Source organism: Limanda limanda, chromosome 15, assembly GCF_963576545.1.
Source record: "Limanda limanda chromosome 15, fLimLim1.1, whole genome shotgun sequence".
Lineage (NCBI taxonomy): Eukaryota > Metazoa > Chordata > Actinopteri > Pleuronectiformes > Pleuronectidae > Limanda > Limanda limanda.
Window position 1 is genome coordinate 17,207,348 of NC_083650.1, and position 420,646 is coordinate 17,627,993.

A 420,646-nucleotide genomic window follows, 5' to 3' on the forward strand; every position below is an offset into this window, starting at 1 on the left:
ATCATTTAATCTGTGTGATCTGTGCAAGATTAAATAAATAGGAACAGTAAAGAGGTTTCTTACTTTTTTATTTTCTATCATTTGACATAGGTTTTCAAAGAGCAAAACACAATTTTTAATAAAAGTAGAAAACAGAAACATGCGTGATAAAACATGTCTCATATAGGTTTTCTCCATTTATATGTAGGCTCCAGCAAATTCAATTGAAATGTGTAATATAGCATTTATATGTGTGATAAAGTGGATGTTAAATGCTTTTCTCATTGGGTTAACTGTCTTATATCACAAAGGAATCCCCGTTTGTGTTGTTTCCACATCTAGTTCATAGCCAGGCACAGCCACTGCAAAAAAGAAAAACAAGAAGTTATGCAACAACACAGTGTCTAAAGTGGGAGTGCCTTAAATCCCAGACACTCTTTTTTCCTCACCTGTTGCATGTCCAGCTCGATCTTCCCTGAGTCATCTCTTTCCAGAGACTTGAACATTTCTGGTTGAGAGGAAAACACACATACGGGTAATGTAAGCAGGCCTCAGTTCTCTGATACATATCAATGTAAGATTAAGAGGTATTGAAGTTGTATTTGTTGACACTTACTGAAGAGCATTTCCAGTTTAATGAGACACGCCACAAAACTATCAAAGTCTATGGCGTACTGAGCATCGGTGTAACGATTGACTATGGCCTGCAGCACGGCACTGTTGACATGGAAACCTGTGGAAGAATTGTGACGATAATCAACTTCCTGTAAGATTGCAGAGTTGGTTTCATACATGAGGATCATTTCGAATACTGGGGAAGTGTTTTTCCTCTTTAGAGAGGTGTCAGCTATTAACAACGGAAGAGTTATGTTACACAGTCTCGCCCGTACTCTTCTTGTTCCTGTGGTAAAGCGTACATGACAGACACCTATGTGCAGGGAAGGAATCAAACTGGCTAATTCGGTCAGACAATTTTTGGTAGTAGTAATTATACATCCAAACACACCACCTGCTATGCCAGCCAATAAGGATGCTTTATTTTCCTGAGCAGTTAACGGTTATTTTACAAAAAAGTCATGGGCTTCACATTACTGTAACTAGATCCACAGGTATTTCAGCTTTAGTGACATTCTCAATTCAAAGATAAGAGTCTGAATGCAGTACTACAACATCGCTGCTATATCCTGGAGCCATGCAGCAGAGGATGACAGCTTTGCATCGAAGCATTAGCAGAAGCTGCATGGTCCTTTACACTGTCTACACTTTAACACCATTGGTTTGACATCAGTGTTTGAGATTCCTCTCGTGATCATGTCTTTTTACCTGCTTCAGTGGCAGCGCCTCTCATCTCATGGGAACTCATGGTGCCAGACTTGTCTGAGTCGTGATTCTTAAAGATCTCCTGTGTGACCCAGGCAGCCATGATTTGTGTTAGCAGATTCAGACAGGTGTTCCTACCATGATCATAATTAATTTCATACCAATTTAATCGCAACTTACCAAATAATTCTGTATTTTGTTCCAAAGTACGTGGAACTCCATCAGTCCCAGCTTAGCACTTTCATCTTTCTGGTGAACGTTAAGTTATCCACCATGCAAAGCCTGTGACTAATCATGTATTAGTTACTTACTTATCTAACATTTTTGAATAGGGATATTAAGTCATCGTCAGATCAAGGATAAGTTGGTGCAGATGATTATTACATTAATGAATCCTAAAGAGGGTATTCTTTATATTTGACTATACATTAAATCATTCAGTAAAAGTTGGGGTTACACAATAAATTGGACTAAAAGTGAACTTGGAGAAAATACAATTCTGCATGATTGCCCTGTTAGAGTTGTTATCTAGGACTATATATGATTGGCAGAGTAAATGCCTTTAAAATATCTATCTATTTATCTTTCTAAATGTGGAATATTGACATTATCATGATCTGATTCCACATCGTTTACCCCTGCCCCCTTCTGGATAAGATCATAACTGATGTAATTTACGGATCTTAACTCCAAAGCTTTAGTGCTGTGAGATCCTGCAGGGTCACAGTGGAAGGACATTTGTACATTTAAGGTGCTATTTCACATCAGTGTCTGCTTAATGTTTTAAAGAGGATACATCCAACAGACTGACAATAAGTCGACCTGTGTCCAGGCTGAATCCATCTGTCTTGATATCAGACCCTACAAGAAAGTAACAAAACAAAGTCTGAAGTCAATGAACTTAAAAGAGTTTGTACTTAAATAAATCACCTTTTTCAAAAGTACTTACGGTGAGAGACAACGTTGTTCAAAAGTGTTATCAATTCAAAGACAGATATCTCCATGTCCTGTTTGGAGAAAACATTGCATGAATTTGAATTTGTAAGCCAGGATTATGGCGGTTTTAGCATTTTTGTATCTTCCTTCTACCCACATCGCCTGCAAGCTTCTTGAAGACTTCCTTAAAATGAGGATTCACATCACTCTCAGATATCTCCTCCTGTGAGAGAAAGATACCAGCAAGTGTGAGTCATGATCTCAGCATGTTCAATTTAATATGTATATTATATTGACCAATGTGTATTTAAAATTTACTGTGAGACTTTTTTTAAACTCAGTACTGCGGAGGAAAGAAAATTACTTGGTGGATTTTCTTACCTCCTCTATCTTAGCATCTATGTCCTCCTCCAGTGGACTGAAACAGAAATACAGAGTGTGAGCAGTCTCTGTTGGTTTGCAATGAAATAACAAATAGTTTACCATTTCTATTTGTGACTAAAGGAGCCATCCTCTGACTTTGTCCACTAGATGGCTGTATGGGCCAAAGCTCTGTGCTGTACTGCACATGACCCTAAACATCATGTAGTCTGCCTGTTACTGTAACACAGATACCTGGTCGCAGCCTGTTTCTCTGAGAACACCCTGAGAACGAAAGTGCCGTTCTTGTGGGGTGCGAAGGTTGAAGGGACGATGGCGTATTCCCCTGGAGGGAGTTTGAAGCGGTCACACACTTCTCGCATGTTGACGAAGCTGCTGCTCATAGCCACAGCTCTCTGACGCAGCAGAACATCTGGACCCAGATGGACATTGCTGCGACCTTTGTACTGAAGGTTGACAGCAGAGGAGCTTTATTAATGGAAAGTTGTGGGAGAGCCCAGACATCCACAAGACAATCAAACAATCATCTTGATACTTGTGATGTAATTTTAAATGTTGATTTTAAGTTGAAGATCATTACTGACATGTACCAGGACAAATACAGACCTCATCTGGGACCTGTAAAAAAGAAAGACGCATATTTATTGCACATCAGTCAATTAGTCATAAAATAGTCAAATACAACAAACTGGTTTCATCTGAAATGTCATATTATTGTCAGACACCTTATAAATGGCAAAGCCAATGGTCTCAATGTCGCGGTTAAGCCTCTTCAGTTGTCGTCCATTCTTCTGCATCAATCCCACCAGAAAAGTGCATCCATCCTCTCCATCCAGAGGATCGTCATCCACATCCTCCAGACGCACCACAAACTGAGGGTTGGAGGAGAACGTGGCTGGAACACATTCAGAAAGTGAGGTAGGGTAAACTTAGAGATAACTGTACATATTATTTTATTTTCCCTCACCTGCATTATTGCGGCAGCCGCCAGCTGTGGAACCGGTCCGCCACATCCCTTCAAACTGGTAGTGGTTCCAGTGGCTCATTGTATCACCCAAGAGCGTGTCCGGGGTCAAGTTACAGATCTCCAGCTTGGAGAAGTGCCTGATGAAGTCAGAGTAGGACATCCTGGCAAGAGGAAAATATATATTATATGATAATATATATAAAAAAGAGTTATTCATCTCACTTCACAGCCTGATTCAGAACCTAAACAGTTGCTGCTGGAGATACAGACGATTACAATTATTAATCCATATTCTACCATCAACAAAACATCCAAAATAAAAAAATTTGTGATGTAATTGAAAGGATAAAGTCAGCAGATTTACCAGAACTCTCCATCTTCCGCCATGTGGTTGAAGTTTGTTTTCTCATCTTCTCTGATGTTTTTCCATTCACTGGATCTAATAATAGTAATTAGAAATCATCATGCTTTTAAAAAATGCCTTGAATTATTCAATGGTAGCTGATGGTTTCTCTATACAGTTATTTACCCGTCACTCCAAGGCCCCGTCCACTCCACCTGACCCCACGGGTTCCTGATGCGGACTAGCTGAACCACTATGCCTCGGCAACGGACCTGCGGAAAGAGCAAGACTTTAATATATAGGGGAAATGTGCATGCTGTTTAATTAAATGGAAAAAAAGTGAAATAGTACCTCTTCTGCTCCAGTGAGTGAGTATGCATGTCCCTTCACAAGTTTCAGAGATGTGACTGCCTCTGTCTCGTAGACACTGCTTATCTGAAAGCACCAACAGCAAACATTGATGGCATTAGTGCTGCTAAATGTTGGATTGTTTGCAGATAGTCATGCAAAGCAGTAGTAAAATAAGATTCACATCAATAGAGCAGCCGAGCAGTGAACCCAGCTTCAGTGCCCTCCGTATGATCTGGAAGAGATTCGCTGGAGCCTTGTCCAAGGAGTAAATCTCTGCAATTCCTCCGGTGAAATCCTCAAAACCTTCAATAGTGTTTCCACCTGAAAGAGCCTCATAGCAACCATTCACCCTGTCAGACACAGACAGACAGGAAAACATTACACATTCACAGATGACATAGTGTTTCGATTGGAGATAAAAGAGGGGTAACACATACTTTGCATAGGCCTTCTCCAGTAGAGCGCTCCAAAACTCAGAGCCCTCCGCTGAGTGGACAAACAGCAGCTTTCCATCTCTGGTGGGCAAACGGTCGTCGACCACCACGTCCACCCACTCACCATACTGCCAGAACTATGACGAAAATATTTATTAGTTCAATGACTTAGTTCTAAACCCTCCAAGTTCATACACCTGTCCTGCAGGTAGTTGTGTGAGCCTGCGATTGGATGTTCTGTCTGTGTGTCAAGTGATTACATATCAAACACAGATGTAAAATATGTACACTGTCTCATTGTTTTTATACTGTCACAATGGTTTTTTATTCAACATGTATTTAAGTTTCAACTGGTGGTGGCGCTAGAGTGAAAAGCCAGTGGCTTTTAACATTGGTGAGGTATTGATTGCCTTGCGGATGTATAACAATACCAGTTTTCATTCAAATAACACATCATTCTTTGGTCTGAAATGGCAGGAAAGAAGACAGTCTACGAAAGATATAAGACCGGAAACTCAGAGGTAATGAAATTCAGGGTTAGGGGTCAGATGAAAAAAAGTGTTTGTCACCTGGAAGTGAAATATCCCGGCGTAATCCTCTGTGAAACTCTGTCCAGGAGGCACCACACGAGCCAGGATGCGGTGGTCCAGAGTCAGAGAGGCTATAGCAGCCAGGAGCCAGCAGTCGCCTACAACGGAGCAGATTCACACTCTGAGATTGGGCAACATGTGGTGTTTACCAAAATTCAACAGTGCAGTAAGTAGGCATGTTCCAAACAAACTTCCTTTGGCAAGCTCAAAAAACAGGGGTTTATTCCACAGATATATACAGTATACTTCTTCTAAAAGCCATTACAGTCCATCATCCATTTTCTTTCCCCTCACTTACCCAGAGCTCCCTGGCAAATGTCCGTCCTCGTGGCTCCATCGTCAATGAACTTGGGGTTGGAACACAGCTCCTATAGAGCAGCAAACAGTGAGAGGGAACTTTTCATATTAGTTTTTAGAAAAATTTAATAAATCCAGTTTCTTTTGGTCCACATATTCAGAAAGATGCTACCTACCTTTGGCCTCTTCCATTCCACACCCTTGGTCTTGGATGAGTATGGTCCCAGTTCATTGTAGCCCAAGGATTTCCTCTCAGCTGGAAACAAGTTGTCCTCGAAGAGACGTCCACTCTTCAGACACTGCTGCCGCAAACGCTTATAGTCCTGGTGGGAAAACTTCACCGCCCGCTGGTTGGTGCCAAAGCCTTGCTCCCTCTCCTTCTGGTGGGCCAGTCGGTGTGCCGTGGATGTCATCCTCACCTCGGACAGTATCTACACTCGCTGGGCCTGGATTTTTGTCTCGTGAGAAGAGCAGGACACAAAGTAGACGTGTCTTTGTCCCAGCTTCCTTTATGTCTGCCACAGGTTATGGAATACAGGGATCACAGACAGGGAGGGGCCTCCAATGGACAGGTGAGGCAAACAGACCAGACCACAGCAACCCTAGGCAAATCACCTGAGAGATGGCTGTGGCCACAGCTGAAATGCAAACAGGGCCACTCCCTAAAGGGACTCCAAGCACCATTCTCATTGCCACATTCTATAACAATCTTTTACAAAACATCCCATCAAAGAAAATAAAACAATAGAGATGTTTTCCCCAGGTTAATGTGAGGGATTAAGTTCACACAACGCTTAGAATTGAGACATGGAAGATTAAATGGTTGTAATGAAGTAACAGTTGAGCAAGACTCAGAGAAGCAAAGTATTGACATTGCAATACTGAGCCTGGGGGATGTCTATATGCAGTCAGCAAATACATTATGATTCAATATGGCTATAATGTAATGCCCATATCAATAGAATACATTATTACTGGACTCAGACTGCATTACAAATAATTAATTATACATGTACTGTTGTTTTTACCAAACAGCTGACAGACATCGACCATTGACTTTATGTAAGTAAAATACCACGTATACCTTGATGCAGCAACTGTGATTTGGTTCCTATTACAATAGTTCATTGGCACTTGTACACTACACACTGGCCTCTGGGGGATTTCTAATGAAACACTGATTGATTTCAAAGTGCCACCTTTCAACTTTAATTGGAGGATGTTTACATCCACAATGAATATAAATCACTTTTAGGGGACCAAAAGTAATTGAGCAAATAATGTTATGTTAATGTTATTTTTGTTCATGTTAATGCTAATGTGAACTTGAATGATATGACTCGATTACATTTTCTTTTCCAGCTGGTACACATTTAAACTTCACATTAGCTAGGAGGCTCTAATTTCCCTTTCAGTTTAACAGTCCATTTGGGGAGCTGTTTCTGCCCACTTGTTGCCAACTTTCTCTAATTGCCTTCTGCTTGCCTTGTCATTTATCACAGATTTTTCATTTTGAGAGCGTTGGGAGTTAACAAAAACATTATAGTTAAGCTCAATTGGGCTGAGAGGAGCTGCAGAATTAGATCATAATCATTTATGAGCTTTTCATTCTGAGTGAAACTCGTATTCTACTCAGTTATACTGTTATGTACACGAAGTATCTAGAGTTTGATATAAAAAAACAAAATGGATCCAGTCTGTTTGGGTGTGGCTGAATTATTGACAGAGATCTAACAACCCACAAACTGTCATAGATTGAGATTCTATTGAATCTTTTTTTCCACCACCAGATCTACATCCACCTCGAACTAGCATGAAGAGCACAGTGAAACCCCCCCAGAAATAACTAAAACTAGTTCACATTAGGCTAAAAATACTGCTTTCATTTCAAACCCATCATTAAAATGTAAAAAGTTGATTTAGAAAATAAGATTTGAGTACTTTATCATAGTAATTACTTATCTCTATGTTACAACGCTCTGACAGGCCTATGTTTTTTCTGGTATGTGTGGTTCAGATGACACAGGCACTTTCCAGGATAAGGATTAAGAGAAATGAATGCTAATATTTACTTTTCCAGGTGGCAGGCCATATTATTTATTTAGCTGTTGTCAAGTCAATCAGCCCCAAACATTCTGAGATAAAGACGACAGTGGAACCGTCCCTTTCCCACTGATTAAATCAGAATGCACACTCAGTTTAAAGCAACGTGTATATATTTAACATAAACTTATTGATCTAGTTAGTCAGTGAGCTTTGCTTTCTAACATACACATGTGTATTGAGGACAGCAGCAGTTTATATCGACACCTCTTGTGATATGTGCTACTTAGGAAGGGGCAGTTATTTTCGTTTTAGTAACGACGTGTTTATTAAATGCATCTATACATAGAGCTTAAACTTTCATGGTTTGTCCATGTGTGGTAACCTTGTTTCAGAGCAGCTCAGGACAGTTGGTGTATTTATTCAAACACAACACATGATGATTGTGAAAAATCCAGGCTACACCAGGACATCAGGCTTCCTAATTCATAACTCAGTTAACATCCAAGTATTCCTCTACATATCCTCTGCAAATGCACAACAACTTGTATACACTTGTCACTTTGGTTTTACACTGGTTGGGTTTACTCTCACACTTTGAATTAGTGTATATATTATATTTGAACTGAATTGACCTTCTAATCAAACACTATTTATTGTACCTTTGACCCTGTGTTAACTTATATTTGACAAGTAAAACCTGAAATTGCATTATTATGTTCAGAAAACATGAATCATTCAAAGTAATTCTTTGAATTTGAATAGGCTCTTTTCTGATTGTATATTTCTTTAGTTAATATGTCTGTTAAGTAAGTATTAAGCATACTAACCTAATAATAAGTATATCTTCTTACTTAAATAATTACTAAATAAATTCTTACTTTATATTTGTCCATGACATTTCTCTTATTGCTGACCTGACCTGACATTTCTCACTCTTTATTGTACCGTTGACCCTGTGGTAACTTAAATATCAAACGTAAAAATTGGAACTACAATATTAGATTGAAACAATATGTATTTATTGAATATTGATATTAATTCTTTGGATATAAATTATTTATACTACTATATAAGTGTGTGTGTGTGTGTGTGTGTGTGTGTGTGTGTGTGTGTGTGTGTGTGTGTGTGTGTGTGTGTGTGTGTGTGTGTTACATACATAATTCTGTGTATCACTCCTTCATTTTGTTGCACTAATTGTGTACCTGACTGACTTGAAGGATACGGCTGTGACTACAATAAGCTGCAGTAATAAATAAAATAAAAAAGAACCAATCTGTCTGTACTAAGATCTATGATATGATATTTATATTGAGTACGACCCTAAATCCGTGCCCTTTTTTAGTCTATTAAAAACATTTGGTCTAAACTTAATTTATATGATTGAGCTCTATTTTAACCTCACTGTCTTCAGCACCTCCAGCGGCAGGGTGTGTTACTGCTGGGTGTGTGCCAGTCGCTCCTCCTCCACTTACTGTAGTGGTGTCTCCTGCAGTGTGTGCGTGTGCGTGTGTGTGTTTGCGTGCGTGTAGGGGAAAGGGGTGGGCCTGCGCTACTGTCCAGTGTCCACAGAGCCTCTACCCCCCCTCTGACAGATTTGCACGATTGTCCCCCCACGAGTGTTCCTGTGGAGCTTTGAGTTGTCCTTTAAAGCGGTGGTGAGTCCCGTCTCCTTTCTCTTTAATTAGAATCAGTGCGCCGCGTTCACCGGCTCCAGGTTAACGGTGCGTCGTGGTTTTATTGGAGTGTGTAGGCCTCTGTGTAGTCCGGTCTGCTTTCACGCACTGCATGTTGTGTTGTTGCCAACAGTCTGCACGGATACAGCCGTCCCACTGAATGGGACAGATTCATGTGTGACCAGCAGGTACTGGTGCAGAGGGGAAATGTGTGGCTGCAGCCCAGTGCACACTGTAAACACAGGCCTGCTTATTCTGCTGAACAGGTGCTGCTCACAATCCAAATAGGAGCCTGTATTAAATGCCTGAAATACTGTGACTTTTTTTTTTTTTTAAATAGTGGAGAGCTTATCATCGTCTTCAATTCATGAAGCTGGGAACACATGCGCAGGATAATTCAGACTTTTACGCGCAGGCCATGTTTACACTGAGAGGCTAGTGGATTGGGTTTAGGTTGCTGTTGAGGGTTGAAGTCCCATGGATGACATCACCACCCGCAGGACTGCGTGGATCAGCTTTTCTTTGTCCACTGGGGGGTGAAAACACAGGAGAGAGATCCTTTTTGGTCATTTGACAGCCCCTCTCTAGCTGTTTGTCAGAGCACAGGGACATTCCTGCAGACTCTGGTCTACAGGCATGTGGGGGGCCTCAGGGTTGCGAGGGGCTCGGCCCCATAAACACTCTCCCTGCCTGCAGAGTGGTTTCTGCCAAAATAATACATTGATTTGCACAGCAACACGTCTGATTTCTTTTCGCTAACGCCATCTTCCATCTCTTATCTCCCTTCCGGCTCTTTCACCTCAGCAGCTTCATCCAAGTTTTCCCTTCCGACTGTGAATGCCTGCTCTGTTTAATGAACTCGGCTCATTATTATTCCTCTCCAGTGGAGCAGAGTGTCCCAGCGTTTCCAATTCTGATTCAGACGGTTCCAGCCAAGTGAAAAGGTTCAATTCAACAAGCCGCTTCTTGATGCTTCACTGACAGCTGTGAACTTCTTTGACATTTTAAAGCATTTAGGGGAGAGAGAAAGATCCCCACTGAGTTGTAAAGTTTCCATTAGGGCCTGCTTTTCCTGCCTCGCCAACTAATGGCAATCACAATTATTTGAAAGGAGAACACTTTTGTTTTCAACCCTGTGTTAAAAAAATCAGTAATTGACATTATCTCTCCTTTTTGTCTCATTCCTCCCCTCAGCCCGCATATACAGTCAAGGTATCACGTTTCTAACTCGCTTTGTTATCCCTGTGTTTGCCGTGTTTAGGCTGGTGCTCTGCTGTTCATGTCTCACATTCCTGTCGTCACTTTACATCTAAACAAACTCTCTGTATTTCTGTTGATTCTCTGTAGTTTCTCACTGAAGCTTCATTTACTGTTTTTATTTATGTCACCACTTACCATAACCCTCCTCCACTCACCAGTATTGTCAGGAATAGGCCTGCATTATTGCTGATGCTCTTTTACAGAGCTGCTGCCTGGACTTTGGAAATGCTGAGGTCATGAGTCAAACCAACAAACCCCAGCTACTCTAAATAAGACCACTAAATTATATTTTTACATTTTTATTAACTGCTTATTTAAATTTTTATGTTTAGGTTTTTCAGACAATCCTCACCAAACTGTCCAAAACAAAAGTGTTGGGGATAAAAAAAGGAATTTTTCTTTCAGATTTTTAAATCTTGTTTTCCTAAAAGCAGTCAGAAAAATCTGATGAATCACCATCTAAACCTCCACATTAAGTACATAGTTTTAAAAAAAAATTTATTTACTACATGAATGTGATACCAAGGTCCTGACCTCAGTTTCTTCAGCAGCTTCTTGTTATAATTTCAGCTTTGGACTAAATAAGTCCACTCTAATCAGCTAATTAATCCGCAGAAATGAAATCCTGCTTAATCACTAGAATAAACATTATTTTTATACAAACACTCTTACACCTGATTGGTTTCCTGTAACTCTTAATACAAGAGCATGCCATGGATGAGCTTTCTGCTATTTATAGACAGCTCCGTGTGTACCCACCCACCACTGCCATTATTTATATCTTGCACCAGCATGAATCCAGCTGGAGGGATATCTGCTACGATATACGCCGACAGGCTCCGCGCAGAAGGCATGGGCTCCAAAGAGCAGGCGGTGAACTTGAACAACCAGGACTATGAGGCGCTGAAGCAGGAGTGCGTGGAGTCGGGCGGCCTCTTCGAAGACCCCTACTTCCCTGCCGAGCCTCCATCCCTGGGCTTCAAGGAGCTCGCCCCCTATACCTCCAAAACTAGAGATGTGGAGTGGATCAGACCCACGGTGAGGAAACTGAGTGAGAGAGTTGATTATTATCCTATTGAGACATTTTTTTAAATAAAAACACCATATTTACGCGTGATGTGGAAAAGCTTGAAATACCTTTAAATACCCCTCTCGTTATTTTGGGGAAAAACTCTTTCACAAGAGCAATTTCCAGGTGACTCAACAGATTATTGTATGTAAGCAAACATATCAGTGACACTATCTTATTTCCAGACTGGAATCTTAGACAGAATAGGACAAGTAGGGACAGGAACTTCTCTGACCACCGTCTGCAGCTGTCGGCATCGCATGTGTCTCTCGGACCACTCCCTAATGGGACATATGTTTACATTGCCTCATTAAAACACAAGCCGTTGATGCATAGGTGGAAAGAATAGCTTTGAAAGATGTGTCGTGTTTCAAAGCACTGCTACTGTAGATCCCAAAATTTGTTGATGTAATTTTGCATGATTGATTAAATTGTATTTCATTTCTCCATAGGAACTGACCGAGGACCCTCAGTTCATTGTGGGTGGTGCCACCAGGACAGACATCTGTCAGGGAGCGCTCGGTAAGTCCTTGCGGTTCATTAATGTTTAAATCATCATGAAAAAGAATTAGGAAGACATTACTGGATGGAGGCCTTCTCTCGCCCGCAGGTGACTGCTGGCTCTTAGCAGCCATCGCCTCTCTCACCCTCAATGAGAGGCTTCTTCATCGGGTGGTCCCTCACGGACAGTCGTTCCAAGATGACTACGCTGGAATCTTCCACTTTCAGGTACTTCACCTTCTAGTCTTTTATAATATATATTTTCAGATCTTTATGCATGATTGTGGTCTGTAAGCTTGAGAGCAAAATTTCACATTTAAATTCTGCAGTGATTCTACTCAAAACCCTGCACTCACAATCAGTTCTGCCCTGCTTGTGCTCAGATTTGCGCTCAAATGTCTGTGTGGGTGTGAAACATCTGCTCTCGGATTTCTCCTCTGATGGTGGATTTTTATTTTTTAAATTCCCCAACATATAGAACACCAGCTGCAGGGTTGATAAGTGAATATCAATCAATCAAATTTTATTTGTATAGCCCACATTCACAAATAACAATTTGTCTCATAGGGCTTTAACATGGTGGGACATCCTCTGTCCTTAACCCTCAACAAGAGTAAGGAAAAACTACTAAAAACCCTTTTAACAGGTAAAAATATGTAGAAACCTCAGAAAGAGCCACATGTGAGGGATCCCTCTCCCAGGACGGACAGGAGTGCAATAGATGTCAAGTGTAGGAAAACATCATCGGGATTAAAGTTTTTTAGCAGCATCGATGAGGGTAAACATTTTTGAAGGATAACTTCAATACTATATGTCAAGTAGTCCTGCTGCAATCATAGTCTCTGGTCAGCAGCCAGCAAGATCACGATCCAGCATCAGGATGGGATCCACTATAGTCCACAGTCATTGTCCACTGCCGCTAGTTAGTGTCCTGCCCTTGTTGTGGGTGTGTTTGCTTTATGTCTGAGTCCTTTACAATCCATACACCCCCCAGCCTCCTTCAGTTTCCTGTCTGTCTGCTTTGAGTAAAAACGACAACCCCCTCATGTAACAGGACTCCAGCAGATCCCTGGTCCACATTGGAGCGGCAAAATCAAGGATCTCAAATAATTCTGTTTGTTATTAGAACACAGTTGCTTGAAGGAACTACAAAAACAAAACAGACACTGCCCTGTTTCCCTAACTGTCATTAACGGGAACATCACCCACAGCACAAGTAACCAAAATGACGGTGGGACAATTTAATTCGTCATCACTACACCTGGCTTTCTATTAGCTTGGGAATTTTGACAGACTTCTTGCGCAATAAATTCCGAGAGTAGTAAAAAAAATCTGTCCTGAGTCGTCAGATGTTTCTCTGTGTTGCAGTTCTGGCAGTTCGGCGAGTGGGTGGACATCGTGATTGATGACAGGCTGCCTGTCAAAGACGGCGAGCTTATGTTTGTCCACTCTGCAGAGGGCAATGAATTCTGGAGTGCACTCCTGGAGAAGGCTTATGCTAAGTAGGTATTGAAAGAGGCCAGCAGCTGAATTATTCACCATGAGAAGCTGTAAAGCACATTATGAAATGCTGTTGAGGTTGACAATCAAACTGATGTGATGTTTTTTTAATGTGGCATCAGGCTGAACGGCTCCTATGAGGCTCTGTCCGGAGGAAGCACCATTGAGGGCTTTGAGGACTTCACGGGCGGCGTGTCCGAGATGTACGAGCTACGTAAGGCTCCCAAAGATCTGTACAGGATCATCGGCAAAGCGCTGGAGAGAGGCTCTCTGCTGGGCTGCTCCATCGATGTGAGTGCTGACCACGCTGGCACGGCACCAAGATGTGACGATCAAGACTGCACCATTTTTAGAAGGCCAATAATCTTAAAAGCTCTTGTGTTTATTTAAATGCCAGATCAAGGATTCCCAAACCTTTCAGTCCCTGCCCTCCAAAATAATGATACAAGAGATGTTGGACCCACTATATCCCAGAGGATACTGATTTGATCTAGTTTGGGGGAAAAAAATATTTGTGCACATATTGGTGCTATAAATAAACCTGCTGTAAGGGACACTATGGTCATACATATTTTTAATTCACATTTGTTTTTATCTTAAAATGGAAATACGAAATGGTTTTAAATTTTACATGAATTATGAAAGTCATTTTTTACGACCACCCCCCCCCCTCCACTGTGTTAAACTATTCACACTCAGTTGCAGTTGTCATGTTTTTATGTTTTATGCAGATCTCCAGTGCCTTCGACATGGAGGCTGTTACATTCAAGAAGCTCGTGAAGGGCCACGCCTACTCACTCACTGCACTGAAGGAGGTCTGTCTGTGCATGGCTCCGTTCTCTCTAATAGGTCACCATAGTTAATAACAGTAAGAGTTATTAGTTAACTGTCTCCCTGGTGTTATGCAGGTCGATTTCCGTGGCAACTTGACGCGCCTTATCCGAGTGCGTAACCCTTGGGGCCAGGTGGAGTGGACTGGAGCCTGGAGTGACAAGTGAGTACATGTCTCTGATGTACTTTCATCCCTAGTTTCTTTTTCTTAATATCCTCTTTCAAGAGTGTTAATTCTCTTTACTCCTGTGTCTTTGCTAGTTCGCCTGAATGGGATGAGATCGACCCTTCTGAACGAGAGGACTTGCATCTTAAGATGGAAGACGGGGAGTTTTGGTAGGATGTCGCAGTATGGAGATTGAATGAATTTAATGTTTTGATTTTTAAGTAATGGTTAGGTTTACTTTGGGCCTTTTTTAAGATGAGAACATTGATACAGCTCACACACTTGTACTGTAAATATTAAAGGGTAATGCCAATATCTTTCAACCAGGGCCCTATGTTTATGAATGTGCGCCTGGCAGAGGCATTCTACTGGAGTAATTCTAAAAGTTGTCATAAGTACTATTTGACTAAAAATCCAGATTTATAAACATAGGGCCCCGGTTGAAAAATACCAGAATTCTCCTTTCAGCTACAGCCAGGAGAAGCTCAGTTTAGCTTAGCACAAAGATGGAAATGGGTCAAACATCTAACCTGGCTCTGTCCGTAGGCAACAAATCCACACATCAGCTCCTCTAAAGCTCTCCAATAAATATATGTTCTTGTTTGTTGATCGTGAAATACATTGAAAATGGGTTATTTATGTGGGTTATTTGTGAATATTTATTTCCACTCAATAGCATTGACTTCTAAGTGTTTTGTCATCTCATCACATTAACAGCAACTTGTTGTTTTTTACACTTTGTATCGATATGACCACCTGACAACCTCCTTACTCCAGCTTCATGTTTAAAAGACATATATGTGAATATAACTTTGAAAAAGAACTGAGTTGACATAGTGTGAAATATGCGTAACAAAAGTTGTCAGTTGTCAGGATTTTTGACTAAGCTAATCTTAATCTTCCAGGATGTCCTTCAGTGAATTCACAAGGCAGTTTTCTCGCCTTGAGATCTGTAACCTGACTGCTGATGCGCTGAGCGAGGACAGTGTCAGCCACTGGAACACCATCAAGTTCCACGGCGCCTGGAGAAAAGGAAGCTCCGCTGGAGGCTGCAGGAACCACCCCAGTGAGTCCCATCTGTGTGCTCGCAGGAAAAATCACTTTAATGCACAAATGTACACTCTGACATAGATAATATTACTGATAAAGTAATTAAGTGGTGATATCTCAAACAGCCAAACAACCAGGTCCTCTTGTGTTACGGTGACTATTAAACAGGCTGACACATTGCACTGTCTCTGTAGACACGTTTTGGATCAACCCTCAGTATAAGATCACGCTGCTGGAGGAAGACGATGACCCCGAGGATGATGAGGTGGCGTGCAGTTTTTTAGTAGCTCTCATGCAGAAGGACCGCCGCAGACATCGGCGCCAAGGTCAGGACATGCACACCATTGGCTTTGCTCTCTATGAGGTAAGAACTGTGAAAGATCACTCCACTCTCCTTGTCAAGCTCATGGTTTACTGTTCTAATATTATGCTATTTGTACATATTCATTTCTTCCTTTATCTTTTTTTTCAGATACCAGAAGAGGTAGGTTTAGCATTAAAAAATACAGAGAAAATACTCCTGTGTATTACATCCACATAAGCTTAGGTGAACCAAACAACTTCATCCCGACCTATGTGTTATTTCCTCCTGCCCTTAGTACAGGGGCTGCCAGAATGTCCACTTGAAGAAAAACTTCTTTTTGAGCATGTCGTCGTGCGCACGCTCAGAGACCTTCATCAACCTGAGAGAGGTGAGCACGCGGCTGCGTCTGCCCCCGGGAGAGTACCTCATCGTCCCCTCCACCTTTGACCCTGGCCAAGAGGCCGACTTTGTCCTCAGGGTCTTCACTGAGAAGCAATCTGAAACTGAGTATGTGTGTGTATTTGTGTGTAATGTTTATGTCATTTAATGTATTTGTGATGTGTGAAAGTAAAAATCACATATATGTAAATATGTTTTTGTCCATTGCAGAGAACTGGATGATGAAGTCTCAGCTGAATTGGAAGATGAAGTACTTATACATTACTCATGATCAACACTGAATGAAAAAATGATCAACATTAATAATATCATGAAAGAAATAGGATCCAGAAGCATAAGTCGCCGCTTTTTCTTTGTTTTCCTACAGGAGGAAATCTCTGAAGACGACATTGATGACTCCTTTAAGTCCATGTTTGCTCAGCTAGCAGGGGAGGTATGTTCTGAAACACCTGTCTTCCTGTTTTGAATCTCATTTGTACTCGCTTACACTGCTTGAATCGTTTTGAGATATAAATACAATAGGGAAAACAGTAATTCAAATTTTTTGTGGTTTTTTAAATGAATATCTTAGATCCAAAATGGCATTATCATTGTTATATAAAATATACAGTTAAAAATTCAGCTTTTATTTGAACCGTATGCGAAAAATGTTCTTGTCTGCTGTGTTTTCCAGGATATGGAGATTTCCATTCGTGAGCTTCGGACCATCCTGAACAGAGTTGTCTCCCGGCGTGAGTTTTATTTTTAGCCAACAATTGTGAGGTGCTGGAAAGTTTACATATTAGTAATACATCTACCATTACTGTATCAGATTCCACTGCAGAGTGTAGTCTTCTTCCCATAATGCCTCTGTAACTGAATCATTGTGGACCAGCCTGTTACAAAGAGTGTTATTGTTATTTCAGACAAGGACCTGAAGACTGATGGCTTCAGTGTAGAATCATGCAGGACCATGGTCAATCTAATGGATGTATCCTCTTTGAGTTATCAGGCGTGAGCTGATCAAACCTTTTATGAACTGATTTACTTGGAAACAAAAAAAACTATTTAGCATTTTCTGTTTGTAGTTTCTTGCCTTGACACCATGGTTGTCAGAAAGATGGCAGTGCCCGTTTGGGACTGGTGGAGTTTCAAATCCTCTGGAACAAGATCCGGAAATGGCTGGTAAGTCTTATTAAAATATGTGCAAGGTATAATACAACTTCAACTCTGCATTTCTACTTACATTTCTGCCACTGTTTCCCAGCTGATTTTTAGACAGTTCGACCTCGACAAGTCTGGGGCCATGAGCTCCTATGAGATGCGTCTTGCTGTGGAGGCAGCAGGTATAATTCTCACGGTATTATGATCCTCATTTATCCATGTACACTCCCTCACAGATGAGAACTGCAGCTCTTTCTCCATTTTGTTGTTTCCCTTTGTAGGTTTTAAATTGAACAACAGACTGAACCAGGTCTTGGTCGCCCGGTACGCAGAGAACGAGATGGTTGACTTTGACAACTTCATCTGCTGCTTGGTCAAACTTGAAGCCATGTTTAGTGAGTAATATTGATGCAGATGTCATTAGAAATATATAAACCAAAATGTTACACCATATTATCTTACGGCGTATACATCGTAATATTAAGTATGAATACAGCTGTAATTAAGATATTTTGATAATAATGAAAATGTCTAATTGTTTAACAGGATCTTACAAGCAATTTGACCAAGAAGGATCAGGAGTTGCTGAGATGAACGTCACAGAGGTAATTTCTGTTTTAAAAGAAAGTCCCGACAGCTTCTCAATCTCTTCTGTTATTCTAACTTTCTGTCTCATGTTGCCAGTGGCTTTTCCTGACAATGTGTGGATGAGGAGGAGACTGTACTGGAAGAATAGTGTAAAGGTACAGACCACCACGAACCGGGACCCTGAAGACCCCTCAGCCTTAGTGACCTGCTGATCATTTAACACATCCCACCTCAGCATCTGAAGTAGCAAAAAAAATGCTGTGTAACAAATAACCAAAGTGGAACCAAGACGCGTATCCCGGCTGAATTTAAGAAACTATGCAAGCCTACAGTATAAAGCATTCACTGTGCTACATAAACTGTCTTCTCGATAAAACAGCATGAGTTTGTGCATGACAAAAATCACTAGCTGTGATGTGCACTGTAGCAGATGATTTTACAGTGCTACATTTTAGTTTTGTTGTCTGTATGAATTAACTGACATACTAACATTTGGACTTATGACATCCCACTGAAGCAGGTTAAAAATAATAAGATGTTGTGCTTTAAAAAGTGAAGTCTTATAGTTTTGCTCATTCATTTTCGTTTTCATTTTTTAATCACTGAAATATTTGAAACGGGAAATTCTCACCTCAGTGAAGAGTTGGTAGTTTTAATCTTGCACCAGTAGGTGGCAGTATAGGCCTGGATCTGATGTCATTGAAGTTTTGTATTAATTATTAATATTATTAGTATTTTTGGCATTGATACTGAAGTTTAGCCTGTTTATATTTTACACCAGTCTTCTTCAGTTGACATTAAATGTCAAGCAGTTAAATTGAGTTGTTTTATTTTGCACTTGGATTTTAGTAAGCGGTTTAGTGAAGTTGCCTCACATTGAGAAATAATGTATTAGTTCAATCAATTGACATATGCAGGGATCACATGATACTGAATGCCTTATACACAACACCATGATGTTGTTAACAGCTATTAAAGATGTGCCAGTCATATGTTTTGTGTTGTGAATGTATGTTGTGCCTTCAATAAATATTGCCCTCGTAGTTATAATTTCTCTACTGTGTTCATGACAACATAATCTTCACCCACATTTGGCAGCTCCTTAAAACTCCTATGCATTCACGTTAAAGGTTATATTTACAGTAAGCATAGAGAGGCCTCAGAAAGTCAAACATGTTGACAAGGACTTAAATCTACTTCATGAATTAAGTAACAAAAGGAAAACCATAAAGAGACAATTTTTGTGACTCAGTGTTCACTCCTTTTAAGCTTACTGAAGGGAAAATATACAATTATGAATCGTCTTTTATTCCCAGCAGATGGGGAAATGTACAGATTATATATGGATTTCAAAAACAACAGCTGGCTGATACAGGTATCAAACAAATACACTAGCAATTGCCAACACTTTAGAGTAGTCTCCCTCCAGTTTCCGCAGATGTGTCGGTATGGGAACTTTAATCCTCGTCCCTGTAGGGTTCCCGTTGTCCTCAATCAGAACGACATTGTTCGAATCAAAGCGTGGACTCATGCGCTCTCCAGGCATCTTGTGTCCAACGATCAGCGCTTTCTTCTTTTGTCCCTTGATGGCAAGCAGCACTTTGTCACCAACTTTTCCCACGCCGTTCTTGGTGTAGACATGGATTACTCTTGGCGGACGGTGATGCGGCGTATTTCCAAGAGGGCTGTTGTCCACCACCCGGACTCTCGACATTTTCTGAATGGCTGCTGCAACAGCAGTCACACTGGCAAGAAAAATTGTTAACTTTAGTATTTCACCCCCCACCTAAGTCAAACAAATTGTGACAGTATCCATGTTGACTTCGCTGGAATATGAAGATACAAACTTTCGAGACATTGAAGTTTTGCTATTTCAATATACAAACACAGCGGCCACTTATCAAAGAGTAACAATTACCTGGTGACATCATCCCTTTGATTCATGCAACAAGGTTATTTTCATTTGTGTTGTTTATCTGTTATTTGATAAGGTTAATCAAAATCTACTGGTCAGAGTCCCATGAACCCTGGTGGAAGGATGTGGTGAGTATCAGGGAAGAACTCATTAAATGTTGATGCTGGTCTGAAGCAGTGACCAGATCAAGGATTGTTTTATCACTTTTGTTAACAGTGCAACATTTTTGTTGATTTGTCGAAGAGATAGATAGATTACTTTATTCATCCCTGAAGGGAAATTAAGTTGTCATAGCAGCTGGTATATTTGAATACAGTAAAATACAATATAATAGAATAAAATAAAAAATATTGAGGTAGAAAGAATAAAAACAGAAACACAAGATAAATAGGTAGATAAGGTGCAGTGGCAAGATGATGTAATAATACTGATGATATGATGGTAATGTTATTGTTAGACAGTATATAGAAAATAGTACAGTATATATAGTATGTAATATAACATAATATATATTTACATATGATAGTAATAATTATACCAATATAAAAGCAGTATATAGTAATAATGGAAGCAACAGTATATCTAATAATAATAGTAAATATAATAATAATAATATGTACAAATGTATAAATGTGTATATAGACTTACAAAGAATATACAGAGAGTATGATATTATATATGATATATAGTAGAGGTATAAATATAAGTATTTGACTATACAATAGATAATATAATATACTATGAGTGTAAGAATATGTATACAGAGTGTGACAATATTATTGTATAAAATGATATATAATATCAATATGGTTTATATTAACACATATCACATATGATGTGAAGTAAGTGTATATGGAGCGGAGTGTGAATCTTGATGAAATAATTCTGACATTCAGCGGATCAATATCTAGGCGTGTGTGGTTGATTTAATTATAGGGGACTGTTGGGCCTTGTAGTGAAGTATATTCTGTTTCTTGGCTAAATTTAACAGCATGTTTCTATGGATTAAAATATAAAATATTGTAAATACTGGGCTCCACACCTGAGGGATAGATCTCTTACCTAAAAGTCCTCTGGTGCATTATGGACGATGGACCCATGATGAGGCCAGTCAGGCACCTTGAAAGTTGTGGGAGAGCCATAACTACGAGAAGTGTGTCAGCTGGAGAGAGAAAACACACAACAGTTAGCTGCTAATAAGCTAAAGGGTTGGACAATATCGCTAGCATTAGATTCTAAACCACGGGTATTCCAACAACAACGCCGAATGAGTTATGGTTAAGCGAGTTAACTGCAAATTATAATAATACAAATGCTAGAATATTTCCTTTCAGAAAGCAGCAACGGTTAAGTTAAAAACGTGTGTCTGGTTAGCTTTACCCTGTGATCACGCTCCATGCCAATGTCAAAAGTGTGACGTCGGTGAAATGCGACCGGCTAGCTTTAGCCGAGCTAGCCGAAAGACGCAATGTCCAATAGCTAGATAGATAATTATATAAATATTTCACACTGTAAACAGTTTGACCCGCTTTATTATTGATGTTTATTCTTGAATCATGACAATGTGTGCTCGTACAAACAAAAAGCACAAAGGCGGCTACCGCTAGCTTGTTTGTTAGTAAGTCTGTGTGCGTCATCTAAACGCGCCGAGGGGACCACATAGCTCTAGAAGAACATAGAAGCTGCACAACGAAGACTCTACGAAGATCCCGGTCGTGGCCCAGAAGGGCGAGTCGCTTCTCTATGTGCTCGCCCTCTAGGTACGTCACGCAGATAGCCCTCGGCTGGCAGGCGGACTGGTTGGGTTAGCGCAGACTTGTCGAACCGGCTGACAGACAGCGGAGGATTGTCCGTCATCGCGAACAGTTACACGGCCTCAGCGACTCGCCAGGATCCGGCACCGTGTTCCGCAGATGCTAGCTGGAAGCGGGAACTCGGCCGCCGGGCGTTAGACCACCTCCACCTGTTACTTTGCCCACCCTTGTTGCTACATCGAGGGGCTAACTCGGCTAACTTCAACGAAACTACTGGGTGCTAGCTCACATTAGCTAATTGTAACAGTTTCTGCTGCTGCTGCTGCGTATCATAGCAAGGTAAGTTGTTATGCTCGCTTACATAAACGCCCTTGTTTTCGTTGGTTTTCGCCACAGACGTGTTTGTTTTGTCTCCACAGTCGTGGCAGCTAAATGCGAAACGAACCGTGCGCTGCTTCTGTAACTGTAGCTGTCAGAACAGCCAGTAAACACATCCCGTTAGCATTAGCGCCAAGCTAACTGGGCTCCAGTGAGGTCAACAAGCAAGGGAGACCGAATAAACCGAGATGCTTGTCGGTTGTGCGGAGTGTAGCTTTACATTAAAGTAGATGGCTGTGTCATTCATGAATTATTTATCATTTGCCACCCCCGAGCCCCAAGATTAAGGTCGCCTGTTCTCATCCGGGGATGTTAGGCTAGGTTCAACTGATCATATTCTTTTGTTCTGTATGAGAATAACAATACATTTTTAATGAATAATTTTGAGAGCTCCTTGGACCACCACACTATCTGACACCCTGTGGATGGGATAAGATACTAGGAGCGGTGTGAGACAATGCAGCTGCAGCATTAAAGTCTGCCCATCCGTCTGTAAGGCTCCGTACAGCATGTCTCCACTCCACATAACCAGTGGAGGATCAGTAATTCCTCGCATATCTCAGCTATCTCTGTAGAGCTGGTGGTTGAGCAATGCTGTGTTTGGAGAATCTCTGTAGGGTAACAGGTTTATGTTGCTGCATTCACTGACGTGGGTATCACCGGGCACTAGTCACAGCCTGTGACCAGCCTTTAAAGGGATAAGAGATGTTTTTGCATCCGCTATAAATAGATGGAGAATTATCACACTGACACCTTTGCTTATACCGATTACATCCCAGATTAAGACTCGACTCCTCACCAAAACCTGAGGGTATTGGTTTCTCTCCTAGATTTATGTTTTTTTATATATTTACTATGCTAAAAGCAATGGGTACATATTTGATTCTTTGATCCATCATTACATCTGTTACTGTGTAAAATGATGATTAATGCCCATCACCAGTTGAATGGAAACAGAAACCCTTTTATTACCTGATCAGTTTGACACCCTGTGTTCATCTAGAATTTGAAACGGTGACACGGATAATAGAGATTAGCTCCCCACATTAAACTAAGCCTCATGTACATAGGACTGTAACCACACAGTGAAATCCCATGCTATTATTGCTTATTATTACATTTAACTGCAAGTGATTGTGGTCTGTTTGACTCAATCAGTTCAGGCTTCCCTTGAAAAGATGAGATGGAACACACACTTTAGCACTTTAGGTACATTTCAAATACGGTCATGAGATTACTAAATAGAGATAATGTAATTCGTTCCATTTCTTACACAATAATGGACACTTTTCTATGTTATGTTCTGTTTTCCTCTTCAATATAATAATTTGTTGTCAAACAGACATTTTTAATTGAAATTTGTCTCATCTTAATCTTTGTATGATCACTCCTCTATTCTCTATTATTGAATATGGGAGGTTTCTGTTTAATACAGATTAGCCAGAAAATACCAAATATATTTGAATGAATCAAAATGTCAACAGGGAAACATACTTACTTAGTTGTTAATGGTAATCCAAATAAACAAATTGATTAATTATGTTTGAACTCCAACATTTATAATTTTTCCTTGGATTCCTTGTCTTTGTATTATGTGTAGTCTTAAATTGACATGCATGTTGTGACATGATTATGAAAGTGAACTCTGACATCATCGCAATCTGTGATCGTCAACACTCAGCCACGGGGAGGCTGTCAATGATTTACATGCTAATACCAACAAGGCTAATATGTCAAATCAGAGCTATCAGCCAGCAGCATTGCAAGAGCCAAGTCAAAAGCTCTTGTGAAGCAGAACACACACACGTGTTTGTGCTTATTCTTTAACACCAACCCTTCAAATGATTGAGAGTAGTTTATTAAGTTTATAGGTTATATGTTTTGTCTTGTATTGTAGATGTGTGAATGACTTGTGAATAGTAACTGCAGCAGGTGCTGGTTTTGAGTTACAAATAGTCTATACAGGAAGTGAGCGTCCTTGGAGAAAAGAGTTGAGCAATATGAAAATTTAATTTAATCTTGGCTCCTCTAGTGTGCCCCTCCCATGTTAAATTCTTGTTTTATTTAGTTATGCAAGCAAGGTGATCAGACAGTTGTAGTTGTTTGACTGCTTCAAACCGAATTCAGAACCCTTGATTAGTATTAGACAAAACCTGTTTCAATATTTAACTTTGTAGATAAAAATATGATGACTCACATACGGATGGAAAACAAATTTTTAATGCACAAGGTCATTAATATCTGTGCTGTAGATGGAAAACAGAAGTGCTCTAAAGTTTCACAGTGGAGGTACACTTACCGTAAAAAGGCATCTGTATTCTCAGTATAAAATAAACATGCAGCTGCCTGAGGGAAACTGAATGATGCACTGTTGTCTGACTTCTTTCAGTTTATTTGTCCCTGGTAGATGTTTCGCTCTGGTCTTGTTTGTCTTAACTAAAAATAAAAGGACATATGTAATGATAATCCCTCACAAACCACACTGTTTTGACTGCTTAAGCTTAAGAGCAAATGGGAGACTCTCTAGAGTGAGTTTCTAATGGCCAGGCATGGTGTTTTCTCCCTCACAGCAAATACATGCTACGGCAGGCTAGACAAATGGCGAGGGAAAACTAAATGAATTTTGTTATAATCCTCAAACAAATGCAGAGATGAAGAGTTTGTATTGTAGTGCTGTTGCATTGTATTATCAGCTTGTGTGGTTGAGTCCAACCACTGTAGATCACAACAAACAGAAATTATTGTATAGATACATGTCCTACACATTTTAAGTAATCATGCCACTCAAGAGATATAGTAATTTACCTCACTATTCCTTAAAAAAGTATCTATAACTCACATGAAATATATAGTTGTTCTTGACTTGAAGTGTGCTAAACTCCCCCTTAAGATGTTGGTGTTGAATCCTAAATAGCTGGAACTGTGTCAATGGATCCAGGACGTGCAGCAGTGTTGCTGAAGTGGCGGGTGTGAGTTTTGTCCTTCTTGGGTTGAGACCGGTCCATTTGAACCCTGTGGTCTCTATCGGCTTATTGTTCAGCGCTGGCTGCGTCCCTCTCCACTGATGTCACAGCATTCCAGGGAGCGGATAAATGAGTTAGTGTTGGGGCAGATGAGCAGCATCGTGAATGCTGCTGCTAATAGTGGGTCAAAGGGCACGAGTATTGCAGTGCAACTGCAAACACACTCCAGCCCTCTCTGTAATAGCTACACACTCTCCAAACCCCTTGTTGATCAGAATGCGTCAATATTTTATGAGATAAAGAAGGTGCTTTAGTTTTCAGAGGTTGTTCTGTCTCAACATCTTATAACATCTTTATAACACTTTAAGGCCTATGTGGAAGTATAAGCTCTTTTGATTGTTATTCTAGTTTCTCTCATGATTTGAACCTCCATTGAGGATGTCACAACCGGCTTTGATTCGATGTCTGCTGTTTTTTATCTAACAAATTGTGCCCTGCCTGTCATCTTTGTTTACTGTATGTATGAATGCTGACCTTGGTGTCAGGATGACTTGCCAAAATGTTGCACTTAACTTTAGATGTGTGCTCGGACAGGAGAAAGGACTGTCTAGCCTTGCCCAGGATAATAAAGATACATGTCTCGTATGACTCATTATCCCTCATACACTATTCATGTTTTGTCAGTGTTGTCCATCAATACGCTTAAGGTAGATTGTTAGGTCTGCTGTTTCTGGTTTCTTATTGAATTATGAAGATAGCCAATGTGAGAAGTCTCAATAATATGTAAAATACTAGTTATTAATACTAGGTCTGACACTGCAGTTAGAAACCGAAACATCAGCTTGATTTATTAAACCATTTGTGCAACTCTGCATTCTCACTACATTTTTAAGCTGTTAATGCATTATCTGGTTTCCATTGAATTCAGAGTTAAGTTAACTACAGTGGTTGGACATGTGGTCAAAAGCAGCAGCAAAGCATGTGACTAATGACGAGACAGAAGCCTCAGCAGGAAGGGATGGCAAATCTATATCTCAAGCTATTTAGCTCTTCTCTGCATTTCTGTCCATGTACTGACGAATGGTCCATGATAGACCCATACAGAAGTATATGAGTGTAATAGTAATAGTCAGCTTACTCGGTGATCTAACACTTTTGCCTCTTTTCAGGTTGTCAACATGCTGCAGTGAGTGATGCATCAAGTGTTGATATTGATGATGGCCATCTTGGGGGTTCAAGGATGCTCCCCCAAGACGGAGAGCTGCCCCACGCCTCCGCCCAATTCCACCAGGGACTACTGTTACTCAGCTCGAATTCCCAGCACAGTACTGGTGGGCTTGCCTTTCGGAGGGGTACCAACTGTCCTCGCTCTTGATTTTATGTGCTTCTTGGTGAGTACCTTTGTCCATTAAATTAAGTGCCCAGTTACAACAGGTGATGAGCGTAGCTTTCAAATAGAGCCTGGCCGATTTGTTGGATTGCCTCATGTGTGTCATACGGGTTTCATATCAACATCTGAGCAATGACTTAAATGTAAAAAAAACAAACACCTTTTGCAGTTATGTATATTTTGTTCAGTATGTTTGTGTAATGTAACTAAAGGAACTAGAGGTGCTGATAGCCGCTGTTCATTTTGTTCTTCTAGGTGCTGCTGTTCGTGTTCTCCTTCTTGAGAAAAGTAGCATGGGATTATGGGCGCCTCGCTTTGGTGACCGACACCGAAAGGTAATCAGAGTTCACCAATCCACACCTCGGTTTTAAGCATCATGCATTGAAAGCAATGATATTATTTATATATACACACAATGGTTGAAATGTTATATGTAAACATCACATTGTAATATGTTTTTAATACACTGCAGTGGTTGATGGTCAATATTTGATATAAATTAACAATTTGGCACTAAATTACCTTCCAAAAAATGTTTGTGCAGCTGGAACAATCGATTTGAACAAATATATAATTATACAGTTGACCCAAATTTTACTCAAGAAGTTGCAGTAGTGCAAAGAAATCCATCTTGGTGTGACCAGTTAAGATTAGTTACACACATTTGCAGAAGAAAAAAGACATTGCCACGGGTTTGGCAGCACTTTTTAAAGAGCCAGTGTAAAAGGCAGCAAGTCATGCGCCTGTTCTAAACAGAGCCACTGTTAGACATTGATGTGATTTGCTTACAGTTCAAGGGTGTATGGTTTGTCCGCTAAATATCTGGCACTAGCAAGTTAACAATTAAAAATCGTGTAATCTTTTTCCAAGAGTGGAGTTCACTTTGTTTTCGGACAGAAGCAGACATCACATGGATGGTACACCAGACAGGAAGTCGGCATCAGCAGTTTTCCTTTTAATGTCAAAGTTGCTGGCAATTTTCATGCTTTGTTACATGTTTGACAGACAGCTGTTTGAACAAGCCTGAAATGGAGGAAGAGACTCATGATTATTCAATATTAAGAATTTTCAAAACCCCCACTGTCTGCATCTAAGCCACATAGACAGAAGTTCCCCTCTATAAATTAATGACATCCTGACACTGAGGATAATAAGATTTTGAAGTCATGTAGATTTGGAAGCAGCCAATGAGACACTGGACCCGTCAACATGGGCTGATACCATTGCTCCATTTAAACCACTGTATCATGAGATGAAACACAAGGACTGATGAAAAGAGAGAGAGAGAGATCAGATATCACTACAGGCCCATTTGACTGTGAATGCTGGAAAGTGCATGACACAGTGCTCCATCACCTACATCCCCCTGCTGTGTTTGTGTGATGTTGCAGATACACTATTTTTTCAGCTGCATGTGAGCCGAGAAGGGGGTTGCAGCATGGTGGGAGGATGGGAGGGGGGTGGCAGCATGAGACACTTCTGACAGGAAATGTAGTTTATTGTCTCATGACTCTGCTGACTTAAGGTCATTGGCTGGCTATTCAATTTTAGTCAAATCTGAAAAGTAAAAGATGCCTTAAGTGAAAATGTGGGCAATCATCGGAAAGATGGGATATAAATTAAGCATGTTTGTGGTTCAAGCTTCATAAAAGAATAAAAGGCATATTATCAAATTACTGGCCATTTCTTTATATCTGTGTATACAAGGATGAACCTTTTTGGATATACCACTGGTGTAATATGTATATTCGTACTGGCCAAAAGGGCCATTATCCCTTAACTGAGCTGAATGGCTTTGTGTTGCTTTTCATTTTAGACGAGCGGATCAGCGGTACAGTCGCCTGGATGAACGGGAATAGTATGTTATTTCTCCATACAGTAGACTTCCTCTGCCCTTTCCTCTCTCTCTAGATAACCTTATAACCATCATACTGTCCAGGCTGCTGTGGGTTTCAATCTGTTTGTCACTCTTGATGGTTTCGCTTTTTCCTTCCTTCTTCAGGTGTCTGTCAGTGACCGGCTCCTAATCATTCTGCCTCTCCTTGTCATTCTTGTTCTTCTCTTGTCATGTGTCCCTGTCCTCTCTCACCATTCTAATCAGATCATGTTTGCTAATCTGTGTATTGACCTCTTTATGAAGCATGGACTTCCTCTGTGTGAGCGAATTGCATGAGCCGAACAGCCAAGATGCTTACAGGGAGAGGTAATTCTTCACTGATCTGTGGTTGTTCATAGACAGGCCCTAACATGGTGCACCTACAGTACATCCAGCCTCGTAGAGCTCAGTTGAGCCATTCCTTCTTCTCAGGAATGTAGGAGAGGAGAATTGACTGTGGATTACAGCCACAGGCTCTCTCCCCTCTTCTTTATAGATCTGTGTGATGTCATCCTTACATGTTGTACTCACTAGACTGAACCAGTGCTGGAATTCCAGCAGAGCCTGGCTAATCTTCATATTTTCCAGTTATGTATAAATTGAACTGACATGACCTTCCTTATGTAGTGTCATCAACATGGAATACAGTAAATATTAAGATCTTCATCATGTGATCTGTCAAAGAGAAGCTGTGGCTCTGCTGGACAAATTCCATACATCTGCCTCTTGATAATCACTGTGTTGTTTTCTTGGTGACTCCTCTTTTGTGTAGAGATATGTCTTCTTTTTAATTACAACCTTTCCTCTGGTGGTAATGGTGTATTCAACCTCAAGTAGGCTCTTAATAGTGCATGAAATGTGGCTGTAGAGATCTCCCTGTGGTTAACTGGTTTACCAACCTAAATCCTGTGTGGATCCCACAGGGATGACTCTCCTCAGTCCATTTCAGGGCGTGTGTGGGTGTGTTATTGTTCTCTCAACTTTTCCATACTGATGGTAATCCCACTTTCCCAAAGGTGTGAACAACTAACATCCCTTGTAGTTCATTCCGATGTTGAGTAGTTGTGTAACGTCATACAAACACTGTGTTGGGTTTTCTGTATACAGTATGGCCTCTGCGATGACATCAGAGACACCTGAACGCTATGAACGCCTCACGTCAGTTTCCAGCTCTGTGGACATTGATCAGAAAGACCTAGTAAATATGCCATTTCTTACACAATAAATGTATTGAATCATATTGACACTTTATGTTACATGAAAGCTGTTACAACACCTTCAGTTCTCTACTGTCTTCTCTCTTAGGGTTTCTGCTCCTGGTTAACTGCTATCTTCCGCATCAAGTGAGTCTACCTACTTACAGCAAATTGGAAATTAGAGAAATTAGAGTAGCACAGATTTTAAATGGATTGTCTGCTTTGAATTGATCTTAGGTTGCTGATTATATTGGTTTGTTCTCTCTGTAGGGATGAGGAGATACGGGAAAAGTGTGGGGAGGATGCAGTGTATTATTTGTCCTTTCAGCGCCACATCATTGGCCTACTGGTCGTAGTGGGCGTGCTTTCTGTGGGCATCATCTTGCCCGTTAATTTCTCTGGAAATCTACTTGGTGAGTTTATATATATATATAGTTTAGTCTTTTCTTTTAATCTTGTTTGACCAGTTTGCATTGACTTTTATTTAAGCATACTTTTTATTTTGTGTCATTCCGAACTTACTCCACCAAATGTTTTACTACTCTACCAGTTTAAACCTTGTCCCACATTCTTTGCTTTAGTAAATGCAGTGTTATACAATTCAGTGAATAATATTTGTAATATTGTTTTACAGAAAACAATGCCTATAGTTTTGGGCGAACCACTATAGCAAATCTGGATGCCAAGTGAGTTGTACTTATACCTTCACTTAATTCAGCATATACTTAATTTACAGCATTATGTGCACTTTTATGTTGCCCTGTTGTTTGTAACCATGTCACTAAATCCCTTTTACCCTTTATTTCCAAAGTAATACACTACTGTGGCTGCATACCACCTTTGCATTCCTCTACCTGTTACTGACAGTGTACAGCATGCGACGGCACACCTCCAAGATGCACTACAAGGAGGATGACCTGGTCAGTGGCATACTTTCAGAAAATCCTCTATTTGCTCACATACCTCTGAATGTTGTTGCTAACTACTTTCCTTTTATTTCCGTGCAGGTGAAACGCACCTTATTTGTCAATGGAATCTCCAAATATGCAGAGGAGAGTGAGATAAAGCAGCACTTTGAGTAAGCTCACTTCAGGACCTCTCTTGCTGCTGTCCTGCTTCCACGGATATTATACCACTATAAATCTGTCCACTATACATCTGTCCGTTTGTCAAAATGGTCCATGATCATGGGTTAAACTGTGCAGTAACTGTAATAGGATGTATGAGAGCCGTGCCTTTCCCTGTTAAGAACAGTTGTTTTGTCCTCACCCATATGGCCAGGATCAGACAATGACTGGCCTATATGTGTAATTGTCCATAATAGAAGCCAGATGAGCAGGATTATGCAAGTCATGTGTCAAGACAGGAGGGGTGTTTGGCTCAACTCCTACTCAGCCAAATAGTATTAACAAAATTATATATTTACACACATACACCATCAAACATCCCCCCACCCTTCCTATAACCTTGTAGTGACAGCCTTTTACAATTTGTGGCGATGTTATAACTTGGTGTCACATGAGAGATGTTATTAGGAATGTGTAAATAATGCACACTGTGTACATTTGTGATTCTGTAAATGTGTCCACTCTCTCACTTTCTCTCCTTCTGTATGTCTTTCATAGGCAAGCGTATGAAAATTGTGTCGTATTGGAAGCTCGAATCTGTTACAATGTGGCCAGACTGATGAATCTCAACTCTGATCGGTAAAACATTTTTTAACCGTGAGTGCGTGTTTTGTCTTGTTTTAAATAATTTCTTATTTGCTCACATATTTAAATTTTGTCTATACAGAAAGAAGGCAGAGCGCAACAAGAAGTTCTTCATCGACCTGCAGGAAAAGGAAAGCATAACCACCATGGTCAACCCAAAGCCCTGTGGCCACCTTTGCTGTTGCATCATCAAAGGCTGTGAGCAGGTCAGACTAACATGTTGCAGGTTTATCTAAAAAATAACACACTCCTTAAACTTGTTTTCACTGTATTTCATTGAAAGATAAGAAAAACATTTATCTAATTTGAGATTTTTGGATAAGCTGTGTGCGTAACCTGGTATTTGAACCCCTCAATAATCAAAGTCATCCTATGCACTCCCTCCCACTGTCACGCTGAGTGAAAAATGATATTATAATACATTATGAATTGGTTTTATTTTCTGATTCAATTGAGCACAAAAAAAGAATTTCTTTTGTCATCGTTTTCAATGCCTGAAAAGTTGTGTCCAATACAGAATCACACTGTGTTGGATCAGTTACCCCCCAGGATGTGACAAAAAATAGATAATAAGAATTAAACCATCATTTTAAACTAAACAAATTGGAGCAAATTATGAAATAATATTATAAATAAAATGAGGAATATACAACTAGAGGGGGCAATGGGGCAGAGTAAATCATATCCATACACAAATATATAGAACTTCTTTCATAGTGTGTTTGACCATTTTATATATTTGTTAAAAAGAGAAGTTTTAATGCACTCCACAAAACATTTGCATTTACTTCTGATGGTGATGATATTATGAACCATAAGTTCAGTAAGCTTGTTGTTCAACATGACCGACGGAAAAAATGTAATTGCTGCTGCAATTTCACATTATTGAGTTGTGTTCTGCCCTCTGTTTAAGTAGCTTCTTATTGCGGACCAACTGATACTTATATCATATAAATAATCACCAAATTAACTAATTTCTAAAAAGTTATCAAGTAATTCCAGAGGCTTTCGAGTATTACAGATTTTAATCTCCTTAAGGTTGTATTATTGTTTAAATTCTGTGAAAGTGTATTGTCTCAACTTAAGCTATTACATATAAAGGGGCAAGTTAAAGGTTGACATTTACTGTATATTGTATTTTAATAGCTTGTCATCTTGTTTCCTGTGTATTAACTGAGCTTCATCATTTGTGTATTGGCAACTAGGATTAAAGTAAGAAAACAAACATCAGAGAGTCTTGACTGTATTATTGTGTCCTTGACAGGAAGAGGCAGTGAGTTACTACACCAAGTTGGAGGGACAACTAAAAGAAGACTACAGGAAGGAGAGAGAGAAGGTCAACAGGAAACCTTTAGGAATGGCCTTTGTCACTTTTCAGAATGAGTCCATAACGGCCATGTAAGTACATTTGAGCATGTTGAAAATAATGGAATGTGTACCTTTGGAGATTGTTTTTGAATTACATGGCTCTTGACCCTCCTCCACATCTATGTTTTCAGTATTTCGAAGGACTTTAATGCTTGCAAGTGTCAGGGCTGTCACTGTCGTCAGGAGCCCAAGATCTCTCAGTTCAGTGTCAAGCTGCACACACACAACTGGACTGTCAGCTATGCCCCAGATCCACAGAATGTCTACTGGTAAGAAAACTTTCAAGTCTCATATTCTTTCATTTATCCATATATCATAATAATAGTGACCATTATCCCGGTATTGTTAAAATGAAAATGGGCTGAAAATGTTCATAATGCCCCTGATACACACTAATGTTATTTCATTCATGTTATAATTACTAATGCAGTGCCTGTTCTAAACCTGCCTGTTTTCAAATGGGCTGTATGTCTGTGGGGAGGCTGATTGCAGTTTAATTAAGCCACGGCGAATAAAGTCCAGACCATGTTTATTCAAAGTTTAGTGAAGTTCGACACAGTACCCAGAACCCTTAACTGGAAAATGAGTTGTCCGTGTTGTGAATGCATCAGTTGTCCTGATCGACAGTGTCACTTATGTTAATGAGTCCTAGCTGCCGCTGCTTTAGAGTGCTGGTTGCCTGTCAAAAGTTTATTATCTTTAAGCTGAAAATTATCTGAAGAGCTGTCACTGCAAAACAAACCCACATTGCATACTTCATCTGGAAGACTGTTGATAACTTTGCTTCATGCTGTAGTTTAGTATTTCAAAGCTCCCTAATTAAACATATTTAATGATAATAATGAAAAGTTCATTCCTATATTCTTTACTATGCTCTCACTATAATGGAACTTCATTTTACTTTGAAAAGACTTTCTCTCACCAGATGAAAAAGCATCTTTTGAGCTGCAGTATCAGTTTACAGGACAGCTGTGTCCATAACGGCAGGTCACCACTCAGCGTCGATCTAACCACCAAATAACCTTTATCCCACAGGGAGCATCTGTCAGTGGGAGGATTCCCCTGGTGGATCCGCTTCTTCATCATCAACTGCGTCCTCTTCCTCCTCCTGTTCTTCCTCACCACCCCGGCCATCATCATCTCCACGATGGACAAGTTCAATGTGACCAAACCAGTGGAGTACCTAAATGTGAGCTCAGTTCACCCATCTTTTTCATCACCATACTGAAACATTGCCATCACCAGTCTGCATGCTGTTACAGATGCACAGGAATGTAGCCCTCTGTGTCTTCACATAACATGCCTGTTTCTTTCTGATCTGTCCTCCAGAATCCAATCGTCACCCAGTTCTTCCCCACCCTCCTCCTGTGGTCCTTCTCTGCCTTACTTCCTACTATTGTCTACTACTCTGCCTTCTTTGAAGCACATTGGACCCGGTATGAGTCACATTTTCTGCAGTCAATAGTTATATCGTAATTGTTTCCATTTGACCTTTAAGCTGGTTGTGTGATCTTGATCTCTAAATGTTTCCTTTGGCCTTGTAGCTCAGGAGAGAACAGGACAACAATGCATAAATGCTACTCTTTCCTGATCTTCATGGTCCTGTTGCTGCCCTCCCTAGGACTCAGCAGGTATAGCATGTTTTTAATAAATTTCCTTCAGTGCAATTGAATGTTTAATTTGCACATTAATTACCTTGTCAGCATAAATAGTTTTAATAATTCCTTGCTTTCCTCGTATCTTTTCAGTTTGGATGTTTTCTTCCGCTGGCTTTTTGACAAAAGCTTCTTGGCAGATGCTGCAGTGAGATTTGAGTAAGTGGAATAATGTCATGGCTGTTTGAATTTAAACAGACAAAAGCAGAACAGGATGAAATCTTCTAAACAGTTTATTTATTCACCATAACTAGCGGAAACTAATCTATTTTTGAAAAATCATTATTACTTCCATCAAGGAAGTCATGTTTTTACCCCTGTCCACTTGTTTGTATGTTTGTCTGTTTGATTAGATAAAAACGACTGAAAGGATTTTTATTAAACTTGATTGAAGGATATGGTCAGGGAATAGCCTTTAACATTTGAGATTTGCATAAAGGGGCAGATCCTGGAATCTTTTGTCTTTCTATAACATTGTGAGATTTGGTATTCCATTGAATGATTCATAAATGATGATGAGACACATTTAGGAACCTGATATCTATGAGTGTATGAGATTTGGTGCAGCTTAATTGAATTTAAGGGGCTTGTTGGGCCTTGGTGGAGGTATGTACTCTACTAAGTGCCTTTTTTGTTCAATATTTATTTCAGTCATTTAGAAATAAGATCAAGTCTCACTAAGTTTATAGAATTAACTTGAACTGAAATTCTGTTATGCACTAATGTATTTTTAAACTTAAGCATGAGGCTTCTTTTTAGTCTTAAATGATACTTACAGCTCTCTTTACCCTATAGGTGTGTGTTCCTTCCTGACAATGGCGCCTTCTTTGTGAACTATGTCATCGCGTCCGCCTTCATTGGAAACGCAATGGATCTGCTGAGGATCCCAGGTCTGCTCATGTACATGATCCGGCTCTGCCTGGCCCGCTCTGCAGCTGAGCGACGGAACGTCAAAAGGGTTCGTTCCTTCCCTGGTTACCAAGCTTAAACCATTTATGGGTCCATGTGAAATAAGCTGCTTTCAGACATGCACCTGACTCCACAGTTCTTGTCTGAGTGAGACGCTCCGCAGTTTCTGCAAACTTAACCACCTGACCTCCTTGTATAAATACCGTAGAAATCCAGGACAAGGCGATTTGTGAGCACAGCAGGGGATCCCACCAGGTCATGTCGGGAAAAACAGCTATAGTTTAAGACTTTTTAGCTCAATATAAAAACATCTACTTTTAAACTGAACGGGCAAGTGACTGTGGCATTGCAGTGTGCACGAACAAGCCATATTAAAGGTTCAGTGTTTAGAATCTAGTGGTGAAGTTGCATATTGCAGCTGAGTACCCCTCACCTCACCCTCATCTCCCAAACATGAGAGAGAACCTGTGGTAGCCTTCTGTTCTAAAAACTCAAAAGGTGTTAAGTTTGTCCAGTGTGGGCTAATGTAAAAAACAGCGGACCAGCTCCTGATGTAAATGTAAAGGGCCCAGTCAAGGGTAAAAAAAACCCACAATTTGTACAATTCAGATGATTATACATGACTGAAAAGATCTGCCATCAGATCTTTGGCTAAATCTTACACACTGAACCATTTAAGGGACTAGAAATCAGAACCCAGGAATTTAATTTCAAATCATTTATAATAAATAATAATAAACAGTTTTATGATTTTAGTTTGAAAATATGATTATAATGTTGATTAATTGTCAACGATATTAGGATTTTTAGATTTAGAATTTTCTTAAATATTACATTACATTACATTTCATTTAGCTGACGCTTTTATCCAAAGCGACTTACAATAAGTGCATTCAACCATGAGGGTACAAACCCAGAACAACAAGAATCGAGAAAGTAAGTAAATATTCATTGTGTCTCTGCAGCACCAAGCGTATGAGTTCCAGTTTGGGGCAGCTTATGCCTGGATGATGTGTATCTTCACTGTGGTTATGGCCTACAGCATCACCTGCCCAATCATCGTCCCTTTCGGTGAGTTCTACCATTTATTATCCCTGATAGTGCGCTCATGAAATTAGTGCAGAAGAAACATACAGAGAACAGGCGGTGTACAGTGGCTCTGTTCTTTGTGCTCAAGCTTATCAGCAGGCCTAATTGGATTACCTCTGCTGATTACCTCTGCTGAATGTCTTGTCTCCCTGTGCAGGACTGATGTACATGCTGCTAAAACACTTAGCAGACAGATACAACATGTACTATGCCTATCTGCCATCCAAACTGGACAAGAAGATCCATTCTGGAGCTGTCAACCAAGTGGTGGCTGCTCCTATTCTGTGTCTGTTTTGGCTTCTCTTCTTCTCCACTGTCCGCACGGGTAAGAGGAGGACTCCATCTACTGGCCACTCACGTCACAACACATGCACAGATTTGTTTACTGTTAACCATGTTAAACAAGTTTCCCTCTTCTGTTATCCCCCAGGATTCTCAGCTGCAACGTCCATGTTCACATTCATAGTTTTGATCATCACAATCATCATCTGCCTCTCTCATGTCTGCTTTGGACATTTTAAATATCTCAGTGCTCATAACTACAAGGTAACTTAAATAATTGCACCTTTTTCATAAAGATGTTTTCTGAATTGTTTATCTCAGTATTTGAAACCAGCTTGATATTCCGCTACTGATGTTAAATATGTTTTTTATCCCAGATTGACACCGAGGACATTGATGGAGTGGAGAATGGGCGTCCGGTGTGCACCAATGCCGCAAACAAGGCAGCGGTATGTTCTCAGTCAGACGTACTGCTAAAGATTTTAGAGGCTATCCATGCAAACATGCAAAATTGTGTATTTACATTATCCAAAATGTTTCCCTAAATGTTCAAACCCAGAGAAATCCCCAAATGTATTCAATACAACAAGTTGTTTAATTTTATTCGCCTTTTTAATTGTGTCATATCCGCTTTGCCTCTGTCTTTGCTCGACTCTGCTATAACTTCTGGGGCAAATGACGGATAATGAATGAAAAACACACTTTTTCGCCAGTCAGCTGCTGCTTCACAACATTATCAAACTAGTTTTGTTATTGTTTTGAATATGAAATTAAATTCATTTTATGTTGTAGGAAAAAAACAACCTTTTTTAAATGATTTTAAGCTTCAAATATTTATGGATTTGGTTTCTTATTATTTTTTAATGATTTCAGTATAAAAGAAAAAAGTGCAGGATGTGTTTAAACCCATGTAAAGAACCCTTTGCTGTCAAAGAGAACTTATTCCGAGTTATGATCTAGCATTCGGACTTCAACATATTTATTTGTTTTCATTTTCTCCCCCACAGCAAATGTACATTGCTCAGGTACTTCAAGACCCAAATTCAGAAGAGGCTGGTTCAGGAAGTGGCGACGACGGCCAGGGATCCTCGCAGGACGAGGAAATAATCAATGTGGAAAATGGCTTGAATGAGGACTTCCAGTCTGGTGAGGACAGCCTCATCGACAATGAAGTGAGGCACTGACGCTGCCTAGAACAGAAATTGAAAGACCGCCTGAGTTAACTTGAGGAGTGCACTGATCTTATGAACTAAACTAGGAACTGGACCAACAGTTCTCCAAAGCATCTCAACCTCCATCGAGGGACTTTACACTAACGTAAGCACACTGTCTACTGAGCATTACATGGATTGCTGCTCAAGGATACGTCCTCCACTGGGTCTCACCAAACGTCATCTTCTGTGGGAATGTACACTGACAGCGCATGGCCGATTTAGCTGAGGCCCGCCCTGATACCCCGCACATAGACCCATGAAAGAAAGAAACCAATGCACAGATGAAGAATGTTTTGCCTTGTCCTGTAAGGGGTGTGATATTCTGTCTGTATTTCCTTAACAATATTGCACTTCAAAGAGAGGACCTGTCCTATACGAGCGAGTTTCACCAAGGTACCGTAGTACAGCATGCCTGGAGGGACTTTCCATAGTCCTTTGCGAGTATCTCTAAATGACTGTACCAGGTGCTTCCCCGGAAGAAGCAGCTCATGAGAGAGGAGAGCAAGTGAAATTTTCACACCAGCATAAAGCTTGGTCTGTGCAGAATGTCATGGTCTCAAAACATGTTCTTCCATTAATATGTCCAATTCTAAGCTTTCATCATCAATACTAACAGCCGCTTTGACCCTGTACAACTCTAAAACTTTGCATTTGTTAAACTACCTATTTTATTTGTATGAATGGGATTTTAAATGCTATCAAGATTGATACATCCCCACACTGAGGAAGAACCGAATTCAAATCACTACACTGGTAATTGTCTTTTTGCCCTTCCTATCCCTGAGCCTCTGTCTGTACTGCTGTCGGACTGCTGCTACTGATGCTGCCCCCTGTAGGGGAAAATCCTTGCATGGCTGCTGCAGGAGGACTGAAGGTCAAGATCCTGCTGATCCGTTTCTGTTGCTCAGAGGATGGAGAGAGAGAGGCCATGTGTGGGTTTTTTGGGGTCAGTTTCAGATGATACCCTTTGGCCTCGTTAAGACCTGGTATTTCCATCCACTCACAAGTGGACAGCTCTAACTTCCTCACATCTGGCATTGATCCCTGAATGCGTCTCGTGTGACCACTTGAGATCTGATCTCGCTTCTCCACCTTATATGCAAATTAACATAGATGTCATTTGTGGTCATGTATGTCATTTGTGGTCACAAAGACATTATGTTGTTTTTTGTCCCTTGGGTGTGTTTAGTTCTCTAATTGGTGCTGATCACTTGTGATGGGATCACTGAGGACAGATGCTGATACCAGGTCTGAACGGGGTCATGGTGACTAGTTCTCTTTATCTGTTGTAGCCACTGTTATCTTTTTCATGGATTGTTTTATTTTTATTTTTTTCATAAGATCGGTTTAGATGGTGGTACTCACTGGAAATGAATATGTGTTTTTAGTTAACAACAGTCAAACAGTCTAATAGAAGTTCTCACCCTTGTTTCCATAATGTAACGGTAAAATGTCGCTGCACCTTCAAACTGCAAAACTAGACTGTTTCTGTGTGCTTTGTCTTTTTTAGATTTACATTCTAGATAGAGAGATGACGAATATCACCGTTTGTCATTCTTTCCAAAGGGCCGTTACGTACAACAGATTTCTATTCTGTACATATTTACTTTCCCACTCAGCTCTTTGAACAATAAATCTGTATTTAATCAAGTTTGTGGACAATCAGAGTTTCTGTTTAACAATGACAACATGTTAGGTTGCCTTTTTCCTATATCATATGAAAAGTCACATTATGGAGCAAAACATCATCTCAATTCAGTTCAATACTCTTGATGTTTTTGCAGTTACAGACTTAGCTCAGCTAATGTTAGCAATCTTTGATAAATGCTGCTGCTTGACAGACATTACTTAGTTTGCTGACCATGAACTTATGTTAGTGTACAGATCCCCCAAAGGGTCACAGCAAGAATTTATTGGGGGAATACTTTTGCATTCTCACACAATATGTTTTGTGTCCTCGCGCTACTTTTTTTGTGCAATACTTTTGCATTACCTCACAATAGTGAGTCCTTTTGAGCCATTTGGCTCGCAGAGAGCAGCTTGGGCCAAACATCCAGACATGTTCAGTATAAAGAATCCCCCACCCAACTTGTCCGACTCCAAACGAATATCATTTAAAAAATGTTAATCTGAAGTGTACATTGATTTATAAGTTTGGTCCATGTCCCATCCTCTAACACGGAGTAGAAGAGGTACCCTACAGCCTGTCACCAGGTGGGGGTCGAGACTCTTTGGCTTCACTTTTGGGCAGCCTTCATGTCGTCCATCTTTATTAGGGCCCGAGCACCAAATGGTGAGAGGCCCTATTGAAACTGTAGGCATTATTCTTATTATTCTAACCCAAATGAATTTGCTTTTTGAGGGCTTTAATTTACAGTCTATCATTGATATTATAGAAGCATAATATTGTCGCACCACCACAATTGTATCGTAGGCGTGCTCCTGCAGTTAGGTGGCACACTCTCTGTCTGGGATAACTCCCTTTGACAAAACACCTCCCCTGGGTCGAGCATTTCAGCTGGTACTGTAATGGATCATTGTCGCAGGAAAAGAATGGGGGTAGGTGATTGGGCCAGATGTTGACGGGGGCGGGGGCTGCAGTTCTCAGTGTCCGACACTGGGTGCTGCTGCTCGGCAGAGAGGGGAGGGAGGTGCCGTGGTGAGACGTGGAACAGCCGGGAACAGCCAGACTGCCTCTGAGCTCCATGCCATCCAGACACTGATCCACCGGGACCCACTCAACACCAGCATGTAACACAGCAACACACCAAGCCGCCACCTGAAGGTCTGTAACACACCGACGTCGCCATGGAGGGTGGACTCATCATTACTTTCATATCGGTGGCGATGTTTGTGGGTTGTTTCCTACTTGGATTCATCCCGCTGCTGTTCAGACTGTCCGAGGTGAGTGTTGATGTTGTCCTGAAGTCCCAGATGAGTGTACACGCATCAACAATGTATCTCAACCTGCAGTGAGAGACCTGCTGATGGTGTTATGTGTGTTTACTGAATCAGTTTTGTGTGTAATAACACTGTGGAGGAGGAGGAGGAGGAAGAAGAATCTCACTGATCAGCTGACATCATAGATAGATAGAGTACTTTATTCATCCCCGAAGGGAAATTAAGTTGTCATAGCAGCCAGTATATTTGATTACAATAGAATAAAATAAAAAATATTGAGGTAGAAAGAATAAAAAACAGAAGCACAAGATAAAATAAAATAAAATAGGTAGATAAGGTGCAGTGGCAAGATGATGGTAATAGTACTGATGATATGATGGTAATGTTATTGTTAGACAGTATATAAGAATAGTACAGTATATATAGAATATAATATAACATAATATATATTTATATATAATAGTAATTATACCAATATAAAAGCAGTATATAGTAATAATGGCAGCAACAGTATATATAATAATAATAGTAATAGTGATATAATCATTGATCATATGATCATGTGTCCACTCTTTCAGAAAAGCCTGCAGCTGATCACTGTCCTCGGGGCTGGACTCCTGTGTGGCACCGCACTGGCCATCACCATCCCAGAGGGAGTGGGTTTACTGGAGGAGTCATGGATTGGTGAGCAGGGCGCTGTACCCACCAACCCCATGTACAATCTGAGCTGAAGGAGGGAAATCTGCAGCACTTAATCTGCACATGATGAAGTGATTGTTTGATTGTGGCCCTTTGCTGAAGGGTGATGAAGCCCATAGTGATTGAAGTGGTTCAGTCATTTTGTGCATGTCCACCTGTGTCTTTGTCTGTGATCAAAAGCTCTCCCTGTCCTTCATCTTCTCTCTGCAGCATCCTCCTCCTCCTCTGATGGGCCTTCCTCTCTGAATGGCAGCGACAAAAACACAATCTCCACAGAGAGAGGCCGTCCGCCGCGCTTCTTCATCGGAGTGGCCCTAACGCTGGGTTTCACCTTCATGTTTGCAGTGGATCAGATTGCAAGTTACATCTCCACGCGTGGCAAGTTGGCTGACCTCTCGCAGCTTCACCTAATGTCCGCCACTGTCTTTATTCCTCACCACAACATGTGCGACGTCTCATTTCAGGCCAAGCAACTCAGCCGCACAAAAGCGTCGGCGTCACTACCACGTTGGGGCTGGTGATTCACGCTGCAGGTACTTAAATATTTACAGCACTTTTCCTTTATCATTACTTGTGTATTTGCCCAAGGTAAGTAAGATGTTTCAAGGAATTCCATGTAGGGCCTGAAGCAAGGACGATTCCCCACAAAGCTTTAGAGTTGTTCAAGGCCTCATGTGACTCAGCATGTGATTCTGTCACTGAGTCTTTTATGTTGAAGGACTTTTTTCTCAGTTTAAACCAAGACTTGGAAGCTTTTGCTAATTTCAAATCTAACTACATGTAGCTTTCAGAAGCTGAATCTCTCTGAACCATCTGTTAGACTAGTAACAAAGAGTAAAGTGTACATGGTTCCTACGGTCATGAAAAACCTGGAACAGTCATGGAATTGTTAAATGTTTATTTCCAGGCCTGGAAAAGTGCTCGAAAAAATTTAAATCCCAAAAGTTTTGGAGAAGTCATGGAAATTTGTTATATTCATATTTTCATGTTGTTGATTTACGCTGAATTTTAAATAATTCATGTGCTTTTAAAAGAAATATGATAGGACCATAACCGGTTTACCTCTACTCAATTAGACATTTTAGCTTTTACTTCCTTACTGGCAGGACGCCACCTTCTTCTCCACTGGAAGTCGACTAAAGCTCCCTCTATTACTCAGTGGCTCAACAACACCATGTCTTTCCTAAAGCTGGAAAAGATCAGATATTCAGTGAAAGGTAGCGCTAACAAATTTTATAATAAGTGGCTTCCCTTTCTTACATTCTTCCACTCTCTCCAGTCCCTGCCCCCTGATTGACGGACCCCCCCCCCTCTCTCTCTTTCCTCTCTTTCTTCTTCCTTTTTATTTATTCATTTACTTATTCTTTTTTTTATTTTATTTTATTTTTATTTATTTATACTGTGCAGCTTTGACACTTAATTATTACTTAATAGAATTTTCAGTTATTTATTTATCATTATTATTCTTATTTTCATTGAATTGTGTAATGTATTGTTCGCAGGACCACATTCATGTGGTCCTTTAATTAAGAAAAACATACAAGGAGGTTGACTGTATCATTGATTCTTGTTCTTCTGTGCCTTACCTCCTAATAAAAATATTTAAAAAAAATTCAAAAAAATATGCTCAAAATACAGTATACGGTATGCTTCAAAATTCTCTTTGTTATCTTAAATACTGAATTTTGTCACTTTTCCATGTATACACCAAGGTTTCACAAAATGTTTGGTCATGGAAATTTGGTTTAAAGTTATTGAAAAGTCATGGTAAAGTCATGGAAATCCATTGGTCAAAATGTGTATAAACCCTGTACTATAATAAGTGCCTAGAAGTGTCCCAAGTATTGCACCTTAACACTAAGAGTGGGACATTTCTAGGCATTTTGCCTCAATGATAAGTGCCTGGAAGTTATCGGCTCATTCTTATTGGTCGGGACATTAAAACCTTTCTCTAAAAGGAGTAGGAGGAAGCTTCATGCCTCAAATAGATTATATATGCAAAGAAGGGAAAAATAAAATAGAACATGCAAAATAGAAAACCTAACCTGTCAAATAGATGAGGGTGTGGCTGTGTTATTATAATGGTAACAAACTTCATCCGTTTCATGTCACACAGAAAAGAAGCACAAACATCCTCTTTAGTCGCAGCCTTCTGTATGAACATCTTTTTTCTTCTGTGTACAGCCGATGGATTTGCTCTCGGAGCTGCTGTGTCCACGGGTCAAGTGACAGTGCAAGTCATAGTATTTTTTGCAGTGATTCTACACAAGGTGAGTTTCTCAGAGAGAAAAATATGGTGGTGATCGTTAATCATTAGGGCGGCTGTGGCTGAGGGGTAGAGTGGTCGTTCTCCAACCTGAAGGTCGGCGGTTCGACCCCCAGTCTGAACCATCTGCATGCCGAAGTGTCCTTGGGCAAGATACTGAACCCTAAATAGCCCCCCATAGAATAACAAAGTGCTGCAAGTAGATGCACTGTATGAATGTGTGTGTGAATGGGTGAATGTGAAACTGTACTGTAAAGCGCTTTGAGTGGTCTTCATCAGACTAGAAAAGCGCTATATAAATACAAATCCATTTATTTAAATCCAAATCCATTTAATAAGTTGTAATAAAGCGGACCCTCCCTCTTATCTCCCAGGCGCCCACAGCTTTTGGTTTGGTCTCGTTTCTGATGCACTCAGGACTCGAGAGGAAGTACATCCAGGGACACCTGCTGGCCTTTTCAGCTGCCTCACCTATAGTTGCCATCACCTCTTACTTCATATTACATTCAGTGAGAACACAGCTTTATATCTCGTATCTCAGTATTTCAGTCGTTGGTTCTGTTATTATTTTTGATTTCATGTGTTTGTCTGTGCAGTCTGGCAGCTCGCCTCAGAACCAGCTCAGCTCCACAGGCGTGGGAATGCTCTTCTCAGCTGGGACTTTCCTTTACGTGGCCACGGTGCACGTTCTCCCGGAGATCAACAGCGGCAGAGCAGACCAGGGCCCACCCTCCTCTGACCCCCAGCAGCCCACCGCGGGAGCTGAGACCCACCAGCGGCGCCACGTGGGGCTCCTGGAGAGCCTCACTCTCATCTTTGGGGTCGTGCTCCCCATGGTGCTGGCACTCGGGCTACATGACGACTGAGAAGAAGAAAAGAAAGGGCACAGTGCCACCGCACCTGAGGGGAAAGACTGTGAGCACCTTTCTAGCCTAGTCTGTAAACTCTAGAGGAAATACAATATGACTGGGACGGGGGTTTACTTTTGTGTGTTCTCTGTGAAACTGCTCCTTGAGCACAGCTTTTGTTTGTTTTTCAAAAGACCTTTGCAGTCAGTATAAAGACTCTGATGGCAAATATGTCGTCCTCTGTTGACTGAGTTTCCATTTCAAGAAAACATAATGGGAAACAGAATAGGCTACATTTGCTGCCAAAGCTGAGAACAGGGCCTGGTAAGCGGTGAAATCCCAGTAAGTCGATAGATAGATTTACAGGAACGACCGGATCACATGATACTGTCTGTTACACCAAAGATACGAGAACTGGGCAAGGCTATTTTTTTTTTTTTTTATTTCCTTGTTTTGTTGTTTAGTCTGGAGCTCAGTTTTTCTGTTTTATCAATGTGCAATAAAACTACACGTGAGAAAGGATGTGAAACTTTCATGTAATTAAATAGGAGTTATAGTTTTTAACGTGAGATTTTTTACTGACTTTTGGACGCGTGTCGGAACGTGTAACAATACTTATGAAGTCTGTAGGTCTGCTAGATGATATGTGAGTCAGCTGGACACACGTCTCACTGAATTTATGGTCATGTCACTTGTTTTTCTCAATTTTGATGATTCCTCTTAATTCTTCAGTGAGTGCAGACGTTTATATGTAATAAAAACACGTATGCTTCTGTTATAATGATGCCTCAAGTTACTTTTTTGATGCAAACGTAAACTATCTGGTGCTAATTCATTATTTAATGATCAAAGTGTCAGGTTGCACCCTTTTCATCAACTGCCTCTGAGAACTTGACATAGAAAAATCAGGCTGGTGTTAAACACAATAACAAGATTAAGACATTTTGCTTTTAATTATATAATAAAATTATAATAAAACATATCCAGATACAATAAAATCATGAGAAGGAGTGAAACATACAAAACACTGTCCAATATGTCATCACTTCACTCAGCTGTTTCTACTCTACATTTATATATTTCTTTGGTTTTGCTTCAATTCCTGCAATTTAGGTTAATGTTAATCTGCTTAATTCACATAAATGTATATAAAAAAGGTTTCTATAGAAACACAGTGGTGGTCAGACACAGTGGTGAGCTGAACATTACCCAGAGGTCAACGCTGCAACTTCTGGCTCATCTTCCACATCCAAACATTCTCCCTGAACCCCTCCTCTCCTCTCTGGGCTCCACTGGCTGTGATTGGCTGCTTATAGCAAATTCAAAACACTGATTCCAACTCCTTCATGTACCACCAGAGGCAGTTTCACTCACCCACACTTCTCAACTCTCCACAGGCAGGACTGTGTGTAAAACTAAACTGTGTCCTGCTGGATCTCTCAATACAAACCACTCTGCTGGATCTTCCTGATGGGAGGTCACCACAAGGTCAGACCTATAACTCCAGGTTCCTTCTTTGCTTTAATATATTTAAAACAATATATGGCACCATCCTTTGTGTTGGATATCTAATCGCACTGTCACTTTGTGGGTCGTTACACAAATAAAATTCTGCACATCCCTCATTGAGCTACATTGAGAACAATTCTAACATGATAAGGATCCATGGTGTGTTCAAGGGCCCTCTGTGCAGCTGGGGGCCCCAACATGTATTTAAAGCTTCAGCTGCAGCCCGGTAACAACACATTCATCGACATGTATGACGTGCCTTTGCTACATTTTCATGTCACTCATAGTTTCATGTGGCTCATGGAGGCCGTCAGCTCAGCCTGCAGAGCCATCTGGTCAAAGGTCCTTCTGTGTGTCAGCTGCCTCGCCCTGTCCATCAGGTGAAAGGAGGCCCGAGCCAGCGTCTTGGCCTCCTCCTGTATTTGCTCTCGTTGTCTCCGCAGCCTCTCTCTCCTCCAGTCCTTCATGCAGATGTAGCTCTCTTTGAGCCTCCTCATCGCCTCCTCCTCTCTCTGCAGCCTCTCCCACAGCCTCTGGTGACAGAGCTGCTTGTGTTGGTTGCGCTGCTGGGTCCGCTGAGCTCTGTCCCGGTGCTGGGCGGAGGTGAACCGGGCGGCCCGCTCCATGCGCCGCTGGTTCTGCTGGACCAGGATCTGCTTGTGCGTGAGCTGCTGGACCCTCTGCAGCTGGGACCTGTTGGAATTTCAAACTTTTAACTATAGGTTGTATCTGACAGAATTCTAAACAAATAAAGATAGCATCATTTCAAATTAAATTTATACTCTTACCAAATAAAGATAGAAGTATTTTTAGTTAGATATTATGCTTAGTACAAATAATTTAATAATAACCTTTTCCTTCCTAATGTTTAATCTACAAATTATAAATGTGTGCGTCACATTGATGGTCAGTCTCACAGCTGTCTTGATAGGAGGTCAGACAGAGTGACGTTGTTGACTTAATTTTGTATGTTGCTTTGGTTTCGAGGATCCGAATGTTTACACAGTCAGGATTGTTTTGATGAAGCAGAAAACATAATAATCTTTTCTCCAATTGTAAACACCTTTGGCCCACATTGCATCTCCTGGTTCAAGGTCTTTTATGAAGTAAACAGGTTGCCTAGCAACTATAGCGTCATTGGGAGTGTCTCCCTGTTCCAAAAAGCCAGGAGGATGGATTACGCCTGCGCACTTCCGAGGAGGAGGAACGAAGATCTACTGCTATAAAATAGACAGATGCCGGATGTTCAGCGAGCTCTGATACAACTAATGTACTGGAAGCCCATTGCTTTGCTGTAACCTGTTCATTGCTCTCCTAAATAAATACTTTGATTGACAAACCAAATTGGCTCTTCTTCTCTTAAAGAAGTAACGATCACGTTTTTAACAGACCTCAGCTGCGCCCTCTGACCCTGCTCCTCCTCCCGGGCTGCTCGCCCCTGCAGCTCCTTCAGCCGGGCCTCCACGGCCTGGGTACGTTTCTCATAGGAGTGATGCAGCTTCTTCTCCAGGGTGCTCCTCATCTGGGCCTCCTCTTCCCCCACACGCTGTTCTATCTCCTGTTTCAGAAGGATGTGTCGAAGGAGCTCTTTGTGGTTTTCCTCCTGCAGCCTCTTCCTTTCTTTCTTCTCCTGCAGCTCTCTGCTCCTTCTGGCCTTCTGCTCCTTCTCGACTGACACCTGTCCAGTGGTGTATAAAGTACTTGAAAGCCATACTTGGGTAAAAGTACAGATATCTTACCTGAAAGTGACTTCGGTAAAAGTAAAAGTTACCCGTCAGAAAATGACTTGAGTAAAAGTCTGAAAGTAGCTCATATTAAAAGTACTTAAGTATCAAAAGTATCTGGTGTTGAAATGTACTTAAGTATCAAAAGTAAAAGTACAAGTACCAAAATTAAAAATGCAAAGTGCCTTTTATATTAGGCCTATACAGACACAAAACAACCCAAAATGTTTCTCCTCAAGATTTATCTCAACTGACTGAAAAATTATAACAACAATATGAAAATAATGTATATAATGTATAATTTTACAAAGTTTGAACCCTAGATGAGAGAGAGAGAGAGAGAGAGAGAGAGAGAGAGAGAGATGCTCAAGTAACGAGCCAGTTTGAGAATGTAAGAAGTAGAAAGTACACATATTTTTGTTCAAATGTAACGAGTAAAAGTAAAAAGTCGTCAGGAAAAGAAATACTCAAGTAAAGTACAGATATGTGAAAAATCTACTTAAGTACAGTAACAAAGTATTTCTACTTCGTTACTTCCCACCACTGCACCTGTCTCTCCTTCTCCTGCTCCCTCTTCTCCTTCTCTCGCTTCTCCCTCAGCATCTTCTCCTGGCAGTGTTTGCGTCCCTTCGCCTCTTTCTGTGCAGCCTCCATCTTTCCTCTACGCTGGTTCTCCACCTCCTCCTTCAGCCTCCTCCAGCGGTCCTCCTGCAGAAGTGCCTCCAGCTTGAGTTGTACTACTTTCTCCTTCTCTTGACGCTCCCTCACCCTCCTGCGGGCCTCCAGATCCTCATGCCAGTGTTGCACACTCTGCCTCAGTTCCCTCCTCCTCTTCTTCTCCACCTGAGCCTGCTGGGCCTCCATCTGCCTCTGGGCCTCCTCTCGCTCCTGCTTCTCCTGCTGACAGTGCTCCAGGCGAGCCTGCTCCTCCTCGTGCTTCACCAGCATGAGAGCAGCTATCTTGCGGTCTCTCTCGGACACTGTGACACACATCTTCCTCCTGATGTCCTCTGTGAGCCTCTCCAGTTTCCTCTCGGTCGCTGGGGAGTGCCTGAGGTCTCCCAGCCTGTAGCTGCAGACTGTGCTCCTGTCTGGCTCTCTGGCACCAGCAGCAGAGCCGGAGGACCTGCTGGCTGGTTTCCCTTTAAGGCACAGGTCTGCATAGGGGATGGAGTGTCTCTGTGTTGACTGATCCTTCCCTTTGGCGACGGGCACCTCCTCCAGGCCCGGCCACCTGTCCCCGGCTCTCCCCTGGATAATCCTCTCCCGCTCCTCTCGGCACATTTGCAAAAGCTTCGTTCTCTCCCTTTCGTAGGATTCGTGCATAACTCTCACCGCCTCCAGGGGAACATCCCTCTGCTCAGCGATCAGCTCGTTCAGGGATTTGATCAGAAGTTCCACGGGTTTGATGCCGAGACGCGAACAGGACTGCAGAGATCGGGGGCTGGTCAAGACATAGCGGCTCCTCTCCGCCTCCGCCAGGTCGAAGTTGTCCAGGTCCAAACGAAGCACCGGGAAGGTGGTCCTCTGCTCCCCATGCATGACTCCGGTCTAAGCAGTCCAACCCGCTGGATGTGAAGTCCAGCTCCTTAAGTGTCCTCCGCTCCCTCGTTCCAGCTCCTTCTCTCGCCCTCTCGACTCAGGGAGGTCATGGAGGGATTAGAGCTGCGTGTCGTGCTCGGCTGTGATAAAACCACAGACAGAGAAATGTCCAGACTAGAAATGTTTTTTGTAAATATCTAAAGTTTGTCCACACAAACCCGATGAAACGTTTAATTACAGATTGCACCGAATAATGTAGAGAACTATGACCTCATGGGAAATAAACAGGAAGCATCAAAACAATAGCAAAGATCTAGAAAGACTCCAGAACAAGAGAAATGTTTTCCTAAATGAATCTTTTTATTATTAAAACTCATCCTTTATGCATTCTTTGCGCCAAAATGATTTAAAATCAATGTAAGGCCAATATGAGCAGACTGACTTATTTACGTGATGTTCTTAAAATTGCTTTAATTACAACAACAACAAAAAAAAAGAAGAATTCCAACAAACCCCGTCAGGTATCAGTTTAAACACGTTGGAAGAAAAGTACAAGAAGACTGGTAACAACTGGGGGTGACGCTTCACGTTACCATGACGACGAAACCACGACTTCACAGTAAAGGGCGACTGTAGAAATAATCACACGGTTAGAGCGCCATCTACCGGTACGACTGTCCACCGTCACTGAAGTTAGTTCCACCTTCGAAAGACGGTGGGACGCTCTGAGAAAATCGATCCGAAGTTTTATGACTGTGGTCAAATCAGCCGACACACAAAATTATACTGCACTCATATACTGACACTTATGGTAAACGCATCCAAACCGCCCAGAAAGGGGAAGGCAACGGAGTACTCGAAGTTAGAGGAAGAACACATGAGGGCATACGTCCGGTTTTCAAAATAAACTGTTGACATGGAGCCTATACAAACTGTATACTTGAAAAATAATTTATTGGATTAAATTCACAAGAAGTATATATCGTCTTACTTCTGTCATTTTCATGAATAGCATTTTGACAGTATCAATTATGAGATTTTACGAAAAATAAAAGTCACACATTTTTAGCTTCAAGTAGCTCATTTCTGGATACTTCAAAGTACTATATAAACACTTTGCTCAATAATTCCAGAGAGAGACTGATATGCCTATGTTCAGGACCTCTCTGATTACCTACATACTGAATGTTAAACATTTTTACTGTAGGGATTCAGATATTTTTCCAAGTAAAGTCCAACATTTCAACTGTGGAATATATCATTTCAGGATACTTCAAAGTACTAAAAAAACACTTTGCTCAATACGTTCAGAGAGAGACTGATATGCCTGTGTTCAGGACCTCTCTGACTACCTACATACTGAATGTTAAACATTTTTACTGTATGGATTGAGAGATTTTTCAAAGTAAAGTCCAACATGTGTACAATCAAATCAGTTCATTTCTGGATATTTCAAAGTTCTTTAAAAACTCTTTGCTCAATAAGTTCAGAGAGAGACTGATAGGCATGTGTTCAGGACCTCTCTGGCTTCCTACATACTGAATAATAAACATTTTTACTGTATGGATTGAGAGATTTTTCAAAGTAAAGTCCAACATGTGTACAATCAAATCAGTTCATTTCTGGATATTTCAAAGTTCTTTAAAAACTCTTTGCTCAATAAGTTCAGAGAGAGACTGATAGGCATGTGTTCAGGACCTCTCTGGCTTCCTACATACTGAATAATAAACATTTTTACTGTGTAGATTAAGAGATTTTTCAAAGTAAAGTCCAACATGTGTACAATCAAATCAGTTCATTTCTGGATATTTCAAAGTTCTATAAAAACACGATGCTCAATAAGTTCAGAGAGAGACTGATATGCCTGTGTTCAGGTCCTCTCTGACTACCTACATACTGAATATTAAACATTTATACTGTATAGATTAAGAGATTTTTCAAAGTAAAGTCCAACATTTTCACTGTGGAATTGATCATTTCAGTATTGTCACTGTAGAAAATAGATAATTTTGGGTACCTCAAAGTACTGTAAAAACACTTTGCTCAATAAGTTCAGAAAGAGACTGATATGCCTGTGTCCAGGACCTCCCAGACTACCTACATACTGAATATCAAACATTTTACAGTACAGTACTCCATGTCAACAGTTTATTTTGAAAAAACGCCTTGGATGCGTTTACCATAGATGCGAGTGTCGGCTGGCTTGACAGCAGTCGCTAAGGTGCACAACTGAAGTTATGTCCCTAACATCCACTGGTGGCCACTAACACCTGCTAACATCTAATGGCAGATGATAACTTAAATTGTGCAGAAGACCTTCAAACGTGCAAGGTATATTCACCATCTTGCCTATATTCTCAAATGAGATCCAGTTGAAGGCAGGTGATTTGACAGCACAGTATTGAATTTTGTGACAAGTTTGAAGGAAAGGATCTGCACCGCTAAAAGCTTTGCTCAAAAGATAATAGATAGATAGATAGATAGATTACTTTATTCATCCCCGAAGGGCAATTAAGTTGTCATAGCAGCCGGTATATTTGAATACAATAAAATACAATACAATAGAATAAAATAAAAAATATTGAGGTAGAAAGAATAAAAACAGAAACACAAGATAAATAGGTAGATAAGGTGCAGTGGCAAGATGATGGTAATAGTACTGATGATATGATGGTAATGTTATTGTTAGACAGTATATAAAAATAGTACAGTGTATATAGTATATAATATAACATAATATATATTTATATATGATAGTAATTATACCAATATAATAGCAGTATATAGTAATAATGGCAGCAACAGTATATATAATAATAATAGTAAATATAATAATAATAATATTTGCTCTTGTGCAAAGACAATGCTCTCCCCCAGACTTTTGATAAATACGGTGACTTGTTATTCCTCAATGTCCATACATCTAGATTTCAAACATCACAAACTCTTTGAGGTTCTTCCCTCGAGCAGGAGGCTGCGGGCCATCAGGACCAAAACCTCCCGCCACAAGACGAACTTCTTCCCGACTCGATTGGCCTTATCAACAAGGCCCGGGACCCCCACCTGACTCTGACTTTTATTCCACCCCCACACCTCTAGGATGTGTTAAATTAACACATTATATCATATCATATTATATTATACTGCATTACATTGCATATTGCAATCTGACATTGTTCAATGTTTTGCATTTAGCATTACACTTTTTACTTCACTTTTTATATCTTGTATCTTTTATATATTTTTATTCAGAAATGTTTATGTGAAAATAAATGTTACTTTGTATAAATATGGGTAAAAAGTGAGTAAATAACTAGAATACAGTGAGTAAATATATACTGGTTTCCTATTTTTTATTGCTCTCCTATGTATGTTGTATTTATTGCGTTTTTATGTTTCTATGTTCATTGTATGCACCATTAACCAGAGCAAATTCCTTGTATGTGTAAACGTACTTGGCAATAAAATACTTCTGATTCTGATTTGTATTATTTTCATAGAAATGTGGCGAAAACAAAACATGACGTCACCTCTTCTGCGCCGCAGAGGCTGCTGGGAGCTCCGCGCAGTGTGGCAGACATTTTGGATTTAAAGGGGCTGAGCTGGCCGTCAGTCCGAGCTCTCGGTAAGTGATACCTACATTTTAAAGAACTCACGGTGGAAGAACCGGAGAGCCGAACATGGCTGCGTGTTGAGTTAGTGTAGATGCAAGTCACCGCGCGTAGAAAGGATGAACTCGACGCTCCGAGCGGGAGAGACTCGTAGCTGCTAGGGAGTGGTGATGCTAGCTGGTTAGCCGAAGCTAGCTTGTTGCCGACGGGAGAACTGGGCAGCTCGAAAGGCGAGTTTCACTGCCTGATGTAACGCGCACAACATCCAGAAAATGTCGCGATAAAACCCGGGAAGGATCCAACATGTTCCTTTTTAATGTTAATTAATCAGCTGCTGGGTGAAGGCGGGAGGAGCCGAAGCTCCGCAGGGAAATGCGAAAGTCAAAACAAAATGAAACACACGATCCCAGGCAGGAGGAGACCTGACGCTAAATGATTACAAGCTATTTTTTTTCATTGTATGTTTTATTTTGCAAATGTTTCCGAGTCTGTTGCTGCTTCCTGTGGCGGAGGATGTGCACAGTCATTGACATGTCGCTTCCATATCCACTGGTTTTCAGCATCGCTTCATCATAGCGCAGCAGTGCAGACGTCAGTGTAAACAGGTGTCACCGTTTCAACTCGATACTCCTTTAGTTACACAGATCCCCCGGCTGATTTATAATGGATCTACCGGGTGTTTGTTGTACAATCAGTGGCAGTATTCAGTCGGACATGTTTCAGACAGATGGCTCTCAGCTGCTGGTTTCAGTGGAGGGATGGTGGACCGTGGACCGTGTCAGTGGCACTTCGCTCCCCGGTGTCCCAGGCCCCGCCACACCCTTCTCGATGGCAGCCTCTCCTTTGTGTCTGGCAGTGATGCAGGCCCGTAGGAGAGCTAGATAGATAGATAGATAGATGTCCGAGCAGGAAACAAGAGGAAGATGAAGTGATCCGCTGCAGCCAATGTTGAGACGGACCAGAAAGGCGTCTCTGGGGAGATGGCACAGAGGTTGGCAACCGGTTTGCTGATGCTCCCACTGCAGTCTGGCCTGCTCGAGTCCATAATAATCATACATACCTAAATCTTCCTTAAACCACCTAGTCCCATGGCCACTGCAATGAGTTGTATTAGTTACATTAAGCTGAACATAGGGCTGGATGAGCAGGTTAACACATCATTTTTAACATGAAAGTTATTATAATTTGTTAATCAAGATTGACCGCTAAGAAGATTTTAATCTCGATATGAATGTAAACATTTAAAACAGAAACTTAAACTTTTGTCGTCAAGCATGAAACCAAACCCAAGCTGTCATCTTCTTGACTTGGATTCATCCCCTCTTGAAGTCCGAATGATTCAATGTGCTTTATTTATAGCAAATAAGCATTGATCCTCAGCTTCGGGATCTGTGGGCTAAAAGCATCGACTTGAAAAGCGGTAGTTCAGTAATGGTAGGAAGAGATTCTGAGAAACGAGGCGCTGAGTAATGGTGTTTACCAAATGGCATTGTGATGATGTGAGGCGTCAGGCCTCTGTTGATGAAGACTGATGAAGAGTGGAGCTCCGGGTGGCTAAACACATCAGAGAGATAGACCAGCGCTGTTGTTGATCATTCAGAAAATTTCCCTTCCACTAACCACATTTTCTTGAATCGTTGTAAGCGAAAAAAGATTATTCAACCGCATCCCTGACTTCCACTGATCAGAGAAAAAAAGGAAACAGTCAGAGCCAAGCTGTTTCTTTGAAAACATACCGATCTTTCATAAACCTGCATTCCCCGCGGGCATTTGTGTTGGCTTTGAAACTGCAATATATGATATGACCTTTGATCGGCCTGCAAGATTGAGTCATCAAACCTGTCAATAAATTCAGTTCCTGGGAGAATTGACAGGAAAGCCAGACTTGTCTGTTCAGCAAATTCATTTTTGCTCATATGGCCTTGTTATTAAATAGATTTTTAGGGTTTGAAGAATTGTTAGCTGTAGAGAAGGCTGCTATTCACTGTGGATTTAATGTAATATTTCTATGCACCATAAAATTAAGCCTCCTATATACTGTGAGTTCAACGTTACCGTCATGTCCATTTTTTCAGTGCAACACAGCTGATGTTATGCCACTTTGAAATATAGAGAGATTAGTTTTGTAAGAAAAGGCCAGTTTGATTGTGTATCAGCACTCTCTGGTGCAAAACTGGTCAACGTTGCTGCATTAGTCAGCCCATGAACGTCACTGAAGAGAGAGAGATAGTTTCTTTGTATAAACTGGCATTTCCTGTAGGATCATTACAGTACTGGTGTCATGTTTCAAATGCTGCGTAGGTTTCAAATGTTCCTGTAGCTTTATGACCATTTACTGGACTGAACAAGGTCAAATATTCAATACTAGACAATCAGACAAGTATAACTTGGTCAGAATGAATGACCAGCAGTTTTATTTTCACACAAATTGTGTCGCACCATGACACATTTGATTTTGACCCTTGCAGTGTGGCATGAGCAGCTCCTTTCTATTGAGTGAAGCATCATTGAATCTATAGCGTCTCATTAGGTATCTTTCTTTGTGTCTGATGAGTATAGAGAAGCAGAGTCTAGATCATCATGGCTCCCTCCCCCCTCTGCACTCGTCTGTTTTCCTCCTGCTAGGGGCGGGGTCGTTTCTCGATTTGAGCCCTGAGCCGATGTTTGCTTGTTCCGAACGAGCAGTGGGAAGGTCACCATCATCCTACAGACAGCTCTCATTGCAGTCCAGCGTCATTGCCATTTGTTTCACACGGAAGGTTTCCTTTTTCATTTTCAGAAGGATCTCTCTGGATTAGCACAGCAATTGTATGATGCTCTTATCCGGCATTTAGCGCTGTTGCTGGATGAGGAGTCATTATTTCATCAGCTTTTGTCTGTGCCAAACTATGAGGCTGTGATCTTCCACTGAAACCGAGGTTAGTTTTCTGGTCCGCAGCAGCTGAAAACATTGCAAGTGTGAATAATAGATGGTTTAACTCTTTAGCAGGAATTTATTTGCTTTTAGTAAAGGACATAGTCTTAGATTGTGATTATTCAGATTGTCAGTTATGTTTTAGTTTTTTTTTTTAATCCCTAAAAAGTAAAGAACCACAATGATTTTGTTGACACTTTTTTTCTTTTTCTCTATAATGATTTGATATCTTGTGCAAACTTTCCACTCTGACCGGTTTTCAGCCTGACTGTAAAACTACATTTCATAAAATCCTCCATCTGTCTTAAACTACCAGTAAGAAGCAGGAACATCTGTTAATGCACCATGACTTATCTGTTTTACATACATATTAAAGTGGCATGCATGCAGCTCTAGGTCTGCCTGTATTTACTTTTTTTCCTGTCATGAGAAGTTAACCGGCAACTTTTCTCATGATTAGGAACCACTGGCTGACTCGCTGCTCATGAACTATGGTTGATCCTGGTCACTTCACTACCTGGTCAAACACAAATTCAACTAAATATATAGAACTTATTATTTAAATACACCAAATTTATTATGTAAAGTATTTAGCTATAAAAAAATACAAAATACTTTTCTGCATTGTTTATTCTGTAAAACATAAGTTTTCATAAAAAGCAATACACAGATGTCTGAAAAGGACATAGCACTGATATAACTCAGGCTCTAACCCGACAGGAGGAGCATGTTTTTTATATATTGTCTCAAAAGCGCTATGGTTGCACTGGGTTCCTATAAAACAATGATTAAATGGGGGAAATGTTAAACATTAATCTAAGTGCACTGTTTTAAAGAAAACAACAGGCCTGTTGGACTTTATCTCGCCACTTTAAAGACATGGAAAATATTAACCTCAGCAGCCTGGAGAATGCATTGAAGTACAGGTACTTGATACAGGTGTTTGTGTTTTTTATCAAGGGAAAGCAGCTTGTTTCTCTGCTGGCTGACATGAAAGTACCACTATTCTTTGTTATCTGCTGGTTATGCAAAGCCAGTCAGGCGTTTCATCCCCATGTTCAACAGCTCAGAGAGTCAGAGTAACAGCATAGGGTAATAAGCTGCTTCATCTGTGAATATGCTCGTTTTGTTTTGAACAGATCGTTTTGTATCTTGAAGAGAGCAGGTATGAGCTTCATTGTCGGACTTAATCTGTGAGAAAATAGGCTGGTCCTGGTCTGTCTGACATGCCTACACGTCAAGTACGGGTTCACTTACCGTGCTTCTATAAAGCATGATGGTCATATTCAAAACTTATTCAAAACAGGCTTTGTTTTTATAACAATGCTGGTAAGAGTTCAGTAGAAAGTGAGTTTTTTTCTTCGTCAGGACAGAATGATTCTCTCTTGTCCGTGTCATCGTCTATTTGTCTTTAGTGTTAAGTTCTCCTGAAACTGGTTATTTCTTGCCTGCAGGTGAACTTTACAGCTCACTCACACATTTTACTGTTGTGTATGTCTTGTAAGCGATGACTGTAAGCCCTCTGGTCTTTTTTTCATGGCATATTAAACATGTGCATACCACGACTACAGCACGCACCCAGAAAATAGTTTGGTACTAATGAGTTTGTAACACTTTACATTTTTCATTTGAATATGTGATCTTACTACTTACCCTAAATTATGTTGGGAAAGGGGAAATAATGAACAGGCACCATTTCCTTCATAGATTATGCATTTTTGTGTGTGTTTTTCATTGGATTTAGTTAGTGGTCGATGGTCAAGCTTTTAATTGAAGAAAATAGATGAACAATATCATTTCAAGATGAGTGTTATGAATGATGAATGAATGTTATGCTGGAGTCCATCGTTTGAATTGTGTTAACGCGTTTGACGAAGGTCGACCTCGATGCATGTTGCTGGTGTGATCATTTTATCAACAACAATCACTGTTTCATGTTCAAAGTAGACAACTTTCGTGCTAACGTGCCATGCTAGCTATCAGTGCAATGGGAAAGAGAAACAAGGGAAATTAAACCCACAACCAGAAGAACACACCAGGTTCACCAGCTGCCCTAACCCGTGTACCTTTTCATATTATCATACTTTTAGTGTTTTTTTTAAGTTATCACTGTCCTCATGAGTAAAGCTCATTTCCACAGATAGAATAAAGGGTTAAGACAGCCTGGAATTGACTGCAGTAGCTGTCCCTGTGTGCTTGTCTACTGTCTACCATGAAATATATTAGTATCATAAACAACGCTTCCCATGATAGAGCACAGCTGTAATTGCATGATGTGCCATGCATGAATCACACAGGAGGGGGTTGTAATTACCGGATACCATTAATAGACCTCGGTAGATTTGTTGTTGGTGGGTCTGCCATGGCAAGATTCAGCTCTAACGCTGAGCCATGATTCACAGAAAATACATAGGCAAATCTTCTCTGAGAAGAGGTCTGATGATGGTGAAGCTAACAAAGTGAGGTGGATATTCCAGCTGAAACAAATTAATTCCTTTTTTGGTAATAAATGTACTATTGAGTATGTTTATTTACATCCACATTCGCCACGATAGTGCAACATTGTAACAAACAGCTAAATCATATCCATGTCAAAATTATCTAGTTGAAAACCTCTCAAATGTATTTTCTGGTTTCCTTTCTTGAGTTTAATTATTGTCTTTTGTAGCTTTACGACAGTTGGTTGGACCAAACAATCTAGTACATGTTTCTCTAGACAGGTGGCTCTCAGTGGTTGTTTAGTTCTGCATCCTTAACCCTTTATTCTCACTGCTGCTGCTATAAAACACACTGCTCTAACGCAACATTGCCTGGACCCTATTTGGATGGGCAGGGCCGCTTCTTGCTCTGACATAATGATGGAGCCAATGGTGAGTCATGGATTATCTTCAGACTTTTTTGGGAAAACAGCACATGTTCCATGTACTCACCCGAAGGCTGACATTTCTTCTGAACACAGTATTCCTAACACTGAGGTTATTTTTCTGTCCTGACCAGCTGCTGAGCTGTATTGCTGAGGCTTTTGTTCAGTCATCGTCTCCTTGACTCTTGTGCCGGCCATGAAGCCAGCTAGGCCTCTGTTTTGGTTAAAGTAATGTTGGCATCAGAAGGCACTCACAATGCAGCATCTGTGTGCCCTCTGGTACTGTGAGCCACAGCCCTGCTCCATACCAGAGCTTATTATAAGAGCCAAGTCCCAGCACCATGTCTTCCCAGAATAAAATGTCCCCTGTGGTCATCAGCTTTCTACTCATTTTTTGTTTAAAATGATCCTCGCACAGGCAGACGCTTTAGCTCCCTATAAGATGCAATCTCTGTCTATAGTAAAGTCCAGGCATTTCTTAGCTTGGACTGACGACAAGTTGGAACTGTTGCTGAAAGTAAGGTTAGGGGTGCTTTATATTCACCGCTGGTAGTCAAGTTGTGGCTGATCAGGAAGCAAGTGACTGTGAGTGACTAGTTTCCAGAAGTCTTAGTTTCTGCCTGTCTTGAATAAAACACAGTTATTTGATATTGCGCATGTTTTATTTCATGGTGTATTTAAACATCTTTTATACCTATTGAGCCAACCACCTTCTGAGTATGTATAATTTTAATATCACAAAAATGCTGACCCGATGTATCGCACCCAATAGTTAATATCACACTTTCATCCCCAAAACGTTGCTTTAGGATTGTCGTCAAATCGTATTTGCTGAGCACAGAATTTACACTGTGTCAATAGCATGGCTCTACACTGCTGGACATTGATATCTTTAAAGGAGACATGTTATGCCCATTTACCACAAGTTGATATAGTTCCTTGGGGTCTTAATGAAATGTCTGTTACATATTTTGGTCAAAACACCACAGGGATCATTTGAAACAGCACCCTTTTTACCCTGTCTAAAACAGCCCTCCTCAGATTGACCTGTTTTGAGTGTAATAAACTAATAACTTTTTTTTGTGAACATCACTGCTAAGAACAAAGTCCAGTAGTTCTAACACGTGCCCAATCTTCTTTCAACCTTCACAGGGGTACTTGAGCTATATAGAAGATGTCCACCATGGTTTATCCAAGGGAAGAGAAGCTGGAGAAGCTCACTCAGGAGGAGATCATCTCAAACACTAAGCTGGTGATCCAGGGTCTGGAGGCCCTGAAGAATGAGCATAACTCCATCCTCCATAGCCTCCTGGAGACCATCAAGTGCCTAAAGAAGGATGAAGAGGCCAACTTGGTGCATGAGAAGTCCAACTTGCTCCGCAAGTCAGTGGAGATGATTGAACTAGGCCTGGGAGAAGCACAGGTAAGAGAGGGGGGGTAGAAGGAGGATAAGTTAAGAAGTTAATAATTTGGTCATGATATGAGGTGAAAGGAAAATGTTCTGTTTTATGAAGTGAATTACATTTAAGGTTCTTTTTGTGTGTTATTTAATCCACAATACCACATGCTACTGTCCTCTACTTTGGGTGGTTCTGCTTTCTCAGTCTATACTGAGCTTGTGTGGTGATCGTGATTCATTCAGAATCAGCCTGAGTCTGAATGTACCCTGCTGCTGCAACAGTTTGTCCTTGTTAAATGTCAGTGTTCTTGAATGCTGTCTCTGTCCCAGGTGATGATGGCTCTGTCCAACCACCTGAACGCGGTGGAGTCAGAGAAGCAGAAGCTGCGTGCGCAGGTGAGGAGGCTCTGCCAGGAAAACCAGTGGCTGCGTGACGAGCTGGCCAACACCCAGCAGAAGCTGCAGAAGAGCGAGCAGAATGTGGCCCAGCTGGAGGAGGAGAAGAAACACTTGGAGTTCATGAACCAGCTGAAAAAATATGATGAAGATGTCTCACCCACTGTGAGTACTTTACACTGACAGTAAGCTTGGTATCAAGACAAAAGCCCCTCACACACTATTACAATTGCTCCTATGTATTATTAATGGGCTGTTTGTATAACTTTGCAATATTTGGGTCATACATTTTGAGTCATTCAAACATTGCTCATGTGTCGTTTCATGTTAGATTGTCCTCATCAATTGAGTTCAATAGATTCAGCTTTAATCTATTATTTATCCTCTGCAGTGAAATGGAGAAGCCTTTTTGGTTAGACTGTTCCTGTGCTGTGAACCAAAATAGAACAAATTAGGATGAAAATGCCTTAAAAGCACTAATTTAACTGTAAGGGGCAGTGCACTGTCAATGACTTGGGATATGAAAGAAGAACACAACTATTGTTAGTGACAGGAATGAGTTTTTCTTCCTGGATTCTTGTTCTCTTGGAGCTGGAGATGATTCACTACAAATCCTGACTGTAAACGGAGTCACAGAATGAGAATGTAATAGCCTGTATCCATCATCTGCTCGATCAAGCAGGAAGTCATCCATTATCCAGCTTTGAACTGGGAACTGCATTAATAAAATCATTTGATGAGCCCAGTTTATCCTGATCTCTATTTTCATCATGTCATGGTGAAAGAAGAACTGTAATTTTTATGCAGTGTTGAATGTATTTGTCTAAATTGCCCAATAATTCATCCAATTGCAAATATTTAATCATGTAATAATGATATTCTACTTTTTTGGTCATTTGCATATCTGAATGGACAAAATAAGTTTAGGCACAAAAATGTTTAAAAGAAATAATTCACGGGAAATTACGGTTGTTTTAATATATTTCTATATGACTCACAATTTTTGTGGGAAAAGTGATGGTGTAATTTTAGCTGACGTCATTAGCAAAACTTCTCTGTAGCACCACAAAAAATCTTCTGTACCTGAACGTTTTGCATCACTGATCAGAATGTCACTACGCTGATATAATTATATAAATGATAAGCTTTCAGACAGGTAGTATCTCATGTGTGCTCGATTTGATGTATTCAGATCAATGTGCTTGTCATTCAGAATTTCTGAGTTGTGTGTGATACCTGTCGTTGATTATTTGGCATATCTAATGTGCCTGGTCTCTGTATTGTCATTCATTATTCTTGCTGTCTGTCAGAGAGTCTGATCCACATATTGGTTTCATCCTCGCAGCAGGAGGAGAAAGACAGAGAAACACCGAAGGACTCCCTGGACGACCTCTTCCCAAATGATGAAGAGGAGCATGGCCCAGGAAGTAAGAACATATTTCACCCATAGATCTATAACACCTAATAAGAGGGCTTGTCTTTAATAAAGGATGGTTCGCTTCCAAATGATATAGTCATCATTTAGTAAAAATACATCCAAAATAATTTATAGTATGTGACTAAAACAAATGTGTATTGCAATATTGGAAAAGCAGTTAATACGATAATTTAGATTTTTAAAGCAAACACAAAAGTTTTTTCCTTGTCAAAATAACTACAAGCATAAATCTAGTTAAAAGAATAAACAAGGTTTTCAATAACCCCACTTGCTTTGAATGACGGTAATCCGGTTAACTTTGTGTCATGCCATTAAACACTAATTGAATTAACCCACTTAATCTGATTTCCTGAAATCACAGTATTATGTTCATTCAAATGTAGTCAGTGATATAATCAGGTCAGAGTTTTCTGCCTGGCAAGCACGCTGACCTCTGACCTGCGTGTTCAACCTTTGTACCCCCACAGTGCAGCACCAACACAACAGTGCAGCCGTGGCAGCAGCCCAGCAGGGAGGCTACGAGATCCCAGCCCGTCTGAGGACCCTGCACAACCTGGTGATCCAGTACGCCTCCCAGGGCAGGTACGAGGTGGCCGTGCCCCTTTGCAAGCAGGCTTTGGAGGACCTGGAGAAGACGTCTGGACACGACCACCCTGACGTGGCCACCATGCTCAACATCCTGGCCTTGGTCTATAGGTCAGAAACGACCCCATATATGAGCTTTAGTTATTTCTGCTGTTGTTTCACTTTTGTCATGTTGCTCTCCTCTCTACACAAGAATGAGAAACACTGCGGTCTCATGCTGTTGTCCTGCCTCTTTCTGTCATTCATGCAGGGATCAGAACAAATACAAAGAGGCAGCCCATCTGCTCAACGATGCTCTGTCTATCCGGGAGAAAACCCTGGGAAAAGACCATCCTGCTGTAAGACTCCGTCATTGCCATGGCAACCATGTCTTCATTTAGACACATCCATTTTTGATAAGATTAGTCACCTGGATAACTGCACAGTCTGCAGTGTTTACTGTGCTGCTCACTCAGGCTGTGGGAATTTTGTCCAACTATTAAAGTACATGCATCTGCAGGCTTAAAAAATCTATCAGAACTGCTCAGTGTGTGCTCATACATCCATAAACCAATTCATGAAATCTTTCCAACAGTAATAGAAAAACCAACAGTCAGATAATGATTTTTTACATGAACACATTTGCAAGAATTGATTTACGCTTTGTCCTCAAAACATCTTTTGTAGCCTAAAGGAATCTACTAAAGCACAGAGCTAATCTCAGACCTGTAGTTTTTTTGTAATTCTGCTAAAGAACAAACCAATGCAGATGAAAATGTATTCCCCTTTGCAGAGATAACAGAGTTCAGATACTGCGACGCTACACTGTGAATACCAAACTGAATCAGAGAGGAATTGGCCTTATTCAGGTTTTTTGTTTCCATTTGACCAGGTCGCTGCAACGCTGAACAACTTGGCCGTCCTGTACGGAAAGAGGGGGAAGTACAAGGAGGCCGAGCCGCTGTGTAAGAGGGCTCTGGAGATCAGAGAAAAGGTAGGCCACATCCCTGGATTGAACCAGTAGAGAGCTTCACAACACAGCTATCGAGGCCTGATCTGAGGGCTAAACCTGTGAACTATTATCTCATTATATTAGAGTAATTAACAGTGATAATCTATTCAAAATGTCCGTTGGAGCCACTGTAACTGAGCTAACAAAAGACTATAAATAGAGATGTGAGCAAATTATTTTCTTAAATTGTCTGAAGTCTCTGCTGAGGGCCATTCCTATGTCAGAGGGGAACTGGAGGGTTTAATTGAGAGCACAGCTAAAAATGGATAGCAGGCGTGGGGGAGTGAGTAGAGAGACAGATGGGGACATGGTAAAGCTACAGAGCTCAGCACTATACAATGATTTGTCTTTGCTTGAAGTTTATATTCTGTACCATCTATTGATCAGCCAGCCTTTTATCTGATTTCCTGAGGGCCTGCATCAGGGAGACATGCTGCCAGGCGAATGCAGCGAGAAGAGAAGCCACAGAGACAGATACACAGACTGAAATGTTAATTCAAAACATTTGCTTCTTAATTTCCATCAGGTCCTGGGGAAGGACCACCCAGATGTGGCCAAACAGCTCAATAACCTGGCGCTGCTGTGCCAGAACCAGGGCAAGTATGAGGAGGTAGAGTACTACTACTGCCGCGCCCTGGAGATCTACGAGTGCAGGCTGGGCCCAGATGACGCCAACGTTGCTAAAACCAAGAACAACCTGGTGAGGGAAAAGTTACCACCATATCAGCTTTTTCCCCCTTTCACAGTCCCTATTGAGCCTTGAATGTACCAAGGTAAACTCAGTCGCACAATAATTTCATTGTGAGCGCAACCACTCATTTTTTAATGTCTATTTAACACTTTATCTGTATATATTCAGCTGATGTGGCAAATGGGCCATTAAAAAAAAAGAATAGTTATAAAGCAGTATATACACCTTTTCAGCACATGAGTCATCATCTTGCTTCTGTCCTGTCCCGTTGAGGATGGAAAGGCTGTATGGCGACAGTAAGGGAAGGCTCTGCAGTGCTAAATAGTTTTATAAGGAGCCACTGCAGTTCTCAGGAGAAATATGCAGACAGATTGCACTTGCTGTCTCAGGGGCTACATTACTAGTCAATAGGCTCATTTGATCCATCACAAAAATGTGCTTTTGCTTCTTTTTCCTCCTCAGGCGTCCTGCTTTCTCAAACAAGGGAAATATAAGGAGGCAGAGATTCTGTACAAAGAGATCCTGACTCGTGCCCATGAGAAAGAGTTTGGATCTGTTGATGGTAAGGCCTCATAGCGGATATTATAATTTACAGGATATGGAATTGCATGTTGAAATGTTATTTCTCTATTAATGAGCTGGAGGTGCTTGTTTCAGTCAACCTATAAACAGAGACTAAATATCTCGTTATCCCAGGAATCATGGTGGTGGGTTCCATTATGTAGAGACTAAATTTGTTTTTTGTGTTCTCAACTTCCCTCCACCTTTATCTTATACTCCATCTTATACTTCTGCCATCTCACACCAGTGAGCAGAGTCACTGATGGACAGCTGGTCAGAAAGGGGACGATGTTCTAAGCAGGGTGCCAACCTTCACCATTCAGAGGAATCTGAGAATCCTTACAGAAACTATTTGAAGAAATAAAGACTTTACCTGTCTGAAAGATGAGCTCTTGCTATTTTCTTCCCTCATTTTTAGTTGAAGTTAAGCTTTTTGGTGGCTTTTCTCAAGGGATTAGATTCACTGCTTTGAAAATGGAATGAAAGACTCAACCCAATGCACTGTGTTGATGCTTTTTGAGCAAAAGGATCTCACATTTTTCAAAAAGGTCCCATTTTTCATGTGGGATATTAACCTGACAAAAGTGTTTAGATGTTCTTTAAACCTCCTGGTGAGTTGAAGGTGAAGGTTACGCAACACAGAAGCTTAAAACAGAGACAGCTAATGTTGAATATCCCTTTTTAATCTTACAGCTCATGTTTCAAAGGTGTATTTCATTAATTTTAATACATCAATGCATATTAATGATTAACTGAAAACATTAAAGTTAAGTAGAGGTTGTCTGAAATGGAGTGATAAAAATGATTTTTTTTATTACTTTACTTGTGTAATAAGATCAGGTGGTATTTTGATTGCCATGTTGTGTTTATACTGTTTTATGTATGAAGATCTATACACTTACAGTATATCTTGATTTTATGAAATTATACATTTTAAAAAGAAAAGCTGTATGTTGTATGTATTGTTGAATTAGCTCAAGTTATGCTATGTTGCTGAATCAATCTTGATTTTATAAACAACTGTTTAGAACATTAAGCATTTTTATATGTTTACTCCAGGTGATAAGAGAATTCAACTACTTCTTCTTGAATTTCTCTTGCCAAATACAACCAAAAAAAATTACATTTAATGTTCATGTTGGACAACAATAAACCTGCTGATATCAACCAGTTAAGCTGTTGTCCAGTCCTATTGCACTGTGTGTAGACCACCTCTCCTGTCTGTGTCTTCAGCTGAGAACAAGCCCATCTGGATGCATGCAGAGGAAAGAGAGGAGATGAGTAAGGTGAGGGGGCTTGTGTAATCGTCCTTGTGAAATTCTGAATAAAAGCAGAGCAAACATAAAACATTTTAAAACGAGTACAAAAGACTCGCAAATGCAAGGTTATAAAATGTTTCGGGGAATTTGGAGAGCACTGTTACATTTCACTTCCTGGAAAGTGAAATACGATCTTGTCCTTTAAAAACATTATAATCCCCATTTGGCTTGTGATAGTTGTAGGTAAATATAGGAAAAATGCTGCAGAACCAGTTTAAAATCACCACTCCCCTTCACATGCTTTTCTTCCTCTTCTCCCTTATTTACTTCCAGGGCAAGCACAGAGACAACACTCCATACGGGGAGTATGGAGGCTGGTACAAGGCCTGCAAAGTCAATAGGTGAGGCAGACACTGATAAGCATGTTTTTACTGCTTGGTCAAACACATTTAATAAAAGATGGATATGAATTGCTTTTTTATTTATACATAGGTGACATCTGTATATTGTATAAATTATTTCAACTTTCTATATTTTCTCATTAATTTTTTCGCAGTGTGACATTCAGGATTAGTTAATATATATATATCTATATATATATATATATAGATAGATAGATATATAAACAGTAGCTTTCTTCAGGGTTTTGATAGCTCAAATGAAACAGTTGCTCTTATGACCTAAGACAACATTTTGGTGTGTATCTGTTTTGTGTCCAGCCCTACCGTGAACACCACCCTGAGGAACTTGGGGGCCCTGTACCGCCGTCAGGGCAAGCTAGAGGCTGCTGAGACCCTGGAAGAATGCGCTGTGAGGTCTCGCAAGCAGGTGAGCAGCATTTCCAAACTTAAAATGGCCTTGGCTGCATGGAGATAGCTCATCACTTCCTGCTTTACTGAAGTCTGAAATGTGATCCCCGTCAAATCTTATAATATCCCTTTCTCTTTCTCTACATTTCTATGGATCCAGAGCAACACAGTAAGTGGTTTGTCTGTAACTGATAGCCCCCATAGAGACCTCATCTCTCTCCCCTAACATCAATCCCACCTCACAGTCATTTCAAATGTTCCCTCGTCTCTGTGATGCTGTGACAATGCATCAAGGGAGAAAGGAAACCTAAAATCACTAAATTTTCTCCATATAACTTTGCATCCTGAGCACTCTCATCCATATTGTCAAGCTAACGTCTGCATCTTGGCTGGTTGCATTTTATTTTATTTATCTGTATGTGCATCATACGTGTGTGTTGTCTCCATCAGGGCATGGACCCCATCAACCAGACACGTATGGTGGAGATCCTGAAGGACTCAGATGGCGACAGGCGGAGGAGCCGGGACAGCCTGTCCAGCGTTAAGTATGAGAGCGGCTCTGAGACCGGCGAGGAAGTGAGTATGGGCGTGGAGTGGAATGGGGTGAGTACAAATCCACGATAGTAGAGTCATGGACAGTGACCTCACTGGAAGAACAAGGTGGTGTTTGTAATCACAGAGAATGTAAACAAATACATACCATCCAACAAAGTAATAGAAATTGAATGCATTGTTATCTAACTTGAAAGATGAGACAACAGGACTCTTTCAGTTCAATGCTTTAATGTGGACTGATTATTGGGAGTCCTCTCGCTCTATTACCTAAATCATCAGAGGTGTCAGGAAGTCTCATTAGACAGGAAGCTGTCGAGTACGCTCAGGAAGCTCAGGACGCCCTCTCTCAATGTGGTCAAGTTGCACAAATGCATGAATTAGTAATTCCTTTGTGCAGAGATCATATCAAGATAAAAAGTCATATCAGTTGATATCGTTATATATCCCATTTTGCTTACCCTACATGCATAGTGCATCATTTTATGACACTGTGACATATTATCATAGACTGAATATGAATTACACAAACATTCTATTAAAATTATCTTTCTAAATTAAATAGCTTCTCATTCCCAGTCCATCAGCTCTCTGTAGATGCACGCCTCCATGTCCTTCCCATGAGGTCAACCAGGAAACCTATTTTTTGAGAAAAGTAAAGCTGATTGAGTGTCTTGGCATGCTGACCCGTTACTGACAGCATCTAAGTTTGCTTTGGTCTAAATGTTCTTACTTTTATTGTTCATTGCTGCTGCCTTGTTTTAATATGTCGTTGTTCTGCTGGTAACGCTTCTGCACAAGTGGAGAGGCAACAAAAAGGCACAAGCTCATTCTGTGGCAACCTGGCACCACATTAATATGTATCTGCTCAAAGAGATACCGCCTGTCGAAATCCCTTCTTGGATGCCTCATATTTCCACCAATAAATTCAACTGACAGGATCTCTCTCTCCAGTAAATGGAGCAGCTTTAATGCAACAGTCCATCCTTCTTTTTTATAGTCTCATTATAAAGTCCGCTCGGGCGGTTTCCTAGACCAACAATCATTAATGTAATTTCACAGTGCAGCTTTCATTTCTGCACAGAGCTTCCCTTTGGACTTGTAACCTCTCTCCTCGTTATTAAAGGGGTCAGCCAACAAAAATTGCAGATATTGAGTGCAGCAGTGTTTGCAGTTAAATCGTCGCTGCTAAAGCTGTGTCCCTGCTTGAAGGAGCCCTCTGGTCATGCTGACATAAGCCAGAGGAAAGGACTGTGCTAGAAGAGATGCCTCGTATGAGCTTGTGCCTCTCCCCTCACTTAAGTGCAGTCACGCCCTTCACTGCACCAACCCAGTCCAAACATGCATGTAGCTATGCCGGCCTGCTGGGCTCACCCTTAACATGCACACTAATGGACCATGTGCGTTCACTGTGTTAACACGTGGTTGAGAAATGTCTGTTAACCTGACCTCCGCTGCTCCCTGAGTGGGTAACATCTAGTAGAAAGGTGGGGTTTGTGTTTGCTGGATGTTGTGTGAGTGTGAACGCCTCTCTTGACACATTGACACATACGCGTAGCACGGCTGCTCGAACCGCTTTGGAAAGTCAATCCACAAATGCACCGGCATGTGTGTTCATCCAAGTGTGCACCTGTCTGTCTCTGAAACGTGTGTCGGCATGCAGAGGAACGCAGGTTGTGTGCGAGCTTTTCACGATCACAGCCACAGCAGTAGAAACTCACTTCACTCAGACAAAAAAAAAGCAAATAAACTCCTCATGACATTCTCATGCTTTTATAGATAGTTCGTGAAACATAATTTGTCCCAAAACATTTGAGGTGTTAAAAAGATTGTTAAATAAATACCATCCATCCATCCATTCATCTGCCGACATGTGCAACTGTCACCTGGCTATTTAATGTTGTAGAAAAGAGGCTTGTAAACTCCTGTTTGCTTCTGTGTACATATTTGCTCGGAGAGAATGTGATACACACGTCAGACCTGCCATTCACCTTCTGTAAAGCGTTGCCCGAACACGCTGCTCTTAGAAAGTCTGATGTTACACACTCAACATTAGCTCATTTACTCAGTGTGTGTTCAACAAGTGGATTGAGACGGCAGCTGTCGGCGAAATTTGTGGTTGTGTTAATTTGTACAATATGTGTGTGCACGTCTCATTTTTTTAAATGCATGATGTGAGTCATGTGAGTGTGTCTGTCTCTGCTTTGTGTGTTCAGCTTCAGTGTGCTCCTGTTAGCTTGCATGTTTCTAGATTTCATCCTTTGCCCTTTTTTCTTTTCTGTCACTAACCTATTTCCTAGTTGATTACTCTTGCCATGACAAACAATCAGCCTTTCTATGAAATTTCTTTTTCTCACTCAGTGGATTGTACTCCCCCTCTCGATATCTTACTTCACCTGATAAGCTTAGGTGTTATATGTATGTATTATATGACGTAGTAATAGGTTCGGTAATGGATGTATTAGTCAAAGGTAAAGATAATAGAACATAGGGAAAGCTGAGTTCAGTATTATTATGTAATAGGATTATATTTTCGTAATTTATCAGATATAAAAGTGGCTAAAGGAAGTTAGATTAACATTTTGGATTCAAGATGCAGGATATTATCACAACATCAGTCGCTGTTATCATCAGTGTAATAGTTATATGATTATGTATTCGTGCTGATGCTGGCAGATGTCTGACGTCTGCAGTGCACAGTCACCGGCTGAGTGCAGTGTGCCAGCTTCAGACCTTTTGGTACCAAGAGAGGAAAGGAAAAACTGCTGAGTCACTGTGACTACAACCGCCTACCCACTGCATCACCGACCCGCTTCTCCTTTAGTACAGCTCCTGTGCTGCTGGATTTTCACATCAGTTTGATGCAGTTACAGAAAACCTGGTGCAGGTCAGACAGGGCAGGTTATTGTTAGAAGCAGTTGCAGCTCAGATTTCCAGATGTGTAGGTGTCACAGTTGCATCAGGAAGCCGAACCCCCCCAGAGCTCCTAATCTTACAATGTGTGCCGTTTTTGTCTTTTTGTCTCTTTCTCTCTTTCTCTTTTATCAGGCCTAAGCCATCAAGATTATTCCTCCATCCTTCTCTCCTTCCCCAACACAATAGTAAAAGGATGTGTGTTGTCGTTCCCTCTGGCCTCCTCTGTCCCAACAAACCAAGCCCCTCTGCTGTCCCGGCGCCCCCCCTCCGCGGCAGAGACTCAGAAAGCCCCCACCTGGTTGTCACCTCTGTCCCCAGTTCCACTGACCGCTGCTGGGACGTTTGGTCTTCTCTTCTCATCTGTGCTCTGGTTTTCCCCCTCTCCCTTTCTTTCTCTCTCTCTTTATCTCTCTTAACCTTCCGTCTCACTAACCATGTGTCGTTCTCCATGTCAGAAATCATTACTCCTACTCTTTCTCTCACTTAACATTAAAAATAGTCAGTGTATGTAATCTTTCCCTGTGAGGAAGTCACTCGCACATTTTCCTTCTCTCCAACACCCACTTGTAATTTTTAATGGATGCATTATTAGCCGGATAGGAGAAGATGGAAGATGGAAATATAGATTACTGGAAAAAGTTTTAACACGCAGAGGAAATGCTGAAAGATTCTGAGGATCAGTGCGTCCTTTGACAGCAGCTTTAGCTCCAGACATCGCTCCAACCCACAGTCAGATGAAAACTAACTGTTACTATACAATTAAAATTATACAAAATAATATATTTCCACAGTTGATTTGCAACAGTCGCACGCTGAATTTGTTTTTTGCCTTGAGAACTCACGGCACTTTCACACCACACACAACACTTATTTGGATAAAACAACATTGAAGAATAGAAGAGGAAAAAGAAGCACACGAGGCTCAAAGTAATGGTTGCCGTGCGGATATAATGTTTAAGCCACAAGGACGCTCATTTGGCACATTAAGTGCGGAGCACTGGACCTGAAGTTAATGATGCTGGTCGTAAAAACCACAATATAACCGTTGAAATGAAGTTAACAAAACCGTTCATTCATTTTCTCTCAAATGGAAAGACTACTACCCAGACCAAGGTCAGACACGCCCGTATACATACAGATGTCTTCAGTTCAGGAGGATCGGCCTCAAGGTGATGGTGACAGGACGTATGCATGTCATACACATGTAAAACCAAAACTAACAGCATCAAATGTACAATGTAACAAAGACATGAACCTTGGTTTGGACCATGTTCAAGACTTTAGGTGTGAGGAGGCTCTCAGCCTGTTTCAAAGTGACAATTGACCTCAAAGCTAGATTCCAACCGGCCTGTGTCACTTGTAATTTATTTTCCTTGCACCTTTTTACAATTTCTGTTTCAACTCAATGCCTGAGATCAAACGCCTGAACAGATGAAATGGTACTGCAAAGCTACACAAGCCAATCCGGACATAGTTGGCAGGAAATGAGAAGGGAGCATTACTGTTTTTGTTTTTATAGACGTATTTCCTATTTGATTCGATTATTGTATGATTTTTGTTTACGTTTTTTTAAAAGAATGCTTTTCGATAGTTTTGTGGCTGAATATAAAGGCAGTAGTTTGTCAACAATAACATCGTGTTTACCTGTTGTGAATGAGAAGAAACACTCAGCACCATTAAAGGCCAAGACTGACGGCAAAATTGGTCCGATCGCAGCAAGCTGTTGTTGCCATGGTGATTTATTATCAAGTTGCTCTCAGTTATGTCCTTGGATTGATGGAGTTTTCACGCAGACTCTATGTTGGCACACGATGTTCACAAAGGCTTGCATTTACAAAGAAAGTAGTCGAGGCGCACAGACCCCTGAAAGATTGCCATGATAACGGATTTCAAAATAAAGGACACACATGCCCAGAATTGCCTTGATATGTTGGTGTAGGAATAATACTTAGATTTAATGGAAGCCTTGATTCCACTGTAGTGTTAGTGTGTATTCGTGTATGTTTTGGTGGTACAGTCACAGTGCCCGTTCTGGCTATGGTTACGGTATTTTGAAAACACAAAGCTCAATGGGGTGTGTTGCCTTTTTATTACATGGTTGTTTTGCAACATCGTCATTTTGGTGAATAATGTTTTTAGCCACCACAAGTACAAGTGCGAGTCTTTCCTCAAGATCAACATGTTATTTGAGATGTTTAACTAACTGAATGTACTTTAACATCTTGGAAGTATAATTGTAGGCTGTATTTATAGATTTGTCAAGTGCATTGACTATTATATGGCTTTTCAGTATGCTACTTGCCTTGATACTTCATTCCTTCCAATGAGTCCACCTATACTTCTAATGCAACTCTTGAACAAAAGAAGAACCGACTATGTTCATCACATAATTATGACAATATTGTTGTGTTAGTGGAATGCTTATTTATTGAACTGTCTATTCTTGACATATATAGTGTGACTTCAGATTCCTCAAGTGGAAGAACATTAATGGTAAGGTCTATAAGCACTATCTTAGTAAGTAGGACTGCATTATATTTACCATCTGCATTGTGAAGATTATTGCATCAACACATGTTGGTATTCTCAAATAAAGTTTTTCATTTGTGAACGTTTTGTCTGTTTTCTACTTCGGATGGAGACGTCAATGTCGATGTGTCATCGGTGGAAACAGTTTGTTTTATGATTCTTCTCTGGATGGAAAGTTTTCATTCTCTGCAGCTGCCTCCAAAGCCTCAGACTCATCCACAGCTCTACCTGCTGGTGATACGACTGTATTGCATTATGATCACACCTATGTGTCCCACCAAAGCCAAAGGAGGTGCACAGTGTTTCCTGGTTGGTTGGTAATAAAACGCTATTCATGATAGCTGCAATGTGGTAAAATGGATGGATGGATAAATTACTTAATTACTCAATTATAACTTATATCACACTTAAAACTGATAAACTTGAGTCTTATCCTGTCTGATGGTCTGTTGGTCTCATTCCACAACTTAGTTATTTTTAATAAATCCACCAGCTCACTTGTTAATGAACTGATGAACTATTTTGGGTTAAAATGTTAGAATATAAAAAAACTGCACATGTTTACATTAAAAACTGGAAAACGTATTATAAAGAAAGGCAGCGCTTGTCCATTGAGAAGCTGGAACTAATTCCTGTCCTCTTAGACACTGTGAGAATAGTTGCTGATCACTTTAGTTCTGCTGACTGTAGATGATGACATTAACACACAGCTCAACCACAAGGAGACCTTCACGAAGGATGCGTGTGAAAACTCTTCATGTTACTCCTTACAGTGAGAGATTAACTTGAAGATGATATTGATATGAATTATATTTATATTTTATATCAATTATTGGTTGCTTGTTCATGCAAGAAAACACGTATTTGCAAAAGCATAATTTCCTCCCAAAATTCTCAAACCTTTGATTAACACCGATGTATAATTTCCAGGTAAAGTAAAAGATTTGAAAAGAATTGCAATGGCAGGTTTTCCTCCACACGGTTGGTGCTGCATGAGTGTGTTGATGAGTGTGTGTGTGTCTGCAGGACGGCAGCGGAGCCCTGCAGCGCAGTGGCTCTCTGGGGAAGCTCAGGGACGTGTTGCGTCGCAGCAGCGAGATGCTGGTGAAGAAACTCCAGGGCAACGGGCCGCCTGAGCCCCGCAGCACCAAGTAAGGAACAAATCCTCTGTTATGATAGACGTTTGCAGCTTGTTTCATTGTAGCTTGGAAATAACCAACCTTAGGTGTAATCTGTATTTAGTTTTGTTTGCTCAGACCCTGTATGAACATCTTTTTCTTACTTTTCTTTCATCAGCATGAAGCGAGCTGCTTCTTTGAACTACCTGAACAAAACCAGTGATGACTCGTTTCAGGTGAGGATCACTCTGTATGAATCTATCTGTGCTACATTATTGGAGATGTTAAACTTCATGTCCTCCTCAAATCATAACCTCTTGTTTCTCAGAGTCGAGGAGCAAGCACTTTCAAGGAGAGCCGGGGCCTGAGCTCCAGCACCATGGATCTCCGCACTGGAAACTGAGCCACTGGTGCGCTGGCGGCTCTCTGTCAGCCGATCTGTTCCCAGAAACAAAGATGCCCCCCCCCTCTGGCTCATCTTCCGATCACTAACGACACTACAAGATCTGACCCAAAGACCCACTTCCCCCCAGATCCACACCCAAAGACGTTTCATCTCATTAAGACAAATATACGATTACTGTGTTTAATTTGAAAGTCAGGTCGCTGCTTTTGCTTTTGGTTCTTTCCTCATCATTTTCCCAGCCAAGAAAATGTACCTCACCCCCCACCACCCTTTATTCAGAATCACTGACTCCGCACTTTGACTCCATCTGTTTCCATAACGTCACCTCTGCTGGTAATTTTCTCTAAATGTAGATGTAATTTTAGAAAATGTTGTGTCTTCCGCTTCCTAAGATTACATGTGTGAAAAAAAAAAATGAAATGACATAATGTAAAGTTGCCGTGACTACACTCTTGTTTTCTATTGTTTCATTTTAATGGTTAAACATTCGCCTCTTGAGATTAATTTGCTATGTGAGGTGTCGGTAAACGCTTTGGGAAACAGGGTGAAACGTTTATTCTACTGGTGTGATATGAGTCACATGACTTTTACGGATATCTTGTGTTGATATGACTTACTTACAATTTGTATGTGTTTCTGAATGGTAAAAAACACAGATGGAAATGTTCAACTTCTTAAATTGTATATATGAAAAATTATAAGGCAGAACTGGGTTGCCTAATTCAACCTGGTCGGCCTGAATGAATCTCTGGTGCCATGTGTGACTCGTCTGCAGGAGTGTGAGTGTCATGATGTCGTCACGGTGACAACGATGAGCGAAACACGTCTAGATTTCTATTATGTGGTGATGATAGATTTTGCACAATTCTCAGATGGGCGTCTTTTGTCTTTAATTGTATTTTTTAGTGAAGCTACACAAAAGAACTGGAATGTCTTGTAATTATTTTTGATTGTTTTTGTTTTCTCCCACTAGTTTTCTCCTGTAATAATGTTAAATAGAATCTGATAAGTTCACAAATCATAGATAGATTGTTGGTAAGTGGTGAATGTGCTTCTGTTTGGACCTGGTTCTTCTACAGCCGAATGTGTAATAACAGAATAATGCCTGATAGTGAATCTGAACCACTGACTGATCTTGATTCAGAAATAAAAACCAACAATTTTCTATTTCTGGTCGTTTTGTTGTCATTTGATAGCTGGTTTACAGCTCTAACAGACCTGGGGTATTTCTCGCTTTGTCCTTTAAACCTGCAGATTAAAAATCTGAATTCCTCCGAGCAAGATCTTTCACATCAGTGTCTTTAAGTACCTGTGGGAACCCTGTGAAAATTGACAGCTTGCCAAGGCGTGATATGTCTCCCAGAGTTTTTCCTCCTGGTACAAGTCAGCCTGGGGTCTCCGCTCACTCATAATCTCTCAGCATTTCAAAGCTTTAATGTGGAGCCTCAGTTCTGAGCACTTTGATTTAACCGATCCCAGGATGTTTTTTTTCCCCGTTCGACAGAGAAGCTGCCGGGCTCCTTCTCTCAGCTGTGTTTGGAAGCAAACAGCAAAACTCGAGCAGCAGAGTTCATTAGTGCACGAGTTGACTCTGGTGCCCTCAGAAACTTCACAGGAAAGAAGTGTGCAGTTTGCTCCCTCCTCCATCAGACACACACAGAATAACGCAAGTGGCTGTCGGATTTGAATATCATTTTAAACACAGCACCTTATAAACATCCAGTTTTCGACCACCTCCATATTTTCTGGGACTGCCAAGCAATGAGGTCTTACTGGGAACAGATCCACAAACATATTAACAATGTATTTAATGTGAACATCCCATTAAAATGTGAAACTTTGTTTTTGGGCAATATATTGTTTGAAACCTGGAACATAAAAGACAAAAAATTGCTCGCTATACTGTTGGCAGCTGGTAAGAAATGTGTCACGAGGAAATGGTTAAAAGTGGACCCTCCCACCATTGATGAATGGATTGAAATTGTGTATGAGATTTATGTTATGGAAAAGATCTCTTTTTCCCTCGAGGTCGAGAAACACATTTTTTATAAGACCTGGACCAAATGGACTGAGTATGTAAAACCAGTTAGATCTGATTTTATTTGAATATACTTGTGTTTTGTGTGATCCTCCTTTTTTTTGATGTGATGTGCGCTCCCCGGTTGTGTTCTCTTTACCTCTGTTATTGTTCCTACATGGAGTAATTCAGGTCCATAAAACAAAACGCCAGAAAGGCAGTATGAACAAAATCACCCAAACTTACTACATCCATCCTTTCTTATGTCCTTGACAGACTAAAGATTGGTTAATGTATGTGATGGAAATGTGCCTTTCTAAATAAAAAGAGAATTTAAAAAAAAAACATCCAGTTTTCCCCTGACCCTTTAATCTTTCAGTCAGGTGGACTGCACGTTACTGGGAGCCACAGTCACACAGGTGCCAGCTGGACCAGTGACATGGCACCAGTCCGGCTCACAGTGTTACCGGTGGTGCCAGCAGGGCCCGTCCCCATGTGACCAGTGGTGTGTTTGCACGGGCAGGACCCACTGAGCTGGTGAGGTCATCAGGGACCTTCATGCAGGTTTAATCATAAACACTGCGACTGTATATAAATCACAGTAATATTATACAGTATGTCAGTTGGTATTAGTCAACATACCTACTAGACATATGTATGCAAAGGAGTTATAGAGTAAGATATTATGGATATTGAGAGATTATTATTAAGAAACTAATTTAGACTATAATAAAATAATGTTGATAGTTTATTTTTCTTTGACAGTGACTAGATGCATAAAATGTACAAATGCTAGACATTATTATTGTTATTCTTATGATCAGAATCAGAATCAAAATCAGAAAGTATTTATTGCCAAGTAGGTTTACACCTACCTGGAATTTGCATTGGTTATTGGTGCATACAATGAACATAGAAACATAGAAACACAATAAATACACCACACATAAGAAAAACAATAGTAATAATAAAAAAACAATATAAATTTACTTACTATTTACTTCTTATTTACTCACTTTTTCTAATATGTATATAAGGTAGCATTTATTTAGATATAAACATATCTATATAAAAATATATAAAAGATAAAAGATATAAAAAGTGAAGTAAAAGGTGAAATGCACAATACACAATGCAAAAAGCAAATGGTGATGTTGATGATGGTGATGATGGGATATGTGCAGTGGAAGGAGACAGTGATCAGGTTGAACCAGGGGGTCGCAGTGTTGTCTTCCAGGTCCGGGTACCGGAAGCTGCACAGGAGGGAGAGAGGGAGCACGCGTCAAGCCACCACTGATGCACAGATTCACACCGGATGTTCAGTGCTTTCATTTAAAAATAAAACACCTTTTGGTCTCTACACAACTATGGACTAAATGGAACTATCGAAGGTGTTGTGTCTTTTTGTACAATTTAAACAGTAATTTGTGATATTACAAATACAAACTATGAATAGAAACTTATTTCAACCGATACAGTGGTACAAAAATGAATAATATTGAACATATTAATAAAGTGAACATATGAGGGGAAAAGACAAGTTAAAACTTAGATTCAGTTGCAATAAGTCAAAAAAGTTTTGTTGATGGACTTGTGTTTTTCTAACTTTGTCTTGAAAGGGAACAAAGGTTTGGAACTAGGTTTAAAAAGAAACAGCACCCCAAGGTTCTGCAGTTGCATCTGGGGACTTAAAAATGTACATTTGTTTTTTTTTTCTGTTATATTAATAATACTAACAGAAAACAAATTAAACAACCTTTGCTGTCCACGCAGCAAAAAGAATAAATAAGCAATTGTAAACACTAACACTAAACACTCATCAAAATCACGACTGTTTGCTGTCCTAGCTCCTAAATGGTGGAATGAGCTCCCACTCGACATTCCGGAAATCTGAAAGTTTACACATCTTCCGCCCAAAACTAAAAACACACCTCTTCCGACTGTACCTTGAATAAAAAAAAAAACAAACAAAAAAAACTAACCACTTTTTGAAACTAACACTTTGGTAGCACTAAAATGGCACTTACTTATAGCACTTTGTAGTTTTGCTTTATTTCAAAGAAATTGTACTGTCTTGATTCTTGACAATTCTAAGACAATTGGGAGTAAAATAGGTTAGGGTTAGTCTCAAATACAAATAAAAAGATTAAATCCAACAACTATCAAATTAAATGTAAAAAAAACAGCCGTTAACAAGTCAAAGGAAACGCACAGGAAGTGAGTGTCTCTGACTTTTATTGTGAAACTTATTTCAACCGATACAGTGGTACAAAAAATGAATAATATTGAACATATTAATAAAGTGAACATATGAGGGGAAAAGACAAGTTAAAACTTAGATTCAGTTGCAATAAGTCAAAATTGTTTTTTGATGGACTTTTTCCATTATAAATGTGTTTTTCTAACTTTGTCTTGAAAGGGAACAAAGGGAGCGGCTAGACTCAAATACAAATAAAAAGATTAAATCCAACAACTATCAAATTAAATGTAAAAAGAACAGCTGAAGATTTTATTTGATATATTTTCTTTCTTTTCTGTATAACGTTGCATTTGTTTTTTTCTCTGTTTTTCTTTTTTTCTGTTGTTACCTTTATGTTTTTTTTGTTTTGTTTGTTCCTGAAGTTATATTGCCCAATCCATGTCTGTCTGGACACATTGGTGTTGATTGTTGAACTCATGTTTACCTCCTGTCTCTGTAACGTCCATTCAGAACTGCACTTATATATATTGAAAATCCTTCAATAAACAGATTTTGGTAAAAGGAACAGCTGTTAACAAGTCAAAGGAAACGCACAGGAAGTGAGTGTCTCTGGCTTTTATTGTGAAGGCGGAGTGCAGGCTGTGGACGCGGGTGTAACATGTCTCAGTGGGAGGAAGCGGTGGAACCTCTCGGAGCCGGAGGAGCCAGAGCAGCGACCAGCAGCACTCATCGGACCCGGGGCTCTGCGGCTCTGCACCGGCCACACGGACACCACACCACCGGGGCTGAGGTGAACCACCGCGGGGCTGAACTCAATCTCTGCCCGGTGCGACACTTGGAAGTTTAGACTTTTCCTCAAAACTTTTCGGCTTCGCTCCTCCTCGCTCCCGGGGACTCGGTGAGTCGCCGGAGAGGTCGGCCTGCGAACCGCCGCCTCCGCCCCGCATGCTGCCGCCCGCTTCCCGCTTGTTGTCTCCGGAACGACCAGGTGAGCCGAGCCGTGCGGGTTAGTTCCACCCGGCGGACCTGCGCAGGTAGCCGGGTATTAGCTTACCTGCTCACGGTGGTGACACACCGGACCTCCACACCACCACCACCACCACTACAACCACCGGTCTCCCTCCAGCCGCAGCCGGAGAGCTCAGCCCCGGGGAGCAGCGCAGCACCGGGCCGCTCATGGATCTATCCGGAGGAGGGAGCGAGAGCCGGCGGAGGGAAGGCGGCAGGAACCCCGCGGCGCCTCGCTGGAGGAAACCACCGGTGGATCCGATGCTCGCCGCTGTTTTCATCTGCCTCCAAGGTTGGTTTACAAACTACATCCCTCCTCTCCCACACAACACACACAACACACACAGACACACACTCCAGCGCTTGTTTCTGCTGGTTGTGTTGCCGTTAAACTAGACAAAAAAACAACACACAGACCCGACATTGACCTCCACGCTTCTCCAGAGGACCGTGGTGAAGCGGTGGTCACTGCCCGCCTGATGTGAGAGAGCAGCGGCTGGGGGTCTCATGAGTGGGGTCTCATAAATTGTTGCAGCTCCACATCAAAATTCGTAAAGTTCACATTTTGGTGGATTTAAAGTACATTTTGTATCGAGGTCAATGGAGGAAGGGGTGGGGGGGGCTCCCCAACTCCCCCATCCACACCTCCCCCCTCCCCCATTAGCCCCAGTTGGTGGTGGTGGTGGTGGTGGGGAAGGGGGGGGGGGGGTAACAACAACAACTGCATGTTTGAGGGGGTCTGGCCTCAAAATGGCAGATTATTTTGAACCCTAAGGTTGACTGAAGTTTCACCTGGAAAAAAGAAGGGGAGAATCAAAGGACTCGATATCAAAGGAACTTCCAAAGAGCCAGGTACTGTTTTACACTGTTGAACATGTTCCTTCACTTCCACATGGGATGAGGAGCAGAGGGGGGTGGCAGCTCTCCATCTTCCTCCGATGGCAGCCATTGCTCTTGTCATTATTATGCATTCCCATGGGAATCCACTCCCGTCCCCACACAACACATTGGATACGCCATTCCTGATTATCATATTCATAACTCTGTCTGAGCTGTGATTCATGTGCATGGACGGAGAGCCGGGCCGGGCCGTGCTCCTGCCTGCACTGTTAAATAAATAAAATAAATACATTTTATTTGTAAGGCACTCTTCATCCGAGAATCTCAGAGGGCCACAAGTACATAGTTAAAATCAAAGTCCTAAAAAACAGCAACTCAAAGTAAAAACGCCTTCTTGAATAAAAAGGTCTTTAGGCCAGTCTTAAAAGAGTCCAGGGTCTGTGTTGCCCTCAGGTGTTCAGAAAGAAAAGCAAATGGACAAATAAAGATGACGACTTGCCCCCCCCGTCCTTACAAGGTCAATGCCTCCCTAAAAGTTCATAACCCCAGCTGCAGGGTGAGAGAGGAGAAGCCAGGGAGAAGACATGGCTCCCTGGTTTCTGTGGCAGGAATGCTCCTCTATCCTGCCAGGGATCAGGCTCATTAACTCACCGCTCATCATGTCACAACTCACTCACTCTTATCTGATCTCCGCATGTGGACTGAGACGCAGGCGAGCGCTGATTGTGTTTGCCTGCGCCTTCAACGCGGCCATGACAGTCAAAGTGGCCGAAGAATTCCTTTAAGTTGAAGTGTGTCTGCTGCTGCCCCCCCTCCCCGACCTTCCTCCCTCCCTCCACCTCCAGTCTCCTCATGGTGCCCACTTAGGGATGAATGTGTCCTCTGTGTGCAGGCGGCAGGGGTTACGCAGGCTGCTGTGGGGTTGTGTGTTTATTGGATGCATGAATCGAGGTCGGCCGGGTTATTAGGGGTGGGAATTGGCAAAAATGTGACGATTCAATAGTATTGCGATTCTGCGATACTGCAAGTATTGCGATTCAATTCTGCGATTTATTGCGATTCATGTCCCCCAAATTATTCAAAGGCATTACAAAAATTGAGGAAAAAAAGACTGTTCAACTCACTTCAAATGTCACATTTAATTCTGTGAACAACATTGTCTTCTACACATTAACTGAAGTGCAAAAACTAAGAAAGGGTAGTGCAAAAACTTTGTCCTTGAACATTCAGGACACAGGACCTTTGTAATTATTTTCTGAATAGGAGACCTCTCACATGAACACTGAGCTCAATCATATAAATAAGAGTAACCTAGAGATTCAATCAAATTGAGACCGGCAAGGTCATGACCCAAAATGTGAAATTCATTTGGGAATATTGGCATTTTTGTTCAGAAAAAGGAGTTGGTCAACATGCTCAGATGTTAAAGTTCCTCTGGGCCGTTACTATATCTCCTGCAGTGGAGAACATCCTTTCCGCATACACACTAGGTGTCTTTTAAACTCTGAAACTCTCCTCGTCATGCTTTGCCAGCCAGGGGCTGTTACATATATAATTGTAAATAAATATAAAAAAAAAAATATTGCAATACTTTGTGCTACAGTATCAATATAATCGCGGGCGCAAAATATCTCGATACTGAACAGAATCGATTTTTTCCCCCACCACTACGGGTTATCACAGCAGCTTCACGTTTTAGGCGGCCTTCGAAATGTCCTCCATATGTTTTTTTAAATATTCATTCATTTCTGCAAAGGCCAGAAATGGCGGCGAACTTGGTCCGGTTGTTACTGTGGCTTTGTACCACATGAAGCTGTCCACACCAAACACGCCATGTCTCTGGAGGGGTTTTCTCATCTGCATGATCCGGGCGCTGTGGTGACATTTACCCAGATTTTTTTGGTATTTTTAGTTTACAGCAATCGCTCTGTTTTTCTCACCCACTCTTCACATGTCTGGATCTGGTTTCTATTTGTGTCTCACCAGCAGCGAGCCATGAAGCCGCTCTCTGATCACATGGAAACCACGTATGGCGTTGATGTCCGTCATTTTAATGCAGCGTCTCTCTCATCCGCCCACTCATAGCTCCCACCCCTTCCTCTTTCATTTTCCCCATCGCCTCCACGAGGACGATTTCTGATTCCAGGAGTATTCATGCAAAGAAATATAATTTTGCGGAGGTGCTCAGATAGATGTAAAAATGTTAAACACACTCACTCACACTTGCCTCTTCCCAGACTCTCCACTTTAATCCTTCATCATGCACTTGAAGATCTGCATTTCACAAAACCTTGTGCGTGAATATTTTGGATTTCTTTGCAAAAGAATAAATAATCCCCCCGTGATGATTTAAAGATGTGTAGTCAAATTTCTTCCCCAGTAAATCCAGACTCAAATAACCTCAGGAATCCCTCTGTCTTCATCCAACAAAGGAAAACTGTGGAAAATCACACTGGATAGGATTGGATCTGTGTAACAGATTTGTTCTGCTATCAACAAATGGAAGGTATTATAAGCCCAGAAGTAGGTGTGCTGGTTCCGCTTGCTTCTATTAGGAGATCCATGAAGCTAATCTGTAGCATTTGTTCTGTATCAGCTCAGGATCTTGAGTGCGGCTCTAAACAGAAACCATCAGAGCTTTTTTGCAGGATGTTTTGTCAGCATGCCCACCTGCCGCTGCTTTATTTTAAAATCCATATGCTCGGCTCCTATTAACCCCGCTGTGCCTGCAGGCTGCTTGGATGCTCCATGGTTCAGGTTCTCGGAATTATTGGATTCAGAGGAGAGGAAACGATAAAGGAATAAACTGATTAGTTACTGTCAGGCTCATGTAGTGTTTTACGGTCCTGAGTTGGATAATAATCGTGGAAATAAAAAAGCCTCGTTGGTATTTATTTTAAATATATCTGATATATATTTTAGTGGATTAGAATACAGAGCACAGCTTCAGATTGGAATCTTTCATGCATGGCTGTTGAAGCAGTAAACCGCTTTAAGTTATCCATACATTCAACAGTATCATATGACAAGACAATTTAAAACACGATAAAAAATCCTCATGAAGTAACTTATTGTTTTCTGATCTGGTCCTTTTTGTCTTGTTTTTTCATCCCCTCGATCAATTGATTCTGACTTCTTGTTTATTTCCCTGAAGTGCTGCAGGGTTCATGTTTCATATAAACATCTTTACGTCCCAGTACAACAGCCCTCTAACACTCCTTTTTTTGGGGGGGGTGGGGTCTTTTATCGCACTTTGTCACTGTATCATTTGCTTTTTAAGGCTTTGATTAGTATCCACTGTTCTGCTGTTTATCTTCTTAATCAGCCAGTTAATGTTGTTCTATAAAAAGCCAGACAACACTGAAAATGGCCCATTACTAATATACTATTAACTACTCTACTAGCATCTCTTTGAGAACATGGGAGAAAACTTTAAACATTTTTACTTTTAAAAATAATATTGAAGTTACATATTCATTTTCTTTTGATAGTTTACTCGGCTTCTCTTGCAGGTCGAGGTGTGATCCTATTGTGTTGGTAGTTTATGTCTCTTGTCTAAATTAAATGTTTAAGGAAACTGAATTGAACGAATCAAATTTATTTTACAAAGTGGTTTTACATGATCAATTAATTATATACGGGTTCAATGTGTGGTAATGTACCTCAAAACAATTGAGTCATTGCTTTAAACAGTTTGATTAATCTTTATGTTAATTAAGCAATATATATATTGTGTGTGTGTGTGTGTACAGATGAAACTGTACTGACAATATTTCTACTTAGTAAATTCCAACATGTCCTTTGTTTTTTCCTCATTTATTGAGTCAGTAATAACCGATGTGAGCCGTATAACCAGCTGGACCAGTTTACAGATTGAACTTTCATCTCACCAGATACTGTTTCTGAAAAACATCATGATTAATATCTTGATGTTGATCCATTCCTGATTTGTTCTGTTATATCGGATTAGCTTACGTCATACAGTTTTGGTTCGTTTTTGTCTTTTGCTGTATGAACCCTTGTATCTGTAGCTCTGTAGGAGACAATAGTGTGGTGCTGGAACTCTGGAGGCTGTTATATGAGGCAGAAATGTCGGTTATTATAATTAACACGGGCCGTTTCAAGGACGGCTAAAGCTAGCTGTGCTCAAAGAGCTGAGCGTGACAACAAAACAAAGCACTGAGCTGAAAAGAGGCTGATAAAAGGAGCAAAATAGGAAGATCTGGTTCTCGGTTTGTTTGTTCACATAGGAAGGTTGGACTGGTAGCACAGGTTGTGAGACTGGGGGAGGATTTCTCAAGGTCTCCCATGGCTCTTGTTTCTGATCATTTATCAGACAATGTTTACTCAGGTTTTAGGTTAACCCCTTTTGAACTTGTGTCATCTTTCTCAGCCGTTTGGTATGTGCCGTTTGCTCCCGCTCCATTATAGAGAGCTCTACTCCCATGGGAGGATCTTCTTGCATTTCTCAGAAATTGCAATCATGGCCGAGCGGCATCCCAGATTTGAGGTTCCCGTAGTTTCTAATGATGCACCCCCATCCTCTTGGTTCACTGACCTCAAGCAACTGTGAAACTTTTAAAAAATTTTGGTGGAGGAAAGGAGTCAAAGGGCAAGGTCACACATCCGCGAATGTGATGCAAATATTGCGTGTCCAAGTTTTTTTTTTTTTTTAACAATATTTTTTATTGAAGTTTCAAGTGCATATCAAACTTTATGCAGAATTTACAAACATTTTCATTTACATCCCCTCGAACAGCCACTCATTCACACAGACATAGAAAAAATAAATAAATAAAATGGACAATGACAACAGACATCAAACTAATGGAGTATAAAATAAATAATAAAATAAGGCAGGATCATTTCACAACCTGTTGTTCAGTCAGTGTGATGACTTGTCCAGTCCAAGACAAGTCATCAACTCCTTCTTCCATATTGCCAGTGATGGTGGTTCTACATTTTTCCAATATAGTGCAATCACTCTCCTTGCATGGAGAAGTCCAAAGTCAACCATCTTCGATTGCTTCGTTGTTCTGATGGAGTCTTTGGGGTATATTCCAAGTATACAGATTGTTGTCGTCAAAGGAATGTTACACTTATTGCGTGTCCAAGTTGAACTCCAAGCAAGCCACGCTGTGATTTACCTCACCACAGGAGGCAAATGTTCTAATCACATCCTCGCTGTCACAAATAGGAAGTGAACAGAAAGTGACGATTTGAATCTGAAATATTTCCATTTGTGTGACCAGGCCCTATGGAGGAGCCGCAACTGAATATTGCCAATGTGCCAATAGGATGATGTTTAACTGAGTAAAGACTGTGAAATGCAAGTTACAAGATCGCGTCCACAACTGTTTCCACAGGACATGCCGCAGACAAGAGGGAATAAAGGTTAAATTGACAGGAAATAATAAAACACAAATTCTCCCTCTTGTCTTTCTCTAATTGTCCTCACTGGACTTTTTCTCATGACTGAAATAAATTGGGTGAGTCACAGGGAAAATACTTAATTCACTTAGCTTCGTCTTATTTTTAGTTTCTTTCCAGTGTGCCTAAAAATGTGTTGCTTGTGTTTGAAGGTATGGATCCGTGGTTGCCAAAAACATCTCTCTCCTCACCCCGGGGGACAGATTTTTGAAGGGTAGAAGGATATGACAGCTTATACGATTTTCTGTCGGTTCATATTTTCCAAGCCCGGACATTAAGTACTTGGTGTGTGACTGTACAAGGCGTACCTGCAGATTTGTGCAGGAAGACTGAATTTCCCCCGATGAAATGACCACAGTTCACAGTAAGCACTGCTCCCGTGGCCCCTGTTGGCTTCATGTGCAGCCAAATAAACAAAGGCCCGTGAGAGTGGAGCAACCCGCTTTAGATGATGATTACTGCACCTAATGACCCATGTACTTGAGCTGCAGTGTGTGTACGTGTGTGTGATGGACTGCATGCGTGTTGGCTCATGTGCCGGTGGTTGTGCTTGGCTCTGCCGTTGGACCCTGTGGTTGTGATTGAAGTCAGTCCTTGTAGATCTCCGTCTCTCCTTCCTGTCCTAGTTGGTGTGTTGGACCCGGTGGTTGCCAGTCTCGTCTGGAAGGATCTCTGTTGTTTATTGACTTGGTGCCTGCCTGCACAGCTCTGTCTCCCGTCTGGAGGGCTGGGAGTGGGGAGGGTGTGGGGGTGAGGGGAGTGGTTAGCCTCGACCCCAACGCGCCATCGATGCTGACTTTGTTGTGTTGCCCTCATCAAAGTTATTCTTTTTCATTCTGTGGCGTTTCCAATTACTTGTTGTCATGCTCCAGTGAGGTTCTACGCCAGAGGAGCTTCTGTCCTCAAATTATCGTCTCAGTAACGCAAAACACAAATGATCTAAGCCTAAACATTTATTTTTTAGATGAATATCTTAAAATGGTTAATATTCCAAATAGTGGTAAATATTGCTGGCCAACTTATCAATCAACATAAAGTTAATCGATAACGATTTTCATGATCAAATAATTGTTTGCTATTTTGTGAGAAAAATAGCCAAACAGTTTCTGGTTCCTACTTCTTGAAAAGAGAGAATTTGAAACCATCCATTGTTGTTCACGATCATACATCTTAGACTCATGGTCCGACAAAGTACAGCATGTCTCCTTGAGGTATGAGAGGTTACAACAGATATTTCTCACTATTTTCTAACATTTTACTGTCAAAACAAATTATGAATTAGCAGGGAATTGTTTAGCAGGTTAATTGATAATGAAAACAAATGTTTGCTTCCCTGCTGGTGAGTGTTAGCAAGATCCGTTAAAATTTCTTATGGAGAAAATCAATGTTTTCAAAGCTTGTTAATTTATTTTAATGCAAAAATAATTCAAAATAAATAATCCACACACGTAAAAGAACGATTTTTACTGATTATAAGCTGGGCCTGGACTCCCTTCAGTGAAACTTAATAGTGGCCAATGTTGATCAAATCTTTATTTGGCTCTCTATATACTTTTCCATAGCGATACTGACATATAATGGTTTCCATAAAATGTACATAGCCTCCAATTGAAGTTTTGTGATCCAGTACATGATCCATAATGTGTAAAATAAGTACCAATTCAGAAATAAGATGTGGACTTGAATAACTTATAAATATAAATTCTTCATCACACATACATAAAATCCTCTAACTTCAGTGCTACCGATAAACCTTCCTAAGTAATGTTAAAAACCAACATAGAGTTGGAGTAGAGATAAAGAAAGCTATAACCTATAAATCTAATACATAGAAGTAACTTTCCTTGTTCAGTTGCCCGGATCCTTTTTTAATGTGACATGTTTATTCTCTTATCTGACGCAGCCTCTGACATCTGCTGACCGTCTTCAGCCATAAACCCTGTCTCTATCTCCTGTAGCCGGATCACTTATCAGCTTTTAGTGATAACCTGTGGTTTCATGTTCACTTTTAAAATGATAAATACAGATGTTTTCACTAGTCAGACACTGTGTAGATATCAGCCTCTTTGACGGTTGTAAATCGGGATGACACCGCTCCCCCTGCAGGGCAGGTGTGAGGCCCTGGTGAGGGTGAATATTAAAAACCCTCGTTTTGTTCCCGGCGTCAGTGCCAAAGCATGTGCGCCGTTGCCACCCCATTCAAATGCATCTGATGGAAACGTGCAAGAATGCCTAATTTGGCTTGGGCCCGTTTTTTTTTTAAAGGGGAGGAGGGTAGAGAGGAGAAAGGCGTCTGGCATGCCGTTGCATAATCCCAACAGCCATTAACTCTTTGTGTGCCGGGGCCGAATGAACTCATCATAGCAACGGGCCACAGGCAGAGTGACACCAGGCAGCTCTCAATCAGCGCCTGGCTCCTCCCAGCAACACCAGCAGATTTAAGCAGGCTGAAAAGGACACTGGTGTTCAATGAGAAGGGCCTTCGCCTCTGTTTGATCTGCAGATGAATGGGGTCAGCTGGCTACAACTGACCCCGCAGTGGGCCCAGTTGTTGTTTGGTGAGAATATTTTCTCTTTAAGTAGTTTAAATGTTCTCTTATCTGTGCCAATTTACTGTATCATCCAGTTTACTTGCTCTTTGTTGTGTTTGGCTCTGCTCCTCATTATGCTGTGTTCTGTCTCTCTCTCTCTCTCTCTGCTGTGGGTTGAAGCAGAGCTCAAAGGCCACAGTAGGGCCAGATCTGTCTCCATGGCAGCGTGTGTAGTGTTAACCTCCTGTTCCTGCTACCTGACTACACCTGCACAGCCGGGGTTTACCGTGTGTGATGGAAGCAGCGAGATGTATAAGTGAAGCCGGCGACTTTATCTTGGCGCACAGCGCTTGTGACTGTTTTAAGAGCTCCTTTGAATCCTCGCTCATACATTTTGAATGTGAACCAAGTGCCACAGTGCCGCTCGTGTTCTCCCGGGCACTGCAGGAGCACTTTTCAGCTGTTCTCACAAAGGAAGAATTTGCAGTGGCTCTTCACAAGGTTTTCTGTGAAATTGTAGCTTTCAAAGAAATGAACAGATCAAGGAAACGCACAGAACTAGTTCATGATATCTCATTTGCTGTTTTTTTTGTTTTTCTAGCAAGCAGCCATAAGAATGTGTTGGTATAATTCGATGGAGTGCGTCTGTGCAAGCTTAAGACAGAGCCATGTGTCATCCATAGAAGTAAAAACCCTCCTTGGCTTCTGCACATCTTTAAGTGGAAAAGCTTCTTCTCGTCTGTACATGTTTTTTTTATATCTTTAACCAGTGTTTTTCTAACCTCAATATTATCTATTTATGTTTGCTGACTAACCTCCTGTATTCTTATTGGTTGTATTTTCATTTTGCACAATTTTCCCATTTTTTATTAATATCATCCTTTAGTGGCCTCTTTAAATTGAGAAAGAAAAGAAAATATGAATTACAACATAGTTTAAACCTAGACTTCCTGATACGGCAGTGTTTCCCATTACCTATATAGACGGTAGCAGCCAGCCATATTTTAATTTGTCGTGCCACAGTTTCATATTTTACACTTCTCATAATAACTTCTCAGACTTGGTGTTTCGCTCAGTTTATTTCCATGTGGAGCGATTTGCCTCCTGTTCACTGTCTCTGCAGGCTCACCCTGTCGTAAAGATTTTACCGTCACACAGAAAGTCAGACTTCATCGTTTCATCTGCAGCTGTGTACGCACCCGCGACTGGCACTCACTGCAGTTTTCTTGCACATTAACATCTCTCTCACTTTGTGCACCTGTCTCAGAGTCTGAATCAATTCAGTGGGAAACACAGGGTATCGCTTTGTAAATTTCTCTTTTTTACTATATTTAATGTCCCTTTTACGTCTCTAATGTCTCAGTGAAGTCGGTCGTTCAGTAGATTTATTTAATGGCCACATAATCACCCTGGGAAACCTCTGCTGACCCGACGTCTGCTACGGCGTTAGTACATTAAGGCGGTTGTTCTGAATTAGTAGAACCACAGCAGAGAGGGAAGCCCATTACACGGCCCGGCGTCATTATTTTCTGTGGTTTTAATTATGTTCAACAATCTCGCCATCCTTTCCAGCTTCATGTGCTTCCCTCTGTGTTGCTGCTGCACTCGCTCTACGTTTCACCCTCCGCTCGCTCCTTTTCACTTTGTTTCGTTCCAGTTTCACAAACTATGCCAACTACCGAATCCCTTTAAACCCCGGCCTCCTTTCTGCTGTCCTCTATCTGAACCTCCCCCTGTGTCTGCTTTAAGCCAGACTGTTTTTTCTATCACTTCTGACAGTTGGATGGCGCAGCAGGCAGAATAACCAAGTGGGTTCTCTGCATGAAGAGGTTTTGGTGAAACGGCACCTCTTTGGTCAGTGTTTAGGAAACAACACTGTGTATAGAGCGGCAGCTGGAATGGGGTCACATCAGTGTTTTATTCTATCTGTGAAGTTAGGTTTGTATCGAAATGCATTGTATTTCTGCCTCATACTCTGATCTGACATGAAGGAGTCTGGTTCAGAATCAGATTCAGAATGTATTTATTAAGTAGGTTTACACCTAGCTGGAATTTGCTCTGGTTGTTGGTGCATACAATGAACATAAAAACATATCAGGGTCGTGGATTAGGTCCTCTGCCCATTTCTGACCAAAACGCTACCAGAACATTTTCAATCTCTATCCGCTGGGTTTCATATCGAGAGAAAAAGCCTTGTCTGTTGGTGTGTGTGTGTGATGATTTGTTTTCACCAGTGCAACAAGAGGTCGTAGGTTAGTCCCGTAACATCTGCTACATGAAGGTGCTTCCTGTTTGTCCAGCATTATTCCCTCCATCCTTCCATCCTGCTGTAGCTGGTATGTGGAAGGTTGATGTAATGTATGTAGCCGCTTGTGATGTTTAATTCAAACTCAGTTGAACAGTTTATTTGATAAACTTCTCTCTGACTACTACAATTTTTTTTATTAAAAGAGTTATTCTGGGTATACATGGAAGTTTATTAACTGACAGTCTACTGTTGTTAAAGGATTTCCCACTGACTAGAATAAAGGTCTTGAGGATCAAACTTGATCATTTGTTTTGTGTTTATTGGATGGATTTTCACATGAATATGAGAATATATTATCAGCATAGGCTGAAAAACAAACACTACTGTGTTTGAAAGGTTTTCCATCAAAAAATCACTTATAGGAATTAGGAAATAGTTTGAGCTGACCTCTAAGACTCGAATGCATCACCTGTATAATGTCAGTCTGGAATCAATCCTTTTGAATTCAAACTTAATTGTGCGTGAACAAGATCTGGAAAAACACTGTTCCCTATTTTACATTAGGTTGTCCCACAGTATTTATATCGTAAATGCCAATATAATTATAATATTGTTAAGAACTATAACATAAGGCTTATGAAGCCTTTTCAGCCTTCATTTATTCATCTCAAAGAGAAATCACATTACCAGTTAATTTTCTTGATTACATATTTTGACAGAAAACATTTCTAACTTTACACTGTCCAAGATTACGTTTAAAAAATATTTTGTTTTATTCAACCAACTGTCCAACGCCCAACAGTATCTATTTTCTTTCATGTAAGTAGAATAAAAATCCTTGAATGTCAAATTTGAGAATACATTTAAACAGTTTTTAAACAGTAATATTGTTAATCAAAATTATTGAATGATGATTAATTTGCTGCGGATCATTGACATGAGCAATTGTAGCAGCTGTTTGCTGCAGTATTTTTTGTATTCTGTTAACCAGCTCTTTGTTGAAGATTCAACTGAAGATATTCACAGCAGTACAGTCTTGTACTAGTGTAATAATACCTGCCAGTGTAAATAATTCCTGGCAGGTATTATTTTACATCGTCTGTGGGTGGAATGAAAAGTTAATTCCAGACATTGTTATCAGTGTCTATTACCAGCCTCCGTCAACAATATCAGTATTTGCCCTCAGAAACGCCACATTGTTCAGTCCCCACAGAGGACAAACATAATACACAGCAGTACAATAGGCTGCTCTGTGCAGGTGCAGCCAGCTAACACAGCCTTGTTGATTTGGGAGCACAGGACAGTGCTTCCTGTACTTATCTGCTGGGGTGACCACAGATAGAAATGCCACTGTAGTGTCTGACCTCTGCTCAGAGGAAGAGCAGGCAGAGGAAGTAGATGTTTTGTTGTGGTTGTTTCCTCCCGGCGTTGCGTCAGGGGAAGATCAGGGTCCCAACAGCATCCTCTGTTCCAGGTTAGAGTTTTCCCCGCTGCTTTGTGTCCTCATCCAGGTTAGGACCCAGACAGATGTCCTGTCTTTCCTCACTCTGAACTGCGTGACAGGGGGTCTCAGCTCTGTGTGTGTGGTCAGAATGGAGGGCAAAGGCTGAGGTCTCCCTGAGGGTCTGGACAACAGCCGTGGCGGGTGTAGGCTGGCGGCTGTTTGGCTGTTGACTTCCTGTGGTGCAAATGGGGAGAGGGGGGGGGGTCGGCCCTCGTGCTGCCGAACACACAGGGCTTTCACTGCCTCTGGAATCTGAAGAATATGTAAACGCAGACTGACGCCCCACAGGAAAGGCTGTTTTATGTTTGCGCATGTGTTGGTGTGTGACACACATGTGGCTCATGCACCTGTGGGCACATATCTGTCTGTGTTTTTAAAGCCAGTGATTCATTTGTCCTGGTGCGTGTCATCTTTGACAAACTGTGGAGGAAACCAAACAGAAAAAAAAACGCATCTGATGCTTCTCCCTGTCCTTTTCAAAAGAATACGCTCGGCCATTATTCAAAGAGTCTTGTATTTCTGCTCATTGCGTTTTTGCACCATGACTTCACCAGGGCTCTTTCATCTCTCGGTGGATGGTTTCCAGGCAGACGTCTTACGCTGCCTTTGTGCGCTCCCTCCTGTCCTGTCATTTTGGAGGAAGCAAAGAAAAGGTTGCAGTGAAAGGTACACCCCTGCCTTCCCCTGCAACCTCTCAGGTCCATCTTAAAATGAGGTCAGATGACACACGAGCCCTGGGTTCACCTCTCGCTTCCACCCTCAGCTTTTATTTTCCTCCCTCGTGCTCTTTGAACACCTCGATGGTGGTGAGCTTCTAGCAGAAGAACCCAACTCTCTGACTCTGGAAGAGCAAACGTCGTGTACTCTGCCGTCTGCTTTTGGAAAAGCGACATGTTTAAACTCTATGTAGGTTGAGTGACAGTCAAAAATGCCTTGCTGCATTCTTTACGTGCAGACGTCAAATGGGGAGAGGTGTGTGTCGGTTGTAACTGCAATGTTTCCCTTTCCATTTTGGATATTGTTTCCATGAAATGTCACAACCATGACTCACTAACAGTAGGGCTGGGTTATGTTCCTTTTTCTGATATCAATTCTAAATTGATACTTTTTGTTTATGTTTTGTTCCAGCGCCTAACCATTGCCTGAACTGATTTCTTTAAGAAGGCCCTAACAAAGGTCAATGACAAGAACTTTTTTCATTGTTGAGGCCAAGTGGAAGTTGAACTTTAACACATTAACTGTAAAGGTATACTTTACTTAAATATACAAATATAGATAAGTGCAAAACTCCTAACAAATTTACACAAAAAAAAAACATAAGTAAAGCTAAACCCAGCTTAAATAATTCAAGAATGCACATCCCTTTCAGTTTCGTCATCAATTGTCTCCCCAGAGACTAGGTCCGCCCACACACTGTCAGATGTATCTTGTGCGTCACCAGGTGCTTCATCAAGTTTGTCGTTCAAACTTTGAACTTAAATCATTCCTCGCACTTCCCGGAGTCGGAAACCTTTCATGTAAAAAAGACAGCGACAGTCTGACTGCTTGGCTTTAGGCATTTTGTTGTCAACTTGTGTTTTAGGTAGAGACTAGGTAATTGTAGGCTAATGTTACATTCTGCCAAAGCCATGTAGAAGTGAAATGTTAACATGTCCCGTGATTTTTATGTTGTCTGTAAGCAGGAAAAGTATTTCAGTACTCGGGCAGCAATCCGGTCCGGAGCCTGTAGCAACCGGTACATGATTGGCATCGGATTTCGGTACCCAACCCTTATTGACAGTGGTTAATATTAAACCCAAATCGGAATTTTTTTTTTTACATTAAAAAGCTGCTATACTTTAATTCGATCTTTTAAGAGCGAGTACATCACTGCATTCTGTTGAAAACAGCAGTTTCCGTACAACAGGGCAGCTTAATAGAAAAAAATCAACTCTTCTGGTTTCCAGCCAGTCGGACTAAACTTGACAACCATCGTGGGGAAAGATGTTGGTCATGAATTAAACAGGCCCATCTATTCAGAGACACCCGCACAAATGTTTCTCATCTCTTACAACAGCAAGAGTTGGATGTCCTGCAGCTTTTCCTCCACCCCTTCCCTTTTGTTTGATCTTTTTTTTTTTCTTTCTGGCAGTGTAACTCTTACTGAAACTCTGGCAGTTCAAAAGGCATTAAACATGAGCGAGTTCCCCCAGTGCAAGGAAACGGTGAGAGGCCGTCACAGAATATGCTGAGTGTATTATAGACCGTACAACAGGACCGGATCCTCCCAGAGCTGTTGGCCCTTGCCCCGTGTTTCCCTCTGTAAACACTCACGTTCACAAACACACGCTCGTGTTAGTTCTTTTTTTAAATAAACTTTACTTTGAAGTCGCCATTTGGGCTCCTCTTGACTTGTCTGTTTTCCTGAAGTAATTTCTTTGTACCATATTTTTGGTTAGTAGTTGGTTTACTTTGGAAATATGAATATGTTTCTGAACATTTACGGGAGTGCACTCTGGCTTTGATTTTACAAATGAGACCCAGTTGACTTACTATGAAAACCTTGAGGGTGGCAACATAATTACGCCTAGATTTCATGTTTTAATTATGTTCTTTTTAGTGGTAGGTGCCACAGGGCGTTGAGAGGCAGAGGAGTGTATTTGAAAACAACTTAACTTTTCGCCTAGCAGGGGTCTGTGGGGTCTTAAAAAGTATCAAATTTAAAAGTTAAAAGAATATGTACCATTTCTTAAATACATTTAGTTAGCTCCTAAATATGTAAAAGTTATGATGTGCCTTAAAAATATTTTTTGGAGAAATGTTTTTTACAGCATGCAAAGTTTTGTAATGTAAATGTTGTAGTTCTTTCTCTACGATACAGATATTAACAGACTGTAATAAAACCACAAACACAACTATACTGCAACTGACTACAAACCCTTAGTCAGACTCTATCTCAGTACACTGTGGGAAAGACTGGATACCTTAATTCTCTGCCTGTAGTTTGTAAAATAATGTAGCGTATCAAGGGTTATTGCCTACTTTATCTTACCTTCAGTTATGGGGATGTATAAGTAATTCTTGGACTTTGACATTTCTTCTTGTGAGTTATAATTGACATAAGTCTTAAATATTATACACTATGGTCTTTTAGAATTCTTAAATTTAACTGTGTCCCAAAGCAATGGCAAGAAACCATAACTGACCAGTGAAAAACATAATGGTCACACGTTTACATCCATGGGCTACCTCCTCCGTTTTCATGTCACATCTGGAAATAATGAGTGAAAGTTTTGTCCGCAAACTGTATTTCACATAAAATGTTATTGCCATGTGCCGCTGTTGGGTTGGTTAATAAATATCGAACACAATGGTTACATGGTTAAAGGCTTCTAGAAGGGTCCTAATGAAGACCTTAATTTCGAGCGGGAGTAAGGTTCATTTAGGCAGCTGGAGAACATCAGACCATGAAGGGGAGAGTGGAGGGAGGTTAGAGGGTCAAGAGAGAAGCTGAGGTCACTGTTCCCCCAAAGATCTGCTCAGGTTTCAATGCAGATTGACTCTAACAAGCATTGACCTGATTCAAAGTGTGGGAGACACACAGGTTCTAAGCCACCACAGATGGAAGTGTGAGCTCCCATGCAGACCTCTGTCAGTTTTAAACGTGCAATGAATGGATGAAGGTCAGGGTCACAACAAGGGTCCAGTTTCTTCAGATGCTCCCTAAAGAGGTTACATTAATGACAATAGGTACTTCAACAGACTTTTAACAGATGATCAGGGGTTTGCTTTGTTCAAGGACACCACTTTTCATTAGAGTGCACATAGATTTCTGCAGGACCTGTTTAGAAATGCATGTGTAGATGTCGGGAGAAACTCTTACATCTCAAATTCTTTGTTTTCTGGTCTTGTAGTCCGTTGGGTTCTGCTAAGCATGTTCTAGATACAAGGTTGCAAAGAAGAGAAGAAGACATAAAACATTAATGCTTATTTTTCAGAGAGGCCGTGCGAGGAGGTCAACCGTTACTTCCATTTGTACCTACCACCTTATGAAGGATTTTAAGGTCAAACAAACTCTTGGGAATGAATTGCACCCACACTCGGTCATGATAAGAGGCTTCTTAATTTAATGGCAGTTAACAAACCTCATTGTGCATTGCCAACACCTTCTGTAATGGAATATGTGATCAGGTACACATGCATGGAACGCCATACCAACGCGGACCTTCATTTTAGAATGAATAGAGACGTGGACATGTATATTCGGCTTGAACAAGTTCTCAACTCTCCGTCCTCGGGCTGCATGTGTCCCAGTTCTCTCTCGCACTCTGGCCCTGGAGCTCAACGACTTGATCCTGTGATCCTGATCTGATTTTCTCTGTGGGTCAGGTGATGTGAAAAGAGCCAGGGCCTGTTCTACTATTCTCCCAGATTCATTTATCATTAAATAACTCTCTAAACTACGACACATCGGCCTTTGATGTTGCATCCAATCCCTGCCCCCAGGATGTGGCTGCTGGGTTTTTTGACTGTCTTTTTACAAGCACACGTTCAAACATTGTCAGTTCTTAAACTATGAGGAGGGAAAGCTTCCACCTACCGTCACCACAATAACATCATACACATTATTTTAGTGCATTGTGGTTACAGGATCATAAACTTCAGTACTAATTTTTTTACAAGAAACTTCATGGGTTTGTTTGCTTGTGTTATTAAAATACCACTGAATATTATAGCAGCTTCAGTGTCTCTTAAGTGTAACTGTGCTACTTACCCTGCTTAAAGCATGGGCTCAAATTAAGGTCAGGAAAATAACACACAAATTTTGTGAACATGCAAAATACATCTGCATGTGAAATCCATGCTTATTTAAGTATAGAGAAGATTTTTATTTGTAGAAAAAGAAGATTTGTAGATTTATATTTGTAGAGTGTGGTCTCATACTTTTGAACCCCACTATGTGTTGAGGGGGGAAAAAGCTTGGAATCTTGTGGTGTGTCTGATGTCCCTTTTTAAGTCAGTTTTGTATGAATGATGGCTGCTTTTAGGTGGCTAGTTCCTGAGGTCACCATGAGCTGTGTGGCGAGATGATTCCTGTAGAAGTTCAGCAGCGAACAAGTGGCTCTTGTGAAATGAGAGCCGGGGGAGAAAATAGCTGTAATTGACTCTGAGACCATATGCTTCTTATTTGGTGAAAAAATGCCATTTTGTTTTAGATCCTGTTAAATGTAGTGTTGCCAGACTACTCAGTACATGCCATAAACAATGGCCCGTTTTCCGCATTTTTATGATGTTCTAAAACTGTAAGACAAAGACCAGTTCCCATAGAAGCTTTAAGTAATTTAAAGTGAGGCTGATATTGATTTTAGTTAATTCGGGGATATGGATTTTGTAAATGAATCCCTTGTGCTTTTTTTTCCCTTTGATGCTCAGTTTTTTTCTTGGATGTAGTTCAGAGCATCTCTGTGTAGATGAGCTGTAGAAATGATAAATGAGTGAACCCTAACAGTTTTCATGTGACTTTCAGGCCTGCAGCAGACGCTCTTATCAGACAAACTCCCCTGTATGTTAACAATGTTATCCTCATATTAGAGGCAACAAGAACGCCTTTGACTGTTCGCCACGTCTCAGCCCTCTAAGCGATGGTACCCTGCTAATAATACCATTTCCCCTTAACTTGCTTAACACGCAGCGTCAAGCAGGTGGCTGCATGAATCTGAAATATACGTTGAGGAGTGAGGAGGTAGAGCTCAAGTGTTTCTTTTGGCCGCATTCCACCAGAACTTTGCTAATCCAAATGAAATAACAGCTCGCTGTGCAAAATAAACAGAAAAATGCTTGTATATCTATTTTCAGGCAGCTTCAGGCAGATTTTTTCCTTCCCCTAGATATTTAATGCTTGCTTTAGCTTGTGAGTTGTTGGTTGAGTGAAGCACTTTGATTTTTCAAGAAGTTTACATTTGAAATGCTACTGAGAAGAGGGGGGGGGTTCTGGTAAAATAATATATATTTGGTACTCCAGACAGCAGAATATTAAGTTACAGAGCTCTGACATGTTTCAGTATTAAAGCTTTAAGTGGCAGGCTTGTCAGAAAGGTATTTTTCATGGATTCATGGCCGTGCGGGGAAGGTGGGTGTGCCGTCAGACCTTTTGAGAGTGAAATTCAGTCACTGGAATCAGTGGCTCTTTGTTAGTGCGAGTTAGAAAATTAGTTTTCTGACCCTCTGTCGTAAGCCACAGTCTCTGTAGTTATAAGCCTGACCCTGGGTGTCAAACAGCGTCGCGCAGAGTCGGAGCTTTATGATCAGAGGTCATGACGCGTGCTTTAACCTCAGGTCCTGAAACACTGTGGCTTCTGTATAACATGACCTCTCGCCTTCAAACAAGGCAAATCTGCTCCTTACAGGGTCATTATCTGATTATCCCCAGCGTGCAATTTCACACAGGAAACAGCGTCTTTACCGGCAGCAGCCATGTTGTGTATTTAACAAGGTTTTAAATCTTGGCAAAATGTCACTTTTCTCTAAACAGTGTGTGCTGCTGTCCATTGTCTGGTTACTTGGACAAAAGCAGCACTGTGGCAGTGTTGATATCTCTCAGGATGTAAATTCTCGTGTTCCCTGTGCTGAGCATAAAATACAGTTGATTCACACTTTAGTAAATTAACACTGTCCCGACGCATCGCTATCGCCGCCTGCCCGACCTTCTCTCTCTGTTTGTGCGAAACTCAAACAAAGCCCACGTCACCTTGCATACCTTCACACAGTGTGATTGATTTTTTTTGTCTGCACTGTCAACAAAATGCATCGTTCTCTGGGGGAAACGGACAGACTCGAGGTGATTTAGGTGGCATCTACTCATTGTGCGATCACGCAAAGAAACTGTAAAGCTTCGACAGGCTCGATCCCCGACAGGCTCTCCCTATCAACAGGCAACGACAGCGCACGGCCTCTCGGCGCAGAGGTGTGAGACGGGGAGCAGGCAGAAAAACAGGTTCCTGGTGATAAATAGCAGGCCCGGTTTGGAGAGTGTCTCCTTTCTGACAGAGGATCGGGCTTTGTCTTGAAATGTGAGATGCCTCTCCTGCAGCCACTGCCAGCTTCTCAGGGGCTCTGACTTTTAACAGGGCCGAAAGAGAGGGGTGGAGGGAAGAAAGAAAGATTTATGTTACAGGGGGGATGCCTCGAGGTAACATGGAGGGATAAAAAGATTTGAGTCGCTGTTGCTGTCTGTTAAAGGGTATTACCATTCAATTAGAGCTTTGGTCAAGGATATTCCAGTGACTGTACATTTCGGAACGAAGAGCTGCCTCCTGGCCCTTGGGGACCCAACGCAATCGGTGCTGTGCTCGCCGCCAGTTCGCCACACACTGGGTATTAGGCCCAGTATGCGCTTGAGCGTTGCTGCGCGTGCACTTTACTTGACGCTGCAACAAACCGTCTCGGTGCACCACAAGCCGACTTCAGAACGCATCGGTGCCGTTGTTTTAGCTCCATACCAGTGTCCATTGTTCGCAATTTAGATAACATCAAGAAGTAATACACCACAAAATAAACACATTTAATTTGTATAGAGCATTTATAGCCCCACAGGTTTTTTCTCTTAATTCATTTGAATGTAATTTTAAGGGCGCCATCTATAGTGTTGTGTCTCAGTGAAGTCACGGCTCAATGATCTCATGACGCCAACAGTACTCTCAGCTCTGACGTGGACGCTTCTGAATGTGGAGATGATATACTTATTTTCAGCTCATATTTAAACTGTTGAATCGATCACTGTCACAGATAAAACAACCGCCGAGCTGGAAATGAGCAGTTTTCACTTGGAATTTATTGCTTTTCTTCCCTCTGTTGTGAAAGATGGAAGTTTTTCTGTACGGTGAAAGTCCCCTTGAAATAAGCTTGACTAATCGAAAGACGAGACAGATTAAAGGGCTGGAAAGATTCCCCCCTTCTTTTTCTTTCAAACAGTTAATGTATGTTATGAGAAAGTGGGAATTCCAGAGCCTCATATTTCATCTAGAATTGTGCCTTTTCCACCTTTATACTTAAGTGGCCCATTAGAGGTGGCAGACGAGATATTGTGAAGCTAACATTTATGATTAGATCTCTCTGCTGTAGGCCTTTCCGTATTCCTGTTTTAATGGATTGTGCGATCGACCCTGTTTTACCTCATCTCCTCCTGCCCCTTGCTCCTGGTGTCCTCAGGTGTGGTATGAATTGGCGTCTATCTCTGTTTATTTGTACGTGAGGCTTGTTGTGCCAGGTGATAAATTGAAATGGGGGAATTGCCAACAGCAGGAACCTTGTCACGTTCTTCTTCACGGGTCACAGATCTCACTTTAGTGCATCTATCACAGGTAGAGTCCCTGCTGTGTCCACAGCTGTAGTCAGTACCAAAACACCTCCTTCCAAATTGAAGAAAACACTTGCATATACACAGAGGAGAGTAAAGCAGGGTGTTCCAGATCGTGTTTCCATTTTTAAAATCCTGCAGGATGTGCAGTGTATGTCAGGTAATGAATGCAGACCATCTAATCTGCACTGAGTGTGTCATTGATGGATGTGGATGACCGGTGAGGAGATTGTTTAGGCTCATTACCCTCTGTCTCTGTGTCAAAGTGCTTGGGCTCGTCTGTCTTTACTGTTTCCTGCATACACATGCATACAAAGTACAGTTGTATTTTTGTTTCACTGTGGCCATGGATGTGCTAAATACACACAGATAGGTGTCGTCAGCTCGTTCTTTGGAAATGCGAATCAGCTCAGCAAGGGGGAGTGTGACTCACAAGGATTCAATGTGTTTCATTTACATGTGTTTTCCCGAAAACCGTGACTGGATTTTTGTTTGTCTTTGTTAAAAGCACTTAAAATGTTTACCACTACATGTCATCTAAACATTGGCAGAATGAAACACTATCTGGGAGATCTGGGAGAGTTGCAGGAGATCCAGACAGTGTGTGGAGCATTCCCACCGGTGAGAGTGTGGTTTCCTGGGCTTGTTAATATCAGCAATGTGGGCAGAAGAATACACACTGTGAGCTTTCAGTCTCAGAAAACTTTGATCAGCCAACGAGACCAACTGCGAGTCCTTGAACGCCACAGTAGACCGGGCCTGTTTGCTGATAAATTTCATGGGGAGCAACAGAAAGGGATTTCACAGTGCAAAACACAAATGTGGTGAAGGATTGTCAGTGCAAGATTACTGCATTGCATGAAATAACATGTATGAAAGTATGAGTCGATGTTATTATTGGGTTGAGCCATGCATGCAAATGCATTATCCTCCACTTAACGAAGTAGAAACATTACTAATTGATGCTTAAACCATGACACACTGACTTGTGGAAATGAATCCCTGATAACTATTTGGAGGATTGATGAGATATGGAAATATTTATTCAAGAAATAATCTCGTTCTCTTTAACAAATATGAAGATTTTATGCATCTCTATGTTGTCAATTGCTGATGGGATGGGATTGTTGAGGTTTGAGATGACTTTGTATATGAATCCATAATGAGGGTTAAATGGCAGCTAGTGTGTGTTATAGCTAGAGTCTACAGCTCCGCAAAGCTGCACTGACACACAGCAAAACACTGAGTGAATTGATAACATCCTTACAATGACTTTGCTAACGTGCTGTTCAACCATGCGCACCATCTTTCTCAAAATAGAAAATAAAAAGACGATTTAAACAAATTTGACTATCTGCACCAAACGGTACAAACCCATAAATCATAGAACACCGCACATATTTCAGACTACGTCGATTTAATCGTTGCTTCCCTAATCCACACACCAAGGCAGACCCTGGTATACGGGCAGCACATCTTCATACTCAAATTCTACATAAATTGTTGCAGTCAATATTGTAATCATTAATTGTCAGAACCAATAATTAGTACGTGTGATCTGATGATGTAATCACAACAAATTTATTCAAATGGTTTTATGTCTGTGCAGCTTTTCGATTGAACCGTTTCAATAGCACTTGTGAAACTCTTCTCCCTGTGGCGTTTTGTCCATGTCCGTGAGTGTGGCCCGGCCCACTCTGAGCGAGCCGTTACCCATGCTAATGCAGAGCAGGATTTTAGCGAAAACCACTGTAGAGGGCTCATTCAAGAGGTTTATAAGGGGGGGGGGGTCTGGTTTTGCAGGGCTGTCACTCTCTCATTGAGGAGCAGAGTAGCGCGCCTCAACACATCTTACTCCAATACAAAGAGAGGCTGTGATGTACATACAAATGAGCCCATAATAGGTGGTTTTGTCACTCAGTTCCCTCTTGGTTTTATCGGACCAAAAAAAACCTTCTGTATGAGTAGCGTTCCTTCGTTCAAGTGTGCGTATGTGCACGTTTCACGCAGTCGTGCTCGTGTTTTGAAGAGTGTGGTTAGAAAAGCTCAACTCAGCTCAGCCCTTGTCTTTTTACTCAACCCCCTTAGTCCCATCTCCTTTCCCCCCCTCAGCCTAAATCCTGGGGAAAGCAAAACATTGTTCATTCTCGGGTTTGTGACCTGCAGGAGACGGTGTGTGAGGCAGGAAGTAATTAGAGCTAATCATCTTGCTTTAATCGTTGAAATAAAAGCTTCTCGGCTGCTGCCTCACCAGTGTAGTTGGTTAACCGGCGTTCTCACCATATAATTATTCTTCATAAGGGTGCGTTGTTCACAGAGAGGCGTTACAGGCAATATGAGTCATCTGAAAGTGCGTCAGAAATCTCTGATAAATTTACCGGTATCAGACGGTCCACATTCCACATCTCTGTTGTTGTACTTCTCCGTTTAAACAGTTTTTAAACCTTTTACTGGTGTTTTTGGTTTTAGCATTAGATCTCCCTTTGTTTTCAGTAGGACAATTATTACACTCCCACAGAGTCTCTCGATTCACAATTCTCAGCTGAACTCGTAGCCTGATATTACCCAAAAATGTACAGTCAGAAGAACGGTGTCCATGTGGTTGTAAATTTTGGGCTCACAAATACATGGAAAGATGACATGCAATCAAAGCATTTTGCCTTTTCTTAGTTTAAAATGTGCCTTTCAAAAATTATTATTTGAATTTTTGGGAAACACATTACAATTCAAAGGCAAAATCCACAGGGCAGTTTGTTATTAGCTGACAATTAGGCGTGTTTTTTTTTAAATAAACTAACCAAATTGGTTATTTAACTCTTTATTTGACTGATTTTGTCTGTTGTAATGCCTGATAGTGGAACACAATTAATTGCATTAAACATTCGTCTGATAATTGTACCTGTTCTCTCTATAATAGTGATATTTATTCAATTACAGCTTAGTTAGCCACCTCTCTTCCTTTCCGTTCCATGCAGGAACCAGTCTATTGTGCCTCATCCACTCTATAGACGACTAGCAGATGACGGGTGGAGTCTGGCCCTGGTGCCACAGCTCAGTGTCGACCTCACAGTCCATTCAGGAGTACCTGGTGGGGGAAGTGAGCCCTAATTGCCAGGGGATATGGGAGGGCCTTACAGGGAGGTTTCTATTGTATCCAAGGCAATTAACTTGGCTTCTTTCATCTGAGCATCTCCTTTGAAAAGAGACATTGTACTTAGCTGCTCGGTGAACACCGGGATGGGACAGAGCTGTTAGTGGCCGCATTCCACTGCTGTGCCAGATAGGAGGTGGTTGTGAGCATGTGTGTTGGGGATTGTTGGTGGGACGCCACAGACGCTGCTGTCCTTGATTGCCTGACAGTGTCTCGTCCCCAGCGGTTGAGACGTCCATGTCTAGACAATAAGCTTTGTCATCCCTGTGCTGAGTCTGCGTAGGCCTTCAACCATATGTGTGTGCTCCGCAGTATTTTACCCCGGAGCAGTTAACATAGAGCCTGAACTGACTTTATAGCCCCGTTGTTGCAGTGAGCTGCTTGATCTTCAGTCAGGCTTCTTATTGCTCTTTTTGAAGCCAGAGAACTGCTGGGGGCAGTTGGATATATACGACTGCAGGGACCTGGCTTACTGTAACACACCCTAGACCAAAATGTGCCCAGCTCTTTACTGCTTTGAAAGAGGTAGACCATGTGTGCTGAACCAGGGTTGAGCCGATACTAGGGGGGGGTCGCGACACACCATGCCAGACATTAGAACCAGGTTAAGGGAACAATGGGAGGAAGAGGAGGAGGAGATGAGACGCTGGTCTATGAAGTTCTGCAGCCAAGCATTTACGATAGACCTCTGCATGTCTGCTTCTCAGTGGAGTGGAAAGGAGGCCATGCGAGGCTGAGGGGAGCCGAGCCGAGCCGAGCCGGGCCGGGCCAAGGCATGTGGAGGAAGAGGTGGGATCCAGGGAATGGTGGGGGCCGACACCCTACACCGTGAAAACCACACTGTGAAAGAGAAACGGACAGCCACAAATTAATTCAACATTTCAATGAATCATCTCTTCATTTGGTTGCACTAATCCTCTGCCCCCCTCTTTTTTTTTTTCTTACTGTACTCCCTTTTGCCCCTCCCCCCCTCCCTATGCACCCACCAACCCTTTTTACCCCTTTCTAACCACCCAAACTTCTAAAACTTCAGGACGTCTGGAAAGAGAATTTCAGCTGCGTTGCATATCTCCCCCCTCCCTCCCACTCATCTACATTTAATTAAAACATCCCAGAGAACTCAGTGTTGGGGAGTGTGAGACAGTGCTGATCTTTGGGGAACATATGGCGCTCTATTTCTGACCCACTTTTTCGTTAACCAGTGTACCCTGCAGGAATTTTGCAACTGATTAAGCTGTTTGGAATAAATGAGAAATCTCTATGACTATGTAGTTTAAGCTCAGATCCCTGGAAACTCAAAAGGCTGTGTGTGAAGTTTGGGCGGGGACTATAATTGATTCTTAGATGCTTTGTGTGAACAGTTTGGCTTAAGTTTAACAAGTCCTTAATCAGAATTTTTAAATAGTGCTTTATGAATAAGACTTTTAATTAAAGAGTATGCACAGTGTAAAATGAAAAAATGGCTAGATTAATAATTCAAAACTCTTTTGTATTCTCAAAAGAATGGAAATCTGGGGGCTTTGTACATTAAACCAATGTTGCATTTGTAACATCCGTTGCAATCTCACCTCCTCACCCTATTTCTTTCCAAACAGTTAACCCAGGTGACCACCTACTTTCTGTGGCAGATATAAATTTGTATAGATGCCAGGGGCACATCTCTGCAGGCAAATGACTGAAAGACACCTTCTTCTCAGAGTGGTTTGTGCCTGTGTGGGTGCACTGTTCCAAAGCATATGTTTTCAGCTTGTCTCCGTTGAATGCTGGTGGTTGCTAACGCAGCAATGTTGCTTTAGACCTGTCGTCCTGCAGCCCAGGCCTTCCCCTTGCCCTCATGCTTCTCACTCAAGGAGAGGAGCTTGACGGTCCAGTGGCTCTCCCTGTGAATACCTATCATTGTCCCTCTGCTTTAAGGGAACTCTAGAGGCTGGCGTAGGACACGCTGGCTGGGGTTCAAGAACTCTGCAGGGCCAGAGATTAGCAAGGCATGGCAGGATCCCTGATAATTGACACCCTCCACGCAGGCATTTGAGTCGCTCTCCCATCCCGCTAAAGACTACAGCCACAAAGACGCCTTTCAGCGCTGGGCACGGTGGCGCTAATCCCCTTAGCACAAAGACCTGAGCCACCGATAGCATCTAAATAACTCTTCAGTAAATGTCATTTGCCTGAAATAGCTGTATAGTATCTCCTGGATCTGGGTGGATTGCATTGGTGTGTGTACAGAAATATTTGTGCTTGTTGTGATTTCTCTAAATGTGCAGTTGAGTGCTGGCGTTTAATAAGCCATGAGGACAGGTCACCCAATGAGCCGGTCTGCCAGTGGCTGCTTGGCCCGGGGGTTTGGGTCAATTTAGTGCGGCCGCTTTGTCAAATGCATCTTTAACATTCATGTGGCATCGAACCGTCTTACTGTTGGCCTTCACTGACACTACAGCCTTTTAACCCTTGGAGAGGAGCGTCTGCATGAAGCTAGTACTCAGCGGGTGAACACTTAACATCCACACAGTGAATATTGCTTCAGATTTCTCTTATGTGAAATGGGCCCTGGGCTCAAATGGAGCTGCATTCAGGTCACCAAATGTTATAATGGAGTTGGATTGTACTTGACAGTGCTGTTGTCACACGAAGGGGAAAGAAGCATTGATGCCTCTGAGGAGCTTAAGGGCAAAATGGAACAGAAACTGCCCTTTTCTGTTCTGTTTTTTATAATAATTTTTTTATTTGCTTTTTTTGTAAAGAAAAATTTGAAAACCAAAAGCAAAAAAATCTGAATAAGTCAGTATAAACCAAAAACCTATAAAAAATACAGCGGCTGAAGGAATCTGTCACTGGTGAACGAACATCAACTCTCCTGCCTTTTAAGAAAAGCATACTGGGAGGATGGCTGCTTAAAGATAGGAGGATCATCGCGCCTCTCAGCAAAAAATAAATTACCCCTAATTGACCTTTGACCAGTGGTGAGGCTCCCCTCTCCCAGGACTGCCATGGTTGCCGTGGAAACGTCTGTTGGAAGATGCTGTCTGGACAGACGCAGATGAATGAGGGATGGTCTATATGCCTCAAGTCGTTCGTGTTATCAGAGACAAACCACCACTGCCTCCTCAAGAAATTCATCCTTAAATTTCTATCAGTGCTCATCCCCCCATTGTTGTTCTGTTCTTAAATCTGATCATATGATTCATTAGTTTCATGATTGATGACCAGTAAGCTACACCCATAACCAAAGGTGAATTCTCCTCATCTCTTTATGATGCAGCTCACATCCTCCCCTTGTGTAAGCTTATCAGTCGATTACAAGGGCATGTCTGGGTCTTCCTCAGACAAGACCTTCTGCTTCACGGAGCTGCAGATCGATACATCCCAGTGAAATGGAGAATGTAAACAAACCGCCTGTTTGTAGGAGTCTTCAAAGCACCAGTCATCCCTATAGTTGAGTGTTTGCGCTCTCCTCCCTGCTGTCCCACTGGTCCTGGATGAGTTTCAGAGTTGGGGCAGGGGGGGTTACTCACCACAGTGCCCCTTCCCTCTCAGCCTCAATTCAATAGTGCTGATACCTGAGAACTGGACCAAGGCTGTATTAGCCCTATAGCCTGGCCTCTGGGTTTAAGCCAGATGGAAAGATAGAACAGACTGTTACTAGACGCTTGAGATGGGTGGGACCAGGGGGCTGAAATTAGACATGCAGATACTCCTGTTTTCACTGGGTAACATGATCCATTATTGTTTTGACATTTGTTGGTTAAGCACCACTCTTCCGTTGGGAAAGAAATCTTTTTGGCAGCAACAGGCAATTTACAAGTCGAGGGAATGATCCTTCACCGGGGCTCACCAAGTCTGCGGAGCCTGAGAGAAATCATTAAATCACTAGGTCTGGAGGCAGCAGTCATCATTGATCTGTGCAGAGGCAGAGCTGCTCTTTGTGTTACTGATATACGAGTGGAGGGGGGGGGAGGCAGTCACTGATGATGCTTAACAACGAGGGTTTCCTTTACACCTCTTTAAAAGCTGCCTGAGATTTATTGGACATCTCTCTTTTGAAGATGTTCAAAGATGAACTTGAGGTGGTGGGACTCAGGTGGGTTATGTTCATGCTTTTTACTGTAACTGCTGCAAGATTCATTGCAGTACTGTAGTGGACCAGCTGGGGAACAAGCTGTTGCTAGTCAGTCAATGTCATTCAATAAGAAGTGTTTAAACAATGAGAGAGGCCATGTGAGCTACCGGCATTTATTTAATCTATTATTTAAAATTAAGAAGACATATTTGAGCTATTGACTCCTGTTTCTTATATTAATATGGTCTCCAAACCATTTGTCTTAGGTAGTAACGCTGTATTCATTTCAGCTGGGGGTGGGGTTGAACTTGAGAACCAGAGACATTACACCTCATGGTCTTTGCCTTAAGCTCTCAGCCCTGGTCTGGGTCAAAGTTTGCCAAACTTGAAATTGACCTAAACAATTGCATGGGTTCACTTTCACACCCTCAAGCAAATCTACTGATTCAGATAAGACACGTATGTTTTTCTGTCTTAAAATCAAGATTTCTTTCTCTGCTTTTCTCTCACTCATTTGCCACAGTGTTTATTTCTCTATATTAGGTGGGGTAATGCCATGTTGTCATTGGTTGAGGGAAAAAGATAATGGAGCAATGTGGGGTTCTTTAACATCTTTATGAAGAAAGTTGGAGCTTGTTTTGCTGCTTTAGTTGATTTTATTAAGATGCAGCAGAAGTTGATGCTGCCTCCAAAATCGATTTAAAAAAGAAAAAAATTTAATTTTTAAATTTTTATTTTTTTTACATATATTTATTGGTTAATATATGGGGGGGAGCAACATCACCCCAGAGCATGTTGACCAGCTCTTGTTTTTGCAGAAGAATCTAAACATACCCAGGCACTAGCTTTGCATCGCCTACATGCAAACAACAATGAAGCATAGCCTACTTTTTGTTAATTTCAAAGTTTAGATTTTAAGTAAACTTTTATTCTTTCTATTTAATTTACCTTTTATTTACTGTTTAAAGGTAGCCTAAGTGGCATACATTTCTTAATCTGTCAGCATGTGTGCAGTTGACAGGGGCTATACAATAATAGGGCACATTTTTATTTATTTTCTCTATTGGCTGCCCGGCAGTCATTAAGTTAATGTTAATATTTGAATAAAACTTGTAAAGCTCTAAGTGAATTTGACTGGGTTGTATTTGAAGGTATGATTCAGCTTTTTTCCTTGGTCCAGTATTTAAAACAAAAAATAACCAAAAGAAATTGCAGGAAATCGTAATATCGAATCGCAATACTTACAGAATCGCAATACCCACAGAATCGCAATACATATCGTATCGCCACCTAAGTATCGTGATAGTATCGTTACGGGAGGCCTCTGCCGATTCCCATCCCTAGGATTTACCTTCAAACCCAGTTGTGGCCTGGAAACATTCACCTTCGACTAGGTCTGCGTTGAGTTGGAGAACACGTCAGGATACATGTATTGTCCTGGTAAAGGGACCTCCCCTTCAGGCAGGGAGTACGGTTGGAGACAGAACACCCTCCTGCTGCCTCTCTTTCTTTACTTAATCCTCTTATAAATAGGCCACTGTGTCTATTTTACAGGCGATAGAGCAATGTGTTGTGAGCATGTCATTAAGGTTCAGGGGGTGAGCAGGAGGGCAAGGGGGTATCACCAATGGTGACAAATGTCTAGTTTTTAAGACACTGTAAAATATAATAGCCCCCTCTCCTACTTTTCAATGTGTGATCTATTGTTTACTTTTTTTTCCACTGCTCTCTCTCCCCTCCTTCGGCATTTGTTCGGGGCCAAGATGAGCCCCAAACAGATAAATGGGTAGAGGGAGCGATTGAAGGGAAAAAATAGATGTATGTTGCGCTGCTCATGGGGGCTTTTAGAAATAGTAGGTGGTTCACCTTTATCATAGATTGTCGCTTTGAGGCAGAGAGAAAGCAAGAGAGGAAGATGTGTTGACCCGAGCCGTTCTCTCACGGATGAAAGCATTACCCAGAAGCCCTTTGGTTTGGCCCGCAAAACTACTCCCGCTGTTCTCGCCGAGGTTTATACTGCCAGCGATGATCAACCGTAAATCTGTCATGGCCATATTGTTTTGGGGAGATGTATGAAGGATGAATAGATGGATTCATGTTTACATCTGGATTGATTTATCTCATCCAGCTCTCCAAGAGCCGGGAGGCATCTTGCTGTTACAGCAGTACTGCATTCTGGGAGAAGCACATTAAAGAAAGATAGATAGAAATGTTCATGTTGCCTTAGAGTCGTACTCAAGAATAGAATGGGGGGGGGAAAAATAAAAACACATGTGATCCTGGCAGAATTAACCCGTTTTCTGTTTGTGTCATTAAGTCTGTGCTGATGTTGAGCCCCTGGTTAACATTCTTGTTTTCTCTCCTTCTCTCCTCATGTGTGCTTGGATGTGACTTATGCAACTATTTCCAACAAAGGTGAGCTTAAATACATTTTCAATGCCTTGTTTCTGTAAACCAAGTACATTCATTTTGAGGTTTTAGGAAATGGCCAGCTGATTGTTTCACAATATGACTTGTAGTTTCTGTTTTGCCTGGCTACTTTACCTTTTACACAAACCATCAATCTGCAGGATGCTAATTTATTTTGTTAAATTAGTATTTAATACAGAAATACAGTATTTAAACTCCTCTTACATTTTCTACAATGTCTTCTTAGCTCATCTGCTTGTGTTTATTCATAATCCGATGATAACGGGTGCTGACTAAAAGCTGAATTACAAACATGTGATTTTTGAGCAGTGTCTGTGGAGCAACTTCACTATAATTAACTGTAAAAACTACACAGGAAATGAATTAACATGGTAAAATCCAGATCAAAACAGTGGTTAGGAAACACAGTCAGAATTCACTTGCAAAACAAAGCAATTACAGATGCTAGAGGCTGCATCATGTCATGTTCAAATTCATCTAAATACAACAGGGATAATCTACTTCCTGATTTGATTTTAGTGTTTCTGAAGATGCAGTCATTCTACCAGCCTATATCCCATGATGTCCTGTTCTCAAGTTAATTCAACAATTAACAGAGAAATCCTTGATAATATTGGTATAAGTTCTAGTGTGTGTGTGTTTTGTTTCCATCACAATTACAGGAGGTCCTATGATTGTAAATCGTATAAATTACATAGATATATTCCCCACTCGGCCTATTCAGCAGTGGATATAGTTAAAAAAGCTCAAATGTAGAAATGATAAGTTTTATTATGGTATAACTTATTTAGGGTCATGATATCTAATTTCATTAGACAACCTAATAAACTGGTAAGTCGATATAAGCTTTTATGTGGTAAAGATAAGTCAAGCATTAACTGGCAGGTGAACTTAAACTTTCTGACTGTCGTTACAGATAAACCGCGTTCCCTTACACAGACCACATATTCACTTTCATGACGTCAGACTTCTTGAAAAACTTCTGCCACTGTTGAAATGGGTCAAACTATACTGAGGCTCCCATTAATATATCTGGGCAGGTCGCCCAGTGTATGTGGGGAAAAACTAAACCCCTATAACGTGCAAGCTGTCTCCTCTCTGCAGAGGGAAATGCAAAGTGCCCAAAGGGCAGAGGGAACAAAAATATCTGAAAGGGAACCAGCAGAGCACTGATGTGGCCTGTGTGGGGTGGGTTAGGATGGCAGCGATTATGGGAGAGCAGCCTTATACTGTGCTCTCCCAGGCAGGCAGCAGAACTCTGCCAGTAAACTGCATTGTCCAATCGAGCGCAACGACCAGACAGGCCCCGACAGAAAAGACAGGGAGGGCTCCGGCTTTACACATAGGTAATTGGCTGTTGGCATCAGGGGGCGACCCAGCATGAGACAAAATTCTTCATTCCAAACACGCGCGTACACACACACTGACTCCCTCACTCTTCCTCCTCTCTTCCTCCCCTCTTCACCTTTGAGAGAACTGCCTATAACAACAGCTGCTGCATCCAGCTAGTATTCACACACAGCCAAGCAAGCCAATTAGTGGCCTTAGAGCATATAATTGTGCATCTGTGATTGTGTGCGTGAGAGTGTCTGCCAGTGAGTGTGTGTGTGTGAAGGTGTCATTACATGAGGTCTCAGGGGGTCGCGCCACCACCTGCTGTGAGGTGTCTTTCCCCAGAGTGTGAGTGACAGTATACTCAGAGGGAAGCCATTGTGTGAGTCAGGCCTCAATGCTGTTTCCATTTAGGGGAGAGGAAACCAGTATGTTGGCTTGTGTGTGTGTGTGTGCGCACTGGGAAAATGTTTTTTTTTTATTATTCTAGTTAAGAGTTCATTTTATGGACTTGAAAATTATTCCAAATATAGAATCACTGGCTATTTCATTATTCTGAGAGTTATGCATAAACATTTTTTTAAATGTTCACCCCCTGATGATTGTTTGATTGATGACTTGCTTTTGATCTTGGTTTAGTTGAAATTCTTTCATGGAAATCTCCAGTTTTCCCCCTCCACTATATTATTCAGGTCAATTTCCCCTTTTATTAAGTGTACGCAGTTTTCCAGAGCACTTTCCTTACAATACAGGAAGGGCAATAAAGAGGACAACTTCCTGTACTCAAGTTGAGATGGCATCCCTCCATTATGAGAGGAAAGAGAGAGCTGCTCTTTAAGTGTCTTATCAGAGACATCAGACTACAGGACTTCCCTCATATCTTGGATTGTTGCTCGCTTTAGCATAGAAATGGCACTTTCTGAAAACAAATGCAGTTATATTAACGTAAATTAATATAATTCCTTCAGTTACACCATTAAAAAAAGCCTGCATGTTTTTATATTACCCAAACGATTGTACGGCTGTTTTCAACAAATGACCTCTGGAAAAAGCTTGGAAATTGGGATGCGGATGTTTTCCAGAGTTTGCCATTCACGTATGAAGAACACAAAGGATATTCTGCAGGTCAGGCACGTTCACATCAACAGGAAAAAATCTGAAACTTTCAGGTGAGCGGTGATGTACAGCTCATCAGCACCAGTGTTTGCAGTTATCACCAATAGCTCCCTAATCCTGATGTTTTTCCAAGTATACCTCGCTTTCTTTTAATCCTGAGATAACTGTATTCTGAGACACAGACATCCAGTTGTTTAAGGTCAAGAAAGATGGGGTATGTATGGCTTTGCACCAACTCTGCTACCTTACGTACTTTGTCGGTTCAATGCAAAGGTAGAAATTGGCCTGAAGGCTCAGTCACAACCATCGTTTTCCATGTGCTGCCGTTTGAATAAGTCTCTTTTTTTCTACGTGATGAAAAGAGAAAACGGTCATGTCTTAAACAAGTCGACAAAGTTATTTTTCTTGAGACTTTTCTGATGTGGAACCATGAAATCTCCACTGAGCTTGGCGTGTAAAGGGGGGAGGGAGGGAGCCTGACTTGGCTGGTCAGGATCACCGCTGGCCTAGCTGCGGTCTGTAACTCCATACACTGGCATCCTCATTAGACCAGAGCCCTGAGCAGAAACAGACCATCCAGATGAGAGCACGCTATCCATTTGATCCACAGGATACACCCAGATCTCCCTCGACCACAGCCAGCACCCCAGCCATGAATGAGCCCTAAGGATGGAAGCTTACAGGGCAAATAAGCAGACGTATTGACAAGCATCAAAAACAACCTCCACTTTGTCTCTCTGTATTTCTCTGAAGAATTCCCTCCCTCTTTTCTTGCCTCAGTTCCTCTATTCCATCAAATGTCAGTACACACATTCAACACTGACATTTGCAGAACAGATGTAGAAATGGATACCAGCTGCAGTTCTGCTCTGAAGTGTTTCCTCTTCTTGGAGGCTGATGAGCAGAAAGACAAATGGTATCCCTTCTCTTCACATCAACCCACCCCATCAAGGGGAGGTTCCTGGAAAGCCGTAATGGAAAGAGTGTTGTGGAATAAGAATAAAATGTAATTGAGATGGTTTTCCATAGATGATTATTCCTGCGGGGCTCCTTTACCAGGACAGCAGAGAAACAGAAATCACAGTGTTGTTTAAGTAGGTTATTATTGGTCTTTTAGCTTGTTGATGTTTATACTGTTTGGTTGACTATCATCATGTTTGTTGTGTATGAAGTAGAGATTTTCTATGTACCGATTTAATTCCAAGTCTTTAAAATACATTAGTTTCACTCAGATCAAACTTCAATTTTCTTCTCTTGGGAATCACTTCTTCCTTGCCAGTCCAAATAGGTAGTATTGCTGTACTGCCAATGACAAGAACTGTTTTAACAGTGGTGAAGAAGAAGTGATTTCCAGTAGTGTGTAGCATTAGCCAAAGCTAACTAAAATGTCAGCAGTTTTGCAAGATTGCTCACTGGGAAGTCCCACAAGAATGGGGACCATATGCAAGACTCCAGTTTATTTCAAGAAGGAAATTGTTGTGTTTACCTGGATTTATTCAGTTGTGTTCTTTTTCGGTAACGACAGTCAAAGTAGACAATAAGAAGCTCTGTCATTTAATCAGGCCAAAAAACAATGACAGCAAATATTACTTCTATACAAGGTAAAATATAATACATAACTTGCTATTTTTTCAATGCAATGGTATCGGATCAGTTTAAAGTATTTGCCATTGCGCAATGTCCAGGTATCAGAGTTCATGTCGGGAAGGTAAAAGTTGGTGAAGGTGAATAAAAGGTGAAGGCCTGCTGATAGCTCAGCGCCTTTCAGTTGTTTCAAGGGAAAGGTGGTACGTGAGTCCAGTTGACATCAGTCGTCCCCCCCCCCCCCCCGTGTTGGCATTTATCGCTCAGATTTATCCCCAGGGAAGTCTGTCTTCCTGTCCTATCTCAGATCCTTGCCCTGGCTTTGTTGATGTCTAGATGCCTATCAACAGGTGCCCGACCTGGACAAACACTTCTCCCCGCCACAACGCAGAGAGGCCAAACATTTAATTTCCTGTCCAGAGACCCCTAATCTACAGTGCATATGAGGTGGCGAGCCTACAGTAATCTGGCTTTGGTTGATACAGCTCGGGCCGCCTCGTTTCTCGCGTGCTAGCAGTGGGAACACAAAGTGCTTTTCTCAGCACAGAGGTAAGAAGGGGCGAGTGCTGAGCTTTTGAATCGTTCACAGAAACAACATAATCACCTTGACTGCGTACAGATCAACCTGAGTGGGTGGAAAACACGACAAGTACCTTGTGTTGCCAAGTAACAGGATCCATGAGGCTTTGTGTGATCGTCCATATAGTAATGACTGCTTTGTCATAGTGCTTGAATTAAGTTAGCAGGTTGTGTAACAAAAGACTTTACAACAAAGACATTTAGCAGGGTACTCGCATCCAGGAATAATTTTATCGGGTCGTTTCTCAAGGCTGACACTCATGTTTAAATGAAAATCGGGCAAGGCCTGTGTGTTTGAGAGATTATCCTTCGCTGCAGCCTTTAATTTGATTCATCTATACTCACTCCGATCGGTTAGTTAGCCTTCATCAGTATGTATCCCCGCACTACAGCAAGCACCCACCTGATGGTCTGTAAATGATTTATGGCTTAGTAGAGAGCATAGATTATACACGTGACCACTAAACTAGAATTATCATTGGAGATGTGTAGCAGGAGAAAAAGAGAGAGACACACACCATCAAACTAGTATTCTGTAAGTCTTAACCATCAGTCCTTTGAAAGTGGGTCAAAAAGTGAGAACCAGCCTAATTTTCCCAAAATGTCCTCACTTACTCACAGTTCTAGGCTCAAAATGCTAATACAAACACTGCTTTCAAAGCTAAATGCCGGGGGTCTGCCACATCCTGCCCATTCCTCTGTTATTGAAATAATCCCAGGTGCTGCAAATGTCATGAACCCCCTACGGTGCACGCACAGTCATCACGTGAGATTTGAAAGTGGCACATACTCTGCAATCGCCTCTTTAATAGTATACACTAAAGGGCAGATGAAACGGAATTGAAGCATTTCAATTCTAAAGAGAAATATCTCCCTAATGGGGGTTTCCTCTCACTGCATAAAAGATGCACGTGTAGGTGGAAAAAGCCAAGTAAAATTGTTTCCAGAACATTTGTATCCTGTCTTAACCCAAGGGATGGATGGCTTTTTTCATGTTGGTTAGAAAGAAATACTTAAAAACAAGGGAAGAAATTCAATTCAATTGAATAGTTTGTAGGAATGAATACTTATCCACACTTTTCTCCCCCAAAGAACATAACAGCTGATACTGAGAAGTCCCTGTGGCCCTGTTAACACTTGGCACTAAAATATGTCTTGAAATCCAGTCACTGTTGACAGCTCTTACTACAACACAGACTACATCCTACGACACATTAAGGAAACATTAGGATCAAATCACTCGAGAACGACGTAAGAGAAGCCTAACAGACCTCCCAAATACCACGGACCTTCCAACAAGGGATTTTGCACTTAATGCCTGAAATGAAGCATTGAAAAACGCACTGTGTTTTTTTTCAGCACGTCCCCTCATAAAATGGCGTCACAGACTGGCTGAACAGAGCTGTAGTCACTTCCATGTGCATCTAGACTGAAACTGCACTCAGTACCCTACATGGCCACATACAGGCTGAGCAAATGGACCCCCTGCTGTCTGGCAAACATGATGTCACAGGATGACTTGTTTAACTAAAAGATAATCGAACATAATTATATTAATTTGGGCTGCAGATGTATGTGAAACACGCTGGAATGATCCAATCACCTCTGCTCTTTCATAACGGGATGTTTTTGTTGTCAGATTTTATTAAGATGATACAGTCTCCATTAATTCAACAATGACTTCCTTGTGTGTGTGACGTCTGCCTTTTGCTGGATATTTGTTTCCTTGCTGGTGTTTGGACCTGGTTGTGTGCTTTGAATTACTGAGGCTGGGGTAGTTGTTACCTCCTCCAGGAGGTTATGTTTTTACCCCTGTTAGTTTTTTTGAGTTTGTTCGTTTGTTCGTCAGCAAGATTGATTTTGTTGTTACTAGCTCTGCTGACCTGCGTGTTGACATGGTGAAGTTACAGCTTTAATAGATCATTTGTCATAGTGCTCATCTAAATAAATTGCAGTTTGTAAATAGATAATTGAATCATATTGATGGAACACATCTTAAATGATCACTATAGAAAATGAAGCAATGGCATCCCGGCTCACTTTAGGACTACAAGTGTGCTGCATTGGAGATCTGCCACTAAAACCTTCTGCTCTGTGTTTACAGAGTCAACAGATTCATAAAAATACACAGTTGCACCTATGTGGTCCCCGGTCACAGGGAGCTCTCTCTCTCAGCTGTGGAGACTGCAGTTACAGTAGACGTCTGTCCAGAGAGGTTGTGGCTGATTAAACTCTGGTGACTACACTGAGCTCACTCTGCACAGCCAGCCAAGCTCTGCTAGGAAATCTACACCACAGAATTGACTGGTCCTGAAAACAACCTGGTGGCCAGGTTTCTTTGACCCCCCCTGCCCCTCTCGCCAGCATCAACATCTGTGTGTGTGTGTGTGTGTGTGTGTGCGTGTGGGAAGACGGGAGGGAGTGGTAGATACGGAAAGGCCTGGAGGCCACCCATGTCTATATTTCATCTTTCGTAATCTGTTAAAAGAGACACACACACATTCATATTCTTTTAAAATGGCAAGATTTCTGTTTACGCAAGCATTTTAGCTCTGCGTCGGTTTTCACTTCGGCACACCTGGAAACGTATATCTCGTGATCATTCACGTACACTTTACACACGTGCTGGTGCAAACAGGAAGCAGATTACCTGCTCTGCAGTTTGTTTCTCAGAAAATACTACGTGAGAGAAACAATGTTAAAAAGAAAGATGAGGTATTTATTTTCTTGTACCGAGGATGAAGTGGATATGCTACTGACTGTTAACAACGTTATGCATTTACCCCTGGTTGCAGAGTCGAGACTGACAAGAACCAATCAGGAAGATGCTGCTGCTGACAGTGTTCTCCTGATTGTTTCCAAACTTCTCTGTCTTCTGTGTTCAAAAACTCTGGAGTAGTGTGGATGGCAGGTGTAACCATTGCAATTAATGCCTGTTAAAATTAACATCATGAAGTCATCTTCCGTTATTGCATGTAGTCTATCTGTGTTTGTTGTCAGCCTCAGTTGAAAGAACAACAACAAATGCTAATTCAGTTTCACAGTTTCTTCTGTGAGGATACTGCAGATTGCTTCTGCCAGAGAGAATCAGGAAGCTTTAAAAAAAACACACACTTCCGAGGCCAGTGGCAGATGGACTGTTGCAGTGCGATGAAACAGACAACAAGGCAGAATGTGAGAGGAAGTTGGCTCTAATTGTGGATATAATGGAGTCTTTAGTGTACTCCGGAGCCCCATTGAGTGACTGAAAGAATCTGGCTTTTGATTGGGCATTTTCATTCGTGAGTATTCTGAGCTCTCGTCTTTGTAAATGATCTCATTAGATCATAAAATGTATACTGCCCTGACAGAGGAGTGTAATTTCAAACCTCGTTTTTAATGATCCTACTAACATAGACACATCACCGTATTAGCAGTCGGATGTTGCATCAGAAACGTGGCGCTGGATAGACTTCTCAAATTGACTACTCTAAGATCACGCACAATCTCTTTCAGTGTGGTCGGTAATAAAGTGACAACTGTTACAAACCCTCTTTTTCACCCTTTTCTGAAGCCAAAAGCTCAAATGACTCAAGTTGGTATAAAATACCTCATCTGAATGACAGAAACAAGTGTTCGGGCCTCATCCTGTCAGTCTTTCTTCTACCATTTACTCTCAGTCCTCTCTTCTTCCATCCGCCTTATCTCGCCTTACTCTCCTTCACGCTGTGCAGTTTGCTGAGGGTTCGTAGAGTTCCACCACATTCCTGGTTGGCACTTGTGTCTGGACATAGCGGTGTTGTGGGTGTTAGCCAGAGCCGCCTGCAGAGAAGAGACCGACGCTGGCAGCCAAGTACTGGGCGCCCACCTGCTGCCAGAGCCGGCGGAGGAACCATCATTTATTACCTCCGTTGATGGGAAAAGCAGCTCTGTCACTTAGGAGACGTATTGTCCTGTGAACGCTGCACTCTATACGGTTTACGTCCCAAGGCTGCATGTTTGGCTCTGGCTTGGGCAGTGGAGGTATTTTCTCCCCCTCTCTTTCTCTGTTTAATCCATCAAAGTTATTCATCCTCATAGATCATATTTCAGGAGGCAGGAGAGTTGGAAACAGCATCCCAAATCTTCCAACTCTGCTTTATCTCATCTCTGTCACAGTGCTGTGTAGAGGCTGTGTCCTGCAGAGGGAGATTTAACCGTGCAGCCAGCCTCCCGTCTCCGACTCCCACTTACACAGCAGACTTTAGTCTCGAACATTTATCAGACTTGCGTGTTCAACCTGGCTTCAAAGTGCTGAGCTCCCCTGTTCCACTTGGACTTAATCTTCCATCCTTGGCGCATAATTCTGGGAAAATATTGTAGAGTGTGACCCCAGATGTTTGATATTAGTGTTCCTTTATATTTAGTTTGATACTAAATCCTCTGTTAAGTTTTGTACATGCCCACTGCAGGGTAATTCTAGCACTTACTTGTATAAACAGTTTGCTTTGGGCTTTCATGTCTGCCGTGTGTGGTGCCTTTGTTGTATGTATATATATATATATATTAAAAAAAACTAAACATATGTAGAAGAATTGGCGGCCTTTATTCTCCACTGCTGCACTTTTTCCTCTAAAAGCGTTCCCATTACTGGATTAGTGCCCAGTTCTTCAGGACCAAAGAGACAGGGTAGGACCCGGCCCGCCTTACCTGAGCAAAGCCTAATCCGTCTTAATCTAATAATTGCTCCCATATTCATTCTGTCTCGCAAGGGCACAGCTGCAAGGGTTGGCTGTGGCTCCAGATTGCTGTGCACCATGGGTAATAATACCCAGGACCCCTTTCATGGCCAGAATCGGGATCTGTGGATGCCGCAAAAGTTTTTCATCGTCATTGTTTGGGCGTTCCAGACAAATTGTATAACCTCTTATCAGTCCTTCTTTCTCCCCTCTGTTCCTTTGCGTCTTTCCCCTCCCTCCTTGTCAGCTCATGTTCTGTCCTCAGCGTGCGTGGGTTACACTGACATGCATTAGGCTGCCTGTGTTTCAACAGTCAGCCTCTTATGAGTGGGTGTTGAAAATAGGTGAGAGCTGGCCACGCTCACATGTCTCTATTTTAGATACAGCATGACAGTTATGAAGCCTGGTGTAGAGGGATAGGCGTGTGCGTGTGTGTGCGTATTTGGGGGGTAGTGTTGATGAGAGATGAGGCTCACATTTGCTCTGAAAGGCTTCTTCATGTGCCGGGGCTCTGCCGGGGATCACTCTACGTGAAACGTCATTTAAACCTCATCCAATAACAAGGAATAGCGTGACATTGTGATGTCCTGCTGTAAAGTTCAAAGATCAAAGAAGACACTGAAAGTCAATCAATATCTAAAAAATATGTACATATCAGCTCTTACAAACTGGTGACATTAGAACTAAACTGTAATAGTAGGTGCACAAAATCGATCAATTAGTGGTATTTAGAAAAGCAAAACAACACTGTTTCCACAATATCATGTAAAATCATTTAGCTGAGAATTTTTATCCGACTTAAACTCCAAGCTATGGTGGTGTATCTAATTCCTGCTGGCTATATAATGATGATCCTCACTACCTCAGTGGTTAACCTCATCCCAGCTTCAGTCTGAAGCCTGCTGCAGGCCTCGTAGTACGACTCATAATGAGGCGGTAATAGCCTAGGATGGGTGGTCTGTTAAACCTGAAGCAGCGTTGGGTTGAGGCCTATAGCTCACAATTTCACCACCTCCTGGTGTGCTTATTAAGCGATGAATGCACCAAGGCTTCATTCTCCCACCCTCCCCTATACCGCTCCCCCACTCATACTTTAACTCTAGTGTTTTTATCATTTTTTCTGCCTCGCAGACCCTTCGGAGCACTTCATTTCAAAGGTGTGGGCGGCAAGCAGCGACTTGTAGGCAGAGAGTGAGAGGGGGCATTTCATGACAGCATAAGAGAGGTGACATACCTCTGTCAAAATGTCATGTCATGTAGGTTTTTGATGAAACAGAATTTCTGTTCAGGAAAAAAAGTGGCTACAATGAGGTCAGTGTCATGTTGCTGATGGAAGAGCAATTTTTAAGTGCTAGTTGTCAAAATGGCATCACACGTCCTCAGTGACTGTTGCTACAGTTTGAAGAAAGAGCGATGCAAAAATGAATGGAGCGGTCTGGTCCACCTGGAGACATTGCATGCCGGTTGCCATGCCATCGCTGCCTGGCAATAAGGGAGGGAAGGGTCTTTGTGTAGCTGCTGCAGAGCCCGCTCCCCGCTGTCAGCGGTACGATGGAGAGAAGCGACTGCAAACTGATAGTGATCTCAGCGAGGTTTGTAATAATAAGCCGGGTCCTCTCTTTGCACAGGAGCAAGTCACACTACAGAGTCTGACCCTTATACGGTGCAATTACATGGTACAATAGGAGCAGCGATTGAATTAAGGTAGTGGGTGTGCATACCGCTGCCATTGGTAAAGAGGTATCCTGGCTCTGCTGCTTTGAACATGGTTTTCAATTAGAAGCAGCAGAATGAACACAGAGATGTGTTCGGCTGATGTAATGTCCCACAGAGAATAAAATACTACCCGAGGTCAGTTTTCTGTACGTAAAGAAAAGAGACAGCAGGGACTCAATCTTTCATGTTACTTTGATTTATTTTAGAGTTTGAACATATTTTTTGGACAGAGACGGACTAGCTGTCTCCCTGTTTCCAGTGTTTATATAAAGCTAAGCTAATCTAAACTAGCCGACTGCTGGGTAGCTACATATTTAGGGTCCAGATATTAGTTTCTCCACGAGAGTACTTCCCAAACTATTCCTTAGATTTTTCTTAACTAAGCATAAATGTCAAACATCTGCAGCTTCTCAAATGTAATGATTTTATGTCACTGTGAATTGATTGGTCAGTAATTGAAAACATATTTTGTTAAAACAGCAGAGGACAAAAACAGACAAGGAAACAAAACCTCAGAGACAAAAAGCAAAGTCATGTATTATAATTTAAAATCAAAGACAGCAAATGATACACAAATATAAACAAGAAAGAGAATAAAGATGATTAGTAATAAAAAGAAAAAGATAAAAGCAAAGAAAGTAGTACAGTGAGGAAGTCTCTTTTACTCTTGGAAATCATCTGTGCTCAATCCTGTGCCACATAAATAAAACATATATTTTTTGCAACATCATTTTCCTGCTTAAAATAATTCTAGAACCAAGTCACCAAGTTAAGGCCACAGACGCCCAGCGTGTTGACTAATGACATCAGCCTGTGGTGAACCATCTGTCACTCCCGCTACAAAGGGTTTGACAGAGACATTGTACCTGGTCTAACTCCGTTCTGTTTAACGTCTCTGCTGTCAAGCTAAATGAGGCAACCTGACCTCTGTGTTTTGGCGCCATCTCAGCTTCATGCACTGCTGAATACTCTGTGAAATTCACGTTTAGAAATGGCAAACTATTGCTGACACACAGCATTGTTGAAAAACACTGACCAGGAGAGCGGCAGAGCATGAAAAATGCACATTTAGCAAGATGAGCTCATTTTGACGTCAGTATTCTAGATTAGCTCTCACGTTCTGTTAACTGTTTGTTGTTTTTTTGTGACTTTAAAGCACAGAAACATTATTTTGGTCTGCTATGAACTCCCACAACACACACTTATCTCTAATACACATTGTCTTCATTGTTTTTTGGTGCCAAAGGAATTGAAGTTTTGATTTGCCATCATAATGTAGTGTCAATAAATACGAGCGCAGTGTATCATGCTGACTTACCTGTCTTATGCTCTTTGGGGTTTTTCCATTGTGTTTACGAGACCATAAACCATAAAAACCTGTCAATCTAATAGAACTTCTTCTGCCAACCAGTTTTCGAGGAAACAGCCAGGGGAGGCAACTCAGTCAGTGGAAAACTCAAACATGCAATCACACAGACACGCATCAAGTTATTTGTTGACAGGCCATGAAAGCTTGGTGCTTTCCATGCTCTTCGTTACCACTCCGTTTTATCTCTCTGACATCTCTGTCCACAAACTCAACCAACTGAGGATTAATCTGTCACAGTTTTTCCACTGACATTTCGCTTCATGTTTTAAAAACAAGCACTGTGACAGAACAGCCTCTCGGCAAATGTCAATGTGACAATCATCCAAGCTTGCACTTCTGTCCTGATTTCAGGGAAATGGGTTTATGTTAAATAAGCCTTAAAGGAGACACATGATGTTTATTCATTGTTTTTCCTGCTTTTAGTGTAAGGATTTTTCGTGTATTAGAAAAGTTCTGCAAAGTTGAAAAGCTGTGAAGAAAGTGAAGGGAGTCCCTCCTGCCACAGAAAGCACTGATCCTGAAGCTGCTGAAACACCTAAGTAGCTCAGGCAATACTTCTTCATCATTTGATAACCTCACGATGAGCAACATTTGAGTAGTGCATGTTCATTGGCTAGTCCGACAGACCTTTTACAAAGCCCGGCCCAGCGAGAGCGGAGACTAATTTCCTATATGCCGGAAGCGGGTTGACCAATCACAACAGAGTGTGCCAGCTGGCCAATCGGAACAGACTGGGCTTTCTTAGAAGGGGGTCCTTAAAGAGACAGGAGCTAAAAACAGAATGTTTCAGACAGAGGCTGAAAAGAAGAGCTGCAGCAAAGGACACGTTGAGGAAAGTGATGTGTTTTCTGAACATTCGAGCAGGGAAACATTATTTTATTTTTATTATGAATATTAATATGAGCAGAATATGTCTCATTTTAAAAGTGTTTGACTTACTTCACATAGATTACCTTGAAAACAATGAAATGCCACAGTAGACATGACATTCAGGAATACTCTGATCAGAAAGTTGAGTAATCTGATCAGGTATTCACTGCCATCCTTCTTTACAATATCAAGACCATATTTCACTTGGTACTGAAAATGTATTTACAGCTACTTCCAAGGAGGTTCCAACTAACTTGAGACTTTGACTGGTATCAGTTTCGCCACACCGCTCGTCGTTTCTCCTCTTGTTTCCTCCTCTTCTCTCTGTTTGACATCCACCCTGGCAGGGAAGCTAATCTCGTTATCCTGGCATTCCAGTGCAGCAGACAGAATCTGCACTGATTGCTCAACTGCTGGAAATAAAAATATGCACATTTTCTCAGCCGAAGTTCCACTCTGATTTTAAATCTAGACTTTTTCCACAGGACTCGAGGGCAGCAGACTTGTGCATCGTACAAAGTAAAGGGCCACCCTCAACTCTCTGAACAGGACATAGCGTAAATTACAGCAGCTGCTAAATTAGATGCTTTTAAAGAGAGAGTGGTTTACGTCAGTGTTCCCTCACTGCACATCCTTTGTGTTGAAAAATTGATGACATGTTTTTCCAGTCATCGTGTCGGCCCCTGTCTGACCCTCTCATAGACATCAACAAAAGATGTTGCTTCCAAATGTGCCAGGCTCTCTTTCAGATCTTATGAGAACTCTCTGAGTTGTTAATAATGGATCCAATATGAAGAAGTCAAATCGTGTCTGTGCCCCTCCTTTTCTTCCCTATTTTAAAAAAACTCTTTTGAAGCTGCTCTGTTTGCCGTCAGTGTGCAAGTTTGAGTCAAGGGGGGGTGTTATGGACTCCTGCTGCTTTTACCCTTAATTGGGTTATGTAGATTTTGCTGGGAGATAAACAAACAAAGTGTTAAAGCCAGGTAGTTCAGTCGTGTCTTCATAGGATTGTGTTTTTTTCATAGATTGCTGGATTTCCCAACAAAGTATTTCACAAAAATCTGCAGCACTTGCATTTGTGACAGAGAATTCTGTGTCACTCAGCGCAAGGTGCGGAGATAAACATCTGATGGCAGCCATGCCGAACGTTCCAATCACTGTCTCACGCTCCGGCAGCGACGCTCATCCCTGCGATTCAGAGACTCTTCGCTCTGTTATCCCGTCACCCTGAAACGTTTCAGAGCAGCTGTCCCGCTTCGACACGGTCCGCCGACAGGCTATTGAACCACTCGCACACATAGGGGCTATTTGAGCTCCTGCAACGGGTGTGACTGGTGCCAAGCGTTTGTGGGAGCTGCTGTTTCCGTCTGTGCATGTGCGGCCGACTCCCCCTTTAACCTCTCGCAGCCTCAGTGCTGCGTGTCGTCACTGGTTGTCGTCGCCCTCCAGCAGTTTGTTTGGAGAAGGATTCAGAGATAACACTGTGGTGTGTGATGATCTGGTGGAGTCACACGGTCCTGATTACAGCAGCTTCACTGATAACATAACGTCGTAAAGATTAAGTTCAACTTCGATTGAATTAAGGCTCAGATTTTTATAAATACAATTCAGAAGCATCTTTTTTCTTATTTAATATAACTGTTTTACCTGCACAATGAAAGCTTGTGGCGATTAGCATCAATCAGTTTATCTTATCTGGATATTGATTTTCTTTCTTGTCCATAGATAATGTACGACTCGGGGTGAAACTGTCGCTTCTGAGCCGTCTTTGTTTTATATCGGATGTTACTTCATGGTGTTTGTGTGTGAGCTGTGAAACCCAGAGTATCACAAGGGTGTAATATGGGAAATTCTCCTGATCATGATTTGTTTGGCTGTCATCCAGAATGCTTCATAAAGTGTTTTTTTATTTTGGCCACTGGACTGGAGGCATTTAGAGAAGCCTCAAACTCTTCTTACCATCTGGATGAATAAAATGAAATAAAATAAAGATGTAATAACGACTTTCCCAAGTTGCAGCTCTGTCCTATGCAGACAGCCTTAAAGTTTGATTCAGAGGTGCAACTTAAAACCGATTAGAAATATTCTTTATTGTGTGGGTGTTGCATCTTTTTTCATCAGATGGGTTTCAAGAATTTAGGGGTTTTAAATGACTGTCTACAATTTTCACACATCACCAGTTGATCAGTATTATTATTTTGTTAATGGTTACCTCTTTGCTTTAATATATCCTTCTAACGATCTTTTGATTCGCGAGTGATGAGCCCTTTCTTTCATCCTCCTCTTCCTCCCTGAGCTTCTCCTTCTCCCTCGCCCTCATTTTATTTCTCTGGCTCGCGGGGCTCGTACGCATTGCAGAACATTTTTTCAGCCTTTCGATTTCCCTCAGCAGCACTTCTTTCTGCTTCACCTATTTCTTCGGCTGCGAGGCCTACATGCTGGCATGAGACATCTTTCTCCTTTCAAACAACTCTGTCTCCCTGAGCATTAATCATACGCGATGAACAATGTTTTTTACCCTCTCCACTTCATCCCTGGGTTTTCCTCACCAACCCTTTGCTCAGTTCATCTTTGGCATGAGGCACGTTCACTAGAGCGGAGGGTTTGAAGTCCTGACCTGACACTAGATGACTGACTTGACAATGTAGCATGATGTTGTTTTTGTTTTTTTAACTTAAACTTTGAAATTTTTAGGCACAACATCAAAATGTGGTCCAAGTGCATAATTAGTGGATTATTTTATACAATTAATGCATGGACGCAATTTGATAAATTCAACTTTTGAGGTTATTTTTTAGCATAATAATTTAATAATTTGTGTGCATTATTGTTTATCCTCTTGAATTATTGATTGATCTTAAATAAATAACACACAGATAGCTTATTAATGCACTTGATTTGATATCACATTTTATATTTGATATCCTACTTTCTTCTAATCCACATGGCAGTAAACATTTAAGAAGCGCTACAGAATTAATTTTTGTATGATGCCGATGACTTCTGATGTATTATCCACATCGAATGTATTATACATACGAACCCTCTTGCAATCCATGCTAATTACATTAGCATCATAATCATTATCCCATAAAATACATTTTATCCCGTAACTCTAGTGAAAGAGGTAAAAATATATTTCTAGAAAAAATCTAAATCATACATGTTTTTTTCCCTGTGACATTTGCAGGCTCAGTATAAAACACAAATAAAGATTCATCATGTAGTAGCCACCCTGGCTCAAAGCCTGACTTTAAAAAAATATTTTTTATTTACATTTATCATAATCCTTGACAGAAACTACTGCACAAAGTGTGTTGTATGAGCTCTAACCTTATATCAACGAATATATTCTGCCAGTGATTGATCCCATTGTACCTTCACTTTAGATTTCTGACCCCTCATCACAGTAATGACCTGAGCTGTGAGCAAAGATTGATTTTTGAGATTGATGCTTTTCAAAGGTGGACTGAAGGTATCCATTTTGTATGAGACAAAGGAACGGGAAAAAAAAGGTTTCCTTCCTTATGTCTTTATCAGTATTAACAATTTAATAATGTCATGCTTATCCTGCTCCCTAGTTTTTCTGTAATCTTGCTTACAAATAAACCAACCTACCATCAAACAAACAGGGAGGAATGAAAACATAACCTTCTTGTTGTTCTTGGTGGAGAAAACAAACGCTTGACTTGAAGAATCACAGTCGACTGATGATGAGCTGACAGCCTAGAAAAATATTGGTGAATCACTTTGTTCCAGCGGTTATTCCAGTTTATTTCAACAAATAAAATCAATCAATTATGAATTTTTCAGATGTGCTGCTCGGGTTACTGTCATTTTGGAGCTACAAGTTGTAGACATTAATTGGTCTTCTTTCATGAATATTGGCATTTGAATATTTATGTTGCTGCCAATAATAATTGTCAGATGTCTGGCTTCAGGCCCAGCAGCTGATAACAGATCTGAGGTGAATGTGTGACCTGCAGATACTGTCTCACTTAATTCTGTCAAAAATGATGGATAAACCCTAATGACATTCAGTCAGAGATTAGACCAACTCATAGACCCTCTGGCTGCGACCCCGACTGTGCGTCCTGCGATCTATGCTGAAAGTTGATAAGGCGTCTCAGTATAGTTTCTTGTGAAATTTGATTCCGCTCTTGACACCTCTCTCTGCCTGTGCCAGCGAGCTACGTTGTGAAAGAGAGACGTGGGCTGCTGATGAGCCCATTATGGTGGGTTCTGGCTGTCAGGCCGACTTTAAGGCGACTTGCACCTGACAGCGCCGACAGCCGAGCCCGGCTTAATGGGGTCGGCAGTGCAGCGAGCCGAGGAGGAGAATCCCCGTGTGCTGATATTTTCCCCCTCTCAGCAGTTTCCCCCTGCGCCTTTAACCCACTTTCTGTCTCTTTCAACTTATTTTCCAGATACCTGGATCAAAATCCAGGGAAACTCAAATTGTTTTGAAAGTGTAGAACTATTAATATTTCATGACTGTTGCTGCTCTTTCGGGTGCATTAGTGTGTTTGTTCTTAGCTTTTTCCAGTAAGTGCGTATTGATTGGAATCAGTGCTGGGAATCTTTCTGTCTTTTGTGTTTATTAACCTGGGAAAGAAACAGAAGGAGAGAGGCTCACTGAAGAATGAGAGAAATTAAAGTGCTGGTTTTCACCAGCACTTTAAAATTGATCTTGATTCCACTTTCTTTTATTTAAATTTAAATTATTTCAATAGAACTGAAAAAAAACCACTTGATTAAGAAAAAGCCCTGAAAATGTTATATATTTTCTCACATATTATAAGTCTATATTCTAGTCCAAATCTACCTATTAACCAATTAAAAAAATATGAATTTTAAAGGTGCTGTTTCATGGTTTCTTGTTAAATTGTATCCATGAGGTCTAACAACATTGTCTATTTTCTTCCCCCAGTGACACTTTTATATATTAAAATTAATTATTGTTTACTGGCTTTATTCTTACACTGCTGGGTGTATTCCTGCATGTCTTTGCACATCTTTACAAGTCTTGGCACATAACTTCCCCCAGCTGTCACCCAGCAAAATACCATAAAACTGGTGTGGCCTGGGAATAAAACCAAGACAAAATAAAAATAAATACACACCTCCACAGTGATACTAGGGGCAAAAAACTCCAAACCATACCTTTAATAATTCATTTTACTTCAATGTCATTGTGCCATTGTTAGTTTAACATAACTCCTTTTCAACATCCTTTGCATTGAATTGAGAGTTTCTGTGACGAGAACATTCCCATTCCTCCATTCTTTGTTATCTCTGTTTGTTTCCCACTGTATCTGAAACTCTCCCTTTCAACTGCTCTTTCTGTGAAGGGCCCTCAGCAGGAGTGAGGATAGCACCGGCCCCGCTTATCTCTCTGAAATGTCACTCTGTGCAGATCCAAGCGGCTCTTTCCCTTTAGCCAGCGTGTGACTCATTGACAAAGCATGGCCTAAAGTAACTGTATTGATTCGTTCGGACGGATAAATCTTCTGTAGAATGTGTGTTGCTGAGAGACGATGTGATTGTGTGTGTGTGTGTGTGTGTGTGTGTGTGTGTGTGTGTGTGTGTGTGTGTGTGTGTGTGTGTGTGTGTGTGTGTGTGTGTGTGTGTGTGTGTGTGTGTGTGTGTGTGTGTGTGTGTGTGTGTGTGTGTGTGTGTGTGTGTGTGTGTGTGTGTGTGTGTGCCCCCTTCAAGTCTGTCTTTGTGTGTCTGTTTATATGAGTGTTGGATAGGAAGGGCTGCAGAGTGTGTTTGTGTGTGTGTGTGTTGCAGATGTAGGTCACGGTGCCTTCTCTCTTTGAACAGTACAGTACACTTGGCAGATTTCCCTAAGACGTGATAGAGTGCACCTCACTCTCCCTCACTCACTCTCTCACTCACTCAGTCAATCACGCACTCTCTCTCTCTCTCTCTCGTCTGTCATCCTGTGGTATGTGAAAAAACCTTATCTACTCACACCGTCTCTGCCGGGACTTTTCCCGGAAGTCATTCCCTCTGGCAGCTAAGATCCACACACACTCACCACTGCATGTCATCATGCATCTCAAATGAAACCATCAACTGCAAGCCACGCCTCCGCTGCGCTCCCACCAAAGCTCGTAACACCAGTGTACAGAGGAGGCTCGCTGTGATGGGAGCTGGCGCGCTACCTCGCGGCCCAGCTGTAGGTTTGGCGCTGAGGCAGAGCGCTGTCTGTGAACATTACTTGATGGATTGATTGAGGTGGATGTTGGGGATGTCTCTGCTGGAGTTTCCAACCCATCTGCTGCCTCTTATCCCAGTTTTCCACAGATGGAACCAATTCAGGGCCTCTTCAGGGAATTGTTCGAGACCAGTCGGTCGTACAGAAGAGGAGTTGTAACAATCCTGTGTCTAATAAATCTTGTGGAGTTTATCTCCGTTGAAGAAAGAATGATTTATGAACTCAGGCTATGTATAATGTCATAATCATTGACTCCTGAATACTCGTTTCGATTGATAAATTCAGTGTTGGTTCTTGGAATGTGAAACATCTTGTTTCACAATCTAGAACTCAAGTATATAAAATCCTGACATTTGAGAAACTGAAACGGGGATATTTTCCATTTTTGCTGATCAACTCATCAAAGTTTTTGGTACAGTTTCAGTTATTATTGCCGTTTTGACATCTGTGAAAGGTGTACTGGTTGTGCATGTGCAAAGACCTTAACTCTGTCCGTTCACTTGAAAACCTTAGGTCACTGTGAGTAATGCTGCAAGCCTCAGTCCACCGTCTTCACCTAGAAAAAAAAACAAGAACAAAAGAAGTTGTGATTAGATTTCAAATCTATGTGGGGAAATGAAACGAGATGGTTGCCACATCAGCTGAAGTGGCAGAAATTGAGGTTAAGGGGTGAGGTTCCATCCCAAGTGAGACATTTAACCCTGATGCAGGGAAGTAGAAATCAATCATCTGGCAGGTATAGTGTCACCCCTGGAGCCCGCCTGTAAATTTCTCTCCCACAGTGTATTTACAGCTGAAAGAAAGGGCCAATGTGTCTGTGACCTGTGATACACTGTGTCCATGAAAATAATATAACCCTCCCCAGTGGATTCCCCATAGATCGTCTCTGCCGCCAGACCTGGTGGGAAATTAAAAACAAAAGCACAGTGGACTAAAAATATAACACTGGAGCGTTGTGTCATTGTTTCCTTATTTCTTATTATTTAAACCAGTCAACTCAAGTGTAACAACCTTAAGGCTATGAATTGTGTTCACATGTGTAGTTCTATATGCAATAAGTGAATCCATACATGATGAGCCGTCTGTGCAAGAGTTCTGTACAACATTTGCAAGAAAGGGTGACAGATGTTGGGCAGATGTGAAGGTTCATCATATTCAGTCGCTTTAGAGAAACATTGCATGAACTGCTTTGATCAGATTTATGTTCAACTCATTGCTGTTGGTAAAATCCTTGTTCCCTGGAAACATAACGAGGGTTTGAAAGGACTGGAAGTGTCTGTGTGTTTTTAATGGAAATCTGCAACTGTCCATCATTGGATGCGTCAGAGGACCATTGTGTGACAACATTTTAATGGTGGTTGTAGTCTACAGTACATCTCGCTATTGTGTCCTGTGTTGTTGCTAATGTTTGAGATATTTTATTATCAGAACAGCTTTTTCACTGCAGTTGCTGCTGGTGAGCAAGAGGCCAAACAATGAGAACAGTGATGGTTTTATCAACGGTATCTTCTTACTTTTCACCATAGCGTGTTGTATGCAAAAGCTCTTGATAAAACACCTGATACCGCATATTTATTTTGGTGCTTATCTACCTTGCATGCAACGGTAGATAGGATTTGTGTTACGCTTACACAACTTGATGTGGTCCGCTTCCTCAACCTGAAAGGGTGCCTGTCATTTTGTGAGCCAGTGTTCAAGATCTGGAAGACGGCCGGTGAACTCTAACCTCTCCTATCTGCAAAATAATAGGTTTCAACATGAGTTTTGTGACGTACCTGGACATTGTATACTTAGAGTAGTAAACTGCCTTGCTATGTTAGTTATTTTTCCACTACTTATTTTGTTTGTGTCCTTGTTTGTATTTTTGGGGTTTCTTTGCTTAAAAAATCTGACTTTGAGATTTAAGGCAAGGGGGCATTTAAGGCAAATGTATTTATCCTTGTCCCACCCGAACACAGCCTCACTAGATGTCTTGTTTGACCTGCCTCTCTGCCTTGCTGCGTCTTTTTTTCTTTCTTTTCCTGCTGCCTGTCTGTCAGCTCGTGCCACCTGCAGCTGAGGCAGAGGTGATGAAGAGATGCACAGGCAGCAGCAGGAGGACGGGAGCGGTGGGATGAGGAGGGTCAGAGATGGAGGGATTACCCTTGGCTCATCTTCAACAGGCTTCTTGATTAAACATTAGTGAAAGATCCCTTTTTACTTGGCTCCTGGCCTGCCAGAGGCCATGAACACACACACACTCACACTCACACTCACACTCACACTCACACTCACACTCACGCACACACACTCTTACTCTATCTCGCAGGTGTAGGTATGTTCAATCGACTCCAGCGATGAACCGTTCCTTATAATCACAAAGCCTGACATGATAACATTGTGCAGGTGAGGGCCTGGCTTGATGAACTATGGTGATGGCTACTGATGTCCATTGTGTTGGTTTAGCAAACAGGAATTGAAGATGGAGCAGCCAATGAGACTCCTCCTGTGTCTCAATAAAAATGTTCTACGCGGCAGAAATCACGTGAGCTGTGTGAACGTAGCTGGAATAAGAAGTATCTTTACATTGTTGTTTTGTAATGCCAGATTTGGATAAAGATGCATAAAGGATTTTTGGATTTTTTTTAAATATTTTATTTTCAGTTTCATATGTAATGTGTACAAACAAACATATCAGTATACCAACAGTATAGAGACATAACAAAGGACAACAAAGGACAAAGTGCCTCCCATCCCAAAAATAAATAAAATAAAAAGGTCAGTGTTCAATGTCAATGATCATATTTACACTGCTACCCTATTCTCATTGAAGCTGTGGCTGCTATTAGTGTTAAGTGAATGTTCAGCAATACTGTGTCAAATGTTTTCCATTATTTGCTAAATTATGAACAATATAATATTACCATCCTATTTATCAGCATCAGCCACTGAAAGCCCCATATCAGTCGACCACTAGTAACAATGTGAAACACAAACAGCAACATGCGCTTCTAGCTAACGGCAATGTGACTCCATGCTTCTGATTTAATTCATTTCCTCTTTCCTCCCTCTGCCTTTGCATATTATCACCATATCGCCTCACACAAATACTCTGACTGTGTCACAATAAAATAGAACTGAGGGGATTTGTGACTCATGTTTAATGAAAGTCACTCTGCCCATTTCCTCCGGTGACATGTGGGTAACTGGAGCAGAAAACGTGTCCCTCACACAAAAAGCGTGTCCACGGTATCATGAGGGAAATAGAAGATTCAAGTGTGCGTGAGGATGTGTGTGCAGCACATCGTGTCTTGTTTGGGATACGTGTCTCACTGAGCTGATGGGATATGACTGTGTGTTTGTGTGTGTGTGTCAGTGTGTCAGATTAGTCACTAATGAGAAAAGGGATTTTCTCCGCGTTGGGTCTGATAATTTTACGACAAAATAGTTCACAGTTAGCCATTAGTGTCTAAACACCACATTCCTCCACACGGCTAAGTGGTTGCCATGGCGCACACTTAATGAGCGGAAAAAGCAGTAAAATGTTAACAGCAGCCAAATCCTAACCCTCTGTCATTTACTTTCTCCCCCTTTCCCCCCCTCTGCGTTCCAGTTCTGTCCATCCAGGCTGCTGCCATCCAGTTCACCAAGGAGCCCAAGTCCCAGGATGCCTTGCACGGCCGCAGCGCCATGCTACGCTGCGAGGTCAGCGATCCGGCCGACATTAGCTACGGCTGGCTCCACAACGGCCGGCGCCTGGAGAACAGCGAGAGGCTCTTCCAGGAGGGCAGCAACCTCAAGTTCACGGCGGTGGATCGTCAGCTGGACGCAGGGAACTTTGAGTGCGTCGTAGAAAACGCGGCCACGGGAGAGACTCTCCACTCCACCAACGCCTCCTTCAATATCAAGTGTGAGTGTTTCATTTCAAGCCTCATTCCGAAAAAAGAAAAATAGCCCCTTTGATTTCCTGAGTGAGAATTTGCCAGCTGACAGGGTTTCATAATGGCAAACAAGGATGTGCGTCCAGTTTCTGGATCAAAACCGCAACACAAAAGTGGCAGTATACGATGACAGGTAGTATGAGCTGAAGGAATGTTTCCACCTTGTTGCCTTGTTCTTTGTGGCTTCATCTCCCTCTCTCCAAAGGAAACTGGATACGTGTGCCACCCAGCATGTGTTTCTTGTTGCTTGTACTGTTTTTTTTCTTCTTTTCTGCGTTGTGTAACACTCTCTTTTCCCGTATACACTCAAAAGGCTTTTGTTTGGATATTACTCAACAGAGTCGTTTACCTCCTAGCTATATAATTATTTAGGTTAAGATTAACAATGCCCTTCTTTGCTCCAGGCTTTTCAGTCATTTCCTTTACGTTTTCAGTCGAGGCACACTAGTGTCTTGATTTCTTTGCTGTAGCCCCCAAATTCAAAGCTCAGTGACCCTCTCCAAGTTCCAGGGGAAGCCATGGGAGTTCTGCACAAGGTTGTTTAGGATAATAAGAACCTTGTTTGTGTATTGTGGAAGGGCCTCAGGTACCAGTTGTTACTGAAAAGCCTTTGTGTCCTGCAAACACTGAGTTATAGTGATGGCCGTCAAAAAACAAAAAGCAAAGCGGTTTTGAAAAATGGCTCCATCTGGAATATGTTGTCCTCTCTCTGTTCAGCCGGGAGGTTTTGTCTTTTGCGGTGCTGTTGCTAGTTCAAAGGCTGATTACAAGAACAGATGAGTGTCCAGACCTCCTCGTAGCAAACTGGGAGATAAACAGAGAGGGACAGGCAGAAAGAGAGAGATGAGGTTTAACCCTTCCCCTTAGGATGCGCCTCCCCCGGCGGATGTTTGTGGTCTGTGATGTCGAGCACCGAATCTGAATAGTTTAGAAGAAGAACATAAGTTTTGCAAAACCTCATCTGATCTGAAGGGAACAGATTTAATGTGCTGCAATTAAACATGATCCTGTGCGTCGGCCAAGTCCAACTGACGTACTCCCACAGATTAAAAAGAAAAGAAAAACAAGTCAGACATGAAACACCAGTTCTTGAGAGCAGACCCAAAATAAACTGTATTATCTGCCAGGTCATTACCATTCCCACGTTGGAAAGACGGGCCTGTTTTTATTGGAAAGAAGGTGCTGTATTTACTTAATAAAAGTAATTTTCTTTTTCTCGTTGCACTCATTAAATCACGGAATTATGTTTATGTAAGATGTTAAATGTACATTTATCCCATACATGAAGACTAGAGTGTCAAAATCTATTCTGGTAACAAAGTGCGACTTGAACACAAACGTGCTGCAAGAGCTGAGCCACTTTCTTGACACACACACACACACACACACACACACACACACACACACACACACACACACACACACACACACACACACACACACACACACACACACACACACACACACACACACACACACACACACACACACACACACACACACACACACACACACACACACACACACACACACACACACACACACACACACACACACTTTTTGGCTCTAGTGCAATCATCTGTATTGTATATTAGTAAATTACTGTGTACTCTAAAAGATGTACCCACATAACTATCACTGTAATTATCCACTTATTTTTAATTAGCCTGATATAATTGTTGGATATTCTGCACTTTGGGCTTCAGGTCGTCTTTCAGCTCCTTCTTACAATCTCACAGTTTTGGTCGACTTTCATCACTGTGTGGGGTTCATTTCTAGATACAGCTTCAGGTTTGCACAATACAATATAAATAGAGCCACAGGGATATTTATTAGTATTGACTGCTTTTAATCAGCCTGATTCTTTGCATAGCTATAATTGTTCATATGATTGCTGTTGCTTTGTTTTGCAGGCACATCATGAAAATTTGTTTTTGCCCACAGTGAGCCTGCACGTCACTCACCAGCTTGATATATCCAAGTGTAAACTAGCGCTAGCACTCAGTAGTGTGCCGACCTCTGCCAAGGCCCAACAGCTTATGAAACCACATTTAATTTCACCAGATACATTTTCCTATCTCAAAATCTTAAAGCTAGTAAAAAAAGGTCCTGAATCCGCCCCCTGATCCGGGTCTGCACCAATATTTACTGAGTTTTTCTTTGGGCCATGTCCTACCACTCCACGAGTAGTATTTGCATAATCCTGTTGGCTAACTTACAAACAAACACAGCTGAAAACATAAATTCCTTGCCGGAGATATTAATGCTATATCAGACCGACTGCTCTTGAAAATTACGGTGCAAGTTTTTCTTTGTTGTGTAGCAGCAAATATGTCAAAGTCTCCCTCTTCATCTTTATCTGAGGCTGACCAGCTGTGGATGTGTCTCTTTGCAAATGCACATTAAGCACACAACCTGATGCTGGACACCCTGCGACTACACATCTTTCAGATATGACAATGGTATGTACAAGCAGATGCATTGGCCAGGAGGCAGATGTTCATGCATGTACTGTTTGTAATCCATCAAACATCAGTCTGGAGATTATCAGTGAGATTGATGCGATAGCCTTGAGTTATCAGTTTGATAAGAATACAGCAACTTGAGCTGATTAAAAACACGTGTAAGACGAGAAACAACGATATATATGTTCCAGGATCAAACACACAAGGTTCAGTAGCACACAGTAGTGAATCATCTCTGATCACTTTCGTACCATCAGTCTGTCTGTCTGCATCAACCCCGTTTGTCGGTCTGTTGTAATGCACTGGCTGTTTGTCTCTGGATCACTTTAGGTGGATCAGACCTTATTATGACAGATGTTCTCATATTTCCCCAACATACATTTAACGGGCGATAAAGTCGCACGCGGTTTTAAAGCGAAGACCCCCTTGGCAATAATCCTGTATGTGCGTTCGCTCATGTGTGTGCTAGTTTGCGTGCGTAGCAGTTAATGTGGGTTGTGAGGAGGAGGGGGTTGGGATGGGGGGGTATTCCATATGTACTGTACATAGACTGTACCAGAGCTTTTAGCTTTTACCCCCTCCCCCCTCTGCAGAGAGAGAGAGAGAGAGTTAATTTGTCTCTATCTCAAGGGTGGGTGGTCAAATCCAAGCCAGTCGAGAGTTATTCAGAGTAATTATCTCCCCTCTGTTTTGTCCAAGAGTGGTTTTAGCCCCCCCCCCAGCCCTTTGTCCCAGCCGGTCACTAGGCATCAGTGGCGAAGGGCCGTGTCCAGCAGAGGCGTGGCGGCTCAGGCATCACCATTGTCACGGAGCGTTTGTTGGTCCTGGAGGCGACGCTTGGCTTGACTCTCAATAATAATCTGTAATAAGATGAAGGCCGACACTGTTTTGAAGTCCATTGACTCGGACGTGTAAGAAGAAGGGAAATGAAACTGCAGAAACACAGGCAGGCAGAATTTCCTCTCGGGTTAGACTTTCAAATCGCAGAGCTAGAGAGTGCACACACACACACACGCCATCCTGAATTAATCACACAGCTTGTGTCCTTAACCTACATTTGTTCAGCAGATGCATTTTATAGCATCCTCGCTGATGGCTAGCTCAGCTGTACTTTTTCTCGGAATCACTTCAACTTTTTTTCCCCCCTTCATCCTGTCATCTGCGAGGTGAAAAATGCAGCTCCTCGTGCCTAATGACCCCGGCTCCATCTCTCAGCCTCTCCCCTGCAGAGTGACTTTGCTCCAGTGTCAGTTTCTTTTCCTTCCCTCCTTTCTTCCTCCTCTATCTGTCATGTTACAGCAGCAGCAGCATCTCTGAATCGCCACAGTTTGCAGCGGAGCCCTTTGACCTCTGTCAGCCGCAGCTGATAAAATCTGACACATCGTCTCAGAAGGCGTGCTGGGCTCGTCACGCATTTCCTAGGACCATTTTTTTTAACAAAGTTTACAATACGAAACCACTATACCACATGTTTTAGTTATTTCCGTACCCATATGGTGCTGCCAGTCAAATCATAGCCATAGCACTTGCCTGGATAACACAATCCACCCTGCCTCTTCTCCATGGCAACAAATCTGCTCATTCAGTGAAACAGACACACACACACACATTATTACACACACAGCCACCTTTTGGCACACTGAGATATGAACGGTCCACGCATCTGCCTTGACAATATCCTCGCAATTCATCAGTTATCATCCGTGTGTTGATGGAGCTTCCTGTTCTGTCTTCAACATAATAATTATACTCCCCTAATTACGGCGTTAGCTGCCAGGCCCGCTCCAACACTTAGTCATGCATTCTGAGAGGGATTACAGGCAAGTATTTGCCACTAATAGGTTATGAAAGAGTGCCTTCTGTTTGTCGAGCGGACAGCTGGAGAAACCTGAAACTGTGAATAGAGCCACGAGCGGAGCAAGGGTTCAGAATGTGTTATTTACAGGGAATCCAGGTCGAATTGGAAATTAAATTTAAAAAAACAGGAATAGGTTTACACCTGCTGGGGGAAAGAATATGTTAGCACTCAGCAGTGTAGAACTTTTGAATAAGTCATGAGGCAGTTTGAGTTAAAAGGTGCACCTTGTTGTTGTGTCCTCATACATGAATGGGTCACACATCAGTCAAACTGTGTGTCTGCTACAGTGAGGACTTTTTCACTTTTTATATAGTTATTTTTTCCTAATCTTTTCAACCTCACTTTCCTATTACACTACTCACCCACTACTTTACGATCTTATTTCACACACATGCTTGGGTTTTTTTGTTCAACCATGACAGACATACTCCACTCAAAGATTATGTACAGAATATAATTTTGAATTTCAGTCTCAGCCCTTGGGGTTGACGCTTTGTCACCACCTGAAACTGGAAACACCCACCTGTTACTTAGGCAGGTTGAAACAAATTCTACAATTTAATTTGCAGATGACTGTCTGTCGTTGTGCTGCAGATGATAATTGTTCCATCAAACTTTTCTCACCCTCCTCCGCCTCCTCGGTGACTCACAGTCTCCCCTTCTTTTTTCCCTATTGCTTCTATTGCACTAATAGCAGGTCTGTCTGAGTGTCTGGCCCCAGGTCCCCATAGCGCTGGATGGCCTTCCTCACAACCTCCTCCTCCTCCTCACTAACTTACTGGACCTATTGACTGGAATGGCCTTGAGTGAGACACACTAACAATTAGTAACCTGTGTTGAACTGCCATGTGTACACATGCTCTCATGCTGAGGGGCACAGCATCATTAAGTGTGTTTCACTCCTCACCAAACCACACATGCACAAACACTCTCTAACACACACTAATATTAGCACACACTTGTTCAGCGTAGCACACACACATTCTCAGTTGTCGGGGCATCTGTGTTGAGATGAAGCTAATGAGCGGCGCCTGGCTCAGATGGGGATATAAGCCAGAGGGACGTAGGCCGCGTTGCCGTAGAGACGACTTCCCATGAGCCTCCATTGTGCAGAGAACTGCTGGATTCCTGTTTAATTCACAGTGACAGGTTTTCCTCTAGCGCCCCCTCTGACCTCAAAGGGGTGCTGCCCCCCACCCCCAACTGTCTTAGGGGCAGGCTCATGCTATGCATATTTCATAGGTTCCGAGAGGCAGCCACACTATGCATTCATAGGAATGGAGCTAAACATGAGGGAATGACACACACACACACACACACACACACACACACACCACACACCTTACTAAAAAAACCATTGACTCATGTATAATCCGGGGAAACCCAAACAAACATGCTCGCTCACTGGACGCGTCCTTATTCCCATGTAACCACACAGCGTGTAGAGTTACTGTGTGCTGCAACCACTGCTTACATATCATCACGTAAATAACAATTAGCCCTTGTTCTCAGTCAGTGTAAACTCTTAAGTATTTGTATAGTCAACATACACAGCAGGGTGAAGGGGAATCCCCACAAGGTACACTGCGCCTGCACTTTTTTCACGCTGACTGCATCAGATAAAGCAAATATAGCATTTTCATGGCTGATACCAAATTTCTGCGTATAACAAAACAGGTCATCACAGGGGATGAGAAACCTCAGTACATCACGGGATACATATATGCTTGTCTACCTTGGACAAACCTTGACAAATGGTATTATGTTTCCCTTTTTTTGAAAAACGATTTGACATTTCTTGACATGCTATGTGTATTATTAATGTCCCCGTGTGCAGGGTCACTTCCTGAATGGGGAAACCATGCAGCTGCATTCAGGGGACAACTGTCACCATCTGTTTTCTTCATTTGTTCTCTTGTTCATCCGTCAGTCAGACTCCATCGATCGGGTTTTACATTACACCGATATTCAAGAATTTTATTGACTGAGAAGTGAATACGATAGCTAAAATAGAAACATGTTCCCTTCTTCCCGTGTTTATGGGCTGCTCTGACATCAGAGTAGTCGTTTTAACAGAGTAATTCCATGGGCTGTCCATTAAACGTCCATAAAAATCAGTGTAAAGGCCCGGCTCGCTCTTGTGAGTGTAAAAGAGAGGAATGCTGATGTAAGCTGACCCAGTGATGCGGTCGCTCCCCGCTCCGTCTCTCTGTTCCTGAGTCACTGTGCTGTTGTACCCATTAGCATTGTCGTCGTGTGTCCTGCGAGGACACATGACAGGACAACCACTTAACTCAATTTTTCCTCCTGTCCTTCTCCTCAGTCATTCCTCTTGTCCTCGTGCGCTCCGTCCCTCCTCCCGCTGACAGTCGCCTCTGTTTTTGTTCCTCTGCAGGGCTGGAAAGCGCTGGCGTGACCCTGAAGGAGCCCGACTCCGAAGGAGAGATCGAGAGCTCTGTGTTGGTCACGTTGCGCTGTCATATCGATGGACACCCACGGTGAGTCTCCTCCCTCTCTCACCTTGAGTTCAGAGTTCACAGGGTTAAGGATCATGGTGAAGACTGTACTGTAAAATTATCCCTCTGCGCTTGTTAGCATCTGTCACGCCCTTTTGTTCTCATGCCCTTTGCATATCATTTTCGATTGCTCCATCAGTCATCGTGTTTCGAGATTTTGTCTTCTTTTCCTGAACCTCTCTCACGCCTGACCTCTCTTATTGTCCTCTGCCTCTCAGGCCAACCTGCCAGTGGTTCAAAGACGGCTTGAAGCTAACGGAAAAGAGCCACCAGATCAACAACAAGGAGAGGACGCTCACCGTCAAGAGCGCCAGTCCAGACGACAACGGCCTGTACTACTGCTGTGCCAAGAATGCAGCCGGACACGTCTGCAGCAACAGCAACTTCACTCTCAACATCATAGGTGTGTGTTTCTTGGTTGTTGTCACGCACTTAAGCTGTTCCAGACATGACCTCCGGAGGATGTCCGCACAATTGGGTCTGAACTGACTTTCTCCGGTGGTTTGCCTTTCACACGTGAACAATGCAGCAGGAAATTTTCCGCTCAGACACATTCACAAGAAGAAATCTCTGGAGCATTCAGTTGATGGCTGGTGCAGCAGGCAGGCACAGGAAGTAACGTATAAATTCTCCTCTGGAGATCATGCTTTTTTTGTTTCCATCAATGGTAGCGTTGGCCCCTTTCACTAAAACCTTTTAGTCTTGACATCTTCGTCTGTGTCCTACATAATTGGCAATGCTTTTACATCCTGAGATATTTGTGTTTTTGTTTTTCATTTCTGCATGAGATGCATGCTAGAAATGTCAAACAAAATGCCCACTCTCTCGTGTTGAATCCTTCAGAGAATCTCCTGTTCTCACATGAGCTAATTTGGACACGTGTGTAATCAAAATGTATTAATTTATTTTTTCAATCAAAATCTGTTTATTGAAGGATTTTCAATATATATAAGTGCAGTGCTGAATGGACGTTACAGAGACAGGAGGTAAAGATGATTACAACAATCAACACCAATGTGTCCAGACAGACATGGATTGGGCAATATAACTTCAGGAACAAACAAAAAAAAACAAAAAAAAACAAGGTAACAACAGAAAAAAAAGAAAAACAGAGAAAAAAACAATTTATTTTTTAAACGACAAGTAACCATTTGTTTATATAAAATTTCTGTCTAATTAAATTATAAACCAACAGTTTATTAATAAAATAAAAAATTTGATATTTTGAGCTTTCCACATTTCCTCACCTGCCAGGAAACGTGTTGAAAGGAGGGGGGGTAAAGACTATAAGTGGTGAGAGCAAGAGCAGGAAGACAAAGTGATACAGTTCCTAATGTGATAACCAGTGAGTGTGTTAGTGTTTTCCTCCTCCGCCACCCACACAGACAAGTTACAACATCATAAACATCTACGCAGCAAACGCTAACATCAGCTCCCTCAGTAGCAGTGTCACTGTGCTGATTCGTCTCTGTTACTTTAGCTTTCGCAGGCAGCGTGTTAGGAGACATATTTGTTTTTCCTGCAGGCTCTCGACACGGCTTCTGCTGTTTACTCTGCGTGTGTGTGTGTGTGTGAGAGAGCCTCTGCGTATTATCCCCTCAGCACACCACACACAGCAAGTACAGTATATACAGCAGCACATCTGTGCAAGAAACCTGATGCCCTGTTCCACTCTAATTAGCCACCTGCAGCACACACACACACACACGCACACACACACAGACACGCTAGGTTAGCACCTGGGTGGAGGAAGAATGGGCGATTGTTGAGTCTCCAGTTACCATGTTGCCACCCTCCACTCTTCTATAGGTCCTCACCTCGAGGACAGGCTGACAGATTTAGACAGCTCTTCAATGCACGGTCACAGCTCTTTAAGTTCAGGCCTTCCTACCAACTTCCTGGGTGGGCCAGGTGTGCTCCGAGTGCACGCTTTTCTTTTCGCTCACCACCATCGGCCACGTCCTAATACTGCTACTGGCTCCATACCTCCATTAGCCGTGCAGATTTGAAATACTCACACGCATAAACCTGGATTAGGGGTATTTTCGTGTTCTCGTTCCTCTATTGAGCTCAACGCCCTTCAGCTTTGTATTTTGAGTATAAAAATGTCTTAAATTCTGTGTGGTAATTACTACCCATTTGGTTGGGCTGTACCAAATCTCTGGTTTAAGCAGGTCAGGGCAGTCTAGTCCACTATAAACAAAGGGTGGATTTGACGGAGTAGAAGGAATGTGAATAATATGCAGAAGAATTTTCTCACAAAAATTGGAAAAAACTCCATTGCAAAAAATTACCCCAGTTCCTTGGAGAAACGTGACTTAATGTAGAGGAGAGGGAGATGATCTCCTGTGTGTGATTCTACGACCCAGGAGGTAAAAGGGAAAGAGATAATAGGTCCTGATAAGCTGAAGGGTCCGGTCACTGACCTCATTAAGTTTCCCCGGGGCCCCTGAGGTGTTGACACACACCGCCACCTGAAGGCTGCCTGCTCACCGGCCCTGCGCTGCTGTTGGCAGGTTTTAATAAAGGCCCAGAGTAAATATGTGCAATGCATGAGTACCCACACAGATGCAACTTGATGGTCTCATAACGCCTGCAGATGTAATCATGCACATGTTTGTCTACCTCTCCAACAGATAAGAGTTTGCCACGCCCAGTGGTGACCCCGGAGGACCAAGTGGTGTTGAAGAACGAGTTGGCCATGTTCCACTGCCAGTTCACTGCCGTGCCGGCCCCCACGCTGGAGTGGTTCCACGAAAACGAGCCGCTGGTGAACAAATCTCGGTACGTTCAGAGATGAAGCCTCCTCCTCTTTCTCATTGTGCATCAGACTGCCCCAGTTCTTTCTCTCACTCCATTTTTCCCGGACTCCCGTCTCCCATCAACTCCCTCTCATCCTGCCTCCACTCCATTCCCTCTCCTCACTGACCATTATATAAGTTTCAGCTTCGGGTACTGCTTTGAACCCAATGAGGTGGAACATCAGGCTCTCTGCTCTGTGTGGTTTTTTCAACTCGGGTTTAAGACGAATTGCACATTAAGGAATGTTATTACTGGAACAGAGCACTGTAAAGTTTCTGTGCGGTGGACTATACATCACTGGAGCGCAGACTTTCTCTGCAGCCTATCACAGACGCCTCTGCAGCTCTCCAGTGTTCACGCACGGAGTGGAAAAACCCCTGCAGCTACAGTCGGCTTACTGGGCGCATACCCTGTAAACACATAAGCACCAGATAATAACCAATTTCTATACTTCTATACATTGGGCCAAGCTCACCCTCAGGGTTCGTAGCACCTCACACTTATACATAATCACACTCCACAATGAGAGTGAGGGCCTAGTTCTTAGACTGTGAATTGATTATTGTGATTACAGAGCAAGGGAGGCGAAGGATTCCAATATCAATAGTTAGTCACTTGTGTAATGAGGCTGTCAGCGGTGGGTTTGTTTCACCAAGGCAATGATGACTCAGCATAAGCATGATGTAAAAACACCCACCACTCAGGCTGTTTCTGCGGTGGTGTTCTGATCGATTGGAGCTGATTACAAAGGCAGAGGAATGTCAGATATTGTCTGTTATGCACCTGCACTGTTCAGATCCTCCCTCCTTCAGATTATGTGTGAATATTATCGCAGACAGATAAACTCTGCCCCACGGCTCAAAACAACTCTGGAGGCCAAAAATGTGAAAATTCCTCTGTGTAGGATCCATGTAGCTGTAAAGATTATTTCCTTTTTCTAAAAGCAATTCTCTTTGTTGATGAGGTTTGGTGACTATTTTAAACAGTGTCTTCAGAGGTATGTTCTACTGGAAACATACACAAGCTCCCAAAGTTGATTTCCCTCCTTCTAATTCGACAGAGATGTTGAATAGAAGACACGGAAATATCACCTTTCCTCATAGAATCCAAGACAGAGACATTTAGCTGCTTTTTGAAATTCTTCTCAGGTATTACGCAGCTGACAAATTGCATTCAACAGTATCTTAAATTATTTCTCTCCGCTTTACATATTTACCTCTCCCATAAGCTTTCTTATGGCGTATAATAATGCTGAGCTGTTGGTTTGTCCGGCCTGTGAAGCTGTTTACTCCTTATCTGTCATCCCTGGAGCTGGCTTAAGGTCAGTATTTTAATTATTCCTCATCCTGTCCGTCTCTGCTGGCACTGATGCTCCCCTCAGCCTGCCAGAGGTCGGCCCTCGGGATGAGCCTCTTAAAACCCAGGACTTTTCACCATCAACCATGTAGGACAGATTATTTTGTGTTCTGTAGACAATTACTTATAATTTAGAGCAGATAAATTCTGATAACATCCGGTAATATGCCAATAACCCCCCAAAAAATACTGGCACTTATTTATTGTCCTGCTTGGCAGAGGGTCTTCGGCTGGTGTTCCATCAGACCTAAACAAATGCCAAGGGTTGTTTGGATCCTAGTGCCTCTTGTGCACATGTGGTACGTGTCTATATATGATCTCCTGTCTTTATGCAAGAGCTGGTCTCTCAGTTTTACGAGCAGGACTTTTTGATTTCACGTTCATGTGTAATGCTCACACTCAAATGTGATCCCCCGGCTTGTGCTTGGATTCGCTCTGCTTGTGATCAAACTGTGGGCTCGCACTCAGATATTTTGTTGCTTGGACAGATCTCCTGCGCTCCAGGTTCTTCTCACGCAGCCTTCTGTCCACGTGTTGAACGTCTGCTCTCAGATTTCATCTTGGATTATTGGATTTCAAACCTCCCCAGCCAATAGAAAGCCAGTTGTAGTGTTGATAAACTAAAATGTCCCGCCCTTGTCGTGGGTGCATTAGCTTTACAATAAGAGGTTTGTGCACTCCCGCCTTCTGCTGATTTTTTATTACTCCAGCTTCTTCTTCTTGTCGAAACGAAGTGCGAACAGGTTTTGGGTGAAAGCTTTACAAAATTTGAACTTGAAATAAATTCCTGTTCTCAAACTGAAACACCAAGCTCTGGAAGACAGCTCGGACAAAGCCTTAAAAATCAACCCGTTGTCTTTAATGAACAATTTGTGCCGCTTCTATCTGGATAAAAAAGTCTAAATGTGATGTGAATATAAATAACATGTGACTCATATTGTTTGTTGGTCAGTGGTTCCGATTTCTAAACTGTTTGATCTGTTTCCTCTCCACAGAGTCGTTCTCCTGTCCAACGGCTCAGTGCTGATCACACAGGTCAAGCCCAGGAACACAGGGACCTACAAATGTGTCGGCCGCGGCGTCAGCGGGTCCGAAGTTCCTTTGGAGGCCTCTCTCCTCATAGCTGGTACGTACACACACACCCACACACAGCTGTGGTGGTGTAATCTGAGTGTGACAGGGGTATTGGGGTTACATATTACATACTCATTCCATATCATTCTGCTACCCCCCTTCTTCCTCTCCTGGTTCTTTCACTTAGAGCCAGATCTCTCCGATGATAATCACATCCTCTTATTGACATCCACCCCAGCTGTATCCATCACACACACACACACACACACACACACACACACACACTCTCACACACTCACACTGCTGGAGCTTTTTCCGACATCTCCTCCATACGATTTCCTCCATTAGTCCAGCTGTTTGCCAAGGATGTTTAGCTCAACAAGCTTCCCCCAAAGTGTAACAGTACCTGGCTGAACAAGCAGCAAAGTAACATGAGAGATAACATCCCATTATGACTCAAATAAGCCAACAAGCAGCGTCAGTATGAGGTTGGTTAATGTCATCAGAGCTGCCCCATTGATTTCCCTCCAACACTAGTTGCAATTTTTGCTTGCATTGTCATGTGTAAATAAATCGCTCCAAACTGAATTCAAACCATCAGAAGTAACAAATAGTGGAGCACATACCTCCATCAAGGCCAAACAGTCTCCTTAAATTTGATTACTCCATGATGTTAAAGAAAGTGGGGAAACGAGATTATGTATCCGGCTCCACACCAATATTTAATAGGTTCATCCTTGACCACATTCTACAACCAAGTGTCAAGGATATCTGTGCTGTAGTTTTCTGCATAATCTTGCTTGCAAACAAACAAACACACAAACCAACCAATAAGAAAACCTCCTCTGCAGAGGAACTACATCTGTGGTTGTCCCTATATGTCAGATTCTGATAAATGCAGGTAAAACAATGTAGTGCACAAGTCCAGATGCATTAAAGCTGTTTTAATATTGGACATAACAGCGGCTCCTCTCCTCTCCTCTCCTACCCTGACTCCAAAAAGACCCACTCAGCAGCTTTTAAATGGCTGCCTGAGCTTAAAGCAAGAACAAGCTGTAGTATCTTCTCATCTTACTAATCAGCCAGCATTTTGCAATGCAAGTGCATGCAAGTCAAATATTTTGGATAAGCTCAGGGCTGGAATTTCTATGCGTTTCAGTGTCCCAAACATTTTTATTCCCCTCGCACAGCCCCTTTCCCCCCCGAGGCTTTTGGATTAATGAGGTACAACTGTATCTGCAGTTTTAACCCAGTGAACCACAGCTCCATTTAAATACCTTAATTCACTTAATCTGATGGTAATCCCCGCAGGCATTATAGGGGGGATTGTGTCACAGCAGAATTCAGCATTTAGGGGACAAGTTTAAACAGTCACTCCATCATTGCACCACTTCATTCATTGAGCTGACCCCCCCCCCCCCCCCAAACCCACCCTCACCAGCTCAATTTCGCTTTCATCTGCTGAGAAATGTGTGTTTTCTCCTGTTGCCTGTAATTGATTTAGATCTTAGACTCAAAGAAGGTCAGAGCCACTGACCAGCTTTCAGTGCGATGTTGGCCAATACAGTATTAATGACTTCCATTTGAGACACACACACACACACACACACACACACACACACACACACACACACACACACACACACACACACACACAGTATTAGTCCTCACTGTAGTGGGAGGTCTTCTGTTTCTTTGGACTACAGATCACATTCCACTTTCTGTATAAGGGCTGACAGTTTTGATATGACCCGCCTCACAAAGGCCCTTGTTAATTCCCATACCAAGAACAACCTATATACTCAGTTCTCCTACTGTGCGCTTTGTTCTCTAATTATTTTGGTCTATGCTACACATCAGAGGACTTTTCCTAACTAGACAGGAAATCCGTTAACAGAGATGTGAGTTGGAATTAGTTTAATGCATCACTGGCTCCTGGGAAGTTTGATTATCAGGGATATAAATGTAAATCAATTTTACCATTTGAATCACTTCTTCATGCTCTTGGTCTTTCTTCTCTCCATTACAGAGATAGACGACATGGTGTCCAAGATGTCAAAGGTTTTCACAGCGGACACCCTGCAGAGGGTGACCTGTCGCGCCCCCCGTGGCAGACCTGAGCCCGAGGTGTGGTGGGAGAGAGGAGGTCAGCGAGTCCCCACAGAGGGCCGGGTGCACCAGGACGGCCTGGATCTGGTCTTCACTCCCACAGAGGAGGGCGACTCGGGCACGTACACCTGCGTGGCCCAGAACAAGGCGGGACGCAGAACCCAGGAGGTCACCTTCACCGTGGCCAGTGAGTCAAACACAGTCCACTCTGATGGGGCACTTCAACAATTCGACACATTACGTTTGGTTTACAGGCAGAAATTTGTCTGTAATGTCATAATGTATAACCAGAATTTGATATTTTGTCTTATCACATTGGATCATGGGAAATGTAGGAATGTTTTCGTATTTTTACCCTTATAAGAGATTCAAATACAAGAAATCTTAAACTTTCCATTTTGACCACATTTTTAAAACTAAGTATCGTAATGTTATTTTATAATCGTACAAAATCGAATGAAATGACTTAAAGAAATGATTAGTGGTCAGTTTTCTATGTCAAATAAAAAAAAAAAAACAGAGATGCAACAGTTTATCCTTTGCAGGGCACTCGTAGGTAATAGGAAAAAATATTTTATTATCAATAATGCATTACATATTAAGATCCAAATTTTTGTTTTAAGTATATTTAACCCCCTGAGCAATCCCTAAATGGTGGGATTCTACTGTTTTTCCCAGTAGAACTTAAAAGAAGAAGGTTAACTTATAGATCATTGAAACACTAAAATAAATAGCAAGGATTATTAACAGTGTTCTGTGTGTGTGTCCACAGCTAATCCTGTGTGGGTGACAAGGCCTCAGGACAGCCAGTTAGAGGAAGGTAAACCAGGTTACCTTCACTGCCACGCTCAGGCCAACCCTCAACCTGAGGTCACCTGGCTCCGCAACAACATGATGATCACACCTGAGGTGAATTAACACATCCACACACACACACATGCAGATATTAGTCTATTTTTCTGACATGAAAACTCGAATAAAGCTTTGTTTTTGTGCTATAAGAGAATCTGGTGTGCTTCCTCCCTCAGGACTCTCGTTTCAAGCTGTTCCCTAACGGAAGCCTCAGGATCAACAATGTGGAAGTGTACGACGGACTGATGTACGGCTGTGAAACCAAGACGGCAGGCGGCCGACTGACTGGGCAGGCTAGAGTTCTTGTGCTTGGTAAGCTGCAGGGGGAATCACTCAGTCCATCAATATGTAAAGTAGATTATGCTTTCTAAGATGATCCTCAGACTGATGGAATGATAATCTCTAATACATAGGGATGGGGGGGAAAATCGATTCAGTTACAAATCGCGATTCTTGTGAATGACGATTTTAAATCGCCAAGCTGCCTCCAAAATCAATTTTTTTAAACATATTTATTGGTTTATACGGGGGGGGGGGGGGGGGCAACATCACCCCAGAGCATGTTGACCAGCTCTTGTTTTTGCACAAGAATCTAAACATACCCAAGCACTAGCTTTGCATCGTCTACATGCAAACAACAATAGCCTACTTTTTGTTTATTTCAAAGTTTATATTTTAAGTAAACTTGTATTCATTCTATTTAATTTATCTTTTATTTATTGTTTAAAAGTAGTTTAGGTGGCTTACATTTCTTAATCTGTCAGTTTGTGTGCAGTTGACAGGGGCTATACAATAATAGGGCACATTTTTATTTATTTTCTCTATTGGCTGCCCAGCAGTCATTAAGTTAATGTTAATATTTGAAATAAAACTTGTAAAGCTCTAAGTGAATTTGACTGTGTTGTATTTGAAGGTATGATTCAACTTTTTTCCATGGTCCAGTATTTAAAAAAATAACCAAAAGAAATCCCAGGAAATCGTAATATCGAATCGCAATACTTACAGAATCGCAATACATATCGTATCGCCACCTAAGTATCCTGATAGTATCGTATAGGGAGGTCCCTGCCGATTCCCGTCCCTACTAATAAATCAAATCACATTTAGGGCGTAATGAGTAAAACGGTGCTGAGAGAAGATTGTAAAACAAATGCTGTCATGCCTGTGGGCGTGTATGTGTGTTTGTGTATAAGTGTGCGCTCACTAAAATAAGTTTGTCCACGTTGCGTCTCTGGCGGACACCCACAGAGGTGTAAAATGTGACTCATGTGCGGCAGCTTTATTCTAGCCTCTTCTTTTTTCGAGGTGATAAATTCCAACTGCTGCTACACAATGAATGATAGATGGCCTGGCCTGGCCCTGTTTTGTCTGGCCAATGCCTGTTTGTACGATCTCAGGTTCAGATAGACCCCGCCTGTTATACTTATCAGATCTGCGCCTGTTGCCCTGTTTGCCCGAATGTGTCTGAACACGATTTGCATCAGATTAGTGTCATGTCACCTGCAGTGTGAGTTGCACAAAAGAGGCTTTGACATATCCCCCCCCCGCCCCCTCGTGTTTACCACGTGTGTAATGTATGTGTGTGGTGTTTTGACTTGTGTTTCAGAGAAGCTTAAGTTCACCCCAACCCCCCAGCCTTCTCAGTGCCTGGAGCTGGATAACGTGATCAGCATCCAGTGCTCGGCTAAAGGCAGAGAGATCCCCACCATCCGCTGGACCAAAGCAGGTGTGTACGCCGCCACTGGCTTAACCTGAGATCACCCGATCCTCAATAAGATAAGATTGACTGCTCTTAAAGAGAATATGTCATCAAAAAAGCAGAAGCACTCTTCATTATCATAATGCTTATGATGACTGATGGTGTTTCCACAAGAATATGTAGGAACCTGTTTGGAAGATACATTACATTACATTTCATTTAGCTGACGCTTTTATCCAAAGCGACTTACAATAAGTGCATTCAACCCCGAGGGAACAAACCCAGAACAACAAGAATCAAGACAGTACAATTTCTTCGAAATAAAGCAAAACTACAAAGCGCTATTGGTAAGTGCCATTTTAGTGCTACCAAAGTGTTAGTTTCAAAAGTGGTTAGTGTTTTTTTTTGTTTGTTTTTTAATTATTTTTTTAATTTTTTATTCAAGGTACAGTCGGAAGAGGTGTGTTTTTAGTTTTCTGTGGAAGATGTGTAAACTTTCAGATGTCCGGATGTCGAGTGGGAGCTCATTCCATCATTTAGGAGCTAGGACAGCAAACAGTCATGATTTTGATGAGTGTTTAGCTCGCAGTGAAGGAGCAACGAGCCGATTAGCCGAAGCAGAGCGGAGTGAACGTGCTTGTGTGTAAATTTTGACCATGTCCTGGATGTAAACTGGACCGGATCCTTTCACAGCATGGTACGCAAGTACTAGTCTTTTGAACCGGATGCGGGCAGCCACTGGTAGCCAGTGAAGGGAGCGGAGGAGCGAAGATTCCTCATCACGCATCATTTCACCCCTTTGTTGGCCATGATGGACTCGGTTTAACCACTTCACTTCTCCACGCAGCACCAGACACAGCACCTCTAACTCCCACCTTGTTCCCTATGTCTGTCTCTCTGTCTCCCTCTGCAGACGGAGGAGAGCTGCCGCCTCCCGTGAAGAACGGCCAGCTCCACTTCACAAAAGTCACGAGGAGCGACGCCGGCAACTACACCTGCATCGCCTCCAACAGCCTCCAGGGGGAGATCAGAGCCTTGGTGACGCTCACTGTGGCCGGTAAGCATCTCAATCATCATCCTGGAAGCAGGGGATTATGAATGAGAGGGTGACATTACCATATTAGTCATCAGCACCACATCAGAAGTGCTTGCGGTTTTCTGTACTTCTAAGGGTGGTTTACAAGGAGACACTCATTGGTTATCATCACACAGCAGCTTTTACTGTGTGGCCTTTTTACAGTCCGAGTAATGAATTGGCTTCTGGGCTGTAGTGTAACTGAGAAGACGTTTACCACAGTCACCACAGGCTGTAAATGGGATGTTATGGCCCAGTTGTGGCTTGGATGTTGTGTTAATGAGCTTTATTGTGTGTCCGTGTGTTTCTTGTGCACAAATAGTGTACATTCGCTTCAAGCTGGAGCCAGAGAACACGACGGTGTACCAGGGTCACACTGCCATTCTGCACTGTCAAGTCACCGGCGACCCCGAGCCTCACATCCACTGGATGGTTAAAGACAAGACGCTGGACATAAGCAAGAACAGGAGGTAAATGAAACGCTTCTGTGCAGCGCTGCCGGCATGGATGAGGATCACGGGCTCGTGATCACAGGCTCTTTACACAACGATGCAGAAGCATATAGTCAAGTGCCCAAAGTTTCCTCAGGGCTCAAATCAGCCTATGACAAAACAAAATGTTTATATTTATGTCTGTATATGACAAGGTAAATATAGTTAGTATAAATTACCCACAACATTTCCAGTTTATTCCCGTTTATTCCCGTTAATTCCCGTATATTCCCGTTAATTCCCACGGAAAGTTTCCAACTTTGAATATTCCCGGAATTTTCCAACCCTAATTACTATGCATTAATTATTTGTACCTATATAATATTAAACACCTGATTACAATGGGCCTCATACCAGAACATCTCATCCAAACTCATTTGTTCTTAAGTTAAATGTAAAAGTGATTTTATAGAACTTGTCTGAATCAATCAATCAGACTTTTACATTCATGATGGAGGTAACAAAATGTTTATATATAAAAAAAACACACTGCTATTGATGTACAGGATTTACATCTTAATCATTTTACTTTCACATTACGTGGTAAATACCAAATTTTGACGATATCAAATCTGTGCACATATATGTTCATACACACAGATGCAGTTACTACCCAGAAATAACCCAAGATGAGCATATTAGTGGGTTGTAATCAAATAAACATTTGTAATAGAATCCAATTGGAATTTTACATATTTGCCCAACCTCCTTTTAACTCTCCTCACCGCTCTCTTCCCCCCCCACCCTCCCCTCAGCTCCTACTTTCACAGAGCTCCTTTCTTTTACAGAGCGGCTCAGCTGACACTACTAATATAATCTTATAATTTTATCTCAGTCTTTTAATGTCAGGTCTGACTCTGCTGCATTTGTTCTTTTCTATGCTCTTTCATTTTTCTGGATCAAACATGCCCACACAACGAGTGCAGCAGACGTCCTTATGCAACAGATTCACTGTTGTTGATTTTTGCCAATGATCAAATCTCACAAACAGCCATCTGTATAACAGGTTGCATTCCTCAGGCTGAAAGAAGTGATTCATGACAACTTTGTGCAGTGGATTGTGGATGTTTGTTTTTTCTTGCCTCCCTCTACTGTTTGCTTCTTGTTGGCTGTGACTTGTCTGGACGTCCACACCTCCACCCTCACCTCTCACCTTCCTCCTTCCTCCTTCCTTCCAGGTTCCAGAAGATGTCCAACGGCTCCTTGGTGATCAGAGATGTCACTACAGACGACACGGGCAGATATACATGTGTGGCTGGAAACAGCTGCAGCATCAAAGACCGTGTGGCTCAGCTTTATGTCGTGGGTGAGTTTATCACACACACACACAAACGCTGCACACATGGGGCATAAGCCACGATCAGAAGTACAGGATGAAAGCATTAATTAAACCCTCGCCCTCTGCCCGTCACCCAACTCGACAGGTTAATAACCTCGTCCACGTCTCTGGCGCCACGACTGTCACTGAGGTGATGGGATTGGGCAGACGTTAGAGATAATAACGCTTCATGCTCCTTTTGTGCCGACTGAAAATTATAGTCACACACTTGCACTTGTGTCCCATATCTACTAATTTTGTCCCAAAGTTGGAGACAATTGAATTTAGATGTTTGTCGTAGCTTGTGAGGATCACAGTGAGACACAGCACTGTGTAAACAGGGCAACTCAAAAAAGACTTGTTAAAGGATTAAACGGATTAAACAGATAAAGGCTTATTATTTGTTATAATAGGGAAGAGGATGGGTTAGATTTTTCATCAGTTACACAGAAAACCTGATTTTTATCAATGTTATTCACATATCTTCACCCACTTCTTTAAAAGCCTGTTTTGCAGGATCCTAAATAGGCTTACCCACTGTGCGTCACCCACTATTCACCAATATGACATATGAATTATGTTTATAGGCAGAAATACTCTTCTGTAATGTTATATAAAGTAAAAATGGAAATGTTTTGCTTGTTTGAAAGCGATGCACTTTTACAAGACAGCTGGAAACCTCATATGAAATTGAATTATGGAAAATGTAGGATCCAGTATTTTGGGGATTTTTACTTACAAGAGATCAAAAAGGTCAACCTCTTAATCGTTGCTGCTTCAACTTTGACCATACTTTTAAAAAATTATAAATATCCTAATGTTATTTGAATACCATTATAAATCACTTAAATCATAAAAGAGTGGCTGGTTGTCAGTTTTCACATTCAGCTAATGGATCAACACATGTCAGATAATATATATCCTGTGCAGGGCACTTAGAGGGAGCAGGGAGATTTTTTTATGATCATAATAATATATAAGACCCCCACCGTACTAAAACAACAAAGTGCTTTGTTGAAAGATATGACAGAAAATGTTCTGTTCATTTAAGACTGCAACCTGTGATGGTTAAAGTAACACGTCCTGGTCGTTTTCAGAGCACTTCAGTTATTAATAATAATAATATTTACTGCCTGTGTCCAGCAGAAAAACCAGTGCATATCAATGGTGAAGATGACGACAGGGCTCCTTACAAGATGATCCAAACCATCGGCCTGTCAGTGGGAGCAGCTGTGGCCTACATCATCGTCGTGCTGGGTCTCATGTTCTACTGCAAAAAGAGACGCAACGCCAAGAGAATGGAGAAAGGGCAGGACGGAGAGGAGCCGGAGATGGAGTGTCTCAATGGTATGACTGTTAGATTCAGTCCGTAAACAACATAGATGTAATAGTGCAGAGACAGGAGTAAAATCACAGGTTAACACGGTAGTTCATTTTCAATCAACTCCCCTATAAGTATTGGTGGAGAGTTTTAGACATTTGCTGCCATCTTGTGTTCATTCTGGTTATTGCTTTTATCAAATAATCAATTTGTCTAGACGGAAGTTGTGTCTATTCCTCACTACACATCATACACCACAATATACCACCACACATGACTTAAGTTAATGCTTATTCATACTTTAGTAATGTATATGTATAAGGGCTGTCAAACAATTGCATTTTTAAGCAGATTAATCACAGGGTAGCTGTGATTAATCTGAATTTCTAAATGCACGAAAATCCCAATTTTCGATGTATATTGTTGTGTGAACGGAAAGATAAATGACTATATACATTTAACATCGGGTTTTTTATTGGTGATAAGTCCAAATGTTAGAATGAAAAATAAAATTAACATATCAAACTTAAATTATATGTAGCTGTCTCTTTGCCTCTGAGAAACATAGGATGATGATGTTATTTAGAATTTTTGCTTTTTTTTTTTTCAAACTTAAAGATTACCTGTATCCTAAACAATTGGGGGATCTCAGCCTTTCCTCTCTCTTTTTTAGCAAATATAGGATGGTTGATTAAAACTTCCTTCTTTTTTTAAATCAGACTAACAACCAAACCTTTACAAATATGAAATCTGAATCTGAGCCCAGCTGCAGAAGCCAGTTAACACTTAAAAAGGACGAGTTTCATGTTTAGTTCATGCAGATTAACATGACCTAGTGGTGGGTACATTGAGCAGGTCATTCTGCAAATGCATTAATGCGCTTTAATTCCACAAATCAATTGCCCTTCGTTAATTTTGACAGCCCTAATATGCATACATTACATGTACATCATTTTGAATATGTTGGTGTACATTGATCAAACTTCTCACGACCTCTAGACATTACAACTATATATAAATGTAAATATTTTTTAAAAGAAATTATTTTTAGCCGATAATGAATATATGTTTTTGTTCTTATTTCGATAATAATTTTTGTGACCCTGTGTGTTGTGTTTGTCAGGAGGTGCTGTCCAACAAAATGGCCACACCACGGCTGAGATCCAGGAAGAGGTGGCACTCACCAACATGGGTACCGCGGCAACCACAGAGAAACGGCACAGCCACGTCAACAACGATAAGCTCCACTTTCCTCGAGCAAGCTTACAGACCATCACTACTCTAGGTAGACTCGTTTAACCAACTCAGTTTCTACTGTATAGAATAACAGAGAATGGATGTTCTCTGGTTCTAATTTTAAAGCTGCAACACAATCAATGTCGTAATCAAACATTATCTGCTCTGACATTTGCTTCGTGGCGGTTGAACGTTTCCTCAGGTAAAGGGGAGTTTGGTGAGGTGCTGCTCTCCAAAGCCAAGGGCATCGAGGAGGGCGAGGAGGAGACGGTGGTGCTGGTGAAGAGCCTGCAGACCAGAGACGAACAGCTGCCGCTCGACTTCCGCCGGGAAGCTGAGATGTTTGCCAAGCTCAGCCACCCCAACGTCGTCCGCCTGCTGGGCCTGTGTCGGGAGGCCGAACCCCACTACATGATCCTGGAGTACTACGATCTGGTAATTACACAAACAAGTACACACAAACAATTTTAAACTATTTTAATTTAAATATATTTTTTATTGTGATTTAATGTTTTTGCTTTTATCAAACAGGGAGACCTGAAGCAGTTCCTGAGAATTTCTAAAAACAAAGATGACAAGATCAAATCTCCCATCAGCACCAAGACCAAAGTAAGTGTTGTGGTTATGATTGACAGCTCCGCCTCCTCCGTTGACAGCTCCGCCTCCTCCGTTGACAGCTCCTCCTCCTCCATCCTGCTCCTATTCTCTGGTGTAAATAATAAGAGATAGAAATCTATGTCAGATTAAGCACATAAAGGTTGTTGGAGATGTTTTCGTGCAAGTTGTGCTGATCCCGTTCTTTGTGAGATCGTGTTCACTTGAAGCCATATTCATGTATTTTAGAAAATACATGAGATGAGTAGATCTTCTCATCAATCTAAAGTTTGCATAGTAAAATGTTTAGCAGCTAAACTAGTGACTAAACACAGATGTCAAAAGGTTACTGATTATGACACAATGTCTTCTGTGTAGAAAGAAAATTGAGAAGAAGTGGTTTCAGTGGGTGTTGTGTCAATGCGTTGGACTGTTGTCATCGTGTGGTTACCAGGCAACGAGAACTTCTTCAAAATAATGAACTGATTCACAAAAGAAAAACTTTCCGCTGATGTTGTTAAGTACATATAAGTAGATATATAATCAAAGTCACTTGACATTGAAAGCTGTTTTGTTCTATATTTTTTCTGCTTCCTCTCCAGGTTTCCATCTGTGCCCAGGTGGCTCATGGGATGGAGCATCTGTCCAATCACCGCTTCGTTCACAAGGACCTGGCCGCCCGAAACTGTCTGATCAACAGTCAGCGTCGTGTGAAGGTGTCGTCACTCAGCCTCAGCAAGGACGTGTACAACAGGTTGGTCAGAAAAGAGACCATTAATAACAATTAGGGTTGCAAAATTCCGGGAATATTCAAACTTGGAAACTTTCCATGGGAATTAACAGGAATATATGGAAATTAACGGGAATAAACTGGGAATGTTCTATGTAATTTATACTAACTGTATTTACCTTGTCATATACAGACATAAATATAAACATTTTGTTTTGCCATAGGCTGATTTGAGCCCTGAGGAAACTTTGGGCACTTGACTATATGCTTCTGTATCGTTGTGGCATTCTTAACATAGGTCTTTGCACAGTATTTGCAAATGTACACAGCCTTTCCTTCTACATTGGATGGGGTGAAATGTCTCCACACATGAGATTCTGTAGAATAAGATGGTTTGTAAAAAAACACTAATGCAATGCCAGAGATATAAATAGTTAGCCAAACAATTAGAATTGTCTGTAAAAATATTTAACAGTTGATGGATAAATGAATGGAAACAGGCTTGATGAACAGATTAACAATCCTCAATCAGCATGCTAATATATTTTCCCCAGTAATATCATCGAAACTTACCTGACTAGTCCTGCACACTACAGCAGGCCTCAATAGTGTGCTGCTTTCCATACATCTTTAAAAAAGAGTTTTGAATGATGTTTTTATTGCTCAGCGTTTTAATTTGCTTATTTTTTTTTTCTTCAAAATTCCCCAAATTCCCGAGCCTATCTTCCCATAGAAAGTTTCCAGAAAGTTTCCGAGCCTTTGCAACCCTAATAACAATCTTTAATTTCTTCATCTCAGTGGATTTCATGGGGCTAATATAAACTGTTTCCATCTCCCTGTTATCTTTCCCTGTGTGCACGTCTGCAGTGAGTACTATCACTACAGACAGGCCTGGATCCCGCTGCGCTGGCTCCCATCTGAGTCGGTGTTCGAGGACGATTTCTCCACCAAGTCTGACGTGTGGGCCTTCGGAGTGTTGATGTGGGAAGTGTTCAGTCACGGGGAAATGCCGTATACCAAACTCATTGATGACGAGGTGCTGGAGGGTCAGTATGATGCTGTAGCGGCTTATTTTTACTTCTCTTTCTGATTCAAACAGCAAGACGAGAAGCTCTTTCAAGAGAAAAGAAGAAATGTTTTAGTTTTGTCATGATGCAAAACGTTGTGACGTTGTGTTAAATGCTTATTTTACACTTGGTATTAATGCTTTGAGGTGAGAAACATTTAAATGTAGAAATTAACTTGTTTGTGCTGTGACGCCGTACTTTCACATATTTTACCACCAAAGCTCAATGATTTGTTTTGTGTCTGTAATAAACAAACAAACCACTCCATCGGAAATAGACTGTTTTAAAATCGATTCGCCGGCAAATATAAACCTGTCTGTCTTTTTCCTCACGATAATTCACATATTTTTTATTAGATAAGAAGTAGTAGATTTGCCTGAGATAGAAGGCTGACATGTGCTGCCATCTCTCTTTTTTTCTCGCTGCCATTTTTCTTCATCAACGGTATATATTGCTCAGCTGGTGACCATTGGTTGCACTCTACTTTTCTCGATGCACTGTGGGAAACAATGAGTCCATCCTATATAGGGTATAAAAAAATCCACTTAACATTCTGACAGCACTACTAAATGTCAAATTACACTTCATAGTGATTAGTGAGTGAATTTGGACACCGAGGCTTTATCTCAAAACTATGAACTTATAGTCATCATCCACATGGTTTGGTTTAACCTCCCTCTCTGTGCTCACAGGTCTGAAGACAGGGAAGCTGAAGCTCCCCATTCCAGACGGGTGTCCCTCCAAAATCTACAAGCTGATGGTGCGCTGCTGGGCACTGAGCCTCAAAGAGCGCCCGTCCTTCACCGACGTCGTCCAAGCCCTGGGAGAGCTGCCCTCTGACAGCAAAGTCTGAGACAACTGTCAGCCCACATCCGAGGGGGGGGCTTCTACCAACCTCCTCCCCCCAAAGAGAAAGACAGGAATGCTGGATATTAAAGTCACACATTTCAGGGAAAGGGGTTGAGGAGAAAACTCTTTTTTTTTTTTTAAATATGCATTTCAAAACATGGCCGTGTGCAAAAGACTTCTTTGCTATATCAGTGGAAAACGCACACGCACGTTTGTGTGAATGGCTTCTCGTGAGCAGTGCCAGGAGTTTACGTTTGCCTTAACCTCAGCATGGATGACCCTCCCCTCCGGTCCCTGTGTGAGGTTCCACTGTGACCCTGCCCTCCTGCCGGTCTGCGGCCGCTCTGTCCCAGAGACACGTCATTTCTCCGAGCTTCACAACCTCAGTGCCTCCAGCCCTCCACACACACACACACAAACAGAAACTTTGGACTGCGGATTAAGAATCTACGTAATACAAATCATTTTTCTGACGTTTAGGAAAACCCATGAAATTTCCGTTCACCACTCTGTTAAGTCCTTGGTCATTTCTCATGAATCTAGAAATACTCAAGAAAGGAAAGTGGGATACAATGTGACTATGCTTGATAAATATTCTGTCAACCACTTAGAAGTGTGGTAGAGCAGCGGATCTGCTCAAACTTAAAATCCAGTCAGCTGCATCCTGAGTCCCCCACCCTAACCCCCTGAGGAGACACCCGGCTGCTCTGTCCACCAGGGACCAACCACCACCCCCCTCCAGAGTTTGTCTGTGCGTGTGTGTGTGGACGTGTCACTCAACTGTTCCCACGCTACAGTGTACGCTCAAAGTGGAAGCGGAAGGACGAAGGTTTGTCGCCGTGAGGACTCTTGTGGAGATAAATCCTCCATGTTGTGATAATACTTCAGGAACATCAACAAAAAAAAGATCAAGTTTATAGCCAAGGAATAAACCGGATGGATGAGACTGTGCTAGTGTGGGCTTTGTACGTTTTCACGAGTGTGTTTTGTTTTTGTATTAACCTTGAGGTTTTTATTGGTCACTACCTATGGGTGAGAAAACCCATTATACTACATTAATATCTTTGTGTCGTCGCCGGGCTGCAGCCTATCATTGTGTTTAACCTGCGACATAATTCCCCCAGAGGTCCAATCACAGTTCCCCTCCTGGTCCAAGTTGTTTTGTGCAATGCTGCAAAGCGGACCATCACACCAGGCAAAGTGTACATAATATAGAAGCCATGCACTAACTTCACTTAAAGGAATATCCCTCTGTATCTCTATCATGTCGTGTAGAAGGACGTGCAGGTGCCTGTTTATTTATGATGAAGGTCCTGTGTTTGTTTTAACTATGTTTATAATAGAAAGGTACTTTCTCTGATGGTATGTATTCATGCTCACGGCCCATCTCAGTGTGCGTTCAGCTCAACACGCTCACACAAAGTACAAAGGAGGTCAAAAGAGTGACTGCTGGTCACCAGTACTCGTTTTAAGTGCCTGGTAAATGAAGGATTATCTTAACTGTTTCCCTCTTTTTTTACATTATCTAATCAAATGCAATGGCCTTTGTTTATGAACTTGTTTTTATACGTTGTTTTTAGTGTAATGTTTTGTTTTTATGAATGCTAGGAACTCACACCTAGACCTTTTTTTTTTTTTTTTTACCTGCTTCAGCAAAATGTTCACAGTAATCAGATATATACGGAAGTATACATGCTGCTGTCAATAAAGGTTCACAGTGTTTTTACCCATTGTGTTGTGATTCATACTGTTTACGCTAACGCAGCTTCGAGAAGCTCATCAGCGACGGTTTCCAATTTGTAGGATGTCGGAGGCTCTATGTTTTCATGTTGTCCGTTTGTCCCACTTTTCTGAACATGTCAAGAACTCTTTGAGGGAATTTCTTCAAAGTTGGTTCATACTTTCAGTTGGAGTCGGAGAGGATTTGAAAAGATTTTTAAGTGGTCATGGTAGCGGTGGCCTCACAAAACGTGTCAAGTCTGGCTTTAGGGAATTTCTTCCAAATTTTACCAAACCAGACTTGGACTCAAACATGCATAGTTAGGATGTCAGTGGTCAAAGGTCATGTGACCTCATGAGCCTGGGAACCTTTTTAAATATATGCATGTAGACAGAAACTGCTCTGGTTGGCAGAAGGGTACAAGGCACAGGGTGGGTATTGTAGTTCCTTCATTTTTTTGGTTGGTATTCTATTAATATAAGCGCGTTTGGGATAAATTGCTCTGAATATGTTTTTCTTTTTAGCTCCAATGTAATAATACATTTGAAACTGGGACCATTTTTCACATCCTAACTATAAAAACAACGTATTTTGCTGCTGAAACATGATTCATGTTCAACCAGAAAGCTGTGTGAAGGATCATGGCCCTTTTTTTTTTATCAATGTTGCTTCTTCTAAGCGGTTGAATGTTCACTGCCGTCATGCAAATATCTCTAATAACATTTTTATCCTGTGTATAAACAGACTTTGAATGAAGTAATGAAACAAATGTGCAGCCAGTTCTCTAATTTACCACTAGAGGGTGCTGTATATATTCTGGATGTCTTTTCAAACTTGATCCCAAATCTTTCCCAATGTTTTCACATAGGTCTACATCCAGTTAAATGTGATATAGTCGTTTAAAGTTTCTAAATAAGTTTACAGTGTGAGTGTTGCTGTGCCATGTGACATTTGGCTTTGTGTCAACAGGCCTCTTCAGCAGCTCATCATTGGATCCAAAGCATAATGGGACTCCTCTTCCATATTATGTTGAGAAATGTATTGATATGGCAGCTTATGATGTAGCTGAGTGGTCTGCTGCAGCGTTATAGATATGGATCAACAGCCTCAACTTCAGACTTTGACAGAAAACGAGCAAAACAGCTTTTCATACCCTCAACACCAGTACGGAGACTGAAGTAGTGCCAGTAGCCATTAAGAAGATTGTTCACTTTAGTGACCTCTTATCATAAAAGTCTGAGCATTTCAACAATGCTTTTCCCGCCTGAGCATCATGCCAACAAATTTTGGATTTGGAACGACTTCCAAATGCTGTAATTTCATGGCATTTGTTTTAACCTGCCTGCAGTGCCGGTGGGGTGGGGTTTACTGCATCATTTAGAACAGACACGAGTACAACACAGGAACATGAACCAAATGAAAAGAAAGGGTGGTAATGATAAAGATAAATACTGGGACCCGTGAAAAGAACAGACAAATAAAATAGCATGTTAGTCGTTTTCCTACTGTGACAAGTTGTAATGTCTGGAAAACTGAGCAGGATTTCATTTGGTGTGTGGCACAGCGACATGTTTAATACAACTTGGATACAAGCACCTTTTGAAAAAGTAGTTGAAGTAATCATAAACTTTATTCTGCAATTAATCAGAAGGTTAGTGTGATGTGAGTATATTCTAGTTTTTCAGTGAGTAGGGTAAAAATCCGATTTATCAAACTTGTGGATTTTTATTGTTAGAATAATCTGTAACATTCAATAACAACATGTCATCGAATCTACGCGTCTACAGTAAATCCACCAGTAGTAATAGAGAGTAGAACCATTTCCGGTCCTGCAGTGAGACATTCCGGCTCTAAACCTCCGGGGAACATGTTAAAATGACTTGGATGCGACCTGCGGGGAATAAAACCAAGTTGTATGTTTGTTGTGTCGGTGCCTCTGCTTGTCCGCGGTGACGTTGACTGTAGCGCAACCATTTTGGTATTTATTCTAATCAGCGCAGCGCGTTGACCAATCACAGCGACCCTCGGATAATCTCCAGCCAATCGGTGGGCGACGCTGTGACTCACCAAATAAGGAGAGACACCACCAAATAAGGACACGTTGTATCTCTTTATAAGGCGGGAAGTAGTTCCCGTGTGCGGAGATCACTGCGCTGCCGTAAATGTTGCTTTGTAATAAGACGTGTAAAAGCCACGCACGACCCGCAGAAAGAGGCGTGATGCAGTTTTCATTCAGAAAAAGTAAACACGTGTAACCCAGCAGGTCAAAACGTGCGTAATTGTTCGGTAACAGCGCGGACTACTTGACATCGCGGAAGCATATGCATGGCGTGCTTCGCGTATTCCTTTTAGAGACTGTTCTGGGAGTAGTGGCGGCAGAGGAGGAGGAGACGCAGCGGGGCTCAGGGGCGCGACGGCGGCATCACTTTCCAAAGTTGGTCTCGGTTATTTCCTGGAGTCGAACCCGCAACCTGCCGGGTTTGTTTACGTTGTGCGGCTCGGCCGTGTGTATGCGCTGTGTCCGTCACTTCCGACCCGCCGCGCTCCAGCTCTCCGGCTGGTGTTCACCGACTCGGCTGCGCGACTAGAATGTTCCCGAGCCAGGTCGGGTCACTCTCCGGGACCGGCTCCGCTTCGGGCAGGGGGACCACAGGGCACGGCGCGGGGGTCCGGCCCGTGTTGGTGAGGGCAGGGCAGGCTTCACAGGGGGCCGGCGAGTGCGCTGCCGGGCGACCAGGGGAGAGAGACGCCATCGGGATGCTGGGGGCGAACGGTCCCGGGGGTCCGAGAGGCGTGCGGCCGGGGAACGGGACCGGCGGGACCACCCTGCAGAGCGCCGTGCTGGGCGGCATGGTGGGGCTGAACCCGGGGGTCGTGATGCCGCACGGAGCCCGGTTCGACCCGGACAGAGAGGGCGCTCCGCTGTGCAGCGGCTCGGAGAACGACTCGGACTCCGCGGAGGACGACGACCCCGCGGGGTCACTCGGGGACAGCCGGAGAGGGGTGAAGCGGGAGCGAGGGGAGATGGAGGCGGCGGGGACGGGACAGGAGGTGGGGGTCGCCCCCGGAGGTTACGGCATGGTGCCCGGCGGGGTCGCGGGGGCGAAGCCGGGGAAGAAGACACGTGGGCGCGTCAAGATCAAGATGGAATTTATTGACAACAAGTTGAGACGCTACACGACTTTCAGCAAGAGGAAGACTGGGATCATGAAGAAGGTGAGTCCGGGTGGTGCAGTCACATGTTCACTGAAGTCTGGATCAGGCCTGTGACACCTGTTGTGTGATCCTGCTGTGTTATTGTGATCATCTCCCACTGACGTGTTGTGAATGGAGGCTCCACTGACCTGCAGCTCCTCTCCTTTCTATTCATTTCATGCTACAGACACACAAGTGTGTTACTGCCTGTCTAGTTGTGAGGAAGTCAGGGCTTTTATGACAGGCCACGTACTTTTTATAGACTTGAGCAAATGACAATTCTATTTGTGACCAGGTCCACCCCCCAGCTCTACCTCACACATGGCCTGACACACACACACACACTAGGGGTGGGAATTGGCAAAAATGTGAGGATTCAATAGTATTGCAATATTTGGGCCACGATTCAATAGTATTGCGATACTGCAAGTATTGCGATTCGATTCTGCGATATATTGCGATTCATGTCCCCCATATTATTCAAAGGCATTACAAAAAATGAGGAAAATAAGACTGCTCAACTCACTTCAAATGTCACATTTAATTCTGTGAACAACGTTGTCTTCTACACATTAACTGAAGTGCAAAAACTAAGAAAGGGTAGTGCAAAAACTTTGTTCTTGAACATTCAGGACACAGGACCTTTTCTGAATAGGAACCCTCTCACATGCACACTGAGCTCCCAGCACATAACTTACAATTATCTAAATGCAATACAGTAACATCAAGCATACATAATAGAGTAACATAAACCTGAGAATAATCATATAAATAAGAGTAACCTAGAGCTTCAATCAAATTGAGAAAAATAAACAAATGTGTACTACTAGAGTCCAGTCCAGTTGGCTGCAAGGTCATGACCCAAATTATTATTTTTTTAAATATTGCAATACTTTGTGCTACAGTATCGATATAATCGCGGGCGCAAAATATCCAGTACTGAACAGAATCGATTTTTTTCCCCCACCACTAACGCACACACACACACAAACACACACACACACACACACACACACACACACACACACACACACACACACACACACACACACACAGATTTTCCAGATAAAGTGACACACTCCATTCATGCACACATACCCTTACACCTTCGTACACTGCTGCCTGGGACTGTTTGCTGCGGATGAACACCATCAGTGCACAGGCTGTTTCCCTCTGGTTGCAGGCAGCAGCCATGTGGTGATGAGCAGCAGCAGCAGCAGGGCCTGTGGGTGCCAACAGCTGACTAAACCCCAGGGAGGCAAGTCAGAGGACAGTCAGAGAGCACCCAACACAGAAGTGAAGTCCATGTGGCACAAGCGTCATGAAGCAGAGGTTGACTTGCCTTGGTTTTGAGTTGTTGTTGTTGTTCCCCAGGATCTTGCCTCCATGGCTCTCTGCTTAATTGAGGCCCAATCATGACTTCTCTGGAATTCACCACCCAGCCACATGTTTGCTGCCGTGAGAAACGGTTGCTCTGTGGCATTTGGCATCAAGGCATCTGCAGCTGATTATTTGGAGATGAAGTCGCCTGTTGACTTGAGGCACAGTGGTTGTTTTGCAGTGGACGCGGCCATTTTTCTGTGTGACTTTATGTCAACACTGGAAAGCCGTGTTTTATTGTAGTTGCAAGAGTTTTCATTTGTCCTGATTAGGGTTGCAAAACTCCGGAAATATTCAGAGCTGGAAACTTTCCATGGGAATTAACGGGAATTAACTGGAAATGTTGTGGGTAATTTATACTAACTGTATTTACCTTGTCATATACAGACATAAATATAAACATTTTGTTGTGTCATAGGCTGATTTGAGCCCTGAGGAAACTCTGGGCACTTGACTATATGCTTCTGCATCGTTGTGTCATTCTTAACAAAGGTCTTTGCACAGTATTTGCAAATGTACACAGCCTTTCCTTCTACATTGGATGGGGTGAAATGTCTCCACACATGAGTTAGTGCACGTGGCATTGTTCTGTAGAATAAGATGAGAAAAAAGTTTGTAAAAAAACACATGACATGACAATGCAATGCCAGATATATAAATAGTTAGCCAAACAATTGGAATAGTCTGTAAAAATATTTTACAATTGATGGATAAATTAATGGAAATAGGCTAGATGAACAGATGAACAATCCTCAATCAGCATGCTAATATATTTTCCCGAGTAATGTCATCGAAACTTACCTGACTAGTCCTGCACACTACAGCAGGCCTCACTAGTGTGCTGCATTCCATACATCTTTAAAATAGAGTTTTGAATGATGTTTTTATTGCTCAGCGTTCAATTTGCATCGTTTTTTTTTTTTTTTTCAAAATTTCCAAAAATCCTGAGCTGAAAGTTTCCGGAAATTTACTGGAAATTTACCGGAAACTTTCCGCCCCTTTGCAACCCTAGTCCTGATGCCACTTTCGAAGGTGCCCGCATCATGTTCTCTGATTTATTTCTCTATCCTCTTTATGTATCCCGGACTGTTGTCGTGGAAACTGGGGTGTCTTCATGTAGGCTCCTGGCAGCACGAACATTGTTTGACACAGTGTGGGGAAGGAGGATTTTTGTAAATGTTGCCCACACTATGTCAGCCATCACAGAAATTGACAGGTGGGTGGAGTGGGAGGATGCATCGTAGAGTGGTCTCGCACTGGTTTCTAGGATGCGCCTGGTTTCATTTTGATGGATGTGTTGAGTGAAGTCGTTGTCTTCTCGTCATACACAACACTTGCACACTGCAGTGCACTGCAGTGTTACTCACTTCATTAGTTGTTCCTTCGCTGGTTCAGTTGTCGCTCTGCTCAGTTCACACTTTTCATAGCAGACATTTGAACTTGTTATGGCAGGAAATGTTACCAATAGAATAAACTGTGGCTCCATTCCATTCAGGTATCACGAGTGCAATACCAGAGCTCTGAAACTGGCTCATCCAATTTTTTTTATGTAATTATTTCTACCATGGTTTTTCCTGCTGTGACATGTCCACTGTCAAAGCAGTTTAAAGTTGAATGTTAATCATTCGTGATAATTCATTGATTGTCAAACACTCACAGTTTTGCATTGTTTTTAAATTAATTATTTTTAAACAGTTGCTCAGAGGACACAAACATTAGAAGACTCTAAATGGGGCTCCAACAACTTCCAATGTACATTTCATAAATCTATTATTCAATTGAAGAAATCATGTTTAATCCAATATAGTAATATTAATTTATAGCAGTGTTAAACATTAGTGAGGTGAGGAAATGTATATATTTTTTTTGACAATTGTACTGTTGTATAATTGCATGTTGGCCGTCCAGACTGGAAATTGGTGATTCTTTAACCATCGTCAAGGTGCAAACGTGGCTTATTTTGTCCAAATCCCAAATATAATGAATAAACATGAATCAGCGAGAAACTCAGACGTCATATTTGAGAAGCTGGAACAATCAGATGTTTATTATATTTGCCTTACAATTGGCATCAAAAGACTATCAAAAGTTTTTCTTGGCATTTTTTGTCAACCAGCTAAATCAATTTCTAGACTGATTGTTTAAACACTACCTTCAATGCCTACAAGCCACAATGGTTGACTCTGCACACTTGCATTGTGCTCTTGCTTCAGTTCAAATCCAACAGATATTGTTAAGAGAAATAAACTAGTAACTGTCTAGACAGATGTTTTAGCAGATGCTCCCGCAGACAAACAGATAAATATACTGCAAAATAAGTTTACGTGGCTAACAAGCCTTGTGGTTTTCTAGTTTATCCATGTTTGTGTCCATCTTTTGCTTCTTCTCTATGTGATATTTATGAGCTTGACTTGGAATTTGTACGAGACAGAGGAACCAATTACCTTCCAAACACACACATACCCGGCAGTGATGAATATTTATGAGAAATTCAGCAGGGCAAGAAAATGTATGAAAGCGTTCTGTAGGTGTAGTTTGTGCTGCCACCTAACTCACTTAAATTGACCAATTAGTCCTTTATCTATCTGTCTGTCTGCATGCTGGTCAAACATCAGACCTCGCTGTTAGACACACACCCGTCTGCCAGTTGAGGGAAGGGGTTGGAGCTGGATAGTTTATCATTACCAGTGTGAGGTGAAGTGTGCAACAAGCCTGAGGTTCCTTCAACACACACACACACACACACAAGCTCTGTGTAATGAGTTTTAAGTGCTCAGGTGACACAAGCAGCACCGAGCCACTTCAGGAGGAGCTAGTCATCATTGGCCTTCTGTTCTGTCATCACATTATCACACACAAAAGTCAATTATGTCGTCCGCATCAGTTGGCACGTGCCCAAATATAGAGGACTAGACTGATACAGCTCATAATGAGGGCAGTGTTAGAGCTGACTCGTTATGTGGTATGGACGGCAAATGCACATTTTAATATCGGTTCAATAAAATCTTTAATTTGAATGTGATTCGTCTCCTCCTCCTGGCTCCGTCTGAGAGTATCTCAATCCAGTTTGGCACATCTATCAGCTAGCTGCAGCGGCACCGTGTTCACCAACGTGATGGTAATGGCACTGTGCCTTCAAAGCACCACAAGCATCCTCCACATAACTGATGAGTCATTTAGATGAGAAAGCTTTCTCATGAGTTCACCCCGAGTGCAGCATCGACTTGTGTGTTGGATGACGTTTGAGTCTCATTGTGCGTTTCTTTCACGCCAGGGAGTTTGAACGTGAGCGTCTGGGCGCCTTGTTTATTATACAGCATGCAGAGCGTGATGGTGGCCTCATGTTTCACAGCCGGCTACCTCTGCACCTTAAAAATGACTCCTCGCCTCTTCTGTCAAGAGTGGGCTGCTACCGGTCCCCCTGCCCATGCAAGCCAGTCCCCTGCTGCAATCAGCCTCACAGCCATATCACACTCTCTATTCTGGGAGTCTTATCTCATATTATTTTAGCCTCATCTGTGTTATACGTCAGGCTTCACTACAGGGGTATTTTTAGATCCTAATGTTTTGAGGCGTGGGTATTTTTTATTTCCCCCCAGAGTTTCATCTTTCAAATTTCTCACATTCTGTTGAGATTTTTTTTTACGACGTTTGATTGAACTATCCACTCTGTCAGATACTGATGTTTTCCCTCTTTCTCTTTCCCAGGCCTATGAGCTCTCCACCCTGACGGGAACCCAGGTTCTGCTGCTCGTGGCCAGTGAAACGGGTCACGTTTACACTTTTGCCACTCGCAAGCTCCAGCCAATGATCACCAGTGAAACGGGCAAAGCCCTGATCCAAACATGCCTCAACTCGCCGGACTCGCCGCCACGAAATGACCCGTCCACGGACCAGCGCATGAGTGCCACGGGCTTCGAGGAGACGGACCTCACTTATCAGGTGTCGGAGTCGGAGAGCATGGGGGACACAAAGGTGAGAACTCAAAGAGAATTAATAACCTGTACCATCTCAATCACAAGTAGAATGCTCAAATGTTTCCAGATAAACATTGTCCTTTTTTGCAGGGACATTGGAACCGTAAAATAATGTTAATACATCAAAATCAACAGTTCAATACTATTTGTTTATATCGGATTAAGAGTGTGTACATCACTAAAAAGAAAATGAAAGAACGTGTGTGTGTTGGGGTTTGATTTACAAAATTAAAATACAGCTCCATTTTCCTTCATGTAAGTTAATTGGCTAAGTTGTAATGTCCCTGAGCAAGCTAGGTTGATAAGACGTCGGTGGGAATTGTTGGATTTTGTGTTTTGATGTTTGGACTCTCTTCACACTATGCAGATGGAGCCCGGTGAGTACACAATTCTCGCACAGGCGCCACGAGGAGTAGATTTCTTCACCACACAGACATTGTTTTATTTGTAGCACGTGTGGAGATGTCGCACTGTAGTGCTGACTCTCCATCTCGTTAAGGGAGATCACAGTGAGGCTGCAGTTGTGAATCACTCAGTTCTCTACCTCTCCCTACAGTCCATTTCCCCTATGTTCAACAACAACGGTGATGTAGTTTGAAATCTTTCTGACTCATTGTCTGCTCACTCATGGAAACGCGAATTGCTGTGCAAATAAAAAACAAAAAGAAAAGGCTGATAAATGCACCTAGAGAGACACTTATGGATATGGTGGGAAATCTCCAGAAAAGGCTCAAAGGGCAGATGAGGAGAGCAAATGAATCAAACTCACAGGCAGCCGCCGGAAATAATCTTTGTCCCGTTGTAAACACTTTTGAACTTTTCACCGTTATATTGTGAGTTCTGTGTTTTGGGCTGGTGGTGTGGTTCTGAGCATCAAGTCCTTTTTTTTTTTTAAATTAAATCAAAAAAAGTCTCCCTGATCCTTCAAAGGGCTGGGGAGTGAAGGGAGGAGCAGATAAGATGTGGAGTATTATTCTACTCTACTAAAGGGAGCTGTCTGCACTTTACCTCTGTGACCTCTCGTCCAGGAAGGCCTCATAACCCTCAGAGATAAATCACAGCAGGTCTGGGTTGTGTTAGGATGAGAGACACGCAGACTCCTTTGTGGACGACTTTGGTGTTTATCTTATGATTTTGGGACGGTGCAGTCTGTTGTTCATGGATGAAACGCTGAGCTAATGAAACCTATCTTATATTTCTGAAAATATGGGAACATCACACATTTTGTACAATTTCCAACCCTGTTAACCTTTTTTTAAAATAGCCTTGACAGATCTACCTTCAAGGACTGGACATTTTCAGAAGATAACTTTTCTGCATTCTTGTAGCTCTGTGAGTAGTGCACTCTGTTTCACCTTTGATACTGCAGATCATGTCCCCGTGTTTGCCTCTGCGTTGCTTCGAGGTTTCTTAAACCCCGAGCGTTTGAGGGTTTGAAGTGAAGCGATAAATTCATCAGCAGACACACTTCGCTGCCCACACCTTCGTGAGATCACGTGCTGGGAAGCCAAGATTCCCTACACTGTTTACACGGCTTAAGTCACCCCTGAGAAGACGGGACACTCGCAGGCCTGTTTGGCCGCGTGCTGTTTTTACAAGGCACTACCTAACGCGTACCATACAGCGAAGAGGAGAGGAGATCAACCTTTGCACGTTAAAACCCTCTCATGCCCACTCTGCTCATTGATAAAAATTAGATTCTGTCTCTGTGGCCATATATGGTATGGTTTCCCTGCCTGCTCTCTTGGCGGAGGCCCCGCACATTCCTTATAAGCTGCAGCTGTCTTTGGAGTCCTGTGATTCCCCCCCCCCCCCCACACCCACCAACCCCCCAACCCCCCCACTCATTTAGTGATATGAAGGGGAGGTATGGATGTAGATACGAGCGGGCTGGAATGGAAACATTTGTGCAATACTTTGTCAAGTTTCATATGACATGTATTGAGGTGACTGGCAATGATGCCGTGACCTCTAACCCCCCCACCCCACCCCCCCTCTGCTGCAGCCACAAGTGAGGGACAGCAACATGAGTCTCCGTGAGCCCCCCCCCACTACGAGTCGTCACCACATGGTCCATCTCAGGATCTGTGCTGTTATGATTCGGACATGGCAGGTGGATAGAACGGCCTTGATTTTTTAAATGTTTTCGTTCCTGTGCAGTAGATCTGTAGCGTGATCGCCGTGTGGACGTCTGCAGCGTCTGGACGCTATTCATCAAGAGAGTATGTCACACATACAGTCCGAGCTAGTCTAAACAGTTCAGAGTTTGCGATGGCTGGCGGGGGGGGGGGGAGTGGAGGACATGGAGGAGGAAAAGAGCATGAAGTGAAGAAGACATTGCTCATAAAATCATGTGACAGTAGAAATTCTGGTGCCTAAATGTTGAGTTAAAATCCTGTGAAAGTATTCCCAAGAAGTGGAACAATAAAACACCTTCACACCTATTGGTGATGTATCTATGGGCATACGTTTTTTTCTTGAAGTGGTGTGTTGTGTGTTTTACTCAAATAGGAAAGGAGACATATTGATTCTTTTTTTTGTCAAGTATACTGTTTCACTGCCTGTATTAATTGTGGTCAAATGAGGTTAACATATGGATAAGTGGGACAGAAACTCAGAACACCGTTTTTTTCTACTTCCACAACAAGCTGACGTTTACTCACCACAGCTTTCTATATATGGTCATCTGCTTCGAGTGCAGCTCATTCTCCCAAAACACTCGACTTGAGTAGTATTATAGGGATTTAATGTGCGCCAGCATATGAATAACTGACGCTTCAGGTTTACTATACAGTCGTCTGGCAACAGCAGAATAACCTTTTACTACCAACGTTTGCTTTTGTGTTTCGTAACGGAAAGTTTTCCACACCAGCTGAACTCTTATCACTATTGCTACAAATGCGACCATCAAAAGTGGCATGTATAGCAATTTAAAAAATTAAAGATATTATCTGAATCCAACATCGTGTCTCACGGATTCAAATTCGAGCTGGGACGTGCAGTCAAACCTAGGTAGTTGCCATTGAAATAATAATTCCAGAAAACTCTGTTTGTGGCTCAAAAACCTGTTCATCATATCAGCTTCACAATGGGAATGCGTATTGTTGAGGATCCAGGGAAGTGCAGTGTCGTATTAGTTGTGATTTGGAAACACAATACGTTTAATACTGATATACTTTGAATAAACAGGCGACCAGTGAGAGCTCTGAAACAGAGACGGCTGGGTCGCATGGTGACATTTCTATCACGACCACGGACGTGTTCACATATAGTTCAGTGTATTCCCCTTAATGTATTCCTTTTTATATTGTGAATAATATACATTGTATTTAAAATGGTAAATAATTGTCCATTTGGTGGAACTTGAGTATGATTTTTAATGTGTTTAAGAAAGTCTGTTGGAAAATCATCATTGTTTAATATCCGTGAATAATTTTGTCAGAGAAAAAAAGTTGGACATGGACGATGTCACAACACAAACAATCTCAGTAGCCTGTGCATTTGATTTGAGTAACTCCTTAAACTATGACCTGGATGACTGAGAATCTTCACAGATGTGTTCAACCTAAACTATTCCCTTCACCTGACTGGACGAATTCACCACTGACCTCGCTGCTGTTGACTCAGTGTGGGAAATCATGATTGAAAATGTTTTATTTACTTACTATTCATCATAATGAGTTTCTACTGTAAACACATTTTAAGAAGAGTAATGGGCCGTGCAGCTCCAGAGTCACACTTCATGGCTGATTGCTTTGTGTGTCTGTTAAAGTTTGAATGCTGTGTGTCACATTATTATCATCTCATCTGTTGACTGTTCAGATGCCTAGAACTGACTCTTGAGTCACTGTCCCCAGAGCTCAAACTGCTACTGAGAGCACGATCAGAAAGAAAAGCACAGACTGCTTTCTAGAAACCAGCTAGGATTACTCAATGGGGAGTTCCTTTAATTGAGCAGGGTAGTGTTAAAAGACTTTGAGTTTCAGGTGTGTGTGACTCACTTTATGTCTGGAAAACCCTCACTTTTCTATTGTTTCTGCTTTTTCAGGTCACAAAGTATGAAAGACCTGAAGTTAACATGATCAAGACTGTTCTCTGAGGACTGAATAAATGCATTGTAGGAAATATACTATCTGATGTAGAGGTGAATGAGGAATGACGATGGAAAAGTAGCCTGCACTTTGCAAACAGTAGATTTGTCCTCCTTGTGCCGTCCCTTCATCCCGTCCAACAGATTGTTGTTTATGGCTGATTCTTAATACTAGACAAGCCTCCAGTACAGATGTTTTTATGTGTTTCGGGTTATTTTTGGAAGGGGATGGCAAATCCCACAACTCGTGTTTGCACAGAGGATCTGTCTTAGCACCCAACTCCGGTTTTCCCCTCCTCCCTGCCCTCACTTTCTCTCTCCTGTCCCTCCCTTCGTTCGCTCCATGCCTCTCTATCTCCGTCCTCCCTGCTGCGTTCGTCACTGTGCTCTTGTTTTAGTCCTGGTGGAAGTTTTATTTGTTGCTCTGCTCATTAGCACAGTTGACACTTCCATTGCCCTGTGATGTCGCAATAAACACCGAGCAGAAGACTTGCAGACCAAGGCCACTGTCCTGATGAACAGCGGTCATGTTTGTTTTTCTGGCGTTACGGCTCTGCAGACGTGCCGCGAGCGATTTAACAGCCTCATTATTCCACATCTAGGATTGTGTTTTGAAAAAGAATGTATCATTTTACACCTTTCAGAATGAATGTATCATTTTACACCTTAAAGTAGATGACAGGAGAGAATCGCTGAGGTGACGGAATGTTAATTTCCTCTGATGTTTGCTCTCATCAGAAGGCTGCCCCTGTGCTGGTGATTGTGTCCGAGGGGAGGGAAAGCAGCATGTTGGCCGTATTGGAGGGGGGAGGCGAGAAACGTTATGTCACCCCCCCAACCCCCCCTCTTCCACCTCCTTATTTTACAGCGAGCAACTGGACAGGTCATCCGCCATTGGCTGCACCTCCTCCACTTGGGCTGCCTTGCCTTTTTTAGCAGTCCCAAATGGAGCTGCAAATTCCATGTTGCTGGCAGGGTGACAGACTGGGAGATGGGAGCCAGCAAATGGGAGATTAGACCAGGGCCAGCCACCAGTAAACTGCACAATGGGCTCTCCAACCACACACTGGACCAGCCTGACAGTTGTCACCTTCAATTTGGACTGATTAATCCCCCCCATAAATAGGGAATCATTTGTGTCTTTCTTTTTAATTACCCTCTTCTTTACCAGGTCTTTAAAGCAGGCACCTTCCTATGATGTCTGTGCATTTAAGAAGGGTTATTGAGGCATTTATTATTTTACCATATGTTGAACTACTGAGAACGCACTAAATGTTTGGAAAAACAAGCATGTAAAAGTGCTAACAGAATTGTTTTGCCACTTTTGTGTTATACGTCGCACAACTGCTCAACCAGAGAAACCTTGAGTTTATAAACAAGATTGCTTTTGTTTCTCATGGCTTTGGTTTATTGTATTCTACCTCCTGATCCTTTTTATATTAGGATTTGTCTTCACAGTGGATTTAGGAAGGACATAATGTAGAAATGCTCGAGATCTCAGTTTCTGAAGTAAAATATTGTCCCTCTTTTGTAAAATGTTTTGTAGAGGCTGCTCTCAGTGGCCCCTGTGTCTAGACTGGAGGATTCATCGCCAATTTCAGACAACTCTCTCCTCCATTCACACAACTATAAATTGTGAATTAATTTGTTATGTTCTGCTTTTTTCCCCCGGTTATGCTCTGGTTACATTTTCTTTTTCCAAAGCAAAGGGAATGGTGCTGAGGTTCATTTTAAAAACAAGTGGGAAAGGAGAATCTAGGATAAAATTGTCATACTATAAGGCGACAATCCTATTTCACCATTTCCATCTAAGCTGACACAAGTCTTAATCAACAGCCTCAGATGGTGTGAAATACACAATAACTAAGATTATTAGTTTCAAATGATGCGGGAAAAAGTCCAAATACTCAAAGCTCTTGGACACATCTCTCTTTTTTGTTCGACCAACATTTCAAGAGCACAAATCACATAAGATGATGAAATTAAATATTCTCTGGGAACATTTTTGAAAAACGTCTCAGCTCACAGTGTTTGAGAAACCAGATCAATTCCTGGTCCAGATCCCCACTAAAATGTAATGGGCTCTTTCCTGACCCATTCCACATCCTTCCACCAGGTTTCAAGGTAATCTGCTCCGTTGCTTTTGTGTAAACATGCTTATAAAACAACCAAAAAACGGACGGGGGTAAAAACGTAACTCCCTTGATGTAAGTTAATAATGGTTTCAGATCGAATACTTGATGTTGCAACATTGTTAATTATGGAGAAAATGTGTATGTCTCTGAAGGAGCAGGAAGTGGAAAGGATTCCAGGATGAAAAGACGGTGGGGAGGTTTTGCCTCCGTCACTAAGATGATTCTCTGTTCTCACTTCTTGTCTGTAGGAATGATTTGCACCACTGAGGCCTATGTTTACTGTGCACTGACTCAACTCTGATCTAAAACCCAGCGCTGTTTATAGACTGGCCAGTTGAACAGGAGACGCACGGTGATGGTCAAACAAAGCAGTTGGACAGTTGAGGCTTTCTACAGAGGTCACAGAGACAGTAGCAGTTTCACAATAGGTTTTTAGGGTGTAACCAGGTTTAATATCCAGTTTTTAACCCATGCAGTAATCTGTGTCCTTGTTAGATGGGAGTATAAACCTGCCAGAGCAGCCACATATTTCTCGACGGAGAAGTATAACATGGAGAAGCTGAAACCACGTCATGTTTTAGTACAAAATCCGAAAAAGCAACATGCTCCTTTTCCGGTGGCGAGAGCTACTGAGCGTCAGATGGCGGCCGTCATTACACGTGGCCTCTTGCTGGCTCGGAGAGGGTTAATTCCCCCTCTGAGGTGCTCAGGTTTCCCTCCAGCTGTCTGTTCTCTCAGCTGTTTGTACTCTGACCCCTTTCCTGTCCCCTGTCCCAAACGTCCCAAACCTCACAAAGGTCTCACCCTGCTTCCCCACACAGACACACACACTCTGCTGCTACTGTGGCTAAGAAGTGCTTCTTGCCACTACACCCCCGTTATGTTTTTGTTTTTTTGACATACTGCAGTTTTATCTGCTTTGTGACTACGATCCTCACCTACTGTTACCATCTTTAAGATTTTTTTCCCCCCCGTGTAGAGTAGAAGAATTCACGTTGGCCTTGTGAACATCAATGAGACTACTGTAACAAAATTGGAAAGTCTCTCGGGATAATGAAAACGTGGTGACAGCTGTGTCATGGTCTAGCTGTCTGCAGTCTGTCTATAATGAATAACAGGCCTGACAGTTGTATAGTAATTGGATCGTAGATTGTTGTTGTGTGAAATTTAGATTCAGATTTCCTCTCTGGTTAAAAGGCCAGAACAACCGTGAGTGAGTCGTCTGTGCAGCCGCCACCCCTCCTCCCCCCCTGCAACTTTCCAGAGTGTGTTTAACTAAAGAGTTGAAGGACCTTGGACTGTCAGAATCCTGGATCTGTGCTAGAGACGAGCTAACCAGCGGCTCAGCTCTGTGTATTTCTGCTTTAAGACATCACCTGCTCAGCCATCTGCACCTCATCAAGTCCTGATACTTTGAAGTTAGCCTCAACACCCCTGATCATCTATTAAACCCTTATTAATCCTCTGTTTCAAATAAAACAAGTTTAAGCATTGCAGTGAGCAAATATAGAAGCCTCTTCCGAAAACTGATATGTGGGTACACTGCAGTGTGGCTGAAGACTGGTAGCTAATCTTTACAGTAGCTCCGTCTACATGATTTCATGGTAGTGAGTGGTTGGAAGTCGTTATCAGTAGAGTCCATGCTGGATCCTCCACCTCTCACCCATGTAATCAGTGACATATAAAAACCAATAGTGCTTTACTAGGAGAGGTTTGCCTAGTCTGCTCACACATTACCTTTTGTTATTCATAATGATTCGAATTCCATGCAAATTATTTGCAATACCCCGTCACTTGCTTTCTCATAGCCCATGGCTGTTTTTAGAGACTGAACCTGGATCATTTATTCACCGCTCCAGCATGAAGTGATCTGACTCTATGAAACCAGTTCAGTCCCAGTACTGAGGCTGCACCCTCTGAGGGATACACCCACCAAAGTCCTCAGACCTAATGTCCAGACTGACTTTGTACTTTCTCCCCAAATAACAGTTTTCAACCTGTAACTTCAAATATCAGTCAAGTACATTTCTATCACTGGAAGCTGCCCTCAAACACAAATTATAAATACTGCTGGGAAACTGGGGCAAATTGTGACATTTCCCTTCAATACAGTACAACGTACACACAGTGGACTTCATTAATGTGGTATGTCCCCGAATAGCTGTGGCTGTATGCATCTGCCTTCCAGTGCAGGTTCAGTCTATATTCAAAATAAAAGATTCAGGCTCATGAGGTCACCATGACCTTTGACCTTGTGACAACTGATATAGTCAATTGTCTCTGAGTCTAAGGGACAACTTCTCAAAATTTGTATAAATTCCCAAAAGGAAGACTTGTGTCAGATCTCATGCCCAGAGGCCAGAAGCATGTTTCCTGAGGCCATCGTGCCCTTGACTTTTGGCCACTTAAATTGAATCAGTTGATCCTTGAGCACAACTGAACTTTTGGGTCTAATTTGAAGAAAGTCCCTCAAGGCTTCCTTGAGAAATCTTGTTCAGAAGAATGGAACAGACAGAGGGAATGTCAACCTGAAAACATAATGTCTCTGGCCACTTGTCACTGGCTGTCACTCTAAATATTAAACCCAAAGGGACTGTAAACATGCTCTGGGTAAAACATTGGACCAGTTTACGTGTGATCTCTTATGTCATTAATTGTATTTTGTTATTTGTCCAGTTTAAGTGACTGGTGTATATGACCTGGTATTGTTTTGGGCACTTTGATTTTGATGGAGTGCAGTGTAGAGTGTACGGGAGAGGGGGGGAGGAGGTATAATAACAGTCCTTTGGCCAGACCCGCGTGGTGGATTGAAAAGTGCACAATGCATTATGGGATAGTGACAACCGCAAAGTCCCTACCAGTTGTGTCATCTGCTAGAGCATCTGAAATGGGATAGGTTGTTATGATGCTTCTCTACTGTACATAAAATTAAAGGATCCAGTCTCTAAAATGAGAAGCAGCGTATATATCATTCTTGGCCGTGCATGCAGCTCCCTTTTGTATTTGAATGGCCTCTCTTCTTTGCTTTGTTTCCTACAGTCTAAATGCACACCCCTGATTGTGGAATTATTTAGTTTCTATTGATTTGTCAGCGACACCTCTGTTTTCATATTCAAACATCTGGATTTAAACCCTCAAAAGATGTTGAACCCACATAGAAATGCAAACTCTTTTTCACATGTAGCCTTATTCCCATTCTGCTATTACAGATCATTAGCATCATGTGATAAGTGTTTTCATAAGTGCGGAGAAACGGGGATGGTGTGCTTCTGTGCTTTCTAGTCCCGGCCTAACGCCTACTCTGCTCTTATCATGCAGCCCACTCACCAACACATCCTGCTCTGCTGTTTCATGGATGTTCACATTTGTGTGTTGTGTGATGCTGCAGCTCACCTCCTTAAGTTCATGTAGCATCTTCTCTGCCTGGTTTCTATCCTGTTATACAGTTACATGTTTAATGTTTAGAATTAACCAAAAAACGAAGGGTAGAAATTGTTTTTATCACTCTCCAGTCGAGTTGGTTCAACCAGTGGCAGGATTTTGATTGCAGTGTGTTCAGATGTTGCAGGATTCAGAAGAAACAGTCATCACACTACACTGCTGGAATTCTATTAATGTCATGTCACCATCTTATACTGAAATTCCAGAATTTTCTGTTAAAAAAACGTTTTTCTCTTTTAGTCTCAAGCATTGAATAACTAAGAGAAACACTCCCTGCACGGGCTAAGTATTTTACATATGGATGCAATTAGAGGGGTCCCAGCATGTCATTTGCTCCAAGTCTATTAGAACACACTCTGGTCTCTGTCGGCCGTCAATTGATCCCTGAAAATGCTACAAAAACTGAGGTCTATCCTCCTGTTAGCTGCTCAGAGAGGAAAAGCCCCATTATGGTGTTGTTTCAGGTGTACCCATGTGAAACTCTGATGTTTCTGATGTTGATTATTTTATTCAGAGCAAGAGCTAATGCAACACTTGGAAAAATTAGCAACTTCTACAGTTAATCCTATACCAAGTTCAGTGTATAGTAATCCTGTACTTTTAGATTTGCACTGAACTCTGGATTATCGCCTGAAACTAACCAGAGGGGCTGTAAGTGAGAACAGAAATGTCCAAGTCAGTTGCTGCATTCTCCAGAGTTTCTCCTTCAGCCCTAGTAAATACTCCAGATAATGTCTGAATGATCCCTGTTAGAAAACAGCAGGAGCTTATCTGGGGGATTCACCACGAACGAATGGGGTTTGATGTTTCTAACACATACAGATGCATAACTGAAACGAAGAAGATATCAAGTGAGCTTTTAGTGATAAGTTGTCAATATGCTGTAAACAAAACATGTGATCTCCGTAGTGTCATTTATATCTTCCATCCTGCCTCCTGCCTCCTGCATGCTGCACCACAACTATCCTGAAGGTTCTGGACATTTTCCTATAAATATGAACGCACCTGACCCTGATAACCTCCTGCTGTGAAACAGACACGAACTCGATAATTAGGTTCATACATTTTCTAGAGATCTTGTCTGAAAACTTTAAAAATACCATCCAACGATCTGCCCATGTCTTCCTAAGAAGACTTGTTTTTGTTTTTTCTCCGCCCAGGATTCACTGAAGCCGACGTTCACGGTGGCCAGCCTTCCAGGCAGCACCCAGTCCACAGTACCCACCACCTCCACCACCATGCAGGTGAGCAGCGGAACTTCGTTTCCCCTCACCAACTACTTGCCCGTCTCGGGCGGCGGCAACATCAGCGCCAACGGCACCGTCCTCAAGGCCGCCGGTGGCTCCACAGGGGTCATGCAGCTGCCCGGTGGCTTCACCTTCATGCCTGGTACGTAGAGAAGCAACACATGTCCTGAACATCTAGAGCTCTGTAACAGTTCTCATTTCTGGTCTTAACCTCATCTTATAGAGTCATGGCACTCCTGCAGACCTGTGTGTTTTGTTAACGTCACAGCGTTGTCTAGCTTATTTTCTGATTAGAATCTGAATGGCTTCTCGGTGACCTCCGGCGCCATCTCGGGATGGGGGTCGTGCCTCTCTCGGAGCTGTTTACATCACACAACAGCTCTTCACAGGCAGTCACTAACACTCAGCGCCCTTGGTTTTTACAAAGCCCCCAGTATCCAGGAAAGCTACGTCTATTGGCAACTGGCCCTGGCTTTGATTGTCACTCGGGGACAGGAATAATTAGGTGAGAGGGACACAATGGACCTGGCAATGAGGGATGACGAACACAGTCCATAATTAGTCATGAATATTCAATGAAGGATCGGTGCCTTGTGCTGAAATTATAATTGAGGTGCACTTTGTGGAGCCCGAGCTTTGTGTCAGTGTGGTCCTGAACTACACATGACCCTTCATTAAGGGGGACCTCACCGACGCACACAGGGGGTCTGTACACCACCAACTCAATGAGGACGTTTGGGGCAGCGGCCTCTGAGTTGGGGATCCCTGAAGTGTTCCTAAACTGGCTTTCCCCAGAAATGATTCATTACACTTCGTCTTTATGATGGACATACTGGGAAACACTGCATCTACATCTGAGGGTCTCAAGGAGGGGGCCTGGGGAAGCCAAGAGGTCACGTTTCTCCCAAAGGCACGAGTAATATTTGACTTTCACGATAATTTTATATTATCCAGTCTGTAGAAGAACAATTTATTCAGACTGTCCATGACATGAAAATACTTAAAAGCTGACTGGGGCGGTTTTCTCTACAGTTTATGATGTAGACCAGTCTGTGTTACATGAGTGAAGCTGAACAGGCCCAGTGGTCGTCAGAGTTTTCACTGGTGAATGCTGCAGTTTGTGTTGGTTGTCGACCCTCTGCCTCAGCTGGACACACGGACAAACTGACGCCCACTAACGGCTCTTAAGTTATTTTAACTGCCATGTGAAGGACAGTCTGGCAGCTTCTCTGTACCTTCTCCTTCTCTTCTCTTCTTCCTCGGTCTCTCGCTGCCTTTTACAACCTCCTCCTCTCTATACACCCTCTCACTCCCTCTCTCCTCCTCACCACCTGTCTGGCACATGGCGGCAGTGCCAGGTGGAACAACACACCCTCCCACACTATAACCTCCTCAGCTGGCAGCTTGAAAGGGCCTGCCCGCCCGACTGCAGCAACTGTCTCTGGAGCATCTGACCAAATGTGAGGCTGTAACTCCAGAGTCATGTGCTGAAGTGACATATCTGCCCTCAGTGCAGAAACAGCTAAATGACAATTGATACATGATGGGAGAATTTAGGCTGTGGCTCAGAAAATGACAGTTACATGTGCACAGTGACACTTCAGTCTAATTCATTTAATCACCTCTTAATTCAGTCGTACGGTGTGTCAACATTCAGGTTTATATGAACATCTTAAATAGCTTGAAACGGAACACTGCCTTGCATATGGTACACGTCAGTTTTACTTGTGGAACCTTCCAGCGTGAAATATTACCACATTGTTGACATTTTAGCTCGCTCAGGCTAAAGCTACACCACCCAAAATCACTTTGTGACTACAGGTGGAGGTTTTCATCACTAGTAGTGCTGTGGAGCAATGTTTTTACAAGCAGCTCCCTTGTTTAGTTCGCACCCTACACATGCAGGAGGGTGCAGAAGCATTAACGTGAGCATACGGGCATCACAGTTCACATTCTGCTGTCGGGTTTCAAGTGCCAGCAAAGGCAACGAAACCGACATGATGATATAACAATATATATATTATAATATATTCAACGATTGGCTTTGAGGAGAAAAAATGCACTCCACATGTTTGTGAAACCTCAATTTTACACACAATATGTTTTGCTGAGAAATATAATGTTAGTGTTCTCCAAAGTTCACCTATTCAGATCCATCCATCCATCCATCCTTCCATCCATTATCTATACTGATTATCCTTTTAGCGTCGCGGGGGAGCTGGATATAGGGCATGAGGTGGGATACAATTTAGAATCTCCAGTTAACCTGATCCTAATGCATGCCTTTGGACTGTGGGAGGAATCAGGAGTGTCTGGAGAAAACTTACACAGAAATGGCAGTTCTGTTATCTTGTTAAAGATCTAGACTAATAGATGGAAGCTAAGATCAGAACAAAATGTTTACAAAAAACTAAACAGTGCACATCTGCTGTTCTGTTTATGTCTCTGGCACCTGAAGGTTGAAATTAACATTTTCAAACGCTGCTGTATTTTCACGTTAAGTCTTATCCTCTGTGCGTGTGTGTCTGTGTGTGTGCGTGCCTGCCCCCCTCCAGCAGGCACACCTCTCCCCCCTGGCACCCCCACCATTCCTCTGAGCCAGCTGCAGCAGCACTCCCTGGCCCTCCAGGGGCAGCATGGTCAGACCCTGGTCTCCACTCAGCAGTCGCAGCAGGGACAGCAGGCTGTCTTCCGCTTCCCTGCTGCTGTCTCCCTCACAGGTGACCTGTCCTGCCTGCTGCCACCACTCCGCCTGCTTCCACTGATCATAGCCTCATCTCAAGCTGCCGCCACTAACCACACCTCTTCTTGCTATGAATAATAACAATAAGTATTACTAATTCCACTTGCACGACTGTGTACCTCAGCTAACAGTACTGCCAATGCTTCTATTTCTACTGTATACCAACCCCAGTCCTGTACTTCATACTCCCCTCCTGGGGGCACCCCCCTCCCCCTGTGGAGTGTGTGATGACTTACGGTAGACACTGTGTGCCCTCCTCCGTGTGTCTCTAGGAGCAGGCGTTCCCCAGCAGCTTCAGGCTATCCAGGTCCACCAAAACAGCTCTGAACACAACCAAGAGATCTCCCACAGCTCCACAAACTCCACCGGTAGGTCACATCCCCTCTGGAGGAACCCTCTGCTGACCTGTCTCAGGCCCGTTGGATGAAACATCTCTGTCTAATGAGAATTTTAGGTTTTCTTTGAGCAGTGGTGCACGAACGTTTGCAAATCAAGGACCCCTAAACTGACAAATGACACCATGGAGCCCATCTAGAATTCACGACCAAAATAGTCCTACACTATGTCAGTGAGTTACTAAAGGATGAAATTATAGTCAAAATAAATGATTCCCTCTTTTGCTGGGGACTCCCCTGAAACCGCCTCCAGGCCCCTTGGGGCAGCCAGACCCCACTCTGAGAACCATCTCCATTCAAATACCATGTACATAGCTGCTCCAAATGATGGAGAGAGTTTCTCTAAATTCATGTGATTTTATGATGACACACAGTAGAATTAATGACCTTTCACTCGTCCATCAACCCACCATCAGACATTTTAGTTTAGCCTAAATAATGCAAATAAATACACATCTCCATGGGTGGAGGACTTCAGGTGATTTGGTCTCCCTTCACTGTTTTGTTATTCATCTTATGCGTTGGGATGAATTCTGTCCCTAATAAAGTGTGTTGGAGCCACTTCACAAGCAGAGCCAGGAGTTAGTAGTGTAATTGAGACAGCTATGAAGCGCCACCTGCTGGCCAACATGTGTACACAACTCTAACCTTCATTGTGACGTGCTCTCTCTCTCTCTCTCTCCCTCCCACCTTTCTGCCTTTCAGCAACGGTGAGTCTCCCAGCAACCATCGTCACCTCATCAATCCCAACGTCGGTGGCGGGTCACATGATGTACCCCAGCCCGCACACTGTAATGTACACCTCCAGCCAGGGGTTGACCGACGGGGGGCTGGCCGTGCTCAACGCCTTCTCCCAGGGCACCTCAGCCATGCAGGTGTCCCACGCACAGGGTCAAGATGGAGGTGAGCCACTGTTTGAGCACACTCTCATTACTGGGTGACAAGCTTTGGATAAATATCGGTTCAGAGAATATAAGACCACTGATGGCGAAACTGTTTTTCCTCCAGGTGTCCCTCAGGTGTTCCTCACGGCACCTCCCGGCACGGTACAGATCCCTGTCTCTGCGGTGCAGCTTCACCCAGTACGGCAAGATCTGCATTTTACAAGTGAAACTCTCCTATTCCCTATGCAACCAGCATGCCACGTGATCGCACTAATGCATCCTAACAGAGCACTGGCACACGGAGGCCACAGGCTGGTCACCTGCTGCCTCTTTGTACGAATGTGGGTGATCAGCTGTCATGTTGGTTTTACCTGTGACCTGCAGCCAAAGACACGTGCAGTAGACTAAACACCACGGTTACAGTGCATGGAGATGAAGAGTGTGATGTTTTATTAAGTTTGTAAAATCTCCTCTTACAAAGGAAAATGTGAGGAATTCATTTATGCAATTTGGTTGAAATATGTTGCTGGATCGAGCTCTAAACAGCCTTTACAACTATAGGTCATAAAAACACACTGGATAAGATCTTACAGAGTGTAACAGTCACTGTCCACTTTCTGAACAGCTCTGGTTCTGAAAGTACATCTCATTCATTTTCTAAATGACGTTTCAAATACTCCTTTATAAAGACTTTTTAACCTGGAACCAGCGACTTGTTGGTCGTGACCACAAATCATTTGATGTGGAGCAGAAATAAATATTGGAAAATGGTGAAAAGGTAAAAATATCAAATGTACAAGACAGTGAACATAATTATTTTAAGAGTAAAGGAACTACACATCCCATAAACCATTGCAAATGATCCCTTCTTAGTGAATTCCAGTACTTCCTCTTGAATTTTATCTTATTATTATTATTATAGTGTTGAAATGTATAGTAGTGTGTGTCTTGTTTGTATGTGTAGCATTTCAAACAGTGTATTAACTGTGTGTAGTTGTTCTCCTGAACCATCAATAGTAATTTGCAATTGCGGTCAACATTTCCATGGCAACAGCAAGCTCCGCAACACATATCTGTCGCTATTACACCTGAGGATTGTGGGTAGTGTCGTATTTCTCCTTGACATCGCGTTGGATGGTTCAGCTATGACAGCTGTTGATCAAAATCTCAATTAATATATAAAAATAGGATTTCTACTTCCAGAGCCAACACTGTTGAGCTCTATAGAGCTCTAGATTATTAAAACACGCACGTCCTGTTATTCTTAATGTTATTTCATAGCTTAAGCTCTTAGTTGTTACATAAATGATCAGCATCTATTACAATGTCACATCGCTCCATAATGAAAAGCATGCAGGGTAGCAGGACGTCCATCTGTGCTGGGTGCTGTGATGACTTGTGATTGGCTGCCTTCGATTGGCCCCGTGCTCTCCACTGACGCAAGGCGTGTTGTGTTCCAGATGGTGATTGGTCAGCAGTCGAGCGGCAGCAGCAGTAACCTGACGGAGCTGCAGGTGGTGAACCTGGACGCGGCACAGAACTCCAAGAGCGACTGACAGACGGCTGGAGCTGTTTAACACAGCAACACAGACAGACATCTCTATTTATTGATGCCTTCCTACAGAGTTTCCCATCACACTTCTGAATGTGACTTTTTCAGTATATATTATACACATACACACACACACACACACAATCAATCAAGGGCATATGTGTGGCTGACCCTTATACAGTATTCAGTATGTTTTGGTATATAAATATATATATATTCGCAGATGCATAGGAGAAGTATCACTACACCCATCATTGGAACCTGTTTTTATGCCGTTAGATGGTGTCTTCTTTATTTTTTCGTGTGTGCGTGTGGTTTTTGAAAGTGTAATTGTGTGTACACACACAGCGAGGTGCCACAGCTTCACACCAGCCAAAGAGACATTTGTTTGTCTGAATGTTCCAGTGTGAGCAATTTGTGCACAAGTGTGTGTGTGTGTCTGTGTGCACGTGCATATCTGCAGTTTGTAAATGGGGCGGGAGACGCTTGTTGACTTAGGAAAAAAAAAAATGAAAAAAACATTTTTTGAAATGTACATATTTTTTTTTTTATTGATGATTTGTATTTTTAGCCTGATTTAGTTTGTGCAACAGCATGTAGTTGTTTTTTACGTAGTGGTTTTTGTATGTACAAGAAAATGATTTGCATAATGAAAATGAATTATTTACATGTATATGTAAATTAATTTAATATACATTTATATCTTGCTGTTGGGAGTTTTCACTTCGAGATGGACAAAGAACGCTGGATGTTTGTTTAACAGTTGTTGATTCTCACAATATCATCAAGTACCTGGGTCACAAAATGTAAATCATGACATTATCTAGATGTCAGTAGAGTGTTCACCTCCCCCCCCCGACCTCCTCAAATTCAATCAAGCTGCAAAAATTTCACACGCTCATAGAAATCAGTCTCCTAAATGGGCCCCATTCTTTTTGACTTAGATCCATTCATTATTCTCTGGGAAAACTGAAAAGTCAAATGCTTTTTTTCACAATGTTGAAGGTGATACAAAAAATTCCTTGATCCGCCCTCCTGATCCAGATCTGCACCTAAATGTACAGATTCTTCCCTCACAAACACTGCAGCCTTCCTCCAAGTTTTGTGGCAATCTGTTGAGTTGTGTTTGTGAAATCATCAATTTCCCTTATCTCTGTGGCGGAGCTAGTGATTTGCTGTAAACATGTTTCAGTGCAGCCTCCGAATGCGTGATCGTGTAGTGTGAGTTTTACATGAGGTTTCTAATGAAGCCCTGATGTGGCTCTTAAGATATACAGATAGTTCCAACCACGACAATCTGATGGAAATGATTTTCATTTCTCAGTTCTCACCTTAAACCCTTGTATCTATAATTTCACCAGTGTTCACACAGAAATATCCTGATGTGAATTTTTCAAAATCCATTTTAAACACGTGAGCGAAGCGAGTGTAAACCTGTAGATCGGATTAGCCTTCATCAATCTGTAGAACTTGCACTATACGATGCTACTTCTCATTTGAGTCAGGACATCGGACACTGTTGCATAAGACGCTGTGTGTGTGTGCGTAGATTTAAAGATGTCACTTGAATACTGCATTGAAAGCATCAGTGTTTCCATGTGTGGAAATGCTGTTAGTAAGTCCAGTCGCTGTAATATTACAGCAGTAATGAGTGACTGTCTCTCATTTGAGTACAAGGGGATCTCTTCATTTGGTCTTTATTATTTACGTTCTAATCCTTTAACTATAAGACCCTGTCTGACTGCATCTCAGTGTGAACCTCAGCGATCATAGAGAATGAGAGTCATCAGACTGAGCCTTCCCTCTGCACCGTTGTGCCTCTTTTCTGTGGCTGATTGCTGTATCACTGCAAGGCGAGTGAAATGTAGGATTTACTCGTTTTTTTTTGTTAATGTTCCAGAACTCCTCACGTGACTTTGGACCTGTCATGCGATCCTCAGCTGCGGCCGCAGTGAGATTATTTTAACTCATTTCTAGAGAATTAGCTGGATGAGCGAGCACGGCAGGGCTGGAAGCCAGAGAGTCGGACGGAGGAGGAAGTAGCTGCGCTGACAGAGAGACGCAGAGGTCATTTTCACGTTTCATGTCCTCTGCGCTGTCCCTGAACACGTTCTCATGTCATCCTGCTGTGCTGCTTGAACAGGAAATCACACGCTGAGCACAGCTACTTCTCCCTCACTTTAATCTGCAGGTTATTAGAATCCATGGATTTAAAAAGAAAGATTATTAATCAGGATTTGTGGTTTTCACTTTGTCATTGAGAGAAATGGATATTTTTGTGTATTTTCTGTTTTTGTTGTACAGACATTTTTTTAATAAAAACACGATGAACTGCTCAAAGAACGACCACATCTCCTGCTGAAGACCTTTATCTTTATTTGTAGTTGGGACGGAGCATGTGAAATAAAACCATATTGTCCTGAATGAAACCTAAGAGGAGCAGTGAGGTGAAGACGGCTGCTGATGAGGAGCAAATGAACAGTGAGGTGATGGCTGTGAGGGACTGGAAGGCGGGGGGGACTGCATGCATCTTATCTTAATGTATCAGTTAATGCTTCTACACAATCACATAATCAAAGTGGGGGGTGAAGAAGCACGAGGAGGAGGAGGAAAGCAGCGATGAGCATGATACAGTGACTGGTCTGAAATCAGTTGGCAAATCAGATTTAAACTCAAGAGTTCTGTACATCTTCACAAACCAAACACAAGAGACAGAAGCACAGTAAGATCACAACACACTGCAGTGAGGCAGAACAGCCCCCCCCACGTCCATCAGAGGCGTGGTCAGAGATCCACAGTGTGAAGCAAGGCATCGTTTCTACCGGTCGGGTCAGAGCAAAGTGCTGACAGCTCACAAATCGCCTCTTTTCTCTCCCTCAACAGAAGAAAACGTATGTATAAGCATGCATATTACACCAGGTAGTATATCTCCATCGCTATTGTACACATACAATATACAACTGTACAGAAAAGAGTAGTTGATTTCTAAAAAATGTGCATGATTGACAATTACTGTGAAAAAGTGTCACGTTAAAATAGAAACGTTACTCATGATACATCCTAAATCCTTTTTTTTTGGTGTATGAAAGAAAATATTTAGAGGAAAAAAAAGCTTTTTTAATTATATTTACATAATAAATGTGGATGAAGAAAGACAATGTGCAAATCTGTTTCCATGCAAGCTGTTGCATAATGTCGTTCAGGTGCTTGAGATATGTGAGAGGAAAAAACAAATCAAAGCTCAAGACCGGGGACTCGCGGCTTCCATTCACGACTCCGCCCACACACACATGAACAAGGTCATCGCCATACACACCGACCGACCAATCACAGACACATTCACACGGCAACATCAGACAGGAAATAAAGTTAACGTTAAGATCTTGATACAGAAGAATTCAAACCGGATGTAAGTGGGGTAAGACTTTGATTTGAAGCCACCAGACTCCGGCCGAGCACAGCACTGTTTCCTTGTCATTCTAATTCTGCATGAAGAAATAATACTGAAGTAAACGCAACTACACATAGGTGATGACAACTTGCAGAGAAACACAAAGCTCTGCAGCCACAGACAGTGGTTTACATCGGCTACATTTTGTTCTTATAATTGTCTTTTCTTACTTTCTACTTTGCCGAGGAGGTTTTCATCAGCCTGTGGTTGTTTGTAAGAATACCTAAAACTACTCAACTGATTTCCTCCACAGGGATCCTGGAATCTTTTTCTTTACGATGGCGAGAAAGTCCGTTAACCTTGGAGGAGGTTTGCACAAAGGCCGGCTGGTTTTCTTATAAATCTTTTATAAATAAATCCAATCTGATTCAAGGTCCACGGCTGTAAGCGACGGTATTTCCAGAGGTTTTTATCCTCTGCACGCTCCCATGACTAGAGTAAACTAATTATTGCTGTAAAAACAATAACACAGATTATCTCAGATTTAATTAAACACTGTGTGTGAGAAAATAAACACTGGGTCTGGAGAAGCGAGATTTCGGAACAAAATTTGCTGCAGAATCAAAAACAAAACGTCTCTTTCCTAAAAGCCAACAACAGAAAAGGCATGAATGAAGTCAAATAATGTAACACGTGCAACGTGATGCAATGAGGTTCATGTGCAAATTAACCATAACTTGCTAAATTCACCATTTCACAGGAGAGAATGAGATGGATCTTTGGGCGACGGTGATCAAAGATGAGCTCTGACAGCACAAGCGAGTTTTAAAAGGCAACCTGAAAGCAAACAAATAAATAATAAGACGACTTGGTATTTAAAAAGGGAGCGCAGTATCGTGAATACTGCACATCAGGACTTTTGTAACTACACACACACACACACACACACACATTTGGGTTGAGGAGTAGTGGGTAGTTTCTCTGCAGCCTCTTGTCTTCAAACAGACAACATGTGAGAGAGCAGAGATTGTTTTTTTTTAAAATGTTTCAAAAAGAAACACGTTTCTGTAACTGAAAGGTGTGATCCCACACTAAGGCATTGACTTTTACAAATGGGCGACAACGGGACAGGAAATAAATACACAACATCTTTTCCCCTTGACATAATAATTACAGGGCTATCATCTTTTGGCTGGTGAGAGAGAAGATGGTGGGGTGGGGTGGGGGTGGGGGGATCGGGAGAGAGAATGCAGAGGCTGAAAGAGTCCAGTGAGCATCTCCCTGCACCTCAGCCTCCTCTTCCTCCTCCTCCTCTTCCTCTGCTGGCTGCTGGGCAGTGTCTGACCTTTTATACAGTGGAGCCCGAGAGGCCCGAGGAGGAGGGAGTGATGAAACCACGTCCGTGTGGGCTTTAACAGTCTTGCAGGGATGAGTGGTTAGTGGTAATGTTTTGCCGACCCTGTGTCACCAGTGCCAGTACACACCCAAAGGCCCGGGCTCATCCCGACCCCGGTCCGCCCGGCCGAGGCAGATGGACGAGCAGCAGGAGAGGTTACGGCGAGGAGGCGGCAGCTGCGTGGTATTTGACGAAGGCGATGGCCGCCAGCTCTTTGCAGAACTCCTCCAGCACGATCACGCCCTCCAGGAGAGTCATGTGGTCGATACTAAACGAGGAAACAATTGATTAAAAAAACTGCACCGGCTAAAGCAAACACAGGAGGTAAGTGCATGGAGCCGTGTGGAGGTACGTACTTGATGCCCTCGGGCTCCAGACCTAATAACCTCTTCCTCACGAGCAGCAGCTTGGGGGTGAAGTCTGGGATGCGATGGATCCTCGACATGAGATCTCCCACCACCTGCATCAACACACAGGGACATGGGAGGAGTTACCACACCACCACGGCCCTGCTTCCATCCTCAGGTCAGTCTTCCTCAAGCATCCCATTCAAATTTCTTTCCATATTATTAATAATATTCACATTTGAACAGATTTGTACTAAAGTAATCAATCTTTTCCTATTACCACTATCTATACAATCTTTAGAGAAGCAGCGTGTGAGTTGATAATCATTTAAGCATCATACCAGCAATAATACAGTATTAGAGAAGTAAAAATATGTTTTTTTTTCTGCTGCGAGATGTTTCCCCCCCCAGTAATGACATGACTGTTATTAACATTAAAAAACTTAAGACCACCACATGGACATTCGCTGCCTCCAGCTGCTTCTAAACTGCTGCTTCACTGTGAGCCACTGGGACCGGTTCTTAAGAGAAGGAGTTGGGCTGATTCCCAGAAGGAGAGGAGCTTTTCTTCCAGTAAGAAACGGGTCAAGTAGCAGCACGCAGAGAAGATTACAGAGAAGTGGAGTTCACACTTGCTCTGGCTTGAGATAAATTCCAACACTTAATTGTGACTTTGTTTTGCTGCACTGAACATTTTGCAAAAAACGAATCTTAAACACTTCACATTACTACACATGACAGAAAACATAAAGTTAAAACCTTAAACAACAGCGACTGTCTTCTCTGGGAATGGAAGTGTCTGCTATCAGGGCTGAATAAGATAAACAGGGCATAATCTGAACAGGAGTCTTACCCTGACGATGACGGAGAACAGAGACCTGCAGCCCGGGGCCAGGCTGATATAAGGGTCCAGCAGGTACTCGTGGAGGTGGGGGTGTGGCAGCAAAGACAGCTTGGACAGCACGGCGGTCACCTGCAGGTTCACGTCGTACGGCTGCGAGACAGAGGACACGTCAGAAGAAGCACCGACAATAACAACTAACTGAAAAATCTCACAGTAGTCAGAATGTGTCAATGACAAACGGGACAATTGATTTGATTTCCCAAAAGGCACACGCAGAAACCAGAGAGCTGCCAGCGAGTGCATTTTGCTTCTAAATCTCTATAAGTCATCTACACAATTCCATCTAACGTCATTTTTCACATTTATTTATAACGGGCACTTCTTTTAATTTTTCGAAATAATTGGAATGCTTCTGCATAATCAGCTGCTCATTTGCATTTTGCAACAGTAGAGGTATTCTGGAGCTGCGCTTGGGAACAGACGACCTCATTTAAACTCGGCTGCACTGAACACGTTCTACTGCAGGAGGATGAGACTGTTCGGATATACAGGCACAACAATTAAATCTCTACATACCGAACGCTTCATTGATTCACTGCAATCTGGTTGTACATGTCAAGCTAGATTAACCAGTTATACTTTGCTTCAGAAACCTCTGAATTAGTGAGTATATTATGTCTTAATATTTCAATCCGATAACAGGCGGATTCATTTGAATACAGGCGCTCGATTAGCAGAACACTACCTGTTCCCTTAGAGGCAAAGTTGCATTTCTGATTTTAAAGCCATAATTTTACTGTGTTATTTCGACAATGCAACTCAACTTAATACAGACATTTGGACAGTAAAGCGTACAGTTGTTCTGAATCATGACAGCAGTGCCCCAGATGTTTAGTATGTTGTGAATCAAACTGACCTGATCTAAGATGCGACCCATCCGGTCGAAGAGAACCTTGAGGAAGTGTCCCTCAAAGAACGGGTTGTCCAGGTTACACTTCTCGAAAGGTTTAGGATTCCCCCTCCAGTCCCACCGCTGGCACACCCCACAGAAGTCCCTGAACTGAGGGGAACAATTCAAACAAATAATGAGTGACGGTAACTCAGAAGCTGCCTCAGCTTTGTTGATAAAGTAAATAACATATAGATTGACAGCCTGTCTCCACTTACTCCTCCTTTCCAGATTTGAAGCCAAAAAAACCCCCTAGATTCCTAACTGCTAACACAGAGATGTCATTTGGAGCCAGGGTCTGTGGCGTAGTGACCAGGAGAAGGAAGCCACGGTATCGAGATACTAGCAATACACACTGAACCAATCACAGTCAGTCTCATGCTGGTTCAACCCATTTTTATAGCATCAAATAACTAATTAAATCTTAACATATCAGAAAGATGACAAAAAACAACCTAAAATAAGAAAATCATCTTTGACAAAATGTATTCAGAGTGTAATCTGACTTTAGATTGGTTCATGTCTTATACACTAACATGGAGGAGAAGGGACATATGACCTATGCTGAATTCAAACAGCAGGTGGTGATTGAGATGCTTTGGCTTCACTTTTGGGGAGCAGTCATGACACCCATCTTTATATTTTTTGGTGAAACGCTCCAAGAAAGTGTTCAGGATTTAGGAATCTTCAAAAGAGTGAGATCTCACCTGTCTGTGAGCGTCTCTGAGGTAGGTGTCATAGCCTGTTCCTTCAACGTGATTCGATGACTTGGCCTCATCAGGCACCAGGCACAAGAAACTACAGGAATAAACATGGAAGAGTTACAACTTTAAGACTCAAACAGGCAGAGCAACCCTACACATGTTGTATCATGTGCTCTGTCACCTGTTGACTATCTTGTGGACCTCCGTCTTCCCGTCGGACTTGAGGTGGTCGGGACTCTGCGGTGGAGAGGAGCTGAGCCAATCAGAACCAGACAGCCTGCTGTCTGGAGACAGGTCATCACCGAACAGTGGATCCTCCTCGAGGTCTCTGCAGAGAGAACACAAGTTCATCAAATAAATTACCATTATTTATCAGATTTCAATGATTTTTTTTTATCGTGCAACAAGACATATCAGGTGGATTAAAGGAACCAACTGGTTGTTATGTTGTTAAATGTTTTAACGCTTGTAAGATTTCAATTTGAGATTCACAAGATCTGATAGTAGTTAATTACGCTTGGGGCCTGTGGCAACTTTCAAGTCTGTTATATAATGGACAGATTTTTAAATGGGACTTTTATGAAAAGTTTTTTTTTTTTTTTTTTTTAAAGAGTGTCAACTCTTCTGCAAACCTATAAAAACGACATGACAAATATGAAAGAATGTGTGAAAAAAAAGCAGCTTGAAATATTTAATTCCTAGGAAAATTATCAACAGTAAATATTGAGAAAAGTCTCATTAGGTTTATGTCTTGTTATGATAATTCATCATTCAAGACAAAGACAAAAAAACACAATCACTGCTCATTATAGTTCAGTCTCATTAGACTGACTTTGATTTACAGCAGCAAGTGGCGGACTTAGATTATCATGATCCCACTCGGTTGTGGCTCAGAAGAATCTCAACACAGTGATGAATAATTCATGAAGTGGCAGAACATCTAAAAACCACAGCTAGTTGATGCATTCAATTTATTTCTGCCGGACTGTGTCTGTGCAGGGATTTCCCATAACGTGTGTGTTCGCAGCTCGGCGAGGTCAAGGTTAGAGGCAGGTCCTTACACGGCGTCGTGGGGCTGCCCGTTCTCCAGCGGCTCCCGCTCCTCCTGCGGTTTGTTCTCCAGGTAGTTCCTCTCCCCCAGGCTCCGCAGCACCAAGCTGTGCAGGATGTGCTCGTTGGGTTTCTGAATGAGATGCTCGAACAGCCGCAGCGTCATGATGCTGATCTGAGGACAGGGAGGACAGAACGAGAGTCACCTCCCACTTCACATCAACAGCAATGTGCCAAGCGTTTGCTCGCTGACAGAAAAGTGGGCAGATGCTGCTAAACATCGAAGAGATGAGTCATCCCTCTTTTGTGTGAGGAAGATGTGAGCAGTCGCCTTGTCAGATACTTATTAAAATTCATGGTTTGTGTGATCAGTGGAAATCTGAATCTTTGAAGGGCAGATGGCCATTTGTTGGAAACTAAGGACATTCGTGTTTGGACCTGGAATTAAAATTTGTCCTGATGTGATCGGATCTCACTTTCTACATGCAAATAATCACCAAGTGATGTTTCTAGACATTAGATGTGATTGATGTCAATGTGTGTGTGTGTGTGTGTGTGTGTGTGTGTGTGTGTGTGTGTGTGTGTGTGTGTGTGTGTGTGTGTGTGTGTGTGTGTGTGTGTCATCACAAGTAAGAGATGGACACAACAGAGTCTGAAGAAGATAGGAGTAGTTATGTGATGTTCAGTGTTGATATTGAGGTGGTGGCTACTAATAATATCAACGCATTGAACAGCATTAAAATCCTTCAGATTAATTGTGTAATTGTAGCAGGTCAGAGGACGTCAGCTGTGTAGGTGCTCCTTTATATGCATCCCAGCCCAAATCAGAATGTGGTTTGAGTGATTAGTTCTCCTGAAGATAAACATCTGTGTGATAAGCACCTCGTCGGACAGGTGGTCACAGTGCTCAATGAGTCTGTGTCTGAGAGGAGTCTGGGCGACGGTCGCTGGAGTCTCTGCATCTTTGTCCTCTCCCAGCAGGAAGTAAACCATCTCCTGCAGCAGAGCCTCCGAGGTCACCTGCCTGATGATCCTGTTCAGCAGGGCGGTGGACGTCAGGATTCCAACCTCAGACCTGTTTGCACCGAGAGGTAGAGCTCATTAGTCACTGAGCACTCACAACCCACTGACAAGAAAGACAAGGAACTTCAGTTCGGGGTGATTGATTGATTGAGGACTTACGTCTGCATGAGCTGTGGTTCCATCACAGACACAAAGAATCTTTCCCTGACTGCTTTTGCCATCACTGTAGCAGCCAACTGAAAGGCAGGGGAGAAAAACAAAGAGAAGCTGTTCAGCCGTCTGTGCTGCTCGGATACAAAAAAACTTCTTTGTATGGAAGTTCTTTCAATGTGTCAACTCTGACTAAAACATGACGCATCAAAACACAGTGAGTCAGCAGTGGTGACGGACCTTGTTAGCCTCCTTGATAAGCTGGTCAAAGTAATCTAGCCAGGACAGGAAGCTGATGAGAGCCCTCTTCCCTGTGAACACAGCAGCATCCTCCTTCAGGTTGTACACATCCAGACTGAAAGAGAGAAGAAGACAAAACCACTTTTTAAAATTATCCACAGAGAATATCGTTTGAACAATTATGTTGTAATGACACAGTTGCAACAGGACCGATTTAATTGAATATGTGCTTTTATGGCTAATTCATGGTTTCAGTCCGCTATGGTGGTAAATATTGGCATCCACCCATGTCTGCTATGGTGAGTACGGACCTTTATGCATTTCAACATTTTCCAGTACAGTTGGTGCAAAAAAAGAAAAGAGAAAGAACGTGGATGCTTATTTTAAAAAAAAGGCTGTGCAAGGAGAGCCAGTAGCCACTTTGTACAACCCAACTTTGAAGATATACAAGGACACACAACTGTACACTGACTGAACGTGTTGTCTGCACATGTTCCAGGTGCAATATGTCCACCTACTGAGAAGGAATGCGGGATAAGGTGTGCATGTGAGGGATGTCAGACCAACGCTGGCCCTCATTTTGGTATGAATGGGACTGCAGGCATGTATGTGTGAGCAGAATGAGTATACAAATCTCGGGCAGACATGGACCAAGGACAGTATGATCAACCCTTTAGGAGGTAAACACTAGAAAGACATTTACCCCCAGTTGACTGCCTCCACTGTCTCAATGTCCAGGGGGTCCAGGGACTGTGGCAGGGCTTTGTAGAAGGAGACCAGCCGGTCAGTCAGAAGCTCACAGAGCTCCGTGTTTTCTATGATACACTTGGCAGCAGCAGGCTCTGGTAAACTGACCAGCAGCATTAGGCCTTCACACGCCTTCACCACTATCCTGCCATCCTGAGGGGATAAGACGTGGATAGAAAAGAGAACATGGGTCAAGGACACCAACTTTAAACTCACAACAAAGGTAAAAAAAAGTTGAATCATAGGTTACTCACAGGGCTTTTAGTGAGGTTGAGGAGGGAGGTGACCAGATTGTAATTGTTACTGTTGTTGTTGTTGTTGCTGGTTGGACTTGCGGTGGAGGCGGCAGCAGCAGCCTGTGGCTCCTCTGGCCCCCCCGCCTGTTCCCCTGTGAGAGACTGACCAGTGTCTGGAGCCTTCACAGACTCGGCTCTTCCAGGACTCCTCAACTCAGGTTTCTTTGACTTATTCTGCAAGAAACGTCACAAAATTTGAGACATTTTCTGAGCTAGGTTTTTAAAATCTTGTAAGGTTCTTGCAAGTAATATATACAAATGAATATTTATGAATGTGAAGCTTTTATAATTGTATTTCTCTCTAGTGTCATAGCAAACCCACCTCAAGGAAGAAGTTCACAAGATACGGGTCCTGTTTCAGTTTGGCACAAACTATACAAAGGAACTGGATCTCTTCATTTTCGGTTGGAGCAGCGAGCACGTCCCCACACAGACGGACTAGTTTCTGAAAGCACATTTTAACAGCCACAGTAGAAAAAAGTTCTATATAAGTTACATAGGCTGTCAGTTAATGGACTATTTTCAGGAAAAAGAATGATCAAAAGTTCTCCGTTATCTAGACTGGTACACATCTTACCTGTACAGGTCTGTGAACGTTGATATGTGGCAGGAGAGGCTGACGGATGTGGGCTAGCAGCTTTGTGTAGAAGGTTAGCACCTGCTGCTTCATTCCTGGAGGACACTGAAAAACATACAAACAGAAAATGTTCAGAATATATTAGGGTCTTCCACCAAAACAGATCCATCCACTCAAGTGGGGCTGGGGCCACGATTTTCTGACCAAAATCTTTGTCCAATTAGCCTTTGGATTCACTGTTGCACTTCAGCCGATTGCACAATAACAGCTGTGTCCAGTTTCCCCAAACTCCACGGCTCTTTAATTTAATTCTCTGCCTTGATTTCTTCTAAATTTTATCTGATATCACTTAGGTGTCTATCTCCCTGAATTTGTAGTTCATGTAGTTACCAAAGCATGAGTGTCTTACATCGGCCTTGCCCAAGGTGTAGAGAGTCTCCAGGATCTTGTGGTGCAGGAGATACTCCATGCACGGCCCCGTCTCTCCAGACTCCCTCTCCCCTTCCTCCTGGGTCAGGATGTCCAGCATCTGTTCCAGGTGGGATGGGATGTTGGTGTCTGTGACTGGAGCTTTGTCATCTAACAGGAGAAAACACAAAAACATGCAAGAACCTGTTTGTCTATAATGTAAAAAAAAACACAAAGGAAAAGGCCTCTTAGTTTCAGCATAAAAAAGCTAAATTCAAACCACTTCACCTGTGCAAAGCTACAACTTTTCTTTTTCTCGTTAACAGACTAAGGCAAACCTGCCTAACTGCATAGCACCAAGGGTAAAATGAACTTCACTCCAGTTACAGAAAGGTTATTTCAATATTCTGATAAACTGATCTTTGTTATTAAAAAATAATCATCGTAAGGCTAATTCAACTGTGATTGCCAATAGCTCCTTGGCTAGCTTCACAGAAACTGGATAGGGAACAAGCTGGCAAGCAAAAGGGCAATGCATAATGCACGAATAAGAAATAAGGATTAATTCCAACAATATTATGCACAAGTGGTTGCGTGGTGGTCAAGAAAGGTCAGTTTGCAAAACCAGTGATTATTCTATTTCTTATATATTGTTGTTTTTTATATTGTTGTTTTATGTACAAAAGTAGTGCACCAATGACACCAAGGCAATTTCCTGTATGTGCAAACATACCTGGCAAATAAAAGAATTCTGATTCTGATTCTGATTACGTGAAAACAAGTTTGTTTATGCAATACTTGTAGAACACATAATCCCTTGTTGTGAGTGAAGAGTGAGAGAAGGAGACTTTCCTGGTCAAATTATTCAAAAAAGCAGATGTCAGTCAGTTTGGTAAACATTACATTACTTGGTTTCACCACCAAGCACCAGCTTAAATGAAAACGACAGTCACAGAGCACACAGAGACTTCTACTGGTGCAGAGCACACAGGTGAAGGAACTACTCTCACAGACTGGAGCTGGTCCACATAGTTGATAGTAACCCAACCAGGACAACATTCCCAGCATTCTCCACAGTCACGAAATGTTAGTTATGCAGTTTACAATTTCAAATGCTGCAATTTGCTCATAAATCAAGTTTAAGTCGACTCTTTAAGATTGTATTTTAATAGTAATGAATTGATTCATCGACATGGAATATATCTTAATCTATACTACTCTTTTACACACTATACAAATCTTCTGAACGGGCCTAGATCTCCCTCATTGAAGTCAAACCTACGACTGGTGCCCTTAAACAGACTTCATCTTTGCACAACAATAAATCTACACTTAAGGAAAACCTGATCATAGCATTCACATCAGTGTCTCTCTTCTTACCTGAAGTCTCGATGTAATAATGTGTAATGGCCTTCCAGTGATAGACAAAATCCTCCTGCAAGGGCAGCGATGGGGCAAGCTGCAACAGGGAAAGGATATTGAAATTATAAACATGACAACTTTACCAACAAGTATATGTTTATACAGCTGGAACTGAGATATCCTGCTAATTACAACACTAACATGAAGACATGTGTCAAGTCACTTTAGCATTTTAAAGAGAGATTGAGAAAGTGTTTGTTATGAGGATGGTTCTTTGAGTTTGATCTAATAGTTTCAAATTAGATAGTTCAACTTCATTGCTTGAATGATGCTAGTTTCAGGGTTTATACACATTTTGACCAATGGATTTCCATGACTTTTCCATGACTTTTCAACAACTTTAAACCAAATTTCCATGTCCAAACATTTTGTGAAATCTCGGTCACAAAATGTAGTATTTAAACTAGCAATGAGAATTCTAAGGCACCTTACGCATACGCTCTCATACTAACTCAGTTATTTTGAGAGCGTATTCCTGCTTATATTTTGAGCGTATTTCTTTAAAAGCATGTGAATTATTTAAAACTCAGCATAAATGAACGTCATGAAAATATGAATAGAACAAATTTCCATGACTTTCCCAAAACTTTTGGGATTTTATTTTTTTCCAGGACTTTTCTAGGCCTGGAAATACACATTTTACAATTCCAGGACTATTCCAGGTTTTTCATGACCGTAGGAAACCTGTAGTTTGCCAAATGCCAGAGTCCAAGTTGTGATCAAAGTTTCAGAATTTAACTTTCCCTTTTAAGTGACCCAGGAGTGACACTTGTTATTGATCTTATTGACATTTGTTTAAACAGCCGAATTAAACGTTTCCCTGTAAACCTGAGTGAGAAGTGATCACTCAGAAAACCCCTGACATGTAGCAGCTGGAGAACAGGTACCAGGCAGGTAGCTGCTGGTTTGAAGCTAGTTAGCTAGCTGGCTAATATAAGCTATATGACGCTTTTCTGAAACGCGGTGCGGCACAACCAAACCAACTGTGTCTGAAATATTAATGACGAGGCGTTTACACAACATAAGCCGAGCCTGTCCCGGCGTTTCGACACCGCTCCTCGTCATGAGACCCCGCTGTTTGACACGGGGGAGCTAACCAGCTAGCTACGGCCGTTAGCTTAGCTTCTTGCGGCTATTATCAGCTGACGTCGGGGGCTAACGCTCAGTTTGTGGAGATATGTGTTAACCATGTTGACGAGCTGAGATTCCGACTTAACACTGACGAGTCGCTTTGTTAGTTCGTGACAAACAAAAAACACACGTTGGTACATTGTAGCTAGCGGGGAATAAAAGACAAATAGACAACACAAAACGCTAATGAGCTAGCTCGCTAGTTAGCAGCGTATTCCCTATGCTGACGTTGTGTTGACGTCTGGGAGAGCAGAGGCCTCGGCTACAGCAAACACACAATACACATCACAGACCCAGTAGATGAACACATGGTGTGGTTGTATGTAACCCACCGCTTCCACCGCATGCTGGAGGATCGAGGTGAATTTGGAGAACATTTTGTTCTTCGACTGGACCAGTTTCTCCCGAGAAGACCTAGAGAATTCCTCTATCTTCTTCTTCCTGTTTCCGCCGCCTCGATCCAGATTGGAGGTTTCATGCACCGACCCTTGAAACGGAAGAGGAGAAGCCGTCAGCAGTAAAAACGGAAGAGCACGTTGGACCCGGTTGGACCTGGCACAGCCGCCGTAAACAAGCCACACGTCCCCCGGACCAGACACTGGAGTAGCGTTACACTTTGGACACGGTGGCACTTCCCTCGCCAAACACTGACGCGAGCGCACCAGCAGGGGGCGCAGCGAGCCCGGACACAAGGGGGTCTTATAATCACAGACAGCGATTAGACGCATACAAAGAGAAGAAGAAGCATCGGTGTTTCTCTGCGTGGAGACGAGAATCAATGAGCACGTATGGAGCAGAATGTTATTCATATAAACACAAGCGGCATAAATTAATGTGGAAAATCTCAGTCAGCTGGAAAATGTCTCTGATCCTCCTCCTCCTACGTGATTGGAGCTGCTTCCCTCGGATTGCAGCGTTTTCTTTTTTTTTTTAAATTATCATGAACCGAAAACAAGTCAAATAGATCGGCCTCATATTTTCCTTTTGGTGTGGGGGGGGATTGCTCCAGAGCGCCAGTCAACTTTCCGACTGAGCTCAAACAGCCCAGTCATCCCAGAGGAAGGCAGGAGAAGTAGGTTGGCTGCTTCTAGGCGGATGCAAATGATCTGATCTCATTCACATAGTCTGCAGTTCTGTGACATTATGTTCAAATATGGACACAAAGTTGCTGGAGAATAAAAGGGATGCTGTCTGGTCCAGGACACGCCCTGCATGCATGCCTGTCGCTGCTGGGAAAGTGCTCTCCCCATCGCGCAGCCTGTGTAGTCTGGTCTGCAGGCTAAACACTTCCATGCCTTTAATATTCGTTGAAAAACTTAGATAACATCAGGTTGTTCGCCTTCCATCCATCCTTCCTCCTGCAACCGCACCGGGGCTTCTCCTCCTCATCCTCCTCCTCCTCCTGACAATCCCTGCAAAAGAAAGGAAGAAAGAAAGAAAGAAAGAAAGGGGCTCTACCTACCGGGCATGTCTGCTGCTAGAGGTGAGTCTCTTTTGCCGCAGAAGCCTTCATAACAGTACACACACACAGCTGGAAGTCCTATTACTGTCCTGAGTGTCCTCCTTCGACTGGTCTTGGTTCAGGGATGGACGCAGTGGAGAACAGAGCCCATTCGCGTCGTCTTTCTGGAGGCAGCGTTAATAATGACTGTGTCTCTAAGTAGGTTACACCGGTGCATGGCTGAAACTACACCTTCCACTGCTGCAGCCCTCAAGTTGTCTTGTTGATATGGACAGTTGTGTTATTCTGGTGCAACTATAAATAGATCCCACTGCTTTTTTGCACATGCACCTCCTCTGATTGCTGTTTTTGTGGATGGTTCGTCTGTAAGCAGGGGTGGTGCATGTGTTTAGTGAAAGGCTGCACACACTTAATTGTTGCCTATACGTGCAAGCTGTAGACCTGGGTTAATTCTCAACTGTGTGGTTGTGATGCAGTGGAGTTGTGTGATCACCCCAGTCAAGCCTTTAGTGAAGTGATGGAGGAAGGAACAAACTATTGGTGTCACTGTGTCTGCTGCTGATTCCAGGTCAGATCAACCTGCAAACCGTGCAGGTGGACCCTGTAGTCCTCTCCAGGTGGACCTTAGGGCTGACCTGGATTCCTGTCAGGTGACCGTGTTGGAGGCAGAAGTGATAAAACACCTCCAGCTGTTCCTGCTGTGATCAGATTGTCTGGCTGAGACAATATGACATGTTTCTTGGGGACATATCACCTCTTGTCCAGGGGGCTTCTTTGGTTGGAGCTGACTGGTGGGTTAGTTACACAGGTAGAAACCCACAGAGGCTAATGGGCATGGACCCCCCCCCGCGGCCGGGTCCAGTTGCCTTTGGGCAAATAAACCTGATTGATTGATCGACCTAAACATTATTATAGTAAATCTGCAGCTGCATTCACCATGACTGGTCTGATCCTGTTATTGAATGAATCATACACCTCTCATAAAGAGCCTCTATGGCTGTATGTCACTGCCCCTTCCATCACTGACGTGGTCTCTACTGTATGTGTCCTTCGTGGCTGCGGGTGGAGATCGATGGAGCTCAGAGCCCATGCAGCGACTCACATCCCCTCTGTGGGACATGGATCTGATTAGCATGCTTAAGCCCCCAGCAAACAGCTCATCTTTACTCATGAAGTAACAACCCCAAAGGTTACTCTTATTTATATGATTATTCTCAGGTATATGTTACTCTATTATGTCTGCTTTATGTTACTGTATTGTATTTAAATAATTGTAAGTTATGTGCTGGGAGCTCAGTGTTCATGTGAGAGGGTTCCTATTCAGAAAATTGTTACAAAGGTCCTGTGTCCTGAATGTTCAAGGACACAGTTTTTGCACTTCAGATAATGTGTAGAAGACACTGTTGTTCACAGAATTAAATGTGACATTTGAAGTGAGTTGAGCAGTCTTATTTTCCTCATTTTTTGTAATGCCTTTGAATAATATGGGGGACATGAATCGCAATATATCGCAGAATCGAATCGCAATATTGCAGTATCGCAATATATAGAAGAATCGCAATACTATTGAATCGTCACATTTTTGCCAATTCCCACCCCTAGTGCATTGGCACAAATGTCATATGTATGGGACAATATGTAAATGGTAAATGGTTTTGTATTTATATAGCGCTTGATGACCACTCAAAGCGCTTTACAGTACAGTTTTACATTCACCCATTCACACACACATTCATACAGTGCATCTATTCGCAGTACTTTCTTATTCTATGGGGGGCTATTGAGGGTTCAGCATCTTGCCCAAGGACACTTCGGCATGCAGATGGGTCAGACTGGGGATCGAACTGCCTACCTTCAAGTTTGAGGACGACCGCTCTACCCCTCAGCCACAGCCGCCGAATAACTAATTTGATCAGAAGTCAATGCTTCCACAGCTAGAGTGGTCATAGTGCTCCCATTTCATATGCACTTGAAATTTTGATGTATATGTGTTTTACTGCAGATAAACAATTCAATGTAAATACATTTTTGTTTAGCATGCAGAGAACCTACATGCACCTCCCCATGTTTTGGCTATAGTCAGAATGTCATCTGATTGATAAATCGACTGACAGGGAATTAATTGGCACATATTTTGACAAAAAGCCAAACTTTCTCCTCTTCAGCTACTCGGTTGTGAGGATATGCGGCTTGTTTTTGTTGCATCAGATTGCTGGATTGTTGGTTGGCCAAAAAAACAGTTTGAAGAACCCACACGGGACTGAAGACATTTATAATGAATATGTTTTTCTGTTTTTTTCCTAATGTTTTATGGAGGAAAATACTGATTGGGAAAACAGTTACAAGTCGCAGTCCTATTGGATTATTGACATTATCCCTCAACTTTAATGTTCATTTTAAAGCTCCTCAAAGCTGAAACTTGTTCCCTGGTTTTATTATTACCTCTGTCTGACCTCTGTCTGTCTGTTAGGAGGATTACACAACAATTACTGAAGGGATTACTGCAAAATTCGTTGGAAGGATGTGGTATGGGTCAGGGAAGTACCCACAAAATGTTGTTGCGGGTCCAGATCAGGGGGCGGACACAGGAAGTTATTTCTAAGTTTTTTTCCACATTGTCATCGATTACCTAGAGCAGAGGTCTTCAACAGAGGGTCCGCGACCCCTAGGGGGTCTGTGGAGGTACTGGATACAATTTTTTATTTTTTTAAATAATTTTTTATTTATTTTCCAACCAATTTTTTTCCCACAAATTTAAATGTCTTAAAATACACATTAACATGCATCCAACATATTGTGAGGCTGATTTGAACCTCTGCCTGACAGCCTGCATCCGTCCAAGATTAGATAAGTTGTGTGCTACCCATCAGGGTCCGACATCTCACTAATGTGGGAGTATGTGTGCCATCCACAGATAGCTTGAGGATTCACTGTCTCTTCTACATGTATGTTTAAAATAAAAACATGAATCTGTGAATTAGTGTAATAGCTCAGTGTTGTATGCAAGACGTATGTTTATAAAAGGCAGTGTCATGGCCACCCTGTACCTCGCATGTTTAAATTAAAAACATGAATATATGAAAGAAAAAATATTTGAATAGTTTAGTTTTGGATGCACAATAACAGGGTAGCTATGTTTATACATGGCACTAGGCCCAATTCAATATAAAACACAATTTTATACACTATATATAATATGGGGTCCCTGCTCCATCTCTCCACCGGTTTGGGGGTCCTTGGCCTGAAAAACATTGAAGACCCCTGACCTAGAGATTAAGTCATGGATCTTGATGAGATAAGTCAGGCAGGTGTAGGGGACTGCTATTTATGAGTGTGTGCAATTTGGGGGGATAATAAGGGGCCTGTTCGTAAGGGGACTGTTGGGCCTCGGCAAAGTTATAAGCTCTGAGTGTCATTCTAGTTTTATGTTATGTAGTATTGTCAATAATACAGTAAACACCAATCAAATACACGCAGGAAAGATTCAAACTAAAACATTTTGGGTGATTGATTGATTATTTTCCCCATTGCAGGAAGTCAAAAATTGTAATCAATTCAATCAAATGACTTCAAGGTTTTCTCCTCTCAGTATACACACCTATGATGAGCCTCATTTTCACTTGTCCAGCCAGCATCAGCCATTAATGATCTCTCAGTCCTGCAGTCACCCACCCCCCCACCTCTGCTATCAGCACAGGGCCATCACCTTGGAAGAGATGCCCTTCCATTAGTCACCCCACCTTATAATAAACCCTCGCGGGCATACAACTCTTTCCCAGCCTTTTAGTCTCATCATATTTCCAGTGCTGTTTTCCTTTTGTCGGGAATCGCCTGGCATGATAGAATCAAACCTTTAGTATCCTGGGGGGTTTTCACAGAGCACATATTGCATATATTATTTCAAGCAGTGCAGCCATTTTCGTTTCTCCCTGTGAGTCGCTCATTACGAGGCTGATGGCCAATCAGCTAAGGGGTGAGGTACATTGTTCAAGGTCACCCTGGGAGTTGAGGGATTATGTTTCTTATCAAATTCCTCCATCTACTGTACATTCTCCCTCTTGGTGTGGGAAACCTCCCTCTGTTTTTCCATTTAGCAGAATCTCACCATTTATTTTAATAGCTGTGGGGTTTCTTCCCTGTTTTGGTTAGCGGTGCCGGTTAATGAATTGTTCATCTTGGACCATTTAGGCCGGGCGTCTGTGGGTTTGTTAATGGATGTGGGTCAGTGTTGGTCATATCTTATAATAGATTTGATGAACCTCTTTGGAGACATTGTGGTACCGGAGTGAAGTGTGCTGAATTGATGTATTGTAGGTTTTTCCTCTCCTCCTAACAAAAGTATTTACCAGAAGGTTCCAATGTTAAAATGTAAAAGTCCTGTAACCTAAAGCAATATGCATAAAATATTTTTCTCTCTAAAATCCCCGATCATGTTAAATCTTCATGTAACTTTTATGCTTCACTGTATGGGCAGGAACTTTTCCTGTGGTCGCACTATAAAGTAATCATCACATCTGGATGTCTCCATTGCTTTAAGTGACTCTTTCCCCCGACACCTTGTACATCTCCAGTCTTGTCTTGCTTTGACTTCCTTCTCCGCCCCGCCCTTTTTTTTAGAGCGGGTTTAGCACATCCTGAACACCGTGCCTGTTACACTGCAGTGCACTCCTGATGATCAATGGTTGATGAAAAAAAGGAGGCAAGGCTCCATTCTGCAGTAACCCAATCTGATGCCTCCTCCTTGTCCGACCACTGGAGAGATCTGCTCATGCTCCAGCAGCATGACCCTCTGCATCAGCACTTTTCTGTCTCTCTCTCTCTGTCTCTCTGTCTCTCTCTCTCTCTCTATGTTTACTGTATAGCATGTAGGAGGGTTTGCTGTGCACGCGCATGCATGTGTCCTGGCAAAAGGCTGAATAATTGATGTGCTGGGGAAGGAGTGAAAGTGCTGCCGGACGGGACGGTGTGTGTGGGAGTGTGTAGAGATGGGGGAGAGGAATACGGAGAGGAATCAGCCCGGCTACGATGGGCTCTGCAACTACGCCCAAAAAATCACCTCCTGCTTCGGACTGGATGGTAAGAGATGGGAAACATAAAGAGCTGTGTGTGTGTGGGTGTGTGTGTGTGTGTGTTTCTTCCAGTGCGGAGCAGGATGCAGAAACAGCCGAGGCTATGAAAACACTCGGGATGTGTTATGTGTGCGATGCTAATTTGTCTGCTTGCAGGGGCGGCAGTCTTGTTTTACAAGCATGTGTGGGCTGATCTGTGGGTAGTTGTGGCAAAGCGACCACACAGTGGATGACAGTTGGAGGGCAGCGCCTCAATGCAGCAGAGTAGAATGTCCTCAGGTACGCTCAGGTCCATGTGTCTGCGTGTGGGGCTGTAAGAGCTCACGTCTTCCAGCTCATGACTACCACATCTTATCTCTTCTCTGAGAATAAAAGTGTGCTTCTAAGCTTAATGTATTTGAATTAGATCAAGTCCCGTATTGATGTGAATAGCAACTCAGGCTGTCGAGCTCCAGACCTCCTGCCTCTGCTCTGCTGTGCACCTTGTCAGACAAAGAGGAACCTGATGTCCAGGCCGAGCCCGACATCTCCAGACAAAAAGGGTATTTCGTGCTTTGTCATTGTCTGCTGCTGCTCATCAGGTCTATGGACCCCAGTGATTCATTTCATTTAGTAGGAGAAAGAAGAGATCTGTGATTAGACCTATCAGTTTGATAAATATCATGTCATGGAGGGTGTTTTATTATTAATCAGCTTATAGCTCTGTCTTTTGCATAATGTTTTCCCATAATGTTTCCAGTGCCTATCAGTGCACTGTGGAGTTGCATTGCTTTTGAGTGTGCTCAGATTCTCTTTCACCAACTTTCCAAACAGACAAGTCAATGAATCAATACTTACTGGACACTGAACCCAAAATTTCCAAGAAAGAAGGATGATCACATCTGACATAAATAATTCATTGGCTAGATGTTGATTATATGCATTTGGTTTGTTAAGAAGATGCTCTGAAAGTTTTTTGCAGAAACAAATCCATTCCAATATTAGATGCTTTGAAGATTAAAATCTCAGAACATGCCTTCTTACATATTGCAAAATCCTTCATCCAGCGATTTTAGAGGATAACAGAGAGTCACTGCAGGGATTTTCCACCCCAGTGCTGATGTAGTTACACTCTCTTTAACTTTGAAGGATCCTGATGATAATAAACACTGTGCATTGTTGGCTGCTGGGATGACCTTGCTGGTGCTGCCCTTGTAAAGGACTGGCAGACGTCCAATGCAGTTTACCCTGAAAGTACGTCTCGGATCTCAGTGATGCTGTGCACCTTCCATCCATCCAGCCATCCATCCGTCCATCCATCCACCATCCATCCATCCATTCTGCCTTGACTGTACTGTCTAACCTGAATCTAAGTTAGATTTCATTTCATACTAGGGCTGCGTGCAGCACTTGTGATCTCGGGACTTGATGAGGCCACAGGGGGGGGGCGAACAGGGACCGGGCGTAACCGGTCACAAACAAGTGTTATTATTTCAGCTTAACCCTTTGATACACAACTTAGGTCAAAAGGAAATGAATTTAATTCAGTATTTAAGCTATTCCCCAATTAATCCTTATTTAAATTTTTCCTCTGTGACTTTTTGAATAAATATAATTTTATTAATTTCCTTTTTTAATTCATGCATGAGTGTTTCTTGCTATATTTTTTAAATAAATGTATTTTATCATTTATTCTAAGTATTAATTAAATATCTTGTTTTTGATTACAACAAATCCTTATTTTCCTTTTGTTCTTTCTTACTTTATAAACAAACCAAAATTTTGTATTTCTATATCACTTTTACACACATGGGTCAAAAATGACCCAGTTAGTATGTATTCACTACGGAGCACCTACCATTCATTTCACACAGCTGCTTTTGCACATCTGATGCAGTTTAGTGAACAAATAAGAATTTAGATGCATCTTAAATACTTTCTCAGAAAAGATCTAGTCATTTATTGTTGCATACTTTGAATGTGGTGCAGACTGAACAGAGCAGTGATGGGGAGGATGCACATGAGTCACATCAAGTACAGAGAATCCCACCGTGCGCTGGGCCAACCTGATGCAGAGCCACCTAACCCCACCCAGAAGATAATCATAGGCTGGACGTCAGCTCTAAGCTGCTTAAGGCACCAGGCTGGTTGTGGCGAAGACACTAAAAGTGTAAGCTTCTCTCCATGTGTCTCACTTTGTCATACCTGCTGCCTGCTGTTTGGTGTCTCCTCCTCAAGGTGCACATCAGCACTCCACCGCTTACATCCACTGCACATCTGAGGTGACAGGTGGAGGGATCCTGGAGTTTCCACTGGAGGCCACTCTGGATATTGGAGACATGATCTAAAGATGAGCTGCTGTGAAGTTGCCCGCCAAGCTCCGGCTCCTTTCTTTCCACGTTATGCCTCCGTGAACACCCCTCACTCTTCATGTCCAAAGACTACTGGATTATAGAGCAGGACCGAGGCTGATTCTCGCCGACGTCTACTTGCTGTGCTTCACCGTCCTCTGTGGGACAGGCGAAGGGGAGCCAGGCACCATGCCGACTCTGCCTAATCTCAACAGCCTGGGAAAACTGTGCAGCTCCAGCCACAGTCAGAATGTCGACCGCGTCAAGGTGAAGCGCAAGAGCTCGGTCAAGCGCATGTCCATCATTGAGGATGGGCATGTGGCTGAGGTCCTGTATCTCATTCCCAAACTGTACATGGAGCAGCTGCCCTACCTCAACCCAAACGACTATTATCTGAGTGAGAGGCTGAACGATGTCGCCACAGGTAGGAGAGGAGAGAAGATGCATCTAAATCTATGTGAAACCTCTATTTGCCCACCTTTCTCTACAGCCTATACTGTGATTTGTAACTATTACCTCAGTCAGCTTCAGTGATGAATCAATGTGTAATACAAATTGGCCATTAAGATGGATACATATGCTATCGATCTGCTTTTAGAGCTTTGATTTACATTTAACGACACCTTTGATTAAGTTGCATTTAATTTATTATTTCCACTTCTTCTACTTTTCCCTCTTCAGCAGTCGTCTGTTAATATCACAAGGCTCTGTTGATTGCATCCTGTTTGGCTGCTCTGCTCTGCATTCAGTTTGTGTGTAAGTGTCTGAAAGTGAATTGATTAGTCGTTGCCCAGAGATGACTTCATTTTAATTGGATGACAGTGAGTGATTACACTTCTTGCAGCACATCTGACCTCAGTGTTCATGTGTGAAAGCTCCTGTGCACAAGTTACACAGCCATAACTCCAAGAAGCCCAAAAAGTCCCAGCTATGCAAATGTTAAAAAATGCAGGAAATTAATCACAGTCCCTTCCATAGTTACATAAAGCAAACCCATACGCAGGGGCAGACCTGCTACATTCTGCAAAGCAACAGGACATGACGAAGCGACTTGGTGGCTTACATCAGGATTACAACATGGGCATGAGGACAAATAGAGATTTTCAGACATTATGTATTCCTTGACTGTGTGCCAGAAACAGTAGTAAAATCATCATTGCTTGGCACTTAGTTATCTGCAAATAACGCCAGCAACTTCGTCTATAACAGAATCAGAGTTTGAGTTTGACTTGTCAAGCAAGGTTTGACTCTGACCCGCGATCAAAGGTTGCAGAGGTCATGTTTTATCACATCCACTTCATTTCTGCAGTGGCAGCAGAAGTCAACAATACAGTGACAGTGATGGGACTTCACTGAGACCCAGTGTCTGCTCAAGAATGAGTTTGCAAAACTTTAAATCTCTCAAAATAACAGCAGTCATCCTTTTATTCACCCTGAACTTTTCCTTGAACCACTGAGACTTCAGCCCCAATAGAGCTGAAATGTTGTCTTCACTATTTCCATACTGTCAAAGATGTTCAACTTTTTGAAATCTTATTGGCCCCTGAAGTGCGCTTGGTCCTGTCAGCAAAAAGATTTTCACTTCTTAAGAACGCTTAAACAATAATATTACATTTTTTTGAGTTTTTTTCATTTTCTACGCTTCTTTAAAGAACAATTCGCTTGTGCAAGGAACATTTTTTTAAATTATATTCAATTTGTGACTTTGCCCAAAGCCACAGAGCTAACTGTAAACATGGAATGACCTTAATGTTCACGTTACTGAATCAGGAATTTTGCATGGAGGTTGGAGCTGTGTTGGAGGTCTGATTTAGAAGAATCCTTTCATCCTCTTCACCAGCTGAGTGCTTGTGTATCAGTGGCACGGATTCTGTTTCAACAAGTATTAGTATGTCACTGAGTATTTGATTCAACTTTTCAGACGAAACAAGTCAGCAGCCCAAACTTCCTATGTGTTGTGGATATGAAAATGTTTACGTTTGTGTTAGAATGTTAAGAATTTCATATCTCTTTTTACCATTGAGAGTATCTGAGTATATGCGATGCCACTACAAAATAGGAATGCTAATGTAGCATTGTGGTGAATAAGACTTTGAAGCACTATACCTGGATCCAGAGGTTTTAAAAAAATAAAAGGTGCTCAGTGTTTTGTATCTCATTTTAAAATAGAAGCGAGCTGGTGGAGTGCTTGTTGCTATCCAGAGACCAGAGACCAGAGACCAGAGGCCACAAGTTTATCAGCATTTATCAGCGTTTTCTGTCATGATAAGTGGGTCTCTGGTGGATTTGGAAAAAATCTGGGAATCATCATCCAGTGCATGGGATGTTAAGTTCAGAGTTTGTAGGGTCTGTGTGTGTGTGTGTGTGTGTGTGTGTGTGTGTGTGTGTGTGTGTGTGTGTGTGCTTGTGTGTGTGTGCTTTCGTGTGTGTGTGTGTGTGTGTGTGTGTGTGTGTGTGTGTCAAATCCACCTCCCACAACCCCCAATGTTAATCCATGGGATATCTGCAGTTTATCCACACAAACCTGTTAAAAGTTACCTTTTGCATTATAGCGTCAGCCTTGCTTCACTGCTTCACTCTAAAACCTACAGATCAAATGGCATCTACCACCTTGTCCATGAAATACACCGGCTGTCTAATAAAATTGCAGAATCTGCGCTGATATGTCTGCATAGTCTACAGCCCCCTGACCAGGTTATTAATGGACAGTCGGACATTGACCATTCATAGGTGAGCCAACTGCAGAAGAGACCTTTCATCCATGGATAATAGGCTTTCCTACTCAGCCATTGCTCTTGGCAAAGTCTTATGTTGCATGAATGTCCAGCAGCTCCTGCTGAGATTATTAAAAGATGCAAGATGATAATAGGTCCATTACACGCACAGACAGGACATCCCTGTGTTTGTATTTCGCAGTGAGCAGCAGTACCATAAAACCCAGATTTTCTCAAGTAGATGGATTGACCTGCAGCATTAGAGGAAAAACAGAGAAAGGAACTGAAATATTCAGTCATAACAAACTCATTACATATTCCTCTTCCTTCATAATAAAAAAGGGTGGAGTGCTGGAGAAACTATTTTTACCTCTCGCCTCACTGGCATGTCTCCATCAGGAAAAAACGCCCCTGTGGAAGCTGATGCATGTTGATGGGTATATCCAGCAGGTGGCACAGTTGACACTGCAGTGGTTGGATGCCATCTGAATGCATAATGGGCAGCCCTGCATCAGCAATTATAGAGGTGGTGCTGATGCAAAATTATTCCTTCCCCCACCCCAGCACGGGCCATACGGATGTGGGGCGGTGTGGTCACTAATATCTGTGACCCAGTTACTACTGAAATGGTATTTTTTTTAATATATTTTTTTTTTGCTCAACAAAGTTTCCACGAACAGTTATTTGGTCAATTTCATTTGTTGCCAAATAGGAATATGAACAGAAGAGCTCTCTGTACATTTAAATCTATCAAATGTTTCCTTTATTTCTATCTATCAGACTTTCATCCCAGTGTACTGCTAGTGAGATGTTTACTGGTCTTCCGGCAATATTCACCAGGAGGCAAATAAGGAACTACTGAAATGTTTTATTGTGGAGAACTGCTTAATCAGTTTTAAATGAAATGTTTATAAATAATTCGATTAATTGAATATATATAAGTAGATGAGCATATGCACAACTAGTTTGGTTATAGTCATGCATGAAACTTAAAATTCAAAGCAACCAAAAAAAAAACGATTATGTACAAAAAAGTGTTTCCCTCTGGATTTGCATGAATTTTTCATTCTGCAAATGTTTCCTCTCTTCTTGCAAATTGGGTGACCTTGCTTCAAATGGCCACATTTAGTGGATACACCCATGTACAGTTAACTCTCCAAAGCAGAGTCGATGAGAACCACCAACCGCTCATTAGGTCACCTCGGAGCCGTTTTATGATATAAGGGTTGGTGTGTTCGCGGGGCTCAGCCAGGAACGTGCTCTCTCGTGCTCTCTGTAATTGGATTCCAGGGGATCCACTAAAGATATTAATGCAAAGCTCATGCTCGAAGCAGCACGATTATTTGCAACTTAGGCTGTCACTCGAGGTGAGCCTGGCATCACTGCAGGATGATCAGGTCGACCGTGTTGAGCGGAGAAGATTAGATAACCTTTGTTTTCCTCCTGACTTGATACTTTTGTTGAATCCCTCACATCTGCAAATAACGCAGTTAATACATTTTTTATAGTGATTATTAATTTTGGGGTTGTAACCACATCAATGTGCTGTTATGAAGGACCAGTTGGAGTTGGAGTTTCCAAAATAAGTTGGCCTCTTACTCCATGCCTTTATTTTATTTTATGGTTTTTAATCCATCAGATTCTTGCCCTTGTGAAAGTGATTGATTTTCCGCCTGCTGCCCTGTGGTCCTGAAACCGTGTCTTTGTTGACGTGTGTGTTAGTTAAAATGATCACACTGAGCTCCTTAGTGAACAATGGAGAAGTCAAGCTGATGTGCTGTGAGGACATGATGCTAAGAAAAAGTCTGATGTAACTGATTACACACTTATATCCACGGTGTACGGTGTGTTAATGGCATGTGTGTTTGCCTGTAGTATGTGTGTAGTGTCTGTATATAAAGGGATCTATAAGAGGATTTGGGGTTACTGTTTTTGGTCAAGCAGCAGCACCAGCAGCAGCAGCAGCAGCCGCCACCTGGTTGCTGCAATGAGGAGGCGGCTGACACAACAGAGGGGCTGAGAAAGGGACTATAGCAGGGGAAGAGGAGGGAGGAGGAGGAGGAGGAGGAGTGGGCAGAGCAGCAGCAGCAGGAGGAGGAGGAGGAGGAGAGGGATGGGAGGAAAACAGGCAGTCGGGAGGTAAACCCCACGCTGGAGCTGTGTTTTCGGGAGGAGAGCTTATAACAGCGACTGCACCTCTCTCTCTGTGTGCCCCTCTCTCTCTCTCTGTGGTGTCCTGGTTCGGGTCCTGAATGAAAACAGGATCTAGCAGCTCATGTTCTACTGCTGATTGAGTCTCGGAGTCTTCTCTGGTGCAGATTAACTTGGATTCCAATGGTCATGGTCAAAGAAAAAGGTATTTGAGCCGAACATGGTCAGAGAGCATGTGTGTATGTGTGTGATCAGTGTGTTTTTATGGAATTTGTCTTCCCTGTAGCGTTGTTCACTGTGTGTGGATGTGCAGCTGGATTTTGCTCGGCTGTGTCTGACTTTAGTTTGACTGGATCCTCAGTCACTGGTTTGGTTCTTTTTAGATGGGATCATATATGATATACAGTGATGGGAACGTGGACGTGGTTTTCTTCATGTGGGTGTGTGTCGCTTGGAAGAAGCATGACTAATGACACAGTGTGAATCTTCAACGCAACATCTCCTGTGTGTGTCAGAGACTTGGAGATGCATACGCCCTTCTCGACACACTCTCGAGCAGCTGATGCACGCGTTGGAGTCTGCTTAATTTGGCAGCGTCAGGCTTTATGCAAATGCTTGCTTGAACAAAGCATCTGGCTCACTGCACAGGAGCCTGACAGCAAATGTAAAACCTTCTGGTCTATATGTATATAACGTCCCAGCTCTTCAAACAGCACAGAGGCTGAGAAATACAAGGTAGCATGTAGAGAGGAGGAGTGGAGCGCCGGTGTCGGGATGGATCCACACTGCGCAGAGCCGTGGACCTGCACTCTCTCTCCGTCTCCCTTTCTCTCTCGCTCTCTCGCTCTCTCTCTCGCTCTCTCTCTTGCTCTGTCTGCAGCCGTTGCCGTGGCAACCATCTAAAAGGTACACTCCATTGTTGTCAGCCGTGGCCTCCATGGTGGCGTCCTGTTAGGAGAAAAAGATGATTGTCTCCACCTATGTTGCTGAGGTCACCCAGCTGTGTGGGATGAATTAGGTGGAATCAGATGGGGGGGTGGGCACGGCACAGAGATATTAACATTCCCGGCAATCTACTGGGGTGTGTGAGGTGGAGCATTGTCACTGTGACTCACAGCAGGAAGCAGCGTAGACTCAATTTTCTATAGAAACAAAATATTTTTATGATCATTTCAAATGGAAGAAATGGTAATAACGCTGTGGCTCTCTAGTGGATGGGAGGTGTGCACACTGAATCTTTATATATATTTATATATACTGTATATCCCTGAGACTTTTATTTGCTGTAATGGAAAAGTATTGCATCGCCTCTCCACTAACTTCACTGGGTTGGACATGAACATAAAAGACATTAATCACGATAATACTGTACGTCATCACTCTACGTCATCACCGGTGTGCTATATATTCCACTCTCTCTGTACAGAGTCACAGCTTGATATATCTCTGCTGTGTTTCAGTGGAGGTTTGATGGGTTCATTTTCCAGCGCTTGTGTAGACAGAGTTCTCTGTGTGGGCATGTGATATTTTTGTGTTTGGTTTCTAAAATATTTCTCCCACAAAAAAAACATTTTCTCTCAAATATGAACATGTAGGTTTGTTTATGTATCTGACAGCCTGCTGTGGCCTGGAGGCGGCGTCCAGCTCTGGAGCCGTCCTCTTCATGTGGATTCGACAAGCCACAAAGAAAAGGCCCTTGCCATCAAGTTCCCGTGTTGGCAGAACACCCGTAACCTCTGGCTGCCACATGTTCGTCTCCCACAATCCCTCTGGGAAAGTTTTTTCCGTCAGCCTTACCCGGGCATATCCCTCTTGCTCTTGGGATTGTCGGCGGAGAGAGGCTGGTGTGGGGTTTATTGTTGTCCTCTAAACAGAAAGCTATATGGAAAGGCTTTTGCTAACTAAGAGATCACCATGTATCCACCAGGGATCTCATCATGCAACCTGTCTGAGGCCAGGTGGGCTCGGTACCATCAGGACACACAGCTGACCAAACACTGAATTACACTGTATGCTCAGAATGATGAATTATAACCAGGAGATTGCAGTGTTAGCGTTTTGTCTGCGCACAGGCGGGTGTCCTATTTTCAAAGCCCAAAATACCCTTGAAATAGTTTGTAATTTATCAGGGCTGCGTGCGGATGACAGTCTGATCTTTGTATCTTCATTTACACAAGCTTGTGCACATTTGTAAACTCTTTGATTCACTTATGCACTTTCTTTCTTCTCACCTTATGTGCGATTACTTGCATCACAAGCCCTGCTGACCTGGTCTGCTCTGTATCATCGCTTGAGTGTCACCTACCTTGTGCTAAAGCAGGGGTTTTCAACCGGGGGTCCGCGGCCCCCTGGTGGTCCGCGACGGCATTGCAGGGGGTCCGTGAAATTCGCTTTGATATTTCAACACATTTCCAGATTACTCTTGAATATCGTGAAAGATATCTAAAATAAGAAAAATGTCTGAAATAATATAAAGGTGATCATGAGGTTAAACTTAAGTAGGCCCCAATTGTTTGTGTGATATTGTATGATTTTCGTTTGTGACATATTCTGCATTACTTATTCATCTTCCCTCTTCAGTTGTAGCCCCAGTTTATGTTGATTGTTATTGATCAACGTTACTTTAACGTTCTCTCAACATGTCAGCTACACGTCTGTACATTTAAGTCATGAACGTTATATATTGATGTACATATGGTGCTGACATGCAGTACAACTACAAACTGCATTTTAATTTTGTTTTCAATTCTTAAGCACTGAAAATCAACCGTTTTTGTTGTTTTTTCACAGATTTTTCTAGATTTGTTTGAGGTTTTTAAATAAAACCAACATGGAAAATCAAATGTTAAAACTGCCTCTATCCACATGCTTGACGCACACACACACGTAGGCACATCAGTGAGCCGCGGATTACTTTCTAGTCAGAATGGTGGTCCCTGGGACAAAACCAGTTGAAAGCCCCTGTGCTAAAGGAACACCAACTCCCAGAACCCTCTGCACTCATGAACATTTTTTTCTTTTGGCTCAAAAGTCCAGTGTCATGTGCCTGTGTAGCTGCCTCCCGTGATCTTGCAGAGTGCTGCAGACTAACTGCAGTGGTGCCTCATCTTTGAAGCTCGCCCAGTGTCTACCCCCTGAAAGAGGAGCTAAACCCTTTCACACACATTGACGCTACACACTCTCATAGACACACACTGTTTGTTCAGCTGGCACATACCAGAATGTAGGGACGAGATAAGTGGTCGACCCGGCGTGGAGAGACAGTCACTGACCTAAAATATACAGGCTAAAACAACAGGGGAGACGTGAGAATCGCATGAAAGAAACACAAGAGTGTAGCCGTACATTGTGCCAGTCGACAAACATCCTCCCTGTCTGGCATCGATCAGTTTGATTATCACAGGAAATAGGACAGAGGAGTGTGGGGCCATGGTGGGCAGTCGTTCAGAGGCTAAGAGCCAAGGCCTTCGTTCGCTCCACTTCGGCAAACACAAAAGCTCCTGCACTTCATGGAGCCCCCATTGTCTCCTCCAGATGGGTCGGCTGTGCAGTCTCCTTTTCCCTTTCTATCATCATTATTATTATCATTATTTACTCTGTGTACGTGCCCAACAACAATCACTCCACACCACGGCCTCCATTTAGAGCAGACCATTATTCCAAACCCAGGTCCCGGAGGATTAGTTAGGCAGGGTTGGGGGGGCATGGTGGAGGCCAATAGATTCCCCCCCCAACCGGCAATTTGTGCCCAGCGTTTGAAGTGCTTTGTCTGGGACGCTGGTGGCGGTGCACAGGGGCGGGGAGGTGCTGAATGCTACCATACATATTCATGGAGGGGAGGGTTAAGAGTTTCTTGTTATGTCTGGATGATGAAGAGCTCCGAGTGCCCTCCCCCCCCAAACACAGAAACACAGAAACACACACACACACACACAGAGAGAAACACACACACACACACACACTCCCGTCAGATCAGACTTTGGATTTCATGGTGGGCAGGGCACAATTTGGGTCCTTTCAAACTCCAATCAAAATGGGATGGATGGATCTTGGAGTGTGTGTGAGAGTGAGTGTGTGTGTGTGTGTGTGTGTGTGTGTGTGTGTGTGTGTGTGTGTGTGTGTGTGTGTGTGTGTCTGTGTGTGTGTGTGTGTGTGTGTGTTTGTGTTTGTGTGTGTTTGTGTTTGTGAGAGTGAATGTGTGTGCTTTGTTGCCTATGATACAAACACATCTGGAACTCATGGACTCATGGATGCCAGGGGGGAGATTACTGCTCTTACCACTCTTCTCATCTGTCCCTCTGTCTCTCTTTGCCACACATTCAAGCATAGTGTACGCACGCACACGCTAACGCACAAACACACACACACACACAAATACACACACACACACACACACACACACACACACACACACACACACACACACACACACACACACACACACACACTCCTTTGGGGCTGCTATTTGTCTCTACTGCAAACTCTACTGTCTGTGGATCTAAGAGTAACAAAGGCAGCAAGTGACTGAATATTTCATGAGCTTTTTTCCTCTTTCACGTGTTGTTTAATTGAATTCCCCCTTTCTCTATATATTACTGTATGGTCACATACATTCCTGTGGCTTCATTGAAGGAAATGAAAGCAACAAAGTCTGAAGCTTCCTCAGCAAATCCCACAATCTCTGTCAATAACCCCACCCTCTTGTTATTTACTAGCGAGTCCGCGACACGTGTTACGGGGAAATGTGTCCTCAGGGGGCCTTCTTCACTTCCCCCCAGAGTATCATCGGCAGCCTTTATTACCGCCAATGCCGCTCTGGGCTCAGCTTAAATGGGTGGTGGTGGTGGGGAGGGGCGGAGATGGAGCTCTAGGGGTGGAGAGGGCAGCCCCCTTTATATTGCGCCTGGCTTTGGGATGCTCTGCTGGTTATTGTTCCCTCAGCGGCCACGTTTTGTGTGTGTGTGTGGGTGTGTGTGTGTTCATTGTGTGTGTGTGTGTGTTCATTGTGTGTGCGCGCTTGTGTGTGTGTGTGTGTTCATTGTGTGTTTAGGCTCATATCAGTCACTTCATTCCCTGGCGATGAGACGGGACAGATCACTCTGTCAGCACAGCCAACACATCCAGCCCAGAATGAGGAATGTGAGCAGCAGTCTGAAAAAGTGTACCACTGTATATTTCACAGCAAGCTGCTCTGTGCTGAGGTTGCTGTATCTGCTCACTTATTTATAGCATTATATAATATATACATTCTAGCAAATCAAGCACCATTTTGCTTCTATCACAATAAGTCCCAAAGACTCACTCACTAATAGATTTAATTCACTTCAAACGGATCTAATGTATAAACTAATCCTATAAATGCTTCAATCTGAATCATGTAAGAGCCCTTTAATATGTTGGCTTCTTCATGTTTATATGAAACACTGTGTGAAGTGGCTCTCCTGGTTTTTTGTCCACAGTCTCCTTCCCTCCTGAGCAGCCACTGCTGAGGCGAACCCGGTGCATTAGTGGATGAGGAAGGTTTGAGCTGGAAAAACACACTGCTCATATATTCTCATCTAAACCTCTATGCCTGGGATTCAAACATCTGTCTTGGATTCCTGACAACCTGTTATGACGTCTGCAGTGTTGACTTTTCCATCCTGGGTTGTGCCCCTCTCTGACAGCACTCTATGAAATGTTAAAAATAGTGGGTTGGGAGTAGAAACAAGCTTAAAGAGAGGTTGTTGGCATCACAACAATGGAAAACATATATTTTAAGGCTTCTCTTATATCAACTTTAAAATCTCTATCTCGTAAGGACAAAACCCCCCAGACGACATTATATGTCTCTCAGGAGACCAGAACAGCTAAATGTGACATTGTAAAAGTCACCAGAAACTCCTGCTCATGTCATTCCACGTTTGCTGTACGGTTCAAATGTTGGCTTCTCTAAATCAAGTTTATAAAGTGATAATATGTCAGCATAGGCGCCAATTCAGGTGATCAAGGGCTCAAGCACCCAGAGCGAGCCAGGGCTAAATTTACTTGGATTTGATCAAAATTCAATAAAGGTTGGTGCTAGATTTGATCAGCTTGAAGAACCACGTGTTTTCTCAGTTACCTTCTCCGAACCCTAACCACCGACCAAAGTGTCACTCTAGGCTAGAGTCTAGTAGATTGGATCGTCTAGGCTCTAGACGATCCAATCTACTACCTTAAAGATGTAACGTCAATAGTGATTTACAACAAATCCATTTTGAATATTTAGGAGTTATTTGGGTCTGTGGGTTAGGATTAGGCAGTATGTGTTGTTTTCACAGTTTGTTGCATGTTTTAAAAGTTTAAAAAACAATCTGATGTTACTACTCTAATCTTCCTCATTCATTCATTCATTCATTCATACATGAAAGGATCATCTCTGACATTTAGAATAATCAGGCTACACTGTTTCTTCATTTGCAACATGTCTGGTCATCTGACAGTGCATTTCTTGTCCCTTAAAAACTTTGTTGTATATGTGGTGATGCCCCTAAGATCCAGAAATGAATGAGTCAAATGTTGAATAGCCTTTTTGTGAAGAAGTTCCAGTACGAGGCTTCAAACGACTTGTTATGTTGGATATTTTTTCAGTGTGCATATACCCAGATGGCCTGTGTTTTTCTGTGGAGGTGCAATGTCACAAACAGAGCTGCTGAAACTCACTGTCACAGTCGTCTGGTTCACCCAGCGATGACTCATTATCCTGCTGAGTGTAATCACATCACAGACACCAGAGAGACAGATCCTCCCAACCTCCAACCCCCCATCCCATCATACCCCAATACTTTTGAGCCTTCCTTTTGCTATCCTGTCTTCTTCTTCCAAACTCATTCTTCTCCTCAAGCAAGATTATACTCTGTGAACTGTATCCATGAAGCCTGGCATGGGACATTTCAGACGGCCCCTCTAGGATGAATGCAAGAGTATCAAAGTGTCTCATTAAAAAAGACTTGGCTCTCTCTTTGATCTGCTTTGATTGCAATTAAACAATTTCTCAATGTCAGACTGCAACTGTGGAAGTGCAAGCAAGGCCAAGTCATCAATAATCCAGAGTGATGACTCTCTTTGGAAGACCATCGATTGGTCATAACGCTTTTTCTATGCCTTCAGTGGTACCTCATTTTTATACTAATGAGTCATTGCTGTGCAGAACGAGCAAAGATCCTTTCATGTGTATTCTTAGTGTGTCTGTGTGTGTGTGTGCATGTTTGTGTGTCTTTGTTTGAAAAGGAGACAGAAAGAGGAAACGAGAGGATGTGAGGAGGAGGAGGCTGCCTCTCTAGTTAAAGCTCCTGAATGTGAAATAATCTGCTGGTTTTCTGAGCAGTTGATAAAATGAGTGCAGTGCGGCACTGCAGCAGCATTTAAATCCCATACAGTGGTGCTGGATTAATGTCTGCCTATGTCAGGGTCGCACAAACTTTTCTTAGACTGACATGCTTATACTGGATACTGCTTGTAGAGATAATAAAGCAAGTCAATAATAGCTTCTCTGTTTTATATCATTATGACTATGGGAATACATCACATTAAAACAATTCTGTCTAAATCTTTTCTCTGAATGAGAGGTATGCGTGAGTAGAGTTGTTACGACCCGGCCCTTTGCCGTGTGTCTTCGCCATTCTCTCTCTCAATTTCACCCTCACTGTCCTATGCCCAAAGAGAAATCTAGAAAAAGTAGTTTGTTATACTGTTATGTGTAGCAATATCGGTCAGGTGGACAACTTCTGAAATAAAGTATCTCATCTGCTTTTGATGATACTGTGCAGCCTAGTACAGACATTCGTGTTCAAATGAGGATTTACACTGTCGAATTTGATTATTCTCAAACTTTTCCTGTAGCCACTAGAAAGTCAAAGTTTACGGTCTATGCCTTGAAGCATGTAGCATGTAGGGGTTTAGCATTTAGCTCGTCTGACAGAAGTGACTCTCAAGCTGTGTTTGACACTAAAACTTACTTTTTAAACATGGTAAAAAGAGACTTAATGGTTTAATCAATAACCGGGACCATGTGCTAGGAATAGGCAGTAAATGGCTCATAACTTTAAATTATATTTTCCTGTGAGGATGAAAGCACAGTCAGCTCAATATTGAAATAGATTTCATCAATACCCTTTCAGTGTGCCATTTACCAGGTCCTGCTCCCTCAGCACTTTGACTCTCCCATCCTCCACCGATCAAGACAGTCTATATTTAGGTTGCTGCTCTCCAGAGAGTCTATCTGGGCTGTGAACCCGAAGTTGTGCTGTTCTGTTCAATGCTCTTTTTTTTGTTACCCTGACAGGCTCTCAGCAGTTAGTCTTTGGTGTGATGCTGCAGATTCAGGTCTATGAGCAGACAGTGTCCTTGGAGGTTACTACCACTTCAAGCAACTATGATGACTCATGAGCGTCACAGTTTATAGTAATGTAATGTCTCCTCTCTTGCAGTGGCTCATGCGCAGGACACAAACCACCACTCCACAGAGAAGCCTCTGATTCAGTGCTACAAGTGTGGGGAGCCATGCAAGGGTGAGGTGCTGCGGGTGCAGAACAAGCACTTCCACCTCAAGTGCTTCACCTGTAAAGGTATGTTGGAATAATAATGAAACAATCCTACAACTGCTTAATCCCTACCTGATCACTCAAACATTATGATCATGAACCTCAGTCTTTTGTTAAATAGTAGATGCGTATTTTTTTCTGAGGAGAATGGGAGCTGTGTGAAAATCAGCAGCCAAGTTGTGAAGTTTTAAAATTCATTGCTAACTTGATATTGCCACATTAGTTGGTGATTTGCTTCCTTTCATTCAGTACATGCTGTCTAATAAACAACAGCCATGTCATTGATAATATGACTCTAAGGGTCGCAGGTATCGAGGAGCCTGATGTGTGATAACACTTCCCCATCACCCAGAGGAATCGGAACAGTACAAGAACCTAAAGGCCACAGTCTCCTTTCTGTCCTCTGAGGACTAGGAGTATGCATGCTGGCATGACTCATCGTCACTTATCAGACCTCCATCTTGCCATGGAGAGTGACAGTGCAAATCGTTCTGCACTTAGAGTTACTATTAGCGATGGATTTCTGGCATGACTGCGATGCAGCCACCCACGTCTGACCATTCGGTCTCGCTCTTGCAGACTGAACCTGCCCGGATGGAACCCTTGTAGTTAATCTTTGACAGGAGCACTGTCATAGAGTTAGCTTAGTTCAGCAAAGGCCCAGATTAACAGAATCTAATTCTGTCCTTTACAAGTGGATATATACATGCCTGTGATAAAAGCGTTTGTGTGTGTGTGAGGGTGTGTGTGGGTGTTTGTGCGCAGTTGCCAAAGAAGTCATAGTATAGCTTTAATAGCTGTAAGACACACTGTCCTAGTCCTTCTTCTAAATTTATTTGAGCACTTGTCTCTCCAACCTGTGAGAGGACTAACAATTACGCTAATGTCAGTTGTGGTCATTCCAGGTTGCCTGAGCTCATTGACACTTAGATGCTATTAACAGATATGCAGACACATCTGAAATAGTCTCTTTCTCCAGTGTTTATCTCCAGCATACATACACAAGATCCAAACTTTTCAGTTTCCACTAAATTCACTTTCATTGCAGTTTCATACGCTGACCCTTATAAAGCACTTATTGTGATAGCATGCAGCTGTTGTAAAGCTAAGGTGGCTTGACATCACAGTCAAAGGCCACCAAATCCACTGCAGGTTTTCTCTCAACTCTGTTAGCTTACAGGCTAATCTCATCATCCCTGAGCCCTAATGCAATTAAATCTGATTCTCTCCCTCACTCGCTCCCATTCATCCCCAGGATTTAGCGTGGCTCATTGCATAAGAATGATTAGGTGCAGTTATCTCCAACATCTAAATATTTTCCCTCTTCGCGGTGGGGTTCCCGAAATGCTATTAAATTCCCAGGCTCCCACTGGGCGCTGGGGCGGTGGACTTAAAAGGACACAAAGTTGATTGCTTGTTTTCTATTTTATATATACTTTTTTACTAATGCAATGACTGATTTGACGAAATGAAATTGAAATGAAATGAAAGTTTGAGGGGGCAACTGAGGTTTCTGCAACATGATATAACAATACAAATCATGGGGAAGCATAAATGTCTTGGTGTGTGTTGTTTGGTATTCACATGCTCCTCTGAAAGTCCCATTTCCTGAGTTGCCATTGTCCTGACTTCAGTGTGTGTTTATGTACTTTGAAGTCGAAATGTGGAACACCTCTGCAATATTTGCACGATAACAAAGAGCAAAAAAAAAATATATGTCAATCATCAAAACTGTATTTGCTGAAATGTGTGGTGTTAGGAGCTTTAAAATAATGAACGTACAGTTTGCAAGTGACAAAAGTAAAACATTTAACAAATTCAAATTTAAAGTTAACATTTAGAGCTGATGAAAATTCTCTGATTGGTTTATAAATAATGACGTCAGAAAGCCGGCAACCCATGAATCAAAATTTTTGCGGACTTTCGAAGTTCTTCTATCGCACATGACATTTCAAAATGTTGACCCTCTGGTTTTTACCCTAGTGCCACCATGAGGTTGAGACTTGTGGTTTGAGTAAAACTACTGTAATGAATTTTATTTTTTCCTTTGGTTAGCTTGTAAACTTATATGACACAGTGAGGATCAGATCTTAACCTTTGTTTTATGCAAAATAAGAACATTGTTGTAAGTCTTAGCTTTCATTTGTGTGAACAGCTGATTGACAAATGCATACTGAAACACTAACCTGATGGTGAACAAACATACACCTGTAAGCATTGTTTGCAAAATACTGTTGTGCCAAGTGTAGCCTCACAGCCGCCCTTGTTTTAGGATTATAATCTTGTTTTATAATATACACATGTGATGTCAACCTATCAAAATAAATGCTGAAAAGAAGGATCAAATCATACGATTGTTGACAGGTGATAGTCGAAGCACATGGGATCACCCACAAAGTGAAAACCCACAAATCTTTAGCCTCCCTAAAAGTCTCTCTTCGATTTCACTGATCGACTGTCTGCCTGTATGTTCAGTTGTTTCCTCAACTTTAGTCAATCTTTCATATGATTGCTATCAAAACCCACCAACACATTAAAATATCCCAAACTCTCTCAAACTCAATTGTTCCCTAATATGTATTTCTGCCTTTAATGTTTGTCGAGATGGCAAGGTTGTCTTTGAATGGACGGAAGTTTGTTAGAGACTGACTATGTGTTGGAGTTTTTGGAGGCAGTTATCTTCAAAAACAGATCAAGGCTATTTCCTGGGCTAGACAATTGAAGAATTGTTACTGCATTGAACAGTCTACCTCCACGGTGACAATGAAAAGACCTTGCTTCAGTGGTGCTGATGAATTGACATGAGCTCTCTATGCAAAGTTCTTTCAGTGCAGGAGAAAGCTCAAGATTTCCATCTTGTGAGTGTGAACACCGGATTCAACATTGTGCTTCACAATGTAACACACAGAGCTGTTAAAATGTTTTCTCCACATATTTTTTTGAGCTAGCATCCATTTCATGCTTTCAGCGAGCCGCTCACGATTACACAGACGAGCAAGTCTTAACACAGCCACTGATGCGTGGAGGAGCTGGGTGGCTTGATGGTCGGGTGCTTTATGTTATTATACGGGCAGAGAACTAAATGGCCTAACTTGAGGAGTGCCAATGTGTGTGTCCTGTGTAGTGTGTGGCTGTGACCTTGCCCAGGGGGGCTTCTTCATGAAGAATGGAGAGTATCTGTGCACACTGGACTACCAACGCATGCACGGCACCCGCTGCAATGGCTGTGGGGACTTCGTGGAGGGGGAGGTGGTCACCGCCCTGGGGAAGACCTATCACCCTGCCTGCTTCGTCTGCACCATCTGCAAGTAAGACCTCCAATCTCTCCATGGCATATTTATCAGCTAATAAATAAATAATAAACACATTAAACCAGAGAGATTTTACTGCTGTGAGTAATTACCTCGCAAAATAGACATAGTCGAGGCCTAACAATAAAGTAATAGGAGAATTTGAAGGTCGGCATGAAGGTATCTCAGTCTTCCTCATTTAAACGTGTATATATAAATATATTTGACCAAAGTTTAATATTGTTTACCATTATTTCTATTCATACTGACTAAAATGATTGAATTAATTCTTTACTCCAGAGCTATTTATATCTTACTTTCTTGCATTTGTTTAGTCTTTTCAACATAGTAATTATAAATGTTTGATCAGAAAGGAACCAGCTGTAGGTCAAAGACAGTGGGAACTTCGGTAGACTGTACAGTACCACGCTGTGAGTCATCTCACTGTATGTTTCCCTCAGGCAGACAGTGTTAACACACGTTCACATCATTGAGTCCTGTCACCATCAGCCCCATCAGACAACCTGCAAGACACATCTTAACACTCTCTTACACTTACCACAGGGCCATAGCTCATGTCTTGTTGACCAGTTGTTGATGTAATCCTGTTTGCAGGCGACCATTCCCTGCTGGGGACAGGGTGACCTTTAATGGGAAGGACTGTCTGTGTCAGTACTGTGTCGAGCCCATGTCTCCAGGACCAAAGGACATCCTTGGCTCCAGCAGTAAGTGGCAGATTGAGTTTCCTAATACACACACATGCTCACAGGATGCCGCACATGAAGGCATTTACATTCACTTGATGGTTGCATGAAAGTTTCCAGTACGATTCTAGGTGAATGTTAATTGAAGAAATCGGAAATGTTTAACAAAAATAACTAAAGCGTAGAAATGTTTGCTTTTTTGCATTTGACGTCAGTTCCACATTTGTAATCCTAATAGGGTTTTTTCTGTTGTTTATCCTTACACTTGATGGGTAAAGCCGCATGAGACAAACTTTGATTTGAACTTGGGCTATACAAATATAATCCGATTTGATTTGGCCTTTTGCTCAAAGAATTAATAGTATAAATTCAACTGAGCACAAACAGTCAGTCTCAGCTGTCAATCATGACGATTCAGCCCATTTTCATTGGATCAAATAACTAGTTTATTTCTTTATTATTTAAATTGACTTGACGTTTACTTCGACATTTTATTTTGGTTCCTGTCCCTTCCACTAAAATGGAGAAGACAGGTTCACCTATAGTGCAGGAAGCTACAAGGCGACAATAAGGACAATTTGACTTTGGCTGTCAAGTTGAAACAAGTTGTTTAAAACATTAAGCTTTGTCAAAAATTTCTGTGAAGTGTTCAAAGGTACCATATATGTCTGGCCGAATTTTGAGGAAATGTGTATAAATCAAAAAAATACTTTTCTTGAGTTTAAAACATGTGCCCAATGTTTACTTTTTCAACCTTTAACCTGTGAGGGAATCATTTTAAACTTGATTTGATTCTCTACGAGAGATAGCTGGGAAGATTGACGTCACTCTCGTGTCTGTGTGTCTCACAAAACCTTCACACCTTTTGGTTTTGTACAGCTTTAACAAACAAGATACAAAGTGCTATAGTGAGCTTTGGAGGTGCTGGTGGGAAGATTTTGGTAACTTTAAACTAAAACATTGTATAGCTACAGTATTTCCTCCTGTGCCCAGCAGCCTGTAAGCTGTGAGTCGGTTAAGAAAGTATACTTCTCTGTAGCTGGTACCACTCGACAGTGCTGCACTACAGGAGCAGAACGTTGTTTGTGAGGATGAGGAGCTCCCCTGTAACCGAGAGAGCTTGAAGACATGAATGCTGGAGGAGTTTCCTTTGGGAGTTCCTTCACCTTCATTCTCCTCTTCTCCGTGAACGCATCCCCCTGTTCGGCCAGCCAACGTTCTTTTATGAATAACAGCAAGACAGGCCTTGCTAAATAATGCATGGCCGTGCATTTCCGCTCCTCTCATTCTCCCTCTCTTCCTCTTCCTGTTCTTTAATTCACCCTCTCCTGCTGTCTACCCCTCTCTCTGTCCCAGCCCCACTGGTCTCTCTGTTGGTGTTTGAAGAGCTTTTAGACAAGGTCACCTATAAATAAGGCATGCTGATTCTCCTCACGTCATCACCGCAGCCTCGTTATGCCTCACACAGTTATTGTCCCCTGTGGTTGCGGTGGGCTCTTCGTTGCTTTCATGCTCTTCATTAAAGGAGAAATGACGAGAAGATTATTCGTTCAGAAACCGGCCTCTTGTACTTTTAGAGCCGCGGGAACATACTTGGCCATGGATGGAGCTTTTAGAGCCTTTGCTAAAAGAGATGTGGAGGATAGCAAGAGGCAGCTGTCAAAACATTGCTGGTTGCCCTCTATCACCATCTAGTGTCTTGGGTCAGAACTGACAACATTCTCTCACTTCAGGCATACTGTAACTTCCACCTATATTTGTAATTGTAAGCCTGATTAAAGTCGTATTTTTACATGACAGGAACATTTAAGGATCCAGTGTGTAATATTTAGGTGAAAGGGATCTATTGGCAGACATTGAATATTAAATAATCAGTAGTGTGTAATCACCTTAATTGTACCGATTGTTTGCTTTACCCTAGAATGGCTTCTTTATATTTAAATACTTAATATTTATAATGGGAGTGGGTCCTCTCTATGGACAAACAAAACACCTTTTGAGTTTCTATGACAACTGGAGGCTACCACAGGTTCTCTTTCATGTTTGGAAGGGGAGGGGTATTCAGCTGGAACAGGAAACTTCACCATTCGATTCCACTAACTTCTACACACTGAAGCGAGGATTGGTTCAGTCTCTGTGCATGTATGTGTTTTTAAGCGACAGCACTTTTGCTTTACAGATTGTGCAGGATGTGGTCGAGACATTAAGAACGGACAGGCCCTCCTGGCGCTGGACAGACAGTGGCATCTGGGCTGCTTTAAGTGTAAGGCCTGCAACAAAGTGCTCACCGGGGAGTACATCAGCAAGTAAGTAGCTCACATGCATCTTATTCACAGTCTACTTAAGGCTGACTAGACTATGAGATTTCATTTGTCTCTCGTCACCCAGGGACGGCGCCCCCTACTGTGAGAAGGATTACCAGATCCATTTTGGAGTTCAGTGTGAGGCGTGTCATCAGTTCATCACAGGGAAAGTGCTGGAGGTGAGACACAGATATCACACACATAGCATTTATGAACTGTCACCGTGTCATTGGTTGCGTAGTGCAGACAGATGTGACTCTGAGCAGCTGAATATCTGATGTGGAATTTATAAAACACACTATTAATATTGCAACTGTCCTGGATTCACATCAATGCTGCCTGAAGGTAAGTAAGAATTCTATGGGCACAAACAATCTGAATTGTTTATTTTAGAAATAAAATTACAGAATATAAAATATTAGAATGTGGATTTTTTATATCGTGCATAGAAATATGTTCAACATTTTTGACAGTTGTACCATCAACATTCTGCTTTCTGTACAGACAGAGGATGTTGCATTGGAGGGAAATTGTGAAACGCAGTTTGATAATCTCTGGGGTAATCTCTACAGCACCGAGCCAGAGAGACTCTTGACATGACTGTATTCAACTAAAAGATTAATTCAAAGCAGATTTTTTATAGGACTCTCCAACCCTGCCTAAATAAACATGCATGCACACACTCAAACAAGCAGGCTTTGCCACAGATTATATGAATATTACATAAAACACCAAATGGGATCTGAAGTGCTCATTATTCATTAACACACTGTGTTTTGTGTCGCTGTTACGAAACTCTTGTTGAAGGTTATGAACGTTGTCTTTGCGGAGTTTATGTAAACGTCTTCAACAGTCCTGCCCGTCGCTCTGTCTCGCTTCACTCGACTCTTGAACAAGCGCTGGCCTGTCTGTTCTGCGGACGGTGATCCAATCAGACACTGAGTTATGTGTCATTTAGTGGTATGAAAATGTCACTGCTCACCAGCCAGCCTGGCTTACAGTAATCCAGCACTAAGGCAGGCCTTTATGACAATAGGCAGAGGTCTCGGCATCTCACCGCCGTACTGCTGCCAATGGATCAGTGGGGCCAAAGCCCGAGCAGCCTGTCTAATAGTCTAATCACAGACCCAAGACCCATGTCAAATACTATGTGGCCATCGGTAGGTTAACATACTGTCTGCTTCCCTTGGGAGTGCGATGTGAATGGCTCATAAATGCAGGGGTAATTATTGAAGGCAGAGAGAAATAGAGACTGCATTTAATGGCATACTACACATGTAGCAGAAGTACCATTTATTATCCCTGAGAGGGGAATCCAGTTTTAAAGCGTGCGTGATAGTAGTATTGGTTAGGAGGGGTTGTGAAGTTCTCGCTATAGCCATTCTATAGATGCATTTTTTTTCATACAGTAAAAGGTCAAATGCAAATATTATTTTCTGGCTCCGTATCTCTGAGAGGCCACTTTCCTGTTACTGAGGGTTGTTATAGAGCAGGCAAAGTTTAATTTGGGTATCTATCATCCGCCGGTCAAAGTCACACAGGCGTTTATAATGGGTCACTCTGCATGCAAATTACCACATCGGTGGGAATTGAGCCTCTGTTGCCGTTAGATCGTTTTACTGGATTGCATTATGCAGGCTATCATAAAGAGGAACACTCAGATGCTTGAAAGCAGCTTGACTGTGTCAGACTGGCCGATGTCATGGTGGTCGTATTCAATAAACACTGTCCTACCAGTTTGTGTACAGTAAGATTAACTAACAGGAATACATTATACAATATATCCTCATGGATCCTCATTTATGAACTACTGAACTCATGAACTATTTCCAGACACAGGTGCGCGCGCAGACACAGTAAAGGCTTAATAGAGCACTAATAAAAAAGGGAACATGTATGAAAATTTTTTAAATTATAAACTGGAAATAAACAAATTGAAAACCAGACTGAAAAGCTTGGTCTTGAGTTCACTTTGAAGTAACAGAGAGCCGTTACCAGAACACAGGATCTGATGAAACACAGCATTGCACCAGCAGAGTTGTGACAGAGGAAAGATGAGAGAGCTGAGAGCAGGTGGGGTACTGGGTTTATTTCCAAGGAGTTGCACCTCTGCCTTGCTCAATCGACTGCAGACGTCACTGATCGTCAATTTCCTGCGATGTCAAGTCTGCTTTGTGCTCTTTTGTGTCTTCCAGGCAGGAGACAAGCACTACCACCCCAGCTGTGCGAGATGCAGCAGGTGCAACCAGATGTTCACAGAGGGAGAGGAGATGTATCTGCAAGGTGAGCTAACCAACCTGTGTCCATAATGTCACAGGAAAACAAGATACTGCGTGTCTGAGCTGAAACTGAAGCTCGTCCAGAGGTTAAGTAAAGCTCAGGAGTATGAAATCCATTGACAAAGGGATTAGATGTGCAATATGGATCTGCAATACTTGGGACACTTGTAGGAACTAATCATTACATCAAAATGCCTAGAAATGTCCCACAGTAGTGGTTATGGAAGTGCAATGCTTGGGACACTTCTAGGCACTTATCATAGTAGCAAAATGCCTAGAAATGTCCCGACCAATCAGAATGAGCCGCACACTTCTAGGCACTTATCATTGAGGCAAAACATCAAGCAACAAGTAAATATATGTAGATTGGCAATCAAAATGAAAGAGAATTGTTATCATTTATTTTGTTGTTCTGAGTTGAATTAATCTTTAATTTAATCCAAGTAGTCGATTCAATTAAAACACAGTGACAGAGCAGCGTTAAATTAATCCTCCTTAAAGTTTCTGAACTTCCACCATCACCATTCCTCTGAAAGATCTTCCCACTTGCGTTGTTTTTGAATGGTTTCAGAGAGAACTCAGAGAAAAAATTTTCTGAACGTTTTTGATCAGCATTAAGATTTGGCCACTGCAAAAACCATAGCATATGATTCATATCCTACTCACACCCCTAAGTGACCCCTCCCTTGGACGTTATGTGGAATCTTCAGCATTTCTATGCCAACACTCGTTTCTTTTAAATGGTCAAATAAAGTACTTTGGAACAAAATGAGGTTGAGGTTAGGCAATAGGCAGAAAGTCAATGATATAAAACTTATCCTTACGACAAGCAATCTTAAGATCCATAAAAATGGAAAATGATATAATAGATATTAGAGCACTACAGAAATCGATTATTTAGGGCTGTAAAGTAAAAGGACCATTATTCCTTAGATGTTCAAACCCTTAATGACAAAGAAATGTACCTGAGACTTTTACCAGTTTACCATAAATGTTATTATACTTTATTGTATGGTATAGTTTGATACATTATATTAATTATAAATGAAAAGAAACCACGCGTAGATATGTAGACCTTGATTATTTTTACGTGGCCTATATAAACATGAATGCACATCTTTTCTGTATTGTTTATTGTGTAAAATTCAAGTTTTTATTTAGGCCAACAAAACACTGTGTAAAGGCTCATGTAGGCCACATTTTATAGGACAACCAATATATCTGTCTGGCTCTAATAGATATAAATTTTATTTTAAGCACTGATGGTGTAATAGTCCCAAATGTGTAATTTCACTCATTTTTAATTGGCTGCTACAGTCTGTGGGTACATTAGAGAATAAGAACAATGTTGTTTCTTATTGTGAGTATGATTCTCGATCTGATCAATGTCTGTGACCAAATTGTTGCATTTTCCGCACACCTAGTGCTGACAGTGTGTCACAGAATGAGTGAATCACATTTCTTCATATGTGGAAATACATTACACATTTCAGTCTTGTGAATACTCTTTATTTCCATGTGTATCTGTTGTTCTAAATACTTTCTTTCCTCCTCCTCAGGATCCACAGTTTGGCATCCCGGCTGCAAGAACACGACCAGAACAGAGGAGAGACACAGGGAGCGGGTAGGAATTTGTCTGTTCCTGACTCCATTGTCCTTGACTTTGTCCTGACTGAAAGTCCCTTTCTGCTCATGTGACTGAATATTTAACACGGGATAGTGCACCACTCCTCCTGTACTGCTAAACCTTATCCCACTGTGGCATTTGACTATTCAGGTGGTATTGTGTGAGTGTGTGCCATTGCCTGTGTGTGTGTGTGTGTTAAATACTTGTTCATGTGCATACTTACATGTGGACATGTTGGCTTTAATGTACGTGTGTAAACTGTGAGTCAGGCTAAATCGGCACAACCCCTGTGTGATGTCCTGTGTACCCCCCCTCTCCCTTCCTTCACAGCTATTGCCTCCGTCCCTCTTATTCCTCCAAAAAACAGAAAGGCAGGTACTGTATTCGCTATTGGCTATGAGATGGCATCATCCTGTGTTCCTTCACCATATACTGTACATATGACACGATGCACTGTATGCTGCCATCTGCTGGAGACAGCCGGCAGTGCCCTCCTCTGGGTGTCATACGGAGCCATTCAGTCTTGTCTTTTAACATGTGCTCATATCAGAGGTGCATGAAGCAAAGAAACATTTGAAGGAGCAGACTCGACTAATTTGCCTTTTTCTAAAATGCCCATTTAAACCATTAGGTGAAAATCTAATTTAATTACTCCACATTCAGGTCTGCTGCTGCCATCCAAACTCTCCATCTCCCATCAGCAGGCATGGGGTTCTTTAGAGCATACAATCACAGCACTACAGTCTCATTCACTTTGCAAATTTGCAAATGAATGACCCAATCATGAGATGACATGGTGGTTTTTCAGGGGTACTTCATGCAATTCATGAAACATAAATATCGTTCCCTCTCATCGCTCATGTAGTGTTAAGGCCAAACGGTGTAATGACATGTGTTTAGGGTGATAATCTCAGGTTGATGTGCAGATGGCAGGGGGCCGCATATCATGGGGGACCGACGGCCTGACAGACAGACAGACAGACGCCGTTTGACTAATAGCCACTTGTGTTTTCTTTCTCTTACAGCCTACGAGGTCGTCATCTGAGAGCATTTGTTCCAGACCTGGTTCAAGCATACCTGGCTCACCGGGTCACACGATCTATGTAAGATATGACACAGAACTACGCTTAGCTGCTCTGTCTCTCCAGAAATAAACTCATCCGTATTGTTATAACAGTTGCACCTTGTTCAATGTGTTCACTGTACGCTGTAGTAATCTCCCTTTACTCTTGTCTGTGTGTATGTGTGTGTGTGTGTGTACTTGTCTTTATTTGTCTCCCTAGGCAAAAGTAGACAATGAGATCCTTGATTACAGAGACCTAGCTGCTATTCCAAAAGTCAAAGCCATTTATGACATTGAGCGTCCTGATCTTATTACCTATGAGCCTATGTACAGCACCTCCCTGGATGAGCGAGAGGAGAGACGAGAGAGTGTGGGAGAGGTAAACACACAGGCCGCATGCTTTCTTTCCTGCATGCACTCTCACTTCATGCACACACAGAACTGTGCATAAAGAGAATCACTCTTCAAATGATCATCTGTTGGCCCTGACCTGCCCTTCCTCTCCCTAGAGAGATAAATGAACACACGGTAGTCTTTACAGATTGTGTGATATTTCTAAACAAGTTTTTACACAGTACTAACCTTCTGTCTCCCTCACAGCTCCACACTGCCAGGAGGGAACGCTCCCCGCTGCCCGATGACAAGGTAAGATACGTCATCTTGTGCTAATGATGACGAATGACCCTAAATTGCAAAGAGGAAATAACAGCGTGCAAGGTGTGCGTCACATAAAAAGGAGGCCAGGTGCCTTGTAGAAGCAAAAAATGTGGAAGGTCAGCAGATAAGTCATACTCCGTCAGACAGAGAGGTGTTTTTGTAGCCTGCTGCTAACGCTACGATATTCAGGTGTGGCTGTTTGGAGCAGTCGAACAGCATCTAGATTAACTGACAAAGCTGTAATTCAGACTTGTTTGATTCTTTCTAGTTCTCAAGGAACATGTCGCCAACCCCACCTCCTGAGGTGAGCATCATTTTGTCAAATTTCCTGTCCCCTAAATGCAGGCAGAAATACCATGTATAATGTAATAACCTGTTTGTGTGTGTGTGTGTGTGTGTGTGTGTGTCAGGGCTCCTACGACAGGAGGGAACGTATCCTCCAAAGGTCAACAAGTCAGGGCTCCATAGGATCACCAGTTTATAATCGCCATGGTTACACCCCAACCTTGTCACGGTCACCGCAGCATTTTCACAGGCCAGGTGAGTACTTGTGTGTATGCAGTGTGTGTGTGTATGTGTGTGGTCCAGGTATTACTTATTCTGTGGGGACCTAAATCTGTTTACATTGTCACATTATGGAGACTTGTATTCCTTATGGGGTTAGGATATATGTAAATTATCAAAGAAAAAGATATTGAGGTTAAGTTAAGTTAAGTTTATGTTATGGTTAAGGTTAATGGTTGATTGTTGATGGTTGATGGTTGATGGTTGATGGTTGATGGTTGATGGTTGATGTTAGGCTTAGGTTAAAGTTAAGGTTAGTGTGTGTGTGTGTGTGTGTGTGTGTGTGGGTGTGTGTGTGTGTGTGTGTGTGTGTGTGTGTGTGTGTGTGTGTGTGTTTGTGTGTGTGTGTGTCCATGTATAATGTTACAGTGTCTTTATGAGATCTTAGGTAGATGATAGTTAGGGTTAGAGTAGATGGAGCAGAGTTCACTGACTCTTTACCTCCACCTCCTTCTGAGCTATTTACCACTTTAAAAGAGAATTTCATCAAAATTGACTTTGGGTAGTTATGCTGTTGAATTTCTTTTTCTCTACTTTAGTTTCACTTGATGAACAATCCCTCCTTTCGCAGAATAAAAACCTTAAAGTCAATTTGCACTTTTCAGAACACATCTTTTTCTCAGTTTACGATTATTTTCGTTTAAAATATTATTGTTTCTCACTGCACATCTTGAATACACCTTAACTCTCACTCACTGCGTGTCTTTTATTTCCTTTTTTTCGACATTTGATCCCGCATATCTTCCCTCACCTTCTCACCCTCTATCTCCTCCCCCACATCGTCCCCCTCTGCTGCCTGCTCCTGGGGCTTTGTCCCCCTGTCACTCCCTCACTGCAGAGGCTCTGACAGGCATGCAGAAGCTCTGCTCCTCCCTGTGCAGTAACAGTGTGGGCTCCAGAAATAGTGACTCCCGCCCCACCTCCCCTTTCAGACACCACTTCCTCCCCCATAGCCAAGGTAAGGGCCCCACTCAACTCTTTGCCACCCACCCCTCAAGGCACAAATGTCATCTCCATCATCACCCCGGATGCCACCTCCCCCTCTATGCCCCATCGGCTGCTCTGGATCATCCTCATTTTTTCATTTCACTAGAACTGGTCAAACCCATGTCATTGGTAAACCCATCCACCCAAGGCACTCACTTCACCTCTGACAACGCTAAAGACAGTCGCTGTGTTTCTGTTTGAGGCTTTGCATGCACACAAGAGAATAATCCAAATCCAAAATCCAAGCTGACACTTCCCTGAATGTTGGATGTTGGAAGCCTTTTTTTGGTGCATTTTCTGAATCCCGACTCTAAATTCTAAGGCATAGATAAAAACGTCAGGTTTTGTAATATAAATTTTACTTTGCATGCTTGGAAATATTCATTTCTTAACTTTTATTCAACTGTGAACTCATATTATACAACAGCTGAACCGACTTTATACTTCATGGCTAATAACACATCTTCCAAAGCATTTAATCTGGCTATTTAAAACTCTGCCGCATTGATCCGCTCTCCTACCTCCATCCTCCACATAGAGCTCAGCTCCATTAGCTGCATTTATCAGAACCAACCAGAATTCTGTCTCCCATCCGCTCAAAGTGACGTCGGCTGGTCCCGTTGGTCCCTGTGTGTTGCAACGTTCATACTGTGGTTCCCCTCTATTATCCCGCCTGCTTATGTTCTGTTCTTGGTTGTTCTCACTGGAGGCACTGACCCGCCAAGTGGCCGGAGCTCCCCACTCCCGCTCAGGCCCGACAGCCGGCCGATCACTCCGCCTCTCTCTCTGACCCCTAAACATTTCCACCTCCCAGGTAGGAGCTGGAGCGCACCCTGTCACTGCTCTCCCCCTCTATCTGTCTATCTATCTATCTATCTATCTATCTATCTATCTATCTATCTATCTATCTATCTATCTATCTATCTATCTATCTATCTATCTATCTATCTATCTATCTATCTATCTATCTATCTATCTATCTATCTATCTATCTATCTATCTATCTATCTATCTATCTATCTATCTATCTATCTATCTATCTATCTATCTATCTATCTATCTATCTATCTATCTATCTATCTATCTATCTATCTATCTATCTATCTATCTATATATCTGTCTGTCTGTCTGTCTGTCTGTCTGTCTGTCTGTCTGTCTGTCTGTCTGTCTGTCTGTCTGTCTGTCTGTCTGTCTGTCTGTCTGTCTATCTATCTATCTATCTATCTATCTATCTATCTATCTATCTATCTATCTATCTATCTATCTATCTATCTATCTATCTATCTATCTATCTATCTATCTATCTATCTATCTATCTATCTATCTATCTATCTATCTATCTATCTATCTATCTATCTATCTATCTATCTATCTATCTATCTATCTATCTATCTCTCTGTCTATCTATCTCTCTGTCTCTCTGTCTGTCTGTCTGTCTGTCTGTCTGTCTGTCTGTCTGTCTGTCTGTCTGTCTGTCTGTCTGTCTGTCTGTCTGTCTGTCTGTCTGTCTGTCTGTCTGTCTGTCTGTCTGTCTGTCTGTCTGTCTGTCTGTCTGTCTGTCTGTCTGTCTGTCTGTCTGTCTGTCTGTCTGTCTGTCTGTCTGTCTGTCTGTCTGTCTGTCTGTCTGTCTGTCTGTCTGTCTGTCTGTCTGTCTGTCTGTCTGTCTGTCTGTCTGTCTCTCTCTCTCTCTCTCTCTCTCTCTCTCTCTCTCTCTCTCTCTCTCTCTCTCTCTCTCTCTCTGTCTCTCTCATTATACTTTGTTTGGGATTGCTTCCCCCCCTTTACTGTCACGACTATACAGCTCTATCACAAGGAGAGGGTGCCAGTTAATGTAATCCCAATGCATCATGGTTTGCTTTACATTTTTTAATATAGCTACACTCTGTATAATCACTAAATGTCTTTTCTGTTTATATGTTAATGTTTTCAGATCAGGGGATCAACATCTACAGAAAACCACCCATTTACAAACAACATGGTAACTTTCCTTATTATTATTTAAATTCATAGTATATATTGTATCTGTAACAACTGAAAAGAAAAATGTCTGTCTCTGAGCCCTACTCCAGAGTCATACTCCTGGTGATGTGATTCCCCACTAGGGTTAAAAAAAAAAACAAGAAGCTAAAAGTAAAGGATAAATGTTTCAAATTGTTTGCAATAATTGATGGATAAATCTTGGAAATAGTTGAAAGTAATGGATAAAAGGTGTAAACAGTTTCATATGAAAATATATTTGGTAGTACTGTACATTGTGAGCGTGGAGGGGTTTGTGGCTATCTGACAGACCTGTGGGGGAACCTCAGAAAACCAACTTTGGGAACCACTTGGTGATAGATTTTGGTTCTTAAGTGAACGTGCTTTTGTTAATCACCTGAAACTGTGTTTTCATTTAACCATGCAGTCACCCCCGTGTCAGTGTGTGAGCACTGTTTGAAGTCTGTCTCCACTCCTCCTCTGTCTGACCTGGAGCTTGTTTTACACTGCACTCTGTCCATCTCAACAAGTCACAGGAGTAATGTCCCAACAAGCCCTTTGTTAAAACGAGATAATGTAACTTTTGCTTAAGTCCCTTGGGTTGGGTGTTATTATCTTGTTGTTTGAAATGTAGTAAAGCAGAACATTTTTCGAAATCTCTGTAAAATTAAAGATGGGCTGCATTCGACCCCAAGCATCTGATAATCAGGCCAAACTATCAGTCAAACCATTCCACTCCAGCATCCTTCCCCCCAAAAGCAGCCGACCGAGATAAATGGACCAGACAACACACTTCTTCAAGTAGTTAATCTCTCAGTGTCTGTCCTGTCTCATGATTTCTTGCTGCCTGTCTATCCGTTGCTTAAAGTGTGTCTCGTAGTATGTCTTGTCTGCCTGGACATCTTCACCTCTCTGACTGAAGAAGGACTATTATCCCTTCAAAATGTTAACTATATAACAAGCAATGAAACAACCCAGTGACAACAATGAATCCTGTATTTTCCTGCCTCAGTACCATGTGTGAAACTTACTACAGATGTGACACCTGGCAATAATATGAGAACTGAAAAGACATGTATGTTACTTTACATTGATAACTGTAAATATGTAAACCGAATATACAGGAAACATCAAGGTAGTGTAATAAAACAATGTCTCGACACAGCAGGTTATCTGACAGTATAATGTGAGGTAGACTAGCCAGGGCAGTACGACAACTTACACCAATATTCAATGATAAATCTGTGCTTTTGCACATGTGTGTAATAATTCGTGAAATCTCATAAGAACACTCACAAGAACACTATCTCCAGTCACCTGTCAGGGGCTCTGCTTCCTGCTCTGCTTGACCTGTAGCCTTTGTCAAAGGTGATGCAACCATGTCTACAAAATTAACAGAACTGATAAGAGGCAACAGCCGATTGTTAACCTGCAGCTAAGCAGGCGTTTAATTACAAGATGAATGCACACAGAAAATATAATTACCTTTATGGGAGGGCTGTTCTGAGATGTAAGGAGAGATATCGCTTCCACTTTAGTATCATTCTAATTTGTGCCTATTTTTAGCCTTAACTCGTGAAGAGCTGTTTGCCGTGCTTATGACACGCCACTGCAAGAAAGGCTTCAGCAGCACATCTGATATTTCTTCTAAAATCTACGTTTCATCAGGAGTTGTTTATAGCTGGATTTGAAAAAACATGGTAACGGCGTGAGAAGATTTTACTTGTGTAGAATATACGGCAGCTAGGGTATGACCTGATGTCAGCAAAAACATCCTTAAAACCACACTGACTCTCACCCAAAGACAGTTCTTAACCATTTGTTTGAGAACATTCGAGTTTAGGGCTCTATCTAATATCCAGTGACTTGTTAGGAAAGACGTGTTTTACAGTGTAGAAGCCTTTTCTTTGAAACCCAGATGAACCAAGACTAAGATTGTTCTCTGATGTTAACTGCTGGTTTGACACTGTGATCACTGACACTGATAGTTCAGTTCCCATGATTACCAACCTATAGATACAGCTGCCGTAGCCCTTGAAAGCAAGTCGGCTGATGACATCATCAGATCCGCCACCTTCCCCGCGGCCCATGCTCCCTCTCTGGATGACAGCTCGCGGAGTGAGGGCGTCCGTTGGCCCTACTCTCTCACTGTGTTAGGTACAGTAAGCTCCCGATGCTTGCAGCGGTTCAACAGACACCTAGCTCTCCTTGTTCCAGCTGCCCCCCCGAAAGCTTAAATGCATCCCTGCTTCTCTCAGGCGTCACCGTAACCTGCTTTTCAGTTTTGCTTGCACTAAAGCGGTCGTGTTGTTTGGTTTCTGTTGCAGCCATATCATTTTCTGCTTGAGGTAGCATCAGCTCCCCTACTCTATGCTCACCTGCTGCTCATGACAGGTGCTCTAGCTGTACGCAACAGTGCCACAAATGACTAGGACAGAGATAACTGAGACGGACTTCAAACTGACCTTTGTGTGTCTGTCTTACATTGTGCTGTTCTGTGTATTTGACATCCGGTAGAATGTCGACATGACCTATGGAGTTTAAACATCCGTCATGTCAGTGCAGCCAAATATTCCAATAAGTCCTTATGTTTGTCTGTCTCGTCAACTCTGTCTCACATTTGTGTTCTATCGTCCACCTGCTGTGTGTGTTCCTCACTGCTCTATAGAGCCCAATGAAGCAGCTGAAGCTTTCTGTCATTCTCTAAATTTGATCTGTCAATGAAGCATTTTATTCTTTTTGTACTACACAAGTACATTTGACGCATGGTTTAACACTAGAGAGATGTGTGTGTGTGTGTCTGTGTGTGTGTGTGTATGTGTTGTCTGTAACTTTCTGGGCTTGTGTACAGCACCCATAGGTTCAGAAGGGAGGCCACGATCCAGAGAAGACGAGGAAGAAGAGGCCTTGAAAAGAAAGCAGCTCCAGGAGGAACATCTCACCAAGGTCAGTAATAAAACAGCAACCAAAGCTTATTATTGTAGTTGCAGTATATTCCAAATGAATCATAAACCTTCTGGAAACTATATGTACGAGTGGTAGTGCATATTTGGATATCATGTAACTGAGATGAATGCATGCTTTGTACTCTTAATGTTTATTTTATAGACTGATGCTTATGTGTGTATGAACTGAAAATTAATCAAACGCATGTGTGTGTCTGTTTAGATTCAGTCCGGTTTAGGAAAGCTCATTCTGAAGGAGGAGAAGGAAAAAGAACAGATCAGGGAGCGTCACGCACGTAGTCTCTCCGCTCAGCGCTACGACCCTAAACAGAGCAACTGTGACGCAGGTACGAAGCAGCTTCATCAGCTGATACGCTCCTGAGTTGTCAGCAATGTACAGGAACACAGGAACTGTGCACCTACGTGTTTACATCCTATTTTGAGATGTCTGGTCTGGATCATTGAATAGCAAATTTATAACAAAATTAATTTGCTGTAAATGTTTATGTGCCTCATTGGATCAACATCAATTTCAACAATGTTTATGTTTCAGATCCAACTTCACCAACAAAAACTAACTCTTTGCCGGGCTATGGAAGGAATGGGCTACACCGGGTGAGACCTCACTCAGATTTACAATACACTCATATGATATACTCTATATTCACATTCAACAAGATTGCTACTGTTTATGGAAAACACACATGAAGTAATTAAAAAACGTTGATATTTAATAGAAATTGTTTTTTAATTTCACTATTTCTTTGCCATAGTGCCAGAACCACAAATTCTGTCCATTTTTTATAGACTGTTATGAAATTTAAAGGAGAATTACAGATTTTTTTAACATTGTCCCTGTGTTTATATATGTGGTTGTGTAAATTAATGGTACTTACAAAAACTGTTGAAATCAGTCCAGTTGTTCATCTTTGCCAGCAGCCGTGACACGACGGCAGTGGCTACAATGTGATCTTATGGGGCAACTGGGACAGTCCATGAAATGTCCACTGAAAAAAACTTTAACACCAATTAAAGTCTCAAATTGTTATTATGGGTCTTTGCTACATTGAGTCTTGCAACATTACACACGTTTCGCTCAATGGAAAGTCTCGCTAAGACTTGGGTTGTTGCAGGAAGATGGAGGCGGCAACGTGAGTAAGAGTTAGAGAGAGAAGTTTGGACTTTACTTAGAAAAACTATGATAGATGCATCATTTTCTGATGTGGACAATGTGGATGAAGCTTTGTCTTCCTTGGTCGTCGCTACCTTTTTGAAACCGGGGTATACGAACGGAGAGCTCCCACAAAATGAAGAGCAAACAAGGGGAGAGGCAACAAGCAGATGAGGGACAATGAGTCCTCTCATTGACCGAGATACGTGTAATTATGTTTTTAATCTTAGCAAAGACCCGGAATAACAATTTCATGATTTTATTCGTGAATAAATAAATTTGAGTGGACATTTTGTTGGATGTCGTAGTTGTCCCACAAGTTTACATTGTAGGCAGAGGCAGTCTAATGGAGCGATTCCAGAACTAGTAACCATTCATTTACATACTCACATTTATCAACATAGGGTTGAAAAATGCCAGGTTAAGGACCTAAAATACCCAGGTTGAGAAATACCTGAATTCTCTTTAAATATCATTCTGTTCTTCATCAACCAAATGTCCACAAGTCTGTGTTGATTGTGTATTTCTCCCTGTGCTTCGGCAGCCCCAGTCCACGGACTTCACCCAGTACAGCAGCTACAGCGACATGTATGGGGGAGGCCGAGGTGAGAGCTCACTACCCAAACATGGCCACCAAGCAAATCTCTTGCCAATTTCACCAGAGCTATTCAGCATCAGTACTCAGATATGGCTGTGTTCATAATAAATGGACGTGCATTTTGAAATATAAAAAATACTTTATAATTATTAACACAATGTATAGTCAGGGATAGCAGAAGGGGGGGGGGGGATTTGAAAGCAAAACCATTAACTGTGAGTCTCATTTTCTGTCCCATTTTGTCCTGCAGAGTTTCAGGTATGTCTCTCATCTGCTTTCTCACATGGCATGCTTCCTCCCCTTGCATCATATATTTGCTTGCTCCTGGGTTGCAAGAGATACTTTGCCCTGAATGCACACAGGCAACTCCTGCTACTTGCTTGCGTCACTGTTTGATAAATTGTCATCTACGGGGTTTGCGGTGCAGTGATTTACAAGTGCCCAAAACAAGCACTGCCCAGTAGCTGAACCAGTGAACTGTAAATGCAATGTACAACCATCGCCTCACGTCTTGTTCTGTGGTTTGTTATCCAGTGTTATGACTCAAGCTAAATGTCACATTTCAAACCATATATAGAGAAAAAAAAAACTACAGAGACATTCAGAAAACATTTTAACGACTGCCCATCTTTAATTAACTCATAAAATAGCATCAAAGCTACTTGCTCCATCCACTAAAAACTGTGCCTACTGTCATTAGTGGACATATTCATGCCATTAACTCTGCAGCCCCCTTCCACTATATTACATTTGTGTATGTTCTATTCTTTAGCACATTAAGGATGGCCGTGCAGCACTTGCAAGGATGGACAGGGGAGTATCTATGCCTAATATGTTGGAACCAAAAGCAAGTATCTTCTTCTTTTTGTACTGATAACAGCATTGTAATTCAAACAAAAAACATGTTGGACATTTTCATTATATCGCTGATTAAAAAGTGCCCTTTTAACTTGAAAATAATGATATATTCACAGCTCTTTTAGAGAAAGTCTTGACAATTTGACAAAGAGAAAAAGATTAATCCAAACGAACAGAGTGAAATATAATAATCAGCCAGTTGGATTTGCCCTCGTAGCGATAGGACGTTCGGGGAAGAAATAGGGAGATAATTAAAAACTGATTTCTTTTTACTGGAATTGAAAGGCTCACATTAGCTGGGTTCCTGATTGAGCATGCTGCTTCAGGAGCTGCCGAGTCACTCTGCAGCGCTTATAGCATGCTGGCTTCTCCATGCTCATCTGCACATAGCTTTGACTTACAGTGGCTGGATACTGTATGCAGCATACAGTGGAGAATCCAACGCCTAGATTGTCACCTGAACAACTCATATCACTATATACTGTGTAGTATATAAGGGAGTGTACACAAAACTGTGTGGATATGAGTTGGTCAGAGGCCTTGAAGAACTTCTACTTGCTTATTACTGAGCATTTCCACCAAAATGCTAACTCTAATTTATTCTTGTACGGATGGGATAAGCTATTTAGAAATGTAGAAAATGCACCAGGTCAATCATTCCTAAGTGGATTTGCTGAGTTTACAAAACTGATGTTGGTTCTTGTTTTAGTTTGCATAAAAAATACAGACTGTTACATATCTCGTTTTTTTGCCCTTACCTAATCTTTTGCACGTTTCTACACAATAAAAAAGTGTCCACACCATAAGACCCCGCATTTCCCTGACAACCTACAACAAAATCCAGCTCTCACTCCCAGTCAGCCTCCTGTCACATACCTGTTCTCCCACTCAGTGTTCCCTTCGTCACTGTCAGATTAACTAAAGTCTCCAAATTCTATAGTTGGGATTAATAAGAAATGATTTGTAAAGTTTTTGCAGCTTGACTCCAGCTTGTAGGTTTGACCTGTTCACTGACGAGTGTCTCCTTCTGAAGGTGTACCCCTATGAAATGCTCTTGATAACCAGTAGAGGGAGAGCTAAACTGCCCAGGGATGTGGACAGAACCAGACTGGAGGTATTAGTTTTTTCCACATGACACTGGATACTGGATTTCTCTGCTTTTGTGTAAAAAGCATGTGGCACAAAAATACAACTGTAGCGATGAATGTGCAGTATCCATTGCTTCTTGTCATTTTTGCAGTGACCCTCCTTTTTATGGCTTCCGTGCTAACCAAAATTACTCCCATCCCTTCCCCTCCTTTGTTTTCTCCACCTTTGTTCTCAACTCTAGCGCCACTTAGCGCCCGAAACGTTCTTTGACATCTTTGGAATGGAGATCCAGGAGTTTGACAGGCTTCCCCTGTGGAAACGCAACGACATGAAAAAGAAGGCCAAGCTCTTCTAGCACTCAGAGCAGCATGCATATACTGTACATTCATTCAGATAGCACACGACAAACTGTAATCTAGATGTAGGTTTTTGGTTTCTTTGCTTTTATTCTGTTTTTTTGTGTTGTTTTATCCTGACATAACCAAGGAAGCCATGAGATGGACTCTTTTTTTTTTGTTGCTCTGATGCTTCCTGAGACTGCGAGCTGAATGATTTGTCCAGTTAGATTTGCACAGGAAACAAGGAATGGGAAACTCTTCCATGTTCAAAAATGACAAAGAATGAGAGTGAATGATACATAGGTTCATGTTATTTGGTTTGACTGCGCTCGTGTTTTCTTCTTGCTTTTGCTTTGAGTGGAACTGCTCTCCTTTCTTTCTCGCTTGTTTATTTCCTACTCTTTGTTGCTGTTGATTCCTGTGGAACTTTGTAAGTACAGTAGAAACCTCATGACGCCATTACAAAATGTCCATGCTTGTATAGCTTGAACATGTGTCAGCTTTCCTTCGCTTGGGCTGAAACTGTTTTAGTCCAAAGTTTGCAAGAATCGGCTCAGTGAGTCTTTGAATTAATAAAACAATAAATAAAAGCCCCAGGGAAAGCAGAAGTCAGCTGACCCACCAACTGTTTTTTTCCGGATCTACATGGAATTAAATGATCCAAGCACCTCCACATTATCCGTCTCCTTCCCCTCCTGGCTACTGTACATGCAAAAACATTCACCCGACCCTGACAAAAAGAAAACGTCTCTCTTCTCAGGCTCTCATAAACACAGCCAGACACTTTCCCTTTACATGTATTGGAAGTACAAATCCTAATATATTTTATTGCCATACCCGACATACGGTAACATTCAAAAAGGTAAAACACAAAATGAAAGAAGCAACTGTATTTGAAGGTACTGTTTTATAACTGAAAAACCCACACTGCCATTTTGTTGTATTGAAATCTAAGCCAATAAAGCTTTTAATCACCACAAATCATATGATCCTCGGCTATACCAAAGGTACCACCGGCTCTGTTCTCCTCTGTGTTTTCTTCTCTGCATTTCACCACATTTGAACACACAGTGATGTGACTCAGGGGGAGAGGTAAAGGAGAGGTAGTCTGAGGACTTGTTGACTTTCAAGGGAGCAATCAGATGGTGGAGTCTTTTGACCCTCCATACAAACACTGACTAATGGGGCCCCGGTGCAGAAACATGTTTTCACTCCTATAATTGTAGATTGTGCCTTGAAAGACCATACTCCACTTACAGGGATAACATGATAACTGACCATTTTCCACAGCATACATAGCCACGGTTTATTTAAATTAACTAAGCAACTCATGGTGAAATAATTAAAAAGCTACTTTAAATCATCACTCTCTGTTTCCACTTATCTCCATGTGTTAATGCAGTTGTAAACAATATTAACCTCTTCCCCGGATTGATGCATTCACATGCAAGAAGATAAAAGATTTGGCTCACAGGTCCAAGTCTTGCATAGTTTTGTACTATTCCCCCCAAAAAATACTATTTATCCCCTTGTTTTGTTAGCAGTGCTACAAAGGAGCTAACTCTCAGTAAAAACATCCACAGTTTAAGCACTATACCACTACCAGTCAGAACCAGGATTAATAGTTGTCTGCATCAAAATCAGTGCAGCTGAAATCATGCCAAAACATGGGGCCTACGTTACCCATAATGCAACATAAACCAACTTCTGGTTGGTGGTTCCGATGTGTTTTGCTAGTAGTGGTAAATGTAGCCTTGAGCTGTTTACTCTACACACCAAGACTTATTTCTCATATTCCAACTAGCATTTCATCAAATCCTAATTGACTCTGACTTTGTGAAGCTCCTGTTAGAAGGCACAAAATAATGCTTACACCTCTCATGGTGTGGATTACATCTTATTACCTCAAGCTTATGTAATGTTTTTCCAATTTTAATTTCCACATACGGTGAAATGAACTGACCAATGGCTCCAAGAATGGCAGGACAATTTAATAGTATCTTCCCGACACATTATAAGACATATAAAATACTTTAATCTGTATTATAATTTGTGTCTTTTTTCTCTACAAAAAGAAAAATGTATAAATCAGGTAAGAATTCTTAAAATTGGATCAACCCTGTCTTCTTCCTATGAATAAGCAAATGCACTTAAAGAGTTGACGCAAGGTCTCTGCTACTCCACTGAGAAACCCACTGGCAGTGCATGTGCGCTGAAAGTTGCAACACATCAATCTTCTATAACTTGCATGATGTGATGTCACAGAATCATCAAATGCATGCACATGTAAAACTGACCGTGAGAATAGAGAGTGCTGTGGAAAAATGGTCAACAGTGGTGGAAGGCCTGGTAACATTTATAGTGACAATAAAGGAAAATAAACACCAGAATGGTTCCTAAAGAAATACAAAAATATAATTAAGTTGTAAGTTGTCTCTTTAATTCAAATCAAACATGTCAAAGTACCAGGTCATACATCACTGCATGTTTCTGGGAGCTGCAGTTTGACCTTAATCAACCACAAGGGAAATTAGAGTGGAACAATGACACTTTATTAAAATACATCCTGTGATTTTTAGTGTAAATGTTTGTAAGATGCAATACAATACTTACCGAGTTAGTAACAACTGAGCACTTTAAAGAGGAGGAGAAATAACAAAAGGCAACAAATATAAAACAAATGTTCTTTTGTCAAATGTACATCTATTGAAGTTAAATAATGTCACATAAGGAGAAAAACTAGAACGAAGTTAGAGAATAATAAAACATAGTTAATCATAAATGTTTAATCTGCAACTATTATTTTAGTTCTTTTAAATCACACATTAAGATTATGGTATGTGGGCTGTATTATAATAGTGGCTGGTCCCCTCTTTAAAAAAAACAAGCATAATTACATAATAAGAAAAAGGTTAGTGACACAATTTTTTATCAAACTTTACTGTACCTAGACAGTACTAGTACACAGACAGTATAGTTTATTTCCCCTCTCCTTCAAAATGTACAGTCGCTACTCCCATGCTCCCCCGTTATCATGTGTCTTATTCCAAGTGTCTCTAAGTAGGATTTTTGTGGTTTTTACTGTGGCCACAGAATTACTTTGTAAATCCTGGATTGTACAATAAAGTCTTTACTGATTTTCAACTTTTACAATACATGTCCCAACTCTGCACTGTGCCGGTGATGTAATGGCTTTGATGGAAAAGAAATTCAGCTTGCGAGGGTGAAATCCTTCTGCACTGTATTATGACATGAAACCTAACCATCAAAATAAAGGAAATATAACTTTTTATAAAACTTCAAAACAAGACCGAAGACAAGATGGTAGTTACACTCCTGTGGGAGAAACTCCTCCTTATCTGCATTAGGTCTCATAATAAACTGCTGCTGTTGCTGCTCCTCATCCCTGAGAGCCTGACTGTAGATCCACCTCACTGCTGTTGAACGGACCTGTGCTGAATGTGTGTCCAACCCTTTCTACAGGAGACATTAGAAAAGCATCAGGAGGGTTTAAAGAGGCAAAGAGAAGCAGTGAAATACAGACTGAAGAAGCTGGCAGCCCGACAATCAGAAATCACTGTGAGTGCACACTCGTCTGGCCTGAAATTTTACCACAACATGGAATCTTCTTTTCACCTTTGTTATCCTGCAACAAAAACACTGACACTATGATTACACCTGTGGGGAGAAAGTATAATAAACTAATAAATGCATATCCCTGACTTAGAAAAAGTCCTCATCGATAAAGGAGAGTATCGTGAGGAAATATCAGGAGATCCAGGCCGTCCTGGACGAGGACCTGAGGATGACCCTGTCCCACCTGGAGATGGAGGAACGGGCTGTGGTCTCCGCTCTGGATGGACTGATGGAGAGGAACTGTTCTCTGATCCAGGATATAGAGCAGGACCTGGCCAGACTCACTCTGGCACTGGACCAGACCCTCACACCGCCTGATGTAATGGTGATTAAACTGTTACAAAACCCTATGGATCAAATCTGATTAACATTCTCGTGTGTGGGAATTAAAAGTGTAATAATAATGTTTGAATCTTGATTTTTCTGCTTTTCCTCAGTCTTTCTTTTCATACGCTGAGCAGCCGAACATGCCAACAGAAGACAGGTACGAACTCAAATCATTATTAATAACAAAAAAGGCTCAAGAGTGAAGCCAATGCTGGTGTTTGTCTTCTTCCTCCAGAGTGATGGACCTGCTGAGCACGACAGACCCGAGCAGCGTGAACCTGGACGAGGCAAAAGCCGAACAGATACTCAGCCTCACCAACAACATGCTTCTGCTAATCCGCTCGCAGACGCCTATAATGAAGAAACTCATCAAGAGCTGTCAGTTAACCTATTTCTATAGTGCTTATACTGGACCTCTTCAGTGTGTTGCCTTTTCTGCATAAAAATCTAAAACTTGTGTCTCCAGATTCCAGTGAGGTGTGTCTGGATCCAGAGACGGCCCACCCAAAGCTCATCATCTCCCACCAAGGTGACAGTGCCAGCTACACAAACACCTGGCAGGAGCTTCCAGACCTCCCTGGACGCTTCGACACCACCCTCAATGTCATCAGCTTGCAAGCTTTCAGCTTCGGCCGCCATTACTGGGAGATCGACGTGACTGGGAAAACTTACTGGGAGCTGGGCATCACCTACCCAACCATCCCTCGCAAGGGCACCACAGAGGACTGCTGGCTGGGCCGGGGCGGCGATTCCTGGTGCGTGGAGTTCTTTGATGGGGAGTACACAGCCTGGCACGGAGGAGTGCCCCGTCAGCTGACTTTCACCAAACGCTTCTGTCGGGTTGGTGTCATGTGTAGCGTACCCGCAGGACTGGTGACGTTTCTTGAGGCGGACAAGATGGCGCCGCTGTTCTCGTTCTGTGCGGGAACCTTCTCAGACTGCCTCCACCTGGCACTGTGTCCTGGACATGACCACAATGGCACCAATGCAAATCCTATTGTAATATGCAGTGCTCTGTCTCCCACCAGTGATCTCTGATGAGACCTTTTAATCACGTTTAATTACTACACATTCATTCCAGTGTGTGTCTTAAGCTTTCATATTAACAGAAATATTCACAGTATTTTTTAAAAAGGAGTAATTTATCCTTAGACGCACCTGCTGTGAGTGTGTGGATCCAAAGTCTATATTCAAACAAACAATGGACTCTTTGCAAATATGCTCTCTGAGCTTGTGGGTTCATTCTAAAGTGCAGGCTTCACCAATTTGCTCAAAACTCAGTTGAATGAATTTCAAAAAGAAAAAAAATATATATAAATTTCGAAGGTGGCTAAGACAGTGATATTGATTTTCATGTCCGTATTTATTAAAAGTGATTAGAAATCGCTTTTTTTACTTGGTATTATTGTAATTATTTCAAAAAATAACCAGGCAATAGCACAGCTAAAATCAATAATTCTGACTCAGCAGCAGGGACGGATGCCAAACAACCTCCTCCGAATCAAAGGTTAGTGTACTTACATGAGTGTTTAGAAAAGTGTGAGTGATCTGCCAGGGAGCACACTACCATTTTACTCTTCTGGATGTCGTCTGATCCTCATCATGAACTTCAAGCTCATCTTCCTCTGCCTCTTCTTAGCGGTGCTGCTCATACCTGCTGAAGTATGTATTTATTGGATGTATTATACAGCACTTGTGCATCAATACGAAAATGTACCGGCTCATATTTACAATGCTGTGATGTTTGATAATGGATTTAACTGTGAATAAATTAAGAGTTTGTTGTCTTGTTTTAAAAGGTTAATGAATATGTTAGAATAGCACTAAGTAACTGCACATTATTTTTATTTTGTTATGATTCATATGTGGGGCTGTCATCTGAAACTTCTGTTCTATTCAGCTGAAAGGAAAAAAGGAAAAAAAAAGACATCATCGGCATCGGCATCATGAACATGATGGTGGTCATGGTCATGGTCACGGTCATGGTCATGGTCGTGATAGGAGTGGCAGACATGAGAAAAAGAGACCAAAATTTCAGGACATAATTATCGGTAAGTTGTTCTATTCATTTTTATAGCTCATTACATGTAGAGTATGTTTGTATTGGACATTTCACATCTTCTTAGTCTTAACAATGCTTCCATGTAAGCAGTAAATATTTATTAGGGGAGGAGAAAGGGAAGACAACATTGCTTTTTATCTCACGGGAAAAAAACATTATTCCATAGACCCCTTCTTTGAGATCCTGCAGGGATCTTCTGGCAATGATGATGATGATGATGACGACGATGATCATATTTCAGAATGGCTTTTTAATCTTCAAGAGACAGAAGGTAAGAGACAGAATTAACGCTCACGTATTCCTTCACACTGTTATGTTTTCAGAAAATGGCTTGACTTGAGTTTGTTGATTTGATCTCCTGATCCATATCCGCCCCAATATGCAATGTTATGCAAATATTGATACAGATCTGTGTAATAATGCATTTACAGGCTATGCTGCTATGTAAAACTCTCATTTAATGCATATTTCATTTCTCATTTCCCAGGCCCATGCGACCCAAACCCTTGCCATAACAATGGAGTGTGTGAGCGGAAATCCAGGAACAGATACGAATGCGACTGTCCAAGACCTTACAGAGGAAAGAAATGCGAAAGAGGTTTGAAAAAAAATCCCTTTCCCTGAGTTGTTGGACTGCAAACTGTTCACCTATACAGAATGAAAAATGATATCATTATCCTTTCAGCTAAAAAAATTTGTAAGAGAGGTCAGTGTGGACGTGGTGAATGTGTTCTGACGTCAAGTCCCCCATATTATGAATGCAAGTGCAAGGAGCCCTTCCAGCCTCCACACTGCAGGACATGTAAGTATTTTCTCATCTAAACCACACAGGGCACCTCTTTGCATCTCTTTTCCACAGTTCCTTGAAGCAAGCTTACACACTGCACTATTGTTTTTCTCCAAAGATAAACTGTGTGATCCTAGCCCGTGTAAAAACGGTGGCAAATGCGTCGTAGATGGTAACGACTACGACTGCGTGTGCAGTCCGGGGTACAGAGGAAATTTCTGCCAAGTTGGTAAATGCTGCACCCCACATTATTCAACCTGAGATATCACAACATCATCATAACTCAAATGCTGACTGGGCGTGATACATCCTGTAGGACCCGATGACTGCTTTGAGGACGATGGAGAGTCATATCGTGGCAACGTAAGTGAGACCGAAGACGGTCATGAATGCCTCCACTGGAACTCACATTTCATCCTGAATCAAGGGACGAATCCCTTCTCCGCCTTTGAGGACCCTGATGGACTCGGCCCCCACAACCTCTGCAGGTCAAGAGAAGATATATACGTTTATTCAAACTGCTGACGACAGCTACAACAGGATGTTATCTAACTCGTTTTCTTTGGTGCAGAAACCCGGATGGCAGCTCAATGCCTTGGTGTTTCTTCCGAAAAGGGAAGAAGTTGATGTGGGACTACTGTGATGTGTCAGAGTGTCCCGAGCCAACAGGTCAGCTTTAAGGCTTCTGAATGCTTTCTGATCAAGACAAAACCAGTTGTGTTATTTTCTCCTGTCTGTGTTTTCAGATGAGACACCAACTGAAGTAACCTCGGCAGTCCCTGAGAGTCCCGCTACTCCCAAACCACAACCTACAAAACCTGAACCCACAGCAGCGTTCAAGCCAATACCAACCCAACCCCCAACAACTACCACACCCCTAGCTACTATCAAACCCCCAGCAACTATAAAACCCCCAGTAACTACCAAACCTCCAGCAACTACCTATACCCCAATGACCCTATTGCCAAGCCAGGCTCCGCAACCTTCTACCATACCCACTGCTGGTCCTTCCGTCCCAGGTTCCACTGTTCCACCAGCACAGTTCCTTACCTGTGGGTTGCCTCAGCCTAAAAGGCCCATAACCCGAGTTTTTGGGGGTCTGAAGGTGCCTCCGGGTGCTCTACCCTGGCAGGTGTCTTTGCAAGTGAGACCAAAGGGCTCCAACATGCCACACCGACACATGTGCGGAGGAGTACTCATTGCCAGCTGCTGGGTGCTGACAGCCGGACACTGCATGTAAGTACAATCATAATGACTGCAAATCTAAGAAAAACTAAACAAAAAACACAATCACTCATGTATCTAATCTTTATCATTGTTCGTGTTTGAACAGTGAACAGAGAAAGGACATGCAGGTGATCCTGGGAGGTCTGTCTCTGGACATGACAGAATACACAGAGCAAATCTTACAAGTTGAAGAGGCTATTGTGCATGAGAACTACAGGGAGACTCCTTCAGCTGTATACAGTGACATAGGTGATTTATGTCTCTCTTATTTAATGTCATATAGGTACTGATCGTACTAATTTGCAATTATGAGTGATGAGATTGTGATGTAAAAGTACAAGAATTAAAATTTCCTTTTTGTCGTGACTTTTCTGTATCTCCAAAGCCTTGCTGAGGCTGAATGGAACTGGTGGTGTTTGTGCCAGAGAGACCCAGTTTGTTAAGACAGCCTGTCTGCCTGATGCCCAACTGCCTGATGGGACGGAGTGCACCATTTCTGGATGGGGAGCCACTGAGGAATGTAAGACCACCATTTGCATATCCAGCTGGGAAATAAAAAACGTCGTTGTCATGATTTCTGTACAGAGGCCTTCAAGATTTCATTTTCTTTCAACCTTGAATTTTGATTTGCATGTGACTGATGGAAATAGATGCAACTTAGCATTTATTGTTATAATTTGTTATATGTCATGTCTCTGCAGCTAAGTTTGGTTCCAACCACCTGCTCGAGGCCAACGTTCTGCTGATCAACCAGCAGAAATGCTCTGAACCCAGTGTTTACGGCAGCACTCTGGACAATACCATGTTCTGTGCTGGCTACCTGCAAGGAGGGGTGGATTCCTGCCAGGTTAGTAATGGGAATCTTTTGAGTTGGGAGCTTGCTATCGTTCACAGTATGACTAACTTATCAGAGGTGTTTTCTGCAAGTGTGTGCATCTTCTATCCGTTCAGTGTTTTTCTCTTGTTTCAGGGTGACTCTGGAGGACCGCTGACTTGTAAGCCGAATAATGCCAGTGTTATTTATGGCCTGATAAGTTGGGGAGACCAATGTGGGAGGAAGAACCGCCCAGGGGTCTACACACGGGTCACCCACTTCGTCGACTGGATCAAATCAAAAACTCAAGCCACGTTTCCATTAGCAACTAACCAGCCGCTGCAGCCATTATGAACGCAGCAAGTCACGCTCATCATGTGTATCTCTTTGATTTTGTGCAATTGAATCTGCTATTCTGCTCTTCAGGTCTACGTCAACTAGGCATCAATGTCACCTAAAGGCACCTAACCAAATGTTTCTGTCCTTGAACTAAATTTGCATTGTCATGTCAGTTTAACAGATGTTTGTTAATTGGATATGGCTCACAAGAAAAAAGTCTGCACTTTCTACTGTTCATCAATGTGTCATTGTGTCTTGAATTTCTCTTTTTTCTCAATATTATCTTTTACTTTAACCAAATGTGATCTGAAATGGAAAACAAAAAAACACTATAATTTAAAAGTGGGACTCCTGTGAGTCCATTGTAGTGTCAAGTGTCATGTTTTCCGAAGGTTCAGGTGATCATTCACCTTTGCATTAATCAGGGGTCTGTCATTGGACCCTTCATTGTAGAAATTAACTCAAATGAATCAGTGGTCGCTATAGTGACAGGATATTAACAGCACGGTGATGAATACCTCATGCTGGTAACTTCAGCCCCGAGGGTCTCTTTATGCTGATCTGTGCCCTCATGTCTTAAATTGACCCCCAAAAGTTGCATACGAGTAATTTTGCTGGAATGAGTTTAAAACCACAGACGGGCATAAAATGTATGTTTCATTCTTATGAATATTTTTTTGAACAAGCTAGTTCTCAAAGTTCCTGCTCAAAATCAAATTAGGTTACATTCCCTCATTTTCTTGCCACTGTATCAGGCAAATTTCTGTTGATGAACCACAAAAAATGAACCTTGGGTCGAAGATAACTTTATGTGTAAATAGTGGTATTTTCCCTCCCAGGACATTTCGTTTGCTGCAAGCCAGCACTTCTGCAGGGCCCCTGAGGGAATGAAAGAATGCATGTTCGTTTTGGTCAAGTAAGCTGAGGGTCCAATTATACAGCCAGAAAAAGCCGGTGGTTTACACACGGGTCATTTACTTCATGAAGTGCATGAGGTCAAACATGAGAGCTGCTGAATGAGCAGAGAGACTATAGCGCAGAACAAAAGATGGTGTTGACGATAAAAATGATACCACTTTATGACTATAGACAAGCCTCAAACACTACTATTTGCTTAATAGCTTATTTGAACAGGAAAACGTTCGAAAAGCATATTTAATATGTCCACTGTGTAATTTTATGTAAACAAAACATTTACGTGCTAAAATATTTGTGCAGACAAAAAAGAGTTTGATGAGTTTATGGTTGTCCCCAAGTTCACTCTTCACCTCCATCAGTGTTTACATGCTACTCCCAGGGGTCCTTGATCCAAAACATTGTAAGAGGCTGCCTATTCAGCCCATTCACATCAATGCATGGATTTAACATGGGGTAGAGAGGCTCTGTGCACTGCACACAGAAAGAGTGAAGCAGCATCATTGCATCAGCATCGTAGAATGACAGCTCCCCCTTCTGGAGATTGGTCTGTATGCCCAGCTTCCTGACTCTCTTTCCCACGGACAGCTTCTTCTCCTGGTTACCGTGCAATGCCAGGTACTGCCCGTCCCCATGATAGATGCACCAGGATGTGTTGTTCACACGCAGGCTGGAGGAAGTCTGACTTGTTCCATCTTTTTTATCAACCGGCCCAGTAGTCACACCTATCAGCCAGTAGGGTTTCTCCTGGACAATGATCTCCCAGTAGTGCTGGCCTGAGGCGAAACTCTCGCGAGCCAGGACACTGTACTGGGAGTCATAGGGTTGAGGGCTCAGGGCCTCACTGACAGGCTCTCTCCTCCAGTAAACCTGCTTCCCATCCTGGGTTATTTCCAGTTTTGGGTGAGCTGTCGTTGAGTCCAGAGCAGGAGTACTTTGATCTGCAAATACAAAAATTCGTTACACAACTACAGAGATAGAGGGGGTTTATTTTAGATTGCTTAATATTTGTTCCCCACTTACACGACCAAATTCGTGGAAAGTGTTGGGACAGAGCCACTGAGAGGTCGTCCACCAGCCTCTCTACTGTTCTCAGTTTCTCTGGGTCACAAAGGTCCTTGTCTACTTCCTGGATTGGTGCTAAATCGAGAGGGTCACTACAATGGAAACTGAAAACCATTAGTGTCCATAACTCAGACCAAAAGATGCCAGGTTGGATTAAGAAAAGACGAATGATATACTTACCAAAGATTCTGTGCTGTGATTTGCTGTTGACAATAAAAAGGTAATGTACAAATGTGAGTATTGCAATCACTGAACACATTTCAGCTGCATTTGTACAACACTTTCCCATTGTCACAGTAACACAGTGTCTTCACTTTCCTACCTGCAGGAAACGCAGATCATTTGTGTCCTGGAGGAGCGACTTGCTGGAGGCTCTGAGACTATCTATCTCTTTAATCTGGGCCTCCATCATGCTCCTCTGGGCCTCCAGCCACTCTGTCATACAAGTCTCCTCGGCATCTATAACCTGCATCATCAGACGCTCATCGCCATCCAGCACCACACGGATCCTGTTGTACTTGTCTGAGATTCTCTCCCTGAAATCTGCAGCAAACATCTAGGAAATAAAGAATTGAAATTGAAGGGGGAATTCTGTGCATAAAACACCAATGATTTAACAACACTCTTTCATGTGGATCTCACCACTGTTTGCGTGTATAGTGACTCCAAGTCCTTGATGGCGAACTCTGCTTCACTTCTCCTATTCAGCAGATGGTTCATAGTGGTCTCTAACATGCCCTAAATATAGAAAAATAACAGGCCTATAGAAAGTGAGTACCCAAACAAGAAAATTAAGAAATCATGTTATTTCAAAGAAAATTAATCACACTAGCTACTGACGAATCAATGCTAAGAAAACAGGCTGTTTTCTGGCTTGTGTTGATTCACCCATGCTACATCAGAATTATTCCTCCTCAAACAGCTCTACAATATACTCACACTTTTCATTGTTTTACTTTTTATAAACAGTTTATGGTGCAGAGTGATGTTGAAAATCTTTGCGTTCATCCTTCCTGGTTTATCTGCAACGAAGACGTTGTGTGACCGTGATCAATCAGATTATTTTTCTTTTTTTAAACTGATTTTATCGTCAATGTTTTTCATAAAATGTAACTGTTGTTATTTTTTTCATATGTAGCTTGTCAGCTTTTTCAGAAGTCTGTTGTGTTATTAACACAAACTCCAGACCCAAGGTTACAACTTTTCAAAATAAACCTTCCATTAATGTTAATTCATGTGATTGAGATCAGCACCCGTGACACCTGTTAATGCCTGTATCAGTCCTATATGGTGAAATAAAAAATATCAAATCTTCAAAATGATCTAGCAGGCCCAAATTTTCAACCACTGCTGGCGGCTATCTGACTATTTGTTTCAATGTATTAATCTCTTGTGAGTCCAAATTGGATTTCCAACAATACACCTGCCAAGTGGGAAACTGATTAGATGAACATTTCCCGAGAAATGACAGCCAAAGACAGACAGCCAGAGATTTGTGGAATTAGTAGATTGATGTTCACCTTGAAGTGTGCGCAGGCCTCATGGAGCTGAGATGCCTTGTGGTTCTTGTGCACGCCAACCAGCACACACAAACAGCACACAGGGACCTTCTCCTCCATACAGAAGAGCTTGAGCTCGTCACGGTGCTCCCTGCACTTCAGAGACAGCGGGTCTCCTGTCACCTCCACAACCGTGTGCTCCCTCAGAGCTGACCTCTGCTCGTGCAGCAGGAAGTGAGCCTGGCACAGGGAGGCGTCACACGTCAGACATGTCCTCACGGCCACCGATGGCGTCTCTATACAGTGATCACAGCGGACGGTTGAAGGTGGTTTGGGGGCCCTGCTCAGAGCTGCTCCCTGTGGCTGAGCTGTTGGTGGCTTGTCAATGGCGATGTCCTTCACGTTGCTCTGAAGAGAGGTGTTTATCTCCACAGTCAGCTCAGAGGGGAGGAATATCTGACACTCGGGACAGAAGCGGGGGCCTTCATTACGCCCATCTGTTTCCCAGACAGTCTGGATACAGGTGAGACAGAAGTCGTGTCCACATGGGAGTGTCACTGGATCTGTGAAGACATCCTGGCAGACGGGACACTTCAAGGTTTCCTCAACAGTCCCCATAGCTCTTCTGGCACCTGTTATGGCAGCTCAGTGTGTTCCTGTGCTCCTGCAGCCTTCCTGCTCATGAATGTTTCACAGGCCTCTCTCGGCACGCACACGCCACTCACGTGCCTCAGTGTCAGATTACAAAGGATGAGTTGATTGTGATCCAGTGGTCGTTTCAGACCACTGACTCCAGGAGACCATGCAGGCACTTGAGGGGCACATTTCCAACAAACTGGATTAAGCAAAAATAAATAACCACGTACTACTTTCATCTAAAAAATAAAGGAATCTATTTTAATGTGAAGGTTCATTTTTGAAAAGTGGTTTCAAGAAATGATTTTAACTAAAGGGGAATTTGCCCGTTTTTTCAGGGGCTTATCTCAAAGCCTTCATCAGAAAATTGAATTGAAATAAATAAATAAATAAAACTAAATTGTTGAGATGTATGTGCATGATGCTTTAGCAAGTGGACCTTGATCTAAGATTATTTTGTCAGAAACTCATTTTAATTTACAAAACTTATACAGAACAGTCAGCTCTATCCAACGTGTTATTGGCATATTCAATTTTGTCAACAACTAATATGTTCAACTGCTGTTTATTGAATTGATTAAGATCTTTACATTTTAAGGTGATCGATATTTTTGTTCATAAATCATAATAAACACACATATCCGATACTTACATTTGACTGCATTTCAATTATTTCCCCTCGTCTTTATTGAAGTACACATTTTAGAACAACATATGGAACATTTAATAGTGTCATTTATAAGCTCTACATAAAACAGCGCTCATAATGAAGTCAACTTTATCAAATACAGACACAGAAGATCAATTAAATGAGCTTGAAAATAATATAAAAAATAGTCAAGGGCCTCAAATAATTCTAAGGCATCAATATTAAAACAACAATATTTCACATTTATCATTATCACAGACATACCACAAATTCTCTATATACAATAATAATATTGTCTTTTGCACACTCTGTCTACATATTTGCACTCATAGTATATTATATTACCTATCGTATAGTCAAATAGTTATATTCATACCTCTACTATATATCATATATTATATCATACTCTCTGTATATTCTTTGTAAACATAAGTCTATATACACATATTTATACATGTGTACATGTTATAATTACTATTATTTTATCACTATTACTATTATTATTATATATACTGTTGCTGCCATTATTATTATATACTGCTTTAACATTGGTATAATTACTATCATATATAAATGCATATTATGTTATATTATATACTATATATACTGTACTATTCTTATATACTGTCTAACAATAACATCGTATCATCAGTACTATTAACATCATCTTGCCACTGCACTATATGTGCCTATTTTATTTTATTTTATCTTGTGCTTCTGTTTTTTATTCTTTCTACCTCAATATTTTTTATTTTATTTTATTGTATTGTATTTTATTGTATTCAAATATACCGGCTGCTATGACAACTTAATTTCCCTTCGGGGATGAATAAAGTACTCTATCTATCTATCTCTATCTATCTATCTATCTTAGTTAGATATTTACTCTTTAAAGACGTCTATAAATCCAGGTTATATTTTCATACACCTACACTTTAATTGATTCTAAATATAACACTTATATTTACTCTCTCATCCACGTACTTGTACTTCCTACAGCGACTCCAGCGTCCGCCCATCGACGGTGCTATTTTCCACGTACGTAAAAAACCCCTACGCTTTCTGTGTAAAAGACGAGTCTCTACGCTGACGTATCCTCACATCCCACGTACATGTCCTTGGTGAATAGCTCAGTTGTGGCGCAGCTCCACCAACGTGTGCTGTGGATGTGGCAGCAGCAGCGGCTCTCTCTCGCCGGGTTGGGTTGACTACGTGTCCCCAGTGTAGTTCTCTCACCAGCGCGGTTGTGGTTCTTTTGTGTACATTCTGACATCGTCAGGTAAGTTGTCATTTGGTCAAAACCTGTATCACGTCCATTTTGTGGGAAATAACAGCGAAGCGAAGCAACGAGGGAGCTGGTGTTTGCTAACGGTAGCTAGCACCAGCTAACCACATGGATCTTTTGACAGCAATAACACGACACAACTAGCCACAGTCTGTTAGCAGTGTTAACCCACCTGCTAACTTAGCTGGGTTTACATATATCAGAGGGGTTTTCTCAGGGAATAGTGCTAAGCTAACATGTGTTTACAAGCGAACTCACAGCATCGTGTGATCTGGGTCAGTGTTACAAGTTCGAGAACCATCACTGAACAATGCTAAACATTATGATCCATGATGCAAAGCTCTGCAGCGAGATCTATGTGCAATCCTAGCATGTTTGATTTGTGTTGTCATGTGTTTTCCCTATTTATTTTGACAGTCATCCATAAACTGCAATATATATATATGTAGTTTTAGTATTGTATTGTGTTTGACTTCTTTTATAGTGAGCTCTTTCTACCTTGCTTCTATTCTTATTGAACTGTTGCACTGCTGAGCTGACCTGCTTCTTCTTGTCCAACACCTTTCATTCTAACATTGACCCTGTGTTAACTTGCATATGACAAATAATAAATAAAACTTGGACTTGATATACTCTGTCTATCATAACATAAAGTTTCTTCTGTGTGTTGATGACAGCTGCCCTCATCCATCAGTGTCATGTTGGCTAGGCTGGCATTGTGCTCTGGCCTGCCTTCCAGAAACTGGAGGTCCAAAGTCTCCCCGGTCTCCATCAGAGCGTTTTCAAAAGCCAAGTGTGAGTATCCTACCAACATCTTATCCGAAGTTCATCCTACTTTCGCCATCTCAATGCTATGTAAACTGCAGTGGTGTTTGCTGATGTGATATCAAATCTAACAGTTGTTGTTCTCTGCAGTCTCACTTCCACGTCCCCATGGGAAGTCTTTTGCCCACCGCAGTGAGTTAAAGCAAGCCAAACGCATCGTGGTGAAGCTGGGCAGTGCGGTGGTGACTCGCGGAGATGAGTGTGGCCTGGCACTGGGGCGACTGGCCTCAATAGTAGAGCAGGTAAAGCTTAAACAAATACTACACACTCAAATCTGTTTCTTGAGCTGTAAACTCAATTATGTGACTGTTGTTTCATGAGATGTATTAATGCTGGTTTTAATATCACATTTATTACAAAAGTTATAAAGAATCTACATTCATGGGTTGAATGTGGCCCAATCTTTCAAACCATCTTGGAACTTGAAAGGCAAATGCCTAAGATGAGTCAACTATTTGTGATGTCTCTGCATCATGACAGGTATGTATATTTGAAAAGGTTAACACCCTCTTATCAAAAGTGGGCTGCACCCCGTCACAAGACACCTGTGTGCTAGCAGTTCAAACGGCTCTGGACCATTCTGTTTCTTAGACACAATTTAGCTCCGGGTGCCTAAGCACTGGCAACATGTAGCAGAGGTTCAAACGTTCAACCGCCAGGGTCTATATTCTGAAGGGAGTTTTTTTTTAATGTCCAGGAAGAGGCAATTAAGCAAAATCTTAGGTGTGAAGTTATAATTTAATATTGTTGGATTATGGCTTTGTAAACTTGAACTTATGTGGGATCATAGTAATCTTGGCCTTGAAGGAAATTTAATGTTCTTGTCTCTGTGTGACCTCTCAGGTGGCTGTGCTTCACAATCAAGGGAGGGAGATGATGATCGTCACCAGTGGTGCTGTGGCGTTCGGGAAGCAGAGACTGAGACATGAGATCCTGCTGTCTCAAAGTGTCAGACAAGCCTTGCATTCTGGACAGAACCAACTCAAACAAATGGTGAATAATACATAACATAATAATTTAGATAGGCATTTGTGTAATGTTGTTTGTCAACGTCAAGTTTAACCCTGTGAAATATCTTTGTTTTTCAGTCAATTCCAGTGTTAGAGGCAAGGGCGTGTGCAGCTGCAGGTCAGAGTGGTCTGATGGCCTTGTATGAAGCTATGTTCACCCAGTACAGCACCTGCACTGCACAAGTATGTAATACAGTTTTCTTTTTTATCATAGAATAAAATACTGACAGCAAATTACGTGAATATAACAATTTTATTTTTTTTAAACAATTCTGTAGATTCTGGTCACCAATCTTGATTTCCATGACGAGCAGAAGCGTGGCAATCTAAACAGCACGCTCCATGAACTGCTGCGGATGAACATAGTTCCTATCATAAACACCAACGATGCCGTGGTTCCACCCCCGGTTCCCAACAGTGACCTACAGGGTGTAAATGTAGGTATCTTGTGAAGGGCATGCTGGGAATACTTAATGTGGGTCAGGATTGTAATGGTGAGAGGATTTAGGCATGCATATTTTAAGACGTATGTTGTTCTTCATCTTTATATTTCCACCCTCACTAACATTTTGCTTCTTGGTCATATGGTCTATTTTCATGGCTACTTTGCTCAGTTAGATTTTCCTATTATAATTGCCTTTATATCGTGCACAGATTTGCTTGTGTTATCTCCTTTTGATAAGAACATATGAACATATGTTGTTTTTGCAGCTTAATGGGTGTGAGAGGCCTTTGTCGCATGGTAGCAGCTCATAAGCTGTTATTCTACAAGAGAATGTGTGATACAGTGATTTTCCTTTCGCCGTGTTGACAGTTCTGTTTGTTTTACAGGTAATAAGCATCAAAGATAATGATAGCTTGGCTGCACGGCTGGCTGTTGAAATGAAAGCAGATCTTCTGATTGCCCTGTCTGATGTTGAAGGTAGATATAACTACTAAGGATTTATTATGATTTATGTTTAAACTTTAATATTAGTTCACTTTATTTGCCATTAAATGTTTTCTAATGAATTTCTTATGGTAATGCGCCAAAACTATTCATGTGTAAGCTAAACATTTTATTTTATTTATTTATAACATTTAATGTAGTACATATAATGATAAAATCAAAAGTTGTCAAAACAGCCCAAATGGCCCAGGACTCATTGTCATATGAAAAAAAATTCTGCTGTACATACCATCTGGTTTCTTGGACAAGTCTCTTTTTATTGATGAAAATATATTGATGTCCGCATGTCTGCTTTGGTTCTCTGAATGATCTAAAAAGGGAAAAAAATCTATCCTACAGGTTTATACGACAGTCCCCCAGGAACAGATGATGCCAAGCTTATTGATATTTTCTATCCTGGAGACCAGCAGTCGATCAAGTACGGCAGCAAGTCCAGAGTTGGCATCGGAGGCATGGAAGCCAAGGTCAGCATGACAGAAAGTGTTTGATCTCTGTGTGTAAACAGACCTGAGTTTGTCGAATAATGAAAAAGTTATTCTCAATGATGTCTCTGTCAGGTGAAAGCAGCCCTATGGGCACTGCAGGGTGGGACGTCTGTAGTCATTGCCAATGGCACACATCCTAAAGTCACCGGCCACGTCATAACAGACATTGTGGAAGGGAAGAAACTGGGCACCTTCTTCTCAGAAGTGAAGCCTGCAGGTAGTGTGAAACCATCATGAATGATTATTCTAGCCACTTATTGTCTTTGTGTTTTCATATTTAATGCTTCTATTATTGACACTATCAGGTCCAACTGTGGAGCAGCAGACAGAGATGGCGCGACATGCAGGAAGGTCTCTGGCTTCTCTGCTTCCTGAACAGGCAAGTTTCTTATTACCAAAGTGTGGTCGTAAAGTGTAGTATTAAAATACCTCGGGGTATGGAGATAAAATAATTATAATGATATGTGTGTTTGTTTTTGCAGAGAGGAGAGATCATCTACTATCTTTCTGAGCTGCTCACAGAAAAGAAAGATGAGATTCTCAGCGCCAACAGGAAAGACATGGAATTAGCAAACGAATCAGGTACAGAGTCCCAGAGAAGAGACACTGATCACCATAATCCACAGCTGCATGCACCTGTATTACTATGCCTCTGTTTGTTGAGAGAAGAAACAATGACTTCATCCCAAATTGTATTTGATGAACACATTGTTTCATTGTATATTTGAATTGGTAAAAATCGAAATCATTATATTTTTATATATATATCATCATTAGTAGAGGCCATATACCCTTATTATTGAAATGTTACCATTAATTTGTCACCGTTGGAGGAAGAGCTACATGTTCAAACAAATTAGATGACGTGGAAAATTTGCCAAGACCTGCTGTAGTTACGGAACACTGCACTATGCACTTTGTGGGCTAAGTGCTTTTAGAACTCCAACATAAACAGCATAAATGAGAGGCTTAGTGAATCTTAGTACTAGATAATCAATTATGTGAATTATACATCAACCACAGTGATGGAGATGCACATCCACAGTGGGTTTTTTTGTTTGTCCTTGTAGGTCGTTTCTCTCAGGCTCTGATCGACCGACTGAGTCTGTCAACAGTCAAACTAAACAGCCTCGCCATTGGCCTCCGTCAGCTGGCTGTTTCCTCCAAGGACAGCGTGGGTCGGGTGTTGAGGAGGACCAGGGTGGCGAACAACCTGGAGCTGGAACAGATCACTGTCCCCATCGGTGTGCTGCTGGTTATCTTTGAGTCACGTCCTGATTGTCTCCCACAGGTTAGTCAAGAACAACACTTAGTCACCATTAGCTGCTGGTTTGGGAGACATGTTTTATTTTCAACTCTCGCCAAAAGTCATTAAAGTCACATGTTCACATTTTTAATATTGTGTTTCAGGTGGCGGCTCTGGCTATTGCCAGTGGAAATGCTTTGCTCTTGAAGGGGGGGAAAGAAGCTTTCAACACCAATAAAATTCTACATCAACTAACCCAGGAAGCACTTTCCATTCATGGTGTGACCGATGCCATTCAATTGGTAAAACTGAAGGCATTACATTACATAAACATAATAGCTGTGTCCTAATTTAGGGCTTGCATCCTTCTGAGGACCCGGTCTACACAGTTGATGTCTGCTGCATCCTTCATCGTCTGCGTAGACCACGTCGGTCTGATCTTCTTATTGCGACACCAGCTTGTCCTTGCAGCCCTTAAAGCTGTCACCTAGCAACATTCCTATAAACGAAAAAGTTCTTCGGTTGATTCAAAACATTGAAGGATGTTTTTATCATAGGAGCCCTTAGCTGTTTGGTTAAGTTGAAGCCGGTACTTGCATTGAAAAAAAAATTCTTCCTACGTTTTCACCTTGCTTGCCTATTCCCTCTTTAAAAAACTTAATTTGTAACTGGAGCGCAGTGAATCAGGGGAAAGGATAGCCCGGGAAGCATCCACCTGGTGGATCCTCCATTGCTCTGGGAAGGAAGCATTTGTATGTCGCATTTGAAGGAGCCTAGTCTCTTTGCTGGGATGCAATCAGTCTTCAAATGCAGCCTCCAGAGGATGTGGCCCCCAGATTAAGACACAGCTAGTGTTTTTTATTTAACATGATCTCAATATACAGTCCAATATTCTGTAAGAGTCTTGAATTTACCGTGTCGTGCAGGTGAGCACACGTGAAGAAGTTGAGGATCTGTGCCGACTTGACAAGTTGATTGACCTGATCATTCCGAGGGGCTCGTCCCAGCTGGTCCGGGAAATCCAACGAGCAGCAAAGGGTATTCCTGTGCTGGGCCACAGCGAGGGAGTCTGTCACGTCTACATAGACAGTGACGCCAGCATTGACAAGGCCATTGAAGTTGGTATGTGTTTCTTTAGTATTTGGTCACACATTAATTAACTTTTTTGAATTTTTTTTTACTTTACTTGGTTGTGTAACCCAGAACTGCTGAATTAATTTATTAACTTGTGTTTCATTTTAGTCAGAGACTCCAAATGTGACTACCCTGCAGCCTGCAATGCCATGGAGACGCTTCTTATTCACAGAGATTTGTTGCGAACTCCTATGTTTGACCAGATGATTGATATGCTGAGAGCAGAACATGTAAGAAACTTCCAAACACTCTCTAACTTTGCACTAAATATACCTGTCTCCTTGCACTGTGTACCCTGTACAACACTCCGCTCCATATACACTTACTTCACATCATATGTGATATGTGTTAATATAAACCATATTGATATTATATATCATTTTATACAATAACATTGTCTTTTGCACACTCTGTCTACATATTCTTACACTCATAGTATATCATATTATCTATTGTATAGTCAAATACTTATATTTATACCTCTACTATATGTCATATCATATTATATCATACTCTGTATATTTTCTTTGTATATATAAGTCTATATACACATATTTATACATGTGTACATATTACTATTATATTTACTATTATTATTATATATTCTGTTGCTGCCATTATTACTATATACTGCTATTATATTGGTATAATTACTATCATATATAAATATATATTATGTTATATTATATACTATATATATACTGAACTATTATCTACCTATTTATCTTGTGTTTCTGTTTTAATTCTTTCTACCTCAATATTTTTCATTTTATTCTATTGTATTGTATTTTATTGTTTTCAAATATACCGGCTGCTATGACGACTTAATTTCTCTTCGGGGATGAATAAAGTAATCTATCCAGCTATCCAGCTATCCAGCTATCCATCTATCCATCTATCCATCCATCCATCCATCCATCCATCCATCCATCCATCCATCCATCCATCCATCCATCCATCCATCCATCCATCCATCCATCTATCCATCCATCCATTTATCTATCTATCTATCGTATGCACTAATATTACACACAGAATTAGAGTGCATGGGGGAATGTTTTTTTATTTGTTGATCGTTAGAGCTCCAGAAACTGAAGAGTTTGGTCATTTAATTTTTTTTTCTTTTTTCCCACAGGTCAAGATCCACGCAGGTCCCCAGTTTGCGTCCTATTTAACTTTCAGCCCATCCGAGGTGAAGTCTCTGAGGACAGAGTATGGGGAGCTGGAGTGCTGCATTGAGGTGGTAGACAGCATGCAGGATGCTGTGGACCACATCCACAAGTACGGCAGCTCCCACACAGATGTTATTGTTACAGAGAACGAGGACACAGCTCAACAGTTTCTGCAGCAGGTGGACAGTGCCTGTGTATTCTGGAATGCCAGCTCTCGATTTGCTGATGGTTACCGTTTCGGTCTAGGTATGTACAGCCACCAGACATGGTTTTATTTCTCAATGTTCTCTGAGAAATGTGAGAATAAACTGTATATCCTCTCATGAATGGAATTGAAGTACCACTGTTTTGAAATAAGGACAGAAGCATTCATTTTATTGTACACATTTTGCAGGAGCTGAAGTTGGAATCAGTACGGCACGGATACATGCCAGAGGTCCAGTGGGTTTGGAGGGGCTTCTGACCACCAAGTGGATCCTTCGAGGGGAAGGACACACTGTGGCTGACTTTTCTGAGCAAGGCAGTATGAAATACCTCCACGAAAACATCCCTGTCATCCAGGGGACCTTTAATTAGGTGTCCAATCAAGGAGCCATCACCAGGAGTTGAGATAACTGAGGTTTACCCAGTTATATAAAGGTGTGTGTCTGCAAGAAGCACTTCATCTTTTCAGCTGCTGCTCCACAATCTGTCTAAATCCATTAGTTTGGTGCAGGAAGCTGAGGCGAATCTTACTGGACCACCAAGATGCTGGTTATGTGAACCTGTGCACAAACCTGGGAATCAAAACAAAAGAAATGATAAATACCCATCTCCTGAGAAAATGACTGGTTGTCCCATTACTGATAAAGTAAACAAATTATGTGTGTATGTATGTGTGACAGGTGAAACAAATCATGAAGACAATGCTCTTTCTCCTGAAAGGTCATTTTTTTATAGTAGCAGAAAGATAAATCATTGGCCCAGCTGTGATTTTCTAACTTATTTTTCTAAAGGAAAACCCACATCCTTGGTGATCTTCTTTGTTGCAGGATCTCAGTTCAGTTTTATTTTGCTGTCCTTTTTGCACAAACTTAATAAATATGCTGTACATTTCGTAACTCATGTTTTTGTGTTTCATCTGTCACTGTTATTAAAAACCTTCATCAGAATTCCCCAGGTTTACACACATTTAGTGTATTGGGGTTCTTTAGTTATGACCTCCACTAAGGAGGTTGTTTTTTGCCTGCATTAGTTATTTTTGGTTTTGTTTGTCTGTTAGCAGGATTACCCAAAAATACTGAACGGATCACCGCAAAACTTGGTGGTATAGGTCAGGCAAGAACCCATTACATTTTGGTTCAGACCTGGAGCTGGCCTATTTAGGATTTATTTCGTTTTATTTATTATTACTTTTATTTAATTACTTGTTTTACTTTGACGTTGAAAGAGAGAGGGCATTTTTCCTCATTGTCTTATGAACATTGTGAGGTATTTCATAGAGAGTAATTCCCAAATCTTGATAAAAAACATCAGGCATGTTTAGGGGACTGACTAAAGATTCAAGATTCAATGCTGTACTACCACGCAACTTAGTTGTTTGGAATTTGCCTCAGTGTGCCCACCTACAGACAACAATCACAGCATAACACAAGTAAATAATTTATGAGTGAAGAAGACATTTATGCGTGTGTGTGATTAGGGGGGCAGATTCAAATACAAATCCATATCTAGTGACTTTAGCTGGGTTCTGCACACTCTGGGTTCTTTTCAATCAAGATAACAAGTTTTCAAATATACTGAACAGCTAAAATGCAACATATTAGTCTGTCCAGACAAACACTACTATCACATATTTGCTACCCTTGCACATAGAGCTTTACTTTTTCATATTTATTATTAATTGAATCCATCTATTCTACACTCTTATTAAACCATTAAGAACAGAGACGTGCAGATGGGAAAGGGCTGGACGCTGTGAACTGGTGACGCCGGCGAGTGGGCGTGGTTTTCCGGCCCGCAGTACTTGCACCCGGTCACCGGGAAGCTCGGCTGTCATCTGTCCCACAGCAAAGATGGCAGCGAACAAGTCGTTCACTATAGTCGAATATTTCGGCGGGGACGACGGCTACCGCTGCGGTTACTGTAAAAATGAAAAGGGAAACTTTTCTCATGGTAAGTGTCTGAACGAAGCGGCGGAGAAACGCAGCTTCTCCGTGTTACAGAACAGATCTGGCTAATGCTAACTACCTAGCTTCCGTCTACTCGCTGGACACAAGTAACCGGTGTTTAAAGGGGGAGCTGGTTAATTTAATGTTAGCACTTGGATGCTAATGTCACAACAAGTTACAGTGAATGCACCGACAGTTGAGGACATAGTGAGAGCACTTGTCAGTCTGCGTTTCCCTCATGTTACTTGGATGATGTTGGGGTTGCTCACCAAGCTAAGTTTGTAGCCGTTAGCATCGTTCAGCCCAACTGTTTAAACAGACAGATAAACAAGCAGTATTACGCTGGTGTATTTATTTTATTATTGTAGCTCAGTTGTGCCACAGTGTTTTACTCAAGACTAACGCTGCAATGTCAGTAATTTAGCAGTAGACATAGTTGCATCCCTGTTAGCATCAAGCTAGCTATCGAGTGGTGTTACACACCGGAAAACGAGGCTGGTGTCCTTACGGGAAAATGCGGATGTCTGTCTCATATGTCCATCCTGAGCTGAGACACTGGACCAGAGGCCTGTGGGTTAGTTCTGGGCTGATGCTCACGTCGTTTCACGTTACACAAAACCAAAGTACAGGTCGCAAATGATCACTGAATGGAACCTACACGAACTTCTCATACTGTGTGAGCTGAGGTACTGAGAGCTGTCACAGCATAAACACTGAGAAGGAGACAGTGAGTTCACAACACGCTCATTTGGTTGGTTTGATGTGTTTCTATTGTTGGTTCAGTTTAACTAGATGAGAAAACGGGTATATCTGCTCTGATGAGGATCCTCTCCCCCTGATCCAGTTGTTAGGGCTCACATCCATAGGAACTCTGAAATGGCTATAAACATTTCATTACATAGTTCATATTTTCTTCTAATTCTCACAATGTCTCATTATTGTATTTCAAAGCCCGCCCCTGCTGTAGTTTGGTAGAACAGAGGAAACTCCTTCAATTCACAAATGAAGTGTAAACAAGAAAGTACTGTTTACATATCTTTTTGTCAGAAAGCTTCCCAAAAGGATGCCTGACTTGCACAAACACATGATTCTCGTCACAAAAATAGTCTGTTTATCCTTTGGCAGTCAGGAGGAAGCGAGAAACAACACAGAGAGGTTGAAAGACTGTATTTGTGAGTATTGTGTCTTGTGTATCTATAATTCATAAAGAGCGTCTCCCACCACTGTCTGCGGTAGGATTGCATACTCAATGTGAAGTTATGGGAGCTTGGAAAAATACCAGCAAGCTTCCTATGCATTGGCTTGATGTAATATGTTAATTTAGGGAAGTGTTTCAATGTCCTGCAAAAAGGTCAGGAACATTACTCTCATGAATGTGTTCACAAAAGAGGAACAAAGTACGCAACCACCTACAGTGCAGGTTTATTGTCTACTGTACTGGTATTGGGAGTAGACAGTTCAGGAGATCTTAAATGGGACTCAAGCTAAGTTTGTTCTGACTGTTGTTTATACGTCAAGGTTGGTTAATGTAATTCTGCATTATTAAAAGTTTGACGATTTAAAAAAAGCTGTGTAAGAAGATGCAAAGGGGTTTCCTGTGCTGGACAAAACGGTGTCATTCAGTTGAAGGGAGCAGGTTGACTATTATTAGGCTGCAGGCAGGTCCTGATGAAGTCAATGAGCGATTGGGCTCGGAGCCAGCAGACGAGAGCTGTTGTCTAATCTAAGATAAGAGTGGTAATCTGTTAAATCATGTGCAGATAGAAGGTTCTGAGGAAGATTGGAGATTATAATCTTTGTGTAACTGTTATGGTCAGTTCCAGTGTTTGGAGGTTAAATTAGACGACTTGAAATCCATAATTTCAGGACACAAGAGTCAGAAATGTTTACAGCAGCTGAAAATAATCAAGTTATAGCTAACAAATTGAATTGATTATCAGATAAATGAGCAGTGTTGTATTGTAGACTTTTCCAAGAAGCTGATCAGGAAGATAACACTGTCCTTTATGTGACTGATGCTGTGATGTTATCAGCACTGTTGAGTCCACAATACAGAGGACCACATCTGGCCTGCTCTGTGTCCCTGTGTCTGTCATGCCTCAGTGGAGGCTGGAGAATGGATCAGGTGTGAGCGATTGAAAGGCGCTTGTGTTGTGCCATAATGACGGCAGCTGTTCTCCTCACATTAAGCTCAAATGGCTCAATTCATTTGTTCTCTAGAACTCTTACCTTTCTAAACGTCTGGTTTCCAGTTGTCTGACTTCTCAGTAAACATGCATTTGGGCTGAACCTGTCGTTCCTCAAATATACTTATTATTGAAAGTCTTTAGAAAGTCATGTTCAATGGGTTTAACCATTTACATGTTTGATTTGCTTTAAACTTTACAAGTCTCTCTCACTCATAATTGTTGTTATTGCGATTGAAGAAATCACTCAACACTGAATGCAAATACCGTTCATCCAATACAGCGTTCTGTGTCGCTGGACCACTGTCAATGATTTGTAGTGACACTGTGTATATCAGATCGGTGTTGACATTGTATTCATAATTATGATTATGTGATCGATAAGATATTTAAAACGGATGCTTTTTTACATTTATAAATTCACATATTTAAAAGCTCTACAAATGGTGCAGTGATGATGATATCTGTCGCTCACATTGTGTTTCTACTGTATAAGCCTCTAGCTCCATTCATTTACTGCATCAGTGGGGAACTGATGCTCTGTTGGATCACACTGTGTTCTTGCCTTGTCTCTGCGGACTCTGGCTAAGCATCCGTCTCCTGGGACATGGAACATTATACTCAGTTGCAAACTTGGTGTGTGTTGTGTGAACTGGTACACAATCAGTTCCCTGGGTTTATTTAGATGTAAACTGATCGTGGTCTCATATTTGGTGTGAGTGCACATGCAAACTGTGTGTATATAGTTGCAGAGGAAAAGGTCAAGAGTTGAAACGGAGAGCTCAGATCTCAGTTCTGGGAAGTAGGGTCCAAGCTGCTGTGGCTACAAATAATTTATTTGTTTCCACGGGGGGCTTAATGCACTGTGGGAATTTACCAAGAGGAACAGTGAGGTTTAATCTGAAATGATAATATGGACTTTCTATGGTACTCTCACTCAGCATGAAGATAAATTACACCTTATTATAAGCATGCATAAGACTTCCGCCTTGTTTTAATGAGCTGTTCTGTCAGAGCCCAAATGCCAGGTTCTGATATAGTTTTCCTTCAAGTTAGCCATGAAACACTTAACAGTATATTTTCTCATTGACTGTATTTTTTGTCACCTACAAAGATTTATTATAAGTGCAAGTCAAGGCTTTTTGCCCATTTCGTGGAATTTGACTTGCATCAGAGTTTGCCATGAAACAAAATCGGAGTATTGTTTGGGTTTGCCAGTTCATGAGCATTAGTGCAAGTGAGAAATGATTTCAAGTTGTGATGTTCTTTTTTTTTTTTTTTTTTCCTACAGGGATGTGGTCTCACACCATGACGGTGCAAGACTATCAAGACCTCATAGATCGAGGCTGGAGGAGGTGAGTGTCTCTCTCCTGGCTCAGCCCAGTCCCTGTATACTGACACATGGATCTGTTTGAAATTTATCATTCATATAGTTCAAATCATTGTTTATGTCATGGCTGTTCACGTCTTCTTTTTCAGAAGTGGGAAATATGTGTATAAGCCCATAATGAACAAGACGTGCTGTCCACAGTATACCATCAGGTAATGATGTTTTACCCATTAGAAATTCCTCCTGTCATTTATGCTTCACTTAGCTTCAGATCTGTCAAGATCATATGACGATGACCCATCTTAGTTGTATAGAGTTGAATAATACATGCTTTTCTAACCAAACATTTACCTTTTTTGCTCTCCATCAAGATGTCATGCACTGAAATTTCAGCCTTCCAAATCCCACAAGAAAAGCCTGAAGAAGATGAACAAATTCATTTCCAATGGAGAATTACCAAAAGGACAGGATGATGGTGAGGGTGTTTTTATAATGTAAAATAAATCTTAAGGTGTCTGTATTGCATGATGATTTTCTCTGTATTGGTATTCAGTAGTTCGTCAGCTGTCAGCAGTCCACACTCTGAGACTGTTGGTCAGCAGTTGACTTTGAGTGTTGAAACTACAGTTAGAGTTGGACACAGACTGATAACAGTGCTGGTACTGTCACTCTGTAGAACACATAAATAGTGTCAGCGATGTTGATTTTGTGCCTTGTAGCTGAGCCAATGGATTCTGTGTGTGAAGAAGCTCGTCCACAGGAACCAAGTATAGCCTGCCACGCAGAAGTGAAGTGTGCGGCCATTACAGACATTCAGAAGGAAGTCTCAGAGTGTCCCACTGTCACTGAAGTTCAGAAGGAGGCAGCGGATGCTGCACCTTCAGGCCCAGAAACCACAAAGAATGATCTAATGTCTGCTGGGGATGGAAGAACAGCTACATCAACTAAAGCAGGTGAGAAATTGTTCTTGCTTTACTAGAAAAAAGTTATTACGGTTATTAAGGTTACTCTTAATTAACGTTAATTATCGTTTTTTATGTAGTATTTACCTCTTAATTCAGCAAGTCCTTCTTTTTGCTTATTAAATCAACAACTTGCTTTTGGTTTTCATAACAAACATTAACTATGAATGTGGAACTACTATCATTAGTCGATCAGTCATCAAGGGCTGTGCAATACAAACCGAATTTCCAAATAGAGGTCAATTCACCTCCAGGTGCAGATGCGTAGCATTGGTCGTTACTCCTACTACACGCTAAGATGTTTCATACCCGATCCACTTCCATGTGACACGAGTAGTCTATCTTTTAGTCTCATCTTTTACGAGTCTGGACTCTCCTGTTCAGATCGACTCCATTGTGTGTCACGTTCACTCTCTTCCATGTTTGTGTTGCTCTCATAATAATTTCCTGTCTGCACCCGTGCTGTGGGGAAGAATACAAAGCATTTTTCAAATATGATGTGATATCAATGAGAAGATTCTTAAAACTGAGAAGCCACTATTTGACCTACCTGGATTCTACACAGGATTTATGAATGATTGCTGGTTCAGCTTTAAAGGGCAGGTTGATTAGGCACAATAAAATCATCTTAGTTTGTGCCCTTTGATCATCTTTCATCCTGACTCCACACTGTCATCTACTCATTATGGCATCTCTGTGTGGCTGCTGTAATTCATGCTGTCTTTCCTATGACCAAGTTATCAGGTGCTGTTTTTATTTAGAAAATGACGACTTAAAATGTCGAAACTGTAGCTTTAGTGAAAGTTCATTATAGTCATTTGTAAAGGGGCCACTGCGCTTTTCCTTTAGAACTGAGGTACCATTGCCTGCCAGAGGGGGTCACTGTTTACTTTGTAATAGACGCCACTGTGCAGCTGCTTGGTGAATGAAGCTGCTGTGTCTTCAGTGTTTTCAGGAGCGTGCCCGGTTTGGGCTTATCTGTCATGTTCTCTCTCTTTACACTCTGTACAGGATATCCCCACGGCCAACTCACAGTAATGAATTAATAACAATCATAGTGAAGAGATAATAAACTCCCATTAGACAGGAAGCTTCACTTCTAACAAATGTCCGTGTTTCTTGCCTCAACCACTTTTTTTCCGAATGAGAACAGGCCCCATGCTCATTAATCAAATGATAATTACGTGTATTGAAACAGGAAGCTTGGTGCTGGTACAGGTTGATCCAGATGCAGACATAAACATACAGAGAAAAACTTGAACAGTGACAGTGTCCTTCTACCTTTACGTCTGTGTCAGCACCACCCTCCTCTCCCTCCTTCTGGCGGAAAGTACAAGCCTGTTCAGGATGCTAGCAAAGAGGAAGCAAGGAGGATTTACTACGTTGAGCCAGTGGTTCTCCACTCCCCGCTTATTCACCTCCAACAGAAAACACCTGGACATATCTCTCCTGTAGGTTTATGACCGGAGCTCTTTATGGCTTTGGGCAGGTTCCAGTTCTAGCTTGAGAAATCTTGGTTTCCCATCTGCTGTATAGCCTTCATAAAGTCATAGGTAAACAGATACAGAAGGCCATATGGAACATTATGTTACAGAAAGTTTCATGTGTAGTGGTTTGCTTTTGAGTAATCACAAGTAGAGAAACTATTTGTATTTGTATTCCACTTTGAAATTGTGCCCTTTAATTGTGCTATTTATCAATATAGAAAAGAGTGGTGCAGTAAAGAAGTTGAAGTTATTTTGTAATATTAGCAGATTACGAAATATACATTTTACTTTATTGCAAAGTGAAACAATTGCTTAGGTTAGATTTAAGGCAAATCCATAATAGAACAGTGTTCATATCTTTGTCTGTGCAGATTTTGGTATAAGTTAAAGTGGACACATTTTAATGCCAGGATTTTAATACCAAATCTTAACTATGATCAATGGCCCAAATTTGTTGGTTTGTAGGAAGTGGTGTTGAGTGTTTGTACGTAGGCAGAGTTGTCCCAAGGTGGCAGCCAGTACAGGATCCCATAAAATTATAGAGTATTATAGAAGTATTTTGGATGAACCGATAATGGCGTGCTCCTCCCAGAGTAAATTAATTTGCTGGCGATACATGTTTACACACAATAAAGCAGTATGTCACAATTCTATCAACTTTAATCTGATTCTGGGTTGTATGTGCGCTTAGGGGAAGCCGGGAGGGAGAGTGTCATAGCTTTTATGAAGTGCTAACTGCTGGAGCGGGAGCATCTGTCTTCCACAGGAACTGATCTGTTAAGGCTTTATCTTCACCTCCGCTGCGTAGGCTGTCCTCAGGAGTACCTGCGTCTGAGAGAGAGAAAGTGTGTGTGTGTGTGTGTGTTTGTGTGTGTTGTGTGTGTGTAATTATAGGGAGAAGCCACGTGGACGTAGTGATGGTGGATAAGAGTTGATCTGTTTGTGGTTGAGTCAGTGTGATGAACACAGTCCAGACTCTGGTTGCTCTTGACCTCGCTGTGTTTATTCTGACAGGAAAACCATTTGACCACGCTATAACTCCCAGGGTTGTGTTTATATTCGAGAAATGCTTCCCTCCTGTCGTGCTTCCATTCATTTACTTTTCAAGACAACTGCAGCTGGCAGGGACATCGATGTGATGATACAAGAAACAGATACACATTAATGGGATACTCTGAATGCTAATGACTTAGAAACAAACCTTTCACAGGAATAACACAACTGTTAGTGATACAGAAACCCAGATCACAGAACTCTTGATAGAAGGCAACATTTCCACACAGCTCCTGATGTGGTCTATATTTATTATTCACAGGATAGAATTAACCTTTACAGTAGAAGATAAATGACCTTGAGCTTGAGTCAGATGAAGCCAAACCCTCCCAGTGAACCCCGACCAGTGCCAGACTTTCTCGTTGCACTCGTCGGGACGGGCGTCCCTCTCTTCCTCGTGACATTGACGGAGAGGGGGGGAAAGTTAGTATGTGAGCTGATGGCGGCTGGCAATAAGACAAGCAGGAAATGGCTCTCGTTTCCTTATTGCTCCAAACAGGATGTGGGCGTGTAAACTGTTGACATGGGATGCCCGGAGAGCTGGAGGCCTTGGCAATAGCCCAGGAGGAGGTGGTGGTGGAGGAGGAGGAGGAGGAGGAACAGCAGAAGGATAAGGAGGGGGTCTGAGAGAGGGAAACGGGGAGAGATTGAGTTGCTGCAGAGAATGTTAACGTTAGTCTTGTTGAGAGAGTAATACGGGGGGGAAGTGTATGAGTTTGTCGTGTTAGTAGCAACGTCAGCTGTTGTGAAAAGAGCTACTCATTCATGTGTTTTAGACCACTGATTTTTATTTTATTTTTTTTATAAAAAAACACACCCATGGTTCATTCTGCGTCTTCTGTTCCTTCATAAATACACACTAGCTATCTGCTAACCACTTGGACTACACTATCGCAGAACTTTTTGTTTTATATCCTCCTAAGCAATGATGTAATGTAAAGAGTATTAAGGCAGGAAAACAAGAAAAATACTTCCATAGGGCTCTCTGTTAAGACTGGCTTCTTAGGCAGGGGGTACACTAAAGCAAACATGGCAGCCCATTTACCCTCAGGGGCTGGGAGAAAAACAATCGGAAACACGGTCTAACGCTCACAAAATCTGTCTCATATTTGAGACTTAGCAATACCAGCAGCTCGAAGTTCCCACCTTTCCCCCTCCTGTGTTAGGTCTTGTTCAGAAGGCAGTGTGAAAGTAAAACCTTTTATCTACATCCAAAAAGGAGTAATTGAGTTATTTCTCACAGCTGCCTGTATTTTCTCCACATTCTTCATGTCTTTTCAATGAAAGTATATTAAGGATGCTGTTTTTTTGTAACACTCTCCGTAACTCTCCCCCTCTTCTCTCTTTTCTTCGAGGTGCAGTAATGGGAGCTGATCCCAGCCGGCCGCCGTGTCGTAAGGCCAAGGAGCTGAGGAAGGAGCGACGTCTTCAGAAAGAACAGATGAGACAAAACACTGATGGGGTCTCTTCCATTGTCTCTTCTACCCCACCCACTCCCACTCCTGCAAGCAAAACTAAAACCCTAGAAGATTTCATCGATGAGTCATTGCCTGACAAGTCTTCTCATTGCCTTGAGGTGAGCAGAAATATTGAGTAGGTGCTTTCTTTTCTCTTTTATCTTGAAATAAACATCAGCCTATTGTGATTACTGTAGCCGTATTTAAGAAATATTGTTGTTAGTTTCTGTGTCCATAATGTTTGGGTTCAGTTAGCTCCAAAGGCTGCTCTCATAGAGCCCTCTTCCCTCACCCCAGTGACTTCACCATGTGTTTATGTGTGCAGAGAGGATAGCTGGCCACAGCAGAGTGGAAAAAACACCCCTTCCCACTTTGAATTCAACCAAATGACAGGCACACCGCACACACTGGGTCGCGTTTCCCCGCTGATGACATTAAAACCACAGCTCCCAGCTCAGCCAGTATGAGAGGACATGGAAATGAACTTTTGGCAGGGAGCAGAACAATGTAGAAAGATCCCTGGCGCAGGCCGCAAGCTGAGGTTGGTAGAGTAACGTCATCCTTGGTCTTGACCAAGATTTGAGCCAGATGCAGTGATGAACCAGGCAGTGTCTGCCTCTCGTCTCTGTACCCCCCGAGACCTGACTGCATCACCTTCTCCCAGTCAGCTTTTTTTAATAGGATTAATTTGTTTGCCTGAAATTATTGTTCAATTTCACTAAGTGGGCATGAACACAAGGTTATACCTCGCGAATAATGGTTAATTACATATTCTGTAAAAGTGAAATAATTAAGAGGTGCCTCGATTTGACACATTCAGCTTTTTATTAAATGTGGCTAAAAGACAATTTGGATGATAAGCAGTTTGATGAACCTATGTGATGGTGTGTGAGTCTTGGGTTTTTTCTACTGTTGACGAGGTTTAAAGATGTTTTTTAAAACGGCACCAGAGGATAGATGTTTACACTCCAGTAATTAAATGCAGTCCAGCTCAGTTCCATCATAAACACATCTGTTACACATGTCATGCTACTTGACTGATGAGAATACACCGCAGGATGCATATGACATATTTAAAAAATATTGAAATATACAAATATAGAGGAAAATGCGTGATTGAGCAGCTTTTAACTTTGGTGCTCCTTAGCTCACTTTAAAACTGTTCATTTGAAATTTCTCTCAACATAATAACTGTAAAAACTGTAATCTGTGCCCTCAGAGAAGATCATTAGTTATGATTTCATTTAAATGTCTATGCAAAGAGATATGTTGCAGTGACAGGTAATTTCAGATTTATGTACAGTACCATAGTTGTGTGTCCTGGCCCTAAATCCATATGATTTGACGATCCACCACCAGGGGTCAGTGTGAGAACGTCAATCAGAGCCCATCTGGTTCCTGTGGAAAGTGTGGAACCTCATTTCTCCTCAGGAGTGTTGTCCACAGTCTCCACTCTCTTCTTATATTATTGTAGCATTTTCCCCTAAATCTCCTGTAGCCGACATGAAATTATTTGGCTGTTAGTATTCTACTCTGTTCTATTACTTCATAATGGTGTAGTGAAAGGTCTTAAAGATTAACTTTGAGAAAACATGGATCTTTCATTTTTAATTAAAAACAAACAAAAGCCACTGCACTCTCATTCTCAAAGTATCAGACTTCAGGTTTTAATTTCCAGACTGTTATGAGAATTGTTAGGATTTCATATTGCATGCGGCCCACGTCTGCCCCAGTGTTTGTTCACTAAAAGATTTCAGTCTGTCAATATATCTCTAGCTTTAGAACAGAATCAAAAAGACCGAACTTGAACATTGTCCTTTTCATGTAAGAGGCCTAACGCTTCTGGTGGACTAAAGAATGTGGATGCCAAGTGGTCATATGAGGGAGAGAGAGCCACTTTGCTCCAACTCAAACAAACCTCAGGTTCAGTTCTTCTATCCTGTCTGTCCAGGGGGATTCATATGGCAAAGCCTCCACGGCCAACAAAAGCTTCCAAACCAAGAGACTGTTAATTAAATGGGGCTTGAATATGAGAAAGTTGGATTCTTCTTTAAATTATGTGTCATTAGCAACACGCCAGTTTTTCTTCTCTATCTCAGGCTTCTCATGATCCTCCCAATTGAGCGTGATGCATAGCACGGCAGTGAAAGCAATAAGAAATGCTCTGCGTAAAGTTGCAAATGGGACTGATGAATACACCTGGGTGGTACCAGCCTCAGGTTCATTATGCATCCATTATGTGTAGTTATGCATTAATTTATTTGGGAACTTGCATATTTTCTCCAGGTTAGTAGAACATGGACTCTGTTTTCAATGTTCATCATATAGACATGTGAATAACAGAATAGTTTGCAGACTAGTTGCTTTTGGCTATGATCAGACTCAAGGATACATTTTCCTTCTCAAGGGACATGGTGAAGCACTGGAAGTGGACTCGCATACAAACTACAGTAAATAGGCTAATGTTTATTTCTGCATTTTGAGAAATACCATAAGTTCTTCTGAACTATGACAACAAATGTTTTTTCTGTGTCTCAATGGAGATAGGCATAACACACCCCACTGTGTATTATTTATGTCCCCAGCCTACATCTGACACTGGTGAGACTTAGCACTTCATTAAAGGTGAAATTATAGAAACAAAATGTACAGACTAAATCATCCTAACTGGATGTTTTCACATTTAGTTATTAAATGGTTAAACCCTTAATGTCACTCAGCTACAGGAGGGTGTGCTTATGTCTGTGTCACAGTTCTGTCTCTCTGTTCTCTCTTTTCAGTTTCTGATGTGTTCCTCTTCAGAGTTTTTAATCACCACTCATGATGTTCTCAGCAGTTTGTTTTTTTCATTTTCATGTTAACCCTTGTCTACACATATTCTTTTTGAAGGTGAGGCTAGTGCGCTCCAATCCCCCTTGCCCGCAGTTCAAAGCCTCTTTCGACGCCTCCTACCAGGTGTACAAACTCTACCAGATGGCCATTCACAAGGACCCTCCTGACAAACCCTCCGAGAGCCAGGTCAGAGGGTGGGGGGCGCGTAGGTCAACCTGCTGTAGGGGGCACACAGGGAGGGAGGGAGAGGGCTGACTACAGGCCTACAGGGGCATCAGAAGGACTTCTAATTTTCAAGTTTTGAGTAACCATAATGTTCAAAAAAATTCAACAGGTTCAATAATTTCTACATTGTTGGTACTGGATGGAATTTCATTTATGTTAACATATGTGACCAGGTAGTGGTTGTAAAAGTGCCTCTGTTTCTAATTAATTCTCCTTCAATAATTGACATGTAATCATTATTAACTTTGTGCTTTAATAATCTAATGGCTATTCACATTGTTTTGAATCATAATGAACAAAAGTCAGGACTGTTCCATAGATATTTAAAATATGTAGTTGTAAATAACTGCTGCTTAAACTTTCTGACATCAGGTCTCATGGGGAGAAACCAAAATGTCTGTATGAATTACAAAAAAGTGCATTAACATGTTAGTATTAAAGAGAGTGTATGAGTATAAGAGCGTGAGTCAAAGGGGAGGAAATGGAGGGGAAAATGTTTCCATACGCCATGGTCGGGAGCAGTGTTTCTCCAGGTGTTGGAGTTGGCCCTCAGTCGGGTCGTTAGTCTTGACGTGTTGGGGGGGCCAGTTTTGTCAGCTGAACCCACCCGACCTTCACACATTTACCTCGTGTCATCATATCGTTCCCCGTGTCTCAACTGGAATCTCATTTCAATTTAGGCTTAGGTAGTAGTGACGAGAATACAATTTCCCTTGTGCGTGCAGTCTGCCTCACTTTGTTTACCTTCTCGAGAGGAGTGTGTAGTGTTGGAAGAGTCTGTGTGTCTAGCTGAGATGATCCATTCACACGCGGCTCTGGGTTCCTGCTGCTTACACGCACCGTTTTGAATCGTGAACTCCCAATCCTCTCCGTGCGATCTGGGGTAAAAGCTGGGCAGTGCACTAGCCTCATCCTCAAGTTGCCCATTCTCTTTGCTGTTTTGAAAACACACTTTCAGTCTCCTAGATCCCATTGTTTTCTAGCATTCGTGTATGATTTCTACAACAATCTGATAAAATCCCTCAATCAGGTCTCAAACTCAAAACAGACCTACTGTGTTACCAACTTGCCTCTGGGACTAGGAGACTGATGTGAACCCTGAAATGCCAAAGCACTTGTATAACACTGTTGTATACACCCTCCATCTTTGATTCCTACACTGTCCTTTCCTTGAAAGCTTCTCCTTTCTTATATTGAATACATTTCCTAATTACTCACCATCTTCGCATTCATTGTTAACAAAAATCAAACCTCCCTCCGCCCTATTGCTCCTTTCCCTCCACACCCTGTGCTTGAAGGTGAGGCTAGTGCCGGTCAGCTTTGAGGACCCTCAATTCGCAGCATCCTATGAGCAGTCGGTGGCACTGTACGCCTGCTACCAGATGGCCATTCACGGCGATGACCCCAGCGACTGTAGTGAGAGCCAGGTACTGCATGGTTATTATTCCGCACTTACTTTAGGGCTCTGGTGTACATGTTGTTCCAGCTTCACACTCATGAGAAGAGATTTGCTGCTTTTCCCTATTTATTTCTTCATGAAGATATTTTTAAACTCCATTTAAAGGAGAATTCTGGTATTTTTTGACCTGGGCCCCATGTTTAAAAATGTGGTTTGATGGTTCTTAACTTTTAGCTCATCTCCAACATCAGCTGCGACACATCTACAGTGACTCCAATGTATTCGCTAACAATTTCAGTCGTTTATTGGTGGAAAAATACATGCATTGGATATTTAGTGGACTGACTCCATTGCCCCATATCATTACATCGTAGCAAGCGCCACCATGACGCAGCTGGCGGTGGAGACGATCTACTGTACCCGTTCCAAAAGTTTTTGTGTGTACCATTCATTTACACAACTACGTTCCAGAACATAGGGCCCAGGTTGAAAAATACTGTAATTCCCCTTTTAACAGTTACGCCTTGTAGCGTTCAATCGTCCAGCAAAAATAATTACAATCATCAAAATGTTTTTACTGTAAAGTTAATGATTATGCTTGTGTATGAGTAATGTGAAAGCTGTAAACCCTGTAAAATACAGAGTTTACTATTTTATTTAGTGCACAAGACATATTGTCCAGTAATGAATGGGAAAAGGAAACCGAAAAGAGTAACCCAGCAAAATAGTTTTTAAAAATGAATTCATAATAAGCAGTAAATTATACAATATATACACGCATCTCAATTGGAATAAATAAAGTCTAGTCACAGCACCAGACTTAAGGGTGCAGAATTACTGGACATCCTCACTAACCTGAGAGGGCCTTTTGTCCCTCAGGGCTGGAAAAACAACCTCCTCCTCCACCCTCCTGCCAGCAGGCCTCCGTAAATTACTGAATTCTCCAGCTTGTAAAAAGTAAGGTAATTAATAAATAATAAAAGCTGTCAGATTGGGCAGACTGTGGCAGATTCTTTCCTAGTGCCATAACACTAGCCCTATTAATAGGGAACGTGTGTTCGTGTGTGTTTGTGTGCACAGCTTCAGCTTTATAGCTGTGCCGGGATCGGATGGGTTCAAGAAGTAGAGGAATAACATCTGAAAAAAAAGTAAAGGTGTGGAGCTGTGCAAACAACTCTTCTGTCTGTTGGGTTGCCAGAAAGTAAACTTTTTTTTTTTTATAGATGGACTTTCCAGGTCTGATACTGACTCCATAGTGTAGTGTAAAAGCACCGTGAGTTGAGGTTTTGTTCATTACTCTAACAGGTGAGGACACGCTACCTTAGGGAGAGGTGTAGACAGATGAATGGAATCTGAATTGCATTTCTTTTGACTTGGTTTAATTAAATGACAAAATGTACAATTCATAAATTCAGCGGTTGTCTGTGCTCCATGGAGATTTCTCAGAGTAGAGCACAGCCTTTTGTGATATATCACATTAATACAAGGAGACAAGGAGAGACCATTTTGTCCTCCAATGCTTGTTTTGTCCCACTGCACTTAATTTCTACAAATTTTTCCTTTTTAATTCAGAGTTTAGAACGGTGTTAAAAAGTCTAAAATGTCATCCAGATTTTAGGCCTTATAAAGGCTTTAGTGTGTTGTTTGCAAGATAGTGCAGTTCATAGAGAGTATAGGCTCTCTGTACCCTAGGCTCTGTAGACTAGGCTACTTTGCCTTATCTGCAATAAGTGGAAAGTGCATTCCGGGGGTTTGATCTTCTTTCATATCTGGCAAGGTATTATTTTTTCATAATGGTTTTAAAAAGTCTTTAATTTAACTTGTTGAAACCTGCAGAAACCCTATGAATTATACTCCCATTAGTTGGCCTCACTACAGTGACAACCCCTTCTCGGCCCACGGTACTAAAACACTGCTGATTTTATTTGCTTGCCCGTCAAACCCCTGGTTAACTCCCCTGTTCTGTTCCCAGAAGCTCGGAGCTTCCCATTGTCCTGTGGCAATTAGACAGAAATGAGAAACACATTGTTGATGTGGTGATGCCACATTCTGGTGCCATGCCATTCTGGGCCTGAGTTGCTACCTAGGAAGTTGGGTCATGTTGTATTTGTAGAGGTATTTATTAATCTATTAAAGTGTTACCTCGGGACAGAGTGTTGAATACCATCAGGCTGGCTCCAAGCCAGGCGATCGGAGTGATTATGTGTTTTTGCAAGTTATATTAACCTGCCAAAGTAGTGCTATCATTAGACAGTATGATGTCCTGGAGCGGAGTGGCTTTATTTGTTTAAGGGTCGTATGCATTTCCTGTCATACAAAGACTGGATGGGAGCCAGATATTATTCCATCCACATCCAAACCTGGTTTCCTGACAAAGCTGCAGCACATACTTGGAGTTATTTAGATATATGTGCAGATACACAGGCACGCACATGCACGCACACACTCAAACTCACACTTACTGTTCTTAACTGTTGTGCTGAGCCGTGACTCTGAGTTCCTGCACATGTGGCATTCATTTTCAGGAAAACAAATCCTGTTAAATCTGTATGTACTCTACTTGATGGCCAGAGCTTTATCCAAGACACATGAAAAACAGTTAATGGAAAAAAAGTTATCAGTAGAATTGGAATCAATGAAGGAGGAATAATAACCATCTGTTCAGATTACCTTAAAATGATTTCCAATGTGCAATAATACAAAATTTAATAACATCATCACTACTTGTAGCCATTTTCCTTAAGTGCCTTTACAGACACTAAAGAATCTTGTCAGAACTTTAGCAATTTTTTAAATGTATTTATAGTTTTTTAATTTGAGAGTGAGCTCGAGCACCATTGCGCTCAAATAAGCTCAGCTATATGAGGAAGTACCAAGAGCACAGAGACGAGGGGTCTAAGTGGCAATTAGACTTAAGCAGATGTGCATGCTTATTTGTACTGTATTTGTGTGAATGAAGACGCAACAGCGCGTGTGTGTTTGTGTGTGTGTGTGTGTGTGTGTGTGTGTGTTCGTATGATGTTGAGACGGCTGCTTGCCCTCCTGATCATATACAGATGTGTTTACTATAAGAAAGGGAGAGTTAGAGAGGAAGTGATGGGCTCCATGTGTTGCTGATGAGAATGTTCCAGAAGGTGATCTGGACATGGCTCTGTTAACGGCCGTTATGTGTTGTTGTATTCGAGGAAGAGAGGAAGCTGAGATCGTATTTACTTAATTGTACCCTAACTGTATTTGTGCCTGAGCGACTGCACCGCTACATTACACTGTCAGTCTGAGTGTTTGTGTGTGTCTGTGTGTGTGTGTGTGAGAGTGTGTGTCAGCCTGGCAGCACCGTGGTGTGTTGATGGCCAGGACCAGGTTGGGGTCAGTGTTGCCAGGCTCCAGGCGAGCGGCCTCACCCAGCCAAGCAGTGTTAACAAGGCTGCTGTGCGCTTGTTTCTCCTGGTGTGATTACCCAGAAGCCCCATGATGAGTGCCAGGTAAAGGGGGAAGAGAAGTGAGCTCCTCTTAGCTCACATCAAATTTGCCACACTTGTAGTCTACTTGTCTGATTAAATAACTCAGCATTTTACTACCAAGTCAACAGGACACTCAGTTCCACACACAGCAGCCAGTGCCGGAGCATGACTATAAATGATGTCATCTAATAAGTGCAGCTGTTGTTCTGTGGGTAAACCATTTAGTTTTCTTTCTTTTTTTAAATGCGTTTTTAAAAAAAGTTTAACTTGTGCCCTTCAGCTATTTTGCACACTGGGAGGCTTTGCTGTTGGTAATTTGTTGACTGGTAAATGTAGTAGTCACTGTAGAACTGGAGTGGAAAGTTAGACTTTACTGGCAGAGCTACACAGGTGGAGAACTTTTTCCCGTTTTTGTTCCCGCACCAGCAAAGATAATTGTCGACTAAACAGATGTAATTTCCATGTTGGTCAGTGAAAGCGTGAAAATTGCGCAAAATCCATTTCTCTTTAGCAGGTAGATGGACATATTCTTCGTCAGATAGACATAAGCTCATGAGTTAATGGGGATTACAGGACAATGTGAAAGTCGTACAAAGAATACCATCGTTTTTTTGTGTTTGACCAGCTCTGTCTATTTCCTCTTCCCCTCTACATCATGGTTTGGGCTTGAATCTCAAATAAAATGTATATTATGATTTGGCACTATACAAATAGAATTGAATTTGATCTAGAGCCTGAATGATTTAATGCCTTTCTGATAATATCGGCCGATATGAGTCTTACACAGACACATCTGTGTCACTGTTTATGTTTCCCATTATGAAAATGTATATTTTACAGATAAAAAAATGCAGCAAAGATTCCCATTTATACGTACATGAAATGTATACGTTTTCTAAATTCAAGTTGTAGCTATTTGTTGTATTCATGTTTTTTCTTTTTATTCATAGGGATGTATCATGAAGTTTATGGTTAAACTCTAAAATATTTAGCAGGAACTGGTCCTAGCTGAAATCTGAATAGCCCCTGAAGTGCCCCTGTCCTGTTTATTTATTTATTATTTTAATAAACTAGTCACTTGGTAACAAACTAGCAATAAATATGAGACATGCTTATGAAATATATTATTTAGCTATGTTGAAGAACGCACTATGCTTGAGCAAGGAACAATTTAAATATACTCAATGATAGCTATAGACCTAAGAGTAAACAAAATGTGCACCTTACTGAATCAAGAATTGAGCCTGAATGTTGGACATATAACTGGCTCCTCTGTGTAAATTGTGTTATATTAAGTCTTAGTTACATTTCTTTGTCACAAAATTTGAATAACAACATCTTATTAGTCATTGCCCCTTACATATTGCTTTAAATATAAGTATGTATATATATATATACTGTCCCTAGGTATTCAATATACTCAGCATTATCAGTATCTGCCCCCAGTAATCCTTATCAGGCAGACTAAAGTTAAATCAAGTGTAATGTCAGTGTTTTGCATCTTGTTGTAGTCTTTGCTGAAACTTTATATTTTATAGATTTTTTTATGCCTGTAACTTAACTAATATTTTATGGATTGCGTTTTTTTCCTTCTTTTATTACAAGAATCCAAGTTAAGTGAAAGTAAAATGCAGTGAAACTGTTTGGGTGTTTGCATCACAGCCAAAGGTAAAATGGAAACGACAGATGAAGGTGCATCATTCTTTAGCTCACCTCTGCCAAAACAACCTGGTGTTGGAGAAAACTTGTCTTTAGTGTCACCAACACACACATATTAGCTGCAACAGACAAATGCAGAAACACACACACTCTTTTGGATGGGTTCAGGCTACTGGCAGGGATTTTGAATAGCACCTTAGCCAGGACTGTCCCACCCAGTGAACCATGCCGTCAGCAGTCATCACTATTACTTACTGCACTTCTGGCTGTCCACAGACACACTCGCACACAAACAGGAGGATGTTGGTGCGCTTGTGGGAATTTCCAGTAACCCGTAGAGCTGCTTCGTGTACAGGAAAACTTGGATTCGTGCATTTATTGAGAGAGTCTGTGAAAGACGAGTCCTATTCAAAACACAAGCAATCATGACAGAAATTAAATCATGAGTAACAGAGAAGTTAGTTGGCGTATCCATTTTCATTGGCTTTGGTTTATTCTTGCATTCTTCAGGAAGTGGAGAGACTGGGATTGGATTGATATATTGATACTCACATTTTAATGCAAACCAGGTACTAGTCTGTTATTTATTTGCTGTCACTGACATTTTGCTTTTACTTAATTATTATACTTGAGCTGTGTCAGTCTGTAAAACTGCACTTGAATGTGGTGTACTTCCTGTTTACCCACCTCAAAGAAGGTCATTAGGTTTCTTGTTTTTCTTTCAAGAACAAGATTGCAGTAACAAAAAAATAAGTCTGAATTAAGTATGCTCAAAGTATCAGCTATCAGCATTGTTCTTTTTAATCTGGCCCGTCGAACTTGTCCAAATAATTAAAAAAAAAAAAAAAAAAATTAATTAAAAAAAAAAATATATATATATATATTTTTTTAAACTAACAATTTAGTAGCACGTACTTATAGTACTTTTTAGTTTTGCTTTATTTTTTAAGAAATCGTACTTTCTTGATTCTTCTTGTTCTGGGTTTGAACCCTCGGGGTTGAATGCACTTATTGTAAGTCGCCAGTGGTTAATATGGAATTTCGTTATATAACCTCTTAATGTAAAGGGCATATTACATAAGTTACATCCTGTCTTTTCATTATTTACACACACACACCCACACCATGTAGTCCTGTGGACCCTGTCCAGCTTATTTTTGTGGTACTTCAGTGGTTGTACAGACCCCTGTCCTGCTCATTAGACAATGAACCAAAAGCTGAAGGTTTCATAAATGAATGACACAGCTTGATTGTAGCATTTCCTTTTGAAATAGGATCGTGAAACTGTGGTGCGGCTGCATGAGGGCGAGAGAGACTGAGCAAAGCTGTCAATCACTGCTCCACTGTGGACACTGCCCACATGTCAGCCCTGATCTCATAAAAACTGTTTTCGGTCGTAAACGTGGAAGCGTGCTACGTTTGTCCTCCGGTCCTACAGGTCGGCTCGTCTGTAAACACACTGCTCTCAACCCTGGCGCTAGAAAAGAAGGAGCACAGGAAATAGTAGAGAGAATGGAAGAAAGATTTTCAGTTTCCACAGACACAAAACCCCCCAGTAATTGATATCTGATGTGCATTTGGAAGTGTGTTAAGAGATAGGCTATTTTGACATCAGTGACGCTGCTTATTTAAGCTGTCACTATGTCCTCCTGCACTGAGAGCTGGAGTTGATAGGATAAATGTTTTCATTTGTGTAAATACAATCTTCCCTCTAATGCTCCTTTGTGAATGTGGAGGCTGCATTTGATATGTGACACCTGAGTGAGAATAAAACTGGGAGCGATAAACTATGTAGGACAGCAAAGGAGACGTGTATGGTTTTCATTTATGCCTTTCTGAAAAAGTTGGTGACCCAGAGAACTAACTGTTTTTCTCTCTGTCCCCCTTCCCCCCACTCCCCGTCTCCCTCCACAGTTCCGGAGATTTCTATGTGATTCACCACTAGAGGTATGTATTTCCTTTGGCCTGTTGACAGCATAATAAAACTCTTTCTTAAGTGTCTCTTTTCAGCCCTATGCGTTACCTGTAATGATTTCCCCCAGCAAAGGGAAGGTCATCCTGAAGGAAGTTACCATCAGGGATGAGGATAATGATTTGAAAATTGTGCAGTGTTACAGTTTAAATTTGTTCCTCAAACACCCTCAAAAGTGGATAAACGTGCTCTAGCACATACCTACCCGTGCACCTTTGCTCTATCTCTTCAAGGTTCCTGCATTTGGGAAAGAGAAGGGAAGTGTTAAAGGATTCCGGGAGGTGGCTTTGTTTCATATAGAAAGGGTTTTAATTTAGCTCTGGTGAAATAAAAACAGGGTGTTTATGTAGGAAAACGGTGAAATGTGGAGTCCAGATTGCATTTTTGCCTGTGGTCTTCGGACCCAAACTTTCCTCTGGCACTTCCTGACCCAACTGCTCTTCACTGTGTGGTGTAGCACAGATTACAGGATGATCGGGCAGCTTTGTGGAAATAAATTTGGGGACATAACAGATGGCTGTTGGCCTTGTTGGCCTAAATAAGTAATTATTGCGGTTACATGTAAAGTTTGACATAAGCTTCTAGTGCATTAATACTCATACAATCTTGCTGGTATTCTATGTACAGCTTTAAAATAGATGTATGGTTATATTATGAAGGAGGCTTGTGGCACTCTGCTGACCCAAGTGAGCCCATGAGAGACTACAACAGGTGCAGCACCTCGCCTGAATGTTCCGGAAATGTTCATGTTGTTGTGAATGCAGACAAGAAGCTGCCTTCTTCATATGTGAAAGGAAAATGTCCAAACCCAGTTTTCTTGACATTTCCCGGAATTCATATCTGAAAATGGCTTCAATGGGTCAGGACAATTACACCAGCAATTAGACTCAGGATGGGCACTTATAACAGCCTCTTTAATAGGATTGAGGTCCAAGAGCGCACACAGACGGACTGACACAGAGACACACAAACACAGTGACTCTGTGCTGCCCCGTGGGCCTCCTCAGGCCCTCACTAATGAACATCATTAGTGTTTATAGGAAACAAGCTTTTATCACCTCGTCAAGGCTGGCGTCCAGGCAGGGCGAATTACACAGGTCTGCACACATACACACATGTGTGCACACGTACAGTGGCACGCCGCCTCATATCTTCCTGATTTCTCTGTCCCCTCCCTTCAGACTGGTTCATGGGGGCATATTCATTTGTTCGCTCTCCTTTCTCTCCCAACTTAGTTTTATTTCTTTCTCTGATCCCTCTCTCTCAGCCGCCTCCGAATGCTCTCCCCTTTAGAGTTACTATGCGTGGCTTTCTGAGCTACCTCTGCGTGTTGGCCTCCATCTGTCTCCAATCAGAGTGCTATTAAAATACACACAGACACTCGCCACATGGAGCTGCATACTGTGTGGTTCATCGCATCACATGTAAGCCTCTATTTATACGAATGTACGCAAATGGCATACTCTCAAATTCAACTGCAGCTAATTAGGGCCGAGGTTGTTCGACTTGCTTGTTTGTTGCATAGCTCGGCTTTACGAAAATTGCAGAGGATTCGTGCTAAAAGTCAGAGATAATTAAAATCAGCTCTCACTAAATATTTTGTTTTTCACATTTACATAAACAAGTAGACAAGTAAAACACATCTGTTCTGTCTGATAAACAGTGGCACAACATAGCCTGCAAACATGATGAGCAGCAGTCGTGCAGGTGCCTCTCGGTACACTTGACCTTGGTGAGGTCAAGAAACTCTGGGTTTTATGGGCTGTGTGGGGTTTATGCACTCATTCTGTTTCTATTTATTTTTCTTTACAGTCTTGTAATGTGTCAAACCAAGGGGCAAACACTCATTAACAGGGGTGTTCACCAGCTAGTCACCACTTTTTCCCCAGGCCATTTCTCTGAAACTCTATATATGTCATTCTATGTTTTGTCCTCTCTATGTCTCTTTCTCTTGCACAGGAAAATGTGGATGATTTTTTAGTTTGTGTAGTAACAGAGAAACGCCTCAGTAGAGAATACACCAACTGCCATACCATAACACACACCCATATGAGACATGTACAGTGGTACATGCCTCATATGGTACATGCCTCATATGTACGCCAAAGGTGATACAAGGTGCTCATGATGTGAGCTCTGCTACACACGCAGCCTGCTTCAAGCTCTGGTTCTGTGTGTATTTGAGTTTGTGTATACAAGCACATTTGTGAGTGAAATGAGGAGAATGCTAAAAATGTATTATTTGTCTATCATTACCAGAGTCATAACAACATAATTGCTACACCAGTTACAGCTACACCAAACAACTCTGTGTTGCAGATTCACAGTTTAGCAGGAAAAAAATAAACAAGTGGTAACATGCTAAACACACATTTTAGATGTTTAGTCTTCTAGAAATCTAGTCGGAGGCAAGCGCATTGAATCGAGTTTTCACTTAACGATAAGCAACTGCTGATGGAACGCTGATTTGTTCCTGGGACTTTTATCAGAAATTTCAAAAACTAGTTGGCAATAATACAATGTGCTAAAAGTCATGTAGTGTGACCTATGGGCTTAGACCTGCTCCAAAAATCAACTCATGGCAATAGTATTTGAAAATATTAATCTTATTAAAACGCTAAATAAATCAATGCGTGAGGAAAATTGATGGAAGAAAATCAAGAATGTACAAATTCATGAATTAAAAATCATATGAAATTAAAATCTGTTGTAATTAACACCATACCAAACCCCAAAAGATATTGTTTAATTCACTGATTGTTGTTATGAAATGGGATATACTCATAGCTATTTCCCAAAATCTATTCTTTAACTAATATCTGCCACATCCAAACTCTCTGAGGCACAAGCCAAACCTCTGTCCAGTCTGATCTTCCAAAGTGATGTTGAAAGCAGCTGCTCTGGTCAGATGTTGTGTGGGTTTTCATCACTTTGGATGAAATGTCGTCCTCTTTGTCCAAATCGGGGCTTTCAATCATTGTGCCTTTTCATCCACATACAGTGATGTTCTTTGATGGGTTTTATTGCAAATTAAGTCATTTCTAAGAACATGAAATTAATATGTTCAACATTTGGTTATGTTTGGAGATGTTATGACATCATGTGATAAAAAAATCGTTAATATTCATTATTATGAATTATCGTATGTAGCTTTACCTACATTTCATTACACTTACACATGTATTACATTGAAAAACCAGAGCACTAAGCTTTTTTTTTTTTTTTTTAATATTCTTTTTATTGGTTTTTAACCATTTTATAGAACAAACATTAGAAAAACAGAACAGACAACAAAACAAACAGAACAACAACAAAAATCCCACCCCAAACTAACAATGAGCACTGCAGTATATATCCTTACACACATATATACATATATCTATATACACACATACACATACCCATACATATATACATATATACACATACACATATATATATATATACACACATACATATATACACACATACATCCGTGTATACACAAACATACATACATACACAATCAGCAGGATGACAGGAGATAGACAAGGGAATAGCGTATATAAAATAAAAAGAATGAAACAAATAAAATAAAAGAGCAGTTAGTCCTCCCCTTCCAGAAAAAGAATATGAGTTATGGCTTTTGTAAGAATGAATGCACCGGTTCCCAGATCTTCCAAAACCTGACTGATTTGTGATTGAGGTCGTGGGTCAACTTCTCAATGGGGAAAAGAGCTGAAATCTGCGATATCCACATGTCGACTGTAGGGACCTGAGGGGTTGACCACCTCAGCAAAATACATTTTTTAGCCAAAAATAAAAGAATTATCAACAAAGAATTAGTGTCCGCATCAAAGAGATTGTCTGGGGTATGACTGAGGAGACAGAAAGAGGAAGTCAGCAAGAATATTTTACCCGTGACCTCCTGAATTACAGAGTGTACCCCCTTCCAGAAAGTCTGTATAAGGTCGCATGACCAAAACAAGTGAATAAATGTACCTTTATGTACTTTACATTTATAACAAAGGTTAGAGGTGTCAGGGAACATTCTCTGGAGGCGAACAGGTGTGTAATAGGTTCTAAAAAAAAATTTAAAGTTCTGTTCATGTATGGAGATTGAGGTACATTTGGGGAAAACCCCACTACAGATCTTGTCCCAGTCTATAGGGTTAAACGTCACCTCCAGGTCGCGCTCCCATACCGGCTTCAAAGAGTCATAACCTGAAGATTCAAAATAAAAAAGTGAAACATAAATCTTTGATATCAGTTTTTTGGGAGACTTAGCCAGAATTATTGTGTTTTCCAACTCTGACAGTCCCATGCGAATCTTGCCTGTCCTCAGAAGGGACCCTATGAAGTGACGAATTTGGAGATACTTATAAAAGTCTTTGTGAGGAATATTAAAATCAGCCCTGATTTGCTCAAATGGTTTAACAGAGTCGGAGTCCAACAGGTCCATAAAGTTAGATAGGCCCTTAGATGCCCACTCCATCAGACCAATACTCCTAATCTGTGCTGGTAAATCTGGATTCAGAGCCAGGGGAGATCGGAGAGAGAGGACAGGAGGAATATTCTGGTATTTCCTCACGTCTCGCCAGACTAGTAGTGTGTTATAAACAATTATGTTATTCTTGAGATGATTTAAATGATCTATATTATTGATGAATGGAAGGGAAGTAAGTTTTCTGGGATAACAAGATTGAGATTCAAGACCCAACCATAAGGAATCTTTCCTATTCAAAAACCACTCTGACATCATTTTAAGTTGTGCTGACCAATAGTATAGTTGTAGAGAAGGCAATGACAAGCCTCCGAGATCCTTTGGCTTAGTAAGAGTAGAGAACTTAACTCTTGGATGTTTATTGTTCCAGATATAGCGAGATACATGAGAATTCAGAGACTTAAAAAATGCAGAGGTCAGGTAGCACGGGAGATTTTGAAATAAATAGTTCAATCGAGGAAGAATATTAATTTGTATAGTGTTGATTCTCCTGAGGAAAGAAGTTGGTATCGAGGCCCATTTTGTCAGATCGTTCTTAACCCTTTGAATTAGAGGTGAGTAATTAGTTTCAAACAGATTATTTAAATCAGGGGTGACAAAGATACCTAAATATTTAAAACCCCTCCTGGACACTTGGAAAGGAGATTGTATAGACATATCCTGGGGGATATCAAAGGGTGTAACAACCGACTTCCCCAGGTTGATCTTATAACCCGACAGGGCACTGAATGTGGCTATTGATTTCAAAACTGCCGGAATTGATTTCTCAGGTTTATAAATATATAAAAGGACATCATCTGCAAATAAGGAAATAATGTGGTTTTCCTCACCCACCCCAATCCCAAATATATCAGGGTTAGTTCTGATGGCCTCGGCCAGAGGTTCAATAAACAGTATAAACAGTAAAGGTGACAGGGGGCACCCCTGTCTGCAACCCCTGCGCACCGGGAAGCCATCAGACATCAAACCATTTGTATTAACTGTGGTTATTGGGTCTGTATAGAAGGTTTTAATCATGTTAATGAAATTAGAGCCCAGGCCGAATTTTGCTAACACCGGAAACAGAAAAGACCATTCAACCCGGTCGAAAGCCTTTTCGGCATCAAGGGAGACTATAAGTGCTGGATTTTTGTGTGCGTTAAGATATTGAACAATATTAAGAACGCGACGTACATTGTCTGTGCCATATCTTGATTTTACAAACCCCGCTTGATCTGGGTTTATTATTTTCGGAAGGATGTTTTCCAATCTCCGAGCCAGTACCTTTGCCATAATTTTGTAGTCCACATTGAGGAGACTAATAGGCCTAAATGATGAACAATCTAAAGGGTTTTTATCTTTTTTTAGAAGTAAACTAATGGAAGCGTATCTCCAGGAGGGGGGCATGCCATCTCTCAAGATACCATTAACGGCAGGCATAAAAATTGTGCGGATCTCTGGCCAGAATTTCTTAAAAAATTCCAGTGGAAACCCGTCGGGGCCTGGACACTTCCCATTTGGCATAGACTGAATTGCAGCCCAGACCTCCTCTGGAGCACTAAGCTTTAAGTATTTGTGAGATTCTGAAAAAAAATATATCAGTAGGATCTTCAATTTTTTTACAGAATGAGTATTTCTGGTTCAGTTAAAGTCTAGCCTAATGTCTTTCTACGCCGGCTGAAACAAACATGCCGTATATCACCTTCCCACTTTGTCAAGTTAAGCACTCTACTCACATGGGCCTGTATTTAGGCCATATGAGAGCGATTTGGGGCTGCAGGGGAAGATCTGGGCTGGTTTGATGTGCTCCAGAGAATGTTTAGATTGTTGTCACAGTGGCAAGGACACAACCATTAGGCTGTCGTCTGAGGTGATGCATGGGTCACTCAGACAAGATCAGCCTTGAACATTCTATGAACTTCTAGACAATCATACACATTCATTCATTCAGCCAATACTTTTATTGTAACAGCAGTCGCATTCCTATTGTGAGCAAGCATGTACACTTGAGGTGCGTAAGAAAAATCTCCCTCTCTTACAAGTACGGATCACCTCGTGCTCTTTCCTTTTACTTACAACTTCTAAATGACGCCAAGGGGCCTCTGACAAAGCCCCCAGTGTTTCTGGGGGGGACTGGTGCCAAGAAATAACAGGCTGCCTGCTTACACAGACTGACTGACAGTTTCCCCCTAACACACACACACACACATAGAGTGCAGTGCTCCAGATGTGGAGCCTGTCACCCTTCAAGAGTTACCCCCCACCCCCAAAAAATAGCCATTCATTTTTATTTTTGATTCGTCCCTCCTTTTAGTCTGCCAGCCAAGTCACTTACAGCTAATGTGCACTAAACCCACATCATCTCTGGCTCATACCATACCTCAATAAGCCACAGCATTAAAACAGCTTGGTGTGTATGTGTGAGCTGTTTTGAAAGAGTTGAATCACTTATTTTTTATTTCGAAACTTATAAAAAACCTTATTTGGTAGCCTCAACTATTTTCTATGGCCTCATCGGTTGACTAAGGAAAACAAAATGTCTGTTTTAATGTTGTGGCTGTTTTAATGTTGTCCTGTGATATGAGTACCGTATAGGCCAGATGTGGGGACCCTTTTACCTATCAAGAGTCATTAAAATTTTTACAACATCCTTTTGGGACTATACTGCTTTATCAAACCCATATATTACACTGATCTCTCTTATTGTGATAGCTGGAATTGCTTTTCTATGGCGTCTGATGTCAGATGGTAGTGATGGTAATGCTATTGGCTGCTGGTTTTCTAACTTTGCAAGAGTCTTTTTTTGAAAGGAACTGCTCATACCAGACAGTCGGATATTCAAAATCCTCAGGAACATATATATAGTTCATAGAACTCCAGAAGGAGACTGTTGAACTTAGCTTTGAGCTCATCATTCCTCTGCAGCGTGAATTTGTGTTATAGATCGACAGACACATATAGTTCCACATTAAACAATTTAGAAAATGTTTAATTCTTTGTTGACATTTCATGTCCTGAAAACTCTTACCAAATGCCTGAAGGAGTTTTGCAAACTCATCAGCATATTCAGACGTCATAGCAGCCCTTTGTTCTTTCACAGTAGGAAAATACAGTGTTACCTTTCTCCAGTTGTACTTGACACAGCACGCAGTGTTTGCAAAGAAAGCAGTTCCTCCCTCATATGAAACCTGGCAGTGACCCCATGCACAAAAATGGTTAGTTGAACAGTTTATTCTTTTGTTTCATCACTGGCCAGAGAGAAAACCCTCCCAGCACTACATTGTTTCTGTCAAAAAGCTGTTTGTTGCTCACATGAATTCCACCAAAGAGCGTTAACTTTATCCAAACACATTTGTTTCTTTTGCATCTATGTTTTGAGATTGGCCTTTTTCATCATTGGGAGTTTGTACTGTAAAACAAGACACAATGGGTTGTCATTTACCTAACCCAGAAATTGCTTGTTCATTTGTCTTGGAAAGTGCAACTTTCCACATCTGCTTTTATTTCCTTGACAGCTACATGTACTGTATGTTGCGTTCGCCCTGACTGTGACTTGAGAGGCATACAGCTGGAAGGGACCACCCTGAAGGACGCGTTAGCCTGCATGTGTTATTTTTCTTTTATTGCAGAAAAAAATGTAATTGCTGTCATAAATTATTTTTTGTATTTCTCAGTTGCTTTTTTGGTTATATGATTTGACTCGTGGGCCAGATCAAACTGTCTTGCAGGCTGAACATGGCTCAGAGGCCGTATGTTGCCCGCCCCTAATTTAGATGGTATAATCATCCCTTCAAACCAAATTACCCACACGCATTAAAAAAATAAATGGACTCTAGTTTTCATTGTGGCAGACAGGTTATAACACCTGGGTGTCCAAAGGCCTGAGCTTGAGGGAAATAGTTTTATTTTTATTACTAGCTCTGCTTAAGAAAAACTTACAAAGTGCTAAGGAGGAATGTGGCACACAGTCAACTCATTGGTGATGTTCAGTTCTCTGGGGTCGTGGAGTTGTGCTGTGTGTGTGTTTCTCTGTGTGTGTCTGTGTGTGTGAGAGTCTCATTTCTGTTTGGTCAGAATATGGGCCCAGTGTACGTACTGGGTAGCCGAGCTAGTCCTCTCACTGTTGTGATAACTAGCAGGACCTGATCTATTTAACTGGGTCCAGATGAATGTTTGCAAAGGAGAAGGATCCAGTTACACACACACAGACACATACACACACATACGCAAACACGACCCAAGACCCTGGCTTAATGTGACTTTTAACCCTAACCCCAAGCCTCCCGTCTTAACCCTCTGTGATAAAAGGAGTCCAGCCACTTGATTGAAAAACCCAGCATGTGGATTCATATGAGAAACTCAATGTGTGTCAAGCACTTAACTGTTTTATTAACGGGGCCGACTTAAGCATGCGGGTGTATACCGACACCCACATTCTTTCATGCCACATGGAGAGACAGGAGACAGACGCATGCAGGAGAAAGCTTGGTAATACTTCAGCACCGCCTGGCGAAATGGATTTTGCTCATGCAGGGTCTTTTATTAAAAACTCTTCCCCTGGAGTGTTTCTGTGGCCAATTCCCTCTACCCCCAACTCCACCGACTCCTGCTCTCGCTCCACATTTGGGAGCCATTAGCAGGCTGAACGTGAGGCTACTGTACACCCCCACACATAAAGCGTGAGGCCTGACTGAGAAAAGCCCGGGCTATAATACACCGCCGTGCAGGTGTGTGTGTGTATATAAGACGGTGAAAGTTGATCTGTACAAGAAAGTGAAAACAGCCCTCTTCCATACATATTCTCATTCCACAATGATTTTTATGCTTTACATACAACCTGTATTGACGCAAGAGGACCATTATTGTTTTGACCAGTGACCACCTTCTCTTACTGTTTTTCTCTCTTTGCCTCTCTCCAGGCAGAGTACTCTCCTGATGGGCCTGAGGTTGGCTACGGCTCCTTCCACCAGCAATACTGGCTGGACGGACGCCTTGTGGCTGTGGGGGTGATTGATATCTTGCCCACCTGCGTGTCCTCTGTGTACCTGTACTACCACCCAGACTCTGCCTCACTGTCTCTGGGCTCCTACTCTGCTCTCAGGTTGGTTTCTCGAACACAGACGAGCCACATCGTCCCTTCGCTCTTGTTTCGAAAGCTTTCTGATTTTTGTTTTCAGTTTAATAGATGATGATAAAGATGAGTAGTAGCCTCCTCTGGCCCCTTCCAGCTTTTTTGTCAGATGTGACCCAGATTGTGATGTATGAGGCAGTAAAGCCTTAGCACTATCTGAATCATTCACAGTAATAATACTCTGTCTTAAGGGTAATTATTTGTCAGAAGCAACATGTAGCTCCTTTCAGGAGGGAAACTGCTGTGCTTGTCATTGTTGATCGCTCCCTTCTTTTCTAATTTTCTAATTTCTTTGTTCTTACTTTTCTTCCTCCTCCCTTCTCATTCCCTCACATTTGCCCTCCCCATAACCTGCTCTCCCCCAGACTCTTGATCTTTTCAGCTCCTCCCAAACTTTATCTTTGCTTAGAACTGTATACTATAAGTGCCATAATACTCGAGGTTGGGAAACATACCTCCTTCCCTCGCACTTGATTGTTTGAGGCAGTGGTCTGTTTGTGGTTCAGCTGACGACAGTTCTCTGTGCCAAGATGAAATAAGAGAACACACACGTACATTGCAGGCGCATATATCTGGTGTTTCCTGTAAAAAAAAAGTAACCCAATGATGTGAGAAAGGCTTTTAAAGATGTTTCAGCACAGATGTGCGCGACTGAGCGATCTCTGCTTGAAACTGGTGTGCACAGGTATTAGTGGTCATACATCTGCGTCATGCACTAAGTCAGCCCGGCAGTTAAAACAGTTAGGCTGTGCTCATGGAACACCATGGCCATGGCAAAGCAAACAGTTCCCCATCACTTATTATTTTAAGAGTCTGACTCCAAGTGTAACACAGAGTTCTCGGTGTTTGGAGGAGGCCTCGGAGAAAGAAGGGAGCGTGTTTTCAGACACCAGATCCCAGTTCTTTGATCAGGTCTGGACACTCCCTGGTCTGCTTGGCTTGGCTGAGTCTGTCCAACTCATGGTACAGAATGCATTTCTGCGTCCAGTTTGAGGGATTTTCACAACGATCCCAGTGGGATCCTTAATTTGTCGAACATTTGTTTCCCAGTTGCCATTAGGGACAAAAGAAGGATTTTATATTATGTTACAGTTAGGGTTAAATATGTATGTTAGGCATCATAGTAGTTCCAAAACAGGCACAGAGCCGTCTTTTGTGCAACTGTGTGTGTATATGTTATTCAGCAGAAGAAACAGGAGAGGGGGATGTTGAGAAATGTCTTGCAGGAGTGTGGCTGGTTGGGTCTGAGGAAAGGAGGAGGAGGAGGAGGAGGAGAAGAAAAGAGGCACATAATGAGGTGCCAGAGGCTCTGTGTTGGAATCACAGCTGGTGTCCAACCTGGATCACTTTCTTACGGGGATCTCCTGATTATGTTGTGTTGTCCGTTAAACTGATCTGAGTATTTGTTGATTTGCCATCCAATCCAATATTTGTTATACACATGTATATTTTCATGCACACAGCCTACAGTAAGCCTGTACTTAAATAAGTCAAACTAATTAGATTTTGGAAAGCGAGAAACATCAGTTTTTAATTAAGTGAAACCTTTATTACATTTTTCTGTTAATGATTTATTATGATACTTTGTGTAGGGTCCCATGTTGTTTAAAATTCTTGAAGAAAATAATTCAGTTACAACAACACTTTTGAAGTGTTGCACCTGCAAAATAAAGCAGGTGTAAGGAAATGTTTTCTTTATTACCCAAACCGCCTCGTACACTTGTTGCAGCATGCTTTCATATTGTTGACTGGAACTGCAGGCTGCTGTTATGATGATTTTGTGCAATTCTGTGCAGCTGATTTTAAGTTTTTAAAAGATCCTGATGGAGCTACTTTGCTATAGAGCAAACAAACAAGGGATTGAAAATGATTGGATCAGCTTCTGCGTTTGCCATTACTTTTCCCTCAAATCTGGATTGGCCCCAACTTAATACTGCAGACTGACTTGGGACATTCCTGGTATTTTATATTAGGAACACACAGTTGCCGTGTGATTTCCTGCAAATCTCTTTCAGTTAAACAAGCCTCTGTGTGCTTCCCTTCGCTATAGCTCACTTTGTATTTTATATCTAGCTAATCAACACTATTCCTGTAGTGTGTTGTAATGAAATGTTTCCACATGCATGTGAGGCTGCAGTAAGCACCTCGTGTTGCGCACCATTATGGGCCCTTTGTGTCTGGGTGTGTATGTGTATGCACATCAGTATGAGCGAAGCTGTGCGGGAGCAGAGGGCTTGATAATTGGCTTGTGCTGGAGTGTCAGATGGCTGAAGAGGGGATAATGGTGGACTCAAGCTGCTGCCATGGGGGTTGAGGTGGGGGTGTGAAGGCTTCAAGTGAAGGTGGGGGTACAGGGCTTTTTGTGAATGGGCCCCTCGCCTCTCTTGACCCCCCTCCCCCAATTCAGGCTTGCCGGGCCCTTTTGTGGAGAGGGGATGGGAACCCAGGAACCTGGCAGCAAGCGGGTGACCTTCTAGCACCTCGCTCTAGCTGCCTCTCTTCTCTCTCCCTTTCTCTTTCTTGACCCTCCTCTTTTATATTCTCCTCCTGCTCTCTCTCCCCCTCCCTGGCTTGGCCTGCTTTGTCCCATGTCTTATTTTTCAGTGCATCCATTTTATTTTAAGGCCTCTTTTCTCTCTCTCTCTCCTAAGTTTTGTAAGAAAGGGAATGCTCCCCGTTCCATTTGAGCGGGTGAAACACGGAGGGGTGGAAGGAAGAGTGAAACAAAAAGCCAGAAGAAAGAGGAGCTGGAATTTAGTTATGGAATAGTGAAGGAAATGGTGGAGGGAAAAGGGGGGGGAAAGGCTTTTACTAAAAGGATGCAATTAAGGAAGAAACTATTGATGAAAAATAAAGCCAGCAAGACATTTACTGTATTTGAAGAAGCTGAATAAATCTTCCAAGTTCTAAATCTTTATTTAATGCGCTCTATCCCTCTTTCTTCACCACCTTCTTTTTCATCCAAGGACTCAATGCTGTTAGAGAAGGCAGTTGTTTTTGTGTAATGAAATGAGACCAAGAAAAGCTGCCTTTTTGAGAGTGGATGTTTACTTCCTCAGTTTGGGCACTGCTCTAGGTAGAGCTGCAAGTACCCATTTTATTTCTTCATGCTCTCATTTACACGTAAAAAATTCTATTCAATATATTCAAAATGAACCTTCACTACTTCTGGATGTGTATATTTGTGCTGCTCAAACACAATGAAAACTATTTTGCTTTGATTCTCATAAACTTTAAATCATGTATGTTTAAAATTATGTAGTTTGTTGTCTTGACATACAAAATTTGTAAATTCAATGCAAACATGATTATGCATGATTTGATTGTGATTATGATTGTAAATCTTAAACCCCAGCTCACTGCAGTGCAGGAAAGAAAACTTCAGTGAGCAATCATACCAAGAAATAAACACCAAACCGACAAGTGTGTGTGTGTGTGCTGTTTCTGAAGGAATGAAGCATGTGCGTTTCTTTGCAGACCTCCTTTGAACAGGTATGTTTCTGTGTATTCCACCACAGGGAGATTGCTTTCACTCGGCAGCTGCAGAAACAGTCCCCCAAGCTGTCCTACTACTACCTGGGCTTCTACATACACTCCTGTCCCAAGATGCGTTATAAGGTATGAATTACCTGCAACACAGCTCTCAGGTTTATAACTGTGTATAAACAGCAACTCCATATATGATCTTGATGTTGTCACAAAATTTTATTAAATTAAAAAAAAGCTGTATACGCACAAGGTTGATACAAAATATGTTTTTCTTCGTTTACATCATGTTTTACTTGGTGTCATAGTAGTTGTACATTTTGATATTTGAAACTTTCCTGAAGAGTCACAGGACTTTTGCAACACTAGCTCATAGTCTGACTTAAACCTTTACCTGTTTTGTCTTGGCCATAAGAAAAGCTGATAGCATCACTGCCAATTTTACGTTCCTCTTCTCTGTCTGTAAATTCTTGTTTATTTTAAATTGTTAATGACAACTGGCTCATATGGGTGGACAGTTTTTAAAAGTAATTTTCCAAGCTTTGTTTATAATATTTCACTGAAACGTCCCTCGCTCCCCAAAAATGTCACAATGATCTATGACTAACATTTTGATGAGCAAGCCCATTTTGCACGAGACAAATATTTCTGCTCTGTCTGTTTCTTGTTTTAATGTTTCACACTGAGCTTCACTTCCACAGCATCTCTCTGTACATGAGAGATGATCTGTTCTGGACTGTCGGTGTAACAGGACAGACAATAAGACCGTGTTTCATGGGCTCATCAGGAGGATGCTGCTATGCTTTCACACAATCAGACAACCCTCAAAAATTAAAATAAAGGTTATCAAATAGAAACGTGTAGAATAATTAATATGTAAGTATAACAGGACACAGAGAAGTGTAGTGAAGTTAAACTGTTCCATTGGCAAATCAGGATGACGCCAGGCTGTGTCAATTTCAAGATATGTGAGATTAGAAAAGTATTCCTTTTATTGCAGAGTGTAACAAAATTAAGTAGCAGTGTTTTACACACCAGACAAAAGTTAAAGAGAGTAAGACTAATAAAGATAAATGTATATTGATAAATATCTATATGTTCAAATAATTTGTACAGGTGCACCTCATAAAAACAGTACATATCTTATTGATTTTAAGGATTGCTTATTTAATTTAAGAATATACAGTAAAAACGTGCTAAATGTAAAAATAGAAATTCAATATACATACATTTAAGGTTCATTATATTCTCAGTTGCAAATGGGAACCTAAACAGCGTATTCATATGACGTAAACCCAAAGATAAACAAAGAGAAATATTAGGTAAAGTTGATGGAGGGAATCCCAATATAGACAGAGAGAGTGACAGGGGAAAATGGGATGGAGGGGAGGTACAAGCAATGAAGAGAGGACAGGCCTGCTGAAGACATTAGAGGTTGAGAGGGAGGTCAGGCCTGTAACAGCAGCTCACCAGCAAGAAATGTGCAGCTCATACACACAGATATATATGTGTATTTTTTACACACACCCTTTAGAAGCAGCGACTCACAAACATTCACACCAAACAGCACTTAAAGATCCATCACGCTAGGAGGACAGTAGACGAAAGCAATTCCATTAGTTTGGCCAAGATTGACCAAGTTTTACCATTCATCTCTTTCTCTCTTTCATTTACTAATTCCTCTATTTCTCTGTCATTTCATTCAGATGTTCCCAGAGCTTTTATTTTGTGCCCATGGGAGAGTGATGTCTTGTTGGGGATTATGGCAAAGTGCCACATCTTTGTGTCCATTTACATCTTGTTTTAGCGTTTGCATAGTGCTCTGCCCATTTTCTCGGTTCGGGAGCCTGTGTATGGAATGCGTGTGTGTGTGTGTGTGTGTGTGTTTGCTCTGCTTATGCGCCTGTGCGTTGAATCTTGATCACAGTGTTTGTCTGAGAACGCTGTTACCACAGCACCTAACCCCCCCTCCCTGTGCTGGCATTTACTCCTCAACCCCCCATATCTGTTTTTGTGTGTCGGCCACTGCAGTGTCTTGTTCACAACCTCCCCACTTTTTCCCATTTTTCCCTTTTTGGAGGAACACAGTACAAGGGTGAGAAGGTTGCCCAGTTCCCACCTTTGGGCTCTCAAACTCCCACAGAAACACACCCACGCTCAAACACACTCTCACCGCATGCACAGTCTCTCACTCCATTGTCTGATTTGCATACGAGGCAGAGTAGTTCATTAATGCACAGACATACCGTGGAATTGTTCCAGTCTCTAAAATGGGGGAACTCCACTGTTTTTCTGCAGGGGGTTTACTGGATCTGGATCCCAGTCCTGCTGCTTGCCTCTTTAAGGACCAAAACACCAACACTTGAACCCCGCTGGACACCACTCAAGCTCCTTCAACACTACTCCCTCTCTCCATTTTATCCATCCACCCCCTCCTTTCCGTTTGCCACTTCTTTGGGAACTCTCTGTACCCATCACTTTCTAAGACCATATCCAAACTAATGTGGAGATATTTCAAAACAAAAAGGGACCTTCTCTTTGGACCCTCTGTGCAATCTAGTTGGGGTTTCTCTCACCCAAAACCTGTGCTTTTTTGAAATATTTGGATACATATAACAATAATAAATAACAAGAATGGCACTTAGACTGTATACCTCCGCCAAACCCCAACAGTCTCCTTAAATTCAATCAAGCAGGACTAAGCTTCACACACTTTCATCAAGATCCATGAAAGATTCCCTGGGAACACTGAACATGTTATGGTGTAAACATACGCTAATCTTTTAAAAACGATTTTACAATTTTATCATGCTATGTTTAAACATTTTTATTTGCACAGAAAAGTTTTTGGGAACAAAGTCTAAAAACAACAAGTGTATCTTGGAAACATTCAACTTGAGATGTGTGATTCAAATCACAGTGAAGTCATCAATCATTTTGAATTTTAGTTGAAGCTTTGTGGACCTTATTTAACGCAACTAAAATGCTATACTGATAATAAAACTAAAACCAGTTTCCTCGCTGGGGAATTTCACACAATTGTCCATTCAGTGCTCTAATTCCTTGAGGAGTAATTGAGCTGCATTGTTGTGTAACTGATACCAGTGGCATTGTGAACTCATTTTTATGGTGACTCAGTTTTAAAAACTAGTAGTAAGTTAACACTTTCAGCCTCCACCTGAGCTGTTCTTTTGTCTTCAGGATTGGACAGTGTAAAGCTCCAGTCTGAGACTGGACTCTGTGTATTTTTGTGTTTGGGAAGAAAGTCCTTTCTGCCAGGTCACATCCCTGCATGCCCAGGGGAACTGCGCCATGTGCAATGGGATGAAAACATCTTAGCAGTGCCAAAGCCTGGACATGGTCCTGTAGAGCAGCCTTAAAGGGTCCTAGAAGACTTGGAGTCCAGCCAGGACCAGAGGACTGCCTGGCCAGTGTCAGGCCCTCGCCTTTGTTCTCATTGCTGGGACGGAGCGTCCCACAGAGCCTTGTTGGTTTGGCTATTGGATTCAGAGTTAGACGTGACATCCTGCCCCTGGCTACTGTCCCTAGTCCTTTGGCCCTCCCTGGCCCTCTGATGTTGAGCTGCAGAGAGCAGAAGGTGAAGCAGTTGGAGGCTAAAAGAGACCAAAGGTCTTGGCCCTCCTGCCACTCTTCACATTGCCTCTCATGTGCAGCTAGAAGTAATTTGAATCAACCGTCCTCATTCCTTGACTCTGAGACTTTGTGGGTTAGCAAGCCAAGATCTCTGTCTCCTTCCTATTTGCATAAAATGCTATGCACCATATTTGTAGCTTATTGGGTTAGATTGTGGTTAAACACAGAAAATGTACATCTGCCTGGGGACTGAAGAGCTCATACATATCTTGTTCTGGCCACAAACAAAACATGTAGTGGGTCTATATCTGGATACAAGCTTGGTTTATGTTCGAATAGTTTAATAGTACCTGAGGTTGACTTCACCTCTTAACATGATCTACATTATGATTCTAAAACATAAACAACTGCCGTAACCTGGATTTGAACTTACTTATTTTTCTTAAAATGTCTTTGTCCTCCAGTAACTCCACCATCCAGTTTAAGCAGATTCTAAGAAAGTTTCATTAGGTTTTGTTTTATAAATGTCCACGTCATTATTCTGGACAGAACAAAGAGTAATAAATCCATGTGGCGTTATAGTGATTTTCCATTTCTTCACAGAGATGTGTGCATGCCTGAGCTCTTGTCTGTGTCAGTTACTTTGACATAAGTACTGAATAAGCAGACTTTGATGATAACAAATGAGGCGGTCACCAAGTCTGCTTTACCAGTCTGCAGTACCTGGTTTAAACACATGAACACTTGCACGTACACACACCCACCCACACACACACACACTCGCACTCACACTCACACATACACTTAGAGAGAATACACACACACAGACAGAATACCAGGTTTTACCCACTTTGCTGAGGGAGTGGGAGAGTCACATGAAGAGGCTCTTACTCTTGTTATTATTGTTCACAGTGAAAGAATGTCTCGCTCTGAGCCCAGGAAACCATTAAATTTTCCACCGAGAGAAAGAATGAAGGAGTGAGCGAAAAGAGGAGGAAGAGGGCAGATGGAGAGAGAAAAAGTAGAGAAGTGACAAAATGTGTGCCAAATGAGAAAAGGAGGCAAGATGAAAAGGACTATTCGTTTCCCGGTGGTACTTCACTGACTTTTAAAAGGCCTTTCGCAGCAGCTGCAGCTCCCTTCCCTTTCAACCCAACTCCTCCTTGCCGACAAACAACAAATAGTGACGCAGAGCCGGTGGGTTCTCTGGAAACGGCCACCAGTTTTCCACATGACCGAAGCTTTTGAATTCAGCGGACCTGAAATTCATGTACCCAGGTGTCTGCAGCCACTGTGTGGGAACAGTGTGTCGGGATACTGAAGAAGTTGATGTTAATCTCAGTCAGTTGCTGGTATGCTAATGTTTACTTTAATTAGTGCGTGCCTGTGGGCTTTTCTGTCACCTGCAGCATGAGTTAAATTATCATGACATCAATTAGACACAACGGAGTGCCTCCCAGCTCAGGCATGTACATCGGACCTCATTTTCTCAGGTCACACAGCAGACAGACGTTCACTAAGTAAACTATGATTGAAGTTGATTCTCATAGTTTTCATTCTCTTTCTTCCAGATTTCATTTGAAGTTCAGTAAAGTCAACTCTGAACATTTGACGGCACAACACCTCGATATCTTACCATGAATAACCAGCAGCATATGTTAATATAATGAACTTTTGCCTCAAACTTTCTGTCACCTCTCCAGGTACGCAGAGGCAGGCTATGACATGCTAAAAGGCTCTCAGCCACAGCTATCGGGACTCTGCATGCATGTTATTCACATGAAGGGGCCCATTCAGTGGGTATGTTATGTATGCGAGTGTGACCTCACATTCTACGCGTCACTTGTTGTACATCTGGGAAGATTAAGAACGACAGTGAGTGCGTTTGAGGCATTTAGAGGTGGGTGTTTCCCATACTACTGCACAACCTTTTTCATAAGGGCATTTCTATCCCATGTTTATGATTGACTACTGTTTTCCTCCAGGCATAAACCTTATAAGCCTTTTAATTTTGATGAGTAGTTGGAAAAGCTTACAGTTTACATCCGTGTTTGTGTTGAGCAGTGGGTTAACGCTCCACAGGTCCTACGTGTCCAGGCACAGTGCAGCCACCCCTTCTGTTTCTTTCCATGCTCCTTTCAACAACTGCTCAGGAAACCCGCCACCATGCTGGTTGGGATGAAAGATTGATAGAGACAGTAGGGATCAGTCTGAAAAAACCTTCAACTGATTTCATTCAGTGATAAAACTTTGAAACACGTTTTGTTCATTTCATTTAACGTTATTGCAGCGATGGCAAGCACGGGTGACCCCGATCCTGTCCCTCTAATGTTCATATCCACGTGCTGTGATGCACTGTGGTTCAAATGGAGGTGGTATAAAGTTACAGAGGTGAGTGCAGGGTTCCATGTTGAAGCTAATGGCTTTTCTCATGTGTTTACCATCATACTTTGCTTCTTTAGCCCGCTTGTTTGGTTTTGCTCTCTCGTTTTCCTTATATGAAGCAATATTCAGTTGATATTTGGATAGCATTATTCTGCCATTTGAAATACCATCCAACAATGTGGCCATCAAAACCCGCGCCCATCAAAATAAGATCAAAGCCAAACAGGTCCATTTTCACCCTTTCTGTGAAATTTACAAGCTAAAACCTTTCGTTGCTTTCCAGTTTTCTCCCCTCCCCCTGTTTTAAATTGGAGCCTTTCTGACAGAAAGATCATTGTTTGATTTAGCTCGACAGGAGACCACCAACAGTGCACCTCTCAGCAGTAACATTTGTTTAAAGTTTTTGATAATTTTTCTTCTCTTTTATGCCTCATCATCTCTTTTTGTTTTCCCAACGTCCTGCCATGGTTGTGTTTTTAACAAATCATTTGCAGGCCAGGGCACGGTCTGGGGGCGGCCCTGGCATGGCACCCCCTAGCAGGAGTGCTGACAGGGTGAGGAGCTGACGGGGCATAGTTCAAGAGGTCAGGTCAGGTTATTCAGTCTCACTGCTGGTGGAAGGACGGAGCTAGGTGAAGGCGGGTGGCAGAGAGGGTAAGTGCAAGGGGGAGGTGTGAAGGTCACAAGGGCGAAAAAATGCAAGTTTAGAGATGTTGTCATGCTGAGCTGATCCAGAGCCCTCTAGCTGCCAGGCTGAGGTGTTTGCCTTGCCATTACCTTTGCCACTATTTATTTTTCAAATCTGCTGCAGCTGCACCACTTTGTCTGTAATGCCTGGCTTCTTTTTGACAAGGGAATGCATTCAGATCTTTGATAAGCACTGCTGGACAAACTGAGCTGGTCTGTTAAATGCACTTAGACATTTATTCAGAGTGTGGGTGGACGGCGGCTAGCTTCTAACACTCAGAAGTTAGAAGTGGAGTTTTAAGACCAAGATTAGGGTCTGCAGTTCTCACTACGAGTCAGTAAGCTGTGGTCTGTGTCAGACAGGCGTAACAGCTCGCCTGCCCATAAAGCCAGAGGAGATAAAGAGATAAAAGTACCCAGTCTGTGAGCTGATGCCCATAAAAGCGCTGCCATTGGTTCTCAGGGCTTCGTCGAAATGCGATCCTGTAAAAATATTTTCTCCTCATTAACCTGTCATCCGTGGAGCCGTGACGCATAGCCAGGACGAGGGAGTGCTGGGACTGAGTGGGATGGATGGAAGGGGGGATTGTATAGGGGCCCAAGGGGGAGACTTACCAGCCTGGAAGCTTTATTTGAAGGGCGCTCTGTGGTAATGTGTTGAGCAGGGTGAAAAGGCCTTGGCGGGCCCCGAGTGTTTAAAAAGCAGCAGCTAGCGTAAATCTCCCCAAACGCAGACACCAGACATGTTCAGAGCAGTCACTCGTATACCTCACATATGCATATTTACATATAGTCACAGACTGTGGTGAATGTGCATCTGTGTGGGCCTCTATTCTGAGAGACACCTTGTTTGGACATGTCTTTCACTGGTGCTGTCCCTCTGTCCAGGCTGCTCGGTTTTTATTGCTTTTTGTCAAGCTGCATTTGTTTGTGTGAACCTCGCTGTTTACATGTGTCCGTCAGCAGCCCCCCCCCAAGCCTTGGCCCCTTGTCTGGACAGAATGTGTGTGTTTCAACAGTCTTCAGACTATAGAGGGGGTGTATTGTGAGAGCTTTAAGTTTAAGAGAGAGTACGGATGTAGGGATCAAGGCCTGTGTTTATTGGTTTTTGGCTAAGATCGGCTGAATGTGACCCTGGGTCAGAGAGCTGGCCCGGGACAGTCCAGGTTAGGTCTGCCTGCCTCTGGGTCACACTAGGCCTCTTTGTACACCCTCCCAGTTCAGTCACGTCCCGGGTGACAGCCAGTTGAATAACATACTATGAAGAGGCCACAAACGTGACATTTGTCTGTTTGGGTCAAATGTTCATTTCTTTCTAAGAGTGCTCGATCAATATATAGGCTTATCCTGACATAATATCCTATTCACTATTGTGTCCAAGCTTGGCCTACCATATAATAAAAATGGTTCCTTTTTGTATTGCACGTTATTTTTGGAGAGTATATCTTTTGCTAGAGCCAAAAAGGGTCTTACATTAGTGACCTCATCTATTCTGCGACCAGTCTTGCGTCACACTCTTGGAGCCACTCTGTCTCACTCTTAAGTAGGCGTTCAGTGGACCAGCAGATTACTGTATAACTTAACGCTCTTTCCTCAAGTGATTTGAGCTGTACTGATACTGTTTACAAGGAGAGACTCGTGTAGACTGCATTTAGATTTTGTGCACAGTGTCTGACTTGTGCACACGCATACACAGTGACACATCAGCTATGGGGTAGTGTGGGTGAAAACTCAACTGGAGATATGAGCAGGAAATCAGCAGCAGATGTGGGTGTAAAGTAACGCAGATGGAGGCAGGGAAACCTTCATACTGCAACAAGTCCACCTCCTTTCTCCTGGTCTCTCATCCACCAATCCTGATAAAGGAAAACTGAACTGTGACTCTGCTGTGTGACGATAAAACGACAAGTAAGATCATGCAAAAGTCTCCCTCTAATGGAAGATATGAAGGAACTTAGGTCTCTTCCATTAGCGCGCATAGTGAGAAAAGTTGCTGTTTATACGATCTGGGGCGTCAGTCTAGGAATTTAATAAATTGCTGATGCTTTATTGTACTGATTGCTTTCACTGTATCATATTGCATTTGGCCTGACTCACGGGGGTTTGGGCCGTCTAGCCTTCACTCTGAGTTTGTTTCCATGGACTGTATTTCTGACCCTCAACCCACTTTTGGACGTAGACATAGTGTGTCTTAGATACTAAGGAGGATTTCCCCCCCCCTGAGAAATAGAAATTTCTATGTTTTTTTCTGATCTGTGTTTTACTTTGGGTTGGTCATTTGTTTCTGAAACACTTTATATCAAATTTGTTGAAATCCTCTTCACGTCCCAGTAGTTGTTAGGCTGATGGGAGGGGGTCTGATGTATTTTTTACAAAGCATAGCCTGCTCTTGCTTTAAATTCTAAGTTTTTTTAATTATCCATTTTCTCATCATATTGATTAATCCTTATATATAAGTCTAAATATTGTGAAAAAAAATCTCGTCACAATTTCCTACGCACTACACTAACCACAACTCGCTTGCCTGATTTCTAGTCAGGTAAAGAGGAAGAAAAGGTGCAGAGGGTCGAAGAGAGGTGTAGGTTTTCATGATGAGTCCTCAGCGCCAGTGAAACACTCAAGTTATGTTTCTGATTAATTGCTTTTCATATAAATCATAGGTACGGGCCTGGGGCATCCTCCCTATCTTAAGAGGTGGAGAAAACAAGACAGAACTTGAAGACAGGGCAGGGCGCACATTGAAGGAGAGGAAGAAGGTGACAGTTATGAGTCGGTCATAAAGTTCACTCTGCTCCCTGAATGAGAATAAAGCCTTTGTGGCCTGGAAAGAGTGGGTGATGCTGTGTCACAGAGGGGCTCTGAGTGGTAATCGATCTCCAAAGTGTTGAGTAACTGCGTGTCCAGCGTTGTGGAGATTTATTTACTGATGATGGAGGTTTTGTAATTGTTTACACTGGGGCAGCTTGTTATTTGAATGAGGTTTGAGTAATTTTCCTCTCTGCGTTGTTAAAGTGTAGTTCATTGTGAAATTTGCACTGCAAAAAATTGCTTTCCTATAAACAGTGACCTCTGCACGTACATCATCATAACACTAGGTTTCTATGACTCAGAGGGTTCTGTCACATGTAAATGTACAGTTTCCATTTTGTTAAGTTTCTCCCTCTTTATGTGGCAACTATTGAATCTGCTCATATCCCCACCTCCCCTCTATCTGTCTCTTTCCAAGCCCTCCCTCTTCCTCCCCGGCTTCCAACATCATCTGTCCTGGCACTCACACGGCTCCTATCACTTCCATCAGCTCCCCTCAGTTTATGTCCCATTTACTTTAAATACCATCCCTCTACTCATCTGCACCTAATTTTCCTCTCCTCCCTTCCCGTCTCACTCCTATCGCCATCTCGTTTCCTCACACCTCTGATGGCAGCCGAAGCTGTACACGTTTTCTTTTTTCTCCGCTCATTTGTTCGTCTCCATCTCTCCCCGCCGTCTCGCTAAACAAGCCTTTCAAAGGTTGTCAGTCATCTGCATCCCCGCCATGTCGGTCTGAACTTGCAAGCGAAGGAAGGAGGGAAGGATGGTGACGGATTGGTTTGTGTGGGAGGGTTTGGGTATTTAGAAAGGGAGGAAAAGAGCTACTGAAGAGAGGGCGACCAAGCCCTTGTCTGGAAAGCCTCATCCTGTTTATCTATAGAGTGGCAGCATAACCATACACACATATCCTTGTGTACACATACCATAAAAAACATGTATACTCACAACTTTTGTCTTTTTGGGGATTCCCAAGTAGTCCAACTACACCTCAGTTGCTTTCAGATATGCACTGAACTTCGGATAATCTCCTGACATTCTCTGGAGGGGCTGTATGTACGAACCCAAGTGAGAGGCTGCAGGTTTTTTTCTGCAAGCCCCCTAGTAAACTCCATGTGAGAAAACAGCAGGAAAAGGTTCACCATGAACGAGAGGGCGTGCTATTAAAGTTTCTAACAAATACAAAAACAAAAAACACGACTATCTCTAGGGGGAAAAGCAGCGTCACAACATGGAAGACTCCAACAAAGATGTCAAAAGAGCTTTTGGTGATGAAGGCTGATGCTGTCGTGATGTGTGGTAAACAAAAACATGTGATTTCTGCACCATAATTAATTTGTTACATTCTGCGCCCTGCATGCTCTACCCTGGCACCACCCCTCGCCTTAACGCTCTGGAGAATTCTGTGTGGGGAATGTGTCTGAGCTGAGAATCTCCTGCTGCTTTGCGGAGTTCATGTGTGAAAATGGCTTTTTCTGGGGCGTCTTTATAGCTGAGCTAACAGCCCCTCAGCAACATAGATTTGTAAGAAAGGGCCATTTCACGTTCAGTTATTAGATTGGTTGAACTTGGCACATCAGTCTTCTCCACAAAGAATCGAAGTTTGAGAAAACCAATACCTTCTCTGTTGGTATTCTGTAAGTAACTGTTAGATTAAGAGATGGATGATGTGAGCAAGCTGCGGCAAAGGCAGAAAACGCAGGGCTGAAGGGCGAGCCAAGGAAGCTGCAGGGGCTGCCGTGAATTACAGGGCCTTCGAGCCAACCTGGGGAAGGAAAAAAGAAATAAGAGGGAAGATAAAGAAAGTCAGTCCAATAAAAAACAGAAGCTGACAGATAGATAGTGGAAAATCAAGCTTTTCATTTTATCCCTCCTTTCTTCTTTTCTCTCTCCTCTGTCCAGACCACTAATAGCTGTGTCCTTTCATACTCTTCATCCCACTCTGCATCCTTTCTTCTTTTCAGGGGGAGAAAAGAGGGATTGTGCCTTTGCCGTTAGCAGACTGAGTCTCATTTAGGTTAGATAGGCCTCTCTTCCTGCTGTAACTTCACAGCTCAGGACTGGATATATCATTTCACTCTGTAGTCTCAAACTGTAGGCCTGCAAGGATCCACCTTATTTCTTCTACTGATGCATTCTGACACGAGGTGCAGCAAGTCTTCCAGTTTCTCTTTAAAGGCTGCTCCATTCACATTCTGCTCCAGCTCCCTTTCTCTGCTTCCACCCTCCCTCTGCTCCCCCAGGTTGAGTTGAAGTACAATGCAAGGCTGCTGGGGCCTATAGCAGGAACTCCTGCTGAGCAGGTGTGTGAGTGTGTTCCACTGCAGTGTTGAAAGAGTGTATAGAGGTGAGGTAGAGTGTGAGAGTGTCAAGCTGACTGTGCTGACAGTTGTAGAAGGTTGTAGGTTGTCGGGGCACGGAGAGCATCCGATCAATGTGTGTGTCCGTCCTAGTTACAGATTCACAGCATTCCACCTCGATCCATCTGTTAGCAGAAGCACTTAAAGCATGTTTTTGTCTTTTGCTTCATTCTTGAGTTTTTCTCTTTACAGCCATGTGTGGCGGTATAGGCACATACACATTTGGAATGACCATATAGCCATTTTCAGATATGAACAGACTTTCATATATGAAGAATGCAGCAGGAGATTGTCCAGGTCAGATGCGTTCACAACAAGAGAAAGATATCAGTAACATTGAGGCGAGCGGTGGCCTCTGGGTAGAGCACACAGGAGGCAGGACTTGACATAGAAATCCTGCTGTGGGAAACACCTGTCTTTGTTTACTGAACATTGACACCTGCATCGACCTTTATTGTTAAAAGCTTGCAAATCTCGTTTTTTTTTCCAAGTTTACATCTTTGTCAGTGCCTTATACATGTATTGCACCTCTGGTTCATCCTGGGTTTTTTTTGGGGGGGGGGGGGGGGGTTCAGTTTCACCGTCCATCTCATGTTAGAAATGTCACCAACACGCCAACTTGCTCAATATGAATTTTCTGGAACTGTTCCTGCTGTATTCTGACGTGGGCTCAGTCCTACAGGACTGGTAGAACAAGTTCTGGAAAATGTCCAGAGCATCGTTAATGTGTGTTCTTACACATAGCCCTATGGCAGCTATAGAATTCTGTAAAAACTTTTTGGCCTTTTACCTGTAGCCATTTAATTTATTCTAGGGTCGAGCAGAGATGTGGATCTAGATAAGGATCCCACCTTGAGGGGAATTCTTGACTATCAGTGTATCCTTTGCATTCCTCAGTCATTGATTTTCTTGTCCTATCCTGCATGTAAAAACAGGCAGCACATTTCCTACATAGGCCCAGTGACACATCGCCTGTGTCTAACAACAGCATTTTAGAATGATGGTATTTCCTTTGTCTTGCTTACGCTGAGTTCAGTATGACAATAGTTGATGTAAGTTTAATCACCACAACCTTTTGACCCAAAATGATGTGCTCATGAAATGCCCTGAAGTTTAATGTCACATAAACTATAAATAATGTTGTGCGTGTTGAGACAGTGCAGCAGGCCTGAGGCAGGCGCCTGCTTGTTTACAGAGCTATCTCGGCAGTTTGTATTTGTTTGGGGTCATGTGATAGAACGCAGGTCCCTGATAATGGCGTTCTCTTTCCCCTCCTTCTCTTCATTCATTTTTCTACCTCTCTCACTTTTTTTGTCTTTGCCCCCGCAGCTGTTCTTGTTCAGCTTGGTTTATTTTCTATCCAAAATGTTAGGTCAAACACCGACTTGTACCTGTTTCACAAGCACACGTTACAATACAGTTGTGTGTTTACGTTTCCTGCTCAACACTGCAGACGACATAAGACTGCTGCCACAGAGAAGCATAAATAAAACTTAAACAGCATTGTTCAAAACCAGGACTCTTCCTGACCCTGAGGTCAGTTTACGGCTTGTGAAACCTTTAACTCCAAATTATTATTATTTCTTTTAATTTAGTTTCCCCTGATGTTTTTAGATTTAATAATAAGTCATTAAAATTCAGGAAACTGCTCAAATGCTCGAAAAACTAAATGTCCCAAGCTGCTTATGTCCAACAAAATTCTCACATTTATGAAACTGCAGTAAGCTAAATCCTCAAACTCATTTTGCTGGATAAGCCACTCACCTTTTAGGATTGTTGGCATTTGCTGTTGATGTGAGGTCAAATATCGACTTGTACCTGTTTCACAAGCACACGTTATATTACAGTTGTGTGTTTACATTTCCTGCTCATCACTGCAGATGACATAAGACTGCTGCCACATAGAAGCATAAATCTAACTTAAACAGCATTGTTCAAACCAGGACTCCTAAATAAATAACCTTAATAATTATTGATTTCTGTAACCCCTTCTCCTTCTGTCCTGTTCTCATCCCCCAGGGTCAGTACCGACCAGCAGAACTCCTGTGCCCAGAGACCTTTGCCTGGGTAGCAATAGAGCGATGCATCCTGCAGCTGGAGAACACCCACTACGCTCGTTTCAACCAGGATCCAGATGCAGGTACAACAACCAAACAAAACTCCACTCTGTTTTTATCATGATTCATTTAAGAAACTAAAATGACCTGCTGCTGTGAGTTCAGTCTGGGATCCTGAAGGTCTTCATACATGCTATTTTGAAATAAACCACGAACCATGTGGTCATATCTGATCTCGTTTCACCGTAATGGTGTTTTGAAAACTGTGGGCTTGTCTCCAGCGTTCACTCACTGAGCAGTGGCCTGAAGATCTGATCACACGGTCTTCTCTCCCCATGATCTTTCATCGTGGTCAGATCAGGGCTAGTGCTGTCGATATGGACGGATCGCGTTGTCATTAGATGAATAGTGATATCAGCAGTAAGAAACCGCATGGAGACGGTAGACTGGCAGACGCCCATTACCAGAGCCTGAGGCCAGAGAGAATGTAAGTGAGTTTGAAAGTTTTGACAAAGAGTTTTGAATTGTGTTATGTGTTGGTGCATGGCCATGGAGACGTATTCATTTTCTGTCTCCATTTACAATAAATCTCTCTACCTTATCACCCCGCTGTGTTGATTCTGCATTTTTGCGCCCCAGGTGGTTTTAGGTGAATAAGCAGTAATAGTTCTGCAACTCCCACTTCTCCCACTGAACTTGTTTGCATTATACAGCTCACAGTCTATCACTGCTCAGCTTAAAAAAAAGTAGTGTAATCAAATGATGTAGAGTGTGTCACATTGGAATCACACATACAGTATGTTCTGTACTCCAAAAACTGAATTTGAATATTAGGAATTGATTAGGGATAAATACATTTTCATAACATAAAAGTGTAAAGCATTTTACATAGTATTTTGGCGATAGTCTTTACATTGCATGTTTGGGTTTTAAATGTTTACATTCATACACCTACTGTGGATAATGTAAGTGCTTGTAACCTGATTGATTGTGAGCAAAGGTACCGGCCATTTACTCTTTCCCCATTAATCTGCATCACCAATCAGGCACCGAACAGAAAAGACCCACTGATTGACAGTAATAGGAGATGTGAGAGGACAAGAATTTGATTGTCAAGTAAACAGGGACTGATAGATGGGTGCTAAGAGAGGGACTAATAAAAGAATAGGTGGAATGAGAGAGAAGGGGATGTGATAAAAATGATTTTATAGAAATTAGAAGTGAAAGGGAAGGAGGCCGGTGGCTGCAAGCTGCCACTGAAATAAAAGAGTGGTTCTCAGACAGGTGGGGGAGGAGTGAGGGATGTATGACTGTGGAGAGACGTTTTAAGACTTTACTGTAGTGAGGTCATACTTTGACTTGACAGAGAGGTGAACGCCATTTTTCACTCAGTGTCCTTTACCATGTCCCCTATCGCAGGCTCAGATTGTGTGATGAGCTAAAGTTTGCGCACCGTCCATAAATAATCTGAATCTTAACTCCTATCTTAAGGAATACTAGATTCTGAACCTTTTTTTATATTTCCTGGCTTTAGATTTTGTCTTTGAAGTGCTGGTGTAAGCACCACACCCAGGAGAAATAAAGCCATTTAAAGTACCATTAGTACTCTGGTAATTTACAACATTGCCATTAACAGTTAGCCACTGGTAGGTCTCACCTTTTACTTGTCAATCACACTCTTAATCCCTGGGCAGGCACAAATGACTGCGGACAAAGTGGTGGCCTCGGAGTCGACGATTTTCACTGTGGCCTGCGTATGTTTGTCTGTGGCTCTTGTGGTGCTGCCAGTCCTGTGTGAGATGTTGATCTTGGACGAGGCCGGACATTATTTCAGGCCTGGCTGTCCAAGCGAGCACAGTGCCATTATATTTCATTGCTAGCTGTCTTGATGGTTGGCCTCTCAGGTCTGTTGCCAAGATTGTGAGGTTGAACTGCGGCTAAGGATGCCAGACGAGCGGCGGTGAGGATTTATTCTCCAGAAGCATGGCCAGTGGTCAGTCAGTCACCAGGTCAGCCTGCCCTGTGTCATCAGCAGGTTTGCAGCATGGCACACTGTTGTGGATGTGTGACTTATTTATGGCCTATAAATAAAGACATGTTTCAACCTTTATATATGTCTGGGGACATCCTGACTACATGTAATGGTGAAGGAATCTCCTAATTATCTTATAGGAAGTCTCTTTTGCAGTTTCTATTATGCATGCGCTTTGAGTGGTCATCATCAGACTAGAAAAGCGCTATATATAAATACAAATCCATTTCATGGCCACAAAAGAAATTGACTGAATTGTGTCGATCAACAGTTATTAAACAGAATATATCATCATTGATCTTGACCTTACTTCACAGAAAGTTATATGTAAAGAAATTCAGTTTTGACAAGAACTGCCTGCAAAATCCCCATTAATTTTTACTCAGGCTTTTTAGTAAAGCTGTACTCGCTTCACCCAGGGGTGGATGAGAACTGGATTGCTGGACATGTGTTAAAAATGGTGACCGGGTTACAGAGCTGTCCTAATGAGGTGTGTAAAGACAGCTAATCTAAAGTTTACACAACTCTGTCCAAAGCAGGCTTACGTTGATTACATGTCTGTTGCTGACACATCGAGGGCCCCAGGGCCTTGTTGTGGCCTCCCTCGAATGTACGTACGCTTACACACACACTTCACAGGACACATATGTAACTACTCTCACACACATTCATAATCAGTTGGAGAGAGACAGAAGTAGGGGCATTGTCCGCACAGCAGGATAAACACTTGGAGAAATGTGTCACACAAATAGTTACCCCCTGGACCTTAAGGGCGAACAGCAGGCACTACTACAAACACACACACACACACGGACACGCACACATTACAGCAATTGAGTTGAAATATCTCGAAGGTTTAACTCTATTGGTCTCATTTTCCTTTTTTCATGTCTCTTGTAAGAACACACTTTGACAATGTCCACAGTATCGGTGCTTTCAGCAAGGCACAGTGAAACCTCACTGGTAGGTGGTGGAGACAGTGCAACCCTGAGAGCACCCAGCCATTACCCCCAAGCCGCCTGCTTTCCCCACTATATTTCTATCTCTTACTGTGTACACTTACACTTTCATATCTTGTCTCACTGTCAGAACCACTTTGCTCTGCTCTTCACACAGGCTTTCTGCCCCTCAGCCTGTCTGGTTCCCATTCAGAGTGGCTGGGGAGACGGATATCGGTCCTCTCAGGATATGTCCTTTGCATTGCAGGGGAATTCTCTCGTTGCTTTCTTTAATGTGGAGTTCAACATTCATGGTCAGCCGCAGAGATTCAGGGTCAGCTGAGCGGATGCGTGCTAACACTGGGGCTTGAACCCAGGTCTCCCAGTCAAATGGAAGTCTTCTAACTCACTACATTTCAGTTTCGGCCTTTTTCTTTTCAAAAGTAAGCCCCATTTTGAATTTGCAACACTGGGTCATAGTCATCAGTCGTAACCCGATGGCCGGCCTTTGACCAGTGTCCGGTGTAAAGTCGGGGTTTGGACGGTTCGAGATGGAATGAGAGAGAGAGAGGAGCGTGGCGAGGTGTCGAGGCCTCTAGCCTCGGCCCTGACCCTCTCACTCCTCTTCCCCCCGACCCTTGAACCCCAGCCTGGAGGAGCTGTGACCCCAGAGCAGCGTGTCGCTGAACGTCCGGTGGGCCTGACAGGAGAGGGGGTCTGGAGCTGCTCAGAATGAGGAGGGTGTGAGGGATGGAGGACAGAATGAATGGAGAAGAAAGGGAAAGTTGTTTATGTGAGGAACGGATGTTTGGATTTTCTTGAGTGAGGGGGAAGGAGAGAGGGGGGGGGGAGGTCTCCGCTTGTTTTTACTGTTAGGATTAATAGACTGTCTTAAAGCTTCGTGCTGCTGGTCTGTAAAATGTTCACTACTTAATATCTCAACATGGGGACGGTGTCACACAGTGTGACTTTGCATAACTGCTGTGTAAGTGGACTGTCACATTGATATAAAGCATGAGGAGGCACGCGGTGCTTAGAAAGACAATACTGACGGACGCTTAAATTATTAAGGAAGCATCCAGCTTTTCGATATTTTCACTTTCATCCCTTCAGGACACATTTATTCTTCATGCAGGAAAATTATGGGCATGTGGACGTTACATAACCTGTTTACATCTTCTAAAATAAATTTTCCCCCTACATGGTGAGACTTACCATACTGCTGATTTTCTTCATTTAAAAGTTTGTATCGAGCATTCTTTAATTATGTGACTCAGCAGTTTTTGGAGAGGACCGGGGAAACAGTGGTTAGGGCATTACTGAGCTGGGAGACTGATAAATAAAACATGAATTTGCTGTGTAGTTTAAAAATCTTGGTTGAAATATGAAAATATCTTGATGGAGATGAGGGTGTTAGAGCTGAGGAGCCGGTGGGCTTCATGCTTTTACTCAGCTCCTCTTTTTCTGACTTACTTTGCAGTTGTGTGGTACATCTCGTAACATCTGGCATCTTTTTTTCAGAGTCTTTCTTCTTAATCTTGTTTTCCCAGTTGATTTGATGACCAGGTGGGATTTGGCAGCATGCAGGAAGATGTGCGCTCACATCTCTACTGGTTCTCAGCTCTGAGCCACATAGGTTTCGTAACAGGGAACAGTGGTGGTGAATAATAGAACCTGAGTTCTATTAATATCAAATCTAACTCACTCCTGTTCATCGTACAGTATGTGTCTCGCCACTCGCCTGGCAAGCCGCTCCACCGCACTGCAGAACCTGGACTGAAGTTTATTTTGATCTGCTTCCTCTCAGCGAGGCCAGACCAGGATTGCTCCAGACAGGACAGTCTGAACAGATGACATATTGTCTGTAGATTGTGTTTGTTTTAGATGGAACAATATGCACTTTATATTTTAGGTGAAAAAGAAGAAGACTGGGAGAAGACGTGGAATAAGAGCTAAGTAGAGAGATGAAAGTATTTTAAGATGGTAGTTAGAGTGACTATAGAGCTTGGATGTTATTCTCCAGAGAGATACAAGATCCTGAGGTTCCAGTGAGTGACAGCAAATGAAGGACTCCTCTGCTGACAGTGGATTTTGATACCTATTAGCTCTGTATCTGGGTCGGTTTGGCTCCGTTGATGCTCCCTGCTGTGCTCCCCCTTGCGTGTCCTCTTGGCACCAGCGGTTGTCAGCTTGGCTTCTCCTCTCACTCCTGGAGGCAGCGGTTTCAGTTTGAGGGTCGTCATTTTTCACACTTTTTTTCCGCTGTACTCTCCAGAGGACCGTTCTTAGCTCCTAAACACGCACACTTTTGAGATTAGCAGTGTTTTCTCTGGTCTGCTGGTGGTTGGCCGTGCATGACACGAGGCCTAATGAGATGCTGAGTTCTGAGCGCCAGCCCCCATAAACACGGCCAGCAAAACTTGCCTGCTCATGAAACCACCGTGAGCCCAGGTTCTGGAGCCGTCTTGGAATTAGTGCTGCGGGGGGAAAAATGGTTTCTGCTCCTGCAACGGCTTCTCGGAAACAATGGCGTTTCCCTGCCAAGTCACTCAGAGGTGATGTCAATTGAGTGAGGGAAAATCAGGACAATGTTTATTGTGCTTTTGTGTGTCCTCTCCGCTCCTTACTGTGTTCTCATGTGTGCCTGCTTGTGTCCAGGAGACGCCCGGGCGCTGAAGGACGTGGGCAGAGCGATGGTGCTGTACCGACGGGCCGTCATGCCTTACGCCGCCTACTCCCGCAAACGCAAAGGCTCCAGCGACGAGACGGAGGTGCAGCAGTACGCCGGCCTGCTCGGCCAAGACTCTGCCGAAAGGATCTTACTCTACCGTGCTTAGACGTACAGCCTCACACCTCGGCACCTTTTAAACACAGGCGAATACACTTCTCCCAGCAATATCTGTCTGTCTGTTTCTGTTACTGTTTGTGTGTCTTTGTTGCTGTGTGACTGTGTGTTTGTCTTTGTTATTGTCTGACTGTGTGTGTACTGTCTGTGAAAGTGCTTTTTGCCGCCATTGTAGTTCACCATGCTTTGCTCTACACAGGCTGGAACCATGCAGTAACTACTGTATGTATATAGCCACTCACTCATTGGCCTCATATATTAGCGTTGTCTCATTTACATTTATTTTGTGAGTTGATTTTTAGTAAATGATTTCTGCAGCATTCATTTTCAGTTAAGCTCTTGTTCAATCCTTTTCTTTGATTTTTACCTCGTACCTAGTGTATATTTTAATATCATGTTTTCATCACTTTGACCTTTTGCACCATCCTCGACCTGTTGCTGGTGGAACATGCAGCCACACACAGGGGAGAGCTCTCCTGAACAGATATGGGTTTGATGTCAGCATTGCCACAATGAATGTCCAGTGATTTTGAAGGTGGCTCTCAGTTGCTCACTCTGCATCGGAAAATCATCAAGCTGATGCAAACTACACCAAGAAATAAAGATTTTTATGTAAAGCAAAGAAGTCACCATTTCAATGTTGATGTCTGTTACATTTATAGCTTTCTTGGCTTTTCATTTAAAATTGAATCTGTTACTTTTGATTAAACCAAATAAAGGGGTTGCATATTCCCTGCTTTGACTTTTTGACTTTCCTTTTCATTTTAGTTTAACTTTATTTGTATAGCGCCACATCACAACATACATTATCTAAAGGCTGAAACTTTACAATAATATAGAGAAACCCAACATCTCCACAGCGATTGGTGACTGTGGAGAGAAAAAAACACTTGTGAAGGAAGACCCTTGTGTGTCTGAAAATCACCCACTCACTCACCATTCCCTACTTATATACACTATATATATATAGAATATAGTGACAAATGTTTGTGGGACTATATACTTAGCTAATCGGGAAAATAAATAAACGATTTTGGACAATACCCTGCGAATATTCCGTTCGCCGGGGATGACGTCATTGTCTCAGGATTATGACATACGTCATCCAGTATTAATGGTTTAAGGTAAAAAAAAACATATTGATCATCTTTAAATGTCGAAATAAACTTGTTTCCTGCAGTTTGTGCTGTGATGTGCTGCTCTGTTTTTATTTCTCTTTATACGAAAGGTCGGGCTGTTCCTGCTGCCCTCACTGTTCTCGTCTGTCTGTTGCGAGCACAATGCATGATGGTATATCTTGCTCGGTTAGTGACCATCGGTTGGGCACTATATAGGGTATAAAAAACTTAACCAATCATTTGGGTGCCACTTCAAAATGGAGAACAAAAGTGCACTATATAGTGATTAGTGAGTGAGAGAGGAGTGGAAAAGGGGGGAGAGAAGAGAGAGAGACCAGGAGCTGTTGTGTAACAGTCATATTTAAGATCTGTCAGAGTGGTTGTAATGAAAATGACAAAAGTTATACTTATAGTTCTAATGGTGTTATTAATGATAATAGTAGTATCAGTAATAACAACTGCTGGAGACATATTTCTTACACACAGTAGTAAGCTCATGTCTCCCAAAGCACTCACACTCAGAGATAAGTGCTTTGGGGTGCACTTGTTGAACTGAGCCAGGCAACAGGTGAGATACATAATCTGCTGAAACACAAATGTGAATGGCCTCTGGCCCCCAAACAGAGTGTCAACAGCAGCACAGTGCTCAGCCAGGGAATGACTCAGACAACCAAGACAGTCCTCGTGTCTGCAGGCTGGTCCCAGAGCCTGAAGTAAGACATGCATGCTTTTAACTGCATGATGTGACCACACAGTCTGCAGTGATCATGGCAGCAGCTCAGGAAGTTAATGCTGCTTCTCTGCAGAGTAGTTTCGAAAATATGAAGTGGTGCCTGCAGTGAAGGTTTCTGGTTTATCAGGGATTTTATGGACGACATGACAGCTCCCAAAATAATGAAGTCAAAGCACCTCGATCGTGCCCTGGAGTTAAAGGTCACATAGAGTACACGTTAAGTACACGTCAAACATGGTTTCTGTCATTTTAGGGAGTTCTAATTACACAGGTGTGATGCCAAAGTGTTCATATTTCTGGTAAATTTGATTTAAATAGTTCATGCTATAAAAACAGAGTGTAATGTGTGAGTCATGATTGGTTGAGCCAGTGTATCGGCAGGACCTCGGCTCCATCCCTCCATCACTCAAGTGATGTCATCAGCGCAGGACGGCAGCGTTCCTCTCTGGGATAATTTGGCTTTATTTTGAATAGTGGGAGAAAGTGGAGATGCATCGTCCATCTTTATATAAAGTCTATGCATGCAATCAGCTTTGTGAACTTTCCTCATAATTTAAAATGTTGTTTTGATAATCATCAAATTAAAAGATACACATGGAGTTACTGACTTCTATGAAACTGTTCCCTTTGCTCTCATGCCTGAGTTGGTTGCCTCTTATGATTTCACACTACTCACCTTACCTACAGGGGGTGGTAATGAGTCATAAAGCAAACAAATGAGCCATGCAACACTGATGGAGAAGATGTCAACCTGGAACACATGGGAATGGGTTTTTAAAGCTTTAGTAATAATTGGATTTATGAATAGTTTCAGTACTATGGTTAAACCTTCAGGACACACGGCGGGTCTTGGTGAGTAAACTAAAGACATTTCTGCAGAATTAAACTTCATCAAGATGACTCCCAACTACAAACACACATACACACATAACACTGAACAGCGTTGAGTTGAAATATCTTTAAGGTTTAACTCTATCCATGGTTACAGTGGAAATAAGAGTTTATTTTAGAGCGGGTGATAGTCAGCAAATTCCAAAACAAAACAAAATCTATCAAGAAAAATTTCAAATAAAGTAATTGACATTTTGGTTGGGACTTTATTCACAACAGGAATCTATAGGATGCAATCCTGAGTACATAGTCTTCCTGGAGGAGATCATCCTGCAGGTTCCCACACGATACACGTACGCACATAGGCTGCGGCGGCAGCTTGTCAGCATGTGGCAAAATATCAGCGCCTGAAATCTTTCAGGTACGCAAAGATTGAAGCCTGCACACATAAACTTATTTATTAGGTATTTAGCCTAAGTTGCATCCAGCTGGGAAAACATCCTGCTCCTCAACATTTTCTCTTCTCCTGGTTGCTGGACAAATGCAGTCGGTGGTTAGAGGCACAGACTAACCAGCTAACTTCACCTGCCGCACATTGAGCCGGCCTACCTGTCTGCACCCAGTCCTGATCTCAGGGCTGGGCACAGGGTGAGAGAATCCTCCTCTCCACTTTAAACTCAACCTTGGTTTAAGAGCAGCCTGTCTCCTCAGGAATTAGAATGGACTGACAGGCTAATTCTCCAAGAAGGGAACACTGACGCTGGCTAGTGGCCATGTTGGATTCACTGTTTTTCTCCCACATTAGGCATGCTTCCCCTCTGACTTAATACACACACACACACACACACACACACACACACACACACACACACACACACACACACACACACACACACACACACACACACACACACACACACCTGGCACTGTCACAAGTAGTTAGTCTTGGTGGACCAACACACGCGGACATGTGCCAGTGCCGTGGTGGACCTCTTTATGTCAGAGTGTAAAATGCCCTGCACTGGTTGGCTATTTTATAACGAGTCCATGATACTGCGAGAGTCAGCGTGACAGGGTTGGGACATTACTCTGATATATAAATGTGTCCCTGCTCATATATCTTCTTAAACATAAGCTCTGCACTGACCACACACTGCTGCTGAAACACTGCTCAGCCAAAGGTCAGAGCTCAGAGGATAAAGGAGGCGGCTGAGAGGGCTCTGTCTTCATGTTAGACCCGAGATGGTTAAATACTCTGTCTGGTTTATTTTAAACTGTGTTGGTGCCAAATGGGTGTGGTTGGTCCCATCGGTAAATAAAGAGATTTCCAAAAAGCTGAGAAAGGAGAGTATGACCCTGTAGTAAGCATGGGCAGATCAGTGAATAGACCTAACTGGCTCTGGACCAGGGGCCCCTGGACCAGAGCCAGTGTGTGTGAAGTGACTGTTAATATTTGTTGTTTATAAGTCATAGAGCTCAGTGAACATACACAGTGACCAAGAGACAAACAGTCTACAAATAGGTGAAGGGTGATCACAAACTAACCTGAAACGACTACAAACTAGAATAGCACTCAGTAGAGTTTATACCTCGGCAAGATCCAACAGATGAAACCACAGTTAGATTCATTAAATCCAGATTTTCATCTGTTATATTTCATAAATATCCTCCTAAACATGTTTGATTTACTACAAGATCAAGATCCATTAATTATTTTCTGAGAAATTAGTGAGATTGTAAAAAGAACAATGTTAAACAAAGGGATACAAAATTCTTGCTTCTTTCCTGACCTTTAACCGCATCCTTCCACCGAGATTCAATCAAATCTGTTATGTGGTTTTTGCGTAATCCTGCTAACAGACAGACAAACTGCAATGAAAACATAAAAAAATAATGTGGTGACACAAAATGATCATAAAGAGACACCAAACAAATGTAAAAAAAAGAACATACAACAATAAAAAGACAGAAATCCTCTACAAAGACACAAAGTGAAAACATAATGAGACACAAAGCTATTATACAGAGAAAAAAAATGAAATAAAGTGACACACAAAATCATTTCAAATATGTAGTTTGTTGTCTCTTTCAGTAAATACTAGAAATATAATAGGAAGTCTTGTTTGAAGGAAGAGTGCAAAGCAAACTCTCTGAAAATGTGAGATTTGCAGTTGAAGCATTTCCAGTTAGGGTTGAAGCACCAGTTGTAACTTTATGTGTTGTTTTGAAGTAGTTTCAACATCAGTGTTAGCGAATTCAAATCACAATAATTTACTACAAGTTTTTGTATCGCCATTCAGCTTTGTCCCTCTACCCTCTCCTCTTCTCTACAGATGTATTGTGACCAGATGAAAATGCCCCGGGAGGAAGGAGGACGTGTGAGCGTGAAAGTGAGTCTGAAAATCAGGAGAGAAAAAAAAGACACCGTGACTGAGGTTGTCCTTTTTTTTCCAAATGTCCGATCCAAACTTGTCAGAGAAATGTGGAATAATATCCCTCAGCTGTTTACGTAAACGTCTCTGAATGTAATATACCGCCTTAGTGAGCAGTTGTGGGTACAAATGTGTTTAGGAAAATGGCAGTTGTGCAGATTTTGATCTCCTTTATACATTCACTGGTTTTCCCTTATGGTAAGAACACGGGGGACAGAGAGGAGCTGTGTTCGTCCTCCACCAGCATCCCCTGATCCCATCTCCTGTGTGTCTGAGTGAAGCATCTGACGAGGCTTTAACATGACGCCAGCTTCCTGTTTGTAAATATGAAACTGTCTGTAGGCAGCGAGCTGTTTGATCCGTCTCAGCTAATCTTTCTACAGTACACGCAAGCTTTGTTTCATTGAACCCGGGGGCAGAAAGTAAACACTGCCTATGCCCACAGTATGTAGTGTGTGGTGTGTATGTGTGTGTGTGTCTGTCTGTGTGTGTGTGTGTGTGTGTGTGTGTGTGTGTGTGTGTGTGTGTGTGTGTGTGTGTGTGCGTGTGTGTGTTTGTCTGTGTGTGTTTACTCCTGTGTGTGTGGGCTTGTTTGGATTGGCTCCCCCAAAAGGATAGTGACAAGTTATTTTTTTTATTCTCTCATGCTTGCTTTTCTGTCCACCATGAATCTCTCTCTCTCTCTCTCTCTCTCTCTCTCTCTCTCTCTCTCTCTCTCTCTCTCTCTGTGTGTGTGTGTGTGTGTTTTTGTGTGTATATATGTCTGTTGTTTGTGTCACAGTAACGTGGACGTGTATTATTGGTGCGTGTTTGTACTGGCACCCACGCCAGGCCCCCGGACCAGCGGAAGCTCCCAGGCCAGAGGAAGTGCCGGCCTCCTTTGTTAACAAGCTCCCCCCGGATTAGACGTATCGCACCCTAAATGCAGGCCCTTTCTCCTGGGGATTATCTAAGGGACGGTTGGGGGGGGGGCACCCACTCCCACTGGGGCCCTGTCACCCAGATTCAACACACCGCTACCAGGCCGCTCCCTAGCCCCCTTCCTAGAATACAGGACATGAGGGGAGGCATTGTGTCCCCAGAGACAAAGCTAAAGTGATTAGCCTAAGTTATTAAGGGACCGTAGAAAATGCATTTTGACACGGGGCTCCGAGTTGATCCAGGGCGCTGTTGGACACAGTGAAAATATTCACAAGCATCAGGTTGTTGTGTACATATGTTAAGGCATTCTGGTACCGGACTGATGCCTGTAGGCCTGTAGTTAAAGAGACTCAGTGGATTTGTTTTGCTTGTGTAAAACGGGCGGTCCACACTTTATAAGGATATACGACAGAGTTTAAAGAGAACAGAGGCATAAATTAACTCTTCTATTGGTGGTCGCTTGCTTTGCAGTGACCAGGGAGTGAAGTGAACAAACAGATTCTCTACAAGGAGGCAGGAGCAGAGCATCAAACTGTAGTTTAACTGTTTTCCGTGCAAGTGTCATTTACATTATTTATCCATAGAGAATAAAGAAGATGAACTCTTCCTTGGTGGTTGACTCTAAGTTTATTCATTGAAATCACAATATTTTCAGTTAAGGATGTTATGTTTAAAAAAACACACATTCACAAAGTACACAGCAGTCTCAAAGTGATGGTTCACAGCCATTTTGACTTGTGACCCCCTTCCTAAAAAGGCAGTCTCTAATTGGGGAGCCCCTTGTCCCATTTTAGATGTCCAGGAGTTGTTATCAGTTCAATAGGAGACACATTTCTCCTCTAATCCTCAAATATTAGGATAGAAAAAAACGTTTCATAACCAAAGAGAAAAATAAAAGACTCCACAGTATTTCACACCAGCACAAGGTTTTGGGAAATAAAAAGTTAAATAAAAATTCCCAAAAACTTTTATTTCTCAATTCCATTGATCATAGTTACTTAAATTTGGGAGCAACTCAACCAGCTGCCAGAGTAAACAACCAGAGTAAATCAGCTCTTTATACACTGATGCATCTGTATTAACAGTTTAATAACATAATAAAAACACATCAGTGACAGTATGCAGATAGTACAAATGTATTTATTCGACTTTATATAATGATTTTTGCACCCGGGTAAGAGTTTCAACACAGGACTTTAATTTGTGGCACTCAGAATATTTTTACATCTGAGTATTAGAACTGAAACTTAGTGAGAGAAGTGAGCTCATGAGGTTAAACTATAAAACATGTTATGTTGAACATGTTGTTCATCATCAGAGGGTGAACCAGGGTGCAGGGTCTCAGAGAGCTGCTGCGTCGGCATGAAGACAACGGCTGCAGGGAGATAAATGTTGTCATCATGTAAAGCAGCATCCATGACTCTCTCTCTCTTTCTTTCTTTCTTTCTGTCTTTCTCTCCCTCTGCAGGTCTTTACCACATTACTGTCTCTCCTCTGTTTACCCTCCCTCGTGCTCCTTCATTATCTTCTCTCCTCTGGCACAGGCCCGTGCATCTCTTTCTGTCGGAGGCGGTCGTAGGTTTTCCCCCTGGCATTAGAATACTAATGTGTCAGTGCGAATAGAGTGAAGCTGTTGGGCGGCGGTGGGAGTCGGCCCACCTCTCAATATGTGCGCTGTCTCTTCTGGGGAGTCTAAATCTTGTTTTTCTCTCTCTCCCCCCCTGCTCCCTTCTCTCAGCCTCAATCTCATTGAGCTCCACTAGGGAAACTCCCCTCTCACTGTCTCCTGTCCCCTGTAGTTTCCACTGAATGTGGGAAATATATTTTCAGGATTTTTAGATCAGGTAGAGGTGTAAGTCACGACCAAAACCAATACCTCTCCAAAACTTCTGTCCCTCCCAGTCCCGGCCCGTGAAAGCCAACGCAGCCAATATTTGCAGAGCTCCATATAAATCTCGGCCTGTTGAATGCTGCCGTTGTCGGGGGGGGGAGTGCTTGGCATTGTCCCGGCAACCTGCTGGGTTCTAGGGGGAGCTGCAGTGGAGGAGAACAGAAAAATGTCTTGATATTGAATCTTATAAAAACACAGATATTTACGGCCTGAGCAGGCTGCAGAACTCCAGTGGAGTGAGAGGCGTCGTGGCAGCAGAACTGAATCTGACACTGAATTCTGTGTCATTAATGGTGTTTTGCATGATGGGGGGGGGGGGGGGGGGGTGTTGTACAAGACACTAGTGCACAGTGAACTTTCTCATGCATCCCAATCTTAAGTATTTTCACGCCTTTGCAGTGGAAATTCCACACAGATTTATGACATTTCCATCATTGACTGTATTGTAACAGCAACAGCTTTTCGTCCCCAGCTTTTCATTTTCCTTTGCAGTTGCCCCTCAGATTTAACCAATAAATAGTCTCTCCAAATAGATTTTAAAGTTTTTAGAAGATATTGGGATGAATTATATGTAGTAACAGTTTTGTGTGAACAAGTGATTTAGGAGAACTTCCCAAATTCACAGATTTTCTTGTAAACTTGTTGTAGGAGTCACGTGAAATCAGTCTGCTGTTATTCAGGACAAGGTTTTCACTGATGGATCTTATTTATCATTAACTTTGATCAATTATAAATAAATTCATACATGAATACATAAATCTCACTTCGTAATTATGTTAAAATGATGATGTAATTCAAATATACTTCTGAATTTATTAATGTACCTGCTAATTTGTTGCAAAGTCCGCAGGAGTGAGCAACTCCATTGTAGGTAGTAGAAGTTGCATCTGCATCTGCAAGCTGCGTTGAGATAATTTCCCTAAAATTCAATAAATTCAAAAACACACTTTTCAGACATTGGATGTATTTGTTGAATCTGATTTTTCATGTTTGCACCAAGTCACAATACGAACAAATGTAAGAAAAGAAAATGCAGAAATTAGAACGTGAACCATTAACAATTATTTAGCTGATTGTATTTTGAGTACTTATAAAGTAGGTTCTAGTTGTCAAAGTGGCTAATAAGCTTTTTGTGGCACCATATCACGAGTAATAAATGTGTGGATTTATGTTCTCACAGCATGCCATGACACATACACATAATATTTCTTTATGTTATATTGATGTAAGCAGACTACAAGCCTATCAAAATATATAAATCTTCAGCAGATTGTTAACTGGACAGTATATTCTACCCCCAAAGTGTTTTACAGCTGTACAGCATCACCCCCCCCCCCCCTTTTCTCCCCCAGCTCAGGATCCTCCACACATGAGAAGCCATTCCTGATTAGCCACACATTCGAGAAATGTCAGAAATGCTTCATGCGCCTTGTCTGAGCTCAACTGGTGCAGTCAGATGTCCGAACAGGACTGATAAAGGCAGAGGGCCGGGGAGTCGGGGGGGTTCAGAGGGGAGGCGCCGCATGCCGTGAGGCCGCTGTTTGGTTTGGTGGGTGAAACCTCGACCAGCTTCTGCTTCCCTTCAGATGCGTGTGTAGAATGTGCAACTGATGTCTTTTTCTCTGAGAAATCAGATCACACGAGTGAAATCAGTCCGTCATTAAGCAACGAGACCGCCCAAGCTCCAGTTACGTGACGGCCCATGAGAACCATTTGCAGAAACACTTAACTGAACAAATATATTTTTTTCAGGCAGACAAAATGGGCGAAGGCCTTCAAATTGCCTGAGTTGGGACGACAGTAGGAGTGGGTGATGGAGCTGCCTTGTGTAGAGGGATGAAGGGGGAGTGGAGCAAAATGAATTTCTGTGGAGTCTGGAGAGGACTTCAGTTTGGGAAAAAAGGTGCAGCAGCTTTTTTCATGGACTGCATATGCACGTTTATGACCGTCTTTATGATGTTATTTAGTATAAGTGGTGGTGTGCTCATAGCAGCTGCAGTTAAGATGTAAATGCGCTGCAAAAAATGGGCTGTAACCACATAACGAGATGATTTTCTTATTATTCTAAGTTTCTTCCAAATAACTGCAGTAAATAATGCTGTGAATGTGAGTAAAAACAAGTTTGAGAATGATGAGAAGTGATGTGAGCTCAGGTGACAGCCAATACATCAACACCAACCACAATTGTATTAAATAGTTAGGTTGGTGTGGTTTGCTTGGACAGTGTATGCAGGGAGAGAACTCATGTCTGGGTTTTGAGTCCTGCGGTCGCTGCATGGCGCCCGTAAATCGAACCAAATAAGGACCGTGGCCAGAAATCATGCTCGCTCCAAAAGCCGGAGCCCCCGAGCCATACGGAGATAGAGGGAGAGATTCACTGATCCCAGAAATCCCTTGTGGCATGCAGCCTGGGCCGCTCTCATCCAGCCACTGTGGACGCTGGATCAGGGCCCATCAGTGGCTCGCAGAAACAATCAGTCTCACAGAACTCAAACCGCTCCTCTCAACCGGTGTGTAGGACATGCGTGAGCGTGCAGGCTTAGAGTCCTCTCTGCAGGTTTATTGCTGACGCTGCAGATGCATGATGGGGAATTTACTGAATAGTCACAACACAGCCACATAAAACTGAAAGATTTCACTTTTCTCACCAGGCGTTCGTGACTCCAGGTCACTGCAAAAACAAAGCCTGTACAAAACCAACGTGTCACTCAGCAGTGATTCAACAGACGCTTGCCCGGGTCAGCACACGAGGCCGCAGTGAAGAAAGTCGCTGGCAGAGGGGATTTCTCGGAAAACATCCCCTCCACTGGTTAGCAAGCCGCACAACCCTGCTCCGGCCAGAGGACTTTGCTGAATGTGCAAGAAAAAAATCGGGGGTAGCAGTTGAGGGAGGGGGGGGAGAACAGGGGAGAAAACAGTGAGCTGCAGTACAAATTGAATGCAGATTGTGTGTATATGGTTTTTTATGTCACAAATGAAAAAAACGAGGGAAAGATGAAAAATGGAGAGAAATAAACATCATGGGCCTGGCTGGGCCTCTTGTTTCATTTGGCGAATTGAGCCTCAGCACCATTACAGTCATTACCCAGGAATCCAGAGTTGGGGAAAAGAAAACCAGACCTTTCCTTCCTCTTTTTCCTCCACTTTTAGTCTCCTTCACTCAGTTTCTCTTACCTTCTACATCTTAAACATGTCTAATGCTCTACCTTCCTTGTCGCTTAATACGTTTCTCTGTAGTTTGTTCCCTCTGTCGTCTGTTCCCCTTGAGGCTCATTTTAAGGCAGCGCTAACTCACTTACAAACTCCAACATGCTGCAGAGAGGAACCTTTTCTGCCCCTTTTGGGGTTAGAATGAATTCTACTTGAGATTCCTAAGCGCACCACGTTGAAAAATCCCCACATAGTGTTTACGAGGCACTCTGGCGGCCAATACTGTAACATGAAGAACAATATAACAAAAACCTGATCTGCAATGCTGCGGGAAAGGAAGCGCTTTGGGCTCTGGTCACGTTATTAGTGTTATTCTTCGTGAAATGGGTTCCTTTCTGGTGGGAACGAGGAGCCTCGGAGTTGAGCCCACGTCGGTCTGTGGCCTCAGGGTTTTACTGTTCAGTAAACAGAGCAGGGAAGAAGATGGTCTACACCACACATGTAGAGAACCCGAGAAACGTCAGTGCTTGAATCAAAAACGTCTGTGCAGGAAAGCACTCCAAAGCCGCGGTGCCAGCTTTACCACACAGGATACAGCGGCTATAAGTCAGGAGGGCGGAGAGGAGCCATCAGGTTTGAGGCTGCAGGGGTGGGCTGCAAAAATAAGAAGTGAAATTAAACTGGAAAACGGATCTTTTGTGCCCCTGGACTTACAAAAAGTAAAGAAAAACAAAAGAAAACCATTTTAACGTTTGTGTGTTATGCACTTCTTTTCCTCCAATGCAAAATAATAATCATCCCATTGGTGTCACTGGATCGGCAGACAGATGGAGTGAGATACCCAGGGACAAAGACAAGGAGGAGACAGACATAGTCATGCATGACCTGTATTATCCCTGGTCACCACACTGGAACCAGGTTGCCGTGGAAATCACCATCGCAAACTAGACACTGAAACTCATTCGCAGGGAGAGACATATTTATTATCCTTTTAAGATAACGCCCCATGTGACTCTCTCACAGTACATTTTCTTGTTTTCTTTCCACCATATTAACCTGTGTGTGTGTGTGTGTGTGTGTGTCTGAGATTATCTCATCTCCTGACAGAAAGACTCCTCTCTCCCTCCCATAAGTTTTCTCCTAATTCTCCTCTGGTCCTTTAGAGCAGCTGGCTTCAGACAGGGTGAGCGGAGCAGCTGGCCTGCCGAGGTGACTTGCCAAGATTCAAGATCCAAGATCTAAGAACCAAGATCCAAGATCCAAGATCCAAGATCCAAGATCCAAGATCCAAGATCCAAGATCCAAGATCCAAGATTCAAGATTCAAGATTCAAGATTCAAGGTTCAATACTGGTCAAACTTGGAACTTGCCTCAGTGTGCCCACGACGAGACAACAATCACAGCACAACACATAACAAGAAAAGAAACATACCACATTACCCCCTCCACATAAAAACATAACATACAATCCGTGAATGTAAAATACAGAATAAGTACAGAATAAAATGAAATACTGTAAACTCTAGTGCAAATAGAATAGGTTGCTTACAAATACACTGAAATATGTTAAAATTCAGCAGTAGTTATTGCTTTGCCTTTGTAAACTGCTGATAGAGGATTGAGGAGCCATTTAGTGATTTGATGCTTTTGCAGTCAGTGCTGTTGAGGGAAATGGGTTTCATTTTTGATGGTCTTTGTGTTTTCCCTGAGGGAGAGTTCTTAAGAGTATCCTGTGCATATAGAGTCCTGTAGTATTTTTAGACCCCTGCGCTGAATGTGAGTTTCATATATGTGAGAGAACATTTCTAGTACGTATCCGTTTGGTATTGAAATACTCAAACATTTTACAAAAAAAAGTGTAATGTTACCTTCCTACTCTGGTTGGATCAGTGGATCAATTCTCTTCTCATTATAGATTACTTTTTAAAATAAAACAAAACAATGTGACCATGTACTGCTTTGTAAAATTTAAGTGGAGTATAAAGTACAGATAATTGCAGGTATATGTAATGGGGAAAAGTGAAATATAAATCTACTTTACTTACTTACAGATGAAAAAATGCACTTAAGTACAGTAATGAAGTAAATATACTTTGTTTCATCCCACTGTATAAAACAAGGTTTTAAATATCAGCCATTATTTGGTTCTAAAAAAAACACTGGACATGATTTTTCCGAGAAGTGGAAACTATAATAATGCAGCCCGACCACAGCATAAACAAGAACACAGTTCATTTCCAATGTTCCAAATTCTACTGTTGGCAAAACACAGTGAAACTGTAGACGCGTCTTGGAGCTTTGAGCTGCGACTGACACGAGGCCTTTAGTATAACAGGAAGTGTTTCCACTTCAACTACACACACAGCAATAGGAACATATTCTATTGTGCCCTGGACAATCCTAAAGATTGTATGGACTTGTAAGCATGCTCATACCGACTCAAGACTTGTAAGGAAAGAAGACAGTGTGTGCTGGCAATGGGCACCTGCTTGGTATGAGCCTCCATTCCTCCCCCGAGCCATTACTGAAAATGAGATCACTTTTTCAGCCAACTCCTTAATATGAAGTGAAAAGTTTAAAAACAAATCGGGGGCCTGATACTCGGGAGCCAAATCGCTCCCAGATACCTAATCTCCTGTGATGTGGGCCACGAGGCTGCTCTCCCTCAGCTCCGGCCGCTGCCAGGAGGAGGGTGGCATCAGTGTCAGGCCTTTCACACTGCCCACCGTCCCGTGTTGGGCAGATTAAGCATGGTGCATTCTTCCTTTTCAGCGTCTGGAGGGCCGGAGGAAGAGACAGAAAGAGACACCATTCATGACTGGACAAGGTGGAGTCACTGGGCACCGTGCCCGCACCCTCATCTAACCCCCTCCTCCCCCACTGCTGGACTGACAAGGGCCAAGAGTGTGAGGCGGACTCTTTTTGTCCAGCCTATTAATGAGTGGCAGGCCAGACTGAATGATTTTTTAATGTGTGTGGGTTTTTCTTGGGGAGGGGAGGGGGGGGGGGAGATGTAGCATGAGTGGGCGTGAGTGCCGTGGTGCTGGGGGTTGACGGGTGTTGTCAGTCAGACGGGCTGACAGACAGGCGGCCTGTGGGAACGGGTGACAGAGGCCATCCGGGGCCTTCATGGGCAAACATGGGGGCCTTTTATGGGTTTATCAAACTGCTGACCCCCCATCGCCCTGTGCACAGGAAACGCTCTGGCACATGAATGGAGAGATCATGTCAATGAGTGGGATTGGGGGGGGGGGGGGGGGGCTGCATGGGACAGGAGTCAGGGTTGGGGAGAGTCATGTGGAGAAGGGAAGATGAGCAGGGGGGATTGAGGGGGAATTTGGGGGTTGAGATGGAGATCCAGAGATGTGGATGATGATCACCCTACTGTCATTATCATCTATGATGGATTATATAAAGGATTATAAATATTCTGTTACCTTTTGTCTAATCATCCTGCTCAGTTCGCTCCCCACCTGCACTCCCGTAACGCCTTTACGCTAAAAGCGATACACCCATTCTCAAACGCTTGTAACCGTTTTCTAACACTGCCGACATTCTTCTATGCGTCCTTCATGTTGGCATGGTTCTAAAGCAATACATCCACTAGAGGGCAGTGCAGAGTCAAGAGTTTCTGAAAATAACAAACCCGGCGACAGCGGAGAAGGTTGTGATACTGTACCTTTGAAGAAAAACACAGAAGTGCCGATTGGTCCTTGTGCTTGGGCAGAATAACATCATGTAGTTTCTTACCAACTCACAAAGTCTCTCCTCGAAAGGTTCCACCATTGTTTCGATTTCTTCCTAGCGTCCTATTGGCCACACTGCCCCCTCAGGATTTCCGGTGGTACTGCTCTGAGTCATCTGTTGTTTTATTTTTTTTTCGTAAGATTTCAGAAGACAAAATAAGAGACGAAACAGACTACAACCAGAAGGCTCTAACATTGAGCTTAAATGAGTCTCTGGATTCTCTCATTACCCTATTCTCTGTCCAGTTGCTTTTCAGTTACATATACAAACCTTTATAGATCTCTTTTGTTTACCTTTGGCTAATTGACACAAATAAATGTGCTACCTCTTGTTAAAATGTTCTCTCTCCTGAGAACCTCAAGTCACCTTTGTGCCACAGCCCCGAAACTGAGCTTCAGTTTAACGGTGTGAGTCAGTTTTGATCCACTTAAAACAGCCGTTTGTCGTTTCTCTCCCTCTACCCCGCAGCTATAAGCAGAGTATTGGTAAACAGATCATGTAGCATTGCAGCAGTGATACAAACCGCTGCAGAAAGATCAGCTCTGTGATAGGAAGGATGGCAGAGGGAGAGGGATGGGGGAGTTTCTCGAGCACATTTTGAGGAGTCGCAGAGAGGTCTGTGGTACTCGCTGCTTGATTTGTGAGAATCGACGACTTTACATGTAATGCAGCATATCAACTCGTTGGATTATTACATCTACAAATTTGTCAGGCAAAGATCCTAATCTGAATCGGTCTTCATGGTTCATCCCTTCAAAGATCTATTTTATTTATTTACACAAGGCTCTCCTTTTTATCAGCCCTCCACTCGGGAGTTACACAAAACATATCTCAGCCTGAGACAGTTATGTGTGAGAACAACGTAAGAAGTCGCCGTGGAGCTCATCATCAATCTTCTTCTCAAAATATATGGGGCTGTGCACATTTATATGAATCTGACCTGTGACCTCTATAACTGGGTTTAAGGGCAGTGAAAGTGAGCCGCCGTGGTACTTGTTGTCTCCGTGTGTGTGTGTGTGTGTGTCTGTGCTGGTTTGGTCCAAGCTGGGCTGTCTGGATCTAAGGCCAGGGCCCCTGTACTCTGCGTCTGGGTGTCTGGGTTTGGGCGTCCTCCTCTATCCAGGACGGCTTATTTATGACCTGAGCCGAGCCCGGTCCAGCAGCCAGAGACAGAGCGGAGAGGAGGGATCGAGTGCTGCATTACCCCGGTGCATTCCTACGCACACAAGACCTGACTGACACACATTCGAGCACAACACACACACGCAGACACACAACAGATAAGGAGATGGAAATATCTCCCATGATCTCATATCAGAGACTGTGAGTAGGAGGCTGCAGAGTGAGGCTCTTCCCCCTCTCTGCTGATATCCCCACAGTCTGTAGTCCGCTGTAGTTCTGGCTTAATCCTGAATCATTTTATAGTTTCTCTTTTCACAGCAGGTTTGGCTGAATCTGTCCCATGTCATCTTGTTGGAGTGAAAGTTTGTTAACAGCGTGATACCTCACAGTGCCAACATTTTCTTTCATTAGAGCCTTATTTTTCGTTTATCTGGGTGCAGATAAAGTGTGCACGCTGACGAAACCCAGATTCTCTCGGTCGGACTGGGGTTTCAAAGCTCGTATGTCAAAGTCCTGCTTCTTCTCGTCGCTCTCAAGCACAGAGCTCTCTCTGTAGTCAGTTTGGATTAGAGAGGATACAGTTCAAAAACCGCTGTTCTCATACAGTCTTTGTCTCTCCCCTCCCTGCTGTCTTTTCACCTTTTCCCCTCATATGTAACGGCTCGGCTCCACCATACATCACTGCTCAGTCATCTCTGTGTCAGTGAACTCTTAAATACCAAAGGGGTTGTATATGGCGAACACAGAAGTGAAAGAGCACGTCATTGCTTTTTTTTGTGAGGATTCAAAACGTCTCCCCTGCAAAGCTGGGGCTACTGCTGCTGCTTTTCTCTCTGGCGGACATGTAAAAAAGAGAAAGGATGGGTAGGAGAGTGCTTCACTGCACCTCTTTTTTCCCCAAATGTGCTCTTCCTTTTTTGCGGTTAAATGCCGCGGAAAATTGGACGGCCTGGCAAAGCAGAGGTGGATGTTTTCCCCGAAGCAGAGTGCGGATGGAGCACATTCCAGAGGAAAGCTGTGTAAATCCCTCCATTGATTTGGTGCGAAACCCTCCTGACCTCTGGAATACATTAGCAGATTAGCCATGGAGGCCGTGTGCACACAGCTCTTTTAGCTCAGCTGCCGGCCTATTCAGACACCACACCAGCAGTGGTCTGCCCGTGGCCCCCCGAACACAGAGCCCGGATACCAGGGGCAGATGGGCCCACCCCGGCTCTTTTACTTTCAAAACCCAATTATAACTCTGTGTGCACTTGTTGTTGCCTTCATGCTGTCTGCTTCATTTCTAGAAGTGGTGCAGCACAGTTTTTAAAAAGTACAAATGTTTAGAGATTTTTTGTAATTTCAAATACTCCCTAAAAAGTCACTTTCTTTAATAAGATCCCTTTTTCTTATTGATTTGTAAAAAAACATCTAAAAAAAGTCTATTCCATTTTATTGTTTGACTAAAAGACACGGGTAAAGTGTGAAAGCCACATACAATAAATCATGACCTAAGGCCTTTAACACAAACTCTCCACAGACCATTACACACACACATGCAAATAGTACATGAGTGCCCTGTAGGAAAATCTATAACCACCCAGCATATATCACTTTGAAGTTACATTTTAAATTTTGACATCATAACAGGGCAGGGTGCACCAGAAACTGTCTTAAAGCATAACAAATCACATGATTTCATTGTCTTATTTGCAATAATCTTCCAATGGAATATTTCTACACATTTACTCCTGTATTTTGAGAAATAATTTAATATTTCACCTAAAAAAAAAAGATTGTTCCATTCACTCAAAAGCACAATTTTCTCCTGATGGGATTACATACAAAAAGAGTTTGAGTTGAAATAAAACTCAAGCAATAATTAGCATGAAGTGATATCGGGAAAGCTGATCAGTGTCACTCACCGGACTCGGGACCTGGCACCGGTCCATGCGAACAGGTCATCAAACCTTAACTTTCCACTGGTCAGCTTGTAACGTCATCCAGATGCAGCTCCCGGAGAAGATGAAATTCCATACACGACAGCACTGGTTTGTCAGGTATTTCCACATCGGGTACAATGCAGGACTTCCTTTCACTTCACCCAATAACCCTCCCCTCTCTTCTGGAGAAGAATAGGCGAACATTTGCAGGTTGTCTTTACTCACTTTGTTTGCACGAGTAAAGACAAATCATCCTGTTGCCAAACTTGCAATGAGTGAAAACCAGAAATTTCACTTTGCCTTTGTCGTGAACAAAGCATAATAATAAATCTGAAGGCCAGTGACCCCCATTAGCTCCAGGGCACCATTCAGGAATCCGTCATTGGTGAAAGCCAAGTCACCGCAAGTGTGTGGGATTGATTTTCTAAATTCAGACCATATGATTTATTAATTTATAATTTATTGTGACTGATATCTTTTCTTTTCTACATGTCCTAATTACTGCAGTGTGTGTGTGTGTATGTGTGTGTGTGTGTGTGTGTGTGTGTGTGTGTGTGTGTGTGTGGACTGGAAGGTCCGTGTTGTGGAGCTTTTCTTTAAAAGAGCCTTTAGGGAATATGATCAATTCTTCAACCCATCCTGCAACAGAAACACCAGTGATTCTTTTCAGGTGAGACCTGTAATGCAGGTACGGATGATGATGAATTAAACCTCTAACTAAATCTATAAATGTAAAAAGTAAGACCTGCTGTTTTCATCCTGTCTTGCTTTGACTGATACCAGACCTCGAGAGTGAATCTGGACGCCAGCTTTTCCATTGTAGTGCAGCCTTCGGACATGTGCTTTTCATAACATTGTAAACTCATATAAAAGCTAACAGAGTGTTAATGGATTGAGCAAGTGGCCATTGACCTGGTATTGTGCTTGTGTGTGTTTGGATGCGTGCGCCTTGTTGGGGGTGAAGGGTGCTGCTCTGGGTCAGAGGAACAGGCATCACGGGCTGCAAGTCCAAACGGGACCCCTGCACCCCCCTCAGAGGGGACACATGGCCCTGGGACCCCCCCCGACAGACCCTCCGCACCACAGGCAGACAGTTCACCCACCAGCCAAGCAGCCTGACGTGCAGATGGTGGCTGCTCGCTCGCTGTCCGCCTTCTCGTGTGAGGAAGAAGAGATGAAATCAGCTCATCTGTCATCAGTGTGTTCTGTGTTTGTACTCACTGATGACAGAGGGAGCCACGCACCTCTGGGAATAATAAAGTTATGACTCATCCTACTATCATTCTATTCTACTACTCTGCATCCTGCTCTATTTGCACTCTGCTCTGGTTTACTTAATTGTACTCTTCTGTATTTTCCAATCGAGTCAAGTCATCCCTTCTCTCCTCTTTACATTTCACTATTCTACTTTAATAAATCTACTGCACCATTCTCCTCTGTTTTCTCCATTATACTCTAATACTCTTCTATACTCTACTCGACTGTTCAGTTTACATTACACTCACTGTACTAGAGGACATTCTTACTTATTCCTACTTAACAATAAAGTCTTTACTTTACTTTACTCACTACTTTTCCACAGGTTCCTCTGCAGCCCTGTTTACAACTCCACCTGGCTGAGTGGGGGATGCAAACTACAGGCTTGATGGATGGAAGGATGGACGGACGAATGAAAAGATGGATGGAGCTGGAAACTTAGAAAATCTTATGTTATCTCAGCAAGGTATCGGGCACATAAAATATAAATGTATGACATCATACTCCATAAAAATGTACAAATATAAACAAATATATATATATATATATATATATATATAAACAATAGAGTATATATATATATATATATATATATATATATATATATATATATATATATATAAAGAATTTACATAGTATATATAATCCAAAAGCATTTATTATATATTGAGGACAGGTTCGATTCCGACCCGGCCCTTTGCTGCACGTCTTCCCTTCGTCCTCTCGCTCTTTCACGCTTTAGTCTGTACATCAAATAAAAACTTGCTGCTCAATACTATCCTTAAAAAACTGTATTACTATGCCATACTGTATATTTTTGTACTTTCTAGAACTATCCTGGGCTGTATGCTTTTCCACTCTGTTTGCTTCTTGTATGTCCGAGCTATGCAATCTTTACAACTCTAACACACATCTACCTGAGTAGTGAACACATGTACAAATACAAACATGCACACAGACGCTCATTGTAAAAGAATAACAATATCCATATATTGTACATGTATAATATATTACATCAAAATGCTTTATATATAACAAAACTTTTTAAATGAGTAATAAAGTCTACATATTTCTGTAGTGATATTTGAAATGTATGTCATCACATTCACCAGTTATGGTTCAGATAACAGGCTGCACGGACACACCCACTAAATATAGGTCAGTCCCTCATGTTCTATGTGAATTGGAACAGAGCGTAAGGTTGAGGACTGGTTTCACTTCTCAGGACTGGTTTAGAAGTTGCCCTGTGTTTCGTGCCGTGTGTGAGTGAATTCCTTCTTTTTTTCTTTCTCCCTGAATGAGTTTCCCGCCCTGCAGCTCTCTACAGCCTGGTTAATGTTTACACCCTGATTGATTTGGCTCTTCGGACTAATGCAAGACAAACAACAACTGATCAGTTCCATTAGCACATCAAGCCTCAGAAGTGGCTGCGCTCTGCTAGAGAACAATTTGGCCCCTCGGTGGGAAAGCAAAACAGAGAGAGCCCGAAGGTGCCGTGTTTTCACGCCATCTTTGATTTATGCCTCTTCGTCGGCTGAACCTCGGGTCACGCTCCTTTTTGTCTCCTCTTCTCTCCTCTCTCCTGGAATTCCCTATCCCTACTATTTCCCCACATATTGGTATTCTTCCCTTTCCTCCTCTCTCCCACCATCCCTGGCCTTTTTTGTCAACTTTGTAGGAGCTTGAAAAGATTATTCCTCATACTGGTTCCAATCCTCAAACTAAGCACCGCGAGAAGGGGTGTGAAACTCAAACTGCGACCCTCACCCCACTTCTGTCTTATTTTTCTTTGACTCAGGGTCAAAGGTCACCAGCCTACTATTCCTTAACCTATCAGCCCCCCCGACAGGACCATATTGATTATCAGACTCGCTGTGACCTCTCAGAATAACAACAAAATATTTTCCTCCGTGGCGCGCAGCAGGAAGTCGTAACCTGGAAGGAAATATTAAACGGCCTCTGAGCAGATATGACAGATAATGGGCTCATATACATGACAATAGGTTCCCCTCCCCTTTGGCCCCGTCCTTCTTGTCTTTCTACCCTCTGCCCTCTCTCTCTTCTCTCTGTCCCTTACTCAATGTCCCCTTCTGCCCTCTCTCTTCCTCCAAGTCCCCTAGTCTCCACCCCCTCCCCACCACCCTTCAGTATTCTGCGAGGGATCATGGGTAGTGTGTGGCAGGGGCAGTTGTTTGTTGTCACTATGAATTACGGTGACACACTATAGGACTGACAGATCATGGTAGGTAGCACACAGGCAAGGGAGAGAGAGAGAGAGAGAGGGGAGAGGCCAGGCTCGGGTGGAGATGGGTGTTGTTGATGTGGGGGGGTGAGAGATGGGGTGAGGATTGGGGGGAGGTAGGCCAGCCAAGCTTGAATGTGCAGCCCGGGGAAGACGAGGGGAGGGGCGTTCAGTGTGAACTCCGGGATTCTCAGGGATCAGTTTACAAGGTGTGTCTCCTTGACTTTCACTGTTACAGTAATTATCAGCTGAGGTTTTCCCACACTGCTGCACCACCCTGATGCTACATTTGATTACAGCAAATACTTTACATATTCAACTGCAGTGGGCTACATACAATAGGTAATAGTAATCAATCAATTATAAATGCACTGTGAGGTTATTTTGGTAAAAGCCTATATCAAGATCCTATGATTGTGTATGATCATGTTTGTATATGGGACTAAAATACTGAATATTGCCTCTTTGTAAAGACAGACTTTAAAAAAAAAAAGATGTATGTTATAACTAAGGGCTTCATTACTGATATAATAAATAAATAGTTCAATGCATTCTTGAATTGTTTACAGAGTTTAAAAATATGTATTTGATTGTTGTATGTTCTTTTCCAATTAACTTCTTGAGAGTCGATTTTTTAAAGGTGCATTCAGCCTCTTTCTTTCTGTGAAACATGTGTTTTTTTATTTATTTCATTTATTGACACCTGAAACGTAGATTTGAATAAATCAATCCAGTTGATTAAATGCTCAATTGAAGGAATCAAAATTTGCTGGCTGAAAGACAACAACAACAAAAACAACAACAAACACAACAACAAACACAACAACAGTGCTTTCCATTGGCATTTACTATACTAGGCTTTAAGATAAACTAAACCAAACTGTATTTAACTAAACATAAGTCAATTAAACTCAACTCAACTCAACTCAACTCAGCTCAGCTCAACGTAACTTAACTTAACTTAACTTAACTTAACTTAACTTAACTTAACCAAACTATGCAACAGTTTTTTCCAATTAGCATACTAAGCTAATCTATACTAAGCTATACACTACACTAAACTAAACATAGAATTTCCAAGATTACATTTCCAGTCACATTTGTATTTTTCTCTGCTGCTCTCTCACCAAACTGTACTTAAACTCAAACACAAACCACATTTACAGTTCCATCATTGTGTTCTGCTGGAGCACTCCTGCACGCTGGCCTCGGACCATGTTTCCAGAGTGATTTGATCATGATTGATTATATCTGCACTAACAGGGCACCCAAATTGCTAAGTGCTCCGTAAAGGAAGTGTAGCGTTCGGGTTGATTCATTTATTTGTACGGTGCATTTTTCTTGTCAATTCCAACGGTTGAAGTGAACGTTAGCCACCACATGTTCAGGCATAAACGTCTGTTTACGTGAGGACACATTTGTGAAGACTTTACCCGGCAGGTCTCCAAGTTTTGTGTAGCCATAATCTTTTATATTGTTGAGTGAGTCAATGGCTCTTTTGTCTTGAAGAGAATTCATTTGTGCAGAGGAGTCTATCCAGGTGCCTTCCTAAGTACTTTAGTATTTTATAGGTCTAGAAGGAGTTTTTAATCTGCGCTGCTTTGCACGGCTCAGGGTTCCTGCCATTGCTGTGGGCAAGAGGGCGGGAGGAATACAAACCGCCAGAAGCTGGGAGACTTTTTTGAGGGATGCCATTGCTCAACAGCATGATTAGGATTTGCAAGAGCAGAACGGAGTGGTAGACAATGATGTAAATCTGACAGTCTGTTATCTGGAGGTGGGCAAGCTGCAACCTGAAGCCACAAGTCAAGCCAGCATGCTCAGAGTCACTCCTCTGTTACCGAGTACAGGAAACTGTGTAAACAGTGAGGAAAACAACATGCACCCAGGAAAGAAACAAAAAAAATCATATTTGCGCTTCGTGATTTTTAAAGCTGTGCTACTATCGTGTGTACACAAGGCTTATTTGTAGAGATGCAGAGCGTAGACGTGTTTAATAAGTCTGTCACTCTCCTTTTCTTCCTGGATCTATCTCTCTGGATGTAGTGCAGAGGCTGTTCGAGGGGGGTCAAAGGTCAGGGCCCTGGCGAGGAGGTTACTCCTCAGGAGACCGCTCAGCTCAAATTAGGCCTCAGATTGCCGTTCACGGTCAAAATAGTTAACCTCAGCTCACCTCATCGTCCCTTAAGAAAACATATGCTTTGCTTCAATGCCCGAGTCTCGTTTTAACAAACTATGTCACCGGCACGAGGAAACTCCTCCCGGATAAAAAGTTACGTCCAGGTACCCTTATTAACACAGAGGACAACAACTCATGCCAGTGGACACATTTTCAGAAAATAATTAGAGCCTTGCTTGGCACTGCACTCGTCAGATATAACAAACAGGACCAAATAAAACATGTTGGAGCAATATAATTTATTGCTCCCATAACTTACAATATCTTGTCCTGCTGCCACTGGACAGCGCAGTGAACGGGGACACAGAGAAACAATAAACAGAGTTAAATGTGGGAGCAGGGAATGGAAAGCAGCAATGAGCCAAGGTCAATTCTATAACTGTTGGCCTGTAGAGTGATTTAGGTGCTGCGGCCAGGGGGGCTTGTCCAATCACAGCGCTGCAGAGTGAGTTAGGGTGGGACGGTCGAGGTGTTGAGAGCCTTGGTGGTAATGACTTGCTGATGACATCAGGACATAGAGCAGAGTCTTTTGTCAGCCCGGGGGTTAAAGGTCAGACAGCCCAGACCCTGACCTTGTGATTTATTCACTGGGCCTCCCTCAATCTATTAACACAATAAAAGCTACATGTATGCCAGGAATGCATGACTCTCTCTGAGGTGGGCACTCGGGACTGATACGAAATACTTTCTGTTTGTTTCTTCAGCCCTGTTCATTCCTCGCCTTATCACCGTTTGCGACAGCGACCATTTAGCAGAGACCGGCCTGATGACAGGTTGTGTTCATCCTCGGCTGGTGTGAAGACTCACAATAGGCAACACCTGCCGTCGAAATGTAGTGAAAGTCTTTCAGAAGCCCCGCTGCCTCAGAAGAGAGAGTCCACGAGGACATCCTCAGAGATAGCATCAGTTCTTTTCATAGCAGTGGTTAGTGCTGCTGGTGAGGACAGAAGATTACACGCACTACAAAGCACACATCCTGCTAGTTCCAGGGAAAGTTTTGGCTCGGTACACTGTGAAATGTTTAACCTGACTTCCTGCTGCTGCGGGCGAGGAGCTGTGTAGAGATCACCGCAGTCAGCACTAATATCTAACTCCCTCTGACAATGGGGAAACAGTCAATTAAGTACAGTCTGAAGAAGTTTTTTCAATCAATAAGTGGGCAAGTCTTGTTCAAAACATATTTTTCTTAGTATTGCAAAGCTATTCTTTTTAACTTAAAAAAAATTTAATTGATTTGAATCAAATATTTTGGGGAGTGGTTTAATTACCTCCATTAAGGAGACATGTTTCCATCTGTTTGTCTGAAGTTTTTGGTCAAGAAATAAATTACAATCATTCTGTTTGAGGGGCCTGATCCAGGATTTTTTTTTCTTATTTTCCTTAACATTGTGAGATATAGGGCCTTTTTCAAGATTGTCAATGATTTCTCCGAGGATTATTCATGGTTCTCAATGAAAAAAAATCTGACATGTATAGGGGACTGATATTTATGAGTTTGTGGGATCTGGTGTTTGTCCAAATTAAAAATCTGGATGAAGTGAATTTAAATGTGGTTTCATACTGTTCGGCCTTGGTGGAGGTATGAGGTCCACTGAGTGCGATTCCAGTTTACTTACTATTAAATTAGGTTTAATCACAATCTGTGCCTCAGGTGAACCTACAGCCATGAGCTGGTTAGTTTAGCTCACTAAGATTAATAACAAAAAGTGATATGTGAAATTTTATAATTTGCTGTGGTTTATGAGCCGGATTAGCTCTTTCCAGACACAGTGATTTCCTGGAGTCTCCAGCTCGCTCAAACTCAAGAAACATTACGGCAAACAACCCCAGGAAAGACGCTGATCAACGTTTTTGCTTCACAATTTTTACTAGTTACTCTCTGGCTCTACAAAGACGTAAGTCTGACAACTCTTCTTACAAATTAGGAATATTTAGCCAATGTGGTTAACTCTTGAAGAAACTACCAAACTACCACAGTTTGAGCACGAGCTGAAGGCCATTGAGGACATTAAAGAAGCGAGAGAAATATTTTTCAAAGTTTGAAATGCCAGGGAAAAAAGCTCTCTTCATTCTTCATTTTATAGAGTTATAAAGTTGTCAGTTCCACTCAGCATTTCCATTTGTTTCTACCTTGAAAAAAAAAAGTTCTGTGTTATTTTTATTAGGTGTAATGGTGCCAGTCAGGTGGGAGGGAAAGCAGACATTTTGATCAGGACTCACACTGCAGCGCTGCGGCGTGCCTCACGTTTCTGACTCCTGCTGCAGTTTGCTGTTTCCCAGTTCAGCCTCATGGAGTTGAAACGACCAAACTCCCAGTTTCAAGCTGGAAACGACAATGCGCCTCCTTCCACCTTCTCCCCGTGCTCCCCTTTTTAGCTGAGCTCCATGGCGAGCCCAATCTGCAGGCATCCCAGCTATTTCAAACACTCTGAAGTACTGAGGTGGAAACATGTGAGGAATCTGGATGATTGACCCTCCACTCCCCCTCCATCCACTCCCTCTATCCCTGCTCTCTGTTACCTGCTGAGGGGGAGGAGACGACAGCGGAGGCCTGGTTGTCTGGACGAGGTCATTATGGTATCAGTGACACTAAAGGAGGACCTGCTGACTTATGGAGTGATGCCTCCTGGGCCACAAGAAGAGGGACTCTGCTGCTGGAGTTGGCTCACGTCGGGCGGAGTGGGAGCGTCCCGCAGTAAGAGCCGGTCCCCCCCCCTGATGCAGGAGATGTCCAGAGTGGCCACATGATGAGAATAAGAGGTTTCTCGCAGAATAGTTTGTCACTTTTCAAACCCATTTCTCGTGCTCCTATTACTGAATTCTGTTCCCGTCCAACCGAACACCAAAACTTTCTCCTGGCACTTTCTGTCAGGGTTCGTTTACATCGCCACATGGCTGCAGAGGAGCTGTATGGTTCAAATTAGACCCCGAGGCGTGCATCGACTTCTGACTGCAATCTCCCGCATGCACCCCCACCACGGGCAGCTCCACGCATTTGTTTCATATTTTGCACAGGATGTGACTCACCTACGCTTGATGTGTTAATTATATAGTGTCAGTGATACATCGGGAGAAAACGGAGAAGTCTCTAGAAGATTTGGCAAAGCTGAGCTACAATAACATATCGCTGCCACTCATGATTAAGTGCAGCACCCTCAAGGAAGGAGAGAGAAGGATCTTTCAGAGGAGAACAAGCCTGTTTTGTATTCAGTGATTTTCAACACTGAATATCATAGTTACACATCTGTAGCGTACTGAGAGATGGAGGGAGAGGCTCTGCAGTTTTGGCCCAGTGGATTGTGTGTGTGTGTGCACTGCAGTAACAAAAAACACTGTATAATGGGTGGTTGACTCCAATAGAGGCAAACACCACAACCATTGCCCACGGTGTCACTATTATAGAGCTGTGGGGATTTAACAGGACATGTTTGCTTTGGCTTTTTAAAATAGACTCATCTAGGACAAAACAGCGTACTTAGAGATAAAGCAATGAGTCTACAGCTAGTTTATCAGCTCTGTGAGTGTATTATCTTTAATGTTCACATATGTGTTCCCATGCTAATGTTGGCTGATTGGCACCAAACACGAAGTAGGCCTACAGCTGAGGCTCATATAAGTGAGAGTGGAAGAAAAGTGAAGAAGGGTATCACAAAAGTAGTTTGAGTTCATCCTCTGGGCACCATGAACATGGCAATTCCTCCAAGAGTTGTCGAGATGTTTCGGTCTGGACCTTAGTGGTTGAATGACCAACTGACTGACATCCTCAGAACCAATCACCTTGCATAGCGGAAAAGGTTTGTTGTTAAATATCAAATATCATAAAGTGATGAGGCTGATCTCTCCAGACATGTAACAAGTTGTATAAATATAATTTGGCCTAAATAACAATTTGAGTTTTGTTTTCACCAAAACTATATAAACCACGTCTACCACTGTTTTGCTCATAAAATAGGGTAAATGGTAAATGGAAAGTAGACTTCTAATCATATTGTACATGCTTTATATCATATCATACATACCTAGCCATACATGGGCAGTTTGGGGCTCAGTATATGGCCAAAGGACCCCTCCCCATGCATACTGGAGGAGCCAGGGATCGAACCCAGACCGTATGGTTACTGGACGACCCTCTCCACCTCCTGAGACAGAGAAAATTAATAATTCTTTGTTTTGAAAGTTTAGCTGCTAGATATCTCCTTCATTGTAAAGTCAGTTTTTTTTTAAAGTTTCCCACTAGTTTGCTGATCGACCGTGATTTGAAAAGTGATAACACGTACTTCTAATAGAAAGTGAAAAGAAGCTCCTCGTGTTAAACTCTCCATCACCCTGTACAGTGAAGCATCAGCAGCCACAGCCCATGTTAGACTTGTGGTGGACTTTAATGTGAACCAATTAGCTGCTCCATGGACAAAGGGAAGGAACGGCTCACTGCTGATTAGCTCCCTTCGACAGCATCTTAAATTTGCATAGCAGCAGGAGGTATGTTTAATGACAAGCGAGCGGCTAAAACATCACTCGATCATCACAGTAATAACAGGAATTCTCACCATTAACCTGTGCCATCAGAGATCCAACCACTCCTCTGCGCTCCTGATGATTTCTTCCGACACGGGCAAAGGGATCAATATGTTGATCTACGATGCTGATGGCGAGCTATTAGCTTGTCACTTTCATTTCCTCTCACGCTCTCCTCCGGTTCCAAAAACCCTGTGGCCGCTGGATTAAGGAAGAGGGGGGACTGAAGAAAAGATCGGAGATGAAGAAAGACAATGACAGGTTGACGGATACCACAGTGCAGGGCCACTGGGTGCACACAGTTCCCAATCAAAGGCCCATGAGACTCTGCTTGATGAGGTTTCTCTCAATTGTGAGACGCCTGAGCAGTGGAAAATAAATTGGGCAGTTGGAAATAGACTAATGTGAGGCGAGGAGAGAGAGGGAGAAACAGTGGGGGGTATTTCACGCTATACTCTATAATGTACCTCTCTCTCTCTCTTTATTTCCAGCCAACCTGTCAGCTCCACTGTTATCTGATGGCTTTACTGGTGGAGGCAGGGATGGGAGAGGAGGGAAAAACAGACGTAGAACTCTCCATTCACAGGTCCAAACCTTTGCCTCAGACAAAAAAAAACTCTTGTTAGTGCCTCTTTTCAAAATGAATGGAAGCAGTTTCCCTCCCTTGTTTGAAAAAAAAGAGGACTTCAGCGGTGGAAGCGAGACAAAAATGAAACCTCTGTGGAGATCAGAGTCTTCCAGCCTCCCCTGTGTCTCTTTCAGAGCACTTGAACCAATGCAGGAGACAGCTTGGAGCAGTGGGAGACGAGCTGCAGGGGGCCAGCCTCCAGTCTCTCTCTGGCTAGCTGTGCTCAGATTTGTCGGAGAGTTATGAACTTTATTTATTCCTGTAGCTGCAAAAATGCATAGTGCCAGAAAATCTAACTCTTTATCCTTTACTTCAACTTCAGGTCTTGTCTTCTTGTCTGCTCTGTGCTTTGATGTTACATCAGTCGGCCCTCACAGGTTCTGTGGAGTGCACAACTGGATTTTGTGGAAATCATATCATGCTGTAAAAAAATCTGTTACAAGAAAAATTCAGGATTCAAAACGTCAGTCAGGAAAAATTAAGCTGAAAGAAAAATGCAAAGTATCATATGTGACAGTATGCATTTAGGATTATTCCTTTATATTATATTGTATATTATATTCTTACTGATTCATTCAAATGTAAGCAGCCATTTAATTTTGTTACTGGTCGAGTTGGAGCCATTTTAGCCCCTTGAATCTGTGGAAATGTATCAGTCATACGAAATAAAACATAATATAACATGATATATACATTATTGATCTGCTAATTAACCACTAAACCGCAGGTCTTATAGAAATGTAGTGGTTTAAAAAGTGTAATAACTCTTTCTGATATGTTTTCAAGTAGAAATATAAAGTAGCATTTATGTAGGCTTTATAAAATACATATATAATGTATATTCTTGTAACATCCCTCCATCCATAATCTGTACCACTTATCTAAGGGTTGCAATGAGGGTGCATGAAGTACATATGTGAGGGCATTTTATTTAATTTGGGCAATAAACCATGCCAATAAATTAGGTTATGACTGTACGTTGCTCATGTGTTGAGATAACCTACCTGAGAATATAGAGTTTCCAAAGTGTCCTTGAGCAAGAAACAAGCCCGACCTGCTGTACCGTGCTACAAGCTGACAGACTTACTGTTTGAGTTCATGTCTCAGCATCTTACTGGTGGGAAGTATGGGAGTATTTACTCAGGTATAAAACTAACTATGAGTAGCTGCAGTAGATACAAATGTATATTTTTACTTGTTATGAAATATATGGTGTCTATTATATTTTGTGTATGTTATGACATTGTTTTATCATAACTGGAATCCCTTAATATATTATATTGAGAAGTTTGCTGTGAAATAAATGTAGCTAAACAGATTACATGTTTTCACCGTCTGTAACTGACTTTTAAATCACATTATTTTACTTCAGAGATATGATCTTAATTAAAAGGACTGAGGAAAAGATTTGAGATGAAGACAGTTACAGGTTGTGACAGGTTGACAGAAACCACAGATACAGTGCAACAAATATTGATGTTCCTTTTGCTGCTGATACTATTTTGTCAGTTTTAGAAACAGTTTAAAATAATCTGGATGGCGATATTATTTGACATTTATATATGTTCCTCAGTTTTATTCAACACCAGAGAGCTGTGGTCTGAATATGGACCGCACTGCAGAGGATGAGCTGAACATCGTGGATGATGCTCTGCGCGTAATCAGTGCGTCCCCCTCCCGCGCGGGTCCCGCCTCGGCCACTGGGGGGCGCTGTTCCTGCGGTCTGGACGCGCTGGGACCTGACCGAGGGCGCAGGACGGACAGGGAACAGCGCTGCAGTTTGCAGGAAGCGTCTCGAATTACACTGGGGGTGCTTAGGGGGGTGGGGGGGATGACACCCACTGGAGTGCAGGAGGAGGAGGGAAGTGTGTGGAGACGTAAGGAGGAGAAAGAACCTAGCAGCAAACCTGACAAAGCGTCTGAGAAGCGGAGCGAGGAACTGTCGGAGGAACCAGGAGACGCAGACTCTCTCTCTCTCTCTCTCTCTCTCCAGCGGTGTGGGGGGGTGGACGCTCACTGATGGATTCTATGTCATCTCGCATCGGACAAACTCTTCTCCGCCTCGCACCAGCTCCTCTGTAGCTGCAAACTTTCTGTTTTTGTAACTTGTCAAGTGCGCTGCTGGAACTCTGGGGCATGTTTTACGCACCGGAGGAAACTTGGTGACGGGGAAGGAAAAGTTAGTGAAGGAGTGAGGGGGGAGGAAGGAGGAGGACAGCCGCAGTTATGGTTCTCCGATGTGTTTTCGAAGGATAAGTGGGATTTCGCTGCATGGCCCCGGACTACACTGCTCCTCCGGTGTGGATTATACCCTCCGATCGGACCCGATGCCGGCTGGCTGTGGAATAGAAAGCTGAGAAGAAGAAGGCAGCGCCTCGCAGATTCTTTTTTTTTTTTTTTTTTTTTTGGTGCATTGTGGAGTTGGAGACATTCCTCCTTCAGGATTCGGCTCATGCTCTCGCCTCCCTTATCTTCTGTGCATGCCAAAACAGAGATCTCCACGATTTTAGTCCTCCCTGGTAAGAAGCCTGTTGTTTTTTTTTGTTGTTCTTCAATTTATTGTTTACGATAAAGCTCAGCTGGGAAAAAAAGTCTCCAGCTCCTCCACGATCACATCTGTCAGGATTTTCGGCTGTCATGACAAACAGGCGACGTGATAGTAGCCACGGTTTTGCGCTCTGGGGGATTGTGCTACGTGTTTCCCTTACGCTCGGGAACTATTTACTATTCACAGCGGAATTTACACAATTGTCTAAGCAATGCCTCAGTTTGGAGACTTTTCACAAGTCGATGCAAAGTTAATGATTACACATTTTCTTAAATTTGCATCAAACAAATAATAACGCATCTCCTTTATTTCCCCCATATTTCACCCCCTGTTGTTTTTTTAATCATCCTTTTTGATAAATGTCATCAAGTTAATTCAATAAAACCTCCATGTTTATTTTAAAAGGCGAGGGGGGGCTTCTCCGGCACCTTGCGCCATCACTTCAGGACCCATTAACAAGTGTCCTGGTTATTTATTACTTTGCTTAATTTTCTTACATTGCATTTATGGTGCCAATTATCCCGTGACCGCAGTTGTTTTTTCACTGCTTGGTGCCGGAGCCCTAAATCACTGAGCGGCTCCAAATGAGCCCCCATTGTGGGAGAAGCCAACTGATTTGAATCTCAATGGGAATTCGGTCGGTGCCAAAGGAGGTTTCATTCAAAGCCCCCCGGGGTTGAAGTGAAGGCGGTGGTCGTGTATGGAGCAAAGTCCTTCGTGTGTCCTAATGTCAGCAACATTGGGAGAGTTTTGCAATGCGGAGAACATCAGGTCACATTTTAAAGATATAATTTTACATTTTTTGTTTTTATATTTTTATCAGCACATGTTTTGCTTCCATTGTATTTCACCGACTACCTGTAGAATAACCCGATTTTGGATTTTATTCCGTCCTGCTTCACTTCACATTTGCAATTGATGTAAAGCGTGCAGAGGTTTCTGGGTAATTCTGGTGTCTCCCCCCCCCCCCCTTCCTGCAGTTGATATTAAGCTTTATGACTGAATCAGACACCGACTGGTTTATAATCCATTAATGACGCATGTGTCTGGGCTGACGCGGATTTAGCTCAATCAATTGGTAAAGTCAACACTGGGCGCCAACAAGTTGTTGTGTCTGAGGTGATAAATCCCTGGATTCACCTCCGCGTCATGCATGCATGCGTGGGTTCCCCCCGGGGTTTGATGTGAGAGCAGAACCAGGATGTTCGCGTTTTCAGGTTCACGCACTAAAAGTCCAAAATACACGTGTTTCTGCGGGTGAACGCGATCGATACGTGCAGCTGGGGCGCAGGAGAGCGTGACTCCTCCGATCCTCCAGGGACTCGGGATGCTCGGTGGATCCGCAGATGTCTGGCAAAAAGAGATCGGTGTGCGTGCGTGTGTGCATGTGGGTCCCATTATTGCAAACGTGCAATTGAAGCCTTTTTGGAAATCACCAAAATGCAATAAGAGCCTTCGATGCAGTTAACGCGGCTGCAGCAGTGCGAGCAACAGGTTTGACGCATGAACCAAATCGGTATTTTCCCCCAGATACTATGACTCATCAGTCAAGGATAGTGTTTATTATTAAATGTAAAGAATAGAAGCAGTGTGTTAAAATGATGCAGGGGACAGTTTTAATAAAGTTGGAGAGAGTCTGATCTTTAGATAATAATGCATCGTATGACTTAAAGAAGAATAAAAAGCAATACAAAGCTCCTGTGTCTCTGTACTGGAATTTTCATACAGGACACAGCAATACAATTATCATTCTGGAGTTTAACTGAATAGATGAAGCCACGTCTGAAGACTTCCAGGAGCAAATATGCATAGTGTTACCTTGAGCTAAACTCTTAATTTACACAGAAATACATCTTTCAGTAAACTTCTTCTACATAAATGTCATCTGTTTCATTATACATATCTAAGTACAAAAATTCCCATCACATCTCCTAACTGGCTTCTCTCAAACGCATCTCAATGCATATGATTGTAGACTGGAGGTGGAGGTGGACCCAGGGTTGGTTGTGTGCTCACCGCCGGTGCCTCACAGCTTCGGTATGTCTGTGGCATGGCTTGTTTGACAGCATTTTGGAACACTGTCTCGCTTGCTTTCTTTTGATTCCTTTTTGTTCTGTCTCACTTTGTCCAAAAAGAGCACAAGTAGGAGGAAAGGAGGTGTTGGAAAATGTATTTGAAAGTAAATCCACTATGTCGGACTGATATATTTTACAATTTCTCTCCTCTGTCACATCCCTGTCCTCTATCATCCTCCTCCTCCTCCTCCTCTTCCCTCTCTCTCTCTCTCTCTCTGTCTTTCCCCCTCTCAGCCCAGGTGATTGGGTGAATTCCGGTGAGGGACAGGCCGAGCCCGGCTGCAGTTGATGGTTGGGCGGACCCCCTCCGATGGGAACAGTGTCCAGGGGGAGAAGGAGAAGGGGAGTATGGGGAGCGCTGGCCCCCACTAACGGTATGGCCTCATGGGCCTGGCTGCTGGCCGCTGTCCTGCTGTCCATGCTGACGGTCAGCGTGGCCCGGCCGCCACTCACAGCCAACAAGGAGGAGGAGGCCACTCTGGAACCTGAAGGTAAGCAGCCGCAGCAGCAGGGGGGAGGGAAGGGAAGGGAGTTGGGGGGCAACCATTTGTTGAGTTTGTTTTTAGAGGGCAGGTGTAAGTCTGTCAAGTTTGTCCCCCCTCCCCAGCCCTTTAAACCTGACTATAGAGGTTTGGTGTCTTTTCTTTAGAATCGTTGTGCTTAACTAACTTAAAGTCAGAGGATAAAAATCCACAAAGAGCCTCCAGTTAAATGAGGAGTGTTAAGATTTCGACAATTTCATGCATATGAGGACGGATTAGTTACACAATAACCAACAAAAACATATTTTACTCTATTCCTTATATACCCACAAGTTAGTATCTGAAGTTGGTTGTAGAGAAAAAACATTTCTCTCTATTTTGGGTATATATTTGATTTAGGGGGGTGATTAAAATAAATAAACCCAAGGAAAACGACGAAGCACGGCATGGCTGCCCTCTTGTTTTTCCTCAGGCGTGTGATTGACACTCTGTTTTTGCGCTCGTGTTATTTTTCTTTCTGATGTCTGTGACAGTTTCTCCCGGAGTGTTAGAGGCAGGTTTGTGAGCCTGGGAGGGAGGACAAGGCCGAGCTGTGAAGGAGGGTGGGACAGTGTTTGTGCTGGCATCTCTTTAATGCCCTGCTCGCCTGGAAGGAAGCACGGACAGAGAGGGAAAGGGAGAAATTAGGATATTGAGTTTTGGTACATTTCCTTGAGTCACGTCAAACTGCACTGCATTTTCTCCAAAATTTGTTATTGAAAATATCTTAAAGCCCTATTTTTTAGTGGAAAATACATTTTGAGAAACCTTTTTTTATTGAGAGGCCGTCTTTTAGTTTTCTTTTCTTTTGAGGCTTCTCCATTTTCTGTGTCCGGTCCTGGAGTCTGGTCAGAGACGAGCTAATTAGAGTTTTTGTGATGGATGTTAACTCGCATTCCAAAGCCTTTTGTTCCCGGGCTTTAATCAGCATACTAATTGTAAGTTAGTGAAACAACTGAGCATCACTTTTTGAGCCACCTCCCCCTTCGCCTTCTGTCACACACACACACACACACACACACACACACACACACACACACACACACACACACACACACACACACACACACACACACACACACACACACACACACACACACACACACTCGGTACCTTGTCCTGCCCTTTGCCCTGCAGGTCAGGTATCGTTGTTACCTTCGTTGATGAGAGGCCGTCTGAACTCTTTTCCTCCGCCCGTTGTTTTTGTTGTTCTGTCTCAGACTGTTTGGCTCCGAGCTGATGTGCTCGGACCCCCATGTGGCCCCCACGGCGGCCACAGCGGGGACAGAAAGAGAGAGCGCGAAAGAAAGAGAGAGAAAAAGAGGGGGGAGAGTTTTCCAGAGTTATACAATCCTCCAGGAAAGTTCTAAGAGGATTTGTGCAAATTTGACTTCTCCTTTAGATGGAGAGATTACGGAGCGCCGGGCAGCGGTGAAGTCATGTGACTGCAGATTAAGTGGCTAGACCCGAGGTTCACATGCTGACGGATCAACAGGGCACAGAGATCCTGGTCTGCTTGTCTGGTCTCCAGTGAATCAGTTTCCCCGCTGCAAAGGGCAGACATGGATATTTTTTGAACTGCAGCTCTGTGTGATTGTATCAGTGTCAGCAGGCCTCTGTTCGCGATTCCTGATTGGCTGTTCTGGTGTCACCTGTAGGGCATACATGTAAGATGTTAGAGAGACAGGCTGGCTGGACCCGCCCTCTCTGTCCTAATAACACCCCCCTGCAGAGATGTTTAGGATTTCCAAGGCTCTCTGCCCTGCAGCCTAGGTCACACCACTGCCTGTGTGTGTGTGTGTGTGTGTGTGTGTGTGTGTGTGTGTGTGTGTGTGTGTGTGTGTGTGTGTGTGGGAGCCGTAATTGCTGTAGATTCATCAGATTGCATATCAATGTTTTCTCTATAGAGCCCACGCCTGCACCCCTGGTGGCCCCTGCTAGTTTGTTTACCTGCAGCTGCTGTAACAGTAGAAGCAGAGCGGGCGCGCTGGTTAAGGCTCCACAACAGGTCTATTGTTGTCGCTGTAGCCACTTCGGTATCTATGGGAGTGTTTACCTTGTCCGGGCACTCTCCATTTGCACAGTGATTAGAATACTATGAGCTGAATAACAATTGCAGCACCCACTGGTATGTGTTTGTGTGTGTGTGTGTGTGTGTGTGTGTGTGTGTGTGTGTGTGTGTGTGTGTGTGTGTGTGTGTGTCTTTAACATTGGTATTCTGTGCTCTGCAGTGTGTCTAGGCCCCTCTTTGCATATAATGTGTAATAAATGTGGCACCAGGCGCACTGGATCGCAGGCTGAATGTGAGTGCAGCTGACAAAAGTCAGCTCGTGGTTTGGCTGCTGTACTTTGCTCGACTCCCCTGCCAAACTCTGTTCTTCAAAAAAAAAGGGAAAAAAAGCTCTGATCAGCAAAGAGTCAAAGGCTTCAAAAATAGTTAAGTAAATAAAGGCTACATTATGTGTCAGGGACGAGTCGCTCATGCTCTGACAGCCAGAAGAAAACAGAGGGATGCCTGCCAGCGAAAAACGTTTGATTTCTGGAAGAGTTTCTTGGCACAGTTGGAAATTTAATTGCTCTCTTGGCATCTAGATATTTCTACATTTACTCTCCATCTGTAGACTGGGCATTATTTTAATTAAGATACATAATCACCAGGGTGTTTATTTTAGTATTGTTGAATAATTAAAACCATGTTCAGTAAGCTCCATTACGTACAGAAGGTGTTAAAGGGAGTTGCAGGCTCTGTACCTTTCTGTTACCGTCATATCAACACAATCCACACAGAAGGAGAACAGCTGTAAAAGTGTAAAAGTGTCAGCTTGCTGGATAATGACATGGACTGTGTGTGTTGTCTGTGTGTGTGTGTGAGTGTCTCTGTGGCGATGGCAATGGAACTGAACTCTAAACAAATGCAGTGTGTTGGTCGGTGGTGGGGCCAGGGGCAGTTGGGCTGAATATATGGCCTTCACACAATGACTTTTATTAGCCGTTGCTGGCTGGTGTTGATCTTGAAGGTTCAAGTTTGTTAGTGTGTGTGTGTGTGTGTGTGTGTGTGTGCTTCACACGGCAGCTCAGTCTCACACCTGTCTGATAAGAGGCTGGGAAGGGCCGCTGCCTGTGCCAGCTTGTGCCTCAGGTCTCTGTGGACTGTCCGGTGTGCGGCGGGAGGCCGAGAGAAATCTGAGTCAGCAGGTGGGAGAGAGCGCAGGAGGATGTTGGGCAAAAAAGAGGAAAAACACTGATTTAAATTAAATATGTATTAATCAGAAACACTGAAGCAAAAATAATAATGCGATTTCCTAATAAAAGTAACAGAAATTGTTTAATTTCTATGGGGATTTCCGTGAAGCTTCAGTTTTTTTTTAGCATGCATGTTTACTACAAACATCTGCACCTACTTTCGATTTTATTATTAGCTTTCCTTTTATTGCTCGGGATGATAGATCTGAAAGGTCACAGATTTGATTGTTGCATCAGCCTTACGTCATCCTTGGATGTGGTTTTTGTGCCTGGCATTGAGCCAGATGTCCTCCCGAGCCATGAGGTTGTTTCTAAAACCCGAAAGTCTTTACTTCTAATCAGAAAAAAATTGGCTGACTAATGGATATTGAAAACAACCCATAGCCGCAGCCTTATTGTTTACATTAAACTGACTCTGTATTCAGTTCTGAGCATTCATCTCAAGAAGCCAGAGCAAATTACATCTCTGAGGAGTCGCTGGAGATCTCATCCTGAAAAAGGATTTGGGAACTAAGCGGCAGTCAGTGGGTTGAAGAGGTCGGGTGGGGGTCAGGGAATGCCTGGATGGGGGGGGGGGGGGGGTGGGGTGGGCGGACTGGAGGGGCTGTTGCCATGGATGCCAGCATGGAGCTGCTCCTTTGTCAGAATAAAAAAAAAAAAAAAAAGCTAAAGAGGAATTTAAATGTGAAAGGATGTCAGAAAACAGGGAGGGACAAAAAAAGTGGAGAAAAGTCCTGGGATTTGACTGCTGGAGGAGGAGAGAGAGGAAAGAGGAGACGGTAAAAAGGAGGAATAAGAGACAGGAGGTGATCCGGCGGTGTGTGTCGCCTGTTGAAGATGGCCGTCATTACATCTAGTCCATTGTGCAGAATGCCATAAGGAGGAGATGGAAGTTGAATGAGTCTCTCTGCAGAAGTACATTTCTGTTAAAGACAAACTCCAGGGCTATTGGAGTTTGGGCTATAAACCGGTGCCCTCTCCACTCGGCCAACCGCACTGCCTCGGCTCTTTCTGATTCGAAAGACAGACGGAGGTCAAGGAGACGTGGATGAGAATTGCTTTCTCCAATTTGCTGCCGACTCTCGGGCCGCCAGACTAATTATCGCCAGCCGAGAGACGGCGTGAACGAGGACGGAGAGGTAGCGAGGAGTGCACGGCTCGAATCTATGACACCTGATCGACAATCGTTATAGCCGTCAGAGAAGAAAAAAAGAGGGAGATGAGTTTTGAAATGGAGATGTGCTTCATGAGAAGAGAGGCAGGATAATAGTGACGAGGGAGTGAGGGCGGAGGAGAGAGCTGTTTGATCGAAATTGAGCAAAAGTGTGTGCGTGGATGTGTGTGTGTGTGTGTGTGTGTGTGTGTGTGTGTGTGTGTGTGTGTGTGTGTCTGTAGGAGAGAGGCACCCGCTCCCTCCTGTGGTGCAGAGCAGGATGAAACTTTGTAAAGATGAAAAATCTGCAGTGAAGTGTTTCAGCTCTTCAGCTCAGCACGCATCCCTGGACTCTTGTAAACTCAGTAGAGCAAGGTGTGTGTCTGTGTGTGTGTGTGTGTCTGTGTGTGTGAGTGTGAGTATGTGTATGATACACACTTCTATTAAGATGTAGCTCTCTATCTTAAGTGTGTGCAATTTTCCTTGAGGTTCTTGCCACATTCTCCGTGTGTGTGCTCATTGCATGACACAGGTTCCCATGAACAATCGGGCATGCTGGAGGTGTCAACAGGTTTGGGAAGGGTCAGGCTGAGGTCGGCGGGGTCAACAGGGTGGGGGGGGTTTGGTGGGAAATGTGGGAATGGGGCAGAGCGGAAGGGGAGGTGAAAGAGCTAGAAGAGGGAGCAGCAGCAGCAGCAGCAGTGGGGGAAGGAGAAGTTGACGGAGGAGGACAGATGGACACAGCGGAGATAAGAAAATGATGAAGGCAGAACCAACACGTGCATGCTTTCTTTAATCAGATGCACCATTTGGATGGAGTCCCTTCCTGTTTTTCCTTCTCCCTTCCTTCACTTTGTTATTCTTGTCCCTCCTTACATCTCTCCGTCTGACTCAGGCCCCCTCCTTATATGAGTATCTTCTTTCCATGAAGTACCTCGGTGCTCTTCCTTTTTCTTTCGACCTGCTGACAGATATTGTGGCCTGTGTGTGCGCGTAGATGTACATTCCAGGTGTTGTGTTGCTTTCCCCGCCTCATTTAGCACCCCCCACCACCCCCCCACCCTGTGTTGATGTTGTCGGTACCTGCGAGCTTCCCCTCCACACACTGTACCTCCTCCCCTGCTTTGTGTCCCGGTGGTTACGACATCTCCGGGGTTTCTAAGAGTCTAAATCAAACAATAAAAGGAAAAGAGGCGGAGCCAGTAATAATGTCAGAGGCCTCCGGTGTGGAGAAGCACGTCGTAAATAAGGCGGCGGAGACAGCTCCCATCAATCAGCGCGGGGGGGGGCTCCACCTTTTATCAGACCACACACTCGTTGCCTGGTGGTGAGGGAGGGGTTAATTATTACTGGATTGAAGAGAAGTGGGAAAATGACAATACAGGAAGTGTACCTGTGAGTCTATGTGCCCAGAGGGATTGTTGAGAGGCTCACGCACATGCCTGGACCGCTGGCTTGTGGCGGAATGACTTTCCCTTCCTGTCGGGGCGAGTGTGTGTGTGTGTGTGTGTGTGTGTGTGTGTGTGTGTGTGTGTGTGTGTGTGTGTGTGTGTGTGTGTGTGTGTGTGTGTGTGTGTGTGTGTGTGTGTGTGTGTACTGTTTACATTAGACACACACTCAGGGCAGCAGCACGTACTGTAATGGAGGTGGGATGTTGTTAAGAAGGTGCAGTGAGGTACAGGAAAAGGCTGGGAGTGCCACCGCCTCTTTAATTACACCTATCAGCCTTCAGCCAGAAACTCTACGTACACCTCCGTCACTTATGCTTTTCCACTGTTACTATTTTCCTCCCCAAATCTTTTTAATCCCTCTCTTTTTTTGTCCCTTTCCTTTGGCCCCCGCTAAATAACACACACACACACACACACACACACACACACACGCACACACACACGCACACACACACACACACACACACACACACACACACACACACACACACACACACACTTTATCACAGTTCGGCAAAAAAGGGGAAATTTGATGGTTGCAACTTTTTGAGTTTTTGTACATTTGCGATGAGTGAATGTACACAATGTCCATGAATGTGTGTGTGTGTGTGTGTGTGTGTGTGTGCCTCAGGCGGCCTGGAATCAGGTTTGATATATGTGGCAGTAGCCAGCTTGTATGTCAGGCAGGTTTTCCCCCTTATTACTCAACTTTTAGTCACAGTCTCGACTTTAAATGGTTAAAGTAAAAAAAAGAATCCTTCCTGATGTAGAGTTGCCGTTTCAGCTCTGGCTACTCACTTCACTTTTATATGTTGGACATTCATTTTGCTCTCCCTGTGCCGCTGTACAAGTCAGAGGACAGGCTGTACACACACACACACGCACACGGCACCCACTCACAGGCTGACTTGGATTTCCTCCCAGAAGCGAAGGTTTTTTATGCACTTTGGAGTCTCGCGGAGTTTCTCGCTCGGTGCCTTGGCCGGCGGATCCGGCGCTGGGGTTGCAGATCCTCCGTGGCCGTGGTATGAAAGGCAAATGCAAGAGGGAGAGATGGAAAACAGGAGAGTCAGTCAGGCTACAGGCAGGTCAAGGTTTTCTTAAGCCTAGGCGCTGAGTCAAAACCAGAGAAAAGCCCCCCCCCCCCCACCCCCAAAACAAAATAGAGAGCGCACCCCCCCGATCCCCCTCCTTATCCCTTCCTCTGCCTGACAACTGCTTCCGTCCTGGACCTTTCTGGCTGCTTTCCTTTCTGATGGGCAGACCCGCTGGAGTTTTATTCCCTTTTTTTTTAGTCTGAAGAAATCTGTCTGCGCTGCCACTACTCACACACACACACACAGCGGCTGCTTGGAATCTTCGCTAAGCGGGAGGTGGTTGTTTGGGGGGGGGGGGGCGGGGGTTGTCTTTCAACGCAGCTCGCAAAGCATCGAGTGTTTTGTTTTTTGTTTTTCTACATACGCTGCTCTGGCCGTGACTGCATGCTCTGAATCTATAAACACCAATCACACTGCACCAATCACCCGATAACCAAACCATGGCATTCTCTGAGGGCTCCATCCCAGACGACTCACTGGGAGTTTGTGGTAACGACATGTTGGTGTGATGGTTTTTTAAAAAATGGGCCTCCCTCTTTTTCTGTATTGCTCCTCTTGCATAAGTTGATTTTGTTTGCATCCATTGGGGGTTATTATGGTGTTTTTGTTTCTTACACTCTGGCTTGTCTCTTCCTCTCCCACCTCTTTTTCTTCTTCTTGTGCACCCTCTTTCCTCCTCCAATCCGACCTTTCCCTTCCCCCCCCCCTCCCCTTTCCCTCATCCCCTCCCATTCGCTCTGCAGAGGCATCGAACAAATACCAAATTTCTAAGCCCACGGTGTGCTCAGTGCACCCGGGGGAGCTGCTGAAGCTGAGCTGCCCTCTGCCATCGACGGGGACCATCACCTGGACCAAAGACGGCAGCTCGCTGGGCACCAACAACCGCACGCTGATAGAGCAGGAGGTGCTGCAGATCCGCGATGCCACGCCCAAGGATTCGGGCCTGTACGCCTGCACCAGCGTTAGCAAAGACACGGTCTGCTTCATAGTGAATGTCACAGGTGAGTCAGGGATCAGGCAGGATAGGACAGGTCAGGCTGGGACAGGAAGTGTGGAGAGGTGGAACAGTTTCCTGGTAGTTTCCGTGGCATAGATGGGATCAGGGATGAACATCCTGACTTCTGAGCGATTCTAGGTTCTAGTGTGTGTGTGCAAGTGTGTGTGTGTGTGTGTGTGTGTGTGTGCATTTACAGTAGCATACGGCCAGATTCAGACAAATCTCCCCACTCCTGTATTTTCTTTAGAGTGTGTGACAGCATGACAAATTCAGCATGCTATACCACATGTGTGTGTGTGCGGGTTGCGGAGGGATGGCAGTAACCGTGGTTACTCTCTGCAGATGCCATTTCGTCGGGAGATGATGAGGACGATACAGAGCGATCGGAGGACACCGGGGCGGACGGAGAGCAGATAAGTGAGTACGGGAGGAAGAGACGGAGTGATGCATGAGCAGTGCTGTCCTTCTGTCGCAGTTCTATCAGAATATAACAGGGAGGAAACAAACAGAGACGTCGTAATCCACATCTTTAACACGGTAAAAGATAACGCTTGAAGTAACTGGTCTACAAAGTGAATGAGCAGTCAACAGAACTCAAGTCTGGAATGCTGATAACGTGATAACTAAACACCTACAAAGAGTTAATCCCTGTGAAATAATCTACTTAGCTGAGCCAGTGCACAGTTCAGACTGGATGTGACTGTACTGATATGAGTTTTTTGCCGAAACTCATATCAGTTCTGCCCTGCCTCTGCTATTCTATACCTTAGCATTCCTGTCCAGGCCTATACTGAGACTTAGTGAGTGTGTAGTATGTGTGTGTGTGTGTTTGTGTGTGTGTGTGTGTGTGTGTGTGTGTCTCCACGGCTCCAGGGAATACAGAGATTCCTGACATTCCTTCAGTCAGTGTCTCTCAGGTAGTCAGGCCTCATGGAGCCAAACAACCAGCCAGTCAGTCAGCTGGGCTCACACATTTTGAAAGACACCCATCTGGACGCAGTTACCCACCTGATGGGCCTGTGTATATGAGTGTGTGCGTGAAATAGAAAGTGTGTCTGTGCGTTGATATGTGGGCTGGTCGCGTGTTTATGTAGCCACGTGCACACATGTGTGCGTTCACATACACTCGGAAAAAGGGGGCTGAAGCAGAGATGAGGGCTTCCACATCTTGTTAAAATTCTCCACACGCACTTTGTCTCACCGTGAGCCCTCCTCCTCCTCCTCCTCCACTTTTGGGCTGACTGTAATTGCCTGAAATCCATTAAATATGGGGGAGAGAGGGAGGAACTCGGTGAGAGGAAAAAACGGGGGGAGAGGGAAAAGATCCAGCCATTCTGGTGGTAATAAGCTGTTTGAAAACAAAGGGAAAGCTGTTCTGGCAGTACAGTCGCATTTTCTCGCTGTGTGTGTTTTTTGGAGATTCAAAAAAAACGAAATTATTATTAAAAGAAAAGGGGGGAAGAAGAGGAGAGGGGAAAAGGCATGAGGAGGAGAGGGAGGGGACTGGGGGATTTGTTGGATCAGCACCAGCACTTCTCGGAGCATGGCGTGGAGCCTTGGCCGCGAGCCGAGGACCGGAGCGAGGGAGGAGCGTGCGTTTAGGCGTGGGAGGGAATGAGAGCGGAGGCTGCCGGGTGTAGCTTTATATCGGTGGCTTTTTTTCTCCTCAGTCCTGGAGCACTCTGAATGGGCCGGCCATCAGGCCACTGTCAAACAGCGGATTTCGATTTGACTTTGTATAGAAGAGACAACAACACAAGCATTTTTTTAAAAAGGGAGCCCGTCCAAAGTGTTTGTTCATAGTCAGCAGCGGGTGGTGTTATTGGAAGAGACATAGCTTCACATAGTTTGGAATATGAATATACTGGGTTTGGAGTTGGGCTTAGGGTTGTTTGCTTAAGTTGCACGGACATGACCTTAAAGTCAAATCATAGTTTACATGTCCGCCAGTCCACTCGGTGTGACCAGGTACAATCAACTGGAAAGAAATGTGGGGTCAGATATGCATGTTTGGAACACGAGACCGACATGGGCCCTCATGTTAGTGTGAATGGAACCGTGGGCATGTACGTCTGATCTCTGCTCAGTTGAAGAGGACCAGTACTTAACTCATTTCAACTTCTGGTCCTAATAATCCATTTCACACAGCGGACTAGTAAAGTTTGTATAGATGAATGGTAAACAGGAGAGACTCAACACTGAAAAACAACTTTGGGTCACTGGTGGATTTAGCTCTCCAGAGGAACTTGGCGAGGGAGACAATCTTGACTCATAGCATGGGGGTTACACAACCTCAGCTCACCCCCGGCCAGCTTAGGATAAACAGCCGTGAGTGGGGATCCGGATGCACGGGGCTTTGGGGGTGGCGGGGGGGGGGGGGGGGGGGGGGGGGGGTTCCTGGAGGCCTCAGCAGTTGAGAAAGTGAGAGTTTGGCCTCATCATGGAGAGAGGTCCGAGGGTCGTCTCGTTTGAAGTGCTGCCCCTCCGGACGGAGAGCATGGGAAACAGCGCCGCTCACCTTTCATGTCCCGACCTCATCCTCCGACCCGCCTGCCAGTTTGGGGTCAGGGGTCATTGTGGAGGGACACGCTCGCGATGAGCCAGTCTCGAACCTAATCTGTCTCTGTCTGAACGGATGGAGTGATGACAGGAAGAGAGAATGGAGAGGAATGGAGGTGACTGGGAGGTGAAGGAGGAAGGCAGGAAGTGAAACGCAGATAGTGAGAGTGAGAAGGAAGAAGACGAAAGGGGGAACGGCTAATTATAGGTTCAGCACTTACCGTATACATCCATTCAGGAAGGAAAAGCAGCTGTTTACTGAATTTGCTATGCAAGAATGCGCGACTCGTCCGGTTGCATGTGCCAGAGAGAATGATGGGAGGTGTCTAGTAGTATGCAGATTGGACAGGCAGGAAAGAGAGTTGGAGGAGGGCACTTGAAGCAAATACACCCCTGGGACGTTAGCTTATGTTTGATGGTCATACAAAAGTCGGGAGAGGTCTTATCTGTGGGTATTCCTTCTGTCGCTTGTGCTAGGCCTATAAGGAGAGAAAGCCATGGTGTGGAAGACCGTTTGGGTTGTTGTTTGACTTTCTCTTCCCCTCTGAGCCCCATCTGCTTAGGCAATCACACTCCCAGGTGCAGGGAGAACGGGCGGATGGGGGGGCTCAGAGGAAAATCCAGCTGACTGAGATTCAGAAACTGGGAGAAAAAACAGGGAACCAGGGAACAGACGAAACACAAGGAAGGTGGTTGCTGTAGGGGGGAATTGTAACAGTGTGGCATTGATAAATCTGGACTTGAGTTTGAGTCGATGACTCCGGAGTCTTGTGTTAAAACTGTGACATTCATTTTCTCCCCTGACGGTACGTAATGATTTTCCGAGGGTGATAAGCATCCGTGGCCCGGCCGTCCATATATAGCCAAGTGACAGATAAACAGGGGAGCTATGCTAATTGGAGGAAGTGGAGGGAGAAGAAAAAAGTTGCTAAGTGGAATGAGATGAAATTGTATGTGATGGTCTAGTTACCCTCTTGGCAACGCCCAGGCACATTCTCCCCTTAGAGCTGATGTCCCCCCCCCCCTCCTTCAACACCCCGCTGAGCCTATGGGGAAAGAGTATGTTTTTATTTAACTGTGTGAGCTCTGGGTTGTGTTTCGCAGACAGCGGGTCAGCTAGTGCAGGGGTGTAGTGGGGGGTGGGGTGGATGCCTCTGGGACTAGGAGAGCTGTAAGAAAGGTTCAGGTTCGGCCCATCTGCAGTCGCACTTCCACGTAGTGCTGCCTCTGCCAGTTCAAGACCCTAAAGCCAAACTGTTGAGGACATGATTAGGGAAACTGACCCTGACTGAACACCGACTGTTCCCTGGTTGCAGGCGCTCCTTATTGGACCTCATCAGCGAAGATGGAGAAGAAGCTGCATGCGGTTCCAGCTGCCAACACAGTCAAGTTCCGCTGTGCTGCAGGAGGCAACCCCCGGCCCAAGCTGCGCTGGCTTAAAAACAGCAGGCCTTTCCGCCAAGAGGACCGCATGGGAGGGTATAAGGTAAGACAAACAGTCGTACATCACTCTTTTTATTACGAGTGTCAACCCAGCTGCCTTCTCCCGCTTTGTTCTGCTTTCCGTCCCACAATGCATCTGGCTAGTTTGTGAATGTATTTACAAGGGACGTCAGGTCTCCGATCTTCCGATCATTCTCCGGCTGTCCTTTCACCCCTTTTCCACCCGCCACTGGAGAGACGGGATGAGAGTAGACAGAGGAAACGAGAGCAGTGTTTCTGGTGTGAAATTGGAATTGCTCATCCGTGCGCCTCCTCTCAACAGGATACTTTGCAGAGGCTCTCACTGTAACTCGAAATGGTTCCTTTGCCCCAACAATTAGAAACCTAAGCCCGGGACTTAAGGGTTAAATGCCCTCGGACAGTAACGTATAGAGAAAGTAGGTAGCGTCAGGGTTGAAATGAGTTGAGAATAGCTGAGGTAACTCAATCAGGGAGAACAGGTCCCACTGGCTTTGCTCAGAGGCCGTGTGATTCCAGCATGCGATGCTGTTGTTATGAAATGTGATTTACAAACACTATAGCTGAGCTGGTTAAAGTTTAAACTGAAAGTGCCTGATGTGCTGTTTAGCTTGTGACTCTCTGCTTACACTATGTACAAAGAGCAAATCAAACAGAGTAAGAAATAAAACTACAAACAAACAACCCCTGATTCCTGGAAAGAAGACAATACTAAAGATAATTTCAGTGGTCGACACTTTAATTCCATTTCAGTCGTCAACTTAAATGACTTTCTATGGACAGCGCTGTGTTTCTAACACACTGCTTTGTTTGACTTCTGAAATCTCTCACCAAAGTCCCATTAGGGGATAAAATAAACGGGCTGAGCGGATTTGTGTGTGGTGAGAATACCTGACTCTGTATGTCATGGGAAAGTGAAGCTACTTTTGTTATGTTTTATTTCTTCCTTGAAATCAGCTACGACTAGTCTGAATCTGAAGAATTTCTCCCCCGTGACAGACTCTATTTGGATTGTATCAAAGTTATTTTGCTCCAAAATTCCTGGGTTTGCCTCTGAAAACAAGCAGCTTTTGACTGTGTGTGCTGGAATTGTGCTGACGGAGTGGAATAACAGATTCAACAGACAGTAATGAAATTAATTTATGAAAAGATCCAGTGGTGCTGAAGGAGTCGGAGGCTCCTGGCTAATGCCTTATGGTTTATGAGGAAACACGTCTCCCTTGTCAGGGGAGTTCAGGAGCGGACCATGTTGACGTAGCTGCTGGTGTCGTTCTGTTTGGATTCCGGCAGGCTCGTCGCAGCAGAGACAAAAAACAGCTCCTGGTGTGACGGAAACATTACAGTCAGGCTGTCAGAGACACCGTGGGCTGCTCGTTTCTCTCTTTTTGTCAACAAGTGGCGGACAAAAGCCGTACCTGAGCCCAGCCCTGTGGCCTAATCTCCCCATTGTCAGAAATGTAGGCCTGTGCAAGCAGCAGCTACTGTGTCCCTTCGGAAACGTTATTGTTGGCTCACACCTGTGGATTCCACACACAGGTGAAGCTATTTTTACAAATCATTATGAATAAGAGTGTATTTGAAACAGCTTAGACCGGACAGGTGGAGTTTACGACGTGAGATAGCGGTGACTCATTTGAGAATTAGACAGTTACAGGGAAGTATGGAGGGCTCTGCTGGGTGGAGCTGTTTGCATCTTTATAAAAAACTTCCTCGTAGATTGTTTCATTATACTCTAAAAGCAGTTGTATTTGTAGAAATAAAAAACAGAGTGATACTCAGAAGAGCACAAACCTCTTTATGAAAGTCACTTTATGAAACCACATTTATTTTCACTAAATCCAGAGTTTTATTTGAATCTGCACCTTATTGCACACACGTTTTTTCCCATCAAGATCCATTAATTAGTCCATGAGAAATCTACAAAAATCTGGATACCCGTTTGATGCAGATCTGCACCAACATTTGTATGGTTCCTTCTCAGGTTAAGTCCCACCCCTCCACAACCGATTTTATGGAATTGAGTATTTTTAATCCTGTTAACTAACAAACTTCCAACCCTAACCCTAACCCTTCTGTTTGAACACACTGAATCAGTTCTCGTCTTTCACTCCTGCAGCCAAATAACCTTGTGTCAATTTTTAATCACCGTTCTTCGCACTAGCTCCTTGTTCCTGTGAAGTTCTGTGTTTGCTTCTCCTAACAACAATCCCTTGCTTCTCCTCCCCAGGTGCGTAGCCAGCACTGGACCCTGATCATGGAGAGCGTGGTGCCGTCGGACAAGGGCAACTACACCTGTCTGGTGGAGAACGAGGTCGGAGCCATCAACCACACCTACACCTTGGACGTAGTGGGTCAGTACCACATTCTCATAGCACAGAGTGACACCTGTGAGGCCAATAAAGGAGGAGATGGGGGAAGGAGAAAGAGGGAGGTGGAGGAGCGGGGAGGGGAGGGGAGGCTGAAAGAGTTCTCACAGTGAGAAGAGTGTGCATGTGTGGGTGTGTGCTGGTCGATCGGCCAGGTGCATGCTGGATGCAGGTGCAGGCCAAGAAGTGCTGCCAAGCACACGGAAGCTAAACATGAGTGAATGGTTTTTATGAAGTTTTCATTTATTTATATAATAATAGTTTTTTTTGTTATTAAATCCTCACATTTCACACATCAGTATTATGTTTTACAAACGATTTGGTTCTTTGTGCTTTACCCCAACCATCTAAAAGGAAATAAACTTAAAACTATTTATTTTTCCATTTTTATTGAAAGGACGATTTTACCCAAATCAAAAAAAAATATTTTTTCAGTGCGACTGCTCTTTATCTATCTTTCTTTTTTATATTCTATACTCAGCTACAGGGACAGAGGAAATAAAACACATTTTGTTCAGCTTCTTTAATTCTTGAAGCACATCAATTTAGGCTGATAAAACTGAAATTATGTGCACTCCTCAAAAAATACAATGAATAAATAGTTTAACCAACCCTTTAATGTAAGCTTAGGTATTACCGCGACTTAAACCTGTAGCAGGTTATTGTCGAGTGTCTCTTTCTGAGGACAGTGCTGACCTCAGCAATATGAGAGCGAGTTCAGAACCAACTCAACCAACCCCTCACTCCGACCTTTGGAGCGCGGTAAGCAAAGCGTGTTTTTCTGCTCGGTTTGCAGAATCAATAGACAACAGGGACAACAAGGGGAGTGGGATAAAGATAGAAGATCAATATGTACATATGTGTGTGTGTGTGTGTTTGTGTGTGGTGCAACTTTGCCCTTAATTCATTGCAGACCAGTTCTCCTTTGGCCTCACTCGAACCAATATAGAAGCGATCGGTACACATCAAAGTTTATCTGACAAGGCTCTTCTTCTGAAATCAGGTCCAGAGATAACAGGGACAGACATGAGGCTGCAGCAGTTTGATTCAGAACATGTGGGGACCACTGGTCACTCCAAGTGTCAGCAGCCTGTGTCTGTATGTAGATTCATTCTCAGAGTGTCTCCATTGTCCGGAGCAGGACTACTGTAATTACACACTGCTGTTTTGATTAGTGCCTCCATGGTAATAAAGAGTTTTATTTTCATTTTATCAGATGGAGTTTGAATACCTGAGGGTTTATGCTCAATGAGCATACAGGCACATGCACACAAACACACACGTACACACACTCCCCAACGCAGGCCCCCTGCTCTGCTCCCCTCTGACGTTAGCTCAGGCTCTCCTTCAGACTGCATATTTCTGTTTTTTGTTCGGTTTTATTGCAGAGCAGTAAACCCCCTCCACGTCTGGCTCCACAGCCACTGCACCCTCCAACCTCTTGCCTCATTTTCCTCCATTATAGTGGGTCGGCCGGAGGGAGGAGAGGGGGAAGACAGAGAAAAGAAAGCTGGGAAACAGACAGAAGAGGTTGTTCTTATCAGTCTTTTCTTTGCCCAAGTGACCTGCAGGATCAGCCATTAAAAGCATGAGTTATCCGGCCTTTTCTGGTTCAAACTGGCCTCCGGACAACAGGCCACAGTTGGACATCGGCTAGCAGACACACAGGACGCGTCAAAACAGACATTGAGGCTCTTTGAGTCAGAACTGTGCCGAGCGGCGACCCGGCTGCACTTTGTCAGTAGCCGCATGCCATCCTGTGCCATGCGGCGCCCTTCCTGTGCCTCGGCTCCTCCCCGACCCTTAGGGCCCTGTGTGCCAAGCTGCCAGGTTACCCAGAGTTCATCAGTCTCGCATGGGACGCCATGGAATGCCCCCGGTCTGTCTCCTCTTGCTTCTTTCTGCCACCATCCCACTACCGCTGCCGCCAAATTACTCGACTAATTACTTAATTGATAAACGGACTCAGTTTTGAAACGGGTCACTACATGTTGGTCACAGCAAACCATGATCAAGCAGCTCAGCGTCTGCTCTTTCTTTCAGTTTGGACCGGTTGGCCTTTTATGTCCCCATTCCTTCATGCTCCACGCTGCAGTCTGAGAAGACAACAATTTATAGTCGTCTTTTAGTGTTTCTCTTTCTGTTTTTTACCCAAAGTAAGAGCAGCTTCTTGGTGTGAGGTCGATGGGCCATAAAAGAACTAGACTTGCTCGACACCAACACACACACACGTACTGTCTTTCTTAAATTCCTTTTTTTAAATTAACCAATAATAGCTCCACCAACTTTTATTGTTGGGTTTCTCTCTAATCATGATGTGGCCTATTTTCTTGCACTTAACAACCTCTCTCTGTCATTGGGTCTGAATTGTCTGCTGTGGAGCTTTAAACGGCCCAGCTTGAATTTTTAAATAATGATGGTTAGAATACACAATTGTTGAACATGAGTTTGTTTCCACACAACATTAAGAGTTAACTACTTTCTGCCCTTTTTTAAGTAAATATACGTCTTTTCAGACTGTATTTAGTAGATGCGTTTACTTTTCTGCTCCGGAGTGGGAGAAGGCCGGTGTAAGATGGAGGAGGAGAGAAAATAGGGGGGAAAGAAAGAGAGAGAGAGACAATAAACAAGGCTGGTCCTAGGAATGTGCAGGAAGGAGGAGGGAGATGGGGAGAGAGAAGGTGGGGTGGGAATCATCTGATCTGACAGATTTGAGAAAGATGAAGGGGGAAGAAGACAGGCAGGCGGTCAGAGGCTCTGACGAGATCTCTGCTCTTAGTTTGTCTACTCTCCATCTGTTGATCCCCCTTTCTTCCCTCGGCTCACCTTCCTAATGCCTTCTAGCTTTTTAGTCTTAAACCCAGCCTCCCTTTATCACACAGCCTCACCTCTCTGACCATCCCCCATGACCCACCCCAGACCTTATACACACACACACCGCACAAATGAATTCACTGCACCTTCCCTAAGCCTTAAGGCTTTGTTTTGGAAAGTCACTGCATTGCCCAAGGCTGAGTGATGTCATTATGTGTGTGTGCGTGTGGGGTGGCAGCGGGTGGCTGCCGTCAGTGTGGGGGTTGGTGGGCTCATCCGTGTGGTTGTGAAGGCCTTGCAGTGTTTTGAAAGGGAGCATTGTTCAACAGGTCTCGCTCTGTTTGGATTCGCAGGCCAAATGTTTGCATGTAAGAGAATGCTGGAGAGCTGGATGGATGTGGGGGTGCTACCAAGGTGTTCCACTTCCAACACGGGCGCATGATTTAGTTTAGTCACTCAAATGCAACATATACCCCCTCCGCTTCAGGAGGAGTCCTCTTCCATCTCCTGCAGCTATTTTAGTTTTCTGAGATTAAATGCTCCCCACCTTCCTGTCTAGTGTGAAGCCTTTAAATGCTTCAGAGATAAGAACGAGGCGCAGTCATGATTTTAACTCAGGGTTGGTGGGAAACATTCACTACCACAGTACATGCAGCTCTGCATGTCTCACAAGGTTTGCACTTTGTGTCTCTTAGCTGTCAGATTTACCTGGTTGTTTGAAGGTACTACCCAGTTTTTTAAACGCTTTCCATCTTTTAACGTTAACAACAACATTTTCCTCGCTACCGACAGAGCGCTCACCTCATCGGCCCATTCTCCAGGCTGGTCTCCCGGCGAACACCACTGTGAATGTGGGAGAGGAAGCCCGCTTCGTCTGCAAGGTCTACAGCGACGCACAGCCTCACATCCAGTGGCTGAAACACATCATGCAGAACGGCAGTCGCTACGGCCCAGATGGACACCCCTACGTCCGGGTGCTAAAGGTACATTCCTTTTCTTCCTCTCTTTTTCAGTTTAAACCTCTTGATTAGAATCCAATCCTTCCCTCTTGTTTTTATTGTCTTGGTTTCAGGTGTTTCGGGTTAAATTTCAAAGCTCAGACTGTATCAGGAACTAATCATTACATTTCCTTCCTTATTAGCTGATAGGTCTTTTCCATCCTGGCTCTTGGTGGTGATTCCTGCTGTCTCTTCTCTCCTGCAGATATCCATATCCAGTAGCTGTAGTCACGATGTTTGCATGCCTGTCTGATGAATTCTACGTGTTTATTTAGATTTACCATGTTGAAGTCTTGACGTGTGTATGTGTGGATTGCAGCGTTCAGGCATTAACAGCTCGGACGTGGAGGTGCTCACCCTCACCAACGTGACCGAGGACGATGCCGGAGAGTATATCTGTAAAGTCTCCAATTATATAGGCGAGGCCAACCAGTCAGGCTGGCTGACTGTCATCCCAGGTAACCCCCTGAGACCCCGCCCCATCTACCCTCCCTCCCGGTGTGGTTTCCTGGGCCTCGTCCCTGACCTGCTGTGCTGTGGTGGTGATCCTGCCTGTGGTCTCTTGGTGGTCCCGGGGCTCACAGACCCTCTCTTCCCCCCTTAATGTTGGACCTCTTGTGTTTCAGCTGCTCCCTCCACGGTAGAGACCGGGTTCAGCCATGGAAGCACTGCTCCGACCTGCATACCTACACTCTGAAATTGTCACAGCTTGGTCTCACCTCTCCCTTCTTTCTTATCTTTAAGTTGTATCCACCTCCACCTGTGTAGCAAGCTGTGTCAAGATGGTGTATGGTGTTGCACTGCAGTGCTCTCCATGTTCTCTCTGTTGGTTTATGCATGTGTCCACTTCAGTGGGTGGACTGGTCTTAGCAGGTTCTGTTGGTGATGGGAACCTTTGGGTTTTTTTTTTTTCATTATTGGTGCATTGACTCAATTTTCCTGTGTTTTGGTGGCATACTGGGCTCTATCCATGTCTTTGTTTATGAAGACTCCTCCTACCCACCCATGGAAACTCCCATAATCCTTTGCTCTAGATGGGAACTCCACGACGGACGTCATCCAGCTCCTCTTATTTCTCTCCTGGTGTCGGGGTCTCATTTTGTTTCTCTTTCTCTGTCCTCCCTCTCTCCTCCTCCTGCTCTTCCTCCTCTTCTCCCATCCCAGACCGCAGGTGTTAACACCACTGATAAGGAGATAGAAGTTCTCTACTTGCCCAATGTAACATTTGAAGATGCTGGGGAGTATACGTGCTTGGCGGGTAATTCTATTGGGATCTCCTATCACACTGCTTGGTTGACGGTGCTTCCAGGTATATACACTTGAAAACTTTCCTTTCTCTTTTTATTTTCTCGTCTAAAAGTTTGATTATGTAATTGCGTTGACCTCGAAGGAAGACAAACCCTCCCAACGGCACGCTGCTGCTCAAATATCAGATGAACCATCACAGTCATCATCCAAAACAATGTAACAAAAGAGCAAGGAGCATATATTCCGTAATATTATCGGGATTGGCGAGCTGTTGAAAGCTCAGAGCTGATAGCGGGGTAGTTAGCAGAAGACTTATTATAACTCTCAGGCGGAAGTGGAGCTCCCAGAGCAGCTCGAGTGTCTCCAGACTCCCGAAGCAAGGGAGGGTTTGTCTCCCGCCTCCTCTTTTCCCTCTGTTACATCTCTCTCCTGCTCCTTGGGGAAAACTTTTCAGTGCCCCACTTCAGTTCTGCATGTAAAAAAAAAATATACACTTACACCTCAAAATGTTTCTCCACTTATTTCCTGGCTCTGATAATTGCCTACTTTTAAGATCCTTATTTCCTCTTGAAATAAAGGTCAAAAGCTAAAGCTCAACACTTGCTTCAAGTTGGCTTGACTTTTTCGATTATCAGGGCCAAACCTCTCTGCCACTGCACGATGAATCTCGTGCATGCAAATGTTTGTCCATTTGTGTGTGTGTGTGTGTTCCCATTTGTCGACTTGTTTTATCCTATTTTTGTCTGTCGCTGTATGTCTGGTCTGTAATTATGCATACCGAAGGATCAGATACATCAAACTCGCTGTGGGAGTCTGCTCGAGTTCACTCCAGGCGAAACAGAACAAGCGTTTCTGCGAGAGTTCTGGCCAAAAGTAGAGTGGGCATTAAATGAGATTGATGAGAGTAGATGAGTGTCTGCAGGGCTTAACAGACAACGCTCGCTTTATATTGTAATGACATAATAGTTTTGTTTTGTCTGTAAACAAGACATCATAATGATCACAGACAAGCCATATCCTTTGGGAGCAATATGGGATATTTATTGGCCTTGATTTGCTCTATGTGCACCAGTGGCACCATCAAGGCTGTTGCTTCTGCGCGCGGGCTACGGTTTGTGGACCGGCAGATACGAGGCAGACACGAGAAAGGTTCCTATATGGAGCTTCACCTCCGGCCGGCTGACAGGCTGCTCGGCTGGCTGTGCTGCACAAGAGCCTTGTTTGTTGATGGAAGGCTATGCATTATGGAACAGTCCATTTATTCACACACACATGCACACACACACACAACCTCTACTCATTTCCTCGACAGGAAGTTCAGGCCATATATACATCCACGAAGGACACCGCTCTCCCTTGTTTGCGTTTTTGAAGTGGAACGCATATTGTTCTGTTGTTTGTGGATCTGTGTTTATGCTAGCGTGTTCTGAAGGTTAGCACAGAGTGCAGACATATGCAGGCCTGAGTGAAGATTTATAATCTGTTTAGACTCTTAATCCCTGTACAGGCCTGTTTGGTTCAAAACGTATTCGTTGGCAAAGAATAGAGACAGTGGAGGACGCTACAAAATCATTTCGTTGAGTTCGCCCGCCAGTCGTGATCATATTAACGCATGAGTCATCTCCGAGAGCATCTGTCTCTGCGTTTGTCTTTGTCTGTCTGATACCCATATGTGTTCAAATGAAGAATGTGCCTGTGTGTCAGTCATGTGTGTGCGTGTGTGCGAGAGTGATTAACTCTGACTTTCTTTTCCTGACGTCCGTCTTTATTTCCTTCAGCCCTCGAGAAAAAAGCCGGGCCCTTCTCCCCAGACTACGTGGAGATCGCTATATACTGTGCGGGCGTCTTCCTCATTGCCTGCATGGTGGGCATCGTGGTGGTGTGCCGCATGAGGAACACGGCAAAGAAACCGGACTTTGGCAACCAACCGGCAGTGCACAAACTGACCAAGCAGATCCCTCTGCGCCGCCAGGTAACAGAAAGTAGATAAAGAGTTCCAAAGGCATCTAACACCCCTAGAGGAGAACAACACACGGCACTGCAGGCATGCTGCAGAAATACAATGACAGACTGCAAATATACATGAATATAGGAGGGTAATGCTGCAAAATATGATGAAAGCTGCATAGGTGGAAAAAGCATAGGTGGAAAAACATATACAACTATATAAGATTTTAGCGAGCAATATGCGTTTACGATATTTTAAACAATCCACCTCAGCCTCATTTAGAAGGCATGCAGGCATTTTTAAGCAAGTTAGAACTGCTGCCTCAAAATGCAGCCAGAGCTTTTTTTCTCTGTGTGTGAGCCATGCTTTTCCTTCAATAACTAAAAGGTGAAATGTTGGATTTCATTCTGCGGCGAGACTTGATTCCTGTGTCAAGGTAAGTTTAGGATGGAGAGAGGCCAGATGAGCCTCGGGACAGAGGCGAGGCCTCTAAATGCCAACTGCAATAATCTCTGGCCCAGAGACAGACTCTACACTATTGTTAAACCATTAAAATTAAGGATAAATACGTTACACATTATTGTTCCATATTAACCAGTAAGAAATACCACAGTCAATCAAATATTCACTCATTTACTCCGAACTCCTCTGGTGATGTCTTAGAGCTTTAGCTGACCTATGAACCCAGACTCCGGTGATCAGCCAATTTTTCTCTTCCTGTAGGTGTCGGCAGACTCGAGCCATTCCATGAACTCTAGTACGCCGCTGGTTCGCATCACGACACGTCGGAGCTCGGCACACGACGACCCGATCCCTGAGTACGACCTTCCTGAGGATCCACGCTGGGAGTTTAACCGAGACAGGTGAGGGACGCTCATTGGTTATATAGACTCTTAATTTATTTTACAGTGAAACAATACAGCAAATTTTGTCTGTTAAAGAAAATATGAAAATATGCAACGATTTCTGCTGGTTTCACTGACTTGTGGTTGATTTGTAGCACTAGAAATAGTGAATCTGGCCTTGTCCTGATCTCAAGTCATTTTATGAAATGCATAATACATCATTATGTGAACCTGATTCAGCTCTAGCTTGAAGTCTTTAAAATGCTGATCTGCTCCTCCACTTTCATGTGATTATCAAAGAGATGTTTCTAATAACTCACTCATATTGAAATTCAAGGCCTGCATAGAGTGACAGTTTGACAACTTTCAGTGCTACACCCTTGGCCTTTGTCTTCAACTATCTCTGGCTTGAAGGTGGATTTCAATTGTGGATAACGGCAATATTAACACGATGAGCATCTGTTTGATTTTACGTCAGCTGCTAAATGATCAAATAAGTATTGTCGTAGGTAAAGAGTGTCATTAACCCTGATAGACAGCAGACAATCACGACTACCCGGCGAATAATGGTTGTGGTGGCTGCTGCTGTCGTGAAAAACGACCTGAACTTGGCACCCGGCCCCCTCCTGCCCCCTGTGTCTTCATTACAGCCTCTGCTACATCACACTCTCACTCACACATAGTCACACACACACTCACATGCTTCTGATGACGAGGAATGGTGCTGTGCTAATTAGTGGTTCGCAACTCGCCGCTTTCATCTGCATGTTTGGGCGAGGAGTGTTTGCTCAGTTTCATACCAGAGGACTTAGCGCCGCGGAGGTTTTGGTTAGTCACAGTTGCAGTGGCCGGTGATAAGCTTCAGGCTGGATTTAATGGTACAGCGAAGGTTACAGGAGTTTAATACCTACTCGAGGCCTCTGGTTTTGAAAGACAATGGGAAAATCATAAACATGAATGTCTGTCTTTTGTTAAAATGGTTGTAAAAACTAAAAAAAAGAAGAGAGCTGGAATCATACATTTTATCATCCCTCATCAGTGGGAAAGAAAAATCCATCCTGACTCTCTGCGCACATGCAGAATGCCATCGTGGTGAAAAGATTTTTGATTTTAATTGATGAACCAACCCAAAGGGATGTTTTGTCTAGGCTGAATACATCTCTGTGTTCGGGTCTTCATTCCCCGCCTGTCATCCCAGCGCCTGAGGGATCATGTTGGGATTGCACAGAACACAGAGGAATGCTAACGTTTGCAGTTTGCGTGGAGGAAAAATAACATTGATTATGTGTGGCTGGATGGACAGAATGGCTGCCATTGAGCGTGGCGAGCATGTGCGGACAGATAGGGGATTGTGTTACTATGGCAGGGCGCCGGCCTCGGGCCTTCGTCTCTGCGGTGCGCAGCGTGATTGTTTACATAGCCGGGATACTCCGCCTCAGGGAAGGGACCAACACCTGTCAATCAAATTAAAAACACCAGGGAACGCTAACTGAGGTCAGGTTGGTGCCGGCACTGTGATAGATAATTGTAATGATAATTGTAGTAGATAGTGTAATGAAGTGAGGCCATTAAGTTTAACACACCAGCTAGTTTGAAATTAAAATAGTACTTAAATTTCCGTCTGGTACTGAAGTCAGACGCACCTGTATGGAAACACAAAGTCAGCATTCCATCCATCACAGGCTAATGTGTCGGGGCTAAGCTCAGCCCTGTGTAATGACTTGTAAAGAGTGTATATTGGAGCATGCCAGGGCTGGGTAAAGACTTTATAAATGAGAGCCTCTCGCTGGCTTTATCAGGTGATTATCGTTGCCACGTCTGCCTTCCTACCTACTGCCCTGGCACGGGCTGCAGTCACCACGCCAATAAAGCACTCACGCAGACACAATCTGATTGAAACAGAGGGAGCGATCGAGTAAAAAAAAAGACAGGATGAGGTTGAGAAACTGGCTTGGTGCCTGGTTTCTTTCCCCCTGTCACTCTCTATCTAACCTGTTTGTTTCTGCACACTTTGGGAATCGATGCCACAGTCCTAGTTTTTAATTTGTGTTCCAGCAGCTAATCAACATCCCGTCTGTTTTTCCTTGTGTTCCGCTCTGTGTTGCTGTCTCGCGGCTGCAGGTTGACTCTGGGCAAACCCCTCGGTGAAGGCTGCTTTGGCCAAGTGGTAATGGCAGAGGGCCTGGGCATCGATAAGGAGAAACCTAAGGAAGCCGTGACCGTCGCCGTCAAGATGCTGAAAGGTAAGTAGTTCTAGTTCCGATGCACAATCACACTGAGGTTGTAATGGTAAACGTCACGCTCATGTTCAACATCACACCAATGGGATGAAATATACTGTACACTGCTTTATGTCTTGTGGGCAACCTGAGTCCATTGTATAGGTGATTTATCCTCTAGTGAGGGTTCAGGAAACAGGGCAAGGCGGAGCCTGGGGCTGCCATTATTATTCGTTATTGGTGGCTGCTGAGTGACAGCTTGGGGGAGGCGGGTTGGGTAGGTGAGGGTTAGGGGCGGTCACATACCTGACCTCAGAGCAGCAGCTGGCTGGAGCTCAGTCAGCGCCCACACAAAGAGGCAAGTCACACTAGCAGCACTGGAGTGATTAATGAAAGCAGCAGGAGGGGGGGCGCTGGGTTGGTTTGAGGTTGACGGGGGGTGGGGGGTGGGGGTGAGATCAGGTACAGCAGCAGGCCACCGGACCCACCTTGACAAGGGAAAGAACCACTTCAGGCAAGGTAATGGTGCACAGGAATGCAGGCTATGCCATTTTGACTTGCACCGCCTCAATCAGCTCCATGAAAAAGTAGCCTGTGCAGCAGATAATGAATCCAGATTGAGCTTCTTTAATTCCTCCTCCCTCCTCCTGGCACTGAAAGGATGCCTCTGTAGTCTGCAGGAGGAGCTTCCCTTGCTCCCCGGCCGTAACTTTAGCCCACATTGTCCTTCGGGCCGCACTTATTCAGACGCACCAACAAAACAGGTTGTTGTCTGAATTGGGAGGGCAGCCCCCTAGTCCAGAGTCCAAAGGGTTAAAGGGAAGACAGGAGTGGTGTGTTTGTTTTTGTTTTTACTGAGTTTGCTCATCCATCTTCTTCTGTTTCTTAGATGACGCCACTGAGAAAGACCTGTCCGACCTGGTGTCAGAGATGGAGATGATGAAGATGATCGGAAAACACAAGAACATCATTAATCTCTTGGGGGCCTGTACACAAGAGGGTGAGTAGCACAAGTGTAGCCGGCTCTTGCTAACTTTAACTCTCCACAATATTGTACTAAAGGTTGCTGCATGCTTCAAACAAATTCATGAAGTGTGTCATCAGACCTCATCAGACAGGTCATGTACGTCAAGGTGCCTTTGCTCTTTTTGAGGAAGCTAGAAGCCATTTCAATGTCATGTAGAAGGATTTTAATTAGATGTGAAGAGTGGATAAAGAACTGAAACAGAACAGAACATTCAAAAGAGAGGTGCCTGCTCTTTATGTATTCCATGCAGAATTCACCCTGAATTTTGTTCAGTGCCGCTTTCTCTCAAAAGGAATAATTTATAACCTTGTTCAAAAGGTAATGTGAGTCTTCTTTTCCACCGCAGGCCCCCTCTATGTGATAGTGGAGTACGCCTCCAAAGGCAACCTCAGGGAGTACCTCCGAGCCCGTCGGCCCCCCGGCATGGAATACTCCTACGACATCACCCGCGTCTCAGACGAACAGCTCACCTTCAAAGATCTGGTCTCCTGCACGTACCAGGTGGCACGGGGCATGGAGTACCTAGCATCGCAGAAGGTAAGGGGACGACACACGCAAACACACAAACACACAAACAAAGTCCTGTCCTCACGTCAGATGTTCACACAGGCAGGCAGTTCACACAGCGTTTTGATGTACTGCACCCAGGGAGGGTTTTGGAAGCTTGCTTGTGCGTCACTGTGGGAATGTTGTCTCCTAAAAACACTACGCTGACCCTCTGCCCAATCCCCACATTGTCTATCATTCCACAACAAAAGCCCCTCTGTGTGGGAGAATTATGAAGTTTTCACAATGGGGGTACGGCCATGTTGGCCAAATGCAGCCTCACGCTCCCTCTCACAGTTGGAATGTGACAGAGCGCGCACACACAAACACACACACACACACACACACTCACGTATACATACTTGAATATGCGCACTGATGCACACACCCCGGCCGTTTACAGTATGCGGCAAAGTATGTGTGGAATCTTTACTTATTCAGACATGTTCCTGTTGGTGCAGTCGCTGTGGCGTCATGTTATTCAGTCAAGTGTTACCTCTGTGCAGGAGATTTCTGCAGCATCACAAACATTCAAAGACCATTCCAATTTAAGTATACACCTGTTTCCGAGTTGATTTATTTGTGGCATGAGGTAACTGTCATATTCTTCTCCTTCCCCTCACTTTTTCCACCCTCCCTGTGTCCTCCTCCCCTCTTTCCTCACTCTCTCCATCCCAGTGTATACACAGAGACCTGGCAGCCAGGAACGTCCTGGTCACAGAGAGCAACATCATGAAGATTGCTGACTTCGGCCTGGCCAGGGACGTCCACAACATCGACTACTATAAAAAGACGACCAATGTGAGTCCTCCACCCGCATGCTGCACACGGAGGGACGGGCACTTTGAGGGGGTGGGATGTCTTTAGGAGACGCACTGTGAGATTAGACCACCCCGTCTTTCGCCCTCTTTTTCTCTGAATCCCTCATCTCTCCGTCTCACTCTCTCCCTCGGCTGGTGTCTTGGCAGAAGCCGCGGGTTCCCAGGCAGCCTGTGAATGTAGTGCTTCTGGAGACTCTGCCTTGTTTATCCCTCAGTCTCTTGTTCCTTTGCTTCCACAGACATTTATACAATTAGCCAGCGAGAGAACCAGTGAGAGAGAGAGAGAGAGAGAGAGAGAGATTGAGTGAGAAAGAGAGAGAGAGTGGGGAGCGGCTTAAACACAATCGACGTCTCCAAAGTGTCTATATTTCCCACCGTAGAGCAGCGCTGCCGGCACATCCTCATTTAGCATGCATGGTTGCCTTCTCATCGTCATGCTGAGAACTCTCTGACAATAACAACAACAACAACAATACACAATGATGCTGCTGGTACTGGTGATCAGGAAAATGACGGCGGCTACAATGAGGATGATCACTTTCATTAAACCAGTCGAGACAGAGCTGCCATTGTGGTGTCACACTTTTTTCTTCAGTCAAATAGGAAAGGGACCATATTCAGTGATCGTATTATTGTCATATTTCCCTGTGATAATATGTGATGTAATATATGTTCAACTTGTTTCTCATTCCTATTGAAAGCAGTAAAAATATATATATTTTACAAGGATGTATTTAGTTGTTGCTTCTTTATAACTGAGTGTGTGAGTGTTCTTGTCCGTAGGCTGCCACACTGATATTGATCGAGGCTGCCCTGTGAGCCGTGCTTAGCTTCCCAGCCAGTGTTTTAATGGCACAGGGAGATAAACTCTCTTTATCTGTGACCCTGTTTATCAGCTCTATTGCATTAACAATCTAAACGCTCCTCTGGGAAACCCTCCTCCCAGACAGGTTCTATACTGCTGGGGCCCAGTGTCGTATTCCCCAGGGCTCTCCAGGAGTAATGAGATCTTTTAGCAGTAGATTAATTCAAATATGCTGAACGGGACAGAAAGGAAAGTGTTCAGAGGTGGTGTGTGTGTGTGTCTGGGTTCGCGTTTGTGTGTGTGTGTGTAGAATTTGGCTGATCCTTCACCTGTGTGTGTCCTTAGGGTCGACTCCCGGTAAAATGGATGGCTCCAGAAGCGCTGTTTGACCGGGTCTACACACACCAGAGTGACGTGTAAGTATTAAACACACTGCTACACATCTGTGATAGACCAAAAAATCTTATCTAACACAGTAAACTGTCTATTTCATGCTGTTTTTGAGACTGAATGTGGAGCCCAGCCTGTTTCTTGTAGCCTGCAGTCAGATTCCGAGGGTTGTTTTTCTCCTGAGGTGTTTTTGGTGCAGTGCTGGTAAATGGTCGATGTGAGGGGGTTGACTGGTTAAAAGGGGGCAACGCTGGCCAGTCTGTGGCAAAAGTGAGGATTTCACGCTAGACTTGTAGTCAATGCCGTGTTACTAATCTGACCGGCTTCAAAGGGCCCTGGAAGGAGCCCAGAGCCCACCGAGCACCTCCTCTCCCACCACCTCACCCCTCGCTCCTCCGGCTCAGCTCGGAAGTCTCCCCTCCCTTTGGGCCTCCAGTCCACACATGTATAAACGCAACAATACCACAGCGCCTCCAGTCCCGGGGCCTCGCTCTCCCTACCACCCCACCCCCTCGAACTCCTCCTGCCAGCCGTCCTGTCTTCGCTCCCCTCTCTTCATTCGGCAACACTTTGAACAGGAGGCTCATCGTTTTTTTGGAGCTGTTCCACTATCAAAATAATCTCCCCCCCCCCTCATCCCTCCTTTCACCCCATCGTTCTTAATTTCATTCATCTGCTACGTGAATTGCTGACCCGTCTCTGTCCCTTTTTCTTTTTTTTTTTTTAAGTTCGAAGAGCACTCATTCTAAAAACAGAACAAAGGGAGCGCGTCCCTCTCTTTTTGGTGTTTGAGTCTTATGCATTCTGACAGTGTTGTTTGAAGTTTTGGCTCCAGACACTGGCGGCGGAAAGTGCATGTGGCAATTAGATAAATGCCTCACATGTTGACCCCTGGGAAAGGAGAGTTTGTGTGTGTGTGTGTGTGTGTGAGTCATACACCAGTAGCACACAGAATCTAGCAATCATCCAGTTAAGGACTTGGATAGAGAATATCTGCACTGTCCATGTTTGTGTGTGTTTGTGTCGGTTTGTGCACATAAATAATATGTGTACGTACACATGATGCCCTTCATGTACCTTAGCACAGCACCAATCAATAACCCGGGGGAGTGCAGGAGGCACCGAGTGGCTACTGTAGTCCCGTCTCCCAGCTCACTGCTAATTATGTTTCATCACTCACTTTTAGTAATTGGCTTTTTCATGTGGCACGTGACGGGAGAGGCAAGATGAGGAGAGGTGTTGGGGCGGGTGGGACGGAGGGGGGGGGGGGGGTGTGCTCATGCTCAAACACCACCAGAGGCACAGGCGATCCATACATGACATCAGATTAAATGAATACATGAATTCCAATGAAACTTGCCCCCCTGTTGTTTTGACAAATGTGCCCCGGGGACTCGGCTTGGGCTGGCGTAGTTAAGAGTTAAGAGTTGTCGCTCAAGCCCCGACACATGGAGTCATTACCAGGCTTAGTGGTGGTGGTGGTGGGGGGGGGGGGGGGGTGATCCCTCCCTATCACCAAGAAGTAAAAAAAAGTTCCTTCAGCTCCTACAACACGTTCCAGAGCCTCGAATCATTATGTTTGGATCAGATCCACTGATGCGTGCACATGTATCGAGTGGTTCTCTGTCATTTTATATTCATGTTGCTTTTCGGGTCGATATCACCAACATCTGCAGCAGAGAACACCCTAATTAAATAAGATATGGGCGTAATGAGGTATGACTCCAGGATATAGTCGTACAGAAATAGCACTCGTGCGAGGTTGAATGCCAGGTCTGTGACAGTGACCCGGAGCATGTTGGCGTGCTTGTTTATTTGGCGAGTCATGGTTGGTTGCAGGTGGACACAAAGCTGCGCGGTCCTGACAGGTGAGAGACACTCACAAAGTACCACAGAAAGGAGAGATGAGTGTGTCAACAAGCGGAGAGATACAACCCTGTGATAGAGGCCGGGCCAAACCCTGGGCCTGGCTGTGTAAACAGATGGACGAGCTGATAACCAGCAGACCTGCTTGTCCATGCCTACTTTGCCTGGCTGGACCACTAACACGGCCCATGGCTGCCATAAAATACATGTGCGCATTCATGTTTATTAATGTGTCTGGGTGTTATAATTCAGCCCTTGTGTATGGACCTGAATCAATCGTGCTGTCAGGGCAGGCATGATTCATTTGAAACCCTCTGGTTCTGTGATGTAAACATGCAGCATGATGGTGTGCAGCAATGGAAAATCAGCGGCATGGAATCGCTGATATTTAACTAGCGGATCCTGCTATGAGGAAGTAGTTAATAGTTAATATTCACTGGACATAACCGGACCTGTCCCTCCTCTTTTGTTCCGCTGTGGGTGGTCCGCTGTTTGTTTTGGTGTGGTGTGAGCAGACAATGGCAGCCTGTGTGACAGGCCAGCCCGGGACACAAAAGCCAGCATTGAGATCAGGGCCAGAATGGCACTGGGAGTGGGTTTGCGCCGCAAGCCACCGGACGGCAGAAAGAGGGCATTGACACCACTGTTGTCACGCTGTTGAAGTTGTTTCCAAACTTTGGTTCAGCGAGTTTCTGTAAGATATCTGTAGGTTAAAGGAAACCGACACGCTGGAAGCTCTTACACACAAAACCTACTGTTTCATTGTCATTCTTGTTGTGTCACGATTATTAATAACACATATCTCTGTTTCTCTCTGACCAGCTGGTCATTTGGGGTGCTGATGTGGGAGATCTTCACCCTCGGGGGCTCGCCGTACCCTGGCATCCCCGTCGAGGAGCTTTTCAAGTTGCTCAAAGAGGGCCATCGCATGGACAAGCCTGGCAACTGCACCAACGAACTGTAAGTGTTGCTCATCTCTGCCAAACTGGCATCTTCCCTAACCGAGCTGAGAAACCCAAACACACACTCGCTCTTACCACGAGGGTCGGCCCCATCCCAGCCTCCATCAGATCCATGACTCTGGGGCTCTGTGTCCACTCTGTCAGGGGCTCGGCACAGCTGGGACTGGCTGCTATCAGTGTCCTCATTCACAATCTGTCTGTGGACAATGGCCCAGTTCTGCCATGGTGCCACACTGGAGAACAGAGTAGAGCAGTGAAAGAAAGACAAAGCACTGGGAGGTGTGTTTAGCCGCAGTCTGTCAAACTGTGAGAAAGTGAGAGATCATTGATTCAATATGGAGACTCCTGGGCCCAGAGGTATTAATCATTCAACAGATTTCCAAACGTGAGGACAAGGTAGACGAGGAGTGCGCCGCAGCTTGAGTTTGGACGAACTGAATTAAGCCTACAACACTGAATTCTGTCTCCTTCCATCCAGTTGTCTTCTTTGGTTTAACTAATACCGATTTTACTTCTGTCAGGTACATGATGATGAAAGACTGCTGGCATGCCATCTCCTCCCAGAGACCCACTTTCAAGCAGCTAGTAGAGGATCTGGATCGCATCCTCACCCTCAACACCAACGAGGTGAGTGCAGCTCGGTTCTTCTCCTGCGAACAGATCTTTATTCCACGAGGTTCCAGGATTCAGGGTGGTCAGGAACCATGCTACGCAAACAGTATAATTTCCTGGCAATGTCCAGTGTTTCACAACAGTAAAACGGAATAATATGATGCATTCCTACACACAGTAACATGCTTCTCAATCCAAACCATACACACTCCTGCCAGGGCCTGTGGGGTTCAGCACAATTCTGCTGAAAGCACAAGTAGCGTTAGCAGCCATGTTGCTGACATGAGGTCCAAATGGTGGCCGAAAAAATGGCCAGATGATTTGATCCAGGCCAACATGGCCGTTGTGGCCCAGTGAAGTTGCCCAATCATCACATCCATGCCTCGCTTCCTAGTGTTTCTTTCCATTCCCGGTCTTGTCTTGTCCAATATGTGCGTGTCGACGTGAAAAGAGGCCGTCAATGGAAAGCTGTCAGGGCTCGTCTGCTCCGGAGCTGGAACTTCGTGAATTTCTGCCAAAAAAGTCCAACATGGAGCTTGAACATTTGAAATGGAATAAAGTGGCTTTTTTTCTTGCCTTTCTCCTCCCCCCCTCCTTTTCCTCTGCCCCAAACCGCTGGCAGATGTTGTACGTTTTTAAGTAATGTGAGCCTCTCCGTGTCGAGCTGGGAAAATGGAGGCCAGTGCTCATTTTCTAGAAAAACCCCAAAAAACTCTTCTTCCTCACAACTACTCCCAAAAACAGCCATGAAAGACGAGGGGGGAGAAAAAAAAAATGTCGACCAAAACAACTTAACTGTGCTGGGCCGAGTCAAAAATTAATAACAGGATTTCTTGGGGTTTTCGTCCTCTGCCAGTGCCTTTATTTCTTCCAGCCCTCTTACTGCATTTATGTCGGGCGTTTCGGTGTCAGATGTCACACTGGTTTGGATTGAACTCGAGGGATGTGAGGGGACGCTGTAAAGGCCTAAACATCTATATCCTCTCGTCCTCAACCACATCAAGCTGTTATATAGTGGACTCAAACCGCAGTTAGGTCAACCCTGCTATCTTCATCCTGCACTGGATCAGTCAATGATCCAACGTTCAATCTATGACTTATTATCCCTGAAGATATTTTTTCATAGTATCTAGTTTAAGATTATTTGCTCTGCTCCGTTTCGTAAAATCCTGTCAGGGAGATTTTCTATGATTTAGCTAAGTATCATAATAAAGGTGATACTCTGCTCCTCCACCTCTCTCACCCTCCGCTGGAAAGTCCCTGTTCTTGTTGACTGGGTTTCACCTCTATATTTATGTTCTCTTGTTTGCTCTGGGTCTTTTGCCTTTTCGTAACACATGAGCTGGTGTCTGAGTGTAAAACGACTCTCTCTCTCTCTCTCTCTCTCTCTCTCTCTCTCTCTCTCTCTCTCTCTCTCTCTCTCTCTCTCTCTCTCCCTCTGTCTGCAGGAGTACCTGGACCTGTGCGCCCCCCCAGAGCAGTATTCCCCCAGCTTCCCCGACACTCGCAGCTCCTGCTCCTCCAGTGACGACTCCGTGTTTTCCCACGACCCGTTACCAGACGAGCCATGCCTCCCCAAGTACCAGCACATCAACGGAAACGTCAAAACATGAGCCCCCCCTCCCACTCCGCACGCTCTACCGCGAAACACCCCCAAAACACACGCAGCACAGACCCCTTCTCTGACATGCACCCAACCTCCTGCCCCCCCCATCACCCCTCTGGCTCCCAGTGGACTGAAGGAGAACCCAGACGGGACTGGGCCGGCGGCAGAGCTGCTGTCACAGACTCTCACTGCCATGTGCACACACACACACACATTACACACTACACACATGGCATGCTCACACGTGGTCTTAAAGGAGAGGACAGGGACCCTGCAGAAGCTGTTTTTTTTTTACTGACTGAATGGACTGAACTTCACCGGGCACCCTCCTCCTCCTCCTCTTCCTCCTCCCCCTTTATGTAAATACACAGACTTTTCATTTTGGTTCTCATGTTTGTAACCAGAGAGGCATTAACTTGTTTGGTGATCCCATTCCAGTGGCTGGCATTCCAAGACTGTTGTTTGCTCCTGGAGGAATGTACATGGATCGACGTGAACTTAAAACAAGGGACAAGAGGAGGAGGACAAAATAGGAAAACGGACTGAGAGACAGAGCTCCGACTAACAAAACAGAGGAGTAGGAGGAGAGCACATATAGAAACTGCTCTCCTGTTTATTTTGTAATATTGATGCTTTTTTTTCTTCACTTCGCTTGATAAACCTTCCCAATTATTCTGGAGAAAAATAAATACACAGTGTAATGTATAGTGCTGGGTATATTTGTAAATATATTCAAATATGTATAAATATATATTATATATTTACAATGAATTATTTTTTGTATGGACTCTGAAATAACCCCATCCCTTCCTACCTTAACGTTGTGTTTGAGGCAGGAACGCTAACAGGTTACGTGTACGATACTTCTCTTCACACACACACACACAACCACACACACACACACACACACACACACACACACACACACACACAAACACACATACAGACACACCTAAACATATTTTAATACACAAACACCTGTCTTACTCTCACTCAGTAACACAGTTGAGTATTGGCTTTCAGGGACTGAGGTAGCATGTTAATTTATTGACTTATGTGTTTTTGAAATGATTCAAGAAGAAAAAAAAAGTTTTGGAAAAAAGAACAAAAACAATGTGGCAGAGATGATGACATTAATGATGCTGACAATACATAAATAAATAATCCATTAAATTTATGGTAATTTAAAATGATCTTTCAACAGTAACAGAAGAGAAAAGCTATTTTAGTAGGTCTGAAAGATCCAGGTTTTGTAAGTTTTATATATGAATGTGAATTTTAAGTTAAATTTTTAAAAAAGTGTACATTTTATAGTCAGCTAATCCCTTTTTTCTTATGTAGATGTTGATACAATTTCTATCCAGGCATTTTACTCTTTCTTAGCTTTTGCTTTAGGAAAGGAGGTTGATTTCTGGATATTTATGTACGGTTAAAAAGGAAAAAACAGATTCTTTGGGAAAAAACCTTCTAGCAATCAGCTCCCTCATTTAGACTTAACTATAGACTACAAATTCACTTGACAGAATTGAAAGCTGAAAAACAAAGTATTAAATCATTCAAGTGTTTGTTGTTTTTTTTCTACTGGACCAACTTTAAGATGTTTTTTTTTGCAAGTGTTTATGGCACATTTGCAAAATAAATGATGGAAAAACATATTCTTGTTCTCATCTCTGACTCTGTTGGAAGTATTGAGTGCATTTTGGCAGCGAGGGGCAGACAATTTGTTTTATTGTTATGAGTTGAAAGAACTTGTTATCAAACTGCACTTTCCTCTGAGCTCAATTTCTTTTTCTCTGTATTTGATATAGGCTGAGATGGTTTAGATGTCGTTATTGAGTATTGTACTTGTTTATAGGTTTTATTATTTACTTATATATACACATGAAGAGAGATTCTCCAGCATATCTGCAATTTATTCAGGGAAGTGAAGAAGCAGGGCCTCTGTAAGATGGTAGGACACAGAGCATTTCTCCAATTTCCAGACTTTTCTAAAAGGAGTGTTGCCGTTTTACATGAAAACTTCTCCAGCTGCCCTGATAGGTTGAGTCTTCATACAGAACTGCAGAGCTCGCTGCAAACACAGTGAATGTGATCGAGCTAAGATCCTAACCTTGTGCCAGTGGTCAAAGCAATTTTGTTAATGAAAAGGGAACTCATCATTGTCGTGATGGTGCGTCTGTGTCCCGAGTTGTCCGACTCTGATCAGACAAAGAGTCGTTGTCTGTCTCCTGGCAGACCAAGAGCTGCTCTGATTAGATGATTGATTTCCCTATTTTCTCTTATCACAACAGACTTAATTCAACAGAGTGACCAGTTGATTTATCTGATTCGGTGTAAGTTAATCAAAGTTGATTCTTGTAGCATGTGTGAGTTACGGCGGCGGCCGTGGTTGTGGTTGTATTTAGTAACAACGTACATTGTGCGATGATGATAAAGCCACATGTAGGTCATGGCATTAAAGGGAGAGCTTATGAAGCATGGAAACCGCTAAATTTGGACTTTATGGTGTTTCTTGATGAAACGTTAATATGAAAAGCGATTAAAGTCCTCTGGGGAACATGAATGTATGTAGCACATTGGTGGATCATCTTACAGACTAAGATCTTTAGAAGTACTATGACTAAAACAAATTGTTGGATGGGTAATGATTGCGTAGTAGTCTGGAATTCAAACATTTACATGTACATTTAGCCCAGCAAAAAGGGAGCAACAACATGGATTCTGCAGGGCTGTGCAATAAGACAATATCAATAATCAACACAATATAGTTTTTGTCAATCGCATATGACAAAAGTATATATATTCATAAATATACATAATTGATCTACCTTATATTTGTAAAATATGGGTTGAGTGTTTGTCAGTCTCTGTCCATTAAGAGTTAAAACCACAACCTTCACTCAGGAGCATAAATCTGCCGTTAACCTCTAAAGAAATAATAATTATCTTGACATTAATCAAGATAATTACCAAGTGAAAAGAATAAGTTTATCTCGATATTATTTTTGGCCTCAACACCAAGCCCTAGGTTCTGGCAAGGGTGAGCATATTAGGTTTAAGAGTTCTCTTTAACATAAACCTGGATCCCGTCTAACACCAAGCTTCAACTTGTTCTGAATAAACATACAGTCTTCCTCCAATAGACGTGCCCCCTCATGTCTCCGGAACCTGAAAAGGGCTTGGAGGGGAAAATCGCTCAGAAAACATTCCTCTTTTTTCCATAGAATATGAAGGGAGGGGGGAACAGCTACAGCCCTGGAGGATTGGAGGGGGATTGGAAAGAAAGAGTGGCAGGATAAACCACAGCTCCACACACACTCATTAGAGGGGGGAGCAGAGAGAAAGGCAGCCGGATATCCACACTGACTGTTGCACACTTTTATCGGAACGGGTGTATATTGTGCTGTAGGCTGACACACACACACACACACACACACACACACACACACACACACACACACACACACACACACACACACACACACGCACTCAAATAGACAGGCAGGGAGAAGTGAACTCCGAGGAGATGAAGAAGAGAATTATATTGCTCCATCTTGACAAAATGCCCCCTGAGATGTTGTTGCATTTCTGGGACACAAACGCACTTCATCTGATGTGAGTGAGGATCCTAAGTTCGAGTTCGCTCTTTCAGGGGACATCACTTTGATCACTTCATAGATCAGGCTTACCTATGACCTGAGTCATTAGTCAGTGAACATATGAAGGCAAATAACAACTCATTTAAAACAGAAAAGCCTTTATTTTATTGTTCCAGTAAAATACAGCAGATTCTCGTCTCGGGTCAATATTAAAACTTGAAGCTTTCATTTACGTGATAGAACATTGAATCACCCCACACAGATTGTGCTGCATAGGACAATAAAAAAGACAAAATCAAATCTGCTTTTCATGCTGCACAGTTCAGTCTTATATTAAAATCAAACCACACTTTAAAAGGTATGTGTACACACGTCCTCACATGGTTTTGCAGAACGGGGTCACTTTCACATTTTAAACTGCTACACAAAATGCATTCTGATGTTGTTGTAGTCCTCTGCACTAATGCCCCGGGGACTCACAGCGGCAGTGATCCTCTCTTGCCCTCCACTGATAAACACAACCCACCGCACTCAGACAAAGCCTTAAATGAGTTTTTCATTTTGGGGTCTTTTTCCTCCATGGTTCCCATAATGCTCTGAAGATTAACCCAGTGACCCTGAAGAATTAGCTGTGAATGACTTTAGGGAGATGGGGCAGGAGCTGGAGGACACACGAAAAACAATATGCGTGAAGGGATTGAATTGTATTTTAGGGACAATTGTGTTGCTTTTTGCTCCAGTAAAGTGACATGACACTTCATTTGCCATCTGGCACTGTGACCGGCTGAGGATTTGCCGGGGTACCCTGACATCTTAGTGCTAAAAGCTCTTTTCGTTCTGATCTCGCTGTTTTCTTCCTCTTCTTCCTCGTCCTCCTCCGCGTCCTTCGCCCTGTAGCCCTGTCCTCCCTCGCCGAGCCATCTGGTGGGGCCTGGTGTGTTTGCACAAGGCTCGGTCTTCTGGAATGTCAACATGAGGCTTTGTGTGAAGCCAGAGGAGCCCACATCCACTGGAGATAAGACCCCAACCCCAGGAGAGGAGGAGGGGTCAGAGGGTGGGAGGCCGTGGCGGGCCTCAGTTTAGAGGGTGACTCAAAGTTTAACAAAGCTGCCAAGTAACCTCGGTGCCCAAGGATTAATCCTGGACGTAACCCTATCATCCCTCACCAGACTCCAGCCGATAATAAGTGAAGCTCTTACAAGGAAAGCAGAATCTCATTTGAAGACATCTGTGCTCCCAAGTATGTTAAACCTATTGTTTCATTTCCTGCATTTAAAGCAGGAACTTCGATAAACTCTTTGCCATTTGACCAATCAGGTCGGAGTAGGATTCTGTCAATGCGTTTGCATGGGGTAGCAAATAATGAATGGTTCATCCCCAGGTCAGTGCTCACTTGTGTTTGACTAAGGGCACGCACGACACCGTGTCTGTTTCTGCATGGAAGGATAAACAAATGGAGTGTGTGTTTGTGGTTGCGACTCCTGTGTTTGTGCGAGTGGGGACGTGTGTGTGTGGTTTGCTGGCCCTTGGGATCCTTATCCACTAATGGCGCAATTGTGTCTGAGCAATTGTAATTCACAGACTCCACTTCCAGTTAGTTGATATGCTGACTTAGCTCCGTCTGAAAGTCTGAGGTAACGGCTCTGGGAGTTGAACCTAAATTCTTTCAATGAAGAAAACCCGAGGAGCCAGAACCGGAGTCTAGACTGATTTTATTTGTTAACTGAGAGAATAATGTGTCCCACTTTATAGTGTTTAGTCAGATTTAAGTAGGTTGAATACTGCACAGTCGACTGAACACAGCTCATGTAGACCCACACACAGAAATCCACATTTCTGCTGCAGTCAACACTGAGGTGTGTCACACTGAGCTAACATGACATGCTTTACAGCTCTGGGTGTGTTCTGTAAATGAACTCGTCATAACGCTCCCTGCCCAGTTGTGCCAATCACAACACTCACCCCATCACTCAGCCCTACTCCCCAGTGTCTTGTCCTGCACTGATGATGTCACTGGTGACATCAAAAGCCATAAACCCTGACGCACGCCGAGGAAATTCCAGCCAACGTGTCAAACATGTTTTCCAATGGTGGGATTTTTTTATTTCTCTGCACAAACAAAATGCCTCATGTGGTTAAGATTGATTTGGGCCCGTGGCGGGGAGTGTGACAGAGTGAAATCTGTTTCATGAGAAACTGAAATGAATGCAGGAGAGATGAAATGCCATATTTTCCGCAAGGCATATCAAAAATGTTTGTTATCAGGTCTGCTCTGTAAGAGTATTAGGGCCACTTTAAGGGAAGAACAGTGAGATTTCGAGAAGAAAAGCAGTAAAGTCCTAGTTTTACAATGAAGAAGTGATAATATTACAAGCTCGAAGTCATAATATGAGGAAAAAATATGTAAATTTAAAAGAATAAAGAGGTAATATTGCAGTTGTAATTTTAGGTTAGATTTTTCATTAAATTATAACTTAATTCTCATTATATCGCAACTTTCTTCACAGTTACAACTAAAATCATGTAATAGTACAACTTTCTTCTCGTGTATGGATTAATTCTTGTAATAATATGACGTTATTCTGTGGCCATAAAACTCCATTGTAGCTCTGCCTAGTATATGCCAGTATCTTTTAAACCTTCCCCACTTTGTAAGGAGCCACAGATCACATTATTCATCTGTTTTCAGAAAAGAGAAAATCAATCCATGTGACCAGTTAACTGATTTGATTAATTCACAAATCTGTTGGTTGCAGTGACTGATATTTTAGGTGTTTGTGGCTTTAAAAGTGTATATAGTGGCTGATGAATTAATTTCAAGTATATTCACAGTTTATATGCATCTATTGAGCTTAATTTCATTAATTGGTGGGATATTGTCTGTTCTTCTCTCTCTGCTGGAGCAGCTGATCAAGCCAGAATCACAACGGAGACTCCATACCAGTTTATTTACAATATTATGTTCCTTGCAATTGGGTCTAGCGAGAGTTAAGAAGAGCAAACAGCAAAATCAGAGGAAATATGCGAGGCCAAGTTTAGAGATAAGCTGCAGCTCTCTCTCCTCTTGCACGCTCAGCTGAAGTGAAGGCCCAGCAGCGTATCACTGGAGCACAGAGAGGTGGAGTAACAAGGGCCGGCCTCCACGTCAGGAGACAGGCTGGATGGAGATGTATGGCAGTGTACACGCAGCACAGTTACCCACTCCAGCACCATTACTGTCAGGAGTAAACACAGACCCAGGCCAATAAAAAAGGCTTGTAAAAAAAAAAAAAAAAGAGTGCCCATAAATGATGTTTAATTGAAACTGTTCAGGAGTGCAGTTCGTCAGAGCTACAACTCTCAGGGGTCCAAACACACACCAGTGTTGGAGGGGAGGGGGACGCTGGATAAGGAGGAGGCGGGGAGCAGGAAGTGGAAGAAGGGAGTTTAGGATTGATTGGAAAGGGAGGTAAGGATTGTTTTAATCTCCAATAGTGAGAGTAATGGAGACATTTGTCAAATGCATGATTTGGACCCATAATAATCATTTTTATCTAACTTTAAGTCATTCAGTGCAATGAATATCTTCCAGGTTTCACATAACACAACAGTCTCCTGACAGTTCGAGGTCTGAGTACTTATGTGTTCCCATCAGCGTCCGGGAGGAAAAGTTTACATACACTCAGCTGCAAACGCTGGCGCCCGCCTCTGTCAGGTGGACTTTTTTTTTCCGCCGCATCCGAATGACGAACGATCACCACGACAATGCCATGGTGACAGACGGGGGGGGGGGGGGGGGGGGGCACATAAATCACATGGGAAATAAATCACCATCACACACAACCTCCCCCCCTCCCTCCCTTCTTTTTTTTTTTTTTCACCTGCATCACTCTTTCCAACTCACAAGAGGTGCACTGTGTGTCTCCAAATGCCAACACAGTTCATTCACCTTCACCCAGAGACTCATCCCCCCCCCTCTGCTCCGTCCAATTCATCAATTTCAAATACGCTTTCAACATTTTGTTGGTTCTTCTCTGCCTGTGTTTGTGTCTCCTGACCCCACCCCCCCTCCCACCCTCTCACCCTCTCACCCCTGGTCAATCATAAGCCCCTAACCCCCCCCCCCCACTCTGGCTAGAAGGGCTGGAGTGATTGCGTGCTGCTGACAGTTTGGGGGCAGGTAAAGGGAAACTCTCTCTCTCTCTCCCTCTCACTTGCTCTCCACCCCCCCCCCCCCTCTCTCCCTCTCTCTCTGGCTAAATAAATACTGCAACTTTTCATTTCAATACGCCCGGCGTCCACAAGTAAACGCTGCTGTGGTAAATTCAGTTATATAGATCCCTGTAACCTGGGTATGAACCAGAATCACATGTTTAAGCATCATCTTTAGATTATCAGTAATTCCTATTTTTAGTTAGTTCTCTCCTCTAGGGAATGATCACTGACCTGTTAATGGATGAATATATAACGTGGGTCTTTGTCTTTAAGCATTACATTAGATGCTTAGACACATGCAGTTATGTCCTGTTTGAACCACGAGATTTGGGACGTTGTTTTGCCTTGGGTCGCAACCTCTCTATATAATGTGGGCTTGACTCCTGCAAAGGCAGACTACACTATTGGCTGTGGTGTCTCGGGGTATCTAGATGCCCGTCCTGATCTGTGAACTTCTTTGTAATAAAACTTTAAACTATATATATATATATATCCTTGGAGAATTCTTCCTTCAACATCATCTTCAACATCATCGACCTCTCGGCTGCCCAGAATATACGATACTGCCGAACCTGTTTTGCTTTGAAAACTCCAGATGATTGGGTCTTGTCAGTCGGGACGTAGCCTTCGCTGATTGGTCAGGCTCCTATCACATGATCCCCTTCCAGGAAGAAAAAAAAGCATTAGCTTCAGCTCCCAGTGTAGAACACAACATGGATAATCAATTACAAGTGCTTCTGACCCTGTTGTCTTTGCTAACAGCTGTTGGTTGAATTCTGCATTTTCCAATGACACAACTGCTTACATCTGCTGTTAGTCAGGCAATTTCTTTGTACACTGGCACACACATGCCTTCTTGTTTACACTGGCATGCACATACCCAGTGAGTGGTCACGTGACGTGTGTTTTCAGGCGTGTAAGGGATCTCTCACACATTCTCAACTGATCAGTAACAAACCTTCACATCCCGTTCGATTCCAATCTGTTTGAGCAAGAAGACGAATAAAAAGTGATTTTCCTGCGAGGAGGTAATTCGCAGTTTGGCTTCACGTTTACTTACAATTTTTGAGAACTTTGACTCACGATATTCGCTTCACCTCCAAGTACATTTGACTCAATATGGATGGGGATTAAAACCAATACAGAGTGTGCGGACAGACATTGTTTTAGTTTGAAAACAGCATTTTCAAACTAAAACCTTGTATGGATGTAGCCTATCTCTCTCTCTCTCTCTCTCTCTCTCTCTCTCTCTCTCTCTCTCTCTCTCTCTCTCTCTCTCTCTCTCTCTCTCTCTCTCTCTCTCTCTCTCTCGCTCGCTCCCTCCTCTCTCTCATTATCTACTGTAAGGAGGTCATTAAACAAAAGCGCGCTGTGAGTGACATGCCGCTGTACCTGCCCGCCTGCTCAGGAGCAACAAGAGCCGTCTCTGTCTGTCCTGCCCGGGCAAGACGGAATAATTACTCTGTAGCTCCTGACTTAATCACTTTACTGTACCTCAAAGCCCTTCAGATCTACAGTTCCTTGCCTGCTTTTTTCTGAATTTGCCGCCACTTGCCGCCAAATTGTGAAGTGTTGCAACATTGCGGATTATTTTCTTTCCAGAGACAATGATGGGTGTCGGCAGACTGCTGCGGTGGAGGCAGTTGGTACATGCACAGAGAAAAGAGGCGAGCAGTTCAAGGTGCGCTGCAGGCTTCGACTCAGACACACACTGAGCTGTGGGGTCACTCGCAGGTGAGCTTCCATCTCATCTGGCCCTCCACACTTTTGTCCATTTCTCACATTTTCCAGTGAGGAGTTTAGCTTCTTGGTGAGTAAAAACTGCCGTCTGAGTCATGGATCAATATAATGGTGATGTATAATAATACACTGCTGCTGTGCTTCTATACCTCTAATCATTGACCTTGTCTATATTCAGATTTTAAGAAGACTGTCTGGGGTTTTCCATGTGTCCCACTTGGGAACATATGAATCCGTAGTTTCTGCTGTGAATACATTCCCTCCAAGGCTCCATGAGGTGGCTGGCCCCTGCCTGAGCACTGAAAGGGGGGGAGCACAGGCAGAGAGGGCCCCTGAAAAGGTGCATTGTGCTGGTTTAGAAGGGCCCGAGGCTTTAGCCTGTCAGAGGTTGTGGTTCTAGGCCTGCAGCCAGGCCTTCAGACCCTCTCGCTTGGCAGGGACTGAACCACCATCTGGAGTGACGGGCCCTTCCTGAGCTGCTCCATGAGCTGCACAGAGCCTGGCCGGGCTGAGCTGGTTAGGCTCGGATGAGACGCACCACAGAGGGCTGCAAAAATAAACCATTGGTGCTTCACTGAAATTCCGTGGCCCCCGGAGTCTTAACTCTGAAGATCATTCCCATGGGAGAGGGGCCGAGTGGCCTCACACTGAGCGACGGAGAAAGGGACAGAACTACTTTACTCTAGGTTACATCCATACTACTCGTTTTGTTTTGAAAAGAGAGATTTCAAAATGTCTCTCTAATCCCTGTCCATTCCTGAAAATGCGTATCATGTGATCACTCACACAAATTCTATGTTTGGCTGAAAACGCCGCTGGGCACAATAATCTGTGACAGCATTAGTCGCAGATTACTTGAATAATATCTAGTCTCCTATGAATTCAAACAGATGTATCATAGTTAAATGCAGAATTAACTGCACAACAGAGTCAGAGACGCTTGTAAGTTATTATCCATGTTTCGCACTGATAGCAGAGACTAATGCCGATGTTTTCTTCCGGAAGGGTGTCATGTGATAGGAGTTTGTCCAATAAGCAGAGGCTACATTGTGATTAAGAAGACCCAATCAGCAAGAGGTTGTGAGTGTCTACATCATTGTTTCCAAACATCTAGGGTTAGGGTTGCAGTCCTGGAGTTTTCCAACTAAAATACGAATGGAAACATTTCCAAACTTCTCTGTTTTAGCATCTTTAAGACCCTGCAGTCGTGTGGACGCCAGGCATATCTGTGGCGAAGTTGACGTGTTTGCAATAGAAAATTTAGGAGAGTGGACGTAGCCTTAGAAACTTCACTGCTTAGACGTCCAAAACAACCCCATGACTCTGCTCCTGCTTGTTGACGATAATGATGTTTGAATTGCACTCAGAAACCAGCTCAGGTTGCATTTGGCTGCCTGTGCATATGCTGCCTTGACAGATGATCAAAAGACTGAATAAATGGTGTGAAATGAGTCACTCGCATCAAAAGTGATGTATTATGTTTATGAGAGACTGTGTCCTGGCTGTCATCGGCTGAGGAAAGAGGGAAAGATCGGCACAGTGCTGCAAACATTCATTGTATGCCATCACCCATGTCTGTTGTAAGTGTTTACTTTTTATAGCCAGACATATCGAGCAGGGAGAGCAGGTCTGAGGAAGGAGTGAGAAGTCTGCGTGTCGGCCTGGCAGTCAGACTGATGTACACTCTGATTTGGTCTGTAGAATGCATACGCTGCAGTTCAGCCGCGCTGCTTCACATGAGATGGAATCAAAGTTTCCCCCTTCAACTGGAAAGCAAGATAATTCATGGTACACTTAGTATGAAGCAGAAAAATGTGAACCATATTGTGTTGGGTGTTGTACTGGGGCAGGTTTCTGTACTTCCCTCCCTTCCCCCTACTCCTGCAACAGAACAGAATTCCTCTGCCTCTCTGGATCTGGCCCAAGCCAAGCAAATTATGGCCCAAAATCTTTTTATATGAACTTCTGTCACGCAAAAAACATCACTAAGCCCCATCTCTAGCCTTCCCTCCTCCTGGAACTGGCCTCATTTTATCCCGTTCCTCTGAGCGAGGCCATTATGTTGAATCCTTGAGGCCTCCCTAATCGAAAGGGAGAGAAAACAAACAAAAGAGCAAAAAGCCCAGACCCTGCAGAGACCACTTCAGAGAACGTGCTTTAAACCAAAACAGGAACAAGTCACGTGTACAGGCCTGTAAGAGAACCACTGATCAATATATCATAAAATCATCATCTCCTCCTCAGAGTTGAACTCACAAAATCTACAGCTGGAAGTATTAAGACCCTTTTCTCACAAGCCTTTATTAAATGACAATCCAATATTTTCTTATTAACTTGTAAGGTCTATGATTTATAATTTTGGATATCACTCCTCTTAATAATAATGATGCTGTAATTCAGCTGGAACATCCCTGAGAAATAGTCTGACAGGGCAAGATAAACATGCAGTTAGTTACGACTATTAGATACGTTCAGACAAACAATCTGCTTAGCGAGGTTCATTTAATAGATTGAGGCCAATGTGGCAAACCCTACCACAGCAAACTAATGTACTACCCAGCTGCGAGCTCTTATTACAGCAGCCGTTTTCAAACTGTGGGAAATTCGGTTCAGACATTAACTAGAGTTTGTCTTTCACATACGAACAACACATCAGGAAAATGTCCGGATCATGGGTGGAGTACACAGGAGGCAACATAAAATCCAGCTTAAAGTCCAACATGTTTTCTAATGTTAATTTCTACACAAATATTTATCTTGTAACATTATAAAAAGGACATTAAAAAGAGTGTTGTTGAACCTCCTGTGGTCTACAGGCTATAATATAACAGACATGAACTGAGGTCCTGATATTATCCTGACATTTTCCTGCTGGCCCCGATAGAAATGTCAAAGTGAGAATACAGCAGGAAAATTCAAAGTGTGGTGTGTTGAAGACGTTTCCAATTTATTAGACATGATTCATCAAATAATAAAAATATCTCAGGATGAAAAAGAGGAGTCACGTAGTAGACCCCACCCAGTAAAGTTCTTCGAGAACGTTTGGTGAAAAGGGCTGACACCAGTGTAAATGTGATCTAAACAGGACATGCGTTTCCTAATCATTCACAGACCTGGTCAAATAAAAGATATGTCACTAACACAGACTTTAATTTCAACATTGAATACATCCATCACTTTTTCTTCCTTCACTTATTAATGTCTATAAAACCTTTTTCTAACCAGGATCATGAAACTGTCTCTCTGATGTTCCTGTGACCATCCTGGTTTGCAGGTCAAAGTGATCCCTCGAGAGTCTCCCATTAAACTTTATGGACCAAGTTCTTGGTTCAACTTTGACCTACCATGCTGACCATGTATTTGCAATAACATTGAACCTGGCTCATCATTTGGTCATTTCTTTTGATTTTCTTCGGTGAGTAAAGGTTGTCATTGGTGAAACGAATGATGCCCGGAAACTACAGAAAATTAAATCCAGAGTTAACTTAACTGGAATCATCTTTAAAGCAAGAAAAGCAGCACTGACATGGTTTTGATAAAAGTTATCGAACCACTCTCCCCTACATCTCTGATCTTCCTAAGATCACCACAGTCCTCTGTACACAGTCATATTGTGTACCCCAGCTTCCACCTCTGAAGTCCAGCCTGGTGTGAGCCACTCAAATGGCCATGTTGTTTACAGTAGTGTTAAGTGTGTGCCCCTCCAGGATCAGTCGGAGCCATAATCCCCTCTTCATTCCCACTGAGGCCCAGAGTGTGTGTAAGTGGACATGGGTGATGGCAGACAGGGAACGGCACCCGGGCCCACCCATTCCTGCCAGCCATGCAGCAAAAAACACTCACAGAAATGCACTCACTCTTTAGACACACACACACACACACACAAACACACACACACACAATGAGAAAGCACTAGATCAAACAATTGCGATGGAAAGAGAGTAAATGGAAAAGGTATACTCTTTTTTTCCTCCAGGTTACCCCCTTTCTCTCTCTGTTCTCCCTGCGTTTTTATGTCGTGTCACCTTGTAAAAATGGCTTTATGGTCTTCCCAGGCCTCATGACTATGAGTGTGGTGAGGTGGATTGTGGGAGCTTTAGAACTCCTCCAGGACCAGCGCTTAGTGCGAATGACAAGAAAGCATCTGCAGAGAGCTGTAGCTCGCAAACTGGGAAACTCTTCAATCTGATTTCCTCTATTATTGATTTTTTTCCCCCTCCTTATACAAGAATAATGTTGTTTTACAGGATAAAGAAATTAACATTTTACGAAAAGAAAGGAAGAACACTTGAGAAAATAGTACAACAAGATTGTTATTTAAAATAGTTTTCATTATTATTTAAAATCTTAATTGTGTTGTTGTTTTATCCTCGAGAATTTTGTAACTTTCAAGGAAATGATGATGATGATGATGATTATGATTATTATTACACATTTGATAAGAAACACATGGCTCAGGTGATTATAACTTACTATAATCCTGAGAATATAAATCAAACTCTCTGACTCTTAGGTCTTTAATGACTCTCGGTCATCAACATCGAAATGAAACTGACACAAATTGAATGAGCATTGTTTTAGGTTAGGCCGGGACAGAACTGGAAGGTCACAGTTTTTGCATTTTCAAACCATAAACAGTTGCTGAGCGTGAATTCCCCTCTGGCTCTGGATTGGTTTCCACTCGCTCTGCAGGTCACACAACCCTGGACAGAATGTGCCACTGCAGCCAGTTACATGATGGTTAAGATAATACAACTGTCAAACTAAATCAGCACAAAGGGACTGAATGGGAAATCCACATGACAGAAAAGAGAAAAAAAGGAAAAGAGGGGGAAGTGGTCATAAGTTGTGAAACGTATGTAACATCTTCACCATCTCCACCTTGACCCCCCTTACTTTCTCTCTCTGCAGTCCCTGTGCAGGCCAGTCTGTATAACGTCCACACAAAGTCAGTGTGGGGCCTCTACAACTATTCCTTAAATCACACAATTAGTGCTCAGCTGGGGGATTTATTCTTTCTGGCAACAGCACGTCTTAAGTTTATATATGGCCGTGGGGGAAACGATCCCATAAAAGGCATTCAACAATAAAAAACACCCCCAAGATCTGATTTTATATCACATACGTTCATTAGTCAATACAGTGCATGTGTGGCACTACATTTGGAAATGACTGTTTTGGATGCAAACCTGTGTACGTCTGTGTAAGAGAATAATCCCGAGCGAGTTTAAAACAAAGTTTCCACTTCTTCTTACAACCTATTTGAGTTTTGATGCAGCAGCAGTAATATGAATGTTTATGTTATGTAACCACAGGGCATGAATGTGTTTGTGTGTTGACCATCTCAGTCCGGGCGCAAGTCTCCAGTCTTCAGGCGTCAGTCTGACCAGTTTTATATCTTTTTCCCCTGGACAAATAAACAGACTCAAATGAACATAATGAACAGCAAGCCATGACTCCACTGCTGAAACGGTCTTTCCCGACACGGATGCCGTCACACTAGCAAACAGTGTATTACTCAGCTTTGGATGGAAATCTAATTCCCCCCCCTTCCCCTTGCATTTTTAATCACGGATATCTTCACACTCCAAAAAGAAACCAAATAAACCCTGGACAACACAAACACACACTGTGCTGTTGAGGAGCAAGCCCATGTGTGTGTGTGTGTGTGTGTGTATGTGTGAACTGAAGACTCCAAAAACTTGTGTGTGTAACAAAAGAGCAGACTGCAAATTCCAGTGTCCAGCTGATGGTCGCTGTCTCTCGTCCAAACCACAAAACACGTGAGACTGCACAGGAAAAGCAGCAGAGAAGTCCATGACGGGCAAAGACCCACCGCACACGATACTAACACTGCACACATGTACACATTACCTATATCTAAACCACAAAATACTAACAACTCCCCCCTATTGTTGTCTTCAGCCACATCTACAGGCATGAAATATTTACAGTGCAGTCACAGGGAGCCGGAGACACAGACAGCTGTCATACAGACACATTTAGAGCAAATCGAATCATCATAATGATCTTCATCAATCACAGTGGAGGTAAATATGAGTTTGTGCTGGGGATGAATCATGTCTGATGAATTGGATCCATTTAATTGGCCGGGCGGCCTGAAGATGAGCAATGAGCTAAAGACATTCCCCAGATTTGATTTCCCATTAGCCTGGTGAAGTGAAGAGCGGCCAGTCACGAGCACCACACCATCCACTTTGAATGATATGATGTTTATTCATATCGGGAGTGATCAGCTACAATTTATCTGTTGTGGAGAAAATAAGCTAAAGTCATCAATTGAGTGTGTTTCAATTACTTTTAGGGTGTAAATCCTTTTATTTGAGGAGGTAGATAATGGTGAAAGTTCTCAGTTCAAATAAAAATCTTCCTTTGAGATACACCCTCCTTCACCGTGTGTGTGTGCGTGTGTGTGTGTGTGTGTGTGTGTGTGTGTGTGTGTGTGTGTGTGTGTGTGTGTGTTCTTGTTTGGCACATGCTCCAGGTTGTGCACTGGGAGAAAATTTATGACAGAGGATGGTCGGTCTTCCTCTTGCCCCTGGGCCGGAAAAGTCGTGAAATATGTGTTAAGCAATAAAGGAGACCAGCAGTGTGTTTGTGTTTAAACAGTGCAAATGGTGACATACACACCAGCTGTATGTATACTGACACACACACACACAGACACACACGCCTGTGCGATCCTCAACTGGGACTCACAAAGTCGAGAATAGAACGATGGACTCCGATGTGTGTGATGAGGGAGAGAGAGGACACTTTACAGTACAGCAGTGAGAAAGAAAGACTGAGAGCCAATGGGAGATTGAGGCCGTGTAATTCTTGGCGGTATCTTCGCACCCTGGTACATTCCTTCCGTGAAAGAATGCAACGAGTATAAAAGCCATTTACTGCTGTGGTTGTCCAACAATAGTCTTGTTCATTTACTATAATTTACTGCTTTGTCAATTATGTATTTAAATACCCTTTTTTGACCAAAATTGGGGCTTGTGTGGTTTCAGCTATGGTTTGTCTGAGAGGAATATAGGGGCAGATAGTTACTATGGGTTTTTCCCGTCCGTTGGTCAGAAACACATTCCTCATTTCTTTCGTTCTCTCGCAGTGTGTGCTGCCAGGTTGAGGAACAGTTGGAGAAATTGGTTGCTGAGTAACGCTGACAAGAGACAGTTTTCACCGCGTGTGCAGGAAACCCTTGTGTGCGCATACCTCCAGTTGTGTGTTTGGTTTAATGTTGCCCAATGTGAGAAAATGTGAAAAATATACAGAATGTGCGTGCGAGTATTTATCTTCCTGCTGCCCGAGCGCTGACGAGGAAACGCTTACACACTGGACACATTGTTTCTGGCGGTAATAAGCCGACTGGACGGGCTCCAGTGAAAATAGTATGAAGGACGAGATGTTAATCTATTTACCCTTTTTTACATTCGTGCAGCGGTATGGCTCACCTCAGTGTGTTGCTGTGGGGGGAAGCCATTAGCCACTTTTTCAAATTGATGGCGAAAACACATTTTGGGTTTAAGAAGAGTTTGTTGTGTTGGAGCAATTGTGGCAATTGATGGTTATTGATCTCAAACTACTGAGCATATTGAGGAATGCTTATGTCTGCAGAAATAAAAACATTTGTGGCTTAATGAGTGACAACTTGATCCGTGCAAAGCTGCTGAAAGCCTTTAATGGGACTTTTGGAACCACTGTTCAACCCCTGTTCACCCCCACCCCCCTCTCCCCACACGGCCAATGTGGCATACAGTAAAATTATGGTCTAATTAAGTCGGGGGGCGGGGGGTTAGAGGAGGTGGTTAGGTTTCAGGGTCTAACTGCTGCTGCTGCTCGTGATGCTATCTGCCCAGACTCAGGGGAGCACAGGGGACCGACATCGAGACCCCCACCCTCTTAGGAGCTATGGGTGCAGACAGTTTGGTGCCACAAGGCCCGGAACCAGTAATGGACCGAGTGGTGACTAATGAGCTCCTTATCACACAAATGGTAGCATGTGGCCTGGCCACGCCCCCTGCCTCCTCACAACCGATGTGTACTTATGCACTCGGGGCTCGAAAACCACTCAAGATCAGTTTGGGTTCATGTTCAACAAAAGATGCAGAATCACTTTTTGTGTTTTTCACCCCCAGTAGTTCTTACTACATTTCTGAAATAGTTCATACGGCATCACCTGAAGATTATCTGTCAAACAATGGTCCTGGTGCTGGGACATCTTTTTCCTTGGATTTTCTGTTAACCTCTTAAAATCAGTTTTTTTTCTCAGGCCCTTGCTCAGAAATTACATCCTCAAAACGATTTGTGTATGTAAGTATGTAAAGCGTTTATATAAAAATAATCTTGTTATCTACATGAAGGTCGCACTTTTGAGATTTCTACAGGGGATTAAGAATCACTGTAGATGTTATTAGATCATGATGGAACACAACATGAAGATTTCAAAATAATATTTTAGAGTGAATGTCTTCTATGAAATCATGCAGTAACAGCTCAAAACCTCCGTAGCACATCATCTGAACAGTATTTCTAGTTTGTGTGTTTGACATTCTGATTTAGTTGCACAGTGTTTAAATTATGTCTCATTTGGGGTGAAAATGGTTGTCACAGGCATTTAGCTGAGCTTCTACCCACTTTATCAAGGTATAGCATGTACATATTAACAAAAGTTTACTTCACACACCTTGTCAGTGCCTCTAATATCCAGCAAGTCGTGAAGAAGTAAAGACATCAATGTTGTTGCATAAATAATCCATTTACTTTTTATTACACAGAGCCGTGAAAACTAAAAGAGACAAGGTCAAACTTTGAATAAGAGGCTATAGCTTGAACCACAGCTGTGTTATATCCATTGGTCGTAGAGTTGCATAATTGACGTGTATTTATACGAAAATGCTGCACACCATTGAAAAGAGAAATAATTTACTTGCCAAAAAAAAAAAAATAAGGTCCACGCTCCTCTGCTCTCTGGAGCCTGTGGTTATTAGCCCTTACATAAACCTGGTCACAGACGTGGACGTCATCTAAGCATGAGTGAACCATTTTTTTATATCACTGACACCCACAACAAACCCATTCTGTGATCACTCCCCCCCCATTTACAGCTTTCAATGGTTGTCGTCCACAAACCCAAACACATCAGTTCATTTCTGACAGAGTCGGGACAAATTACAAACCTTTCCTGTGTTCGGGGGGGTTTTTAGCCGGACGGCGCTGGTGGCTGCGTGGAGCAACACATGCAGCCTGTTTGGAGCCGAGGAGCCGCTGAGAGCCAAGATGTTGTCAGACACCGACTACGCACGGAACTAACAACGCAGCCCTGAGAACCACCGGTGACCATATGGTGGCACTTAGCTGAACTCTCTGTCAGCATCCAATTGTTTAATTTCATATAGGCCTGCTTAAGACAGAGAACTGTTTATGTTTATTCCCATAATGGAATTTGGATTTGTGCAACGGATAAATATTTACAGCCCAGATGAAAAGCCATTCATCAGGTTCACGATAGTGTTTTAGGATGAGCCGGTGGGATAACTTCAACAGGATGGTTTATGAAATCGAGTTTATTCAGCAACAATCGACATTGTCTCATCCTCTCTGCAGCTGACGTCACCTTGTCTCTGCTGCTGTGGAGGGTTGATCACGCTAAGTGCTGTGGTGCAGTTGATGCTGCTTCACTCAGAACACGCATCAGTGCAGTTCAAATGAATCGTAGCGTCCCATTTTATTAGCAGTTGAACCTGATCCCTGTAGCATTATATACAGATGCTGTCTGAAACAGGAGCCAGGCAACAAGTGAAGCTCTAGTGAATCTGAAGCAGCAGTAGGTTAGGTTAGTTGGAGGTTCTCTACTCAGCTAACAGAGAGGTGATTCATTGTGGGGGTAAAAGGTGGTCAATGGCCCATTGCATCAGATAAGCACCTGACTGGGTGGCTGGATGGATCCCCTCTCCGAAGCCGAGGGTAAACAATGTGGTCCCAGAGTCACCCTCAAATTAAAGGACAATCAGAGCTTTTCAGAATGGGTCGTGAGGTCGAGAGAGAGCAGCAGAGCTAATAAAGGCTTTGGGAGAGACATGAAAATAAGTTGGTTGATGGATCTGGTGACAGTGATCAGGTCCGTGTGTGTGTGTGTGAGAGAGTGTGTGTGTGTGTGTGTGTTTGCAGTGAGGATGTCTTAGTGGTAGTGTCGTAAAGTTTGCCTTGCGAAAGAAAAGACAAACAGTGTTAAGTATTACTATTGATAAATGATGTGGTAATGGGTAGAAGATGGGTTACACAAAGAGCTCCAGATGGAGAAGCCAGGGATGAAGGATGAGGGGAAGGAACCTGGAAGAGAGACACCATCTTTGCTAGTGATCGTTCTTAATGACTACATGATCTCACATGCGTGAGCAGGAACACCTGTTCAGAGAAGACTGTCTCACTGTCTTACCAAACATCTGCTAAGCTGGATGTTGTCGAATAACAAAACTTGATAAAGGTTCACATAAAAATGGCTTTGATTGATCACATGAATGTGAGTGAGCTGACACAAATGTTTTGCGCAAGGAAGATAATTAATTCAAAGTTTTTAGATCACATGCTAAACTGACAGGGAGAGGAGAGAAGATAGAAAATACACATTCAGGACACATCTCTCCATGTGTGTTGCTCCTCTAGCATGCTGATATCTGAGTGCCGATGGTCCTTATCACATAACTGAATTGTGTGTTGCATGTGATATTGTCATATCTGTCTGCCTCTATATTGGCCTGTCCAATAAAATAAAAACATGTTTAGCTAATAAATATCTCAGGGCGAAAAAGAGGTGCAATACACAAGGAGACGTTGACAAAGAAGTCAACTTGGTAAGACAACGAGATTACAGAGCTGGTGTTGATGTAAACAATACACAGAGGATTTTATACATTATGTGCTGCCTCCTGCCTGAGTGTCATCCCTGGCATCAAAACTGCTGAGATTTTTCTGTTATTGTGAAAGTGTGTGACATGAGAATCTCCTGCTGCATTCGTCTGGTGTGAAATGCAAACCCATTTGCCGGAGTTCATATCTTTTAACAGTGAGCTTCATGTTGATTGGCTCTCCTGCTCCTCCTGGTGAACCAGATCTGCTGATGCTATAGGCTCTGAGAGGCTTTGATACCTAGACACAGCGATTCTCTGAGCCTATAGCAAGATGTTATATTTTCCATTTAATCAATCAGTTGATGTGAATGTTTTGACAAAGCAAATCTTTGACCTGATGATGGAGCTAGATGGAAAATTAAGTAACAATAATTGATACTGAGGGAAGGCATGAATGTCTACAATATTTCATGGCTATATATCCGATAGGCTAGTTGTTGATATATTCCATAAAAAATATAATTTTCAGCCTTGATGGAGCTAGAGCAAAAGTCAGAGAACCATCAGTCAAAGTCAATATAATTCATCCTCTGGGCAACATAAATGTCTGTAGAGAATTTCTAAAATAGAAAATTTGTGTCAAAGGTTACCAAAACAGAAACGTCCAATAACCCTGGAGCATGACACACATCTTAGACACTGACTTGTGGTATGTTCAAAACAACGAGCAGCAATTATCATATATGTTAACGCTCCATTGGGAGGGTATTATTTACAAAAAGATTACCTACCAAGATATTGTTTTATTGACAAATACGTTTATTGTTTATTACATAAGGAATATCAGCAACAATGTCATACCTAGGCAACTGAAGGCACTTATAAATGAAATAGGGTACCTTGCTGCTGTAATAGCCTGTAAGATCACAATGAAAACATAACAAACAATATTTATACATATATTAAAGAAATTATATATATATATATTTTTTATATAACTTCTTTATTACATTATATATATATATATATATTTACACAGAGAGTATAATAAGATTTATGTCCAGTGTCCATTCCCTCATATGGTGAGATCACACACACACACTTTTACACATGTGTATTTAAAGGCAGCAGTTCACACTCTGCTGCACTACTTACTTGTCTTTTGCTGAATCAGGATGAACTGGTGACTTAAATAAAACAATCTGTTGCTGTTGTGATTCGTTGAGTCATGTGTTCCATCACCAGTGTCATGGGAGGTGTTGGCAGAGTGTTTGTGTGCACACTGCCCGCGGTTGGCCAGCAGACAGTGGTGTGTGTCAAGGTGTGGCCTCTCGTTGCATTCCTTCGTATAGTGTCCTTTCAGGCCTGAGGCAAACATGGCTGCACTCTGCAGTGACACACAAAAGCACAATAACACGTTTCAGAGTGCCCCAGCTTGTGTCTTCAAGTGAACTTGAAAAAATGTTGTGCTTCAAAATCACAGACACTGGGCTGTTTGCCATATGCGAGGAGGGGTCAGGGGAGGAAGATGTTGAAGACAAAGAGGTCAAGCTGCCTGTGAACACGGAAACATGATCTTTAATCTTGATAAGAAGGTGACGGCTGGGTTGAGTTAAGTTAAACCAACAACAGCCTGATTGGTGGAATGCTTTATTCACTTCACAACTTCGCCGCCTTCAGACATTCAAGTATGAACTGAGTATATTCCTCCTGTGCAGTGAATACCCTTTCACTCTCTGGACACAGATTTGTTTTGTCTTCCAGAGAGCAGCTTCCCTGCCTCTCGTAGCTCTGACCAGAGGCCCGATGTTTCCAGTTAACCCGCAGTGGAAGTCTCTCATTTGACAAACAGCAGTTTTGCCCTGAGAGATCTGGTGCACCGAGAAGAGAGCCAATCCACATGAAGGCTTATGCTGGCAAATGAAACTTTTACTGATCCCACAAAACACACGCTCTCTCTCTCATTGTGATTTACGCCCGCCCGTGTTGTCAAGATGCTCCAAACCAGCTGCACAAATTGATAACAGTGTAGTTTACGAGCGTGGGCTCATCGCTCATACTTTCTGCAAGCGGTTTGGAAACTCTCTGCAGGATCGTGTGCTTGAACACTCAGGCCTGCGTGCTTTCCCACTGTTTGATCTGATTGGGTTTTTGGGGTTGTTTCGTTTTGGATTCCTTCAGTTTGAAGCCCTCTCCTCTGAAGGGTGACTGAGGGCAGAGAATCTCTTCTCCAACAATGAGTCAGTTAATATTTACAGTATCTCTCTGAAGCTGCTTTCAGACATGCACGGAACTCCTGATGAGCTCCTGAAATAATCCAGAGTGACTGTAAGTGAGAAGACAAATGTTCAAGTCAGTTGCTACGGACATTTATCCCGATTTTTTCCCACAAGCCCCCAAGTATAAACTCTGGCTTATATCCTATATGAGAACACAGCAGGACATCCTCTGGAGGATTCACTGCGAGCAAGTGAGCAAGTTGATGACGGTTCTGATACTCGACAGATGCAAAACTGAAAAAGAAAAAAAAAAACGCTGAAAGAACTCCTTTCAGGCCTGGACACAGATGTCTTTAAGAGGTGTCATGCACGTAGAAGAGGATGTCAACTTGGAAAAACAACAAGATTGGAGAATTTTTGGAGATAAGGGCCAATGCTCGTGTCGAAATGCTGAAAACAAAAAATCCAATCTCTGCAGGCGAAGTTATCTGTCATGTCATGCCTCTGCATGGTGTGTCACCCTTGCCTGAACACTCCGGAGATTTCTGTGTTTTCTGAACGTGTTTGACTGGAGGATCTACTGCCACCTTGTTCATATGTGAAAGTCTGGACCCAATTGTACAGACATTCTGTGGAGTTCATGTCTGAAAATGACTTAACTCACCATATCCTGAGTTAATGGAAGATACATTGAAAACAGTGGATCTGTTTCCTGACTTTTCTATTGTGTGAGATTACCCAGGTGATGTGAGTAGTTCCTGAAGCCGACAAGGCAAAGCAGAGGACTGTTTCCTTTTAGGTTCTTGGAGACGACAGCCAGGAAGTCTGTGGATATGCAGCAAAGTGATGCAGTGTCCTGGACAGCAGTGATGGCTCACATTTGGACAGACCATAGTTGAGGCCATTGTGACATAAAGTAACAGATTACAATTCACGCATGTTGCAGAACAGTGGCCAGATTCTGCTCCCAGCCTGGTCGTGTCCACACTTATGAATGACAGGCATCTGGATAAAACACACTGCATTTAACACAGGCTCTGATGCCAAGTGCTCCTGACTCAGGGCACGTCCCTCGGCATGAGTCAAACGTACCTGGCTGATGATGATAATAACAGGCAGGAGGAGGTGAGGGAGAAAAGTAGAGGGGGAGAGGGACAGAAAAACATTTATATTAGCCTGCACAGTAGATCACTCTCACCCGGGGGTGTAGTCAGGAAAGGCCCGGCTGCTTTATTGACTCGTTGGCAGCTCGCTGTGATTGGAGGGGAGGAATGGAAGATTAGATTGTCCTCTCACCTGAAACACTTCTAATCCAGAAAGAGTTACTGCCCCGTGTTGGCCGTAAAAGCACAAGTTGCAAGTGAATTTCTACTGTGAGTCATAGATTGGTCGATACAGAACCAGATTATGTCAAAAAGGATTATGTGCACTGAAATAAATAATGGAGCTTTGTTCATAACGTATTTTTTATTGAAAGGATGGTGTTGGACCAGCCGTCTATTTATTATCTTAACTTTTTCACACCTGAAACTCTGAACAATGGTCTGAACCAAGGTCTATTTCTTACATTTGATACAGCAATTGTTTCATAATGCAAATTAGGGAGCACACAAAAGACTGGTGATGACATATGCACATCATGTTGTCATCACCTACATGGACCGTGTCTACCCATCCTCGACACTGATTGGTTTGTGGACAGGCGGGTGCCAGACCTAATTGTATCCTCAAACTTTTGGGAATAAAAGTGAACACTGCCATAAGCTGTGACTGAAAAAACAGGGTTTAACTCCTCTGCAACCTACTTTCCTCACTTCACAACAGCTGTAGCTGTTACCAGTTACAAGAAGATGTTGTTTTACTGCCTTTTCCTTTCACATCACGTCATAGCTTTCATCTTGTTCCTCAACAAGTAGGCACAGGATGACTCACCTCGCTCAACAGTAACAGGAGCAGTAATCATAAACTGCCACAAAACTAAAATGCAGCATGAAGGTGCATATTTTTCATTTTAAATGCTGGAAATCTAATAAAAAGGGGAAACCTGCGGCCTAATGCTCAAGACATGTGAACCACCTTCAGCTCAAAGATGAAACGGGAGGATTTATTTGTTATAATGAAAAATAGCATTCAACAGCACACCTGCTCACTACTGCATGATGCACTGTTGCACAACTCCTCTGAGGAGCCCTTGTTAGCACCCAAAATACACACACACACAAACACACAATCACACACTGAGGTGTTTCGACTTGTTGGAGGACAAACAGAAAAGATTAACACTGAATAGCTGTTGCACACATACACTGTGGGGTGGGATAATTACCCTGCCAGACTGAAAATCTGCTAAAAAAAGAACCACGTGAGTGAAGCTCCTCCAAGTGGTTTACTTATGATCTTTAATTCTGCCCCGCAGCAAGTGTATCTTCCTGGGAGCGGAGGCCTCTCTCTCTCTCTCTCTCTCTCTCTCTCTCTCTCTCTCTCTCTCTCTCTCTCTCTCTCTCTCTCTCTCTCTCTCTCTCTCTCTCCACTGTTCCTGTATAAGTCCGACAACAGAGACAATCTGAAAAGCCCGTCAGGCTCCCCAGCACCGAGGCGTTATGACAACACCCAGCGATGGCATGAAGTCATCCTGCAAGACTACACATGCAGCTACAGCAGCGAACGCTCACCTAGAGAGGAGCCATACTTTCTCCTTCCCACTGAGCACAAGCGCTGGATAGGAACGGGGACACTCGACAAAGAATTGAATTGTGTCTGAGTAACTGTCATTACTATAATAAAAGATCCTTTGTCCTAAATCATGAAAACATATTTTCCCACTTACGACGAGTATTTTCTCAGCTAACATCTTTAGCTTTCTGTGCCCAGATTTTATTACAATAGGCTCGCTTAACATTGTGGGAAGTGCAATAATATTTTTTTTCTTGCTGAGAGTTGGATGAGAATATTGATACCACATATGTCTGTAGGGAAAATATGAAGTTTTGTTTGGCATTAATTCGGAAAATAAGGGGGAACAGCTTGGCTCTGTCTGAGGGTTAGAAAACAAGTCTACCAACATCATCCAGGCAATCCTACACAGTGCAGCAGGTCCATTTCATACATCAGAGTGGTATCATACTTCCTATTATACTTTCAGTAGTCAAAGACTTTGCTGATCAAAATAACATTTTAAGATTTTTTTTTAGAAAAACATTTAATAAAAATTACCTTAAGACCAGTTTGTTTTTCCGGATAGTTGCCCAGATAAAAAAAATCACAGAGCTCCGAGTGAACAAAACAAAAAGTCACAAATAGTTATACAGATGATACAGAAATATCCCAAAATGATTCGGTGTAATTCATTGATGAGTAGCAAATCACTTGACGTACCGAGATCACTATGCGTGCACACAATAATTACCCAAAGTATCAGAAGTCTGATGTGGCCAAGATGTTTTTCTAGCTAGCAGACAATGGCGTCTCACATAGATGCTGTTGTGCCTCTGGTAATCATGGACGGATTATCATGACCACAAGCCCTGGACACAAACTCACCACAAACACAAATGTAGCTGGGTCGAACCCACTTCTCTTTCACTTCCATTCTGTGGGAGCGAGGAGGCGAATAAACCGTTTGCTTCCTGTGGCGTCATGAGGAGTTACATTTTTATGACATTTGACTGACGATATCACTGCTTCAACTGATAGCAAATACATTGTGAGTCACACCAGGAGAAGTCCTTCATTTCCACACACCTGCGTTGTATCTGTTTACTCTTCAGGTGATGTGGGAAGCACAACTTCCCTCTTTTACCAGGCTTGTAGCCTCGGCTACAGTAGCATTATACATGGTGCAGTTCTCATTTGGACCAGCAGTGCAGGCATTGGCAGCCAAGTTGTCTCAAAAAGGCAACACTGTATCACAGCCACTGCTGCTGACAGTGTGTTTTTAGGGAAAATATTGTAAAAGGATGCATTTTGTTTATTTTCATTTTCTTTTTAAAAGCTTACACTTTGCACTTGGCAATACATTTGCCCTTTAACCTAGGTCGTTGGGACTTCACGGGATTGAATCTACTAAATTACTAAACATTTAAACTGTTTCATAACCATGCAACATTTAAAAATCTAATTTACTCCAATATTTAAAAAAATATTATTTGATGAGTTAAGGTCAAAGGCCCCTGTTGGCTGGTGCCCACTTTGTCTGTGCAGTAATCCGTCATTGCTTATGATAACCTGGTCAATATATCACACGCCTCACAGAATGCACTGCAACGCTCCATCTAATAAACCATTCATCATAACAAGCTGCGAGCTGCAGAGTTCTTACTGTACAACTTCAGAGACTTTGTGTTGTAGCAGGAACAAACATGCGAAGAGAAGAATTACACCGGCAAATATTAGCTGGAGGTTATTCACAATCAGGGAGATCACATAACTTCCGCAGCAACCTGTGCACACAAGCTCCCAAATGTTCAGTCTAAAAGCAATCTGATTCTGATTGTTTACCCAAATGATGATGGACACAATCTCATTGAAACTGAGCCAGTGTGTGTGTGTGTGTGTGTGTGTGTGTGTGTGTGTGTGTGTGTGTGTGTGTGTGTGTGTGTGTGTGTTGTGTGTGTGTGTGTGTGTGTGTGTGTGTGTGTGTGTGTGTGTGTGTGTGTGTGTGTGTGTGTGTGTGTCTGTGTGTGTGTGTGTATGGATGGTGACTCCAGTTAATCATCTCTTTAGGTCTGTCTGGGTCACATGGGGCAATTGACTTCTGCTTTATGTCCGGGTGTTGACAGTTATTCTGGACTGTGGAGTCGCAGAGGGGAAAAACTCCCCACACAAGACACAAGGACACACACACACACACACACACACACACACACACACACACACACACACACTCACAGATACTGCATGAGCACACATGGACACACACAAACACACAGTGTGTTTCCAAAGAAAGACATTTCACACCAATCTAGCACCCTGAGATTGTGAGGGACTGTGACAAGGACGTTCAGAGAGAGAGAAAGAGGTAAAGGGTAGAAACAGTAAGAAGGAGGAACACACTTTGATTTCCAATGTCCTTTTATTGATGAAGTCATCTCAAACACCTCTCAGAGCACACAACTCACGCACACTCATCCAACTGCAGCCCCCCCCCCCCCGCGCATCAGCAGGCCCAGTCTGAAGACATAACAGTTACTGTATATTAATATACCAGACCCACCAGGCCTGTTTCAGTTTAATGTCCCCACCAGTGTTTGTAGAAGCTTTAACACATTTAAGCTGCTGTGGACCATTTTTCAAAGCATTTGTATTTCTCTTAAATTGATTCAATACTTTTAAGTACTTTCACAAATGCCATTATGTTGTCCACTCTTATATGTCCGGCTATTTACAATAATCTTGGCATGGTAATGCACCTTCAAAGAGAACATTTTTTCCCCAGTAGAGTATCTGATATTCCACTTTTTCTAATTGCTTGCATTGTATGATTGCTTGTCTTTTTTCATCGTTTTTAATCAAGAGTTTGCTATACAGTTAGTTTAGAAGGTAGCCTATACATTCTATTATCTACAGAGATTTATAATTAATTGTATAAGAGGTAATTTCATTCTATTTCAGGTTACCTATTCAGAACTGGCCAGAAGCTGCAGATAAAAAATAACCTACACAAGTAACTCTGTCTCACTACTTTGTCTTTTGATCAATGAGAACTGTTCCTATATGAAATAAAACAGGTACAACCAATACATATATCTGAATAAACATTTATCTGCCTGGTAACTTTATTGAAAAGTTAAATTATATAGTTATATAATTGACCTTACCTTACAAAAGTTCGGAGTGATTTGTAGTTGCAGTACAAAATGCAAAATCACCAGTAATAATATTGAAAAACTTCTTTGAATGCTTACCAAAGTTACAGTGGTGTTGTTACTTCTCACCATCGAGTAGTAGATTCAACTCATGTTATGCAAGTAATTTACTTGTTCAGCCTTCTGCAGGTGTAAATCTATGCTTACTTGATTAAACAGGACTCAGCGGTGCATGTGTGGATTTTGGTAGCTTGATTGAAGCTATGTGAATGGTTCGCATTACATAGGTGTGTGGGAAAATTAAAATGGTTTATATCAAAGGTACTGTCATTATGGGTAACAATGGAAACCATGTTAAATAGCCTAGTGTGAATATATTTTTTTTAACTGAGTAAATACAACTAAGTCTTAACTTATTTTACTTAAACCTGAAGAGTAGTGCTAGTGCTCGCAGGCAGGCAGGTTGTTAGTGACTGACGGGTACCCCAGCGAATCTCGTGTATATTAGAGTCCTGTGAGCGCCACTGGGTTTCTCTTTAACTTTTCAAAAAACTTTATCTATTTATGGCTATCAGGACGTGAAGAGGATTTCAACAAATAAGATGAAAAGTGAAACACTTTACCAACCTTACATTTAAGACTTAAACTACTATAGAATTACTTAAGTAAGATCATCTCGTCAAATTTTACAGTGTAGGAGTCCAAAAGCTTGTTGCTCAGCATCGGGTGGAGTCAGCTTGTAGGAAAACAGACATAAAGGAAGCAAGATGGACAAACTACATGTCTGGCAGGTATATAGTGTTTCTGTATTCTGCTCCGGCCAAACCAGTCAGCTGCTGATGAGAAATATCACTCTACACAAAGGAAGCTGAAGTTTCCCTGTGACTAATGCACTGTCCCTCCTGTTTCCTACACCCCCTCCAACCTCCTCACTTTCTGTCATCCCATCTATTTTCCTGCTCATTTAATCTTCTCTTTGGTTGGATCCTCGCCTCCTCAACTAGTCTACTATCTCTGTCTTCTTGGAGCATCTTCCTTATCTCTATCCACCTTCTGGCTGGGATAAAACGCCACATTTACAGATGGAAGTAAGCAGAGCTCTGCACCTGGTCGGCAACGGGTGACTGTAAAGCTCCTGGGAGTCTCTGAGGGGGGGGGGGGGGGTTTGGAGTTCAAAGGTGAATGAGATCCTGGTGCAGTGGGACGGAGTGATGAGGTGAACCAGAGTGCCGACACAGACTCCAGACAGAATCAAATATCAGTCCAAATCCCTTCTTGTTCAGATCCATCAACTGAGGAGTGTCGTGAGACGTCCAAAATGTTTAGAAATAATAAATCTTACTGATGTTCTACACTTCTCTCTTTTCAACTCTCTCACAAACATTTATCTACCGCTGAATAAATTCATTCCCTCACCATTATAATAATACTACTAGAACACTTATGCGATCATGCAGAGTTCTACTTAACTAAGCAGGGGAGGAAATAAAACTGTAAAAAATGTTGACCAATAAAACCAATGACATCTACAGCTCTGTGCTTTTAATGCATGTTTATTTATTTATATTCACAGAACAGGCCTCCAATAATGAATGTTATAATCATGTATCAATATTAATCCAAACTGTTCTCATCCAAAATACAAAGCAGGCAAAACAAATGTTGCATATTCTCCAAACTAAGATGAAGGCATTTAGTTCAGCTCACAGCTTTTTCTGGTGAAAAGACAAGTTATTGTGAGAAAGCTAATTCCACCTTTTATTGTCAGAATGAGTAACTTTTTATCATAGCCAAAAATGTCAATATACCTTAAATACATCTTAAGTCCTTACCCAAACCATTAGGTAATTCTAAGGTAAATGTCGGCCAATATGACATCACCATCTGTAGCTTTAAAAGCTCAAACTATTTCTCAAACACTGGCCAACAGATAGGATTTCAGCAGAAATTTGACTCATCCCAGTGTCTTCTGGTTTTAATGCCAGTTCAGAACGATAGTAAATCTTCTCTGTTTGAATGTGTTTTGGACTTTGAAACAAATCCCCTCGTCTTCTTTAAACTGCTCCACATGGTGGGATATCTGGATTCTAATACTCACGCTCCCTCTCATGCCATTGGTATGTTTTACCAGTTGTATTCCCTTTCACACACTGAAACTTTTTCTTCATGCTCTTCATAATCTATAGCTATTACTATGTCTTCTCTGCTCATTCACAAAACTTCTGGGTCAAGCTACTCAAATGAATGTAAAATTCCACCATTCATTCCAGGACAAATCACGTTGTTTTAAAGAGACCTCTCCGACAATGAAAAACAACTCCACCTCAGCAGCAGCAGCAGCAGCAGCAGCAGCAGCAGCAGCAGCAGCAGCAGCAGCAGCAGCAGCAGCAGCAGCAGCAGCAGCAGCAGCAGCAGCAGCAGCAGCAGCAGCAGCAGCAGCAGCAGCAGCAGCAGCAGCAGCAGCAGCAGCCAGGGGTGACAGATTCCCCTGGACTCACTCAAATTCACTGCTTCCATCCACAACGCTAATGCCTCCTAATTGCTTGCATATGTCCAAGAATCCTCTTTTTTTCACTTGTCTCAGCAGCTCAGACTCCATTTTATATGCAGGTTATTTGTGCAATTTCTTGTTGAGAATGTGTGTGGAGAATTCCCAGCTGAGGGGCTGTGTACTTAGTACTTTTAAACGTGACTGAATACTCTCTGTAACTCAAATTCTGCTCTTACTAATACTTCTACTAATACAACTATTACAACTATACTACTACTACTAATAATACATTTTAACAACACTCAAAGATGTAGGATTAAAAAGTAGAAGGCAGGTGTGAGCAAATAACTATAAATATAAAATAAACATCATTATCACACAGACTTTGTAAGCAGCGTAATGTGATACTTAATATATATATATAACACAATAATACAATTGATTATAGCAGAATTACACATAACTTAAAGTCTACTCAGACCCTCGACGGAGACATTTTTTCTCGTATTCCTTTTATTTCTGTCCATCTGTGTTCCTGGAGCCAGAGTGAGCAGTAAATCCCGGCTGGCAGGTAATCTGACAGTTTAGCTAGTGTGGATCTGTAGATAATTATCTGTGTCTCTGGGCTGTAAAGAACTGAGGTGATGGTGGCCAACATATTCCCTAAATTCCCTGAAAGCTATGTTTGAGATGTGTGGAAGGTGCAGGTCCGCATTTCCCGCCAGGTCTTAATGTTAGCGCCATGAAGGTGA

The 420,646-nt window shown here is 42.6% G+C and overlaps 17 protein-coding genes across 41 annotated transcripts; 12 read left to right on the forward strand and 5 right to left on the reverse strand.

The window, feature by feature from the left end:
• Nucleotides 1-317: 317 nt before the first annotated feature.
• LOC133020606 (calpain-2 catalytic subunit-like) lies at nucleotides 318-6,011 on the reverse strand. Its single transcript, XM_061087227.1, has 21 exons — nucleotides 5,775-6,011; nucleotides 5,600-5,669; nucleotides 5,281-5,399; nucleotides 4,715-4,848; nucleotides 4,459-4,627; nucleotides 4,278-4,361; nucleotides 4,113-4,198; nucleotides 3,948-4,022; nucleotides 3,584-3,744; nucleotides 3,342-3,511; nucleotides 3,223-3,234; nucleotides 2,851-3,062; nucleotides 2,617-2,653; nucleotides 2,393-2,458; nucleotides 2,249-2,306; nucleotides 2,096-2,160; nucleotides 1,480-1,548; nucleotides 1,303-1,381; nucleotides 596-712; nucleotides 429-487; nucleotides 318-341 (listed from the first exon to the last, which is right to left on the reverse strand). The coding sequence occupies exons 1-21, from the start codon at nucleotides 6,009-6,011 to the stop codon at nucleotides 318-320; spliced, it is 2,103 nt and encodes a 700-aa protein (XP_060943210.1).
• A 3,201-nt stretch (nucleotides 6,012-9,212) lies between these two features.
• LOC133020605 (calpain-1 catalytic subunit-like) lies at nucleotides 9,213-19,178 on the forward strand. Its single transcript, XM_061087226.1, has 22 exons — nucleotides 9,213-9,299; nucleotides 11,369-11,615; nucleotides 12,099-12,168; nucleotides 12,257-12,375; nucleotides 13,516-13,649; nucleotides 13,770-13,938; nucleotides 14,379-14,462; nucleotides 14,556-14,641; nucleotides 14,740-14,814; nucleotides 15,550-15,710; nucleotides 15,889-16,058; nucleotides 16,167-16,178; nucleotides 16,294-16,505; nucleotides 16,608-16,647; nucleotides 16,765-16,830; nucleotides 17,071-17,128; nucleotides 17,303-17,367; nucleotides 17,493-17,561; nucleotides 17,644-17,722; nucleotides 17,822-17,935; nucleotides 18,087-18,145; nucleotides 18,225-19,178. The coding sequence occupies exons 2-22, from the start codon at nucleotides 11,370-11,372 to the stop codon at nucleotides 18,249-18,251; spliced, it is 2,115 nt and encodes a 704-aa protein (XP_060943209.1). The 5' UTR covers nucleotides 9,213-9,299; nucleotide 11,369; the 3' UTR covers nucleotides 18,252-19,178.
• A 237-nt stretch (nucleotides 19,179-19,415) lies between these two features.
• mrpl14 (mitochondrial ribosomal protein L14) lies at nucleotides 19,416-23,694 on the reverse strand. Of its 3 annotated transcripts, none has more exons than XM_061087231.1 (3): nucleotides 23,674-23,694; nucleotides 21,106-21,205; nucleotides 19,416-19,873 (listed from the first exon to the last, which is right to left on the reverse strand). In XM_061087231.1, exons 2-3 carry the CDS (start codon nucleotides 21,183-21,185, stop codon nucleotides 19,507-19,509), a joined length of 447 nt encoding a protein of 148 aa, XP_060943214.1. In that variant the 5' UTR covers nucleotides 21,186-21,205; nucleotides 23,674-23,694; the 3' UTR covers nucleotides 19,416-19,506. The 3 variants fall into 3 exon arrangements, with proteins under 3 accessions (XP_060943214.1, XP_060943211.1, XP_060943213.1); XM_061087228.1 differs by lacking the exon at nucleotides 23,674-23,694 and adding an exon at nucleotides 22,159-22,179; XM_061087230.1 differs by lacking the exon at nucleotides 23,674-23,694 and adding an exon at nucleotides 21,424-21,461.
• On the forward strand, nucleotides 21,727-39,479 carry tmem63ba (transmembrane protein 63Ba). Its single transcript, XM_061087225.1, has 24 exons — nucleotides 21,727-22,136; nucleotides 26,308-26,529; nucleotides 26,784-26,863; nucleotides 28,345-28,386; nucleotides 29,512-29,602; nucleotides 29,710-29,747; nucleotides 29,871-30,013; nucleotides 30,235-30,286; nucleotides 30,412-30,520; nucleotides 30,608-30,678; nucleotides 31,226-31,306; nucleotides 31,395-31,518; nucleotides 32,577-32,710; nucleotides 32,812-32,949; nucleotides 33,716-33,869; nucleotides 34,010-34,116; nucleotides 34,225-34,311; nucleotides 34,429-34,494; nucleotides 35,131-35,293; nucleotides 36,210-36,315; nucleotides 36,491-36,658; nucleotides 36,764-36,879; nucleotides 36,993-37,064; nucleotides 37,623-39,479. The coding sequence occupies exons 2-24, from the start codon at nucleotides 26,332-26,334 to the stop codon at nucleotides 37,797-37,799; spliced, it is 2,517 nt and encodes an 838-aa protein (XP_060943208.1). The 5' UTR covers nucleotides 21,727-22,136; nucleotides 26,308-26,331; the 3' UTR covers nucleotides 37,800-39,479.
• Nucleotides 39,480-40,637: 1,158 nt separating this feature from the next.
• LOC133020949 (zinc transporter ZIP9) lies at nucleotides 40,638-44,561 on the forward strand. Its single transcript, XM_061087724.1, has 7 exons — nucleotides 40,638-40,733; nucleotides 41,309-41,414; nucleotides 41,640-41,807; nucleotides 41,894-41,962; nucleotides 43,614-43,699; nucleotides 44,070-44,204; nucleotides 44,292-44,561. Exons 1-7 carry the CDS (start codon nucleotides 40,638-40,640, stop codon nucleotides 44,559-44,561), a joined length of 930 nt encoding a protein of 309 aa, XP_060943707.1.
• A 1,772-nt stretch (nucleotides 44,562-46,333) lies between these two features.
• LOC133021041 (coiled-coil domain-containing protein 177) lies at nucleotides 46,334-49,318 on the reverse strand. The gene is made up of 3 exons (XM_061087811.1): nucleotides 48,326-49,318; nucleotides 47,444-47,730; nucleotides 46,334-46,745 (listed from the first exon to the last, which is right to left on the reverse strand). The coding sequence occupies exons 1-3, from the start codon at nucleotides 49,316-49,318 to the stop codon at nucleotides 46,334-46,336; spliced, it is 1,692 nt and encodes a 563-aa protein (XP_060943794.1).
• Nucleotides 49,319-52,890: 3,572 nt separating this feature from the next.
• On the forward strand, nucleotides 52,891-75,523 carry LOC133021148 (kinesin light chain 1-like). Of its 5 annotated transcripts, none has more exons than XM_061087924.1 (16): nucleotides 52,891-52,943; nucleotides 59,859-60,129; nucleotides 60,436-60,666; nucleotides 61,847-61,928; nucleotides 62,407-62,635; nucleotides 62,775-62,862; nucleotides 63,396-63,497; nucleotides 64,042-64,215; nucleotides 64,669-64,768; nucleotides 66,001-66,053; nucleotides 66,360-66,427; nucleotides 66,746-66,854; nucleotides 67,286-67,438; nucleotides 73,859-73,983; nucleotides 74,129-74,186; nucleotides 74,279-75,523. In XM_061087924.1, the coding sequence occupies exons 2-16, from the start codon at nucleotides 59,881-59,883 to the stop codon at nucleotides 74,351-74,353; spliced, it is 1,896 nt and encodes a 631-aa protein (XP_060943907.1). In that variant the 5' UTR covers nucleotides 52,891-52,943; nucleotides 59,859-59,880; the 3' UTR covers nucleotides 74,354-75,523. The 5 variants fall into 5 exon arrangements, with proteins under 5 accessions (XP_060943907.1, XP_060943909.1, XP_060943908.1 ...); XM_061087926.1 differs by having other exon boundaries at nucleotides 67,286-67,411; XM_061087925.1 differs by having other exon boundaries at nucleotides 61,850-61,928.
• A 3,731-nt stretch (nucleotides 75,524-79,254) lies between these two features.
• LOC133020884 (inactive tyrosine-protein kinase 7-like) lies at nucleotides 79,255-160,651 on the forward strand. Of its 2 annotated transcripts, none has more exons than XM_061087623.1 (20): nucleotides 79,255-79,873; nucleotides 133,186-133,482; nucleotides 140,232-140,334; nucleotides 140,571-140,755; nucleotides 142,989-143,136; nucleotides 145,506-145,636; nucleotides 147,614-147,880; nucleotides 148,466-148,602; nucleotides 148,722-148,857; nucleotides 150,152-150,271; nucleotides 151,158-151,301; nucleotides 151,642-151,789; nucleotides 152,989-153,116; nucleotides 154,272-154,475; nucleotides 155,573-155,734; nucleotides 155,888-156,120; nucleotides 156,217-156,294; nucleotides 156,882-157,033; nucleotides 157,877-158,055; nucleotides 158,769-160,651. In XM_061087623.1, the coding sequence occupies exons 1-20, from the start codon at nucleotides 79,750-79,752 to the stop codon at nucleotides 158,927-158,929; spliced, it is 3,237 nt and encodes a 1,078-aa protein (XP_060943606.1). In that variant the 5' UTR covers nucleotides 79,255-79,749; the 3' UTR covers nucleotides 158,930-160,651. The 2 variants fall into 2 exon arrangements, with proteins under 2 accessions (XP_060943606.1, XP_060943607.1); XM_061087624.1 differs by having other exon boundaries at nucleotides 154,275-154,475.
• Nucleotides 160,652-163,027: 2,376 nt separating this feature from the next.
• Nucleotides 163,028-188,030, forward strand: srfa (serum response factor a). 6 transcript variants are annotated; one of them, XM_061086708.1, is made up of 8 exons: nucleotides 163,028-163,861; nucleotides 168,929-169,195; nucleotides 180,024-180,252; nucleotides 182,666-182,830; nucleotides 183,126-183,221; nucleotides 183,954-184,151; nucleotides 184,257-184,330; nucleotides 185,593-188,030. In XM_061086708.1, the coding sequence occupies exons 1-8, from the start codon at nucleotides 163,235-163,237 to the stop codon at nucleotides 185,686-185,688; spliced, it is 1,752 nt and encodes a 583-aa protein (XP_060942691.1). In that variant the 5' UTR covers nucleotides 163,028-163,234; the 3' UTR covers nucleotides 185,689-188,030. The 6 variants fall into 6 exon arrangements, with proteins under 6 accessions (XP_060942691.1, XP_060942693.1, XP_060942692.1 ...); XM_061086710.1 differs by having other exon boundaries at nucleotides 183,132-183,221; XM_061086709.1 differs by having other exon boundaries at nucleotides 182,669-182,830.
• A 10-nt stretch (nucleotides 188,031-188,040) lies between these two features.
• On the reverse strand, nucleotides 188,041-200,983 carry fhip2a (FHF complex subunit HOOK interacting protein 2). Its single transcript, XM_061086707.1, has 17 exons — nucleotides 200,692-200,983; nucleotides 199,187-199,265; nucleotides 197,808-197,977; nucleotides 197,399-197,503; nucleotides 197,144-197,266; nucleotides 196,780-196,995; nucleotides 196,482-196,678; nucleotides 195,779-195,893; nucleotides 195,548-195,624; nucleotides 195,248-195,440; nucleotides 194,377-194,540; nucleotides 193,497-193,643; nucleotides 193,319-193,409; nucleotides 192,579-192,722; nucleotides 191,672-191,812; nucleotides 190,828-190,931; nucleotides 188,041-190,739 (listed from the first exon to the last, which is right to left on the reverse strand). The coding sequence occupies exons 1-17, from the start codon at nucleotides 200,734-200,736 to the stop codon at nucleotides 190,628-190,630; spliced, it is 2,223 nt and encodes a 740-aa protein (XP_060942690.1). The 5' UTR covers nucleotides 200,737-200,983; the 3' UTR covers nucleotides 188,041-190,627.
• Nucleotides 200,984-209,409: 8,426 nt separating this feature from the next.
• ablim1a (actin binding LIM protein 1a) lies at nucleotides 209,410-245,596 on the forward strand. Of its 5 annotated transcripts, XM_061086700.1 has the most exons (24): nucleotides 209,410-209,644; nucleotides 214,812-214,820; nucleotides 222,536-222,673; nucleotides 225,774-225,957; nucleotides 226,555-226,664; nucleotides 228,823-228,949; nucleotides 229,032-229,125; nucleotides 231,142-231,229; nucleotides 232,785-232,849; nucleotides 233,878-233,955; nucleotides 234,136-234,294; nucleotides 234,841-234,876; nucleotides 234,983-235,112; nucleotides 235,975-236,094; nucleotides 236,833-236,937; nucleotides 238,054-238,101; nucleotides 240,961-241,046; nucleotides 241,269-241,392; nucleotides 241,599-241,660; nucleotides 242,761-242,821; nucleotides 243,065-243,072; nucleotides 243,587-243,661; nucleotides 244,706-244,786; nucleotides 245,003-245,596. In XM_061086700.1, exons 1-24 carry the CDS (start codon nucleotides 209,410-209,412, stop codon nucleotides 245,114-245,116), a joined length of 2,337 nt encoding a protein of 778 aa, XP_060942683.1. In that variant the 3' UTR covers nucleotides 245,117-245,596. The 5 variants fall into 5 exon arrangements, with proteins under 5 accessions (XP_060942683.1, XP_060942684.1, XP_060942687.1 ...); XM_061086701.1 differs by lacking the exons at nucleotides 209,410-209,644; nucleotides 214,812-214,820; nucleotides 235,975-236,094 and adding exons at nucleotides 214,269-214,290; nucleotides 240,123-240,257; XM_061086704.1 differs by lacking the exons at nucleotides 209,410-209,644; nucleotides 214,812-214,820; nucleotides 235,975-236,094 and adding an exon at nucleotides 214,269-214,290.
• A 1,957-nt stretch (nucleotides 245,597-247,553) lies between these two features.
• On the forward strand, nucleotides 247,554-250,100 carry LOC133021042 (probable E3 ubiquitin-protein ligase TRIML1). Its single transcript, XM_061087812.1, has 6 exons — nucleotides 247,554-247,568; nucleotides 248,583-248,678; nucleotides 248,827-249,060; nucleotides 249,173-249,219; nucleotides 249,298-249,440; nucleotides 249,529-250,100. The coding sequence occupies exons 1-6, from the start codon at nucleotides 247,554-247,556 to the stop codon at nucleotides 250,098-250,100; spliced, it is 1,107 nt and encodes a 368-aa protein (XP_060943795.1).
• Nucleotides 250,101-250,593: 493 nt separating this feature from the next.
• On the forward strand, nucleotides 250,594-254,526 carry LOC133020221 (hyaluronan-binding protein 2-like). Its single transcript, XM_061086706.1, has 13 exons — nucleotides 250,594-250,724; nucleotides 250,963-251,113; nucleotides 251,291-251,395; nucleotides 251,612-251,722; nucleotides 251,810-251,926; nucleotides 252,030-252,140; nucleotides 252,228-252,399; nucleotides 252,483-252,580; nucleotides 252,658-253,147; nucleotides 253,245-253,387; nucleotides 253,524-253,658; nucleotides 253,840-253,985; nucleotides 254,109-254,526. Exons 1-13 carry the CDS (start codon nucleotides 250,665-250,667, stop codon nucleotides 254,304-254,306), a joined length of 2,037 nt encoding a protein of 678 aa, XP_060942689.1. The 5' UTR covers nucleotides 250,594-250,664; the 3' UTR covers nucleotides 254,307-254,526.
• Nucleotides 254,527-255,548: 1,022 nt separating this feature from the next.
• On the reverse strand, nucleotides 255,549-258,388 carry LOC133021044 (E3 ubiquitin-protein ligase TRIM11-like). Its single transcript, XM_061087813.1, is given in 6 exon segments — nucleotides 255,549-256,147; nucleotides 256,230-256,363; nucleotides 256,452-256,474; nucleotides 256,594-256,827; nucleotides 256,914-257,009; nucleotides 257,792-258,388. Coding segments are annotated over 6 exon segments (1,683 nt in total).
• Nucleotides 258,389-260,192: 1,804 nt separating this feature from the next.
• Nucleotides 260,193-268,261, forward strand: LOC133020323 (delta-1-pyrroline-5-carboxylate synthase-like). Its single transcript, XM_061086840.1, has 17 exons — nucleotides 260,193-260,334; nucleotides 261,018-261,135; nucleotides 261,256-261,407; nucleotides 262,009-262,158; nucleotides 262,254-262,358; nucleotides 262,454-262,612; nucleotides 263,007-263,097; nucleotides 263,464-263,588; nucleotides 263,682-263,826; nucleotides 263,915-263,988; nucleotides 264,092-264,191; nucleotides 264,680-264,900; nucleotides 265,020-265,157; nucleotides 265,782-265,977; nucleotides 266,098-266,219; nucleotides 267,125-267,407; nucleotides 267,556-268,261. Exons 2-17 carry the CDS (start codon nucleotides 261,039-261,041, stop codon nucleotides 267,735-267,737), a joined length of 2,340 nt encoding a protein of 779 aa, XP_060942823.1. The 5' UTR covers nucleotides 260,193-260,334; nucleotides 261,018-261,038; the 3' UTR covers nucleotides 267,738-268,261.
• A 910-nt stretch (nucleotides 268,262-269,171) lies between these two features.
• Nucleotides 269,172-322,851, forward strand: LOC133020903 (arginyl-tRNA--protein transferase 1). 6 transcript variants are annotated; one of them, XM_061087657.1, is made up of 13 exons: nucleotides 269,172-269,315; nucleotides 272,789-272,852; nucleotides 272,977-273,039; nucleotides 273,199-273,302; nucleotides 273,547-273,780; nucleotides 277,691-277,905; nucleotides 280,676-280,804; nucleotides 282,142-282,270; nucleotides 289,277-289,309; nucleotides 298,716-298,897; nucleotides 302,446-302,545; nucleotides 316,267-316,387; nucleotides 321,933-322,851. In XM_061087657.1, the coding sequence occupies exons 1-13, from the start codon at nucleotides 269,216-269,218 to the stop codon at nucleotides 322,109-322,111; spliced, it is 1,653 nt and encodes a 550-aa protein (XP_060943640.1). In that variant the 5' UTR covers nucleotides 269,172-269,215; the 3' UTR covers nucleotides 322,112-322,851. The 6 variants fall into 6 exon arrangements, with proteins under 6 accessions (XP_060943640.1, XP_060943634.1, XP_060943635.1 ...); XM_061087651.1 differs by lacking the exon at nucleotides 282,142-282,270 and having other exon boundaries at nucleotides 277,685-277,905; XM_061087652.1 differs by lacking the exon at nucleotides 280,676-280,804 and having other exon boundaries at nucleotides 277,685-277,905.
• Nucleotides 322,852-352,666: 29,815 nt separating this feature from the next.
• On the forward strand, nucleotides 352,667-390,641 carry fgfr2 (fibroblast growth factor receptor 2). 4 transcript variants are annotated; one of them, XM_061087696.1, is made up of 18 exons: nucleotides 352,667-353,329; nucleotides 355,668-355,924; nucleotides 363,642-363,899; nucleotides 364,238-364,312; nucleotides 367,771-367,940; nucleotides 370,143-370,266; nucleotides 373,888-374,078; nucleotides 374,413-374,551; nucleotides 377,120-377,319; nucleotides 378,013-378,152; nucleotides 380,256-380,377; nucleotides 381,243-381,353; nucleotides 381,727-381,917; nucleotides 382,605-382,727; nucleotides 383,898-383,968; nucleotides 386,631-386,768; nucleotides 387,292-387,397; nucleotides 388,831-390,641. In XM_061087696.1, exons 2-18 carry the CDS (start codon nucleotides 355,744-355,746, stop codon nucleotides 388,993-388,995), a joined length of 2,505 nt encoding a protein of 834 aa, XP_060943679.1. In that variant the 5' UTR covers nucleotides 352,667-353,329; nucleotides 355,668-355,743; the 3' UTR covers nucleotides 388,996-390,641. The 4 variants fall into 4 exon arrangements, with proteins under 4 accessions (XP_060943679.1, XP_060943677.1, XP_060943678.1 ...); XM_061087694.1 differs by lacking the exon at nucleotides 374,413-374,551 and adding an exon at nucleotides 375,258-375,402; XM_061087695.1 differs by lacking the exon at nucleotides 374,413-374,551 and adding an exon at nucleotides 375,258-375,402 and having other exon boundaries at nucleotides 377,120-377,313.
• Nucleotides 390,642-420,646: the final 30,005 nt, after the last annotated feature.

Excerpts from the sequence above, each read along its gene's own strand:
- LOC133020884 (XM_061087623.1), top strand. The coding sequence starts at position 79,750 with ATGGATCTATCCGGAGGAGGGAGCGAGAGCCGGCGGAGGGAAGGCGGC. Across the intron at positions 140,335-140,570 it reads CATATCGATGGACACCCACG|GCCAACCTGCCAGTGGTTCA; the intron begins GTGAGTCTCCTC and ends TCTGCCTCTCAG. Across the intron at positions 156,295-156,881 it reads CCATCAGCACCAAGACCAAA|GTTTCCATCTGTGCCCAGGT; the intron begins GTAAGTGTTGTG and ends CTTCCTCTCCAG.
- LOC133020949 (XM_061087724.1), top strand. The coding sequence starts at position 40,638 with ATGGAGGGTGGACTCATCATTACTTTCATATCGGTGGCGATGTTTGTG. Across the intron at positions 40,734-41,308 it reads TGCTGTTCAGACTGTCCGAG|AAAAGCCTGCAGCTGATCAC; the intron begins GTGAGTGTTGAT and ends CCACTCTTTCAG. Across the intron at positions 43,700-44,069 it reads TTGCAGTGATTCTACACAAG|GCGCCCACAGCTTTTGGTTT; the intron begins GTGAGTTTCTCA and ends CTTATCTCCCAG.
- fgfr2 (XM_061087694.1), top strand. The coding sequence starts at position 355,744 with ATGGGAACAGTGTCCAGGGGGAGAAGGAGAAGGGGAGTATGGGGAGCG. Across the intron at positions 364,313-367,770 it reads GGCGGACGGAGAGCAGATAA|GCGCTCCTTATTGGACCTCA; the intron begins GTGAGTACGGGA and ends CCCTGGTTGCAG. Across the intron at positions 382,728-383,897 it reads ACTATAAAAAGACGACCAAT|GGTCGACTCCCGGTAAAATG; the intron begins GTGAGTCCTCCA and ends GTGTGTCCTTAG.
- LOC133021041 (XM_061087811.1), bottom strand. The coding sequence starts at position 49,318 with ATGCATGGGGAGCAGAGGACCACCTTCCCGGTGCTTCGTTTGGACCTG. Across the intron at positions 47,731-48,325 it reads AGCAGGAGAAGGAGAGACAG|GTGTCAGTCGAGAAGGAGCA; the intron begins GTGCAGTGGTGG and ends ACCACTGGACAG. Across the intron at positions 46,746-47,443 it reads GGTCAGAGGGCGCAGCTGAG|GTCCCAGCTGCAGAGGGTCC; the intron begins GTCTGTTAAAAA and ends AAATTCCAACAG.
- mrpl14 (XM_061087231.1), bottom strand. The coding sequence starts at position 21,185 with ATGGCTCTCCCACAACTTTCAAGGTGCCTGACTGGCCTCATCATGGGT. Across the intron at positions 19,874-21,105 it reads ATGCACCAGAGGACTTTTAG|TGTGACTGCTGTTGCAGCAG; the intron begins GTAAGAGATCTA and ends TTTTCTTGCCAG.
- tmem63ba (XM_061087225.1), top strand. The coding sequence starts at position 26,332 with ATGCATCAAGTGTTGATATTGATGATGGCCATCTTGGGGGTTCAAGGA. Across the intron at positions 29,748-29,870 it reads ACTGCTATCTTCCGCATCAA|GGATGAGGAGATACGGGAAA; the intron begins GTGAGTCTACCT and ends TTCTCTCTGTAG. Across the intron at positions 32,950-33,715 it reads GATCCACAGAATGTCTACTG|GGAGCATCTGTCAGTGGGAG; the intron begins GTAAGAAAACTT and ends TTTATCCCACAG.
- LOC133021148 (XM_061087924.1), top strand. The coding sequence starts at position 59,881 with ATGTCCACCATGGTTTATCCAAGGGAAGAGAAGCTGGAGAAGCTCACT. Across the intron at positions 60,667-61,846 it reads ATGAAGATGTCTCACCCACT|CAGGAGGAGAAAGACAGAGA; the intron begins GTGAGTACTTTA and ends TCATCCTCGCAG. Across the intron at positions 64,216-64,668 it reads CTAAAACCAAGAACAACCTG|GCGTCCTGCTTTCTCAAACA; the intron begins GTGAGGGAAAAG and ends TTTCCTCCTCAG.
- LOC133021042 (XM_061087812.1), top strand. Across the intron at positions 248,679-248,826 it reads CCCGACAATCAGAAATCACT|AAAAAGTCCTCATCGATAAA; the intron begins GTGAGTGCACAC and ends TCCCTGACTTAG. Across the intron at positions 249,220-249,297 it reads AACATGCCAACAGAAGACAG|AGTGATGGACCTGCTGAGCA; the intron begins GTACGAACTCAA and ends TTCTTCCTCCAG.
- LOC133020605 (XM_061087226.1), top strand. The coding sequence starts at position 11,370 with ATGAATCCAGCTGGAGGGATATCTGCTACGATATACGCCGACAGGCTC. Across the intron at positions 14,815-15,549 it reads ATGGAAGACGGGGAGTTTTG|GATGTCCTTCAGTGAATTCA; the intron begins GTAGGATGTCGC and ends TTAATCTTCCAG. Across the intron at positions 17,368-17,492 it reads CCATGGTCAATCTAATGGAT|AAAGATGGCAGTGCCCGTTT; the intron begins GTATCCTCTTTG and ends CATGGTTGTCAG.
- LOC133020606 (XM_061087227.1), bottom strand. The coding sequence starts at position 6,011 with ATGACATCCACGGCACACCGACTGGCCCACCAGAAGGAGAGGGAGCAA. Across the intron at positions 2,459-2,616 it reads TAGATGCTAAGATAGAGGAG|GAGGAGATATCTGAGAGTGA; the intron begins GTAAGAAAATCC and ends TTTCTCTCACAG. Across the intron at positions 2,161-2,248 it reads GAACAACGTTGTCTCTCACC|GGTCTGATATCAAGACAGAT; the intron begins GTAAGTACTTTT and ends ACTTTCTTGTAG.
- LOC133020221 (XM_061086706.1), top strand. The coding sequence starts at position 250,665 with ATGAACTTCAAGCTCATCTTCCTCTGCCTCTTCTTAGCGGTGCTGCTC. Across the intron at positions 251,114-251,290 it reads ATTTCAGGACATAATTATCG|ACCCCTTCTTTGAGATCCTG; the intron begins GTAAGTTGTTCT and ends ATTATTCCATAG. Across the intron at positions 251,927-252,029 it reads GCCTCCACACTGCAGGACAT|ATAAACTGTGTGATCCTAGC; the intron begins GTAAGTATTTTC and ends TTTTCTCCAAAG.
- srfa (XM_061086708.1), top strand. The coding sequence starts at position 163,235 with ATGTTCCCGAGCCAGGTCGGGTCACTCTCCGGGACCGGCTCCGCTTCG. Across the intron at positions 183,222-183,953 it reads CAGCTCCACAAACTCCACCG|CAACGGTGAGTCTCCCAGCA; the intron begins GTAGGTCACATC and ends TCTGCCTTTCAG. Across the intron at positions 184,331-185,592 it reads CTGCGGTGCAGCTTCACCCA|ATGGTGATTGGTCAGCAGTC; the intron begins GTACGGCAAGAT and ends GTTGTGTTCCAG.
- LOC133020903 (XM_061087657.1), top strand. The coding sequence starts at position 269,216 with ATGGCAGCGAACAAGTCGTTCACTATAGTCGAATATTTCGGCGGGGAC. Across the intron at positions 277,906-280,675 it reads AGTCTTCTCATTGCCTTGAG|GTGAGGCTAGTGCGCTCCAA; the intron begins GTGAGCAGAAAT and ends TTCTTTTTGAAG. Across the intron at positions 280,805-282,141 it reads ACAAACCCTCCGAGAGCCAG|GTGAGGCTAGTGCCGGTCAG; the intron begins GTCAGAGGGTGG and ends CTGTGCTTGAAG.
- ablim1a (XM_061086700.1), top strand. The coding sequence starts at position 209,410 with ATGCCGACTCTGCCTAATCTCAACAGCCTGGGAAAACTGTGCAGCTCC. Across the intron at positions 236,095-236,832 it reads CTTCCTCCCCCATAGCCAAG|GCACTGACCCGCCAAGTGGC; the intron begins GTAAGGGCCCCA and ends TTCTCACTGGAG. Across the intron at positions 238,102-240,960 it reads ACCCATTTACAAACAACATG|GTTCAGAAGGGAGGCCACGA; the intron begins GTAACTTTCCTT and ends CAGCACCCATAG.
- LOC133020323 (XM_061086840.1), top strand. The coding sequence starts at position 261,039 with ATGTTGGCTAGGCTGGCATTGTGCTCTGGCCTGCCTTCCAGAAACTGG. Across the intron at positions 261,408-262,008 it reads TGGCCTCAATAGTAGAGCAG|GTGGCTGTGCTTCACAATCA; the intron begins GTAAAGCTTAAA and ends GTGACCTCTCAG. Across the intron at positions 262,613-263,006 it reads GTGACCTACAGGGTGTAAAT|GTAATAAGCATCAAAGATAA; the intron begins GTAGGTATCTTG and ends TTTGTTTTACAG.
- fhip2a (XM_061086707.1), bottom strand. The coding sequence starts at position 200,736 with ATGTTCTCCAAATTCACCTCGATCCTCCAGCATGCGGTGGAAGCG. Across the intron at positions 195,894-196,481 it reads GTGGAGGCAGTCAACTGGGG|TCTGGATGTGTACAACCTGA; the intron begins GTAAATGTCTTT and ends TCTCTCTTTCAG. Across the intron at positions 193,644-194,376 it reads GGGCAGCCCCACGACGCCGT|AGACCTCGAGGAGGATCCAC; the intron begins GTAAGGACCTGC and ends TTCTCTCTGCAG.